Source organism: Schistocerca piceifrons, unplaced genomic scaffold (assembly GCF_021461385.2).
Source record: "Schistocerca piceifrons isolate TAMUIC-IGC-003096 unplaced genomic scaffold, iqSchPice1.1 HiC_scaffold_1771, whole genome shotgun sequence".
NCBI classification, from domain to species: domain Eukaryota; kingdom Metazoa; phylum Arthropoda; class Insecta; order Orthoptera; family Acrididae; genus Schistocerca; species Schistocerca piceifrons.
The window spans coordinates 1-427,184 of NW_025727647.1; the positions used below are offsets into that span (position 1 = coordinate 1).

A 427,184-nucleotide genomic window follows, 5' to 3' on the forward strand; every position below is an offset into this window, starting at 1 on the left:
GCACCATTATTCAACACACATGCTCGACTGTGCGCAGACGCCTGTGGCGCAGCTCTTGGGTCCTGAGTCAGACGCAGTAAGTTCCAAAAATCTCTCCTGATCGGCACTGTGCCGAAAATTTCGCTACACAACCCCTTTGTCTTGCTTGAGGCTTCAGGTAGACGGCGGTTTGCAGCAGGAAGCGGACAGCAGCAACTTTCAACTAGATTTGTAGTACTCAAACAACTCAGTAAAACAGCATGCATCTTTTGCAGAACTGGAAAAACTCGACCGTGACAGGATTCGAACCTGCAATCTTCGGATCCGAAGTCCGACGCCTTATCCATTAGGCCACACGGTCACTGGCGCAATATGCTTCCCACACACACCTCATTGTCGCCATTTGTACGCTTGCCGGAATGAATTTCCCATCTTTGACGCAATTCTCCATCTCCAATTTCAGTACTAAAAAGGCGACGCTACTTTCTTGCTGTGTCCCATCGCAAGTTACATTCAAGCCCTTGTGACGCTGATCAAACAAGAGGTTGCAAATCAGCTTCAATTGCTTACTGCCATCTCAGTCGCTTGCAGAAGGTGCCTCACCCTATTGTCATACAATGGCGAGTTGCCTCTATTACCAAAGCGGCGGCGGCGCCGACGACGACGACAACCGCGAGGGGTCTCTACCAGGGGTAGAAAATACATCACAAGAACTAAGTATTCCACGTCGGCATTCTCCGGAGACTGCCAAAAGCAGCAGTTTCTGGTGCCTACTTTAATAGCACCATTCGCACTATTCATTTGCGAGAGCATTTCTTAAATACCGAACCCATTCATAATTTTTTATATCCTTGACCGCTTTTTTCGAAAGATCTACGTTAGAAGGGGCTGTTACAAAATTCTTTTGCCTCCTGTGAGGATCGAACTCACGACCTCTGGTTTACTAGACCAGCGCTCTGCCACTGAGCTAAGGAGGGCGCCGCCTAGTGCACATTTCGGGTACTTCAATCTTATGGACCAGTCAATCGGAGCCCTTCAGCTGGAAACGCACCGCATTAGCGACCATTATTTGTATTTAGTTAGCACAGCTGCTGCTTTCCTACACATCTCACACGATATCGATGTACGCCTAAAATTCCAAATCAACACTTTTATTTCATTTCAGAGCTACTTTCAGCTTCAAAAACCATTCCTCTGATATTCATACGAAGCTAGGCATCGTCGTAACCCGTTACGTTCATTACGCAAGGCTCACGAGAGGGGCGCAGGTTGCATCCGCGTAGACACAAAATTTTGCGCCGCCCAGCGTGGGGCTCGAACCCACGACCCTGAGATTAAGAGTCTCATGCTCTACCGACTGAGCTAGCCGGGCTCCACACAACGCGTCACGAGCCATACAGTATTTATGCGACCTGCGACCATCTATGGAAGATCCTTTTGACTACAGCTTATTTCCTGCTGCCACAAATGAGCTACAATTCCTATTCAATGAAATAAATTTTCCGAAAGGCATCAAATCTACTTGAAATGATACGTGGCTATCAGCACCATTATTCAACACACATGCTCGACTGTGCGCAGACGCCTGTGGCGCAGCTCTTGGGTCCTGAGTCAGACGCAGTAGTTCCAAAAATCTCTCCTGATCGGCACTGTGCCGAAAATTTCGCTACACAACCCCTTTGTCTTGCTTGAGCTTCAGGTAGACGGCGGTTTGCAGCCAGGAAGCGGACAGCAGCAACTTTCAACTAGATTTGTAGTACTCAAACAACTCAGTAAAACAGCATGCATCTTTTGCAGAACTGGAAAAACTCGACCGTGACAGGATTCGAACCTGCAATCTTCGGATCCGAAGTCCGACGCCTTATCCATTAGGCCACACGGTCACTGGCGCAATATGCTTCCCCACACACACCTCATTGTCGCCATTTGTACGCTTGCCGGAATGAATTTCCCATCTTTGACGCAATTCTCCATCTCCAATTTCAGTACTAAAAAGGCGACGCTACTTCTTGCTGTGTCCCATCGCAAGTTACATTCAAGCCCTTGTGACGCTGATCAAACAAGAGGTTGCAAATCAGCTTCAATTGCTTACTGCCATCTCAGTCGCTTGCAGAAGGTGCCTCACCCTATGTCATACAATGGCGAGTTGCCTCTATTACCAAAGCGGCGGCGGCGTCGACGACGACGACAACCGCGAGGGTCTCTACCAGGGGTAGAAAATACATCACAAGAACTAAGTATTCCACGTCGGCATTCTCCGGAGACTGCCAAAAGCAGCAGTTTCTGGTGCCTACTTTAATAGCACCATTCGCACTATTCATTTGCGAGAGCATTTCTTAAATACCGAACCCATTCATAATTTTTTATATCCTTGACCGCTTTTTTCGAAAGATCTACGTTAGAAGGGGCTGTTACAAAATTCTTTTGCCTCCTGTGAGGATCGAACTCACGACCTCTGGTTTACTAGACCAGCGCTCTGCCACTGAGCTAAGGAGGCGCCGCCTAGTGCACATTTCGGGTACTTCAATCTTATGGACCAGTCAATCGGAGCCCTTCAGCTGGAAACGCACCGCATTAGCGACCATTATTTGTATTTAGTTAGCACAGCTGCTGCTTTCCTACACATCTCACACGATATCGATGTACGCCTAAAATTCCAAAACAACACTTTTATTTCATTTCAGAGCTACTTTCAGCTTCAAAAACCATTCCTCTGATATTCATACGAAGCTAGGCATCGTCGTAACCCGTTACGTTCATTACGCAAGGCTCACGAGAGGGGCGCAGGTTGCATCCGCGTAGACACAAAATTTTGCGCCGCCCAGCGTGGGGCTCGAACCCACGACCCTGAGATTAAGAGTCTCATGCTCTACCGACTGAGCTAGCCGGGCTCCACACAACGCGTCACGAGCCATACAGTATTTATGCGACCTGCGACCATCTATGGAAGATCCTTTTGACTACAGCTTATTTCCTGCTGCCACAAATGAGCTACAATTCCTATTCAATGAAATAAATTTTCCGAAAGGCATCAAATCTACTTGAAATGATACGTGGCTATCAGCACCATTATTCAACACACATGCTCGACTGTGCGCAGACGCCTGTGGCGCAGCTCTTGGGTCCTGAGTCAGACGCAGTAGTTCCAAAAATCTCTCCTGATCGGCACTGTGCCGAAAATTTCGCTACACAACCCCTTTGTCTTGCTTGAGCTTCAGGTAGACGGCGGTTTGCAGCCAGGAAGCGGACAGCAGCAACTTTCAACTAGATTTGTAGTACTCAAACAACTCAGTAAAACAGCATGCATCTTTTGCAGAACTGGAAAAACTCGACCGTGACAGGATTCGAACCTGCAATCTTCGGATCCGAAGTCCGACGCCTTATCCATTAGGCCACACGGTCACTGGCGCAATATGCTTCCCCACACACACCTCATTGTCGCCATTTGTACGCTTGCCGGAATGAATTTCCCATCTTTGACGCAATTCTCCATCTCCAATTTCAGTACTAAAAAGGCGACGCTACTTCTTGCTGTGTCCCATCGCAAGTTACATTCAAGCCCTTGTGACGCTGATCAAACAAGAGGTTGCAAATCAGCTTCAATTGCTTACTGCCATCTCAGTCGCTTGCAGAAGGTGCCTCACCCTATGTCATACAATGGCGAGTTGCCTCTATTACCAAAGCGGCGGCGGCGCCGACGACGACGACAACCGCGAGGGTCTCTACCAGGGGTAGAAAATACATCACAAGAACTAAGTATTCCACGTCGGCATTCTCCGGAGACTGCCAAAAGCAGCAGTTTCTGGTGCCTACTTTAATAGCACCATTCGCACTATTCATTTGCGAGAGCATTTCTTAAATACCGAACCCATTCATAATTTTTTATATCCTTGACCGCTTTTTTCGAAAGATCTACGTTAGAAGGGGCTGTTACAAAATTCTTTTGCCTCCTGTGAGGATCGAACTCACGACCTCTGGTTTACTAGACCAGCGCTCTGCCACTGAGCTAAGGAGGCGCCGCCTAGTGCACATTTCGGGTACTTCAATCTTATGGACCAGTCAATCGGAGCCCTTCAGCTGGAAACGCACCGCATTAGCGACCATTATTTGTATTTAGTTAGCACAGCTGCTGCTTTCCTACACATCTCACACGATATCGATGTACGCCTAAAATTCCAAAACAACACTTTTATTTCATTTCAGAGCTACTTTCAGCTTCAAAAACCATTCCTCTGATATTCATACGAAGCTAGGCATCGTCGTAACCCGTTACGTTCATTACGCAAGGCTCACGAGAGGGGCGCAGGTTGCATCCGCGTAGACACAAAATTTTGCGCCGCCCAGCGTGGGGCTCGAACCCACGACCCTGAGATTAAGAGTCTCATGCTCTACCGACTGAGCTAGCCGGGCTCCACACAACGCGTCACGAGCCATACAGTATTTATGCGACCTGCGACCATCTATGGAAGATCCTTTTGACTACAGCTTATTTCCTGCTGCCACAAATGAGCTACAATTCCTATTCAATGAAATAAATTTTCCGAAAGGCATCAAATCTACTTGAAATGATACGTGGCTATCAGCACCATTATTCAACACACATGCTCGACTGTGCGCAGACGCCTGTGGCGCAGCTCTTGGGTCCTGAGTCAGACGCAGTAGTTCCAAAAATCTCTCCTGATCGGCACTGTGCCGAAAATTTCGCTACACAACCCCTTTGTCTTGCTTGAGCTTCAGGTAGACGGCGGTTTGCAGCCAGGAAGCGGACAGCAGCAACTTTCAACTAGATTTGTAGTACTCAAACAACTCAGTAAAACAGCATGCATCTTTTGCAGAACTGGAAAAACTCGACCGTGACAGGATTCGAACCTGCAATCTTCGGATCCGAAGTCCGACGCCTTATCCATTAGGCCACACGGTCACTGGCGCAATATGCTTCCCCACACACACCTCATTGTCGCCATTTGTACGCTTGCCGGAATGAATTTCCCATCTTTGACGCAATTCTCCATCTCCAATTTCAGTACTAAAAAGGCGACGCTACTTCTTGCTGTGTCCCATCGCAAGTTACATTCAAGCCCTTGTGACGCTGATCAAACAAGAGGTTGCAAATCAGCTTCAATTGCTTACTGCCATCTCAGTCGCTTGCAGAAGGTGCCTCACCCTATGTCATACAATGGCGAGTTGCCTCTATTACCAAAGCGGCGGCGGCGCCGACGACGACGACAACCGCGAGGGTCTCTACCAGGGGTAGAAAATACATCACAAGAACTAAGTATTCCACGTCGGCATTCTCCGGAGACTGCCAAAAGCAGCAGTTTCTGGTGCCTACTTTAATAGCACCATTCGCACTATTCATTTGCGAGAGCATTTCTTAAATACCGAACCCATTCATAATTTTTTATATCCTTGACCGCTTTTTTCGAAAGATCTACGTTAGAAGGGGCTGTTACAAAATTCTTTTGCCTCCTGTGAGGATCGAACTCACGACCTCTGGTTTACTAGACCAGCGCTCTGCCACTGAGCTAAGGAGGCGCCGCCTAGTGCACATTTCGGGTACTTCAATCTTATGGACCAGTCAATCGGAGCCCTTCAGCTGGAAACGCACCGCATTAGCGACCATTATTTGTATTTAGTTAGCACAGCTGCTGCTTTCCTACACATCTCACACGATATCGATGTACGCCTAAAATTCCAAAACAACACTTTTATTTCATTTCAGAGCTACTTTCAGCTTCAAAAACCATTCCTCTGATATTCATACGAAGCTAGGCATCGTCGTAACCCGTTACGTTCATTACGCAAGGCTCACGAGAGGGGCGCAGGTTGCATCCGCGTAGACACAAAATTTTGCGCCGCCCAGCGTGGGGCTCGAACCCACGACCCTGAGATTAAGAGTCTCATGCTCTACCGACTGAGCTAGCCGGGCTCCACACAACGCGTCACGAGCCATACAGTATTTATGCGACCTGCGACCATCTATGGAAGATCCTTTTGACTACAGCTTATTTCCTGCTGCCACAAATGAGCTACAATTCCTATTCAATGAAATAAATTTTCCGAAAGGCATCAAATCTACTTGAAATGATACGTGGCTATCAGCACCATTATTCAACACACATGCTCGACTGTGCGCAGACGCCTGTGGCGCAGCTCTTGGGTCCTGAGTCAGACGCAGTAGTTCCAAAAATCTCTCCTGATCGGCACTGTGCCGAAAATTTCGCTACACAACCCCTTTGTCTTGCTTGAGCTTCAGGTAGACGCCGGTTTGCAGCCAGGAAGCGGACAGCAGCAACTTTCAACTAGATTTGTAGTACTCAAACAACTCAGTAAAACAGCATGCATCTTTTGCAGAACTGGAAAAACTCGACCGTGACAGGATTCGAACCTGCAATCTTCGGATCCGAAGTCCGACGCCTTATCCATTAGGCCACACGGTCACTGGCGCAATATGCTTCCCCACACACACCTCATTGTCGCCATTTGTACGCTTGCCGGAATGAATTTCCCATCTTTGACGCAATTCTCCATCTCCAATTTCAGTACTAAAAAGGCGACGCTACTTCTTGCTGTGTCCCATCGCAAGTTACATTCAAGCCCTTGTGACGCTGATCAAACAAGAGGTTGCAAATCAGCTTCAATTGCTTACTGCCATCTCAGTCGCTTGCAGAAGGTGCCTCACCCTATGTCATACAATGGCGAGTTGCCTCTATTACCAAAGCGGCGGCGGCGCCGACGACGACGACAACCGCGAGGGTCTCTACCAGGGGTAGAAAATACATCACAAGAACTAAGTATTCCACGTCGGCATTCTCCGGAGACTGCCAAAAGCAGCAGTTTCTGGTGCCTACTTTAATAGCACCATTCGCACTATTCATTTGCGAGAGCATTTCTTAAATACCGAACCCATTCATAATTTTTTATATCCTTGACCGCTTTTTTCGAAAGATCTACGTTAGAAGGGGCTGTTACAAAATTCTTTTGCCTCCTGTGAGGATCGAACTCACGACCTCTGGTTTACTAGACCAGCGCTCTGCCACTGAGCTAAGGAGGCGCCGCCTAGTGCACATTTCGGGTACTTCAATCTTATGGACCAGTCAATCGGAGCCCTTCAGCTGGAAACGCACCGCATTAGCGACCATTATTTGTATTTAGTTAGCACAGCTGCTGCTTTCCTACACATCTCACACGATATCGATGTACGCCTAAAATTCCAAAACAACACTTTTATTTCATTTCAGAGCTACTTTCAGCTTCAAAAACCATTCCTCTGATATTCATACGAAGCTAGGCATCGTCGTAACCCGTTACGTTCATTACGCAAGGCTCACGAGAGGGGCGCAGGTTGCATCCGCGTAGACACAAAATTTTGCGCCGCCCAGCGTGGGGCTCGAACCCACGACCCTGAGATTAAGAGTCTCATGCTCTACCGACTGAGCTAGCCGGGCTCCACACAACGCGTCACGAGCCATACAGTATTTATGCGACCTGCGACCATCTATGGAAGATCCTTTTGACTACAGCTTATTTCCTGCTGCCACAAATGAGCTACAATTCCTATTCAATGAAATAAATTTTCCGAAAGGCATCAAATCTACTTGAAATGATACGTGGCTATCAGCACCATTATTCAACACACATGCTCGACTGTGCGCAGACGCCTGTGGCGCAGCTCTTGGGTCCTGAGTCAGACGCAGTAGTTCCAAAAATCTCTCCTGATCGGCACTGTGCCGAAAATTTCGCTACACAACCCCTTTGTCTTGCTTGAGCTTCAGGTAGACGCCGGTTTGCAGCCAGGAAGCGGACAGCAGCAACTTTCAACTAGATTTGTAGTACTCAAACAACTCAGTAAAACAGCATGCATCTTTTGCAGAACTGGAAAAACTCGACCGTGACAGGATTCGAACCTGCAATCTTCGGATCCGAAGTCCGACGCCTTATTCATTAGGCCACACGGTCACTGGCGCAATATGCTTCCCCACACACACCTCATTGTCGCCATTTGTACGCTTGCCGGAATGAATTTCCCATCTTTGACGCAATTCTCCATCTCCAATTTCAGTACTAAAAAGGCGACGCTACTTCTTGCTGTGTCCCATCGCAAGTTACATTCAAGCCCTTGTGACGCTGATCAAACAAGAGGTTGCAAATCAGCTTCAATTGCTTACTGCCATCTCAGTCGCTTGCAGAAGGTGCCTCACCCTATGTCATACAATGGCGAGTTGCCTCTATTACCAAAGCGGCGGCGGCGCCGACGACGACGACAACCGCGAGGGTCTCTACCAGGGGTAGAAAATACATCACAAGAACTAAGTATTCCACGTCGGCATTCTCCGGAGACTGCCAAAAGCAGCAGTTTCTGGTGCCTACTTTAATAGCACCATTCGCACTATTCATTTGCGAGAGCATTTCTTAAATACCGAACCCATTCATAATTTTTTATATACTTGACCGCTTTTTTCGAAAGATCTACGTTAGAAGGGGCTGTTACAAAATTCTTTCGCCTCCTGTGACGATCGAACTCACGACCTCTGGTTTACTAGACCAGCGCTCTGCCACTGAGCTAAGGAGGCGCCGCCTAGTGCACATTTCGGGTACTTCAATCTTATGGACCAGTCAATCGGAGCCCTTCAGCTGGAAACGCACCGCATTAGCGACCATTATTTGTATTTAGTTAGCACAGCTGCTGCTTTCCTACACATCTCACACGATATCGATGTACGCCTAAAATTCCAAAACAACACTTTTATTTCATTTCAGAGCTACTTTCAGCTTCAAAAACCATTCCTCTGATATTCATACGAAGCTAGGCATCGTCGTAACCCGTTACGTTCATTACGCAAGGCTCACGAGAGGGGCGCAGGTTGCATCCGCGTAGACACAAAATTTTGCGCCGCCCAGCGTGGGGCTCGAACCCACGACCCTGAGATTAAGAGTCTCATGCTCTACCGACTGAGCTAGCCGGGCTCCACACAACGCGTCACGAGCCATACAGTATTTATGCGACCTGCGACCATCTATGGAAGATCCTTTTGACTACAGCTTATTTCCTGCTGCCACAAATGAGCTACAATTCCTATTCAATGAAATAAATTTTCCGAAAGGCATCAAATCTACTTGAAATGATACGTGGCTATCAGCACCATTATTCAACACACATGCTCGACTGTGCGCAGACGCCTGTGGCGCAGCTCTTGGGTCCTGAGTCAGACGCAGTAGTTCCAAAAATCTCTCCTGATCGGCACTGTGCCGAAAATTTCGCTACACAACCCCTTTGTCTTGCTTGAGCTTCAGGTAGACGGCGGTTTGCAGCCAGGAAGCGGACAGCAGCAACTTTCAACTAGATTTGTAGTACTCAAACAACTCAGTAAAACAGCATGCATCTTTTGCAGAACTGGAAAAACTCGACCGTGACAGGATTCGAACCTGCAATCTTCGGATCCGAAGTCCGACGCCTTATCCATTAGGCCACACGGTCACTGGCGCAATATGCTTCCCCACACACACCTCATTGTCGCCATTTGTACGCTTGCCGGAATGAATTTCCCATCTTTGACGCAATTCTCCATCTCCAATTTCAGTACTAAAAAGGCGACGCTACTTCTTGCTGTGTCCCATCGCAAGTTACATTCAAGCCCTTGTGACGCTGATCAAACAAGAGGTTGCAAATCAGCTTCAATTGCTTACTGCCATCTCAGTCGCTTGCAGAAGGTGCCTCACCCTATGTCATACAATGGCGAGTTGCCTCTATTACCAAAGCGGCGGCGGCGCCGACGACGACGACAACCGCGAGGGTCTCTACCAGGGGTAGAAAATACATCACAAGAACTAAGTATTCCACGTCGGCATTCTCCGGAGACTGCCAAAAGCAGCAGTTTCTGGTGCCTACTTTAATAGCACCATTCGCACTATTCATTTGCGAGAGCATTTCTTAAATACCGAACCCATTCATAATTTTTTATATCCTTGACCGCTTTTTTCGAAAGATCTACGTTAGAAGGGGCTGTTACAAAATTCTTTTGCCTCCTGTGAGGATCGAACTCACGACCTCTGGTTTACTAGACCAGCGCTCTGCCACTGAGCTAAGGAGGCGCCGCCTAGTGCACATTTCGGGTACTTCAATCTTATGGACCAGTCAATCGGAGCCCTTCAGCTGGAAACGCACCGCATTAGCGACCATTATTTGTATTTAGTTAGCACAGCTGCTGCTTTCCTACACATCTCACACGATATCGATGTACGCCTAAAATTCCAAAACAACACTTTTATTTCATTTCAGAGCTACTTTCAGCTTCAAAAACCATTCCTCTGATATTCATACGAAGCTAGGCATCGTCGTAACCCGTTACGTTCATTACGCAAGGCTCACGAGAGGGGCGCAGGTTGCATCCGCGTAGACACAAAATTTTGCGCCGCCCAGCGTGGGGCTCGAACCCACGACCCTGAGATTAAGAGTCTCATGCTCTACCGACTGAGCTAGCCGGGCTCCACACAACGCGTCACGAGCCATACAGTATTTATGCGACCTGCGACCATCTATGGAAGATCCTTTTGACTACAGCTTATTTCCTGCTGCCACAAATGAGCTACAATTCCTATTCAATGAAATAAATTTTCCGAAAGGCATCAAATCTACTTGAAATGATACGTGGCTATCAGCACCATTATTCAACACACATGCTCGACTGTGCGCAGACGCCTGTGGCGCAGCTCTTGGGTCCTGAGTCAGACGCAGTAGTTCCAAAAATCTCTCCTGATCGGCACTGTGCCGAAAATTTCGCTACACAACCCCTTTGTCTTGCTTGAGCTTCAGGTAGACGCCGGTTTGCAGCCAGGAAGCGGACAGCAGCAACTTTCAACTAGATTTGTAGTACTCAAACAACTCAGTAAAACAGCATGCATCTTTTGCAGAACTGGAAAAACTCGACCGTGACAGGATTCGAACCTGCAATCTTCGGATCCGAAGTCCGACGCCTTATCCATTAGGCCACACGGTCACTGGCGCAATATGCTTCCCCACACACACCTCATTGTCGCCATTTGTACGCTTGCCGGAATGAATTTCCCATCTTTGACGCAATTCTCCATCTCCAATTTCAGTACTAAAAAGGCGACGCTACTTCTTGCTGTGTCCCATCGCAAGTTACATTCAAGCCCTTGTGACGCTGATCAAACAAGAGGTTGCAAATCAGCTTCAATTGCTTACTGCCATCTCAGTCGCTTGCAGAAGGTGCCTCACCCTATGTCATACAATGGCGAGTTGCCTCTATTACCAAAGCGGCGGCGGCGCCGACGACGACGACAACCGCGAGGGTCTCTACCAGGGGTAGAAAATACATCACAAGAACTAAGTATTCCACGTCGGCATTCTCCGGAGACTGCCAAAAGCAGCAGTTTCTGGTGCCTACTTTAATAGCACCATTCGCACTATTCATTTGCGAGAGCATTTCTTAAATACCGAACCCATTCATAATTTTTTATATCCTTGACCGCTTTTTTCGAAAGATCTACGTTAGAAGGGGCTGTTACAAAATTCTTTTGCCTCCTGTGAGGATCGAACTCACGACCTCTGGTTTACTAGACCAGCGCTCTGCCACTGAGCTAAGGAGGCGCCGCCTAGTGCACATTTCGGGTACTTCAATCTTATGGACCAGTCAATCGGAGCCCTTCAGCTGGAAACGCACCGCATTAGCGACCATTATTTGTATTTAGTTAGCACAGCTGCTGCTTTCCTACACATCTCACACGATATCGATGTACGCCTAAAATTCCAAAACAACACTTTTATTTCATTTCAGAGCTACTTTCAGCTTCAAAAACCATTCCTCTGATATTCATACGAAGCTAGGCATCGTCGTAACCCGTTACGTTCATTACGCAAGGCTCACGAGAGGGGCGCAGGTTGCATCCGCGTAGACACAAAATTTTGCGCCGCCCAGCGTGGGGCTCGAACCCACGACCCTGAGATTAAGAGTCTCATGCTCTACCGACTGAGCTAGCCGGGCTCCACACAACGCGTCACGAGCCATACAGTATTTATGCGACCTGCGACCATCTATGGAAGATCCTTTTGACTACAGCTTATTTCCTGCTGCCACAAATGAGCTACAATTCCTATTCAATGAAATAAATTTTCCGAAAGGCATCAAATCTACTTGAAATGATACGTGGCTATCAGCACCATTATTCAACACACATGCTCGACTGTGCGCAGACGCCTGTGGCGCAGCTCTTGGGTCCTGAGTCAGACGCAGTAGTTCCAAAAATCTCTCCTGATCGGCACTGTGCCGAAAATTTCGCTACACAACCCCTTTGTCTTGCTTGAGCTTCAGGTAGACGGCGGTTTGCAGCCAGGAAGCGGACAGCAGCAACTTTCAACTAGATTTGTAGTACTCAAACAACTCAGTAAAACAGCATGCATCTTTTGCAGAACTGGAAAAACTCGACCGTGACAGGATTCGAACCTGCAATCTTCGGATCCGAAGTCCGACGCCTTATCCATTAGGCCACACGGTCACTGGCGCAATATGCTTCCCCACACACACCTCATTGTCGCCATTTGTACGCTTGCCGGAATGAATTTCCCATCTTTGACGCAATTCTCCATCTCCAATTTCAGTACTAAAAAGGCGACGCTACTTCTTGCTGTGTCCCATCGCAAGTTACATTCAAGCCCTTGTGACGCTGATCAAACAAGAGGTTGCAAATCAGCTTCAATTGCTTACTGCCATCTCAGTCGCTTGCAGAAGGTGCCTCACCCTATGTCATACAATGGCGAGTTGCCTCTATTACCAAAGCGGCGGCGGCGCCGACGACGACGACAACCGCGAGGGTCTCTACCAGGGGTAGAAAATACATCACAAGAACTAAGTATTCCACGTCGGCATTCTCCGGAGACTGCCAAAAGCAGCAGTTTCTGGTGCCTACTTTAATAGCACCATTCGCACTATTCATTTGCGAGAGCATTTCTTAAATACCGAACCCATTCATAATTTTTTATATCCTTGACCGCTTTTTTCGAAAGATCTACGTTAGAAGGGGCTGTTACAAAATTCTTTTGCCTCCTGTGAGGATCGAACTCACGACCTCTGGTTTACTAGACCAGCGCTCTGCCACTGAGCTAAGGAGGCGCCGCCTAGTGCACATTTCGGGTACTTCAATCTTATGGACCAGTCAATCGGAGCCCTTCAGCTGGAAACGCACCGCATTAGCGACCATTATTTGTATTTAGTTAGCACAGCTGCTGCTTTCCTACACATCTCACACGATATCGATGTACGCCTAAAATTCCAAAACAACACTTTTATTTCATTTCAGAGCTACTTTCAGCTTCAAAAACCATTCCTCTGATATTCATACGAAGCTAGGCATCGTCGTAACCCGTTACGTTCATTACGCAAGGCTCACGAGAGGGGCGCAGGTTGCATCCGCGTAGACACAAAATTTTGCGCCGCCCAGCGTGGGGCTCGAACCCACGACCCTGAGATTAAGAGTCTCATGCTCTACCGACTGAGCTAGCCGGGCTCCACACAACGCGTCACGAGCCATACAGTATTTATGCGACCTGCGACCATCTATGGAAGATCCTTTTGACTACAGCTTATTTCCTGCTGCCACAAATGAGCTACAATTCCTATTCAATGAAATAAATTTTCCGAAAGGCATCAAATCTACTTGAAATGATACGTGGCTATCAGCACCATTATTCAACACACATGCTCGACTGTGCGCAGACGCCTGTGGCGCAGCTCTTGGGTCCTGAGTCAGACGCAGTAGTTCCAAAAATCTCTCCTGATCGGCACTGTGCCGAAAATTTCGCTACACAACCCCTTTGTCTTGCTTGAGCTTCAGGTAGACGGCGGTTTGCAGCCAGGAAGCGGACAGCAGCAACTTTCAACTAGATTTGTAGTACTCAAACAACTCAGTAAAACAGCATGCATCTTTTGCAGAACTGGAAAAACTCGACCGTGACAGGATTCGAACCTGCAATCTTCGGATCCGAAGTCCGACGCCTTATCCATTAGGCCACACGGTCACTGGCGCAATATGCTTCCCCACACACACCTCATTGTCGCCATTTGTACGCTTGCCGGAATGAATTTCCCATCTTTGACGCAATTCTCCATCTCCAATTTCAGTACTAAAAAGGCGACGCTACTTCTTGCTGTGTCCCATCGCAAGTTACATTCAAGCCCTTGTGACGCTGATCAAACAAGAGGTTGCAAATCAGCTTCAATTGCTTACTGCCATCTCAGTCGCTTGCAGAAGGTGCCTCACCCTATGTCATACAATGGCGAGTTGCCTCTATTACCAAAGCGGCGGCGGCGCCGACGACGACGACGACAACCGCGAGGGTCTCTACCAGGGGTAGAAAATACATCACAAGAACTAAGTATTCCACGTCGGCATTCTCCGGAGACTGCCAAAAGCAGCAGTTTCTGGTGCCTACTTTAATAGCACCATTCGCACTATTCATTTGCGAGAGCATTTCTTAAATACCGAACCCATTCATAATTTTTTATATCCTTGACCGCTTTTTTCGAAAGATCTACGTTAGAAGGGGCTGTTACAAAATTCTTTTGCCTCCTGTGAGGATCGAACTCACGACCTCTGGTTTACTAGACCAGCGCTCTGCCACTGAGCTAAGGAGGCGCCGCCTAGTGCACATTTCGGGTACTTCAATCTTATGGACCAGTCAATCGGAGCCCTTCAGCTGGAAACGCACCGCATTAGCGACCATTATTTGTATTTAGTTAGCACAGCTGCTGCTTTCCTACACATCTCACACGATATCGATGTACGCCTAAAATTCCAAAACAACACTTTTATTTCATTTCAGAGCTACTTTCAGCTTCAAAAACCATTCCTCTGATATTCATACGAAGCTAGGCATCGTCGTAACCCGTTACGTTCATTACGCAAGGCTCACGAGAGGGGCGCAGGTTGCATCCGCGTAGACACAAAATTTTGCGCCGCCCAGCGTGGGGCTCGAACCCACGACCCTGAGATTAAGAGTCTCATGCTCTACCGACTTAGCTAGCCGGGCTCCACACAACGCGTCACGAGCCATACAGTATTTATGCGACCTGCGACCATCTATGGAAGATCCTTTTGACTACAGCTTATTTCCTGCTGCCACAAATGAGCTACAATTCCTATTCAATGAAATAAATTTTCCGAAAGGCATCAAATCTACTTGAAATGATACGTGGCTATCAGCACCATTATTCAACACACATGCTCGACTGTGCGCAGACGCCTGTGGCGCAGCTCTTGGGTCCTGAGTCAGACGCAGTAGTTCCAAAAATCTCTCCTGATCGGCACTGTGCCGAAAATTTCGCTACACAACCCCTTTGTCTTGCTTGAGCTTCAGGTAGACGGCGGTTTGCAGCCAGGAAGCGGACAGCAGCAACTTTCAACTAGATTTGTAGTACTCAAACAACTCAGTAAAACAGCATGCATCTTTTGCAGAACTGGAAAAACTCGACCGTGACAGGATTCGAACCTGCAATCTTCGGATCCGAAGTCCGACGCCTTATCCATTAGGCCACACGGTCACTGGCGCAATATGCTTCCCCACACACACCTCATTGTCGCCATTTGTACGCTTGCCGGAATGAATTTCCCATCTTTGACGCAATTCTCCATCTCCAATTTCAGTACTAAAAAGGCGACGCTACTTCTTGCTGTGTCCCATCGCAAGTTACATTCAAGCCCTTGTGACGCTGATCAAACAAGAGGTTGCAAATCAGCTTCAATTGCTTACTGCCATCTCAGTCGCTTGCAGAAGGTGCCTCACCCTATGTCATACAATGGCGAGTTGCCTCTATTACCAAAGCGGCGGCGGCGCCGACGACGACGACGACAACCGCGAGGGTCTCTACCAGGGGTAGAAAATACATCACAAGAACTAAGTATTCCACGTCGGCATTCTCCGGAGACTGCCAAAAGCAGCAGTTTCTGGTGCCTACTTTAATAGCACCATTCGCACTATTCATTTGCGAGAGCATTTCTTAAATACCGAACCCATTCATAATTTTTTATATCCTTGACCGCTTTTTTCGAAAGATCTACGTTAGAAGGGGCTGTTACAAAATTCTTTTGCCTCCTGTGAGGATCGAACTCACGACCTCTGGTTTACTAGACCAGCGCTCTGCCACTGAGCTAAGGAGGCGCCGCCTAGTGCACATTTCGGGTACTTCAATCTTATGGACCAGTCAATCGGAGCCCTTCAGCTGGAAACGCACCGCATTAGCGACCATTATTTGTATTTAGTTAGCACAGCTGCTGCTTTCCTACACATCTCACACGATATCGATGTACGCCTAAAATTCCAAAACAACACTTTTATTTCATTTCAGAGCTACTTTCAGCTTCAAAAACCATTCCTCTGATATTCATACGAAGCTAGGCATCGTCGTAACCCGTTACGTTCATTACGCAAGGCTCACGAGAGGGGCGCAGGTTGCATCCGCGTAGACACAAAATTTTGCGCCGCCCAGCGTGGGGCTCGAACCCACGACCCTGAGATTAAGAGTCTCATGCTCTACCGACTGAGCTAGCCGGGCTCCACACAACGCGTCACGAGCCATACAGTATTTATGCGACCTGCGACCATCTATGGAAGATCCTTTTGACTACAGCTTATTTCCTGCTGCCACAAATGAGCTACAATTCCTATTCAATGAAATAAATTTTCCGAAAGGCATCAAATCTACTTGAAATGATACGTGGCTATCAGCACCATTATTCAACACACATGCTCGACTGTGCGCAGACGCCTGTGGCGCAGCTCTTGGGTCCTGAGTCAGACGCAGTAGTTCCAAAAATCTCTCCTGATCGGCACTGTGCCGAAAATTTCGCTACACAACCCCTTTGTCTTGCTTGAGCTTCAGGTAGACGGCGGTTTGCAGCCAGGAAGCGGACAGCAGCAACTTTCAACTAGATTTGTAGTACTCAAACAACTCAGTAAAACAGCATGCATCTTTTGCAGAACTGGAAAAACTCGACCGTGACAGGATTCGAACCTGCAATCTTCGGATCCGAAGTCCGACGCCTTATCCATTAGGCCACACGGTCACTGGCGCAATATGCTTCCCCACACACACCTCATTGTCGCCATTTGTACGCTTGCCGGAATGAATTTCCCATCTTTGACGCAATTCTCCATCTCCAATTTCAGTACTAAAAAGGCGACGCTACTTCTTGCTGTGTCCCATCGCAAGTTACATTCAAGCCCTTGTGACGCTGATCAAACAAGAGGTTGCAAATCAGCTTCAATTGCTTACTGCCATCTCAGTCGCTTGCAGAAGGTGCCTCACCCTATGTCATACAATGGCGAGTTGCCTCTATTACCAAAGCGGCGGCGGCGCCGACGACGACGACAACCGCGAGGGTCTCTACCAGGGGTAGAAAATACATCACAAGAACTAAGTATTCCACGTCGGCATTCTCCGGAGACTGCCAAAAGCAGCAGTTTCTGGTGCCTACTTTAATAGCACCATTCGCACTATTCATTTGCGAGAGCATTTCTTAAATACCGAACCCATTCATAATTTTTTATATCCTTGACCGCTTTTTTCGAAAGATCTACGTTAGAAGGGGCTGTTACAAAATTCTTTTGCCTCCTGTGAGGATCGAACTCACGACCTCTGGTTTACTAGACCAGCGCTCTGCCACTGAGCTAAGGAGGCGCCGCCTAGTGCACATTTCGGGTACTTCAATCTTATGGACCAGTCAATCGGAGCCCTTCAGCTGGAAACGCACCGCATTAGCGACCATTATTTGTATTTAGTTAGCACAGCTGCTGCTTTCCTACACATCTCACACGATATCGATGTACGCCTAAAATTCCAAAACAACACTTTTATTTCATTTCAGAGCTACTTTCAGCTTCAAAAACCATTCCTCTGATATTCATACGAAGCTAGGCATCGTCGTAACCCGTTACGTTCATTACGCAAGGCTCACGAGAGGGGCGCAGGTTGCATCCGCGTAGACACAAAATTTTGCGCCGCCCAGCGTGGGGCTCGAACCCACGACCCTGAGATTAAGAGTCTCATGCTCTACCGACTGAGCTAGCCGGGCTCCACACAACGCGTCACGAGCCATACAGTATTTATGCGACCTGCGACCATCTATGGAAGATCCTTTTGACTACAGCTTATTTCCTGCTGCCACAAATGAGCTACAATTCCTATTCAATGAAATAAATTTTCCGAAAGGCATCAAATCTACTTGAAATGATACGTGGCTATCAGCACCATTATTCAACACACATGCTCGACTGTGCGCAGACGCCTGTGGCGCAGCTCTTGGGTCCTGAGTCAGACGCAGTAGTTCCAAAAATCTCTCCTGATCGGCACTGTGCCGAAAATTTCGCTACACAACCCCTTTGTCTTGCTTGAGCTTCAGGTAGACGGCGGTTTGCAGCCAGGAAGCGGACAGCAGCAACTTTCAACTAGATTTGTAGTACTCAAACAACTCAGTAAAACAGCATGCATCTTTTGCAGAACTGGAAAAACTCGACCGTGACAGGATTCGAACCTGCAATCTTCGGATCCGAAGTCCGACGCCTTATCCATTAGGCCACACGGTCACTGGCGCAATATGCTTCCCCACACACACCTCATTGTCGCCATTTGTACGCTTGCCGGAATGAATTTCCCATCTTTGACGCAATTCTCCATCTCCAATTTCAGTACTAAAAAGGCGACGCTACTTCTTGCTGTGTCCCATCGCAAGTTACATTCAAGCCCTTGTGACGCTGATCAAACAAGAGGTTGCAAATCAGCTTCAATTGCTTACTGCCATCTCAGTCGCTTGCAGAAGGTGCCTCACCCTATGTCATACAATGGCGAGTTGCCTCTATTACCAAAGCGGCGGCGGCGCCGACGACGACGACGACAACCGCGAGGGTCTCTACCAGGGGTAGAAAATACATCACAAGAACTAAGTATTCCACGTCGGCATTCTCCGGAGACTGCCAAAAGCAGCAGTTTCTGGTGCCTACTTTAATAGCACCATTCGCACTATTCATTTGCGAGAGCATTTCTTAAATACCGAACCCATTCATAATTTTTTATATCCTTGACCGCTTTTTTCGAAAGATCTACGTTAGAAGGGGCTGTTACAAAATTCTTTTGCCTCCTGTGAGGATCGAACTCACGACCTCTGGTTTACTAGACCAGCGCTCTGCCACTGAGCTAAGGAGGCGCCGCCTAGTGCACATTTCGGGTACTTCAATCTTATGGACCAGTCAATCGGAGCCCTTCAGCTGGAAACGCACCGCATTAGCGACCATTATTTGTATTTAGTTAGCACAGCTGCTGCTTTCCTACACATCTCACACGATATCGATGTACGCCTAAAATTCCAAAACAACACTTTTATTTCATTTCAGAGCTACTTTCAGCTTCAAAAACCATTCCTCTGATATTCATACGAAGCTAGGCATCGTCGTAACCCGTTACGTTCATTACGCAAGGCTCACGAGAGGGGCGCAGGTTGCATCCGCGTAGACACAAAATTTTGCGCCGCCCAGCGTGGGGCTCGAACCCACGACCCTGAGATTAAGAGTCTCATGCTCTACCGACTTAGCTAGCCGGGCTCCACACAACGCGTCACGAGCCATACAGTATTTATGCGACCTGCGACCATCTATGGAAGATCCTTTTGACTACAGCTTATTTCCTGCTGCCACAAATGAGCTACAATTCCTATTCAATGAAATAAATTTTCCGAAAGGCATCAAATCTACTTGAAATGATACGTGGCTATCAGCACCATTATTCAACACACATGCTCGACTGTGCGCAGACGCCTGTGGCGCAGCTCTTGGGTCCTGAGTCAGACGCAGTAGTTCCAAAAATCTCTCCTGATCGGCACTGTGCCGAAAATTTCGCTACACAACCCCTTTGTCTTGCTTGAGCTTCAGGTAGACGGCGGTTTGCAGCCAGGAAGCGGACAGCAGCAACTTTCAACTAGATTTGTAGTACTCAAACAACTCAGTAAAACAGCATGCATCTTTTGCAGAACTGGAAAAACTCGACCGTGACAGGATTCGAACCTGCAATCTTCGGATCCGAAGTCCGACGCCTTATCCATTAGGCCACACGGTCACTGGCGCAATATGCTTCCCCACACACACCTCATTGTCGCCATTTGTACGCTTGCCGGAATGAATTTCCCATCTTTGACGCAATTCTCCATCTCCAATTTCAGTACTAAAAAGGCGACGCTACTTCTTGCTGTGTCCCATCGCAAGTTACATTCAAGCCCTTGTGACGCTGATCAAACAAGAGGTTGCAAATCAGCTTCAATTGCTTACTGCCATCTCAGTCGCTTGCAGAAGGTGCCTCACCCTATGTCATACAATGGCGAGTTGCCTCTATTACCAAAGCGGCGGCGGCGCCGACGACGACGACGACAACCGCGAGGGTCTCTACCAGGGGTAGAAAATACATCACAAGAACTAAGTATTCCACGTCGGCATTCTCCGGAGACTGCCAAAAGCAGCAGTTTCTGGTGCCTACTTTAATAGCACCATTCGCACTATTCATTTGCGAGAGCATTTCTTAAATACCGAACCCATTCATAATTTTTTATATCCTTGACCGCTTTTTTCGAAAGATCTACGTTAGAAGGGGCTGTTACAAAATTCTTTTGCCTCCTGTGAGGATCGAACTCACGACCTCTGGTTTACTAGACCAGCGCTCTGCCACTGAGCTAAGGAGGCGCCGCCTAGTGCACATTTCGGGTACTTCAATCTTATGGACCAGTCAATCGGAGCCCTTCAGCTGGAAACGCACCGCATTAGCGACCATTATTTGTATTTAGTTAGCACAGCTGCTGCTTTCCTACACATCTCACACGATATCGATGTACGCCTAAAATTCCAAAACAACACTTTTATTTCATTTCAGAGCTACTTTCAGCTTCAAAAACCATTCCTCTGATATTCATACGAAGCTAGGCATCGTCGTAACCCGTTACGTTCATTACGCAAGGCTCACGAGAGGGGCGCAGGTTGCATCCGCGTAGACACAAAATTTTGCGCCGCCCAGCGTGGGGCTCGAACCCACGACCCTGAGATTAAGAGTCTCATGCTCTACCGACTGAGCTAGCCGGGCTCCACACAACGCGTCACGAGCCATACAGTATTTATGCGACCTGCGACCATCTATGGAAGATCCTTTTGACTACAGCTTATTTCCTGCTGCCACAAATGAGCTACAATTCCTATTCAATGAAATAAATTTTCCGAAAGGCATCAAATCTACTTGAAATGATACGTGGCTATCAGCACCATTATTCAACACACATGCTCGACTGTGCGCAGACGCCTGTGGCGCAGCTCTTGGGTCCTGAGTCAGACGCAGTAGTTCCAAAAATCTCTCCTGATCGGCACTGTGCCGAAAATTTCGCTACACAACCCCTTTGTCTTGCTTGAGCTTCAGGTAGACGGCGGTTTGCAGCCAGGAAGCGGACAGCAGCAACTTTCAACTAGATTTGTAGTACTCAAACAACTCAGTAAAACAGCATGCATCTTTTGCAGAACTGGAAAAACTCGACCGTGACAGGATTCGAACCTGCAATCTTCGGATCCGAAGTCCGACGCCTTATCCATTAGGCCACACGGTCACTGGCGCAATATGCTTCCCCACACACACCTCATTGTCGCCATTTGTACGCTTGCCGGAATGAATTTCCCATCTTTGACGCAATTCTCCATCTCCAATTTCAGTACTAAAAAGGCGACGCTACTTCTTGCTGTGTCCCATCGCAAGTTACATTCAAGCCCTTGTGACGCTGATCAAACAAGAGGTTGCAAATCAGCTTCAATTGCTTACTGCCATCTCAGTCGCTTGCAGAAGGTGCCTCACCCTATGTCATACAATGGCGAGTTGCCTCTATTACCAAAGCGGCGGCGGCGCCGACGACGACGACAACCGCGAGGGTCTCTACCAGGGGTAGAAAATACATCACAAGAACTAAGTATTCCACGTCGGCATTCTCCGGAGACTGCCAAAAGCAGCAGTTTCTGGTGCCTACTTTAATAGCACCATTCGCACTATTCATTTGCGAGAGCATTTCTTAAATACCGAACCCATTCATAATTTTTTATATCCTTGACCGCTTTTTTCGAAAGATCTACGTTAGAAGGGGCTGTTACAAAATTCTTTTGCCTCCTGTGAGGATCGAACTCACGACCTCTGGTTTACTAGACCAGCGCTCTGCCACTGAGCTAAGGAGGCGCCGCCTAGTGCACATTTCGGGTACTTCAATCTTATGGACCAGTCAATCGGAGCCCTTCAGCTGGAAACGCACCGCATTAGCGACCATTATTTGTATTTAGTTAGCACAGCTGCTGCTTTCCTACACATCTCACACGATATCGATGTACGCCTAAAATTCCAAAACAACACTTTTATTTCATTTCAGAGCTACTTTCAGCTTCAAAAACCATTCCTCTGATATTCATACGAAGCTAGGCATCGTCGTAACCCGTTACGTTCATTACGCAAGGCTCACGAGAGGGGCGCAGGTTGCATCCGCGTAGACACAAAATTTTGCGCCGCCCAGCGTGGGGCTCGAACCCACGACCCTGAGATTAAGAGTCTCATGCTCTACCGACTGAGCTAGCCGGGCTCCACACAACGCGTCACGAGCCATACAGTATTTATGCGACCTGCGACCATCTATGGAAGATCCTTTTGACTACAGCTTATTTCCTGCTGCCACAAATGAGCTACAATTCCTATTCAATGAAATAAATTTTCCGAAAGGCATCAAATCTACTTGAAATGATACGTGGCTATCAGCACCATTATTCAACACACATGCTCGACTGTGCGCAGACGCCTGTGGCGCAGCTCTTGGGTCCTGAGTCAGACGCAGTAGTTCCAAAAATCTCTCCTGATCGGCACTGTGCCGAAAATTTCGCTACACAACCCCTTTGTCTTGCTTGAGCTTCAGGTAGACGCCGGTTTGCAGCCAGGAAGCGGACAGCAGCAACTTTCAACTAGATTTGTAGTACTCAAACAACTCAGTAAAACAGCATGCATCTTTTGCAGAACTGGAAAAACTCGACCGTGACAGGATTCGAACCTGCAATCTTCGGATCCGAAGTCCGACGCCTTATCCATTAGGCCACACGGTCACTGGCGCAATATGCTTCCCCACACACACCTCATTGTCGCCATTTGTACGCTTGCCGGAATGAATTTCCCATCTTTGACGCAATTCTCCATCTCCAATTTCAGTACTAAAAAGGCGACGCTACTTCTTGCTGTGTCCCATCGCAAGTTACATTCAAGCCCTTGTGACGCTGATCAAACAAGAGGTTGCAAATCAGCTTCAATTGCTTACTGCCATCTCAGTCGCTTGCAGAAGGTGCCTCACCCTATGTCATACAATGGCGAGTTGCCTCTATTACCAAAGCGGCGGCGGCGCCGACGACGACGACAACCGCGAGGGTCTCTACCAGGGGTAGAAAATACATCACAAGAACTAAGTATTCCACGTCGGCATTCTCCGGAGACTGCCAAAAGCAGCAGTTTCTGGTGCCTACTTTAATAGCACCATTCGCACTATTCATTTGCGAGAGCATTTCTTAAATACCGAACCCATTCATAATTTTTTATATCCTTGACCGCTTTTTTCGAAAGATCTACGTTAGAAGGGGCTGTTACAAAATTCTTTTGCCTCCTGTGAGGATCGAACTCACGACCTCTGGTTTACTAGACCAGCGCTCTGCCACTGAGCTAAGGAGGCGCCGCCTAGTGCACATTTCGGGTACTTCAATCTTATGGACCAGTCAATCGGAGCCCTTCAGCTGGAAACGCACCGCATTAGCGACCATTATTTGTATTTAGTTAGCACAGCTGCTGCTTTCCTACACATCTCACACGATATCGATGTACGCCTAAAATTCCAAAACAACACTTTTATTTCATTTCAGAGCTACTTTCAGCTTCAAAAACCATTCCTCTGATATTCATACGAAGCTAGGCATCGTCGTAACCCGTTACGTTCATTACGCAAGGCTCACGAGAGGGGCGCAGGTTGCATCCGCGTAGACACAAAATTTTGCGCCGCCCAGCGTGGGGCTCGAACCCACGACCCTGAGATTAAGAGTCTCATGCTCTACCGACTGAGCTAGCCGGGCTCCACACAACGCGTCACGAGCCATACAGTATTTATGCGACCTGCGACCATCTATGGAAGATCCTTTTGACTACAGCTTATTTCCTGCTGCCACAAATGAGCTACAATTCCTATTCAATGAAATAAATTTTCCGAAAGGCATCAAATCTACTTGAAATGATACGTGGCTATCAGCACCATTATTCAACACACATGCTCGACTGTGCGCAGACGCCTGTGGCGCAGCTCTTGGGTCCTGAGTCAGACGCAGTAGTTCCAAAAATCTCTCCTGATCGGCACTGTGCCGAAAATTTCGCTACACAACCCCTTTGTCTTGCTTGAGCTTCAGGTAGACGGCGGTTTGCAGCCAGGAAGCGGACAGCAGCAACTTTCAACTAGATTTGTAGTACTCAAACAACTCAGTAAAACAGCATGCATCTTTTGCAGAACTGGAAAAACTCGACCGTGACAGGATTCGAACCTGCAATCTTCGGATCCGAAGTCCGACGCCTTATCCATTAGGCCACACGGTCACTGGCGCAATATGCTTCCCCACACACACCTCATTGTCGCCATTTGTACGCTTGCCGGAATGAATTTCCCATCTTTGACGCAATTCTCCATCTCCAATTTCAGTACTAAAAAGGCGACGCTACTTCTTGCTGTGTCCCATCGCAAGTTACATTCAAGCCCTTGTGACGCTGATCAAACAAGAGGTTGCAAATCAGCTTCAATTGCTTACTGCCATCTCAGTCGCTTGCAGAAGGTGCCTCACCCTATGTCATACAATGGCGAGTTGCCTCTATTACCAAAGCGGCGGCGGCGCCGACGACGACGACAACCGCGAGGGTCTCTACCAGGGGTAGAAAATACATCACAAGAACTAAGTATTCCACGTCGGCATTCTCCGGAGACTGCCAAAAGCAGCAGTTTCTGGTGCCTACTTTAATAGCACCATTCGCACTATTCATTTGCGAGAGCATTTCTTAAATACCGAACCCATTCATAATTTTTTATATCCTTGACCGCTTTTTTCGAAAGATCTACGTTAGAAGGGGCTGTTACAAAATTCTTTTGCCTCCTGTGAGGATCGAACTCACGACCTCTGGTTTACTAGACCAGCGCTCTGCCACTGAGCTAAGGAGGCGCCGCCTAGTGCACATTTCGGGTACTTCAATCTTATGGACCAGTCAATCGGAGCCCTTCAGCTGGAAACGCACCGCATTAGCGACCATTATTTGTATTTAGTTAGCACAGCTGCTGCTTTCCTACACATCTCACACGATATCGATGTACGCCTAAAATTCCAAAACAACACTTTTATTTCATTTCAGAGCTACTTTCAGCTTCAAAAACCATTCCTCTGATATTCATACGAAGCTAGGCATCGTCGTAACCCGTTACGTTCATTACGCAAGGCTCACGAGAGGGGCGCAGGTTGCATCCGCGTAGACACAAAATTTTGCGCCGCCCAGCGTGGGGCTCGAACCCACGACCCTGAGATTAAGAGTCTCATGCTCTACCGACTGAGCTAGCCGGGCTCCACACAACGCGTCACGAGCCATACAGTATTTATGCGACCTGCGACCATCTATGGAAGATCCTTTTGACTACAGCTTATTTCCTGCTGCCACAAATGAGCTACAATTCCTATTCAATGAAATAAATTTTCCGAAAGGCATCAAATCTACTTGAAATGATACGTGGCTATCAGCACCATTATTCAACACACATGCTCGACTGTGCGCAGACGCCTGTGGCGCAGCTCTTGGGTCCTGAGTCAGACGCAGTAGTTCCAAAAATCTCTCCTGATCGGCACTGTGCCGAAAATTTCGCTACACAACCCCTTTGTCTTGCTTGAGCTTCAGGTAGACGCCGGTTTGCAGCCAGGAAGCGGACAGCAGCAACTTTCAACTAGATTTGTAGTACTCAAACAACTCAGTAAAACAGCATGCATCTTTTGCAGAACTGGAAAAACTCGACCGTGACAGGATTCGAACCTGCAATCTTCGGATCCGAAGTCCGACGCCTTATCCATTAGGCCACACGGTCACTGGCGCAATATGCTTCCCCACACACACCTCATTGTCGCCATTTGTACGCTTGCCGGAATGAATTTCCCATCTTTGACGCAATTCTCCATCTCCAATTTCAGTACTAAAAAGGCGACGCTACTTCTTGCTGTGTCCCATCGCAAGTTACATTCAAGCCCTTGTGACGCTGATCAAACAAGAGGTTGCAAATCAGCTTCAATTGCTTACTGCCATCTCAGTCGCTTGCAGAAGGTGCCTCACCCTATGTCATACAATGGCGAGTTGCCTCTATTACCAAAGCGGCGGCGGCGCCGACGACGACGACAACCGCGAGGGTCTCTACCAGGGGTAGAAAATACATCACAAGAACTAAGTATTCCACGTCGGCATTCTCCGGAGACTGCCAAAAGCAGCAGTTTCTGGTGCCTACTTTAATAGCACCATTCGCACTATTCATTTGCGAGAGCATTTCTTAAATACCGAACCCATTCATAATTTTTTATATACTTGACCGCTTTTTTCGAAAGATCTACGTTAGAAGGGGCTGTTACAAAATTCTTTCGCCTCCTGTGACGATCGAACTCACGACCTCTGGTTTACTAGACCAGCGCTCTGCCACTGAGCTAAGGAGGCGCCGCCTAGTGCACATTTCGGGTACTTCAATCTTATGGACCAGTCAATCGGAGCCCTTCAGCTGGAAACGCACCGCATTAGCGACCATTATTTGTATTTAGTTAGCACAGCTGCTGCTTTCCTACACATCTCACACGATATCGATGTACGCCTAAAATTCCAAAACAACACTTTTATTTCATTTCAGAGCTACTTTCAGCTTCAAAAACCATTCCTCTGATATTCATACGAAGCTAGGCATCGTCGTAACCCGTTACGTTCATTACGCAAGGCTCACGAGAGGGGCGCAGGTTGCATCCGCGTAGACACAAAATTTTGCGCCGCCCAGCGTGGGGCTCGAACCCACGACCCTGAGATTAAGAGTCTCATGCTCTACCGACTGAGCTAGCCGGGCTCCACACAACGCGTCACGAGCCATACAGTATTTATGCGACCTGCGACCATCTATGGAAGATCCTTTTGACTACAGCTTATTTCCTGCTGCCACAAATGAGCTACAATTCCTATTCAATGAAATAAATTTTCCGAAAGGCATCAAATCTACTTGAAATGATACGTGGCTATCAGCACCATTATTCAACACACATGCTCGACTGTGCGCAGACGCCTGTGGCGCAGCTCTTGGGTCCTGAGTCAGACGCAGTAGTTCCAAAAATCTCTCCTGATCGGCACTGTGCCGAAAATTTCGCTACACAACCCCTTTGTCTTGCTTGAGCTTCAGGTAGACGGCGGTTTGCAGCCAGGAAGCGGACAGCAGCAACTTTCAACTAGATTTGTAGTACTCAAACAACTCAGTAAAACAGCATGCATCTTTTGCAGAACTGGAAAAACTCGACCGTGACAGGATTCGAACCTGCAATCTTCGGATCCGAAGTCCGACGCCTTATCCATTAGGCCACACGGTCACTGGCGCAATATGCTTCCCCACACACACCTCATTGTCGCCATTTGTACGCTTGCCGGAATGAATTTCCCATCTTTGACGCAATTCTCCATCTCCAATTTCAGTACTAAAAAGGCGACGCTACTTCTTGCTGTGTCCCATCGCAAGTTACATTCAAGCCCTTGTGACGCTGATCAAACAAGAGGTTGCAAATCAGCTTCAATTGCTTACTGCCATCTCAGTCGCTTGCAGAAGGTGCCTCACCCTATGTCATACAATGGCGAGTTGCCTCTATTACCAAAGCGGCGGCGGCGCCGACGACGACGACGACAACCGCGAGGGTCTCTACCAGGGGTAGAAAATACATCACAAGAACTAAGTATTCCACGTCGGCATTCTCCGGAGACTGCCAAAAGCAGCAGTTTCTGGTGCCTACTTTAATAGCACCATTCGCACTATTCATTTGCGAGAGCATTTCTTAAATACCGAACCCATTCATAATTTTTTATATCCTTGACCGCTTTTTTCGAAAGATCTACGTTAGAAGGGGCTGTTACAAAATTCTTTTGCCTCCTGTGAGGATCGAACTCACGACCTCTGGTTTACTAGACCAGCGCTCTGCCACTGAGCTAAGGAGGCGCCGCCTAGTGCACATTTCGGGTACTTCAATCTTATGGACCAGTCAATCGGAGCCCTTCAGCTGGAAACGCACCGCATTAGCGACCATTATTTGTATTTAGTTAGCACAGCTGCTGCTTTCCTACACATCTCACACGATATCGATGTACGCCTAAAATTCCAAAACAACACTTTTATTTCATTTCAGAGCTACTTTCAGCTTCAAAAACCATTCCTCTGATATTCATACGAAGCTAGGCATCGTCGTAACCCGTTACGTTCATTACGCAAGGCTCACGAGAGGGGCGCAGGTTGCATCCGCGTAGACACAAAATTTTGCGCCGCCCAGCGTGGGGCTCGAACCCACGACCCTGAGATTAAGAGTCTCATGCTCTACCGACTGAGCTAGCCGGGCTCCACACAACGCGTCACGAGCCATACAGTATTTATGCGACCTGCGACCATCTATGGAAGATCCTTTTGACTACAGCTTATTTCCTGCTGCCACAAATGAGCTACAATTCCTATTCAATGAAATAAATTTTCCGAAAGGCATCAAATCTACTTGAAATGATACGTGGCTATCAGCACCATTATTCAACACACATGCTCGACTGTGCGCAGACGCCTGTGGCGCAGCTCTTGGGTCCTGAGTCAGACGCAGTAGTTCCAAAAATCTCTCCTGATCGGCACTGTGCCGAAAATTTCGCTACACAACCCCTTTGTCTTGCTTGAGCTTCAGGTAGACGGCGGTTTGCAGCCAGGAAGCGGACAGCAGCAACTTTCAACTAGATTTGTAGTACTCAAACAACTCAGTAAAACAGCATGCATCTTTTGCAGAACTGGAAAAACTCGACCGTGACAGGATTCGAACCTGCAATCTTCGGATCCGAAGTCCGACGCCTTATCCATTAGGCCACACGGTCACTGGCGCAATATGCTTCCCCACACACACCTCATTGTCGCCATTTGTACGCTTGCCGGAATGAATTTCCCATCTTTGACGCAATTCTCCATCTCCAATTTCAGTACTAAAAAGGCGACGCTACTTCTTGCTGTGTCCCATCGCAAGTTACATTCAAGCCCTTGTGACGCTGATCAAACAAGAGGTTGCAAATCAGCTTCAATTGCTTACTGCCATCTCAGTCGCTTGCAGAAGGTGCCTCACCCTATGTCATACAATGGCGAGTTGCCTCTATTACCAAAGCGGCGGCGGCGCCGACGACGACGACAACCGCGAGGGTCTCTACCAGGGGTAGAAAATACATCACAAGAACTAAGTATTCCACGTCGGCATTCTCCGGAGACTGCCAAAAGCAGCAGTTTCTGGTGCCTACTTTAATAGCACCATTCGCACTATTCATTTGCGAGAGCATTTCTTAAATACCGAACCCATTCATAATTTTTTATATCCTTGACCGCTTTTTTCGAAAGATCTACGTTAGAAGGGGCTGTTACAAAATTCTTTTGCCTCCTGTGAGGATCGAACTCACGACCTCTGGTTTACTAGACCAGCGCTCTGCCACTGAGCTAAGGAGGCGCCGCCTAGTGCACATTTCGGGTACTTCAATCTTATGGACCAGTCAATCGGAGCCCTTCAGCTGGAAACGCACCGCATTAGCGACCATTATTTGTATTTAGTTAGCACAGCTGCTGCTTTCCTACACATCTCACACGATATCGATGTACGCCTAAAATTCCAAAACAACACTTTTATTTCATTTCAGAGCTACTTTCAGCTTCAAAAACCATTCCTCTGATATTCATACGAAGCTAGGCATCGTCGTAACCCGTTACGTTCATTACGCAAGGCTCACGAGAGGGGCGCAGGTTGCATCCGCGTAGACACAAAATTTTGCGCCGCCCAGCGTGGGGCTCGAACCCACGACCCTGAGATTAAGAGTCTCATGCTCTACCGACTGAGCTAGCCGGGCTCCACACAACGCGTCACGAGCCATACAGTATTTATGCGACCTGCGACCATCTATGGAAGATCCTTTTGACTACAGCTTATTTCCTGCTGCCACAAATGAGCTACAATTCCTATTCAATGAAATAAATTTTCCGAAAGGCATCAAATCTACTTGAAATGATACGTGGCTATCAGCACCATTATTCAACACACATGCTCGACTGTGCGCAGACGCCTGTGGCGCAGCTCTTGGGTCCTGAGTCAGACGCAGTAGTTCCAAAAATCTCTCCTGATCGGCACTGTGCCGAAAATTTCGCTACACAACCCCTTTGTCTTGCTTGAGCTTCAGGTAGACGGCGGTTTGCAGCCAGGAAGCGGACAGCAGCAACTTTCAACTAGATTTGTAGTACTCAAACAACTCAGTAAAACAGCATGCATCTTTTGCAGAACTGGAAAAACTCGACCGTGACAGGATTCGAACCTGCAATCTTCGGATCCGAAGTCCGACGCCTTATCCATTAGGCCACACGGTCACTGGCGCAATATGCTTCCCCACACACACCTCATTGTCGCCATTTGTACGCTTGCCGGAATGAATTTCCCATCTTTGACGCAATTCTCCATCTCCAATTTCAGTACTAAAAAGGCGACGCTACTTCTTGCTGTGTCCCATCGCAAGTTACATTCAAGCCCTTGTGACGCTGATCAAACAAGAGGTTGCAAATCAGCTTCAATTGCTTACTGCCATCTCAGTCGCTTGCAGAAGGTGCCTCACCCTATGTCATACAATGGCGAGTTGCCTCTATTACCAAAGCGGCGGCGGCGCCGACGACGACGACAACCGCGAGGGTCTCTACCAGGGGTAGAAAATACATCACAAGAACTAAGTATTCCACGTCGGCATTCTCCGGAGACTGCCAAAAGCAGCAGTTTCTGGTGCCTACTTTAATAGCACCATTCGCACTATTCATTTGCGAGAGCATTTCTTAAATACCGAACCCATTCATAATTTTTTATATCCTTGACCGCTTTTTTCGAAAGATCTACGTTAGAAGGGGCTGTTGCAAAATTCTTTTGCCTCCTGTGAGGATCGAACTCACGACCTCTGGTTTACTAGACCAGCGCTCTGCCACTGAGCTAAGGAGGCGCCGCCTAGTGCACATTTCGGGTACTTCAATCTTATGGACCAGTCAATCGGAGCCCTTCAGCTGGAAACGCACCGCATTAGCGACCATTATTTGTATTTAGTTAGCACAGCTGCTGCTTTCCTACACATCTCACACGATATCGATGTACGCCTAAAATTCCAAAACAACACTTTTATTTCATTTCAGAGCTACTTTCAGCTTCAAAAACCATTCCTCTGATATTCATACGAAGCTAGGCATCGTCGTAACCCGTTACGTTCATTACGCAAGGCTCACGAGAGGGGCGCAGGTTGCATCCGCGTAGACACAAAATTTTGCGCCGCCCAGCGTGGGGCTCGAACCCACGACCCTGAGATTAAGAGTCTCATGCTCTACCGACTGAGCTAGCCGGGCTCCACACAACGCGTCACGAGCCATACAGTATTTATGCGACCTGCGACCATCTATGGAAGATCCTTTTGACTACAGCTTATTTCCTGCTGCCACAAATGAGCTACAATTCCTATTCAATGAAATAAATTTTCCGAAAGGCATCAAATCTACTTGAAATGATACGTGGCTATCAGCACCATTATTCAACACACATGCTCGACTGTGCGCAGACGCCTGTGGCGCAGCTCTTGGGTCCTGAGTCAGACGCAGTAGTTCCAAAAATCTCTCCTGATCGGCACTGTGCCGAAAATTTCGCTACACAACCCCTTTGTCTTGCTTGAGCTTCAGGTAGACGCCGGTTTGCAGCCAGGAAGCGGACAGCAGCAACTTTCAACTAGATTTGTAGTACTCAAACAACTCAGTAAAACAGCATGCATCTTTTGCAGAACTGGAAAAACTCGACCGTGACAGGATTCGAACCTGCAATCTTCGGATCCGAAGTCCGACGCCTGATCCATTAGGCCACACGGTCACTGGCGCAATATGCTTCCCCACACACACCTCATTGTCGCCATTTGTACGCTTGCCGGAATGAATTTCCCATCTTTGACGCAATTCTCCATCTCCAATTTCAGTACTAAAAAGGCGACGCTACTTCTTGCTGTGTCCCATCGCAAGTTACATTCAAGCCCTTGTGACGCTGATCAAACAAGAGGTTGCAAATCAGCTTCAATTGCTTACTGCCATCTCAGTCGCTTGCAGAAGGTGCCTCACCCTATGTCATACAATGGCGAGTTGCCTCTATTACCAAAGCGGCGGCGGCGCCGACGACGACGACAACCGCGAGGGTCTCTACCAGGGGTAGAAAATACATCACAAGAACTAAGTATTCCACGTCGGCATTCTCCGGAGACTGCCAAAAGCAGCAGTTTCTGGTGCCTACTTTAATAGCACCATTCGCACTATTCATTTGCGAGAGCATTTCTTAAATACCGAACCCATTCATAATTTTTTATATACTTGACCGCTTTTTTCGAAAGATCTACGTTAGAAGGGGCTGTTACAAAATTCTTTTGCCTCCTGTGACGATCGAACTCACGACCTCTGGTTTACTAGACCAGCGCTCTGCCACTGAGCTAAGGAGGCGCCGCCTAGTGCACATTTCGGGTACTTCAATCTTATGGACCAGTCAATCGGAGCCCTTCAGCTGGAAACGCACCGCATTAGCGACCATTATTTGTATTTAGTTAGCACAGCTGCTGCTTTCCTACACATCTCACACGATATCGATGTACGCCTAAAATTCCAAAACAACACTTTTATTTCATTTCAGAGCTACTTTCAGCTTCAAAAACCATTCCTCTGATATTCATACGAAGCTAGGCATCGTCGTAACCCGTTACGTTCATTACGCAAGGCTCACGAGAGGGGCGCAGGTTGCATCCGCGTAGACACAAAATTTTGCGCCGCCCAGCGTGGGGCTCGAACCCACGACCCTGAGATTAAGAGTCTCATGCTCTACCGACTGAGCTAGCCGGGCTCCACACAACGCGTCACGAGCCATACAGTATTTATGCGACCTGCGACCATCTATGGAAGATCCTTTTGACTACAGCTTATTTCCTGCTGCCACAAATGAGCTACAATTCCTATTCAATGAAATAAATTTTCCGAAAGGCATCAAATCTACTTGAAATGATACGTGGCTATCAGCACCATTATTCAACACACATGCTCGACTGTGCGCAGACGCCTGTGGCGCAGCTCTTGGGTCCTGAGTCAGACGCAGTAGTTCCAAAAATCTCTCCTGATCGGCACTGTGCCGAAAATTTCGCTACACAACCCCTTTGTCTTGCTTGAGCTTCAGGTAGACGCCGGTTTGCAGCCAGGAAGCGGACAGCAGCAACTTTCAACTAGATTTGTAGTACTCAAACAACTCAGTAAAACAGCATGCATCTTTTGCAGAACTGGAAAAACTCGACCGTGACAGGATTCGAACCTGCAATCTTCGGATCCGAAGTCCGACGCCTTATCCATTAGGCCACACGGTCACTGGCGCAATATGCTTCCCCACACACACCTCATTGTCGCCATTTGTACGCTTGCCGGAATGAATTTCCCATCTTTGACGCAATTCTCCATCTCCAATTTCAGTACTAAAAAGGCGACGCTACTTCTTGCTGTGTCCCATCGCAAGTTACATTCAAGCCCTTGTGACGCTGATCAAACAAGAGGTTGCAAATCAGCTTCAATTGCTTACTGCCATCTCAGTCGCTTGCAGAAGGTGCCTCACCCTATGTCATACAATGGCGAGTTGCCTCTATTACCAAAGCGGCGGCGGCGCCGACGACGACGACAACCGCGAGGGTCTCTACCAGGGGTAGAAAATACATCACAAGAACTAAGTATTCCACGTCGGCATTCTCCGGAGACTGCCAAAAGCAGCAGTTTCTGGTGCCTACTTTAATAGCACCATTCGCACTATTCATTTGCGAGAGCATTTCTTAAATACCGAACCCATTCATAATTTTTTATATACTTGACCGCTTTTTTCGAAAGATCTACGTTAGAAGGGGCTGTTACAAAATTCTTTTGCCTCCTGTGACGATCGAACTCACGACCTCTGGTTTACTAGACCAGCGCTCTGCCACTGAGCTAAGGAGGCGCCGCCTAGTGCACATTTCGGGTACTTCAATCTTATGGACCAGTCAATCGGAGCCCTTCAGCTGGAAACGCACCGCATTAGCGACCATTATTTGTATTTAGTTAGCACAGCTGCTGCTTTCCTACACATCTCACACGATATCGATGTACGCCTAAAATTCCAAAACAACACTTTTATTTCATTTCAGAGCTACTTTCAGCTTCAAAAACCATTCCTCTGATATTCATACGAAGCTAGGCATCGTCGTAACCCGTTACGTTCATTACGCAAGGCTCACGAGAGGGGCGCAGGTTGCATCCGCGTAGACACAAAATTTTGCGCCGCCCAGCGTGGGGCTCGAACCCACGACCCTGAGATTAAGAGTCTCATGCTCTACCGACTGAGCTAGCCGGGCTCCACACAACGCGTCACGAGCCATACAGTATTTATGCGACCTGCGACCATCTATGGAAGATCCTTTTGACTACAGCTTATTTCCTGCTGCCACAAATGAGCTACAATTCCTATTCAATGAAATAAATTTTCCGAAAGGCATCAAATCTACTTGAAATGATACGTGGCTATCAGCACCATTATTCAACACACATGCTCGACTGTGCGCAGACGCCTGTGGCGCAGCTCTTGGGTCCTGAGTCAGACGCAGTAGTTCCAAAAATCTCTCCTGATCGGCACTGTGCCGAAAATTTCGCTACACAACCCCTTTGTCTTGCTTGAGCTTCAGGTAGACGCCGGTTTGCAGCCAGGAAGCGGACAGCAGCAACTTTCAACTAGATTTGTAGTACTCAAACAACTCAGTAAAACAGCATGCATCTTTTGCAGAACTGGAAAAACTCGACCGTGACAGGATTCGAACCTGCAATCTTCGGATCCGAAGTCCGACGCCTTATCCATTAGGCCACACGGTCACTGGCGCAATATGCTTCCCCACACACACCTCATTGTCGCCATTTGTACGCTTGCCGGAATGAATTTCCCATCTTTGACGCAATTCTCCATCTCCAATTTCAGTACTAAAAAGGCGACGCTACTTCTTGCTGTGTCCCATCGCAAGTTACATTCAAGCCCTTGTGACGCTGATCAAACAAGAGGTTGCAAATCAGCTTCAATTGCTTACTGCCATCTCAGTCGCTTGCAGAAGGTGCCTCACCCTATGTCATACAATGGCGAGTTGCCTCTATTACCAAAGCGGCGGCGGCGCCGACGACGACGACAACCGCGAGGGTCTCTACCAGGGGTAGAAAATACATCACAAGAACTAAGTATTCCACGTCGGCATTCTCCGGAGACTGCCAAAAGCAGCAGTATCTGGTGCCTACTTTAATAGCACCATTCGCACTATTCATTTGCGAGAGCATTTCTTAAATACCGAACCCATTCATAATTTTTTATATCCTTGACCGCTTTTTTCGAAAGATCTACGTTAGAAGGGGCTGTTACAAAATTCTTTTGCCTCCTGTGAGGATCGAACTCACGACCTCTGGTTTACTAGACCAGCGCTCTGCCACTGAGCTAAGGAGGCGCCGCCTAGTGCACATTTCGGGTACTTCAATCTTATGGACCAGTCAATCGGAGCCCTTCAGCTGGAAACGCACCGCATTAGCGACCATTATTTGTATTTAGTTAGCACAGCTGCTGCTTTCCTACACATCTCACACGATATCGATGTACGCCTAAAATTCCAAAACAACACTTTTATTTCATTTCAGAGCTACTTTCAGCTTCAAAAACCATTCCTCTGATATTCATACGAAGCTAGGCATCGTCGTAACCCGTTACGTTCATTACGCAAGGCTCACGAGAGGGGCGCAGGTTGCATCCGCGTAGACACAAAATTTTGCGCCGCCCAGCGTGGGGCTCGAACCCACGACCCTGAGATTAAGAGTCTCATGCTCTACCGACTGAGCTAGCCGGGCTCCACACAACGCGTCACGAGCCATACAGTATTTATGCGACCTGCGACCATCTATGGAAGATCCTTTTGACTACAGCTTATTTCCTGCTGCCACAAATGAGCTACAATTCCTATTCAATGAAATAAATTTTCCGAAAGGCATCAAATCTACTTGAAATGATACGTGGCTATCAGCACCATTATTCAACACACATGCTCGACTGTGCGCAGACGCCTGTGGCGCAGCTCTTGGGTCCTGAGTCAGACGCAGTAGTTCCAAAAATCTCTCCTGATCGGCACTGTGCCGAAAATTTCGCTACACAACCCCTTTGTCTTGCTTGAGCTTCAGGTAGACGCCGGTTTGCAGCCAGGAAGCGGACAGCAGCAACTTTCAACTAGATTTGTAGTACTCAAACAACTCAGTAAAACAGCATGCATCTTTTGCAGAACTGGAAAAACTCGACCGTGACAGGATTCGAACCTGCAATCTTCGGATCCGAAGTCCGACGCCTTATCCATTAGGCCACACGGTCACTGGCGCAATATGCTTCCCCACACACACCTCATTGTCGCCATTTGTACGCTTGCCGGAATGAATTTCCCATCTTTGACGCAATTCTCCATCTCCAATTTCAGTACTAAAAAGGCGACGCTACTTCTTGCTGTGTCCCATCGCAAGTTACATTCAAGCCCTTGTGACGCTGATCAAACAAGAGGTTGCAAATCAGCTTCAATTGCTTACTGCCATCTCAGTCGCTTGCAGAAGGTGCCTCACCCTATGTCATACAATGGCGAGTTGCCTCTATTACCAAAGCGGCGGCGGCGCCGACGACGACGACAACCGCGAGGGTCTCTACCAGGGGTAGAAAATACATCACAAGAACTAAGTATTCCACGTCGGCATTCTCCGGAGACTGCCAAAAGCAGCAGTATCTGGTGCCTACTTTAATAGCACCATTCGCACTATTCATTTGCGAGAGCATTTCTTAAATACCGAACCCATTCATAATTTTTTATATCCTTGACCGCTTTTTTCGAAAGATCTACGTTAGAAGGGGCTGTTACAAAATTCTTTTGCCTCCTGTGAGGATCGAACTCACGACCTCTGGTTTACTAGACCAGCGCTCTGCCACTGAGCTAAGGAGGCGCCGCCTAGTGCACATTTCGGGTACTTCAATCTTATGGACCAGTCAATCGGAGCCCTTCAGCTGGAAACGCACCGCATTAGCGACCATTATTTGTATTTAGTTAGCACAGCTGCTGCTTTCCTACACATCTCACACGATATCGATGTACGCCTAAAATTCCAAAACAACACTTTTATTTCATTTCAGAGCTACTTTCAGCTTCAAAAACCATTCCTCTGATATTCATACGAAGCTAGGCATCGTCGTAACCCGTTACGTTCATTACGCAAGGCTCACGAGAGGGGCGCAGGTTGCATCCGCGTAGACACAAAATTTTGCGCCGCCCAGCGTGGGGCTCGAACCCACGACCCTGAGATTAAGAGTCTCATGCTCTACCGACTGAGCTAGCCGGGCTCCACACAACGCGTCACGAGCCATACAGTATTTATGCGACCTGCGACCATCTATGGAAGATCCTTTTGACTACAGCTTATTTCCTGCTGCCACAAATGAGCTACAATTCCTATTCAATGAAATAAATTTTCCGAAAGGCATCAAATCTACTTGAAATGATACGTGGCTATCAGCACCATTATTCAACACACATGCTCGACTGTGCGCAGACGCCTGTGGCGCAGCTCTTGGGTCCTGAGTCAGACGCAGTAGTTCCAAAAATCTCTCCTGATCGGCACTGTGCCGAAAATTTCGCTACACAACCCCTTTGTCTTGCTTGAGCTTCAGGTAGACGGCGGTTTGCAGCCAGGAAGCGGACAGCAGCAACTTTCAACTAGATTTGTAGTACTCAAACAACTCAGTAAAACAGCATGCATCTTTTGCAGAACTGGAAAAACTCGACCGTGACAGGATTCGAACCTGCAATCTTCGGATCCGAAGTCCGACGCCTTATCCATTAGGCCACACGGTCACTGGCGCAATATGCTTCCCCACACACACCTCATTGTCGCCATTTGTACGCTTGCCGGAATGAATTTCCCATCTTTGACGCAATTCTCCATCTCCAATTTCAGTACTAAAAAGGCGACGCTACTTCTTGCTGTGTCCCATCGCAAGTTACATTCAAGCCCTTGTGACGCTGATCAAACAAGAGGTTGCAAATCAGCTTCAATTGCTTACTGCCATCTCAGTCGCTTGCAGAAGGTGCCTCACCCTATGTCATACAATGGCGAGTTGCCTCTATTACCAAAGCGGCGGCGGCGCCGACGACGACGACAACCGCGAGGGTCTCTACCAGGGGTAGAAAATACATCACAAGAACTAAGTATTCCACGTCGGCATTCTCCGGAGACTGCCAAAAGCAGCAGTTTCTGGTGCCTACTTTAATAGCACCATTCGCACTATTCATTTGCGAGAGCATTTCTTAAATACCGAACCCATTCATAATTTTTTATATCCTTGACCGCTTTTTTCGAAAGATCTACGTTAGAAGGGGCTGTTACAAAATTCTTTTGCCTCCTGTGAGGATCGAACTCACGACCTCTGGTTTACTAGACCAGCGCTCTGCCACTGAGCTAAGGAGGCGCCGCCTAGTGCACATTTCGGGTACTTCAATCTTATGGACCAGTCAATCGGAGCCCTTCAGCTGGAAACGCACCGCATTAGCGACCATTATTTGTATTTAGTTAGCACAGCTGCTGCTTTCCTACACATCTCACACGATATCGATGTACGCCTAAAATTCCAAAACAACACTTTTATTTCATTTCAGAGCTACTTTCAGCTTCAAAAACCATTCCTCTGATATTCATACGAAGCTAGGCATCGTCGTAACCCGTTACGTTCATTACGCAAGGCTCACGAGAGGGGCGCAGGTTGCATCCGCGTAGACACAAAATTTTGCGCCGCCCAGCGTGGGGCTCGAACCCACGACCCTGAGATTAAGAGTCTCATGCTCTACCGACTGAGCTAGCCGGGCTCCACACAACGCGTCACGAGCCATACAGTATTTATGCGACCTGCGACCATCTATGGAAGATCCTTTTGACTACAGCTTATTTCCTGCTGCCACAAATGAGCTACAATTCCTATTCAATGAAATAAATTTTCCGAAAGGCATCAAATCTACTTGAAATGATACGTGGCTATCAGCACCATTATTCAACACACATGCTCGACTGTGCGCAGACGCCTGTGGCGCAGCTCTTGGGTCCTGAGTCAGACGCAGTAGTTCCAAAAATCTCTCCTGATCGGCACTGTGCCGAAAATTTCGCTACACAACCCCTTTGTCTTGCTTGAGCTTCAGGTAGACGCCGGTTTGCAGCCAGGAAGCGGACAGCAGCAACTTTCAACTAGATTTGTAGTACTCAAACAACTCAGTAAAACAGCATGCATCTTTTGCAGAACTGGAAAAACTCGACCGTGACAGGATTCGAACCTGCAATCTTCGGATCCGAAGTCCGACGCCTTATCCATTAGGCCACACGGTCACTGGCGCAATATGCTTCCCCACACACACCTCATTGTCGCCATTTGTACGCTTGCCGGAATGAATTTCCCGTCTTTGACGCAATTCTCCATCTCCAATTTCAGTACTAAAAAGGCGACGCTACTTCTTGCTGTGTCCCATCGCAAGTTACATTCAAGCCCTTGTGACGCTGATCAAACAAGAGGTTGCAAAACAGCTTCAATTGCTTACTGCCATCTCAGTCGCTTGCAGAAGGTGCCTCACCCTATGTCATACAATGGCGAGTTGCCTCTATTAACAAAGCGGCGGCGGCGCCGACGACGACGACAACCGCGAGGGTCTCTACCAGGGGTAGAAAATACATCACAAGAACTAAGTATTCCACGTCGGCATTCTCCGGAGACTGCCAAAAGCAGCAGTTTCTGGTGCCTACTTTAATAGCACCATTCGCACTATTCATTTGCGAGAGCATTTCTTAAATACCGAACCCATTCATAATTTTTTATATCCTTGACCGCTTTTTTCGAAAGATCTACGTTAGAAGGAGCTGTTACAAAATTCTTTTGCCTCCTGTGAGGATCGAACTCACGACCTCTGGTTTACTAGACCAGCGCTCTGCCACTGAGCTAAGGAGGCGCCGCCTAGTGCACATTTCGGGTACTTCAATCTTATGGACCAGTCAATCGGAGCCCTTCAGCTGGAAACGCACCGCATTAGCGACCATTATTTGTATTTAGTTAGCACAGCTGCTGCTTTCCTACACATCTCACACGATATCGATGTACGCCTAAAATTCCAAAACAACACTTTTATTTCATTTCAGAGCTACTTTCAGCTTCAAAAACCATTCCTCTGATATTCATACGAAGCTAGGCATCGTCGTAACCCGTTACGTTCATTACGCAAGGCTCACGAGAGGGGCGCAGGTTGCATCCGCGTAGACACAAAATTTTGCGCCGCCCAGCGTGGGGCTCGAACCCACGACCCTGAGATTAAGAGTCTCATGCTCTACCGACTGAGCTAGCCGGGCTCCACACAACGCGTCACGAGCCATACAGTATTTATGCGACCTGCGACCATCTATGGAAGATCCTTTTGACTACAGCTTATTTCCTGCTGCCACAAATGAGCTACAATTCCTATTCAATGAAATAAATTTTCCGAAAGGCATCAAATCTACTTGAAATGATACGTGGCTATCAGCACCATTATTCAACACACATGCTCGACTGTGCGCAGACGCCTGTGGCGCAGCTCTTGGGTCCTGAGTCAGACGCAGTAGTTCCAAAAATCTCTCCTGATCGGCACTGTGCCGAAAATTTCGCTACACAACCCCTTTGTCTTGCTTGAGCTTCAGGTAGACGCCGGTTTGCAGCCAGGAAGCGGACAGCAGCAACTTTCAACTAGATTTGTAGTACTCAAACAACTCAGTAAAACAGCATGCATCTTTTGCAGAACTGGAAAAACTCGACCGTGACAGGATTCGAACCTGCAATCTTCGGATCCGAAGTCCGACGCCTTATCCATTAGGCCACACGGTCACTGGCGCAATATGCTTCCCCACACACACCTCATTGTCGCCATTTGTACGCTTGCCGGAATGAATTTCCCATCTTTGACGCAATTCTCCATCTCCAATTTCAGTACTAAAAAGGCGACGCTACTTCTTGCTGTGTCCCATCGCAAGTTACATTCAAGCCCTTGTGACGCTGATCAAACAAGAGGTTGCAAATCAGCTTCAATTGCTTACTGCCATCTCAGTCGCTTGCAGAAGGTGCCTCACCCTATGTCATACAATGGCGAGTTGCCTCTATTACCAAAGCGGCGGCGGCGCCGACGACGACGACAACCGCGAGGGTCTCTACCAGGGGTAGAAAATACATCACAAGAACTAAGTATTCCACCTCGGCATTCTCCGGAGACTGCCAAAAGCAGCAGTTTCTGGTGCCTACTTTAATAGCACCATTCGCACTATTCATTTGCGAGAGCATTTCTTAAATACCGAACCCATTCATAATTTTTTATATCCTTGACCGCTTTTTTCGAAAGATCTACGTTAGAAGGGGCTGTTACAAAATTATTTTGCCTCCTGTGAGGATCGAACTCACGACCTCTGGTTTACTAGACCAGCGCTCTGCCACTTTTTTTTTTTTTTTCTTTTTTTTTTTTTCTTTTTCCACCACACAGCCACTTCAAAAGAAGTACAGTACTGAAATTAAAATCCTAAAACATGACTATATGATGTAGACTGCTTACTGAAATAAAGGTTAAAACACGAAAACTTCAGTCCTGGTGTAGAGAAGAAACATACATAAAGGCGGCAAATTCAGAAACAGTATAAAAGAAAATGGCTCACACAGGTGACCTTAGCCAACACCCTCTCTTTCAAATGTCAGGCTAAGCATATTGGCAAAATCATCTCGGAGGCCTGGCAATCGCAAGCGCTGCCAGTAAGCAGTAAGCATGTACTGCCGAAACGCTAGGTGTCCATCCTCTTCATGACAACTGTTGACAAAATGTACGAACTGGCCTATCAACCACATGACGGTATGGAGCTTCGTCCGCGGAAAAAAGGAAGAATCGGGCCGGACGATGATGTCAATAGTATAAGCGGCTTCAGCAGAACTAGTGACAAAAGCAAGTTGTTTCCTGAGCCAACGCCAATTAGCAAGGTGCCCACAGCAGGTGAATCGATGTTCAAGGGTATCCAGGAGACCACACCGAGTACAGGTGTCCGTGTCAGAAAGACCAATACGGTGCAGTCGTACATTGGTGGGAACCAAATTATTTATTACCCTATACCACGTGGACGCCACGGCCATAGAGTGGATCGGCAGACTAACGTTCTTCCAGACGTTCCTCCAGGACACGGATGGAGACGCCAGTTCTATTGGATTGGGACTGGCCAGCCCCTCCCAGCGGGCAATCAAGCTCTTGGTCGTTGGCACCGGTCGCCGCAAGAAGACGTCACCGAGGTAACTCACCGCAATGTAAAATTCCCGAATGTGTTTCAACTTAAAATTTAGGCGTCCGACATCGACAGGTGGAGCAAGGCTCGCCGGACGCACAACAGTAAAAAGCCTGGATGTAATTGAAGTCACTTCTTGCGTAACAATTAGAGTCGTTCGGCGGACGTACAAAGCAGACGCCTTGCGAGTAATGTCAGAGAGGCCCAAGCCTCCGGAGAGACGCGGTTTCGTCATTACCTCGTAACGTAACTTGAATAGATGGCCCTTCCATATAAACCTGCTAGACAATTGGCGCAACCTTTTCGCCACCATCATGGGAAGTGGGAACAGCTGAGCAACATAATAAGCTTTACATAGGACGTAGGTGTCTAAAATTCTGACTTTTTGCAAAATGGTAGCAGAGCGCTGCTCATGGACCATCAGAGCCCCCTGTATCTTCTCGGTGACAGATTTCCAATTGAGAGCCGCCATTTTTAGAGGACACCGATCAATGATAATCCCCAAGGACGTATGGCGATCGACAAAAGTGGCCCAAGGGACGTCAGCATCGCGAAATCCTCGAATATCAAGGAACTTACATTTACCCTGATTGAGACGCGCTCCAGAGACACGACAGTATGCATCAACTGCCCCTTTCAACAACGGGATATCATCTCGTTGACGGAGGAGAACAACGACATCATCCGCATATGCCTTAACCGAGAGCTTCCCACCAGAGAGGGACATACCCTGAAGCTTGAGAGCAATAGTCCGAAGCAGCGGTTCCAGGGACAAAACGAATAAAGACATAGAGAGCGGACTACCCTGAGGCACTCCGCGGCGGATAGCAATGGGCGGCGTCAGCTGCCCATTGACAGACACCCGAGCTGTTATTCCCCTGTACAAATTGCCAAGAACACCACGTGATGAAGCGTTAAAACCTATTGTACCTAAAACACGATCTAAAAACACATGACTGACGTGATCAAAAGCCTTATAAAAATCAAGGAAGGCAAAGGCACAATGTACGTTTGTAACCGCCGCAACCGAGACAACATCCCGATATTCGGCTACTGGTGTCAGAATAGATCTATCATGAAAACAACATTGATGTGCACCAATCACACCCCGAAGCAGAGAAGACAGCCGGCTATTGAGCGCTCTAGCAGCTGTCTTATAGTCAAAATTCAGCAATGTGAGCGGACGAAGATTGGCAGCAGATAAACGACCAGAGGACTTCGGGATTAAAACAATTTTCCCTACTTTAAAATCGGCAGGCACATCCATCCCCCTGACAATCTCATTTAAAATCTGCGTAAAAATGCCACCCAAAAGAGGCCAAAAACGGAGATAAAATTCTTTAGGCAGGCCGTCTGGACCCGGCGATTTACTGGACGGAGAGCGAGCAATAAAATCGAAAACATCATCTACCTGGAACTCCCGGAGAAATTCGCCGTTCGCGTCAGGCGCGATCGTCGCAGTTAGATCCCCAAAGCCATCATCCGAAAGAGACTCACCAGAATCATCGGCAGAATATAGACTAGTGTAATACTGATGAAGAGCACGAACCATTTCCTCCTGTGCACTAAGCTGTCGCCCATCATCCACCGTAAGAGAAGAGATGAAGGAGCGACGACGACGAGTCTGATGCCGTAGCAGGTGGTACAAGGATGTCAGTTCACCTTCAACAAGAGAGTGAGGTTTCGACTTAACTCGCAGACCATCCATCTGTCGTCGTTTAAGGCTCAAGAGCTTGGCTTTAATACGACGAACATCATGGATCCGCAGTGGAGAGGTACCCGCCGCGTCATATAGTTCACGCAGGACAGAGTAGTAATATTCATACGTGTTCTTAAAATCACGCGTCCTAGCAGCACAGTAGAAAATCAAAGTCTGACGAATCTTGGGCTTGGCAAACGCAGTCCACCAAACCAGCAAGGAGGGGTATCGCGGGACAGAGCGAAGACATCGCTCCCACACGCCACTTATAACATCATCCATAGCACTGTCGGCAAGGTGGGAAACATTTAACATCCACTGGGAACGATAAAGTTTTGCAGGTTGGCGACTAAGATTTACAGTTGCAGTAAAAGCACAATGGTCAGAAAAACTAGTAGGAATAACATCGACAGAAAGAATTTTATCACATAAAAAATCAGATAAATAGAATCTGTCGAGTCTACTGCATGAGGACGCGGTAAAAAACGTATATTTCACCAGGGTTGGATATTTGTGTTCCCAAACATCACGCAGATGCATCGTACGAACTAAGTCATGTAAATCACGGCAGTAATTAAAATTGGGGGACTGGTCTGCAGGGCGTAAAACACAATTAAAGTCGCCTCCGAGCAGGAGACTACGAGGACTCTGGCGCAAAAGATAAATAAGCTCTTCTTTATAAAAGCGCGATCGAGCCACAGTGTGACCCGAACCAGAGGGGGCATACAAAACAACGAGGCGGAGATCAAAAAGACGACAACCAATCCCACGGCCAGAGTCAAGGAATTCAATGTCAGTAATAGGAATGCCCTCTCGAAAGAAAAGAGCAGTTCCTGTTGAATATTCCGGCGCGACATTAAAAACAGTTTGAAATCCAGGGAGAGAGAGATCAGAAAACAACACTTCCTGCAAAAACACTACGTCCGCACAGGCGTCGTAAATAAACTGCCGCAAAGAGGCAATGCGAACGTCGGACTCAATACGGTTAACATTTAAGGTAAGAAAGGTGTATGCTTGAACCATAGAGAGAAAAGCGAGAAAACAAATCACCTACACCGACGCACCAGCGTCACAGTCCATAGCAGGGGTGACGGAGGCATCCGAGGGAGGGGGACTGCTACCCCGTTCCGCGGATCCCTTACGTTTCGGTTTTTTACGAACAGCATTAACGTTCGGCTGAACGCGTAACTTGCGTCGGCTGACGGGCAAGGAAACTTCAGCCGCCGGTGACGTAGGAGGGTCAAGTTCTGTATCCGACACCACCCGCGCCGGTCCACATGCGGGATCCGGGGTCGCGGGGGAAACATCCGACAAAACGGAATGGTCAACACCTGCACTAGCTTCCGGCAAACATGGACTGCACGGAGGCGAAACGTGAGCAGGAAGGTCCGAGGCCGCAGAGTTGGAAGGAAGCGGAGCAGCTCCGCTGGCAGAGGTATGGGGCAGCGAAGCAGGAAGTTGTCGCGGCTCCACTTGTTGTGACATCGAAGTCGGTTCGGAAGACGGCGCCAACAGGCCCGACCGACGACCCGACTCGAGAGAAGCTGCGTCGGAGGCCGGAGGGGCGCCAGCAGCCGCCACCGGAACCGCTACCTCAGGAGGGCAGGGAGCAGCTACAGTACACAGTGGCTCGGAGGATGCCGGTCGCTCGGACTGGGGCATCTCAGGGAGATCCTCATCCGTACTATTTCCATCGTGTGGGCGACGCCTCTTATTATTCAAAAGTGGCACACCCACCTGAGGGACAGACGGAACAACATCAGATTTAGCACGCAAAGGAGGAAATTCTGTATCAGGGGTGCGCAAAACCTGTGGCGGGGCGCTACTACCACTGGACTGTGCTACACCAAGAGCAGAACCACCTGCAACGAGGTCAGCGACCGTTAACTTGCGACGCTGTTCGAGAGAATTTTTTAAAACAAAAACTCTCCGCGGACAGTCGGTACGCACGTGACCACTTTCATTGCACAAAAAACAGGTGCCAACCTGACCACTATATGTTACATGGACACGATATCCACCGATCTGCAGGTGAGATGGAATATTCTGCTTAACGTGCATTTCGACTGAACGAATACCACTGTAACATTGCAGGCGATGTTGGCTTGACCAGCGTTCAAGGCGAATGCTCTTTACATCACCATACTTCTGTAGACCCTCCTTAAGATAGACATTATCCACCTCCGGTGGAAGGTTGTAAACACGAACATTGGTATACGTGATGGAAGCATTGGAAAGCAGCACGGTACTTACAGAATCATCCCGATGCCGAAAGAGAACTTGATGACCATATTAAGAAAGAATTTTATCAACCTGAAGTGGGTCCATAAACTTAACAAAGAAAACATACAGTCCGGTATCAAAATAAGCAGTGTGCACCTGATCCGAATGAACACCAAAGGTATCTACCAACCAATCATGAATCTCAAGAGAACTAGGTTGCACATGGCGGGTTGACGTGTCAAAAGCAAAACTAACTGTAGCCTGACGAGGAATAACCTGGGACGACATTTTCAAAATATGCGGTCGAAACCGCTACACAAAAAACACTGAAATAAGGACAGAAAGTAACACAAGGTACGAAACAACGACGGAGAAACACTCACAGAAGTTGCAACACAACACGTAAACAAAAACGATAGTCCACTATACGTAACGCTACGGCGGAGCGGAAGACTAGGCACGTCCACACTGCACGGCGTCTAAAGCGGAACTCGCCACTGAGCTAAGGAGGCGCCGCCTAGTGCACATTTCGGGTACTTCAATCTTATGGACCAGTCAATCGGAGCCCTTCAGCTGGAAACGCACCGCATTAGCGACCATTATTTGTATTTAGTTAGCACAGCTGCTGCTTTCCTACACATCTCACACGATATCGATGTACGCCTAAAATTCCAAAACAACACTTTTATTTCATTTCAGAGCTACTTTCAGCTTCAAAAACCATTCCTCTGATATTCATACGAAGCTAGGCATCGTCGTAACCCGTTACGTTCATTACGCAAGGCTCACAAGAGGAGCGCAGGTTGCATCCGCGTAGACACAAAATTTTGCGCCGCCCAGCGTGGGGCTCGAACCCACGACCCTGAGATTAAGAGTCTCATGCTCTACCGACTGAGCTAGCCGGGCTCCACACAACGCGTCACGAGCCATACAGTATTTATGCGACCTGCGACCATCTATGGAAGATCCTTTTGACTACAGCTTATTTCCTGCTGCCACAAATGAGCTACAATTCCTATTCAATGAAATAAATTTTCCGAAAGGCATCAAATCTACTTGAAATGATACGTGGCTATCAGCACCATTATTCAACACACATGCTCGACTGTGCGCAGACGCCTGTGGCGCAGCTCTTGGGTCCTGAGTCAGACGCAGTAGTTCCAAAAATCTCTCCTGATCGGCACTGTGCCGAAAATTTCGCTACACAACCCCTTTGTCTTGCTTGAGCTTCAGGTAGACGCCGGTTTGCAGCCAGGAAGCGGACAGCAGCAACTTTCAACTAGATTTGTAGTACTCAAACAACTCAGTAAAACAGCATGCATCTTTTGCAGAACTGGAAAAACTCGACCGTGACAGGATTCGAACCTGCAATCTTCGGATCCGAAGTCCGACGCCTTATCCATTAGGCCACACGGTCACTATCGCAATATGCTTCCCCACACACACCTCATTGTCGCCATTTGTACGCTTGCCGGAATGAATTTCCCATCTTTGACGCAATTCTCCATCTCCAATATCAGTACTAAAAAGGCGACGCTACTTCTTGCTGTGTCCCATCGCAAGTTACATTCAAGCCCTTGTGACGCTGATCAAACAAGAGGTTGCAAATCAGCTTCAATTGCTTACTGCCATCTCAGTCGCTTGCAGAAGGTGCCTCACCCTATGTCATACAATGGCGAGTTGCCTCTATTACCAAAGCGGCGGCGGCGCCAACGACGACGACGACAACCGCGAGGGTCTCTACCAGGGGTAGAAAATACATCACAAGAACTAAGTATTCCACGTCGGCATTCCCCGGAGACTGCCAAAAGCAGCAGTTTCTGGTGCCTACTTTAATAGCACCATTCGCACTATTCATTTGCGAGAGCATTTCTTAAATACCGAACCCATTCATAATTTTTTATATCCTTGACCGCTTTTTTCGAAAGATCTACGTTAGAAGGGGCTGTTACAAAATTCTTTTGCCTCCTGTGAGGATCGAACTCACGACCTCTAGTTTACTAGACCAGCGCTCTGCCACTGAGCTAAGGAGGCGCCGCCTAGTGCACATTTCGGGTACTTCAATCTTATGGACCAGTCAATCGGAGCCCTTCAGCTGGAAACGCACCGCATTAGCGACCATTATTTGTATTTAGTTAGCACAGCTGCTGCTTTCCTACACATCTCACACGATATCGATGTACGCCTAAAATTCCAAAACAACACTTTTATTTCATTTCAGAGCTACTTTCAGCTTCAAAAACCATTCCTCTGATATTCATACGAAGCTAGGCATCGTCGTAACCCGTTACGTTCATTACGCAAGGCTCACGAGAGGGGCGCAGGTTGCATCCGCGTAGACACAAAATTTTGCGCCGCCCAGCGTGGGGCTCGAACCCACGACACTGAGATTAAGAATATCATGCTCTACTGACTGAGCTAGCCGGGCTCCACACAACGCGTCACGAGCCATACAGTATTTATGCGACCTGCGACCATCTATGGAAGATCCTTTTGACTACAGCTTATTTCCTGCTGCCACAAATGAGCTACAATTCCTATTCAATGAAATAAATTTTCCGAAAGGCATCAAATCTACTTGAAATGATACGTGGCTATCAGCACCATTAATCAACACACATGCTCGACTGTGCGCAGACGCCTGTGGCGCAGCTCTTGGGTCCTGAGTCAGACGCAGTAGTTCCAAAAATCTCTCCTGATCGGCACTGTGCCGAAAATTTCGCTACACAACCCCTTTGTCTTGCTTGAGCTTCAGGTAGACGCCGGTTTGCAGCCAGGAAGCGGACAGCAGCAACTTTCAACTAGATTTGTAGTACTCAAACAACTCAGTAAAACAGCATGCATCTTTTGCAGAACTGGAAAAACTCGACCGTGATAGGATTCGAACCTGCAATCTTCGGATCCGAAGTCCGACGCCTTATCCATTAGGCCACACGGTCACTGGCGCAATATGCTTCCCCACACACACCTCATTGTCGCCATTTGTACGCTTGCCGGAATGAATTTCCCATCTTTGACGCAATTCTCCATCTCCAATTTCAGTACTAAAAAGGCGACGCTACTTCTTGCTGTGTCCCATCGCAAGTTACATTCAAGCCCTTGTGACGCTGATCAAACAAGAGGTTGCAAATCAGCTTCAATTGCTTACTGCCATCTCAGTCGCTTGCAGAAGGTGCCTCACCCTATGTCATACAATGGCGAGTTGCCTCTATTACCAAAGCGGCGGCGGCGCCGACGACGACGACAACCGCGAGGGTCTCTACCAGGGGTAGAAAATACATCACAAGAACTAAGTATTCCACGTCGGCATTCTCCGGAGACTGCCAAAAGCAGCAGTTTCTGGTGCCTACTTTAATAGCACCATTCGCACTATTCATTTGCGAGAGCATTTCTTAAATACCGAACCCATTCATAATTTTTTATATCCTTGACCGCTTTTTTCGAAAGATCTACGTTAGAAGGGGCTGTTACAAAATTCTTTTGCCTCCTGTGACGATCGAACTCACGACCTCTGGTTTACTAGACCAGCGCTCTGCCACTGAGCTAAGGAGGCGCCGACTAGTTCACATTTCGGGTACTTCAATCTTATGGACCAGTCAATCGGAGCCCTTCAGCTGGAAACGCACCGCATTAGCGACCATTATTTGTATTTAGTTAGCACAGCTGCTGCTTTCCTACACATCTCACACGATATCGATGTACGCCTAAAATTCCAAAACAACACTTTTATTTCATTTCAGAGCTACTTTCAGCTTCAAAAACCATTCCTCTGATATTCATACGAAGCTAGGCATCGTCGTAACCACATACGTTCATTACGCAAGGCTCACGAGAGGGGCGCAGGTTGCATCCGCGTAGACACAAAATTTTGCGCCGCCCAGCGTGGGGCTCGAACCCACGACCCTGAGATTAAGAGTCTCATGCTCTACCGACTGAGCTAGCCGGGCTCCACACAACGTGTCACGAGCCATACAGTATTTATGCGACCTGCGACCATCTATGGAAGATCCTTTTGACTACAGCTTATTTCCTGCTGCCACAAATGAGCTACAATTCCTATTCAATGAAATAAATTTTCCGAAAGGCATCAAATCTACTTGAAATGATACGTGGCTATCAGCACCATTATTCAACACACATGCTCGACTGTGCGCAGACGCCTGTGGCGCAGCTCTTGGGTCCTGAGTCAGACGCAGTAGTTCCAAAAATCTCTCCTGATCGGCACTGTGCCGAAAATTTCGCTACACAACCCCTTTGTCTTGCTTGAGCTTCAGGTAGACGCCGGTTTGCAGCCAGGAAGCGGACAGCAGCAACTTTCAACTAGATTTGTAGTACTCAAACAACTCAGTAAAACAGCATGCATCTTTTGCAGAACTGGAAAAACTCGACCGTGATAGGATTCGAACCTGCAATCTTCGGATCCGAAGTCCGACGCCTTATCCATTAGGCCACACGGTCACCGGCGCAATATGCTTCCCCACACACACCTCATTGTCGCCATTTGTACGCTTGCCGGAATGAATTTCCCATCTTTGACGCAATTCTCCATCTCCAATTTCAGTACTAAAAAGGCGACGCTACTTCTTGCTGTGTCCCATCGCAAGTTACATTCAAGCCCTTGTGACGCTGATCAAACAAGAGGTTGCAAATCAGCTTCAATTGCTTACTGCCATCTCAGTCGCTTGCAGAAGGTGCCTCACCCTATGTCATACAATGGCGAGTTGCCTCTATTACCAAAGCGGCGGCGGCGCCGACGACGACGACGACAACCGCGAGGGTCTCTACCAGGGGTAGAAAATACATCACAAGAACTAAGTATTCCACGTCGACATTCCCCGGAGACTGCCAAAAGCAGCAGTTTCTGGTGCCTACTTTAATAGCACCATTCGCACTATTCATTTGCGAGAGCATTTCTTAAATACCGAACCCATTCATAATTTTTTATATCCTTGACCGCTTTTTTCGAAAGATCTACGTTAGAAGGGGCTGTTACAAAATTCTTTTGCCTCCTGTGAGGATCGAACTCACGACCTCTGGTTTACTAGACCAGCGCTCTGCCACTGAGCTAAGGAGGCGCCGCCTAGTGCACATTTCGGGTACTTCAATCTTATGGACCAGTCAATCGGAGCCCTTCAGCTGGAAACGCACCGCATTAGCGACCATTATTTGTATTTAGTTAGCACAGCTGCTGCTTTCCTACACATCTCACACGATATCGATGTACGCCTAAAATTCCAAAACAACACTTTTATTTCATTTCAGAGCTACTTTCAGCTTCAAAAACCATTCCTCTGATATTCATACGAAGCTAGGCATCGTCGTAACCCGTTACGTTCATTACGCAAGGCTCACGAGAGGGGCGCAGGTTGCATCCGCGTAGACACAAAATTTTGCGCCGCCCAGCGTGGGGCTCGAACCCACGACACTGAGATTAAGAATCTCATGCTCTACTGACTGAGCTAGCCGGGCTCCACACAACGCGTCACGAGCCATACAGTATTTATGCGACCTGCGACCATCTATGGAAGATCCTTTTGACTACAGCTTATTTCCTGCTGCCACAAATGAGCTACAATTCCTATTCAATGAAATAAATTTTCCGAAAGGCATCAAATCTACTTGAAATGATACGTGGCTATCAGCACCATTAATCAACACACATGCTCGACTGTGCGCAGACGCCTGTGGCGCAGCTCTTGGGTCCTGAGTCAGACGCAGTAGTTCCAAAAATCTCTCCTGATCGGCACTGTGCCGAAAATTTCGCTACACAACCCCTTTGTCTTGCTTGAGCTTCAGGTAGACGCCGGTTTGCAGCCAGGAAGCGGACAGCAGCAACTTTCAACTAGATTTGTAGTACTCAAACAACTCAGTAAAACAGCATGCATCTTTTGCAGAACTGGAAAAACTCGACCGTGATAGGATTCGAACCTGCAATCTTCGGATCCGAAGTCCGACGCCTTATCCATTAGGCCACACGGTCACTGGCGCAATATGCTTCCCCACACACACCTCATTGTCGCCATTTGTACGCTTGCCGGAATGAATTTCCCATCTTTGACGCAATTCTCCATCTCCAATTTCAGTACTAAAAAGGCGACGCTACTTCTTGCTGTGTCCCATCGCAAGTTACATTCAAGCCCTTGTGACGCTGATCAAACAAGAGGTTGCAAATCAGCTTCAATTGCTTACTGCCATCTCAGTCGCTTGCAGAAGGTGCCTCACCCTATGTCATACAATGGCGAGTTGCCTCTATTACCAAAGCGGCGGCGGCGCCGACGACGACGACAACCGCGAGGGTCTCTACCAGGGGTAGAAAATACATCACAAGAACTAAGTATTCCACGTCGGCATTCTCCGGAGACTGCCAAAAGCAGCAGTTTCTGGTGCCTACTTTAATAGCACCATTCGCACTATTCATTTGCGAGAGCATTTCTTAAATACCGAACCCATTCATAATTTTTTATATCCTTGACCGCTTTTTTCGAAAGATCTACGTTAGAAGGGGCTGTTACAAAATTCTTTTGCCTCCTGTGACGATCGAACTCACGACCTCTGGTTTACTAGACCAGCGCTCTGCCACTGAGCTAAGGAGGCGCCGACTAGTTCACATTTCGGGTACTTCAATCTTATGGACCAGTCAATCGGAGCCCTTCAGCTGGAAACGCACCGCATTAGCGACCATTATTTGTATTTAGTTAGCACAGCTGCTGCTTTCCTACACATCTCACACGATATCGATGTACGCCTAAAATTCCAAAACAACACTTTTATTTCATTTCAGAGCTACTTTCAGCTTCAAAAACCATTCCTCTGATATTCATACGAAGCTAGGCATCGTCGTAACCCGTTACGTTCATTACGCAAGGCTCACGAGAGGGGCGCAGGTTGCATCCGCGTAGACACAAAATTTTGCGCCGCCCAGCGTGGGGCTCGAACCCACGACCCTGAGATTAAGAGTCTCATGCTCTACCGACTGAGCTAGCCGGGCTCCACACAACGTGTCACGAGCCATACAGTATTTATGCGACCTGCGACCATCTATGGAAGATCCTTTTGACTACAGCTTATTTCCTGCTGCCACAAATGAGCTACAATTCCTATTCAATGAAATAAATTTTCCGAAAGGCATCAAATCTACTTGAAATGATACGTGGCTATCAGCACCATTATTCAACACACATGCTCGACTGTGCGCAGACGCCTGTGGCGCAGCTCTTGGGTCCTGAGTCAGACGCAGTAGTTCCAAAAATCTCTCCTGATCGGCACTGTGCCGAAAATTTCGCTACACAACCCCTTTGTCTTGCTTGAGCTTCAGGTAGACGCCGGTTTGCAGCCAGGAAGCGGACAGCAGCAACTTTCAACTAGATTTGTAGTACTCAAACAACTCAGTAAAACAGCATGCATCTTTTGCAGAACTGGAAAAACTCGACCGTGATAGGATTCGAACCTGCAATCTTCGGATCCGAAGTCCGACGCCTTATCCATTAGGCCACACGGTCACCGGCGCAATATGCTTCCCCACACACACCTCATTGTCGCCATTTGTACGCTTGCCGGAATGAATTTCCCATCTTTGACGCAATTCTCCATCTCCAATTTCAGTACTAAAAAGGCGACGCTACTTCTTGCTGTGTCCCATCGCAAGTTACATTCAAGCCCTTGTGACGCTGATCAAACAAGAGGTTGCAAATCAGCTTCAATTGCTTACTGCCATCTCAGTCGCTTGCAGAAGGTGCCTCACCCTATGTCATACAATGGCGAGTTGCCTCTATTACCAAAGCGGCGGCGGCGCCGACGACGACGACAACCGCGAGGGTCTCTACTAGGGGTAGAAAATACATCACAAGAACTAAGTATTCCACGTCGGCATTCTCCGGAGACTGCCAAAAGCAGCAGTTTCTGGTGCCTACTTTAATAGCACCATTCGCACTATTCATTTGCGAGAGCATTTCTTAAATACCGAACCCATTCATAATTTTTTATATCCTTGACCGCTTTTTTCGAAAGATCTACGTTAGAAGGGGCTGTTACAAAATTCTTTTGCCTCCTGTGACGATCGAACTCACGACCTCTGGTTTACTAGACCAGCGCTCTGCCACTGAGCTAAGGAGGCGCCGACTAGTTCACATTTCGGGTACTTCAATCTTATGGACCAGTCAATCGGAGCCCTTCAGCTGGAAACGCACCACATTAGCGACCATTATTTGTATTTAGTTAGCACAGCTGCTGCTTTCCTACACATCTCACACGATATCGATGTACGCCTAAAATTCCAAAACAACACTTTTATTTCATTTCAGAGCTACTTTCAGCTTCAAAAACCATTCCTCTGATATTCATACGAAGCTAGGCATCGTCGTAACCCGTTACGTTCATTACGCAAGGCTCACGAGAGGGGCGCAGGTTGCATCCGCGTAGACACAAAATTTTGCGCCGCCCAGCGTGGGGCTCGAACCCACGACCCTGAGATTAAGAGTCTCATGCTCTACCGACTGAGCTAGCCGGGCTCCACACAACGTGTCACGAGCCATACAGTATTTATGCGACCTGCGACCATCTATGGAAGATCCTTTTGACTACAGCTTATTTCCTGCTGCCACAAATGAGCTACAATTCCTATTCAATGAAATAAATTTTCCGAAAGGCATCAAATCTACTTGAAATGATACGTGGCTATCAGCACCATTATTCAACACACATGCTCGACTGTGCGCAGACGCCTGTGGCGCAGCTCTTGGGTCCTGAGTCAGACGCAGTAGTTCCAAAAATCTCTCCTGATCGGCACTGTGCCGAAAATTTCGCTACACAACCCCTTTGTCTTGCTTGAGCTTCAGGTAGACGCCGGTTTGCAGCCAGGAAGCGGACAGCAGCAACTTTCAACTAGATTTGTAGTACTCAAACAACTCAGTAAAACAGCATGCATCTTTTGCAGAACTGGAAAAACTCGACCGTGATAGGATTCGAACCTGCAATCTTCGGATCCGAAGTCCGACGCCTTATCCATTAGGCCACACGGTCACCGGCGCAATATGCTTCCCCACACACACCTCATTGTCGCCATTTGTACGCTTGCCGGAATGAATTTCCCATCTTTGACGCAATTCTCCATCTCCAATTTCAGTACTAAAAAGGCGACGCTACTTCTTGCTGTGTCCCATCGCAAGTTACATTCAAGCCCTTGTGACGCTGATCAAACAAGAGGTTGCAAATCAGCTTCAATTGCTTACTGCCATCTCAGTCGCTTGCAGAAGGTGCCTCACCCTATGTCATACAATGGCGAGTTGCCTCTATTACCAAAGCGGCGGCGGCGCCGACGACGACGACAACCGCGAGGGTCTCTACCAGGGGTAGAAAATACATCACAAGAACTAAGTATTCCACGTCGGCATTCTCCGGAGACTGCCAAAAGCAGCAGTTTCTGGTGCCTACTTTAATAGCACCATTCGCACTATTCATTTGCGAGAGCATTTCTTAAATACCGAACCCATTCATAAATTTTTATATCCTTGACCGCTTTTTTCGAAAGATCTACGTTAGAAGGGGCTGTTACAAAATTCTTCTGCCTCCTGTAACGATCGAACTCACGACCTCTGGTTTACTAGACCAGCGCTCTGCCACTGAGCTAAGGAGGCGCCGACTAGTTCACATTTCGGGTACTTCAATCTTATGGACCAGTCAATCGGAGCCCTTCAGCTGGAAACGCACCGCATTAGCGACCATTATTTGTATTTAGTTAGCACAGCTGCTGCTTTCCTACACATCTCACACGATATCGATGTACGCCTAAAATTCCAAAACAACACTTTTATTTCATTTCAGAGCTACTTTCAGCTTCAAAAACCATTCCTCTGATATTCATACGAAGCTAGGCATCGTCGTAACCCGTTACGTTCATTACGCAAGGCTCACGAGAGGGGCGCAGGTTGCATCCGCGTAGACACAAAATTTTGCGCCGCCCAGCGTGTGGCTCGAACCCACGACCCTGAGATTATGAGTCTCATGCTCTACCGACTTAGCTAGCCGGGCTCCACACAACGTGTCACGAGCCATACAGTATTTATGCGTCCTGCGACCATCTATGGAAGATCCTTTTGACTACAGCTTATTTCCTGCTGCCACAAATGAGCTACAATTCCTATTCAATGAAATAAATTTTCCGAAAGGCATCAAATCTACTTGAAATGATACGTGGCTATCAGCACCATTATTCAACACACATGCTCGACTGTGCGCAGACGCCTGTGGCGCAGCTCTTGGGTCCTGAGTCAGACGCAGTAGTTCCAAAAATCTCTCCTGATCGGCACTGTGCCGAAAATTTCGCTACACAACCCCTTTGTCTTGCTTGAGCTTCAGGTAGACGCCGGTTTGCAGCCAGGAAGCGGACAGCAGCAACTATCAACTAGATTTGTAGTACTCAAACAACTCAGTAAAACAGCATGCATCTTTTGCAGAACTGGAAAAACTCGACCGTGACAGGATTCGAACCTGCAATCTTCGGATCCGAAGTCCGACGCCTTATCCATTTTTTTTTTTTTTTTTTTTTTTTTTTGGGCCTCCCATCTCCCCTTCTAGCCCTTCCATTCGCTCTCCTTCATGCGCCTTCTTCGGCGAGCTTCTTTGCTAAAATCAAATTAAATGCACCTTCTCACGTAAGGGAATCCATGCCAAACGTGGTGAGAAAAGTAAATTTCTGCATCCAAATGAACTTATTCTGTGATGTTGGATGGTTTTTCATAATGAGGGAACTTGATCTGTTGAAAAATGGGGATAAAGAAAGAAAAATTAAGTGGTAAACTGAAAAACGTAGACTTCTTAAGGACACACACAATACATGACACTGATCTCAGATTATAATCACAGTATATCATTCAACACATCATCCAATACCTTCCTTTTGAAAGAGTATGTGGAGCATATTTCCAAAATGCTTGGTGTGGTTCCGTTGGGCGCGTAGCTTGTAATATTCCTCCGTGATGTAGCAGTTGTAGTCCTCAATGGTGTCCGTGGTCGTTTTGTGGATGACAAAGTGAACAAAATTGCCGTATAGCCACAGTATGGTATTATTTTTCTGACGCGGAAAATACATCACGTCCGGGGCCGAGAGTTCGGTGGTGGTGATGAATCTACCATCATTGCGCCTGAGGAATGCGACCTGCTGCTTAATGTGGTTCCATATGGTATTGTATCCTTGACAAGTAAACCTGTGAACTGTCGTATCCACATATCCACAACGGCGACACAAGGGAGTATCATGAAGTCCTATAGCATGGAGCCTCTCATTGTTGGCGATGATATCGTTAACCACTTGATACCATGTCGACCGTATTGACATGCTTAAGACTTTATTATGAATATTCTTCCAAACAGTATTCCAATCTTTGGATGGATATTTTTTCTCGATTCGATTCCTGACTGAACAGCGCCATGTAATAGAAGTAGCAGATGACGTGGCGCTACGGCTGGGTGTCAGATGTATACTCTCTTTGTAACTGATCTCGGTGTAGTAAAGTCTGACATGGTGCAGCTTAAAATGAATCGGAGCCACATTGACAGGAGCATCTAAACTTTGAGGTTCAGTCAGATGAAATAGTTGCGTCGTAATACTGTCGGGGTACTTACGGAGATGTTCTCGAGTACGCTTGATAAATAAAGTCACTGTCTTGTGACGAATATCTGTGAGTCCGAGGCCACCGGCGACCGGAGGTAAGGTCACTGTACGAGCTGCCACTTTAAAAATACAGCCTCTCCATAACAGCTGACAAACTGCCCTCGTAATATTTTTGGCGATGCCCAAGGGAATAGGTAGACATTGCCCCAGGTAAATCGCTTTTGACAGGATCACACAGTTAATCAGTTGTACCCTTTGCATTAAATTGAGGTCCCTATTTCGATGCTCTATTAAGGAGCCTCTGATGTTGGTAAGCATGTTCTTCCAGTTAACGGAAGCCATCTTGAGCGGGCAGCTAGAAAATGTGACACCGAGAGACTTATGTTGGTTCGTGGAAGTGATCCAATCTAAGTCTGCGTTCGCATAACCATTGAGGCTGAGCATAGAGCTTTTCGTGTTATTCACAGCAGCACCAGTAGCACCACAATAAAGGTGTAAGGCGGTCTTAAGAGTTTGAACATCGTCGTCACTCCGAACTATGACCCCTAAATCATCTGCATACACATTGGTTACTTTCTTTACCGACATAATCGTGATCCCTTCCAAGAGAACGTTTAAATGTCGGACAAGAGGTTCCAGAGCTATGACATAGAGCAGCATGGAGAGTGGGCTTCCTTGCGGGAATCCACGACAAATATTTATGGCTCTCGTGCATTGACCGTTGACAAGTACTTTTGCCGTCATCCCAGTAATCATACTTTGCAAAGACTTCAAGCACCGTCCCCCAAAACCCAGGGCCGACATTGTTTTAAAAAGATAACGATGATCAATCCGGTCAAAAGCATTTGCAAAATCAATAAAGCATAGAGCACCTTGAAGTTGAGCTGCCGAAAAAATGGAAATCACATCACGATATTCACTGACCGTTTTGATGATACTTCTATGCGGAAGGGCCGTTTGGTCCTGCGCAATGACACGTTGTAGGACTGGAGTCAGTCGCAATTTCAGTGCACGGGCAACAATTTTATAGTCTCCATTTAATAAACATATAGGTCGCAGACGACGGACATCCTTCATTCCTCGCCCCTTGGGTACCATCACAAAGACACCCTCTTTAAACTCCGAGGGTATGGAGATACCGTTGATGACTTCATTGATGATGGCGGTGAGCACATCGCCTAGAACATTCCAAAACCTGTAGTAAAATTCGACTGGTAAACCATCCGGCCCAGGCGTCTTGTTTACCGGAGAAGTTTTGACGATATCCAAAACATCATCACTAGTAAATATGTCCAATAGCGCCCTATTCTCGTCCTCAGTAACTATCGAGTCTGTGCCGTGAAGTAACGTCGCCACAGACTGTTCATTGACGTCAGGGGCAGTATATAAACACGTAAAAAAGCGATGGATTTCGTTAATGATGTCACGTTGTTCATGGAGCACATCGTTATTCACATCGCGCAGGGTGTTGATAAAACTATTCCTTCTATTCTTTGCATGCCGGAGGAGATGATACAAAGAGGCAGTTTCATCTTCGAGAGTGGAATGTGATCTTGACTTTACCTTCAAACCATCAAGTTGTCGTCGTTTCAGTTGGGTTAAAATCGCCTTAATTTTCTTTATTTGCATGAAATGGTCAGCAGACAAAACGGGACGATCATACAGTTCTCGCAAACAGGTATAATAAAATTCAATAGTGTCTTTCCGAAGTTGAGCCCTTGCCTTGCCATAGTCGATCAAAGTCATCCTCAGCTTCCTTTTAGCGTAGTTGGTCCACCACTCAATGGTGGAAACGTATCTGGGGCGCGCTCTGAGGCACATATTCCAGGTCACTTGGATGGATTCATTTAAGTCTGTTTCGTGAAGAAGACTGACATTCAATTTCCAAAGACCGCGTCCCCAATAGGTCGTTTGCCGGGCAAGATGTATGCTACAACGAACTCCACAGTGATCAGAAAAACTGGTGGGAATCGTGTCTATTGAAGATGCACACTGCATTAAACTATCGGATATATAAATTCTGTCAATTCTACTGGCCGCCAAGTTCGTCATATATGTAAACTTAACAGCTGTGGGGTGAAATAATTCCCATGCGTCTGTAAGACGTAAGGCTGTGACACAATCTTTCAGTGCTTGAGAGAAGTTAAAGTTCGGTTTTTGATCTTTTGACTTCAGTACACAGTTCCAGTCGCCAGCTATAATGATATTTTCTGAATTGTCGTTTAATAAGTGAACCATTTCACCGGTGAAAAAAGTTGTCCTGGCCGCTCGGGAGCTGCTACCAGAGGGGGCATAGACATTAACAACAGTCGTATTAAAGATTTTACAAGAGATTCCGCGACCGGATTCTAGAAGACACAATGGCTCCGCCGGTATACCATGTTTCACCAAAATAGCCGTTCCACATTCATTTTCGAAAGCAACATTTAAAATTTCAGTAAACCCCGGGAAATTAAATTCACTGACCATTACCTCCTGCAAGAGAGCAATATCGGTATCCGAATTATACAAGAAATCTTTCAAAGCCGCCAATTTTGGTGGACTCCTAATCCTGTTAATATTCAAAGTCATTATATTGTAAGTCTGTGACATTCTCTGTAAACGTCGTTCCATTTAGGAAGAGAAAACCAATGGACACACCAACATAAAAACCAGTGTAACGTTCAACAAAATCGTCCTGTTATTATCTGTGGACAAATGAGGCATTTCATTTTAGCGCAGCGATCCAGGGTGCCCTGCAAGGAGACTTTCGTCAACTGGTATGCTATCAATGATCATCGGCAGCGTGTCAACTGCCGTCGTTGCTCGTGGTGCACAGTCATCTTCCTTGTCCGTCGCCCAGTCCAACCTAGGGGAAGACCGATCCGTGCTACATTCACGAGATGGCCGTCTGGGTGGACCATCGTTGGGAGCCGCCAAGCCTTCTTTACACTCTATCCCTTCTCTAGACCTGTGTGTTACAGGGTTTCTACCATCTTCCCTATCTGGACTATACGTTGAACTATCTGAAATATCCTTATTTTCCTCTGGTCCATCATTGCTTTGGTCATCGTCCATCTTCGTAATCTGACGCAACTTTTCCCTGGTTTTTGGGACCTCGTGCGCCGCCGCCGGATGGGCAATCCGCCTCTTCTTGTTTTTTCGCGATCTAGGCGGGGAAGAGACCATATCTTGCCCGTCATCCGGTGGGGAGTGAGGCAGAGTAACTCCGACAGTGGCTGAGTATTCCAACTCCTGGAGCACCGTCGCATCAGTTCGACGCTGGGGAGTATCAGTCGAAACCTCTGGGTTAACTGGCACTTCGTTTTGTAGCCGGGGTAAAGCAGGTTCGCCCTGGTCAGAGACCGTGGAATCGTGAAGGGGAACTGCTTGAGAGACATGGTCGGTACCCGTCGCTTGGATGACACTTGTCGCAACGGGAGGGGACGGTGGAGCGATGACAGCCGCAGCCGCATACGAGAGCGGTATATTTACAACTCCAGGTGAGCGCGTGACGCTGTCTCCGGGTGGTAACTGCGCGATCCGACGCCGCGAACACTCGGCGCGAATGTGCTCCGTCGAGTTACATATAGAACAAGTTCGCGGCTGTCCATCATAAATAACTAAAGCACGATACCCGGATACACTGATGAAGGACGGGATGTGCTTCAGCAAATCAATTCGAACCTGCCTCACGCCGTTCAGTACAGGCAACGGATAATCATTTCCCCACTTTTCTTCGTGAATAGAAAGGACACGTCCATATGCACGTAAAACCTCGCTCACATGATCACAAGGGATTTCGAAAGGAAGTTCAAATATCCGCACCGTACGCAAACCAAGTCCACCAAAAGAGACGTGAACTTCGGTAACACTCCCATCAGAACGTGTAAATCTCATAACACCACCACTTTCTTCAACGATACGACTACAGAGATCAGAATCCTTCAATTTAACAAATCCGACTGTTGCAAGGTGCGACAAATGTATTCCAGTAATAGCATCGGAAGGAATCTTAACTTGTTCAATCACAAAATATTGAAATTCGAGGGCAGACGGTTTAACACATCCTCGTTCAAAAGTAAACTTAAGAGTATCTCTTCTAGAAATCAAAGCCATCTTCAAACTGGCACCATTACACAAACATCAACACGAGCACCCAGACAGCACAAACGAATGTATTGATAACGGCAACGAAAAATCAACTAATAACAAGATAAACAACACAATATGGCGTCACAAGCAGCAGCAAACTTGCCTTGCTCTGAGCAGCGACGGAGCACAGCGTAAACACGTCCGCTCTCCACGACGGCTCAAGCCGGAATACCATTAGGCCACACGGTCACTGGCGCAATATGCTTCCCCACACACACCTCATTGTCGCCATTTGTACGCTTGCCGGAATGAATTTCCCATCTTTGACGCAATTCTCCATCTCCAATTTCAGTACTAAAAAGGCGACGCTACTTCTTGCTGTGTCCCATCGCAAGTTACATTCAAGCCCTTGTGACGCTGATCAAACAAGAGGTTGCAAATCAGCTTCAATTGCTTACTGCCATCTCAGTCGCTTGCAGAAGGTGCCTCACCCTATGTCATACAATGGCGAGTTGCCTCTATTACCAAAGCGGCGGCGGCGCCGACGACGACGACAACCGCGAGGGTCTCTACCAGGGGTAGAAAATACATCACAAGAACTAAGTATTCCACGTCGGCATTCTCCGGAGACTGCCAAAAGCAGCAGTTTCTGGTGCCTACTTTAATAGCACCATTCGCACTATTCATTTGCGAGAGCATTTCTTAAATACCGAACCCATTCATAATTTTTTATATCCTTGACCGCTTTTTTCGAAAGATCTACGTTAGAAGGGGCTGTTACAAAATTCTTTTGCCTCCTGTGAGGATCGAACTCACGACCTCTGGTTTACTAGACCAGCGCTCTGCCACTTTTTTTTTTTTTTTTTTTTTTTTTTTTTCATTGAGGAGCTGCAACCGGGACTGAGTTCCACCTACTCTTCAGCACGGTCAAAATGGCAGGGCTCGTCCGGGATATGAACCCGGGACCTCCTGCACCCAAAGCAGGAATCATACCCCTTTTTTTTTTTTTTTTTTTTTTTTTTTTTTTTTTTTTTAAGCGAGCGCTCTACCATCTTTTTTTTTTTTTTTTTTTTTTTTCACTCGAACGAATATATCTATTGAAAAAAATATTAAAGAATATCCACCACACAGCCACTTCAAAAGTAGTACAGTACTGAAATTAAAATCCTAAAACATGACTATATAATGTAGACTGCTTACTGGAATAAAGGTTAAAACACGAAAACTTCAGTCCTGGTGTAGAGAAGAAACATACATAAAGGCGGCAAATTCAGAAACAGTATAAAAGAAAATGGCTCACACAGGTGACCTTAGCCAACACCCTCTCTTTCAAATGTCAGGCTAAGCATATTGGCAAAATCATCTCGGAGGCCTGGCAATCGCAAGCGCTGCCAGTAAGCAGTAAGCATGTACTGCCGAAAAGCTAGGTGTCCATCCTCTTCATGACAACTGTTGACAAAATGTACGAAATGGCCAATCAACCACATGACGGTATGGAGCTTCGTCCGCGGAAAAAAGGAAGAATCGGGCCGGACGATGATGTCAATAGTATAAGCGGCTTCAGCAGACCTAGTGACAAAAGCAAGTTGTTTCCTGAGCCAACGCCAATTAGCAAGGTGCCCACAGCAGGTGAATCGATGTTCAAGGGTATCCAGGAGACCACACCGAGTACAGGTGTCCGTGTCAGAAAGACCAATACGGTGCAGTCGTACATTGGTGGGAACCAAATTATTTATTACCCTATACCACGTGGACGCCACGGCCATAGAGTGGATCGGCAGACTAACGTTCTTCCAGACGTTCCTCCAGGACACGGATGGAGACGCCAGTTCTATTGGATTGGGACTGGCCAGCCCCTCCCAGCGGGCAATCAAGCTCTTGGTCGTTGGCACCGGTCGCCGCAAGAAGACGTCACCGAGGTAACTCACCGCAATGTAAAATTCCCGAATGTGTTTCAACTTAAAATTTAGGCGTCCGACATCGACAGGTGGAGCAAGGCTCGCCGGACGCACAACAGTAAAAAGCCTGGATGTAATTGAAGTCACTTCTTGCGTAACAATTAGAGTCGTTCGGCGGACGTACAAAGCAGACGCCTTGCGAGTAATGTCAGAGAGGCCCAAGCCTCCGGAGAGACGCGGTTTCGTCATTACCTCGTAACGTAACTTGAATAGATGGCCCTTCCATATAAACCTGCTAGACAATTGGCGCAACCTTTTCGCCACCATCATGGGAAGTGGGAACAGCTGAGCAACATAATAAGCTTTACATAGGACGTAGGTGTCTAAAATTCTGACTTTTTGCAAAATGGTAGCAGAGCGCTGCTCATGGACCATCAGAGCCCCCTGTATCTTCTCGGTGACAGATTTCCAATTGAGAGCCGCCATTTTTAGAGGACACCGATCAATGATAATCCCCAAGGACGTATGGCGATCGACAAAAGTGGCCCAAGGGACGTCAGCATCGCGAAATCCTCGAATATCAAGGAACTTACATTTACCCTGATTGAGACGCGCTCCAGAGACACGACAGTATGCATCAACTGCCCCTTTCAACAACGGGATATCATCTCGTTGACGGAGGAGAACAACGACATCATCCGCATATGCCTTAACCGAGAGCTTCCCACCAGAGAGGGACATACCCTGAAGCTTGAGAGCAATAGTCCGAAGCAGCGGTTCCAGGGACAAAACGAATAAAGACATAGAGAGCGGACTACCCTGAGGCACTCCGCGGCGGATAGCAATGGGCGGCGTCAGCTGCCCATTGACTGACACCCGAGCTGTTATTCCCCTGTACAAATTGCCAAGAACACCACGTGATGAAGCGTTAAAACCTATTGTACCTAAAACACGATCTAAAAACACATGACTGACGTGATCAAAAGCCTTATAAAAATCAAGGAAAGCAAAGGCACAATGTACGTTTGTAACCGCCGCAACCGAGACAACATCCCGATATTCGGCTACTGGTGTCAGAATAGATCTATCATGAAAACAACATTGATGTGCACCAATCACACCCCGAAGCAGAGAAGACAGCCGGCTATTGAGCGCTCTAGCAGCTGTCTTATAGTCAAAATTCAGCAATGTGAGCGGACGAAGATTGGCAGCAGATAAACGACCAGAGGACTTCGGAATTAAAACAATTTTCCCTACTTTAAAATCGGCAGGCACATCCATCCCTCTGACAATCTCATTTAAAATCTGCGTAAAAATGCCACCCAAAAGAGGCCAAAAACGGAGATAAAATTCTTTAGGCAGGCCGTCTGGACCCGGCGATTTACTGGACGGAGAGCGAGCAATAAAATCGAAAACATCATCTACCTGGAACTCCCGGAGAAATTCGCCGTTCGCGTCAGGCGCGATCGTCGCAGTTAGATCCCCAAAGACATCATCCGAAAGAGACTCACCAGAATCATCGGCAGAATAGAGACTAGTGTAATACTGATGAAGAGCACGAACCATTTCCTCCTGTGCACTAAGCTGTCGCCCATCATCCACCGTAAGAGAAGAGATGAAGGAGCGACGACGACGAGTCTGATGCCGTAGCAGGTGGTACAAGGATGTCAGTTCACCTTCAACAAGAGAGTGAGGTTTCGACTTAACTCGCAGACCATCCATCTGTCGTCGTTTAAGGCTCAAGAGCTTGGCTTTAATACGACGAACATCATGGATCCGCAGTGGAGAGGTACCCGCCGCGTCATATAGTTCACGCAGGACAGAGTAGTAATATTCATACGTGTTCTTAAAATCACGCGTCCTAGCAGCACAGTAGAAAATCAAAGTCTGACGAATCTTGGGCTTGGCAAACGCAGTCCACCAAACCAGCAAGGAGGGGTATCGCGGGACAGAGCGAAGACATCGCTCCCACACGCCACTTATAACATCATCCATAGCACTGTCGGCAAGGTGGGAAACATTTAACATCCACTGGGAACGATAAAGTTTTGCAGGTTGGCGACTAAGATTTACAGTTGCAGTAAAAGCACAATGGTCAGAAAAACTAGTAGGAATAACATCGACAGAAAGAATTTTATCACATAAAAAATCAGATAAATAGAATCTGTCGAGTCTACTGCATGAGGACGCGGTAAAAAACGTATATTTCACCAGGGTTGGATATTTGTGTTCCCAAACATCACGCAGATGCATCGTACGAACTAAGTCATGTAAATCACGGCAATAATTAAAATTGGGGGACTGGTCTGCAGGGCGTAAAACACAATTAAAATCGCCTCCGAGCAGGAGACTCAGAGGACTTTGGCGCAAAAGATAAATAAGCTCTTCTTTATAAAAGCGCGATCGAGCCACAGTGTGACCCGAACCAGAGGGGGCATACAAAACAACGAGGCGGAGATCAAAAAGACGACAACCAATCCCACGGCCAGGGTCAAGGAATTCAATGTCAGTAATAGGAATGCCCTCTCGAAAGAAAAGAGCAGTTCCTGTTGAATATTCCGGCGCGACATTAAAAACAGTTTGAAATCCAGGTAGAGAGAGATCAGAAAACAACACTTCCTGCAAAAACACTACGTCCGCACAGGCGTCGTAAATAAACTGCCGCAAAGAGGCAATGCGAACGTCGGACTCAATACGGTTAACATTTAAGGTAAGAAAGGTGTATGCTTGAACCATAGAGAGAAAAGCGAGAAAACAAATCACCTACACCGACGCACCAGCGTCACAGTCCATAGCAGGGGTGACAGAGGCATCCGAGGGAGGGGGACTGCTACCCCGTTCCGCGGATCCCTTACGTTTCGGTTTTTTACGAACAGCATTAACGTTCGGCTGAACGCGTAACTTGCGTCGGCTGACGGGCAAGGAAACTTCAGCCGCCGGTGACGTAGGAGGGTCAAGTTCTGTATCCGACACCACCCGCGCCGGTCCACATGCGGGATCCGGGGTCGCGGGGGAAACATCCGACAAAACGGAATGGTCAACACCTGCACTAGCTTCCGGCAAACATGGACTGCACGGAGGCGAAACGTGAGCAGGAAGGTCCGAGGCCGCAGAGTTGGAAGGAAGCGGAGCAGCTCCGCTGGCAGAGGTATGGGGCAGCGAAGCAGGAAGTTGTCGCGGCTCCACTTGTTGTGACATCGAAGTCGGTTCGGAAGACGGCGCCAACAGGCCCGACCGACGACCCGACTCGAGAGAAGCTGCGTCGGAGGCCGGAGGGGCGCCAGCAGCCGCCACCGGAGCCGCTACCTCAGGAGGGCAGGGAGCAGCTACAGTACACAGTGGCTCGGAGGATGCCGGTCGCTCGGACTGGGGCATCTCAGGGAGATCCTCATCCGTACTAGTTCCATCGTGTGGGCGACGCCTCTTATTATTCAAAAGTGGCACACCCATCTGAGGGACAGACGGAACAACATCAGATTTAGCACGCAAAGGAGGAAATTCTGTATCAGGGGTGCGCAAAACCTGTGGAGGGGCGCTACTACCACTGGACTGTGCTACACCAAGAGCAGAACCACCTGCAACGAGGTCAGCGACCGTTAACTTGCGACGCTGTTCGAGAGAATTTTTTAAAACAAAAACTCTCCGCGGACAGTCGGTACGCACGTGACCACTTTCATTGCACAAAAAACAGGTGCCCACCTGACCACTATATGTTACATGGACACGATATCCACCGATCTGCAGGTGAGATGGAATATTCTGCTTAACGTGCATTTCGACTGAACGAATACCACTGTAACATTGCAGGCGATGTTGGCTTGACCAGCGTTCAAGGCGAATGCTCTTTACATCACCATACTTCTGTAGACCCTCCTTAAGATAGACATTATCCACCTCCGGTGGAAGGTTGTAAACACGAACATTGGTATACGTGATGGAAGCATTGGAAAGCAGCACGGTACTTACAGAATCATCCCGATGCCGAAAGAGAACTTGATGACCATATTTAGAAAGAATTTTATCAACCTGAAGTGGGTCCATAAACTTAACAAAGAAAACATACAGTTCGGTATCAAAATAAGCAGTGTGCACCTGATCCGAATGAACACCAAAGGTATCTACCAACCAATCATGAATCTCAAGAGAACTAGGTTGCACATGGCGGGTTGACTTGTCAAAAGCAAAACTAACTGTAGCCTGACGAGGAATAACCTGGGACGACATTTTCAAAATATGCGGTCGAAACCGCTACACAAAAAACACTGAAATAAGGACAGAAAGTAACACAAGGTACGAAACAACGACGGAGAAACACTCACAGAAGTTGCAACACAACACGTAAACAAAAACGATAGTCCACTATACGTAACGCTACGGCGGAGCGGAAGACTAGGCACGTCCACACTGCACGGCGTCTAAAGCGGAACTACCATTAGGCCACACGGTCACTGGCGAAATATGCTTCCACACACACACCTCATTGTCGCCATTTGTACGCTTGCCGGAATGAATTTCCCATCTTTGACGCAATTCTCCATCTCCAATTTCAGTACTAAAAAGGCGACGCTACTTCTTGCTGTGTCCCATCGCAAGTTACATTCAAGCCCTTGTGACGCTGATCAAACAAGAGGTTGCAAATCAGCTTCAATTGCTTACTGCCATCTCAGTCGCTTGCAGAAGGTGCCTCACCCTATGTCATACAATGGCGAGTTGCCTCTATTACCAAAGCGGCGGCGGCGCCGACGACGACGACGACAACCGCGAGGGTCTCTACCAGGGGTAGAAAATACATCACAAGAACTAAGTATTCCACGTCGGCATTCTCCGGAGACTGCCAAAAGCAGCAGTTTCTGGTGCCTACTTTAATAGCACCATTCGCACTATTCATTTGCGAGAGCATTTCTTAAATACCGAACCCATTCATAATTTTTTATATCCTTGACCGCTTTTTTCGAAAGATCTACGTTAGAAGGGGCTGTTACAAAATTCTTTTGCCTCCTGTGAGGATCGAACTCACGACCTCTGGTTTACTAGACCAGCGCTCTGCCACTGTGCTAAGGAGGCGCCGCCTAGTGCACATTTCGGGTACTTCAATCTTATGGACCAGTCAATCGGAGCCCTTCAGCTGGAAACGCACCGCATTAGCGACCATTATTTGTATTTAGTTAGCACAGCTGCTGCTTTCCTACACATCTCACACGATATCGATGTACGCCTAAAATTCCAAAACAACACTTTTATTTCATTTCAGAGCTACTTTCAGCTTCAAAAACCATTCCTCTGATATTCATACGAAGCTAGGCATCGTCGTAACCCGTTACGTTCATTACGCAAGGCTCACGAGAGGGGCGCAGGTTGCATCCGCGTAGACACAAAATTTTGCGCCGCCCAGCGTGGGGCTCGAACCCACGACCCTGAGATTAAGAGTCTCATGCTCTACCGACTGAGCTAGCCGGGCTCCACACAACGCGTCACGAGCCATACAGTATTTATGCGACCTGCGACCATCTATGGAAGATCCTTTTGACTACAGCTTATTTCCTGCTGCCACAAATGAGCTACAATTCCTATTCAATGAAATAAATTTTCCGAAAGGCATCAAATCTACTTGAAATGATACGTGGCTATCAGCACCATTAATCAACACACATTCTCGACTGTGCGCAGACGCCTGTGGCGCAGCTCTTGGGTCCTGAGTCAGACGCAGTAGTTCCAAAAATCTCTCCTGATCGGCACTGTGCCGAAAATTTCGCTACACAACCCCTTTGTCTTGCTTGAGCTTCAGGTAGACGCCGGTTTGCAGCCAGGAAGCGGACAGCAGCAACTTTCAACTAGATTTGTAGTACTCAAACAACTCAGTAAAACAGCATGCATCTTTTGCAGAACTGGAAAAACTCGACCGTGACAGGATTCGAACCTGCAATCTTTGGATCCGAAGTCCGACGCCTTATCCATTAGGCCACACGGTCACTGGCGCAATATGCTTCCCCACACACACCTCATTGTCGCCATTTGTACGCTTGCCGGAATGAATTTCCCATCTTTGACGCAATTCTCCATCTCCAATTTCAGTACTAAAAAGGCGACGCTACTTCTTGCTGTGTCCCATCGCAAGTTACATTCAAGCCCTTGTGACGCTGATCAAACAAGAGGTTGCAAATCAGCTTCAATTGCTTACTGCCATCTCAGTCGCTTGCAGAAGGTGCCTCACCCTATGTCATACAATGGCGAGTTGCCTCTATTACCAAAGCGGCGGCGGCGCCGACGACGACGACAACCGCGAGGGTCTCTACCAGGGGTAGAAAATACATCACAAGAACTAAGTATTCCACGTCGGCATTCTCCGGAGACTGCCAAAAGCAGCAGTTTCTGGTGCCTACTTTAATAGCACCATTCGCACTATTCATTTGCGAGAGCATTTCTTAAATACCGAACCCATTCATAATTTTTTATATCCTTGACCGCTTTTTTCGAAAGATCTACGTTAGAAGGGGCTGTTACAAAATTCTTTTGCCTCCTGTGACGATCGAACTCACGACCTCTGGTTTACTAGACCAGCGCTCTGCCACTGAGCTAAGGAGGCGCCGCCTAGTTCACATTTCGGGTACTTCAATCTTCTGGACCAGTCAATCGGAGCCCTTCAGCTGGAAACGCACCGCATTAGCGACCATTATTTGTATTTAGTTAGCACAGCTGCTGCTTTCCTACACATCTCACACGATATCGATGTACGCCTAAAATTCCAAAACAACACTTTTATTTCATTTCAGAGCTACTTTCAGCTTCAAAAACCATTCCTCTGATATTCATACGAAGCTAGGCATCGTCGTAACCCGTTACGTTCATTACGCAAGGCTCACGAGAGGGGCGCAGGTTGCATCCGCGTAGACACAAAATTTTGCGCCGCCCAGCGTGGGGCTCGAACCCACGACCCTGAGATTAAGAGTCTCATGCTCTACCGACTGAGCTAGCCGGGCTCCACACAACGTGTCACGAGCCATACAGTATTTATGCGACCTGCGACCATCTATGGAAGATCCTTTTGACTACAGCTTATTTCCTGCTGCCACAAATGAGCTACAATTCCTATTCAATGAAATAAATTTTCCGAAAGGCATCAAATCTACTTGAAATGATACGTGGCTATCAGCACCATTATTCAACACACATGCTCGACTGTGCGCAGACGCCTGTGGCGCAGCTCTTGGGTCCTGAGTCAGACGCAGTAGTTCCAAAAATCTCTCCTGATCGGCACTGTGCCGAAAATTTCGCTACACAACCCCTTTGTCTTGCTTGAGCTTCAGGTAGACGCCGGTTTGCAGCCAGGAAGCGGACAGCAGCAACTTTCAACTAGATTTGTAGTACTCAAACAACTCAGTAAAACAGCATGCATCTTTTGCAGAACTGGAAAAACTCGACCGTGACAGGATTCGAACCTGCAATCTTCGGATCCGAAGTCCGACGCCTTATCCATTAGGCCACACGGTCACTGGCGCAATATGCTTCCCCACACACACCTCATTGTCGCCATTTGTACGCTTGCCGGAATGAATTTCCCATCTTTGACGCAATTCTCCATCTCCAATTTCAGTACTAAAAAGGCGACGCTACTTCTTGCTGTGTCCCATCGCAAGTTACATTCAAGCCCTTGTGACGCTGATCAAACAAGAGGTTGCAAATCAGCTTCAATTGCTTACTGCCATCTCAGTCGCTTGCAGAAGGTGCCTCACCCTATGTCATACAATGGCGAGTTGCCTCTATTACCAAAGCGGCGGCGGCGCCGACGACGACGACAACCGCGAGGGTCTCTACCAGGGGTAGAAAATACATCACAAGAACTAAGTATTCCACGTCGGCATTCTCCGGAGACTGCCAAAAGCAGCAGTTTCTGGTGCCTACTTTAATAGCACCATTCGCACTATTCATTTGCGAGAGCATTTCTTAAATACCGAACCCATTCATAATTTTTTATATCCTTGACCGCTTTTTTCGAAAGATCTACGTTAGAAGGGGCTGTTACAAAATTCTTTTGCCTCCTGTGAGGATCGAACTCACGACCTCTGGTTTACTAGACCAGCGCTCTGCCACTGAGCTAAGGAGGCGCCGCCTAGTTCACATTTCGGGTACTTCAATCTTATGGACCAGTCAATCGGAGCCCTTCAGCTGGAAACGCACCGCATTAGCGACCATTATTTGTATTTAGTTAGCACAGCTGCTGCTTTCCTACACATCTCACACAATATCGATGTACGCCTAAAATTCCAAAACAACACTTTTATTTCATTTCAGAGCTACTTTCAGCTTCAAAAACCATTCCTCTGATATTCATACGAAGCTAGGCATCGTCGTAACCCGTTACGTTCATTACGCAAGGCTCACGAGAGGGGCGCAGGTTGCATCCGCGTAGACACAAAATTTTGCGCCGCCCAGCGTGGGGCTCGAACCCACGACCCTGAGATTAAGAGTCTCATGCTCTACCGACTCAGCTAGCCGGGCTCCACACAACGTGTCACGAGCCATACAGTATTTATGCGACCTGCGACCATCTATGGAAGATCCTTTTGACTACAGCTTATTTCCTGCTGCCACAAATGAGCTACAATTCCTATTCAATGAAATAAATTTTCCGAAAGGCATCAAATCTACTTGAAATGATACGTGGCTATCAGCACCATTATTCAACACACATGCTCGACTGTGCGCAGACGCCTGTGGCGCAGCTCTTGGGTCCTGAGTCAGACGCAGTAGTTCCAAAAATCTCTCCTGATCGGCACTGTGCCGAAAATTTCGCTACACAGCCCCTTTGTCTTGCTTGAGCTTCAGGTAGACGCCGGTTTGCAGCCAGGAAGCGGACAGCAGCAACTTTCAACTAGATTTGTAGTACTCAAACAACTCAGTAAAACAGCATGCATCTTTTGCAGAACTGGAAAAACTCGACCGTGACAGGATTCGAACCTGCAATCTTCGGATCCGAAGTCCGACGCCTTATCCATTAGGCCACACGGTCACTGGCGCAATATGCTTCCCCACACACACCTCATTGTCGCCATTTGTACGCTTGCCGGAATGAATTTCCCATCTTTGACGCAATTCTCCATCTCCAATTTCAGTACTAAAAAGGCGACGCTACTTCTTGCTGTGTCCCATCGCAAGTTACATTCAAGCCCTTGTGACGCTGATCAAACAAGAGGTTGCAAATCAGCTTCAATTGCTTACTGCCATCTCAGTCGCTTGCAGAAGGTCCCTCACCCTATGTCATACAATGGCGAGTTGCCTCTATTACCAAAGCGGCGGCGGCGCCGACGACGACGACGACGACGACGACGACAACCGCGAGGGTCTCTACCAGGGGTAGAAAATACATCACAAGAACTAAGTATTCCACGTCGGCATTCTCCGGAGACTGCCAAAAGCAGCAGTTTCTGGTGCCTACTTTAATAGCACCATTCGCACTATTCATTTGCGAGAGCATTTCTTAAATACCGAACCCATTCATAATTTTTTATATCCTTGACCGCTTTTTTCGAAAGATCTACGTTAGAAGGGGCTGTTACAAAATTCTTTTGCCTCCTGTGAGGATCGAACTCACGACCTCTGGTTTACTAGACCAGCGCTCTGCCACTGTGCTAAGGAGGCGCCGCCTAGTGCACATTTCGGGTACTTCAATCTTATGGACCAGTCAATCGGAGCCCTTCAGCTGGAAACGCACCGCATTAGCGACCATTATTTGTATTTAGTTAGCACAGCTGCTGCTTTCCTACACATCTCACACGATATCGATGTACGCCTAAAATTCCAAAACAACACTTTTATTTCATTTCAGAGCTACTTTCAGCTTCAAAAACCATTCCTCTGATATTCATACGAAGCTAGGCATCGTCGTAACCCGTTACGTTCATTACGCAAGGCTCACGAGAGGGGCGCAGGTTGCATCCGCGTAGACACAAAATTTTGCGCCGCCCAGCGTGGGGCTCGAACCCACGACCCTGAGATTAAGAGTCTCATGCTCTACCGACTGAGCTAGCCGGGCTCCACACAACGCGTCACGAGCCATACAGTATTTATGCGACCTGCGACCATCTATGGAAGATCCTTTTGACTACAGCTTATTTCCTGCTGCCACAAATGAGCTACAATTCCTATTCAATGAAATAAATTTTCCGAAAGGCATCAAATCTACTTGAAATGATACGTGGCTATCAGCACCATTAATCAACACACATTCTCGACTGTGCGCAGACGCCTGTGGCGCAGCTCTTGGGTCCTGAGTCAGACGCAGTAGTTCCAAAAATCTCTCCTGATCGGCACTGTGCCGAAAATTTCGCTACACAACCCCTTTGTCTTGCTTGAGCTTCAGGTAGACGCCGGTTTGCAGCCAGGAAGCGGACAGCAGCAACTTTCAACTAGATTTGTAGTACTCAAACAACTCAGTAAAACAGCATGCATCTTTTGCAGAACTGGAAAAACTCGACCGTGACAGGATTCGAACCTGCAATCTTTGGATCCGAAGTCCGACGCCTTATCCATTAGGCCACACGGTCACTGGCGCAATATGCTTCCCCACACACACCTCATTGTCGCCATTTGTACGCTTGCCGGAATGAATTTCCCATCTTTGACGCAATTCTCCATCTCCAATTTCAGTACTAAAAAGGCGACGCTACTTCTTGCTGTGTCCCATCGCAAGTTACATTCAAGCCCTTGTGACGCTGATCAAACAAGAGGTTGCAAATCAGCTTCAATTGCTTACTGCCATCTCAGTCGCTTGCAGAAGGTGCCTCACCCTATGTCATACAATGGCGAGTTGCCTCTATTACCAAAGCGGCGGCGGCGCCGACGACGACGACAACCGCGAGGGTCTCTACCAGGGGTAGAAAATACATCACAAGAACTAAGTATTCCACGTCGGCATTCTCCGGAGACTGCCAAAAGCAGCAGTTTCTGGTGCCTACTTTAATAGCACCATTCGCACTATTCATTTGCGAGAGCATTTCTTAAATACCGAACCCATTCATAATTTTTTATATCCTTGACCGCTTTTTTCGAAAGATCTACGTTAGAAGGGGCTGTTACAAAATTCTTTTGCCTCCTGTGACGATCGAACTCACGACCTCTGGTTTACTAGACCAGCGCTCTGCCACTGAGCTAAGGAGGCGCCGCCTAGTTCACATTTCGGGTACTTCAATCTTATGGACCAGTCAATCGGAGCCCTTCAGCTGGAAACGCACCGCATTAGCGACCATTATTTGTATTTAGTTAGCACAGCTGCTGCTTTCCTACACATCTCACACGATATCGATGTACGCCTAAAATTCCAAAACAACACTTTTATTTCATTTCAGAGCTACTTTCAGCTTCAAAAACCATTCCTCTGATATTCATACGAAGCTAGGCATCGTCGTAACCCGTTACGTTCATTACGCAAGGCTCACGAGAGGGGCGCAGGTTGCATCCGCGTAGACACAAAATTTTGCGCCGCCCAGCGTGGGGCTCGAACCCACGACCCTGAGATTAAGAGTCTCATGCTCTACCGACTGAGCTAGCCGGGCTCCACACAACGTGTCACGAGCCATACAGTATTTATGCGACCTGCGACCATCTATGGAAGATCCTTTTGACTACAGCTTATTTCCTGCTGCCACAAATGAGCTACAATTCCTATTCAATGAAATAAATTTTCCGAAAGGCATCAAATCTACTTGAAATGATACGTGGCTATCAGCACCATTATTCAACACACATGCTCGACTGTGCGCAGACGCCTGTGGCGCAGCTCTTGGGTCCTGAGTCAGACGCAGTAGTTCCAAAAATCTCTCCTGATCGGCACTGTGCCGAAAATTTCGCTACACAACCCCTTTGTCTTGCTTGAGCTTCAGGTAGACGCCGGTTTGCAGCCAGGAAGCGGACAGCAGCAACTTTCAACTAGATTTGTAGTACTCAAACAACTCAGTAAAACAGCATGCATCTTTTGCAGAACTGGAAAAACTCGACCGTGACAGGATTCGAACCTGCAATCTTCGGATCCGAAGTCCGACGCCTTATCCATTTTTTTTTTTTTTTTTTAAAATAGGTTTAAAACATAGGGAGGTTCTGACCGAGTGGGCATGCTCTGGAGCCTCTTTGCACCTGAGATTAGAAAAACAGGCCTCTGGGCCGGATTTGAACCAGCGACCTATGGATAACTGTGAATCCTCCACTACAGTCCACCGCTCTACCAACTTTTTTTTTTTTTTTTTTTTTTTTTTTTTTTTCCAGCTGACGTTTATGAACCGGTAGCTGTAATGCGAGGAGGACGTGAGACAGCATTTCGCAGGGTCAAAACTTGTCGTGATTTGTCCCGAAAAAATTCCATTCCGGTACCGGGAATCGAACCCGGGCCTCCTGGGTGAAAGCTAAGTATCCTAGCCACTTTTTTTTTTTTTTTTTTTTTTTTTTTTTTTTTTTTTTTTTTTTTACAGCCACTTCAAAAGAAGTACAGTACTGAAATTAAAATCCTAAAACATGACTATATAATGTAGACTGCTTACTGAAATAAAGGTTAAAACACGAAAACTTCAGTCCTGGTGTAGAGAAGAAACATACATAAAGGCGGCAAATTCAGAAACAGTATAAAAGAAAATGGCTCACACAGGTGACCTTAGCCAACACCCTCTCTTTCAAATGTCAGGCTGAGCATATTGGCAAAATCATCTCGGAGGCCTGGCAATCGCAAGCGCTGCCAGTAAGCAGTAAGCATGTACTGCCGAAACGCTAGGTGTCCATCCTCTTCATGACAACTGTTGACAAAATGTACGAAATGGCCAATCAACCACATGACGGTATGGAGCTTCGTCCGCGGAAAAAAGGAAGAATCGGGCCGGACGATGATGTCAATAGTATAAGCGGCTTCAGCAGACCTAGTGACAAAAGCAAGTTGTTTCCTGAGCCAACGCCAATTAGCAAGGTGCCCACAGCAGGTGAATCGATGTTCAAGGGTATCCAGGAGACCACACCGAGTACAGGTGTCCGTGTCAGAAAGACCAATACGGTGCAGTCGTACATTGGTGGGAACCAAATTATTTATTACCCTATACCACGTGGACGCCACGGCCATAGAGTGGATCGGCAGACTAACGTTCTTCCAGACGTTCCTCCAGGACACGGATGGAGACGCCAGTTCTATTGGATTGGGACTGGCCAGCCCCTCCCAGCGGGCAATCAAGCTCTTGGTCGTTGGCACCGGTCGCCGCAAGAAGACGTCACCGAGGTAACTCACCGCAATGTAAAATTCCCGAATGTGTTTCAACTTAAAATTTAGGCCTCCGACATCGACAGGTGGAGCAAGGCTCGCCGGACGCACAACAGTAAAAAGCCTGGATGTAATTGAAGTCACTTCTTGCGTAACAATTAGAGTCGTTCGGCGGACGTACAAAGCAGACGCCTTGCGAGTAATGTCAGAGAGGCCCAAGCCTCCGGAGAGACGCGGTTTCGTCATTACCTCGTAACGTAACTTGAATAGATGGCCCTTCCATATAAACCTGCTAGACAATTGGCGCAACCTTTTCGCCACCATCATGGGAAGTGGGAACAGCTGAGCAACATAATAAGCTTTACATAGGACGTAGGTGTCTAAAATTCTGACTTTTTGCAAAATGGTAGCAGAGCGCTGGTCATGGACCATCAGAGCCCCCTGTATCTTCTCGGTGACAGATTTCCAATTGAGAGCCGCCATTTTTAGAGGACACCGATCAATGATAATCCCCAAGGACGTATGGCGATCGACAAAAGTGGCCCAAGGGACGTCAGCATCGCGAAATCCTCGAATATCAAGGAACTTACATTTACCCTGATTGAGACGCGCTCCAGAGACACGACAGTATGCATCAACTGCCCCTTTCAACAACGGGATATCATCTCGTTGACGGAGGAGAACAACGACATCATCCGCATATGCCTTAACCGAGAGCTTCCCACCAGAGAGGGACATACCCTGAAGCTTGAGAGCAATAGTCCGAAGCAGCGGTTCCAGGGACAAAACGAATAAAGACATAGAGAGCGGACTACCCTGAGGCACTCCGCGGCGGATAGCAATGGGCGGCGTCAGCTGCCCATTGACTGACACCCGAGCTGTTATTCCCCTGTACAAATTGCCAAGAACACCACGTGATGAAGCGTTAAAACCTATTGTACCTAAAACACGATCTAAAAACACATGACTGACGTGATCAAAAGCCTTATAAAAATCAAGGAAGGCAAAGGCACAATGTACGTTTGTAACCGCCGCAACCGAGACAACATCCCGATATTCGGCTACTGGTGTCAGAATAGATCTATCATGAAAACAACATTGATGTGCACCAATCACACCCCGAAGCAGAGAAGACAGCCGACTATTGAGCGCTCTAGCAGCTGTCTTATAGTCAAAATTCAGCAATGTGAGCGGACGAAGATTGGCAGCAGATAAACGACCAGAGGACTTCGGAATTAATACAATTTTCCCTACTTTAAAATCGGCAGGCACATCCATCCCTCTGACAATCTCATTTAAAATCTGCGTAAAAATGCCACCCAAAAGAGGCCAAAAACGGAGATAAAATTCTTTAGGCAGGCCGTCTGGACCCGGCGATTTACTGGACGGAGAGCGAGCAATAAAATCGAAAACATCATCTACCTGGAACTCCCGGAGAAATTCGCCGTTCGCGTCAGGCGCGATCGTCGCAGTTAGATCCCCAAAGACATCATCCGAAAGAGACTCACCAGAATCATCGGCAGAATATAGACTAGTGTAATACTGATGAAGAGCACGAACCATTTCCTCCTGTGCACTAAGCTGTCGCCCATCATCCACCGTAAGAGAAGAGATGAAGGAGCGACGACGACGAGTCTGATGCCGTAGCAGGTGGTACAAGGATGTCAGTTCACCTTCAACAAGAGAGTGAGGTTTCGACTTAACTCGCAGACCATCCATCTGTCGTCGTTTAAGGCTCAAGAGCTTGGCTTTAATACGACGAACATCATGGATCCGCAGTGGAGAGGTACCCGCCGCGTCATATAGTTCACGCAGGACAGAGTAGTAATATTCATACGTGTTCTTAAAATCACGCGTCCTAGCAGCACAGTAGAAAATCAAAGTCTGACGAATCTTGGGCTTGGCAAACGCAGTCCACCAAACCAGCAAGGAGGGGTATCGCGGGACAGAGCGAAGACATCGCTCCCACACGCCACTTATAACATCATCCATAGCACTGTCGGCAAGGTGGGAAACATTTAACATCCACTGGGAACGATAAAGTTTTGCAGGTTGGCGACTAAGATTTACAGTTGCAGTAAAAGCACAATGGTCAGAAAAACTAGTAGGAATAACATCGACAGAAAGAATTTTATCACATAAAAAATCAGATAAATAGAATCTGTCGAGTCTACTGCATGAGGACGCGGTAAAAAACGTATATTTCACCAGGGTTGGATATTTGTGTTCCCAAACATCACGCAGATGCATCGTACGAACTAAGTCATGTAAATCACGGCAATAATTAAAATTGGGGGACTGGTCTGCAGGGCGTAAAACACAATTAAAATCGCCTCCGAGCAGGAGACTCCGAGGACTCTGGCGCAAAAGATAAATAAGCTCTTCTTTATAAAAGCGCGATCGAGCCACAGTGTGACCCGAACCAGAGGGGGCATACAAAACAACGAGGCGGAGATCAAAAAGACGACAACCAATCCCACGGCCAGAGTCAAGGAATTCAATGTCAGTAATAGGAATGCCCTCTCGAAAGAAAAGAGCAGTTCCTGTTGAATATTCCGGCGCGACATTAAAAACAGTTTGAAATCCAGGTAGAGAGAGATCAGAAAACAACACTTCCTGCAAAAACACTACGTCCGCACAGGCGTCGTAAATAAACTGCCGCAAAGAGGCAAAGCGAACGTCGGACTCAATACGGTTAACATTTAAGGTAAGAAAGGTGTATGCTTGAACCATAGAGAGAAAAGCGAGAAAACAAATCACCTACACCGACGCACCAGCGTCACAGTCCATAGCAGGGGTGACGGAGGCATCCGAGGGAGGGGGACTGCTACCCCGTTCCGCGGATCCCTTACGTTTCGGTTTTTTACGAACAGCATTAACGTTCGGCTGAACGCGTAACTTGCGTCGGCTGACGGGCAAGGAAACTTCAGCCGCCGGTGACGTAGGAGGGTCAAGTTCTGTATCCGACACCACCCGCGCCGGTCCACATGCGGGATCCGGGGTCGCGGGGGAAACATCCGACAAAACGGAATGGTCAACACCTGCACTAGCTTCCGGCAAACATGGACTGCACGGAGGCGAAACGTGAGCAGGAAGGTCCGAGGCCGCAGAGTTGGAAAGAAGCGGAGCAGCTCCGCTGGCAGAGGTATGGGGCAGCGAAGCAGGAAGTTGTCGCGGGTCCACTTGTTGTGACATCGAAGTCGGTTCGGAAGACGGCGCCAACAGGCCCGACCGACGACCCGACTCGAGAGAAGCTGCGTCGGAGGCCGGAGGGGCGCCAGCAGCCGCCACCGGAACCGCTACCTCAGGAGGGCAGGGAGCAGCTACAGTACACAGTGGCTCGGAGGATGCCGGTCGCTCGGACTGGGGCATCTCAGGGAGATCCTCATCCGTACTATTTCCATCGTGTGGGCGACGCCTCTTGTTATTCAAAAGTGGCACACCCACCTGAGGGACAGACGGAACAACATCAGATTTAGCACGCAAAGGAGGAAATTCTGTATCAGGGGTGCGCAAAACCTGTGGCGGGGCGCTACTACCACTGGACTGTGCTACACCAAGAGCAGAACCACCTGCAACGAGGTCAGCGACCGTTAACTTGCGACGCTGTTCGAGAGAATTTTTTAAAACAAAAACTCTCCGCGGACAGTCGGTACGCACGTGACCACTTTCATTGCACAAAAAACAGGTGCCAACCTGACCACTATATGTTACATGGACACGATATCCACCGATCTGCAGGTGAGATGGAATATTCTGCTTAACGTGCATTTCGACTGAACGAATACCACTGTAACATTGCAGGCGATGTTGGCTTGACCAGCGTTCAAGGCGAATGCTCTTTACATCACCATACTTCTGTAGACCCTCCTTAAGATAGACATTATCCACCTCCGGTGGAAGGTTGTAAACACGAACATTGGTATACGTGATGGAAGCATTGGAAAGCAGCACGGTACTTACAGAATCATCCCGATGCCGAAAGAGAACTTGATGACCATATTTAGAAAGAATTTTATCAACCTGAAGTGGGTCCATAAACTTAACAAAGAAAACATACAGTTCGGTATCAAAATAAGCAGTGTGCACCTGATCCGAATGAACACCAAAGGTATCTACCAACCAATCATGAATCTCAAGAGAACTAGGTTGCACATGGCGGGTTGACTTGTCAAAAGCAAAACTAACTGTAGCCTGACGAGGAATAACCTGGGACGACATTTTCAAAATATGCGGTCGAAACCGCTACACAAAAAACACTGAAATAAGGACAGAAAGTAACACAAGGTACGAAACAACGACGGAGAAATACTCTCAGAAGTTGCAACACAACACGTAACAAAAACGATAGTCCACTATACGTAACGCTACGGCGGAGCGGAAGACTAGGCACGTCCACACTGCACGGCGTCTAAAGCGGAACTGTGCCATTAGGCCACACGGTCACTGGCGCAATATGCTTCCCCACACACACCTCATTGTCGCCATTTGTACGCTTGCCGGAATGAATTTCCCATCTTTGACGCAATTCTCCATCTCCAATTTCAGTACTAAAAAGGCGACGCTACTTCTTGCTGTGTCCCATCGCAAGTTACATTCAAGCCCTTGTGACGCTGATCAAACAAGAGGTTGCAAATCAGCTTCAATTGCTTACTGCCATCTCAGTCGCTTGCAGAAGGTGCCTCACCCTATGTCATACAATGGCGAGTTGCCTCTATTACCAAAGCGGCGGCGGCGCCGACGACGACGACAACCGCGAGGGTCTCTACCAGGGGTAGAAAATACATCACAAGAAACTAAGTATTCCACGTCGGCATTCTCCGGAGACTGCCAAAAGCAGCAGTTTCTGGTGCCTACTTTAATAGCACCATTCGCACTATTCATTTGCGAGAGCATTTCTTAAATACCGAACCCATTCATAATTTTTTATATCCTTGACCGCTTTTTTCGAAAGATCTACGTTAGAAGGGGCTGTTACAAAATTCTTTTGCCTCCTGTGAGGATCGAACTCACGACCTCTGGTTTACTAGACCAGCGCTCTGCCACTGAGCTAAGGAGGCGCCGCCTAGTTCACATTTCGGGTACTTCAATCTTATGGACCAGTCAATCGGAGCCCTTCAGCTGGAAACGCACCGCATTAGCGACCATTATTTGTATTTAGTTAGCACAGCTGCTGCTTTCCTACACATCTCACACGATATCGATGTACGCCTAAAATTCCAAAACAACACTTTTATTTCATTTCAGAGCTACTTTCAGCTTCAAAAACCATTCCTCTGATATTCATACGAAGCTAGGCATCGTCGTAACCCGTTACGTTCATTACGCAAGGCTCACGAGAGGGGCGCAGGTTGCATCCGCGTAGACACAAAATTTTGCGCCGCCCAGCGTGGGGCTCGAACCCACGACCCTGAGATTAAGAGTCTCATGCTCTACCGACTCAGCTAGCCGGGCTCCACACAACGTGTCACGAGCCATACAGTATTTATGCGACCTGCGACCATCTATGGAAGATCCTTTTGACTACAGCTTATTTCCTGCTGCCACAAATGAGCTACAATTCCTATTCAATGAAATAAATTTTCCGAAAGGCATCAAATCTACTTGAAATGATACGTGGCTATCAGCACCATTATTCAACACACATGCTCGACTGTGCGCAGACGCCTGTGGCGCAGCTCTTGGGTCCTGAGTCAGACGCAGTAGTTCCAAAAATCTCTCCTGATCGGCACTGTGCCGAAAATTTCGCTACACAGCCCCTTTGTCTTGCTTGAGCTTCAGGTAGACGCCGGTTTGCAGCCAGGAAGCGGACAGCAGCAACTTTCAACTAGATTTGTAGTACTCAAACAACTCAGTAAAACAGCATGCATCTTTTGCAGAACTGGAAAAACTCGACCGTGACAGGATTCGAACCTGCAATCTTCGGATCCGAAGTCCGACGCCTTATCCATTAGGCCACACGGTCACTGGCGCAATATGCTTCCCCACACACACCTCATTGTCGCCATTTGTACGCTTGCCGGAATGAATTTCCCATCTTTGACGCAATTCTCCATCTCCAATTTCAGTACTAAAAAGGCGACGCTACTTCTTGCTGTGTCCCATCGCAAGTTACATTCAAGCCCTTGTGACGCTGATCAAACAAGAGGTTGCAAATCAGCTTCAATTGCTTACTGCCATCTCAGTCGCTTGCAGAAGGTGCCTCACCCTATGTCATACAATGGCGAGTTGCCTCTATTACCAAAGCGGCGGCGGCGCCGACGACGACGACGACAACCGCGAGGGTCTCTACCAGGGGTAGAAAATACATCACAAGAACTAAGTATTCCACGTCGGCATTCTCCGGAGACTGCCAAAAGCAGCAGTTTCTGGTGCCTACTTTAATAGCACCATTCGCACTATTCATTTGCGAGAGCATTTCTTAAATACCGAACCCATTCATAATTTTTTATATCCTTGACCGCTTTTTTCGAAAGATCTACGTTAGAAGGGGCTGTTACAAAATTCTTTTGCCTCCTGTGAGGATCGAACTCACGACCTCTGGTTTACTAGACCAGCGCTCTGCCACTGAGCTAAGGAGGCGCCGCCTAGTGCACATTTCGGGTACTTCAATCTTATGGACCAGTCAATCGGAGCCCTTCAGCTGGAAACGCACCGCATTAGCGACCATTATTTGTATTTAGTTAGCACAGCTGCTGCTTTCCTACACATCCCACACGATATCGATGTACGCCTAAAATTCCAAAACAACACTTTTATTTCATTTCAGAGCTACTTTCAGCTTCAAAAACCATTCCTCTGATATTCATACGAAGCTAGGCATCGTCGTAACCCGTTACGTTCATTACGCAATGCTCACGAGAGGGGCGCAGGTTGCATCCGCGTAGACACAAAATTTTGCGCCGCCCAGCGTGGGGCTCGAACCCACGACCCTGAGATTAAGAGTCTCATGCTCTACCGACTTTTTTTTTTTTTTTTTTTTTTTTTTTATAAAACCTTTATTAAAAAAACAATGTTACACATTGCAAATACCTACTAAGTTATACAGACATGAAGTTATTTAAACAAAGCGGTTTGATCATTTCAATTGCGCTGACATTAAGGAAAGACAACAGAAGATTGTGTTACTGACTAAATCACCAGAAAGAATTAAATTGAACATAAATACTTGAGAATGGCGGAAAGGAGATATATAATAAAGTTGACTAGCCTTCCAACTACACTTTCTGGACATTAATTGAATCTAAGTATTTGAAGTGATCAGATCTATATAATCAGTCTTTCACTGCAAAAATGAACAGGGCAATGTGCCAGCCATTGAATATTACATTTATCGGATAGTATCTTATGGTTTTAACCAATCGATAAGGAGATTTCTATAAAAACTGTCTATTTCCAAATTTCTAGTATAAGCCAATAGTGCACCTTTCATGATTTGTGTTTGGCACTATTAGACACACAATCTCAATGTCACATAAGTTCTGTACATTAGATTATAAATTTCAAAAAACTACTCTCTGAAGTAGAGAAAGCACACATCATAAATATACTGTAAAATCTTAAATAGTATCCTTAAGGTAACTACAATACATCACTGTCAACACAGTCTTCTTTTTTATATTAACCAATGCCCATTCTTTCAAATACAATTTTTAGCATATTACCGAACTTTTTCTTGTGATTCGAATAGCTTCTAATTTTGTGGAACTCACACAGCATGTGTACCTTGAACTCTATGATGCTATCGGATCCTAATTTGTTAAGGACGTAGTTAACAAAATTTCCCAGCAACCAGTACACAGCGTTATTTTTTGCTTCTGGGAAATAGCGTGCTTCAGGCCTGTGTATCAATGACAGCGATATATACTCAGGGGATGTTCTTGTAATCAGAGCTATTTGCTCCCGGATCCACTTCCAACTATTCATGTGACCACTGCAAGTATATCGATGAATTACTGTGTCAACTAGATGACATTGTTGACATAAATTTGTTTCACAGAGTCCGATTGCGTGCAGTCTTTCATTGGTGCTAACTATGTTGTTAACTGTCTTGTACCATGACGTTTTTATATTAGACGTGAGCACATTAGAACTAATGTTTTTCCAAATCTCAGTCCACTCAATGTTTGGAAACTGTCGTTCTAATTTGTTTCTTCCTTCGCTTTTCTTTCGTTCCCGCATTATGGCTCTCGATGTTAAGTGTCGGGACTGCCGGAGTTCGACACTGACATAACTAAACTCAACATAGAAAATCCTCACGTGCTGTAAGCGACTGTTGATATTCTGCACGTCAATCGGGGGAAGCAGGCTTGGAGGTTTAATGATGTCGAAAAGTTGGCTGGTTATGCTTTCTCGTGAGTCTCTTATTAAATTAACTTGCCTTTTGATAAAAAGAGCAGAGGCTTTATCCGTTATATCAGTTAATCCTAGTCCACCATTTTTAGGATCTAAAGTGGCTACTTTAGCAGGTACTCTGAACACTTCACCTCTCCACAAAAATTTTGTGATTTTGGACATTATTCTCCTCGCTATCATTCTCGGTATTGGAAACAGCTGGGCAGTATAATAAGCCTTAGCAAGGATGCATGAGTTGATATACTGTGTTCTTTGAACTTGGTTCATATATCGAGTTAAATTCTCTACAATGGCTCCTTGCACTTTATCTGCTGCAACTTTCCAATTTAAAGCCGTCATTTTCATAGGGCATGCTGTCAGGGTGATCCCAAGTGTTTTATGTTGTCGGACTAAGTTTGCCCACTCGACGTTGATATTATCAAAACCTCTGAGATTTAACATCTTACTTTTTTTTCCGTTTGCATTGGCTCCAGATGCTCTACAGTACGAATCAATCACTGTTGCTAGCGTGGTTACCTCGTCATTATTCCTTATAATGACCCCTATATCGTCAGCATAGGCTCTTATAACTGTTTTGTTTCCTGATAATGTTAAGCCTTTTAATGTAGCATGGACATGTCGGAGGAAAGGTTCCAGCGAAATTGCGAAGAGCGACATGGACAGAGGACTTCCTTGAGGAACACCTCGTTGTATTTGCATCGGCCTGCATTGTTGACAATTCACCGCTATTTTAGCATTTATTCCAGTTGCTATGTTCTTAATCAACTGTATAACCCTATCGTTGAAACCTATTTTCTTCAATGTCTGTAGAAGATATTCATGGTTTACTACATCGAACGCCTTATAAAAATCTAAAAACAATAAAGCACACTTTATGTTTGTTACAGAAGTTATTGCAATGATATCCCTGAATTCCGCTAGATTTTGAAAAATGGTTCTGCCTTGCGCACAGTTCTGATGTTGACTAATAATTTTATCTGTAAGGCATGAAATTCTCTTGTTTATTATTCTAGCTATTAATTTATAATCAGAATTCAGCAGTGAAATTGGACGAAAATTATTTAAATCTTTGTTTCCATTATTTTTTGGCTCCAGAACAATTTTACTCTCCTTAAACTCAGCCGGAATCATTTTACCCTGAATAACCTCATTTACAATGTCCGTGATTTTCGCACCCACTATTGGCCAGTAACGGATGTAAAATTCTGCTGGCAGACCATCCGGTCCTGGGGATTTTTTTGGTGGCGAGGCGCACAGAGTCTCATACACGTCTTCTTCACTGACAACCTCGAGAAAATTTTCGTTGTCATCTTCTGTCAGCTGTGGGACTAGGATGTCAAGGAATTCTTCCAAGGAAGCATCACTACTTTGATGTACAGAATATAGCTCGCAATAATAGCGATAAATCTCGTCCATGATATCCTGCTGGGTTCTGAGAATCGTGCCGTGTTTTGTTCGAATTTCTTCAATAAAAGTCCTTCTCCCGTTTTTCGTATGCTTCACTAAATGATATAGGGAAGTAATTTCATCCGCTGACACCGAATTTGCCTTCGATTTTATTTTCAACCCTTCCATTTGACTTCTCTTGATATTAAGTAACTTGGCTTTGACTTTTTTGATGTCTGCTATCCGAAGTGAGGAACCTGCTGAGACTTGATCATATAGATCTCTCAAAACGGAATAGTAATACTCTATAGTGCATTTCATTTCCCTTGCGCTCTGGGCACTGTATTGAATAAGAACTTTCCTCAACTTTGGCTTTGCCATTTTAACCCACCAGTCAATAGCAGTGGCATATCTACTACGGGCTCGCAGGCATATTGCCCATGTTTCTTTAATCAGATCTTCTAAATCATGATTAACTAACAAGGAAGTGTTCAAATTCCACTGATTCTTGAATCGGCGAACCGGCTGTCTTGTTAGATTAATGCAAGCTAAGACACTTGAATGGTCTGAAAAGTACGTAGGAATGGTTTCTACTTTTGTCACGGAAGTTACAAGATTTTTAGAAATATATAGTCTATCAATCCTGCTACGTGATGTTGCCGTGACATAAGTGAACTCAACAATGGAGGGGTATTTGATTTCCCATATATCCTTTAATTCTAAACCAGTAACTAATTGTTTTAGTTCACTTGAGAAATTAAAATTAGGTAACTGATCTTTTCGATTTAAAACACAATTAAAATCACCTCCAAGTAATAACTGTCTTGGTGATTTCCTTAACAAGTATATCAAGTCGTCTTTGAAGAAACGTGCCCTGTCAGCTCGATGAGAACTTCCTGAAGGGGCGTACAAGTTGATGATAGTCACATCATAGATATTTAGTCCTATTCCCCTTCCGGATTCCAGTCGTTCCACTTCGCTTACTGTAATCCCTTCCCTTACCAAAATAGCTGTTCCAACACTTGTTTCGGGAGACACATTTATGTAACTGACAAAACCGGGAATTACCAAATCCGAAATTAGTACTTCTTGTAACAGGGCAATATCAGTCGCGGATTCGTACAAAAATTCCTTAAGGGCCGATAATTTCAAACCGGTCGTGATTTTATTTATGTTTATAGTGGTGACAGAATAAGATTGCGTCATTGTGCTGTCACTATGTAGTTGTTTTGTTGAACTAATTTAGTTTACTGTGGTTCAGGGTTCAGTTAAGCTGTAACAGTTTTCTCGGAAGGCTGAACATGGAATAACACTTCAATCAGTTTATTAGTTACTGTCCCGTTTTTTTCTACTTCTGATGTTTTCTCTTGTACCGCAAGCAGACTGATTTCCTGGTAAACTTTCTGATTTTTCCTCCAGTGATTCGTGTACGACCGTTTCGGACTGAACATTCTTTGGGCTTGGGTCGCCCCTACTGGATTTTCCCTTCCCTTGGTTACGAGCTACATTCTCATTTGGTTGCGTCGGTATTTTACTTCGCGGCTTATCTGGAGCAGCAGCAGACGCTTTAGCAATTTCGGCTGCCGGCGCCTGCCCTGAGGTGTTGACCGTGATTTCAGTTTGGCCACCACTTCCTCGTTCTTTATTAATTTCACTCACTTTCTGATCGAGGAAAACAAATGGAGACTGCAGTTTTGTATCCTCTCCCTGAATTTGTTTATTAACAGATAGATTCCGATCTTTGCAATCGGCTACTGCACCTGTTGTTTCTTGCAAATTAATGCTGCTTACACCCCTTTCATTTTCTGGTACCGTATGTGTATTATCTTTCTGTTCATTAGTTTCCATTCGCATTTTGCCTTCAGGTTCCTCTGCCTTCTCATCACACTGTTTTTGCTTGCGAAGTGAGGGAGTGGGACAAGACAGCTCGTCCTCTGAACAACTATCAGTTATCTCCAGAGGTCGTTTTTTCGGTTGCATTTCAGTTTCACGAGTAGTGGCAACGGGGTTTCCTTTTGTTGTTAACGGGGGAAATTGACTGTTATCGTGAAGAGAGACATCAGCTTGTCCCGCTGCGTTAACATCCTCAACCAGTTGTTCCGGGCTATTCTTTGGTAACAGATCATTTAAGGTAAGCTTCTGACGCTGTATCAAATTACTTTTAAGCACAACAGTTCGCCGCGGACATTCCTGTCTGAAGTGGCCGGTTTCGTTACATATATGACATGTAGCTTCCTGACCTGTATAAACAATTTGTGCCTTATACCCACAAACAGTTATGTGAGACGGAATATTCGTCTTAACGTCCATCTCTACACAGCGGACCCCGTTAAAACACTGCAGTTTAAAGAGAGGCGACCATCTTTCATTTGCAATTGATTTAACGTCTCCGTAGTTTAAAAGAGCTTCCTTAATCTTATCATTTTCAATTTCAATGGGGAGATTCAAGACACGAACGGTTTTGTAATGAATGTCCGCTCTATAGATGGAAACCTTACTTTTATAACCATTTCTATGCACAAAATCTACTTCATAGCCCCACTTTCGTAACACTTTATCAACAGTCGAAGCACTGATTAACTTGACAAAAACACAGTATTTTTCCTGATCCAGTTGCCAGGTATGAACGGTTTCAGAATTTAGACCAATTACCTGTGTAATCCAGTCATCTATTTCCAGGGATGTCGGCTGAACAGGACGGGATTCTTTGTCAAAAGCAAATACCAGAGTATTCTTCCTGAGGTTTGTAGCCATGGTTAATCCAGCGAAGCAATTTCGGTTAAACAACCGAAATTCCAAGTAGCAGCAGCAAGACCAGAAACAGCGATCAGATCACAAGGAACAGGAACGAACACGGAGATTAACGGACGGACGGCACTCGGCGAAGCACAAGTACAGCGATGTAAACACTGAAGTGACTGAGCTAGCCGGGCTCCACACAACGCGTCACGAGCCATACAGTATTTATGCGACCTGCGACCATCTATGGAAGATCCTTTTGACTACAGCTTATTTCCTGCTGCCACAAATGAGCTACAATTCCTATTCAATGAAATAAATTTTCCGAAAGGCATCAAATCTACTTGAAATGATACGTGGCTATCAGCACCATTATTCAACACACACGCTCGACTGTGCGCAGACGCCTGTGGCGCAGCTCTTGGGTCCTGAGTCAGACGCAGTAGTTCCAAAAATCTCTCCTGATCGGCACTGTGCCGAAAATTTCGCTACACAACCCCTTTGTCTTGCTTGAGCTTCAGGTAGACGCCGGTTTGCAGCCAGGAAGCGGACAGCAGCAACTTTCAACTAGATTTGTAGTACTCAAACAACTCAGTAAAACAGCATGCATCTTTTGCAGAACTGGAAAAACTCGACCGTGACAGGATTCGAACCTGCAATCTTCGGATCCGAAGTCCGACGCCTTATCCATTAGGCCACACGGTCACTGGCGCAATATGCTTCCCCACACACACCTCATTGTCGCCATTTGTACGCTTGCCGGAATGAATTTCCCATCTTTGACGCAATTCTCCATCTCCAATTTCAGTACTAAAAAGGCGACGCTACTTCTTGCTGTGTCCCATCGCAAGTTACATTCAAGCCCTTGTGACGCTGATCAAACAAGAGGTTGCAAATCAGCTTCAATTGCTTACTGCCATCTCAGTCGCTTGCAGAAGGTGCCTCACCCTATGTCATACAATGGCGAGTTGCCTCTATTACCAAAGCGGCGGCGGCGCCGACGACGACGACAACCGCGAGGGTCTCTACCAGGGGTAGAAAATACATCACAAGAACTAAGTATTCCACGTCGGCATTCTCCGGAGACTGCCAAAAGCAGCAGTTTCTGGTGCCTACTTTAATAGCACCATTCGCACTATTCATTTGCGAGAGCATTTCTTAAATACCGAACCCATTCATAATTTTTTATATCCTTGACCGCTTTTTTCGAAAGATCTACGTTAGAAGGGGCTGTTACAAAATTCTTTTGCCTCCTGTGAGGATCGAACTCACGACCTCTGGTTTACTAGACCAGCGCTCTGCCACTTTTTTTTTTTTTTTTTTCAGTTTTCATAATTTATTTCAGTTAATGTTTATAACAGATAGAAAGCATACAAAAAACAACCACCTCAGGTTCAAAAGAGGCTAATTTTGAAATAAATCTGAATAAAAACACAAGTGTACATACCACCAGGGTATTCCGTGTTTTTCATTCCTTTTCTGCACTCAAGGAACAAGAAAAAAAAATATCAAACATAAAATAAATACAATTATGTTTTACAAAGCATGCACTGCACAGGCTTGAGATATGAAGCACTGCACTGAACACCAATAACAATGCCCATGTAGAAAAACTTAGCAAGTTTCCGACACAAATCCTTCGTTGCAATGTTCTCTGTAACGGCAAAAAGTATCATGCTCTTATCAAAATTTTGAGTAAATGAAAACTTCTTAGCAGTATAATACAAAGAACCTTAGACATGCTGTCTCGTTTGCTGAACAATGTTAGTTTGATAAAAATGTAAACGTTTTTGTCCTTTAAAAATTACAGAATAATTTTTGTACTAGGGTAACAAAGTACCAGCTTTATGTGAAACACTCATGTGTGTCATTCCATTTTCTGTACCAAACTACTTTCATAGAACTCTTCGCCGAACCAGGTTTTATTTTGTTCAAGGTACTTTAGAATTAGCTGCAAGTGTCTCAACACAAGCTTAAGTTTTCTTGCCTGCATGTCTGTATTATGGAGGAGGCCTGGTAATTTAACAAATAATCTTGCCAAATGCACTGCTCCATAAACAAGAGAAGGTGGTGATGGTTTCTCTGTATACATTGACTCGGGAACTAAATGCCACTCCAAAACTTGCGATGAAAGAAACTTCAGAGCTGCAGGTGGACAACCCCTGGAGCGTAACATATCTTCTACAGATGATACACTTGGCACCGAACCAGAAGTTTTACATTTCAAGGAGCTGTTTATGGTGCTGGGCAATTTATCATGTTCTTCCGGCAATGGTTCTTTCTTTGGTACAACCAGAACAAAAAAACTGCCATTATTGGCACTACAGTCAGGGTTTCTCATAAGAGGTTTCTCTGACTCTTTGTCGTCCACCTTAGATGTGCTACCTGTGGTTATGAAATCTTTTGCCTCTATGTCTGTATGACAATGGCTCCGTGAATGTCTTTTCAAACTGTTGGCACCTACCCAGATCGGTCTCCCTTTTAATATTCATATTCCGAGTTTGTTCATATTGCTCTTTTTCTTCATTGTACAATAACAGGCCACTCAGAGTGAAGTCAAAATAAATTCTTACACCATCTGCAACTTCTTTGCATATATTAATACTTCTGTTTATTCGTTCTATATCAAGTGGTCCATTCTGGTGATTGTGACGCCGCCTGTACTTTCGGCGTAAGTTATCTGGAGTACCACAGATCTGATTAATGGCATATTCTCTGACGTAAGATTCCAGAATTGTCACAACATTTGGCTTTGCTGGCAATATCACAAGCTTATTTGTATTTTTAATAAGTTCATTATCCAAATCCAGTATGTCTCTCATAACAGCAGTGAATTCCAATGGGAAGTTTTCTTCTGCAGTGTCTTGAGCCCCTTCCTCTGACTGGCTAATATCCTCTGCATCTTCTCCACTGGCTTCATCTTCAGTGGTACACTCACTGTTATCAGAGTTGTTATGATCAACAAAATCTTCTGAGTCTTGATCACAAGCGAGATCACCATCACCACACTGATTATGATCATCCACTTCATCATCACTGTGTGCTTCTCTGCTATCATCACTATCACTTTCATGTTTTACACCATAGTCATCACTATCGTCATCTTCATAAGCATTGCCTAAGTGTTCATCTTCCATCACACTCTTTTCTCTCTTTTTTCTGTGATCAGTAACACGTTTCCTCCTATTACTTTCATCTTTGTCCAAAGAAGTGTCGTAAGTACTGCAAGAATCAGGGCTACCTTCCCGGGAGGTTGTAGCAGATGCTGTGCGATGACCAGTGCTACGTTCCGATTTGTTATTTCTCTTGATGGATACCTCGTTACCTTTCGGCCCCTTGTGATCTCGCCGATACAGGTATGCAGTTGGCCTTAGCTGCGCTTTCTCTGCAAGTTCTTTCTGAAGCTTCCAGTTCTCTTCTGTGTGCTTCAAAATATGATCCTCACTAACATAGCGATCCCAAGAGGAATTCCAGCCCTGAAAATGAATAAGATATTCCACAGCTTTACGTCCTTTTTTATCCCTGTTCACATTAACTTCAAGCACCTTGGAATCGTACAACACCCTCGCCTTTGTTGGATCTGGTTCATAGCACAACACTTTTTCTCCCTCCTCAAATTTGAACTTCGAGCCGCGCATAGGCACCATTCTTTAGCATTAATAGCGCAAGGTGAAAAACCCCGCCATAACCTCGTTCAAACTGTTTTCGGGACCACCGTATGTTCGCGTTTGAACATCTTTGCCAAGATGAAACCATCGGCTTAATTAAAGCAACAAATAGAGAGCTGTTTTAGATCCCTGATACGTACAGCCACGCACTGACTCTACTAAAACACATGTTATGACATTACTACTGCCACTGAGCTAAGGAGGCGCCGCCTAGTTCACATTTCGGGTACTTCAATCTTATGGACCAGTCAATCGGAGCCCTTCAGCTGGAAACGCACCGCATTAGCGACCATTATTTGTATTTAGTTAGCACAGCTGCTGCTTTCCTACACATCTCACACGATATCGATGTACGCCTAAAATTCCAAAACAACACTTTTATTTCATTTCAGAGCTACTTTCAGCTTCAAAAACCATTCCTCTGATATTCATACGAAGCTAGGCATCGTCGTAACCCGTTACGTTCATTACGCAAGGCTCACGAGAGGGGCGCAGGTTGCATCCGCGTAGACACAAAATTTTGCGCCGCCCAGCGTGGGGCTCGAACCCACGACCCTGAGATTAAGAGTCTCATGCTCTACCGAATGAGCTAGCCGGGCTCCACACAACGTGTCACGAGCCATACAGTATTTATGCGACCTGCGACCATCTATGGAAGATCCTTTTGACTACAGCTTATTTCCTGCTTCCACAAATGTGCTACAATTCCTATTCAATGAAATAAATTTTCCGAAAGGCATCAAATCTACTTGAAATGATACGTGGCTATCAGCACCATTATTCAACACACATGCTCGACTGTGCGCAGACGCCTGTGGCGCAGCTCTTGGGTCCTGAGTCAGACGCAGTAGTTCCAAAAATCTCTCCTGATCGGCACTGTGCCGAAAATTTCGCTACACAACCCCTTTGTCTTGCTTGAGCTTCAGGTAGACGCCGGTTTGCAGCCAGGAAGCGGACAGCAGCAACTTTCAACTAGATTTGTAGTACTCAAACAACTCAGTAAAACAGCATGCATCTTTTGCAGAACTGGAAAAACTCGACCGTGACAGGATTCGAACCTGCAATCTTCGGATCCGAAGTCCGACGCCTTATCCATTAGGCCACACGGTCACTGGCGCAATATGCTTCCCCACACACACCTCATTGTCGCCATTTGTACGCTTGCCGGAATGAATTTCCCATCTTTGACGCAATTCTCCATCTCCAATTTCAGTACTAAAAAGGCGACGCTACTTCTTGCTGTGTCCCATCGCAAGTTACATTCAAGCCCTTGTGACGCTGATCAAACAAGAGGTTGCAAATCAGCTTCAATTGCTTACTGCCATCTCAGTCGCTTGCAGAAGGTGCCTCACCCTATGTCATACAATGGCGAGTTGCCTCTATTACCAAAGCGGCGGCGGCGCCGACGACGACGACAACCGCGAGGGTCTCTACCAGGGGTAGAAAATACATCACAAGAACTAAGTATTCCACGTCGGCATTCTCCGGAGACTGCCAAAAGCAGCAGTTTCTGGTGCCTACTTTAATAGCACCATTCGCACTATTCATTTGCGAGAGCATTTCTTAAATACCGAACCCATTCATAATTTTTTATATCCTTAACCGCTTTTTTCGAAAGATCTACGTTAGAAGGGGCTGTTACAAAATTCTTTTGCCTCCTGTGTGGATCGAACTCACGACCTCTGGTTTACTGGACCAGCGCTCTGCCACTGAGCTAAGGAGGCGCCGCCTAGTTCACATTTCGGGTACTTCAATCTTATGGACCAGTCAATCGGAGCCCTTCAGCCGGAAACGCACCGCATTAGCGACCATTATTTGTATTTAGTTAGCACAGCTGCTGCTTTCCTACACATCTCACACGATATCGATGTACGCCTAAAATTCCAAAACAACACTTTTATTTCATTTCAGAGCTACTTTCAGCTTCAAAAACCATTCCTCTGATATTCATACGAAGCTAGGCATCGTCGTAACCCGTTACGTTCATTACGCAAGGCTCACGAGAGGGGCGCAGGTTGCATCCGCGTAGACACAAAATTTTGCGCCGCCCAGCGTGGGGCTCGAACCCACGACTCTGAGATTAAGAGTCTCATGCTCTACCGACTGAGCTAGCCGGGCTCCACACAACGTGTCACGTGCCATACAGTATTTATGCGACCTGCGACCATCTATGGAAGATCCTTTTGACTACAGCTTATTTCCTGCTGCCACAAATGAGCTACAATTCCTATTCAATGAAATAAATTTTCCGAAAGGCATCAAATCTACTTGAAATGATACGTGGCTATCAGCACCATTATTCAACACACATGCTCGACTGTGCGCAGACGCCTGTGGCGCAGCTCTTGGGTCCTGAGTCAGACGCAGTAGTTCCAAAAATCTCTCCTGATCGGCACTGTGCCGAAAATTTCGCTACACAACCCCTTTGTCTTGCTTGAGCTTCAGGTAGACGCCGGTTTGCAGCCAGGAAGCGGACAGCAGCAACTTTCAACTAGATTTGTAGTACTCAAACAACTCAGTAAAACAGCATGCATCTTTTGCAGAACTGGAAAAACTCGACCGTGACAGGATTCGAACCTGCAATCTTCGGATCCGAAGTCCGACGCCTTATCCATTAGGCCACACGGTCACTGGCGCAATATGCTTCCCCACACACACCTCATTGTCGCCATTTGTACGCTTGCCGGAATGAATTTCCCATCTTTGACGCAATTCTCCATCTCCAATTTCAGTACTAAAAAGGCGACGCTACTTCTTGCTGTGTCCCATCGCAAGTTACATTCAAGCCCTTGTGACGCTGATCAAACAAGAGGTTGCAAATCAGCTTCAATTGCTTACTGCCATCTCAGTCGCTTGCAGAAGGTGCCTCACCCTATGTCATACAATGGCGAGTTGCCTCTATTACCAAAGCGGCGGCGGCGCCGACGACGACGACAACCGCGAGGGTCTCTACCAGGGGTAGAAAATACATCACAAGAACTAAGTATTCCACGTCGGCATTCTCCGGAGACTGCCAAAAGCAGCAGTTTCTGGTGCCTACTTTAATAGCACCATTCGCACTATTCATTTGCGAGAGCATTTCTTAAATACCGAACCCATTCATAATTTTTTATATCCTTGACCGCTTTTTTCGAAAGATCTACGTTAGAAGGGGCTGTTACAAAATTCTTTTGCCTCCTGTGTGGATCGAACTCACGACCTCTGGTTTACTGGACCAGCGCTCTGCCACTGAGCTAAGGAGGCGCCGCCTAGTTCACATTTCGGGTACTTCAATCTTATGGACCAGTCAATCGGAGCCCTTCAGCCGGAAACGCACCGCATTAGCGACCATTATTTGTATTTAGTTAGCACAGCTGCTGCTTTCCTACACATCTCACACGATATCGATGTACGCCTAAAATTCCAAAACAACACTTTTATTTCATTTCAGAGCTACTTTCAGCTTCAAAAACCATTCCTCTGATATTCATACGAAGCTAGGCATCGTCGTAACCCGTTACGTTCATTACGCAAGGCTCACGAGAGGGGCGCAGGTTGCATCCGCGTAGACACAAAATTTTGCGCCGCCCAGCGTGGGGCTCGAACCCACGACTCTGAGATTAAGAGTCTCATGCTCTACCGACTGAGCTAGCCGGGCTCCACACAACGTGTCACGTGCCATACAGTATTTATGCGACCTGCGACCATCTATGGAAGATCCTTTTGACTACAGCTTATTTCCTGCTGCCACAAATGAGCTACAATTCCTATTCAATGAAATAAATTTTCCGAAAGGCATCAAATCTACTTGAAATGATACGTGGCTATCAGCACCATTATTCAACACACATGCTCGACTGTGCGCAGACGCCTGTGGCGCAGCTCTTGGGTCCTGAGTCAGACGCAGTAGTTCCAAAAATCTCTCCTGATCGGCACTGTGCCGAAAATTTCGCTACACAACCCCTTTGTCTTGCTTGAGCTTCAGGTAGACGCCGGTTTGCAGCCAGGAAGCGGACAGCAGCAACTTTCAACTAGATTTGTAGTACTCAAACAACTCAGTAAAACAGCATGCATCTTTTGCAGAACTGGAAAAACTCGACCGTGACAGGATTCGAACCTGCAATCTTCGGATCCGAAGTCCGACGCCTTATCCATTAGGCCACACGGTCACTGGCGCAATATGCTTCCCCACACACACCTCATTGTCGCCATTTGTACGCTTGCCGGAATGAATTTCCCATCTTTGACGCAATTCTCCATCTCCAATTTCAGTACTAAAAAGGCGACGCTACTTCTTGCTGTGTCCCATCGCAAGTTACATTCAAGCCCTTGTGACGCTGATCAAACAAGAGGTTGCAAATCAGCTTCAATTGCTTACTGCCATCTCAGTCGCTTGCAGAAGGTGCCTCACCCTATGTCATACAATGGCGAGTTGCCTCTATTACCAAAGCGGCGGCGGCGCCGACGACGACGACAACCGCGAGGGTCTCTACCAGGGGTAGAAAATACATCACAAGAACTAAGTATTCCACGTCGGCATTCTCCGGAGACTGCCAAAAGCAGCAGTTTTTTTTTTTTTTTTTTTTTTTTTTCTTTATTGTATTTCAATTCCCCATCGGGGCGGGCTGGCAGCAGCATATGCGCTGCTCTTCAGCCGAAAGACATAGAACAAAACAAGAGAAGACATTTAAAAACAGCAAAGGAGAGAAGAAGGCGAACATAGATATAAAAAGGGAGAACATCATGGAAGGCAATATACAAAAAACGGGGTGACTGTAAAATGGAGATAAAAAACCGTTTAAAAGTAGCACACACAAAAGGCCACACACTGCGACGATTAAAAGAACACAAGGCACAGTATGACTGGAGCATAAAGGTGTTGACGGATGGCATAGCACACAGCGTAACACTGACGGCGAACCTCAAGGCAGTACACAATTAAAATCACACCTCTTGACGCACACGGGAAACAGCACGAAACACAACACTGACGTGGCACACTGTTGATGAGCAATACAGAGGATCTGCCAGGTTCAAGGAGATGAGGGAGACCTGAAGAAGGGAGGGAGGGGAAGAGATGGGGGAGGGGAATGGGGGGCGCTCGGAAGAGGGCCAGGTAGGGAGGGATGTGGGAAGGAGAGAGGCAAGTATGGGGGGCAGGGTCTCAGGGGAGGGGGGGGGATGGAGGAAAATCCGCTCTGGGAGAAGGAAGAAAGAGGAGAAGGGGGCCCTGGGGAGGGGGGGGGGGGGAACAAGGCCGGGTTATAGTTGGAAGGAAGGGTATATGTCACGGCGAAGTTCGTCATCCGGGAGGGGAAGGCGTTGGAAATTGCCCTGATGAAGGAGATGGAGGGTGTGGAGGTGGAGAGAGGGAGGGATACAGCGATAGAGGCGCGGCAACGGGCGGGGGGTGGAGAGGAAGGAGGAAACCAGAGGGTGGGGGGGATCAAGCCTGCGAACAATGTAAAGGATGCGGAGATGTTGGAGGAACAAGAGGAGGTGGGGGAAGGGGATCAGTTCATACAGGAGCCGTGTGGGGGAAGGAAGGCGGATACGGAAGGCAAGGCGGAGCGCATGGCGTTCAAGGATTTGGAGAGCCTTGTAAAAGCGGGTGGGGGCGGAGATCCAGGCGACGCTGGCATAACAGAGGATAGGACGGATGAGGGATTTGTAGGTGTGGAGGATGGTAGAAGGATGCAATCCCCATGTCCGGCCGGACAGGAGTTTCAGCAGGCGGAGGCGGGAATGGGCTTTCTGCTGGATGGTCAGGAGATGAGGGGTCCAGGTGAGGTGTCGGTCAAGGGTGAGGCCAAGGTATTTCAGGGTGGGGGTGAGTTGGATAGGACGACCATAAAGGGTGAGGTAGAAATCTTGGAGGCGAAAGGAGCGAGTGGTACGGCCTATGATGATTGCCTGGGTTTTGGAGGGGTTGAGACGGAGGAGCCACTGATTACACCAAGTGGTGAACTGGTTAAGGTGGGTTTGGAGGGTACGTTGAGACCGTTGAAGGGTAGGATAGAGAGCCAGGAAGGCGGTGTCATCAGCATATTGGAGAAGGTGAACTGGTGGGGGTGGCTTGGGCATATCAGCTGTATACAAGAGATAAAGGAGAGGGGAGAGGACAGAACCCTGGGGGACGCCAGCCGTGGGATAAAAGATACGGGAGTTGGTGTTGTGGAGGGTGACATAGGAAGGACGGTGCGAGAGGAAGGAAGCGACCAGACGGACAAAAGTGATAGGCAGGGCGTAGGTTTGGAGTTTAAAGAGGAGACCGGGATGCCATACACGGTCATAGGCATTTTGGAGGTCAAGGGAAACAAAAATGGCAGAGCGACGTGAGTTGAGCTGGAGGGACAGAAGGTGAACAAGGTTGAGGAGTTGGTCGTCAGCAGAGAAGGAGGGTCGGAAGCCACACTGGGTAAGGGGGAGGAGGTGGTGTTGAGCAAGGTGCCGATGGATACGGTGGGAGAGGATGGATTCAAGGACCTTACTGAAGATGGAGGTGAGGCAGATGGGACGATAGGAAGAGGCGGCAGAAGGGGGTTTGTTGGGTTTGAGGAAGAGGAGGACGCGGGAGGTCTTCCACAGGTCAGGGTAGAAGCCAGTAGAGAGGATGACATTATAGAGATGGGCGAGGACAGTTAGGAAGGAATAGGGGCTTTCTCGAAGGTGACGGTAGGTGACACAGTCGTGACCAGGGGCCGTGTTGCGTTTGGACTGGAGGAGAAGTTTAATGTCTTGTGCTGTGATGGGAGTGTTGACGTCAGAGGGGGGCAACTGCCCCAAGTACTGGAGACTAGGAGCAAGTGGAGCGACTGAGGTATCAGCACGTGCCATGACGGTGGGGAAAAGAGAATAATCAAAGTGGGGATCATCGGGGATGGAGAAGACCTCGGAAAGGTGGGAAGCGAAGTGGTTGGCCTTACTGAGGTTGTCTGGAAGGGGGCGATCGTTATGGAGAAGGGGGAAAAGCAGCAGTTTCTGGTGCCTACTTTAATAGCACCATTCGCACTATTCATTTGCGAGAGCATTTCTTAAATACCGAACCCATTCATAATTTTTTATATCCTTGACCGCTTTTTTCGAAAGATCTACGTTAGAAGGGGCTGTTACAAAATTCTTTTGCCTCCTGTGTGGATCGAACTCACGACCTCTGGTTTACTGGACCAGCGCTCTGCCACTGAGCTAAGGAGGCGCCGCCTAGTTCACATTTCGGGTACTTCAATCTTATGGACCAGTCAATCGGAGCCCTTCAGCCGGAAACGCACCGCATTAGCGACCATTATTTGTATTTAGTTAGCACAGCTGCTGCTTTCCTACACATCTCACACGATATCGATGTACGCCTAAAATTCCAAAACAACACTTTTATTTCATTTCAGAGCTACTTTCAGCTTCAAAAACCATTCCTCTGATATTCATACGAAGCTAGGCATCGTCGTAACCCGTTACGTTCATTACGCAAGGCTCACGAGAGGGGCGCAGGTTGCATCCGCGTAGACACAAAATTTTGCGCCGCCCAGCGTGGGGCTCGAACCCACGACTCTGAGATTAAGAGTCTCATGCTCTACCGACTGAGCTAGCCGGGCTCCACACAACGTGTCACGTGCCATACAGTATTTATGCGACCTGCGACCATCTATGGAAGATCCTTTTGACTACAGCTTATTTCCTGCTGCCACAAATGAGCTACAATTCCTATTCAATGAAATAAATTTTCCGAAAGGCATCAAATCTACTTGAAATGATACGTGGCTATCAGCACCATTATTCAACACACATGCTCGACTGTGCGCAGACGCCTGTGGCGCAGCTCTTGGGTCCTGAGTCAGACGCAGTAGTTCCAAAAATCTCTCCTGATCGGCACTGTGCCGAAAATTTCGCTACACAACCCCTTTGTCTTGCTTGAGCTTCAGGTAGACGCCGGTTTGCAGCCAGGAAGCGGACAGCAGCAACTTTCAACTAGATTTGTAGTACTCAAACAACTCAGTAAAACAGCATGCATCTTTTGCAGAACTGGAAAAACTCGACCGTGACAGGATTCGAACCTGCAATCTTCGGATCCGAAGTCCGACGCCTTATCCATTAGGCCACACGGTCACTGGCGCAATATGCTTCCCCACACACACCTCATTGTCGCCATTTGTACGCTTGCCGGAATGAATTTCCCATCTTTGACGCAATTCTCCATCTCCAATTTCAGTACTAAAAAGGCGACGCTACTTCTTGCTGTGTCCCATCGCAAGTTACATTCAAGCCCTTGTGACGCTGATCAAACAAGAGGTTGCAAATCAGCTTCAATTGCTTACTGCCATCTCAGTCGCTTGCAGAAGGTGCCTCACCCTATGTCATACAATGGCGAGTTGCCTCTATTACCAAAGCGGCGGCGGCGCCGACGACGACGACGACAACCGCGAGGGTCTCTACCAGGGGTAGAAAATACATCACAAGAACTAAGTATTCCACGTCGGCATTCTCCGGAGACTGCCAAAAGCAGCAGTTTCTGGTGCCTACTTTAATAGCACCATTCGCACTATTCATTTGCGAGAGCATTTCTTAAATACCGAACCCATTCATAATTTTTTATATCCTTGACCGCTTTTTTCGAAAGATCTACGTTAGAAGGGGCTGTTACAAAATTCTTTTGCCTCCTGTGTGGATCGAACTCACGACCTCTGGTTTACTGGACCAGCGCTCTGCCACTGAGCTAAGGAGGCGCCGCCTAGTTCACATTTCGGGTACTTCAATCTTATGGACCAGTCAATCGGAGCCCTTCAGCCGGAAACGCACCGCATTAGCGACCATTATTTGTATTTAGTTAGCACAGCTGCTGCTTTCCTACACATCTCACACGATATCGATGTACGCCTAAAATTCCAAAACAACACTTTTATTTCATTTCAGAGCTACTTTCAGCTTCAAAAACCATTCCTCTGATATTCATACGAAGCTAGGCATCGTCGTAACCCGTTACGTTCATTACGCAAGGCTCACGAGAGGGGCGCAGGTTGCATCCGCGTAGACACAAAATTTTGCGCCGCCCAGCGTGGGGCTCGAACCCACGACTCTGAGATTAAGAGTCTCATGCTCTACCGACTGAGCTAGCCGGGCTCCACACAACGTGTCACGTGCCATACAGTATTTATGCGACCTGCGACCATCTATGGAAGATCCTTTTGACTACAGCTTATTTCCTGCTGCCACAAATGAGCTACAATTCCTATTCAATGAAATAAATTTTCCGAAAGGCATCAAATCTACTTGAAATGATACGTGGCTATCAGCACCATTATTCAACACACATGCTCGACTGTGCGCAGACGCCTGTGGCGCAGCTCTTGGGTCCTGAGTCAGACGCAGTAGTTCCAAAAATCTCTCCTGATCGGCACTGTGCCGAAAATTTCGCTACACAACCCCTTTGTCTTGCTTGAGCTTCAGGTAGACGCCGGTTTGCAGCCAGGAAGCGGACAGCAGCAACTTTCAACTAGATTTGTAGTACTCAAACAACTCAGTAAAACAGCATGCATCTTTTGCAGAACTGGAAAAACTCGACCGTGACAGGATTCGAACCTGCAATCTTCGGATCCGAAGTCCGACGCCTTATCCATTAGGCCACACGGTCACTGGCGCAATATGCTTCCCCACACACACCTCATTGTCGCCATTTGTACGCTTGCCGGAATGAATTTCCCATCTTTGACGCAATTCTCCATCTCCAATTTCAGTACTAAAAAGGCGACGCTACTTCTTGCTGTGTCCCATCGCAAGTTACATTCAAGCCCTTGTGACGCTGATCAAACAAGAGGTTGCAAATCAGCTTCAATTGCTTACTGCCATCTCAGTCGCTTGCAGAAGGTGCCTCACCCTATGTCATACAATGGCGAGTTGCCTCTATTACCAAAGCGGCGGCGGCGCCGACGACGACGACGACAACCGCGAGGGTCTCTACCAGGGGTAGAAAATACATCACAAGAACTAAGTATTCCACGTCGGCATTCTCCGGAGACTGCCAAAAGCAGCAGTTTCTGGTGCCTACTTTAATAGCACCATTCGCACTATTCATTTGCGAGAGCATTTCTTAAATACCGAACCCATTCATAATTTTTTATATCCTTGACCGCTTTTTTCGAAAGATCTACGTTAGAAGGGGCTGTTACAAAATTCTTTTGCTTCCTGTGTGGATCGAACTCACGACCTCTGGTTTACTGGACCAGCGCTCTGCCACTGAGCTAAGGAGGCGCCGCCTAGTTCACATTTCGGGTACTTCAATCTTATGGACCAGTCAATCGGAGCCCTTCAGCCGGAAACGCACCGCATTAGCGACCATTATTTGTATTTAGTTAGCACAGCTGCTGCTTTCCTACACATCTCACACGATATCGATGTACGCCTAAAATTCCAAAACAACACTTTTATTTCATTTCAGAGCTACTTTCAGCTTCAAAAACCATTCCTCTGATATTCATACGAAGCTAGGCATCGTCGTAACCCGTTACGTTCATTACGCAAGGCTCACGAGAGGGGCGCAGGTTGCATCCGCGTAGACACAAAATTTTGCGCCGCCCAGCGTGGGGCTCGAACCCACGACCCTGAGATTAAGAGTCTCATGCTCTACCGACTGAGCTAGCCGGGCTCCACACAACGTGTCACGTGCCATACAGTATTTATGCGACCTGCGACCATCTATGGAAGATCCTTTTGACTACAGCTTATTTCCTGCTGCCACAAATGAGCTACAATTCCTATTCAATGAAATAAATTTTCCGAAAGGCATCAAATCTACTTGAAATGATACGTGGCTATCAGCACCATTATTCAACACACATGCTCGACTGTGCGCAGACGCCTGTGGCGCAGCTCTTGGGTCCTGAGTCAGACGCAGTAGTTCCAAAAATCTCTCCTGATCGGCACTGTGCCGAAAATTTCGCTACACAACCCCTTTGTCTTGCTTGAGCTTCAGGTAGACGCCGGTTTGCAGCCAGGAAGCGGACAGCAGCAACTTTCAACTAGATTTGTAGTACTCAAACAACTCAGTAAAACAGCATGCATCTTTTGCAGAACTGGAAAAACTCGACCGTGACAGGATTCGAACCTGCAATCTTCGGATCCGAAGTCCGACGCCTTATCCATTAGGCCACACGGTCACTGGCGCAATATGCTTCCCCACACACACCTCATTGTCGCCATTTGTACGCTTGCCGGAATGAATTTCCCATCTTTGACGCAATTCTCCATCTCCAATTTCAGTACTAAAAAGGCGACGCTACTTCTTGCTGTGTCCCATCGCAAGTTACATTCAAGCCCTTGTGACGCTGATCAAACAAGAGGTTGCAAATCAGCTTCAATTGCTTACTGCCATCTCAGTCGCTTGCAGAAGGTGCCTCACCCTATGTCATACAATGGCGAGTTGCCTCTATTACCAAAGCGGCGGCGGCGCCGACGACGACGACGACAACCGCGAGGGTCTCTACCAGGGGTAGAAAATACATCACAAGAACTAAGTATTCCACGTCGGCATTCTCCGGAGACTGCCAAAAGCAGCAGTTTCTGGTGCCTACTTTAATAGCACCATTCGCACTATTCATTTGCGAGAGCATTTCTTAAATACCGAACCCATTCATAATTTTTTATATCCTTGACCGCTTTTTTCGAAAGATCTACGTTAGAAGGGGCTGTTACAAAATTCTTTTGCCTCCTGTGTGGATCGAACTCACGACCTCTGGTTTACTGGACCAGCGCTCTGCCACTGAGCTAAGGAGGCGCCGCCTAGTTCACATTTCGGGTACTTCAATCTTATGGACCAGTCAATCGGAGCCCTTCAGCCGGAAACGCACCGCATTAGCGACCATTATTTGTATTTAGTTAGCACAGCTGCTGCTTTCCTACACATCTCACACGATATCGATGTACGCCTAAAATTCCAAAACAACACTTTTATTTCATTTCAGAGCTACTTTCAGCTTCAAAAACCATTCCTCTGATATTCATACGAAGCTAGGCATCGTCGTAACCCGTTACGTTCATTACGCAAGGCTCACGAGAGGGGCGCAGGTTGCATCCGCGTAGACACAAAATTTTGCGCCGCCCAGCGTGGGGCTCGATCCCACGACTCTGAGATTAAGAGTCTCATGCTCTACCGACTGAGCTAGCCGGGCTCCACACAACGTGTCACGTGCCATACAGTATTTATGCGACCTGCGACCATCTATGGAAGATCCTTTTGACTACAGCTTATTTCCTGCTGCCACAAATGAGCTACAATTCCTATTCAATGAAATAAATTTTCCGAAAGGCATCAAATCTACTTGAAATGATACGTGGCTATCAGCACCATTATTCAACACACATGCTCGACTGTGCGCAGACGCCTGTGGCGCAGCTCTTGGGTCCTGAGTCAGACGCAGTAGTTCCAAAAATCTCTCCTGATCGGCACTGTGCCGAAAATTTCGCTACACAACCCCTTTGTCTTGCTTGAGCTTCAGGTAGACGCCGGTTTGCAGCCAGGAAGCGGACAGCAGCAACTTTCAACTAGATTTGTAGTACTCAAACAACTCAGTAAAACAGCATGCATCTTTTGCAGAACTGGAAAAACTCGACCGTGACAGGATTCGAACCTGCAATCTTCGGATCCGAAGTCCGACGCCTTATCCATTAGGCCACACGGTCACTGGCGCAATATGCTTCCCCACACACACCTCATTGTCGCCATTTGTACGCTTGCCGGAATGAATTTCCCATCTTTGACGCAATTCTCCATCTCCAATTTCAGTACTAAAAAGGCGACGCTACTTCTTGCTGTGTCCCATCGCAAGTTACATTCAAGCCCTTGTGACGCTGATCAAACAAGAGGTTGCAAATCAGCTTCAATTGCTTACTGCCATCTCAGTCGCTTGCAGAAGGTGCCTCACCCTATGTCATACAATGGCGAGTTGCCTCTATTACCAAAGCGGCGGCGGCGCCGACGACGACGACGACAACCGCGAGGGTCTCTACCAGGGGTAGAAAATACATCACAAGAACTAAGTATTCCACGTCGGCATTCTCCGGAGACTGCCAAAAGCAGCAGTTTCTGGTGCCTACTTTAATAGCACCATTCGCACTATTCATTTGCGAGAGCATTTCTTAAATACCGAACCCATTCATAATTTTTTATATCCTTGACCGCTTTTTTCGAAAGATCTACGTTAGAAGGGGCTGTTACAAAATTCTTTTGCTTCCTGTGTGGATCGAACTCACGACCTCTGGTTTACTGGACCAGCGCTCTGCCACTGAGCTAAGGAGGCGCCGCCTAGTTCACATTTCGGGTACTTCAATCTTATGGACCAGTCAATCGGAGCCCTTCAGCCGGAAACGCACCGCATTAGCGACCATTATTTGTATTTAGTTAGCACAGCTGCTGCTTTCCTACACATCTCACACGATATCGATGTACGCCTAAAATTCCAAAACAACACTTTTATTTCATTTCAGAGCTACTTTCAGCTTCAAAAACCATTCCTCTGATATTCATACGAAGCTAGGCATCGTCGTAACCCGTTACGTTCATTACGCAAGGCTCACGAGAGGGGCGCAGGTTGCATCCGCGTAGACACAAAATTTTGCGCCGCCCAGCGTGGGGCTCGAACCCACGACCCTGAGATTAAGAGTCTCATGCTCTACCGACTGAGCTAGCCGGGCTCCACACAACGTGTCACGTGCCATACAGTATTTATGCGACCTGCGACCATCTATGGAAGATCCTTTTGACTACAGCTTATTTCCTGCTGCCACAAATGAGCTACAATTCCTATTCAATGAAATAAATTTTCCGAAAGGCATCAAATCTACTTGAAATGATACGTGGCTATCAGCACCATTATTCAACACACATGCTCGACTGTGCGCAGACGCCTGTGGCGCAGCTCTTGGGTCCTGAGTCAGACGCAGTAGTTCCAAAAATCTCTCCTGATCGGCACTGTGCCGAAAATTTCGCTACACAACCCCTTTGTCTTGCTTGAGCTTCAGGTAGACGCCGGTTTGCAGCCAGGAAGCGGACAGCAGCAACTTTCAACTAGATTTGTAGTACTCAAACAACTCAGTAAAACAGCATGCATCTTTTGCAGAACTGGAAAAACTCGACCGTGACAGGATTCGAACCTGCAATCTTCGGATCCGAAGTCCGACGCCTTATCCATTAGGCCACACGGTCACTGGCGCAATATGCTTCCCCACACACACCTCATTGTCGCCATTTGTACGCTTGCCGGAATGAATTTCCCATCTTTGACGCAATTCTCCATCTCCAATTTCAGTACTAAAAAGGCGACGCTACTTCTTGCTGTGTCCCATCGCAAGTTACATTCAAGCCCTTGTGACGCTGATCAAACAAGAGGTTGCAAATCAGCTTCAATTGCTTACTGCCATCTCAGTCGCTTGCAGAAGGTGCCTCACCCTATGTCATACAATGGCGAGTTGCCTCTATTACCAAAGCGGCGGCGGCGCCGACGACGACGACAACCGCGAGGGTCTCTACCAGGGGTAGAAAATACATCACAAGAACTAAGTATTCCACGTCGGCATTCTCCGGAGACTGCCAAAAGCAGCAGTTTCTGGTGCCTACTTTAATAGCACCATTCGCACTATTCATTTGCGAGAGCATTTCTTAAATACCGAACCCATTCATAATTTTTTATATCCTTGACCGCTTTTTTCGAAAGATCTACGTTAGAAGGGGCTGTTACAAAATTCTTTTGCCTCCTGTGAGGATCGAACTCACGACCTCTGGTTTACTGGACCAGCGCTCTGCCACTGAGCTAAGGGGGCGCCGCCTAGTTCACATTTCGGGTACTTCAATCTTATGGACCAGTCAATCGGAGCCCTTCAGCCGGAAACGCACCGCATTAGCGACCATTATTTGTATTTAGTTAGCACAGCTGCTGCTTTCCTACACATCTCACACGATATCGATGTACGCCTAAAATTCCAAAACAACACTTTTATTTCATTTCAGAGCTACTTTTAGCTTCAAAAACCATTCCTCTGATATTCATACGAAGCTAGGCATCGTCGTAACCCGTTACGTTCATTACGCAAGGCTCACGAGAGGGGCGCAGGTTGCATCCGCGTAGACACAAAATTTTGCGCCGCCCAGCGTGGGGCTCGAACCCACGACCCTGAGATTAAGAGTCTCATGCTCTACCGACTGAGCTAGCCGGGCTCCACACAACGTGTCACGTGCCATACAGTATTTATGCGACCTGCGACCATCTATGGAAGATCCTTTTGACTACAGCTTATTTCCTGCTGCCACAAATGAGCTACAATTCCTATTCAATGAAATAAATTTTCCGAAAGGCATCAAATCTACTTGAAATGATACGTGGCTATCAGCACCATTATTCAACACACATGCTCGACTGTGCGCAGACGCCTGTGGCGCAGCTCTTGGGTCCTGAGTCAGACGCAGTAGTTCCAAAAATCTCTCCTGATCGGCACTGTGCCGAAAATTTCGCTACACAACCCCTTTGTCTTGCTTGAGCTTCAGGTAGACGCCGGTTTGCAGCCAGGAAGCGGACAGCAGCAACTTTCAACTAGATTTGTAGTACTCAAACAACTCAGTAAAACAGCATGCATCTTTTGCAGAACTGGAAAAACTCGACCGTGACAGGATTCGAACCTGCAATCTTCGGATCCGAAGTCCGACGCCTTATCCATTAGGCCACACGGTCACTGGCGCAATATGCTTCCCCACACACACCTCATTGTCGCCATTTGTACGCTTGCCGGAATGAATTTCCCATCTTTGACGCAATTCTCCATCTCCAATTTCAGTACTAAAAAGGCGACGCTACTTCTTGCTGTGTCCCATCGCAAGTTACATTCAAGCCCTTGTGACGCTGATCAAACAAGAGGTTGCAAATCAGCTTCAATTGCTTACTGCCATCTCAGTCGCTTGCAGAAGGTGCCTCACCCTATGTCATACAATGGCGAGTTGCCTCTATTACCAAAGCGGCGGCGGCGCCGACGACGACGACAACCGCGAGGGTCTCTACCAGGGGTAGAAAATACATCACAAGAACTAAGTATTCCACGTCGGCATTCTCCGGAGACTGCCAAAAGCAGCAGTTTCTGGTGCCTACTTTAATAGCACCATTCGCACTATTCATTTGCGAGAGCATTTCTTAAATACCGAACCCATTCATAATTTTTTATATCCTTGACCGCTTTTTTCGAAAGATCTACGTTAGAAGGGGCTGTTACAAAATTCTTTTGCCTCCTGTGTGGATCGAACTCACGACCTCTGGTTTACTGGACCAGCGCTCTGCCACTGAGCTAAGGAGGCGCCGCCTAGTTCACATTTCGGGTACTTCAATCTTATGGACCAGTCAATCGGAGCCCTTCAGCCGGAAACGCACCGCATTAGCGACCATTATTTGTATTTAGTTAGCACAGCTGCTGCTTTCCTACACATCTCACACGATATCGATGTACGCCTAAAATTCCAAAACAACACTTTTATTTCATTTCAGAGCTACTTTCAGCTTCAAAAACCATTCCTCTGATATTCATACGAAGCTAGGCATCGTCGTAACCCGTTACGTTCATTACGCAAGGCTCACGAGAGGGGCGCAGGTTGCATCCGCGTAGACACAAAATTTTGCGCCGCCCAGCGTGGGGCTCGAACCCACGACTCTGAGATTAAGAGTCTCATGCTCTACCGACTGAGCTAGCCGGGCTCCACACAACGTGTCACGTGCCATACAGTATTTATGCGACCTGCGACCATCTATGGAAGATCCTTTTGACTACAGCTTATTTCCTGCTGCCACAAATGAGCTACAATTCCTATTCAATGAAATAAATTTTCCGAAAGGCATCAAATCTACTTGAAATGATACGTGGCTATCAGCACCATTATTCAACACACATGCTCGACTGTGCGCAGACGCCTGTGGCGCAGCTCTTGGGTCCTGAGTCAGACGCAGTAGTTCCAAAAATCTCTCCTGATCGGCACTGTGCCGAAAATTTCGCTACACAACCCCTTTGTCTTGCTTGAGCTTCAGGTAGACGCCGGTTTGCAGCCAGGAAGCGGACAGCAGCAACTTTCAACTAGATTTGTAGTACTCAAACAACTCAGTAAAACAGCATGCATCTTTTGCAGAACTGGAAAAACTCGACCGTGACAGGATTCGAACCTGCAATCTTCGGATCCGAAGTCCGACGCCTTATCCATTAGGCCACACGGTCACTGGCGCAATATGCTTCCCCACACACACCTCATTGTCGCCATTTGTACGCTTGCCGGAATGAATTTCCCATCTTTGACGCAATTCTCCATCTCCAATTTCAGTACTAAAAAGGCGACGCTACTTCTTGCTGTGTCCCATCGCAAGTTACATTCAAGCCCTTGTGACGCTGATCAAACAAGAGGTTGCAAATCAGCTTCAATTGCTTACTGCCATCTCAGTCGCTTGCAGAAGGTGCCTCACCCTATGTCATACAATGGCGAGTTGCCTCTATTACCAAAGCGGCGGCGGCGCCGACGACGACGACGACAACCGCGAGGGTCTCTACCAGGGGTAGAAAATACATCACAAGAACTAAGTATTCCACGTCGGCATTCTCCGGAGACTGCCAAAAGCAGCAGTTTCTGGTGCCTACTTTAATAGCACCATTCGCACTATTCATTTGCGAGAGCATTTCTTAAATACCGAACCCATTCATAATTTTTTATATCCTTGACCGCTTTTTTCGAAAGATCTACGTTAGAAGGGGCTGTTACAAAATTCTTTTGCCTCCTGTGTGGATCGAACTCAAGACCTCTGGTTTACTGGACCAGCGCTCTGCCACTGAGCTAAGGAGGCGCCGCCTAGTTCACATTTCGGGTACTTCAATCTTATGGACCAGTCAATCGGAGCCCTTCAGCCGGAAACGCACCGCATTAGCGACCATTATTTGTATTTAGTTAGCACAGCTGCTGCTTTCCTACACATCTCACACGATATCGATGTACGCCTAAAATTCCAAAACAACACTTTTATTTCATTTCAGAGCTACTTTCAGCTTCAAAAACCATTCCTCTGATATTCATACGAAGCTAGGCATCGTCGTAACCCGTTACGTTCATTACGCAAGGCTCACGAGAGGGGCGCAGGTTGCATCCGCGTAGACACAAAATTTTGCGCCGCCCAGCGTGGGGCTCGAACCCACGACTCTGAGATTAAGAGTCTCATGCTCTACCGACTGAGCTAGCCGGGCTCCACACAACGTGTCACGTGCCATACAGTATTTATGCGACCTGCGACCATCTATGGAAGATCCTTTTGACTACAGCTTATTTCCTGCTGCCACAAATGAGCTACAATTCCTATTCAATGAAATAAATTTTCCGAAAGGCATCAAATCTACTTGAAATGATACGTGGCTATCAGCACCATTATTCAACACACATGCTCGACTGTGCGCAGACGCCTGTGGCGCAGCTCTTGGGTCCTGAGTCAGACGCAGTAGTTCCAAAAATCTCTCCTGATCGGCACTGTGCCGAAAATTTCGCTACACAACCCCTTTGTCTTGCTTGAGCTTCAGGTAGACGCCGGTTTGCAGCCAGGAAGCGGACAGCAGCAACTTTCAACTAGATTTGTAGTACTCAAACAACTCAGTAAAACAGCATGCATCTTTTGCAGAACTGGAAAAACTCGACCGTGACAGGATTCGAACCTGCAATCTTCGGATCCGAAGTCCGACGCCTTATCCATTAGGCCACACGGTCACTGGCGCAATATCCTTCCCCACACACACCTCATTGTCGCCATTTGTACGCTTGCCGGAATGAATTTCCCATCTTTGACGCAATTCTCCATCTCCAATTTCAGTACTAAAAAGGCGACGCTACTTCTTGCTGTGTCCCATCGCAAGTTACATTCAAGCCCTTGTGACGCTGATCAAACAAGAGGTTGCAAATCAGCTTCAATTGCTTACTGCCATCTCAGTCGCTTGCAGAAGGTGCCTCACCCTATGTCATACAATGGCGAGTTGCCTCTATTACCAAAGCGGCGGCGGCGCCGACGACGACGACAACCGCGAGGGTCTCTACCAGGGGTAGAAAATACATCACAAGAACTAAGTATTCCACGTCGGCATTCTCCGGAGACTGCCAAAAGCAGCAGTTTCTGGTGCCTACTTTAATAGCACCATTCGCACTATTCATTTGCGAGAGCATTTCTTAAATACCGAACCCATTCATAATTTTTTATATCCTTGACCGCTTTTTTCGAAAGATCTACGTTAGAAGGGGCTGTTACAAAATTCTTTTGCCTCCTGTGTGGATCGAACTCACGACCTCTGGTTTACTGGACCAGCGCTCTGCCACTGAGCTAAGGAGGCGCCGCCTAGTTCACATTTCGGGTACTTCAATCTTATGGACCAGTCAATCGGAGCCCTTCAGCCGGAAACGCACCGCATTAGCGACCATTATTTGTATTTAGTTAGCACAGCTGCTGCTTTCCTACACATCTCACACGATATCGATGTACGCCTAAAATTCCAAAACAACACTTTTATTTCATTTCAGAGCTACTTTCAGCTTCAAAAACCATTCCTCTGATATTCATACGAAGCTAGGCATCGTCGTAACCCGTTACGTTCATTACGCAAGGCTCACGAGAGGGGCGCAGGTTGCATCCGCGTAGACACAAAATTTTGCGCCGCCCAGCGTGGGGCTCGAACCCACGACCCTGAGATTAAGAGTCTCATGCTCTACCGACTGAGCTAGCCGGGCTCCACACAACGTGTCACGTGCCATACAGTATTTATGCGACCTGCGACCATCTATGGAAGATCCTTTTGACTACAGCTTATTTCCTGCTGCCACAAATGAGCTACAATTCCTATTCAATGAAATAAATTTTCCGAAAGGCATCAAATCTACTTGAAATGATACGTGGCTATCAGCACCATTATTCAACACACATGCTCGACTGTGCGCAGACGCCTGTGGCGCAGCTCTTGGGTCCTGAGTCAGACGCAGTAGTTCCAAAAATCTCTCCTGATCGGCACTGTGCCGAAAATTTCGCTACACAACCCCTTTGTCTTGCTTGAGCTTCAGGTAGACGCCGGTTTGCAGCCAGGAAGCGGACAGCAGCAACTTTCAACTAGATTTGTAGTACTCAAACAACTCAGTAAAACAGCATGCATCTTTTGCAGAACTGGAAAAACTCGACCGTGACAGGATTCGAACCTGCAATCTTCGGATCCGAAGTCCGACGCCTTATCCATTAGGCCACACGGTCACTGGCGCAATATGCTTCCCCACACACACCTCATTGTCGCCATTTGTACGCTTGCCGGAATGAATTTCCCATCTTTGACGCAATTCTCCATCTCCAATTTCAGTACTAAAAAGGCGACGCTACTTCTTGCTGTGTCCCATCGCAAGTTACATTCAAGCCCTTGTGACGCTGATCAAACAAGAGGTTGCAAATCAGCTTCAATTGCTTACTGCCATCTCAGTCGCTTGCAGAAGGTGCCTCACCCTATGTCATACAATGGCGAGTTGCCTCTATTACCAAAGCGGCGGCGGCGCCGACGACGACGACAACCGCGAGGGTCTCTACCAGGGGTAGAAAATACATCACAAGAACTAAGTATTCCACGTCGGCATTCTCCGGAGACTGCCAAAAGCAGCAGTTTCTGGTGCCTACTTTAATAGCACCATTCGCACTATTCATTTGCGAGAGCATTTCTTAAATACCGAACCCATTCATAATTTTTTATATCCTTGACCGCTTTTTTCGAAAGATCTACGTTAGAAGGGGCTGTTACAAAATTCTTTTGCCTCCTGTGTGGATCGAACTCACGACCTCTGGTTTACTGGACCAGCGCTCTGCCACTGAGCTAAGGAGGCGCCGCCTAGTTCACATTTCGGGTACTTCAATCTTATGGACCAGTCAATCGGAGCCCTTCAGCCGGAAACGCACCGCATTAGCGACCATTATTTGTATTTAGTTAGCACAGCTGCTGCTTTCCTACACATCTCACACGATATCGATGTACGCCTAAAATTCCAAAACAACACTTTTATTTCATTTCAGAGCTACTTTCAGCTTCAAAAACCATTCCTCTGATATTCATACGAAGCTAGGCATCGTCGTAACCCGTTACGTTCATTACGCAAGGCTCACGAGAGGGGCGCAGGTTGCATCCGCGTAGACACAAAATTTTGCGCCGCCCAGCGTGGGGCTCGAACCCACGACCCTGAGATTAAGAGTCTCATGCTCTACCGACTGAGCTAGCCGGGCTCCACACAACGTGTCACGTGCCATACAGTATTTATGCGACCTGCGACCATCTATGGAAGATCCTTTTGACTACAGCTTATTTCCTGCTGCCACAAATGAGCTACAATTCCTATTCAATGAAATAAATTTTCCGAAAGGCATCAAATCTACTTGAAATGATACGTGGCTATCAGCACCATTATTCAACACACATGCTCGACTGTGCGCAGACGCCTGTGGCGCAGCTCTTGGGTCCTGAGTCAGACGCAGTAGTTCCAAAAATCTCTCCTGATCGGCACTGTGCCGAAAATTTCGCTACACAACCCCTTTGTCTTGCTTGAGCTTCAGGTAGACGCCGGTTTGCAGCCAGGAAGCGGACAGCAGCAACTTTCAACTAGATTTGTAGTACTCAAACAACTCAGTAAAACAGCATGCATCTTTTGCAGAACTGGAAAAACTCGACCGTGACAGGATTCGAACCTGCAATCTTCGGATCCGAAGTCCGACGCCTTATCCATTAGGCCACACGGTCACTGGCGCAATATGCTTCCCCACACACACCTCATTGTCGCCATTTGTACGCTTGCCGGAATGAATTTCCCATCTTTGACGCAATTCTCCATCTCCAATTTCAGTACTAAAAAGGCGACGCTACTTCTTGCTGTGTCCCATCGCAAGTTACATTCAAGCCCTTGTGACGCTGATCAAACAAGAGGTTGCAAATCAGCTTCAATTGCTTACTGCCATCTCAGTCGCTTGCAGAAGGTGCCTCACCCTATGTCATACAATGGCGAGTTGCCTCTATTACCAAAGCGGCGGCGGCGCCGACGACGACGACAACCGCGAGGGTCTCTACCAGGGGTAGAAAATACATCACAAGAACTAAGTATTCCACGTCGGCATTCTCCGGAGACTGCCAAAAGCAGCAGTTTCTGGTGCCTACTTTAATAGCACCATTCGCACTATTCATTTGCGAGAGCATTTCTTAAATACCGAACCCATTCATAATTTTTTATATCCTTGACCGCTTTTTTCGAAAGATCTACGTTAGAAGGGGCTGTTACAAAATTCTTTTGCCTCCTGTGTGGATCGAACTCACGACCTCTGGTTTACTGGACCAGCGCTCTGCCACTGAGCTAAGGAGGCGCCGCCTAGTTCACATTTCGGGTACTTCAATCTTATGGACCAGTCAATCGGAGCCCTTCAGCCGGAAACGCACCGCATTAGCGACCATTATTTGTATTTAGTTAGCACAGCTGCTGCTTTCCTACACATCTCACACGATATCGATGTACGCCTAAAATTCCAAAACAACACTTTTATTTCATTTCAGAGCTACTTTCAGCTTCAAAAACCATTCCTCTGATATTCATACGAAGCTAGGCATCGTCGTAACCCGTTACGTTCATTACGCAAGGCTCACGAGAGGGGCGCAGGTTGCATCCGCGTAGACACAAAATTTTGCGCCGCCCAGCGTGGGGCTCGAACCCACGACCCTGAGATTAAGAGTCTCATGCTCTACCGACTGAGCTAGCCGGGCTCCACACAACGTGTCACGTGCCATACAGTATTTATGCGACCTGCGACCATCTATGGAAGATCCTTTTGACTACAGCTTATTTCCTGCTGCCACAAATGAGCTACAATTCCTATTCAATGAAATAAATTTTCCGAAAGGCATCAAATCTACTTGAAATGATACGTGGCTATCAGCACCATTATTCAACACACATGCTCGACTGTGCGCAGACGCCTGTGGCGCAGCTCTTGGGTCCTGAGTCAGACGCAGTAGTTCCAAAAATCTCTCCTGATCGGCACTGTGCCGAAAATTTCGCTACACAACCCCTTTGTCTTGCTTGAGCTTCAGGTAGACGCCGGTTTGCAGCCAGGAAGCGGACAGCAGCAACTTTCAACTAGATTTGTAGTACTCAAACAACTCAGTAAAACAGCATGCATCTTTTGCAGAACTGGAAAAACTCGACCGTGACAGGATTCGAACCTGCAATCTTCGGATCCGAAGTCCGACGCCTTATCCATTAGGCCACACGGTCACTGGCGCAATATGCTTCCCCACACACACCTCATTGTCGCCATTTGTACGCTTGCCGGAATGAATTTCCCATCTTTGACGCAATTCTCCATCTCCAATTTCAGTACTAAAAAGGCGACGCTACTTCTTGCTGTGTCCCATCGCAAGTTACATTCAAGCCCTTGTGACGCTGATCAAACAAGAGGTTGCAAATCAGCTTCAATTGCTTACTGCCATCTCAGTCGCTTGCAGAAGGTGCCTCACCCTATGTCATACAATGGCGAGTTGCCTCTATTACCAAAGCGGCGGCGGCGCCGACGACGACGACGACAACCGCGAGGGTCTCTACCAGGGGTAGAAAATACATCACAAGAACTAAGTATTCCACGTCGGCATTCTCCGGAGACTGCCAAAAGCAGCAGTTTCTGGTGCCTACTTTAATAGCACCATTCGCACTATTCATTTGCGAGAGCATTTCTTAAATACCGAACCCATTCATAATTTTTTATATCCTTGACCGCTTTTTTCGAAAGATCTACGTTAGAAGGGGCTGTTACAAAATTCTTTTGCTTCCTGTGTGGATCGAACTCACGACCTCTGGTTTACTGGACCAGCGCTCTGCCACTGAGCTAAGGAGGCGCCGCCTAGTTCACATTTCGGGTACTTCAATCTTATGGACCAGTCAATCGGAGCCCTTCAGCCGGAAACGCACCGCATTAGCGACCATTATTTGTATTTAGTTAGCACAGCTGCTGCTTTCCTACACATCTCACACGATATCGATGTACGCCTAAAATTCCAAAACAACACTTTTATTTCATTTCAGAGCTACTTTCAGCTTCAAAAACCATTCCTCTGATATTCATACGAAGCTAGGCATCGTCGTAACCCGTTACGTTCATTACGCAAGGCTCACGAGAGGGGCGCAGGTTGCATCCGCGTAGACACAAAATTTTGCGCCGCCCAGCGTGGGGCTCGAACCCACGACCCTGAGATTAAGAGTCTCATGCTCTACCGACTGAGCTAGCCGGGCTCCACACAACGTGTCACGTGCCATACAGTATTTATGCGACCTGCGACCATCTATGGAAGATCCTTTTGACTACAGCTTATTTCCTGCTGCCACAAATGAGCTACAATTCCTATTCAATGAAATAAATTTTCCGAAAGGCATCAAATCTACTTGAAATGATACGTGGCTATCAGCACCATTATTCAACACACATGCTCGACTGTGCGCAGACGCCTGTGGCGCAGCTCTTGGGTCCTGAGTCAGACGCAGTAGTTCCAAAAATCTCTCCTGATCGGCACTGTGCCGAAAATTTCGCTACACAACCCCTTTGTCTTGCTTGAGCTTCAGGTAGACGCCGGTTTGCAGCCAGGAAGCGGACAGCAGCAACTTTCAACTAGATTTGTAGTACTCAAACAACTCAGTAAAACAGCATGCATCTTTTGCAGAACTGGAAAAACTCGACCGTGACAGGATTCGAACCTGCAATCTTCGGATCCGAAGTCCGACGCCTTATCCATTAGGCCACACGGTCACTGGCGCAATATGCTTCCCCACACACACCTCATTGTCGCCATTTGTACGCTTGCCGGAATGAATTTCCCATCTTTGACGCAATTCTCCATCTCCAATTTCAGTACTAAAAAGGCGACGCTACTTCTTGCTGTGTCCCATCGCAAGTTACATTCAAGCCCTTGTGACGCTGATCAAACAAGAGGTTGCAAATCAGCTTCAATTGCTTACTGCCATCTCAGTCGCTTGCAGAAGGTGCCTCACCCTATGTCATACAATGGCGAGTTGCCTCTATTACCAAAGCGGCGGCGGCGCCGACGACGACGACAACCGCGAGGGTCTCTACCAGGGGTAGAAAATACATCACAAGAACTAAGTATTCCACGTCGGCATTCTCCGGAGACTGCCAAAAGCAGCAGTTTCTGGTGCCTACTTTAATAGCACCATTCGCACTATTCATTTGCGAGAGCATTTCTTAAATACCGAACCCATTCATAATTTTTTATATCCTTGACCGCTTTTTTCGAAAGATCTACGTTAGAAGGGGCTGTTACAAAATTCTTTTGCCTCCTGTGTGGATCGAACTCACGACCTCTGGTTTACTGGACCAGCGCTCTGCCACTGAGCTAAGGGGGCGCCGCCTAGTTCACATTTCGGGTACTTCAATCTTATGGACCAGTCAATCGGAGCCCTTCAGCCGGAAACGCACCGCATTAGCGACCATTATTTGTATTTAGTTAGCACAGCTGCTGCTTTCCTACACATCTCACACGATATCGATGTACGCCTAAAATTCCAAAACAACACTTTTATTTCATTTCAGAGCTACTTTTAGCTTCAAAAACCATTCCTCTGATATTCATACGAAGCTAGGCATCGTCGTAACCCGTTACGTTCATTACGCAAGGCTCACGAGAGGGGCGCAGGTTGCATCCGCGTAGACACAAAATTTTGCGCCGCCCAGCGTGGGGCTCGAACCCACGACCCTGAGATTAAGAGTCTCATGCTCTACCGACTGAGCTAGCCGGGCTCCACACAACGTGTCACGTGCCATACAGTATTTATGCGACCTGCGACCATCTATGGAAGATCCTTTTGACTACAGCTTATTTCCTGCTGCCACAAATGAGCTACAATTCCTATTCAATGAAATAAATTTTCCGAAAGGCATCAAATCTACTTGAAATGATACGTGGCTATCAGCACCATTATTCAACACACATGCTCGACTGTGCGCAGACGCCTGTGGCGCAGCTCTTGGGTCCTGAGTCAGACGCAGTAGTTCCAAAAATCTCTCCTGATCGGCACTGTGCCGAAAATTTCGCTACACAACCCCTTTGTCTTGCTTGAGCTTCAGGTAGACGCCGGTTTGCAGCCAGGAAGCGGACAGCAGCAACTTTCAACTAGATTTGTAGTACTCAAACAACTCAGTAAAACAGCATGCATCTTTTGCAGAACTGGAAAAACTCGACCGTGACAGGATTCGAACCTGCAATCTTCGGATCCGAAGTCCGACGCCTTATCCATTAGGCCACACGGTCACTGGCGCAATATGCTTCCCCACACACACCTCATTGTCGCCATTTGTACGCTTGCCGGAATGAATTTCCCATCTTTGACGCAATTCTCCATCTCCAATTTCAGTACTAAAAAGGCGACGCTACTTCTTGCTGTGTCCCATCGCAAGTTACATTCAAGCCCTTGTGACGCTGATCAAACAAGAGGTTGCAAATCAGCTTCAATTGCTTACTGCCATCTCAGTCGCTTGCAGAAGGTGCCTCACCCTATGTCATACAATGGCGAGTTGCCTCTATTACCAAAGCGGCGGCGGCGCCGACGACGACGACAACCGCGAGGGTCTCTACCAGGGGTAGAAAATACATCACAAGAACTAAGTATTCCACGTCGGCATTCTCCGGAGACTGCCAAAAGCAGCAGTTTCTGGTGCCTACTTTAATAGCACCATTCGCACTATTCATTTGCGAGAGCATTTCTTAAATACCGAACCCATTCATAATTTTTTATATCCTTGACCGCTTTTTTCGAAAGATCTACGTTAGAAGGGGCTGTTACAAAATTCTTTTGCCTCCTGTGTGGATCGAACTCACGACCTCTGGTTTACTGGACCAGCGCTCTGCCACTGAGCTAAGGAGGCGCCGCCTAGTTCACATTTCGGGTACTTCAATCTTATGGACCAGTCAATCGGAGCCCTTCAGCCGGAAACGCACCGCATTAGCGACCATTATTTGTATTTAGTTAGCACAGCTGCTGCTTTCCTACACATCTCACACGATATCGATGTACGCCTAAAATTCCAAAACAACACTTTTATTTCATTTCAGAGCTACTTTCAGCTTCAAAAACCATTCCTCTGATATTCATACGAAGCTAGGCATCGTCGTAACCCGTTACGTTCATTACGCAAGGCTCACGAGAGGGGCGCAGGTTGCATCCGCGTAGACACAAAATTTTGCGCCGCCCAGCGTGGGGCTCGAACCCACGACTCTGAGATTAAGAGTCTCATGCTCTACCGACTGAGCTAGCCGGGCTCCACACAACGTGTCACGTGCCATACAGTATTTATGCGACCTGCGACCATCTATGGAAGATCCTTTTGACTACAGCTTATTTCCTGCTGCCACAAATGAGCTACAATTCCTATTCAATGAAATAAATTTTCCGAAAGGCATCAAATCTACTTGAAATGATACGTGGCTATCAGCACCATTATTCAACACACATGCTCGACTGTGCGCAGACGCCTGTGGCGCAGCTCTTGGGTCCTGAGTCAGACGCAGTAGTTCCAAAAATCTCTCCTGATCGGCACTGTGCCGAAAATTTCGCTACACAACCCCTTTGTCTTGCTTGAGCTTCAGGTAGACGCCGGTTTGCAGCCAGGAAGCGGACAGCAGCAACTTTCAACTAGATTTGTAGTACTCAAACAACTCAGTAAAACAGCATGCATCTTTTGCAGAACTGGAAAAACTCGACCGTGACAGGATTCGAACCTGCAATCTTCGGATCCGAAGTCCGACGCCTTATCCATTAGGCCACACGGTCACTGGCGCAATATGCTTCCCCACACACACCTCATTGTCGCCATTTGTACGCTTGCCGGAATGAATTTCCCATCTTTGACGCAATTCTCCATCTCCAATTTCAGTACTAAAAAGGCGACGCTACTTCTTGCTGTGTCCCATCGCAAGTTACATTCAAGCCCTTGTGACGCTGATCAAACAAGAGGTTGCAAATCAGCTTCAATTGCTTACTGCCATCTCAGTCGCTTGCAGAAGGTGCCTCACCCTATGTCATACAATGGCGAGTTGCCTCTATTACCAAAGCGGCGGCGGCGCCGACGACGACGACAACCGCGAGGGTCTCTACCAGGGGTAGAAAATACATCACAAGAACTAAGTATTCCACGTCGGCATTCTCCGGAGACTGCCAAAAGCAGCAGTTTCTGGTGCCTACTTTAATAGCACCATTCGCACTATTCATTTGCGAGAGCATTTCTTAAATACCGAACCCATTCATAATTTTTTATATCCTTGACCGCTTTTTTCGAAAGATCTACGTTAGAAGGGGCTGTTACAAAATTCTTTTGCCTCCTGTGTGGATCGAACTCAAGACCTCTGGTTTACTGGACCAGCGCTCTGCCACTGAGCTAAGGAGGCGCCGCCTAGTTCACATTTCGGGTACTTCAATCTTATGGACCAGTCAATCGGAGCCCTTCAGCCGGAAACGCACCGCATTAGCGACCATTATTTGTATTTAGTTAGCACAGCTGCTGCTTTCCTACACATCTCACACGATATCGATGTACGCCTAAAATTCCAAAACAACACTTTTATTTCATTTCAGAGCTACTTTCAGCTTCAAAAACCATTCCTCTGATATTCATACGAAGCTAGGCATCGTCGTAACCCGTTACGTTCATTACGCAAGGCTCACGAGAGGGGCGCAGGTTGCATCCGCGTAGACACAAAATTTTGCGCCGCCCAGCGTGGGGCTCGAACCCACGACTCTGAGATTAAGAGTCTCATGCTCTACCGACTGAGCTAGCCGGGCTCCACACAACGTGTCACGTGCCATACAGTATTTATGCGACCTGCGACCATCTATGGAAGATCCTTTTGACTACAGCTTATTTCCTGCTGCCACAAATGAGCTACAATTCCTATTCAATGAAATAAATTTTCCGAAAGGCATCAAATCTACTTGAAATGATACGTGGCTATCAGCACCATTATTCAACACACATGCTCGACTGTGCGCAGACGCCTGTGGCGCAGCTCTTGGGTCCTGAGTCAGACGCAGTAGTTCCAAAAATCTCTCCTGATCGGCACTGTGCCGAAAATTTCGCTACACAACCCCTTTGTCTTGCTTGAGCTTCAGGTAGACGCCGGTTTGCAGCCAGGAAGCGGACAGCAGCAACTTTCAACTAGATTTGTAGTACTCAAACAACTCAGTAAAACAGCATGCATCTTTTGCAGAACTGGAAAAACTCGACCGTGACAGGATTCGAACCTGCAATCTTCGGATCCGAAGTCCGACGCCTTATCCATTAGGCCACACGGTCACTGGCGCAATATCCTTCCCCACACACACCTCATTGTCGCCATTTGTACGCTTGCCGGAATGAATTTCCCATCTTTGACGCAATTCTCCATCTCCAATTTCAGTACTAAAAAGGCGACGCTACTTCTTGCTGTGTCCCATCGCAAGTTACATTCAAGCCCTTGTGACGCTGATCAAACAAGAGGTTGCAAATCAGCTTCAATTGCTTACTGCCATCTCAGTCGCTTGCAGAAGGTGCCTCACCCTATGTCATACAATGGCGAGTTGCCTCTATTACCAAAGCGGCGGCGGCGCCGACGACGACGACAACCGCGAGGGTCTCTACCAGGGGTAGAAAATACATCACAAGAACTAAGTATTCCACGTCGGCATTCTCCGGAGACTGCCAAAAGCAGCAGTTTCTGGTGCCTACTTTAATAGCACCATTCGCACTATTCATTTGCGAGAGCATTTCTTAAATACCGAACCCATTCATAATTTTTTATATCCTTGACCGCTTTTTTCGAAAGATCTACGTTAGAAGGGGCTGTTACAAAATTCTTTTGCCTCCTGTGTGGATCGAACTCACGACCTCTGGTTTACTGGACCAGCGCTCTGCCACTGAGCTAAGGAGGCGCCGCCTAGTTCACATTTCGGGTACTTCAATCTTATGGACCAGTCAATCGGAGCCCTTCAGCCGGAAACGCACCGCATTAGCGACCATTATTTGTATTTAGTTAGCACAGCTGCTGCTTTCCTACACATCTCACACGATATCGATGTACGCCTAAAATTCCAAAACAACACTTTTATTTCATTTCAGAGCTACTTTCAGCTTCAAAAACCATTCCTCTGATATTCATACGAAGCTAGGCATCGTCGTAACCCGTTACGTTCATTACGCAAGGCTCACGAGAGGGGCGCAGGTTGCATCCGCGTAGACACAAAATTTTGCGCCGCCCAGCGTGGGGCTCGAACCCACGACCCTGAGATTAAGAGTCTCATGCTCTACCGACTGAGCTAGCCGGGCTCCACACAACGTGTCACGTGCCATACAGTATTTATGCGACCTGCGACCATCTATGGAAGATCCTTTTGACTACAGCTTATTTCCTGCTGCCACAAATGAGCTACAATTCCTATTCAATGAAATAAATTTTCCGAAAGGCATCAAATCTACTTGAAATGATACGTGGCTATCAGCACCATTATTCAACACACATGCTCGACTGTGCGCAGACGCCTGTGGCGCAGCTCTTGGGTCCTGAGTCAGACGCAGTAGTTCCAAAAATCTCTCCTGATCGGCACTGTGCCGAAAATTTCGCTACACAACCCCTTTGTCTTGCTTGAGCTTCAGGTAGACGCCGGTTTGCAGCCAGGAAGCGGACAGCAGCAACTTTCAACTAGATTTGTAGTACTCAAACAACTCAGTAAAACAGCATGCATCTTTTGCAGAACTGGAAAAACTCGACCGTGACAGGATTCGAACCTGCAATCTTCGGATCCGAAGTCCGACGCCTTATCCATTAGGCCACACGGTCACTGGCGCAATATGCTTCCCCACACACACCTCATTGTCGCCATTTGTACGCTTGCCGGAATGAATTTCCCATCTTTGACGCAATTCTCCATCTCCAATTTCAGTACTAAAAAGGCGACGCTACTTCTTGCTGTGTCCCATCGCAAGTTACATTCAAGCCCTTGTGACGCTGATCAAACAAGAGGTTGCAAATCAGCTTCAATTGCTTACTGCCATCTCAGTCGCTTGCAGAAGGTGCCTCACCCTATGTCATACAATGGCGAGTTGCCTCTATTACCAAAGCGGCGGCGGCGCCGACGACGACGACAACCGCGAGGGTCTCTACCAGGGGTAGAAAATACATCACAAGAACTAAGTATTCCACGTCGGCATTCTCCGGAGACTGCCAAAAGCAGCAGTTTCTGGTGCCTACTTTAATAGCACCATTCGCACTATTCATTTGCGAGAGCATTTCTTAAATACCGAACCCATTCATAATTTTTTATATCCTTGACCGCTTTTTTCGAAAGATCTACGTTAGAAGGGGCTGTTACAAAATTCTTTTGCCTCCTGTGTGGATCGAACTCACGACCTCTGGTTTACTGGACCAGCGCTCTGCCACTGAGCTAAGGAGGCGCCGCCTAGTTCACATTTCGGGTACTTCAATCTTATGGACCAGTCAATCGGAGCCCTTCAGCCGGAAACGCACCGCATTAGCGACCATTATTTGTATTTAGTTAGCACAGCTGCTGCTTTCCTACACATCTCACACGATATCGATGTACGCCTAAAATTCCAAAACAACACTTTTATTTCATTTCAGAGCTACTTTCAGCTTCAAAAACCATTCCTCTGATATTCATACGAAGCTAGGCATCGTCGTAACCCGTTACGTTCATTACGCAAGGCTCACGAGAGGGGCGCAGGTTGCATCCGCGTAGACACAAAATTTTGCGCCGCCCAGCGTGGGGCTCGAACCCACGACCCTGAGATTAAGAGTCTCATGCTCTACCGACTGAGCTAGCCGGGCTCCACACAACGTGTCACGTGCCATACAGTATTTATGCGACCTGCGACCATCTATGGAAGATCCTTTTGACTACAGCTTATTTCCTGCTGCCACAAATGAGCTACAATTCCTATTCAATGAAATAAATTTTCCGAAAGGCATCAAATCTACTTGAAATGATACGTGGCTATCAGCACCATTATTCAACACACATGCTCGACTGTGCGCAGACGCCTGTGGCGCAGCTCTTGGGTCCTGAGTCAGACGCAGTAGTTCCAAAAATCTCTCCTGATCGGCACTGTGCCGAAAATTTCGCTACACAACCCCTTTGTCTTGCTTGAGCTTCAGGTAGACGCCGGTTTGCAGCCAGGAAGCGGACAGCAGCAACTTTCAACTAGATTTGTAGTACTCAAACAACTCAGTAAAACAGCATGCATCTTTTGCAGAACTGGAAAAACTCGACCGTGACAGGATTCGAACCTGCAATCTTCGGATCCGAAGTCCGACGCCTTATCCATTAGGCCACACGGTCACTGGCGCAATATGCTTCCCCACACACACCTCATTGTCGCCATTTGTACGCTTGCCGGAATGAATTTCCCATCTTTGACGCAATTCTCCATCTCCAATTTCAGTACTAAAAAGGCGACGCTACTTCTTGCTGTGTCCCATCGCAAGTTACATTCAAGCCCTTGTGACGCTGATCAAACAAGAGGTTGCAAATCAGCTTCAATTGCTTACTGCCATCTCAGTCGCTTGCAGAAGGTGCCTCACCCTATGTCATACAATGGCGAGTTGCCTCTATTACCAAAGCGGCGGCGGCGCCGACGACGACGACAACCGCGAGGGTCTCTACCAGGGGTAGAAAATACATCACAAGAACTAAGTATTCCACGTCGGCATTCTCCGGAGACTGCCAAAAGCAGCAGTTTCTGGTGCCTACTTTAATAGCACCATTCGCACTATTCATTTGCGAGAGCATTTCTTAAATACCGAACCCATTCATAATTTTTTATATCCTTGACCGCTTTTTTCGAAAGATCTACGTTAGAAGGGGCTGTTACAAAATTCTTTTGCCTCCTGTGTGGATCGAACTCACGACCTCTGGTTTACTGGACCAGCGCTCTGCCACTGAGCTAAGGAGGCGCCGCCTAGTTCACATTTCGGGTACTTCAATCTTATGGACCAGTCAATCGGAGCCCTTCAGCCGGAAACGCACCGCATTAGCGACCATTATTTGTATTTAGTTAGCACAGCTGCTGCTTTCCTACACATCTCACACGATATCGATGTACGCCTAAAATTCCAAAACAACACTTTTATTTCATTTCAGAGCTACTTTCAGCTTCAAAAACCATTCCTCTGATATTCATACGAAGCTAGGCATCGTCGTAACCCGTTACGTTCATTACGCAAGGCTCACGAGAGGGGCGCAGGTTGCATCCGCGTAGACACAAAATTTTGCGCCGCCCAGCGTGGGGCTCGAACCCACGACCCTGAGATTAAGAGTCTCATGCTCTACCGACTGAGCTAGCCGGGCTCCACACAACGTGTCACGTGCCATACAGTATTTATGCGACCTGCGACCATCTATGGAAGATCCTTTTGACTACAGCTTATTTCCTGCTGCCACAAATGAGCTACAATTCCTATTCAATGAAATAAATTTTCCGAAAGGCATCAAATCTACTTGAAATGATACGTGGCTATCAGCACCATTATTCAACACACATGCTCGACTGTGCGCAGACGCCTGTGGCGCAGCTCTTGGGTCCTGAGTCAGACGCAGTAGTTCCAAAAATCTCTCCTGATCGGCACTGTGCCGAAAATTTCGCTACACAACCCCTTTGTCTTGCTTGAGCTTCAGGTAGACGCCGGTTTGCAGCCAGGAAGCGGACAGCAGCAACTTTCAACTAGATTTGTAGTACTCAAACAACTCAGTAAAACAGCATGCATCTTTTGCAGAACTGGAAAAACTCGACCGTGACAGGATTCGAACCTGCAATCTTCGGATCCGAAGTCCGACGCCTTATCCATTAGGCCACACGGTCACTGGCGCAATATGCTTCCCCACACACACCTCATTGTCGCCATTTGTACGCTTGCCGGAATGAATTTCCCATCTTTGACGCAATTCTCCATCTCCAATTTCAGTACTAAAAAGGCGACGCTACTTCTTGCTGTGTCCCATCGCAAGTTACATTCAAGCCCTTGTGACGCTGATCAAACAAGAGGTTGCAAATCAGCTTCAATTGCTTACTGCCATCTCAGTCGCTTGCAGAAGGTGCCTCACCCTATGTCATACAATGGCGAGTTGCCTCTATTACCAAAGCGGCGGCGGCGCCGACGACGACGACAACCGCGAGGGTCTCTACCAGGGGTAGAAAATACATCACAAGAACTAAGTATTCCACGTCGGCATTCTCCGGAGACTGCCAAAAGCAGCAGTTTCTGGTGCCTACTTTAATAGCACCATTCGCACTATTCATTTGCGAGAGCATTTCTTAAATACCGAACCCATTCATAATTTTTTATATCCTTGACCGCTTTTTTCGAAAGATCTACGTTAGAAGGGGCTGTTACAAAATTCTTTTGCCTCCTGTGTGGATCGAACTCAAGACCTCTGGTTTACTGGACCAGCGCTCTGCCACTGAGCTAAGGAGGCGCCGCCTAGTTCACATTTCGGGTACTTCAATCTTATGGACCAGTCAATCGGAGCCCTTCAGCCGGAAACGCACCGCATTAGCGACCATTATTTGTATTTAGTTAGCACAGCTGCTGCTTTCCTACACATCTCACACGATATCGATGTACGCCTAAAATTCCAAAACAACACTTTTATTTCATTTCAGAGCTACTTTCAGCTTCAAAAACCATTCCTCTGATATTCATACGAAGCTAGGCATCGTCGTAACCCGTTACGTTCATTACGCAAGGCTCACGAGAGGGGCGCAGGTTGCATCCGCGTAGACACAAAATTTTGCGCCGCCCAGCGTGGGGCTCGAACCCACGACTCTGAGATTAAGAGTCTCATGCTCTACCGACTGAGCTAGCCGGGCTCCACACAACGTGTCACGTGCCATACAGTATTTATGCGACCTGCGACCATCTATGGAAGATCCTTTTGACTACAGCTTATTTCCTGCTGCCACAAATGAGCTACAATTCCTATTCAATGAAATAAATTTTCCGAAAGGCATCAAATCTACTTGAAATGATACGTGGCTATCAGCACCATTATTCAACACACATGCTCGACTGTGCGCAGACGCCTGTGGCGCAGCTCTTGGGTCCTGAGTCAGACGCAGTAGTTCCAAAAATCTCTCCTGATCGGCACTGTGCCGAAAATTTCGCTACACAACCCCTTTGTCTTGCTTGAGCTTCAGGTAGACGCCGGTTTGCAGCCAGGAAGCGGACAGCAGCAACTTTCAACTAGATTTGTAGTACTCAAACAACTCAGTAAAACAGCATGCATCTTTTGCAGAACTGGAAAAACTCGACCGTGACAGGATTCGAACCTGCAATCTTCGGATCCGAAGTCCGACGCCTTATCCATTAGGCCACACGGTCACTGGCGCAATATGCTTCCCCACACACACCTCATTGTCGCCATTTGTACGCTTGCCGGAATGAATTTCCCATCTTTGACGCAATTCTCCATCTCCAATTTCAGTACTAAAAAGGCGACGCTACTTCTTGCTGTGTCCCATCGCAAGTTACATTCAAGCCCTTGTGACGCTGATCAAACAAGAGGTTGCAAATCAGCTTCAATTGCTTACTGCCATCTCAGTCGCTTGCAGAAGGTGCCTCACCCTATGTCATACAATGGCGAGTTGCCTCTATTACCAAAGCGGCGGCGGCGCCGACGACGACGACAACCGCGAGGGTCTCTACCAGGGGTAGAAAATACATCACAAGAACTAAGTATTCCACGTCGGCATTCTCCGGAGACTGCCAAAAGCAGCAGTTTCTGGTGCCTACTTTAATAGCACCATTCGCACTATTCATTTGCGAGAGCATTTCTTAAATACCGAACCCATTCATAATTTTTTATATCCTTGACCGCTTTTTTCGAAAGATCTACGTTAGAAGGGGCTGTTACAAAATTCTTTTGCCTCCTGTGTGGATCGAACTCACGACCTCTGGTTTACTGGACCAGCGCTCTGCCACTGAGCTAAGGAGGCGCCGCCTAGTTCACATTTCGGGTACTTCAATCTTATGGACCAGTCAATCGGAGCCCTTCAGCCGGAAACGCACCGCATTAGCGACCATTATTTGTATTTAGTTAGCACAGCTGCTGCTTTCCTACACATCTCACACGATATCGATGTACGCCTAAAATTCCAAAACAACACTTTTATTTCATTTCAGAGCTACTTTCAGCTTCAAAAACCATTCCTCTGATATTCATACGAAGCTAGGCATCGTCGTAACCCGTTACGTTCATTACGCAAGGCTCACGAGAGGGGCGCAGGTTGCATCCGCGTAGACACAAAATTTTGCGCCGCCCAGCGTGGGGCTCGAACCCACGACCCTGAGATTAAGAGTCTCATGCTCTACCGACTGAGCTAGCCGGGCTCCACACAACGTGTCACGTGCCATACAGTATTTATGCGACCTGCGACCATCTATGGAAGATCCTTTTGACTACAGCTTATTTCCTGCTGCCACAAATGAGCTACAATTCCTATTCAATGAAATAAATTTTCCGAAAGGCATCAAATCTACTTGAAATGATACGTGGCTATCAGCACCATTATTCAACACACATGCTCGACTGTGCGCAGACGCCTGTGGCGCAGCTCTTGGGTCCTGAGTCAGACGCAGTAGTTCCAAAAATCTCTCCTGATCGGCACTGTGCCGAAAATTTCGCTACACAACCCCTTTGTCTTGCTTGAGCTTCAGGTAGACGCCGGTTTGCAGCCAGGAAGCGGACAGCAGCAACTTTCAACTAGATTTGTAGTACTCAAACAACTCAGTAAAACAGCATGCATCTTTTGCAGAACTGGAAAAACTCGACCGTGACAGGATTCGAACCTGCAATCTTCGGATCCGAAGTCCGACGCCTTATCCATTAGGCCACACGGTCACTGGCGCAATATGCTTCCCCACACACACCTCATTGTCGCCATTTGTACGCTTGCCGGAATGAATTTCCCATCTTTGACGCAATTCTCCATCTCCAATTTCAGTACTAAAAAATCGACGCTACTTCTTGCTGTGTCCCATCGCAAGTTACATTCAAGCCCTTGTGACGCTGATCAAACAAGAGGTTGCAAATCAGCTTCAATTGCTTACTGCCATCTCAGTCGCTTGCAGAAGGTGCCTCACCCTATGTCATACAATGGCGAGTTGCCTCTATTACCAAAGCGGCGGCGGCGCCGACGACGACGACAACCGCGAGGGTCTCTACCAGGGGTAGAAAATACATCACAAGAACTAAGTATTCCACGTCGGCATTCTCCGGAGACTGCCAAAAGCAGCAGTTTCTGGTGCCTACTTTAATAGCACCATTCGCACTATTCATTTGCGAGAGCATTTCTTAAATACCGAACCCATTCACAATTTTTTATATCCTTGACCGCTTTTTTCGAAAGATCTACGTTAGAAGGGGCTGTTACAAAATTCTTTTGCCTCCTGTGTGGATCGAACTCACGACCTCTGGTTTACTGGACCAGCGCTCTGCCACTGAGCTAAGGGGGCGCCGCCTAGTTCACATTTCGGGTACTTCAATCTTATGGACCAGTCAATCGGAGCCCTTCAGCCGGAAACGCACCGCATTAGCGACCATTATTTGTATTTAGTTAGCACAGCTGCTGCTTTCCTACACATCTCACACGATATCGATGTACGCCTAAAATTCCAAAACAACACTTTTATTTCATTTCAGAGCTACTTTTAGCTTCAAAAACCATTCCTCTGATATTCATACGAAGCTAGGCATCGTCGTAACCCGTTACGTTCATTACGCAAGGCTCACGAGAGGGGCGCAGGTTGCATCCGCGTAGACACAAAATTTTGCGCCGCCCAGCGTGGGGCTCGAACCCACGACCCTGAGATTAAGAGTCTCATGCTCTACCGACTGAGCTAGCCGGGCTCCACACAACGTGTCACGTGCCATACAGTATTTATGCGACCTGCGACCATCTATGAAAGATCCTTTTGACTACAGCTTATTTCCTGCTGCCACAAATGAGCTACAATTCCTATTCAATGAAATAAATTTTCCGAAAGGCATCAAATCTACTTGAAATGATACGTGGCTATCAGCACCATTATTCAACACACATGCTCGACTGTGCGCAGACGCCTGTGGCACAGCTCTTGGGTCCTGAGTCAGACGCAGTAGTTCCAAAAATCTCTCCTGATCGGCACTGTGCCGAAAATTTCGCTACACAACCCCTTTGTCTTGCTTGAGCTTCAGGTAGACGCCGGTTTGCAGCCAGGAAGCGGACAGCAGCAACTTTCAACTAGATTTGTAGTACTCAAACAACTCAGTAAAACAGCATGCATCTTTTGCAGAACTGGAAAAACTCGACCGTGACAGGATTCGAACCTGCAATCTTCGGATCCGAAGTCCGACGCCTTATCCATTAGGCCACACGGTCACTGGCGCAATATGCTTCCCCACACACACCTCATTGTCGCCATTTGTACGCTTGCCGGAATGAATTTCCCATCTTTGACGCAATTCTCCATCTCCAATTTCAGTACTAAAAAGGCGACGCTACTTCTTGCTGTGTCCCATCGCAAGTTACATTCAAGCCCTTGTGACGCTGATCAAACAAGAGGTTGCAAATCAGCTTCAATTGCTTACTGCCATCTCAGTCGCTTGCAGAAGGTGCCTCACCCTATGTCATACAATGGCGAGTTGCCTCTATTACCAAAGCGGCGGCAGCGCCGACGACGACGACAACCGCGAGGGTCTCTACCAGGGGTAGAAAATACATCACAAGAACTAAGTATTCCACGTCGGCATTCTCCGGAGACTGCCAAAAGCAGCAGTTTCTGGTGCCTACTTTAATAGCACCATTCGCACTATTCATTTGCGAGAGCATTTCTTAAATACCGAACCCATTCATAATTTTTTATATCCTTGACCGCTTTTTTCGAAAGATCTACGTTAGAAGGGGCTGTTACAAAATTCTTTTGCCTCCTGTGAGGATCGAACTCACGACCTCTGGTTTACTAGACCAGCGCTCTGCCACTGAGTTCACATTTCGGGTACTTCAATCTTATGGACCAGTCAATCGGAGCCCTTCAGCTGGAAACGCACCGCATTAGCGACCATTATTTGTATTTAGTTAGCACAGCTGCTGCTTTCCTACACATCTCACACGATATCGATGTACGCCTAAAATTCGAAAACAACACTTTTATTTCATTTCAGAGCTACTTTCAGCTTCAAAAACCATTCCTCTGATATTCATACGAAGCTAGGCATCGTCGTAACCCGTTACGTTCATTACGCAAGGCTCACGAGAGGGGCGCAGGTTGCATCCGCGTAGACACAAAATTTTGCGCCGCCCAGCGTGGGGCTCGAACCCACGACCCTGAGATTAAGAGTCTCATGCTCTACCGAATGAGCTAGCCGGGCTCCACACAACGTGTCACGAGCCATACAGTATTTATGCGACCTGCGACCATCTATGGAAGATCCTTTTGACTACAGCTTATTTCCTGCTTCCACAAATGAGCTACAATTCCTATTCAATGAAATAAATTTTCCGAAAGGCATCAAATCTACATGAAATGATACGTGGCTATCAGCACCATTATTCAACACACATGCTCGACTGTGCGCAGACGCCTGTGGCGCAGCTCTTGGGTCCTGAGTCAGACGCAGTAGTTCCAAAAATCTCTCCTGATCGGCACTGTGCCGAAAATTTCGCTACACAACCCCTTTGTCTTGCTTGAGCTTCAGGTAGACGCCGGTTTGCAGCCAGGAAGCGGACAGCAGCAACTTTCAACTAGATTTGTAGTACTCAAACAACTCAGTAAAACAGCATGCATCTTTTGCAGAACTGGAAAAACTCGACCGTGACAGGATTCGAACCTGCAATCTTCGGATCCGAAGTCCGACGCCTTATCCATTAGGCCACACGGTCACTGGCGCAATATGCTTCCCCACACACACCTCATTGTCGCCATTTGTACGCTTGCCGGAATGAATTTCCCATCTTTGACGCAATTCTCCATCTCCAATTTCAGTACTAAAAAGGCGACGCTACTTCTTGCTGTGTCCCATCGCAAGTTACATTCAAGCCCTTGTGACGCTGATCAAACAATAGGTTGCAAATCAGCTTCAATTGCTTACTGCCATCTCAGTCGCTTGCAGAAGGTGCCTCACCCTATGTCATACAATGGCGAGTTGCCTCTATTACCAAAGCGGCGGCGGCGCCGACGACGACGACAACCGCGAGGGTCTCTACCAGGGGTAGAAAATACATCACAAGAACTAAGTATTCCACGTCGGCATTCTCCGGAGACTGCCAAAAGCAGCAGTTTCTGGTGCCTACTTTAATAGCACCATTCGCACTATTCATTTGCGAGAGCATTTCTTAAATACCGAACCCATTCATAATTTTTTATATCCTTGACCGCTTTTTTCGAAAGATCTACGTTAGAAGGGGCTGTTACAAAATTCTTTTGCCTCCTGTGAGGATCGAACTCACGACCTCTGGTTTACTAGACCAACGCTCTGCCACTGAGCTAAGGAGGCGCCGCCTAGTGCACATTTCGGGTACTTCAATCTTATGGACCAGTCAATCGGAGCCCTTCAGCTGGAAACGCACCGCATTAGCGACCATTATTTGTATTTAGTTAGCACAGCTGCTGCTTTCCTACACATCTCACACGATATCGATGTACGCCTAAAATTCCAAAACAACACTTTTATTTCATTTCAGAGCTACTTTCAGCTTCAAAAACCATTCCTCTGAAATTCATACGAAGCTAGGCATCGTCGTAACCCGTTACGTTCATTACGCAAGGCTCACGAGAGGGGCGCAGGTTGCATCCGCGTAGACACAAAATTTTGCGCCGCCCAGCGTGGGGCTCGAACCCACGACCCTGAGATTAAGAGTCTCATGCTCTACCGACTGAGCTAGCCGGGCTCCACACAACGCGTCACGAGCCATACAGTATTTATGCGACCTGCGACCATCTATGGAAGATCCTTTTGACTACAGCTTATTTCCTGCTGCCACAAATGAGCTACAATTCCTATTCAATGAAATAAATTTTCCGAAAGGCATCAAATCTACTTGAAATGATACGTGGCTATCAGCACCATTAATCAACACACATGCTCGACTGTGCGCAGACGCCTGTGGCGCAGCTCTTGGGTCCTGAGTCAGACGCAGTAGTTCCAAAAATCTCTCCTGATCGGCACTGTGCCGAAAATTTCGCTACACAACCCCTTTGTCTTGCTTGAGCTTCAGGTAGACGCCGGTTTGCAGCCAGGAAGCGGACAGCAGCAACTTTCAACTAGATTTGTAGTACTCAAACAACTCAGTAAAACAGCATGCATCTTTTGCAGAACTGGAAAAACTCGACCGTGACAGGATTCGAACCTGCAATCTTCGGATCCGAAGTCCGACGCCTTATCCATTAGGCCACACGGTCACTGGCGCAATATGCTTCCCCACACACACCTCATTGTCGCCATTTGTACGCTTGCCGGAATGAATTTCCCATCTTTGACGCAATTCTCCATCTCCAATTTCAGTACTAAAAAGGCGACGCTACTTCTTGCTGTGTCCCATCGCAAGTTACATTCAAGCCCTTGTGACGCTGATCAAACAAGAGGTTGCAAATCAGCTTCAATTGCTTACTGCCATCTCAGTCGCTTGCAGAAGGTGCCTCACCCTATGTCATACAATGGCGAGTTGCCTCTATTACCAAAGCGGCGGCGGCGCCGACGACGACGACAACCGCGAGGGTCTCTACCAGGGGTAGAAAATACATCACAAGAACTAAGTATTCCACGTCGGCATTCTCCGGAGACTGCCAAAAGCAGCAGTTTCTGGTGCCTACTTTAATAGCACCATTCGCACTATTCATTTGCGAGAGCATTTCTTAAATACCGAACCCATTCATAATTTTTTATATCCTTGACCGCTTTTTTCGAAAGATATACGTTAGAAGGGGCTGTTACAAAATTCTTTTGCCTCCTGTGAGGATCTAACTCACGACCTCTGGTTTACTAGACCAGCGCTCTGCCACTGAGCTAAGGAGGCGCCGCCTAGTTCACATTTCGGGTACTTCAATCTTATGGACCAGTCAATCGGAGCCCTTCAGCTGGAAACGCACCGCATTAGCGACCATTATTTGTATTTAGTTAGCACAGCTGCTGCTTTCCTACACATCTCACACGATATCGATGTACGCCTAAAATTCCAAAACAACACTTTTATTTCATTTCAGAGCTACTTTCAGCTTCAAAAACCATTCCTCTGAAATTCATACGAAGCTAGGCATCGTCGTAACCCGTTACGTTCATTACGCAAGGCTCACGAGAGGGGCGCAGGTTGCATCCGCGTAGACACAAAATTTTGCGCCGCCCAGCGTGGGGCTCGAACCCACGACCCTGAAATTAAGAGTCTCATGCTCTACCGACTGAGCTAGCCGGGCTCCACACAACGCGTCACGAGCCATACAGTATTTATGCGACCTGCGACCATCTATGGAAGATCCTTTTGACTACAGCTTATTTCCTGCTGCCACAAATGAGCTACAATTCCTATTCAATGAAATAAATTTTCCGAAAGGCATCAAATCTACTTGAAATGATACGTGGCTATCAGCACCATTAATCAACACACATGCTCGACTGTGCGCAGACGCCTGTGGCGCAGCTCTTGGGTCCTGAGTCAGACGCAGTAGTTCCAAAAATCTCTCCTGATCGGCACTGTGCCGAAAATTTCGCTACACAACCCCTTTGTCTTGCTTGAGCTTCAGGTAGACGCCGGTTTGCAGCCAGGAAGCGGACAGCAGCAACTTTCAACTAGATTTGTAGTACTCAAACAACTCAGTAAAACAGCATGCATCTTTTGCAGAACTGGAAAAACTCGACCGTGATTGGATTCGAACCTGCAATCTTCGGATCCGAAGTCCGACGCCTTATCCATTAGGCCACACGGTCACTGGCGCAATATGCTTCCCCACACACACCTCATTGTCGCCATTTGTACGCTTGCCGGAATGAATTTCCCATCTTTGACGCAATTCTCCATCTCCAATTTCAGTACTAAAAAGGCGACGCTACTTCTTGCTGTGTCCCATCGCAAGTTACATTCAAGCCCTTGTGACGCTGATCAAACAAGAGGTTGCAAATCAGCTTCAATTGCTTACTGCCATCTCAGTCGCTTGCAGAAGGTGCCTCACCCTATGTCATACAATGGCGAGTTGCCTCTATTACCAAAGCGGCGGCGGCGCCGACGACGACGACGACAACCGCGAGGGTCTCTACCAGGGGTAGAAAATACATCACAAGAACTAAGTATTCCACGTCGGCATTCTCCGGAGACTGCCAAAAGCAGCAGTTTCTGGTGCCTACTTTAATAGCACCATTCGCACTATTCATTTGCGAGAGCATTTCTTAAATACCGAACCCATTCATAATTTTTTATATCCTTGACCGCTTTTTTCGAAAGATATACGTTAGAAGGGGCTGTTACAAAATTCTTTTGCCTCCTGTGAGGATCTAACTCACGACCTCTGGTTTACTAGACCAGCGCTCTGCCACTGAGCTAAGGAGGCGCCGCCTAGTTCACATTTCGGGTACTTCAATCTTATGGACCAGTCAATCGGAGCCCTTCAGCTGGAAACGCACCGCATTAGCGACCATTATTTGTATTTAGTTAGCACAGCTGCTGCTTTCCTACACATCTCACACGATATCGATGTACGCCTAAAATTCCAAAACAACACTTTTATTTCATTTCAGAGCTACTTTCAGCTTCAAAAACCATTCCTCTGAAATTCATACGAAGCTAGGCATCGTCGTAACCCGTTACGTTCATTACGCAAGGCTCACGAGAGGGGCGCAGGTTGCATCCGCGTAGACACAAAATTTTGCGCCGCCCAGCGTGGGGCTCGAACCCACGACCCTGAGATTAAGAGTCTCATGCTCTACCGACTGAGCGAGCCGGGCTCCACACAACGCGTCACGAGCCATACAGTATTTATGCGACCTGCGACCATCTATGGAAGATCCTTTTGACTACAGCTTATTTCCTGCTGCCACAAATGAGCTACAATTCCTATTCAATGAAATAAATTTTCCGAAAGGCATCAAATCTACTTGAAATGATACGTGGCTATCAGCACCATTAATCAACACACATGCTCGACTGTGCGCAGACGCCTGTGGCGCAGCTCTTGGGTCCTGAGTCAGACGCAGTAGTTCCAAAAATCTCTCCTGATCGGCACTGTGCCGAAAATTTCGCTACACAACCCCTTTGTCTTGCTTGAGCTTCAGGTAGACGCCGGTTTGCAGCCAGGAAGCGGACAGCAGCAACTTTCAACTAGATTTGTAGTACTCAAACAACTCAGTAAAACAGCATGCATCTTTTGCAGAACTGGAAAAACTCGACCGTGACAGGATTCGAACCTGCAATCTTCGGATCCGAAGTCCGACGCCTTATCCATTAGGCCACACGGTCACTGGCGCAATATGCTTCCCCACACACACCTCATTGTCGCCATTTGTACGCTTGCCGGAATGAATTTCCCATCTTTGACGCAATTCTCCATCTCCAATTTCAGTACTAAAAAGGCGACGCTACTTCTTGCTGTGTCCCATCGCAAGTTACATTCAAGCCCTTGTGACGCTGATCAAACAAGAGGTTGCAAATCAGCTTCAATTGCTTACTGCCATCTCAGTCGCTTGCAGAAGGTGCCTCACCCTATGTCATACAATGGCGAGTTGCCTCTATTACCAAAGCGGCGGCGGCGCCGACGACGACGACAACCGCGAGGGTCTCTACCAGGGGTAGAAAATACATCACAAGAACTAAGTATTCCACGTCGGCATTCTCCGGAGACTGCCAAAAGCAGCAGTTTCTGGTGCCTACTTTAATAGCACCATTCGCACTATTCATTTGCGAGAGCATTTCTTAAATACCGAACCCATTCATAATTTTTTATATCCTTGACCGCTTTTTTCGAAAGATATACGTTAGAAGGGGCTGTTACAAAATTCTTTTGCCTCCTGTGAGGATCTAACTCACGACCTCTGGTTTACTAGACCAGCGCTCTGCCACTGAGCTAAGGAGGCGCCGCCTAGTTCACATTTCGGGTACTTCAATCTTATGGACCAGTCAATCGGAGCCCTTCAGCTGGAAACGCACCGCATTAGCGACCATTATTTGTATTTAGTTAGCACAGCTGCTGCTTTCCTACACATCTCACACGATATCGATGTACGCCTAAAATTCCAAAACAACACTTTTATTTCATTTCAGAGCTACTTTCAGCTTCAAAAACCATTCCTCTGAAATTCATACGAAGCTAGGCATCGTCGTAACCCGTTACGTTCATTACGCAAGGCTCACGAGAGGGGCGCAGGTTGCATCCGCGTAGACACAAAATTTTGCGCCGCCCAGCGTGGGGCTCGAACCCACGACCCTGAGATTAAGAGTCTCATGCTCTACCGACTGAGCGAGCCGGGCTCCACACAACGCGTCACGAGCCATACAGTATTTATGCGACCTGCGACCATCTATGGAAGATCCTTTTGACTACAGCTTATTTCCTGCTGCCACAAATGAGCTACAATTCCTATTCAATGAAATAAATTTTCCGAAAGGCATCAAATCTACTTGAAATGATACGTGGCTATCAGCACCATTAATCAACACACATGCTCGACTGTGCGCAGACGCCTGTGGCGCAGCTCTTGGGTCCTGAGTCAGACGCAGTAGTTCCAAAAATCTCTCCTGATCGGCACTGTGCCGAAAATTTCGCTACACAACCCCTTTGTCTTGCTTGAGCTTCAGGTAGACGCCGGTTTGCAGCCAGGAAGCGGACAGCAGCAACTTTCAACTAGATTTGTAGTACTCAAACAACTCAGTAAAACAGCATGCATCTTTTGCAGAACTGGAAAAACTCGACCGTGATTGGATTCGAACCTGCAATCTTCGGATCCGAAGTCCGACGCCTTATCCATTAGGCCACACGGTCACTGGCGCAATATGCTTCCCCACACACACCTCATTGTCGCCATTTGTACGCTTGCCGGAATGAATTTCCCATCTTTGACGCAATTCTCCATCTCCAATTTCAGTACTAAAAAGGCGACGCTACTTCTTGCTGTGTCCCATCGCAAGTTACATTCAAGCCCTTGTGACGCTGATCAAACAAGAGGTTGCAAATCAGCTTCAATTGCTTACTGCCATCTCAGTCGCTTGCAGAAGGTGCCTCACCCTATGTCATACAATGGCGAGTTGCCTCTATTACCAAAGCGGCGGCGGCGCCGACGACGACGACGACAACCGCGAGGGTCTCTACCAGGGGTAGAAAATACATCACAAGAACTAAGTATTCCACGTCGGCATTCTCCGGAGACTGCCAAAAGCAGCAGTTTCTGGTGCCTACTTTAATAGCACCATTCGCACTATTCATTTGCGAGAGCATTTCTTAAATACCGAACCCATTCATAATTTTTTATATCCTTGACCGCTTTTTTCGAAAGATATACGTTAGAAGGGGCTGTTACAAAATTCTTTTGCCTCCTGTGAGGATCTAACTCACGACCTCTGGTTTACTAGACCAGCGCTCTGCCACTGAGCTAAGGAGGCGCCGCCTAGTTCACATTTCGGGTACTTCAATCTTATGGACCAGTCAATCGGAGCCCTTCAGCTGGAAACGCACCGCATTAGCGACCATTATTTGTATTTAGTTAGCACAGCTGCTGCTTTCCTACACATCTCACACGATATCGATGTACGCCTAAAATTCCAAAACAACACTTTTATTTCATTTCAGAGCTACTTTCAGCTTCAAAAACCATTCCTCTGAAATTCATACGAAGCTAGGCATCGTCGTAACCCGTTACGTTCATTACGCAAGGCTCACGAGAGGGGCGCAGGTTGCATCCGCGTAGACACAAAATTTTGCGCCGCCCAGCGTGGGGCTCGAACCCACGACCCTGAGATTAAGAGTCTCATGCTCTACCGACTGAGCGAGCCGGGCTCCACACAACGCGTCACGAGCCATACAGTATTTATGCGACCTGCGACCATCTATGGAAGATCCTTTTGACTACAGCTTATTTCCTGCTGCCACAAATGAGCTACAATTCCTATTCAATGAAATAAATTTTCCGAAAGGCATCAAATCTACTTGAAATGATACGTGGCTATCAGCACCATTAATCAACACACATGCTCGACTGTGCGCAGACGCCTGTGGCGCAGCTCTTGGGTCCTGAGTCAGACGCAGTAGTTCCAAAAATCTCTCCTGATCGGCACTGTGCCGAAAATTTCGCTACACAACCCCTTTGTCTTGCTTGAGCTTCAGGTAGACGCCGGTTTGCAGCCAGGAAGCGGACAGCAGCAACTTTCAACTAGATTTGTAGTACTCAAACAACTCAGTAAAACAGCATGCATCTTTTGCAGAACTGGAAAAACTCGACCGTGATTGGATTCGAACCTGCAATCTTCGGATCCGAAGTCCGACGCCTTATCCATTAGGCCACACGGTCACTGGCGCAATATGCTTCCCCACACACACCTCATTGTCGCCATTTGTACGCTTGCCGGAATGAATTTCCCATCTTTGACGCAATTCTCCATCTCCAATTTCAGTACTAAAAAGGCGACGCTACTTCTTGCTGTGTCCCATCGCAAGTTACATTCAAGCCCTTGTGACGCTGATCAAACAAGAGGTTGCAAATCAGCTTCAATTGCTTACTGCCATCTCAGTCGCTTGCAGAAGGTGCCTCACCCTATGTCATACAATGGCGAGTTGCCTCTATTACCAAAGCGGCGGCGGCGCCGACGACGACGACAACCGCGAGGGTCTCTACCAGGGGTAGAAAATACATCACAAGAACTAAGTATTCCACGTCGGCATTCTCCGGAGACTGCCAAAAGCAGCAGTTTCTGGTGCCTACTTTAATAGCACCATTCGCACTATTCATTTGCGAGAGCATTTCTTAAATACCGAACCCATTCATAATTTTTTATATCCTTGACCGCTTTTTTCGAAAGATATACGTTAGAAGGGGCTGTTACAAAATTCTTTTGCCTCCTGTGAGGATCTAACTCACGACCTCTGGTTTACTAGACCAGCGCTCTGCCACTGAGCTAAGGAGGCGCCGCCTAGTTCACATTTCGGGTACTTCAATCTTATGGACCAGTCAATCGGAGCCCTTCAGCTGGAAACGCACCGCATTAGCGACCATTATTTGTATTTAGTTAGCACAGCTGCTGCTTTCCTACACATCTCACACGATATCGATGTACGCCTAAAATTCCAAAACAACACTTTTATTTCATTTCAGAGCTACTTTCAGCTTCAAAAACCATTCCTCTGAAATTCATACGAAGCTAGGCATCGTCGTAACCCGTTACGTTCATTACGCAAGGCTCACGAGAGGGGCGCAGGTTGCATCCGCGTAGACACAAAATTTTGCGCCGCCCAGCGTGGGGCTCGAACCCACGACCCTGAGATTAAGAGTCTCATGCTCTACCGACTGAGCTAGCCGGGCTCCACACAACGCGTCACGAGCCATACAGTATTTATGCGACCTGCGACCATCTATGGAAGATCCTTTTGACTACAGCTTATTTCCTGCTGCCACAAATGAGCTACAATTCCTATTCAATGAAATAAATTTTCCGAAAGGCATCAAATCTACTTGAAATGATACGTGGCTATCAGCACCATTAATCAACACACATGCTCGACTGTGCGCAGACGCCTGTGGCGCAGCTCTTGGGTCCTGAGTCAGACGCAGTAGTTCCAAAAATCTCTCCTGATCGGCACTGTGCCGAAAATTTCGCTACACAACCCCTTTGTCTTGCTTGAGCTTCAGGTAGACGCCGGTTTGCAGCCAGGAAGCGGACAGCAGCAACTTTCAACTAGATTTGTAGTACTCAAACAACTCAGTAAAACAGCATGCATCTTTTGCAGAACTGGAAAAACTCGACCGTGACAGGATTCGAACCTGCAATCTTCGGATCCGAAGTCCGACGCCTTATCCATTAGGCCACACGGTCACTGGCGCAATATGCTTCCCCACACACACCTCATTGTCGCCATTTGTACGCTTGCCGGAATGAATTTCCCATCTTTGACGCAATTCTCCATCTCCAATTTCAGTACTAAAAAGGCGACGCTACTTCTTGCTGTGTCCCATCGCAAGTTACATTCAAGCCCTTGTGACGCTGATCAAACAAGAGGTTGCAAATCAGCTTCAATTGCTTACTGCCATCTCAGTCGCTTGCAGAAGGTGCCTCACCCTATGTCATACAATGGCGAGTTGCCTCTATTACCAAAGCGGCGGCGGCGCCGACGACGACGACAACCGCGAGGGTCTCTACCAGGGGTAGAAAATACATCACAAGAACTAAGTATTCTCCGGAGACTGCCAAAAGCAGCAGTTTCTGGTGCCTACTTTAATAGCACCATTCGCACTATTCATTTGCGAGAGCATTTCTTAAATATCGAACCCATTCATAATTTTTTATATCCTTGACCGCTTTTTTCGAAAGATCTACGTTAGAAGGGGCTGTTACAAAATTCTTTTGCCTCCTGTGAGGATCGAACTCACGACCTCTGGTTTACTAGACCAGCGCTCTGCCACTGAGCTAAGGAGGCGCCGCCTAGTTCACATTTCGGGTACTTCAATCTTATGGACCAGTCAATCGGAGCCCTTCAGCTGGAAACGCACTGCATTAGCGACCATTATTTGTATTTAGTTAGCACAGCTGCTGCTTTCCTACACATCTCACACGATATCGATGTACGCCTAAAATTCCAAAACAACACTTTTATTTCATTTCAGAGCTACTTTCAGCTTCAAAAACCATTCCTCTGATATTCATACGAAGCTAGGCATCGTCGTAACCCGTTACGTTCATTACGCAAGGCTCACGAGAGGGGCGCAGGTTGCATCCGCGTAGACACAAAATTTTGCGCCGCCCAGCGTGGGGCTCGAACCCACGACCCTGAGATTAAGAGTCTCATGCTCTACCGACTGAGCTAGCCGGGCTCCACACAACGCGTCACGAGCCATACAGTATTTATGCGACCTGCGACCATCTATGGAAGATCCTTTTGACTACAGCTTATTTCCTGCTGCCACAAATGAGCTACAATTCCTATTCAATGAAATAAATTTTCCGAAAGGCATCAAATCTACTTGAAATGATACGTGGCTATCAGCACCATTATTCAACACACATGCTCGACTGTGCGCAGACGCCTGTGGCGCAGCTCTTGGGTCCTGAGTCAGACGCAGTAGTTCCAAAAATCTCTCCTGATCGGCACTGTGCCGAAAATTTCGCTACACAACCCCTTTGTCTTGCTTGAGCTTCAGGTAGACGCCGGTTTGCAGCCAGGAAGCGGACAGCAGCAACTTTCAACTAGATTTGTAGTACTCAAACAACTCAGTAAAACAGCATGCATCTTTTGCAGAACTGGAAAAACTCGACCGTGACAGGATTCGAACCTGCAATCTTCGGATCCGAAGTCCGACGCCTTATCCATTAGGCCACACGGTCACTGGCGCAATATGCTTCCCCACACACACCTCATTGTCGCCATTTGTACGCTTGCCGGAATGAATTTCCCATCTTTGACGCAATTCTCCATCTCCAATTTCAGTACTAAAAAGGCGACGCTACTTCTTGCTGTGTCCCATCGCAAGTTACATTCAAGCCCTTGTGACGCTGATCAAACAAGAGGTTGCAAATCAGCTTCAATTGCTTACTGCCATCTCAGTCGCTTGCAGAAGGTGCCTCACCCTATGTCATACAATGGCGAGTTGCCTCTATTACCAAAGCGGCGGCGGCGCCGACGACGACGACAACCGCGAGGGTCTCTACCAGGGGTAGAAAATACATCACAAGAACTAAGTATTCTCCGGAGACTGCCAAAAGCAGCAGTTTCTGGTGCCTACTTTAATAGCACCATTCGCACTATTCATTTGCGAGAGCATTTCTTAAATATCGAACCCATTCATAATTTTTTATATCCTTGACCGCTTTTTTCGAAAGATCTACGTTAGAAGGGGCTGTTACAAAATTCTTTTGCCTCCTGTGAGGATCGAACTCACGACCTCTGGTTTACTAGACCAGCGCTCTGCCACTGAGCTAAGGAGGCGCCGCCTAGTTCACATTTCGGGTACTTCAATCTTATGGACCAGTCAATCGGAGCCCTTCAGCTGGAAACGCACTGCATTAGCGACCATTATTTGTATTTAGTTAGCACAGCTGCTGCTTTCCTACACATCTCACACGATATCGATGTACGCCTAAAATTCCAAAACAACACTTTTATTTCATTTCAGAGCTACTTTCAGCTTCAAAAACCATTCCTCTGATATTCATACGAAGCTAGGCATCGTCGTAACCCGTTACGTTCATTACGCAAGGCTCACGAGAGGGGCGCAGGTTGCATCCGCGTAGACACAAAATTTTGCGCCGCCCAGCGTGGGGCTCGAACCCACGACCCTGAGATTAAGAGTCTCATGCTCTACCGACTGAGCTAGCCGGGCTCCACACAACGCGTCACGAGCCATACAGTATTTATGCGACCTGCGACCATCTATGGAAGATCCTTTTGACTACAGCTTATTTCCTGCTGCCACAAATGAGCTACAATTCCTATTCAATGAAATAAATTTTCCGAAAGGCATCAAATCTACTTGAAATGATACGTGGCTATCAGCACCATTATTCAACACACATGCTCGACTGTGCGCAGACGCCTGTGGCGCAGCTCTTGGGTCCTGAGTCAGACGCAGTAGTTCCAAAAATCTCTCCTGATCGGCACTGTGCCGAAAATTTCGCTACACAACCCCTTTGTCTTGCTTGAGCTTCAGGTAGACGCCGGTTTGCAGCCAGGAAGCGGACAGCAGCAACTTTCAACTAGATTTGTAGTACTCAAACAACTCAGTAAAACAGCATGCATCTTTTGCAGAACTGGAAAAACTCGACCGTGACAGGATTCGAACCTGCAATCTTCGGATCCGAAGTCCGACGCCTTATCCATTAGGCCACACGGTCACTGGCGCAATATGCTTCCCCACACACACCTCATTGTCGCCATTTGTACGCTTGCCGGAATGAATTTCCCATCTTTGACGCAATTCTCCATCTCCAATTTCAGTACTAAAAAGGCGACGCTACTTCTTGCTGTGTCCCGTCGCAAGTTACATTCAAGCCCTTGTGACGCTGATCAAACAAGAGGTTGCAAATCAGCTTCAATTGCTTACTGCCATCTCAGTCGCTTGCAGAAGGTGCCTCACCCTATGTCATACAATGGCGAGTTGCCTCTATTACCAAAGCGGCGGCGGCGCCGACGACGACGACGACAACCGCGAGGGTCTCTACCAGGGGTAGAAAATACATCACAAGAACTAAGTATTCCACGTCGGCATTCTCCGGAGACTGCCAAAAGCAGCAGTTTCTGGTGCCTACTTTAATAGCACCATTCGCACTATTCATTTGCGAGAGCATTTCTTAAATACCGAACCGATTCATAATTTTTTATATCCTTGACCGCTTTTTTCGAAAGATCTACGTTAGAAGGGGCTGTTACAAAATACTTTTGCCTCCTGTGAGGATCGAACTCACGACCTCTGGTTTACTAGACCAGCGCTCTGCCACTGAGCTAAGGAGGCGCCGCCTAGTTCACATTTCGGGTACTTCAATCTTATGGACCAGTCAATCGGAGCCCTTCAGCTGGAAACGCACCGCATTAGCGACCATTATTTGTATTTAGTTAGCACAGCTGCTGCTTTCCTACACATCTCACACGATATCGATGTACGCCTAAAATTCCAAAACAACACTTTTATTTCATTTCAGAGCTACTTTCAGCTTCAAAAACCATTCCTCTGATATTCATACGAAGCTAGGCATCGTCGTAACCCGTTACGTTCATTACGCAAGGCTCACGAGAGGGGCGCAGGTTGCATCCGCGTAGACACAAAATTTTGCGCCGCCCAGCGTGGGGCTCGAACCCACGACCCTGAGATTAAGAGTCTCATGCTCTACCGACTGAGCTAGCCGGGCTCCACACAACGCGTCACGAGCCATACAGTATTTATGCGACCTGCGACCATCTATGGAAGATCCTTTTGACTACAGCTTATTTCCTGCTGCCACAAATGAGCTACAATTCCTATTCAATGAAATAAATTTTCCGAAAGGCATCAAATCTACTTGAAATGATACGTGGCTATCAGCACCATTATTCAACACACATGCTCGACTGTGCGCAGACGCCTGTGGCGCAGCTCTTGGGTCCTGAGTCAGACGCAGTAGTTCCAAAAATCTCTCCTGATCGGCACTGTGCCGAAAATTTCGCTACACAACCCCTTTGTCTTGCTTGAGCTTCAGGTAGACGCCGGTTTGCAGCCAGGAAGCGGACAGCAGCAACTTTCAACTAGATTTGTAGTACTCAAACAACTCAGTAAAACAGCATGCATCTTTTGCAGAACTGGAAAAACTCGACCGTGACAGGATTCGAACATGCAATCTTCGGATCCGAAGTCCGCCGCCTTATCCATTAGGCCACACGGTCACTGGCGCAATATGCTTCCCCACACACACCTCATTGTCGCCATTTGTACGCTTGCCGGAATGAATTTCCCATCTTTGACGCAATTCTCCATCTCCAATTTCAGTACTAAAAAGGCGACGCTACTTCTTGCTGTGTCCCATCGCAAGTTACATTCAAGCCCTTGTGACGCTGATCAAACAAGAGGTTGCAAATCAGCTTCAATTGCTTACTGCCATCTCAGTCGCTTGCAGAAGGTGCCTCACCCTATGTCATACAATGGCGAGTTGCCTCTATTACCAAAGCGGCGGCGGCGCCGACGACGACGACGACGACAACCGCGAGGGTCTCTACCAGGGGTAGAAAATACATCACAAGAACTAAGTATTCCACGTCGGCATTCTCCGGAGACTGCCAAAAGCAGCAGTTTCTGGTGCCTACTTTAATAGCACCATTCGCACTATTCATTTGCGAGAGCATTTCTTAAATACCGAACCGATTCATAATTTTTTATATCCTTGACCGCTTTTTTCGAAAGATCTACGTTAGAAGGGGCTGTTACAAAATACTTTTGCCTCCTGTGAGGATCGAACTCACGACCTCTGGTTTACTAGACCAGCGCTCTGCCACTGAGCTAAGGAGGCGCCGCCTAGTTCACATTTCGGGTACTTCAATCTTATGGACCAGTCAATCGGAGCCCTTCAGCTGGAAACGCACCGCATTAGCGACCATTATTTGTATTTAGTTAGCACAGCTGCTGCTTTCCTACACATCTCACACGATATCGATGTACGCCTAAAATTCCAAAACAACACTTTTATTTCATTTCAGAGCTACTTTCAGCTTCAAAAACCATTCCTCTGATATTCATACGAAGCTAGGCATCGTCGTAACCCGTTACGTTCATTACGCAAGGCTCACGAGAGGGGCGCAGGTTGCATCCGCGTAGACACAAAATTTTGCGCCGCCCAGCGTGGGGCTCGAACCCACGACCCTGAGATTAAGAGTCTCATGCTCTACCGACTGAGCTAGCCGGGCTCCACACAACGCGTCACGAGCCATACAGTATTTATGCGACCTGCGACCATCTATGGAAGATCCTTTTGACTACAGCTTATTTCCTGCTGCCACAAATGAGCTACAATTCCTATTCAATGAAATAAATTTTCCGAAAGGCATCAAATCTACTTGAAATGATACGTGGCTATCAGCACCATTATTCAACACACATGCTCGACTGTGCGCAGACGCCTGTGGCGCAGCTCTTGGGTCCTGAGTCAGACGCAGTAGTTCCAAAAATCTCTCCTGATCGGCACTGTGCCGAAAATTTCGCTACACAACCCCTTTGTCTTGCTTGAGCTTCAGGTAGACGCCGGTTTGCAGCCAGGAAGCGGACAGCAGCAACTTTCAACTAGATTTGTAGTACTCAAACAACTCAGTAAAACAGCATGCATCTTTTGCAGAACTGGAAAAACTCGACCGTGATTGGATTCGAACCTGCAATCTTCGGATCCGAAGTCCGACGCCTTATCCATTAGGCCACACGGTCACTGGCGCAATATGCTTCCCCACACACACCTCATTGTCGCCATTTGTACGCTTGCCGGAATGAATTTCCCATCTTTGACGCAATTCTCCATCTCCAATTTCAGTACTAAAAAGGCGACGCTACTTCTTGCTGTGTCCCATCGCAAGTTACATTCAAGCCCTTGTGACGCTGATCAAACAAGAGGTTGCAAATCAGCTTCAATTGCTTACTGCCATCTCAGTCGCTTGCAGAAGGTGCCTCACCCTATGTCATACAATGGCGAGTTGCCTCTATTACCAAAGCGGCGGCGGCGCCGACGACGACGACAACCGCGAGGGTCTCTACCAGGGGTAGAAAATACATCACAAGAACTAAGTATTCCACGTCGGCATTCTCCGGAGACTGCCAAAAGCAGCAGTTTCTGGTGCCTACTTTAATAGCACCATTCGCACTATTCATTTGCGAGAGCATTTCTTAAATACCGAACCCATTCATAATTTTTTATATCCTTGACCGCTTTTTTCGAAAGATCTACGTTAGAAGGGGCTGTTACAAAATTCTTTTGCCTCCTGTGAGGATCGAACTCACGACCTCTGGTTTACTAGACCAGCGCTCTGCCACTGAGCTAAGGAGGCGCCGCCTAGTTCACATTTCGGGTACTTCAATCTTATGGACCAGTCAATCGGAGCCCTTCAGCTGGAAACGCACTGCATTAGCGACCATTATTTGTATTTAGTTAGCACAGCTGCTGCTTTCCTACACATCTCACACGATATCGATGTACGCCTAAAATTCCAAAACAACACTTTTATTTCATTTCAGAGCTACTTTCAGCTTCAAAAACCATTCCTCTGATATTCATACGAAGCTAGGCATCGTCGTAACCCGTTACGTTCATTACGCAAGGCTCACGAGAGGGGCGCAGGTTGCATCCGCGTAGACACAAAATTTTGCGCCGCCCAGCGTGGGGCTCGAACCCACGACCCTGAGATTAAGAGTCTCATGCTCTACCGACTGAGCTAGCCGGGCTCCACACAACGCGTCACGAGCCATACAGTATTTATGCGACCTGCGACCATCTATGGAAGATCCTTTTGACTACAGCTTATTTCCTGCTGCCACAAATGAGCTACAATTCCTATTCAATGAAATAAATTTTCCGAAAGGCATCAAATCTACTTGAAATGATACGTGGCTATCAGCACCATTATTCAACACACATGCTCGACTGTGCGCAGACGCCTGTGGCGCAGCTCTTGGGTCCTGAGTCAGACGCAGTAGTTCCAAAAATCTCTCCTGATCGGCACTGTGCCGAAAATTTCGCTACACAACCCCTTTGTCTTGCTTGAGCTTCAGGTAGACGCCGGTTTGCAGCCAGGAAGCGGACAGCAGCAACTTTCAACTAGATTTGTAGTACTCAAACAACTCAGTAAAACAGCATGCATCTTTTGCAGAACTGGAAAAACTCGACCGTGACAGGATTCGAACCTGCAATCTTCGGATCCGAAGTCCGACGCCTTATCCATTAGGCCACACGGTCACTGGCGCAATATGCTTCCCCACACACACCTCATTGTCGCCATTTGTACGCTTGCCGGAATGAATTTCCCATCTTTGACGCAATTCTCCATCTCCAATTTCAGTACTAAAAAGGCGACGCTACTTCTTGCTGTGTCCCGTCGCAAGTTACATTCAAGCCCTTGTGACGCTGATCAAACAAGAGGTTGCAAATCAGCTTCAATTGCTTACTGCCATCTCAGTCGCTTGCAGAAGGTGCCTCACCCTATGTCATACAATGGCGAGTTGCCTCTATTACCAAAGCGGCGGCGGCGCCGACGACGACGACGACAACCGCGAGGGTCTCTACCAGGGGTAGAAAATACATCACAAGAACTAAGTATTCCACGTCGGCATTCTCCGGAGACTGCCAAAAGCAGCAGTTTCTGGTGCCTACTTTAATAGCACCATTCGCACTATTCATTTGCGAGAGCATTTCTTAAATACCGAACCGATTCATAATTTTTTATATCCTTGACCGCTTTTTTCGAAAGATCTACGTTAGAAGGGGCTGTTACAAAATACTTTTGCCTCCTGTGAGGATCGAACTCACGACCTCTGGTTTACTAGACCAGCGCTCTGCCACTGAGCTAAGGAGGCGCCGCCTAGTTCACATTTCGGGTACTTCAATCTTATGGACCAGTCAATCGGAGCCCTTCAGCTGGAAACGCACCGCATTAGCGACCATTATTTGTATTTAGTTAGCACAGCTGCTGCTTTCCTACACATCTCACACGATATCGATGTACGCCTAAAATTCCAAAACAACACTTTTATTTCATTTCAGAGCTACTTTCAGCTTCAAAAACCATTCCTCTGATATTCATACGAAGCTAGGCATCGTCGTAACCCGTTACGTTCATTACGCAAGGCTCACGAGAGGGGCGCAGGTTGCATCCGCGTAGACACAAAATTTTGCGCCGCCCAGCGTGGGGCTCGAACCCACGACCCTGAGATTAAGAGTCTCATGCTCTACCGACTGAGCTAGCCGGGCTCCACACAACGCGTCACGAGCCATACAGTATTTATGCGACCTGCGACCATCTATGGAAGATCCTTTTGACTACAGCTTATTTCCTGCTGCCACAAATGAGCTACAATTCCTATTCAATGAAATAAATTTTCCGAAAGGCATCAAATCTACTTGAAATGATACGTGGCTATCAGCACCATTATTCAACACACATGCTCGACTGTGCGCAGACGCCTGTGGCGCAGCTCTTGGGTCCTGAGTCAGACGCAGTAGTTCCAAAAATCTCTCCTGATCGGCACTGTGCCGAAAATTTCGCTACACAACCCCTTTGTCTTGCTTGAGCTTCAGGTAGACGCCGGTTTGCAGCCAGGAAGCGGACAGCAGCAACTTTCAACTAGATTTGTAGTACTCAAACAACTCAGTAAAACAGCATGCATCTTTTGCAGAACTGGAAAAACTCGACCGTGATTGGATTCGAACCTGCAATCTTCGGATCCGAAGTCCGACGCCTTATCCATTAGGCCACACGGTCACTGGCGCAATATGCTTCCCCACACACACCTCATTGTCGCCATTTGTACGCTTGCCGGAATGAATTTCCCATCTTTGACGCAATTCTCCATCTCCAATTTCAGTACTAAAAAGGCGACGCTACTTCTTGCTGTGTCCCATCGCAAGTTACATTCAAGCCCTTGTGACGCTGATCAAACAAGAGGTTGCAAATCAGCTTCAATTGCTTACTGCCATCTCAGTCGCTTGCAGAAGGTGCCTCACCCTATGTCATACAATGGCGAGTTGCCTCTATTACCAAAGCGGCGGCGGCGCCGACGACGACGACAACCGCGAGGGTCTCTACCAGGGGTAGAAAATACATCACAAGAACTAAGTATTCTCCGGAGACTGCCAAAAGCAGCAGTTTCTGGTGCCTACTTTAATAGCACCATTCGCACTATTCATTTGCGAGAGCATTTCTTAAATATCGAACCCATTCATAATTTTTTATATCCTTGACCGCTTTTTTCGAAAGATCTACGTTAGAAGGGGCTGTTACAAAATTCTTTTGCCTCCTGTGAGGATCGAACTCAGGACCTCTGGTTTACTAGACCAGCGCTCTGCCACTGAGCTAAGGAGGCGCCGCCTAGTTCACATTTCGGGTACTTCAATCTTATGGACCAGTCAATCGGAGCCCTTCAGCTGGAAACGCACTGCATTAGCGACCATTATTTGTATTTAGTTAGCACAGCTGCTGCTTTCCTACACATCTCACACGATATCGATGTACGCCTAAAATTCCAAAACAACACTTTTATTTCATTTCAGAGCTACTTTCAGCTTCAAAAACCATTCCTCTGATATTCATACGAAGCTAGGCATCGTCGTAACCCGTTACGTTCATTACGCAAGGCTCACGAGAGGGGCGCAGGTTGCATCCGCGTAGACACAAAATTTTGCGCCGCCCAGCGTGGGGCTCGAACCCACGACCCTGAGATTAAGAGTCTCATGCTCTACCGACTGAGCTAGCCGGGCTCCACACAACGCGTCACGAGCCATACAGTATTTATGCGACCTGCGACCATCTATGGAAGATCCTTTTGACTACAGCTTATTTCCTGCTGCCACAAATGAGCTACAATTCCTATTCAATGAAATAAATTTTCCGAAAGGCATCAAATCTACTTGAAATGATACGTGGCTATCAGCACCATTATTCAACACACATGCTCGACTGTGCGCAGACGCCTGTGGCGCAGCTCTTGGGTCCTGAGTCAGACGCAGTAGTTCCAAAAATCTCTCCTGATCGGCACTGTGCCGAAAATTTCGCTACACAACCCCTTTGTCTTGCTTGAGCTTCAGGTAGACGCCGGTTTGCAGCCAGGAAGCGGACAGCAGCAACTTTCAACTAGATTTGTAGTACTCAAACAACTCAGTAAAACAGCATGCATCTTTTGCAGAACTGGAAAAACTCGACCGTGACAGGATTCGAACCTGCAATCTTCGGATCCGAAGTCCGACGCCTTATCCATTAGGCCACACGGTCACTGGCGCAATATGCTTCCCCACACACACCTCATTGTCGCCATTTGTACGCTTGCCGGAATGAATTTCCCATCTTTGACGCAATTCTCCATCTCCAATTTCAGTACTAAAAAGGCGACGCTACTTCTTGCTGTGTCCCGTCGCAAGTTACATTCAAGCCCTTGTGACGCTGATCAAACAAGAGGTTGCAAATCAGCTTCAATTGCTTACTGCCATCTCAGTCGCTTGCAGAAGGTGCCTCACCCTATGTCATACAATGGCGAGTTGCCTCTATTACCAAAGCGGCGGCGGCGCCGACGACGACGACGACAACCGCGAGGGTCTCTACCAGGGGTAGAAAATACATCACAAGAACTAAGTATTCCACGTCGGCATTCTCCGGAGACTGCCAAAAGCAGCAGTTTCTGGTGCCTACTTTAATAGCACCATTCGCACTATTCATTTGCGAGAGCATTTCTTAAATACCGAACCGATTCATAATTTTTTATATCCTTGACCGCTTTTTTCGAAAGATCTACGTTAGAAGGGGCTGTTACAAAATACTTTTGCCTCCTGTGAGGATCGAACTCACGACCTCTGGTTTACTAGACCAGCGCTCTGCCACTGAGCTAAGGAGGCGCCGCCTAGTTCACATTTCGGGTACTTCAATCTTATGGACCAGTCAATCGGAGCCCTTCAGCTGGAAACGCACCGCATTAGCGACCATTATTTGTATTTAGTTAGCACAGCTGCTGCTTTCCTACACATCTCACACGATATCGATGTACGCCTAAAATTCCAAAACAACACTTTTATTTCATTTCAGAGCTACTTTCAGCTTCAAAAACCATTCCTCTGATATTCATACGAAGCTAGGCATCGTCGTAACCCGTTACGTTCATTACGCAAGGCTCACGAGAGGGGCGCAGGTTGCATCCGCGTAGACACAAAATTTTGCGCCGCCCAGCGTGGGGCTCGAACCCACGACCCTGAGATTAAGAGTCTCATGCTCTACCGACTGAGCTAGCCGGGCTCCACACAACGCGTCACGAGCCATACAGTATTTATGCGACCTGCGACCATCTATGGAAGATCCTTTTGACTACAGCTTATTTCCTGCTGCCACAAATGAGCTACAATTCCTATTCAATGAAATAAATTTTCCGAAAGGCATCAAATCTACTTGAAATGATACGTGGCTATCAGCACCATTATTCAACACACATGCTCGACTGTGCGCAGACGCCTGTGGCGCAGCTCTTGGGTCCTGAGTCAGACGCAGTAGTTCCAAAAATCTCTCCTGATCGGCACTGTGCCGAAAATTTCGCTACACAACCCCTTTGTCTTGCTTGAGCTTCAGGTAGACGCCGGTTTGCAGCCAGGAAGCGGACAGCAGCAACTTTCAACTAGATTTGTAGTACTCAAACAACTCAGTAAAACAGCATGCATCTTTTGCAGAACTGGAAAAACTCGACCGTGACAGGATTCGAACATGCAATCTTCGGATCCGAAGTCCGCCGCCTTATCCATTAGGCCACACGGTCACTGGCGCAATATGCTTCCCCACACACACCTCATTGTCGCCATTTGTACGCTTGCCGGAATGAATTTCCCATCTTTGACGCAATTCTCCATCTCCAATTTCAGTACTAAAAAGGCGACGCTACTTCTTGCTGTGTCCCATCGCAAGTTACATTCAAGCCCTTGTGACGCTGATCAAACAAGAGGTTGCAAATCAGCTTCAATTGCTTACTGCCATCTCAGTCGCTTGCAGAAGGTGCCTCACCCTATGTCATACAATGGCGAGTTGCCTCTATTACCAAAGCGGCGGCGGCGCCGACGACGACGACGACGACAACCGCGAGGGTCTCTACCAGGGGTAGAAAATACATCACAAGAACTAAGTATTCCACGTCGGCATTCTCCGGAGACTGCCAAAAGCAGCAGTTTCTGGTGCCTACTTTAATAGCACCATTCGCACTATTCATTTGCGAGAGCATTTCTTAAATACCGAACCGATTCATAATTTTTTATATCCTTGACCGCTTTTTTCGAAAGATCTACGTTAGAAGGGGCTGTTACAAAATACTTTTGCCTCCTGTGAGGATCGAACTCACGACCTCTGGTTTACTAGACCAGCGCTCTGCCACTGAGCTAAGGAGGCGCCGCCTAGTTCACATTTCGGGTACTTCAATCTTATGGACCAGTCAATCGGAGCCCTTCAGCTGGAAACGCACCGCATTAGCGACCATTATTTGTATTTAGTTAGCACAGCTGCTGCTTTCCTACACATCTCACACGATATCGATGTACGCCTAAAATTCCAAAACAACACTTTTATTTCATTTCAGAGCTACTTTCAGCTTCAAAAACCATTCCTCTGATATTCATACGAAGCTAGGCATCGTCGTAACCCGTTACGTTCATTACGCAAGGCTCACGAGAGGGGCGCAGGTTGCATCCGCGTAGACACAAAATTTTGCGCCGCCCAGCGAGGGGCTCGAACCCACGACCCTGAGATTAAGAGTCTCATGCTCTACCGACTGAGCTAGCCGGGCTCCACACAACGCGTCACGAGCCATACAGTATTTATGCGACCTGCGACCATCTATGGAAGATCCTTTTGACTACAGCTTATTTCCTGCTGCCACAAATGAGCTACAATTCCTATTCAATGAAATAAATTTTCCGAAAGGCATCAAATCTACTTGAAATGATACGTGGCTATCAGCACCATTATTCAACACACATGCTCGACTGTGCGCAGACGCCTGTGGCGCAGCTCTTGGGTCCTGAGTCAGACGCAGTAGTTCCAAAAATCTCTCCTGATCGGCACTGTGCCGAAAATTTCGCTACACAACCCCTTTGTCTTGCTTGAGCTTCAGGTAGACGCCGGTTTGCAGCCAGGAAGCGGACAGCAGCAACTTTCAACTAGATTTGTAGTACTCAAACAACTCAGTAAAACAGCATGCATCTTTTGCAGAACTGGAAAAACTCGACCGTGATTGGATTCGAACCTGCAATCTTCGGATCCGAAGTCCGACGCCTTATCCATTAGGCCACACGGTCACTGGCGCAATATGCTTCCCCACACACACCTCATTGTCGCCATTTGTACGCTTGCCGGAATGAATTTCCCATCTTTGACGCAATTCTCCATCTCCAATTTCAGTACTAAAAAGGCGACGCTACTTCTTGCTGTGTCCCGTCGCAAGTTACATTCAAGCCCTTGTGACGCTGATCAAACAAGAGGTTGCAAATCAGCTTCAATTGCTTACTGCCATCTCAGTCGCTTGCAGAAGGTGCCTCACCCTATGTCATACAATGGCGAGTTGCCTCTATTACCAAAGCGGCGGCGGCGCCGACGACGACGACGACAACCGCGAGGGTCTCTACCAGGGGTAGAAAATACATCACAAGAACTAAGTATTCCACGTCGGCATTCTCCGGAGACTGCCAAAAGCAGCAGTTTCTGGTGCCTACTTTAATAGCACCATTCGCACTATTCATTTGCGAGAGCATTTCTTAAATACCGAACCGATTCATAATTTTTTATATCCTTGACCGCTTTTTTCGAAAGATCTACGTTAGAAGGGGCTGTTACAAAATACTTTTGCCTCCTGTGAGGATCGAACTCACGACCTCTGGTTTACTAGACCAGCGCTCTGCCACTGAGCTAAGGAGGCGCCGCCTAGTTCACATTTCGGGTACTTCAATCTTATGGACCAGTCAATCGGAGCCCTTCAGCTGGAAACGCACCGCATTAGCGACCATTATTTGTATTTAGTTAGCACAGCTGCTGCTTTCCTACACATCTCACACGATATCGATGTACGCCTAAAATTCCAAAACAACACTTTTATTTCATTTCAGAGCTACTTTCAGCTTCAAAAACCATTCCTCTGATATTCATACGAAGCTAGGCATCGTCGTAACCCGTTACGTTCATTACGCAAGGCTCACGAGAGGGGCGCAGGTTGCATCCGCGTAGACACAAAATTTTGCGCCGCCCAGCGTGGGGCTCGAACCCACGACCCTGAGATTAAGAGTCTCATGCTCTACCGACTGAGCTAGCCGGGCTCCACACAACGCGTCACCAGCCATACAGTATTTATGCGTTCTGCGACCATCTATGGAAGATCCTTTTGACTACAGCTTATTTCCTGCTGCCACAAATGAGCTACAATTCCTATTCAATGAAATAAATTTTCCGAAAGGCATCAAATCTACTTGAAATGATACGTGGCTATCAGCACCATTATTCAACACACATGCTCGACTGTGCGCAGACGCCTGTGGCGCAGCTCTTGGGTCCTGAGTCAGACGCAGTAGTTCCAAAAATCTCTCCTGATCGGCACTGTGCCGAAAATTTCGCTACACAACCCCTTTGTCTTGCTTGAGCTTCAGGTAGACGCCGGTTTGCAGCCAGGAAGCGGACAGCAGCAACTTTCAACTAGATTTGTAGTACTCAAACAACTCAGTAAAACAGCATGCATCTTTTGCAGAACTGGAAAAACTCGACCGTGACAGGATTCGAACATGCAATCTTCGGATCCGAAGTCCGCCGCCTTATCCATTAGGCCACACGGTCACTGGCGCAATATGCTTCCCCACACACACCTCATTGTCGCCATTTGTACGCTTGCCGGAATGAATTTCCCATCTTTGACGCAATTCTCCATCTCCAATTTCAGTACTAAAAAGGCGACGCTACTTCTTGCTGTGTCCCATCGCAAGTTACATTCAAGCCCTTGTGACGCTGATCAAACAAGAGGTTGCAAATCAGCTTCAATTGCTTACTGCCATCTCAGTCGCTTGCAGAAGGTGCCTCACCCTATGTCATACAATGGCGAGTTGCCTCTATTACCAAAGCGGCGGCGGCGCCGACGACGACGACGACGACAACCGCGAGGGTCTCTACCAGGGGTAGAAAATACATCACAAGAACTAAGTATTCCACGTCGGCATTCTCCGGAGACTGCCAAAAGCAGCAGTTTCTGGTGCCTACTTTAATAGCACCATTCGCACTATTCATTTGCGAGAGCATTTCTTAAATACCGAACCCATTCATAATTTTTTATATCCTTGACCGCTTTTTTCGAAAGATCTACGTTAGAAGGGGCTGTTACAAAATACTTTTGCCTCCTGTGAGGATCGAACTCACGACCTCTGGTTTACTAGACCAGCGCTCTGCCACTGAGCTAAGGAGGCGCCGCCTAGTTCACATTTCGGGTACTTCAATCTTATGGACCAGTCAATCGGAGCCCTTCAGCTGGAAACGCACCGCATTAGCGACCATTATTTGTATTTAGTTAGCACAGCTGCTGCTTTCCTACACATCTCACACGATATCGATGTACGCCTAAAATTCCAAAACAACACTTTTATTTCATTTCAGAGCTACTTTCAGCTTCAAAAAACCATTCCTCTGATATTCATACGAAGCTAGGCATCGTCGTAACCCGTTACGTTCATTACGCAAGGCTCACGAGAGGGGCGCAGGTTGCATCCGCGTAGACACAAAATTTTGCGCCGCCCAGCGTGGGGCTCGAACCCACGACCCCTGAGATTAAGAGTCTCATGCTCTACCGACTGAGCTAGCCGGGCTCCACACAACGCGTCACGAGCCATACAGTATTTATGCGACCTGCGACCATCTATGGAAGATCCTTTTGACTACAGCTTATTTCCTGCTGCCACAAATGAGCTACAATTCCTATTCAATGAAATAAATTTTCCGAAAGGCATCAAATCTACTTGAAATGATACGTGGCTATCAGCACCATTATTCAACACACATGCTCGACTGTGCGCAGACGCCTGTGGCGCAGCTCTTGGGTCCTGAGTCAGACGCAGTAGTTCCAAAAATCTCTCCTGATCGGCACTGTGCCGAAAATTTCGCTACACAAACCCCTTTGTCTTGCTTGAGCTTCAGGTAGACGCCGGTTTGCAGCCAGGAAGCGGACAGCAGCAACTTTCAAGATTTGTAGTACTCAAACAACTCAGTAAAACAGCATGCATCTTTTGCAGAACTGGAAAAACTCGACCGTGATTGGATTCGAACCTGCAATCTTCGGATCCGAAGTCCGACGCCTTATCCATTAGGCCACACGGTCACTGGCGCAATATGCTTCCCCACACACACCTCATTGTCGCCATTTGTACGCTTGCCGGAATGAATTTCCCATCTTTGACGCAATTCTCCATCTCCAATTTCAGTACTAAAAAGGCGACTCTACTTCTTGCTGTGTCCCATCGCAAGTTACATTCAAGCCCTTGTGACGCTGATCAAACAAGAGGTTGCAAATCAGCTTCAATTGCTTACTGCCATCTCAGTCGCTTGCAGAAGGTGCCTCACCCTATGTCATACAATGGCGAGTTGCCTCTATTACCAAAGCGGCGGCGGCGCCGACGACGACGACAACCGCGAGGGTCTCTACCAGGGGTAGAAAATACATCACAAGAACTAAGTATTCCACGTCGGCATTCTCCGGAGACTGCCAAAAGCAGCAGTTTCTGGTGCCTACTTTAATAGCACCATTCGCACTATTCATTTGCGAGAGCATTTCTTAAATACCGAACCCATTCATAATTTTTTATATCCTTGACCGCTTTTTTCGAAAGATCTACGTTAGAAGGGGCTGTTACAAAATTCTTTTGCCTCCTGTGAGGATCGAACTCACGACCTCTGGTTTACTAGACCAGCGCTCTGCCACTGAGCTAAGGAGGCGCCGCCTAGTTCACATTTCGGGTACTTCAATCTTATGGACCAGTCAATCGGAGCCCTTCAGCTGGAAACGCACCGCATTAGCGACCATTATTTGTATTTAGTTAGCACAGCTGCTGCTTTCCTACACATCTCACACGATATCGATGTACGCCTAAAATTCCAAAACAACACTTTTATTTCATTTCAGAGCTACTTTCAGCTTCAAAAACCATTCCTCTGATATTCATACGAAGCTAGGCATCGTCGTAACCCGTTACGTTCATTACGCAAGGCTCACGAGAGGGGCGCAGGTTGCATCCGCGTAGACACAAAATTTTGCGCCGCCCAGCGTGGGGCTCGAACCCACGACCCTGAGATTAAGAGTCTCATGCTCTACCGACTGAGCTAGCCGGGCTCCACACAACGTGTCACGAGCCATACAGTATTTATGCGACCTGCGACCATCTATGGAAGATCCTTTTGACTACAGCTTATTTCCTGCTGCCACAAATGAGCTACAATTCCTATTCAATGAAATAAATTTTCCGAAAGGCATCAAATCTACTTCAAATGATACGTGGCTATCAGCACCATTATTCAACACACATGCTCGACTGTGCGCAGACGCCTGTGGCGCAGCTCTTGGGTCCTGAGTCAGACGCAGTAGTTCCAAAAATCTCTCCTGATCGGCACTGTGCCGAAAATTTCGCTACACAACCCCTTTGTCTTGCTTGAGCTTCAGGTAGACGCCGGTTTGCAGCCAGGAAGCGGACAGCAGCAACTTTCAACTAGATTTGTAGTACTCAAACAACTCAGTAAAACAGCATGCATCTTTTGCAGAACTGGAAAAACTCGACCGTGATTGGATTCGAACCTGCAATCTTCGGATCCGAAGTCCGACGCCTTATCCATTAGGCCACACGGTCACTGGCGCAATATGCTTCCCCACACACACCTCATTGTCGCCATTTGTACGCTTGCCGGAATGAATTTCCCATCTTTGACGCAATTCTCCATCTCCAATTTCAGTACTAAAAAGGCGACGCTACTTCTTGCTGTGTCCCATCGCAAGTTACATTCAAGCCCTTGTGACGCTGATCAAACAAGAGGTTGCAAATCAGCTTCAATTGCTTACTGCCATCTCAGTCGCTTGCAGAAGGTGCCTCACCCTATGTCATACAATGGCGAGTTGCCTCTATTACCAAAGCGGCGGCGGCGCCGACGACGACGACAACCGCGAGGGTCTCTACCAGGGGTAGAAAATACATCACAAGAACTAAGTATTCCACGTCGGCATTCTCCGGAGACTGCCAAAAGCAGCAGTTTCTGGTGCCTACTTTAATAGCACCATTCGCACTATTCATTTGCGAGAGCATTTCTTAAATACCGAACCCATTCATAATTTTTTATATCCTTGACCGCTTTTTTCGAAAGATCTACGTTAGAAGGGGCTGTTACAAAATTCTTTTGCCTCCTGTGAGGATCGAACTCACGACCTCTGGTTTACTAGACCAGCGCTCTGCCACTGAGCTAAGGAGGCGCCGCCTAGTTCACATTTCGGGTACTTCAATCTTATGGACCAGTCAATCGGAGCCCTTCAGCTGGAAACGCACCGCATTAGCGACCATTATTTGTATTTAGTTAGCACAGCTGCTGCTTTCCTACACATCTCACACGATATCGATGTACGCCTAAAATTCCAAAACAACACTTTTATTTCATTTCAGAGCTACTTTCAGCTTCAAAAACCATTCCTCTGATATTCATACGAAGCTAGGCATCGTCGTAACCCGTTACGTTCATTACGCAAGGCTCACGAGAGGGGCGCAGGTCTGCATACGCCGTAGACACAATTTTGAGCCCGCCCAGCGTAGGAGCTCGAACCCACGACCATGAGAAAGAGTCTCATGCTCTACCGACTGAGCTAGCCGGGCTCCACACAACGTGTCACGAGCCATACAGTATTTATGCGACCTGCGACCATCTATGGAAGATCCTTTTGACTACAGCTTATTTCCTGCTGCCACAAATGAGCTACAATTCCTATTCAATGAAATAAATTTTCCGAAAGGCATCAAATCTACTTGAAATGATACGTGGCTATCAGCACCATTATTCAACACACATGCTCGACTGTGCGCAGACGCCTGTGGCGCAGCTCTTGGGTCCTGAGTCAGACGCAGTAGTTCCAAAAATCTCTCCTGATCGGCACTGTGCCGAAAATTTCGCTACACAACCCCTTTGTCTTGCTTGAGCTTCAGGTAGACGCGGTTTGCAGCCAGGAAGCGGACAGCAGCAACTTTCAACTAGATTTGTAGTACTCAAACAACTCAGTAAAACAGCATGCATCTTTTGCAGAACTGGAAAAACTCGACCGTGATTGGATTCGAACCTGCAATCTTCGGATCCGAAGTCCGACGCCTTATCCATTAGGCCACACGGTCACTGGCGCAATATGCTTCCCCACACACACCTCATTGTCGCCATTTGTACGCTTGCCGGAATGAATTTCCCATCTTTGACGCAATTCTCCATCTCCAATTTCAGTACTAAAAAGGCGACGCTACTTCTTGCTGTGTCCCATCGCAAGTTACATTCAAGCCCTTGTGACGCTGATCAAACAAGAGGTTGCAAATCAGCTTCAATTGCTTACTGCCATCTCAGTCGCTTGCAGAAGGTGCCTCACCCTATGTCATACAATGGCGAGTTGCCTCTATTACCAAAGCGGCGGCGGCGCCGACGACGACGACAACCGCGAGGGTCTCTACCAGGGGTAGAAAATACATCACAAGAACTAAGTATTCCACGTCGGCATTCTCCGGAGACTGCCAAAAGCAGCAGTTTCTGGTGCCTACTTTAATAGCACCATTCGCACTATTCATTTGCGAGAGCATTTCTTAAATACCGAACCCATTCATAATTTTTTATATCCTTGACCGCTTTTTTCGAAAGATCTACGTTAGAAGGGGCTGTTACAAAATTCTTTTGCCTCCTGTGAGGATCGAACTCACGACCTCTGGTTTACTAGACCAGCGCTCTGCCACTGAGCTAAGGAGGCGCCGCCTAGTTCACATTTCGGGTACTTCAATCTTATGGACCAGTCAATCGGAGCCCTTCAGCTGGAAACGCACCGCATTAGCGACCATTATTTGTATTTAGTTAGCACAGCTGCTGCTTTCCTACACATCTCACACGATATCGATGTACGCCTAAAATTCCAAAACAACACTTTTATTTCATTTCAGAGCTACTTTCAGCTTCAAAAACCATTCCTCTGATATTCATACGAAGCTAGGCATCGTCGTAACCCGTTACGTTCATTACGCAAGGCTCACGAGAGGGGCGCAGGTTGCATCCGCGTAGACACAAAATTTTGCGCCGCCCAGCGTGGGGCTCGAACCCACGACCCTGAGATTAAGAGTCTCATGCTCTACCGACTGAGCTAGCCGGGCTCCACACAACGTGTCACGAGCCATACAGTATTTATGCGACCTGCGACCATCTATGGAAGATCCTTTTGACTACAGCTTATTTCCTGCTGCCACAAATGAGCTACAATTCCTATTCAATGAAATAAATTTTCCGAAAGGCATCAAATCTACTTCAAATGATACGTGGCTATCAGCACCATTATTCAACACACATGCTCGACTGTGCGCAGACGCCTGTGGCGCAGCTCTTGGGTCCTGAGTCAGACGCAGTAGTTCCAAAATCTCTCCTGATCGGCACTGTGCCGAAAATTTCGCTACACAACCCCTTTGTCTTGCTTGAGCTTCAGGTAGACGCCGGTTTGCAGCCAGGAAGCGGACAGCAGCAACTTTCAACTAGATTTGTAGTACTCAAACAACTCAGTAAAACAGCATGCATCTTTTGCAGAACTGGAAAAACTCGACCGTGATTGGATTCGAACCTGCAATCTTCGGATCCGAAGTCCGACGCCTTATCCATTAGGCCACACGGTCACTGGCGCAATATGCTTCCCCACACACACCTCATTGTCGCCATTTGTACGCTTGCCGGAATGAATTTCCCATCTTTGACGCAATTCTCCATCTCCAATTTCAGTACTAAAAAGGCGACGCTACTTCTTGCTGTGTCCCATCGCAAGTTACATTCAAGCCCTTGTGACGCTGATCAAACAAGAGGTTGCAAATCAGCTTCAATTGCTTACTGCCATCTCAGTCGCTTGCAGAAGGTGCCTCACCCTATGTCATACAATGGCGAGTTGCCTCTATTACCAAAGCGGCGGCGGCGCCGACGACGACGACAACCGCGAGGGTCTCTACCAGGGGTAGAAAATACATCACAAGAACTAAGTATTCCACGTCGGCATTCTCCGGAGACTGCCAAAAGCAGCAGTTTCTGGTGCCTACTTTAATAGCACCATTCGCACTATTCATTTGCGAGAGCATTTCTTAAATACCGAACCCATTCATAATTTTTTATATCCTTGACCGCTTTTTTCGAAAGATCTACGTTAGAAGGGGCTGTTACAAAATTCTTTTGCCTCCTGTGAGGATCGAACTCACGACCTCTGGTTTACTAGACCAGCGCTCTGCCACTGAGCTAAGGAGGCGCCGCCTAGTTCACATTTCGGGTACTTCAATCTTATGGACCAGTCAATCGGAGCCCTTCAGCTGGAAACGCACCGCATTAGCGACCATTATTTGTATTTAGTTAGCACAGCTGCTGCTTTCCTACACATCTCACACGATATCGATGTACGCCTAAAATTCCAAAACAACACTTTTATTTCATTTCAGAGCTACTTTCAGCTTCAAAAACCATTCCTCTGATATTCATACGAAGCTAGGCATCGTCGTAACCCGTTACGTTCATTACGCAAGGCTCACGAGAGGGGCGCAGGTTGCATCCGCGTAGACACAAAATTTTGCGCCGCCCAGCGTGGGGCTCGAACCCACGACCCTGAGATTAAGAGTCTCATGCTCTACCGACTGAGCTAGCCGGGCTCCACACAACGTGTCACGAGCCATACAGTATTTATGCGACCTGCGACCATCTATGGAAGATCCTTTTGACTACAGCTTATTTCCTGCTGCCACAAATGAGCTACAATTCCTATTCAATGAAATAAATTTTCCGAAAGGCATCAAATCTACTTGAAATGATACGTGGCTATCAGCACCATTATTCAACACACATGCTCGACTGTGCGCAGACGCCTGTGGCGCAGCTCTTGGGTCCTGAGTCAGACGCAGTAGTTCCAAAAATCTCTCCTGATCGGCACTGTGCCGAAAATTTCGCTACACAACCCCTTTGTCTTGCTTGAGCTTCAGGTAGACGCCGGTTTGCAGCCAGGAAGCGGACAGCAGCAACTTTCAACTAGATTTGTAGTACTCAAACAACTCAGTAAAACAGCATGCATCTTTTGCAGAACTGGAAAAACTCGACCGTGATTGGATTCGAACCTGCAATCTTCGGATCCGAAGTCCGACGCCTTATCCATTAGGCCACACGGTCACTGGCGCAATATGCTTCCCCACACACACCTCATTGTCGCCATTTGTACGCTTGCCGGAATGAATTTCCCATCTTTGACGCAATTCTCCATCTCCAATTTCAGTACTAAAAAGGCGACGCTACTTCTTGCTGTGTCCCATCGCAAGTTACATTCAAGCCCTTGTGACGCTGATCAAACAAGAGGTTGCAAATCAGCTTCAATTGCTTACTGCCATCTCAGTCGCTTGCAGAAGGTGCCTCACCCTATGTCATACAATGGCGAGTTGCCTCTATTACCAAAGCGGCGGCGGCGCCGACGACGACGACAACCGCGAGGGTCTCTACCAGGGGTAGAAAATACATCACAAGAACTAAGTATTCCACGTCGGCATTCTCCGGAGACTGCCAAAAGCAGCAGTTTCTGGTGCCTACTTTAATAGCACCATTCGCACTATTCATTTGCGAGAGCATTTCTTAAATACCGAACCCATTCATAATTTTTTATATCCTTGACCGCTTTTTTCGAAAGATCTACGTTAGAAGGGGCTGTTACAAAATTCTTTTGCCTCCTGTGAGGATCGAACTCACGACCTCTGGTTTACTAGACCAGCGCTCTGCCACTGAGCTAAGGAGGCGCCGCCTAGTTCACATTTCGGGTACTTCAATCTTATGGACCAGTCAATCGGAGCCCTTCAGCTGGAAACGCACCGCATTAGCGACCATTATTTGTATTTAGTTAGCACAGCTGCTGCTTTCCTACACATCTCACACGATATCGATGTACGCCTAAAATTCCAAAACAACACTTTTATTTCATTTCAGAGCTACTTTCAGCTTCAAAAACCATTCCTCTGATATTCATACGAAGCTAGGCATCGTCGTAACCCGTTACGTTCATTACGCAAGGCTCACGAGAGGGGCGCAGGTTGCATCCGCGTAGACACAAAATTTTGCGCCGCCCAGCGTGGGGCTCGAACCCACGACCCTGAGATTAAGAGTCTCATGCTCTACCGACTGAGCTAGCCGGGCTCCACACAACGTGTCACGAGCCATACAGTATTTATGCGACCTGCGACCATCTATGGAAGATCCTTTTGACTACAGCTTATTTCCTGCTGCCACAAATGAGCTACAATTCCTATTCAATGAAATAAATTTTCCGAAAGGCATCAAATCTACTTGAAATGATACGTGGCTATCAGCACCATTATTCAACACACATGCTCGACTGTGCGCAGACGCCTGTGGCGCAGCTCTTGGGTCCTGAGTCAGACGCAGTAGTTCCAAAAATCTCTCCTGATCGGCACTGTGCCGAAAATTTCGCTACACAACCCCTTTGTCTTGCTTGAGCTTCAGGTAGACGCCGGTTTGCAGCCAGGAAGCGGACAGCAGCAACTTTCAACTAGATTTGTAGTACTCAAACAACTCAGTAAAACAGCATGCATCTTTTGCAGAACTGGAAAAACTCGACCGTGATTGGATTCGAACCTGCAATCTTCGGATCCGAAGTCCGACGCCTTATCCATTAGGCCACACGGTCACTGGCGCAATATGCTTCCCCACACACACCTCATTGTCGCCATTTGTACGCTTGCCGGAATGAATTTCCCATCTTTGACGCAATTCTCCATCTCCAATTTCAGTACTAAAAAGGCGACGCTACTTCTTGCTGTGTCCCATCGCAAGTTACATTCAAGCCCTTGTGACGCTGATCAAACAAGAGGTTGCAAATCAGCTTCAATTGCTTACTGCCATCTCAGTCGCTTGCAGAAGGTGCCTCACCCTATGTCATACAATGGCGAGTTGCCTCTATTACCAAAGCGGCGGCGGCGCCGACGACGACGACAACCGCGAGGGTCTCTACCAGGGGTAGAAAATACATCACAAGAACTAAGTATTCCACGTCGGCATTCTCCGGAGACTGCCAAAAGCAGCAGTTTCTGGTGCCTACTTTAATAGCACCATTCGCACTATTCATTTGCGAGAGCATTTCTTAAATACCGAACCCATTCATAATTTTTTATATCCTTGACCGCTTTTTTCGAAAGATCTACGTTAGAAGGGGCTGTTACAAAATTCTTTTGCCTCCTGTGAGGATCGAACTCACGACCTCTGGTTTACTAGGCCAGCGCTCTGCCACTGAGCTAAGGAGGCGCCGCCTAGTTCACATTTCGGGTACTTCAATCTTATGGACCAGTCAATCGGAGCCCTTCAGCTGGAAACGCACCGCATTAGCGACCATTATTTGTATTTAGTTAGCACAGCTGCTGCTTTCCTACACATCTCACACGATATCGATGTACGCCTAAAATTCCAAAACAACACTTTTATTTCATTTCAGAGCTACTTTCAGCTTCAAAAACCATTCCTCTGATATTCATACGAAGCTAGGCATCGTCGTAACCCGTTACGTTCATTACGCAAGGCTCACGAGAGGGGCGCAGGTTGCATCCGCGTAGACACAAAATTTTGCGCCGCCCAGCGTGGGGCTCGAACCCACGACCCTGAGATTAAGAGTCTCATGCTCTACCGACTGAGCTAGCCGGGCTCCACACAACGTGTCACGAGCCATACAGTATTTATGCGACCTGCGACCATCTATGGAAGATCCTTTTGACTACAGCTTATTTCCTGCTGCCACAAATGAGCTACAATTCCTATTCAATGAAATAAATTTTCCGAAAGGCATCAAATCTACTTGAAATGATACGTGGCTATCAGCACCATTATTCAACACACATGCTCGACTGTGCGCAGACGCCTGTGGCGCAGCTCTTGGGTCCTGAGTCAGACGCAGTAGTTCCAAAAATCTCTCCTGATCGGCACTGTGCCGAAAATTTCGCTACACAACCCCTTTGTCTTGCTTGAGCTTCAGGTAGACGCCGGTTTGCAGCCAGGAAGCGGACAGCAGCAACTTTCAACTAGATTTGTAGTACTCAAACAACTCAGTAAAACAGCATGCATCTTTTGCAGAACTGGAAAAACTCGACCGTGATTGGATTCGAACCTGCAATCTTCGGATCCGAAGTCCGACGCCTTATCCATTAGGCCACACGGTCACTGGCGCAATATGCTTCCCCACACACACCTCATTGTCGCCATTTGTACGCTTGCCGGAATGAATTTCCCATCTTTGACGCAATTCTCCATCTCCAATTTCAGTACTAAAAAGGCGACGCTACTTCTTGCTGTGTCCCATCGCAAGTTACATTCAAGCCCTTGTGACGCTGATCAAACAAGAGGTTGCAAATCAGCTTCAATTGCTTACTGCCATCTCAGTCGCTTGCAGAAGGTGCCTCACCCTATGTCATACAATGGCGAGTTGCCTCTATTACCAAAGCGGCGGCGGCGCCGACGACGACGACAACCGCGAGGGTCTCTACCAGGGGTAGAAAATACATCACAAGAACTAAGTATTCCACGTCGGCATTCTCCGGAGACTGCCAAAAGCAGCAGTTTCTGGTGCCTACTTTAATAGCACCATTCGCACTATTCATTTGCGAGAGCATTTCTTAAATACCGAACCCATTCATAATTTTTTATATCCTTGACCGCTTTTTTCGAAAGATCTACGTTAGAAGGGGCTGTTACAAATTTCTTTTGCCTCCTGTGAGGATCGAACTCACGACCTCTGGTTTACTAGACCAGCGCTCTGCCACTGAGCTAAGGAGGCGCCGCCTAGTTCACATTTCGGGTACTTCAATCTTATGGACCAGTCAATCGGAGCCCTTCAGCTGGAAACGCACCGCATTAGCGACCATTATTTGTATTTAGTTAGCACAGCTGCTGCTTTCCTACACATCTCACACGATATCGATGTACGCCTAAAATTCCAAAACAACACTTTTATTTCATTTCAGAGCTACTTTCAGCTTCAAAAACCATTCCTCTGATATTCATACGAAGCTAGGCATCGTCGTAACCCGTTACGTTCATTACGCAAGGCTCACGAGAGGGGCGCAGGTTGCATCCGCGTAGACACAAAATTTTTCGCCGCCCAGCGTGGGTCTCGAACCCACGACCCTGAGATTAAGAGTCTCATGCTCTACCGACTGAGCTAGCCGGGCTCCACACAACGTGTCACGAGCCATACAGTATTTATGCGACCTGCGACCATCTATGGAAGATCCTTTTGACTACAGCTTATTTCCTGCTGCCACAAATGAGCTACAATTCCTATTCAATGAAATAAATTTTCCGAAAGGCATCAAATCTACTTGAAATGATACGTGGCTATCAGCACCATTATTCAACACACATGCTCGACTGTGCGCAGACGCCTGTGGCGCAGCTCTTGGGTCCTGAGTCAGACGCAGTAGTTCCAAAAATCTCTCCTGATCGGCACTGTGCCGAAAATTTCGCTACACAACCCCTTTGTCTTGCTTGAGCTTCAGGTAGACGCCGGTTTGCAGCCAGGAAGCGGACAGCAGCAACTTTCAACTAGATTTGTAGTACTCAAACAACTCAGTAAAACAGCATGCATCTTTTGCAGAACTGGAAAAACTCGACCGTGATTGGATTCGAACTTGCAATCTTCGGATCCGAAGTCCGACGCCTTATCCATTAGGCCACACGGTCACTGGCGCAATATGCTTCCCCACACACACCTCATTGTCGCCATTTGTACGCTTGCCGGAATGAATTTCCCATCTTTGACGCAATTCTCCATCTCCAATTTCAGTACTAAAAAGGCGACGCTACTTCTTGCTGTGTCCCATCGCAAGTTACATTCAAGCCCTTGTGACGCTGATCAAACAAGAGGTTGCAAATCAGCTTCAATTGCTTACTGCCATCTCAGTCGCTTGCAGAAGGTGCCTCACCCTATGTCATACAATGGCGAGTTGCCTCTATTACCAAAGCGGCGGCGGCGCCGACGACGACGACAACCGCGAGGGTCTCTACCAGGGGTAGAAAATACATCACAAGAACTAAGTATTCCACGTCGGCATTCTCCGGAGACTGCCAAAAGCAGCAGTTTCTGGTGCCTACTTTAATAGCACCATTCGCACTATTCATTTGCGAGAGCATTTCTTAAATACCGAACCCATTCATAATTTTTTATATCCTTGACCGCTTTTTTCGAAAGATCTACGTTAGAAGGGGCTGTTACAAATTTCTTTTGCCTCCTGTGAGGATCGAACTCACGACCTCTGGTTTACTAGACCAGCGCTCTGCCACTGAGCTAAGGAGGCGCCGCCTAGTTCACATTTCGGGTACTTCAATCTTATGGACCAGTCAATCGGAGCCCTTCAGCTGGAAACGCACCGCATTAGCGACCATTATTTGTATTTAGTTAGCACAGCTGCTGCTTTCCTACACATCTCACACGATATCGATGTACGCCTAAAATTCCAAAACAACACTTTTATTTCATTTCAGAGCTACTTTCAGCTTCAAAAACCATTCCTCTGATATTCATACGAAGCTAGGCATCGTCGTAACCCGTTACGTTCATTACGCAAGGCTCACGAGAGGGGCGCAGGTTGCATCCGCGTAGACACAAAATTTTTCGCCGCCCAGCGTGGGTCTCGAACCCACGACCCTGAGATTAAGAGTCTCATGCTCTACCGACTGAGCTAGCCGGGCTCCACACAACGTGTCACGAGCCATACAGTATTTATGCGACCTGCGACCATCTATGGAAGATCCTTTTGACTACAGCTTATTTCCTGCTGCCACAAATGAGCTACAATTCCTATTCAATGAAATAAATTTTCCGAAAGGCATCAAATCTACTTGAAATGATACGTGGCTATCAGCACCATTATTCAACACACATGCTCGACTGTGCGCAGACGCCTGTGGCGCAGCTCTTGGGTCCTGAGTCAGACGCAGTAGTTCCAAAAATCTCTCCTGATCGGCACTGTGCCGAAAATTTCGCTACACAACCCCTTTGTCTTGCTTGAGCTTCAGGTAGACGCCGGTTTGCAGCCAGGAAGCGGACAGCAGCAACTTTCAACTAGATTTGTAGTACTCAAACAACTCAGTAAAACAGCATGCATCTTTTGCAGAACTGGAAAAACTCGACCGTGATTGGATTCGAACTTGCAATCTTCGGATCCGAAGTCCGACGCCTTATCCATTAGGCCACACGGTCACTGGCGCAATATGCTTCCCCACACACACCTCATTGTCGCCATTTGTACGCTTGCCGGAATGAATTTCCCATCTTTGACGCAATTCTCCATCTCCAATTTCAGTACTAAAAAGGCGACGCTACTTCTTGCTGTGTCCCATCGCAAGTTACATTCAAGCCCTTGTGACGCTGATCAAACAAGAGGTTGCAAATCAGCTTCAATTGCTTACTGCCATCTCAGTCGCTTGCAGAAGGTGCCTCACCCTATGTCATACAATGGCGAGTTGCCTCTATTACCAAAGCGGCGGCGGCGCCGACGACGACGACAACCGCGAGGGTCTCTACCAGGGGTAGAAAATACATCACAAGAACTAAGTATTCCACGTCGGCATTCTCCGGAGACTGCCAAAAGCAGCAGTTTCTGGTGCCTACTTTAATAGCACCATTCGCACTATTCATTTGCGAGAGCATTTCTTAAATACCGAACCCATTCATAATTTTTTATATCCTTGACCGCTTTTTTCGAAAGATCTACGTTAGAAGGGGCTGTTACAAATTTCTTTTGCCTCCTGTGAGGATCGAACTCACGACCTCTGGTTTACTAGACCAGCGCTCTGCCACTGAGCTAAGGAGGCGCCGCCTAGTTCACATTTCGGGTACTTCAATCTTATGGACCAGTCAATCGGAGCCCTTCAGCTGGAAACGCACCGCATTAGCGACCATTATTTGTATTTAGTTAGCACAGCTGCTGCTTTCCTACACATCTCACACGATATCGATGTACGCCTAAAATTCCAAAACAACACTTTTATTTCATTTCAGAGCTACTTTCAGCTTCAAAAACCATTCCTCTGATATTCATACGAAGCTAGGCATCGTCGTAACCCGTTACGTTCATTACGCAAGGCTCACGAGAGGGGCGCAGGTTGCATCCGCGTAGACACAAAATTTTTCGCCGCCCAGCGTGGGTCTCGAACCCACGACCCTGAGATTAAGAGTCTCATGCTCTACCGACTGAGCTAGCCGGGCTCCACACAACGTGTCACGAGCCATACAGTATTTATGCGACCTGCGACCATCTATGGAAGATCCTTTTGACTACAGCTTATTTCCTGCTGCCACAAATGAGCTACAATTCCTATTCAATGAAATAAATTTTCCGAAAGGCATCAAATCTACTTGAAATGATACGTGGCTATCAGCACCATTATTCAACACACATGCTCGACTGTGCGCAGACGCCTGTGGCGCAGCTCTTGGGTCCTGAGTCAGACGCAGTAGTTCCAAAAATCTCTCCTGATCGGCACTGTGCCGAAAATTTCGCTACACAACCCCTTTGTCTTGCTTGAGCTTCAGGTAGACGCCGGTTTGCAGCCAGGAAGCGGACAGCAGCAACTTTCAACTAGATTTGTAGTACTCAAACAACTCAGTAAAACAGCATGCATCTTTTGCAGAACTGGAAAAACTCGACCGTGATTGGATTCGAACTTGCAATCTTCGGATCCGAAGTCCGACGCCTTATCCATTAGGCCACACGGTCACTGGCGCAATATGCTTCCCCACACACACCTCATTGTCGCCATTTGTACGCTTGCCGGAATGAATTTCCCATCTTTGACGCAATTCTCCATCTCCAATTTCAGTACTAAAAAGGCGACGCTACTTCTTGCTGTGTCCCATCGCAAGTTACATTCAAGCCCTTGTGACGCTGATCAAACAAGAGGTTGCAAATCAGCTTCAATTGCTTACTGCCATCTCAGTCGCTTGCAGAAGGTGCCTCACCCTATGTCATACAATGGCGAGTTGCCTCTATTACCAAAGCGGCGGCGGCGCCGACGACGACGACAACCGCGAGGGTCTCTACCAGGGGTAGAAAATACATCACAAGAACTAAGTATTCCACGTCGGCATTCTCCGGAGACTGCCAAAAGCAGCAGTTTCTGGTGCCTACTTTAATAGCACCATTCGCACTATTCATTTGCGAGAGCATTTCTTAAATACCGAACCCATTCATAATTTTTTATATCCTTGACCGCTTTTTTCGAAAGATCTACGTTAGAAGGGGCTGTTACAAATTTCTTTTGCCTCCTGTGAGGATCGAACTCACGACCTCTGGTTTACTAGACCAGCGCTCTGCCACTGAGCTAAGGAGGCGCCGCCTAGTTCACATTTCGGGTACTTCAATCTTATGGACCAGTCAATCGGAGCCCTTCAGCTGGAAACGCACCGCATTAGCGACCATTATTTGTATTTAGTTAGCACAGCTGCTGCTTTCCTACACATCTCACACGATATCGATGTACGCCTAAAATTCCAAAACAACACTTTTATTTCATTTCAGAGCTACTTTCAGCTTCAAAAACCATTCCTCTGATATTCATACGAAGCTAGGCATCGTCGTAACCCGTTACGTTCATTACGCAAGGCTCACGAGAGGGGCGCAGGTTGCATCCGCGTAGACACAAAATTTTGCGCCGCCCAGCGTGGGGCTCGAACCCACGACCCTGAGATTAAGAGTCTCATGCTCTACCGATTGAGCTAGCCGGGCTCCACACAACGCGTCACGAGCCATACAGTATTTATGCGACCTGCGACCATCTATGGAAGATCCTTTTGACTACAGCTTATTTCCTGCTGCCACAAATGAGCTACAATTCCTATTCAATGAAATAAATTTTCCGAAAGGCATCAAATCTACTTGAAATGATACGTGGCTATCAGCACCATTATTCAACACACATGCTCGACTGTGCGCAGACGCCTGTGGCGCAGCTCTTGGGTCCTGAGTCAGACGCAGTAGTTCCAAAAATCTCTCCTGATCGGCACTGTGCCGAAAATTTCGCTACACAACCCCTTTGTCTTGCTTGAGCTTCAGGTAGACGCCGGTTTGCAGCCAGGAAGCGGACAGCAGCAACTTTCAACTAGATTTGTAGTACTCAAACAACTCAGTAAAACAGCATGCATCTTTTGCAGAACTGGAAAAACTCGACCGTGATTGGATTCGAACCTGCAATCTTCGGATCCGAAGTCCGACGCCTTATCCATTAGGCCACACGGTCACTGGCGCAATATGCTTCCCCACACACACCTCATTGTCGCCATTTGTACGCTTGCCGGAATGAATTTCCCATCTTTGACGCAATTCTCCATCTCCAATTTCAGTACTAAAAAGGCGACGCTACTTCTTGCTGTGTCCCATCGCAAGTTACATTCAAGCCCTTGTGACGCTGATCAAACAAGAGGTTGCAAATCAGCTTCAATTGCTTACTGCCATCTCAGTCGCTTGCAGAAGGTGCCTCACCCTATGTCATACAATGGCGAGTTGCCTCTATTACCAAAGCGGCGGCGGCGCCGACGACGACGACAACCGCGAGGGTCTCTACCAGGGGTAGAAAATACATCACAAGAACTAAGTATTCCACGTCGGCATTCTCCGGAGACTGCCAAAAGCAGCAGTTTCTGGTGCCTACTTTAATAGCACCATTCGCACTATTCATTTGCGAGAGCATTTCTTAAATACCGAACCCATTCATAATTTTTTATATCCTTGACCGCTTTTTTCGAAAGATCTACGTTAGAAGGGGCTGTTACAAAATTCTTTTGCCTCCTGTGAGGATCGAACTCACGACCTCTGGTTTACTAGGCCAGCGCTCTGCCACTGAGCTAAGGAGGCGCCGCCTAGTTCACATTTCGGGTACTTCAATCTTATGGACCAGTCAATCGGAGCCCTTCAGCTGGAAACGCACCGCATTAGCGACCATTATTTGTATTTAGTTAGCACAGCTGCTGCTTTCCTACACATCTCACACGATATCGATGTACGCCTAAAATTCCAAAACAACACTTTTATTTCATTTCAGAGCTACTTTCAGCTTCAAAAACCATTCCTCTGATATTCATACGAAGCTAGGCATCGTCGTAACCCGTTACGTTCATTACGCAAGGCTCACGAGAGGGGCGCAGGTTGCATCCGCGTAGACACAAAATTTTGCGCCGCCCAGCGTGGGGCTCGAACCCACGACCCTGAGATTAAGAGTCTCATGCTCTACCGACTGAGCTAGCCGGGCTCCACACAACGTGTCACGAGCCATACAGTATTTATGCGACCTGCGACCATCTATGGAAGATCCTTTTGACTACAGCTTATTTCCTGCTGCCACAAATGAGCTACAATTCCTATTCAATGAAATAAATTTTCCGAAAGGCATCAAATCTACTTGAAATGATACGTGGCTATCAGCACCATTATTCAACACACATGCTCGACTGTGCGCAGACGCCTGTGGCGCAGCTCTTGGGTCCTGAGTCAGACGCAGTAGTTCCAAAAATCTCTCCTGATCGGCACTGTGCCGAAAATTTCGCTACACAACCCCTTTGTCTTGCTTGAGCTTCAGGTAGACGCCGGTTTGCAGCCAGGAAGCGGACAGCAGCAACTTTCAACTAGATTTGTAGTACTCAAACAACTCAGTAAAACAGCATGCATCTTTTGCAGAACTGGAAAAACTCGACCGTGATTGGATTCGAACCTGCAATCTTCGGATCCGAAGTCCGACGCCTTATCCATTAGGCCACACGGTCACTGGCGCAATATGCTTCCCCACACACACCTCATTGTCGCCATTTGTACGCTTGCCGGAATGAATTTCCCATCTTTGACGCAATTCTCCATCTCCAATTTCAGTACTAAAAAGGCGACGCTACTTCTTGCTGTGTCCCATCGCAAGTTACATTCAAGCCCTTGTGACGCTGATCAAACAAGAGGTTGCAAATCAGCTTCAATTGCTTACTGCCATCTCAGTCGCTTGCAGAAGGTGCCTCACCCTATGTCATACAATGGCGAGTTGCCTCTATTACCAAAGCGGCGGCGGCGCCGACGACGACGACAACCGCGAGGGTCTCTACCAGGGGTAGAAAATACATCACAAGAACTAAGTATTCCACGTCGGCATTCTCCGGAGACTGCCAAAAGCAGCAGTTTCTGGTGCCTACTTTAATAGCACCATTCGCACTATTCATTTGCGAGAGCATTTCTTAAATACCGAACCCATTCATAATTTTTTATATCCTTGACCGCTTTTTTCGAAAGATCTACGTTAGAAGGGGCTGTTACAAATTTCTTTTGCCTCCTGTGAGGATCGAACTCACGACCTCTGGTTTACTAGACCAGCGCTCTGCCACTGAGCTAAGGAGGCGCCGCCTAGTTCACATTTCGGGTACTTCAATCTTATGGACCAGTCAATCGGAGCCCTTCAGCTGGAAACGCACCGCATTAGCGACCATTATTTGTATTTAGTTAGCACAGCTGCTGCTTTCCTACACATCTCACACGATATCGATGTACGCCTAAAATTCCAAAACAACACTTTTATTTCATTTCAGAGCTACTTTCAGCTTCAAAAACCATTCCTCTGATATTCATACGAAGCTAGGCATCGTCGTAACCCGTTACGTTCATTACGCAAGGCTCACGAGAGGGGCGCAGGTTGCATCCGCGTAGACACAAAATTTTTCGCCGCCCAGCGTGGGTCTCGAACCCACGACCCTGAGATTAAGAGTCTCATGCTCTACCGACTGAGCTAGCCGGGCTCCACACAACGTGTCACGAGCCATACAGTATTTATGCGACCTGCGACCATCTATGGAAGATCCTTTTGACTACAGCTTATTTCCTGCTGCCACAAATGAGCTACAATTCCTATTCAATGAAATAAATTTTCCGAAAGGCATCAAATCTACTTGAAATGATACGTGGCTATCAGCACCATTATTCAACACACATGCTCGACTGTGCGCAGACGCCTGTGGCGCAGCTCTTGGGTCCTGAGTCAGACGCAGTAGTTCCAAAAATCTCTCCTGATCGGCACTGTGCCGAAAATTTCGCTACACAACCCCTTTGTCTTGCTTGAGCTTCAGGTAGACGCCGGTTTGCAGCCAGGAAGCGGACAGCAGCAACTTTCAACTAGATTTGTAGTACTCAAACAACTCAGTAAAACAGCATGCATCTTTTGCAGAACTGGAAAAACTCGACCGTGATTGGATTCGAACTTGCAATCTTCGGATCCGAAGTCCGACGCCTTATCCATTAGGCCACACGGTCACTGGCGCAATATGCTTCCCCACACACACCTCATTGTCGCCATTTGTACGCTTGCCGGAATGAATTTCCCATCTTTGACGCAATTCTCCATCTCCAATTTCAGTACTAAAAAGGCGACGCTACTTCTTGCTGTGTCCCATCGCAAGTTACATTCAAGCCCTTGTGACGCTGATCAAACAAGAGGTTGCAAATCAGCTTCAATTGCTTACTGCCATCTCAGTCGCTTGCAGAAGGTGCCTCACCCTATGTCATACAATGGCGAGTTGCCTCTATTACCAAAGCGGCGGCGGCGCCGACGACGACGACAACCGCGAGGGTCTCTACCAGGGGTAGAAAATACATCACAAGAACTAAGTATTCCACGTCGGCATTCTCCGGAGACTGCCAAAAGCAGCAGTTTCTGGTGCCTACTTTAATAGCACCATTCGCACTATTCATTTGCGAGAGCATTTCTTAAATACCGAACCCATTCATAATTTTTTATATCCTTGACCGCTTTTTTCGAAAGATCTACGTTAGAAGGGGCTGTTACAAATTTCTTTTGCCTCCTGTGAGGATCGAACTCACGACCTCTGGTTTACTAGACCAGCGCTCTGCCACTGAGCTAAGGAGGCGCCGCCTAGTTCACATTTCGGGTACTTCAATCTTATGGACCAGTCAATCGGAGCCCTTCAGCTGGAAACGCACCGCATTAGCGACCATTATTTGTATTTAGTTAGCACAGCTGCTGCTTTCCTACACATCTCACACGATATCGATGTACGCCTAAAATTCCAAAACAACACTTTTATTTCATTTCAGAGCTACTTTCAGCTTCAAAAACCATTCCTCTGATATTCATACGAAGCTAGGCATCGTCGTAACCCGTTACGTTCATTACGCAAGGCTCACGAGAGGGGCGCAGGTTGCATCCGCGTAGACACAAAATTTTGCGCCGCCCAGCGTGGGGCTCGAACCCACGACCCTGAGATTAAGAGTCTCATGCTCTACCGATTGAGCTAGCCGGGCTCCACACAACGCGTCACGAGCCATACAGTATTTATGCGACCTGCGACCATCTATGGAAGATCCTTTTGACTACAGCTTATTTCCTGCTGCCACAAATGAGCTACAATTCCTATTCAATGAAATAAATTTTCCGAAAGGCATCAAATCTACTTGAAATGATACGTGGCTATCAGCACCATTATTCAACACACATGCTCGACTGTGCGCAGACGCCTGTGGCGCAGCTCTTGGGTCCTGAGTCAGACGCAGTAGTTCCAAAAATCTCTCCTGATCGGCACTGTGCCGAAAATTTCGCTACACAACCCCTTTGTCTTGCTTGAGCTTCAGGTAGACGCCGGTTTGCAGCCAGGAAGCGGACAGCAGCAACTTTCAACTAGATTTGTAGTACTCAAACAACTCAGTAAAACAGCATGCATCTTTTGCAGAACTGGAAAAACTCGACCGTGATTGGATTCGAACCTGCAATCTTCGGATCCGAAGTCCGACGCCTTATCCATTAGGCCACACGGTCACTGGCGCAATATGCTTCCCCACACACACCTCATTGTCGCCATTTGTACGCTTGCCGGAATGAATTTCCCATCTTTGACGCAATTCTCCATCTCCAATTTCAGTACTAAAAAGGCGACGCTACTTCTTGCTGTGTCCCATCGCAAGTTACATTCAAGCCCTTGTGACGCTGATCAAACAAGAGGTTGCAAATCAGCTTCAATTGCTTACTGCCATCTCAGTCGCTTGCAGAAGGTGCCTCACCCTATGTCATACAATGGCGAGTTGCCTCTATTACCAAAGCGGCGGCGGCGCCGACGACGACGACAACCGCGAGGGTCTCTACCAGGGGTAGAAAATACATCACAAGAACTAAGTATTCCACGTCGGCATTCTCCGGAGACTGCCAAAAGCAGCAGTTTCTGGTGCCTACTTTAATAGCACCATTCGCACTATTCATTTGCGAGAGCATTTCTTAAATACCGAACCCATTCATAATTTTTTATATCCTTGACCGCTTTTTTCGAAAGATCTACGTTAGAAGGGGCTGTTACAAAATTCTTTTGCCTCCTGTGAGGATCGAACTCACGACCTCTGGTTTACTAGGCCAGCGCTCTGCCACTGAGCTAAGGAGGCGCCGCCTAGTTCACATTTCGGGTACTTCAATCTTATGGACCAGTCAATCGGAGCCCTTCAGCTGGAAACGCACCGCATTAGCGACCATTATTTGTATTTAGTTAGCACAGCTGCTGCTTTCCTACACATCTCACACGATATCGATGTACGCCTAAAATTCCAAAACAACACTTTTATTTCATTTCAGAGCTACTTTCAGCTTCAAAAACCATTCCTCTGATATTCATACGAAGCTAGGCATCGTCGTAACCCGTTACGTTCATTACGCAAGGCTCACGAGAGGGGCGCAGGTTGCATCCGCGTAGACACAAAATTTTGCGCCGCCCAGCGTGGGGCTCGAACCCACGACCCTGAGATTAAGAGTCTCATGCTCTACCGACTGAGCTAGCCGGGCTCCACACAACGTGTCACGAGCCATACAGTATTTATGCGACCTGCGACCATCTATGGAAGATCCTTTTGACTACAGCTTATTTCCTGCTGCCACAAATGAGCTACAATTCCTATTCAATGAAATAAATTTTCCGAAAGGCATCAAATCTACTTGAAATGATACGTGGCTATCAGCACCATTATTCAACACACATGCTCGACTGTGCGCAGACGCCTGTGGCGCAGCTCTTGGGTCCTGAGTCAGACGCAGTAGTTCCAAAAATCTCTCCTGATCGGCACTGTGCCGAAAATTTCGCTACACAACCCCTTTGTCTTGCTTGAGCTTCAGGTAGACGCCGGTTTGCAGCCAGGAAGCGGACAGCAGCAACTTTCAACTAGATTTGTAGTACTCAAACAACTCAGTAAAACAGCATGCATCTTTTGCAGAACTGGAAAAACTCGACCGTGATTGGATTCGAACCTGCAATCTTCGGATCCGAAGTCCGACGCCTTATCCATTAGGCCACACGGTCACTGGCGCAATATGCTTCCCCACACACACCTCATTGTCGCCATTTGTACGCTTGCCGGAATGAATTTCCCATCTTTGACGCAATTCTCCATCTCCAATTTCAGTACTAAAAAGGCGACGCTACTTCTTGCTGTGTCCCATCGCAAGTTACATTCAAGCCCTTGTGACGCTGATCAAACAAGAGGTTGCAAATCAGCTTCAATTGCTTACTGCCATCTCAGTCGCTTGCAGAAGGTGCCTCACCCTATGTCATACAATGGCGAGTTGCCTCTATTACCAAAGCGGCGGCGGCGCCGACGACGACGACAACCGCGAGGGTCTCTACCAGGGGTAGAAAATACATCACAAGAACTAAGTATTCCACGTCGGCATTCTCCGGAGACTGCCAAAAGCAGCAGTTTCTGGTGCCTACTTTAATAGCACCATTCGCACTATTCATTTGCGAGAGCATTTCTTAAATACCGAACCCATTCATAATTTTTTATATCCTTGACCGCTTTTTTCGAAAGATCTACGTTAGAAGGGGCTGTTACAAATTTCTTTTGCCTCCTGTGAGGATCGAACTCACGACCTCTGGTTTACTAGACCAGCGCTCTGCCACTGAGCTAAGGAGGCGCCGCCTAGTTCACATTTCGGGTACTTCAATCTTATGGACCAGTCAATCGGAGCCCTTCAGCTGGAAACGCACCGCATTAGCGACCATTATTTGTATTTAGTTAGCACAGCTGCTGCTTTCCTACACATCTCACACGATATCGATGTACGCCTAAAATTCCAAAACAACACTTTTATTTCATTTCAGAGCTACTTTCAGCTTCAAAAACCATTCCTCTGATATTCATACGAAGCTAGGCATCGTCGTAACCCGTTACGTTCATTACGCAAGGCTCACGAGAGGGGCGCAGGTTGCATCCGCGTAGACACAAAATTTTTCGCCGCCCAGCGTGGGTCTCGAACCCACGACCCTGAGATTAAGAGTCTCATGCTCTACCGACTGAGCTAGCCGGGCTCCACACAACGTGTCACGAGCCATACAGTATTTATGCGACCTGCGACCATCTATGGAAGATCCTTTTGACTACAGCTTATTTCCTGCTGCCACAAATGAGCTACAATTCCTATTCAATGAAATAAATTTTCCGAAAGGCATCAAATCTACTTGAAATGATACGTGGCTATCAGCACCATTATTCAACACACATGCTCGACTGTGCGCAGACGCCTGTGGCGCAGCTCTTGGGTCCTGAGTCAGACGCAGTAGTTCCAAAAATCTCTCCTGATCGGCACTGTGCCGAAAATTTCGCTACACAACCCCTTTGTCTTGCTTGAGCTTCAGGTAGACGCCGGTTTGCAGCCAGGAAGCGGACAGCAGCAACTTTCAACTAGATTTGTAGTACTCAAACAACTCAGTAAAACAGCATGCATCTTTTGCAGAACTGGAAAAACTCGACCGTGATTGGATTCGAACTTGCAATCTTCGGATCCGAAGTCCGACGCCTTATCCATTAGGCCACACGGTCACTGGCGCAATATGCTTCCCCACACACACCTCATTGTCGCCATTTGTACGCTTGCCGGAATGAATTTCCCATCTTTGACGCAATTCTCCATCTCCAATTTCAGTACTAAAAAGGCGACGCTACTTCTTGCTGTGTCCCATCGCAAGTTACATTCAAGCCCTTGTGACGCTGATCAAACAAGAGGTTGCAAATCAGCTTCAATTGCTTACTGCCATCTCAGTCGCTTGCAGAAGGTGCCTCACCCTATGTCATACAATGGCGAGTTGCCTCTATTACCAAAGCGGCGGCGGCGCCGACGACGACGACAACCGCGAGGGTCTCTACCAGGGGTAGAAAATACATCACAAGAACTAAGTATTCCACGTCGGCATTCTCCGGAGACTGCCAAAAGCAGCAGTTTCTGGTGCCTACTTTAATAGCACCATTCGCACTATTCATTTGCGAGAGCATTTCTTAAATACCGAACCCATTCATAATTTTTTATATCCTTGACCGCTTTTTTCGAAAGATCTACGTTAGAAGGGGCTGTTACAAATTTCTTTTGCCTCCTGTGAGGATCGAACTCACGACCTCTGGTTTACTAGACCAGCGCTCTGCCACTGAGCTAAGGAGGCGCCGCCTAGTTCACATTTCGGGTACTTCAATCTTATGGACCAGTCAATCGGAGCCCTTCAGCTGGAAACGCACCGCATTAGCGACCATTATTTGTATTTAGTTAGCACAGCTGCTGCTTTCCTACACATCTCACACGATATCGATGTACGCCTAAAATTCCAAAACAACACTTTTATTTCATTTCAGAGCTACTTTCAGCTTCAAAAACCATTCCTCTGATATTCATACGAAGCTAGGCATCGTCGTAACCCGTTACGTTCATTACGCAAGGCTCACGAGAGGGGCGCAGGTTGCATCCGCGTAGACACAAAATTTTTCGCCGCCCAGCGTGGGTCTCGAACCCACGACCCTGAGATTAAGAGTCTCATGCTCTACCGACTGAGCTAGCCGGGCTCCACACAACGTGTCACGAGCCATACAGTATTTATGCGACCTGCGACCATCTATGGAAGATCCTTTTGACTACAGCTTATTTCCTGCTGCCACAAATGAGCTACAATTCCTATTCAATGAAATAAATTTTCCGAAAGGCATCAAATCTACTTGAAATGATACGTGGCTATCAGCACCATTATTCAACACACATGCTCGACTGTGCGCAGACGCCTGTGGCGCAGCTCTTGGGTCCTGAGTCAGACGCAGTAGTTCCAAAAATCTCTCCTGATCGGCACTGTGCCGAAAATTTCGCTACACAACCCCTTTGTCTTGCTTGAGCTTCAGGTAGACGCCGGTTTGCAGCCAGGAAGCGGACAGCAGCAACTTTCAACTAGATTTGTAGTACTCAAACAACTCAGTAAAACAGCATGCATCTTTTGCAGAACTGGAAAAACTCGACCGTGATTGGATTCGAACTTGCAATCTTCGGATCCGAAGTCCGACGCCTTATCCATTAGGCCACACGGTCACTGGCGCAATATGCTTCCCCACACACACCTCATTGTCGCCATTTGTACGCTTGCCGGAATGAATTTCCCATCTTTGACGCAATTCTCCATCTCCAATTTCAGTACTAAAAAGGCGACGCTACTTCTTGCTGTGTCCCATCGCAAGTTACATTCAAGCCCTTGTGACGCTGATCAAACAAGAGGTTGCAAATCAGCTTCAATTGCTTACTGCCATCTCAGTCGCTTGCAGAAGGTGCCTCACCCTATGTCATACAATGGCGAGTTGCCTCTATTACCAAAGCGGCGGCGGCGCCGACGACGACGACAACCGCGAGGGTCTCTACCAGGGGTAGAAAATACATCACAAGAACTAAGTATTCCACGTCGGCATTCTCCGGAGACTGCCAAAAGCAGCAGTTTCTGGTGCCTACTTTAATAGCACCATTCGCACTATTCATTTGCGAGAGCATTTCTTAAATACCGAACCCATTCATAATTTTTTATATCCTTGACCGCTTTTTTCGAAAGATCTACGTTAGAAGGGGCTGTTACAAATTTCTTTTGCCTCCTGTGAGGATCGAACTCACGACCTCTGGTTTACTAGACCAGCGCTCTGCCACTGAGCTAAGGAGGCGCCGCCTAGTTCACATTTCGGGTACTTCAATCTTATGGACCAGTCAATCGGAGCCCTTCAGCTGGAAACGCACCGCATTAGCGACCATTATTTGTATTTAGTTAGCACAGCTGCTGCTTTCCTACACATCTCACACGATATCGATGTACGCCTAAAATTCCAAAACAACACTTTTATTTCATTTCAGAGCTACTTTCAGCTTCAAAAACCATTCCTCTGATATTCATACGAAGCTAGGCATCGTCGTAACCCGTTACGTTCATTACGCAAGGCTCACGAGAGGGGCGCAGGTTGCATCCGCGTAGACACAAAATTTTGCGCCGCCCAGCGTGGGGCTCGAACCCACGACCCTGAGATTAAGAGTCTCATGCTCTACCGATTGAGCTAGCCGGGCTCCACACAACGCGTCACGAGCCATACAGTATTTATGCGACCTGCGACCATCTATGGAAGATCCTTTTGACTACAGCTTATTTCCTGCTGCCACAAATGAGCTACAATTCCTATTCAATGAAATAAATTTTCCGAAAGGCATCAAATCTACTTGAAATGATACGTGGCTATCAGCACCATTATTCAACACACATGCTCGACTGTGCGCAGACGCCTGTGGCGCAGCTCTTGGGTCCTGAGTCAGACGCAGTAGTTCCAAAAATCTCTCCTGATCGGCACTGTGCCGAAAATTTCGCTACACAACCCCTTTGTCTTGCTTGAGCTTCAGGTAGACGCCGGTTTGCAGCCAGGAAGCGGACAGCAGCAACTTTCAACTAGATTTGTAGTACTCAAACAACTCAGTAAAACAGCATGCATCTTTTGCAGAACTGGAAAAACTCGACCGTGATTGGATTCGAACTTGCAATCTTCGGATCCGAAGTCCGACGCCTTATCCATTAGGCCACACGGTCACTGGCGCAATATGCTTCCCCACACACACCTCATTGTCGCCATTTGTACGCTTGCCGGAATGAATTTCCCATCTTTGACGCAATTCTCCATCTCCAATTTCAGTACTAAAAAGGCGACGCTACTTCTTGCTGTGTCCCATCGCAAGTTACATTCAAGCCCTTGTGACGCTGATCAAACAAGAGGTTGCAAATCAGCTTCAATTGCTTACTGCCATCTCAGTCGCTTGCAGAAGGTGCCTCACCCTATGTCATACAATGGCGAGTTGCCTCTATTACCAAAGCGGCGGCGGCGCCGACGACGACGACAACCGCGAGGGTCTCTACCAGGGGTAGAAAATACATCACAAGAACTAAGTATTCCACGTCGGCATTCTCCGGAGACTGCCAAAAGCAGCAGTTTCTGGTGCCTACTTTAATAGCACCATTCGCACTATTCATTTGCGAGAGCATTTCTTAAATACCGAACCCATTCATAATTTTTTATATCCTTGACCGCTTTTTTCGAAAGATCTACGTTAGAAGGGGCTGTTACAAATTTCTTTTGCCTCCTGTGAGGATCGAACTCACGACCTCTGGTTTACTAGACCAGCGCTCTGCCACTGAGCTAAGGAGGCGCCGCCTAGTTCACATTTCGGGTACTTCAATCTTATGGACCAGTCAATCGGAGCCCTTCAGCTGGAAACGCACCGCATTAGCGACCATTATTTGTATTTAGTTAGCACAGCTGCTGCTTTCCTACACATCTCACACGATATCGATGTACGCCTAAAATTCCAAAACAACACTTTTATTTCATTTCAGAGCTACTTTCAGCTTCAAAAACCATTCCTCTGATATTCATACGAAGCTAGGCATCGTCGTAACCCGTTACGTTCATTACGCAAGGCTCACGAGAGGGGCGCAGGTTGCATCCGCGTAGACACAAAATTTTTCGCCGCCCAGCGTGGGTCTCGAACCCACGACCCTGAGATTAAGAGTCTCATGCTCTACCGACTGAGCTAGCCGGGCTCCACACAACGTGTCACGAGCCATACAGTATTTATGCGACCTGCGACCATCTATGGAAGATCCTTTTGACTACAGCTTATTTCCTGCTGCCACAAATGAGCTACAATTCCTATTCAATGAAATAAATTTTCCGAAAGGCATCAAATCTACTTGAAATGATACGTGGCTATCAGCACCATTATTCAACACACATGCTCGACTGTGCGCAGACGCCTGTGGCGCAGCTCTTGGGTCCTGAGTCAGACGCAGTAGTTCCAAAAATCTCTCCTGATCGGCACTGTGCCGAAAATTTCGCTACACAACCCCTTTGTCTTGCTTGAGCTTCAGGTAGACGCCGGTTTGCAGCCAGGAAGCGGACAGCAGCAACTTTCAACTAGATTTGTAGTACTCAAACAACTCAGTAAAACAGCATGCATCTTTTGCAGAACTGGAAAAACTCGACCGTGATTGGATTCGAACTTGCAATCTTCGGATCCGAAGTCCGACGCCTTATCCATTAGGCCACACGGTCACTGGCGCAATATGCTTCCCCACACACACCTCATTGTCGCCATTTGTACGCTTGCCGGAATGAATTTCCCATCTTTGACGCAATTCTCCATCTCCAATTTCAGTACTAAAAAGGCGACGCTACTTCTTGCTGTGTCCCATCGCAAGTTACATTCAAGCCCTTGTGACGCTGATCAAACAAGAGGTTGCAAATCAGCTTCAATTGCTTACTGCCATCTCAGTCGCTTGCAGAAGGTGCCTCACCCTATGTCATACAATGGCGAGTTGCCTCTATTACCAAAGCGGCGGCGGCGCCGACGACGACGACAACCGCGAGGGTCTCTACCAGGGGTAGAAAATACATCACAAGAACTAAGTATTCCACGTCGGCATTCTCCGGAGACTGCCAAAAGCAGCAGTTTCTGGTGCCTACTTTAATAGCACCATTCGCACTATTCATTTGCGAGAGCATTTCTTAAATACCGAACCCATTCATAATTTTTTATATCCTTGACCGCTTTTTTCGAAAGATCTACGTTAGAAGGGGCTGTTACAAATTTCTTTTGCCTCCTGTGAGGATCGAACTCACGACCTCTGGTTTACTAGACCAGCGCTCTGCCACTGAGCTAAGGAGGCGCCGCCTAGTTCACATTTCGGGTACTTCAATCTTATGGACCAGTCAATCGGAGCCCTTCAGCTGGAAACGCACCGCATTAGCGACCATTATTTGTATTTAGTTAGCACAGCTGCTGCTTTCCTACACATCTCACACGATATCGATGTACGCCTAAAATTCCAAAACAACACTTTTATTTCATTTCAGAGCTACTTTCAGCTTCAAAAACCATTCCTCTGATATTCATACGAAGCTAGGCATCGTCGTAACCCGTTACGTTCATTACGCAAGGCTCACGAGAGGGGCGCAGGTTGCATCCGCGTAGACACAAAATTTTGCGCCGCCCAGCGTGGGGCTCGAACCCACGACCCTGAGATTAAGAGTCTCATGCTCTACCGATTGAGCTAGCCGGGCTCCACACAACGCGTCACGAGCCATACAGTATTTATGCGACCTGCGACCATCTATGGAAGATCCTTTTGACTACAGCTTATTTCCTGCTGCCACAAATGAGCTACAATTCCTATTCAATGAAATAAATTTTCCGAAAGGCATCAAATCTACTTGAAATGATACGTGGCTATCAGCACCATTATTCAACACACATGCTCGACTGTGCGCAGACGCCTGTGGCGCAGCTCTTGGGTCCTGAGTCAGACGCAGTAGTTCCAAAAATCTCTCCTGATCGGCACTGTGCCGAAAATTTCGCTACACAACCCCTTTGTCTTGCTTGAGCTTCAGGTAGACGCCGGTTTGCAGCCAGGAAGCGGACAGCAGCAACTTTCAACTAGATTTGTAGTACTCAAACAACTCAGTAAAACAGCATGCATCTTTTGCAGAACTGGAAAAACTCGACCGTGATTGGATTCGAACTTGCAATCTTCGGATCCGAAGTCCGACGCCTTATCCATTAGGCCACACGGTCACTGGCGCAATATGCTTCCCCACACACACCTCATTGTCGCCATTTGTACGCTTGCCGGAATGAATTTCCCATCTTTGACGCAATTCTCCATCTCCAATTTCAGTACTAAAAAGGCGACGCTACTTCTTGCTGTGTCCCATCGCAAGTTACATTCAAGCCCTTGTGACGCTGATCAAACAAGAGGTTGCAAATCAGCTTCAATTGCTTACTGCCATCTCAGTCGCTTGCAGAAGGTGCCTCACCCTATGTCATACAATGGCGAGTTGCCTCTATTACCAAAGCGGCGGCGGCGCCGACGACGACGACAACCGCGAGGGTCTCTACCAGGGGTAGAAAATACATCACAAGAACTAAGTATTCCACGTCGGCATTCTCCGGAGACTGCCAAAAGCAGCAGTTTCTGGTGCCTACTTTAATAGCACCATTCGCACTATTCATTTGCGAGAGCATTTCTTAAATACCGAACCCATTCATAATTTTTTATATCCTTGACCGCTTTTTTCGAAAGATCTACGTTAGAAGGGGCTGTTACAAATTTCTTTTGCCTCCTGTGAGGATCGAACTCACGACCTCTGGTTTACTAGACCAGCGCTCTGCCACTGAGCTAAGGAGGCGCCGCCTAGTTCACATTTCGGGTACTTCAATCTTATGGACCAGTCAATCGGAGCCCTTCAGCTGGAAACGCACCGCATTAGCGACCATTATTTGTATTTAGTTAGCACAGCTGCTGCTTTCCTACACATCTCACACGATATCGATGTACGCCTAAAATTCCAAAACAACACTTTTATTTCATTTCAGAGCTACTTTCAGCTTCAAAAACCATTCCTCTGATATTCATACGAAGCTAGGCATCGTCGTAACCCGTTACGTTCATTACGCAAGGCTCACGAGAGGGGCGCAGGTTGCATCCGCGTAGACACAAAATTTTTCGCCGCCCAGCGTGGGTCTCGAACCCACGACCCTGAGATTAAGAGTCTCATGCTCTACCGACTGAGCTAGCCGGGCTCCACACAACGTGTCACGAGCCATACAGTATTTATGCGACCTGCGACCATCTATGGAAGATCCTTTTGACTACAGCTTATTTCCTGCTGCCACAAATGAGCTACAATTCCTATTCAATGAAATAAATTTTCCGAAAGGCATCAAATCTACTTGAAATGATACGTGGCTATCAGCACCATTATTCAACACACATGCTCGACTGTGCGCAGACGCCTGTGGCGCAGCTCTTGGGTCCTGAGTCAGACGCAGTAGTTCCAAAAATCTCTCCTGATCGGCACTGTGCCGAAAATTTCGCTACACAACCCCTTTGTCTTGCTTGAGCTTCAGGTAGACGCCGGTTTGCAGCCAGGAAGCGGACAGCAGCAACTTTCAACTAGATTTGTAGTACTCAAACAACTCAGTAAAACAGCATGCATCTTTTGCAGAACTGGAAAAACTCGACCGTGACAGGATTCGAACCTGCAATCTTCGGATCCGAAGTCCGACGCCTTATCCATTAGGCCACACGGTCACTGGCGCAATATGCTTCCCCACACACACCTCATTGTCGCCATTTGTACGCTTGCCGGAATGAATTTCCCATCTTTGACGCAATTCTCCATCTCCAATTTCAGTACTAAAAAGGCGACGCTACTTCTTGCTGTGTCCCATCGCAAGTTACATTCAAGCCCTTGTGACGCTGATCAAACAAGAGGTTGCAAATCAGCTTCAATTGCTTACTGCCATCTCAGTCGCTTGCAGAAGGTGCCTCACCCTATGTCATACAATGGCGAGTTGCCTCTATTACCAAAGCGGCGGCGGCGCCGACGACGACGACAACCGCGAGGGTCTCTACCAGGGGTAGAAAATACATCACAAGAACTAAGTATTCCACGTCGGCATTCTCCGGAGACTGCCAAAAGCAGCAGTTTCTGGTGCCTACTTTAATAGCACCATTCGCACTATTCATTTGCGAGAGCATTTCTTAAATACCGAACCCATTCATAATTTTTTATATCCTTGACCGCTTTTTTCGAAAGATCTACGTTAGAAGGGGCTGTTACAAATTTCTTTTGCCTCCTGTGAGGATCGAACTCACGACCTCTGGTTTACTAGACCAGCGCTCTGCCACTGAGCTAAGGAGGCGCCGCCTAGTTCACATTTCGGGTACTTCAATCTTATGGACCAGTCAATCGGAGCCCTTCAGCTGGAAACGCACCGCATTAGCGACCATTATTTGTATTTAGTTAGCACAGCTGCTGCTTTCCTACACATCTCACACGATATCGATGTACGCCTAAAATTCCAAAACAACACTTTTATTTCATTTCAGAGCTACTTTCAGCTTCAAAAACCATTCCTCTGATATTCATACGAAGCTAGGCATCGTCGTAACCCGTTACGTTCATTACGCAAGGCTCACGAGAGGGGCGCAGGTTGCATCCGCGTAGACACAAAATTTTTCGCCGCCCAGCGTGGGTCTCGAACCCACGACCCTGAGATTAAGAGTCTCATGCTCTACCGACTGAGCTAGCCGGGCTCCACACAACGTGTCACGAGCCATACAGTATTTATGCGACCTGCGACCATCTATGGAAGATCCTTTTGACTACAGCTTATTTCCTGCTGCCACAAATGAGCTACAATTCCTATTCAATGAAATAAATTTTCCGAAAGGCATCAAATCTACTTGAAATGATACGTGGCTATCAGCACCATTATTCAACACACATGCTCGACTGTGCGCAGACGCCTGTGGCGCAGCTCTTGGGTCCTGAGTCAGACGCAGTAGTTCCAAAAATCTCTCCTGATCGGCACTGTGCCGAAAATTTCGCTACACAACCCCTTTGTCTTGCTTGAGCTTCAGGTAGACGCCGGTTTGCAGCCAGGAAGCGGACAGCAGCAACTTTCAACTAGATTTGTAGTACTCAAACAACTCAGTAAAACAGCATGCATCTTTTGCAGAACTGGAAAAACTCGACCGTGACAGGATTCGAACCTGCAATCTTCGGATCCGAAGTCCGACGCCTTATCCATTAGGCCACACGGTCACTGGCGCAATATGCTTCCCCACACACACCTCATTGTCGCCATTTGTACGCTTGCCGGAATGAATTTCCCATCTTTGACGCAATTCTCCATCTCCAATTTCAGTACTAAAAAGGCGACGCTACTTCTTGCTGTGTCCCATCGCAAGTTACATTCAAGCCCTTGTGACGCTGATCAAACAAGAGGTTGCAAATCAGCTTCAATTGCTTACTGCCATCTCAGTCGCTTGCAGAAGGTGCCTCACCCTATGTCATACAATGGCGAGTTGCCTCTATTACCAAAGCGGCGGCGGCGCCGACGACGACGACAACCGCGAGGGTCTCTACCAGGGGTAGAAAATACATCACAAGAACTAAGTATTCCACGTCGGCATTCTCCGGAGACTGCCAAAAGCAGCAGTTTCTGGTGCCTACTTTAATAGCACCATTCGCACTATTCATTTGCGAGAGCATTTCTTAAATACCGAACCCATTCATAATTTTTTATATCCTTGACCGCTTTTTTCGAAAGATCTACGTTAGAAGGGGCTGTTACAAATTTCTTTTGCCTCCTGTGAGGATCGAACTCACGACCTCTGGTTTACTAGACCAGCGCTCTGCCACTGAGCTAAGGAGGCGCCGCCTAGTTCACATTTCGGGTACTTCAATCTTATGGACCAGTCAATCGGAGCCCTTCAGCTGGAAACGCACCGCATTAGCGACCATTATTTGTATTTAGTTAGCACAGCTGCTGCTTTCCTACACATCTCACACGATATCGATGTACGCCTAAAATTCCAAAACAACACTTTTATTTCATTTCAGAGCTACTTTCAGCTTCAAAAACCATTCCTCTGATATTCATACGAAGCTAGGCATCGTCGTAACCCGTTACGTTCATTACGCAAGGCTCACGAGAGGGGCGCAGGTTGCATCCGCGTAGACACAAAATTTTTCGCCGCCCAGCGTGGGTCTCGAACCCACGACCCTGAGATTAAGAGTCTCATGCTCTACCGACTGAGCTAGCCGGGCTCCACACAACGTGTCACGAGCCATACAGTATTTATGCGACCTGCGACCATCTATGGAAGATCCTTTTGACTACAGCTTATTTCCTGCTGCCACAAATGAGCTACAATTCCTATTCAATGAAATAAATTTTCCGAAAGGCATCAAATCTACTTGAAATGATACGTGGCTATCAGCACCATTATTCAACACACATGCTCGACTGTGCGCAGACGCCTGTGGCGCAGCTCTTGGGTCCTGAGTCAGACGCAGTAGTTCCAAAAATCTCTCCTGATCGGCACTGTGCCGAAAATTTCGCTACACAACCCCTTTGTCTTGCTTGAGCTTCAGGTAGACGCCGGTTTGCAGCCAGGAAGCGGACAGCAGCAACTTTCAACTAGATTTGTAGTACTCAAACAACTCAGTAAAACAGCATGCATCTTTTGCAGAACTGGAAAAACTCGACCGTGACAGGATTCGAACCTGCAATCTTCGGATCCGAAGTCCGACGCCTTATCCATTAGGCCACACGGTCACTGGCGCAATATGCTTCCCCACACACACCTCATTGTCGCCATTTGTACGCTTGCCGGAATGAATTTCCCATCTTTGACGCAATTCTCCATCTCCAATTTCAGTACTAAAAAGGCGACGCTACTTCTTGCTGTGTCCCATCGCAAGTTACATTCAAGCCCTTGTGACGCTGATCAAACAAGAGGTTGCAAATCAGCTTCAATTGCTTACTGCCATCTCAGTCGCTTGCAGAAGGTGCCTCACCCTATGTCATACAATGGCGAGTTGCCTCTATTACCAAAGCGGCGGCGGCGCCGACGACGACGACAACCGCGAGGGTCTCTACCAGGGGTAGAAAATACATCACAAGAACTAAGTATTCCACGTCGGCATTCTCCGGAGACTGCCAAAAGCAGCAGTTTCTGGTGCCTACTTTAATAGCACCATTCGCACTATTCATTTGCGAGAGCATTTCTTAAATACCGAACCCATTCATAATTTTTTATATCCTTGACCGCTTTTTTCGAAAGATCTACGTTAGAAGGGGCTGTTACAAATTTCTTTTGCCTCCTGTGAGGATCGAACTCACGACCTCTGGTTTACTAGACCAGCGCTCTGCCACTGAGCTAAGGAGGCGCCGCCTAGTTCACATTTCGGGTACTTCAATCTTATGGACCAGTCAATCGGAGCCCTTCAGCTGGAAACGCACCGCATTAGCGACCATTATTTGTATTTAGTTAGCACATCTGCTGCTTTCCTACACATCTCACACGATATCGATGTACGCCTAAAATTCCAAAACAACACTTTTATTTCATTTCAGAGCTACTTTCAGCTTCAAAAACCATTCCTCTGATATTCATACGAAGCTAGGCATCGTCGTAACCCGTTACGTTCATTACGCAAGGCTCACGAGAGGGGCGCAGGTTGCATCCGCGTAGACACAAAATTTTGCGCCGCCCAGCGTGGGGCTCGAACCCACGACCCTGAGATTAAGAGTCTCATGCTCTACCGACTGAGCTAGCCGGGCTCCACACAACGTGTCACGAGCCATACAGTATTTATGCGACCTGCGACCATCTATGGAAGATCCTTTTGACTACAGCTTATTTCCTGCTGCCACAAATGAGCTACAATTCCTATTCAATGAAATAAATTTTCCGAAAGGCATCAAATCTACTTGAAATGATACGTGGCTATCAGCACCATTATTCAACACACATGCTCGACTGTGCGCAGACGCCTGTGGCGCAGCTCTTGGGTCCTGAGTCAGACGCAGTAGTTCCAAAAATCTCTCCTGATCGGCACTGTGCCGAAAATTTCGCTACACAACCCCTTTGTCTTGCTTGAGCTTCAGGTAGACGCCGGTTTGCAGCCAGGAAGCGGACAGCAGCAACTTTCAACTAGATTTGTAGTACTCAAACAACTCAGTAAAACAGCATGCATCTTTTGCAGAACTGGAAAAACTCGACCGTGACAGGATTCGAACCTGCAATCTTCGGATCCGAAGTCCGACGCCTTATCCATTAGGCCACACGGTCACTGGCGCAATATGCTTCCCCACACACACCTCATTGTCGCCATTTGTACGCTTGCCGGAATGAATTTCCCATCTTTGACGCAATTCTCCATCTCCAATTTCAGTACTAAAAAGGCGACGCTACTTCTTGCTGTGTCCCATCGCAAGTTACATTCAAGCCCTTGTGACGCTGATCAAACAAGAGGTTGCAAATCAGCTTCAATTGCTTACTGCCATCTCAGTCGCTTGCAGAAGGTGCCTCACCCTATGTCATACAATGGCGAGTTGCCTCTATTACCAAAGCGGCGGCGGCGCCGACGACGACGACAACCGCGAGGGTCTCTACCAGGGGTAGAAAATACATCACAAGAACTAAGTATTCCACGTCGGCATTCTCCGGAGACTGCCAAAAGCAGCAGTTTCTGGTGCCTACTTTAATAGCACCATTCGCACTATTCATTTGCGAGAGCATTTCTTAAATACCGAACCCATTCATAATTTTTTATATCCTTGACCGCTTTTTTCGAAAGATCTACGTTAGAAGGGGCTGTTACAAATTTCTTTTGCCTCCTGTGAGGATCGAACTCACGACCTCTGGTTTACTAGACCAGCGCTCTGCCACTGAGCTAAGGAGGCGCCGCCTAGTTCACATTTCGGGTACTTCAATCTTATGGACCAGTCAATCGGAGCCCTTCAGCTGGAAACGCACCGCATTAGCGACCATTATTTGTATTTAGTTAGCACATCTGCTGCTTTCCTACACATCTCACACGATATCGATGTACGCCTAAAATTCCAAAACAACACTTTTATTTCATTTCAGAGCTACTTTCAGCTTCAAAAACCATTCCTCTGATATTCATACGAAGCTAGGCATCGTCGTAACCCGTTACGTTCATTACGCAAGGCTCACGAGAGGGGCGCAGGTTGCATCCGCGTAGACACAAAATTTTGCGCCGCCCAGCGTGGGGCTCGAACCCACGACCCTGAGATTAAGAGTCTCATGCTCTACCGACTGAGCTAGCCGGGCTCCACACAACGTGTCACGAGCCATACAGTATTTATGCGACCTGCGACCATCTATGGAAGATCCTTTTGACTACAGCTTATTTCCTGCTGCCACAAATGAGCTACAATTCCTATTCAATGAAATAAATTTTCCGAAAGGCATCAAATCTACTTGAAATGATACGTGGCTATCAGCACCATTATTCAACACACATGCTCGACTGTGCGCAGACGCCTGTGGCGCAGCTCTTGGGTCCTGAGTCAGACGCAGTAGTTCCAAAAATCTCTCCTGATCGGCACTGTGCCGAAAATTTCGCTACACAACCCCTTTGTCTTGCTTGAGCTTCAGGTAGACGCCGGTTTGCAGCCAGGAAGCGGACAGCAGCAACTTTCAACTAGATTTGTAGTACTCAAACAACTCAGTAAAACAGCATGCATCTTTTGCAGAACTGGAAAAACTCGACCGTGACAGGATTCGAACCTGCAATCTTCGGATCCGAAGTCCGACGCCTTATCCATTAGGCCACACGGTCACTGGCGCAATATGCTTCCCCACACACACCTCATTGTCGCCATTTGTACGCTTGCCGGAATGAATTTCCCATCTTTGACGCAATTCTCCATCTCCAATTTCAGTACTAAAAAGGCGACGCTACTTCTTGCTGTGTCCCATCGCAAGTTACATTCAAGCCCTTGTGACGCTGATCAAACAAGAGGTTGCAAATCAGCTTCAATTGCTTACTGCCATCTCAGTCGCTTGCAGAAGGTGCCTCACCCTATGTCATACAATGGCGAGTTGCCTCTATTACCAAAGCGGCGGCGGCGCCGACGACGACGACGACAACCGCGAGGGTCTCTACCAGGGGTAGAAAATACATCACAAGAACTAAGTATTCCACGTCGGCATTCTCCGGAGACTGCCAAAAGCAGCAGTTTCTGGTGCCTACTTTAATAGCACCATTCGCACTATTCATTTGCGAGAGCATTTCTTAAATACCGAACCCATTCATAATTTTTTATATCCTTGACCGCTTTTTTCGAAAGATCTACGTTAGAAGGGGCTGTTACAAAATTCTTTTGCCTCCTGTGAGGATCGAACTCACGACCTCTGGTTTACTAGACCAGCGCTCTGCCACTGAGCTAAGGAGGCGCCGCCTAGTTCACATTTCGGGTACTTCAATCTTATGGACCAGTCAATCGGAGCCCTTCAGCTGGAAACGCACCGCATTAGCGACCATTATTTGTATTTAGTTAGCACAGCTGCTGCTTTCCTACACATCTCACACGATATCGATGTACGCCTAAAATTCCAAAACAACACTTTTATTTCATTTCAGAGCTACTTTCAGCTTCAAAAACCATTCCTCTGATATTCATACGAAGCTAGGCATCGTCGTAACCCGTTACGTTCATTACGCAAGGCTCACGAGAGGGGCGCAGGTTGCATCCGCGTAGACACAAAATTTTGCGCCGCCCAGCGTGGGGCTCGAACCCACGACCCTGAGATTAAGAGTCTCATGCTCTACCGACTGAGCTAGCCGGGCTCCACACAACGTGTCACGAGCCATACAGTATTTATGCGACCTGCGACCATCTATGGAAGATCCTTTTGACTACAGCTTATTTCCTGCTGCCACAAATGAGCTACAATTCCTATTCAATGAAATAAATTTTCCGAAAGGCATCAAATCTACTTGAAATGATACGTGGCTATCAGCACCATTATTCAACACACATGCTCGACTGTGCGCAGACGCCTGTGGCGCAGCTCTTGGGTCCTGAGTCAGACGCAGTAGTTCCAAAAATCTCTCCTGATCGGCACTGTGCCGAAAATTTCGCTACACAACCCCTTTGTCTTGCTTGAGCTTCAGGTAGACGCCGGTTTGCAGCCAGGAAGCGGACAGCAGCAACTTTCAACTAGATTTGTAGTACTCAAACAACTCAGTAAAACAGCATGCATCTTTTGCAGAACTGGAAAAACTCGACCGTGATTGGATTCGAACTTGCAATCTTCGGATCCGAAGTCCGACGCCTTATCCATTAGGCCACACGGTCACTGGCGCAATATGCTTCCCCACACACACCTCATTGTCGCCATTTGTACGCTTGCCGGAATGAATTTCCCATCTTTGACGCAATTCTCCATCTCCAATTTCAGTACTAAAAAGGCGACGCTACTTCTTGCTGTGTCCCATCGCAAGTTACATTCAAGCCCTTGTGACGCTGATCAAACAAGAGGTTGCAAATCAGCTTCAATTGCTTACTGCCATCTCAGTCGCTTGCAGAAGGTGCCTCACCCTATGTCATACAATGGCGAGTTGCCTCTATTACCAAAGCGGCGGCGGCGCCGACGACGACGACAACCGCGAGGGTCTCTACCAGGGGTAGAAAATACATCACAAGAACTAAGTATTCCACGTCGGCATTCTCCGGAGACTGCCAAAAGCAGCAGTTTCTGGTGCCTACTTTAATAGCACCATTCGCACTATTCATTTGCGAGAGCATTTCTTAAATACCGAACCCATTCATAATTTTTTATATCCTTGACCGCTTTTTTCGAAAGATCTACGTTAGAAGGGGCTGTTACAAATTTCTTTTGCCTCCTGTGAGGATCGAACTCACGACCTCTGGTTTACTAGACCAGCGCTCTGCCACTGAGCTAAGGAGGCGCCGCCTAGTTCACATTTCGGGTACTTCAATCTTATGGACCAGTCAATCGGAGCCCTTCAGCTGGAAACGCACCGCATTAGCGACCATTATTTGTATTTAGTTAGCACAGCTGCTGCTTTCCTACACATCTCACACGATATCGATGTACGCCTAAAATTCCAAAACAACACTTTTATTTCATTTCAGAGCTACTTTCAGCTTCAAAAACCATTCCTCTGATATTCATACGAAGCTAGGCATCGTCGTAACCCGTTACGTTCATTACGCAAGGCTCACGAGAGGGGCGCAGGTTGCATCCGCGTAGACACAAAATTTTTCGCCGCCCAGCGTGGGTCTCGAACCCACGACCCTGAGATTAAGAGTCTCATGCTCTACCGACTGAGCTAGCCGGGCTCCACACAACGTGTCACGAGCCATACAGTATTTATGCGACCTGCGACCATCTATGGAAGATCCTTTTGACTACAGCTTATTTCCTGCTGCCACAAATGAGCTACAATTCCTATTCAATGAAATAAATTTTCCGAAAGGCATCAAATCTACTTGAAATGATACGTGGCTATCAGCACCATTATTCAACACACATGCTCGACTGTGCGCAGACGCCTGTGGCGCAGCTCTTGGGTCCTGAGTCAGACGCAGTAGTTCCAAAAATCTCTCCTGATCGGCACTGTGCCGAAAATTTCGCTACACAACCCCTTTGTCTTGCTTGAGCTTCAGGTAGACGCCGGTTTGCAGCCAGGAAGCGGACAGCAGCAACTTTCAACTAGATTTGTAGTACTCAAACAACTCAGTAAAACAGCATGCATCTTTTGCAGAACTGGAAAAACTCGACCGTGACAGGATTCGAACCTGCAATCTTCGGATCCGAAGTCCGACGCCTTATCCATTAGGCCACACGGTCACTGGCGCAATATGCTTCCCCACACACACCTCATTGTCGCCATTTGTACGCTTGCCGGAATGAATTTCCCATCTTTGACGCAATTCTCCATCTCCAATTTCAGTACTAAAAAGGCGACGCTACTTCTTGCTGTGTCCCATCGCAAGTTACATTCAAGCCCTTGTGACGCTGATCAAACAAGAGGTTGCAAATCAGCTTCAATTGCTTACTGCCATCTCAGTCGCTTGCAGAAGGTGCCTCACCCTATGTCATACAATGGCGAGTTGCCTCTATTACCAAAGCGGCGGCGGCGCCGACGACGACGACGACAACCGCGAGGGTCTCTACCAGGGGTAGAAAATACATCACAAGAACTAAGTATTCCACGTCGGCATTCTCCGGAGACTGCCAAAAGCAGCAGTTTCTGGTGCCTACTTTAATAGCACCATTCGCACTATTCATTTGCGAGAGCATTTCTTAAATACCGAACCCATTCATAATTTTTTATATCCTTGACCGCTTTTTTCGAAAGATCTACGTTAGAAGGGGCTGTTACAAATTTCTTTTGCCTCCTGTGAGGATCGAACTCACGACCTCTGGTTTACTAGACCAGCGCTCTGCCACTGAGCTAAGGAGGCGCCGCCTAGTTCACATTTCGGGTACTTCAATCTTATGGACCAGTCAATCGGAGCCCTTCAGCTGGAAACGCACCGCATTAGCGACCATTATTTGTATTTAGTTAGCACAGCTGCTGCTTTCCTACACATCTCACACGATATCGATGTACGCCTAAAATTCCAAAACAACACTTTTATTTCATTTCAGAGCTACTTTCAGCTTCAAAAACCATTCCTCTGATATTCATACGAAGCTAGGCATCGTCGTAACCCGTTACGTTCATTACGCAAGGCTCACGAGAGGGGCGCAGGTTGCATCCGCGTAGACACAAAATTTTTCGCCGCCCAGCGTGGGTCTCGAACCCACGACCCTGAGATTAAGAGTCTCATGCTCTACCGACTGAGCTAGCCGGGCTCCACACAACGTGTCACGAGCCATACAGTATTTATGCGACCTGCGACCATCTATGGAAGATCCTTTTGACTACAGCTTATTTCCTGCTGCCACAAATGAGCTACAATTCCTATTCAATGAAATAAATTTTCCGAAAGGCATCAAATCTACTTGAAATGATACGTGGCTATCAGCACCATTATTCAACACACATGCTCGACTGTGCGCAGACGCCTGTGGCGCAGCTCTTGGGTCCTGAGTCAGACGCAGTAGTTCCAAAAATCTCTCCTGATCGGCACTGTGCCGAAAATTTCGCTACACAACCCCTTTGTCTTGCTTGAGCTTCAGGTAGACGCCGGTTTGCAGCCAGGAAGCGGACAGCAGCAACTTTCAACTAGATTTGTAGTACTCAAACAACTCAGTAAAACAGCATGCATCTTTTGCAGAACTGGAAAAACTCGACCGTGACAGGATTCGAACCTGCAATCTTCGGATCCGAAGTCCGACGCCTTATCCATTAGGCCACACGGTCACTGGCGCAATATGCTTCCCCACACACACCTCATTGTCGCCATTTGTACGCTTGCCGGAATGAATTTCCCATCTTTGACGCAATTCTCCATCTCCAATTTCAGTACTAAAAAGGCGACGCTACTTCTTGCTGTGTCCCATCGCAAGTTACATTCAAGCCCTTGTGACGCTGATCAAACAAGAGGTTGCAAATCAGCTTCAATTGCTTACTGCCATCTCAGTCGCTTGCAGAAGGTGCCTCACCCTATGTCATACAATGGCGAGTTGCCTCTATTACCAAAGCGGCGGCGGCGCCGACGACGACGACAACCGCGAGGGTCTCTACCAGGGGTAGAAAATACATCACAAGAACTAAGTATTCCACGTCGGCATTCTCCGGAGACTGCCAAAAGCAGCAGTTTCTGGTGCCTACTTTAATAGCACCATTCGCACTATTCATTTGCGAGAGCATTTCTTAAATACCGAACCCATTCATAATTTTTTATATCCTTGACCGCTTTTTTCGAAAGATCTACGTTAGAAGGGGCTGTTACAAAATTCTTTTGCCTCCTGTGAGGATCGAACTCACGACCTCTGGTTTACTAGACCAGCGCTCTGCCACTGAGCTAAGGAGGCGCCGCCTAGTTCACATTTCGGGTACTTCAATCTTATGGACCAGTCAATCGGAGCCCTTCAGCTGGAAACGCACCGCATTAGCGACCATTATTTGTATTTAGTTAGCACAGCTGCTGCTTTCCTACACATCTCACACGATATCGATGTACGCCTAAAATTCCAAAACAACACTTTTATTTCATTTCAGAGCTACTTTCAGCTTCAAAAACCATTCCTCTGATATTCATACGAAGCTAGGCATCGTCGTAACCCGTTACGTTCATTACGCAAGGCTCACGAGAGGGGCGCAGGTTGCATCCGCGTAGACACAAAATTTTGCGCCGCCCAGCGTGGGGCTCGAACCCACGACCCTGAGATTAAGAGTCTCATGCTCTACCGACTGAGCTAGCCGGGCTCCACACAACGTGTCACGAGCCATACAGTATTTATGCGACCTGCGACCATCTATGGAAGATCCTTTTGACTACAGCTTATTTCCTGCTGCCACAAATGAGCTACAATTCCTATTCAATGAAATAAATTTTCCGAAAGGCATCAAATCTACTTGAAATGATACGTGGCTATCAGCACCATTATTCAACACACATGCTCGACTGTGCGCAGACGCCTGTGGCGCAGCTCTTGGGTCCTGAGTCAGACGCAGTAGTTCCAAAAATCTCTCCTGATCGGCACTGTGCCGAAAATTTCGCTACACAACCCCTTTGTCTTGCTTGAGCTTCAGGTAGACGCCGGTTTGCAGCCAGGAAGCGGACAGCAGCAACTTTCAACTAGATTTGTAGTACTCAAACAACTCAGTAAAACAGCATGCATCTTTTGCAGAACTGGAAAAACTCGACCGTGATTGGATTCGAACTTGCAATCTTCGGATCCGAAGTCCGACGCCTTATCCATTAGGCCACACGGTCACTGGCGCAATATGCTTCCCCACACACACCTCATTGTCGCCATTTGTACGCTTGCCGGAATGAATTTCCCATCTTTGACGCAATTCTCCATCTCCAATTTCAGTACTAAAAAGGCGACGCTACTTCTTGCTGTGTCCCATCGCAAGTTACATTCAAGCCCTTGTGACGCTGATCAAACAAGAGGTTGCAAATCAGCTTCAATTGCTTACTGCCATCTCAGTCGCTTGCAGAAGGTGCCTCACCCTATGTCATACAATGGCGAGTTGCCTCTATTACCAAAGCGGCGGCGGCGCCGACGACGACGACAACCGCGAGGGTCTCTACCAGGGGTAGAAAATACATCACAAGAACTAAGTATTCCACGTCGGCATTCTCCGGAGACTGCCAAAAGCAGCAGTTTCTGGTGCCTACTTTAATAGCACCATTCGCACTATTCATTTGCGAGAGCATTTCTTAAATACCGAACCCATTCATAATTTTTTATATCCTTGACCGCTTTTTTCGAAAGATCTACGTTAGAAGGGGCTGTTACAAATTTCTTTTGCCTCCTGTGAGGATCGAACTCACGACCTCTGGTTTACTAGACCAGCGCTCTGCCACTGAGCTAAGGAGGCGCCGCCTAGTTCACATTTCGGGTACTTCAATCTTATGGACCAGTCAATCGGAGCCCTTCAGCTGGAAACGCACCGCATTAGCGACCATTATTTGTATTTAGTTAGCACAGCTGCTGCTTTCCTACACATCTCACACGATATCGATGTACGCCTAAAATTCCAAAACAACACTTTTATTTCATTTCAGAGCTACTTTCAGCTTCAAAAACCATTCCTCTGATATTCATACGAAGCTAGGCATCGTCGTAACCCGTTACGTTCATTACGCAAGGCTCACGAGAGGGGCGCAGGTTGCATCCGCGTAGACACAAAATTTTGCGCCGCCCAGCGTGCGGCTCGAACCCACGACCCTGAGATTAAGAGTCTCATGCTCTACCGACTGAGCTAGCCGGGCTCCACACAACGCGTCACGAGCCATACAGTATTTATGCGACCTGCGACCATCTATGGAAGATCCTTTTGACTACAGCTTATTTCCTGCTGCCACAAATGAGCTACAATTCCTATTCAATGAAATAAATTTTCCGAAAGGCATCAAATCTACTTGAAATGATACGTGGCTATCAGCACCATTATTCAACACACATGCTCGACTGTGCGCAGACGCCTGTGGCGCAGCTCTTGGGTCCTGAGTCAGACGCAGTAGTTCCAAAAATCTCTCCTGATCGGCACTGTGCCGAAAATTTCGCTACACAACCCCTTTGTCTTGCTTGAGCTTCAGGTAGACGCCGGTTTGCAGCCAGGAAGCGGACAGCAGCAACTTTCAACTAGATTTGTAGTACTCAAACAACTCAGTAAAACAGCATGCATCTTTTGCAGAACTGGAAAAACTCGACCGTGATTGGATTCGAACCTGCAATCTTCGGATCCGAAGTCCGACGCCTTATCCATTAGGCCACACGGTCACTGGCGCAATATGCTTCCCCACACACACCTCATTGTCGCCATTTGTACGCTTGCCGGAATGAATTTCCCATCTTTGACGCAATTCTCCATCTCCAATTTCAGTACTAAAAAGGCGACGCTACTTCTTGCTGTGTCCCATCGCAAGTTACATTCAAGCCCTTGTGACGCTGATCAAACAAGAGGTTGCAAATCAGCTTCAATTGCTTACTGCCATCTCAGTCGCTTGCAGAAGGTGCCTCACCCTATGTCATACAATGGCGAGTTGCCTCTATTACCAAAGCGGCGGCGGCGCCGACGACGACGACAACCGCGAGGGTCTCTACCAGGGGTAGAAAATACATCACAAGAACTAAGTATTCCACGTCGGCATTCTCCGGAGACTGCCAAAAGCAGCAGTTTCTGGTGCCTACTTTAATAGCACCATTCGCACTATTCATTTGCGAGAGCATTTCTTAAATACCGAACCCATTCATAATTTTTTATATCCTTGACCGCTTTTTTCGAAAGATCTACGTTAGAAGGGGCTGTTACAAAATTCTTTTGCCTCCTGTGAGGATCGAACTCACGACCTCTGGTTTACTAGACCAGCGCTCTGCCACTGAGCTAAGGAGGCGCCGCCTAGTTCACATTTCGGGTACTTCAATCTTATGGACCAGTCAATCGGAGCCCTTCAGCTGGAAACGCACCGCATTAGCGACCATTATTTGTATTTAGTTAGCACAGCTGCTGCTTTCCTACACATCTCACACGATATCGATGTACGCCTAAAATTCCAAAACAACACTTTTATTTCATTTCAGAGCTACTTTCAGCTTCAAAAACCATTCCTCTGATATTCATACGAAGCTAGGCATCGTCGTAACCCGTTACGTTCATTACGCAAGGCTCACGAGAGGGGCGCAGGTTGCATCCGCGTAGACACAAAATTTTGCGCCGCCCAGCGTGGGGCTCGAACCCACGACCCTGAGATTAAGAGTCTCATGCTCTACCGACTGAGCTAGCCGGGCTCCACACAACGTGTCACGAGCCATACAGTATTTATGCGACCTGCGACCATCTATGGAAGATCCTTTTGACTACAGCTTATTTCCTGCTGCCACAAATGAGCTACAATTCCTATTCAATGAAATAAATTTTCCGAAAGGCATCAAATCTACTTGAAATGATACGTGGCTATCAGCACCATTATTCAACACACATGCTCGACTGTGCGCAGACGCCTGTGGCGCAGCTCTTGGGTCCTGAGTCAGACGCAGTAGTTCCAAAAATCTCTCCTGATCGGCACTGTGCCGAAAATTTCGCTACACAACCCCTTTGTCTTGCTTGAGCTTCAGGTAGACGCCGGTTTGCAGCCAGGAAGCGGACAGCAGCAACTTTCAACTAGATTTGTAGTACTCAAACAACTCAGTAAAACAGCATGCATCTTTTGCAGAACTGGAAAAACTCGACCGTGACAGGATTCGAACCTGCAATCTTCGGATCCGAAGTCCGACGCCTTATCCATTAGGCCACACGGTCACTGGCGCAATATGCTTCCCCACACACACCTCATTGTCGCCATTTGTACGCTTGCCGGAATGAATTTCCCATCTTTGACGCAATTCTCCATCTCCAATTTCAGTACTAAAAAGGCGACGCTACTTCTTGCTGTGTCCCATCGCAAGTTACATTCAAGCCCTTGTGACGCTGATCAAACAAGAGGTTGCAAATCAGCTTCAATTGCTTACTGCCATCTCAGTCGCTTGCAGAAGGTGCCTCACCCTATGTCATACAATGGCGAGTTGCCTCTATTACCAAAGCGGCGGCGGCGCCGACGACGACGACGACAACCGCGAGGGTCTCTACCAGGGGTAGAAAATACATCACAAGAACTAAGTATTCCACGTCGGCATTCTCCGGAGACTGCCAAAAGCAGCAGTTTCTGGTGCCTACTTTAATAGCACCATTCGCACTATTCATTTGCGAGAGCATTTCTTAAATACCGAACCCATTCATAATTTTTTATATCCTTGACCGCTTTTTTCGAAAGATCTACGTTAGAAGGGGCTGTTAGAAAATTCTTTTGCCTCCTGTGAGGATCGAACTCACGACCTCTGGTTTACTAGACCAGCGCTCTGCCACTGAGCTAAGGAGGCGCCGCCTAGTTCACATTTCGGGTACTTCAATCTTATGGACCAGTCAATCGGAGCCCTTCAGCTGGAAACGCACCGCATTAGCGACCATTATTTGTATTTAGTTAGCACAGCTGCTGCTTTCCTACACATCTCACACGATATCGATGTACGCCTAAAATTCCAAAACAACACTTTTATTTCATTTCAGAGCTACTTTCAGCTTCAAAAACCATTCCTCTGATATTCATACGAAGCTAGGCATCGTCGTAACCCGTTACGTTCATTACGCAAGGCTCACGAGAGGGGCGCAGGTTGCATCCGCGTAGACACAAAATTTTGCGCCGCCCAGCGTGGGGCTCGAACCCACGACCCTGAGATTAAGAGTCTCATGCTCTACCGACTGAGCTAGCCGGGCTCCACACAACGTGTCACGAGCCATACAGTATTTATGCGACCTGCGACCATCTATGGAAGATCCTTTTGACTACAGCTTATTTCCTGCTGCCACAAATGAGCTACAATTCCTATTCAATGAAATAAATTTTCCGAAAGGCATCAAATCTACTTGAAATGATACGTGGCTATCAGCACCATTATTCAACACACATGCTCGACTGTGCGCAGACGCCTGTGGCGCAGCTCTTGGGTCCTGAGTCAGACGCAGTAGTTCCAAAAATCTCTCCTGATCGGCACTGTGCCGAAAATTTCGCTACACAACCCCTTTGTCTTCCTTGAGCTTCAGGTAGACGCCGGTTTGCAGCCAGGAAGCGGACAGCAGCAACTTTCAACTAGATTTGTAGTACTCAAACAACTCAGCAAAACAGCATGCATCTTTTGCAGAACTGGAAAAACTCGACCGTGACAGGATTCGAACCTGCAATCTTCGGATCCGAAGTCCGACGCCTTATCCATTAGGCCACACGGTCACTGGCGCAATATGCTTCCCCACACACACCTCATTGTCGCCATTTGTACGCTTGCCGGAATGAATTTCCCATCTTTGACGCAATTCTCCATCTCCAATTTCAGTACTAAAAAGGCGACGCTACTTCTTGCTGTGTCCCATCGCAAGTTACATTCAAGCCCTTGTGACGCTGATCAAACAAGAGGTTGCAAATCAGCTTCAATTGCTTACTGCCATCTCAGTCGCTTGCAGAAGGTGCCTCACCCTATGTCATACAATGGCGAGTTGCCTCTATTACCAAAGCGGCGGCGGCGCCGACGACGACGACAACCGCGAGGGTCTCTACCAGGGGTAGAAAATACATCACAAGAACTAAGTATTCCACGTCGGCATTCTCCGGAGACTGCCAAAAGCAGCAGTTTCTGGTGCCTACTTTAATAGCACCATTCGCACTATTCATTTGCGAGAGCATTTCTTAAATACCGAACCCATTCATAATTTTTTATATCCTTGACCGCTTTTTTCGAAAGATCTACGTTAGAAGGGGCTGTTACAAAATTCTTTTGCCTCCTGTGAGGATCGAACTCACGACCTCTGGTTTACTAGACCAGCGCTCTGCCACTGAGCTAAGGAGGCGCCGCCTAGTTCACATTTCGGGTACTTCAATCTTATGGACCAGTCAATCGGAGCCCTTCAGCTGGAAACGCACCGCATTAGCGACCATTATTTGTATTTAGTTAGCACAGCTGCTGCTTTCCTACACATCTCACACGATATCGATGTACGCCTAAAATTCCAAAACAACACTTTTATTTCATTTCAGAGCTACTTTCAGCTTCAAAAACCATTCCTCTGATATTCATACGAAGCTAGGCATCGTCGTAACCCGTTACGTTCATTACGCAAGGCTCACGAGAGGGGCGCAGGTTGCATCCGCGTAGACACAAAATTTTGCGCCGCCCAGCGTGGGGCTCGAACCCACGACCCTGAGATTAAGAGTCTCATGCTCTACCGACTGAGCTAGCCGGGCTCCACACAACGTGTCACGAGCCATACAGTATTTATGCGACCTGCGACCATCTATGGAAGATCCTTTTGACTACAGCTTATTTCCTGCTGCCACAAATGAGCTACAATTCCTATTCAATGAAATAAATTTTCCGAAAGGCATCAAATCTACTTGAAATGATACGTGGCTATCAGCACCATTATTCAACACACATGCTCGACTGTGCGCAGACGCCTGTGGCGCAGCTCTTGGGTCCTGAGTCAGACGCAGTAGTTCCAAAAATCTCTCCTGATCGGCACTGTGCCGAAAATTTCGCTACACAACCCCTTTGTCTTCCTTGAGCTTCAGGTAGACGCCGGTTTGCAGCCAGGAAGCGGACAGCAGCAACTTTCAACTAGATTTGTAGTACTCAAACAACTCAGCAAAACAGCATGCATCTTTTGCAGAACTGGAAAAACTCGACCGTGACAGGATTCGAACCTGCAATCTTCGGATCCGAAGTCCGACGCCTTATCCATTAGGCCACACGGTCACTGGCGCAATATGCTTCCCCACACACACCTCATTGTCGCCATTTGTACGCTTGCCGGAATGAATTTCCCATCTTTGACGCAATTCTCCATCTCCAATTTCAGTACTAAAAAGGCGACGCTACTTCTTGCTGTGTCCCATCGCAAGTTACATTCAAGCCCTTGTGACGCTGATCAAACAAGAGGTTGCAAATCAGCTTCAATTGCTTACTGCCATCTCAGTCGCTTGCAGAAGGTGCCTCACCCTATGTCATACAATGGCGAGTTGCCTCTATTACCAAAGCGGCGGCGGCGCCGACGACGACGACAACCGCGAGGGTCTCTACCAGGGGTAGAAAATACATCACAAGAACTAAGTATTCCACGTCGGCATTCTCCGGAGACTGCCAAAAGCAGCAGTTTCTGGTGCCTACTTTAATAGCACCATTCGCACTATTCATTTGCGAGAGCATTTCTTAAATACCGAACCCATTCATAATTTTTTATATCCTTGACCGCTTTTTTCGAAAGATCTACGTTAGAAGGGGCTGTTACAAAATTCTTTTGCCTCCTGTGAGGATCGAACTCACGACCTCTGGTTTACTAGACCAGCGCTCTGCCACTGAGCTAAGGAGGCGCCGCCTAGTTCACATTTCGGGTACTTCAATCTTATGGACCAGTCAATCGGAGCCCTTCAGCTGGAAACGCACCGCATTAGCGACCATTATTTGTATTTAGTTAGCACAGCTGCTGCTTTCCTACACATCTCACACGATATCGATGTACGCCTAAAATTCCAAAACAACACTTTTATTTCATTTCAGAGCTACTTTCAGCTTCAAAAACCATTCCTCTGATATTCATACGAAGCTAGGCATCGTCGTAACCCGTTACGTTCATTACGCAAGGCTCACGAGAGGGGCGCAGGTTGCATCCGCGTAGACACAAAATTTTGCGCCGCCCAGCGTGGGGCTCGAACCCACGACCCTGAGATTAAGAGTCTCATGCTCTACCGACTGAGCTAGCCGGGCTCCACACAACGTGTCACGAGCCATACAGTATTTATGCGACCTGCGACCATCTATGGAAGATCCTTTTGACTACAGCTTATTTCCTGCTGCCACAAATGAGCTACAATTCCTATTCAATGAAATAAATTTTCCGAAAGGCATCAAATCTACTTGAAATGATACGTGGCTATCAGCACCATTATTCAACACACATGCTCGACTGTGCGCAGACGCCTGTGGCGCAGCTCTTGGGTCCTGAGTCAGACGCAGTAGTTCCAAAAATCTCTCCTGATCGGCACTGTGCCGAAAATTTCGCTACACAACCCCTTTGTCTTCCTTGAGCTTCAGGTAGACGCCGGTTTGCAGCCAGGAAGCGGACAGCAGCAACTTTCAACTAGATTTGTAGTACTCAAACAACTCAGCAAAACAGCATGCATCTTTTGCAGAACTGGAAAAACTCGACCGTGACAGGATTCGAACCTGCAATCTTCGGATCCGAAGTCCGACGCCTTATCCATTAGGCCACACGGTCACTGGCGCAATATGCTTCCCCACACACACCTCATTGTCGCCATTTGTACGCTTGCCGGAATGAATTTCCCATCTTTGACGCAATTCTCCATCTCCAATTTCAGTACTAAAAAGGCGACGCTACTTCTTGCTGTGTCCCATCGCAAGTTACATTCAAGCCCTTGTGACGCTGATCAAACAAGAGGTTGCAAATCAGCTTCAATTGCTTACTGCCATCTCAGTCGCTTGCAGAAGGTGCCTCACCCTATGTCATACAATGGCGAGTTGCCTCTATTACCAAAGCGGCGGCGGCGCCGACGACGACGACAACCGCGAGGGTCTCTACCAGGGGTAGAAAATACATCACAAGAACTAAGTATTCCACGTCGGCATTCTCCGGAGACTGCCAAAAGCAGCAGTTTCTGGTGCCTACTTTAATAGCACCATTCGCACTATTCATTTGCGAGAGCATTTCTTAAATACCGAACCCATTCATAATTTTTTATATCCTTGACCGCTTTTTTCGAAAGATCTACGTTAGAAGGGGCTGTTACAAAATTCTTTTGCCTCCTGTGAGGATCGAACTCACGACCTCTGGTTTACTAGACCAGCGCTCTGCCACTGAGCTAAGGAGGCGCCGCCTAGTTCACATGTCGGGTACTTCAATCTTATGGACCAGTCAATCGGAGCCCTTCAGCTGGAAACGCACCGCATTAGCGACCATTATTTGTATTTAGTTAGCACAGCTGCTGCTTTCCTACACATCTCACACGATATCGATGTACGCCTAAAATTCCAAAACAACACTTTTATTTCATTTCAGAGCTACTTTCAGCTTCAAAAACCATTCCTCTGATATTCATACGAAGCTAGGCATCGTCGTAACCCGTTACGTTCATTACGCAAGGCTCACGAGAGGGGCGCAGGTTGCATCCGCGTAGACACAAAATTTTGCGCCGCCCAGCGTGGGGCTCGAACCCACGACCCTGAGATTAAGAGTCTCATGCTCTACCGACTGAGCTAGCCGGGCTCCACACAACGTGTCACGAGCCATACAGTATTTATGCGACCTGCGACCATCTATGGAAGATCCTTTTGACTACAGCTTATTTCCTGCTGCCACAAATGAGCTACAATTCCTATTCAATGAAATAAATTTTCCGAAAGGCATCAAATCTACTTGAAATGATACGTGGCTATCAGCACCATTATTCAACACACATGCTCGACTGTGCGCAGACGCCTGTGGCGCAGCTCTTGGGTCCTGAGTCAGACGCAGTAGTTCCAAAAATCTCTCCTGATCGGCACTGTGCCGAAAATTTCGCTACACAACCCCTTTGTCTTCCTTGAGCTTCAGGTAGACGCCGGTTTGCAGCCAGGAAGCGGACAGCAGCAACTTTCAACTAGATTTGTAGTACTCAAACAACTCAGCAAAACAGCATGCATCTTTTGCAGAACTGGAAAAACTCGACCGTGACAGGATTCGAACCTGCAATCTTCGGATCCGAAGTCCGACGCCTTATCCATTAGGCCACACGGTCACTGGCGCAATATGCTTCCCCACACACACCTCATTGTCGCCATTTGTACGCTTGCCGGAATGAATTTCCCATCTTTGACGCAATTCTCCATCTCCAATTTCAGTACTAAAAAGGCGACGCTACTTCTTGCTGTGTCCCATCGCAAGTTACATTCAAGCCCTTGTGACGCTGATCAAACAAGAGGTTGCAAATCAGCTTCAATTGCTTACTGCCATCTCAGTCGCTTGCAGAAGGTGCCTCACCCTATGTCATACAATGGCGAGTTGCCAATATTACCAAAGCGGCGGCGGCGCCGACGACGACGACAACCGCGAGGGTCTCTACCAGGGGTAGAAAATACATCACAAGAACTAAGTATTCCACGTCGGCATTCTCCGGAGACTGCCAAAAGCAGCAGTTTCTGGTGCCTACTTTAATAGCACCATTCGCACTATTCATTTGCGAGAGCATTTCTTAAATACCGAACCCATTCATAATTTTTTATATCCTTGACCGCTTTTTTCGAAAGATCTACGTTAGAAGGGGCTGTTACAAAATTCTTTTGCCTCCTGTGAGGATCGAACTCACGACCTCTGGTTTACTAGACCAGCGCTCTGCCACTGAGCTAAGGAGGCGCCGCCTAGTTCACATTTCGGGTACTTCAATCTTATGGACCAGTCAATCGGAGCCCTTCAGCTGGAAACGCACCGCATTAGCGACCATTATTTGTATTTAGTTAGCACAGCTGCTGCTTTCCTACACATCTCACACGATATCGATGTACGCCTAAAATTCCAAAACAACACTTTTATTTCATTTCAGAGCTACTTTCAGCTTCAAAAACCATTCCTCTGATATTCATACGAAGCTAGGCATCGTCGTAACCCGTTACGTTCATTACGCAAGGCTCACGAGAGGGGCGCAGGTTGCATCCGCGTAGACACAAAATTTTGCGCCGCCCAGCGTGGGGCTCGAACCCACGACCCTGAGATTAAGAGTCTCATGCTCTACCGACTGAGCTAGCCGGGCTCCACACAACGTGTCACGAGCCATACAGTATTTATGCGACCTGCGACCATCTATGGAAGATCCTTTTGACTACAGCTTATTTCCTGCTGCCACAAATGAGCTACAATTCCTATTCAATGAAATAAATTTTCCGAAAGGCATCAAATCTACTTGAAATGATACGTGGCTATCAGCACCATTATTCAACACACATGCTCGACTGTGCGCAGACGCCTGTGGCGCAGCTCTTGGGTCCTGAGTCAGACGCAGTAGTTCCAAAAATCTCTCCTGATCGGCACTGTGCCGAAAATTTCGCTACACAACCCCTTTGTCTTCCTTGAGCTTCAGGTAGACGCCGGTTTGCAGCCAGGAAGCGGACAGCAGCAACTTTCAACTAGATTTGTAGTACTCAAACAACTCAGCAAAACAGCATGCATCTTTTGCAGAACTGGAAAAACTCGACCGTGACAGGATTCGAACCTGCAATCTTCGGATCCGAAGTCCGACGCCTTATCCATTAGGCCACACGGTCACTGGCGCAATATGCTTCCCCACACACACCTCATTGTCGCCATTTGTACGCTTGCCGGAATGAATTTCCCATCTTTGACGCAATTCTCCATCTCCAATTTCAGTACTAAAAAGGCGACGCTACTTCTTGCTGTGTCCCATCGCAAGTTACATTCAAGCCCTTGTGACGCTGATCAAACAAGAGGTTGCAAATCAGCTTCAATTGCTTACTGCCATCTCAGTCGCTTGCAGAAGGTGCCTCACCCTATGTCATACAATGGCGAGTTGCCTCTATTACCAAAGCGGCGGCGGCGCCGACGACGACGACAACCGCGAGGGTCTCTACCAGGGGTAGAAAATACATCACAAGAACTAAGTATTCCACGTCGGCATTCTCCGGAGACTGCCAAAAGCAGCAGTTTCTGGTGCCTACTTTAATAGCACCATTCGCACTATTCATTTGCGAGAGCATTTCTTAAATACCGAACCCATTCATAATTTTTTATATCCTTGACCGCTTTTTTCGAAAGATCTACGTTAGAAGGGGCTGTTACAAAATTCTTTTGCCTCCTGTGAGGATCGAACTCACGACCTCTGGTTTACTAGACCAGCGCTCTGCCACTGAGCTAAGGAGGCGCCGCCTAGTTCACATTTCGGGTACTTCAATCTTATGGACCAGTCAATCGGAGCCCTTCAGCTGGAAACGCACCGCATTAGCGACCATTATTTGTATTTAGTTAGCACAGCTGCTGCTTTCCTACACATCTCACACGATATCGATGTACGCCTAAAATTCCAAAACAACACTTTTATTTCATTTCAGAGCTACTTTCAGCTTCAAAAACCATTCCTCTGATATTCATACGAAGCTAGGCATCGTCGTAACCCGTTACGTTCATTACGCAAGGCTCACGAGAGGGGCGCAGGTTGCATCCGCGTAGACACAAAATTTTGCGCCGCCCAGCGTGGGGCTCGAAACCACGACCCTGAGATTAAGAGTCTCATGCTCTACCGACTGAGCTAGCCGGGCTCCACACAACGTGTCACGAGCCATACAGTATTTATGCGACCTGCGACCATCTATGGAAGATCCTTTTGACTACAGCTTATTTCCTGCTGCCACAAATGAGCTACAATTCCTATTCAATGAAATAAATTTTCCGAAAGGCATCAAATCTACTTGAAATGATACGTGGCTATCAGCACCATTATTCAACACACATGCTCGACTGTGCGCAGACGCCTGTGGCGCAGCTCTTGGGTCCTGAGTCAGACGCAGTAGTTCCAAAAATCTCTCCTGATCGGCACTGTGCCGAAAATTTCGCTACACAACCCCTTTGTCTTCCTTGAGCTTCAGGTAGACGCCGGTTTGCAGCCAGGAAGCGGACAGCAGCAACTTTCAACTAGATTTGTAGTACTCAAACAACTCAGCAAAACAGCATGCATCTTTTGCAGAACTGGAAAAACTCGACCGTGACAGGATTCGAACCTGCAATCTTCGGATCCGAAGTCCGACGCCTTATCCATTAGGCCACACGGTCACTGGCGCAATATGCTTCCCCACACACACCTCATTGTCGCCATTTGTACGCTTGCCGGAATGAATTTCCCATCTTTGACGCAATTCTCCATCTCCAATTTCAGTACTAAAAAGGCGACGCTACTTCTTGCTGTGTCCCATCGCAAGTTACATTCAAGCCCTTGTGACGCTGATCAAACAAGAGGTTGCAAATCAGCTTCAATTGCTTACTGCCATCTCAGTCGCTTGCAGAAGGTGCCTCACCCTATGTCATACAATGGCGAGTTGCCTCTATTACCAAAGCGGCGGCGGCGCCGACGACGACGACAACCGCGAGGGTCTCTACCAGGGGTAGAAAATACATCACAAGAACTAAGTATTCCACGTCGGCATTCTCCGGAGACTGCCAAAAGCAGCAGTTTCTGGTGCCTACTTTAATAGCACCATTCGCACTATTCATTTGCGAGAGCATTTCTTAAATACCGAACCCATTCATAATTTTTTATATCCTTGACCGCTTTTTTCGAAAGATCTACGTTAGAAGGGGCTGTTACAAAATTCTTTTGCCTCCTGTGAGGATCGAACTCACGACCTCTGGTTTACTAGACCAGCGCTCTGCCACTGAGCTAAGGAGGCGCCGCCTAGTTCACATTTCGGGTACTTCAATCTTATGGACCAGTCAATCGGAGCCCTTCAGCTGGAAACGCACCGCATTAGCGACCATTATTTGTATTTAGTTAGCACAGCTGCTGCTTTCCTACACATCTCACACGATATCGATGTACGCCTAAAATTCCAAAACAACACTTTTATTTCATTTCAGAGCTACTTTCAGCTTCAAAAACCATTCCTCTGATATTCATACGAAGCTAGGCATCGTCGTAACCCGTTACGTTCATTACGCAAGGCTCACGAGAGGGGCGCAGGTTGCATCCGCGTAGACACAAAATTTTGCGCCGCCCAGAGTGGGGCTCGAACCCACGACCCTGAGATTAAGAGTCTCATGCTCTACCGACTGAGCTAGCCGGGCTCCACACAACGTGTCACGAGCCATACAGTATTTATGCGACCTGCGACCATCTATGGAAGATCCTTTTGACTACAGCTTATTTCCTGCTGCCACAAATGAGCTACAATTCCTATTCAATGAAATAAATTTTCCGAAAGGCATCAAATCTACTTGAAATGATACGTGGCTATCAGCACCATTATTCAACACACATGCTCGACTGTGCGCAGACGCCTGTGGCGCAGCTCTTGGGTCCTGAGTCAGACGCAGTAGTTCCAAAAATCTCTCCTGATCGGCACTGTGCCGAAAATTTCGCTACACAACCCCTTTGTCTTGCTTGAGCTTCAGGTAGACGCCGGTTTGCAGCCAGGAAGCGGACAGCAGCAACTTTCAACTAGATTTGTAGTACTCAAACAACTCAGTAAAACAGCATGCATCTTTTGCAGAACTGGAAAAACTCGACCGTGATTGGATTCGAACCTGCAATCTTCGGATCCGAAGTCCGACGCCTTATCCATTAGGCCACACGTTCACTGGCGCAATATGCTTCCCCACACACACCTCATTGTCGCCATTTGTACGCTTGCCGGAATGAATTTCCCATCTTTGACGCAATTCTCCATCTCCAATTTCAGTACTAAAAAGGCGACGCTACTTCTTGCTGTGTCCCATCGCAAGTTACATTCAAGCCCTTGTGACGCTGATCAAACAAGAGGTTGCAAATCAGCTTCAATTGCTTACTGCCATCTCAGTCGCTTGCAGAAGGTGCCTCACCCTATGTCATACAATGGCGAGTTGCCTCTATTACCAAAGCGGCGGCGGCGCCGACGACGACGACAACCGCGAGGGTCTCTACCAGGGGTAGAAAATACATCACAAGAACTAAGTATTCCACGTCGGCATTCTCCGGAGACTGCCAAAAGCAGCAGTTTCTGGTGCCTACTTTAATAGCACCATTCGCACTATTCATTTGCGAGAGCATTTCTTAAATACCGAACCCATTCATAATTTTTTATATCCTTGACCGCTTTTTTCGAAAGATCTACGTTAGAAGGGGCTGTTACAAATTTCTTTTGCCTCCTGTGAGGATCGAACTCACGACCTCTGGTTTACTAGACCAGCGCTCTGCCACTGAGCTAAGGAGGCGCCGCCTAGTTCACATTTCGGGTACTTCAATCTTATGGACCAGTCAATCGGAGCCCTTCAGCTGGAAACGCACCGCATTAGCGACCATTATTTGTATTTAGTTAGCACAGCTGCTGCTTTCCTACACATCTCACACGATATCGATGTACGCCTAAAATTCCAAAACAACACTTTTATTTCATTTCAGAGCTACTTTCAGCTTCAAAAACCATTCCTCTGATATTCATACGAAGCTAGGCATCGTCGTAACCCGTTACGTTCATTACGCAAGGCTCACGAGAGGGGCGCAGGTTGCATCCGCGTAGACACAAAATTTTGCGCCGCCCAGCGTGGGTCTCGAACCCACGACCCTGAGATTAAGAGTCTCATGCTCTACCGACTGAGCTAGCCGGGCTCCACACAACGTGTCACGAGCCATACAGTATTTATGCGACCTGCGACCATCTATGGAAGATCCTTTTGACTACAGCTTATTTCCTGCTGCCACAAATGAGCTACAATTCCTATTCAATGAAATAAATTTTCCGAAAGGCATCAAATCTACTTGAAATGATACGTGGCTATCAGCACCATTATTCAACACACATGCTCGACTGTGCGCAGACGCCTGTGGCGCAGCTCTTGGGTCCTGAGTCAGACGCAGTAGTTCCAAAAATCTCTCCTGATCGGCACTGTGCCGAAAATTTCGCTACACAACCCCTTTGTCTTGCTTGAGCTTCAGGTAGACGCCGGTTTGCAGCCAGGAAGCGGACAGCAGCAACTTTCAACTAGATTTGTAGTACTCAAACAACTCAGTAAAACAGCATGCATCTTTTGCAGAACTGGAAAAACTCGACCGTGACAGGATTCGAACCTGCAATCTTCGGATCCGAAGTCCGACGCCTTATCCATTAGGCCACACGGTCACTGGCGCAATATGCTTCCCCACACACACCTCATTGTCGCCATTTGTACGCTTGCCGGAATGAATTTCCCATCTTTGACGCAATTCTCCATCTCCAATTTCAGTACTAAAAAGGCGACGCTACTTCTTGCTGTGTCCCATCGCAAGTTACATTCAAGCCCTTGTGACGCTGATCAAACAAGAGGTTGCAAATCAGCTTCAATTGCTTACTGCCATCTCAGTCGCTTGCAGAAGGTGCCTCACCCTATGTCATACAATGGCGAGTTGCCTCTATTACCAAAGCGGCGGCGGCGCCGACGACGACGACAACCGCGAGGGTCTCTACCAGGGGTAGAAAATACATCACAAGAACTAAGTATTCCACGTCGGCATTCTCCGGAGACTGCCAAAAGCAGCAGTTTCTGGTGCCTACTTTAATAGCACCATTCGCACTATTCATTTGCGAGAGCATTTCTTAAATACCGAACCCATTCATAATTTTTTATATCCTTGACCGCTTTTTTCGAAAGATCTACGTTAGAAGGGGCTGTTAGAAAATTCTTTTGCCTCCTGTGAGGATCGAACTCACGACCTCTGGTTTACTAGACCAGCGCTCTGCCACTGAGCTAAGGAGGCGCCGCCTAGTTCACATTTCGGGTACTTCAATCTTATGGACCAGTCAATCGGAGCCCTTCAGCTGGAAACGCACCGCATTAGCGACCATTATTTGTATTTAGTTAGCACAGCTGCTGCTTTCCTACACATCTCACACGATATCGATGTACGCCTAAAATTCGAAAACAACACTTTTATTTCATTTCAGAGCTACTTTCAGCTTCAAAAACCATTCCTCTGATATTCATACGAAGCTAGGCATCGTCGTAACCCGTTACGTTCATTACGCAAGGCTCACGAGAGGGGCGCAGGTTGCATCCGCGTAGACACAAAATTTTGCGCCGCCCAGCGTGGGGCTCGAACCCACGACCCTGAGATTAAGAGTCTCATGCTCTACCGACTGAGCTAGCCGGGCTCCACACGACGTGTCACGAGCCATACAGTATTTATGCGACCTGCGACCATCTATGGAAGATCCTTTTGACTACAGCTTATTTCCTGCTGCCACAAATGAGCTACAATTCCTATTCAATGAAATAAATTTTCCGAAAGGCATCAAATCTACTTGAAATGATACGTGGCTATCAGCACCATTATTCAACACACATGCTCGACTGTGTGCAGACGCCTGTGGCGCAGCTCTTGGGTCCTGAGTCAGACGCAGTAGTTCCAAAAATCTCTCCTGATCGGCACTGTGCCGAAAATTTCGCTACACAACCCCTTTGTCTTGCTTGAGCTTCAGGTAGACGCCGGTTTGCAGCCAGGAAGCGGACAGCAGCAACTTTCAACTAGATTTGTAGTACTCAAACAACTCAGTAAAACAGCATGCATCTTTTGCAGAACTGGAAAAACTCGACCGTGACAGGATTCGAACCTGCAATCTTCGGATCCGAAGTCCGACGCCTTATCCATTAGGCCACACGGTCACTGGCGCAATATGCTTCCCCACACACACCTTATTGTCGCCATTTGTACGCTTGCCGGAATGAATTTCCCATCTTTGACGCAATTCTCCATCTCCAATTTCAGTACTAAAAAGGCGACGCTACTTCTTGCTGTGTCCCATTGCAAGTTACATTCAAGCCCTTGTGACGCTGATCAAACAAGAGGTTGCAAATCAGCTTCAATTGCTTACTGCCATCTCAGTCGCTTGCAGAAGGTGCCTCACCCTATGTCATACAATGGCGAGTTGCCTCTATTACCAAAGCGGCGGCGGCGCCGCCGACGACGACAACCGCGAGGGTCTCTACCAGGGGTAGAAAATACATCACAAGAACTAAGTATTCCACGTCGGCATTCTCCGGAGACTGCCAAAAGCAGCAGTTTCTGGTGCCTACTTTAATAGCACCATTCGCACTATTCATTTGCGAGAGCATTTCTTAAATACCGAACCCATTCATAATTTTTTATATCCTTGACCGCTTTTTTCGAAAGATCTACGTTAGAAGGGGCTGTTACAAAATTCTTTTGCCTCCTGTGAGGATCGAACTCACAACCTCTGGTTTACTAGACCAGCGCTCTGCCACTTTTTTTTTTTTTTTTTTTTTTTTTTTTTTATATACTTAAATTTCTTCTTGTTTTATTGTCCAACTTGAAATGGGAACAGGCATTAAGCTAAAAAATTCAGTAACAACAAAAATGTTGACCATTGTCTGCAACAAATAAAGTGAACACAGCACAACATGTATTACAAGGTAGCAAACTCAAGTTTTTTTATTCATAGGTCATTAAGGTTTCATTCCATTACCACACTTGTTTTATAGTTGTTAATAATGATTACATTCACAAATCCAGAGAGGACAAAATTACAACTCACTGCATCATTTAACGAATAGTTAAGCACCAGTGTTTGAAGAGTGGATGCACTGAAACTCGAATGTAGTCTTTTTAATAAAAAAAAACTGGATTGTACGGTCTGTGCTGTAGCATTTCTTTCTGGTAACTCTGGCATCTCTGGAGCCAGACTCAGACAAGCAACACGATTATCACTACTATGTTTATTATGTTTTGTTGTGTCACTGCCCAAATTCAACAACGAAAACTGTTCATGCAACACGATGTAGTCAGACAATGACAATCTGATATAACACAGAAAGCAATTATTATTATTATTATTATTATTATTATTATTATTATTATTAATGTTGTTATGCTTGTTCAGACAGTCTCCTTCAAACTTTAGCATTACTTTCTTATGCTGAAACTTTAGTCTTGAATGAGTTGTAGCACAATAGCAGAGTTTTATAATATTCAGTAGATCTTACTCATGTAGATATATATACATAATGACCATTATCTACAATGTATCCACAGAATGAACTGAAAATATGATCAATGGAATGAAATTAATTGAAATGTGTCAGTGAATATACATTCCTGCAACTACACACTACATTTCTGAGAACACCAACAGAAGGTATTACAAGAGGAGACAATTCAAATTCACATATGATCAACAGAAAAGTTCACTATTACACATACATACTCATCCACATGAGAACATTTATTTACAAAATATCTCTCCAAAACATAACTTTATATAATGATAATTTAGTAGTACCGAATTAGATAAAACTGAAAAAATAGGTGGAGAGGTACAAGAGAAAACAGGAATTTATGTTACATACATACACTTTGAGGATTCATACAGTAAGATTATACATACATAACAAAACTGTTAACTGAATATAGAACATGCAGGAATTTCCACAGACTCCATCTTCACCTCAGCACGACTCTCAGGAGGTGGTGTTTCTTCAAGCGTCTCATTGAAGGACAGGTAATGACGAGGTAGTCTTAAAGGATTGTAGCCTTGTAATTCTAAAAGAAAATCTTCCTGTTCATGTGATGCCATTTGTTTTTTACCCGGATACTTTCGAACTCTACCTGATGGTGGGTAATTAATTCTTGCTACATTCCTCAAGACATCCGATCTCTCTGCCATTGGTGATGTCATAACAAGTTTTGACAACTGATCTATTGTTTTGTTGAAGAACTCCACCGTTTCTTTATTAAGTTGCTTCCCAGGCAGACCACAAAACATATAATATAAGGTTTCATACAGACTTTTGAAGTCAACTCCTTTACAACTCTTTGGGTCTGGATGCTCCTCAAATTTTGAAATATACAGAAACGCTCTTGCTATTGGTAAAGCCTTTATTTCAGTATAACCAGGTGGTTCTGCAGCATGAAAACGTTGAAGCCACTGATCAATAGCTTCATCTGTAACAGCAGACTTTATTTTCTTGTGTTTACAACACACTGCAAAACTTTTGTTTTTCTTTGAATATGCGTCTGAGCGTTTTTCCATTAAGTAACGCGCATTCTTACTACAGTGACTAATAAATAACTTAATGCTCTCTTCACTTTTCGTTTGGACTTCTCTCTGTATAGCTGTTATATTTAAACATCCATGTTTCTTAAGTGCCTTCAGAAAACGAGATTTTTCTTCTGTTGTCCACGTTCCTTTCTGTGGATCGTAGTCGCGTTGCGGTTTTATTATTTTCCGTTTGTGGCGTGTCATATTAGTCTCAGGAACCACATCCTCCCTACTTGATTGCTGACATCCTTCGCTTTCTTCCATATTTATAACTCTAAGCCGTTATCTGACTACAGTACATAATTTTTTATATCCTTGACCGCTTTTTTCGAAAGATCTACGTTAGAAGGGGCTGTTACAAAATTCTTTTGCCTCCTGTGAGGATCGAACTCACGACCTCTGGTTTACTAGACCAGCGCTCTGCCACTGAGCTAAGGAGGCGCCGCCTAGTTCACATTTCGGGTACTTCAATCTTATGGACCAGTCAATCGGAGCCCTTCAGCTGGAAACGCACCGCATTAGCGACCATTATTTGTATTTAGTTAGCACAGCTGCTGCTTTCCTACACATCTCACACGATATCGATGTACGCCTAAAATTCCAAAACAACACTTTTATTTCATTTCAGAGCTACTTTCAGCTTCAAAAACCATTCCTCTGATATTCATACGAAGCTAGGCATCGTCGTAACCCGTTACGTTCATTACGCAAGGCTCACGAGAGGGGCGCAGGTTGCATCCGCGTAGACACAAAATTTTGCGCCGCCCAGCGTGCGGCTCGAACCCACGACCCTGAGATTAAGAGTCTCATGCTCTACCGACTGAGCTAGCCGGGCTCCACACAACGCGTCACGAGCCATACAGTATTTATGCGACCTGCGACCATCTATGGAAGATCCTTTTGACTACAGCTTATTTCCTGCTGCCACAAATGAGCTACAATTCCTATTCAATGAAATAAATTTTCCGAAAGGCATCAAATCTACTTGAAATGATACGTGGCTATCAGCACCATTATTCAACACACATGCTCGACTGTGCGCAGACGCCTGTGGCGCAGCTCTTGGGTCCTGAGTCAGACGCAGTAGTTCCAAAAATCTCTCCTGATCGGCACTGTGCCGAAAATTTCGCTACACAACCCCTTTGTCTTGCTTGAGCTTCAGGTAGACGCCGGTTTGCAGCCAGGAAGCGGACAGCAGCAACTTTCAACTAGATTTGTAGTACTCAAACAACTCAGTAAAACAGCATGCATCTTTTGCAGAACTGGAAAAACTCGACCGTGACAGGATTCGAACCTGCAATCTTCGGATCCGAAGTCCGACGCCTTATCCATTAGGCCACACGGTCACTGGCGCAATATGCTTCCCCACACACACCTCATTGTCGCCATTTGTACGCTTGCCGGAATGAATTTCCCATCTTTGACGCAATTCTCCATCTCCAATTTCAGTACTAAAAAGGCGACGCTACTTCTTGCTGTGTCCCATCGCAAGTTACATTCAAGCCCTTGTGACGCTGATCAAACAAGAGGTTGCAAATCAGCTTCAATTGCTTACTGCCATCTCAGTCGCTTGCAGAAGGTGCCTCACCCTATGTCATACAATGGCGAGTTGCCTCTATTACCAAAGCGGCGGCGGCGCCGACGACGACGACGACAACCGCGAGGGTCTCTACCAGGGGTAGAAAATACATCACAAGAACTAAGTATTCCACGTCGGCATTCTCCGGAGACTGCCAAAAGCAGCAGTTTTTTTTTTTTTTTTTTTTTTTTTTTACTTTATTGTTATTTTAAAGCCTGTACAGCAGGCAGGCTGTCAGCAGCATACTACGCTGCTCTTCAGCCATAGAAGGTACAATCAGCAAAAACAGGAGAAAAACATAAAAGTTACAAAACGGTGGGCAATAAACAGGAGACACAGAGAAACAAACACGGAGCCGTTCACACCCGACGAGAAGCCACACTGCAAACTGTTGAGACGACGCACAAACACTGAAGGAGACGATGGCACTGGTGAACGATGGAGTGTGACGGTAAACACTGAACACTAAACATGACGGCACACACGATACACTGATGGCGGTGATCTCCGGCGCGCGAATGTCCACTGAGCGTGTGCGAGTCCGGGGACCTGCCAAGAGGGCAACAGGGATGAGGAGGGGGAGAGGGGAGGAAAAGAGGATGCCATGGCTTAGGAAACGGGGACAGGAGGATAGGGACAGGGGAGGGGGGGCCCGGGGGACGAGGGACGAGAAAAGGAGGAGGGAGGGAAAGGGGAGAGAAGGGAGGGAGGGTGCCCCGAGGAGCAAGCACAGGAGGAGGGTGGGAGGATCAAAGTTGGTAGGAGGGGTAGATGGAGGGGAGGAGGGCATCATCAGGGAGGGGGAGCTGGCGGAAGCCACCTTGGGAGAGGGTAAGGAGGGTGGAGAGATGGAGACCGGGTGGGACGTGGGAGTACAGGCGTGGCAGCGGGCGGGGGTGGGAGAGGATCGGGGAGACGAGCGGGTGAGGAGGATCGAGTTTACGGGAGGTGTATAGGATGCGTATCCTTTCGAGGAAGAGGAGGAGGTGGGGGAAGGGGATAAGGTCATACAGGATCCGCGTGGGGGAAGGGAGACGGATGCGATAGGCAAGGCGGAGAGCATGGCGTTCAAGGATTTGGAGGGATTTATAAAAGGAAGGGGGGGCGGAGATCCAGGCGGGATGGGCGTAACAGAGGATAGGGCGGATGAGGGACTTATAGGTGTGGAGGATGGTGGAGGGGTCCAGACCCCACGTTCGGCCGGAAAGGAGCTTGAGGAGACGGAGTCGGGAACGTGCCTTGGCTTGGATTGTCTGGAGATGGGGAGTCCAGGAGAGGCGCAAAAGCAGCAGTTTCTGGTGCCTACTTTAATAGCACCATTCGCACTATTCATTTGCGAGAGCATTTCTTAAATACCGAACCCATTCATAATTTTTTATATCCTTGACCGCTTTTTTCGAAAGATCTACGTTAGAAGGGGCTGTTACAAAATTCTTTTGCCTCCTGTGAGGATCGAACTCACGACCTCTGCTTTACTAGACCAGCGCTCTGCCACTGAGCTAAGGAGGCGCCGCCTAGTTCACATTTCGGGTACTTCAATCTTATGGACCAGTCAATCGGAGCCCTTCAGCTGGAAACGCACCGCATTAGCGACCATTATTTGTATTTAGTTAGCACAGCTGCTGCTTTCCTACACATCTCACACGATATCGATGTACGCCTAAAATTCCAAAACAACACTTTTATTTCATTTCAGAGCTACTTTCAGCTTCAAAAACCATTCCTCTGATATTCATACGAAGCTAGGCATCGTCGTAACCCGTTACGTTCATTACGCAAGGCTCACGAGAGGGGCGCAGGTTGCATCCGCGTAGACACAAAATTTTGCGCCGCCCAGCGTGGGGCTCGAAACCACGACCCTGAGATTAAGAGTCTCATGCTCTACCGACTGAGCTAGCCGGGCTCCACACAACGTGTCACGAACCATACAGTATTTATGCGACCTGCGACCATCTATGGAAGATCCTTTTGACTACAGCTTATTTCCTGCTGCCACAAATGAGCTACAATTCCTATTCAATGAAATAAATTTTCCGAAAGGCATCAAATCTACTTGAAATGATACGTGGCTATCAGCACCATTATTCAACACACATGCTCGACTGTGCGCAGACGCCTGTGGCGCAGCTCTTGGGTCCTGAGTCAGACGCAGTAGTTCCAAAAATCTCTCCTGATCGGCACTGTGCCGAAAATTTCGCTACACAACCCCTTTGTCTTCCTTGAGCTTCAGGTAGACGCCGGTTTGCAGCCAGGAAGCGGACAGCAGCAACTTTCAACTAGATTTGTAGTACTCAAACAACTCAGTAAAACAGCATGCATCTTTTGCAGAACTGGAAAAACTCGACCGTGACAGGATTCGAACCTGCAATCTTCGGATCCGAAGTCCGACGCCTTATCCATTAGGCCACACGGTCACTGGCGCAATATGCTTCCCCACACACACCTCATTGTCGCCATTTGTACGCTTGCCGGAATGAATTTCCCATCTTTGACGCAATTCTCCATCTCCAATTTCAGTACTAAAAAGGCGACGCTACTTCTTGCTGTGTCCCATCGCAAGTTACATTCAAGCCCTTGTGACGCTGATCAAACAAGAGGTTGCAAATCAGCTTCAATTGCTTACTGCCATCTCAGTCGCTTGCAGAAGGTGCCTCACCCTATGTCATACAATGGCGAGTTGCCTCTATTACCAAAGCGGCGGCGGCGCCGACGACGACGACAACAACCGCGAGGGTCTCTACCAGGGGTAGAAAATACATCACAAGAACTAAGTATTCCACGTCGGCATTCTCCGGAGACTGCCAAAAGCAGCAGTTTCTGGTGCCTACTTTAATAGCACCATTCGCACTATTCATTTGCGAGAGCATTTCTTAAATACCGAACCCATTCATAATTTTTTATATCCTTGACCGCTTTTTTCGAAAGATCTACGTTAGAAGGGGCTGTTACAAAATTCTTTTGCCTCCTGTGAGGATCGAACTCACGACCTCTGGTTTACTAGACCAGCGCTCTGCCACTGAGCTAAGGAGGCGCCGCCTAGTTCACATTTCGGGTACTTCAATCTTATGGACCAGTCAATCGGAGCCCTTCAGCTGGAAACGCACCGCATTAGCGACCATTATTTGTATTTAGTTAGCACAGCTGCTGCTTTCCTACACATCTCACACGATATCGATGTACGCCTAAAATTCCAAAACAACACTTTTATTTCATTTCAGAGCTACTTTCAGCTTCAAAAACCATTCCTCTGATATTCATACGAAGCTAGGCATCGTCGTAACCCGTTACGTTCATTACGCAAGGCTCACGAGAGGGGCGCAGGTTGCATCCGCGTAGACACAAAATTTTGCGCCGCCCAGCGTGGGGCTCGAACCCACGACCCTGAGATTAAGAGTCTCATGCTCTACCGACTGAGCTAGCCGGGCTCCACACAACGTGTCACGAGCCATACAGTATTTATGCGACCTGCGACCATCTATGGAAGATCCTTTTGACTACAGCTTATTTCCTGCTGCCACAAATGAGCTACAATTCCTATTCAATGAAATAAATTTTCCGAAAGGCATCAAATCTACTTGAAATGATACGTGGCTATCAGCACCATTATTCAACACACATGCTCGACTGTGCGCAGACGCCTGTGGCGCAGCTCTTGGGTCCTGAGTCAGACGCAGTAGTTCCAAAAATCTCTCCTGATCGGCACTGTGCCGAAAATTTCGCTACACAACCCCTTTGTCTTCCTTGAGCTTCAGGTAGACGCCGGTTTGCAGCCAGGAAGCGGACAGCAGCAACTTTCAACTAGATTTTTAGTACTCAAACAACTCAGCAAAACAGCATGCATCTTTTGCAGAACTGGAAAAACTCGACCGTGACAGGATTCGAACCTGCAATCTTCGGATCCGAAGTCCGACGCCTTATCCATTAGGCCACACGGTCACTGGCGCAATATGCTTCCCCACACACACCTCATTGTCGCCATTTGTACGCTTGCCGGAATGAATTTCCCATCTTTGACGCAATTCTCCATCTCCAATTTCAGTACTAAAAAGGCGACGCTACTTCTTGCTGTGTCCCATCGCAAGTTACATTCAAGCCCTTGTGACGCTGATCAAACAAGAGGTTGCAAATCAGCTTCAATTGCTTACTGCCATCTCAGTCGCTTGCAGAAGGTGCCTCACCCTATGTCATACAATGGCGAGTTGCCTCTATTACCAAAGCGGCGGCGGCGCCGACGACGACGACGACAACCGCGAGGGTCTCTACCAGGGGTAGAAAATACATCACAAGAACTAAGTATTCCACGTCGGCATTCTCCGGAGACTGCCAAAAGCAGCAGTTTCTGGTGCCTACTTTAATAGCACCATTCGCACTATTCATTTGCGAGAGCATTTCTTAAATACCGAACCCATTCATAATTTTTTATATCCTTGACCGCTTTTTTCGAAAGATCTACGTTAGAAGGGGCTGTTACAAAATTCTTTTGCCTCCTGTGAGGATCGAACTCACGACCTCTGGTTTACTAGGCCAGCGCTCTGCCACTGAGCTAAGGAGGCGCCACCTAGTTCACATTTCGGGTACTTCAATCTTATGGACCAGTCAATCGGAGCCCTTCAGCTGGAAACGCACCGCATTAGCGACCATTATTTGTATTTAGTTAGCACAGCTGCTGCTTTCCTACACATCTCACACGATATCGATGTACGCCTAAAATTCCAAAACAACACTTTTATTTCATTTCAGAGCTACTTTCAGCTTCAAAAACCATTCCTCTGATATTCATACGAAGCTAGGCATCGTCGTAACCCGTTACGTTCATTACGCAAGGCTCACGAGAGGGGCGCAGGTTGCATCCGCGTAGACACAAAATTTTGCGCCGCCCAGCGTGGGGCTCGAACCCACGACCCTGAGATTAAGAGTCTCATGCTCTACCGACTGAGCTAGCCGGGCTCCACACAACGTGTCACGAGCCATACAGTATTTATGCGACCTGCGACCATCTATGGAAGATCCTTTTGACTACAGCTTATTTCCTGCTGCCACAAATGAGCTACAATTCCTATTCAATGAAATAAATTTTCCGAAAGGCATCAAATCTACTTGAAATGATACGTGGCTATCAGCACCATTATTCAACACACATGCTCGACTGTGCGCAGACGCCTGTGGCGCAGCTCTTGGGTCCTGAGTCAGACGCAGTAGTTCCAAAAATCTCTCCTGATCGGCACTGTGCCGAAAATTTCGCTACACAACCCCTTTGTCTTGCTTGAGCTTCAGGTAGACGCCGGTTTGCAGCCAGGAAGCGGACCACAGCAACTTTCAACTAGATTTGTAGTACTCAAACAACTCAGTAAAACAGCATGCATCTTTCGCAGAACTGGAAAAACTCGACCGTGACAGGATTCGAACCTGCAATCTTCGGATCCGAAGTCCGACGCCTTATCCATTTTTTTTTTTTTTTTTTTATTTCTTTTTTGTTTTTTTCGCTACACAACCCCTTTGTCTTGCTTGAGCTTCAGGTAGACGCCGGTTTGCAGCCAGGAAGCGGACAGCAGCAACTTTCTACTAGATTTGTAGTACTCAAACAACTCAGTAAAACAGCATGCATCTTTTGCAGAACTGGAAAAACTCGACCGTGACAGGATTCGAGCCTGCAATCTTCGGATCCGAAGTCCGACGCCTTATCCATTTTTTTTTTTTTTTTTTTTTTTTATACGAACCTGCAATCTTCGGATCCGAAGTCCGACGCCTTATCCATTTTTTTTTTTTTTTTTTTTTTTTTCATAGTCAGCTGCTACGAAATAAAAGTATGCCCCAGGTGAGGCTCGAACTCTTAACCCCGGCATTGCTCACGGCTACTGCCTTATAAGTACCGTGCGCTAACCAATTGCGCCACTTTTTTTTTTTTTTTTGTTACTTTTTTTTTTTTAAACCAGCGCCTTTTTTTTTTTTTTTTTTTTTTTTTTTTTTTTTTTAATTTTTTTTGTATGCACTAGAGTGCTTGGCAGCCGGTGGCAAAGCGGGCAGGGGTCACAATCCGGAGGCCTGGCCACGATGTCACCGCCATACCCCGCACCCAGTGCACGGTTTTGTGATTTGATTTGATTGTTACGTATTTATTATTATATTATGTTTAACCTGCAATGGGGCGTCATGTACGTTCCATCATTTGTATAGATATAAACAAAATGATAAAAAGAAATCCATGTCTGGTCTTTGGAGGACGCAGCACACCATGAATCCAGCACAGCACATACTCAAAGTTGGTCTTCACGTAGAATAATTTTCCCAGTTTCCATGTCGGTGATTAGTATTGTGCATTCGGTTTCCCGATGATTGATTGTGGATGGCTGCTTCTCAAAACCCTGAGCATGCCATGCGTCGGAAGAGGAGCGCTGGTAACGTGGTGACACCATAGAGCAGGGACATGCCAAACAACCATTTCCCGTTTTGGAAAGCCTCTTGATAGGAAGAATAGAAGCTGCTGAAAAACTCCTGGTTCGTACTAAATCGTCGTGCAGCTTTGATGAAAGATAACGCGAAATAAAAGGAAACAAATGAGGAGCCTCTTCTGGGTGTCGCCCTGCGGAACCAAAAGTAAAGTGCTGTCATTTGAACATGAAAAGGAAATCCAAAGACAAGTAAATGTTCGAGGCCGAGTGCACAGTGCACTCTGTACCGTCGTTTGACCCATGATGCAAATCACCCACAGCTGATGGTGCGGAGCCGACCAAATCCATGGAAACAATAACAATTTAACAAAGTAGTGAAAAAGAAAAGATAAGAAAAGAAAAACTCCGTCCAATGGATCTGTAAACTTAAAGTCTTCCATCACTCAAAGCAATAGTAAGAAAATTTTGAAACTGATCTTTATACTGTCGCAACTTCTTAATCGCATAGTACTCTTCAATGAGATACATCTGATAATCGTGTAGCGTTGGCGTTGTATGGACAAGCATGTAATAGACGAACTGGCCCATGAGCCAGACATAACTATTATTCTTAGATTGAGGATAAAGCTGCCAGTCTGGTTGAAGCGCGTCTTGAAGTTGAATGGAAGTATCCGACGTCCTATTAATGACAGCGAGTTTCTTTCGGGTCCACTGCCATATTTGTGTTTGATCCCTGCAGTGGAAGAGATGCGGCAGCGTTTCCACTAGGTTACACTTCTCACAAAACGGGGTGGGCCGCAGCTTGATTTTGTGCAATTTCTCTCCAGTGGGAATCACCTCATTGACAGCGTCATACCAAACAGCTCGAACTCTGGAGCGAAGGAGCGGAAAACTAATGTTCTTCCAGACATTTCTCCAGTTTTTGCCTAAATATTTCTTCTCAATTGGGTTATCCAGCTGCCGTTTAGTAAGAGCAAGATAGGTCGCCGCCGTGTTGAACGGATGCGGGTTGTCCTGAACATAGCTGAGCTCCACATAATACCGCCGGATATAGCCAAGCTCAGGATGAATGTGTCCCACAGACGTTGGCGCAGACAAATCCTTTGGACGTAAGGTGTTGAAAAGCCGTGCAGTGAGACTATTTGGGTTGCCGTGTATTATGCGGGAAGTACGAGTTAAAAAAGTCGCCACACATTGGGATTCAACGTCTTTGACGCCTAAGTCACCTCGGGAACGAAGTAACGAGGTAGCCTTAAAGGAAACTTTAAAGATGTTCCCTCTCCAGACATACCAGCAAGCAAGTGCTAAAATTTTTTTCGCAATGGCTGTCGGGATTGGTAAAACAGCGGCAGTGTGATAGAGCTTACTAAAAACGTAACTATTAATAAACTGTGCCCTCTGCATCCGGTCTAAAGACCGCATGTTATGTTCTTTGATCACCGCACGTAAGATGGTAAGCTTGCGTTCCCAATTCACGTGGAGCATGGCGTGGGGGTTCGGTGATATAACCAGGCCTAGATGCCGCAGGTCTTCGGTCCTGTCCAACCAAGAAATATCGATGGAATTGGGGTTGCGACCTAACGGCATGATTTTGGACTTTCGCTCATTAAGTCTAGCGCCACAAGCGACAGAGTACTGATGGACAATCCGACGAACTGACCCCAGCTCTTCGGTGTTAGTAATAAGCACACTGATATCGTCGGCGTAGGCGTGGCAGACCGTTTTGGTGTTTAACGTTTGCAACCCGTGTAAAGTTAAGTAAAACTTTTTAAGAAGTGGCTCTATAGCGATCGAGAATAACGTCATAGAAAGGGGGCACCCTTGTCGCACTGCTTGTCGTATGGGCACGGGGGCGGTTAACTGGCCGTTAACCTTCACGCGTGAAGACGTTCCGCAGATACATTTCTGAATAAGCTGTCGAAAACGCTCGTTGAATCCCATTTGACTCATTGTGCGCAATAAAAAACCGTGATTAATTCTGTCAAACGCCTTATCGAAGTCGAGAAACAATAACGCCAAATCAGTGTTGGTAATCCAAGTTAAATAAGTCAGGTCGCGATATTCACACAGGGCATTCAACATCGATCGACCACTGACTGCACCCGTCTGATAAGGGCCAAGTACTTTGCCAAGAAGTACTTTAAGCCTGGTGTTTATAATCCGAGTCAAGATCTTGAAATCAGAGTTAAGCAACGTAATTGGCCGAAAGTCATTTAACATAGTCGGATTGGATGTTTTAGGAACCAGGACAACCATGCCTTCCGTGAACTGCGGGGGGAAGGCAGCATGCGATAACAGTTCGTTATACATGGCGGTCAATTCGTCACCGATCACATCCCAGAACCGCGAATAAAATTCGACCGGCAAGCCGTCTAAGCCGGCAGCTTTGTTCTTGGCAGCGCACGCAAGGATGGACTTAACTTCAGAATTGGTGACATTGGCCAAGAGAGCAGCGTTATCATCCTGATCCACTGTGGAGGCGATGTCGTTTAAAAAATCATCCCCCGCCGATAGATCGGTATCTGACTCGGAATAATGTTGTCGAAAATAATTGAAGACATGCGTCTTGATAGCACCCTGTTCATTGTACAGATTCCCGCCAGCATCCTTCAGATGAGCAATAATTTTTTGTTTACCACGTTTGGTTTCCCGTATGAGATGGAATAACGATGCGGACTCGTGGGAGACGTCATCAGAAGAGCGCGATCGGACCCGAGTGCCAACAAGTGCTTCACGAACTAAAGCAGTAATTCTGGCTTTGAGACGCTTGATGCGGATCAGGTTGTCGGACAAAGCAGATGGATCGCTGTACAGCTGGCGTAAACCGAGGAAATAAAATTCTAGAGACCGTTTCCTCCAATAAGCCCTGGTCCTGGCAAACTGGCAAATACATTTCTTAATCCGCGGCTTAACAAACTCCGTCCACCAAAGAACGCGCTCCCTATACCGAGCTTGCCTCTGGAGGCACTGCTGCCAGGTGTCAACGAGGCAACGCCGTAAATCCGCTTCATCGAGCAGCGAGACATTCAGCTGCCACGTGCCGCGTCCCAAAAATGTCTTCTGCCGCACATGCCGAATCGTTAGATGGTATGCGGAGTGGTCACTAAAACTGAGCGGCCATAATTCACAATCACGAATGGTATGTAAAAGATCTTGAGAAACATAAAACCTATCCAGACGGCTAGAAGAAGCAGCGCTCACATAGGTATATCCCATCGTGTGTGGTCGAAGGTGACACCAACTATCTTGTAAATGCAGTCCATCTGTTAACGTTAGTAGCTCGGGACAAAAATTAAAATGCGGACTTTGATCTTCGTTGCGTAAAACGCAGTTGAAATCCCCACCCAGGATGATCTTCAGTCGAACGTTCGGCAATAAGGTCACAACTTCAGCCCTAAAAAATTCACTTCTGTCCCTTCTGCCAGCGGACCCTGTCGGGGCGTACACGTTCAGGAGAAGCAAATCCTGTAATTGGGCGGCAATGCCGCGTCCCGTTTCTAAAATCGCTGTAGGTTGGTAAGCGATGCCAGCTTTGAATAAAATCGCAGTGCCCGCCTCAGTGCCAAGATTTAATATGGCATCATACCCAGGTATTTCTCCAACCTTGGGGGACACAACTTCTTGAAAGAAAACTATATCTATATGGGCGGCATATAGATAGTCGGTCAAGCATTTAAGTTTGACATCGGATGCAATCCTATTCAAATTAACTGTGGCAAGTTTATAATCTTGCATGGTGGGGATAGAAAGGGTCCGTGTTATTCACTTTCGTCTGCCCAAGACTTCTCGGCCGGCGTATGCTGATGGCCAGTATCCATCAGCTCAGGACTCGGACGGTCGACATGCATCTCCATATCGGCCTCCCCCACGTGGCGCGCGACGGAACCCATTTCATCTGTGCCGCCGCGTTCACTGCCGTCTTTTCGGATCTGCTTTATAGTGCGCTGCAGTTTCTTTTCCAGAGTGCGGATCTCCTCCGCACTCTGCTTCCGTGCCGACCGCTTAGATTTCCCAGTTCTTGGGGGAGGTGCGTCGGCGTCAGAAACGGTTTTGACGTCCGTCAAGAGGCTGTGTGTAGACCCTTCCTCAGATAGGTCACTGCCGAGAGGGAGGGGCGTGGGGGGCGCAACGTCAGGGGGGCAAGAAACGCGCGACCTCTCGCCACCATCCGACAACTGTTTCAGCTCGACGGACGTAGTTGGAGTAGGGACGGGAGTCGGTCCTGCATGGTCGGCACGAAGGCCGACAGTCGGGGAAACCTGCAGGTGTGCAGCGTGGCCGTCGATATCGGTGACATCACTACGAACGGGACATTCGGGGGTTGCCACAGAGTTGTTGACAATGACCGCGCCGGCGTCTGGGGTCACCGCAGCCTGTTGGTGGAGCGTCGGTTGTGTCGTAGGCGACTCCATCAATGTCTGCGCGTAAGACAACCGATTGCCATCGTGCCCATCGAGAGGTGTAAGACGATGTTGCATTCCTCGGCGACCCGCCCGGACACGGGGACAAGCAGATTTTAAATGGTCGGTAGAACCACATATTACGCAAGTTCGCGGTTGTCCTTCGTACATCACCAGCGCGCGAAAACCCTGCACCAAAATGTTGGACGGGATGTGCTTCGTTAAATCAATTTTCGCATTCCGAACGCCGTTATCAACATTGAAATGTTTGTAACCCCTCCATTGCTCGGCATGAATTTGCAAGACATTACCGTAGGGAGACAAAGCTTGCCGAATTCTATCGAAGCTAACTTCGAAAGGCAGATTAAATATACGGACGGTTCGTAGCCCTAGTCCAGCATGACTAACAGATACTTTACAAATTTCGCCTTTAGAATTCACAAAATCCACAGTGCCTTCCGTGAGGGTCATAATACGAACGCAAGGATCGTCACTTATCAATTTTACATAAACAGCGTTCGCAAGAAAATCATACGAAAACCCAAGAACTTCATCATCTCGCAGTCCTAATCGATCGTAAAACCAGTCAATAAGTTCGTGAACCTGTGGTCGAGCATAGCCATACGGAAATCCAAATCGTAGCGTGTAACGTCTCAACTCATCCTCCATCACTTTCGTGAAGTAGTACTTACAATACCAACAGCTGCGTGCGCTCTTAAGCACAGGCGAAGCGACCACCACCGCACGTCTGCACACGGCCGCGGCCGCGGCGGAACTGGGCCACACGGTCACTGGCGCAATATGCTTCCCCACACACACCTCATTGTCGCCATTTGTACGCTTGCCGGAATGAATTTCCCATCTTTGACGCAATTCTCCATCTCCAATTTCAGTACTAAAAAGGCGACGCTACTTCTTGCTGTGTGCCATCGCAAGTTACATTCAAGCCCTTGTGACGCTGATCAAACAAGAGGTTGCAAATCAGCTTCAATCGCTTACTGCCATCTCAGTCGCTTGCAGAAGGTGCCTCACCCTATGTCATACAATGGCGAGTTGCAGCTATTACCAAAGCGGCGGCGGCGCTACGACGACGACAACCGCGAGGGTCTCTACCAGGGGTAGAAAATACATCACAAGAACTAAGTATTCCACGTCGGCATTCTCCAGAGACTGCCAAAAGCAGCAGTTTCTGGTGCCTACTTTAATAGCACTATTCGCACTATTCATTTGCGAGAGCATTTCTTAAATACCGAACCCATTCATAATTTTTTATATCCTTGACCGCTTTTTTCGAAAGATCTACGTTAGAAGGGGCTGTTACAAAATTCTTTTGCCTCCTGTGAGGATCGAACTCACGACCTCTGGTTTACTAGACCGGCGCTCTGCCACTTTTTTTTTTTTTTTTTTTTTTTTTTTTTTTTTTTTTTTTTTTTTTTTTTACCGAGTACAGGTGTCCGTGTCAGAAAGACCAATACGGTGCAGTCGTACATTGGTGGGAACCAAATTATTTATTACCCTATACCACGTGGACGCCACGGCCATAGAGTGGATCGGCAGACTAACGTTCTTCCAGACGTTCCTCCAGGACACAGATGGAGACGCCAGTTCTATTGGATTGGGACCGGCCAGCCCCTCCCAGCGGGCAATCAAGCCCTTGGTCGTTGGCACCGGTCGCCGCAAGAAGACGTCACCGAGGTAACTCACCGCAAGGTAAAATTCCCGAATGTGTTTCAACTTAAAATTGAGGCGTCCGACATCGACAGGTGGAGCAAGGCTCGCCGGACGCACAACAGTAAAAAGCCTGGATGTAATTGAAGTCACTTCTTGCGTAACAATTAGAGTCGTTCGGCGGACGTACAAAGCAGACGCCTTGCGAGTAATGTCAGAGAGGCCCAAGCCTCCGGAGAGACGCGGTTTCGTCATTACCTCGTAACGTAACTTGAATAGGTGGCCCTTCCATATAAACCTGCTAGACAATTGGCGCAACCTTTTCGCCACCATCATGGGAAGTGGGAACAGCTGAGCAACATAATAAGCTTTACATAGGACGTAGGTGTCTAAAATTCTGACTTTTTGCAAAATGGTAGCAGAGCGCTGCTCATGGACCATCAGAGCCCCCTGTATCTTCTCGGTGACAGATTTCCAATTGAGAGCCGCCATTTTTAGAGGACACCGATCAATGATAATCCCCAAGGACGTATGGCGATCGACAAAAGTGGCCCAAGGGACGTCAGCATCGCGAAATCCTCGAATATCAAGGAACTTACATTTACCCTGATTGAGGCGCGCTCCAGAGACACGACAGTATGCATCAACTGCCCCTTTCAACAACGGGATATCATCTCGTTGACGGAGGAGAACAACGACATCATCCGCATATGCCTTAACCGAGAGCTTCCCACCAGAGAGGGACATACCCTGAAGCTTGAGAGCAATAGTCCGAAGCAGCGGTTCCAGGGACAAAACGAATAAAGACATAGAGAGCGGACTACCCTGAGGCACTCCGCGGCGGATAGCAATGGGCGGCGTCAGCTGCCCATTGACTGACACCCGAGCTGTTATTCCCCTGTACAAATTGCCAAGAACACCACGTGATGAAGCGTTAAAACCTATTGTACCTAAAACACGATCTAAAAACACATGACTGACGTGATCAAAAGCCTTATAAAAATCAAGGAAGGCAAAGGCACAATGTACGTTTGTAACCGCCGCAACCGAGACAACATCCCGATATTCGGCTACTGGTGTCAGAATAGATCTATCATGAAAACAACATTGATGTGCACCAATCACACCCCGAAGCAGAGAAGACAGCCGGCTATTGAGCGCTCTAGCAGCTGTCTTATAGTCAAAATTCAGCAATGTGAGCGGACGAAGATTGGCAGCAGATAAACGACCAGAGGACTTGGGAATTAAAACAATTTTCCCTACTTTAAAATCGGCAGGCACATCCATCCCTCTGACAATCTCATTTAAAATCTGCGTAAAAATGCCACCCAAAAGAGGCCAAAAACGGAGATAAAATTCTTTAGGCAGGCCGTCTGGACCCGGCGATTTACTGGACGGAGAGCGAGCAATAAAATCGAAAACATCATCTACCTGGAACTCCCGGAGAAATTCGCCGTTCGCGTCAGGCGCGATCGTCGCAGTTAGATCCCCAAAGACATCATCCGAAAGAGACTCACCAGAATCATCGGCAGAATAGAGACTAGTGTAATACTGATGAAGAGCACGAACCATTTCCTCCTGTGCACTAAGCTGTCGCCCATCATCCACCGTAAGAGAAGAGATGAAGGAGCGACGACGACGAGTCTGATGCCGTAGCAGGTGGTACAAGGATGTCAGTTCACCTTCAACAAGAGAGTGAGGTTTCGACTTAACTCGCAGACCATCCATCTGTCGTCGTTTAAGGCTCAAGAGCTTGGCTTTAATACGACGAACATCATGGATCCGCAGTGGAGAGGTACCCGCCGCGTCATATAGTTCACGCAGGACAGAGTAGTAATATTCATACGTGTTCTTAAAATCACGCGTCCTAGCAGCACAGTAGAAAATCAAAGTCTGACGAATCTTGGGCTTGGCAAACGCAGTCCACCAAACCAGCAAGGAGGGGTATCGCGGGACAGAGCGAAGACATCGCTCCCACACGCCACTTATAACATCATCCATAGCACTGTCGGCAAGGTGGGAAACATTTAACATCCACTGGGAACGATAAAGTTTTGCAGGTTGGCGACTAAGATTTACAGTTGCAGTAAAAGCACAATGGTCAGAAAAACTAGTAGGAATAACATCGACAGAAAGAATTTTATCACATAAAAAATCAGATAAATAGAATCTGTCGAGTCTACTGCATGAGGACGCGGTAAAAAACGTATATTTCACCAGGGTTGGATATTTGTGTTCCCAAACATCACGCAGATGCATCGTACGAACTAAGTCATGTAAATCACGGCAATAATTAAAATTGGGGGACTGGTCTGCAGGGCGTAAAACACAATTAAAATCGCCTCCGAGCAGGAGACTCCGAGGACTCTGGCGCAAAAGATAAATAAGCTCTTCTTTATAAAAGCGCGATCGAGCCACAGTGTGACCCGAACCAGAGGGGGCATACAAAACAACGAGGCGGAGATCAAAAAGACGACAACCAATCCCACGGCCAGAGTCAAGGAATTCAATGTCAGTAATAGGAATGCCCTCTCGAAAGAAAAGAGCAGTTCCTGTTGAATATTCCGGCGCGACATTAAAAACAGTTTGAAATCCAGGTAGAGAGAGATCAGAAAACAACACTTCCTGCAAAAACACTACGTCCGCACAGGCGTCGTAAATAAACTGCCGCAAAGAGGCAATGCGAACGTCGGACTCAATACGGTTAACATTTAAGGTAAGAAAGGTGTATGCTTGAACCATAGAGAGAAAAGCGAGAAAACAAATCACCTACACCGACGCACCAGCGTCACAGTCCATAGCAGGGGTGACAGAGGCATCCGAGGGAGGGGGACTGCTACCCCGTTCCGCGGATCCCTTACGTTTCGGTTTTTTACGAACAGCATTAACGTTCGGCTGAACGCGTAACTTGCGTCGGCTGACGGGCAAGGAAACTTCAGCCGCCGGTGACGTAGGAGGGTCAAGTTCTGTATCCGACACCACCCGCGCCGGTCCACATGCGGGATCCGGGGTCGCGGGGGAAACATCCGACAAAACGGAATGGTCAACACCTGCACTAGCTTCCGGCAAACATGGACTGCACGGAGGCGAAACGTGAGCAGGAAGGTCCGAGGCCGCAGAGTTGGAAGGAAGCGGAGCAGCTCCGCTGGCAGAGGTATGGGGCAGCGAAGCAGGAAGTTGTCGCGGCTCCACTTGTTGTGACATCGAAGTCGGTTCGGAAGACGGCGCCAACAGGCCCGACCGACGACCCGACTCGAGAGAAGCTGCGTCGGAGGCCGGAGGGGCGCCAGCAGCCGCCACCGGAACCGCTACCTCAGGAGGGCAGGGAGCAGCTACAGTACACAGTGGCTCGGAGGATGCCGGTCGCTCGGACTGGGGCATCTCAGGGAGATCCTCATCCGTACTATTTCCATCGTGTGGGCGACGCCTCTTATTATTCAAAAGTGGCACACCCACCTGAGGGACAGACGGAACAACATCAGATTTAGCACGCAAAGGAGGAAATTCTGTATCAGGGGTGCGCAAAACCTGTGGCGGGGCGCTACTACCACTGGACTGTGCTACACCAAGAGCAGAACCACCTGCAACGAGGTCAGCGACCGTTAACTTGCGACGCTGTTCGAGAGAATTTTTTAAAACAAAAACTCTCCGCGGACAGTCGGTACGCACGTGACCACTTTCATTGCACAAAAAACAGGTGCCAACCTGACCACTATATGTTACATGGACACGATATCCACCGATCTGCAGGTGAGATGGAATATTCTGCTTAACGTGCATTTCGACTGAACGAATACCACTGTAACATTGCAGGCGATGTTGGCTTGACCAGCGTTCAAGGCGAATGCTCTTTACATCACCATACTTCTGTAGACCCTCCTTAAGATAGACATTATCCACCTCCGGTGGAAGGTTGTAAACACGAACATTGGTATACGTGATGGAAGCAGTGGAAAGCAGCACGGTACTTACAGAATCATCCCGATGCCGAAAGAGAACTTGATGACCATATTTAGAAAGAATTTTATCAACCTGAAGTGGGTCCATAAACTTAACAAAGAAAACATACAGTTCAGTATCAAAATAAGCAGTGTGCACCTGATCCGAATGAACACCAAAGGTATCTACCAACCTATCATGAATCTCAAGAGAACTAGGTTGCACATGGCGGGTTGACTTGTCAAAAGCAAAACTACCTGTAGCCTGACGAGGAATAACCTGGGACGACATTTTCACAATATGCGGTCGAAACCGCTACACAAAAAAACACTGAAATAAGGACAGAAAGTAACACAAGGTACGAAACAACGACGGAGAAATACTCTCAGAAGTTGCAACACAACACGTAACAAAAACGATAGTCCACTATACGTAACGCTACGGCGGAGCGGAAGACTAGGCACGTCCACACTGCACGGCGTCTAAAGCGGAACTGCCACTGAGCTAAGGAGGCGCCGCCTAGTTCACATTTCGGGTACTTCAATCTTATGGACCAGTCAATCGGAGCCCTTCAGCTGGAAACGCACCGCATTAGCGACCATTATTTGTATTTAGTTAGCACAGCTGCTGCTTTCCTACACATCTCACACGATATCGATGTACGCCTAAAATTCCAAAACAACACTTTTATTTCATTTCAGAGCTACTTTCAGCTTCAAAAACCATTCCTCTGATATTCATACGAAGCTAGGCATCGTCGTAACCCGTTACGTTCATTACGCAAGGCTTACGAGAGGGGCGCAGGTTGCATCCGCGTAGACACAAAATTTTGCGCCGCCCAGCGTGGGGCTCGAACCCACGACCCTGAGATTAAGAGTCTCATGCTGCACCGACTGAGCTAGCCGGGCTCCACACAACGCGTCACGAGCCATACAGTATTTATGCGACCAGCGACCATCTATGGAAGATCCTTTTGACTACAGCTTATTTCCTGCTGCCACAAATGAGCTACAATTCCTATTCAATGAAATAAATTTTCCGAAAGGCATCAAATCTACTTGAAATGATACGTGGCTATCAGCACCATTATTCAACACACATGCTCGACTGTGCGCAGACGCCTGTGGCGCAGCTCTTGGGTCCTGAGTCAGACGCAGTAGTTCCAAAAATCTCTCCTGATCGGCACTGTGCCGAAAATTTCGCTACACAACCCCTTTGTCTTGCTTGAGCTTCAGGTAGACGCCGGTTTGCAGCCAGGAAGCGGACAGCAGCAACTTTCAACTAGATTTGTAGTACTCAAACAACTCAGTAAAACAGCATGCATCTTTTGCAGAACTGGAAAAACTCGACCGTGACAGGATTCGAACCTGCAATCTTCGGATCCGAAGTCCGACGCCTTATCCATTTTTTTTTTTTCTTTTTTTTTCGCAGTGTTTTGCAATCGTTTCTAGAAATGTGTACGAGCCGGTGGTTGGAATTGTATATGCAGAAATTTAACTAAGATCATGAAATGCAAAATGTTAATAGCAGTCCACACGTGAATGGGGAACGCTCCAAATGCTTATGCTTTTGCTACTAGGATTAATAACGGGACGTAAGGGGTTCAACTGCGAGAAGACGACCTCAGCTGTTCCTCCCCGCAGGAAAGACATCTCACCGTTTTGGGTGCTGCATGCGCATGCATTTAACAAACTTGCATGCGATGTACTAGTTCCTGGGGAACGAATGGAATCGTTGTACGTGCCAGTCTTTACGTATAGATATAAGTAAGCGAAGACGGCTTAATCCTGCCACGTAGATTGCTATCCATAAGACGCACCTGTGAGTCTCATGGGCCGGTGGCCCGACATGCAGTTTTTCCTGCTGCATGGCTTACTTTCAGAGACTCGCAAGTTTATCGTAGTGCTGGGTTGTCGCGAAAGTGAAAAGTAGGGCCTGTCCGGGATTTGAACCCGGGACCTCCTGCAGCCAAAGCAGGAATCATACCCCTTTTTTTTTTTTTTTTTTTTTTTTTTTTTTTTTTTTTTTGAAGCAGACACTCTACCACTCGAACGAATATATCTATTGAAAAAAATATTAAAGAATATCCACCACACAGCCACTTCAAAAGAAGTACAGTACTGAAATTAAAATCCTAAAACATGACTATATAATGTAGACTGCTTACTGAAATAAAGGTTAAAAAACGAAAACTTCAGTCCTGGTGTAGAGAAGAAACATACATAAAGGCGGCAAATTCAGAAACAGTATAAAAGAAAATGGCTCACACAGGTGACCTTAGCCAACACCCTCTCTTTCAAATGTCAGGCTAAGCATATTGGCAAAATCATCGCGGAGGCCTGGCAATCGCAAGCGCTGCCAGTAAGCAGTAAGCATGTACTGCCGAAACGCTAGGTGTCCATCCTCTTCATGACAACTGTTGACAAAATGTACGAAATGGCCAATCAACCACATGACGGTATGGAGCTTCGTCCGCGGAAAAAAGGAAGAATCGGGCCGGACGATGATGTCAATAGTATAAGCGGCTTCAGCAGACCTAGTGACAAAAGCAAGTTGTTTCCTGAGCCAACGCCAATTAGCAAGGTGCCCACAGCAGGTGAATCGATGTTCAAGGGTATCCAGGAGACCACACCGAGTACAGGTGTCCGTGTCAGAAAGACCAATACGGTGCAGTCGTACATTGGTGGGAACCAAATTATTTATTACCCTATACCACGTGGACGCCACGGCCATAGAGTGGATCGGCAGACTAACGTTCTTCCAGACGTTCCTCCAGGACACGGATGGAGACACCAGTTCTATTGGATTGGGACTGGCCAGCCCCTCCCAGCGGGCAATCAAGCTCTTGGTCGTTGGCACCGGTCGCCGCAAGAAGACGTCACCGAGGTAACTCACCGCAATGTAAAATTCCCGAATGTGTTTCAACTTAAAATTTAGGCGTCCGACATCGACAGGTGGAGCAAGGCTCGCCGGACGCACAACAGTAAAAAGCCTGGACGTAATTGAAGTCACTTCTTGCGTAACAATTAGAGTCGTTCGGCGGACGTACAAAGCAGACGCCTTGCGAGTAATGTCAGAGAGGCCCAAGCCTCCGGAGAGACGCGGTTTCGTCATTACCTCGTAACGTAACTTGAATAGATGGCCCTTCCATATAAACCTGCTAGACAATTGGCGCAACCTTTTCGCCACCATCATGGGAAGTGGGAACAGCTGAGCAACATAATAAGCTTTACATAGGACGTAGGTGTCTAAAATTCTGACTTTTTGCAAAATGGTAGCAGAGCGCTGCTCATGGACCATCAGAGCCCCCTGTATCTTCTCGGTGACAGATTTCCAATTGAGAGCCGCCATTTTTAGAGGACACCGATCAATGATAATCCCCAAGGACGTATGGCGATCGACAAAAGTGGCCCAAGGGACGTCAGCATCGCGAAACCCTCGAATATCAAGGAACTTACATTTACCCTGATTGAGACGCGCTCCAGAGACACGACAGTATGCATCAACTGCCCCTTTCAACAACGGGATATCATCACGTTGACGGAGGAGAACAACGACATCATCCGCATATGCCTTAACAGAGAGCTTCCCACCAGAGAGGGACATACCCCGAAGCTTGAGAGCAATAGTCCGAAGCAGCGGTTCCAGGGACAATACGAATAAAGACATAGAGAGCGGACTACCCTGAGGCACTCCGCGGCGGATAGCAATGGGCGGCGTCAGCTGCCCATTGACTGACACCCGAGCTGTTATTCCCCTGTACAAATTGCCAAGAACACCACGTGATGAAGCGTTAAAACCTATTGTACCTAAAACACGATCTAAAAACACATGACTGACGTGATCAAAAGCCTTATAAAAATCAAGGAAGGCAAAGGCACAATGTACGTTTGTAACCGCCGCAACCGAGACAACATCCCGATATTCGGCTACTGGTGTCAGAATAGATCTATCATGAAAACAACATTGATGTGCACCAATCACACCCCGAAGCAGAGAAGACAACCGGCTATTGAGCGCTCTAGCAGCTGTCTTATAGTCAAAGTTCAGCAATGTGAGCGGACGAAGATTGGCAGCAGATAAACGACCAGAGGACTTCGGGATTAAAACAATTTTCCCTACTTTAAAATCGGCAGGCACATCCATCCCCCTGACAATCTCATTTATAATCTGCGTAAAAATGCCACCCAAAAGAGGCCAAAAACGGAGATAAAATTCTTTAGGCAGGCCGTCTGGACCCGGCGATTTACTGGACGGAGAGCGAGCAATAAAATCGAAAACATCATCTACCTGGAACTCCCGGAGAAATTCGCCGTTCGCGTCAGGCGCGATCGTCGCAGTTAGATCCCCAAAGACATCATCCGAAAGAGACTCACCAGAATCATCGGCAGAATAGAGACTAGTGTAATACTGATGAAGAGCACGAACCATTTCCTCCTGTGCACTAAGCTGCCGCCCATCATCCACCGTAAGAGAAGAGATGAAGGAGCGACGACGACGAGTCTGATGCCGTAGCAGGTGGTACAAGGATGTCAGTTCACCTTCAACAAGAGAGTGAGGTTTCGACTTAACTCGCAGACCATCCATCTGTCGTCGTTTAAGGCTCAAGAGCTTGGCTTTAATACGACGAACATCATGGATCCGCAGTGGAGAGGTACCCGCCGCGTCATATAGTTCACGCAGGACAGAGTAGTAATATTCATACGTGTTCTTAAAATCACGCGTCCTAGCAGCACAGTAGAAAATCAAAGTCTGACGAATCTTGGGCTTGGCAAACGCAGTCCACCAAACCAGCAAGGAGGGGTATCGCGGGACAGAGCGAAGACATCGCTCCCACACGCCACTTATAACATCATCCATAGCACTGTCGGCAAGGTGGGAAACATTTAACATCCACTGGGAACGATAAAGTTTTGCAGGTTGGCGACTAAGATTTACAGTTGCAGTAAAAGCACAATGGTCAGAAAAACTAGTAGGAATAACATCGACAGAAAGAATTTTATCACATAAAAAATCAGATAAATAGAATCTGTCGAGTCTACTGCATGAGGACGCGGTAAAAAACGTATATTTCACCAGGGTTGGATATTTGTGTTCCCAAACATCACGCAGATGCATCGTACGAACTAAGTCATGTAAATCACGGCAATAATTAAAATTGGGGGACTGGTCTGCAGGGCGTAAAACACAATTAAAATCGCCTCCGAGCAGGAGACTCCGAGGACTCTGGCGCAAAAGATAAATAAGCTCTTCTTTATAAAAGCGCGATCGAGCCACAGTGTGACCCGAACCAGAGGGGGCATACAAAACAACGAGGCGGAGATCAAAAAGACGACAACCAATCCCACGGCCAGAGTCAAGGAATTCAATGTCAGTAATAGGAATGCCCTCTCGAAAGAAAAGAGCAGTTCCTGTTGAATATTCCGGCGCGACATTAAAAACAGTTTGAAATCCAGGTAGAGAGAGATCAGAAAACAACACTTCCTGCAAAAACACTACGTCCGCACAGGCGTCGTAAATAAACTGCCGCAAAGAGGCAATGCGAACGTCGGACTCAATACGGTTAACATTTAAGGTAAGAAAGGTGTATGCTTGAACCATAGAGAGAAAAGCGAGAAAACAAATCACCTACACCGACGCACCAGCGTCACAGTCCATAGCAGGGGTGACGGAGGCATCCGAGGGAGGGGGACTGCTACCCCGTTCCGCGGATCCCTTACGTTTCGGTTTTTTACGAACAGCATTAACGTTCGGCTGAACGCGTAACTTGCGTCGGCTGACGGGCAAGGAAACTTCAGCCGCCGGTGACGTAGGAGGGTCAAGTTCTGTATCCGACACCACCCGCGCCGGTCCACATGCGGGATCCGGGGTCGCGGGGGAAACATCCGACAAAACGGAATGGTCAACACCTGCACTAGCTTCCGGCAAACATGGACTGCACGGAGGCGAAACGTGAGCAGGAAGGTCCGAGGCCGCAGAGTTGGAAGGAAGCGGAGCAGCTCCGCTGGCAGAGGTATGGGGCAGCGAAGCAGGAAGTTGTCGCGGCTCCACTTGTTGTGACATCGAAGTCGGTTCGGAAGACGGCGCCAACAGGCCCGACCGACGACCCGACTCGAGAGAAGCTGCGTCGGAGGCCGGAGGGGCGCCAGCAGCCGCCACCGGAACCGCTACCTCAGGAGGGCAGGGAGCAGCTACAGTACACAGTGGCTCGGAGGATGCCGGTCGCTCGGACTGGGGCATCTCAGGGAGATCCTCATCCGTACTATTTCCATCGTGTGGGCGACGCCTCTTATTATTCAAAAGTGGCACACCCACCTGAGGGACAGACGGAACAACATCAGATTTAGCACGCAAAGGAGGAAATTCTGTATCAGGGGTGCGCAAAACCTGTGGCGGGGCGCTACTACCACTGGACTGTGCTACACCAAGAGCAGAACCACCTGCAACGAGGTCAGCGACCGTTAACTTGCGACGCTGTTCGAGAGAATTTTTTAAAACAAAAACTCTCCGCGGACAGTCGGTACGCACGTGACCACTTTCATTGCACAAAAAACAGGTGCCAACCTGACCACTATATGTTACATGGACACGATATCCACCGATCTGCAGGTGAGATGGAATATTCTGCTTAACGTGCATTTCGACTGAACGAATACCACTGTAACATTGCAGGCGATGTTGGCTTGACCAGCGTTCAAGGCGAATGCTCTTTACATCACCATACTTCTGTAGACCCTCCTTAAGATAGACATTATCCACCTCCGGTGGAAGGTTGTAAACACGAACATTGGTATACGTGATGGAAGCATTGGAAAGCAGCACGGTACTTACAGAATCATCCCGATGCCGAAAGAGAACTTGATGACCATATTTAGAAAGAATTTTATCAACCTGAAGTGGGTCCATAAACTTAACAAAGAAAACATACAGTTCGGTATCAAAATAAGCAGTGTGCACCTGATCCGAATGAACACCAAAGGTATCTACCAACCAATCATGAATCTCAAGAGAACTAGGTTGCACATGGCGGGTTGACTTGTCAAAAGCAAAACTAACTGTAGCCTGACGAGGAATAACCTGGGACGACATTTTCAAAATATGCGGTCGAAACCGCTACACAAAAAACACTGAAATAAGGACAGAAAGTAACACAAGGTACGAAACAACGACGGAGAAATACTCTCAGAAGTTGCAACACAACACGTAACAAAAACGATAGTCCACTATACGTAACGCTACGGCGGAGCGGAAGACTAGGCACGTCCACACTGCACGGCGTCTAAAGCGGAACTGCCATTAGGCCACACGGTCACTGGCGCAATATGCTTCCCCACACACACCTCATTGTCGCCATTTGTACGCTTGCCGGAATGAATTTCCCATCTTTGACGCAATTCTCCATCTCCAATTTCAGTACTAAAAAGGCGACGCTACTTCTTGCTGTGTCCCATCGCAAGTTACATTCAAGCCCTTGTGACGCTGATCAAACAAGAGGTTGCAAATCAGCTTCAATTGCTTACTGCCATCTCAGTCGCTTGCAGAAGGTGCCTCACCCTATGTCATACAATGGCGAGTTGCCTCTATTACCAAAGCGGCGGCGGCGCCGACGACGACGACAACCGCGAGGGTCTCTACCAGGGGTAGAAAATACATCACAAGAACTAAGTATTCCACGTCGGCATTCTCCGGAGACTGCCAAAAGCAGCAGTTTCTGGTGCCTACTTTAATAGCACCATTCGCACTATTCATTTGCGAGAGCATTTCTTAAATACCGAACCCATTCATAATTTTTTATATCCTTGACCGCTTTTTTCGAAAGATTTACGTTAGAAGGGGCTGTTAGAAAATTCTTTTGCCTCCTGTGAGGATCGAACTCACGACCTCTGGTTTACTAGACCAGCGCTCTGCCACTGAGCTAAGGAGGCGCCGCCTAGTTCACATTTCGGGTACTTCAATCTTATGGACCAGTCAATCGGAGCCCTTCAGCTGGAAACGCACCGCATTAGCGACCATTATTTGTATTTAGTTAGCACAGCTGCTGCTTTCCTACACATCTCACACGATATCGATGTACGCCTAAAATTCCAAAACAACACTTTTATTTCATTTCAGAGCTACTTTCAGCTTCAAAAACCATTCCTCTGATATTCATACGAAGCTAGGCATCGTCGTAACCCGTTACGTTCATTACGCAAGGCTCACGAGAGGGCCGCAGGTTGCATCCGCGTAGACACAAAATTTTGCGCCGCCCAGCGTGGGGCTCGAACCCACGACCCTGAGATTAAGAGTCTCATGCTCTACCGACTGAGCTAGCCGGGCTCCACACAACGTGTCACGAGCCATACAGTATTTATGCGACCTGCGACCATCTATGGAAGATCCTTTTGACTACAGCTTATTTCCTGCTGCCACAAATGAGCTACAATTCCTATTCAATGAAATAAATTTTCCGAAAGGCATCAAATCTACTTGAAATGATACGTGGCTATCAGCACCATTATTCAACACACATGCTCGACTGTGCGCAGACGCCTGTGGCGCAGCTCTTGGGTCCTGAGTCAGACGCAGTAGTTCCAAAAATCTCTCCTGATCGGCACTGTGCCGAAAATTTCGCTACACAACCCCTTTGTCTTGCTTGAGCTTCAGGTAGACACCGGTTTGCAGCCAGGAAGCGGACAGCAGCAACTTTCAACTAGATTTGTAGTACTCAAACAACTCAGTAAAACAGCATGCATCTTTTGCAGAACTGGAAAAACTCGACCGTGACAGGATTCGAACCTGCAATCTTCGGATCCGAAGTCCGACGCCTTATCCATTAGGCCACACGGTCACTGGCGCAATATGCTTCCCCACACACACCTCATTGTCGCCATTTGTACGCTTGCCGGAATGAATTTCCCATCTTTGACGCAATTCTCCATCTCCAATTTCAGTACTAAAAAGGCGACGCTACTTCTTGCTGTGTCCCATCGCAAGTTACATTCAAGCCCTTGTGACGCTGATCAAACAAGAGGTTGCAAATCAGCTTCAATCGCTTACTGCCATCTCAGTCGCTTGCAGAAGGTGCCTCACCCTATGTCATACAATGGCGAGTTGCAGCTATTACCAAAGCGGCGGCGGCGCTACGACGACGACGACGACAACCGCGAGGGTCTCTACCAGGGGTAGAAAATACATCACAAGAACTAAGTATTCCACGTCGGCATTCTCCAGAGACTGCCAAAAGCAGCAGTTTCTGGTGCCTACTTTAATAGCACCATTCGCACTATTCATTTGCGAGAGCATTTCTTAAATACCGAACCCATTCATAATTTTTTATATCCTTGACCGCTTTTTTCGAAAGATCTACGTTAGAAGGGGCTGTTACGAAATTCTTTTGCCTCCTGTGAGGATCGAACTCACGACCTCTGGTTTACTAGACCAGCGCTCTGCCACTGAGCTAAGGAGGCGCCGCCTAGTGCACATTTCGGGTACTTCAATCTTATGGACCAGTCAATCGGAGCCCTTCAGCTGGAAACGCACCGCATTAGCGACCATTATTTGTATTTAGTTAGCACAGCTGCTGCTTTCCTACACATCTCACACGATATCGATGTACGCCTAAAATTCCAAAACAACACTTTTATTTCATTTCAGAGCTACTTTCAGCTTCAAAAACCATTCCTCTGATATTCATACGAAGCTAGGCATCGTCGTAACCCGTTACGTTCATTACGCAAGGCTCACGAGAGGGCCGCAGGTTGCATCCGCGTAGACACAAAATTTTGCGCCGCCCAGCGTGGGGCTCGAACCCACGACCCTGAGATTAAGAGTCTCATGCTCTACCGACTGAGCTAGCCGGGCTCCACACAACGTGTCACGAGCCATACAGTATTTATGCGACCTGCGACCATCTATGGAAGATCCTTTTGACTACAGCTTATTTCCTGCTGCCACAAATGAGCTACAATTCCTATTCAATGAAATAAATTTTCCGAAAGGCATCAAATCTACTTGAAATGATACGTGGCTATCAGCACCATTATTCAACACACATGCTCGACTGTGCGCAGACGCCTGTGGCGCAGCTCTTGGGTCCTGAGTCAGACGCAGTAGTTCCAAAAATCTCTCCTGATCGGCACTGTGCCGAAAATTTCGCTACACAACCCCTTTGTCTTGCTTGAGCTTCAGGTAGACACCGGTTTGCAGCCAGGAAGCGGACAGCAGCAACTTTCAACTAGATTTGTAGTACTCAAACAACTCAGTAAAACAGCATGCATCTTTTGCAGAACTGGAAAAACTCGACCGTGACAGGATTCGAACCTGCAATCTTCGGATCCGAAGTCCGACGCCTTATCCATTAGGCCACACGGTCACTGGCGCAATATGCTTCCCCACACACACCTCATTGTCGCCATTTGTACGCTTGCCGGAATGAATTTCCCATCTTTGACGCAATTCTCCATCTCCAATTTCAGTACTAAAAAGGCGACGCTACTTCTTGCTGTGTCCCATCGCAAGTTACATTCAAGCCCTTGTGACGCTGATCAAACAAGAGGTTGCAAATCAGCTTCAATCGCTTACTGCCATCTCAGTCGCTTGCAGAAGGTGCCTCACCCTATGTCATACAATGGCGAGTTGCAGCTATTACCAAAGCGGCGGCGGCGCTACGACGACGACGACGACAACCGCGAGGGTCTCTACCAGGGGTAGAAAATACATCACAAGAACTAAGTATTCCACGTCGGCATTCTCCAGAGACTGCCAAAAGCAGCAGTTTCTGGTGCCTACTTTAATAGCACCATTCGCACTATTCATTTGCGAGAGCATTTCTTAAATACCGAACCCATTCATAATTTTTTATATCCTTGACCGCTTTTTTCGAAAGATCTACGTTAGAAGGGGCTGTTACGAAATTCTTTTGCCTCCTGTGAGGATCGAACTCACGACCTCTGGTTTACTAGACCAGCGCTCTGCCACTGAGCTAAGGAGGCGCCGCCTAGTGCACATTTCGGGTACTTCAATCTTATGGACCAGTCAATCGGAGCCCTTCAGCTGGAAACGCACCGCATTAGCGACCATTATTTGTATTTAGTTAGCACAGCTGCTGCTTTCCTACACATCTCACACGATATCGATGTACGCCTAAAATTCCAAAACAACACTTTTATTTCATTTCAGAGCTACTTTCAGCTTCAAAAACCATTCCTCTGATATTCATACGAAGCTAGGCATCGTCGTAACCCGTTACGTTCATTACGCAAGGCTCACGAGAGGGGCGCAGGTTGCATCCGCGTAGACAGAAAATTTTGCGCCGCCCAGCGTGGGGCTCGAACCCACGACCCTGAGATTAAGAGTCTCATGCTCTACCGACTGAGCTTGCCGTGCTCCACACAACGCGTCACGAGCCATACAGTATTTATGCGACCTGCGACCATCTATGGAAGATCCTTTTGACTACAGCTTATTTCCTGCTGCCACAAATGAGCTACAATTCCTATTCAATGAAATAAATTTTCCGAAAGGCATCAAATCTACTTGAAATGATACGTGGCTATCAGCACCATTATTCAACACACATGCTCGACTGTGCGCAGACGCCTGTGGCGCAGCTCTTGGGTCCTGAGTCAGACGCAGTAGTTCCAAAAATCTCTCCTGATCGGCACTGTGCCGAAAATTTCGCTACACAACCCCTTTGTCTTGCTTGAGCTTCAGGTAGACGCCGGTTTGCAGCCAGGAAGCGGACAGCAGCAACTTTCAACTAGATTTGTAGTACTCAAACAACTCAGTAAAACAGCATGCATCTTTTGCAGAACTGGAAAAACTCGACCGTGACAGGATTCGAACCTGCAATCTTCGGATCCGAAGTCCGACGCCTTATCCATTTTTTTTTTTTTTTTTTTTTTTTTTTTTTTCAATCCCCGGTTGAGGAGACCGATGCCTTATCCATTTTTTTTTTCTTTTTCTTAACCACTTTATTTTTTTTTTTTTTTTTTATTTTTTTTTATATATGTATCTTTTTTCCCGGGCCGCCCGCGTGGCAGGCGAGCATTCTACCACTTTTTTTTTTTTTTTTTTTTTTTTTTGTTTTTTTTTTTTTTTTTGTGTTTTAAGTGGTATCAGGCTGGGAGAGGCAAGGAGGGCAGGGGTCATGCAATCTGAGGCCTGGCCATCTTGTCTCCCACCGTAACCGTCACCACGGCACCCTACCTCATCGGCGCACTGAAGAAATGCTGCGGCTTGACTCCGCCGCCAGTAACATAAAACAGAAATTAGTCCGGAGACGAAATGTTGCATCCATTTGCAGTGTAAATGAATTTGTCCATTTTCATATGTATTCAGGAGAGCCGGGAATCCGTGCACTTTGCACCGCATGAGTGCGTCTCACCCCACAAATCAGAGTTAGTATTGAAATGAAAAATATAAATGAAAAGTCTTCTATCGTTGTTTCTCTCCATCGGATCGACTGTTACAATTAAGAAACTAGGAAACTCAGTTCTGTGCAGGGCATCCGCCAATGAGACGGAACGCGCTATTACAAACATTCTGTTAATTTCTGAACGTGACGAATGATCCAAGTGACGCACTCGTAAATTAGCCTGTCCCGCACTTACTTCTTTGGACTTCACTTCGGGCGTCCGAAGGAAGAGTGGAATCCACCATGTCGGAAGAAATGGCTTTAAGCACTCCATCCTATATTGGCTGTGAAATGATCGTGTGACTTAAAAAGTTTGCAAAATGAGCTTTATAGTTTTTAGTCTTCTGTAGTCGGTGGTGCTGTATCATTAAATACAGGAGAAAGTCTTCTTTACTCGTTTCGTTCACATTGAAAAGATAGTAAACTGTGTGGCCTTTAAGCCAGGTTACTGAATTTCTTTTGGTCTGCGGGTAAGGCACTACCTCCGGAGTGAGGAAGTCAGCTGGCGTTATGGTCGCAGGGCATGTTCTAGTGATGCTCGCCAACAACTGTCGTATGACCGCCCAAACATCTCGCACTTTTTCGCAGACAAATCGATGTTCCTCGCTATCTTGTACCTGGCAAGTGTTGCATAAGGGTGAATCGGCCAGATGAATGGAATGGAGTCTGGCATTGGTAGCTATTTTGCGATTCACCGTGAGATACCAAGACGCTCGCACGTGAGACGGTAAATGGCGTGAATGAATATTATCCCAAATCACCCGCTAATTGTGAGCTGTATATTTGTCTTCGATGTTATTCCTGGAGGTGGACTCGATCAAAGTCTTATAAAGTTGCTTCACCACCGTTATTTCCTTCGCCGGAATTCTTGTTCGAGCATAACTACATTCAATCAGGAAGTATTTTAAATGATAAAGGTCGTGTGGAATATGATGTACATCAATCGGGGGGTTGAGGTTCGCTGGGGAGATTTCGTTGAGAAGGTGAGCAGTGAGACAGTGTGGAGATTTTGTCCATAGCTTATACATACTGCTTAGATAGAGCGCCTGTGCCTTTTTAGAGACATCTGTGAGGTTCAATCCGCCCTTCCGAGGAGGGAGCGTCAACGTAACATATTTAACTTTGAAGATATTGCCTCTGGTCACAAAATGGCCCAGGGCAGACAGCATTCTATGTGCAATGCCACTGGGAAGAGGCAACACTTTGGCGACATAGTTAATCTTCGAGAGGATATAAGTGTTGACCAGTTCAATTTTTTGGAGAGCATTCAGTTTCCTCATGCTATGCAGTTGTACACATGCCCTAACTTTATGAAGTAAAGCTCTATAATTAACAGCAATGGTATTCTGTATCTTCCGCCGAAACTCAAGGCCTAAGCACTTTATACTGGTAATTTCTCGTAATCGGGTATGATTGGGTAGATTTATTCCCCGTCCAACATTCATGAGTCCGGATTTTTGCCAGTTCACCTTCGCCCCAGATACCGCCTCATATCGTTGAAGTATTTGAAGTGAGGACCGGACTTCTTGCGCGTTCACGACAAGAAAGCCGACATCATCTGCGTACGCACGGCACACAATCTTCTGGCTATTGATTTCCAATCCCTGCAAATGTGCAGTTAGCGTAGCGAGCAGAGGTTCTATGGCGATGGCAAAGAGAGCCATCGACATCGGACAGCCTTGCCTCACCGAACACTCGATATCAATAGCGCCACTGAGGCGACCATTAATTTGAATCCGCGACGTACTATTACGGATCAGATTGTCGAGTACTTGGGTGAACTGGTGCGGAAACCCCAATTCCTGCATGACGCGGAAAAGGAAACGATGGCTCACCCTGTCGAACGCTTTTGCAAAGTCTATCATGACGAGGGCGCATTGTAACTTGCAAGCCTCCGCTACGGCAATGACATCTCTGTAATCCGTGAGCGTGTGGTAAATAGATCTATCTCTACCGACACTCGTTTGATACTGTCCTGTGATTGTGGTCATGACAGTTTTGAGCCGTTGGCTCAGAACACGGGCGAATAGTTTATAATCACTATTTAATAACGTGAGAGGTCGCAGGTTAGTGAGGTCGTTACTGCACGGGGTCTTGGGCAGTAAGACAACAATTCCTTGTCGAAAGTCCTGCGGAATAACGTTTTGTGGGTTCATTAGTTCTTTACATATTGCAAGGAGTTTCGATTTCATCTGCGGCCAGAAGGTTTGATATACTTCTGCAGGTATGCCATCGCAACCAGGAGATTTATTCTTCGGACTCCTTAGGATAACGTCTGTTAATTCGTCTTCTGTCACCTCTGTCATCAGCTGAGTCGCCTCTGTGGGGCTGAGTTTCCGTGATAAATTTGTCGCAAACTCCGCAAACACGGTATCATCTGTCATTTTATTGGACATCAGGTCTCGATAGTACTCTTCAATCGCACGCATAATGTCACTTTGTTTAGTAACTATTGCCCCGGTGCTGGTTCGGATGTGTGTAATGATTTTCCGACTGCCTCGTCGACTTTCACGTAACATGTGATACATGGCAGCCTCTTCTTCTTGCACCGTCTTAGGAACTCGCGCCCGAATTTGAAAACCTTCCAACTGTTTCCGTTGCAGCGTTAAAAGTTTCGCCTGAATTCTTTTGATCTTTGCAAAATTGCCGATAACGGTCGCGTCACATTTATACAACTCCCGAAGACACTGAAAGTAAAATTCCATGGTCCGTTTGTGCCACAGACTTTTCTGACGGGAGTAAAACATTAAAGTTTTCCTAATTTGTGGTTTGGCGCATTTGAGCCACCACTCGATCGCGGAGTTGTAGGATCTGAATTTGCGTTCACATGCCGTCCAGGTGGACAGGAAGGCTTCTCGACATGCAGGATCATGCAAATGTGCGATGTTGAACTTCCATAACCCTCGACCCCGGTATGTTTCCTGTTTTTGCATGTTGACGGTGCAGATATAGGCAGCATGGTCGGAAAATACAGTTGGCCATATTTCGGTGTGTAGCAGGTGTTGCGTTAAATTACGCGATATGTAAATTCTATCTAACCTACTTGCCGAATGATTGGTAACATGCGTAAAACCCACTTCCACTCCGTGCATGTGCGTCCAAGTGTCAGTGAAGCGGAGTTCTTGAATGATCTGTTCTAATTCGACACACCGATTAAAGTGAGGAGTTTGATCGATTTGACGAAGCACACAATTGAAATCGCCGCCAAAAATGACATCACTGTAGTTGGTCCCGAAGAGCGGAAGGATCTCGTGGCGAAAAAATTCTGCACGGTGTTGCCTATTACTGGACCCAGAAGGTGCGTAAATATTAATCAGTCTGATGTTATTGACAGTGACTGCTATCCCTCTGCCGGTCACCAGTTTGGCCTCACAATTTGCAATGATCCCTTCTTTTAACAGTAATGCTGTTCCAAGTTCGAAACCGTTGCCAGGGTTCACGAAAGCGTTATACCCTGCTATGTGGTCTAACCTGATCTCACTCACTTCCTGAAGCATGGCTATATCGATGTCGGCTGCGTATAACAAGTCTTGTAAGTTCTTCAGATTCAAATCACTGCGTATCTTATTGATATTGAGAGTCAGGATCTTGTAGGCCTGCAAGGTGGTCATAGATGTTTGGTACGAAAGAAGCAAACGATAGGGTGCGTCATACAGCCTTCAATTGGAGGCGCTGACCGTGTCGGTCGTTTGAGTAGCCATGGCCATGTGGACGTTGTGTCCATCAACCGCTGATACGGGGGGCAAGGAGCCGGTCGAGGGTGTGGAATCCTCCTGCATCTCTACATCAGCTTCGTTCGTTTCAAACTCGTCCGCCCAATTGGGAGAGCAAAGGGTGCCTACTGGCTCAGAAACTGGTGGATTCGTATTCTGTGGCTCAGTTTGCTGAGTGGGCGTCTCATCTGGTCCGCTGTCGTACATCGTGGGAGTCTCCGACATGGTGTCGTCTGATCGCGTTGTGTCCCGCGAGCGCGAAGGCAAGGCGGCAGCGTCTGCGGGCCCTTCTTTTAAATTCTGACCGATTAATTTAGCCTTTCCCCGCAAGCTCGGTGCTGTATCTTCCGCACCTTGGTGAGCCATCCTCCGCTTTTTATTTTTCTTCGGAGATCGATTACCACGTATTACTGTGTCGGAGTTGGGCATCGTTTCAGCGACTCGTTCAGACATGGGAGCAGGAGCCATGGACACCTCCACCAACTCGGCACCCCGTGAGGGCTGGTCCACCGCCATCTCACTGGTCCTGTTAGTTTCATGTGTTTCAGAAGCAGCCATCTCGGACGCGACTGGCGTGTCCGGAGACGTCACATTAACGACGGAACTGGGTCCGGCAGGTTTATCGCGAATCAGTTGTATGGACGGCTCACCGCGGGCAACCGACACGTACGATGGCTGTAATGTTGACATCGCGGGAGGGCTAACACTCTCTCCGGTTGGCAGTTGAACTACACGACGCTGTAAACATTCCGCACGAACATGTCCCGTCGAGTTACATCTGGCACATGTTCTAGGTTGGCCATCATACATTACGACGGCACGGTACCCACAAACCGTGACGTACGACGGAATATGTCGTTGCAAGTCAACTTTAAGCTGCCTGACGCCATTCAGTACCGGATACTTATGCGCCGGAGACCAACGTTCGGCAAAGTTGCTCAAAACTTTGCCATACGGCGATATCGCAACGTTTATCTGGTCTGCTGGGACCTCAAAAGGTAGTTCAAAAATGCGAATTGTTCGAAGTCCAAGCCCGGCGTGAGAAACAGTAACCACACCCACATTGCCATCACTATGCTTAAACTTCAAACCAGAACTAAAGGAGGCAACTAGTTTGTCACAAAACTCGGCATCTCTCATCTTGATATAAACGATGCTAGACAGAATCGACAAATGTATACCGATAATCTCGTCGAGGCCAATTTTCATCACTTCTTCGAGGAAATCCTCGATTTCGAAGGATGTTGGTCGGGCAAACGTGTTATCGAACGTTAACTTCAAGGTGTCTTTCCTCATAGTATGTGCCATCACTGAATTATCATCGTCATTCGACAAACGCAAGAATAACCGCTGCTAGCGAGCGACTTACCCCGCAGAAGTAAACAAGCCAGCCGCAGCGCGGAGCACAGACAACCGCACGCCACGGCCGCTGCAGGCAGACTGTCCATTAGGCCACACGGTCACTGGCGCAATATGCTTCCCCACACACACCTCATTTTCGCCATTTGTACGCTTGCCGGAATGAATTTCCCATCTTTGACGCAATCCTCCATCTCCAATTTCAGTACTAAAAAGGCGACGCTACTTCTTGCTGTGTCCCATCGCAAGTTACATTCAAGCCCTTATGACGCTGATCAAACAAGAGGTTGCAAATCAGCTTCAATCGCTTACTGCCATCTCTGTCGGTTGCAGAAGGTACCTCACCCTATGTCATACAATGGCGAGTTGCCGCTGTTACCAAAGCGGCGGCGGCGCCGACGACGACGACGACGACGACAACCGCGAGGGTCTCTACCAGGGGTAGAAAATACATCACAAGAACTAAGTATTTCACGTCGGCATTCTCCGGAGACTGCCAAAAGCAACAGTTTCCGGTGCCTACTTTAATAGCACCATTCGCACTATTCTTTTGCGAGAGCAATTCTTAAATACCGCACCCATTCATAATTTTTTTTATCCTTGACCACTTTTTTCGAAAGCGCTACGGTAGATGGGGCTGTTACAAAATTCATTTGCCTCCTGTGAGGATCGAACTCACGACCTCTGGTTTACTAGACCAGCGCTCTGCCACTGAGCTAAGGAGGCGCCGCCTAGCGCCCTTTTCGGGTACTTTATTCTTATGGACTAGTGAATCGGAGCCCTTCAGCTGGAAACGCACCGCATTAGCGACCATTACTTGCATTTAGTTAGCACAGCTGCTGCTTTCCTACACATCTCACACGATATCGATGTACGCCTAAAATTCCAAAACAACACATTTATTTCATTTCAGAGTTACTTTCAGCTTCAAAAACCATTCCTCTGATATTCATACGAAGCTAGGCATCGTCGTAACCCGTTACGTTCATTACGCAAGGCTCACGAGAGGGGCGCAGGTTGCATCCGCGTAGACACAAAATTTAGCGCCGCCCAGCGTGGGGCTCCAACCCACGACCCTCAGATTAAGAGTCTCATGCTCTACCGACTGAGCTAGCCGGGCTCCACACAACGCGTTACGAGCCATACAGTATTTATGCGACCTGCGACCATCTATGGAAGATCCTTTTGACTACAGCTTATTTCCTGCTGCCACAAATGAGCTACAATCCTATTCAATGGAAAATTGTCTCCGAAAGGCATCAAATCTACTTGAAATGATACGTGGCTATCAGCACCATTATTCAACACACATGCTCGACAGTGCGCAGACGCCTGTGGCGTAGCTCTTGGGTCCTGAGTCAGATGCAGTAGTTCCAAAAGAACTCTCCTGATCGGCACTGTGCCGAAAATTTCGCTACACAACCCCTTTGTCTTGCTTGAGCTTCAGGTAGGCGCCGGTTTGCAGCCAGGAAGCGGACAGCAGCAACTTTCAACTAATTTTGTACTACTCAAACAACACAGTAAAACAGCATGCAACTTTTGCAGAACTGGAAAAACTCGACCGTGACAGGATTCGAACCTGCAATCTTCGGATCCGAAGTCCGACGCCTTATCCATTAGGCCACACGGTCACTGGCGCAATATGCTTCCCCACACACACCTCATTTTCGCCATTTGTACGCTTGCCGGAATGAATTTCCCATCTTTGACGCAATCCTCCATCTCCAATTTCAGTACTAAAAGGCGACGCTACTTCTTGCTGTGTCCCATCGCAAGTTACATTCAAGCCCTTATGACGCTGATCAAACAAGAGGTTGCAAATCAGCTTCAATCGCTTACTGCCATCTCTGTCGGTTGCAGAAGGTACCTCACCCTATGTCATACAATGGCGAGTTGCCGCTGTTACCAAAGCGGCGGCGGCGCCGACGACGACGACGACAACCGCGAGGGTCTCTACCAGGGGTAGAAAATACATCACAAGAACTAAGTATTTCACGTCGGTATTCTCCGGAGACTGCCAAAAGCAACAGTTTCCGGTGCCTACTTTAATAGCACCATTCGCACTATTCTTTTGCGAGAGCAATTCTTAAATACCGCACCCATTCATAATTTTTTTTATCCTTGACCACTTTTTTCGAAAGCGCTACGGTAGATGGGGCTGTTACAAAATTCATTTGCCTCCTGTGAGGATCGAACTCACGACCTCTGGTTTACTAGACCAGCGCTCTGCCACTGAGCTAAGGAGGCGCCGCCTAGCGCCCTTTTCGGGTACTTTATTCTTATGGACTAGTGAATCGGAGCCCTTCAGCTGGAAACGCACCGCATTAGCGACCATTACTTGCATTTAGTTAGCACAGCTGCTGCTTTCCTACACATCTCACACGATATCGATGTACGCCTAAAATTCCAAAACAACACATTTATTTCATTTCAGAGTTACTTTCAGCTTCAAAAACCATTCCTCTGATATTCATACGAAGCTAGGCATCGTCGTAACCCGTTACGTTCATTACGCAAGGCTCACGAGAGGGGCGCAGGTTGCATCCGCGTAGACACAAAATTTAGCGCCGCCCAGCGTGGGGCTCCAACCCACGACCCTCAGATTAAGAGTCTCATGCTCTACCGACTGAGCTAGCCGGGCTCCACACAACGCGTTACGAGCCATACAGTATTTATGCGACCTGCGACCATCTATGGAAGATCCTTTTGACTACAGCTTATTTCCTGCTGCCACAAATGAGCTACAATCCTATTCAATGGAAAATTGTCTCCGAAAGGCATCAAATCTACTTGAAATGATACGTGGCTATCAGCACCATTATTCAACACACATGCTCGACAGTGCGCAGACGCCTGTGGCGTAGCTCTTGGGTCCTGAGTCAGATGCAGTAGTTCCAAAAGAACTCTCCTGATCGGCACTGTGCCGAAAATTTCGCTACACAACCCCTTTGTCTTGCTTGAGCTTCAGGTAGGCGCCGGTTTGCAGCCAGGAAGCGGACAGCAGCAACTTTCAACTAATTTTGTACTACTCAAACAACACAGTAAAACAGCATGCAACTTTTGCAGAACTGGAAAAACTCGACCGTGACAGGATTCGAACCTGCATTTTTCGGATCCGAAGTCCGACGCCTTATCCATTAGGCCACACGGTCACTGGCGCAATATGCTTCCCCACACACACCTCATTTTCGCCATTTGTACGCTTGCCGGAATGAATTTCCCATCTTTGACGCAATCCTCCATCTCCAATTTCAGTACTAAAAAGGCGACGCTACTTCTTGCTGTGTCCCATCGCAAGTTACATTTAAGCCCTTATGACGCTGATCAAACAAGAGGTTGCAAATCAGCTTCAATCGCTTACTGCCATCTCTGTCGGTTGCAGAAGGTACCTCACCCTATGTCATACAATGGCGAGTTGCCGCTGTTACCAAAGCGGCGGCGGCGCCGACGACGACGACGACAACCGCGAGGGTCTCTACCAGGGGTAGAAAATACATCACAAGAACTAAGTAGTTCACGTCGGTATTCTCCGGAGACTGCCAAAAGCAACAGTTTCCGGTGCCTACTTTAATAGCACCATTCGCACTATTCTTTTGCGAGAGCAATTCTTAAATACCGCACCCATTCATAATTTTTTTTATCCTTGACCAATTTTTCGAAAGCGCTACGGTAGATGGGGCTGTTACAAAATTCATTTGCCTCCTGTGAGGATCGAACTCACGACCTCTGGTTTACTAGACCAGCGCTCTGCCACTGAGCTAAGGAGGCGCCGCCTAGCGCCCTTTTCGGGTACTTTATTCTTATGGACTAGTGAATCGGAGCCCTTCAGCTGGAAACGCACCGCATTAGCGACCATTACTTGCATTTAGTTAGCACAGCTGCTGCTTTCCTACACATCTCACACGATATCGATGTACGCCTAAAATTCCAAAACAACACATTTATTTCATTTCAGAGTTACTTTCAGCTTCAAAAACCATTCCTCTGATATTCATACGAAGCTAGGCATCGTCGTAACCCGTTACGTTCATTACGCAAGGCTCACGAGAGGGGCGCAGGTTGCATCCGCGTAGACACAAAATTTAGCGCCGCCCAGCGTGGGGCTCCAACCCACGACCCTCAGATTAAGAGTCTCATGCTCTACCGACTGAGCTAGCCGGGCTCCACACAACGCGTTACGAGCCATACAGTATTTATGCGACCTGCGACCATCTATGGAAGATCCTTTTGACTACAGCTTATTTCCTGCTGCCACAAATGAGCTACAATCCTATTCAATGGAAAATTGTCTCCGAAAGGCATCAAATCTACTTGAAATGATACGTGGCTATCAGCACCATTATTCAACACACATGCTCGACAGTGCGCAGACGCCTGTGGCGTAGCTCTTGGGTCCTGAGTCAGATGCAGTAGTTCCAAAAGAACTCTCCTGATCGGCACTGTGCCGAAAATTTCGCTACACAACCCCTTTGTCTTGCTTGAGCTTCAGGTAGGCGCCGGTTTGCAGCCAGGAAGCGGACAGCAGCAACTTTCAACTAATTTTGTACTACTCAAACAACACAGTAAAACAGCATGCAACTTTTGCAGAACTGGAAAAACTCGACCGTGACAGGATTCGAACCTGCAATCTTCGGATCCGAAGTCCGACGCCTTATCCATTAGGCCACACGGTCACTGGCGCAATATGCTTCCCCACACACACCTCATTTTCGCCATTTGTACGCTTGCCGGAATGAATTTCCCATCTTTGACGCAATCCTCCATCTCCAATTTCAGTACTAAAAAGGCGACGCTACTTCTTGCTGTGTCCCATCGCAAGTTACATTTAAGCCCTTATGACGCTGATCAAACAAGAGGTTGCAAATCAGCTTCAATCGCTTACTGCCATCTCTGTCGGTTGCAGAAGGTACCTCACCCTATGTCATACAATGGCGAGTTGCCGCTGTTACCAAAGCGGCGGCGGCGCCGACGACGACGACGACAACCGCGAGGGTCTCTACCAGGGGTAGAAAATACATCACAAGAACTAAGTATTTCACGTCGGCATTCTCCGGAGACTGCCAAAAGCAACAGTTTCCGGTGCCTACTTTAATAGCACCATTCGCACTATTCTTTTGCGAGAGCAATTCTTAAATACCGCACCCATTCATAATTTTTTTTATCCTTGACCACTTTTTTCGAAAGCGCTACGGTAGATGGGGCTGTTACAAAATTCATTTGCCTCCTGTGAGGATCGAACTCACGACCTCTGGTTTACTAGACCAGCGCTCTGCCACTGAGCTAAGGAGGCGCCGCCTAGCGCCCTTTTCGGGTACTTTATTCTTATGGACTAGTGAATCGGAGCCCTTCAGCTGGAAACGCACCGCATTAGCGACCATTACTTGCATTTAGTTAGCACAGCTGCTGCTTTCCTACACATCTCACACGATATCGATGTACGCCTAAAATTCCAAAACAACACATTTATTTCATTTCAGAGTTACTTTCAGCTTCAAAAACCATTCCTCTGATATTCATACGAAGCTAGGCATCGTCGTAACCCGTTACGTTCATTACGCAAGGCTCACGAGAGGGGCGCAGGTTGCATCCGCGTAGACACAAAATTTAGCGCCGCCCAGCGTGGGGCTCGAACCCACGACCCTGAGATTAAGAGTCTCATGCTCTACCGACTGAGCTAGCCGGGCTCCACACAACGCGTTACGAGCCATACAGTATTTATGCGACCTGCGACCATCTATGGAAGATCCTTTTGACTACAGCTTATTTCCTGCTGCCACAAATGAGCTACAATCCTATTCAATGGAAAATTGTCTCCGAAAGGCATCAAATCTACTTGAAATGATACGTGGCTATCAGCACCATTATTCAACACACATGCTCGACAGTGCGCAGACGCCTGTGGCGTTGCTCTTGGGTCCTGAGTTAGATGCAGTAGTTCCAAAAGAACTCTCCTGATCGGCACTGTTCCGAAAATTTCGCTACACAACCCGTTTGTCTTGCTTGAGCTTCAGGTAGGCGCCGGTTTGCAGCCAGGAAGCGGACAGCAGCAACTTTCAACTAATTTTGTACTACTCAAACAACACAGTAAAACAGCATGCAACTTTTGCAGAACTGGAAAAACTCGACCGTGACAGGATTCGAACCTGCAATCTTCGGATCCGAAGTCCGACGCCTTATCCATTAGGCCACACGGTCACTGGCGCAATATGCTTCCCCACACACACCTCATTTTCGCCATTTGTACGCTTGCCGGAATGAATTTCCCATCTTTGACGCAATCCTCCATCTCCAATTTCAGTACTAAAAAGGCGACGCTACTTCTTGCTGTGTCCCATCGCAAGTTACATTCAAGCCCTTATGACGCTGATCAAACAAGAGGTTGCAAATCAGCTTCAATCGCTTACTGCCATCTCTGTCGGTTGCAGAAGGTACCTCACCCTATGTCATACAATGGCGAGTTGCCGCTGTTACCAAAGCGGCGGCGGCGCCGACGACGACAACCGCGAGGGTCTCTACCAGGGGTAGAAAATACATCACAAGAACTAAGTATTTCACGTCGGCATTCTCCGGAGACTGCCAAAAGCAACAGTTTCCGGTGCCTACTTTAATAGCACCATTCGCACTATTCTTTTGCGAGAGCAATTCTTAAATACCGCACCCATTCATAATTTTTTTTATCCTTGACCACTTTTTTCGAAAGCGCTACGGTAGATGGGGCTGTTACAAAATTCATTTGCCTCCTGTGAGGATCGAACTCACGACCTCTGGTTTACTAGACCAGCGCTCTGCCACTGAGCTAAGGAGGCGCCGCCTAGCGCCCTTTTCGGGTACTTTATTCTTATGGACTAGTGAATCGGAGCCCTTCAGCTGGAAACGCACCGCATTAGCGACCATTACTTGCATTTAGTTAGCACAGCTGCTGCTTTCCTACACATCTCACACGATATCGATGTACGCCTAAAATTCCAAAACAACACATTTATTTCATTTCAGAGTTACTTTCAGCTTCAAAAACCATTCCTCTGATATTCATACGAAGCTAGGCATCGTCGTAACCCGTTACGTTCATTACGCAAGGCTCACGAGAGGGGCGCAGGTTGCATCCGCGTAGACACAAAATTTAGCGCCGCCCAGCGTGGGGCTCGAACCCACGACCCTGAGATTAAGAGTCTCATGCTCTACCGACTGAGCTAGCCGGGCTCCACACAACGCGTTACGAGCCATACAGTATTTATGCGACCTGCGACCATCTATGGAAGATCCTTTTGACTACAGCTTATTTCCTGCTGCCACAAATGAGCTACAATCCTATTCAATGGAAAATTGTCTCCGAAAGGCATCAAATCTACTTGAAATGATACGTGGCTATCAGCACCATTATTCAACACACATGCTCGACAGTGCGCAGACGCCTGTGGCGTTGCTCTTGGGTCCTGAGTTAGATGCAGTAGTTCCAAAAGAACTCTCCTGATCGGCACTGTTCCGAAAATTTCGCTACACAACCCCTTTGTCTTGCTTGAGCTTCAGGTAGGCGCCGGTTTGCAGCCAGGAAGCGGACAGCAGCAACTTTCAACTAATTTTGTACTACTCAAACAACACAGTAAAACAGCATGCAACTTTTGCAGAACTGGAAAAACTCGACCGTGACAGGATTCGAACCTGCAATCTTCGGATCCGAAGTCCGACGCCTTATCCATTAGGCCACACGGTCACTGGCGCAATATGCTTCCCCACACACACCTCATTTTCGCCATTTGTACGCTTGCCGGAATGAATTTCCCATCTTTGACGCAATCCTCCATCTCCAATTTCAGTACTAAAAAGGCGACGCTACTTCTTGCTGTGTCCCATCGCAAGTTACATTCAAGCCCTTATGACGCTGATCAAACAAGAGGTTGCAAATCAGCTTCAATCGCTTACTGCCATCTCTGTCGGTTGCAGAAGGTACCTCACCCTATGTCATACAATGGCGAGTTGCCGCTGTTACCAAAGCGGCGGCGGCGCCGACGACGACGACGACGACAACCGCGAGGGTCTCTACCAGGGGTAGAAAATACATCACAAGAACTAAGTATTTCACGTCGGTATTCTCCGGAGACTGCCAAAAGCAACAGTTTCCGGTGCCTACTTTAATAGCACCATTCGCACTATTCTTTTGCGAGAGCAATTCTTAAATACCGCACCCATTCATAATTTTTTTTATCCTTGACCAATTTTTCGAAAGCGCTACGGTAGATGGGGCTGTTACAAAATTCATTTGCCTCCTGTGAGGATCGAACTCACGACCTCTGGTTTACTAGACCAGCGCTCTGCCACTGAGCTAAGGAGGCGCCGCCTAGCGCCCTTTTCGGGTACTTTATTCTTATGGACTAGTGAATCGGAGCCCTTCAGCTGGAAACGCACCGCATTAGCGACCATTACTTGCATTTAGTTAGCACAGCTGCTGCTTTCCTACACATCTCACACGATATCGATGTACGCCTAAAATTCCAAAACAACACATTTATTTCATTTCAGAGTTACTTTCAGCTTCAAAAACCATTCCTCTGATATTCATACGAAGCTAGGCATCGTCGTAACCCGTTACGTTCATTACGCAAGGCTCACGAGAGGGGCGCAGGTTGCATCCGCGTAGACACAAAATTTAGCGCCGCCCAGCGTGGGGCTCCAACCCACGACCCTCAGATTAAGAGTCTCATGCTCTACCGACTGAGCTAGCCGGGCTCCACACAACGCGTTACGAGCCATACAGTATTTATGCGACCTGCGACCATCTATGGAAGATCCTTTTGACTACAGCTTATTTCCTGCTGCCACAAATGAGCTACAATCCTATTCAATGGAAAATTGTCTCCGAAAGGCATCAAATCTACTTGAAATGATACGTGGCTATCAGCACCATTATTCAACACACATGCTCGACAGTGCGCAGACGCCTGTGGCGTAGCTCTTGGGTCCTGAGTCAGATGCAGTAGTTCCAAAAGAACTCTCCTGATCGGCACTGTGCCGAAAATTTCGCTACACAACCCCTTTGTCTTGCTTGAGCTTCAGGTATGCGCCGGTTTGCAGCCAGGAAGCGGACAGCAGCAACTTTCAACTAATTTTGTACTACTCAAACAACACAGTAAAACAGCATGCAACTTTTGCAGAACTGGAAAAACTCGACCGTGACAGGATTCGAACCTGCAATCTTCGGATCCGAAGTCCGACGCCTTATCCATTAGGCCACACGGTCACTGGCGCAATATGCTTCCCCACACACACCTCATTTTCGCCATTTGTACGCTTGCCGGAATGAATTTCCCATCTTTGACGCAATCCTCCATCTCCAATTTCAGTACTAAAAAGGCGACGCTACTTCTTGCTGTGTCCCATCGCAAGTTACATTTAAGCCCTTATGACGCTGATCAAACAAGAGGTTGCAAATCAGCTTCAATCGCTTACTGCCATCTCTGTCGGTTGCAGAAGGTACCTCACCCTATGTCATACAATGGCGAGTTGCCGCTGTTACCAAAGCGGCGGCGGCGCCGACGACGACGACGACGACGACGACGACGACGACGACGACGACAACCGCGAGGGTCTCTACCAGGGGTAGAAAATACATCACAAGAACTAAGTATTTCACGTCGGCATTCTCCGGAGACTGCCAAAAGCAACAGTTTCCGGTGCCTACTTTAATAGCACCATTCGCACTATTCTTTTGCGAGAGCAATTCTTAAATACCGCACCCATTCATAATTTTTTTTATCCTTGACCACTTTTTTCGAAAGCGCTACGGTAGATGGGGCTGTTACAAAATTCATTTGCCTCCTGTGAGGATCGAACTCACGACCTCTGGTTTACTAGACCAGCGCTCTGCCACTGAGCTAAGGAGGCGCCGCCTAGCGCCCTTTTCGGGTACTTTATTCTTATGGACTAGTGAATCGGAGCCCTTCAGCTGGAAACGCACCGCATTAGCGACCATTACTTGCATTTAGTTAGCACAGCTGCTGCTTTCCTACACATCTCACACGATATCGATGTACGCCTAAAATTCCAAAACAACACATTTATTTCATTTCAGAGTTACTTTCAGCTTCAAAAACCATTCCTCTGATATTCATACGAAGCTAGGCATCGTCGTAACCCGTTACGTTCATTACGCAAGGCTCACGAGAGGGGCGCAGGTTGCATCCGCGTAGACACAAAATTTAGCGCCGCCCAGCGTGGGGCTCCAACCCACGACCCTCAGATTAAGAGTCTCATGCTCTACCGACTGAGCTAGCCGGGCTCCACACAACGCGTTACGAGCCATACAGTATTTATGCGACCTGCGACCATCTATGGAAGATCCTTTTGACTACAGCTTATTTCCTGCTGCCACAAATGAGCTACAATCCTATTCAATGGAAAATTGTCTCCGAAAGGCATCAAATCTACTTGAAATGATACGTGGCTATCAGCACCATTATTCAACACACATGCTCGACAGTGCGCAGACGCCTGTGGCGTTGCTCTTGGGTCCTGAGTTAGATGCAGTAGTTCCAAAAGAACTCTCCTGATCGGCACTGTTCCGAAAATTTCGCTACACAACCCGTTTGTCTTGCTTGAGCTTCAGGTAGGCGCCGGTTTGCAGCCAGGAAGCGGACAGCAGCAACTTTCAACTAATTTTGTACTACTCAAACAACACAGTAAAACAGCATGCAACTTTTGCAGAACTGGAAAAACTCGACCGTGACAGGATTCGAACCTGCAATCTTCGGATCCGAAGTCCGACGCCTTATCCATTAGGCCACACGGTCACTGGCGCAATATGCTTCCCCACACACACCTCATTTTCGCCATTTGTACGCTTGCCGGAATGAATTTCCCATCTTTGACGCAATCCTCCATCTCCAATTTCAGTACTAAAAAGGCGACGCTACTTCTTGCTGTGTCCCATCGCAAGTTACATTCAAGCCCTTATGACGCTGATCAAACAAGAGGTTGCAAATCAGCTTCAATCGCTTACTGCCATCTCTGTCGGTTGCAGAAGGTACCTCACCCTATGTCATACAATGGCGAGTTGCCGCTGTTACCAAAGCGGCGGCGGCGCCGACGACGACGACGACAACCGCGAGGGTCTCTACCAGGGGTAGAAAATACATCACAAGAACTAAGTATTTCACGTCGGTATTCTCCGGAGACTGCCAAAAGCAACAGTTTCCGGTGCCTACTTTAATAGCACCATTCGCACTATTCTTTTGCGAGAGCAATTCTTAAATACCGCACCCATTCATAATTTTTTTTATCCTTGACCAATTTTTCGAAAGCGCTACGGTAGATGGGGCTGTTACAAAATTCATTTGCCTCCTGTGAGGATCGAACTCACGACCTCTGGTTTACTAGACCAGCGCTCTGCCACTGAGCTAAGGAGGCGCCGCCTAGCGCCCTTTTCGGGTACTTTATTCTTATGGACTAGTGAATCGGAGCCCTTCAGCTGGAAACGCACCGCATTAGCGACCATTACTTGCATTTAGTTAGCACAGCTGCTGCTTTCCTACACATCTCACACGATATCGATGTACGCCTAAAATTCCAAAACAACACATTTATTTCATTTCAGAGTTACTTTCAGCTTCAAAAACCATTCCTCTGATATTCATACGAAGCTAGGCATCGTCGTAACCCGTTACGTTCATTACGCAAGGCTCACGAGAGGGGCGCAGGTTGCATCCGCGTAGACACAAAATTTAGCGCCGCCCAGCGTGGGGCTCCAACCCACGACCCTCAGATTAAGAGTCTCATGCTCTACCGACTGAGCTAGCCGGGCTCCACACAACGCGTTACGAGCCATACAGTATTTATGCGACCTGCGACCATCTATGGAAGATCCTTTTGACTACAGCTTATTTCCTGCTGCCACAAATGAGCTACAATCCTATTCAATGGAAAATTGTCTCCGAAAGGCATCAAATCTACTTGAAATGATACGTGGCTATCAGCACCATTATTCAACACACATGCTCGACAGTGCGCAGACGCCTGTGGCGTAGCTCTTGGGTCCTGAGTCAGATGCAGTAGTTCCAAAAGAACTCTCCTGATCGGCACTGTGCCGAAAATTTCGCTACACAACCCCTTTGTCTTGCTTGAGCTTCAGGTATGCGCCGGTTTGCAGCCAGGAAGCGGACAGCAGCAACTTTCAACTAATTTTGTACTACTCAAACAACACAGTAAAACAGCATGCAACTTTTGCAGAACTGGAAAAACTCGACCGTGACAGGATTCGAACCTGCAATCTTCGGATCCGAAGTCCGACGCCTTATCCATTAGGCCACACGGTCACTGGCGCAATATGCTTCCCCACACACACCTCATTTTCGCCATTTGTACGCTTGCCGGAATGAATTTCCCATCTTTGACGCAATCCTCCATCTCCAATTTCAGTACTAAAAAGGCGACGCTACTTCTTGCTGTGTCCCATCGCAAGTTACATTTAAGCCCTTATGACGCTGATCAAACAAGAGGTTGCAAATCAGCTTCAATCGCTTACTGCCATCTCTGTCGGTTGCAGAAGGTACCTCACCCTATGTCATACAATGGCGAGTTGCCGCTGTTACCAAAGCGGCGGCGGCGCCGACGACGACGACGACGACAACCGCGAGGGTCTCTACCAGGGGTAGAAAATACATCACAAGAACTAAGTATTTCACGTCGGTATTCTCCGGAGACTGCCAAAAGCAACAGTTTCCGGTGCCTACTTTAATAGCACCATTCGCACTATTCTTTTGCGAGAGCAATTCTTAAATACCGCACCCATTCATAATTTTTTTTATCCTTGACCAATTTTTCGAAAGCGCTACGGTAGATGGGGCTGTTACAAAATTCATTTGCCTCCTGTGAGGATCGAACTCACGACCTCTGGTTTACTAGACCAGCGCTCTGCCACTGAGCTAAGGAGGCGCCGCCTAGCGCCCTTTTCGGGTACTTTATTCTTATGGACTAGTGAATCGGAGCCCTTCAGCTGGAAACGCACCGCATTAGCGACAATTACTTGCATTTAGTTAGCACAGCTGCTGCTTTCCTACACATCTCACACGATATCGATGTACGCCTAAAATTCCAAAACAACACATTTATTTCATTTCAGAGTTACTTTCAGCTTCAAAAACCATTCCTCTGATATTCATACGAAGCTAGGCATCGTCGTAACCCGTTACGTTCATTACGCAAGGCTCACGAGAGGGGCGCAGGTTGCATCCGCGTAGACACAAAATTTAGCGCCGCCCAGCGTGGGGCTCCAACCCACGACCCTCAGATTAAGAGTCTCATGCTCTACCGACTGAGCTAGCCGGGCTCCACACAACGCGTTACGAGCCATACAGTATTTATGCGACCTGCGACCATCTATGGAAGATCCTTTTGACTACAGCTTATTTCCTGCTGCCACAAATGAGCTACAATCCTATTCAATGGAAAATTGTCTCCGAAAGGCATCAAATCTACTTGAAATGATACGTGGCTATCAGCACCATTATTCAACACACATGCTCGACAGTGCGCAGACGCCTGTGGCGTAGCTCTTGGGTCCTGAGTCAGATGCAGTAGTTCCAAAAGAACTCTCCTGATCGGCACTGTGCCGAAAATTTCGCTACACAACCCCTTTGTCTTGCTTGAGCTTCAGGTATGCGCCGGTTTGCAGCCAGGAAGCGGACAGCAGCAACTTTCAACTAATTTTGTACTACTCAAACAACACAGTAAAACAGCATGCAACTTTTGCAGAACTGGAAAAACTCGACCGTGACAGGATTCGAACCTGCAATCTTCGGATCCGAAGTCCGACGCCTTATCCATTAGGCCACACGGTCACTGGCGCAATATGCTTCCCCACACACACCTCATTTTCGCCATTTGTACGCTTGCCGGAATGAATTTCCCATCTTTGACGCAATCCTCCATCTCCAATTTCAGTACTAAAAAGGCGACGCTACTTCTTGCTGTGTCCCATCGCAAGTTACATTTAAGCCCTTATGACGCTGATCAAACAAGAGGTTGCAAATCAGCTTCAATCGCTTACTGCCATCTCTGTCTGTTGCAGAAGGTACCTCACCCTATGTCATACAATGGCGAGTTGCCGCTGTTACCAAAGCGGCGGCGGCGCCGACGACGACGACGACGACGACGACGACGACGACAACCGCGAGGGTCTCTACCAGGGGTAGAAAATACATCACAAGAACTAAGTATTTCACGTCGGCATTCTCCGGAGACTGCCAAAAGCAACAGTTTCCGGTGCCTACTTTAATAGCACCATTCGCACTATTCTTTTGCGAGAGCAATTCTTAAATACCGCACCCATTCATAATTTTTTTTATCCTTGACCACTTTTTTCGAAAGCGCTACGGTAGATGGGGCTGTTACAAAATTCATTTGCCTCCTGTGAGGATCGAACTCACGACCTCTGGTTTACTAGACCAGCGCTCTGCCACTGAGCTAAGGAGGCGCCGCCTAGCGCCCTTTTCGGGTACTTTATTCTTATGGACTAGTGAATCGGAGCCCTTCAGCTGGAAACGCACCGCATTAGCGACCATTACTTGCATTTAGTTAGCACAGCTGCTGCTTTCCTACACATCTCACACGATATCGATGTACGCCTAAAATTCCAAAACAACACATTTATTTCATTTCAGAGTTACTTTCAGCTTCAAAAACCATTCCTCTGATATTCATACGAAGCTAGGCATCGTCGTAACCCGTTACGTTCATTACGCAAGGCTCACGAGAGGGGCGCAGGTTGCATCCGCGTAGACACAAAATTTAGCGCCGCCCAGCGTGGGGCTCGAACCCACGACCCTGAGATTAAGAGTCTCATGCTCTACCGACTGAGCTAGCCGGGCTCCACACAACGCGTTACGAGCCATACAGTATTTATGCGACCTGCGACCATCTATGGAAGATCCTTTTGACTACAGCTTATTTCCTGCTGCCACAAATGAGCTACAATCCTATTCAATGGAAAATTGTCTCCGAAAGGCATCAAATCTACTTGAAATGATACGTGGCTATCAGCACCATTATTCAACACACATGCTCGACAGTGCGCAGACGCCTGTGGCGTTGCTCTTGGGTCCTGAGTTAGATGCAGTAGTTCCAAAAGAACTCTCCTGATCGGCACTGTTCCGAAAATTTCGCTACACAACCCGTTTGTCTTGCTTGAGCTTCAGGTAGGCGCCGGTTTGCAGCCAGGAAGCGGACAGCAGCAACTTTCAACTAATTTTGTACTACTCAAACAACACAGTAAAACAGCATGCAACTTTTGCAGAACTGGAAAAACTCGACCGTGACAGGATTCGAACCTGCAATCTTCGGATCCGAAGTCCGACGCCTTATCCATTAGGCCACACGGTCACTGGCGCAATATGCTTCCCCACACACACCTCATTTTCGCCATTTGTACGCTTGCCGGAATGAATTTCCCATCTTTGACGCAATCCTCCATCTCCAATTTCAGTACTAAAAAGGCGACGCTACTTCTTGCTGTGTCCCATCGCAAGTTACATTCAAGCCCTTATGACGCTGATCAAACAAGAGGTTGCAAATCAGCTTCAATCGCTTACTGCCATCTCTGTCGGTTGCAGAAGGTACCTCACCCTATGTCATACAATGGCGAGTTGCCGCTGTTACCAAAGCGGCGGCGGCGCCGACGACGACGACGACAACCGCGAGGGTCTCTACCAGGGGTAGAAAATACATCACAAGAACTAAGTATTTCACGTCGGTATTCTCCGGAGACTGCCAAAAGCAACAGTTTCCGGTGCCTACTTTAATAGCACCATTCGCACTATTCTTTTGCGAGAGCAATTCTTAAATACCGCACCCATTCATAATTTTTTTTATCCTTGACCAATTTTTCGAAAGCGCTACGGTAGATGGGGCTGTTACAAAATTCATTTGCCTCCTGTGAGGATCGAACTCACGACCTCTGGTTTACTAGACCAGCGCTCTGCCACTGAGCTAAGGAGGCGCCGCCTAGCGCCCTTTTCGGGTACTTTATTCTTATGGACTAGTGAATCGGAGCCCTTCAGCTGGAAACGCACCGCATTAGCGACCATTACTTGCATTTAGTTAGCACAGCTGCTGCTTTCCTACACATCTCACACGATATCGATGTACGCCTAAAATTCCAAAACAACACATTTATTTCATTTCAGAGTTACTTTCAGCTTCAAAAACCATTCCTCTGATATTCATACGAAGCTAGGCATCGTCGTAACCCGTTACGTTCATTACGCAAGGCTCACGAGAGGGGCGCAGGTTGCATCCGCGTAGACACAAAATTTAGCGCCGCCCAGCGTGGGGCTCCAACCCACGACCCTCAGATTAAGAGTCTCATGCTCTACCGACTGAGCTAGCCGGGCTCCACACAACGCGTTACGAGCCATACAGTATTTATGCGACCTGCGACCATCTATGGAAGATCCTTTTGACTACAGCTTATTTCCTGCTGCCACAAATGAGCTACAATCCTATTCAATGGAAAATTGTCTCCGAAAGGCATCAAATCTACTTGAAATGATACGTGGCTATCAGCACCATTATTCAACACACATGCTCGACAGTGCGCAGACGCCTGTGGCGTAGCTCTTGGGTCCTGAGTCAGATGCAGTAGTTCCAAAAGAACTCTCCTGATCGGCACTGTGCCGAAAATTTCGCTACACAACCCCTTTGTCTTGCTTGAGCTTCAGGTATGCGCCGGTTTGCAGCCAGGAAGCGGACAGCAGCAACTTTCAACTAATTTTGTACTACTCAAACAACACAGTAAAACAGCATGCAACTTTTGCAGAACTGGAAAAACTCGACCGTGACAGGATTCGAACCTGCAATCTTCGGATCCGAAGTCCGACGCCTTATCCATTAGGCCACACGGTCACTGGCGCAATATGCTTCCCCACACACACCTCATTTTCGCCATTTGTACGCTTGCCGGAATGAATTTCCCATCTTTGACGCAATCCTCCATCTCCAATTTCAGTACTAAAAAGGCGACGCTACTTCTTGCTGTGTCCCATCGCAAGTTACATTTAAGCCCTTATGACGCTGATCAAACAAGAGGTTGCAAATCAGCTTCAATCGCTTACTGCCATCTCTGTCGGTTGCAGAAGGTACCTCACCCTATGTCATACAATGGCGAGTTGCCGCTGTTACCAAAGCGGCGGCGGCGCCGACGACGACGACGACGACGACGACGACGACGACAACCGCGAGGGTCTCTACCAGGGGTAGAAAATACATCACAAGAACTAAGTATTTCACGTCGGCATTCTCCGGAGACTGCCAAAAGCAACAGTTTCCGGTGCCTACTTTAATAGCACCATTCGCACTATTCTTTTGCGAGAGCAATTCTTAAATACCGCACCCATTCATAATTTTTTTTATCCTTGACCACTTTTTTCGAAAGCGCTACGGTAGATGGGGCTGTTTCAAAATTCATTAGCCAACTGTGAGGATCGAACTCACGACCTCTGGTTTACTAGACCAGCGCTCTGCCACTGAGCTAAGGAGGCGCCGCCTAGCGCGCTTTTCGGGTACTTTATTCTTATGGACTAGTGAATCGGAGCCCTTCAGCTGGAAACGCACCGCATTAGCGACCATTACTTGCATTTAGTTAGCACAGCTGCTGCTTTCCTACACATCTCACACGATATCGATGTACGCCTAAAATTCCAAAACAACACATTTATTTCATTTCAGAGTTACTTTCAGCTTCAAAAACCATTCCTCTGATATTCATACGAAGCTAGGCATCGTCGTAACCCGTTACGTTCATTACGCAAGGCTCACGAGAGGGGCGCAGGTTGCATCCGCGTAGACACAAAATTTAGCGCCGCCCAGCGTGGGGCTCCAACCCACGACCCTCAGATTAAGAGTCTCATGCTCTACCGACTGAGCTAGCCGGGCTCCACACAACGCGTTACGAGCCATACAGTATTTATGCGACCTGCGACCATCTATGGAAGATCCTTTTGACTACAGCTTATTTCCTGCTGCCACAAATGAGCTACAATCCTATTCAATGGAAAATTGTCTCCGAAAGGCATCAAATCTACTTGAAATGATACGTGGCTATCAGCACCATTATTCAACACACATGCTCGACAGTGCGCAGACGCCTGTGGCGTAGCTCTTGGGTCCTGAGTCAGATGCAGTAGTTCCAAAAGAACTCTCCTGATCGGCACTGTTCCGAAAATTTCGCTACACAACCCCTTTGTCTTGCTTGAGCTTCAGGTGGGCGCCGGTTTGCAGCCAGGAAGCGGACAGCAGCAACTTTCAACTAATTTTGTACTACTCAAACAACACAGTAAAACAGCATTCAACTTTTGCAGAACTGGAAAAACTCGACCGTGACAGGATTCGAACCTGCAATCTTCGGATCCGAAGTCCGACGCCTTATCCATTAGGCCACACGGTCACTGGCGCAATTTGCTTCCCCACACACACCTCATTTTCGCCATTTGTACGCTTGCCGGAATGAATTTCCCATCTTTGACGCAATCCTCCATCTCCAATTTCAGTACTAAAAAGGCGACGCTACTTCTTGCTGTGTCCCATCGCAAGTTACATTCAAGCCCTTATGACGCTGATCAAACAAGAGGTTGCAAATCAGCTTCAATCGCTTACTGCCATCTCTGTCGGTTGCAGAAGGTACCTCACCCTATGTCATACAATGGCGAGTTGCCGCTGTTACCAAAGCGGCGGCGGCGCCGACGACGACGACAACAACCGCGAGGGTCTCTACCAGGGGTAGAAAATACATCACAAGAGCTAAGTATTTCACGTCGGCATTCTCCGGAGACTGCCAAAAGCAACAGTTTCCGGTGCCTACTTTAATAGCACCATTCGCACTATTCTTTTGCGAGAGCAATTCTTAAATACCGCACCCATTCATAATTTTTTTTATCCTTGACCACTTTTTTCGAAAGCGCTACGGTAGATGGGGCTGTTACAAAATTCATTTGCCAACTGTGAGGATCGAACTCACGACCTCTGGTTTACTAGACCAGCGCTCTGCCACTGAGCTAAGGAGGCGCCGCCTAGCGCCCTTTTCGGGTACTTTATTCTTATGGACTAGTGAATCGGAGCCCTTCAGCTGGAAACGCACCGCATTAGCGACCATTACTTGCATTTAGTTAGCACAGCTGCTGCTTTCCTACACATCTCACACGATATCGATGTACGCCTAAAATTCCAAAACAACACATTTATTTCATTTCAGAGTTACTTTCAGCTTCAAAAACCATTCCTCTGATATTCATACGAAGCTAGGCATCGTCGTAACCCGTTACGTTCATTACGCAAGGCTCACGAGAGGGGCGCAGGTTGCATCCGCGTAGACACAAAATTTAGCGCCGCCCAGCGTGGGGCTCTAACCCACGACCCTCAGATTAAGAGTCTCATGCTCTACCGACTGAGCTAGCCGGGCTCCACACAACGCGTTACGAGCCATACAGTATTTATGCGACCTGCGACCATCTATGGAAGATCCTTTTGACTACAGCTTATTTCCTGCTGCCACAAATGAGCTACAATCCTATTCAATGGAAAATTGTCTCCGAAAGGCATCAAATCTACTTGAAATGATACGTGGCTATCAGCACCATTATTCAACACACATGCTCGACAGTGCGCAGACGCCTGTGGCGTAGCTCTTGGGTCCTGAGTCAGATGCAGTAGTTCCAAAAGAACTCTCCTGATCGGCACTGTTCCGAAAATTTCGCTACACAACCCCTTTGTCTTGCTTGAGCTTCAGGTGGGCGCCGGTTTGCAGCCAGGAAGCGGACAGCAGCAACTTTCAACTAATTTTGTACTACTCAAACAACACAGTAAAACAGCATTCAACTTTTGCAGAACTGGAAAAACTCGACCGTGACAGGATTCGAACCTGCAATCTTCGGATCCGAAGTCCGACGCCTTATCCATTAGGCCACACGGTCACTGGCGCAATTTGCTTCCCCACACACACCTCATTTTCGCCATTTGTACGCTTGCCGGAATGAATTTCCCATCTTTGACGCAATCCTCCATCTCCAATTTCAGTACTAAAAAGGCGACGCTACTTCTTGCTGTGTCCCATCGCAAGTTACATTCAAGCCCTTATGACGCTGATCAAACAAGAGGTTGCAAATCAGCTTCAATCGCTTACTGCCATCTCTGTCGGTTGCAGAAGGTACCTCACCCTATGTCATACAATGGCGAGTTGCCGCTGTTACCAAAGCGGCGGCGGCGCCGACGACGACGACAACAACCGCGAGGGTCTCTACCAGGGGTAGAAAATACATCACAAGAGCTAAGTATTTCACGTCGGCATTCTCCGGAGACTGCCAAAAGCAACAGTTTCCGGTGCCTACTTTAATAGCACCATTCGCACTATTCTTTTGCGAGAGCAATTCTTAAATACCGCACCCATTCATAATTTTTTTTATCCTTGACCACTTTTTTCGAAAGCGCTACGGTAGATGGGGCTGTTACAAAATTCATTTGCCAACTGTGAGGATCGAACTCACGACCTCTGGTTTACTAGACCAGCGCTCTGCCACTGAGCTAAGGAGGCGCCGCCTAGCGCCCTTTTCGGGTACTTTATTCTTATGGACTAGTGAATCGGAGCCCTTCAGCTGGAAACGCACCGCATTAGCGACCATTACTTGCATTTAGTTAGCACAGCTGCTGCTTTCCTACACATCTCACACGATATCGATGTACGCCTAAAATTCCAAAACAACACATTTATTTCATTTCAGAGTTACTTTCAGCTTCAAAAACCATTCCTCTGATATTCATACGAAGCTAGGCATCGTCGTAACCCGTTACGTTCATTACGCAAGGCTCACGAGAGGGGCGCAGGTTGCATCCGCGTAGACACAAAATTTAGCGCCGCCCAGCGTGGGGCTCTAACCCACGACCCTCAGATTAAGAGTCTCATGCTCTACCGACTGAGCTAGCCGGGCTCCACACAACGCGTTACGAGCCATACAGTATTTATGCGACCTGCGACCATCTATGGAAGATCCTTTTGACTACAGCTTATTTCCTGCTGCCACAAATGAGCTACAATCCTATTCAATGGAAAATTGTCTCCGAAAGGCATCAAATCTACTTGAAATGATACGTGGCTATCAGCACCATTATTCAACACACATGCTCGACAGTGCGCAGACGCCTGTGGCGTAGCTCTTGGGTCCTGAGTCAGATGCAGTAGTTCCAAAAGAACTCTCCTGATCGGCACTGTTCCGAAAATTTCGCTACACAACCCCTTTGTCTTGCTTGAGCTTCAGGTGGGCGCCGGTTTGCAGCCAGGAAGCGGACAGCAGCAACTTTCAACTAATTTTGTACTACTCAAACAACACAGTAAAACAGCATTCAACTTTTGCAGAACTGGAAAAACTCGACCGTGACAGGATTCGAACCTGCAATCTTCGGATCCGAAGTCCGACGCCTTATCCATTAGGCCACACGGTCACTGGCGCAATATGCTTCCCCACACACACCTCATTTTCGCCATTTGTACGCTTGCCGGAATGAATTTCCCATCTTTGACGCAATCCTCCATCTCCAATTTCAGTACTAAAAAGGCGACGCTACTTCTTGCTGTGTCCCATCGCAAGTTACATTCAAGCCCTTATGACGCTGATCAAACAAGAGGTTGCAAATCAGCTTCAATCGCTTACTGCCATCTCTGTCGGTTGCAGAAGGTACCTCACCCTATGTCATACAATGGCGAGTTGCCGCTGTTACCAAAGCGGCGGCGGCGCCGACGACGACGACAACAACCGCGAGGGTCTCTACCAGGGGTAGAAAATACATCACAAGAACTAAGTATTTCACGTCGGCATTCTCCGGAGACTGCCAAAAGCAACAGTTTCCGGTGCCTACTTTAATAGCACCATTCGCACTATTCTTTTGCGAGAGCAATTCTTAAATACCGCACCCATTCATAATTTTTTTTATCCTTGACCACTTTTTTCGAAAGCGCTACGGTAGATGGGGCTGTTACAAAATTCATTTGCCTCCTGTGAGGATCGAACTCACGACCTCTGGTTTACTAGACCAGCGCTCTGCCACTGAGCTAAGGAGGCGCCTCCTAGCGCACTTTTCGGGTACTTTATTCTTATGGACTAGTGAATCGGAGCCCTTCAGCTGGAAACGCACCGCATTAGCGACCATTACTTGCATTTAGTTAGCACAGCTGCTGCTTTCCTACACATCTCACACGATATCGATGTACGCCTAAAATTCCAAAACAACACATTTATTTCATTTCAGAGTTACTTTCAGCTTCAAAAACCATTCCTCTGATATTCATACGAAGCTAGGCATCGTCGTAACCCGTTACGTTCATTACGCAAGGCTCACGAGAGGGGCGCAGGTTGCATCCGCGTAGACACAAAATTTAGCGCCGCCCAGCGTGGGGCTCGAACCCACGACCCTGAGATTAAGAGTCTCATGCTCTACCGACTGAGCTAGCCGGGCTCCACACAACGCGTTACGAGCCATACAGTATTTATGCGACCTGCGACCATCTATGGAAGATCCTTTTGACTACAGCTTATTTCCTGCTGCCACAAATGAGCTACAATCCTATTCAATGGAAAATTGTCTCCGAAAGGCATCAAATCTACTTGAAATGATACGTGGCTATCAGCACCATTATTCAACACACATGCTCGACAGTGCGCAGACGCCTGTGGCGTAGCTCTTGGGTCCTGAGTCAGATGCAGTAGTTCCAAAAGAACTCTCCTGATCGGCACTGTTCCGAAAATTTCGCTACACAACCCCTTTGTCTTGCTTGAGCTTCAGGTGGGCGCCGGTTTGCAGCCAGGAAGCGGACAGCAGCAACTTTCAACTAATTTTGTACTACTCAAACAACACAGTAAAACAGCATTCAACTTTTGCAGAACTGGAAAAACTCGACCGTGACAGGATTCGAACCTGCAATCTTCGGATCCGAAGTCCGACGCCTTATCCATTAGGCCACACGGTCACTGGCGCAATTTGCTTCCCCACACACACCTCATTTTCGCCATTTGTACGCTTGCCGGAATGAATTTCCCATCTTTGACGCAATCCTCCATCTCCAATTTCAGTACTAAAAAGGCGACGCTACTTCTTGCTGTGTCCCATCGCAAGTTACATTCAAGCCCTTATGACGCTGATCAAACAAGAGGTTGCAAATCAGCTTCAATCGCTTACTGCCATCTCTGTCGGTTGCAGAAGGTACCTCACCCTATGTCATACAATAGCGAGTTGCCGCTGTTACCAAAGCGGCGGCGGCGCCGACGACGACGACAACAACCGCGAGGGTCTCTACCAGGGGTAGAAAATACATCACAAGAGCTAAGTATTTCACGTCGGCATTCTCCGGAGACTGCCAAAAGCAACAGTTTCCGGTGCCTACTTTAATAGCACCATTCGCACTATTCTTTTGCGAGAGCAATTCTTAAATACCGCACCCATTCATAATTTTTTTTATCCTTGACCACTTTTTTCGAAAGCGCTACGGTAGATGGGGCTGTTACAAAATTCATTTGCCAACTGTGAGGATCGAACTCACGACCTCTGGTTTACTAGACCAGCGCTCTGCCACTGAGCTAAGGAGGCGCCGCCTAGCGCCCTTTTCGGGTACTTTATTCTTATGGACTAGTGAATCGGAGCCCTTCAGCTGGAAACGCACCGCATTAGCGACCATTACTTGCATTTAGTTAGCACAGCTGCTGCTTTCCTACACATCTCACACGATATCGATGTACGCCTAAAATTCCAAAACAACACATTTATTTCATTTCAGAGTTACTTTCAGCTTCAAAAACCATTCCTCTGATATTCATACGAAGCTAGGCATCGTCGTAACCCGTTACGTTCATTACGCAAGGCTCACGAGAGGGGCGCAGGTTGCATCCGCGTAGACACAAAATTTAGCGCCGCCCAGCGTGGGGCTCTAACCCACGACCCTCAGATTAAGAGTCTCATGCTCTACCGACTGAGCTAGCCGGGCTCCACACAACGCGTTACGAGCCATACAGTATTTATGCGACCTGCGACCATCTATGGAAGATCCTTTTGACTACAGCTTATTTCCTGCTGCCACAAATGAGCTACAATCCTATTCAATGGAAAATTGTCTCCGAAAGGCATCAAATCTACTTGAAATGATACGTGGCTATCAGCACCATTATTCAACACACATGCTCGACAGTGCGCAGACGCCTGTGGCGTAGCTCTTGGGTCCTGAGTTAGATGCAGTAGTTCCAAAAGAACTCTCCTGATCGGCACTGTTCCGAAAATTTCGCTACACAACCCCTTTGTCTTGCTTGAGCTTCAGGTGGGCGCCGGTTTGCAGCCAGGAAGCGGACAGCAGCAACTTTCAACTAATTTTGTACTACTCAAACAACACAGTAAAACAGCATTCAACTTTTGCAGAACTGGAAAAACTCGACCGTGACAGGATTCGAACCTGCAATCTTCGGATCCGAAGTCCGACGCCTTATCCATTAGGCCACACGGTCACTGGCGCAATATGCTTCCCCACACACACCTCATTTTCGCCATTTGTACGCTTGCCGGAATGAATTTCCCATCTTTGACGCAATCCTCCATCTCCAATTTCAGTACTAAAAAGGCGACGCTACTTCTTGCTGTGTCCCATCGCAAGTTACATTCAAGCCCTTATGACGCTGATCAAACAAGAGGTTGCAAATCAGCTTCAATCGCTTACTGCCATCTCTGTCGGTTGCAGAAGGTACCTCACCCTATGTCATACAATGGCGAGTTGCCGCTGTTACCAAAGCGGCGGCGGCGCCGACGACGACGACAACAACCGCGAGGGTCTCTACCAGGGGTAGAAAATACATCACAAGAACTAAGTATTTCACGTCGGCATTCTCCGGAGACTGCCAAAAGCAACAGTTTCCGGTGCCTACTTTAATAGCACCATTCGCACTATTCTTTTGCGAGAGCAATTCTTAAATACCGCACCCATTCATAATTTTTTTTATCCTTGACCACTTTTTTCGAAAGCGCTACGGTAGATGGGGCTGTTACAAAATTCATTTGCCTCCTGTGAGGATCGAACTCACGACCTCTGGTTTACTAGACCAGCGCTCTGCCACTGAGCTAAGGAGGCGCCTCCTAGCGCACTTTTCGGGTACTTTATTCTTATGGACTAGTGAATCGGAGCCCTTCAGCTGGAAACGCACCGCATTAGCGACCATTACTTGCATTTAGTTAGCACAGCTGCTGCTTTCCTACACATCTCACACGATATCGATGTACGCCTAAAATTCCAAAACAACACATTTATTTCATTTCAGAGTTACTTTCAGCTTCAAAAACCATTCCTCTGATATTCATACGAAGCTAGGCATCGTCGTAACCCGTTACGTTCATTACGCAAGGCTCACGAGAGGGGCGCAGGTTGCATCCGCGTAGACACAAAATTTAGCGCCGCCCAGCGTGGGGCTCGAACCCACGACCCTGAGATTAAGAGTCTCATGCTCTACCGACTGAGCTAGCCGGGCTCCACACAACGCGTTACGAGCCATACAGTATTTATGCGACCTGCGACCATCTATGGAAGATCCTTTTGACTACAGCTTATTTCCTGCTGCCACAAATGAGCTACAATCCTATTCAATGGAAAATTGTCTCCGAAAGGCATCAAATCTACTTGAAATGATACGTGGCTATCAGCACCATTATTCAACACACATGCTCGACAGTGCGCAGACGCCTGTGGCGTTGCTCTTGGGTCCTGAGTTAGATGCAGTAGTTCCAAAAGAACTCTCCTGATCGGCACTGTTCCGAAAATTTCGCTACACAACCCCTTTGTCTTGCTTGAGCTTCAGGTAGGCGCCGGTTTGCAGCCAGGAAGCGGACAGCAGCAACTTTCAACTAATTTTGTACTACTCAAACAACACAGTAAAACAGCATGCAACTTTTGCAGAACTGGAAAAACTCGACCGTGACAGGATTCGAACCTGCAATCTTCGGATCCGAAGTCCGACGCCTTATCCATTAGGCCACACGGTCACTGGCGCAATATGCTTCCCCACACACACCTCATTTTCGCCATTTGTACGCTTGCCGGAATGAATTTCCCATCTTTGACGCAATCCTCCATCTCCAATTTCAGTACTAAAAAGGCGACGCTACTTCTTGCTGTGTCCCATCGCAAGTTACATTCAAGCCCTTATGACGCTGATCAAACAAGAGGTTGCAAATCAGCTTCAATCGCTTACTGCCATCTCTGTCGGTTGCAGAAGGTACCTCACCCTATGTCATACAATAGCGAGTTGCCGCTGTTACCAAAGCGGCGGCGGCGCCGACGACGACGACAACAACCGCGAGGGTCTCTACCAGGGGTAGAAAATACATCACAAGAGCTAAGTATTTCACGTCGGCATTCTCCGGAGACTGCCAAAAGCAACAGTTTCCGGTGCCTACTTTAATAGCACCATTCGCACTATTCTTTTGCGAGAGCAATTCTTAAATACCGCACCCATTCATAATTTTTTTTATCCTTGACCACTTTTTTCGAAAGCGCTACGGTAGATGGGGCTGTTACAAAATTCATTTGCCAACTGTGAGGATCGAACTCACGACCTCTGGTTTACTAGACCAGCGCTCTGCCACTGAGCTAAGGAGGCGCCGCCTAGCGCCCTTTTCGGGTACTTTATTCTTATGGACTAGTGAATCGGAGCCCTTCAGCTGGAAACGCACCGCATTAGCGACCATTACTTGCATTTAGTTAGCACAGCTGCTGCTTTCCTACACATCTCACACGATATCGATGTACGCCTAAAATTCCAAAACAACACATTTATTTCATTTCAGAGTTACTTTCAGCTTCAAAAACCATTCCTCTGATATTCATACGAAGCTAGGCATCGTCGTAACCCGTTACGTTCATTACGCAAGGCTCACGAGAGGGGCGCAGGTTGCATCCGCGTAGACACAAAATTTAGCGCCGCCCAGCGTGGGGCTCTAACCCACGACCCTCAGATTAAGAGTCTCATGCTCTACCGACTGAGCTAGCCGGGCTCCACACAACGCGTTACGAGCCATACAGTATTTATGCGACCTGCGACCATCTATGGAAGATCCTTTTGACTACAGCTTATTTCCTGCTGCCACAAATGAGCTACAATCCTATTCAATGGAAAATTGTCTCCGAAAGGCATCAAATCTACTTGAAATGATACGTGGCTATCAGCACCATTATTCAACACACATGCTCGACAGTGCGCAGACGCCTGTGGCGTAGCTCTTGGGTCCTGAGTTAGATGCAGTAGTTCCAAAAGAACTCTCCTGATCGGCACTGTTCCGAAAATTTCGCTACACAACCCCTTTGTCTTGCTTGAGCTTCAGGTGGGCGCCGGTTTGCAGCCAGGAAGCGGACAGCAGCAACTTTCAACTAATTTTGTACTACTCAAACAACACAGTAAAACAGCATTCAACTTTTGCAGAACTGGAAAAACTCGACCGTGACAGGATTCGAACCTGCAATCTTCGGATCCGAAGTCCGACGCCTTATCCATTAGGCCACACGGTCACTGGCGCAATATGCTTCCCCACACACACCTCATTTTCGCCATTTGTACGCTTGCCGGAATGAATTTCCCATCTTTGACGCAATCCTCCATCTCCAATTTCAGTACTAAAAAGGCGACGCTACTTCTTGCTGTGTCCCATCGCAAGTTACATTCAAGCCCTTATGACGCTGATCAAACAAGAGGTTGCAAATCAGCTTCAATCGCTTACTGCCATCTCTGTCGGTTGCAGAAGGTACCTCACCCTATGTCATACAATGGCGAGTTGCCGCTGTTACCAAAGCGGCGGCGGCGCCGACGACGACGACAACAACCGCGAGGGTCTCTACCAGGGGTAGAAAATACATCACAAGAACTAAGTATTTCACGTCGGCATTCTCCGGAGACTGCCAAAAGCAACAGTTTCCGGTGCCTACTTTAATAGCACCATTCGCACTATTCTTTTGCGAGAGCAATTCTTAAATACCGCACCCATTCATAATTTTTTTTATCCTTGACCACTTTTTTCGAAAGCGCTACGGTAGATGGGGCTGTTACAAAATTCATTTGCCTCCTGTGAGGATCGAACTCACGACCTCTGGTTTACTAGACCAGCGCTCTGCCACTGAGCTAAGGAGGCGCCTCCTAGCGCACTTTTCGGGTACTTTATTCTTATGGACTAGTGAATCGGAGCCCTTCAGCTGGAAACGCACCGCATTAGCGACCATTACTTGCATTTAGTTAGCACAGCTGCTGCTTTCCTACACATCTCACACGATATCGATGTACGCCTAAAATTCCAAAACAACACATTTATTTCATTTCAGAGTTACTTTCAGCTTCAAAAACCATTCCTCTGATATTCATACGAAGCTAGGCATCGTCGTAACCCGTTACGTTCATTACGCAAGGCTCACGAGAGGGGCGCAGGTTGCATCCGCGTAGACACAAAATTTAGCGCCGCCCAGCGTGGGGCTCGAACCCACGACCCTGAGATTAAGAGTCTCATGCTCTACCGACTGAGCTAGCCGGGCTCCACACAACGCGTTACGAGCCATACAGTATTTATGCGACCTGCGACCATCTATGGAAGATCCTTTTGACTACAGCTTATTTCCTGCTGCCACAAATGAGCTACAATCCTATTCAATGGAAAATTGTCTCCGAAAGGCATCAAATCTACTTGAAATGATACGTGGCTATCAGCACCATTATTCAACACACATGCTCGACAGTGCGCAGACGCCTGTGGCGTTGCTCTTGGGTCCTGAGTTAGATGCAGTAGTTCCAAAAGAACTCTCCTGATCGGCACTGTTCCGAAAATTTCGCTACACAACCCCTTTGTCTTGCTTGAGCTTCAGGTAGGCGCCGGTTTGCAGCCAGGAAGCGGACAGCAGCAACTTTCAACTAATTTTGTACTACTCAAACAACACAGTAAAACAGCATGCAACTTTTGCAGAACTGGAAAAACTCGACCGTGACAGGATTCGAACCTGCAATCTTCGGATCCGAAGTCCGACGCCTTATCCATTAGGCCACACGGTCACTGGCGCAATATGCTTCCCCACACACACCTCATTTTCGCCATTTGTACGCTTGCCGGAATGAATTTCCCATCTTTGACGCAATCCTCCATCTCCAATTTCAGTACTAAAAAGGCGACGCTACTTCTTGCTGTGTCCCATCGCAAGTTACATTCAAGCCCTTATGACGCTGATCAAACAAGAGGTTGCAAATCAGCTTCAATCGCTTACTGCCATCTCTGTCGGTTGCAGAAGGTACCTCACCCTATGTCATACAATGGCGAGTTGCCGCTGTTACCAAAGCGGCGGCGGCGCCGACGACGACGACGACGACGACGACGACAACCGCGAGGGTCTCTACCAGGGGTAGAAAATACATCACAAGAACTAAGTATTTCACGTCGGCATTCTCCGGAGACTGCCAAAAGCAACAGTTTCCGGTGCCTACTTTAATAGCACCATTCGCACTATTCTTTTGCGAGAGCAATTCTTAAATACCGCACCCATTCATAATTTTTTTTATCCTTGACCACTTTTTTCGAAAGCGCTACGGTAGATGGGGCTGTTTCAAAATTCATTTGCCAACTGTGAGGATCGAACTCACGACCTCTGGTTTACTAGACCAGCGCTCTGCCACTGAGCTAAGGAGGCGCCGCCTAGCGCCCGTTTCGGGTACTTTATTCTTATGGACTAGTGAATCGGAGCCCTTCAGCTGGAAACGCACCGCATTAGCGACCATTACTTGCATTTAGTTAGCACAGCTGCTGCTTTCCTACACATCTCACACGATATCGATGTACGCCTAAAATTCCAAAACAACACATTTATTTCATTTCAGAGTTACTTTCAGCTTCAAAAACCATTCCTCTGATATTCATACGAAGCTAGGCATCGTCGTAACCCGTTACGTTCATTACGCAAGGCTCACGAGAGGGGCGCAGGTTGCATCCGCGTAGACACAAAATTTAGCGCCGCCCAGCGTGGGGCTCTAACCCACGACCCTCAGATTAAGAGTCTCATGCTCTACCGACTGAGCTAGCCGGGCTCCACACAACGCGTTACGAGCCATACAGTATTTATGCGACCTGCGACCATCTATGGAAGATCCTTTTGACTACAGCTTATTTCCTGCTGCCACAAATGAGCTACAATCCTATTCAATGGAAAATTGTCTCCGAAAGGCATCAAATCTACTTGAAATGATACGTGGCTATCAGCACCATTATTCAACACACATGCTCGACAGTGCGCAGACGCCTGTGGCGTAGCTCTTGGGTCCTGAGTCAGATGCAGTAGTTCCAAAAGAACTCTCCTGATCGGCACTGTTCCGAAAATTTCGCTACACAACCCCTTTGTCTTGCTTGAGCTTCAGGTGGGCGCCGGTTTGCAGCCAGGAAGCGGACAGCAGCAACTTTCAACTAATTTTGTACTACTCAAACAACACAGTAAAACAGCATTCAACTTTTGCAGAACTGGAAAAACTCGACCGTGACAGGATTCGAACCTGCAATCTTCGGATCCGAAGTCCGACGCCTTATCCATTAGGCCACACGGTCACTGGCGCAATTTGCTTCCCCACACACACCTCATTTTCGCCATTTGTACGCTTGCCGGAATGAATTTCCCATCTTTGACGCAATCCTCCATCTCCAATTTCAGTACTAAAAAGGCGACGCTACTTCTTGCTGTGTCCCATCGCAAGTTACATTCAAGCCCTTATGACGCTGATCAAACAAGAGGTTGCAAATCAGCTTCAATCGCTTACTGCCATCTCTGTCGGTTGCAGAAGGTACCTCACCCTATGTCATACAATGGCGAGTTGCCGCTGTTACCAAAGCGGCGGCGGCGCCGACGACGACGACGACGACGACGACGACGACGACGACGACAACCGCGAGGGTCTCTACCAGGGGTAGAAAATACATCACAAGAACTAAGTATTTCACGTCGGCATTCTCCGGAGACTGCCAAAAGCAACAGTTTCCGGTGCCTACTTTAATAGCACCATTCGCACTATTCTTTTGCGAGAGCAATTCTTAAATACCGCACCCATTCATAATTTTTTTTATCCTTGACCACTTTTTTCGAAAGCGCTACGGTAGATGGGGCTGTTTCAAAATTCATTTGCCAACTGTGAGGATCGAACTCACGACCTCTGGTTTACTAGACCAGCGCTCTGCCACTGAGCTAAGGAGGCGCCGCCTAGCGCCCTTTTCGGGTACTTTATTCTTATGGACTAGTGAATCGGAGCCCTTCAGCTGGAAACGCACCGCATTAGCGACCATTACTTGCATTTAGTTAGCACAGCTGCTGCTTTCCTACACATCTCACACGATATCGATGTACGCCTAAAATTCCAAAACAACACATTTATTTCATTTCAGAGTTACTTTCAGCTTCAAAAACCATTCCTCTGATATTCATACGAAGCTAGGCATCGTCGTAACCCGTTACGTTCATTACGCAAGGCTCACGAGAGGGGCGCAGGTTGCATCCGCGTAGACACAAAATTTAGCGCCGCCCAGCGTGGGGCTCTAACCCACGACCCTCAGATTAAGAGTCTCATGCTCTACCGACTGAGCTAGCCGGGCTCCACACAACGCGTTACGAGCCATACAGTATTTATGCGACCTGCGACCATCTATGGAAGATCCTTTTGACTACAGCTTATTTCCTGCTGCCACAAATGAGCTACAATCCTATTCAATGGAAAATTGTCTCCGAAAGGCATCAAATCTACTTGAAATGATACGTGGCTATCAGCACCATTATTCAACACACATGCTCGACAGTGCGCAGACGCCTGTGGCGTAGCTCTTGGGTCCTGAGTCAGATGCAGTAGTTCCAAAAGAACTCTCCTGATCGGCACTGTTCCGAAAATTTCGCTACACAACCCCTTTGTCTTGCTTGAGCTTCAGGTGGGCGCCGGTTTGCAGCCAGGAAGCGGACAGCAGCAACTTTCAACTAATTTTGTACTACTCAAACAACACAGTAAAACAGCATTCAACTTTTGCAGAACTGGAAAAACTCGACCGTGACAGGATTCGAACCTGCAATCTTCGGATCCGAAGTCCGACGCCTTATCCATTAGGCCACACGGTCACTGGCGCAATTTGCTTCCCCACACACACCTCATTTTCGCCATTTGTACGCTTGCCGGAATGAATTTCCCATCTTTGACGCAATCCTCCATCTCCAATTTCAGTACTAAAAAGGCGACGCTACTTCTTGCTGTGTCCCATCGCAAGTTACATTCAAGCCCTTATGACGCTGATCAAACAAGAGGTTGCAAATCAGCTTCAATCGCTTACTGCCATCTCTGTCGGTTGCAGAAGGTACCTCACCCTATGTCATACAATGGCGAGTTGCCGCTGTTACCAAAGCGGCGGCGGCGCCGACGACGACGACAACAACCGCGAGGGTCTCTACCAGGGGTAGAAAATACATCACAAGAGCTAAGTATTTCACGTCGGCATTCTCCGGAGACTGCCAAAAGCAACAGTTTCCGGTGCCTACTTTAATAGCACCATTCGCACTATTCTTTTGCGAGAGCAATTCTTAAATACCGCACCCATTCATAATTTTTTTTATCCTTGACCACTTTTTTCGAAAGCGCTACGGTAGATGGGGCTGTTACAAAATTCATTTGCCAACTGTGAGGATCGAACTCACGACCTCTGGTTTACTAGACCAGCGCTCTGCCACTGAGCTAAGGAGGCGCCGCCTAGCGCCCTTTTCGGGTACTTTATTCTTATGGACTAGTGAATCGGAGCCCTTCAGCTGGAAACGCACCGCATTAGCGACCATTACTTGCATTTAGTTAGCACAGCTGCTGCTTTCCTACACATCTCACACGATATCGATGTACGCCTAAAATTCCAAAACAACACATTTATTTCATTTCAGAGTTACTTTCAGCTTCAAAAACCATTCCTCTGATATTCATACGAAGCTAGGCATCGTCGTAACCCGTTACGTTCATTACGCAAGGCTCACGAGAGGGGCGCAGGTTGCATCCGCGTAGACACAAAATTTAGCGCCGCCCAGCGTGGGGCTCTAACCCACGACCCTCAGATTAAGAGTCTCATGCTCTACCGACTGAGCTAGCCGGGCTCCACACAACGCGTTACGAGCCATACAGTATTTATGCGACCTGCGACCATCTATGGAAGATCCTTTTGACTACAGCTTATTTCCTGCTGCCACAAATGAGCTACAATCCTATTCAATGGAAAATTGTCTCCGAAAGGCATCAAATCTACTTGAAATGATACGTGGCTATCAGCACCATTATTCAACACACATGCTCGACAGTGCGCAGACGCCTGTGGCGTAGCTCTTGGGTCCTGAGTCAGATGCAGTAGTTCCAAAAGAACTCTCCTGATCGGCACTGTTCCGAAAATTTCGCTACACAACCCCTTTGTCTTGCTTGAGCTTCAGGTGGGCGCCGGTTTGCAGCCAGGAAGCGGACAGCAGCAACTTTCAACTAATTTTGTACTACTCAAACAACACAGTAAAACAGCATTCAACTTTTGCAGAACTGGAAAAACTCGACCGTGACAGGATTCGAACCTGCAATCTTCGGATCCGAAGTCCGACGCCTTATCCATTAGGCCACACGGTCACTGGCGCAATATGCTTCCCCACACACACCTCATTTTCGCCATTTGTACGCTTGCCGGAATGAATTTCCCATCTTTGACGCAATCCTCCATCTCCAATTTCAGTACTAAAAAGGCGACGCTACTTCTTGCTGTGTCCCATCGCAAGTTACATTCAAGCCCTTATGACGCTGATCAAACAAGAGGTTGCAAATCAGCTTCAATCGCTTACTGCCATCTCTGTCGGTTGCAGAAGGTACCTCACCCTATGTCATACAATGGCGAGTTGCCGCTGTTACCAAAGCGGCGGCGGCGCCGACGACGACGACAACAACCGCGAGGGTCTCTACCAGGGGTAGAAAATACATCACAAGAACTAAGTATTTCACGTCGGCATTCTCCGGAGACTGCCAAAAGCAACAGTTTCCGGTGCCTACTTTAATAGCACCATTCGCACTATTCTTTTGCGAGAGCAATTCTTAAATACCGCACCCATTCATAATTTTTTTTATCCTTGACCACTTTTTTCGAAAGCGCTACGGTAGATGGGGCTGTTTCAAAATTCATTTGCCAACTGTGAGGATCGAACTCACGACCTCTGGTTTACTAGACCAGCGCTCTGCCACTGAGCTAAGGAGGCGCCGCCTAGCGCCGTTTTCGGGTACTTTATTCTTATGGACTAGTGAATCGGAGCCCTTCAGCTGGAAACGCACCGCATTAGCGACCATTACTTGCATTTAGTTAGCACAGCTGCTGCTTTCCTACACATCTCACACGATATCGATGTACGCCTAAAATTCCAAAACAACACATTTATTTCATTTCAGAGTTACTTTCAGCTTCAAAAACCATTCCTCTGATATTCATACGAAGCTAGGCATCGTCGTAACCCGTTACGTTCATTACGCAAGGCTCACGAGAGGGGCGCAGGTTGCATCCGCGTAGACACAAAATTTAGCGCCGCCCAGCGTGGGGCTCTAACCCACGACCCTCAGATTAAGAGTCTCATGCTCTACCGACTGAGCTAGCCGGGCTCCACACAACGCGTTACGAGCCATACAGTATTTATGCGACCTGCGACCATCTATGGAAGATCCTTTTGACTACAGCTTATTTCCTGCTGCCACAAATGAGCTACAATCCTATTCAATGGAAAATTGTCTCCGAAAGGCATCAAATCTACTTGAAATGATACGTGGCTATCAGCACCATTATTCAACACACATGCTCGACAGTGCGCAGACGCCTGTGGCGTAGCTCTTGGGTCCTGAGTCAGATGCAGTAGTTCCAAAAGAACTCTCCTGATCGGCACTGTTCCGAAAATTTCGCTACACAACCCCTTTGTCTTGCTTGAGCTTCAGGTGGGCGCCGGTTTGCAGCCAGGAAGCGGACAGCAGCAACTTTCAACTAATTTTGTACTACTCAAACAACACAGTAAAACAGCATTCAACTTTTGCAGAACTGGAAAAACTCGACCGTGACAGGATTCGAACCTGCAATCTTCGGATCCGAAGTCCGACGCCTTATCCATTAGGCCACACGGTCACTGGCGCAATTTGCTTCCCCACACACACCTCATTTTCGCCATTTGTACGCTTGCCGGAATGAATTTCCCATCTTTGACGCAATCCTCCATCTCCAATTTCAGTACTAAAAAGGCGACGCTACTTCTTGCTGTGTCCCATCGCAAGTTACATTCAAGCCCTTATGACGCTGATCAAACAAGAGGTTGCAAATCAGCTTCAATCGCTTACTGCCATCTCTGTCGGTTGCAGAAGGTACCTCACCCTATGTCATACAATGGCGAGTTGCCGCTGTTACCAAAGCGGCGGCGGCGCCGACGACGACGACAACAACCGCGAGGGTCTCTACCAGGGGTAGAAAATACATCACAAGAGCTAAGTATTTCACGTCGGCATTCTCCGGAGACTGCCAAAAGCAACAGTTTCCGGTGCCTACTTTAATAGCACCATTCGCACTATTCTTTTGCGAGAGCAATTCTTAAATACCGCACCCATTCATAATTTTTTTTATCCTTGACCACTTTTTTCGAAAGCGCTACGGTAGATGGGGCTGTTACAAAATTCATTTGCCAACTGTGAGGATCGAACTCACGACCTCTGGTTTACTAGACCAGCGCTCTGCCACTGAGCTAAGGAGGCGCCGCCTAGCGCCCTTTTCGGGTACTTTATTCTTATGGACTAGTGAATCGGAGCCCTTCAGCTGGAAACGCACCGCATTAGCGACCATTACTTGCATTTAGTTAGCACAGCTGCTGCTTTCCTACACATCTCACACGATATCGATGTACGCCTAAAATTCCAAAACAACACATTTATTTCATTTCAGAGTTACTTTCAGCTTCAAAAACCATTCCTCTGATATTCATACGAAGCTAGGCATCGTCGTAACCCGTTACGTTCATTACGCAAGGCTCACGAGAGGGGCGCAGGTTGCATCCGCGTAGACACAAAATTTAGCGCCGCCCAGCGTGGGGCTCTAACCCACGACCCTCAGATTAAGAGTCTCATGCTCTACCGACTGAGCTAGCCGGGCTCCACACAACGCGTTACGAGCCATACAGTATTTATGCGACCTGCGACCATCTATGGAAGATCCTTTTGACTACAGCTTATTTCCTGCTGCCACAAATGAGCTACAATCCTATTCAATGGAAAATTGTCTCCGAAAGGCATCAAATCTACTTGAAATGATACGTGGCTATCAGCACCATTATTCAACACACATGCTCGACAGTGCGCAGACGCCTGTGGCGTAGCTCTTGGGTCCTGAGTCAGATGCAGTAGTTCCAAAAGAACTCTCCTGATCGGCACTGTTCCGAAAATTTCGCTACACAACCCCTTTGTCTTGCTTGAGCTTCAGGTGGGCGCCGGTTTGCAGCCAGGAAGCGGACAGCAGCAACTTTCAACTAATTTTGTACTACTCAAACAACACAGTAAAACAGCATTCAACTTTTGCAGAACTGGAAAAACTCGACCGTGACAGGATTCGAACCTGCAATCTTCGGATCCGAAGTCCGACGCCTTATCCATTAGGCCACACGGTCACTGGCGCAATATGCTTCCCCACACACACCTCATTTTCGCCATTTGTACGCTTGCCGGAATGAATTTCCCATCTTTGACGCAATCCTCCATCTCCAATTTCAGTACTAAAAAGGCGACGCTACTTCTTGCTGTGTCCCATCGCAAGTTACATTCAAGCCCTTATGACGCTGATCAAACAAGAGGTTGCAAATCAGCTTCAATCGCTTACTGCCATCTCTGTCGGTTGCAGAAGGTACCTCACCCTATGTCATACAATGGCGAGTTGCCGCTGTTACCAAAGCGGCGGCGGCGCCGACGACGACGACAACAACCGCGAGGGTCTCTACCAGGGGTAGAAAATACATCACAAGAACTAAGTATTTCACGTCGGCATTCTCCGGAGACTGCCAAAAGCAACAGTTTCCGGTGCCTACTTTAATAGCACCATTCGCACTATTCTTTTGCGAGAGCAATTCTTAAATACCGCACCCATTCATAATTTTTTTTATCCTTGACCACTTTTTTCGAAAGCGCTACGGTAGATGGGGCTGTTACAAAATTCATTTGCCTCCTGTGAGGATCGAACTCACGACCTCTGGTTTACTAGACCAGCGCTCTGCCACTGAGCTAAGGAGGCGCCTCCTAGCGCACTTTTCGGGTACTTTATTCTTATGGACTAGTGAATCGGAGCCCTTCAGCTGGAAACGCACCGCATTAGCGACCATTACTTGCATTTAGTTAGCACAGCTGCTGCTTTCCTACACATCTCACACGATATCGATGTACGCCTAAAATTCCAAAACAACACATTTATTTCATTTCAGAGTTACTTTCAGCTTCAAAAACCATTCCTCTGATATTCATACGAAGCTAGGCATCGTCGTAACCCGTTACGTTCATTACGCAAGGCTCACGAGAGGGGCGCAGGTTGCATCCGCGTAGACACAAAATTTAGCGCCGCCCAGCGTGGGGCTCGAACCCACGACCCTGAGATTAAGAGTCTCATGCTCTACCGACTGAGCTAGCCGGGCTCCACACAACGCGTTACGAGCCATACAGTATTTATGCGACCTGCGACCATCTATGGAAGATCCTTTTGACTACAGCTTATTTCCTGCTGCCACAAATGAGCTACAATCCTATTCAATGGAAAATTGTCTCCGAAAGGCATCAAATCTACTTGAAATGATACGTGGCTATCAGCACCATTATTCAACACACATGCTCGACAGTGCGCAGACGCCTGTGGCGTTGCTCTTGGGTCCTGAGTTAGATGCAGTAGTTCCAAAAGAACTCTCCTGATCGGCACTGTTCCGAAAATTTCGCTACACAACCCCTTTGTCTTGCTTGAGCTTCAGGTAGGCGCCGGTTTGCAGCCAGGAAGCGGACAGCAGCAACTTTCAACTAATTTTGTACTACTCAAACAACACAGTAAAACAGCATGCAACTTTTGCAGAACTGGAAAAACTCGACCGTGACAGGATTCGAACCTGCAATCTTCGGATCCGAAGTCCGACGCCTTATCCATTAGGCCACACGGTCACTGGCGCAATATGCTTCCCCACACACACCTCATTTTCGCCATTTGTACGCTTGCCGGAATGAATTTCCCATCTTTGACGCAATCCTCCATCTCCAATTTCAGTACTAAAAAGGCGACGCTACTTCTTGCTGTGTCCCATCGCAAGTTACATTCAAGCCCTTATGACGCTGATCAAACAAGAGGTTGCAAATCAGCTTCAATCGCTTACTGCCATCTCTGTCGGTTGCAGAAGGTACCTCACCCTATGTCATACAATGGCGAGTTGCCGCTGTTACCAAAGCGGCGGCGGCGCCGACGACGACGACGACGACAACCGCGAGGGTCTCTACCAGGGGTAGAAAATACATCACAAGAACTAAGTATTTCACGTCGGCATTCTCCGGAGACTGCCAAAAGCAACAGTTTCCGGTGCCTACTTTAATAGCACCATTCGCACTATTCTTTTGCGAGAGCAATTCTTAAATACCGCACCCATTCATAATTTTTTTTATCCTTGACCACTTTTTTCGAAAGCGCTACGGTAGATGGGGCTGTTTCAAAATTCATTTGCCAACTGTGAGGATCGAACTCACGACCTCTGGTTTACTAGACCAGCGCTCTGCCACTGAGCTAAGGAGGCGCCGCCTAGCGCCCGTTTCGGGTACTTTATTCTTATGGACTAGTGAATCGGAGCCCTTCAGCTGGAAACGCACCGCATTAGCGACCATTACTTGCATTTAGTTAGCACAGCTGCTGCTTTCCTACACATCTCACACGATATCGATGTACGCCTAAAATTCCAAAACAACACATTTATTTCATTTCAGAGTTACTTTCAGCTTCAAAAACCATTCCTCTGATATTCATACGAAGCTAGGCATCGTCGTAACCCGTTACGTTCATTACGCAAGGCTCACGAGAGGGGCGCAGGTTGCATCCGCGTAGACACAAAATTTAGCGCCGCCCAGCGTGGGGCTCTAACCCACGACCCTCAGATTAAGAGTCTCATGCTCTACCGACTGAGCTAGCCGGGCTCCACACAACGCGTTACGAGCCATACAGTATTTATGCGACCTGCGACCATCTATGGAAGATCCTTTTGACTACAGCTTATTTCCTGCTGCCACAAATGAGCTACAATCCTATTCAATGGAAAATTGTCTCCGAAAGGCATCAAATCTACTTGAAATGATACGTGGCTATCAGCACCATTATTCAACACACATGCTCGACAGTGCGCAGACGCCTGTGGCGTAGCTCTTGGGTCCTGAGTCAGATGCAGTAGTTCCAAAAGAACTCTCCTGATCGGCACTGTTCCGAAAATTTCGCTACACAACCCCTTTGTCTTGCTTGAGCTTCAGGTGGGCGCCGGTTTGCAGCCAGGAAGCGGACAGCAGCAACTTTCAACTAATTTTGTACTACTCAAACAACACAGTAAAACAGCATTCAACTTTTGCAGAACTGGAAAAACTCGACCGTGACAGGATTCGAACCTGCAATCTTCGGATCCGAAGTCCGACGCCTTATCCATTAGGCCACACGGTCACTGGCGCAATTTGCTTCCCCACACACACCTCATTTTCGCCATTTGTACGCTTGCCGGAATGAATTTCCCATCTTTGACGCAATCCTCCATCTCCAATTTCAGTACTAAAAAGGCGACGCTACTTCTTGCTGTGTCCCATCGCAAGTTACATTCAAGCCCTTATGACGCTGATCAAACAAGAGGTTGCAAATCAGCTTCAATCGCTTACTGCCATCTCTGTCGGTTGCAGAAGGTACCTCACCCTATGTCATACAATGGCGAGTTGCCGCTGTTACCAAAGCGGCGGCGGCGCCGACGACGACGACAACAACCGCGAGGGTCTCTACCAGGGGTAGAAAATACATCACAAGAGCTAAGTATTTCACGTCGGCATTCTCCGGAGACTGCCAAAAGCAACAGTTTCCGGTGCCTACTTTAATAGCACCATTCGCACTATTCTTTTGCGAGAGCAATTCTTAAATACCGCACCCATTCATAATTTTTTTTATCCTTGACCACTTTTTTCGAAAGCGCTACGGTAGATGGGGCTGTTTCAAAATTCATTTGCCAACTGTGAGGATCGAACTCACGACCTCTGGTTTACTAGACCAGCGCTCTGCCACTGAGCTAAGGAGGCGCCGCCTAGCGCCCGTTTCGGGTACTTTATTCTTATGGACTAGTGAATCGGAGCCCTTCAGCTGGAAACGCACCGCATTAGCGACCATTACTTGCATTTAGTTAGCACAGCTGCTGCTTTCCTACACATCTCACACGATATCGATGTACGCCTAAAATTCCAAAACAACACATTTATTTCATTTCAGAGTTACTTTCAGCTTCAAAAACCATTCCTCTGATATTCATACGAAGCTAGGCATCGTCGTAACCCGTTACGTTCATTACGCAAGGCTCACGAGAGGGGCGCAGGTTGCATCCGCGTAGACACAAAATTTAGCGCCGCCCAGCGTGGGGCTCTAACCCACGACCCTCAGATTAAGAGTCTCATGCTCTACCGACTGAGCTAGCCGGGCTCCACACAACGCGTTACGAGCCATACAGTATTTATGCGACCTGCGACCATCTATGGAAGATCCTTTTGACTACAGCTTATTTCCTGCTGCCACAAATGAGCTACAATCCTATTCAATGGAAAATTGTCTCCGAAAGGCATCAAATCTACTTGAAATGATACGTGGCTATCAGCACCATTATTCAACACACATGCTCGACAGTGCGCAGACGCCTGTGGCGTAGCTCTTGGGTCCTGAGTCAGATGCAGTAGTTCCAAAAGAACTCTCCTGATCGGCACTGTTCCGAAAATTTCGCTACACAACCCCTTTGTCTTGCTTGAGCTTCAGGTGGGCGCCGGTTTGCAGCCAGGAAGCGGACAGCAGCAACTTTCAACTAATTTTGTACTACTCAAACAACACAGTAAAACAGCATTCAACTTTTGCAGAACTGGAAAAACTCGACCGTGACAGGATTCGAACCTGCAATCTTCGGATCCGAAGTCCGACGCCTTATCCATTAGGCCACACGGTCACTGGCGCAATTTGCTTCCCCACACACACCTCATTTTCGCCATTTGTACGCTTGCCGGAATGAATTTCCCATCTTTGACGCAATCCTCCATCTCCAATTTCAGTACTAAAAAGGCGACGCTACTTCTTGCTGTGTCCCATCGCAAGTTACATTCAAGCCCTTATGACGCTGATCAAACAAGAGGTTGCAAATCAGCTTCAATCGCTTACTGCCATCTCTGTCGGTTGCAGAAGGTACCTCACCCTATGTCATACAATGGCGAGTTGCCGCTGTTACCAAAGCGGCGGCGGCGCCGACGACGACGACAACAACCGCGAGGGTCTCTACCAGGGGTAGAAAATACATCACAAGAGCTAAGTATTTCACGTCGGCATTCTCCGGAGACTGCCAAAAGCAACAGTTTCCGGTGCCTACTTTAATAGCACCATTCGCACTATTCTTTTGCGAGAGCAATTCTTAAATACCGCACCCATTCATAATTTTTTTTATCCTTGACCACTTTTTTCGAAAGCGCTACGGTAGATGGGGCTGTTTCAAAATTCATTTGCCAACTGTGAGGATCGAACTCACGACCTCTGGTTTACTAGACCAGCGCTCTGCCACTGAGCTAAGGAGGCGCCGCCTAGCGCCCGTTTCGGGTACTTTATTCTTATGGACTAGTGAATCGGAGCCCTTCAGCTGGAAACGCACCGCATTAGCGACCATTACTTGCATTTAGTTAGCACAGCTGCTGCTTTCCTACACATCTCACACGATATCGATGTACGCCTAAAATTCCAAAACAACACATTTATTTCATTTCAGAGTTACTTTCAGCTTCAAAAACCATTCCTCTGATATTCATACGAAGCTAGGCATCGTCGTAACCCGTTACGTTCATTACGCAAGGCTCACGAGAGGGGCGCAGGTTGCATCCGCGTAGACACAAAATTTAGCGCCGCCCAGCGTGGGGCTCTAACCCACGACCCTCAGATTAAGAGTCTCATGCTCTACCGACTGAGCTAGCCGGGCTCCACACAACGCGTTACGAGCCATACAGTATTTATGCGACCTGCGACCATCTATGGAAGATCCTTTTGACTACAGCTTATTTCCTGCTGCCACAAATGAGCTACAATCCTATTCAATGGAAAATTGTCTCCGAAAGGCATCAAATCTACTTGAAATGATACGTGGCTATCAGCACCATTATTCAACACACATGCTCGACAGTGCGCAGACGCCTGTGGCGTAGCTCTTGGGTCCTGAGTCAGATGCAGTAGTTCCAAAAGAACTCTCCTGATCGGCACTGTTCCGAAAATTTCGCTACACAACCCCTTTGTCTTGCTTGAGCTTCAGGTGGGCGCCGGTTTGCAGCCAGGAAGCGGACAGCAGCAACTTTCAACTAATTTTGTACTACTCAAACAACACAGTAAAACAGCATTCAACTTTTGCAGAACTGGAAAAACTCGACCGTGACAGGATTCGAACCTGCAATCTTCGGATCCGAAGTCCGACGCCTTATCCATTAGGCCACACGGTCACTGGCGCAATTTGCTTCCCCACACACACCTCATTTTCGCCATTTGTACGCTTGCCGGAATGAATTTCCCATCTTTGACGCAATCCTCCATCTCCAATTTCAGTACTAAAAAGGCGACGCTACTTCTTGCTGTGTCCCATCGCAAGTTACATTCAAGCCCTTATGACGCTGATCAAACAAGAGGTTGCAAATCAGCTTCAATCGCTTACTGCCATCTCTGTCGGTTGCAGAAGGTACCTCACCCTATGTCATACAATGGCGAGTTGCCGCTGTTACCAAAGCGGCGGCGGCGCCGACGACGACGACGACGACGACGACGACGACGACAACCGCGAGGGTCTCTACCAGGGGTAGAAAATACATCACAAGAACTAAGTATTTCACGTCGGCATTCTCCGGAGACTGCCAAAAGCAACAGTTTCCGGTGCCTACTTTAATAGCACCATTCGCACTATTCTTTTGCGAGAGCAATTCTTAAATACCGCACCCATTCATAATTTTTTTTATCCTTGACCACTTTTTTCGAAAGCGCTACGGTAGATGGGGCTGTTTCAAAATTCATTTGCCAACTGTGAGGATCGAACTCACGACCTCTGGTTTACTAGACCAGCGCTCTGCCACTGAGCTAAGGAGGCGCCGCCTAGCGCCCTTTTCGGGTACTTTATTCTTATGGACTAGTGAATCGGAGCCCTTCAGCTGGAAACGCACCGCATTAGCGACCATTACTTGCATTTAGTTAGCACAGCTGCTGCTTTCCTACACATCTCACACGATATCGATGTACGCCTAAAATTCCAAAACAACACATTTATTTCATTTCAGAGTTACTTTCAGCTTCAAAAACCATTCCTCTGATATTCATACGAAGCTAGGCATCGTCGTAACCCGTTACGTTCATTACGCAAGGCTCACGAGAGGGGCGCAGGTTGCATCCGCGTAGACACAAAATTTAGCGCCGCCCAGCGTGGGGCTCTAACCCACGACCCTCAGATTAAGAGTCTCATGCTCTACCGACTGAGCTAGCCGGGCTCCACACAACGCGTTACGAGCCATACAGTATTTATGCGACCTGCGACCATCTATGGAAGATCCTTTTGACTACAGCTTATTTCCTGCTGCCACAAATGAGCTACAATCCTATTCAATGGAAAATTGTCTCCGAAAGGCATCAAATCTACTTGAAATGATACGTGGCTATCAGCACCATTATTCAACACACATGCTCGACAGTGCGCAGACGCCTGTGGCGTAGCTCTTGGGTCCTGAGTCAGATGCAGTAGTTCCAAAAGAACTCTCCTGATCGGCACTGTTCCGAAAATTTCGCTACACAACCCCTTTGTCTTGCTTGAGCTTCAAGTGGGCGCCGGTTTGCAGCCAGGAAGCGGACAGCAGCAACTTTCAACTAATTTTGTACTACTCAAACAACACAGTAAAACAGCATTCAACTTTTGCAGAACTGGAAAAACTCGACCGTGACAGGATTCGAACCTGCAATCTTCGGATCCGAAGTCCGACGCCTTATCCATTAGGCCACACGGTCACTGGCGCAATTTGCTTCCCCACACACACCTCATTTTCGCCATTTGTACGCTTGCCGGAATGAATTTCCCATCTTTGACGCAATCCTCCATCTCCAATTTCAGTACTAAAAAGGCGACGCTACTTCTTGCTGTGTCCCATCGCAAGTTACATTCAAGCCCTTATGACGCTGATCAAACAAGAGGTTGCAAATCAGCTTCAATCGCTTACTGCCATCTCTGTCGGTTGCAGAAGGTACCTCACCCTATGTCATACAATGGCGAGTTGCCGCTGTTACCAAAGCGGCGGCGGCGCCGACGACGACGACAACAACCGCGAGGGTCTCTACCAGGGGTAGAAAATACATCACAAGAACTAAGTATTTCACGTCGGCATTCTCCGGAGACTGCCAAAAGCAACAGTTTCCGGTGCCTACTTTAATAGCACCATTCGCACTATTCTTTTGCGAGAGCAATTCTTAAATACCGCACCCATTCATAATTTTTTTTATCCTTGACCACTTTTTTCGAAAGCGCTACGGTAGATGGGGCTGTTACAAAATTCATTTGCCTCCTGTGAGGATCGAACTCACGACCTCTGGTTTACTAGACCAGCGCTCTGCCACTGAGCTAAGGAGGCGCCTCCTAGCGCACTTTTCGGGTACTTTATTCTTATGGACTAGTGAATCGGAGCCCTTCAGCTGGAAACGCACCGCATTAGCGACCATTACTTGCATTTAGTTAGCACAGCTGCTGCTTTCCTACACATCTCACACGATATCGATGTACGCCTAAAATTCCAAAACAACACATTTATTTCATTTCAGAGTTACTTTCAGCTTCAAAAACCATTCCTCTGATATTCATACGAAGCTAGGCATCGTCGTAACCCGTTACGTTCATTACGCAAGGCTCACGAGAGGGGCGCAGGTTGCATCCGCGTAGACACAAAATTTAGCGCCGCCCAGCGTGGGGCTCGAACCCACGACCCTGAGATTAAGAGTCTCATGCTCTACCGACTGAGCTAGCCGGGCTCCACACAACGCGTTACGAGCCATACAGTATTTATGCGACCTGCGACCATCTATGGAAGATCCTTTTGACTACAGCTTATTTCCTGCTGCCACAAATGAGCTACAATCCTATTCAATGGAAAATTGTCTCCGAAAGGCATCAAATCTACTTGAAATGATACGTGGCTATCAGCACCATTATTCAACACACATGCTCGACAGTGCGCAGACGCCTGTGGCGTTGCTCTTGGGTCCTGAGTTAGATGCAGTAGTTCCAAAAGAACTCTCCTGATCGGCACTGTTCCGAAAATTTCGCTACACAACCCCTTTGTCTTGCTTGAGCTTCAGGTAGGCGCCGGTTTGCAGCCAGGAAGCGGACAGCAGCAACTTTCAACTAATTTTGTACTACTCAAACAACACAGTAAAACAGCATGCAACTTTTGCAGAACTGGAAAAACTCGACCGTGACAGGATTCGAACCTGCAATCTTCGGATCCGAAGTCCGACGCCTTATCCATTAGGCCACACGGTCACTGGCGCAATATGCTTCCCCACACACACCTCATTTTCGCCATTTGTACGCTTGCCGGAATGAATTTCCCATCTTTGACGCAATCCTCCATCTCCAATTTCAGTACTAAAAAGGCGACGCTACTTCTTGCTGTGTCCCATCGCAAGTTACATTCAAGCCCTTATGACGCTGATCAAACAAGAGGTTGCAAATCAGCTTCAATCGCTTACTGCCATCTCTGTCGGTTGCAGAAGGTACCTCACCCTATGTCATACAATGGCGAGTTGCCGCTGTTACCAAAGCGGCGGCGGCGCCGACGACGACGACGACAACCGCGAGGGTCTCTACCAGGGGTAGAAAATACATCACAAGAACTAAGTATTTCACGTCGGCATTCTCCGGAGACTGCCAAAAGCAACAGTTTCCGGTGCCTACTTTAATAGCACCATTCGCACTATTCTTTTGCGAGAGCAATTCTTAAATACCGCACCCATTCATAATTTTTTTTATCCTTGACCACTTTTTTCGAAAGCGCTACGGTAGATGGGGCTGTTTCAAAATTCATTTGCCAACTGTGAGGATCGAACTCACGACCTCTGGTTTACTAGACCAGCGCTCTGCCACTGAGCTAAGGAGGCGCCGCCTAGCGCCCGTTTCGGGTACTTTATTCTTATGGACTAGTGAATCGGAGCCCTTCAGCTGGAAACGCACCGCATTAGCGACCATTACTTGCATTTAGTTAGCACAGCTGCTGCTTTCCTACACATCTCACACGATATCGATGTACGCCTAAAATTCCAAAACAACACATTTATTTCATTTCAGAGTTACTTTCAGCTTCAAAAACCATTCCTCTGATATTCATACGAAGCTAGGCATCGTCGTAACCCGTTACGTTCATTACGCAAGGCTCACGAGAGGGGCGCAGGTTGCATCCGCGTAGACACAAAATTTAGCGCCGCCCAGCGTGGGGCTCTAACCCACGACCCTCAGATTAAGAGTCTCATGCTCTACCGACTGAGCTAGCCGGGCTCCACACAACGCGTTACGAGCCATACAGTATTTATGCGACCTGCGACCATCTATGGAAGATCCTTTTGACTACAGCTTATTTCCTGCTGCCACAAATGAGCTACAATCCTATTCAATGGAAAATTGTCTCCGAAAGGCATCAAATCTACTTGAAATGATACGTGGCTATCAGCACCATTATTCAACACACATGCTCGACAGTGCGCAGACGCCTGTGGCGTAGCTCTTGGGTCCTGAGTCAGATGCAGTAGTTCCAAAAGAACTCTCCTGATCGGCACTGTTCCGAAAATTTCGCTACACAACCCCTTTGTCTTGCTTGAGCTTCAGGTGGGCGCCGGTTTGCAGCCAGGAAGCGGACAGCAGCAACTTTCAACTAATTTTGTACTACTCAAACAACACAGTAAAACAGCATTCAACTTTTGCAGAACTGGAAAAACTCGACCGTGACAGGATTCGAACCTGCAATCTTCGGATCCGAAGTCCGACGCCTTATCCATTAGGCCACACGGTCACTGGCGCAATTTGCTTCCCCACACACACCTCATTTTCGCCATTTGTACGCTTGCCGGAATGAATTTCCCATCTTTGACGCAATCCTCCATCTCCAATTTCAGTACTAAAAAGGCGACGCTACTTCTTGCTGTGTCCCATCGCAAGTTACATTCAAGCCCTTATGACGCTGATCAAACAAGAGGTTGCAAATCAGCTTCAATCGCTTACTGCCATCTCTGTCGGTTGCAGAAGGTACCTCACCCTATGTCATACAATGGCGAGTTGCCGCTGTTACCAAAGCGGCGGCGGCGCCGACGACGACGACGACGACGACGACGACGACGACGACAACCGCGAGGGTCTCTACCAGGGGTAGAAAATACATCACAAGAACTAAGTATTTCACGTCGGCATTCTCCGGAGACTGCCAAAAGCAACAGTTTCCGGTGCCTACTTTAATAGCACCATTCGCACTATTCTTTTGCGAGAGCAATTCTTAAATACCGCACCCATTCATAATTTTTTTTATCCTTGACCACTTTTTTCGAAAGCGCTACGGTAGATGGGGCTGTTTCAAAATTCATTTGCCAACTGTGAGGATCGAACTCACGACCTCTGGTTTACTAGACCAGCGCTCTGCCACTGAGCTAAGGAGGCGCCGCCTAGCGCCCTTTTCGGGTACTTTATTCTTATGGACTAGTGAATCGGAGCCCTTCAGCTGGAAACGCACCGCATTAGCGACCATTACTTGCATTTAGTTAGCACAGCTGCTGCTTTCCTACACATCTCACACGATATCGATGTACGCCTAAAATTCCAAAACAACACATTTATTTCATTTCAGAGTTACTTTCAGCTTCAAAAACCATTCCTCTGATATTCATACGAAGCTAGGCATCGTCGTAACCCGTTACGTTCATTACGCAAGGCTCACGAGAGGGGCGCAGGTTGCATCCGCGTAGACACAAAATTTAGCGCCGCCCAGCGTGGGGCTCTAACCCACGACCCTCAGATTAAGAGTCTCATGCTCTACCGACTGAGCTAGCCGGGCTCCACACAACGCGTTACGAGCCATACAGTATTTATGCGACCTGCGACCATCTATGGAAGATCCTTTTGACTACAGCTTATTTCCTGCTGCCACAAATGAGCTACAATCCTATTCAATGGAAAATTGTCTCCGAAAGGCATCAAATCTACTTGAAATGATACGTGGCTATCAGCACCATTATTCAACACACATGCTCGACAGTGCGCAGACGCCTGTGGCGTAGCTCTTGGGTCCTGAGTCAGATGCAGTAGTTCCAAAAGAACTCTCCTGATCGGCACTGTTCCGAAAATTTCGCTACACAACCCCTTTGTCTTGCTTGAGCTTCAGGTGGGCGCCGGTTTGCAGCCAGGAAGCGGACAGCAGCAACTTTCAACTAATTTTGTACTACTCAAACAACACAGTAAAACAGCATTCAACTTTTGCAGAACTGGAAAAACTCGACCGTGACAGGATTCGAACCTGCAATCTTCGGATCCGAAGTCCGACGCCTTATCCATTAGGCCACACGGTCACTGGCGCAATTTGCTTCCCCACACACACCTCATTTTCGCCATTTGTACGCTTGCCGGAATGAATTTCCCATCTTTGACGCAATCCTCCATCTCCAATTTCAGTACTAAAAAGGCGACGCTACTTCTTGCTGTGTCCCATCGCAAGTTACATTCAAGCCCTTATGACGCTGATCAAACAAGAGGTTGCAAATCAGCTTCAATCGCTTACTGCCATCTCTGTCGGTTGCAGAAGGTACCTCACCCTATGTCATACAATGGCGAGTTGCCGCTGTTACCAAAGCGGCGGCGGCGCCGACGACGACGACAACAACCGCGAGGGTCTCTACCAGGGGTAGAAAATACATCACAAGAACTAAGTATTTCACGTCGGCATTCTCCGGAGACTGCCAAAAGCAACAGTTTCCGGTGCCTACTTTAATAGCACCATTCGCACTATTCTTTTGCGAGAGCAATTCTTAAATACCGCACCCATTCATAATTTTTTTTATCCTTGACCACTTTTTTCGAAAGCGCTACGGTAGATGGGGCTGTTACAAAATTCATTTGCCTCCTGTGAGGATCGAACTCACGACCTCTGGTTTACTAGACCAGCGCTCTGCCACTGAGCTAAGGAGGCGCCTCCTAGCGCACTTTTCGGGTACTTTATTCTTATGGACTAGTGAATCGGAGCCCTTCAGCTGGAAACGCACCGCATTAGCGACCATTACTTGCATTTAGTTAGCACAGCTGCTGCTTTCCTACACATCTCACACGATATCGATGTACGCCTAAAATTCCAAAACAACACATTTATTTCATTTCAGAGTTACTTTCAGCTTCAAAAACCATTCCTCTGATATTCATACGAAGCTAGGCATCGTCGTAACCCGTTACGTTCATTACGCAAGGCTCACGAGAGGGGCGCAGGTTGCATCCGCGTAGACACAAAATTTAGCGCCGCCCAGCGTGGGGCTCGAACCCACGACCCTGAGATTAAGAGTCTCATGCTCTACCGACTGAGCTAGCCGGGCTCCACACAACGCGTTACGAGCCATACAGTATTTATGCGACCTGCGACCATCTATGGAAGATCCTTTTGACTACAGCTTATTTCCTGCTGCCACAAATGAGCTACAATCCTATTCAATGGAAAATTGTCTCCGAAAGGCATCAAATCTACTTGAAATGATACGTGGCTATCAGCACCATTATTCAACACACATGCTCGACAGTGCGCAGACGCCTGTGGCGTTGCTCTTGGGTCCTGAGTTAGATGCAGTAGTTCCAAAAGAACTCTCCTGATCGGCACTGTTCCGAAAATTTCGCTACACAACCCCTTTGTCTTGCTTGAGCTTCAGGTAGGCGCCGGTTTGCAGCCAGGAAGCGGACAGCAGCAACTTTCAACTAATTTTGTACTACTCAAACAACACAGTAAAACAGCATGCAACTTTTGCAGAACTGGAAAAACTCGACCGTGACAGGATTCGAACCTGCAATCTTCGGATCCGAAGTCCGACGCCTTATCCATTAGGCCACACGGTCACTGGCGCAATATGCTTCCCCACACACACCTCATTTTCGCCATTTGTACGCTTGCCGGAATGAATTTCCCATCTTTGACGCAATCCTCCATCTCCAATTTCAGTACTAAAAAGGCGACGCTACTTCTTGCTGTGTCCCATCGCAAGTTACATTCAAGCCCTTATGACGCTGATCAAACAAGAGGTTGCAAATCAGCTTCAATCGCTTACTGCCATCTCTGTCGGTTGCAGAAGGTACCTCACCCTATGTCATACAATGGCGAGTTGCCGCTGTTACCAAAGCGGCGGCGGCGCCGACGACGACGACGACAACCGCGAGGGTCTCTACCAGGGGTAGAAAATACATCACAAGAACTAAGTATTTCACGTCGGCATTCTCCGGAGACTGCCAAAAGCAACAGTTTCCGGTGCCTACTTTAATAGCACCATTCGCACTATTCTTTTGCGAGAGCAATTCTTAAATACCGCACCCATTCATAATTTTTTTTATCCTTGACCACTTTTTTCGAAAGCGCTACGGTAGATGGGGCTGTTTCAAAATTCATTTGCCAACTGTGAGGATCGAACTCACGACCTCTGGTTTACTAGACCAGCGCTCTGCCACTGAGCTAAGGAGGCGCCGCCTAGCGCCCGTTTCGGGTACTTTATTCTTATGGACTAGTGAATCGGAGCCCTTCAGCTGGAAACGCACCGCATTAGCGACCATTACTTGCATTTAGTTAGCACAGCTGCTGCTTTCCTACACATCTCACACGATATCGATGTACGCCTAAAATTCCAAAACAACACATTTATTTCATTTCAGAGTTACTTTCAGCTTCAAAAACCATTCCTCTGATATTCATACGAAGCTAGGCATCGTCGTAACCCGTTACGTTCATTACGCAAGGCTCACGAGAGGGGCGCAGGTTGCATCCGCGTAGACACAAAATTTAGCGCCGCCCAGCGTGGGGCTCTAACCCACGACCCTCAGATTAAGAGTCTCATGCTCTACCGACTGAGCTAGCCGGGCTCCACACAACGCGTTACGAGCCATACAGTATTTATGCGACCTGCGACCATCTATGGAAGATCCTTTTGACTACAGCTTATTTCCTGCTGCCACAAATGAGCTACAATCCTATTCAATGGAAAATTGTCTCCGAAAGGCATCAAATCTACTTGAAATGATACGTGGCTATCAGCACCATTATTCAACACACATGCTCGACAGTGCGCAGACGCCTGTGGCGTAGCTCTTGGGTCCTGAGTCAGATGCAGTAGTTCCAAAAGAACTCTCCTGATCGGCACTGTTCCGAAAATTTCGCTACACAACCCCTTTGTCTTGCTTGAGCTTCAGGTGGGCGCCGGTTTGCAGCCAGGAAGCGGACAGCAGCAACTTTCAACTAATTTTGTACTACTCAAACAACACAGTAAAACAGCATTCAACTTTTGCAGAACTGGAAAAACTCGACCGTGACAGGATTCGAACCTGCAATCTTCGGATCCGAAGTCCGACGCCTTATCCATTAGGCCACACGGTCACTGGCGCAATTTGCTTCCCCACACACACCTCATTTTCGCCATTTGTACGCTTGCCGGAATGAATTTCCCATCTTTGACGCAATCCTCCATCTCCAATTTCAGTACTAAAAAGGCGACGCTACTTCTTGCTGTGTCCCATCGCAAGTTACATTCAAGCCCTTATGACGCTGATCAAACAAGAGGTTGCAAATCAGCTTCAATCGCTTACTGCCATCTCTGTCGGTTGCAGAAGGTACCTCACCCTATGTCATACAATGGCGAGTTGCCGCTGTTACCAAAGCGGCGGCGGCGCCGACGACGACGACAACAACCGCGAGGGTCTCTACCAGGGGTAGAAAATACATCACAAGAACTAAGTATTTCACGTCGGCATTCTCCGGAGACTGCCAAAAGCAACAGTTTCCGGTGCCTACTTTAATAGCACCATTCGCACTATTCTTTTGCGAGAGCAATTCTTAAATACCGCACCCATTCATAATTTTTTTTATCCTTGACCACTTTTTTCGAAAGCGCTACGGTAGATGGGGCTGTTACAAAATTCATTTGCCTCCTGTGAGGATCGAACTCACGACCTCTGGTTTACTAGACCAGCGCTCTGCCACTGAGCTAAGGAGGCGCCTCCTAGCGCACTTTTCGGGTACTTTATTCTTATGGACTAGTGAATCGGAGCCCTTCAGCTGGAAACGCACCGCATTAGCGACCATTACTTGCATTTAGTTAGCACAGCTGCTGCTTTCCTACACATCTCACACGATATCGATGTACGCCTAAAATTCCAAAACAACACATTTATTTCATTTCAGAGTTACTTTCAGCTTCAAAAACCATTCCTCTGATATTCATACGAAGCTAGGCATCGTCGTAACCCGTTACGTTCATTACGCAAGGCTCACGAGAGGGGCGCAGGTTGCATCCGCGTAGACACAAAATTTAGCGCCGCCCAGCGTGGGGCTCGAACCCACGACCCTGAGATTAAGAGTCTCATGCTCTACCGACTGAGCTAGCCGGGCTCCACACAACGCGTTACGAGCCATACAGTATTTATGCGACCTGCGACCATCTATGGAAGATCCTTTTGACTACAGCTTATTTCCTGCTGCCACAAATGAGCTACAATCCTATTCAATGGAAAATTGTCTCCGAAAGGCATCAAATCTACTTGAAATGATACGTGGCTATCAGCACCATTATTCAACACACATGCTCGACAGTGCGCAGACGCCTGTGGCGTTGCTCTTGGGTCCTGAGTTAGATGCAGTAGTTCCAAAAGAACTCTCCTGATCGGCACTGTTCCGAAAATTTCGCTACACAACCCCTTTGTCTTGCTTGAGCTTCAGGTAGGCGCCGGTTTGCAGCCAGGAAGCGGACAGCAGCAACTTTCAACTAATTTTGTACTACTCAAACAACACAGTAAAACAGCATGCAACTTTTGCAGAACTGGAAAAACTCGACCGTGACAGGATTCGAACCTGCAATCTTCGGATCCGAAGTCCGACGCCTTATCCATTAGGCCACACGGTCACTGGCGCAATATGCTTCCCCACACACACCTCATTTTCGCCATTTGTACGCTTGCCGGAATGAATTTCCCATCTTTGACGCAATCCTCCATCTCCAATTTCAGTACTAAAAAGGCGACGCTACTTCTTGCTGTGTCCCATCGCAAGTTACATTCAAGCCCTTATGACGCTGATCAAACAAGAGGTTGCAAATCAGCTTCAATCGCTTACTGCCATCTCTGTCGGTTGCAGAAGGTACCTCACCCTATGTCATACAATGGCGAGTTGCCGCTGTTACCAAAGCGGCGGCGGCGCCGACGACGACGACGACAACCGCGAGGGTCTCTACCAGGGGTAGAAAATACATCACAAGAACTAAGTATTTCACGTCGGCATTCTCCGGAGACTGCCAAAAGCAACAGTTTCCGGTGCCTACTTTAATAGCACCATTCGCACTATTCTTTTGCGAGAGCAATTCTTAAATACCGCACCCATTCATAATTTTTTTTATCCTTGACCACTTTTTTCGAAAGCGCTACGGTAGATGGGGCTGTTTCAAAATTCATTTGCCAACTGTGAGGATCGAACTCACGACCTCTGGTTTACTAGACCAGCGCTCTGCCACTGAGCTAAGGAGGCGCCGCCTAGCGCCCGTTTCGGGTACTTTATTCTTATGGACTAGTGAATCGGAGCCCTTCAGCTGGAAACGCACCGCATTAGCGACCATTACTTGCATTTAGTTAGCACAGCTGCTGCTTTCCTACACATCTCACACGATATCGATGTACGCCTAAAATTCCAAAACAACACATTTATTTCATTTCAGAGTTACTTTCAGCTTCAAAAACCATTCCTCTGATATTCATACGAAGCTAGGCATCGTCGTAACCCGTTACGTTCATTACGCAAGGCTCACGAGAGGGGCGCAGGTTGCATCCGCGTAGACACAAAATTTAGCGCCGCCCAGCGTGGGGCTCTAACCCACGACCCTCAGATTAAGAGTCTCATGCTCTACCGACTGAGCTAGCCGGGCTCCACACAACGCGTTACGAGCCATACAGTATTTATGCGACCTGCGACCATCTATGGAAGATCCTTTTGACTACAGCTTATTTCCTGCTGCCACAAATGAGCTACAATCCTATTCAATGGAAAATTGTCTCCGAAAGGCATCAAATCTACTTGAAATGATACGTGGCTATCAGCACCATTATTCAACACACATGCTCGACAGTGCGCAGACGCCTGTGGCGTAGCTCTTGGGTCCTGAGTCAGATGCAGTAGTTCCAAAAGAACTCTCCTGATCGGCACTGTTCCGAAAATTTCGCTACACAACCCCTTTGTCTTGCTTGAGCTTCAGGTGGGCGCCGGTTTGCAGCCAGGAAGCGGACAGCAGCAACTTTCAACTAATTTTGTACTACTCAAACAACACAGTAAAACAGCATTCAACTTTTGCAGAACTGGAAAAACTCGACCGTGACAGGATTCGAACCTGCAATCTTCGGATCCGAAGTCCGACGCCTTATCCATTAGGCCACACGGTCACTGGCGCAATTTGCTTCCCCACACACACCTCATTTTCGCCATTTGTACGCTTGCCGGAATGAATTTCCCATCTTTGACGCAATCCTCCATCTCCAATTTCAGTACTAAAAAGGCGACGCTACTTCTTGCTGTGTCCCATCGCAAGTTACATTCAAGCCCTTATGACGCTGATCAAACAAGAGGTTGCAAATCAGCTTCAATCGCTTACTGCCATCTCTGTCGGTTGCAGAAGGTACCTCACCCTATGTCATACAATGGCGAGTTGCCGCTGTTACCAAAGCGGCGGCGGCGCCGACGACGACGACGACGACGACGACGACGACGACGACGACGACGACGACGACGACGACAACCGCGAGGGTCTCTACCAGGGGTAGAAAATACATCACAAGAACTAAGTATTTCACGTCGGCATTCTCCGGAGACTGCCAAAAGCAACAGTTTCCGGTGCCTACTTTAATAGCACCATTCGCACTATTCTTTTGCGAGAGCAATTCTTAAATACCGCACCCATTCATAATTTTTTTTATCCTTGACCACTTTTTTCGAAAGCGCTACGGTAGATGGGGCTGTTTCAAAATTCATTTGCCAACTGTGAGGATCGAACTCACGACCTCTGGTTTACTAGACCAGCGCTCTGCCACTGAGCTAAGGAGGCGCCGCCTAGCGCCCTTTTCGGGTACTTTATTCTTATGGACTAGTGAATCGGAGCCCTTCAGCTGGAAACGCACCGCATTAGCGACCATTACTTGCATTTAGTTAGCACAGCTGCTGCTTTCCTACACATCTCACACGATATCGATGTACGCCTAAAATTCCAAAACAACACATTTATTTCATTTCAGAGTTACTTTCAGCTTCAAAAACCATTCCTCTGATATTCATACGAAGCTAGGCATCGTCGTAACCCGTTACGTTCATTACGCAAGGCTCACGAGAGGGGCGCAGGTTGCATCCGCGTAGACACAAAATTTAGCGCCGCCCAGCGTGGGGCTCTAACCCACGACCCTCAGATTAAGAGTCTCATGCTCTACCGACTGAGCTAGCCGGGCTCCACACAACGCGTTACGAGCCATACAGTATTTATGCGACCTGCGACCATCTATGGAAGATCCTTTTGACTACAGCTTATTTCCTGCTGCCACAAATGAGCTACAATCCTATTCAATGGAAAATTGTCTCCGAAAGGCATCAAATCTACTTGAAATGATACGTGGCTATCAGCACCATTATTCAACACACATGCTCGACAGTGCGCAGACGCCTGTGGCGTAGCTCTTGGGTCCTGAGTCAGATGCAGTAGTTCCAAAAGAACTCTCCTGATCGGCACTGTTCCGAAAATTTCGCTACACAACCCCTTTGTCTTGCTTGAGCTTCAGGTGGGCGCCGGTTTGCAGCCAGGAAGCGGACAGCAGCAACTTTCAACTAATTTTGTACTACTCAAACAACACAGTAAAACAGCATTCAACTTTTGCAGAACTGGAAAAACTCGACCGTGACAGGATTCGAACCTGCAATCTTCGGATCCGAAGTCCGACGCCTTATCCATTAGGCCACACGGTCACTGGCGCAATTTGCTTCCCCACACACACCTCATTTTCGCCATTTGTACGCTTGCCGGAATGAATTTCCCATCTTTGACGCAATCCTCCATCTCCAATTTCAGTACTAAAAAGGCGACGCTACTTCTTGCTGTGTCCCATCGCAAGTTACATTCAAGCCCTTATGACGCTGATCAAACAAGAGGTTGCAAATCAGCTTCAATCGCTTACTGCCATCTCTGTCGGTTGCAGAAGGTACCTCACCCTATGTCATACAATGGCGAGTTGCCGCTGTTACCAAAGCGGCGGCGGCGCCGACGACGACGACGACGACGACGACGACGACAACCGCGAGGGTCTCTACCAGGGGTAGAAAATACATCACAAGAACTAAGTATTTCACGTCGGCATTCTCCGGAGACTGCCAAAAGCAACAGTTTCCGGTGCCTACTTTAATAGCACCATTCGCACTATTCTTTTGCGAGAGCAATTCTTAAATACCGCACCCATTCATAATTTTTTTTATCCTTGACCACTTTTTTCGAAAGCGCTACGGTAGATGGGGCTGTTTCAAAATTCATTTGCCAACTGTGAGGATCGAACTCACGACCTCTGGTTTACTAGACCAGCGCTCTGCCACTGAGCTAAGGAGGCGCCGCCTAGCGCCCTTTTCGGGTACTTTATTCTTATGGACTAGTGAATCGGAGCCCTTCAGCTGGAAACGCACCGCATTAGCGACCATTACTTGCATTTAGTTAGCACAGCTGCTGCTTTCCTACACATCTCACACGATATCGATGTACGCCTAAAATTCCAAAACAACACATTTATTTCATTTCAGAGTTACTTTCAGCTTCAAAAACCATTCCTCTGATATTCATACGAAGCTAGGCATCGTCGTAACCCGTTACGTTCATTACGCAAGGCTCACGAGAGGGGCGCAGGTTGCATCCGCGTAGACACAAAATTTAGCGCCGCCCAGCGTGGGGCTCTAACCCACGACCCTCAGATTAAGAGTCTCATGCTCTACCGACTGAGCTAGCCGGGCTCCACACAACGCGTTACGAGCCATACAGTATTTATGCGACCTGCGACCATCTATGGAAGATCCTTTTGACTACAGCTTATTTCCTGCTGCCACAAATGAGCTACAATCCTATTCAATGGAAAATTGTCTCCGAAAGGCATCAAATCTACTTGAAATGATACGTGGCTATCAGCACCATTATTCAACACACATGCTCGACAGTGCGCAGACGCCTGTGGCGTAGCTCTTGGGTCCTGAGTCAGATGCAGTAGTTCCAAAAGAACTCTCCTGATCGGCACTGTTCCGAAAATTTCGCTACACAACCCCTTTGTCTTGCTTGAGCTTCAGGTGGGCGCCGGTTTGCAGCCAGGAAGCGGACAGCAGCAACTTTCAACTAATTTTGTACTACTCAAACAACACAGTAAAACAGCATTCAACTTTTGCAGAACTGGAAAAACTCGACCGTGACAGGATTCGAACCTGCAATCTTCGGATCCGAAGTCCGACGCCTTATCCATTAGGCCACACGGTCACTGGCGCAATTTGCTTCCCCACACACACCTCATTTTCGCCATTTGTACGCTTGCCGGAATGAATTTCCCATCTTTGACGCAATCCTCCATCTCCAATTTCAGTACTAAAAAGGCGACGCTACTTCTTGCTGTGTCCCATCGCAAGTTACATTCAAGCCCTTATGACGCTGATCAAACAAGAGGTTGCAAATCAGCTTCAATCGCTTACTGCCATCTCTGTCGGTTGCAGAAGGTACCTCACCCTATGTCATACAATGGCGAGTTGCCGCTGTTACCAAAGCGGCGGCGGCGCCGACGACGACGACGACGACGACGACGACGACGACAACCGCGAGGGTCTCTACCAGGGGTAGAAAATACATCACAAGAACTAAGTATTTCACGTCGGCATTCTCCGGAGACTGCCAAAAGCAACAGTTTCCGGTGCCTACTTTAATAGCACCATTCGCACTATTCTTTTGCGAGAGCAATTCTTAAATACCGCACCCATTCATAATTTTTTTTATCCTTGACCACTTTTTTCGAAAGCGCTACGGTAGATGGGGCTGTTTCAAAATTCATTTGCCAACTGTGAGGATCGAACTCACGACCTCTGGTTTACTAGACCAGCGCTCTGCCACTGAGCTAAGGAGGCGCCGCCTAGCGCCCTTTTCGGGTACTTTATTCTTATGGACTAGTGAATCGGAGCCCTTCAGCTGGAAACGCACCGCATTAGCGACCATTACTTGCATTTAGTTAGCACAGCTGCTGCTTTCCTACACATCTCACACGATATCGATGTACGCCTAAAATTCCAAAACAACACATTTATTTCATTTCAGAGTTACTTTCAGCTTCAAAAACCATTCCTCTGATATTCATACGAAGCTAGGCATCGTCGTAACCCGTTACGTTCATTACGCAAGGCTCACGAGAGGGGCGCAGGTTGCATCCGCGTAGACACAAAATTTAGCGCCGCCCAGCGTGGGGCTCTAACCCACGACCCTCAGATTAAGAGTCTCATGCTCTACCGACTGAGCTAGCCGGGCTCCACACAACGCGTTACGAGCCATACAGTATTTATGCGACCTGCGACCATCTATGGAAGATCCTTTTGACTACAGCTTATTTCCTGCTGCCACAAATGAGCTACAATCCTATTCAATGGAAAATTGTCTCCGAAAGGCATCAAATCTACTTGAAATGATACGTGGCTATCAGCACCATTATTCAACACACATGCTCGACAGTGCGCAGACGCCTGTGGCGTAGCTCTTGGGTCCTGAGTCAGATGCAGTAGTTCCAAAAGAACTCTCCTGATCGGCACTGTTCCGAAAATTTCGCTACACAACCCCTTTGTCTTGCTTGAGCTTCAGGTGGGCGCCGGTTTGCAGCCAGGAAGCGGACAGCAGCAACTTTCAACTAATTTTGTACTACTCAAACAACACAGTAAAACAGCATTCAACTTTTGCAGAACTGGCAAAACTCGACCGTGACAGGATTCGAACCTGCAATCTTCGGATCCGAAGTCCGACGCCTTATCCATTAGGCCACACGGTCACTGGCGCAATTTGCTTCCCCACACACACCTCATTTTCGCCATTTGTACGCTTGCCGGAATGAATTTCCCATCTTTGACGCAATCCTCCATCTCCAATTTCAGTACTAAAAAGGCGACGCTACTTCTTGCTGTGTCCCATCGCAAGTTACATTCAAGCCCTTATGACGCTGATCAAACAAGAGGTTGCAAATCAGCTTCAATCGCTTACTGCCATCTCTGTCGGTTGCAGAAGGTACCTCACCCTATGTCATACAATGGCGAGTTGCCGCTGTTACCAAAGCGGCGGCGGCGCCGACGACGACGACGACGACGACGACGACGACGACAACCGCGAGGGTCTCTACCAGGGGTAGAAAATACATCACAAGAACTAAGTATTTCACGTCGGCATTCTCCGGAGACTGCCAAAAGCAACAGTTTCCGGTGCCTACTTTAATAGCACCATTCGCACTATTCTTTTGCGAGAGCAATTCTTAAATACCGCACCCATTCATAATTTTTTTTATCCTTGACCACTTTTTTCGAAAGCGCTACGGTAGATGGGGCTGTTTCAAAATTCATTTGCCAACTGTGAGGATCGAACTCACGACCTCTGGTTTACTAGACCAGCGCTCTGCCACTGAGCTAAGGAGGCGCCGCCTAGCGCCCTTTTCGGGTACTTTATTCTTATGGACTAGTGAATCGGAGCCCTTCAGCTGGAAACGCACCGCATTAGCGACCATTACTTGCATTTAGTTAGCACAGCTGCTGCTTTCCTACACATCTCACACGATATCGATGTACGCCTAAAATTCCAAAACAACACATTTATTTCATTTCAGAGTTACTTTCAGCTTCAAAAACCATTCCTCTGATATTCATACGAAGCTAGGCATCGTCGTAACCCGTTACGTTCATTACGCAAGGCTCACGAGAGGGGCGCAGGTTGCATCCGCGTAGACACAAAATTTAGCGCCGCCCAGCGTGGGGCTCTAACCCACGACCCTCAGATTAAGAGTCTCATGCTCTACCGACTGAGCTAGCCGGGCTCCACACAACGCGTTACGAGCCATACAGTATTTATGCGACCTGCGACCATCTATGGAAGATCCTTTTGACTACAGCTTATTTCCTGCTGCCACAAATGAGCTACAATCCTATTCAATGGAAAATTGTCTCCGAAAGGCATCAAATCTACTTGAACTGATACGTGGCTATCAGCACCATTATTCAACACACATGCTCGACAGTGCGCAGACGCCTGTGGCGTAGCTCTTGGGTCCTGAGTCAGATGCAGTAGTTCCAAAAGAACTCTCCTGATCGGCACTGTTCCGAAAATTTCGCTACACAACCCCTTTGTCTTGCTTGAGCTTCAGGTGGGCGCCGGTTTGCAGCCAGGAAGCGGACAGCAGCAACTTTCAACTAATTTTGTACTACTCAAACAACACAGTAAAACAGCATTCAACTTTTGCAGAACTGGAAAAACTCGACCGTGACAGGATTCGAACCTGCAATCTTCGGATCCGAAGTCCGACGCCTTATCCATTAGGCCACACGGTCACTGGCGCAATTTGCTTCCCCACACACACCTCATTTTCGCCATTTGTACGCTTGCCGGAATGAATTTCCCATCTTTGACGCAATCCTCCATCTCCAATTTCAGTACTAAAAAGGCGACGCTACTTCTTGCTGTGTCCCATCGCAAGTTACATTCAAGCCCTTATGACGCTGATCAAACAAGAGGTTGCAAATCAGCTTCAATCGCTTACTGCCATCTCTGTCGGTTGCAGAAGGTACCTCACCCTATGTCATACAATGGCGAGTTGCCGCTGTTACCAAAGCGGCGGCGGCGCCGACGACGACGACGACGACGACGACGACGACGACGACGACAACCGCGAGGGTCTCTACCAGGGGTAGAAAATACATCACAAGAACTAAGTATTTCACGTCGGCATTCTCCGGAGACTGCCAAAAGCAACAGTTTCCGGTGCCTACTTTAATAGCACCATTCGCACTATTCTTTTGCGAGAGCAATTCTTAAATACCGCACCCATTCATAATTTTTTTTATCCTTGACCACTTTTTTCGAAAGCGCTACGGTAGATGGGGCTGTTTCAAAATTCATTTGCCAACTGTGAGGATCGAACTCACGACCTCTGGTTTACTAGACCAGCGCTCTGCCACTGAGCTAAGGAGGCGCCGCCTAGCGCCCTTTTCGGGTACTTTATTCTTATGGACTAGTGAATCGGAGCCCTTCAGCTGGAAACGCACCGCATTAGCGACCATTACTTGCATTTAGTTAGCACAGCTGCTGCTTTCCTACACATCTCACACGATATCGATGTACGCCTAAAATTCCAAAACAACACATTTATTTCATTTCAGAGTTACTTTCAGCTTCAAAAACCATTCCTCTGATATTCATACGAAGCTAGGCATCGTCGTAACCCGTTACGTTCATTACGCAAGGCTCACGAGAGGGGCGCAGGTTGCATCCGCGTAGACACAAAATTTAGCGCCGCCCAGCGTGGGGCTCTAACCCACGACCCTCAGATTAAGAGTCTCATGCTCTACCGACTGAGCTAGCCGGGCTCCACACAACGCGTTACGAGCCATACAGTATTTATGCGACCTGCGACCATCTATGGAAGATCCTTTTGACTACAGCTTATTTCCTGCTGCCACAAATGAGCTACAATCCTATTCAATGGAAAATTGTCTCCGAAAGGCATCAAATCTACTTGAACTGATACGTGGCTATCAGCACCATTATTCAACACACATGCTCGACAGTGCGCAGACGCCTGTGGCGTAGCTCTTGGGTCCTGAGTCAGATGCAGTAGTTCCAAAAGAACTCTCCTGATCGGCACTGTTCCGAAAATTTCGCTACACAACCCCTTTGTCTTGCTTGAGCTTCAGGTGGGCGCCGGTTTGCAGCCAGGAAGCGGACAGCAGCAACTTTCAACTAATTTTGTACTACTCAAACAACACAGTAAAACAGCATTCAACTTTTGCAGAACTGGAAAAACTCGACCGTGACAGGATTCGAACCTGCAATCTTCGGATCCGAAGTCCGACGCCTTATCCATTAGGCCACACGGTCACTGGCGCAATTTGCTTCCCCACACACACCTCATTTTCGCCATTTGTACGCTTGCCGGAATGAATTTCCCATCTTTGACGCAATCCTCCATCTCCAATTTCAGTACTAAAAAGGCGACGCTACTTCTTGCTGTGTCCCATCGCAAGTTACATTCAAGCCCTTATGACGCTGATCAAACAAGAGGTTGCAAATCAGCTTCAATCGCTTACTGCCATCTCTGTCGGTTGCAGAAGGTACCTCACCCTATGTCATACAATGGCGAGTTGCCGCTGTTACCAAAGCGGCGGCGGCGCCGACGACGACGACGACGACGACGACGACGACGACGACGACAACCGCGAGGGTCTCTACCAGGGGTAGAAAATACATCACAAGAACTAAGTATTTCACGTCGGCATTCTCCGGAGACTGCCAAAAGCAACAGTTTTTTTTTTTTTTTTTTTTTTTCCTTTATTGTGATTTCATGCCCCTGCCCCATATGGGCAGGGGAGGGCTGTCAGCAGCACAATCCGCCGCTCTTCAGCCGAGTGACATGACAACTAAAACAAGAATAAAATAATACATACATAAGGAGGTAAAAAAAGGGGAACATAAAACAGAGTAAGGGGAGAAAATGGAGGTAAAAATCACTGACATGTAGAAGGTCATTGGGGACAGTTAAAAAAGTCACCAGAAAGTTAAAAAACACAGTTGGCGATTCTTAAAACACAGAGAAGACACTGGATGCACATGCACAGGTTAAAAGTTGGCCACAGTATTAAAAACACTCCGAAGACAACACACTTAAAACCCACGTGGAGCACACACGACGAAGAGTAAAACTACCAGGCGGGACCTGCCGAGGGAAAGGGCAGAGAGGATGGAAAAGGAGGGGAGAGCATGTTGCAGCTGGGGAAGCGGCGGGAGGAAGAGAGGAGGGGCAACTGTGGGTTCACGAAGAGGCAGGAGACACATGGGGCGGGAGAGGAAAAGGGAAGACAGGGCAGGAGGGAGCGCAGAGACACCGAAAGAAGGCACAAGAGATGGATGGGGAGTAGGAGGGGAAATCCGCTGAGAAGGAGGGAGGGGGAGGAGAGGGAGCCCTGAGGAGGAGGCAGGAAGAGGGGGTTAGAGTTGGTAGGAAGGGTAGATGTCAGGGCGAAGCTCATCATCCGGGAGTGGTAGACGGTGGAAGTTGTGTTGGGAAAGGAGATGGAGGGTGTGGAGATGGAGAGAGGGAGGGACACAACGGTAAAGGCGCGGCAACTGGTTGGGAGTGGAGAGGAAGGGAGACACCAGGGGGTGAGGGGGATCAAGGCGGCGGACAATATATAGTGTGCGGATATGTTCAAGGAAAAGGAGAAGGTGGGGGAAGGGGATGAGGTCATAGAGGATGCGCGTGGGGGACGGAAGGCGGATGCGGAAGGCGAGGCGGAGTGCATGGCGTTCGAGGATTTGGAGGGCTTTATAGAACCGGGGAGGGGCGGAAATCCAAGCGATGCTGGCATAACAAAGGATGGGGCGGATCATGGATTTGTAGGTGTGAAGGATGGTGGAAGGATGCAGACCCCACGTCCGGCCGGACAGGAGTTTCAGGAGGCGGAGGCGGTTGTGAGCTTTGTTTTGGATGGTAAGGAGATGGGGAGTCCAGGTGAGATGGCGGTCGAGTGTGAGGCCAAGGTATTTGAGGGTAGGAGTGAGGTGGATAGGACGGCCGTAAATGGTGAGGTAGAAATCATGGAGGCGGAAGGAGCGGGTGGTGCGGCCTATGATGATCGCCTGGGTCTTGGAAGGATTAACACGGAGGAACCACTGGTTGCACCAAGCGGTGAATTGGTCAAGGTGGGTTTGGAGGGTACGTTGGGACCGTTGGAGGGTAGGATAAAGGGCTAGGAAGGCGGTGTCATCAGCGAACTGGAGAAGATGAACAGGAGGGGGAGGTTTGGGCATATCAGCAGTGTACAGGAGATAGAGGAGAGGGGAAAGGACAGAACCTTGGGGCACGCCGGCAGAGGGGTAGAAAGTACGGGAGTTGGAATTGTGGATAGTCACATAGGAGGGACGATGGGAGAGGAAGGAAGCAACGAGACGGACGAAGTTGATGGGGAGAGCATAGGTCTGAAGTTTGAAAAGGAGCCCGGGATGCCAGACACGGTCATAGGCGTTCTGGAGATCAAGGGAAACAAAGATAGCAGAGCGACGGGAGTTAAGTTGGAGGGAAAGAAGATGGGTAAGGTTAAGGAGCTGGTCGTCAGCAGAGAAGGAAGGGCGGAAGCCACATTGGGTAAGAGGAAGGAGGCGGTGGAGGTTAAGGTGGCGGTGGATACGGCGAGAGAGGATGGCCTCAAAGACCTTACTGAACACGGAGGTGAGGCAGATGGGACGATAGGAAGAGGTAGCAGAGGGGGGTTTGTTAGGCTTAGGGAACAGCAGGACACGGGAAGTCTTCCACAGGTCAGGGTAAAATCCAGTGGAGAGGAGGACATTGTACAGGGTAGCAAGGACAGACAGGAAGGATGGAGGGGATTCCTTGAGGTGACGGTAGGTGACACCATCATGACCAGGGGCGGTGTTGCGTTTGGAGCGGAGGACGAGTGTGATGTCTTGCATGGTGATGGGAGTGTTGATGTCGGACGGGGGTAGCCGATCCAAGTACTGGAAGCTAGGGGCTAGCGGGGGGACAGAGGTGTCAGTGCGGTCAAGGACAGTGGGGAAGAGGGAGTAATCAGAGTGGGGATCGTCAGGAATGGAGAAGACCTCGGACAGGTGGGAAGCAAAATGGTTAGCCTTACTGAGGTTGTCGGGAAAGGGTCGATCGTCATGGAGGATGGGGTAATGCGGGGTGGGATGGCTACCAGTAAGGCGGTGGAAGGCTGACCAGTACTTGGAGGAGTTGACAGGGAGGGTGGAGTTGAGGCGTGTGCATGTCTGACGCCAGTCCCGGCGTTTCTTTGCTGTAAGGAGGTTCCGGATATGTCGCTGTAATTGCCGGTGGCGGGTGAGAGTATCCCGGTCACGAGTGCGGAGGAAGGAGCGGTAGAGCCTGCGGGATTCACGCAGAAGAAGGACGGCCTGTGGAGGAAGCGTAGGGCGGTGAGGGTGGATGAGTTTGGTAGGGACATGAGCCTCCACAGCGTCAGTGATGGTCTTCTGAAGGAAGGAAGAGGCATGGGTGATGTCATCAGGGTGGTGGAAAGTGAGGGGGTGGCTTTCGACCTGTAAGGCAATGGAGTCCCGGTAGGCATCCCAATTGGCACGGTGGTAGTCATGGACAGATTTTGGAGGGGCAGGTGGGCGGGTGGCTGCAGGGGCAGGACGGGTAGAGGAGATGGTGAGAAGGACAGGGAGATGGTCACTACCGACGGGATCGAGGACATCAACGGCAATGCGACCAAGGAGGTTGGGGGAAGCGAGGATAACATCAGGGGTGGAGTTACTTTCAGGACGGGTGTGCTGTGGGAGAGGAACAAGGTCACCATGGAGGGTGGCAAGGAACTGATGCCACCGCCGAAGGGTGGCAGGGTCACGGCTGTGGATGTTGAGATCAGCGGCGATCACATAGGTGGAGAAGGTACGGTCAACATGGGAAATGAAGTCAAAGGGGAGAGGAGCTGCGGGGCGAATATAGATAGTGGCACAGGTGACGGTGAGGGAGGGAAAAAAGAGGCTGAGGAGAAGGTGTTCGGTAGGGTCATTGAGGAGGGGTTGTGGCCGGACAGGGAGATGCCGGAGGTGGCCGATAGCGACCCCGCCTCGAGCTAGGGGAAGGGGATTGTCAGTGCGGTGAAGGAGATAAGGGGAGACGCGGACCACATGGTGGGGTTGGAGGAAGGTTTCATTAAGGATGAAGGAGTCAACCTGGTGCTGGGAGAGGGTATGCATGAAGAGGCATTTGTTTGCAGGGAGGGAGCGAATGTTGAGGTAGAGGAGACGATACTGTTGACGAGCCATGGCGTTGGGTGCGGGAAGGGTGTGGGAAGGGGAGAGAGGGGCTTAAACGAGGGTGTCTAGGCGGGTGAAGGTAAAGTGGGCCTGGTTGTGGGAGTATGTGGCGTAGGTGTTTAAGTGGAAAACAGAGCGGGCAGCGAGGGAAATCTGCTGGAGTGTGTGGGTGCGCTGGAAGGGGTGGATGTTCTGCAGGACGACGGTGAGGAACCGGATGATGTCTTCTGCTGTAGGGGGAGGGCGGAGAGAATTGTTAGGGTGGATAGGTGGGTCAATGGGGCGAACGGGGACAGTGAGTTCAGGGTTGGTGGGAGGGGGCTTGGCTTTGCATTTGGAGGAATAGGTGGGGTGAGTTTCATTGCAGGTGTTGCAGGATGGGGGGGAGGCGAGGTTGGGACACTGTTTGAGGAAGTGGGAGGCTTTACAATGGGGGCAGGTGGGTGGGTTCTTGCAGTTTTGGGTGAGGTGGTCATTGTACAGAAGACAACGCTGGCAGCGGTAGGATTGAGGAGGGGAACGGGACGGGTCAACAGGGTGGCGGCGGTTGAAAATCAGGGCTCCCTGCGTGAGGAGGTGGTCGATGGAGGAGGCGGACTCTGTAAAGATACGCATGAGGAAAGTAGGGCCAGAGGAGTTGTAAATACGGCGGGCAGAGCGGACTTCCAGGGAGGGGTGGGCATTCAGTTCCGCCAACACCTCAGCCTCCGTGATCACAGGGCTGAGTTTTGTGATGACGGCAGTGAGGGTCGGCGGACGACGAGGCGGTTGGGGTTGACGAGGAGAGGAGGATGTAAGGAATGGGGTGAGGGATGCGTGGGGCCCAAAGGTGATGCGGGGAAGGCGCCGGAGGAGATCAGTATGGAAGGACGGAGAGGGAGACTTGATGAGGACAGAGTCTCTGCGAGGGATAAGTTGGGTGATGGGTGCACTGGGGATGTACTTCCGGATTTCAAGGGTGAGGGTGCGGGCATCTAGGAATTTCGGATCAGGGTTGGCGAGGACAAAGGTATACAGGGAGGGGGCTGGAGAGGAGGGAGGTGGGGTGGTATCCATAGCGGGGTCAGTGGGAGGTGGGGCGGGCAGTGGCTTTTTGGAGGAAGGAGTAGAGGAGAGGTCGCCACTGGGCCGTTTGGAAGATTTTTTGGCAGGTGTGGCCTGGGAGGAGGGATGAGGGACTGGATGGATAGGGAGGTGGTGGGAGGCAGGGCCCTCCTGTGAGGCAGAAGCACCGGATGATAGGGTATGGCGCTCCGTGGTGGCGACTGTGGCGCGGCGGGCGGAGACTCTGGCAGGGGAAGCAGCGGTAGTCGCAGGGGGGAGAGGGGGAAAGTCGTCTCGGCGAGCGACAGGAGGGGGAGGGGGGTTGGGAGCAGGGACAGAGGCAGGAGCGGGAGAAGCGGCAGGGGCAGTAGCAGGGGTAGGAGCAGGAGTGACGTACAGGTGGGGATACATCGATGGAGAGGAGATAGATGGGGAGGAGACTGTGAGTAGGGGAGGTGCATGAGACGGGTGAATCCCAGAGGAAGCACTCCATGACGTTACAGTGGGGGCAGGTGAAGGAGAGGTGTAGATGATGGTGGTAGTTGGGGCGTCCATGATCGCAGGCGGCAGCGAACACCGAGAGACGGCGGCAGCGGCGAGCACCGAGAGACGGCGGCAGAAGAAGCGGCGAGCACCAAGAGACGGCGACAGCGGCGGCGGCGGCGGCGGCTGAAGAAGCGGCGACCAGGTGGTGGCGACAGAAGAGGAAGCGGCGAGCACCGACAGACGGCGACCAAGCGGCGACGGCGACGGCGGCGGCGGCGGCGGCGAGCACCGGGCGGCGGCGAACAGACGACGACGGCGGCGGCGGCGGCGGCGGGCAGCAGTACCGGCGTGCAGACGGGCAACAGCGCGACAAGCACGATTGGGGCTCTTCCACGTCGAAGATACACCCTGAGAGCAGCCCAGGCAGTGCGAGTCCTCGATGAGGAAGTGAGGGAATCCAACCCTCGAATGTGTGAAAAGCAACAGTTTCCGGTGCCTACTTTAATAGCACCATTCGCACTATTCTTTTGCGAGAGCAATTCTTAAATACCGCACCCATTCATAATTTTTTTTATCCTTGACCACTTTTTTCGAAAGCGCTACGGTAGATGGGGCTGTTTCAAAATTCATTTGCCAACTGTGAGGATCGAACTCACGACCTCTGGTTTACTAGACCAGCGCTCTGCCACTGAGCTAAGGAGGCGCCGCCTAGCGCCCTTTTCGGGTACTTTATTCTTATGGACTAGTGAATCGGAGCCCTTCAGCTGGAAACGCACCGCATTAGCGACCATTACTTGCATTTAGTTAGCACAGCTGCTGCTTTCCTACACATCTCACACGATATCGATGTACGCCTAAAATTCCAAAACAACACATTTATTTCATTTCAGAGTTACTTTCAGCTTCAAAAACCATTCCTCTGATATTCATACGAAGCTAGGCATCGTCGTAACCCGTTACGTTCATTACGCAAGGCTCACGAGAGGGGCGCAGGTTGCATCCGCGTAGACACAAAATTTAGCGCCGCCCAGCGTGGGGCTCTAACCCACGACCCTCAGATTAAGAGTCTCATGCTCTACCGACTGAGCTAGCCGGGCTCCACACAACGCGTTACGAGCCATACAGTATTTATGCGACCTGCGACCATCTATGGAAGATCCTTTTGACTACAGCTTATTTCCTGCTGCCACAAATGAGCTACAATCCTATTCAATGGAAAATTGTCTCCGAAAGGCATCAAATCTACTTGAAATGATACGTGGCTATCAGCACCATTATTCAACACACATGCTCGACAGTGCGCAGACGCCTGTGGCGTAGCTCTTGGGTCCTGAGTCAGATGCAGTAGTTCCAAAAGAACTCTCCTGATCGGCACTGTTCCGAAAATTTCGCTACACAACCCCTTTGTCTTGCTTGAGCTTCAGGTGGGCGCCGGTTTGCAGCCAGGAAGCGGACAGCAGCAACTTTCAACTAATTTTGTACTACTCAAACAACACAGTAAAACAGCATTCAACTTTTGCAGAACTGGAAAAACTCGACCGTGACAGGATTCGAACCTGCAATCTTCGGATCCGAAGTCCGACGCCTTATCCATTAGGCCACACGGTCACTGGCGCAATTTGCTTCCCCACACACACCTCATTTTCGCCATTTGTACGCTTGCCGGAATGAATTTCCCATCTTTGACGCAATCCTCCATCTCCAATTTCAGTACTAAAAAGGCGACGCTACTTCTTGCTGTGTCCCATCGCAAGTTACATTCAAGCCCTTATGACGCTGATCAAACAAGAGGTTGCAAATCAGCTTCAATCGCTTACTGCCATCTCTGTCGGTTGCAGAAGGTACCTCACCCTATGTCATACAATGGCGAGTTGCCGCTGTTACCAAAGCGGCGGCGGCGCCGACGACGACGACGACGACGACGACGACGACAACAACCGCGAGGGTCTCTACCAGGGGTAGAAAATACATCACAAGAACTAAGTATTTCACGTCGGCATTCTCCGGAGACTGCCAAAAGCAACAGTTTCCGGTGCCTACTTTAATAGCACCATTCGCACTATTCTTTTGCGAGAGCAATTCTTAAATACCGCACCCATTCATAATTTTTTTTATCCTTGACCACTTTTTTCGAAAGCGCTACGGTAGATGGGGCTGTTTCAAAATTCATTTGCCAACTGTGAGGATCGAACTCACGACCTCTGGTTTACTAGACCAGCGCTCTGCCACTGAGCTAAGGAGGCGCCGCCTAGCGCCCTTTTCGGGTACTTTATTCTTATGGACTAGTGAATCGGAGCCCTTCAGCTGGAAACGCACCGCATTAGCGACCATTACTTGCATTTAGTTAGCACAGCTGCTGCTTTCCTACACATCTCACACGATATCGATGTACGCCTAAAATTCCAAAACAACACATTTATTTCATTTCAGAGTTACTTTCAGCTTCAAAAACCATTCCTCTGATATTCATACGAAGCTAGGCATCGTCGTAACCCGTTACGTTCATTACGCAAGGCTCACGAGAGGGGCGCAGGTTGCATCCGCGTAGACACAAAATTTAGCGCCGCCCAGCGTGGGGCTCTAACCCACGACCCTCAGATTAAGAGTCTCATGCTCTACCGACTGAGCTAGCCGGGCTCCACACAACGCGTTACGAGCCATACAGTATTTATGCGACCTGCGACCATCTATGGAAGATCCTTTTGACTACAGCTTATTTCCTGCTGCCACAAATGAGCTACAATCCTATTCAATGGAAAATTGTCTCCGAAAGGCATCAAATCTACTTGAAATGATACGTGGCTATCAGCACCATTATTCAACACACATGCTCGACAGTGCGCAGACGCCTGTGGCGTAGCTCTTGGGTCCTGAGTCAGATGCAGTAGTTCCAAAAGAACTCTCCTGATCGGCACTGTTCCGAAAATTTCGCTACACAACCCCTTTGTCTTGCTTGAGCTTCAGGTGGGCGCCGGTTTGCAGCCAGGAAGCGGACAGCAGCAACTTTCAACTAATTTTGTACTACTCAAACAACACAGTAAAACAGCATTCAACTTTTGCAGAACTGGAAAAACTCGACCGTGACAGGATTCGAACCTGCAATCTTCGGATCCGAAGTCCGACGCCTTATCCATTAGGCCACACGGTCACTGGCGCAATTTGCTTCCCCACACACACCTCATTTTCGCTATTTGTACGCTTGCCGGAATGAATTTCCCATCTTTGACGCAATCCTCCATCTCCAATTTCAGTACTAAAAAGGCGACGCTACTTCTTGCTGTGTCCCATCGCAAGTTACATTCAAGCCCTTATGACGCTGATCAAACAAGAGGTTGCAAATCAGCTTCAATCGCTTACTGCCATCTCTGTCGGTTGCAGAAGGTACCTCACCCTATGTCATACAATGGCGAGTTGCCGCTGTTACCAAAGCGGCGGCGGCGCCGACGACGACGACGACAACAACCGCGAGGGTCTCTACCAGGGGTAGAAAATACATCACAAGAGCTAAGTATTTCACGTCGGCATTCTCCGGAGACTGCCAAAAGCAACAGTTTCCGGTGCCTACTTTAATAGCACCATTCGCACTATTCTTTTGCGAGAGCAATTCTTAAATACCGCACCCATTCATAATTTTTTTTATCCTTGACCACTTTTTTCGAAAGCGCTACGGTAGATGGGGCTGTTACAAAATTCATTTGCCAACTGTGAGGATCGAACTCACGACCTCTGGTTTACTAGACCAGCGCTCTGCCACTGAGCTAAGGAGGCGCCGCCTAGCGCCCTTTTCGGGTACTTTATTCTTATGGACTAGTGAATCGGAGCCCTTCAGCTGGAAACGCACCGCATTAGCGACCATTACTTGCATTTAGTTAGCACAGCTGCTGCTTTCCTACACATCTCACACGATATCGATGTACGCCTAAAATTCCAAAACAACACATTTATTTCATTTCAGAGTTACTTTCAGCTTCAAAAACCATTCCTCTGATATTCATACGAAGCTAGGCATCGTCGTAACCCGTTACGTTCATTACGCAAGGCTCACGAGAGGGGCGCAGGTTGCATCCGCGTAGACACAAAATTTAGCGCCGCCCAGCGTGGGGCTCTAACCCACGACCCTCAGATTAAGAGTCTCATGCTCTACCGACTGAGCTAGCCGGGCTCCACACAACGCGTTACGAGCCATACAGTATTTATGCGACCTGCGACCATCTATGGAAGATCCTTTTGACTACAGCTTATTTCCTGCTGCCACAAATGAGCTACAATCCTATTCAATGGAAAATTGTCTCCGAAAGGCATCAAATCTACTTGAAATGATACGTGGCTATCAGCACCATTATTCAACACACATGCTCGACAGTGCGCAGACGCCTGTGGCGTAGCTCTTGGGTCCTGAGTCAGATGCAGTAGTTCCAAAAGAACTCTCCTGATCGGCACTGTTCCGAAAATTTCGCTACACAACCCCTTTGTCTTGCTTGAGCTTCAGGTGGGCGCCGGTTTGCAGCCAGGAAGCGGACAGCAGCAACTTTCAACTAATTTTGTACTACTCAAACAACACAGTAAAACAGCATTCAACTTTTGCAGAACTGGAAAAACTCGACCGTGACAGGATTCGAACCTGCAATCTTCGGATCCGAAGTCCGACGCCTTATCCATTAGGCCACACGGTCACTGGCGCAATTTGCTTCCCCACACACACCTCATTTTCGCCATTTGTACGCTTGCCGGAATGAATTTCCCATCTTTGACGCAATCCTCCATCTCCAATTTCAGTACTAAAAAGGCGACGCTACTTCTTGCTGTGTCCCATCGCAAGTTACATTCAAGCCCTTATGACGCTGATCAAACAAGAGGTTGCAAATCAGCTTCAATCGCTTACTGCCATCTCTGTCGGTTGCAGAAGGTACCTCACCCTATGTCATACAATGGCGAGTTGCCGCTGTTACCAAAGCGGCGGCGGCGCCGACGACGACGACAACAACCGCGAGGGTCTCTACCAGGGGTAGAAAATACATCACAAGAACTAAGTATTTCACGTCGGCATTCTCCGGAGACTGCCAAAAGCAACAGTTTTTTTTTTTTTTTTTTTTTTCTTTATTGTATTTCAATTCCCCTATCGGGGCGGGCTGGCAGCAGCATATGCGCTGCTCTTCAGCCGAAAGACATAGAACAAAACAATAGAAGACATTTAAAAACAGCAAAGGAGAGAAGAAGGCGAACATAGATATAAAAAGGGAGAACATCATGGAAGGCAATATACAAAAAAAAAACGGGGTGACTGTAAAATGGAGATAAAAAACTGTTTAAAAGTAGCACACACAAAAGGCCACACACTGCGACGATTAAAAGAAACACAAGGCACAGTATGACTGGAGCATAAAGGTGTCGACGGCTGGCATAGCACACAGCGTAGCACTGACGGCGAACCTCCAGGCAGCACACAATTAAAATCACACCTCTTGACGCACACGAGAAAAGCACGAAACACAACACTGACGTGGCACACTGATGTTGATCAATACAGAGGATCTGCCAGGTTCAAGGAGATGAGGGAGACCTGAAGAAGGGAGGGAGGGGAAGAGATGGGGGGGGGGAAATGGGGGGCGCTCGGAAGAGGGCCAGGTAGGGAGGGATGTGGGAAGGAGAGAGGCAAGTATGGGGTGCAGGGTCTCAGGGGAGGGGGGGATGGAGGAAAATCCGCTCTGGGAGAAGGAGGAAAGAGGAGAAGGGGGCCCTGGGGAGGGGGGGGGGAACAAGGCCGGATTATAGTTGGAAGGAAGGGTATATGTCACGGCGAAGTTCGTCATCCGGGAGGGGGAGGCGTTGGAAATTGCCCTGATGAAGGAGATGGAGGGTGTGGAGGTGGAGAGAGGGAGGGATACAGCGATAGAGGCGCGGCAACGGGCGGGGGGTGGAGAGGAAGGAGGAAACCAGAGGGTGGGGGGGATCAACCCTGCGAACAATGTAAAGGATGCGGAGATGTTGGAGGAACAAGAGGAGGTGGGGGAAGGGGATCAGTTCATACAGGAGCCGTGTGGGGGAAGGAAGGCGGATACGGAAGGCAAGGCGGAGCGCATGGCGTTCAAGGATTTGGAGAGCCTTGTAAAAGCGGGTGGGGGCGGAGATCCAGGCGACGCTGGCATAACAGAGGATAGGACGGATGAGGGATTTGTAGGTGTGGAGGATGGTAGAAGGATGCAATCCCCATGTCCGGCCGGACAGGAGTTTCAGCAGGCGGAGGCGGGAATGGGCTTTCTGCTGGATGGTCAGGAGATGAGGGGTCCAGGTGAGGTGTCGGTCAAGGGTGAGGCCAAGGTATTTCAGGGTGGGGGTGAGTTGGATAGGACGACCATAAAGGGTGAGGTAGAAATCTTGGAGGCGGAAGGAGCGAGTGGTACGGCCTATGATGATTGCCTGGGTTTTGGAGGGGTTGAGACGGAGGAGCCACTGGTTACACCAAGTGGTGAACTGGTTAAGGTGGGTTTGGAGGGTACGTTGAGACCTTTGAAGGGTAGGATAGAGAGCCAGGAAGGCGGTGTCATCAGCATATTGGAGAAGGTGAACTGGTGGGGGTGGCTTGGGCATATCAGCTGTATACAAGAGATAAAGGAGAGGGGAGAGGACAGAACCCTGGGGGACGCCAGCCGTGGGATAAAAGATACGGGAGTTGGTGTTGTGGAGGGCGACATAGGAAGGACGGTGCGAGAGGAAGGAAGCGACCAGACGGACAAAAGTGATAGGCAGGGCGTAGGTTTGGAGTTTAAAGAGGAGACCGGGATGCCATACACGGTCATAGGCATTTTGGAGGTCAAGGGAAACAAAAATGGCGGAGCGACGGGAGTTGAGCTGGAGGGACAGAAGGTGAACAAGGTTGAGGAGTTGGTCATCAGCAGAGAAGGAGGGTCGGAAGCCACACTGGGTAAGGGGGAGGAGGTGGTGTTGAGCAAGGTGCCGATGGATACGGTGGGAGAGGATGGATTCAAGGACCTTACTGAAGACGGAGGTGAGGCAGATGGGACGATAGGAAGAGGCGGCAGAAGGGGGTTTGTTGGGTTTGAGGAAGAGGAGGACGCGGGAGGTCTTCCACAGGTCAGGGTAGAAGCCAGTAGAGAGGATGACATTATAGAGATGGGCGAGGACAGTTAGGAAGGAATAGGGGCTTTCTCGAAGGTGACGGTAGGTGACACAGTCGTGACCAGGGGCCGTGTTGCGTTTGGACTGGAGGAGAAGTTTAATGTCTTGTGCTGTGATGGGAGTGTTGACGTCCGAGGGGGGCAACTGCCCCAAGTACTGGAGACTAGGAGCAAGTGGAGCGACTGAGGTATCAGCACGTTCCATGACGGTGGGGAAAAGAGAATAATCAAAGTGGGGATCATCGGGGATGGAGAAGACCTCGGAAAGGTGGGAAGCGAAGTGGTTGGCCTTACTGAGGTTGTCTGGAAGGGGGCGATCGTTATGGAGAAGGGGGTAGTGGGGAGCGGAAAGGGAACCAGTAAGACGATGGAAGGCAGACCAGTACTTGGAGGAGTTGATAGGGAGGGTGGCATTGAGTCGTGTGCAGGTCTGGCGCCAGTCCCGGCGTTTCGTTGCTGTAATAAGGTTCCGTACGTGTCGCTGTATTTGCCGGTGGCGTTGGAGTGTATCCCTGTCACGAGTGCGGAGGAAGGAGCGATAGAGGCGGCGGGATTCACGGAGGAGGAGGACAGCCCGCGGAGGGAGAGTGGGACGGTGTGGGTGGATGGTTTTAGTAGGAACATGGGCCTCCACGGCGTCAGTAAAAGCAACAGTTTCCGGTGCCTACTTTAATAGCACCATTCGCACTATTCTTTTGCGAGAGCAATTCTTAAATACCGCACCCATTCATAATTTTTTTTATCCTTGACCACTTTTTTCGAAAGCGCTACGGTAGATGGGGCTGTTACAAAATTCATTTGCCTCCTGTGAGGATCGAACTCACGACCTCTGGTTTACTAGACCAGCGCTCTGCCACTGAGCTAAGGAGGCGCCTCCTAGCGCACTTTTCGGGTACTTTATTCTTATGGACTAGTGAATCGGAGCCCTTCAGCTGGAAACGCACCGCATTAGCGACCATTACTTGCATTTAGTTAGCACAGCTGCTGCTTTCCTACACATCTCACACGATATCGATGTACGCCTAAAATTCCAAAACAACACATTTATTTCATTTCAGAGTTACTTTCAGCTTCAAAAACCATTCCTCTGATATTCATACGAAGCTAGGCATCGTCGTAACCCGTTACGTTCATTACGCAAGGCTCACGAGAGGGGCGCAGGTTGCATCCGCGTAGACACAAAATTTAGCGCCGCCCAGCGTGGGGCTCTAACCCACGACCCTCAGATTAAGAGTCTCATGCTCTACCGACTGAGCTAGCCGGGCTCCACACAACGCGTTACGAGCCATACAGTATTTATGCGACCTGCGACCATCTATGGAAGATCCTTTTGACTACAGCTTATTTCCTGCTGCCACAAATGAGCTACAATCCTATTCAATGGAAAATTGTCTCCGAAAGGCATCAAATCTACTTGAAATGATACGTGGCTATCAGCACCATTATTCAACACACATGCTCGACAGTGCGCAGACGCCTGTGGCGTTGCTCTTGGGTCCTGAGTTAGATGCAGTAGTTCCAAAAGAACTCTCCTGATCGGCACTGTTCCGAAAATTTCGCTACACAACCCCTTTGTCTTGCTTGAGCTTCAGGTAGGCGCCGGTTTGCAGCCAGGAAGCGGACAGCAGCAACTTTCAACTAATTTTGTACTACTCAAACAACACAGTAAAACAGCATGCAACTTTTGCAGAACTGGAAAAACTCGACCGTGACAGGATTCGAACCTGCAATCTTCGGATCCGAAGTCCGACGCCTTATCCATTAGGCCACACGGTCACTGGCGCAATATGCTTCCCCACACACACCTCATTTTCGCCATTTGTACGCTTGCCGGAATGAATTTCCCATCTTTGACGCAATCCTCCATCTCCAATTTCAGTACTAAAAAGGCGACGCTACTTCTTGCTGTGTCCCATCGCAAGTTACATTCAAGCCCTTATGACGCTGATCAAACAAGAGGTTGCAAATCAGCTTCAATCGCTTACTGCCATCTCTGTCGGTTGCAGAAGGTACCTCACCCTATGTCATACAATGGCGAGTTGCCGCTGTTACCAAAGCGGCGGCGGCGCCGACGACGACGACGACAACAACCGCGAGGGTCTCTACCAGGGGTAGAAAATACATCACAAGAGCTAAGTATTTCACGTCGGCATTCTCCGGAGACTGCCAAAAGCAACAGTTTCCGGTGCCTACTTTAATAGCACCATTCGCACTATTCTTTTGCGAGAGCAATTCTTAAATACCGCACCCATTCATAATTTTTTTTATCCTTGACCACTTTTTTCGAAAGCGCTACGGTAGATGGGGCTGTTACAAAATTCATTTGCCAACTGTGAGGATCGAACTCACGACCTCTGGTTTACTAGACCAGCGCTCTGCCACTGAGCTAAGGAGGCGCCGCCTAGCGCCCTTTTCGGGTACTTTATTCTTATGGACTAGTGAATCGGAGCCCTTCAGCTGGAAACGCACCGCATTAGCGACCATTACTTGCATTTAGTTAGCACAGCTGCTGCTTTCCTACACATCTCACACGATATCGATGTACGCCTAAAATTCCAAAACAACACATTTATTTCATTTCAGAGTTACTTTCAGCTTCAAAAACCATTCCTCTGATATTCATACGAAGCTAGGCATCGTCGTAACCCGTTACGTTCATTACGCAAGGCTCACGAGAGGGGCGCAGGTTGCATCCGCGTAGACACAAAATTTAGCGCCGCCCAGCGTGGGGCTCTAACCCACGACCCTCAGATTAAGAGTCTCATGCTCTACCGACTGAGCTAGCCGGGCTCCACACAACGCGTTACGAGCCATACAGTATTTATGCGACCTGCGACCATCTATGGAAGATCCTTTTGACTACAGCTTATTTCCTGCTGCCACAAATGAGCTACAATCCTATTCAATGGAAAATTGTCTCCGAAAGGCATCAAATCTACTTGAAATGATACGTGGCTATCAGCACCATTATTCAACACACATGCTCGACAGTGCGCAGACGCCTGTGGCGTAGCTCTTGGGTCCTGAGTCAGATGCAGTAGTTCCAAAAGAACTCTCCTGATCGGCACTGTTCCGAAAATTTCGCTACACAACCCCTTTGTCTTGCTTGAGCTTCAGGTGGGCGCCGGTTTGCAGCCAGGAAGCGGACAGCAGCAACTTTCAACTAATTTTGTACTACTCAAACAACACAGTAAAACAGCATTCAACTTTTGCAGAACTGGAAAAACTCGACCGTGACAGGATTCGAACCTGCAATCTTCGGATCCGAAGTCCGACGCCTTATCCATTAGGCCACACGGTCACTGGCGCAATTTGCTTCCCCACACACACCTCATTTTCGCCATTTGTACGCTTGCCGGAATGAATTTCCCATCTTTGACGCAATCCTCCATCTCCAATTTCAGTACTAAAAAGGCGACGCTACTTCTTGCTGTGTCCCATCGCAAGTTACATTCAAGCCCTTATGACGCTGATCAAACAAGAGGTTGCAAATCAGCTTCAATCGCTTACTGCCATCTCTGTCGGTTGCAGAAGGTACCTCACCCTATGTCATACAATGGCGAGTTGCCGCTGTTACCAAAGCGGCGGCGGCGCCGACGACGACGACAACAACCGCGAGGGTCTCTACCAGGGGTAGAAAATACATCACAAGAACTAAGTATTTCACGTCGGCATTCTCCGGAGACTGCCAAAAGCAACAGTTTCCGGTGCCTACTTTAATAGCACCATTCGCACTATTCTTTTGCGAGAGCAATTCTTAAATACCGCACCCATTCATAATTTTTTTTATCCTTGACCACTTTTTTCGAAAGCGCTACGGTAGATGGGGCTGTTACAAAATTCATTTGCCTCCTGTGAGGATCGAACTCACGACCTCTGGTTTACTAGACCAGCGCTCTGCCACTGAGCTAAGGAGGCGCCTCCTAGCGCACTTTTCGGGTACTTTATTCTTATGGACTAGTGAATCGGAGCCCTTCAGCTGGAAACGCACCGCATTAGCGACCATTACTTGCATTTAGTTAGCACAGCTGCTGCTTTCCTACACATCTCACACGATATCGATGTACGCCTAAAATTCCAAAACAACACATTTATTTCATTTCAGAGTTACTTTCAGCTTCAAAAACCATTCCTCTGATATTCATACGAAGCTAGGCATCGTCGTAACCCGTTACGTTCATTACGCAAGGCTCACGAGAGGGGCGCAGGTTGCATCCGCGTAGACACAAAATTTAGCGCCGCCCAGCGTGGGGCTCTAACCCACGACCCTCAGATTAAGAGTCTCATGCTCTACCGACTGAGCTAGCCGGGCTCCACACAACGCGTTACGAGCCATACAGTATTTATGCGACCTGCGACCATCTATGGAAGATCCTTTTGACTACAGCTTATTTCCTGCTGCCACAAATGAGCTACAATCCTATTCAATGGAAAATTGTCTCCGAAAGGCATCAAATCTACTTGAAATGATACGTGGCTATCAGCACCATTATTCAACACACATGCTCGACAGTGCGCAGACGCCTGTGGCGTTGCTCTTGGGTCCTGAGTTAGATGCAGTAGTTCCAAAAGAACTCTCCTGATCGGCACTGTTCCGAAAATTTCGCTACACAACCCCTTTGTCTTGCTTGAGCTTCAGGTAGGCGCCGGTTTGCAGCCAGGAAGCGGACAGCAGCAACTTTCAACTAATTTTGTACTACTCAAACAACACAGTAAAACAGCATGCAACTTTTGCAGAACTGGAAAAACTCGACCGTGACAGGATTCGAACCTGCAATCTTCGGATCCGAAGTCCGACGCCTTATCCATTAGGCCACACGGTCACTGGCGCAATATGCTTCCCCACACACACCTCATTTTCGCCATTTGTACGCTTGCCGGAATGAATTTCCCATCTTTGACGCAATCCTCCATCTCCAATTTCAGTACTAAAAAGGCGACGCTACTTCTTGCTGTGTCCCATCGCAAGTTACATTCAAGCCCTTATGACGCTGATCAAACAAGAGGTTGCAAATCAGCTTCAATCGCTTACTGCCATCTCTGTCGGTTGCAGAAGGTACCTCACCCTATGTCATACAATGGCGAGTTGCCGCTGTTACCAAAGCGGCGGCGGCGCCGACGACGACGACGACGACGACGACGACGACGACGACGACGACGACGACAACCGCGAGAGTCTCTACCAGGGGTAGAAAATACATCACAAGAACTAAGTATTTCACGTCGGCATTCTCCGGAGACTGCCAAAAGCAACAGTTTCCGGTGCCTACTTTAATAGCACCATTCGCACTATTCTTTTGCGAGAGCAATTCTTAAATACCGCACCCATTCATAATTTTTTTTATCCTTGACCACTTTTTTCGAAAGCGCTACGGTAGATGGGGCTGTTACAAAATTCATTTGCCTCCTGTGAGGATCGAACTCACGACCTCTGGTTTACTAGACCAGCGCTCTGCCACTGAGCTAAGGAGGCGCCGCCTAGCGCCCTTTTCGGGTACTTTATTCTTATGGACTAGTGAATCGGAGCCCTTCAGCTGGAAACGCACCGCATTAGCGACCATTACTTGCATTTAGTTAGCACAGCTGCTGCTTTCCTACACATCTCACACGATATCGATGTACGCCTAAAATTCCAAAACAACACATTTATTTCATTTCAGAGTTACTTTCAGCTTCAAAAACCATTCCTCTGATATTCATACGAAGCTAGGCATCGTCGTAACCTGTTACGTTCATTACGCAAGGCTCACGAGAGGGGCGCAGGTTGCATCCGCGTAGACACAAAATTTAGCGCCGCCCAGCGTGGGGCTCGAACCCACGACCCTCAGATTAAGAGTCTCATGCTCTACCGACTGAGCTAGCCGGGCTCCACACAACGCGTTACGAGCCATACAGTATTTATGCGACCTGCGACCATCTACGGAAGATCCTTTTGACTACAGCTTATTTCCTGCTGCCACAAATGAGCTACAATCCTATTCAATGGAAAATTGTCTCCGAAAGGCATCAAATCTACTTGAAATGATACGTGGCTATCAGCACCATTATTCAACACACATGCTCGACAGTGCGCAGACGCCTGTGGCGTTGCTCTTGGGTCCTGAGTTAGATGCAGTAGTTCCAAAAGAACTCTCCTGATCGGCACTGTTCCGAAAATTTCGCTACAAAACCCCTTTGTCTTGCTTGAGCTTCAGGTGGGCGCCGGTTTGCAGCCAGGAAGCGGACAGCAGCAACTTTCAACTAATTTTGTACTACTCACACAACACAGTAAAACAGCATGCAACTTTTGCAGAACTGGAAAAACTCGACCGTGACAGGATTCGAACCTGCAATCTTCGGATCCGAAGTCCGACGCCTTATCCATTAGGCCACACGGTCACTGGCGCAATATGCTTCCCCACACACACCTCATTTTCGCCATTTGTACGCTTGCCGGAATGAATTTCCCATCTTTGACGCAATCCTCCATCTCCAATTTCAGTACTAAAAAGGCGACGCTACTTCTTGCTGTGTCCCATTGCAAGTTACATTCAAGCCCTTATGACGCTGATCAAACAAGAGGTTGCAAATCAGCTTCAATCGCTTACTGCCATCTCTGTCGGTTGCAGAAGGTACCTCACCCTATGTCATACAATGGCGAGTTGCCGCTGTTACCAAAGCGGCGGCGGCGCCGACGACGACGACGACGACGACGACGACGACGACGACGACAACCGCGAGAGTCTCTACCAGGGGTAGAAAATACATCACAAGAACTAAGTATTTCACGTCGGCATTCTCCGGAGACTGCCAAAAGCAACAGTTTCCGGTGCCTACTTTAATAGCACCATTCGCACTATTCTTTTGCGAGAGCAATTCTTAAATACCGCACCCATTCATAATTTTTTTTATCCTTGACCACTTTTTTCGAAAGCGCTACGGTAGATGGGGCTGTTACAAAATTCATTTGCCTCCTGTGAGGATCGAACTCACGACCTCTGGTTTACTAGACCAGCGCTCTGCCACTGAGCTAAGGAGGCGCCGCCTAGCGCCCTTTTCGGGTACTTTATTCTTATGGACTAGTGAATCGGAGCCCTTCAGCTGGAAACGCACCGCATTAGCGACCATTACTTGCATTTAGTTAGCACAGCTGCTGCTTTCCTACACATCTCACACGATATCGATGTACGCCTAAAATTCCAAAACAACACATTTATTTCATTTCAGAGTTACTTTCAGCTTCAAAAACCATTCCTCTGATATTCATACGAAGCTAGGCATCGTCGTAACCTGTTACGTTCATTACGCAAGGCTCACGAGAGGGGCGCAGGTTGCATCCGCGTAGACACAAAATTTAGCGCCGCCCAGCGTGGGGCTCGAACCCACGACCCTGAGATTAAGAGTCTCATGCTCTACCGACTGAGCTAGCCGGGCTCCACACAACGCGTTACGAGCCATACAGTATTTATGCGACCTGCGACCATCTACGGAAGATCCTTTTGACTACAGCTTATTTCCTGCTGCCACAAATGAGCTACAATCCTATTCAATGGAAAATTGTCTCCGAAAGGCATCAAATCTACTTGAAATGATACGTGGCTATCAGCACCATTATTCAACACACATGCTCGACAGTGCGCAGACGCCTGTGGCGTTGCTCTTGGGTCCTGAGTTAGATGCAGTAGTTCCAAAAGAACTCTCCTGATCGGCACTGTTCCGAAAATTTCGCTACAAAACCCCTTTGTCTTGCTTGAGCTTCAGGTGGGCGCCGGTTTGCAGCCAGGAAGCGGACAGCAGCAACTTTCAACTAATTTTGTACTACTCACACAACACAGTAAAACAGCATGCAACTTTTGCAGAACTGGAAAAACTCGACCGTGACAGGATTCGAACCTGCAATCTTCGGATCCGAAGTCCGACGCCTTATCCATTAGGCCACACGGTCACTGGCGCAATATGCTTCCCCACACACACCTCATTTTCGCCATTTGTACGCTTGCCGGAATGAATTTCCCATCTTTGACGCAATCCTCCATCTCCAATTTCAGTACTAAAAAGGCGACGCTACTTCTTGCTGTGTCCCATTGCAAGTTACATTCAAGCCCTTATGACGCTGATCAAACAAGAGGTTGCAAATCAGCTTCAATCGCTTACTGCCATCTCTGTCGGTTGCAGAAGGTACCTCACCCTATGTCATACAATGGCGAGTTGCCGCTGTTACCAAAGCGGCGGCGGCGCCGACGACGACGACGACGACGACGACGACGACGACGACAACCGCGAGAGTCTCTACCAGGGGTAGAAAATACATCACAAGAACTAAGTATTTCACGTCGGCATTCTCCGGAGACTGCCAAAAGCAACAGTTTCCGGTGCCTACTTTAATAGCACCATTCGCACTATTCTTTTGCGAGAGCAATTCTTAAATACCGCACCCATTCATAATTTTTTTTATCCTTGACCACTTTTTTCGAAAGCGCTACGGTAGATGGGGCTGTTACAAAATTCATTTGCCTCCTGTGAGGATCGAACTCACGACCTCTGGTTTACTAGACCAGCGCTCTGCCACTGAGCTAAGGAGGCGCCGCCTAGCGCCCTTTTCGGGTACTTTATTCTTATGGACTAGTGAATCGGAGCCCTTCAGCTGGAAACGCACCGCATTAGCGACCATTACTTGCATTTAGTTAGCACAGCTGCTGCTTTCCTACACATCTCACACGATATCGATGTACGCCTAAAATTCCAAAACAACACATTTATTTCATTTCAGAGTTACTTTCAGCTTCAAAAACCATTCCTCTGATATTCATACGAAGCTAGGCATCGTCGTAACCTGTTACGTTCATTACGCAAGGCTCACGAGAGGGGCGCAGGTTGCATCCGCGTAGACACAAAATTTAGCGCCGCCCAGCGTGGGGCTCGAACCCACGACCCTGAGATTAAGAGTCTCATGCTCTACCGACTGAGCTAGCCGGGCTCCACACAACGCGTTACGAGCCATACAGTATTTATGCGACCTGCGACCATCTACGGAAGATCCTTTTGACTACAGCTTATTTCCTGCTGCCACAAATGAGCTACAATCCTATTCAATGGAAAATTGTCTCCGAAAGGCATCAAATCTACTTGAAATGATACGTGGCTATCAGCACCATTATTCAACACACATGCTCGACAGTGCGCAGACGCCTGTGGCGTTGCTCTTGGGTCCTGAGTTAGATGCAGTAGTTCCAAAAGAACTCTCCTGATCGGCACTGTTCCGAAAATTTCGCTACAAAACCCCTTTGTCTTGCTTGAGCTTCAGGTGGGCGCCGGTTTGCAGCCAGGAAGCGGACAGCAGCAACTTTCAACTAATTTTGTACTACTCACACAACACAGTAAAACAGCATGCAACTTTTGCAGAACTGGAAAAACTCGACCGTGACAGGATTCGAACCTGCAATCTTCGGATCCGAAGTCCGACGCCTTATCCATTAGGCCACACGGTCACTGGCGCAATATGCTTCCCCACACACACCTCATTTTCGCCATTTGTACGCTTGCCGGAATGAATTTCCCATCTTTGACGCAATCCTCCATCTCCAATTTCAGTACTAAAAAGGCGACGCTACTTCTTGCTGTGTCCCATTGCAAGTTACATTCAAGCCCTTATGACGCTGATCAAACAAGAGGTTGCAAATCAGCTTCAATCGCTTACTGCCATCTCTGTCGGTTGCAGAAGGTACCTCACCCTATGTCATACAATGGCGAGTTGCCGCTGTTACCAAAGCGGCGGCGGCGCCGACGACGACGACGACGACGACGACGACGACGACGACAACCGCGAGAGTCTCTACCAGGGGTAGAAAATACATCACAAGAACTAAGTATTTCACGTCGGCATTCTCCGGAGACTGCCAAAAGCAACAGTTTCCGGTGCCTACTTTAATAGCACCATTCGCACTATTCTTTTGCGAGAGCAATTCTTAAATACCGCACCCATTCATAATTTTTTTTATCCTTGACCACTTTTTTCGAAAGCGCTACGGTAGATGGGGCTGTTACAAAATTCATTTGCCTCCTGTGAGGATCGAACTCACGACCTCTGGTTTACTAGACCAGCGCTCTGCCACTGAGCTAAGGAGGCGCCGCCTAGCGCCCTTTTCGGGTACTTTATTCTTATGGACTAGTGAATCGGAGCCCTTCAGCTGGAAACGCACCGCATTAGCGACCATTACTTGCATTTAGTTAGCACAGCTGCTGCTTTCCTACACATCTCACACGATATCGATGTACGCCTAAAATTCCAAAACAACACATTTATTTCATTTCAGAGTTACTTTCAGCTTCAAAAACCATTCCTCTGATATTCATACGAAGCTAGGCATCGTCGTAACCTGTTACGTTCATTACGCAAGGCTCACGAGAGGGGCGCAGGTTGCATCCGCGTAGACACAAAATTTAGCGCCGCCCAGCGTGGGGCTCGAACCCACGACCCTGAGATTAAGAGTCTCATGCTCTACCGACTGAGCTAGCCGGGCTCCACACAACGCGTTACGAGCCATACAGTATTTATGCGACCTGCGACCATCTACGGAAGATCCTTTTGACTACAGCTTATTTCCTGCTGCCACAAATGAGCTACAATCCTATTCAATGGAAAATTGTCTCCGAAAGGCATCAAATCTACTTGAAATGATACGTGGCTATCAGCACCATTATTCAACACACATGCTCGACAGTGCGCAGACGCCTGTGGCGTTGCTCTTGGGTCCTGAGTTAGATGCAGTAGTTCCAAAAGAACTCTCCTGATCGGCACTGTTCCGAAAATTTCGCTACAAAACCCCTTTGTCTTGCTTGAGCTTCAGGTGGGCGCCGGTTTGCAGCCAGGAAGCGGACAGCAGCAACTTTCAACTAATTTTGTACTACTCACACAACACAGTAAAACAGCATGCAACTTTTGCAGAACTGGAAAAACTCGACCGTGACAGGATTCGAACCTGCAATCTTCGGATCCGAAGTCCGACGCCTTATCCATTAGGCCACACGGTCACTGGCGCAATATGCTTCCCCACACACACCTCATTTTCGCCATTTGTACGCTTGCCGGAATGAATTTCCCATCTTTGACGCAATCCTCCATCTCCAATTTCAGTACTAAAAAGGCGACGCTACTTCTTGCTGTGTCCCATTGCAAGTTACATTCAAGCCCTTATGACGCTGATCAAACAAGAGGTTGCAAATCAGCTTCAATCGCTTACTGCCATCTCTGTCGGTTGCAGAAGGTACCTCACCCTATGTCATACAATGGCGAGTTGCCGCTGTTACCAAAGCGGCGGCGGCGCCGACGACGACGACGACGACGACGACGACGACGACGACAACCGCGAGAGTCTCTACCAGGGGTAGAAAATACATCACAAGAACTAAGTATTTCACGTCGGCATTCTCCGGAGACTGCCAAAAGCAACAGTTTCCGGTGCCTACTTTAATAGCACCATTCGCACTATTCTTTTGCGAGAGCAATTCTTAAATACCGCACCCATTCATAATTTTTTTTATCCTTGACCACTTTTTTCGAAAGCGCTACGGTAGATGGGGCTGTTACAAAATTCATTTGCCTCCTGTGAGGATCGAACTCACGACCTCTGGTTTACTAGACCAGCGCTCTGCCACTGAGCTAAGGAGGCGCCGCCTAGCGCCCTTTTCGGGTACTTTATTCTTATGGACTAGTGAATCGGAGCCCTTCAGCTGGAAACGCACCGCATTAGCGACCATTACTTGCATTTAGTTAGCACAGCTGCTGCTTTCCTACACATCTCACACGATATCGATGTACGCCTAAAATTCCAAAACAACACATTTATTTCATTTCAGAGTTACTTTCAGCTTCAAAAACCATTCCTCTGATATTCATACGAAGCTAGGCATCGTCGTAACCTGTTACGTTCATTACGCAAGGCTCACGAGAGGGGCGCAGGTTGCATCCGCGTAGACACAAAATTTAGCGCCGCCCAGCGTGGGGCTCGAACCCACGACCCTGAGATTAAGAGTCTCATGCTCTACCGACTGAGCTAGCCGGGCTCCACACAACGCGTTACGAGCCATACAGTATTTATGCGACCTGCGACCATCTACGGAAGATCCTTTTGACTACAGCTTATTTCCTGCTGCCACAAATGAGCTACAATCCTATTCAATGGAAAATTGTCTCCGAAAGGCATCAAATCTACTTGAAATGATACGTGGCTATCAGCACCATTATTCAACACACATGCTCGACAGTGCGCAGACGCCTGTGGCGTTGCTCTTGGGTCCTGAGTTAGATGCAGTAGTTCCAAAAGAACTCTCCTGATCGGCACTGTTCCGAAAATTTCGCTACAAAACCCCTTTGTCTTGCTTGAGCTTCAGGTGGGCGCCGGTTTGCAGCCAGGAAGCGGACAGCAGCAACTTTCAACTAATTTTGTACTACTCACACAACACAGTAAAACAGCATGCAACTTTTGCAGAACTGGAAAAACTCGACCGTGACAGGATTCGAACCTGCAATCTTCGGATCCGAAGTCCGACGCCTTATCCATTAGGCCACACGGTCACTGGCGCAATATGCTTCCCCACACACACCTCATTTTCGCCATTTGTACGCTTGCCGGAATGAATTTCCCATCTTTGACGCAATCCTCCATCTCCAATTTCAGTACTAAAAAGGCGACGCTACTTCTTGCTGTGTCCCATTGCAAGTTACATTCAAGCCCTTATGACGCTGATCAAACAAGAGGTTGCAAATCAGCTTCAATCGCTTACTGCCATCTCTGTCGGTTGCAGAAGGTACCTCACCCTATGTCATACAATGGCGAGTTGCCGCTATTACAAAAGCGGCGGCGGCGCCGACGACGACGACGACAACCGCGAGGGTCTCTACCAGGGGTAGAAAATACATCACAAGAACTAAGTATTTCACGTCGGCATTCTCCGGAGACTGCCAAAAGCAGCAGTTTCCGGTGCCTACTTTAATAGCACCATTCGCACTATTCTTTTGCGAGAGCAATTCTTAAATACCGCACCCATTCATAATTTTTTTTATCCTTGAGCACTTTTTTCGAAAGGGCTACGGTAGAAGGGGCTGTTACAAAATTCATTTGCCTCCTGTGAGGATCGAACTCACGACCTCTGGTTTACTAGACCAGCGCTCTGCCACTGAGCTAAGGAGGCGCCGCCTAGCGCCCTTTTCGGGTACTTTATTCTTATGGACTAGTGAATCGGAGCCCTTCAGCTGGAAACGCACCGCATTAGCGACCATTACTTGCATTTAGTTAGCACAGCTGCTGCTTTCCTACACATCTCACACGATATCGATGTACGCCAAAAATTCCAAAACAACACATTTATTTCATTTCAGAGTTACTTTCAGCTTCAAAAACCATTCCTCTGATACTCATACGAAGCTAGGCATCGTCGTAACCCGTTACGTTCATTACGCAAGGCACACGAGAGGGGCGCAGGTTGCATCCGCGTAGACACAAAATTTAGCGCCGCCCAGCGTGGGGCTCGAACCCACGACCCTGAGATTAAGAGTCTCATGCTCTACCGACTGAGCTAGCCGGGCTCCACACAACGCGTTACGAGCCATACAGTATTTATGCGACCTGCGACCATCTATGGAAGATCCTTTTGACTACAGCTTATTTCCTGCTGCCACAAATGAGCTACAATCCTATTCAATGGAAAATTGTCTCCGAAAGGCATCAAATCTACTTGAAATGATACGTGGCTATCAGCACCATTATTCAACACACATGCTCGACAGTGCGCAGACGCCTGTGGCGTAGCTCTTGGGTCCTGAGTCAGATGCAGTAGTTCCAAAAGAACTCTCCTGATCGGCACTGTGCCGAAAATTTCGCTACACAACCCCTTTGTCTTGCTTGAGCTTCAGGTAGGCGCCGGTTTGCAGCCAGGAAGCGGACAGCAGCAACTTTCAACTAATTTTGTACTACTCAAACAACACAGTAAAACAGCATGCATCTTTTGCAGAACTGGAAAAACTCGACCGTGACAGGATTCGAACCTGCAATCTTCGGATCCGAAGTCCGACGCCTTATCCATTAGGCCACACGGTCACTGGCGCAATATGCTTCCCCACACACACCTCATTTTCGCCATTTGTACGCTTGCCGGAATGAATTTCCCATCTTTGACGCAATCCTCCATCTCCAATTTCAGTACTAAAAAGGCGACGCTACTTCTTGCTGTGTCCCATCGCAAGTTACATTCAAGCCCTTATGACGCTGATCAAACAAGAGGTTGCAAATCAGCTTCAATCGCTTACTGCCATGTCTGTCGGTTGCAGAAGGTACCTCACCCTATGTCATACAATGGCGAGTTGCCGCAATTACCAAAGCGGCTGCGGCGCCGCCGCCGACGACGACGACGACGACGACGACAACCGCGAGGGTCTCTACCAGGGGTAGAAAATACATCACAAGAACTAAGTATTTCACGTCGGCATTCTCCGGAGACTGCCAAAAGCAGCAGTTTCCGGTGCCTACTTTAATAGCACCATTCGCACTATTCTTTTGCGAGAGCAATTCTTAAATACCGCACCCATTCATAATTTTTTTTATCCTTGAGCACTTTTTTCGAAAGGGCTACGGTAGAAGGGGCTGTTACAAAATTCATTTGCCTCCTGTGAGGATCGAACTCACGACCTCTGGTTTACTAGACCAGCGCTCTGCCACTGAGCTAAGGAGGCGCCGCCTAGCGCCCTTTTCGGGTACTTTATTCTTATGGACTAGTGAATCGGAGCCCTTCAGCTGGAAACGCACCGCATTAGCGACCATTACTTGCATTTAGTTAGCACAGCTGCTGCTTTCCTACACATCTCACACGATATCGATGTACGCCTAAAATTCCAAAACAACACATTTATTTCATTTCAGAGTTACTTTCAGCTTCAAAAACCATTCCTCTGATATTCATACGAAGCTAGGCATCGTCGTAACCCGTTACGTTCATTACGCAAGGCTCACGAGAGGGGCGCAGGTTGCATCCGCGTAGACACAAAATTTAGCGCCGCCCAGCGTGGGGCTTGAACCCACGACCCTGAGATTAAGAGTCTCATGCTCTACCGACTGAGCTAGCCGGGCTCCACACAACGCGTTACGAGCCATACAGTATTTATGCGACCTGCGACCATCTATGGAAGATCCTTTTGACTACAGCTTATTTCCTGCTGCCACAAATGAGCTACAATCCTATTCAATGGAAAATTGTCTCCGAAAGGCATCAAATCTACTTGAAATGATACGTGGCTATCAGCACCATTATTCAACACACATGCTCGACAGTGCGCAGACGCCTGTGGCGTAGCTCTTGGGTCCTGAGTCAGATGCAGTAGTTCCAAAAGAACTCTCCTGATCGGCACTGTGCCGAAAATTTCGCTACACAACCCCTTTGTCTTGCTTGAGCTTCAGGTAGGCGCCGGTTTGCAGCCAGGAAGCGGACAGCAGCAACTTTCAACTAATTTTGTACTACTCAAACAACACAGTAAAACAGCATGCATCTTTTGCAGAACTGGAAAAACTCGACCGTGACAGGATTCGAACCTGCAATCTTCGGATCCGAAGTCCGACGCCTTATCCATTTTTTTTTTTTTTTTTACCACTCGGCCACCTTTTTTTTTTTTTTTGCGCTCTGCCACTTTTTTTTTTTTTTTTACCCAAAGCAGGAATCATACCCCTTTTTTTTTTTTTGAATTCCGACGCCTGATCCATTTTTTTTATGCTTTATCCATTTGTTTTTTCTTTTTGTTTTTCTTTCACTGTAATGACCCAGTGCAGCTCGGGGGAGGCGCGTTGGGCAGGGGTCGAAACCCGAGGCCTGGCCATGACGTCTCCTCCTCCCTGCACTGAAGCACAGTGGCACCAATACGTAGTAATTTTCCTTGGTTCAGAGTCTTATGATACTTATATGTGGACACGGGGCTTGTGATGCAGTGTCTATCCAAACAGGTAAAAGCTTGGCAGGAAAGCAAAATAAGTAAGAGCTAGCGAGAATGTCTTCCCTATCATGAAGTGAGATCAGTATGCCCCTATACCGGTGCCATTAATGTAACTGGCGCAGGAGCGATCAATAGAAGTTGAAACTTAACCAATCCCCTGCTTTTCGAAGACAATACTAAGCATATTCGCAAAGTCCCTCTTAAGATGTGGGAGAGATTGTTGCGTCCAGTACTCATGAAGCATGTAACCAATAAACGAAATAAAATCGGAAATACCATCACCATCAACCACTGCAAAAATGTAACGGCCAAGAAGCCACATAATGGTATTGTTCTTTGTCCCGGGATAAAAAACCGTGTCCGGCCAGCAGAGAATATCAGTTGTAAATGCCGATTCCGAGCTCCTGGTGAGTAACGCCAATTGTCGGCGCAGCCAGTACCACATGCGAAGACGGTCAGCGCAGGTAAATCGGTGTTGGAGTGTATCAACACAACCACACGTTTGACAAAGCGGAGAGACACTTAAACCTATGCGATGAAGTCGTTCGTTCGTAGGAATCAGCTGGTGAACTACCTTATACCATAGGGAGGCAACAGGTGCTGAATGAACGGGTAAGCTAATATTCGTCCATATGTGACGCCAATTAAAACGGGGATATTGCAAAACAATCGGGATGGAAGAAGAAGACCTGTGCCATTTGTCAAGCAGTGTTCGCATAGTAAAAACAGGACGACGTTGGAAGTGGAGATCCAGATAACTAATCTCAATGTAGAAGTCCCGAACATGCCGTAGCTTCGCATTTAGAGGCCCTACGTTAATAGGCGGTGACAAGCTCGCAGGACGAACGACATGGAATAATCGCGAAGTAACAGTCGGGGACTCAGAAAATAAAAGATGGAGGGTGCGCTTAACATAAAGGGCCGCAGCCTTGACACGGACATCGGTGAACGACAAGCCGCCCGCAAGACGCGGCTTCGTAAGAACATCACAACGTAATTTAAAAATGTGCCCCCGCCAAATATATCTGTTGATAAGCTGGACCATTTTTGCACCCTGCATTCTTGGAAGCGGAAACAACTGAGCAACGTAAAATACTTTACATAAAACATAAGTGTCTAATACACGCTTTTTTTGCAGTAGCGGTATCGAACGCCATGAGTGTTCGAATAAAACACCTTGAAGTTTGGAAATGGCCACTTGCCAATTTTTTGCAGCCATACGAAGAGGACACCGTTCAAGATAGATGCCTAAATGTGTATGGTGTTCAACAGCCGTAACCCACGGAACAACCACATTTTCAAAGCCCCGCAAATTCAGAAGTTTGCTTTTACGGGGGTTGAGACGAGAACCGGAGGCCGCAGAAAATTTATCTAGTTCCATTTTCAACTGCGGCACTTCTGCGGCAGAACGAAGCAAAACAACCAAATCATCAGCATAAGCTGTTGCTGTCAGGGTAACCCCAGAAATCGTAAGACCACGAAGTGTCGAGTTGAGACGAGAGAGGAGTGGTTGAAGGGAGAGAGCATAAAGGGTCATGGATAAAGGGCTACCTTGCGGGACGCCACGTTTAATATCAATGACCTTCGTTAGCTGGCCATTAATGTCAATCTTAGCAGAAATACCAGTCGTCATATTCTTAAGTACCAGCAGCGCCTTTTCATTAAAACCGAGTCGGCGCAGCAGAAGCTCTAAAAACGAATGGGACACACGATCAAAAGCCTTACTAAAATCAACAAATAAAAGCGCACAGGAAATATTGGTGACAGCGACAATCGACACGACATCACGATACCCCGCCAGAGGAGTCAATATGGAGCGCCCTGGAAAGCAGCTTTGACAAGGAGTTATCACAGGTGTAAGCAAGAGGGATAGACGTGCATTAACAGCCCTAGCAGCCGTCTTATAATCAAAATTTAAAAGGGTTAAAGGACGAATGTCACTAGCTGTCTTCAAACCAGCAGATTTTGGTATCAGGACAACCGTACCTCTCTTGAAATCGGCTGGAATTGTGCCACCATTCAAGATTTCATTTACAATATCCGTAAAAACAGGCCCTATAATAGTCCAAAAGCGAACAAAAAATTCCTTGGGAAGGCCATCCGGACCAGGAGATTTGTGAGATGGTGAACAAGCAATGAAAGCTGAAATTTCGTCTGCAGTAAAAGGAGCTAAAAATTCCACATTATGGTCCTCTGTTAAAACTGATGGGATAGCAGTTAAAATCTCGTCAACATCAAGCGGATCAGAATCAGCCACAGCATATAAGGTCTCATGGTAGCAGGTAAGTTCATGGGTTATTTGATTCTGTAAGGTAAGCCGGCAACCATCAGCTGCCATAAGGCCGTCAATCAATACACGTCGACGGTTCTTGTGGTGACGAAACAGGTGGTACATGGAAGTCATTTCATGTGCTAAGCTGGACGGCGGTTTAGATTTAATCTTCAATCCTTCCATCTGAAGCCGTTTAATACTAAGGAGCTTGGCTTTAATTTTCCGAATCTCAGAAAGGTGGGCACCTGTCATTCGAGAAGTATCATAAAGTTAGCGAAGCACCGAATAATAATACTCAAAAGTCAGTTTCAGATCTCGCGCTCTATTATAACTGTAGGACATTAAAGTGCGACGTAGTTTTGGCTTCGCACAGTGGATCCACCAGTGAAGCTTAGACGGATAGTATCGCAGAGAACGTAAACACATGTCCCACGCCGTCTGTATTAGAGGTTCGATGTCAGGGTCATCGAGCAAGGAGACATTTAATTTCCACAGCGGCCGATAAAGTTTAAGAGGCTGACGCTCCAAATTAATTATAACCGCAAGGGCACAATGATCCGTAAAACTGGCTGGAATAACATCTACATTTAAAACAGAAACACTAAGGGGATCAGAAATATACAATCGGTCCAGTCGACTACTTGACGTGGCAGTAAAAAATGTAAATTTAACTAAAGTGGGGTGTTTAACCTCCCACGCATCGCGTAGTCGTAGTTGACGTACAAGAGAATGTAGCTCGAAACAAGAATTAAAATTAGGCGATTGGTCCTTAGCTTGTAATACACAATTAAAATCACCCCCCAATATCAAAGTCGCAGGATTTTTGCGTAAAAGATAAATCAGATCCTCTTTATAAAAACGAGACCTTTCCTGCCGTTTGCTGGAACCAGAGGGGGCGTAAATATTAACCAAGGTTGTGTCAAATAACCGACAACCAATACCCCTTCCCGAGTCTAAGAGCTCAATTTCGGTAACGGGGATACCGTCACGAATTAGTAAGGCAGTACCTGTGGAAAACTCAGGCGCAAAATTTATAATAGTGCGAAAGCCAGGAACAAACAGGTGTGCAACGGAGACTTCCTGCAGGAAAACATCAGCTGCAGAGTCATAAATGAACTGCTGCAGAGACGCTAACTTCAGAGCAGATTGAATGCTATTTATATTTAAGGTAATAAACGTGTACGCCTGCAACATCAACAAAACAAAAGGGAAAATGAACCCTAATTACACCACATTAGAAGCAACGACATCCAGATCATCAACATCAGACATGGCAGAGGGTGATTGCCCGGAATCAACGGAATCAGAGTCATCCTTTGCATGCTTGTGTTTTTTCCGCACCGCGTGAAGATTGGGGGGCACTTTCACCCGACGGCGTATCTGATGCACACCAGATTCAAGAGCAGGAGGAGTGGGGGGTTCGAGATCAGGCACGTCAACCAAGGCATCCGAAGGATTAGCAGGGCGAGAGGAATCAGAAGAAGGAGCAAGCAAGGGGAAAACTGCATCAGGAACATCGGCACCGGCATCAGAAGGTGTAGGTATTGGAAGTGTAGGAGGTGGAGAGATAGGGTTGGAATCCGCTGAAGCGGAGCGCGCAGTTCTAGAAGCGATTTTCCGACAAACAGCTGTCTGCACCGAAGTGTCGTCAACATGTTGTGATGCCTGTGTCGGGGGGGGGGGGATGTCAACACCACCTCGACCGAATGTTGGGGCTCTTGCGCCGACGGCGTGGCAGCAAGTTTGACGTCATCAGGCAAAGCAGGAGACACAGTGGGAACAGAATCCAAAACAAGCATGGGAGATTCCGGAAGTCTCTCGTCAGATCCGCAAACCGGCTGCGAAACAGCAGCTTCGTCATCAGTGCTACCGGTATCACTAGCACGACGGCGTTTGTTATTGGAAACAGACGGGATCGGTGTAGAAGCAGCCGATACATCTGGGCGAGTGGGTAACGGGGGAAAACCTGCATCAGAGGAAGGTGTCACCCGTTGTGAAGAATCTACTGCAGGAGGCTGACACGAGACAGTGGAGGAAGCTGCTGGCACAAGATCGGCAACCGTTAATTTGCGGCGTTGAGCTAGCCCATTTTTAAGCACAAACACCCGCTTAGGGCAATTAGCACGAACATGACCATTTTCATTACATAGAAAACACGTACCAACTTGCCCCTCATAAGTAAGATGAACACGATAACCACATACAACCAGATGGGACGGTATGTTCGACTTAATATGCATTTCAACCGATCTGACACCATTATAACATTGCAGCTTATGTTGTGCAGACCAACGTTCATTTCGAATTGACCGAACGGTACCATAACCAAGCAAAGCTTCCTTGAGGTAACTGTTTTCAACTTCAGGGGGTAAATTATAAACCCGAACTGTGGTATACGTAATTTCAGCATTTGAAACAGTAACACTGCTAACAGAACCATCTCTATGACGGAACGACACTTGCTCACCATGTTTAAGTAAAATCTTATCTAGCAAAACCGGGTTCAACAATTTCACAAAAAAGCAGTAAAGTTCTGTGTCAAAATACGCCGTATGTACCTGGTCCGATGTAATGCCAATCGTATCCACAATCCATTCGTGAATTTCCAACGAAGTTGGTTGAACATTCCTGGTGGCCTTGTTAAACTGAAAACTCAGAGTACACTTCCGCGGAAACAACCGGGAAGCCATAACACTTAATTAATGCGGCAAAAGCCGCTATACAACACAAGACACAACACAAACACTAAGGCGACGAAACAACGAAGAAAAGAAGACAAAGAAACGTCACACACAGAAAGTAAATAGTCACAACCCGAGGGAAACGGCGGATCGAATACACAGCACGTGCGATCGCTGTCGCGTCTCAAGCGGAACATCCATTAGGCCACACGGTCACTGGCGCAATATGCTTCCCCACACACACCTCATTTTCGCCATTTGTACGCTTGCCGGAATGAATTTCCCATCTTTGACGCAATCCTCCATCTCCAATTTCAGTACTAAAAAGGCGACGCTACTTCTTGCTGTGTCCCATCGCAAGTTACATTCAAGCCCTTATGACGCTGATCAAACAAGAGGTTGCAAATCAGCTTCAATCGCTTACTGCCATCTCTGTCGGTTGCAGAAGGTACCTCACCCTATGTCATACAATGGCGAGTTGCCGCTATTACCAAATCGGCGGCGACGACGACGACGACGACAACCGCGAGGGTCTCTACCAGGGGTAGAAAATACATCACAAGAACTAAGTATTTCACGTCGGCATTCTCCGGAGACTGCCAAAAGCAGCAGTTTCCGGTGCCTACTTTAATAGCACCATTCGCACTACTCTTTTGCGAGAGCAATTCTTAAATACCGCACCCATTCATAATTTTTTTTATCCATGACCACTTTTTTCGAAAGGGCTACGGTAGAAGGGGCTGTTACAAAATTCATTTGCCTCCTGTGAGGATCGAACTCACGACCTCTGGTTTACTAGACCAGCGCTCTGCCACTGAGCTAAGGAGGCGCCGCCTAGCGCCCTTTTCGGGTACTTTATTCTTATGGACTAGTGAATCGGAGCCCTTCAGCTGGAAACGCACCGCATTAGCGACCATTACTTGCATTTAGTTAGCACAGCTGCTGCTTTCCTACACATCTCACACGATATCGATGTACGCCTAAAATTCCAAAACAACACATTTATTTCATTTCAGAGTTACTTTCAGCTTCAAAAACCATTCCTCTGATATTCATACGAAGCTAGGCATCGTCGTAACCCGTTACGTTCATTACGCAAGGCTCACGAGAGGGGCGCAGGTTGCACCCGCGTAGACACAAAATTTAGCGCCGCCCAGCGTGGGGCTCGAACCCACGACCCTGAGATTAAGAGTCTCATGCTCTACCGACTGAGCTAGCCGGGCTGCACACAACGCGTTACGAGCCATACAGTATTTATGCCACCTGCGACCATCTATGGAAGATCCTTTTGACTACAGCTTATTTCCTGCTGCCACAAATGAGCTACAATCCTATTCAATGGAAAATTGTCTCCGAAAGGCATCAAATCTACTTGAAATGATACGTGGCTATCAGCACCATTATTCAACACACATGCTCGACAGCGCGCAGACGCCTGTGGCGTAGCTCTTGGGTCCTGAGTCAGATGCAGTAGTTCCAAAAGAACTCTCCTGATCGGCACTGTGCCGAAAATTTCGCTACACAACCCCTTTGTCTTGCTTGAGCTTCAGGTAGGCGCCGGTTTGCAGCCAGGAAGCGGACAGCAGCAACTTTCAACTAATTTTGTACTACTCAAACAACACAGTAAAACAGCATGCATCTTTTGCAGAACTGGAAAAACTCGACCGTGACAGGATTCGAACCTGCAATTTTCGGATCCGAAGTCCGACGCCTTATCCATTTTTTTTTTTTTTTTTTGATTTCTTAATCATTTATTTAATCTTGTAATTCACACATAACAGCAATGGTTTATTATTTTATTTCAATATACAGCAGTGCAACATTTACATTATACATTGTGAAATCACATAAGCATTAACATGAATGTTTCAATATCCTTAATATGCATAAAAACTACATACAGCAAAATAAACAAATGGAACATTTGATGATTTAGTTTCATTGAAAACAAAAATTAAAAAATTATACCTGAAAATAGCTACATTTTAAATGATAATTTATTATGTTTATACAAAATAGATTGTAGTCTTTATGGAAGAACATGTCTAGAATTAATCGCCTTATATCTGCATAAGACATCACAAGACCAAATATGAATATCTGAGATGTGTCCAAAAAAAAGACAACTTTTGAAATAGAGCATCAACTGGCAGAGGGAGCATGCTCTGGCTACTGAGTACACCTAGTGGCAGAGTTTAGAAAACAAACTGTCAATAACATAATTTTGATGTGACCATTAGTTGCTTTGCCAAGCTATGTTTGGTGAAGTGAACACATGTACATGCTGTTTGTCAGATTAGTGACAAAGTGACATTAAAAAAAGCTTGAAGATTGTGTGTGTAAACTTATTTAATCTTTTATACATTTTGACTGCTTAATCAACCATATGGGGAGGACTGTATGAGTAACACACAGTGCTATGAGTGGCTTAAGTTTCTGAACATGACAGAAGATAGGTCAGTGAAGATACCGGTCCTGCATGATCTACCACATCAACAGATAAAGACCATATCAAGAAAGTTCATGCTGTGGTTTATGGAATTGTTTAACTGTTCAGAAGCTGCTGACAAAGTGGGCACCAGTGAAGGACCAAACCATAATTTTGTGTGACAAACTTCTAATCCATTGTGGCAATGCAAAATTTGTGCCACATTTATTGACTGATGATCAGACATGCATGTTGAAATTGCTTGCCACTGCAGAGACAATGAAAACTTCCTTAAGAACACCATAACAGGAGATGAGATGTGGGTTCATGGCTGTGTTTATGGTGCAGTTGTTAGAGTGGGTGGGCACAGGATCTCTTCCCAGGGGAAAAAAAGAGTTGGTCAAAGATCAAGGTGATAATAGTTTTTTGACCATAAAGGCATTGTCTGTCAGGAATTTGTACCACCTGGCAAAACTTGGAAGTTATCAGGGAATTTTTGCATGTTTCAGGAGTTTTGTGGCAGGATGAGACCTGAACTGTATAATAACTGAACATGGATGTTGTATCGTGACAATGTGCCAGCTCGTGCATTGCTCCATGTCTGCAGCCATCTGGCAAAATGTGAAGACTCACAATGTGCTGCAGCCACCCCCCTCCAGACCTAGCTTTCCAAATTTAAAACCAGCTTGAAAGGCCGTTGTTTCCAAACCATAGAGATCAGGACAATATGATGAGACCTGTGCACCGTCCCAGAAAATGCATTCCACATGGCTTTCCAAAAATGGAAGAAATATTGGGAAGGGTGGAGAGTACTACTTTATGCGGAACAGTGCTTAAAATGAAGTATCATGAGCAATAAAGACATTATAATAACATTCTGGTCTTTTTCAGAACACATCTCCTACAAATAAAATTTCCAAACACCAATCTAAAAAAATCTATTATTCTAATCCCAGAATCATGAGAGTAGTTTCAAACTGAACAAAAAATGCACCCACTTTAAATCAAAAAACTGACTAACAAAAATCAATTACTCCAATAGGCAACAGTAATAATATTCTGACTTTAACACATATTACAATCGGCTGAAAGAGCACCAAACCAAGATACATAAAATACAATAAAGCTATTTAATTTGTAAAACACATACATAGCTTGAAAACTCTATTTTTAGTTCTGTTCCAGCATTTCACAAAAACTGATCACTCCACTCTGAGAGACAACGGTAACAATCATTAGCCTGTTTCTGATTTGCACCAGCTGTTGTCTTCATCCAACCAACAAAATTCTCCTTATTCCTCCCAAGAACCAAGTACTGCCCCAATACAGAATTTGCCTTGTCATAGCCCGTTCTCTGAAATCTGCCGCCTATTGCTTCTCCGACTCCTGCTAACTCAGTTACAGGTTTGTTTCCCATAGGTTCAGCAACAAAGTTCCTGTGTTTCTGTGAAGTGCTCGACATGGTAACAAAAATTGATGACTCCTCAGGAACACGACTGATATTTCGAACTACAACTCCTTGGAGCTCTACTCAGAACTGTCCATTAGGCCACACGGTCACTGGCGCAATATGCTTCCCCACACACACCTCATTTTCGCCATTTGTACGCTTGCCGGAATGAATTTCCCATCTTTGACGCAATCCTCCATCTCCAATTTCAGTAGCCGACGACGACGACGACGACGACGACGACAACCGCGAGGGTCTCTACCAGGGGTAGAAATACATCACAAGAACTAAGTATTTCACGTCGGCATTCTCAGGAGACTGCCAAAAGCAGCAGTTTCCGGTGCCTACTTTAATAGCACCATTCGCACTATTCTTTTGCGAGAGCAATTCTTAAATACCGCACCCATTCATAATTTTTTTTATCCTTGAGCACTTTTTTCGAAAGGGCTACGGTAGAAGGGGCTGTTACAAAATTGATTTGCCTCCAGTGAGGATCGAACTCACGACCTCTGGTTTACTAGACCAGCGCTCTGCCACTGAGCTAAGGAGGCGCCGCCTAGCGCACTTTTCGGGTACTTTATTCTTATGGACTAGTGAATCGGAGCCCTTCAGCTGGAAACGCACCGCATTAGCGACCATTACTTGCATTTAGTTAGCACAGCTGCTGCTTTCCTACACATCTCACACGATATCGATGTACGCCTAAAATTCCAAAACAACACATTTATTTCATTTCAGAGTTACTTTCAGCTTCAAAAACCATTCCTCTGATATTCATACGAAGCTAGGCATCGTCGTAACCCGTTACGTTCATTACGCAAGGCTCACGAGAGGGGCGCAGGTTGCATCCGCGTAGACACAAAATTTAGCGCCGCCCAGCGTGGGGCTCGAACCCACGACCCTGAGATTAAGAGTCTCATGCTCTACCGACTGAGCTAGCCGGGCTCCACACAACGCGTCACGAGCCATACAGTATTTATGCGACCAGCGACCATCTATGGAAGATCCTTTTGACTACAGCTTATTTCCTGCTGCCACAAATGAGCTACAATCCTATTCAATGGAAAATTGTCTCCGAAAGGCATCAAATCTACTTGAAATGATACGTGGCTATCAGCACCATTATTCAACACACATGCTCGACTGTGCGCAGACGCCTGTGGCGTAGCTCTTGGGTCCTGAGTCAGATGCAGTAGTTCCAAAAGAACTCTCCTGATCGGCACTGTGCCGAAAATTTCGCTACACAACCCCTTTGTCTTGCTTGAGCTTCAGGTAGGCGCCGGTTTGCAGCCAGGAAGCGGACAGCAGCAACTTTCAACTAATTTTGTACTACTCAAACAACACAGTAAAACAGCATGCATCTTTTGCAGAACTGGAAAAACTCGACCGTGACAGGATTCGAACATGCAATCTTCGGATCCAAAGTCGGACGCCTTATCCATTAGGCCACACGGTCACTGGCGCAATATGCTTCCCCACACACACCTCATTTTCGCCATTTGTACGCTTGCCGGAATGAATTTCCCATCTTTGACGCAATCCTCCATCTCCAATTTCAGTACTAAAAAGGCGACGCTACTTCTTGCTGTGTCCCATCGCAAGTTACATTCAAGCCCTTATGACGCTGATCAAACAAGAGGTTGCAAATCAGCTTCAATCGCTTACTGCCATCTCTGTCGGTTGCAGAAGGTACCTCACCCTATGTCATACAATGGCGAGTTGCCGCTATTACCAAAGCGGCGGCGGCGCCGACGACGACGACCGCGAGGGTCTCTACCAGGGGTAGAAAATACATCACAAGAACTAAGTATTTCACGTCGGCATTCTCCGGAGACTGCCAAAAGCAGCAGTTTTTTTTTTTTTCCTTTATTGAATTTCAATTCCCCCCGAAGGGGGCGGGCTGGCAGCAGCTTAGGACGCCGCTCTGCAGCCTACAGGTTTTCTGACAAAGAGCAGGAGAATAAATAATAATGAAAAACAGGCGATAAAATCGGGGACTCATTGAGTAACAAGGTGAAAAGAAAATGGGGAAATGAAAACAAACAACAGAGGGATGATGAAGCGAATAAAAATACATACGGAGCAGACAGGGGAAACAATAGACAATTAAAAAAACACGGCGACAGTCTGGATTCTGTTCGCAAAGTATATAAAACGCACACCCAGCGACAGCATGGTTTCTGTTCGCAACACAACACTGAATAGTCACTAGAACACAGCACGAAAAAGTCGGCAAAGGTGACACCACAGTCGAGAGCAGGTGGGGGGAAACTGAACAGGAGATGGGAAAACAAAAAGTGGGGAAAGGAGAGTAAAAGCGAAGGGGGGGGGGGGAACCGGGAAAGGAGGTGATGGAGGATGAGGACCCATAAGAGGGGTGGGGGGCAGACGCGACAGGGAGGGGGGTAGGCAGAGGAAGGGAATACAAAAGAACTGGGGTGGAGAAGGGAGGTAGGGAGAGGTGTAGTGGGGAGGAAACAGGACGGAAGGGGGGGAAGAGGGAGCCCAGGGAAAGGACAGAGGAAAGGAGGGGGAGGGAGGATCAGAGTTGATAGGAAGGATAAATGGAGGGAGAGAGGGCATCATCCGGGAGGGGGAGTTGACGGAAGCCACCTTGGGAAAGGAGATGGAGGGTGTAGAGATGGAGGGTAGGGGGGACACAACGGTGAAGACGGGGCAGGGGGCGAGGATGGGAGAGGAGAGGAGCAACCAGGGGGTGAGGGGGTTCAAGACGGCGGGAGGTGTAGAGGATGCGGATATGTTCGAGGAAGAGGAGCAGATGGGGGAAAGGAATGAGATCATAGAGGAGCCGCGTGGGGGACGGGAGGCGGATACGGAAGGCGAGGCGGAGTGCATGACGCTCAAGGATCTGGAGGGACTGATAGAATTTGGGGGGAGCAGATATCCAGGCAGGACTGGCATAACAGAGGATGGGACGGATTAAGGATTTGTAGGTGTGGAGGATGGTAGAGGGGTGCAACCCCCATGTCCGGCCAGAGAGGAGTTTGAGGAGGCGGAGGCGGTTGTGGGCTGTGGATTGGATGGATCGGAGATGAGGGATCCAGGTGAGGTGACGGTCAATGGTGAGGCCAAGGTAGGTGAGGGTGGGGGTGAGACGGACAGGACGTGCGCAGACAGTAAGGGAGAAATCCAGGAGCTGGAAGGAGCGAGTGGTACGACCTACGATGATTGCCTGGGTCTTGGAAGGATTGAGTTTCAGGAGCCATTGGTTACACCATGCAGCAAAAAGGTCAAGGTGATTCTGGAGAAGGCGTTGGGACCGTTGGAGGGTAGGAGCGAGGGCGAGGAATGCGGTGTCATCAGCATATTGCAAGAGGTGCACTGGAGGGGGGGTTGGGGCATATCTGCTGTGTACAGGAGGTAGAGGAGAGGGGAGAGGACAGAGCCCTGGGGCACACCGGCAGAGGGGTAGAAGGTGCGGGAATTGGCATGATGGATGGTAACGTAGGAGGGGCGGCGGGAGAGGAAGGAGGCCACCAGGCGACCCTGAGATTAAGAGTCTCATGCTCTACCGACTTTTCTTTTTTTTTTTTTTTTTTTTTTAAAACTTTTTAGGGCCTCCCATCTCCCCTTCTAGCTCTTCCATTCGCTCTCCTTCATGCGCCTTCTTCGGCGATCTTTAGTGCCCCACCTCTTTTTTTTTTTCAGTGGGTTATGAAACTGAATTGCATCTTGAAGACAATGTTAGAAAATTGTAAATTATAACCGGAATTGATTACGGTGAAAATAACTCTCTCTATAAAACTATTTACTGCATTAACGAAACGCAAAATATTCTTCCATTAGAATTTAAACAAACATGAGAGAGAAACAAAAGTTAAAATTAAGAGAGGAAATGGAACTTCTTCAGTGATGCACGTCTTTTGCATGAGAATAATTTTTCCCTACTATTCTTGTGCTGTGGCGTGACTCCTGTTACTTCTTGGAAAAACATGCTTTTTCGAGGTTCTGTTGAGGCCTTTACGGCTACCGTATCGGTCTCGGGGCACACGAAGTCCCCACCGTACTTCACCCTCAACAGCAATCCCCTACTTTGGCAGTCTATCTTGTTCGGTCGATGTCATATGATATAGGTATTAACCGACGCCTTTTTTCTGAAACAAAATTTGCATCATATTTCCGAACTTCTTTTTATGGTCTGTGTTCCGGTATATTTTAAGGTATTCGTCTTTCATATATTCTCGATATTCCTGTAGATTGTCATTGCCTTTGTTGTTAACAACATAATTGACAAAATTTCCGAATAGCCACAAGATGACATTGTTTTTTTGTGGTGGAAAGGAAATTTCTTCTGGGAAGAGTATATCGTTTAGCGTGATTTCCCTTCCATCGGTCCTTTTAAGAAAAGCGACGTGCAATACAATGTCATTCCAAATATTCTTGTATCCATTGCAGGTGAAGCGATGCTTTAAGGAGTCCAAAGTGTGACATTGTTGGCACACATGGGTTGCTTGTAGTCCTATTGAATACAGTTTTTCATTTGTACTAATAATGTTGTTGACAACTCTGTACCATGACTCTTGCACTTCCATAGTCAGTGTTTTGTTATTTATATTGGTCCAAATTTTTTCCCAGTTTTTGTTGGGATACTTCAGCTCCATTTTATTGCGGTTATCGCGTGATTTTAACTTCTCTACTATATATTGACTTGTCCTCTTATTTTTGTCTGTTAAAATGCATGTCAAGTAGCTTAATTCTACATAAAAATCCTTAATATGCTTTAGGGTGTAAGTTATGTTATGAACATCTACTGGCGGCTGCATGCTGCCGGGTTTGAGAAGGTCAAATAAAGCGGCAGTTATGCTGTTCGGCTGTGTCTCTATAAGTTGGAGCGTTCTTTTAATGAAGAGGGCAGTGTTTTTCCTCCGAAGGTCTGTCAGCCCTAGGCCTCCGTTTTCGGGTCTCGATGTAGTCGTTCCTACTGCTACTCTAAAAATATGGCCTTTCCATACGTACCGACAGACTGTGCTCATTATAGATTTCACTATGTCTGGAGGTGTCGGTAAAATCTGAGCGACATATGCAGCTTTCGAAAGAACTGCACAGTTGATTAGTTTAATTCTTTGCTTGATATTTAAGTCTCTCGTTTCATGCAGTATTAAGCTGCCTCTGATTTTACCCAACACCTGTTTCCAATTAGCAGCCGTTGTTCTTAATGGGCAACTGTAAAAAGTTATGCCCAAAGCAGTGTGACGCTCCACCCTTTTTGCCCACGGTAGCTGCACATCGTCAAGACCCTGTAAATTTAAAAAGGAACTTTTAGTTTCATTTATCCTCGCACCAGTTGCCCTGCTATAAAGCAATAACTTGTCCGTTAGCTGGGCACAGTCATCATCGCTCCTTACCAGAACCCCCACATCGTCAGCGTATGCATTTGTAACCGTCTTCAGCCCAGCTATCGTTATGCCTTCTAAGGTTGCGTTCAAAAGCCGTAAAAGGGGTTCCAGAGAAACCACATAAAACAACATGGACAAAGGACTTCCCTGAGGGACTCCACTAGATATCAATACTTCATTAGTATATTGTCCATTGATCGTGATTTTGGTTCGTATACCTCTGACGATGTTCATTAAAACCGCTAAGTTGCCATCATTGAAACCTGTGTGTTTCAAGGTTCTGAACAGATACCCGTAGTTGACCCTGTCAAACGCTTTAGCAAAATCAATGAAGGCAATGCCTCCATTCGCTGACGATGATGAGAAAATAGAAGTAATGTCTCGATATTCACATACAGTCTTAAAAATGGTACGTCGAGGAAGACACGTCTGGTGGCATCCAATGACTTTTGCTAAAATCGGTACCAATCGTTCTTTAATTATACGTGCAACGACCTTGTAATCTGAGTTCATGAGACTGATAGGCCTCATTTTAGTAATATCTTTCGTGTCCGTACTCCTTCCTTTTGGAAGTAGTACAGTTACACTTTCCTTGAAAGCAGCAGGAATGTCCTCTCCCCTCAAGACGTCATTAACTACTTCCGTGAATTGGGAACCTATTAGGGGCCAAAAGGTCCTATAAAACTCCACAGACAGACCGTCTGGGCCTGGAGACTTACGTGAAGGTGAAGAGTTGAGTATATCAAAAACCTCGTCATTCGTAATGTCTAACGTTAAACCCCTGTTCTCCTCCTCTGTAACAACTGCCTCTATTCCAGAGTTCTGTAAAATCGCTTGGACTGAGTTGTCGTCAGTAGCATTTCCAGAATATAATTGCTGAAAAAATCTATGTGCTTCATTTAAGATATCCCTTTGTTCTGTCAGGACTCTGTTATCTTCCGATCTGAGGCTGGCAATAAAATTTCGTCTCCTGTTTTGTGTGTGTCGTATCAAGTGGTAGATGGAGGTGTTTTCTGCCTCCACCGTCGTTCTAGTGTGGGATTTGATTTGTAATCCCTCCAAATGTACCCTCTTGATACTTATCATTTTGGCTTTAACGTTTTTAATATTGATAAAGACGTCTTGAGACATCGGTTGGTCGTAAAGGTCTCTTAAGCAAGAGTAGTAAAACTCCATCGTGTGTCGTGACCACATTGCCCTTTCTTTGGCGTAAGCTATCAGCGCCGCTCTTATTTTTTTCTTAGCGGCCATAGTCCACCATTCAGTAGTTGTTCTATATTTAGGACGCATCCTTAAAACAGATTGCCAAGTTTCTTGCATATTTAAAGCTAGAGCGTTGTTCCCATCCGAAGACTCGCCGACCGCTTCCTTTTGTGTATCTTCGTCCTTCCTTTCGGTCTCCTGTATCTTCCTCAGCCGCTCTCTTAAAGGAGGGGCCAAATTCTCTGCAGCTTGATGTGCTTTGCGTCTCTTTTTATTTTTTGATGATTTCGGTGAAGTCGTCGGTGAAACCTTTGGTGAACTTCCTGGCGACTCGATGGAAGGTCGAGGAGAAGTCACCTGTCCCGCCTTCGTGGCGGAAGATTTTTGAGCTCCGTTAATTGCGGAGTCGGCCGTCGCTGTTGGTTCTACCACACGTGAGACGGGTGGTGTCATTGGTTCGTCTTCTTGCGCCCCTCCTTTTATTTTGACGTTTCCTGAACCTGCCCGTGGTGTCCTATCATCTGTGTGGTTGTCAGTTTTCTGTTGTAGCACTTCCTCTTTATGTCCATCCACTGTAGTTCCCTCTGGGACGTCGGCCTTTTCGTGTGTAACTACCGCTCCGGACGCAGCCATTTCGACATCAGGTATAATCGGTGAAGCTTGTCGCTCGTTGGAAGAGTTGTCAGACTCAGAGGGCAAACGCGGTGCGTCCGCAGTGACGTCATTACTGGCCAGATTCTGATTGTCGTCGGTAGTCAACTCCGCGGTGCTTCCCGTTTCCGTGCGCGCGTCGGAAGGTCCCGCCTGCTCGGCCATATTCTGTTGATAGGGGGCCCGGCTAGCTGCCGCAGCAGCGTACGTCACTTGCATGCTAACAACTTGTCCTGGGACAGCCGCCTCGTTAGTCGGTAACTGAGGAACCCGCCTTCTGCTGCACTCACTTCTGACGTGCCCTGTGGCGTTACATAACGCACAAGTCCGTGGCTGCCCATCATAAATTATGAGAGCGCGATGGCCACAAATATTCAAATAAGATGGGATATGTCGTAAGAGCTCAATCTTAACCTGTCTAACTCCATTCAAAACCGGAAACATATATTGCTCCGACCATTTTTCTGCAATATTAGATATAACCCTACCGTACGGCTGAAGAGCAGCATTGATTGCTCCGGCAGGGACCTCGAACGGCAGTTCGAAAACTCTCACTGTCCGAATACCTAGCCCAGCATGGGAAACAAGAACGTCACTAACGGTTCCGTCGGCATGATTAAATTTCATTTTGCCACCACACTTGTCAACTATCGAGGAGCACAAAGCAGAGGAAATCAATTTCAAAAAGACAGAATTGGAAACAAAAGAAAGATGAACGCCAATAATTTCGTCTTCCGTGATCTTAACTGTTTCGGAAAGCCACCTTTTTATCTCAAAAGCCTTTGGTCTTTTACAGGTCCAATCAAAAGTGAATCTAGCCGTATCTCTTCTTTCACAGTTAATTTCGTTCATTTTGCCGTTTTATATCACTGACAGATGCAAAGTAAACAAAGCGCTCTACTGACCTTCGCAACAGCCACACAGCCGCTGTTTACGCCAGACCTCCTAGCGCTCCCGCCACACGTCCGTCCGGCTCGGCGGCCGAGCAGCGAATGCCGACTGAGCTAGCCGGGCTCCACACAACGCGTTACGAGCCATACAGTATTTATTGGACCTGCGACCCTCTATGGAAGATCCTTTTGACTACAGCTTATTTCCTGCTGCCACAAATGAGCTACAATCCTATTCAATGAAAAATTGTCTCCGAAAGGCATCAAATCTACTTGAAATGATACGTGGCTATCAGCACCATTATTCAACACACATGCTCGACAGTGCGCAGACGCCTGTGGCGTAGCTCTTGGGTCCTGAGTCAGACGCAGTAGTTCCAAGAAAACTCTCCTGATCGGCACTGTGCCGAAAATTTCGCTACACAACCCCTTTGTCTTGCTTGAGCTTCAGGTAGACGCCGGTTTGCAGCCAGGAAGCGCACAGCAGCAACTTTCAACTAGTTTTGTAGTACTCAAACAACACAGTAAAACAGCATGCAGCTACAATCTTATTCAATGAAAAATTGTCTCCGAAAGGCATCAAATCTACTTGAAATGATACGTGGCATCAGCCCCCCCATGTACGATAACTCCTGCAAGAGGAGGGTAAACTGTTCATCCTGTACCAGCACCGTTATCTACTATAGAAGATGTAAGAAGAAGGGTAAGTGAAGGCGGTAGTAACCAAAAACTTATATTATTTATTCGTGGAAATGATATATCTGGTGCACCAATTATTAATGGTACGAGTCAATTACCAAATCCACCAATTATAATAGGTATTACTATAAAAAAAATTTATTACAAATGCGTGGGCTGTAATAATGACATTATAAATTTGGTCATCTCCAATTAGAGATCCTGGTTGACCAAGTTCAGCACGAATAAGTATTCTTATTAATGTTCCTACTATTCCTGCTCACGCTCCAAATAAGAAGTATAAAGTACCAATATCCTTATGGTTTGTTGAGAATAATCATTTTTGCGGTAAGATGGCTGAATTTAAGGTGGTAGACTGTAAATCTACTTATGAGATGTTTCTCTCTTACCGTACTTTAGGTCTTATATTCAATTATGATTCTAGACTGCAATTCTAGAGGTGTAAAATTTTACTAAGGCCTCAAAGATTATTCTTTTAATTATAACTTTGAAGGTTATTAGTTTGTTTAACTTAAGTCCTTAGTATAATGAGATTAAGGTTGATGTTGAGATTAATCCTATTGTTGAAATTATTACTGTTATAGGAAGAATAATTCTTGATTTTTGAGACTTTATTTTTATAGATCACGAATTTTCTGTGTATGATATAATTAGGGCTGAGAATCTAATACGTATATAATAATAAAGTGTGATTGTAGTTAATACAACCATAATTGTTATAATAGTTGTTATGTTATTTTCCATCAATGATTGTATTACAATTCATTTTGGTAGAAATCCAAGAAATGGTGGTAAACCACCTAATGATAAAAGGGATAAGAATATTATGAATTTAATTTCAGTTTTTATATTTCTAGCTGAATAGATCTGATTTATAAAAAATAGATTTATTTGCTTAAATAATAGGACCATAATTAATCTTAATAGTGAATAAATAATAAAGTATAGTTCTCAAATGTTTTCTCTAACTGTTAGGGATCTAATTATTCACCCTAAATGTCTAATTGAGGAATATGCTAGAAGTTGTCGTAGCGATGTTTGATTTAAACCACCTATTGCCCCAATAATAATTCTTGGAATAATAATTGTTCAAATGAAAGTTCTTAGTTGAATACAATAAGATAATACTATTATTGGGGCAATTTTTTGTCATGTTATTAGTGTTAAACAGTTATTTCATCTTGAAGCTCCTATTACTTCTGGAAATCAGAAATGAAAGGGTGCAGCCCCAATCTTTAATAATAATCTAGATCTAATTATTATTGATGGAATAAATTCTGTTTCTCATCCTATTGGATACTTTATTTGAATTAGCAAAATTGAAAATAATAGTATTGTCGATGCTATTGCTTGGACAATAAAATATTTAATTGATGATTCATTTATTATTATATTTTTATTTCTTGTTAGGAGCGGAATAAATGAAAGTAAGTTGATCTCAAGTCCTATTCAAACTCCGAATCAGGAGTTTGATGAAATGGACAGGATCGTTCCTATCATTAATGTTGATAGGAAGAGAAGTTTTGTAGAGTTGTTGGTCATTAAAAAGGAGAGGATTGATACCTCTATAAATGGGGTATGAACCCATTAGCTTGTTTAGCTTACCTTTTTACATTAAGGTGTATGATGCACGTTAGTTTTTGATACTAAAGGAGGTAGTTTAATTCTGTCTTATGTAATTTTTAATGAAGGTAATTTTATTTACTTGATTTACCCTATCAAGGTAACCCTTTAATCAGGCACTTCATTTATATTTAATATATAAATTAAAAATTTTTTTTAGAAATTTGTTTATGTATTATTTTGGTTATTTCTAATTAATTTATCTCGGTTAGGATAATCTGAATATATATTATATATAATAAATAATTTATATTAATATATTACATTTAATTAAATTTAAATACTTATAATGTTATTTTATAATTATTAAATGATTATTTTAATACATTTATTTACCTAGGATTATAGCTACTTATGTTTTTAGCTTAAAATAGGTTATTATATTATAAATTATATAATAATATGTAAATTAATATTAAATATTATTATAATTGGATATAATAAATATAATTAATATTATTAAATATAAAATTTTATATTAATATAACTAATTATATTAATTATAATAATATAATTTAATATATTATCTATAATTAGATTATTTAACTAATTAATATTTAAGTTAACTTAATATAAAGTTAATTTTATATTAATAACTTATTACATTAATTTACATAATTATATGAAATATATTTATTATATTATTTAATCTTTCTTTATTATTAGTGAAAAGAAAGATTAAATAAGAAAGAATATAATACATTTATCGGTATACATGTTCCATATTAATCTTTATTTATATATAATAGAGAAGTTGTTGTGGTCATTCTAGGGTGCGTTTCTTTTTTTTTTGTTATTTTTTTGTTTATTTTCTTTTGTTTTTCTTTAAATATTTGAATCGTTTATTTTTTCTTATTTTTATAAATTTTTAAATTTCTTATTTTGTTTCCAAAAGTTTTATTCTTGCTTATTTATTCACTTTTTCTTTGTATTATATTAAGTTTTGTTAAACTAAATGTTCTATTTTGCAGTAATTTGATTTAATTATCAAGTGATTTTGGATTTAGCAATTGATTTAGTATCGGCATAATTCGTGCCAGCAGCCGCGGTTATACGATTGATACAAGTGAATATTATTGGTTAAAACAGTTATTTATATTTTTAGGGTTAAAATATAAATTTGTAAGGTGAAATGTTAAAATTTATTTATAGCTCTTTTCATGAATCTGTGAAATTTGAATAATAAACTAGGATTAGATACCCTATTATTTTAAATGTTAATTATATTTACCTGGGTACTATTAGTTAAGGTCTTTAAACCCAAAGAATTTGGCGGTATCTCATTCCATTCAGAGGAACCTACCCCATGATTGATAATACACGATTTACTCTACTTAATTTATTTGTTTGTATATCTCCGTTATCAGATAATCTTTTTAGAGTTATAATTCTCAAGATTTATAATTATAAAGTATATCAGGTCAAGGTGCAGCTTATAATTAAGAGGAGGTGGGTTACAATAGATTTTTGTTTATAACGGATTTGATGGTGAAATACTATTAATGAAGGTGGATTTGATAGTAATTTAATTTATTTAATTTAACTGATATTGGCTCTGAGGTGTGTACACATCGCCCGTCGCTCTCATTATTGATTATTCTATTTTATTACTTTAATTTAGATTCAATTTAGATGAGATAAGTCGTAACATAGTAGATGTACTGCAAAGTGTATCTAGGAAGAGTTTCAAGATATAACTTATTAGTAAAGTGTTTCATTTACACTGAAAATTTTTCTGTGCAAATCAGGATATCTTGATTATTTATTTTATTATATTTATTTTTTGTTTATTTAATTATTTAATAAAAATAATTTTGTCGAATTTTGTCTTAGTATATTTTGTAGAATTGATTTTTTATATTATAGGTTATTGGTAATGTAATTGTTTTATGAAATATTATTTTAAATTTTTAAAAGTAGATTTTATTTATTGTACCTTTTGTATCAGGGTTTATCAAAATTTTAGTATTTACTTTACTTGTCTCGATTTGGGTTGATTTATAAATAATTTATAGTTAATGTATCATAATTATTATTAAATTATTTATAGAAATGAGATGTTAATCGTTTCCCAAGATATCTAGTTTCTTAAGAAAAAATTTAATTATTTGAAGTTAATTGTTTTTATTTAATTTTTTAGGTATAAATATTAACTTATTTATTCTTTAAGGGATAAGCTTTGAAGTTAATAACCTATAATTTGTTTTAATAAAATATAATAGTAAGCTTTAAACCAGCTATCTTTAAGATTACGTTTTAGTTCATTATTTTTATTTTTGATTTTATAATTATTTTAGGTTTTTTATTAAGATTATAAATTTAATTTTGAAATTTTTGTAATAATGATAGAATTAGTATATTTATTTGTATATAATTTTTACCTTGTTAATTTATTATAAGGAACTAGGCAAAATTGATTTCCGCCTGTTTATCAAAAACATGTCCTCTAGAAAATACTTTGAGGTCTGGCCTGCTCACTGAGCAAATTTTTAAAGAGCCGCGGTATTTTGACCGTGCAAAGGTAGCATAATCATTAGTCTCTTAATTAGTGGCTGGAATGAATGGCTTGACGAGAAATCAACTGTCTCTTAATAAATTTTTGAATTTAACTTTTGAGTCAAAAGGCTTAAATTTTTCTTTAGGACGAGAAGACCCTATAGAGCTTAACATTTTATTTTTATATAGTTTTTTGTTTGTCTTTCTATATTTAATGATGATGTTTTGTTGGGGTGACATGAAGAATAAACAAACTCTTCATTATTATATCATTTATTTATGTTTGTTGTTTTGATCCATAATTTATGATCATAAGATTAAGTTACCTTAGGGATAACAGCGTAATTGTTTTTGAGAGCTCATATCGATAAAGCAGATTGCGACCTCGATGTTGGATTAAGAAAAATTTTGGGTGCAGTAGCCCAGTAATTAGGTCTGTTCGACCTTTAAATTCTTACATGATCTGAGTTCAGACCGGCGTGAGCCAGGTCGGTTTCTATCCTAAGATTATTAATTCATATTAGTACGAAAGGACCATATGGTTGAAATATTTTTTATTTTATTGATTAATACTAATTAAATTACTATTTTGACAGATTAATGTGTTGAATTTAGAATTCATTTATGTAGATTTTTTCTACAAATAGTATTGATACTTTATGATTTATTTATGTTTATTTTGAATTTTCTTTTATTAGTTATTTGTGTTTTAATTAGTGTTGCTTTTTTAACTTTATTAGAGCGTAAGGTTTTAGGTTATATTCAAATTCGAAAGGGTCCAAATAAAGTAGGTTTTGTTGGAATTCCTCAACCCTTTAGTGATGCTATCAAGTTAATTTGTAAGGAGCAGCCAATTCCTATTATATCTAATTATTTACTTTATTACTTTTCTCCTGTTTTTAATTTAATAATTTCCTTGGCTGTTTGAGTGATTTTCCCCTACTTAACTTATATATGTTCTTTTTCTTATGGATTTTTGTTTTTTTATGTTGTACTAGATTAGGTGTTTATACTGTTATAATTGATGGTTGGTCTTCTAATTCAAATTATTCTTTACTAGGTTCTCTTCGTTCTGTTGCTCAAACAATTTCATATGAAGTTAGTTTGGCTTTAATTTTATTATCTTTAATTATTTTAATTGGTAGTTTTAACATGTTTGATTTTATAAACTATCAGCTTTATTGTTGATTTATTATTATTTCTTTTCCTTTAGCTTTAGCTTGTTTTGCTTCTTGTTTAGCTGAAACTAACCGTACTCCTTTTGACTTTGCCGAGGGTGAATCTGAGTTAGTTTCAGGGTTTAATATTGAATATGGTGCAGGAGGTTTTACTTTAATTTTTTTAGCTGAGTATACTAGAATTGTTTTTATAAGAATGTTATTAGCTTTAATTTTTTTAGGTGGTGATTTTTATTCTTTTATATTTTGTATTAAGCTTGCTGTTATGTCCTTTGGTTTTATTTGAGTTCATGGTACATTACCACGTTTTCGTTACGATAAGTTAATGTACTTAGCTTGAAAAAGTTTTTTGCCATTATCTTTAAAATTTTTTATTTTCTTTGTTGGTTTAAAGATTTTATTTATTTCATTTATTTAGTGAAATTTTTTAAGAAAAGTTAATAGAAGAGTTAAACTTCTAGTTTTATGTTTTCAAAACATATGCTTTTCCTAAGCTAATTAACTTATTATTCCTTAATTAGTTTACCTCATGCGTTTGCAACATGCACATTAATTAAGAAGTATGTAAAGTAAATAATTGTTAAGATTTGTCCTGTTATAATATAAGGTTCTTCAACAGGCCGTTTTCCAATTCATGTTAATAAGCATACAACAACTACTATAATTCAGAATAAAATCTGGTTGATAGGATAGAATTGAATACCTCGGAATGGTGTTTTATTATAAAATGGTAAAATTATTAAGATTCTAATTGCTAAAAATAATGCAATAACACCTCCGAGTTTATTAGGGATTGACCGAAGAATTGCATATGCAAATAAGAAGTACCATTCTGGTTGAATATGTACAGGAGTTACTAATGGGTTGGCAGGTACAAAATTATCCGGATCCCCTAGGAGGTAAGGATTTATTATATTTTCGACTACATTAATTTTATTTAATCAAATAAACTTTTTCTCATTTAAACCAAACCTTATTAAAAGAGCAGAAAAAAGAACAATTGATATAAAGAACTTGAATTGTAAATGATAACAAACTTATTTTCAACATTTGATCCATCAACTAATATCTTCAATTTATCATTAAATTGAACTAGAACATTCCTAGGATTATTATTAATCCCATCAATATTTTGACTTACACCATCACGAATTAATATTATTTGAAATAAACTAAACTTAACCTTACACAATGAATTTAAAACATTGCTAGGACCAAAATCATTTAATGGAACAACATTCATCTTCATTTCAATCTTTATTATAATACTATTTAATAATTTCATAGGATTATTCCCTTACATCTTTACTAGAACAAGACATATAGCATTAACATTTGCAATTGCTCTACCTATATGATTAAGATTTATATTATTTGGATGAATTAATCATACAAATCACATATTTGCACACCTTGTTCCACAAGGAACACCACCTGCATTAATATCATTTATAGTATTAATTGAAACAATTAGAAATGTCATTCGACCAGGTACACTAGCAGTACGACTAGCAGCAAATATAATTGCAGGGCACTTACTATTAACGTTGCTAGGAAATACAGGACCATCTATAGCAATAAACTAAATTTCACTATTAATTATTGGACAAATACTTCTATTAATTCTAGAATCAGCAGTAGCAATAATTCAGGCCTATGTTTTCTCAATTTTAAGAACTTTATATTCTAGAGAAGTATATTAAACTTATGTTAACAACTCACTCAAACCACCCATTCCACTTAGTAGATTACAGACCTTGACCATTAACAGGAGCAATTGGAGCAATAGTTCTATTATCAGGATTAGCAAAATGATTTCACCTATTTAACATTAACTTATTTATAATTGGATTTGGAATTACACTTCTAACTATAATCCAATGATGACGAGATGTAGTCCGAGAAGGAACATACCAAGGACTACATACGGGATTTGTATCAATTGGATTACGATGAGGAATAATTTTATTTATTGCATCAGAAGTACTATTCTTTGTTTCATTTTTCTGAGCATTTTTTAGAAGAAGACTAGCACCTACTATTGAACTAGGAATATTATGGCCCCCAATAGGAATCCAACCTTTCAATCCTATACAAATTCCATTACTTAATACAGCTATTCTTTTAGCGTCAGGAGTAACAGTAACATGAGCACATCATAGTCTAATAGAATCTAATCATACTCAAGCATTACAAGGATTATTCTTCACAGTACTACTAGGACTATACTTGACTATACTTCAAGCATATGAATATTGAGAAGCACCCTTCACCATTGCAGATGCAGTTTATGGATCAACATTCTTTGTTGCAACAGGATTTCATGGTCTACATGTAATTATCGGAACAATTTTCTTATCAACATGCCTACTTCGACATTCAATAAATCAATTCTCACCAAGACACCACTTTGGGTTTGAAGCAGCAGCATGATACCGACACTTTGTAGACGTAGTATGATTATTCTTATATATTTCTATTTATTGATGAGGTAGATAATTGTTTTTCTAGTATATATAGTACATTTGACTTCCAATCAAAAAGCTTGATATAAATCAAGAAAAACAATCCTAATTTTTCTACAAGAATTTTTATTAGATTTATTATTCCAATAATTGTTATAATCCTTGCAACAACATTATCACAAAAATTAATTAATGACCGAGAAAAAAGATCACCATTTGAGTGTGGATTTGACCCAAAAAGATCAGCACTAATACCATTCTCACTTCGATTCTTCTTAATTGCAGTAATTTTCTTAATTTTTGATGTAGAAATCGCATTAATCCTTCCAATTGTAATTATTTTTAAAACTTCAGACATTATAATCTGAACAGTATCAACAATATTTTTTATTATAGTATTATTAGGTGGACTATACCATGAATGAAATCAAGGAGCCTTACAATGAGCAGAATATAGGGTTGTAGTTAACTATAACATTTGGGTTGCATTCAAAAAGTATTGATATAATCAATCAACCTTAAATAGAATAAGAAGCAAAGTATTGCAGTCAGTTTCGACCTGGAAGATTGGTAAATAAAATACCCTTATTCTTATTAATTGAAGCCAAAAAGAGGCGTATTACTGTTAATAATATAATTGAACTATAAAGTTCCAATTAAGGAAATGTAAAGCCAATATGAAAGCTGCTAACTTTTTATATTAGCGGTTAAACTCCGTTAACATTTCTAAAATTTATATAGTTTAAATAAAACATTACATTTTCACTGTAAAAATAATATATGTATATTTATAAATACCTAAAAGTAAAAATACTTCCTTAACATCTTCAGTGTCACGCTCAAACTATAAGCTATTTAAGTAAACGAAAAATAATACCACCAAAATAAATATTCAAAAAATAAAAGTTAAAAGATAAATCTTAAAATTAGAATCATATCAACCTTGTATATAACTAATTAAATAAATAAATAGTCTATATAAACCTTGACCACCAAATAATTCACCTCAACCATAATCAAATGACTTTGATGAATAATAACCCAATTTTAAAGGAAAATATCTAATAAACTTAGTTGAAATGAAAGGTATAAACCACATAGAACCAGCAAATCTAACAAAAGAAAGCATACTTAAAGAAAATAAATTTTGAGAAAAATCAAAATTAGAAATAAGATAACCCAAATAAGCACCTAAAACAACTACAGTAATAGTTAAAAACTTCAAATAATAAGGCAAGGCAATCACATGAGGAACAGGAAAAATTAACCAAGACAAAAGACTACCACCAAAAACAGCAACAAACAATAAACCAATTATACCAAAAGAAATATAATAACCCTTATCGTCAAAAGAAAATCTAGAATAAAAATTATTGTCACCAGATATTGAATAATAAAAAAGACGAAAAGAATAAGAAGCAGTTAAACCAGTAGAAAAGAAATAAGGAAAAAAATCAAACAATTAATTCATCTTAAACAAACCATCTCAAGAATTAAATCCTTTGAATAAAAACCTGCCAAAAATGGTATACCACACAAAGATAAACTAGAAACATTAAAACAAACTGAAGTTAAAGGCATAAAATTAACAATTGAACCTATAAAACGAATATCCTGAGAATCCTTTAAATTATGAATTATTGAACCTGCACACATAAACAATAAAGCCTTAAATAAAGCATGAGCTAATAAATGAAAGAATGCAAGTTTTGGATAACCCATAGCCAAAATTCTTATTATTAAACAAAGTTGTCCTAAAGTAGAAAGAGCAATAATTTTCTTCAAATCAAATTCAAAATTTGCACCCAAACCGGCCATAAACATAGTTATACAACCAATTAAAAGTAAGAATCAACCACAATTATAAGTATCTAATATTGGTCTAAAACGAATTAATAAATAAACCCCAGCAGTAACAAGAGTAGAAGAATGAACCAAAGCAGGAACAGGAGTAGGGGCAGCCATAGCAGCAGGAAGTCAAGAAGAAAAGGGAATTTGAGCTCTTTTAGTTATAGCTGCTAAAACAATTAATATAGTAATAAGCTTTATTTCAAAAGAATTAGAAATAAAATCATAATAATAATTATAATTTCAACCGCCAAAATTCAATATTCAAGCAATAGAAATTAAAATAGCAACATCACCAATACGATTAGAAAGTGCAGTTAACATACCCGCACTATAAGATTTTACATTTTGATAATAAATAACTAAACAATAAGAAACTAAACCTAAACCATCCCATCCTAATAAAATTCTAATCAAATTAGGACTAATAATTAAAAACCCTATAGAAAGAATAAATATTAAAACAATAATAATAAAACGATTTATATTCTTTTCTCCCGATATATAATCCTCTCTATAATAAATAACCAAAGAAGAAATATACATAACAAAAGATATAAAAATAAGAGACATTCAATCCAAAATTAAAGTCATAACAACCATAGAACCATTTAAATTAAAAAGCTCTCATTCAACAAAAACTCTATAATCAATTATTAAATAATAAATACCCAAAATAAAAATTATAGTTCTAGAAAAAAATAAAGAAAAAAAACTCAAAGAACAAATAGAAAACAAATTCACGGCCTAAGATGAAAAAATTCATATCATTGATTCCACAAAACAACATTTTTAATTAAAATACTTAAGCAAACTAAACAAAAAAATACTCCCCCTTTAAACAAAGAATATTTAAAGGCAATCAATGTAAAAGTAAAAGATGATATTCACGAAAATAACCAAGAGAACAAGTATAAACACCAGAATAATAATTACCATGCTGAGAATAAGAATACATATATAAAGTATAAACAGCTCTAAAAAAAGACAAAAAAATTAAAGCAAGAAATCTAAAAGAAGATCAAGACATAATTCTATTTAATAATCTAAGTTCACCTACCAAATTTAAAGAAGGAGGAGCGGCTATATTAGAAGATCTCAAAAGAAATCATCATAAAGCCATTCTTGGCATTAAATTAATTATACCCTTGTTAATTAATAATCTTCGTCTACCTAAACGCTCATAAATAATATTAGATAGACAAAATAAACCAGAAGAACACAAACCATGACCAACCATTAAAGAAAGAGAACCTATACAACCTCATCAATTCATAGTTATCAATCCTCCAATAACCATTCTTATATGAGCAACAGAAGAATAAGCAATTAAAGACTTTAAATCAACCTGACGAAAGCAAATAAATCTAACAATAACCCCACTGGATAAACCTAAAGACAATCAAAAATAATTAAACTTTAAACCCAAATAAGAAATAACCTTTATAACACGAAAAATACCATAACCACCTAACTTTAATAAAACACCAGCAAGAATTATTCTACCTGAAATAGGGGCCTCAACATGGGCCTTAGGAAGCCACAAATGAACCAAAAATATTGGCATCTTAACTAAAAAAGCAAGAATTATAAAAACATAAAACATAAAATAATAAGAACCAAAATCAACCAATAAAGGAAAGTATAAAGTATTAGAAAAATCATAAACCCTAAATAACACTAATAATAAAGGCAACCTAGCAACCAAAGTATAAAAAATTAAATAAACACCAGCCTGCAACCGTTCAGGTTGATAGCCCCAACCCAAAATCAAAAGTAAAGTAGGAACCAATCTAGCCTCAAAAAAAATATAAAAAGAAAGAAGGCTCAATCTAGCAAATGAACAATAAAGCATAATCATTAAAATTAAAACTATAAAAACAAAAAAATTGGAATGATAAGAACTTAAATAAACTGAACCTCTAGCAGTAATTATTAAAGAACAAATTCAAAAACTAAGTAGAATCAAACTAAAAGAAAAATAATCAATACCAAAATAATATCTAATCATATTTAAATCTGCATATGAATAAACACAAATCATAAAAACAAAACTAGACAGAAACATTAAAGAATGAACCAACCATCAACAATTATTAACTAAACAAAGAGGGATCAAAAAAATTGTTATAAATAAATACTTTAACATAAAGATAAACCAAAAGAATTAAAAAAATCATTACCATGAGAACGAATTATTGAAACTAAAATAGAAAGACCTAGAGCACCTTCACAAACAGAAAAAACCAAAAAAATACCAGGAAAAAAATAATCATAATCAAACTCAATAAGAAAAACAATAACCAACATAAATAAAGAAAGAACAATATATTCTAATCTCAAAAGAACCATTAATAAATGCTTATGTTTAGAAGAAAAAACATAAACACCAGCAAAATAAATCAATAAAGAAGTAAAGACAGAGAATATAAACATTAGTTTTAATAGTTTAAAAAAAACGCCGGTCTTGTAAACCGGAAATAAGTCTGGCCCCCGCTTTTAAAACTTCAGAGGTGGAAAGCTTTCCATCATCGGTCCCCAAAACCGATATTTTAAATAAACTAACCCCTGAAATGATCAAAATAATAATTATATCACTATCAAACGTAATAAATATTAATTTTATTAAATTAAGACACCCAATATCAATAATGCTTTTCATTATCCTACAAACTTTTTTAGTTGGACTAATAACAGGAACAATAATGGAAAGATATTGGTTATCATATATTTTATTTTTAACATTTCTTGGTGGTATATTAGTTCTATTTATTTATATTACGAGAATTGCATCAAACGAAATATTTCAACCTAAATCAATTACAATAATTATTACCTTAACAATATGAATATTTATCATATCAACATTAATTATTTTAGATATAACAATATTTATTGACTTTTTCAAAAATAATGAAACTATAAATATTGATAATTCAATCAATTATCAAGAAATAACAATATCTTTAGAAAAACTATATAATAGACCAACATTCATTATTACAATAATAATAATAATTTATTTATTTTTAGCACTATTAGCAGTTGTTAAAATCACCAACATTAACCAGGGGCCTATTCGTAAAATAAGATAATTTACTAATGAATAAACCCTTACGATTGAGACATCCTTTAATTAAAATCATTAATAACTCTTTAGTTGATTTACCCGCACCAACAAATATTTCATTTTGATGGAATTTTGGGTCCCTACTAGGGCTATGTTTGGTAATTCAAATTGTAACTGGACTATTTTTAGCTATACATTATACTTCAAATATTGAAATAGCATTTAGTAGTGTAGTTCACATCTGCCGAGATGTAAATAATGGCTGAATTATTCGAACCTTACATGCAAATGGAGCTTCTATATTTTTTATTTGTATTTATTTGCATGTAGGACGAGGAATTTACTACGGATCTTACATATACATACACACCTGAATAATTGGTACAATAATCCTATTTTTAGTTATAGCAACTGCATTTATGGGATACGTTTTACCTTGAGGTCAAATATCATTCTGAGGAGCAACAGTAATTACTAATTTATTATCAGCAATCCCATACTTAGGAACAGATTTAGTTCGATGACTGTGAGGACGATTTGCTGTTGATAATGCAACATTAAATCGATTCTTTACATTTCATTTTGTATTACCATTTATTATTGCTGCAATAGCAGCAATTCATTTATTTTTCCTTCACCAAACAGGGTCTAATAACCCTTTAGGACTAAATGGAGATATTGAAAAAATTCCATTTCACCCATACTTTACTTTCAAGGACTCTATTACATTTGTATTAATAACATCATTATTAATTATATTGTGCTTGATTAATCCTTACCTCCTAGGGGATCCGGATAATTTTGTACCTGCCAACCCATTAGTAACTCCTGTACATATTCAACCAGAATGGTACTTCTTATTTGCATATGCAATTCTTCGGTCAATCCCTAATAAACTCGGAGGTGTTATTGCATTATTCTTATCAATTAGAATCTTAATAATTTTACCATTTTATAATAAAACACCATTCCGAGGTATTCAATTCTATCCTATCAACCAGATTTTATTCTGAATTATAGTAGTTGTTGTATGCTTATTAATATGAATTGGAAAACGGCCTGTTGAAGAACCTTATATTATAACAGGACAAATCTTAACAATTATTTACTTTACATACTTCTTAATTAATGTGCATGTTGCAAACGCATGAGATAAACTAATTAAGGAATAATAAGTTAATTAGCTTAGGAAAAGCATATGTTTTGAAAACATAAAACTAGAAGTTTAACTCTTCTATTAACTTTTCTTAAAAAATTTCACTAAATAAATGAAATAAATAAAATCTTTAAAAAAACAAAGAAAATAAAAAATTTTAAAGATAATGGCAAAAAACTTTTTCAAGCTAAGTACATTAACTTATCGTAACGAAAACGTGGTAATGTACCACGAACTCAAATAAAACCAAAGGACATAACAGCAAGCTTAATAAAAAATATAAAAGAATAAAAATCACCACCTAAAAAAATTAAAGCTAATAACATTCTTATAAAAACAATTCTAGTATACTCAGCTAAAAAAATTAAAGTAAAACCTCCTGCACCATATTCAATATTAAACCCTGAAACTAACTCAGATTCACCCTCGGCAAAGTCAAAAGGAGTACGGTTAGTTTCAGCTAAACAAGAAGCAAAACAAGCTAAAACTAAAGGAAAAGAAATAATAATAAATCAACAATAAAGCTGATAGTTTATAAAATCAAACATGTTAAAACTACCAATTAAAATAATTAAAGATAATAAAATTAAAGCCAAACTAACTTCATATGAAATTGTTTGAGCAACAGAACGAAGAGAACCTAGTAAAGAATAATTTGAATTAGAAGACCAACCAGCAATTATAACAGTATAAACACCTAATCTAGTACAACATAAAAAAAACAAAAATCCATAAGAAAAAGAACATATATAAGTTAAGTAGGGGAAAATCACTCAAACAGCCAAGGAAATTATTAAATTAAAAACAGGAGAAAAGTAATAAAGTAAATAATTAGATATAATAGGAATTGGCTGCTCCTTACAAATTAACTTGATAGCATCACTAAAGGGTTGAGGAATTCCAACAAAACCTACTTTATTTGGACCCTTTCGAATTTGAATATAACCTAAAACCTTATGCTCTAATAAAGTTAAAAAAGCAACACTAATTAAAACACAAATAACTAATAAAAGAAAATTCAAAATAAACATAAATAAATCATAAAGTATCAATACTATTTGTAGAAAAAATCTACATAAATGAATTCTAAATTCAACACATTAATCTGTCAAAATAGTAATTTAATTAGTATTAATCAATAAAATAAAAAATATTTCAACCATATGGTCCTTTCGTACTAATATGAATTAATAATCTTAGGATAGAAACCGACCTGGCTCACGCCGGTCTGAACTCAGATCATGTAAGAATTTAAAGGTCGAACAGACCTAATTACTGAGCTACTGCACCCAAAATTTTTCTTAATCCAACATCGAGGTCGCAATCTGCTTTGTCGATATGAGCTCTCAAAAACAATTACGCTGTTATCCCTAAGGTAACTTAATCTTATGATCATAAATTATGGATCAAAACAACAAACATAAATAAATGATATAATAATGAAGAGTTTGTTTATTCTTCATGTCACCCCAACAAAACATCATCATTAAATATAGAAAGACAAACAAAAAACTATATAAAAATAAAATGTTAAGCTCTATAGGGTCTTCTCGTCCTAAAGAAAAATTTAAGCCTTTTGACTCAAAAGTTAAATTCAAAAATTTATTAAGAGACAGTTGATTTCTCGTCAAGCCATTCATTCCAGCCCCACACACACACCTCATTTTCGCCATTTGTACGCTTGCCAGAATGAATTTCCCATCTTTGACGCAATTCTCCATCTCCAATTTCAGAACTAAAAAGGCGACGCTACTTCTTGCTGTGTCCCATCGCAAGTTACATTCAAGCCCTTATGACGCTGATCAAACAAGAGGTTGCAAATCAGCTTCAATCGCTTACTGCCATCTCAGTCGGTTGCAAAAGGTACCTCACCCTATGTCATACAATGGCGAGTTGCCGCTATTACCAAAGCGGCGGCGGCGCCGACGACGACGACAACCGCGAGGGTCTCTACCAGGGGTAGAAAATACATCACAAGAACTAAGTATTTCACGTCGGCATTCTCCGGAGACTGCCAAAAGCAGCAGTTTTTTTTTTTTTTTTTTTTTTTTACTTTATTGTTATTTTAAAACCTGTACAACAGGCAGGCTGTCAGCAGCACACTACGCTGCTCTTCAGCCATAGAAGACACAAGCAGCAAAAACAGGGAGAAGACACATAAGTCACAGAGCGGTGGGCAATAAAACAAGAGACAAATAGAGACAATCACGGAGCCGTTCACACTCGTCGATAATCCACACTGCTAGCTGATGAGACGACGCACAACCACTGAAGATGATGATGGCACTGTGAACGATGGAGGGGACGGTGAACACTAAACACTAAACACTAAACACACAAAACACTGATGGCGGCGACCTCCGGCGCGCGAATGTCCACGTAACGTGTGCGAGTGCGGGGACCTGCCAAGAGGGGTAGAAGGGGGAGGTGGGGGAGAGGGGAGAAAAAGGATGCCAATGGCTGAGGAGTCGGGGGCAGGAGGAGAGGAACAGGGGAGGGGAGGCCCAGGGGAGGAGGGGGGGAGAAAAGGAGGAGGGAGGGAAAAGGGAGAGGAGGGAGGGAGGGTGCCCGGAGGAATAAGAACAGGAGGAGGGCGGGAGGATCAAAGTTGGTAGGAGGGGTAGATGGAAGGGAGGAGGGCATCATCAGGGAGGGGGAGCTGGCGGAAGCCACCTTGGGAGAGGGTAAGGAGGGTGGAGAGATGGAGACCGGGTGGGACGTGCGAATACAGGCGCGGCAGCGGGCGGGGGTGGGAGAGGATCGGGGAGACGGGCGGGTGAGGAGGATCGAGTTTGCGGGAGGTGTACAGGATCCATATCCTCTCAAGGAAAAGGAGGAGGTGGGGGAAGGGGATGAGATCGTAGAGGATCCGCGTGGGGGAGGGGAGACGGATGCGATAGGCGAGGCGGAGAGCATGGCGTTCAAGGATTTGGAGGGATTTATAAAAGGTAGGGGGAGCGGAGATCCATGCTGGATGGGCATAACAAAGGATGGGGCGGATGAGGGATTTATAGGTGTGGAGGATGGTGGAGGGGTCCAGACCCCACGTACGGCCGGAAAGGAGCTTGAGGAGACGGAGGCGGGAACGTGCCTTGGCTTGGATTGTCTGGAGATGGGGAGTCCAGGATAGGCGACGGTCGAGGGTGACGCCAAGGTACTTAAGGGTGGGAGTGAGGGCGATGGGACAGCCATAGACGGTGAGATAGAAATCAAGGAGGCGGAAGGAAGGGGTGGTTTTGCCTACAATGATCGCCTGGGTTTTGGAAGGATTGACCTTGAGCAACCACTGGTTGCACCAAGCGGTGAACCGGTCAAGATGGGATTGGAGAAGGCGTTGGGAGCGCTGTAGGGTGGGGGCAAGGGCAAGGAAGGCGGTGTCATCGGCAAACTGGAGAAGGTGGACGGGGGGTGACGGCGGCGGCATGTCCGCCGTGTACAACAGGTACAGAAGGGGGGAGAGGACGGAGCCTTGGGGCACACCGGCGGAGGGGAAAAAGGTGTAGGAATCGGTGTTATGGATGGTGACATAGGAAGGACGGCGGGAGAGAAAGGAGCCGATCAGACGGACGTAGTTGATGGGAAGGGCGAAGGTTTGGAGCTTGAAGAGGAGACCGGAATGCCATACGCGGTCATATGCACGTTCGAGGTCCAGGGAGAGGAAGATTGCGAAGCGACGGGAATTAAGCTGTTCGGAAAGGAGATGAGTGAGGTGAAGGAGAAGGTCGTCGGAAGAGAAGGACGGCCGAAAGCCACACTGGGTGACGGGAAGGAGGCGGTGCTGGCGGAGATGCTGGTGGATGCGACGGGTGAGGATAGATTCCAGGACCTTGCTGAAGACCGAGGTAAGGCTGATGGGACGGTAGGAAGAGACGGCGGACGGCGGTTTGCCAGGTTTAAGGAACATGAGGATACGGGAGGTTTTCCACAGGTCGGGGTAGTAACCGGTTGACAGGACTACATTGTAGAGCCTGGCCAGGGTGGAGAGGAAAGAGACAGGAGCTTCACGAAGGTGACGGTAGGTGACACGATCGTGACCAGGAGCGGTGTTGCGTTTGGTGCGGAGTGTAACAATGAGATCCTGTGTAGTGATAGGGGCATTGAGTTCCGTGTGTGTAATGTTGTCCAAGTACTGGAAACCAGGAGCGAGGGGAGGGACAGAGGTGTCAGTTCGATCGCGGATATCCGGGAAGAGGGAGTAATCGAACTGTGGATCGTCGGGGATGGAGAAGACATCGGAGAGGTAGGAGGCAAAGTGATTGGCCTTACTAAGGGTGTCAGGGAAGGGGTGATCATCGTGGAGAAGCGGATAGTAGGGGGAGGGTTTAGTTCCGGTAAGGCGACGGAAGGCCGTAAAAGCAGCAGTTTGTGGTGCCTACTTTAATAGCACCATTCGCACTATTCATTTGCGAGAGCACTTCTTTAATACCGCACCCATTCATGATTTTTTTTATCCTTGACCGCTTTTTTCGAAAGGGCTACGGTAGAAGGGGCTTTTACGAAATTCATTTGCCCCCTGTGAGGATCGAACTCACGACCTCTGGTTTACTAGACCAGCGCTCTGCCACTGAGCTAAGGAGGCGCCGCCTAGCGCACTTTTCGGGTACTTTATTTTTAAGGACTAGTGAATCGGAGCCCTTCAGCTGGAAACGCACCGCAATAGCGACCATTATTTGTATTTAGTTAGCACAGCTGCTGCTGTCTTACACATCTCACACGATATCGATGTACGCCTAAAACTCCAAAACAACACATTTAATTCATTTCAGAGTTACTTTCAGCTTCAAAAACCATTCCTCTGATATTCATACGAAGCTAGGCATCGTCGTAACCCGTTACGTTCATTACGCAAGGCTCACGAGAGGGGCGCAGGTTGCATCCGCGTAGACACAAAATTTGGCGCCGCCCAGCGTGGGGCTCGAACCCACGACCCTGAGATTAAGAGTCTCATGCTCTACCGACTGAGCTAGCCGGGCTCCACACAACGCGTTACGAGCCATACAGTATTTATGCGACCTGCGACCCTCTATGGAAGATCCTTTTGACTACAGCTTATTTCCTGCTGCCACAAATGAGCTACAATCCTATTCAATGAAAAATTGTCTCCGAAAGGCATCAAATCTACTTGAAATGATACGTGGCTATCAGCACCATTATTCAAGACACATGCTCGACTGTGCGCAGACGCCTGTGGCGTAGCTCTTGGGTCCTGAGTCAGATGCAGTAGTTCCAAGAAAACTCTCCTGATCGGCACTGTGCCGAAAATTTCGCTACACAACCCCATTGTCTTGCTTGAGCTTCAGGTAGACGCCGGTTTGCAGCCAGGAAGCGCACAGCAGCAACTTTCAACTAGTTTTGTAGTACTCAAACAACACAGTAAAACAGCATGCATCTTTTGCAGAACTGGAAAAACTCGACCGTGACAGGATTCGAACCTACAATCTTCGGATCCGAAGTCCGACGCCTTATCCATTAGGCCACACGGTCACTGGCCGCCAAGTATTCCTTACATTCGTGTCATCTCGAAACGCTCATACCGCTGAGGAATTGTGTTTTCGTTCTACACAGCCGCTGCCTCTTGCTGCTTCCCACCCATTCGTTACATTCAAGCCTTTACGAGACCGACCAAGTAGAGATTGGGAATCAAGACCACACACTTTGTGCATTCGAAATCGAAGGCAGGGCGTCCATCGCCGCATTTGCTACGATGGCGATTTGCTACTTCCGCAGAAGCGGCGGCGTCGACGACGACGGCGACGACGACGACGACGACGACGACGCTCGCGAGAGGATCTGTGATATTTGAAAAACACATGTAAAAAATATAATTCAGACTGCCGCCTCCCACCCTACTCTGTACCTTTTTTTTTTTTTTTTCTTTATTGTATTTCAATTCCCCATCGGGGCGGGCTGGCAGCAGCATATGCGCTGCTCTTCAGCCGAAAGACATAGAACAAAACAATAGAAGACATTTAAAAACAGCAAAGGAGAGAAGAAGGCGAACATACTCTGTACCGCTTTGGAAAATGCTTTATCTGCGACATTCGCCTCAATCACATCTGAGAGTAATTCTAAATAAAACACCTGTTGCTAATTGTTCGTCGTTCCAGATACTGCTTGCTATACGGCCACGACGCGCAACTGATTTCGAAAATTCGTTTGCCTCCTGTGACGATCGAACTCACGACCCCTGGTTTACTAGACCAGTGCTCTGCCACTGAGCTAAAGAGGCGCGGCCTAGCGGTAGTTTTGCGTACTTCGTGCTTACGCTCGTCTGGATCATCAGGCTTAAGCTGACAACACTTCATATTACCGACTAATATTTGCAGCTATGGCGCACCATTACTGCTTGGCTACACATCTCACACGTAACCGATGTGCTCTCCAACCAACACCACTTACATTTCAGAACATGTCTTTGACACATGTCTACGAAATCACTTTCACCTTCAGATACACTTTCCTTGCGACTGATGGACACGTAGGCAAAGTTTTAAGTTGCTATTTCCATTACGTCACATTGATCAGAGAAACGGTAATTTACATCTGCAGCGGAACAAAATTACGTTCCGCCCAGCGTGGGGCTCGAACCCACGACCCTGAGATTAAGAGTCTCATGCTCTACCGACTGAGCTAGCCGGGCTGCGTCGGTGACTACGTGTCGGGTCGCACGACACACAGTTCTCGTTTCGGTGGGGTGGTCCCATACAGAATCTCTCCATGCTGCCTAATGTTTTCCTAGCGTCACACACGTCACGTACTTCAGTTTTATTTCATAATCATTTCTGAGAGGTACAGGAATTGCATGAAAACCTGCAGCGCTAGTGGTGTCAAAATTAACACACATATTTGATTTGACTCAGAAGCCGAACGGGTTACTTTCCGACGCTGTCTTAGATGCGCAAATGCCAGCCAAAACTCGCGGTGACGGCACTCAGCCGACCATTTCGCTAGATAACACCGTTCTGGCTGTGTGTGTATCAAGCTCAAGTGCATCTCCAAGCAGGAAATGGACAACAGCAACATTCAGACGATTTCGTACTGCTCAATAGCTACACTAAAACGGTGTGTTTCTTTTGCAGAATTGGAAAAACACGACCGTGACAGGATTCGAATCTGCAATCTTCGGATCCGAAGTCCGACGCCTTATCCATTAGGCCACACGGTCACTGGCCGCCAAGTGTTCCTTACATTCGTGGCATCTCGAAACGCTCATACCGCTGCGGAATTGTGTTTTCGTTCTACACAGCCGCTGCCTCTTGCTGCTTCCCACCCATTCGTTACATTCAAGCCTTTACGAGACCGACCAAGTAGAGATTGGGAATCAAGACCACACACTTTGTGCATTCGAAATCGAAGGCAGGGCGTCCCTCGCCGCATTTGCTACGATGGCGATTTGCTACTTCTGCAGAAGCGGCGGCGTCGACGACGACGACGACGACGACGACGCTCGCGAGAGGCTCTGTGATATTTGAAAAACACATGTAAAAAATATAATTCAGACTGCCGCCTCCCACCCTACGCTGTACCGCTTTGGAAAATGCTTTATCTGCGACATTCGCCTCAATCACATCTGAGAGTAATTCTAAATAAAACACCTGTTGCTAATTGTTCGTCGTTCCAGATACTGCTTGCTATACGGCCACGACGCGCAACTGATTTCGAAAATTCGTTTGCCTCCTGTGAGGATCGAACTCACGACCCCTGGTTTACTAGACCAGTGCTCTGCCACTTTTTTTTTTTTTTTTCAGCACGGTCAAAATGGCAGGGCTCGTCCGGGATTTGAACCCGGGACCTCCTGCACCCAAAGCAGGAATCATACCCCTTTTTTTTTTTTCATAGACATCTCGTTTTTAATACAAACGTAGAAACTACACCCCTGAGCCTATCGCTGCTACTTCCTCGGCGAGAAACCCTTATTACAGAAAATTTAGACTAAACGAAGGTCCCACCGAGACTCGAACTCGGATCGCTGGATTCAGAGTCCAGAGTGCTAACCGTTACACCATTTTTTTTTTTTTTTTTTTTTTTTTTTTTTTTTTTTTTTTTTTTTTTTTTTTTTTTTTTTAGATTTCAGTGTCAGATAAGCGTCGGCAAGGAGGGCAGGGGTCAAATAATGTCAAATAATGCTGAGGCCTGGCCTCAATGCCGCCTCTCATCTGTCACCTAGTGACGGTATTTCTATTATATTGCGTGCTTTGAATTTTGTATTATTAATTGCCGATCTTGGCTAGGTTTCATAATTGCAAAAATTGAATTGAATTGCTGGTTGAGGATAATCGTAAAATAAATGACTTTCTTCTCTGAATAAATTCGTGAAATAAATTGCAGGACTCCCTTCATTTGTTGCTACTTAAATATGGTACTTTAAATATAAAGATGAGCTGAATCATAAACGGTTCTTTGCTGCTCCAATTATTGTTGTATAAAACGGAGTCTTTTGTTTGCTCTTCTCTGTTATCCGACTCCCAGTCGCTCAAAGACAATTTTGAGCATGTTGCCGTACGTCTGCTTATGGCCTGGATATTTAACTATTCTATCATATTCATTTTTCAGGTACATATGAAAATCAATGAGATCGTCGGTTCCTAAGTTATTAATAACATAGCTAACGTATGTTCCCATTAACCAATGAATTGAGTTGTTTTTGGTTGCAGGGAAATACTGTACCTGTGGCCGGAGAAGGATCAGAGGCTGAAAATTGTCTGTGGACGATCGTGTCAGAAAAGCCAATTGGTCTCTCAACCATTGCCAGTTCTTCATATGCCCAGCACACGTGAATCTGTGTACTGTTGTGTCGACGAGATTACATTTGAGACAAAGGTTTGTTTGGCTAATCCCAATTGAGTGCAACCGTTCGTTGGTACTGACTATATTGTTGACCGATTTGTACCATGATGTTTTTGCGTCGGAGGAGAGAACACGCAGGTTAATATTCTTCCATATAGTTGTCCAATTGTAATGCGGATATTTTTCCTCTATTTTATTCTTCCCTTCATTTTTCTTCTTGAGACACAGAATTGCTCGGGCCGTTAACTGCCGCGAATTAGTTATTTCGCTATTAATATAACTCATATCGATGAAAAATGTACGCACATGACGAAGGCGGGGATTGATTTTGTGCACATCAACTGGCGCGTGGAGACTTGCAGGTGTAAGAATTTCAAATAACTTAGTTGTAATGCTGGTATCGTTTTCGTTGAGAAGACTAGTGGTCCGTTTGAGGAAAAGAGCCGAGGCCTTATTCTTAATGTCCGTTAATCCCAGACCTCCATTGCTGGGATCGAGGGTAGCTGTTCTCCCAGTCACTCTAAACACTTCACCTCGCCATAGGTAGTTAGTGACGATTGACATTATCTTTCCAGCGATCATGGTGGGGAGTGGAAAGAGTTGCGCCGTATAATAAGCTTTTGATAAAAGGCAATTATTAATTAAACGAATTCTTTGAAATTGATTTAAAGGTCGGAGCAGGTTTTCTCTGGTGGCTCCTTGAATGCACCCGGATGTTGTTTTCCAATTAATGGCCGCCATTTTGATTGGACACATAGTCAGAGTCGTCCCAAGTGATTTGCACTGAGTGACCTGTGTTGCCCAAGTGACAGTTACGTGTTGAAAACCCCGCAGGTTTAGCAATCTGCTCTTATTAGCATTGGTGGTAGCACCCGACACGCTGCAGTACTTTTTAATGAGCAATTCTAATTTGGTAATGTCATCGACGTTCCGTAATACGACGCCTACATCATCAGCGTATGCATTTGTGACTGTTTTGTGACCTGCTAACGTAATACCTGTTAGATTGACGTGAAGACTGCGGAGTAACGGCTCCAAGGAAAAGACGAATAGAAGCATGGAAAGCGGGCTGCCTTGAGGAACGCCACGTCGTATCGGGATCTGCTTAGTTCTTTGGCAGTTGACAGAGATACTTGCGTTGATCCCCAACGCAACGTTCGTGACCACACTGAGAACTCGTTCGTCAAAGCCTATTTTTCTCATTGTTGGAAGAAGGAACCTGTGATCCACACGGTCGAAGGCTTTGTGAAAATCGATAAAACAAATGGCACATTTGATGTTCGTCACAGAGGCGATGGCAATTAAATCCCTGTATTCCGCAATACTTTTGAAAATAGTTCTGCCAGGTACACATGACTGATGTGGACTTACTATTTTTTTGGCTAAAAGTGAAAGTCTGTTATTTAACAGTCTAGCTATGATTTTGTAGTCGGAGTTAAGCAACGAAATAGGGCGAAAGTTGTGTAGATTGCGCTTCGATGTAGACTTAGGAACTAATACTATTGTGCATTCTTTCATAGCAGCAGGTAGTGGTTTTCCTTGGATAATCTCGTTTGCCATTTGAGTAAACTTTTCTCCGATGAGTGGCCAGTATCGTAGATAAAATTCAACGGGCAACCCATCCGGCCCCGGTGACTTGTTTAAAGGAGACTTGCGGACGGTGTCGTGGAGATCCTCTTCAGTGAAATCAGTAAGAAGTCCTTCATTTTCCTCTTCTGACAGCTGAGGAACTATGCCGCCAAGAAATTCTTCGAAGGATTCTTCGCATAACTGACTGGCTGAATAGAGATTGTGGTAATACTTGAAAACCTCGTTGACGATCTCTTTCTGAGAAGTAATGGTCAGACCAGTCGGAGTCTGGATCTCATCAAGAAAGGTTCGTCTCCTATGTTTTGCGTGTCTCAATAGGTGATATAAGGAAGCAGTTTCGTCCTCTGATAATGTCTTGGCTTTTGACCTTACTTTTAGTCCTTCCAGCTGTTGTTGTTTAATGCGGAGTAATTTGGCCTTAGTTTTTTTAATGTCTTCCAAACGAATGCCGGAAGTGCTCGCCTGTTCATACAAGTTCCGTAACATTGCGTAATAAAATTCTACGGTGTTCTTGAGTTCTCGGGATCGTTGAAGACTGTACTGAATTAAAACGTTCCTCAGTTTTGGTTTGGACCTGTTGCACCACCAGTCCGTAATAGTCACATAGCGATCTATCGAGCGCAAGCACATGTTCCACGTTTCGTTGACAACATCTGCTAACTCATTGTCCTGTAGCAAAGATACATTCAGCTTCCACTGACTTCTTAAACGGCGAGATGGTTGTGCCCTTAAATTGATGGAAGCCAGCATACTGCAATGGTCGGAAAAATATACAGGAATTGTCTCGACTTTAACTAAGGATCTTTCCATACCTTGTGACACATATATCCTATCAATCCTGCTACAGGACTGTGTAGCTATATACGTATATGCAACAACAGTGGGATATTTAATTTCCCAAGTATCTCTGAGGTTTAGATCCGTTACTAACCGCTTCAATTCGTTACAGCAATTAAAATTGGGAGTCTGATCTTTTTTATTTAGTACACAGTTAAAATCGCCGCCAATTAAAAGTTCTGGTGGGTTTTTCCGTAATAAATATATTATTTCTTCTCTAAAAAAATTTGCCCTTTCCGGTTTATTGGAGGTCCCTGACGGGGCATACAGGTTAATAATAGTAACGTCAAAAACTTTAATTCCAATTGCTCTGCCCGAGTCCAGTCTCTCGACATCAGTTACAGGGATCCCTTCCCGGATTAAAATTGCTGTGCCCACCTTTGTTTCGAGTGAGTTATTTAGTATTTCTACATAGCCGGCAACTTTAAGGTCAGGCATCGTGACTTCTTGCAGCAAAGCAATGTCAGTTCCGGATTCATAAAGGAAATCCTTGAGAGCAGCAATCTTCGTTTCTGACTTAATCCTGTTAATGTTTATAGTTGTTATTGTGTATGCCTGGCACATGTAGGTTCCTCGTGAAAATAAGGAAAAAAAATCCCTACTGTCAGAGAAAAGTAACAATTACTCCTGGAGGTAATAGAAGAAAAAGAAGAAAAAAAAAACTATATTAAAAACAGTCAACTACGAATTTGGCAGATTGGTAATTCCGTTGTCACCGAAATTGTGCAGGAACATGGTGGCACTTAGCAGTATCATTTCTCGAGTTAGACTTGGCTGTGTCAGTTCAATGATGGATTCTTTACCGGGTCAGACTTATCTTTACAGTGGGGTTTTGCACCATCAAGGTTCTTTGAGTTTTTCTCAGGGGATACTGCAGTAATTATTTCATATGATACGTTTTTGGCTTTCACATCATCTTTTCATAGTTTTTGTTTATCGGCGTGACGAGATGCTTTGAGGTTCGGTTGAGGTTTTAGCCTGCGTCGTTGAACCTCTGCAGCGGCAGTGTGTGGCCGCGAGTGATCCGCATCTTGCGCCGATTGTTCGGAGGTGGCCTCTACACAGTCCTGTTTGCTAAGTCTAGTTCCAGTTTCAGTTCCTTCCGCGACTTCTATCTGTGCATCGGGGAGGGAGTGCTGTGTGTCTGTAGATTCGCAAGGCTGAGTCCGATCCATCACTTGCTGTTCCTCAGAACTCGACTTCCGTGTTACCGTGGTCGGAGCCAGTGGTTTCGCGTCCATGTTTTCTAACACTGTGGCAACAGCAGCTGACGGCGGGAGGGCCTCTGCTGCTGGCGTCACTGCCGCATGTTTACTGTCTACGTCCTCACCCGCACCCTCGCTGCATTGCTTTTGTTTACGGTTGGACTGTGATGTATCATCGTCTGAACAGTCTTCAGTTGTCTCTAAAGGTCTCTTTTTAGGTTGCAGATCGCATTCACGGATAAGAGAACTGCGATCGGTAATTACATGCAAGGGAGGGAAATCAGCGACATTTACGGCAGTTACTTCAGAAGTACTGGCTCCATCATTACCAGCCGGGGGAGGTTGATGATTGTTAGGCAGAACATCATTAAGCGTAAGTCGCTGACGCTGCGTAAGGCTATTTTTAAGGACATAGACACGGCGGGGACAGTCTTGACGGAAATGACCCGTTGCATTGCAAATATTACATGTCTGCACCTGCCCTGAATATACGATATGCGCTTTATGACCAGCAATAGAAATAAAAGATGGGATATTGGCTTTAACTTCCATTTCTACTGATCGAATGCCATTGAAACACTGCAATTTATACAATTTCGACCACCTTTCGTTGACAACGGACTGGATCCCCCCGTATTTCGAAAGCGCCTCTTTAATCAGCTGATTATCTACTTCAATAGGAACGTTTAGCACTCTGACTGATTTATACGTGATATCCGCTTTGCGAATTGAAACACTACTTTTAGACCCATCTCTGTGCACAAATTCAGCAACACTACCGCACCTCAATAACAGCTTCTCAACATCAACAGGATTAAAAAATTTTACAAAGACACAGTATTTGTCAGCATCTAACTGGGTAGTATGTACGGAATCAGAACTTACTCCAATTACGTCGGTCAGCCAGTCATGGATATCCAAAGCCGTAGGTTGCACTGCACGCGTTTCCTTCTCAAAAGAGAAAACCAGGGTATTCTTCCGTACAATTCCAGCCAGTTTTCTTCAGTCGCGAGGAGATTCCGGTAATACACCGAAATTCCACCAAAATACAACCGTTGTTACGGACGAAAATACACAGAAACTTAGCACAATGACACCAGACACGTAGAATCACAGAAATTCACAAACAGCAACAAATTAAACTCAGGACGCGACGGCACCACTAACGTAAACACGGAGGAGCAGCGGACACGTCCTAACGCGCTGACAGCTAGAGCCGGAATACTGCCACTGAGCTAAAGAGGCGCGGCCTAGCGGTAGTTTTGCGTACTTCGTGCTTACGCTCGTCTGGATCATCAGGCTTAAGCTGACAACACTTCATATTACCGACTAATATTTGCAGCTATGGCGCACCATTACTCCTTGGCTACACGTCTCACACGTAACCGATGTGCTCTCCAACCAACACCACTTACATTTCAGAACATGTCTTTGACACATGTCTACGAAATCACCTTCACCTTCAGATACACTTTCCTTGCGACTGATGGACACGTAGGCAAAGTCTTAAGTTGCTATTTCCATTACGTCAGATTGACCAGAGAATCGGTAATTTACATCTGCAGCGGAACAAAATTACGTTCCGCCCAGCGTGGGGCTCGAACCCACGACCCTGAGATTAAGAGTCTCATGCTCTACCGACTGAGCTAGCCGGGCTGCGTCGGTGACTACGTGTCGGGTCGCACGACACACAGTTCTCGTTTCGGTGGGGTGGTCCCATACAGAATCTCTCCATGCTGCCTAATGTTTTCCTAGCGTCACACACGTCACGTACTTCACTTTTATTTCATAATCATTTCTGAGAGGTACAGGAATTGCATGAAAACCTGCAGCGCTAGTGGTGTCAAAATTAACACACATATTTGATTTGACTCAGAAGCCGAACGGGTTACTTTCCGACGCTGTCTTAGATGCGCAAATGCCAGCCAAAACTCGCGGTGACGGCACTCAGCCGACCATTTCGCTAGATAACACCGTTCTGGCTGTGTGTGTATCAAGCTCAAGTGCATCTCCAAGCAGGAAATGGACAACAGCAACATTCAGACGATTTCGTACTGCTCAATAGCTACACTAAAACGGTGTGTTTCTTTTGCAGAATTGGAAAAACACGACCGTGATAGGATTCGAACCTGCAATCTTCGGATCCGAAGTCCGACGCCTTATCCATTAGGCCACACGGTCACTGGCCGCCAAGTATTCCTTACATTCGTGTCATCTCGAAACGCTCATACCGCTGAGGAATTGTGTTTTCGTTCTACACAGCCGCTGCCTCTTGCTGCTTCCCACCCATTCGTTACATTCAAGCCTTTACGAGACCGACCAAGTAGAGATTGGGAATCAAGACCACACACTTTGTGCATTCGAAATCGAAGGCAGGGCGTCCCTCGCCGCATTTGCTACGATGGCGATTTGCTACTTCTGCAGAAGCGGCGGCGTCGACGACGACGACGACGCTCGCGAGAGGCTCTGTGATATTTGAAAAACACATGTAAAAAATATAAATCAGACTCCGCCTCCCACCCTACGCTGTACCGTTTTGGAAAATGCTTTATCTGCGACATTCGCCTCAATCACATCTGAGAGTAATTCTAAATAAAACACCTGTTGCTAATTGTTCGTCGTTCCAGATACTGCTTGCTATACGGCCACGACGCGCAACTGATTTCGAAAATTCGTTTGCTTCCTGTGAGGATCGAACTCACGACCCCTGGTTTACTAGACCAGTGCTCTGCCACTGAGCTAAAGAGGCGCGGCCTAGCGGTAGTTTTGCGTACTTCGTGCTTACGCTCGTCTGGATCATCAGGCTTAAGCTGACAACACTTCATATTACCGACTAATATTTGCAGCTATGGCGCACCATTACTGCTTGGCTACACATCTCACACGTAACCGATGTGCTCTCCAACCAACACCACTTACATTTCAGAACATGTCTTTGACACATGTCTACGAAATCACCTTCACCTTCAGATACACTTTCCTTGCGTCTGATGGTGACGTAGGCAAAGTTTTAAGTTGCTATTTCCATTACGTCACATTGATCAGAGAAACGGTAATTGCATCTGCAGCGGAACAAAATTACGTTCCGCCCAGCGTGGGGCTCGAACCCACGACCCTGAGATTAAGAGTCTCATGCTCTACCGACTGAGCTAGCCGGGCTGCGTCGGTGACTACGTGTCGGGTCGCACGACACACAGTTCTCGTTTCGGTGGGGTGGTCCCATACAGAATCTCTCCATGCTGCCTAATGTTTTCCTAGCGTCACACACGTCACGTACTTCACTTTTATTTCATAATCATTTCTGAGAGGTACAGGAATTGCATGAAAACCTGCAGCGCTAGTGGTGTCAAAATTAACACACATATTTGATTTGACTCAGAAGCCGAACGGGTTACTTTCCGACGCTGTCTTAGATGCGCAAATGCCAGCCAAAACTCGCGGTGACGGCACTCAGCCGACCATTTCGCTAGATAACACCGTTCTGGCTGTGTGTGTATCAAGCTCAAGTGCATCTCCAAGCAGGAAATGGACAACAGCAACATTCAGACGATTTCGTACTGCTCAATAGCTACACTAAAACGGTGTGTTTCTTTTGCAGAATTGGAAAAACACGACCGTGATAGGATTCGAACCTGCAATCTTCGGATCCGAAGTCCGACGCCTTATCCATTAGGCCACACGGTCACTGGCCGCCAAGTATTCCTTACATTCGTGTCATCTCGAAACGCTCATACCGCTGAGGAATTGTGTTTTCGTTCTACACAGCCGCTGCCTCTTGCTGCTTCCCACCCATTCGTTACATTCAAGCCTTTACGAGACCGACCAAGTAGAGATTGGGAATCAAGACCACACACTTTGTGCATTCGAAATCGAAGGCAGGGCGTCCCTCGCCGCATTTGCTACGATGGCGATTTGCTACTTCTGCAGAAGCGGCGGCGTCGACGACGACGACGACGACGCTCGCGAGAGGCTCTGTGATATTTGAAAAACACATGTAAAAAATATAAATCAGACTGCGCCTCCCACCCTACGCTGTACCTTTTTTTTTTTTTTTTTTTCCTTTATTGTATTTCAATTCCCCATCGGGGCGGGCTGGCAGCAGCATATGCGCTGCTCTTCAGCCGAAAGACATAGAACAAAACAAGAGAAGACATTTAAAAACAGCAAAGGAGAGAAGAAGGCGGACATAGATATAAAAAAAGGGAGAACATCATGGAAGGCAATATACAAAAAAAAAAACGGGGTGACTGTAAAATGGAGATAAAAAACTGTTTAAAAGTAGCACACACAAAAAGCCACACACTGCGACGATTAAAAGAACACAAGGCACAGTATGACTGGAGCATAAAGGTGTTGATGGATGGCATAGCACACAGCGTAACACTGACGGCGAACCTCAAGGCAGTACACGATTAAAATCACACCTCTTGACGCACACGGGAAACAGCACGAAACACAACACTGACGTGGCACACTGATGATGAGCAATACAGAGGATCTGCCAGGTTCAAGGAGATGAGGGAGACCTGAAGAAGGGAGGGAGGGGAAGAGATGGGGGAGGGGAATGGGGGGCGCTCGGAAGAGGGCCAGGTAGGGAGGGATGTGGGAAGGAGAGAGGCAAGTATGGGGGGCAGGGTCTCAGGGGAGGGGGGGGATGGAGGAAAATCCGCTCTGGGAGAAGGAAGAAAGAGGAGAAGGGGGCCCTGGGGAGGGGGGGGGGGGGGAACAAGGCCGGGTTATAGTTGGAAGGAAGGGTATATGTCACGGCGAAGTTCGTCATCTGGGAGGGGAAGGCGTTGGAAATTGCCCTGATGAAGGAGATGGAGGGTGTGGAGGTGGAGAGAGGGAGGGATACAGCGATAGAGGCGCGGCAACGGGCGGGGGGTGGAGAGGAAGGAGGAAACCAGAGGGTGGGGGGGATCAAGCCTGCGAACAATGTAAAGGATGCGGAGATGTTGGAGGAACAAGAGGAGGTGGGGGAAGGGGATCAGTTCATACAGGAGCCGTGTGGGGGAAGGAAGGCGGATACGGAAGGCAAGGCGGAGCGCATGGCGTTCAAGGATTTGGAGAGCCTTGTAAAAGCGGGTGGGGGCGGAGATCCAGGCGACGCTGGCATAACAGAGGATAGGACGGATGAGGGATTTGTAGGTGTGGAGGATGGTAGAAGGATGCAATCCCCATGTCCGGCCGGACAGGAGTTTCAGCAGGCGGAGGCGGGAATGGGCTTTCTGCTGGATGGTCAGGAGATGAGGGGTCCAGGTGAGGTGTCGGTCAAGGGTGAGGCCAAGGTATGTCAGGGTGGGGGTGAGTTGGATAGGACGACCATAAAGGGTGAGGTAGAAATCTTGGAGGCGAAAGGAGCGAGTGGTACGGCCTATGATGATTGCCTGGGTTTTGGAGGGGTTGAGACGGAGGAGCCACTGATTACACCAAGTGGTGAACTGGTTAAGGTGGGTTTGGAGGGTACGTTGAGACCGTTGAAGGGTAGGATAGAGAGCCAGGAAGGCGGTGTCATCAGCATATTGGAGAAGGTGAACTGGTGGGGGTGGCTTGGGCATATCAGCTGTATACAAGAGATAAAGGAGAGGGGAGAGGACAGAACCCTGGGGGACGCCAGCCGTAGGATAAAAGATACGGGAGTTGGTGTCGTGGAGGGTGACATAGGAAGGACGGTGCGAGAGGAAGGAAGCGACCAGACGGACAAAATTGATAGGCAGGGCGTAGGTTTGGAGTTTAAAGAGGAGACCGGGATGCCATACACGGTCATAGGCATTTTGGAGGTCAAGGGAAACAAAAATGGCGGAGCGACGTGAGTTGAGCTGGAGGGACAGAAGGTGAACAAGGTTGAGGAGTTGGTCGTCAGCAGAGAAGGAGGGTCGGAAGCCACACTGGGTAAGGGGGAGGAGGTGGTGTTGAGCAAGGTGCCGATGGATACGGTGGGAGAGGATGGATTCAAGGACCTTACTGAAGACGGAGGTGAGGCAGATGGGACGATAGGAAGAGGCGGCAGAAGGGGGTTTGTTGGGTTTGAGGAAGAGGAGGACGCGGGAGGTCTTCCACAGGTCAGGGTAGAAGCCAGTAGAGAGGATGACATTATAGAGATGGGCGAGGACAGTTAGGAAGGAATAAGGGCTTTCTCGAAGGTGACGGTAGGTGACACAGTCGTGACCAGGGGCCGTGTTGCGTTTGGACTGGAGGAGAAGTTTAATGTCTTGTGCTGTGATGGGAGTGTTGACGTCGGAGGGGGGCAACTGCCCCAAGTACTGGAGACTAGGAGCAAGTGGAGCGACTGAGGTATCAGCACGTGCCATGACGGTGGGGAAAAGAGAATAATCAAAGTGGGGATCATCGGGGATGGAGAAGACCTCGGAAAGGTGGGAAGCGAAGTGGTTGGCCTTACTGAGGTTGTCAGGAAGGGGGCGATCGTTATGGAGAAGGGGGTAGTGGGGAGCGGAAAGGGAACCAGTAAGACGATGGAAGGCAGACCAGTACTTGGAGGAGTTGATAGGGAGGGTGGCATTGAGTCGTGTGCAGGTCTGGCGCCAGTCCCGGCGTTTCGTTGCTGTAATAAGGTTCCGTACGTGTCGCTGTATTTGCCGGTGGCGTTGGAGTGTATCCCTGTCACGAGTGCGGAGGAAGGAGCGATAGAGGCGGCGGGATTCACGGAGGAGGAGGACAGCCCGCGGAGGGAGAGTGGGACGGTGTGGGTGGATGGTTTTAGTAGGAACATGGGCCTCCACGGCGTCAGTAATTACCGTCTGAAGGAAGGACGAGGCGCGGATGATGTCGTCAGGATGGCGATAGGTAAGAGGGTGGCTTTCGACCTGGGTGGAGATGGAGTCCCGGTAGGCATCCCAGTTGGCACGGCGATAGTCATGGACGACCTTGGGAGGGGGTGCAGGTTGCGGGGCCGGATACGCTGTACCGTTTTGGAAAATGCTTTATCTGCGACATTCGCCTCAATCACATCTGAGAGTAATTCTAAATAAAACACCTGTTGCTAATTGTTCGTCGTTCCAGATACTGCTTGCTATACGGCCACGACGCGCAACTGATTTCGAAAATTCGTTTGCTTCCTGTGAGGATCGAACTCACGACCCCTGGTTTACTAGACCAGCGCTCTGCCACTGAGCTAAAGAGGCGCGGCCTAGCGGTAGTTTTGCGTACTTTGTGCTTACGCTCGTCTGGATCATCAGGCTTAAGCTGACAACACTTCATATTACCGACTAATATTTGCAGCTATGGCGCACCATTACTGCTTGGCTACACATCTCACACGTAACCGATGTGCTCTCCAACCAACACCACTTACATTTCAGAACATGTCTTTGACACATGTCTACGAAATCACCTTCACCTTCAGATACACTTTCCTTGCGTCTGATGGTGACGTAGGCAAAGTTTTAAGTTGCTATTTCCATTACGTCACATTGATCAGAGAAACGGTAATTTACATCTGCAACGGAACAAAATTACGTTCCGCCCAGCGTGGGGCTCGAACCCACGACCCTGAGATTAAGAGTCTCATGCTCTACCGACTGAGCTAGCCGGGCTGCGTCGGTGACTACGTGTCGGGTCGCACGACACACAGTTCTCGTTTCGGTGGGGTGGTCCCATACAGAATCTCTCCATGCTGCCTAATGTTTTCCTAGCGTCACACACGTCACGTACTTCACTTTTATTTCATAATCATTTCTGAGAGGTACAGGAATTGCATGAAAACCTGCAGCGCTAGTGGTGTCAAAATTAACACACATATTTGATTTGACTCAGAAGCCGAACGGGTTACTTTCCGACGCTGTCTTAGATGCGCAAATGCCAGCCAAAACTCGCGGTGACGGCACTCAGCCGACCATTTCGCTAGATAACACCGTTCTGGCTGTGTGTGTATCAAGCTCAAGTGCATCTCCAAGCAGGAAATGGACAACAGCAACATTCAGACGATTTCGTACTGCTCAATAGCTACACTAAAACGGTGTGTTTCTTTTGCAGAATTGGAAAAACACGACCGTGATAGGATTCGAACCTGCAATCTTCGGATCCGAAGTCCGACGCCTTATCCATTAGGCCACACGGTCACTGGCCGCCAAGTATTCCTTACATTCGTGTCATCTCGAAACGCTCATACCGCTGAGGAATTGTGTTTTCGTTCTACACAGCCGCTGCCTCTTGCTGCTTCCCACCCATTCGTTACATTCAAGCCTTTACGAGACCGACCAAGTAGAGATTGGGAATCAAGACCACACACTTTGTGCATTCGAAATCGAAGGCAGGGCGTCCCTCGCCGCATTTGCTACGATGGCGATTTGCTACTTCTGCAGAAGCGGCGGCGGCGACGACGACGACGACGCTCGCGAGAGGCTCTGTGATATTTGAAAAACACATCTAAAAAATATAATTCAGACTACCGCCTCCCACCCTACGCTGTACCGCTTTGGAAAATGCTTTATCTGCGACATTCGCCTCAATCACATCTGAGAGTAATTCTAAATAAAACACCTGTTGCTAATTGTTCGTCGTTCCAGATACTGCTTGCTATACGGCCACGACGCGCAACTGATTTCGAAAATTCGTTTGCTTCCTGTGAGGATCGAACTCACGACCCCTGGTTTACTAGACCAGTGCTCTGCCACTGAGCTAAAGAGGCGCGGCCTAGCGGTAGTTTTGCGTACTTTGTGCTTACGCTCGTCTGGATCATCAGGCTTAAGCTGACAACACTTCATATTACCGACTAATATTTGCAGCTATGGCGCACCATTACTGCTTGGCTACACATCTCACACGTAACCGATGTGCTCTCCAACCAACACCACTTACATTTCAGAACATGTCTTTGACACATGTCTACGAAATCACCTTCACCTTCAGATACACTTTCCTTGCGACTGATGTACACGTAGGCAAAGTTTTAAGTTGCTATTTCCATTACGTCACATTGATCAGAGAAACGGTAATTTACATCTGCAGCGGAACAAAATTACGTTCCGCCCAGCGTGGGGCTCGAACCCACGACCCTGAGATTAAGAGTCTCATGCTCTACCGACTGAGCTAGCCGGGCTGCGTCGGTGACTACGTGTCGGGTCGCACGACACACAGTTCTCGTTTCGGTGGGGTGGTCCCATACAGAATCTCTCCATGCTGCCTAATGTTTTCCTAGCGTCACACACGTCACGTACTTCACTTTTATTTCATAATCATTTCTGAGAGGTACAGGAATTGCATGAAAACCTGCAGCGCTAGTGGTGTCAAAATTAACACACATATTTGATTTGACTCAGAAGCCGAACGGGTTACTTTCCGACGCTGTCTTAGATGCGCAAATGCCAGCCAAAACTCGCGGTGACGGCACTCAGCCGACCATTTCGCTAGATAACACCGTTCTGGCTGTGTGTGTATCAAGCTCAAGTGCATCTCCAAGCAGGAAATGGACAACAGCAACATTCAGACGATTTCGTACTGCTCAATAGCTACACTAAAACGGTGTGTTTCTTTTGCAGAATTGGAAAAACACGACCGTGACAGGATTCGAACCTGCAATCTTCGGATCCGAAGTCCGACGCCTTATCCATTAGGCCACACGGTCACTGGCCGCCAAGTATTCCTTACATTCGTGTCATCTCGAAACGCTCATACCGCTGAGGAATTGTGTTTTCGTTCTACACAGCCGCTGCCTCTTGCTGCTTCCCACCCATTCGTTACATTCAAGCCTTTACGAGACCGACCAAGTAGAGATTGGGAATCAAGACCACACACTTTGTGCATTCGAAATCGAAGGCAGGGCGTCCCTCGCCGCATTTGCTACGATGGCGATTTGCTACTTCTGCAGAAGCGGCGGCGTCGACGACGACGACGACGCTCGCGAGAGGCTCTGTGATATTTGAAAAACACATGTAAAAAATATAAATCAGACTCCGCCTCCCACCCTACGCTGTACCGTTTTGGAAAATGCTTTATCTGCGACATTCGCCTCAATCACATCTGAGAGTAATTCTAAATAAAACACCTGTTGCTAATTGTTCGTCGTTCCAGATACTGCTTGCTATACGGCCACGACGCGCAACTGATTTCGAAAATTCGTTTGCTTCCTGTGAGGATCGAACTCACGACCCCTGGTTTACTAGACCAGTGCTCTGCCACTGAGCTAAAGAGGCGCGGCCTAGCGGTAGTTTTGCGTACTTTGTGCTTACGCTCGTCTGGATCATCAGGCTTAAGCTGACAACACTTCATATTACCGACTAATATTTGCAGCTATGGCGCACCATTACTGCTTGGCTACACATCTCACACGTAACCGATGTGCTCTCCAACCAACACCACTTACATTTCAGAACATGTCTTTGACACATGTCTACGAAATCACCTTCACCTTCAGATACACTTTCCTTGCGACTGATGTACACGTAGGCAAAGTTTTAAGTTGCTATTTCCATTACGTCACATTGATCAGAGAAACGGTAATTTACATCTGCAGCGGAACAAAATTACGTTCCGCCCAGCGTGGGGCTCGAACCCACGACCCTGAGATTAAGAGTCTCATGCTCTACCGACTGAGCTAGCCGGGCTGCGTCGGTGACTACGTGTCGGGTCGCACGACACACAGTTCTCGTTTCGGTGGGGTGGTCCCATACAGAATCTCTCCATGCTGCCTAATGTTTTCCTAGCGTCACACACGTCACGTACTTCACTTTTATTTCATAATCATTTCTGAGAGGTACAGGAATTGCATGAAAACCTGCAGCGCTAGTGGTGTCAAAATTAACACACATATTTGATTTGACTCAGAAGCCGAACGGGTTACTTTCCGACGCTGTCTTAGATGCGCAAATGCCAGCCAAAACTCGCGGTGACGGCACTCAGCCGACCATTTCGCTAGATAACACCGTTCTGGCTGTGTGTGTATCAAGCTCAAGTGCATCTCCAAGCAGGAAATGGACAACAGCAACATTCAGACGATTTCGTACTGCTCAATAGCTACACTAAAACGGTGTGTTTCTTTTGCAGAATTGGAAAAACACGACCGTGACAGGATTCGAACCTGCAATCTTCGGATCCGAAGTCCGACGCCTTATCCATTAGGCCACACGGTCACTGGCCGCCAAGTATTCCTTACATTCGTGTCATCTCGAAACGCTCATACCGCTGAGGAATTGTGTTTTCGTTCTACACAGCCGCTGCCTCTTGCTGCTTCCCACCCATTCGTTACATTCAAGCCTTTACGAGACCGACCAAGTAGAGATTGGGAATCAAGACCACACACTTTGTGCATTCGAAATCGAAGGCAGGGCGTCCCTCGCCGCATTTGCTACGATGGCGATTTGCTACTTCTGCAGAAGCGGCGGCGTCGACGACGACGACGACGCTCGCGAGAGGCTCTGTGATATTTGAAAAACACATGTAAAAAATATAAATCAGACTCCGCCTCCCACCCTACGCTGTACCGTTTTGGAAAATGCTTTATCTGCGACATTCGCCTCAATCACATCTGAGAGTAATTCTAAATAAAACACCTGTTGCTAATTGTTCGTCGTTCCAGATACTGCTTGCTATACGGCCACGACGCGCAACTGATTTCGAAAATTCGTTTGCTTCCTGTGAGGATCGAACTCACGACCCCTGGTTTACTAGACCAGTGCTCTGCCACTGAGCTAAAGAGGCGCGGCCTAGCGGTAGTTTTGCGTACTTTGTGCTTACGCTCGTCTGGATCATCAGGCTTAAGCTGACAACACTTCATATTACCGACTAATATTTGCAGCTATGGCGCACCATTACTGCTTGGCTACACATCTCACACGTAACCGATGTGCTCTCCAACCAACACCACTTACATTTCAGAACATGTCTTTGACACATGTCTACGAAATCACCTTCACCTTCAGATACACTTTCCTTGCGACTGATGTACACGTAGGCAAAGTTTTAAGTTGCTATTTCCATTACGTCACATTGATCAGAGAAACGGTAATTTACATCTGCAGCGGAACAAAATTACGTTCCGCCCAGCGTGGGGCTCGAACCCACGACCCTGAGATTAAGAGTCTCATGCTCTACCGACTGAGCTAGCCGGGCTGCGTCGGTGACTACGTGTCGGGTCGCACGACACACAGTTCTCGTTTCGGTGGGGTGGTCCCATACAGAATCTCTCCATGCTGCCTAATGTTTTCCTAGCGTCACACACGTCACGTACTTCACTTTTATTTCATAATCATTTCTGAGAGGTACAGGAATTGCATGAAAACCTGCAGCGCTAGTGGTGTCAAAATTAACACACATATTTGATTTGACTCAGAAGCCGAACGGGTTACTTTCCGACGCTGTCTTAGATGCGCAAATGCCAGCCAAAACTCGCGGTGACGGCACTCAGCCGACCATTTCGCTAGATAACACCGTTCTGGCTGTGTGTGTATCAAGCTCAAGTGCATCTCCAAGCAGGAAATGGACAACAGCAACATTCAGACGATTTCGTACTGCTCAATAGCTACACTAAAACGGTGTGTTTCTTTTGCAGAATTGGAAAAACACGACCGTGATAGGATTCGAACCTGCAATCTTCGGATCCGAAGTCCGACGCCTTATCCATTAGGCCACACGGTCACTGGCCGCCAAGTATTCCTTACATTCGTGTCATCTCGAAACGCTCATACCGCTGAGGAATTGTGTTTTCGTTCTACACAGCCGCTGCCTCTTGCTGCTTCCCACCCATTCGTTACATTCAAGCCTTTACGAGACCGACCAAGTAGAGATTGGGAATCAAGACCACACACTTTGTGCATTCGAAATCGAAGGCAGGGCGTCCCTCGCCGCATTTGCTACGATGGCGATTTGCTACTTCTGCAGAAGCGGCGGCGTCGACGACGACGACGACGCTCGCGAGAGGCTCTGTGATATTTGAAAAACACATGTAAAAAATATAAATCAGACTCCGCCTCCCACCCTACGCTGTACCGTTTTGGAAAATGCTTTATCTGCGACATTCGCCTCAATCACATCTGAGAGTAATTCTAAATAAAACACCTGTTGCTAATTGTTCGTCGTTCCAGATACTGCTTGCTATACGGCCACGACGCGCAACTGATTTCGAAAATTCGTTTGCTTCCTGTGAGGATCGAACTCACGACCCCTGGTTTACTAGACCAGCGCTCTGCCACTGAGCTAAAGAGGCGCGGCCTAGCGGTAGTTTTGCGTACTTTGTGCTTACGCTCGTCTGGATCATCAGGCTTAAGCTGACAACACTTCATATTACCGACTAATATTTGCAGCTATGGCGCACCATTACTGCTTGGCTACACATCTCACACGTAACCGATGTGCTCTCCAACCAACACCACTTACATTTCAGAACATGTCTTTGACACATGTCTACGAAATCACCTTCACCTTCAGATACACTTTCCTTGCGTCTGATGGTGACGTAGGCAAAGTTTTAAGTTGCTATTTCCATTACGTCACATTGATCAGAGAAACGGTAATTTACATCTGCAACGGAACAAAATTACGTTCCGCCCAGCGTGGGGCTCGAACCCACGACCCTGAGATTAAGAGTCTCATGCTCTACCGACTGAGCTAGCCGGGCTGCGTCGGTGACTACGTGTCGGGTCGCACGACACACAGTTCTCGTTTCGGTGGGGTGGTCCCATACAGAATCTCTCCATGCTGCCTAATGTTTTCCTAGCGTCACACACGTCACGTACTTCACTTTTATTTCATAATCATTTCTGAGAGGTACAGGAATTGCATGAAAACCTGCAGCGCTAGTGGTGTCAAAATTAACACACATATTTGATTTGACTCAGAAGCCGAACGGGTTACTTTCCGACGCTGTCTTAGATGCGCAAATGCCAGCCAAAACTCGCGGTGACGGCACTCAGCCGACCATTTCGCTAGATAACACCGTTCTGGCTGTGTGTGTATCAAGCTCAAGTGCATCTCCAAGCAGGAAATGGACAACAGCAACATTCAGACGATTTCGTACTGCTCAATAGCTACACTAAAACGGTGTGTTTCTTTTGCAGAATTGGAAAAACACGACCGTGACAGGATTCGAACCTGCAATCTTCGGATCCGAAGTCCGACGCCTTATCCATTAGGCCACACGGTCACTGGCCGCCAAGTATTCCTTACATTCGTGTCATCTCGAAACGCTCATACCGCTGAGGAATTGTGTTTTCGTTCTACACAGCCGCTGCCTCTTGCTGCTTCCCACCCATTCGTTACATTCAAGCCTTTACGAGACCGACCAAGTAGAGATTGGGAATCAAGACCACACACTTTGTGCATTCGAAATCGAAGGCAGGGCGTCCCTCGCCGCATTTGCTACGATGGCGATTTGTTACTTCTGCAGAAGCGGCGGCGGCGACGACGACGACGACGACGACGACGCTCGCGAGAGGCTCTGTGATATTTGAAAAACACATCTAAAAAATATAATTCAGACTGCCGCCTCCCACCCTACGCTGTACCGCTTTGGAAAATGCTTTATCTGCGACATTCGCCTCAATCACATCTGAGAGTAATTCTAAATAAAACACCTGTTGCTAATTGTTCGTCGTTCCAGATACTGCTTGCTATACGGCCACGACGCGCAACTGATTTCGAAAATTCGTTTGCTTCCTGTGAGGATCGAACTCACGACCCCTGGTTTACTAGACCAGTGCTCTGCCACTGAGCTAAAGAGGCGCGGCCTAGCGGTAGTTTTGCGTACTTTGTGCTTACGCTCGTCTGGATCATCAGGCTTAAGCTGACAACACTTCATATTACCGACTAATATTTGCAGCTATGGCGCACCATTACTGCTTGGCTACACATCTCACACGTAACCGATGTGCTCTCCAACCAACACCACTTACATTTCAGAACATGTCTTTGACACATGTCTACGAAATCACCTTCACCTTCAGATACACTTTCCTTGCGACTGATGTACACGTAGGCAAAGTTTTAAGTTGCTATTTCCATTACGTCACATTGATCAGAGAAACGGTAATTTACATCTGCAGCGGAACAAAATTACGTTCCGCCCAGCGTGGGGCTCGAACCCACGACCCTGAGATTAAGAGTCTCATGCTCTACCGACTGAGCTAGCCGGGCTGCGTCGGTGACTACGTGTCGGGTCGCACGACACACAGTTCTCGTTTCGGTGGGGTGGTCCCATACAGAATCTCTCCATGCTGCCTAATGTTTTCCTAGCGTCACACACGTCACGTACTTCACTTTTATTTCATAATCATTTCTGAGAGGTACAGGAATTGCATGAAAACCTGCAGCGCTAGTGGTGTCAAAATTAACACACATATTTGATTTGACTCAGAAGCCGAACGGGTTACTTTCCGACGCTGTCTTAGATGCGCAAATGCCAGCCAAAACTCGCGGTGACGGCACTCAGCCGACCATTTCGCTAGATAACACCGTTCTGGCTGTGTGTGTATCAAGCTCAAGTGCATCTCCAAGCAGGAAATGGACAACAGCAACATTCAGACGATTTCGTACTGCTCAATAGCTACACTAAAACGGTGTGTTTCTTTTGCAGAATTGGAAAAACACGACCGTGACAGGATTCGAACCTGCAATCTTCGGATCCGAAGTCCGACGCCTTATCCATTAGGCCACACGGTCACTGGCCGCCAAGTATTCCTTACATTCGTGTCATCTCGAAACGCTCATACCGCTGAGGAATTGTGTTTTCGTTCTACACAGCCGCTGCCTCTTGCTGCTTCCCACCCATTCGTTACATTCAAGCCTTTACGAGACCGACCAAGTAGAGATTGGGAATCAAGACCACACACTTTGTGCATTCGAAATCGAAGGCAGGGCGTCCCTCGCCGCATTTGCTACGATGGCGATTTGCTACTTCTGCAGAAGCGGCGGCGTCGACGACGACGACGACGCTCGCGAGAGGCTCTGTGATATTTGAAAAACACATGTAAAAAATATAAATCAGACTCCGCCTCCCACCCTACGCTGTACCGTTTTGGAAAATGCTTTATCTGCGACATTCGCCTCAATCACATCTGAGAGTAATTGTAAATAAAACACCTGTTGCTAATTGTTCGTCGTTCCAGATACTGCTTGCTATACGGCCACGACGCGCAACTGATTTCGAAAATTCGTTTGCTTCCTGTGAGGATCGAACTCACGACCCCTGGTTTACTAGACCAGTGCTCTGCCACTGAGCTAAAGAGGCGCGGCCTAGCGGTAGTTTTGCGTACTTTGTGCTTACGCTCGTCTGGATCATCAGGCTTAAGCTGACAACACTTCATATTACCGACTAATATTTGCAGCTATGGCGCACCATTACTGCTTGGCTACACATCTCACACGTAACCGATGTGCTCTCCAACCAACACCACTTACATTTCAGAACATGTCTTTGACACATGTCTACGAAATCACCTTCACCTTCAGATACACTTTCCTTGCGACTGATGTACACGTAGGCAAAGTTTTAAGTTGCTATTTCCATTACGTCACATTGATCAGAGAAACGGTAATTTACATCTGCAGCGGAACAAAATTACGTTCCGCCCAGCGTGGGGCTCGAACCCACGACCCTGAGATTAAGAGTCTCATGCTCTACCGACTGAGCTAGCCGGGCTGCGTCGGTGACTACGTGTCGGGTCGCACGACACACAGTTCTCGTTTCGGTGGGGTGGTCCCATACAGAATCTCTCCATGCTGCCTAATGTTTTCCTAGCGTCACACACGTCACGTACTTCACTTTTATTTCATAATCATTTCTGAGAGGTACAGGAATTGCATGAAAACCTGCAGCGCTAGTGGTGTCAAAATTAACACACATATTTGATTTGACTCAGAAGCCGAACGGGTTACTTTCCGACGCTGTCTTAGATGCGCAAATGCCAGCCAAAACTCGCGGTGACGGCACTCAGCCGACCATTTCGCTAGATAACACCGTTCTGGCTGTGTGTGTATCAAGCTCAAGTGCATCTCCAAGCAGGAAATGGACAACAGCAACATTCAGACGATTTCGTACTGCTCAATAGCTACACTAAAACGGTGTGTTTCTTTTGCAGAATTGGAAAAACACGACCGTGACAGGATTCGAACCTGCAATCTTCGGATCCGAAGTCCGACGCCTTATCCATTAGGCCACACGGTCACTGGCCGCCAAGTATTCCTTACATTCGTGTCATCTCGAAACGCTCATACCGCTGAGGAATTGTGTTTTCGTTCTACACAGCCGCTGCCTCTTGCTGCTTCCCACCCATTCGTTACATTCAAGCCTTTACGAGACCGACCAAGTAGAGATTGGGAATCAAGACCACACACTTTGTGCATTCGAAATCGAAGGCAGGGCGTCCCTCGCCGCATTTGCTACGATGGCGATTTGCTACTTCTGCAGAAGCGGCGGCGTCGACGACGACGACGACGCTCGCGAGAGGCTCTGTGATATTTGAAAAACACATGTAAAAAATATAAATCAGACTCCGCCTCCCACCCTACGCTGTACCGTTTTGGAAAATGCTTTATCTGCGACATTCGCCTCAATCACATCTGAGAGTAATTGTAAATAAAACACCTGTTGCTAATTGTTCGTCGTTCCAGATACTGCTTGCTATACGGCCACGACGCGCAACTGATTTCGAAAATTCGTTTGCTTCCTGTGAGGATCGAACTCACGACCCCTGGTTTACTAGACCAGTGCTCTGCCACTGAGCTAAAGAGGCGCGGCCTAGCGGTAGTTTTGCGTACTTTGTGCTTACGCTCGTCTGGATCATCAGGCTTAAGCTGACAACACTTCATATTACCGACTAATATTTGCAGCTATGGCGCACCATTACTGCTTGGCTACACATCTCACACGTAACCGATGTGCTCTCCAACCAACACCACTTACATTTCAGAACATGTCTTTGACACATGTCTACGAAATCACCTTCACCTTCAGATACACTTTCCTTGCGACTGATGTACACGTAGGCAAAGTTTTAAGTTGCTATTTCCATTACGTCACATTGATCAGAGAAACGGTAATTTACATCTGCAGCGGAACAAAATTACGTTCCGCCCAGCGTGGGGCTCGAACCCACGACCCTGAGATTAAGAGTCTCATGCTCTACCGACTGAGCTAGCCGGGCTGCGTCGGTGACTACGTGTCGGGTCGCACGACACACAGTTCTCGTTTCGGTGGGGTGGTCCCATACAGAATCTCTCCATGCTGCCTAATGTTTTCCTAGCGTCACACACGTCACGTACTTCACTTTTATTTCATAATCATTTCTGAGAGGTACAGGAATTGCATGAAAACCTGCAGCGCTAGTGGTGTCAAAATTAACACACATATTTGATTTGACTCAGAAGCCGAACGGGTTACTTTCCGACGCTGTCTTAGATGCGCAAATGCCAGCCAAAACTCGCGGTGACGGCACTCAGCCGACCATTTCGCTAGATAACACCGTTCTGGCTGTGTGTGTATCAAGCTCAAGTGCATCTCCAAGCAGGAAATGGACAACAGCAACATTCAGACGATTTCGTACTGCTCAATAGCTACACTAAAACGGTGTGTTTCTTTTGCAGAATTGGAAAAACACGACCGTGATAGGATTCGAACCTGCAATCTTCGGATCCGAAGTCCGACGCCTTATCCATTAGGCCACACGGTCACTGGCCGCCAAGTATTCCTTACATTCGTGTCATCTCGAAACGCTCATACCGCTGAGGAATTGTGTTTTCGTTCTACACAGCCGCTGCCTCTTGCTGCTTCCCACCCATTCGTTACATTCAAGCCTTTACGAGACCGACCAAGTAGAGATTGGGAATCAAGACCACACACTTTGTGCATTCGAAATCGAAGGCAGGGCGTCCCTCGCCGCATTTGCTACGATGGCGATTTGCTACTTCTGCAGAAGCGGCGGCGTCGACGACGACGACGACGACGCTCGCGAGAGGCTCTGTGATATTTGAAAAACACATGTAAAAAATATAAATCAGACTCCGCCTCCCACCCTACGCTGTACCGTTTTGGAAAATGCTTTATCTGCGACATTCGCCTCAATCACATCTGAGAGTAATTCTAAATAAAACACCTGTTGCTAATTGTTCGTCGTTCCAGATACTGCTTGCTATACGGCCACGACGCGCAACTGATTTCGAAAATTCGTTTGCTTCCTGTGAGGATCGAACTCACGACCCCTGGTTTACTAGACCAGTGCTCTGCCACTGAGCTAAAGAGGCGCGGCCTAGCGGTAGTTTTGCGTACTTTGTGCTTACGCTCGTCTGGATCATCAGGCTTAAGCTGACAACACTTCATATTACCGACTAATATTTGCAGCTATGGCGCACCATTACTGCTTGGCTACACATCTCACACGTAACCGATGTGCTCTCCAACCAACACCACTTACATTTCAGAACATGTCTTTGACACATGTCTACGAAATCACCTTCACCTTCAGATACACTTTCCTTGCGTCTGATGGTGACGTAGGCAAAGTTTTAAGTTGCTATTTCCATTACGTCACATTGATCAGAGAAACGGTAATTTACATCTGCAACGGAACAAAATTACGTTCCGCCCAGCGTGGGGCTCGAACCCACGACCCTGAGATTAAGAGTCTCATGCTCTACCGACTGAGCTAGCCGGGCTGCGTCGGTGACTACGTGTCGGGTCGCACGACACACAGTTCTCGTTTCGGTGGGGTGGTCCCATACAGAATCTCTCCATGCTGCCTAATGTTTTCCTAGCGTCACACACGTCACGTACTTCACTTTTATTTCATAATCATTTCTGAGAGGTACAGGAATTGCATGAAAACCTGCAGCGCTAGTGGTGTCAAAATTAACACACATATTTGATTTGACTCAGAAGCCGAACGGGTTACTTTCCGACGCTGTCTTAGATGCGCAAATGCCAGCCAAAACTCGCGGTGACGGCACTCAGCCGACCATTTCGCTAGATAACACCGTTCTGGCTGTGTGTGTATCAAGCTCAAGTGCATCTCCAAGCAGGAAATGGACAACAGCAACATTCAGACGATTTCGTACTGCTCAATAGCTACACTAAAACGGTGTGTTTCTTTTGCAGAATTGGAAAAACACGACCGTGACAGGATTCGAACCTGCAATCTTCGGATCCGAAGTCCGACGCCTTATCCATTAGGCCACACGGTCACTGGCCGCCAAGTATTCCTTACATTCGTGTCATCTCGAAACGCTCATACCGCTGAGGAATTGTGTTTTCGTTCTACACAGCCGCTGCCTCTTGCTGCTTCCCACCCATTCGTTACATTCAAGCCTTTACGAGACCGACCAAGTAGAGATTGGGAATCAAGACCACACACTTTGTGCATTCGAAATCGAAGGCAGGGCGTCCCTCGCCGCATTTGCTACGATGGCGATTTGCTACTTCTGCAGAAGCGGCGGCGTCGACGACGACGACGACGCTCGCGAGAGGCTCTGTGATATTTGAAAAACACATGTAAAAAATATAAATCAGACTCCGCCTCCCACCCTACGCTGTACCGTTTTGGAAAATGCTTTATCTGCGACATTCGCCTCAATCACATCTGAGAGTAATTGTAAATAAAACACCTGTTGCTAATTGTTCGTCGTTCCAGATACTGCTTGCTATACGGCCACGACGCGCAACTGATTTCGAAAATTCGTTTGCTTCCTGTGAGGATCGAACTCACGACCCCTGGTTTACTAGACCAGTGCTCTGCCACTGAGCTAAAGAGGCGCGGCCTAGCGGTAGTTTTGCGTACTTTGTGCTTACGCTCGTCTGGATCATCAGGCTTAAGCTGACAACACTTCATATTACCGACTAATATTTGCAGCTATGGCGCACCATTACTGCTTGGCTACACATCTCACACGTAACCGATGTGCTCTCCAACCAACACCACTTACATTTCAGAACATGTCTTTGACACATGTCTACGAAATCACCTTCACCTTCAGATACACTTTCCTTGCGACTGATGTACACGTAGGCAAAGTTTTAAGTTGCTATTTCCATTACGTCACATTGATCAGAGAAACGGTAATTTACATCTGCAGCGGAACAAAATTACGTTCCGCCCAGCGTGGGGCTCGAACCCACGACCCTGAGATTAAGAGTCTCATGCTCTACCGACTGAGCTAGCCGGGCTGCGTCGGTGACTACGTGTCGGGTCGCACGACACACAGTTCTCGTTTCGGTGGGGTGGTCCCATACAGAATCTCTCCATGCTGCCTAATGTTTTCCTAGCGTCACACACGTCACGTACTTCACTTTTATTTCATAATCATTTCTGAGAGGTACAGGAATTGCATGAAAACCTGCAGCGCTAGTGGTGTCAAAATTAACACACATATTTGATTTGACTCAGAAGCCGAACGGGTTACTTTCCGACGCTGTCTTAGATGCGCAAATGCCAGCCAAAACTCGCGGTGACGGCACTCAGCCGACCATTTCGCTAGATAACACCGTTCTGGCTGTGTGTGTATCAAGCTCAAGTGCATCTCCAAGCAGGAAATGGACAACAGCAACATTCAGACGATTTCGTACTGCTCAATAGCTACACTAAAACGGTGTGTTTCTTTTGCAGAATTGGAAAAACACGACCGTGACAGGATTCGAACCTGCAATCTTCGGATCCGAAGTCCGACGCCTTATCCATTAGGCCACACGGTCACTGGCCGCCAAGTATTCCTTACATTCGTGTCATCTCGAAACGCTCATACCGCTGAGGAATTGTGTTTTCGTTCTACACAGCCGCTGCCTCTTGCTGCTTCCCACCCATTCGTTACATTCAAGCCTTTACGAGACCGACCAAGTAGAGATTGGGAATCAAGACCACACACTTTGTGCATTCGAAATCGAAGGCAGGGCGTCCCTCGCCGCATTTGCTACGATGGCGATTTGCTACTTCTGCAGAAGCGGCGGCGTCGACGACGACGACGACGCTCGCGAGAGGCTCTGTGATATTTGAAAAACACATGTAAAAAATATAAATCAGACTCCGCCTCCCACCCTACGCTGTACCGTTTTGGAAAATGCTTTATCTGCGACATTCGCCTCAATCACATCTGAGAGTAATTCTAAATAAAACACCTGTTGCTAATTGTTCGTCGTTCCAGATACTGCTTGCTATACGGCCACGACGCGCAACTGATTTCGAAAATTCGTTTGCTTCCTGTGAGGATCGAACTCACGACCCCTGGTTTACTAGACCAGCGCTCTGCCACTGAGCTAAAGAGGCGCGGCCTAGCGGTAGTTTTGCGTACTTTGTGCTTACGCTCGTCTGGATCATCAGGCTTAAGCTGACAACACTTCATATTACCGACTAATATTTGCAGCTATGGCGCACCATTACTGCTTGGCTACACATCTCACACGTAACCGATGTGCTCTCCAACCAACACCACTTACATTTCAGAACATGTCTTTGACACATGTCTACGAAATCACCTTCACCTTCAGATACACTTTCCTTGCGTCTGATGGTGACGTAGGCAAAGTTTTAAGTTGCTATTTCCATTACGTCACATTGATCAGAGAAACGGTAATTTACATCTGCAACGGAACAAAATTACGTTCCGCCCAGCGTGGGGCTCGAACCCACGACCCTGAGATTAAGAGTCTCATGCTCTACCGACTGAGCTAGCCGGGCTGCGTCGGTGACTACGTGTCGGGTCGCACGACACACAGTTCTCGTTTCGGTGGGGTGGTCCCATACAGAATCTCTCCATGCTGCCTAATGTTTTCCTAGCGTCACACACGTCACGTACTTCACTTTTATTTCATAATCATTTCTGAGAGGTACAGGAATTGCATGAAAACCTGCAGCGCTAGTGGTGTCAAAATTAACACACATATTTGATTTGACTCAGAAGCCGAACGGGTTACTTTCCGACGCTGTCTTAGATGCGCAAATGCCAGCCAAAACTCGCGGTGACGGCACTCAGCCGACCATTTCGCTAGATAACACCGTTCTGGCTGTGTGTGTATCAAGCTCAAGTGCATCTCCAAGCAGGAAATGGACAACAGCAACATTCAGACGATTTCGTACTGCTCAATAGCTACACTAAAACGGTGTGTTTCTTTTGCAGAATTGGAAAAACACGACCGTGACAGGATTCGAACCTGCAATCTTCGGATCCGAAGTCCGACGCCTTATCCATTAGGCCACACGGTCACTGGCCGCCAAGTATTCCTTACATTCGTGTCATCTCGAAACGCTCATACCGCTGAGGAATTGTGTTTTCGTTCTACACAGCCGCTGCCTCTTGCTGCTTCCCACCCATTCGTTACATTCAAGCCTTTACGAGACCGACCAAGTAGAGATTGGGAATCAAGACCACACACTTTGTGCATTCGAAATCGAAGGCAGGGCGTCCCTCGCCGCATTTGCTACGATGGCGATTTGCTACTTCTGCAGAAGCGGCGGCGTCGACGACGACGACGACGCTCGCGAGAGGCTCTGTGATATTTGAAAAACACATGTAAAAAATATAAATCAGACTCCGCCTCCCACCCTACGCTGTACCGTTTTGGAAAATGCTTTATCTGCGACATTCGCCTCAATCACATCTGAGAGTAATTGTAAATAAAACACCTGTTGCTAATTGTTCGTCGTTCCAGATACTGCTTGCTATACGGCCACGACGCGCAACTGATTTCGAAAATTCGTTTGCTTCCTGTGAGGATCGAACTCACGACCCCTGGTTTACTAGACCAGTGCTCTGCCACTGAGCTAAAGAGGCGCGGCCTAGCGGTAGTTTTGCGTACTTTGTGCTTACGCTCGTCTGGATCATCAGGCTTAAGCTGACAACACTTCATATTACCGACTAATATTTGCAGCTATGGCGCACCATTACTGCTTGGCTACACATCTCACACGTAACCGATGTGCTCTCCAACCAACACCACTTACATTTCAGAACATGTCTTTGACACATGTCTACGAAATCACCTTCACCTTCAGATACACTTTCCTTGCGACTGATGTACACGTAGGCAAAGTTTTAAGTTGCTATTTCCATTACGTCACATTGATCAGAGAAACGGTAATTTACATCTGCAGCGGAACAAAATTACGTTCCGCCCAGCGTGGGGCTCGAACCCACGACCCTGAGATTAAGAGTCTCATGCTCTACCGACTGAGCTAGCCGGGCTGCGTCGGTGACTACGTGTCGGGTCGCACGACACACAGTTCTCGTTTCGGTGGGGTGGTCCCATACAGAATCTCTCCATGCTGCCTAATGTTTTCCTAGCGTCACACACGTCACGTACTTCACTTTTATTTCATAATCATTTCTGAGAGGTACAGGAATTGCATGAAAACCTGCAGCGCTAGTGGTGTCAAAATTAACACACATATTTGATTTGACTCAGAAGCCGAACGGGTTACTTTCCGACGCTGTCTTAGATGCGCAAATGCCAGCCAAAACTCGCGGTGACGGCACTCAGCCGACCATTTCGCTAGATAACACCGTTCTGGCTGTGTGTGTATCAAGCTCAAGTGCATCTCCAAGCAGGAAATGGACAACAGCAACATTCAGACGATTTCGTACTGCTCAATAGCTACACTAAAACGGTGTGTTTCTTTTGCAGAATTGGAAAAACACGACCGTGACAGGATTCGAACCTGCAATCTTCGGATCCGAAGTCCGACGCCTTATCCATTAGGCCACACGGTCACTGGCCGCCAAGTATTCCTTACATTCGTGTCATCTCGAAACGCTCATACCGCTGAGGAATTGTGTTTTCGTTCTACACAGCCGCTGCCTCTTGCTGCTTCCCACCCATTCGTTACATTCAAGCCTTTACGAGACCGACCAAGTAGAGATTGGGAATCAAGACCACACACTTTGTGCATTCGAAATCGAAGGCAGGGCGTCCCTCGCCGCATTTGCTACGATGGCGATTTGCTACTTCTGCAGAAGCGGCGGCGTCGACGACGACGACGACGCTCGCGAGAGGCTCTGTGATATTTGAAAAACACATGTAAAAAATATAAATCAGACTCCGCCTCCCACCCTACGCTGTACCGTTTTGGAAAATGCTTTATCTGCGACATTCGCCTCAATCACATCTGAGAGTAATTCTAAATAAAACACCTGTTGCTAATTGTTCGTCGTTCCAGATACTGCTTGCTATACGGCCACGACGCGCAACTGATTTCGAAAATTCGTTTGCTTCCTGTGAGGATCGAACTCACGACCCCTGGTTTACTAGACCAGTGCTCTGCCACTGAGCTAAAGAGGCGCGGCCTAGCGGTAGTTTTGCGTACTTTGTGCTTACGCTCGTCTGGATCATCAGGCTTAAGCTGACAACACTTCATATTACCGACTAATATTTGCAGCTATGGCGCACCATTACTGCTTGGCTACACATCTCACACGTAACCGATGTGCTCTCCAACCAACACCACTTACATTTCAGAACATGTCTTTGACACATGTCTACGAAATCACCTTCACCTTCAGATACACTTTCCTTGCGACTGATGTACACGTAGGCAAAGTTTTAAGTTGCTATTTCCATTACGTCACATTGATCAGAGAAACGGTAATTTACATCTGCAGCGGAACAAAATTACGTTCCGCCCAGCGTGGGGCTCGAACCCACGACCCTGAGATTAAGAGTCTCATGCTCTACCGACTGAGCTAGCCGGGCTGCGTCGGTGACTACGTGTCGGGTCGCACGACACACAGTTCTCGTTTCGGTGGGGTGGTCCCATACAGAATCTCTCCATGCTGCCTAATGTTTTCCTAGCGTCACACACGTCACGTACTTCACTTTTATTTCATAATCATTTCTGAGAGGTACAGGAATTGCATGAAAACCTGCAGCGCTAGTGGTGTCAAAATTAACACACATATTTGATTTGACTCAGAAGCCGAACGGGTTACTTTCCGACGCTGTCTTAGATGCGCAAATGCCAGCCAAAACTCGCGGTGACGGCACTCAGCCGACCATTTCGCTAGATAACACCGTTCTGGCTGTGTGTGTATCAAGCTCAAGTGCATCTCCAAGCAGGAAATGGACAACAGCAACATTCAGACGATTTCGTACTGCTCAATAGCTACACTAAAACGGTGTGTTTCTTTTGCAGAATTGGAAAAACACGACCGTGATAGGATTCGAACCTGCAATCTTCGGATCCGAAGTCCGACGCCTTATCCATTAGGCCACACGGTCACTGGCCGCCAAGTATTCCTTACATTCGTGTCATCTCGAAACGCTCATACCGCTGAGGAATTGTGTTTTCGTTCTACACAGCCGCTGCCTCTTGCTGCTTCCCACCCATTCGTTACATTCAAGCCTTTACGAGACCGACCAAGTAGAGATTGGGAATCAAGACCACACACTTTGTGCATTCGAAATCGAAGGCAGGGCGTCCCTCGCCGCATTTGCTACGATGGCGATTTGCTACTTCTGCAGAAGCGGCGGCGTCGACGACGACGACGACGACGCTCGCGAGAGGCTCTGTGATATTTGAAAAACACATGTAAAAAATATAAATCAGACTCCGCCTCCCACCCTACGCTGTACCGTTTTGGAAAATGCTTTATCTGCGACATTCGCCTCAATCACATCTGAGAGTAATTGTAAATAAAACACCTGTTGCTAATTGTTCGTCGTTCCAGATACTGCTTGCTATACGGCCACGACGCGCAACTGATTTCGAAAATTCGTTTGCTTCCTGTGAGGATCGAACTCACGACCCCTGGTTTACTAGACCAGTGCTCTGCCACTGAGCTAAAGAGGCGCGGCCTAGCGGTAGTTTTGCGTACTTTGTGCTTACGCTCGTCTGGATCATCAGGCTTAAGCTGACAACACTTCATATTACCGACTAATATTTGCAGCTATGGCGCACCATTACTGCTTGGCTACACATCTCACACGTAACCGATGTGCTCTCCAACCAACACCACTTACATTTCAGAACATGTCTTTGACACATGTCTACGAAATCACCTTCACCTTCAGATACACTTTCCTTGCGTCTGATGGTGACGTAGGCAAAGTTTTAAGTTGCTATTTCCATTACGTCACATTGATCAGAGAAACGGTAATTTACATCTGCAACGGAACAAAATTACGTTCCGCCCAGCGTGGGGCTCGAACCCACGACCCTGAGATTAAGAGTCTCATGCTCTACCGACTGAGCTAGCCGGGCTGCGTCGGTGACTACGTGTCGGGTCGCACGACACACAGTTCTCGTTTCGGTGGGGTGGTCCCATACAGAATCTCTCCATGCTGCCTAATGTTTTCCTAGCGTCACACACGTCACGTACTTCACTTTTATTTCATAATCATTTCTGAGAGGTACAGGAATTGCATGAAAACCTGCAGCGCTAGTGGTGTCAAAATTAACACACATATTTGATTTGACTCAGAAGCCGAACGGGTTACTTTCCGACGCTGTCTTAGATGCGCAAATGCCAGCCAAAACTCGCGGTGACGGCACTCAGCCGACCATTTCGCTAGATAACACCGTTCTGGCTGTGTGTGTATCAAGCTCAAGTGCATCTCCAAGCAGGAAATGGACAACAGCAACATTCAGACGATTTCGTACTGCTCAATAGCTACACTAAAACGGTGTGTTTCTTTTGCAGAATTGGAAAAACACGACCGTGACAGGATTCGAACCTGCAATCTTCGGATCCGAAGTCCGACGCCTTATCCATTAGGCCACACGGTCACTGGCCGCCAAGTATTCCTTACATTCGTGTCATCTCGAAACGCTCATACCGCTGAGGAATTGTGTTTTCGTTCTACACAGCCGCTGCCTCTTGCTGCTTCCCACCCATTCGTTACATTCAAGCCTTTACGAGACCGACCAAGTAGAGATTGGGAATCAAGACCACACACTTTGTGCATTCGAAATCGAAGGCAGGGCGTCCCTCGCCGCATTTGCTACGATGGCGATTTGCTACTTCTGCAGAAGCGGCGGCGTCGACGACGACGACGACGACGCTCGCGAGAGGCTCTGTGATATTTGAAAAACACATGTAAAAAATATAAATCAGACTCCGCCTCCCACCCTACGCTGTACCGTTTTGGAAAATGCTTTATCTGCGACATTCGCCTCAATCACATCTGAGAGTAATTCTAAATAAAACACCTGTTGCTAATTGTTCGTCGTTCCAGATACTGCTTGCTATACGGCCACGACGCGCAACTGATTTCGAAAATTCGTTTGCTTCCTGTGAGGATCGAACTCACGACCCCTGGTTTACTAGACCAGCGCTCTGCCACTGAGCTAAAGAGGCGCGGCCTAGCGGTAGTTTTGCGTACTTTGTGCTTACGCTCGTCTGGATCATCAGGCTTAAGCTGACAACACTTCATATTACCGACTAATATTTGCAGCTATGGCGCACCATTACTGCTTGGCTACACATCTCACACGTAACCGATGTGCTCTCCAACCAACACCACTTACATTTCAGAACATGTCTTTGACACATGTCTACGAAATCACCTTCACCTTCAGATACACTTTCCTTGCGTCTGATGGTGACGTAGGCAAAGTTTTAAGTTGCTATTTCCATTACGTCACATTGATCAGAGAAACGGTAATTTACATCTGCAACGGAACAAAATTACGTTCCGCCCAGCGTGGGGCTCGAACCCACGACCCTGAGATTAAGAGTCTCATGCTCTACCGACTGAGCTAGCCGGGCTGCGTCGGTGACTACGTGTCGGGTCGCACGACACACAGTTCTCGTTTCGGTGGGGTGGTCCCATACAGAATCTCTCCATGCTGCCTAATGTTTTCCTAGCGTCACACACGTCACGTACTTCACTTTTATTTCATAATCATTTCTGAGAGGTACAGGAATTGCATGAAAACCTGCAGCGCTAGTGGTGTCAAAATTAACACACATATTTGATTTGACTCAGAAGCCGAACGGGTTACTTTCCGACGCTGTCTTAGATGCGCAAATGCCAGCCAAAACTCGCGGTGACGGCACTCAGCCGACCATTTCGCTAGATAACACCGTTCTGGCTGTGTGTGTATCAAGCTCAAGTGCATCTCCAAGCAGGAAATGGACAACAGCAACATTCAGACGATTTCGTACTGCTCAATAGCTACACTAAAACGGTGTGTTTCTTTTGCAGAATTGGAAAAACACGACCGTGATAGGATTCGAACCTGCAATCTTCGGATCCGAAGTCCGACGCCTTATCCATTAGGCCACACGGTCACTGGCCGCCAAGTATTCCTTACATTCGTGTCATCTCGAAACGCTCATACCGCTGAGGAATTGTGTTTTCGTTCTACACAGCCGCTGCCTCTTGCTGCTTCCCACCCATTCGTTACATTCAAGCCTTTACGAGACCGACCAAGTAGAGATTGGGAATCAAGACCACACACTTTGTGCATTCGAAATCGAAGGCAGGGCGTCCCTCGCCGCATTTGCTACGATGGCGATTTGCTACTTCTGCAGAAGCGGCGGCGGCGACGACGACGACGACGACGCTCGCGAGAGGCTCTGTGATATTTGAAAAACACATCTAAAAAATATAATTCAGACTGCCGCCTCCCACCCTACGCTGTACCGCTTTGGAAAATGCTTTATCTGCGACATTCGCCTCAATCACATCTGAGAGTAATTCTAAATAAAACACCTGTTGCTAATTGTTCGTCGTTCCAGATACTGCTTGCTATACGGCCACGACGCGCAACTGATTTCGAAAATTCGTTTGCTTCCTGTGAGGATCGAACTCACGACCCCTGGTTTACTAGACCAGTGCTCTGCCACTGAGCTAAAGAGGCGCGGCCTAGCGGTAGTTTTGCGTACTTTGTGCTTACGCTCGTCTGGATCATCAGGCTTAAGCTGACAACACTTCATATTACCGACTAATATTTGCAGCTATGGCGCACCATTACTGCTTGGCTACACATCTCACACGTAACCGATGTGCTCTCCAACCAACACCACTTACATTTCAGAACATGTCTTTGACACATGTCTACGAAATCACCTTCACCTTCAGATACACTTTCCTTGCGTCTGATGGTGACGTAGGCAAAGTTTTAAGTTGCTATTTCCATTACGTCACATTGATCAGAGAAACGGTAATTTACATCTGCAGCGGAACAAAATTACGTTCCGCCCAGCGTGGGGCTCGAACCCACGACCCTGAGATTAAGAGTCTCATGCTCTACCGACTGAGCTAGCCGGGCTGCGTCGGTGACTACGTGTCGGGTCGCACGACACACAGTTCTCGTTTCGGTGGGGTGGTCCCATACAGAATCTCTCCATGCTGCCTAATGTTTTCCTAGCGTCACACACGTCACGTACTTCACTTTTATTTCATAATCATTTCTGAGAGGTACAGGAATTGCATGAAAACCTGCAGCGCTAGTGGTGTCAAAATTAACACACATATTTGATTTGACTCAGAAGCCGAACGGGTTACTTTCCGACGCTGTCTTAGATGCGCAAATGCCAGCCAAAACTCGCGGTGACGGCACTCAGCCGACCATTTCGCTAGATAACACCGTTCTGGCTGTGTGTGTATCAAGCTCAAGTGCATCTCCAAGCAGGAAATGGACAACAGCAACATTCAGACGATTTCGTACTGCTCAATAGCTACACTAAAACGGTGTGTTTCTTTTGCAGAATTGGAAAAACACGACCGTGACAGGATTCGAACCTGCAATCTTCGGATCCGAAGTCCGACGCCTTATCCATTAGGCCACACGGTCACTGGCCGCCAAGTATTCCTTACATTCGTGTCATCTCGAAACGCTCATACCGCTGAGGAATTGTGTTTTCGTTCTACACAGCCGCTGCCTCTTGCTGCTTCCCACCCATTCGTTACATTCAAGCCTTTACGAGACCGACCAAGTAGAGATTGGGAATCAAGACCACACACTTTGTGCATTCGAAATCGAAGGCAGGGCGTCCCTCGCCGCATTTGCTACGATGGCGATTTGCTACTTCTGCAGAAGCGGCGGCGTCGACGACGACGACGACGCTCGCGAGAGGCTCTGTGATATTTGAAAAACACATGTAAAAAATATAAATCAGACTCCGCCTCCCACCCTACGCTGTTACCGTTTTGGAAAATGCTTTATCTGCGACATTCGCCTCAATCACATCTGAGAGTAATTCTAAATAAAACACCTGTTGCTAATTGTTCGTCGTTCCAGATACTGCTTGCTATACGGCCACGACGCGCAACTGATTTCGAAAATTCGTTTGCTTCCTGTGAGGATCGAACTCACGACCCCTGGTTTACTAGACCAGTGCTCTGCCACTGAGCTAAAGAGGCGCGGCCTAGCGGTAGTTTTGCGTACTTTGTGCTTACGCTCGTCTGGATCATCAGGCTTAAGCTGACAACACTTCATATTACCGACTAATATTTGCAGCTATGGCGCACCATTACTGCTTGGCTACACATCTCACACGTAACCGATGTGCTCTCCAACCAACACCACTTACATTTCAGAACATGTCTTTGACACATGTCTACGAAATCACCTTCACCTTCAGATACACTTTCCTTGCGACTGATGTACACGTAGGCAAAGTTTTAAGTTGCTATTTCCATTACGTCACATTGATCAGAGAAACGGTAATTTACATCTGCAGCGGAACAAAATTACGTTCCGCCCAGCGTGGGGGCTCGAACCCACGACCCTGAGATTAAGAGTCTCATGCTCTACCGACTGAGCTAGCCGGGCTGCGTCGGTGACTACGTGTCGGGTCGCACGACACACAGTTCTCGTTTCGGTGGGGTGGTCCCATACAGAATCTCTCCATGCTGCCTAATGTTTTCCTAGCGTCACACACGTCACGTACTTCACTTTTATTTCATAATCATTTCTGAGAGGTACAGGAATTGCATGAAAACCTGCAGCGCTAGTGGTGTCAAAATTAACACACATATTTGATTTGACTCAGAAGCCGAACGGGTTACTTTCCGACGCTGTCTTAGATGCGCAAATGCCAGCCAAAACTCGCGGTGACGGCACTCAGCCGACCATTTCGCTAGATAACACCGTTCTGGCTGTGTGTGTATCAAGCTCAAGTGCATCTCCAAGCAGGAAATGGACAACAGCAACATTCAGACGATTTCGTACTGCTCAATAGCTACACTAAAACGGTGTGTTTCTTTTGCAGAATTGGAAAAACACGACCGTGATAGGATTCGAACCTGCAATCTTCGGATCCGAAGTCCGACGCCTTATCCATTAGGCCACACGGTCACTGGCCGCCAAGTATTCCTTACATTCGTGTCATCTCGAAACGCTCATACCGCTGAGGAATTGTGTTTTCGTTCTACACAGCCGCTGCCTCTTGCTGCTTCCCACCCATTCGTTACATTCAAGCCTTTACGAGACCGACCAAGTAGAGATTGGGAATCAAGACCACACACTTTGTGCATTCGAAATCGAAGGCAGGGCGTCCCTCGCCGCATTTGCTACGATGGCGATTTGCTACTTCTGCAGAAGCGGCGGCGTCGACGACGACGACGACGACGCTCGCGAGAGGCTCTGTGATATTTGAAAAACACATGTAAAAAATATAAATCAGACTCCGCCTCCCACCCTACGCTGTACCGTTTTGGAAAATGCTTTATCTGCGACATTCGCCTCAATCACATCTGAGAGTAATTCTAAATAAAACACCTGTTGCTAATTGTTCGTCGTTCCAGATACTGCTTGCTATACGGCCACGACGCGCAACTGATTTCGAAAATTCGTTTGCTTCCTGTGAGGATCGAACTCACGACCCCTGGTTTACTAGACCAGTGCTCTGCCACTGAGCTAAAGAGGCGCGGCCTAGCGGTAGTTTTGCGTACTTTGTGCTTACGCTCGTCTGGATCATCAGGCTTAAGCTGACAACACTTCATATTACCGACTAATATTTGCAGCTATGGCGCACCATTACTGCTTGGCTACACATCTCACACGTAACCGATGTGCTCTCCAACCAACACCACTTACATTTCAGAACATGTCTTTGACACATGTCTACGAAATCACCTTCACCTTCAGATACACTTTCCTTGCGTCTGATGGTGACGTAGGCAAAGTTTTAAGTTGCTATTTCCATTACGTCACATTGATCAGAGAAACGGTAATTTACATCTGCAACGGAACAAAATTACGTTCCGCCCAGCGTGGGGCTCGAACCCACGACCCTGAGATTAAGAGTCTCATGCTCTACCGACTGAGCTAGCCGGGCTGCGTCGGTGACTACGTGTCGGGTCGCACGACACACAGTTCTCGTTTCGGTGGGGTGGTCCCATACAGAATCTCTCCATGCTGCCTAATGTTTTCCTAGCGTCACACACGTCACGTACTTCACTTTTATTTCATAATCATTTCTGAGAGGTACAGGAATTGCATGAAAACCTGCAGCGCTAGTGGTGTCAAAATTAACACACATATTTGATTTGACTCAGAAGCCGAACGGGTTACTTTCCGACGCTGTCTTAGATGCGCAAATGCCAGCCAAAACTCGCGGTGACGGCACTCAGCCGACCATTTCGCTAGATAACACCGTTCTGGCTGTGTGTGTATCAAGCTCAAGTGCATCTCCAAGCAGGAAATGGACAACAGCAACATTCAGACGATTTCGTACTGCTCAATAGCTACACTAAAACGGTGTGTTTCTTTTGCAGAATTGGAAAAACACGACCGTGACAGGATTCGAACCTGCAATCTTCGGATCCGAAGTCCGACGCCTTATCCATTAGGCCACACGGTCACTGGCCGCCAAGTATTCCTTACATTCGTGTCATCTCGAAACGCTCATACCGCTGAGGAATTGTGTTTTCGTTCTACACAGCCGCTGCCTCTTGCTGCTTCCCACCCATTCGTTACATTCAAGCCTTTACGAGACCGACCAAGTAGAGATTGGGAATCAAGACCACACACTTTGTGCATTCGAAATCGAAGGCAGGGCGTCCCTCGCCGCATTTGCTACGATGGCGATTTGCTACTTCTGCAGAAGCGGCGGCGTCGACGACGACGACGACGCTCGCGAGAGGCTCTGTGATATTTGAAAAACACATGTAAAAAATATAAATCAGACTCCGCCTCCCACCCTACGCTGTACCGTTTTGGAAAATGCTTTATCTGCGACATTCGCCTCAATCACATCTGAGAGTAATTCTAAATAAAACACCTGTTGCTAATTGTTCGTCGTTCCAGATACTGCTTGCTATACGGCCACGACGCGCAACTGATTTCGAAAATTCGTTTGCTTCCTGTGAGGATCGAACTCACGACCCCTGGTTTACTAGACCAGCGCTCTGCCACTGAGCTAAAGAGGCGCGGCTAGCGGTAGTTTTGCGTACTTTGTGCTTACGCTCGTCTGGATCATCAGGCTTAAGCTGACAACACTTCATATTACCGACTAATATTTGCAGCTATGGCGCACCATTACTGCTTGGCTACACATCTCACACGTAACCGATGTGCTCTCCAACCAACACCACTTACATTTCAGAACATGTCTTTGACACATGTCTACGAAATCACCTTCACCTTCAGATACACTTTCCTTGCGTCTGATGGTGACGTAGGCAAAGTTTTAAGTTGCTATTTCCATTACGTCACATTGATCAGAGAAACGGTAATTTACATCTGCAACGGAACAAAATTACGTTCCGCCCAGCGTGGGGCTCGAACCCACGACCCTGAGATTAAGAGTCTCATGCTCTACCGACTGAGCTAGCCGGGCTGCGTCGGTGACTACGTGTCGGGTCGCACGACACACAGTTCTCGTTTCGGTGGGGTGGTCCCATACAGAATCTCTCCATGCTGCCTAATGTTTTCCTAGCGTCACACACGTCACGTACTTCACTTTTATTTCATAATCATTTCTGAGAGGTACAGGAATTGCATGAAAACCTGCAGCGCTAGTGGTGTCAAAATTAACACACATATTTGATTTGACTCAGAAGCCGAACGGGTTACTTTCCGACGCTGTCTTAGATGCGCAAATGCCAGCCAAAACTCGCGGTGACGGCACTCAGCCGACCATTTCGCTAGATAACACCGTTCTGGCTGTGTGTGTATCAAGCTCAAGTGCATCTCCAAGCAGGAAATGGACAACAGCAACATTCAGACGATTTCGTACTGCTCAATAGCTACACTAAAACGGTGTGTTTCTTTTGCAGAATTGGAAAAACACGACCGTGATAGGATTCGAACCTGCAATCTTCGGATCCGAAGTCCGACGCCTTATCCATTAGGCCACACGGTCACTGGCCGCCAAGTATTCCTTACATTCGTGTCATCTCGAAACGCTCATACCGCTGAGGAATTGTGTTTTCGTTCTACACAGCCGCTGCCTCTTGCTGCTTCCCACCCATTCGTTACATTCAAGCCTTTACGAGACCGACCAAGTAGAGATTGGGAATCAAGACCACACACTTTGTGCATTCGAAATCGAAGGCAGGGCGTCCCTCGCCGCATTTGCTACGATGGCGATTTGCTACTTCTGCAGAAGCGGCGGCGGCG

The 427,184-nt window shown here is 46.9% G+C and overlaps 2 protein-coding genes and 599 non-coding genes across 601 annotated transcripts; all 601 read right to left on the bottom strand.

Moving 5' to 3' along the window:
- Positions 1-267: 267 nt before the first annotated feature.
- On the bottom strand, positions 268-340 carry Trnar-ucg. Its single transcript has one exon. It is a non-coding gene; the product is annotated as a tRNA-Arg (tRNA).
- Positions 341-884: 544 nt separating this feature from the next.
- Positions 885-957, bottom strand: Trnat-agu. The gene has a single exon. It is a non-coding gene; the product is annotated as a tRNA-Thr (tRNA).
- Positions 958-1,278: 321 nt separating this feature from the next.
- On the bottom strand, positions 1,279-1,351 carry Trnak-cuu. The gene has a single exon. It is a non-coding gene; the product is annotated as a tRNA-Lys (tRNA).
- Positions 1,352-1,789: 438 nt separating this feature from the next.
- On the bottom strand, positions 1,790-1,862 carry Trnar-ucg. The gene has a single exon. It is a non-coding gene; the product is annotated as a tRNA-Arg (tRNA).
- A 542-nt stretch (positions 1,863-2,404) lies between these two features.
- Trnat-agu lies at positions 2,405-2,476 on the bottom strand. Its single transcript has one exon. It is a non-coding gene; the product is annotated as a tRNA-Thr (tRNA).
- A 321-nt stretch (positions 2,477-2,797) lies between these two features.
- On the bottom strand, positions 2,798-2,870 carry Trnak-cuu. Its single transcript has one exon. It is a non-coding gene; the product is annotated as a tRNA-Lys (tRNA).
- A 438-nt stretch (positions 2,871-3,308) lies between these two features.
- On the bottom strand, positions 3,309-3,381 carry Trnar-ucg. Its single transcript has one exon. It is a non-coding gene; the product is annotated as a tRNA-Arg (tRNA).
- Positions 3,382-3,923: 542 nt separating this feature from the next.
- Positions 3,924-3,995, bottom strand: Trnat-agu. The gene has a single exon. It is a non-coding gene; the product is annotated as a tRNA-Thr (tRNA).
- Positions 3,996-4,316: 321 nt separating this feature from the next.
- Positions 4,317-4,389, bottom strand: Trnak-cuu. The gene has a single exon. It is a non-coding gene; the product is annotated as a tRNA-Lys (tRNA).
- A 438-nt stretch (positions 4,390-4,827) lies between these two features.
- On the bottom strand, positions 4,828-4,900 carry Trnar-ucg. Its single transcript has one exon. It is a non-coding gene; the product is annotated as a tRNA-Arg (tRNA).
- Positions 4,901-5,442: 542 nt separating this feature from the next.
- Positions 5,443-5,514, bottom strand: Trnat-agu. The gene has a single exon. It is a non-coding gene; the product is annotated as a tRNA-Thr (tRNA).
- Positions 5,515-5,835: 321 nt separating this feature from the next.
- Positions 5,836-5,908, bottom strand: Trnak-cuu. Its single transcript has one exon. It is a non-coding gene; the product is annotated as a tRNA-Lys (tRNA).
- Positions 5,909-6,346: 438 nt separating this feature from the next.
- Positions 6,347-6,419, bottom strand: Trnar-ucg. Its single transcript has one exon. It is a non-coding gene; the product is annotated as a tRNA-Arg (tRNA).
- A 542-nt stretch (positions 6,420-6,961) lies between these two features.
- On the bottom strand, positions 6,962-7,033 carry Trnat-agu. The gene has a single exon. It is a non-coding gene; the product is annotated as a tRNA-Thr (tRNA).
- A 321-nt stretch (positions 7,034-7,354) lies between these two features.
- Trnak-cuu lies at positions 7,355-7,427 on the bottom strand. Its single transcript has one exon. It is a non-coding gene; the product is annotated as a tRNA-Lys (tRNA).
- A 438-nt stretch (positions 7,428-7,865) lies between these two features.
- Trnar-ucg lies at positions 7,866-7,938 on the bottom strand. Its single transcript has one exon. It is a non-coding gene; the product is annotated as a tRNA-Arg (tRNA).
- A 542-nt stretch (positions 7,939-8,480) lies between these two features.
- Positions 8,481-8,552, bottom strand: Trnat-agu. Its single transcript has one exon. It is a non-coding gene; the product is annotated as a tRNA-Thr (tRNA).
- A 321-nt stretch (positions 8,553-8,873) lies between these two features.
- On the bottom strand, positions 8,874-8,946 carry Trnak-cuu. Its single transcript has one exon. It is a non-coding gene; the product is annotated as a tRNA-Lys (tRNA).
- A 438-nt stretch (positions 8,947-9,384) lies between these two features.
- Trnar-ucg lies at positions 9,385-9,457 on the bottom strand. Its single transcript has one exon. It is a non-coding gene; the product is annotated as a tRNA-Arg (tRNA).
- Positions 9,458-9,999: 542 nt separating this feature from the next.
- Positions 10,000-10,071, bottom strand: Trnat-agu. The gene has a single exon. It is a non-coding gene; the product is annotated as a tRNA-Thr (tRNA).
- Positions 10,072-10,392: 321 nt separating this feature from the next.
- Positions 10,393-10,465, bottom strand: Trnak-cuu. The gene has a single exon. It is a non-coding gene; the product is annotated as a tRNA-Lys (tRNA).
- A 438-nt stretch (positions 10,466-10,903) lies between these two features.
- Positions 10,904-10,976, bottom strand: Trnar-ucg. Its single transcript has one exon. It is a non-coding gene; the product is annotated as a tRNA-Arg (tRNA).
- A 542-nt stretch (positions 10,977-11,518) lies between these two features.
- Positions 11,519-11,590, bottom strand: Trnat-agu. The gene has a single exon. It is a non-coding gene; the product is annotated as a tRNA-Thr (tRNA).
- Positions 11,591-11,911: 321 nt separating this feature from the next.
- Positions 11,912-11,984, bottom strand: Trnak-cuu. The gene has a single exon. It is a non-coding gene; the product is annotated as a tRNA-Lys (tRNA).
- Positions 11,985-12,422: 438 nt separating this feature from the next.
- Trnar-ucg lies at positions 12,423-12,495 on the bottom strand. The gene has a single exon. It is a non-coding gene; the product is annotated as a tRNA-Arg (tRNA).
- A 542-nt stretch (positions 12,496-13,037) lies between these two features.
- Trnat-agu lies at positions 13,038-13,109 on the bottom strand. Its single transcript has one exon. It is a non-coding gene; the product is annotated as a tRNA-Thr (tRNA).
- Positions 13,110-13,430: 321 nt separating this feature from the next.
- On the bottom strand, positions 13,431-13,503 carry Trnak-cuu. The gene has a single exon. It is a non-coding gene; the product is annotated as a tRNA-Lys (tRNA).
- Positions 13,504-13,941: 438 nt separating this feature from the next.
- On the bottom strand, positions 13,942-14,014 carry Trnar-ucg. Its single transcript has one exon. It is a non-coding gene; the product is annotated as a tRNA-Arg (tRNA).
- Positions 14,015-14,559: 545 nt separating this feature from the next.
- Trnat-agu lies at positions 14,560-14,631 on the bottom strand. Its single transcript has one exon. It is a non-coding gene; the product is annotated as a tRNA-Thr (tRNA).
- A 321-nt stretch (positions 14,632-14,952) lies between these two features.
- On the bottom strand, positions 14,953-15,025 carry Trnak-cuu. Its single transcript has one exon. It is a non-coding gene; the product is annotated as a tRNA-Lys (tRNA).
- A 438-nt stretch (positions 15,026-15,463) lies between these two features.
- Trnar-ucg lies at positions 15,464-15,536 on the bottom strand. Its single transcript has one exon. It is a non-coding gene; the product is annotated as a tRNA-Arg (tRNA).
- A 545-nt stretch (positions 15,537-16,081) lies between these two features.
- On the bottom strand, positions 16,082-16,153 carry Trnat-agu. Its single transcript has one exon. It is a non-coding gene; the product is annotated as a tRNA-Thr (tRNA).
- A 321-nt stretch (positions 16,154-16,474) lies between these two features.
- On the bottom strand, positions 16,475-16,547 carry Trnak-cuu. Its single transcript has one exon. It is a non-coding gene; the product is annotated as a tRNA-Lys (tRNA).
- A 438-nt stretch (positions 16,548-16,985) lies between these two features.
- On the bottom strand, positions 16,986-17,058 carry Trnar-ucg. The gene has a single exon. It is a non-coding gene; the product is annotated as a tRNA-Arg (tRNA).
- A 542-nt stretch (positions 17,059-17,600) lies between these two features.
- Positions 17,601-17,672, bottom strand: Trnat-agu. The gene has a single exon. It is a non-coding gene; the product is annotated as a tRNA-Thr (tRNA).
- Positions 17,673-17,993: 321 nt separating this feature from the next.
- Positions 17,994-18,066, bottom strand: Trnak-cuu. Its single transcript has one exon. It is a non-coding gene; the product is annotated as a tRNA-Lys (tRNA).
- Positions 18,067-18,504: 438 nt separating this feature from the next.
- On the bottom strand, positions 18,505-18,577 carry Trnar-ucg. The gene has a single exon. It is a non-coding gene; the product is annotated as a tRNA-Arg (tRNA).
- Positions 18,578-19,122: 545 nt separating this feature from the next.
- Trnat-agu lies at positions 19,123-19,194 on the bottom strand. Its single transcript has one exon. It is a non-coding gene; the product is annotated as a tRNA-Thr (tRNA).
- Positions 19,195-19,515: 321 nt separating this feature from the next.
- Trnak-cuu lies at positions 19,516-19,588 on the bottom strand. The gene has a single exon. It is a non-coding gene; the product is annotated as a tRNA-Lys (tRNA).
- A 438-nt stretch (positions 19,589-20,026) lies between these two features.
- Trnar-ucg lies at positions 20,027-20,099 on the bottom strand. Its single transcript has one exon. It is a non-coding gene; the product is annotated as a tRNA-Arg (tRNA).
- Positions 20,100-20,644: 545 nt separating this feature from the next.
- On the bottom strand, positions 20,645-20,716 carry Trnat-agu. Its single transcript has one exon. It is a non-coding gene; the product is annotated as a tRNA-Thr (tRNA).
- Positions 20,717-21,037: 321 nt separating this feature from the next.
- Trnak-cuu lies at positions 21,038-21,110 on the bottom strand. The gene has a single exon. It is a non-coding gene; the product is annotated as a tRNA-Lys (tRNA).
- A 438-nt stretch (positions 21,111-21,548) lies between these two features.
- Trnar-ucg lies at positions 21,549-21,621 on the bottom strand. Its single transcript has one exon. It is a non-coding gene; the product is annotated as a tRNA-Arg (tRNA).
- A 542-nt stretch (positions 21,622-22,163) lies between these two features.
- On the bottom strand, positions 22,164-22,235 carry Trnat-agu. Its single transcript has one exon. It is a non-coding gene; the product is annotated as a tRNA-Thr (tRNA).
- Positions 22,236-22,556: 321 nt separating this feature from the next.
- Positions 22,557-22,629, bottom strand: Trnak-cuu. Its single transcript has one exon. It is a non-coding gene; the product is annotated as a tRNA-Lys (tRNA).
- A 438-nt stretch (positions 22,630-23,067) lies between these two features.
- Trnar-ucg lies at positions 23,068-23,140 on the bottom strand. The gene has a single exon. It is a non-coding gene; the product is annotated as a tRNA-Arg (tRNA).
- A 542-nt stretch (positions 23,141-23,682) lies between these two features.
- Positions 23,683-23,754, bottom strand: Trnat-agu. The gene has a single exon. It is a non-coding gene; the product is annotated as a tRNA-Thr (tRNA).
- A 321-nt stretch (positions 23,755-24,075) lies between these two features.
- Positions 24,076-24,148, bottom strand: Trnak-cuu. The gene has a single exon. It is a non-coding gene; the product is annotated as a tRNA-Lys (tRNA).
- Positions 24,149-24,586: 438 nt separating this feature from the next.
- Positions 24,587-24,659, bottom strand: Trnar-ucg. Its single transcript has one exon. It is a non-coding gene; the product is annotated as a tRNA-Arg (tRNA).
- Positions 24,660-25,201: 542 nt separating this feature from the next.
- Positions 25,202-25,273, bottom strand: Trnat-agu. The gene has a single exon. It is a non-coding gene; the product is annotated as a tRNA-Thr (tRNA).
- Positions 25,274-25,594: 321 nt separating this feature from the next.
- On the bottom strand, positions 25,595-25,667 carry Trnak-cuu. Its single transcript has one exon. It is a non-coding gene; the product is annotated as a tRNA-Lys (tRNA).
- Positions 25,668-26,105: 438 nt separating this feature from the next.
- Positions 26,106-26,178, bottom strand: Trnar-ucg. Its single transcript has one exon. It is a non-coding gene; the product is annotated as a tRNA-Arg (tRNA).
- Positions 26,179-26,720: 542 nt separating this feature from the next.
- On the bottom strand, positions 26,721-26,792 carry Trnat-agu. Its single transcript has one exon. It is a non-coding gene; the product is annotated as a tRNA-Thr (tRNA).
- Positions 26,793-27,113: 321 nt separating this feature from the next.
- On the bottom strand, positions 27,114-27,186 carry Trnak-cuu. The gene has a single exon. It is a non-coding gene; the product is annotated as a tRNA-Lys (tRNA).
- Positions 27,187-27,624: 438 nt separating this feature from the next.
- Positions 27,625-27,697, bottom strand: Trnar-ucg. Its single transcript has one exon. It is a non-coding gene; the product is annotated as a tRNA-Arg (tRNA).
- A 545-nt stretch (positions 27,698-28,242) lies between these two features.
- Positions 28,243-28,314, bottom strand: Trnat-agu. Its single transcript has one exon. It is a non-coding gene; the product is annotated as a tRNA-Thr (tRNA).
- Positions 28,315-28,635: 321 nt separating this feature from the next.
- On the bottom strand, positions 28,636-28,708 carry Trnak-cuu. Its single transcript has one exon. It is a non-coding gene; the product is annotated as a tRNA-Lys (tRNA).
- A 438-nt stretch (positions 28,709-29,146) lies between these two features.
- On the bottom strand, positions 29,147-29,219 carry Trnar-ucg. Its single transcript has one exon. It is a non-coding gene; the product is annotated as a tRNA-Arg (tRNA).
- A 542-nt stretch (positions 29,220-29,761) lies between these two features.
- Trnat-agu lies at positions 29,762-29,833 on the bottom strand. Its single transcript has one exon. It is a non-coding gene; the product is annotated as a tRNA-Thr (tRNA).
- A 321-nt stretch (positions 29,834-30,154) lies between these two features.
- Positions 30,155-30,227, bottom strand: Trnak-cuu. Its single transcript has one exon. It is a non-coding gene; the product is annotated as a tRNA-Lys (tRNA).
- Positions 30,228-30,665: 438 nt separating this feature from the next.
- Trnar-ucg lies at positions 30,666-30,738 on the bottom strand. The gene has a single exon. It is a non-coding gene; the product is annotated as a tRNA-Arg (tRNA).
- A 542-nt stretch (positions 30,739-31,280) lies between these two features.
- On the bottom strand, positions 31,281-31,352 carry Trnat-agu. Its single transcript has one exon. It is a non-coding gene; the product is annotated as a tRNA-Thr (tRNA).
- Positions 31,353-31,673: 321 nt separating this feature from the next.
- Positions 31,674-31,746, bottom strand: Trnak-cuu. Its single transcript has one exon. It is a non-coding gene; the product is annotated as a tRNA-Lys (tRNA).
- A 438-nt stretch (positions 31,747-32,184) lies between these two features.
- On the bottom strand, positions 32,185-32,257 carry Trnar-ucg. Its single transcript has one exon. It is a non-coding gene; the product is annotated as a tRNA-Arg (tRNA).
- A 542-nt stretch (positions 32,258-32,799) lies between these two features.
- On the bottom strand, positions 32,800-32,871 carry Trnat-agu. Its single transcript has one exon. It is a non-coding gene; the product is annotated as a tRNA-Thr (tRNA).
- A 321-nt stretch (positions 32,872-33,192) lies between these two features.
- On the bottom strand, positions 33,193-33,265 carry Trnak-cuu. Its single transcript has one exon. It is a non-coding gene; the product is annotated as a tRNA-Lys (tRNA).
- Positions 33,266-33,703: 438 nt separating this feature from the next.
- Positions 33,704-33,776, bottom strand: Trnar-ucg. Its single transcript has one exon. It is a non-coding gene; the product is annotated as a tRNA-Arg (tRNA).
- Positions 33,777-34,318: 542 nt separating this feature from the next.
- Positions 34,319-34,390, bottom strand: Trnat-agu. The gene has a single exon. It is a non-coding gene; the product is annotated as a tRNA-Thr (tRNA).
- A 321-nt stretch (positions 34,391-34,711) lies between these two features.
- On the bottom strand, positions 34,712-34,784 carry Trnak-cuu. Its single transcript has one exon. It is a non-coding gene; the product is annotated as a tRNA-Lys (tRNA).
- A 438-nt stretch (positions 34,785-35,222) lies between these two features.
- Positions 35,223-35,295, bottom strand: Trnar-ucg. Its single transcript has one exon. It is a non-coding gene; the product is annotated as a tRNA-Arg (tRNA).
- A 542-nt stretch (positions 35,296-35,837) lies between these two features.
- Positions 35,838-35,909, bottom strand: Trnat-agu. The gene has a single exon. It is a non-coding gene; the product is annotated as a tRNA-Thr (tRNA).
- Positions 35,910-36,230: 321 nt separating this feature from the next.
- Trnak-cuu lies at positions 36,231-36,303 on the bottom strand. The gene has a single exon. It is a non-coding gene; the product is annotated as a tRNA-Lys (tRNA).
- A 438-nt stretch (positions 36,304-36,741) lies between these two features.
- Positions 36,742-36,814, bottom strand: Trnar-ucg. Its single transcript has one exon. It is a non-coding gene; the product is annotated as a tRNA-Arg (tRNA).
- Positions 36,815-37,356: 542 nt separating this feature from the next.
- Trnat-agu lies at positions 37,357-37,428 on the bottom strand. The gene has a single exon. It is a non-coding gene; the product is annotated as a tRNA-Thr (tRNA).
- Positions 37,429-37,749: 321 nt separating this feature from the next.
- Trnak-cuu lies at positions 37,750-37,822 on the bottom strand. The gene has a single exon. It is a non-coding gene; the product is annotated as a tRNA-Lys (tRNA).
- A 438-nt stretch (positions 37,823-38,260) lies between these two features.
- Positions 38,261-38,333, bottom strand: Trnar-ucg. The gene has a single exon. It is a non-coding gene; the product is annotated as a tRNA-Arg (tRNA).
- Positions 38,334-38,875: 542 nt separating this feature from the next.
- Positions 38,876-38,947, bottom strand: Trnat-agu. Its single transcript has one exon. It is a non-coding gene; the product is annotated as a tRNA-Thr (tRNA).
- A 321-nt stretch (positions 38,948-39,268) lies between these two features.
- Trnak-cuu lies at positions 39,269-39,341 on the bottom strand. The gene has a single exon. It is a non-coding gene; the product is annotated as a tRNA-Lys (tRNA).
- A 438-nt stretch (positions 39,342-39,779) lies between these two features.
- Trnar-ucg lies at positions 39,780-39,852 on the bottom strand. Its single transcript has one exon. It is a non-coding gene; the product is annotated as a tRNA-Arg (tRNA).
- Positions 39,853-40,394: 542 nt separating this feature from the next.
- Trnat-agu lies at positions 40,395-40,466 on the bottom strand. The gene has a single exon. It is a non-coding gene; the product is annotated as a tRNA-Thr (tRNA).
- Positions 40,467-40,787: 321 nt separating this feature from the next.
- Positions 40,788-40,860, bottom strand: Trnak-cuu. Its single transcript has one exon. It is a non-coding gene; the product is annotated as a tRNA-Lys (tRNA).
- Positions 40,861-41,298: 438 nt separating this feature from the next.
- Positions 41,299-41,371, bottom strand: Trnar-ucg. Its single transcript has one exon. It is a non-coding gene; the product is annotated as a tRNA-Arg (tRNA).
- A 6,182-nt stretch (positions 41,372-47,553) lies between these two features.
- On the bottom strand, positions 47,554-47,626 carry Trnak-cuu. The gene has a single exon. It is a non-coding gene; the product is annotated as a tRNA-Lys (tRNA).
- Positions 47,627-48,064: 438 nt separating this feature from the next.
- Trnar-ucg lies at positions 48,065-48,137 on the bottom strand. The gene has a single exon. It is a non-coding gene; the product is annotated as a tRNA-Arg (tRNA).
- Positions 48,138-48,682: 545 nt separating this feature from the next.
- Positions 48,683-48,754, bottom strand: Trnat-agu. The gene has a single exon. It is a non-coding gene; the product is annotated as a tRNA-Thr (tRNA).
- Positions 48,755-49,075: 321 nt separating this feature from the next.
- On the bottom strand, positions 49,076-49,148 carry Trnak-cuu. The gene has a single exon. It is a non-coding gene; the product is annotated as a tRNA-Lys (tRNA).
- Positions 49,149-49,586: 438 nt separating this feature from the next.
- Positions 49,587-49,659, bottom strand: Trnar-ucg. Its single transcript has one exon. It is a non-coding gene; the product is annotated as a tRNA-Arg (tRNA).
- Positions 49,660-50,201: 542 nt separating this feature from the next.
- Trnat-agu lies at positions 50,202-50,273 on the bottom strand. Its single transcript has one exon. It is a non-coding gene; the product is annotated as a tRNA-Thr (tRNA).
- Positions 50,274-50,594: 321 nt separating this feature from the next.
- On the bottom strand, positions 50,595-50,667 carry Trnak-cuu. Its single transcript has one exon. It is a non-coding gene; the product is annotated as a tRNA-Lys (tRNA).
- A 438-nt stretch (positions 50,668-51,105) lies between these two features.
- On the bottom strand, positions 51,106-51,178 carry Trnar-ucg. The gene has a single exon. It is a non-coding gene; the product is annotated as a tRNA-Arg (tRNA).
- A 545-nt stretch (positions 51,179-51,723) lies between these two features.
- Positions 51,724-51,795, bottom strand: Trnat-agu. The gene has a single exon. It is a non-coding gene; the product is annotated as a tRNA-Thr (tRNA).
- A 321-nt stretch (positions 51,796-52,116) lies between these two features.
- Trnak-cuu lies at positions 52,117-52,189 on the bottom strand. Its single transcript has one exon. It is a non-coding gene; the product is annotated as a tRNA-Lys (tRNA).
- Positions 52,190-52,627: 438 nt separating this feature from the next.
- On the bottom strand, positions 52,628-52,700 carry Trnar-ucg. The gene has a single exon. It is a non-coding gene; the product is annotated as a tRNA-Arg (tRNA).
- A 542-nt stretch (positions 52,701-53,242) lies between these two features.
- Positions 53,243-53,314, bottom strand: Trnat-agu. Its single transcript has one exon. It is a non-coding gene; the product is annotated as a tRNA-Thr (tRNA).
- A 321-nt stretch (positions 53,315-53,635) lies between these two features.
- Trnak-cuu lies at positions 53,636-53,708 on the bottom strand. Its single transcript has one exon. It is a non-coding gene; the product is annotated as a tRNA-Lys (tRNA).
- A 438-nt stretch (positions 53,709-54,146) lies between these two features.
- On the bottom strand, positions 54,147-54,219 carry Trnar-ucg. The gene has a single exon. It is a non-coding gene; the product is annotated as a tRNA-Arg (tRNA).
- Positions 54,220-54,761: 542 nt separating this feature from the next.
- On the bottom strand, positions 54,762-54,833 carry Trnat-agu. The gene has a single exon. It is a non-coding gene; the product is annotated as a tRNA-Thr (tRNA).
- A 321-nt stretch (positions 54,834-55,154) lies between these two features.
- Trnak-cuu lies at positions 55,155-55,227 on the bottom strand. The gene has a single exon. It is a non-coding gene; the product is annotated as a tRNA-Lys (tRNA).
- Positions 55,228-55,665: 438 nt separating this feature from the next.
- On the bottom strand, positions 55,666-55,738 carry Trnar-ucg. Its single transcript has one exon. It is a non-coding gene; the product is annotated as a tRNA-Arg (tRNA).
- Positions 55,739-56,280: 542 nt separating this feature from the next.
- On the bottom strand, positions 56,281-56,352 carry Trnat-agu. The gene has a single exon. It is a non-coding gene; the product is annotated as a tRNA-Thr (tRNA).
- Positions 56,353-56,673: 321 nt separating this feature from the next.
- On the bottom strand, positions 56,674-56,746 carry Trnam-cau. The gene has a single exon. It is a non-coding gene; the product is annotated as a tRNA-Met (tRNA).
- A 12,546-nt stretch (positions 56,747-69,292) lies between these two features.
- On the bottom strand, positions 69,293-69,364 carry Trnat-agu. The gene has a single exon. It is a non-coding gene; the product is annotated as a tRNA-Thr (tRNA).
- A 321-nt stretch (positions 69,365-69,685) lies between these two features.
- Positions 69,686-69,758, bottom strand: Trnak-cuu. The gene has a single exon. It is a non-coding gene; the product is annotated as a tRNA-Lys (tRNA).
- A 438-nt stretch (positions 69,759-70,196) lies between these two features.
- On the bottom strand, positions 70,197-70,269 carry Trnar-ucg. Its single transcript has one exon. It is a non-coding gene; the product is annotated as a tRNA-Arg (tRNA).
- Positions 70,270-70,811: 542 nt separating this feature from the next.
- Positions 70,812-70,883, bottom strand: Trnat-agu. Its single transcript has one exon. It is a non-coding gene; the product is annotated as a tRNA-Thr (tRNA).
- A 321-nt stretch (positions 70,884-71,204) lies between these two features.
- Positions 71,205-71,277, bottom strand: Trnak-cuu. Its single transcript has one exon. It is a non-coding gene; the product is annotated as a tRNA-Lys (tRNA).
- Positions 71,278-71,715: 438 nt separating this feature from the next.
- On the bottom strand, positions 71,716-71,788 carry Trnar-ucg. The gene has a single exon. It is a non-coding gene; the product is annotated as a tRNA-Arg (tRNA).
- Positions 71,789-72,330: 542 nt separating this feature from the next.
- Positions 72,331-72,402, bottom strand: Trnat-agu. Its single transcript has one exon. It is a non-coding gene; the product is annotated as a tRNA-Thr (tRNA).
- Positions 72,403-72,723: 321 nt separating this feature from the next.
- Positions 72,724-72,796, bottom strand: Trnak-cuu. The gene has a single exon. It is a non-coding gene; the product is annotated as a tRNA-Lys (tRNA).
- Positions 72,797-73,234: 438 nt separating this feature from the next.
- Trnar-ucg lies at positions 73,235-73,307 on the bottom strand. Its single transcript has one exon. It is a non-coding gene; the product is annotated as a tRNA-Arg (tRNA).
- Positions 73,308-73,864: 557 nt separating this feature from the next.
- On the bottom strand, positions 73,865-73,936 carry Trnat-agu. The gene has a single exon. It is a non-coding gene; the product is annotated as a tRNA-Thr (tRNA).
- Positions 73,937-74,257: 321 nt separating this feature from the next.
- On the bottom strand, positions 74,258-74,330 carry Trnak-cuu. The gene has a single exon. It is a non-coding gene; the product is annotated as a tRNA-Lys (tRNA).
- A 438-nt stretch (positions 74,331-74,768) lies between these two features.
- Positions 74,769-74,841, bottom strand: Trnar-ucg. The gene has a single exon. It is a non-coding gene; the product is annotated as a tRNA-Arg (tRNA).
- Positions 74,842-75,383: 542 nt separating this feature from the next.
- On the bottom strand, positions 75,384-75,455 carry Trnat-agu. Its single transcript has one exon. It is a non-coding gene; the product is annotated as a tRNA-Thr (tRNA).
- A 321-nt stretch (positions 75,456-75,776) lies between these two features.
- On the bottom strand, positions 75,777-75,849 carry Trnak-cuu. Its single transcript has one exon. It is a non-coding gene; the product is annotated as a tRNA-Lys (tRNA).
- Positions 75,850-82,516: 6,667 nt separating this feature from the next.
- Trnat-agu lies at positions 82,517-82,588 on the bottom strand. The gene has a single exon. It is a non-coding gene; the product is annotated as a tRNA-Thr (tRNA).
- Positions 82,589-82,909: 321 nt separating this feature from the next.
- On the bottom strand, positions 82,910-82,982 carry Trnak-cuu. Its single transcript has one exon. It is a non-coding gene; the product is annotated as a tRNA-Lys (tRNA).
- A 438-nt stretch (positions 82,983-83,420) lies between these two features.
- On the bottom strand, positions 83,421-83,493 carry Trnar-ucg. The gene has a single exon. It is a non-coding gene; the product is annotated as a tRNA-Arg (tRNA).
- A 545-nt stretch (positions 83,494-84,038) lies between these two features.
- On the bottom strand, positions 84,039-84,110 carry Trnat-agu. Its single transcript has one exon. It is a non-coding gene; the product is annotated as a tRNA-Thr (tRNA).
- Positions 84,111-90,640: 6,530 nt separating this feature from the next.
- On the bottom strand, positions 90,641-90,713 carry Trnar-ucg. The gene has a single exon. It is a non-coding gene; the product is annotated as a tRNA-Arg (tRNA).
- A 615-nt stretch (positions 90,714-91,328) lies between these two features.
- On the bottom strand, positions 91,329-93,702 carry LOC124738494 (male-specific lethal 3 homolog). Its single transcript, XM_047248603.1, is given in 2 exon segments — positions 91,329-92,391; positions 92,393-93,702. Coding segments are annotated over 2 exon segments (1,779 nt in total). The 5' UTR covers positions 93,656-93,702; the 3' UTR covers positions 91,329-91,875.
- A 500-nt stretch (positions 93,703-94,202) lies between these two features.
- Positions 94,203-94,275, bottom strand: Trnak-cuu. The gene has a single exon. It is a non-coding gene; the product is annotated as a tRNA-Lys (tRNA).
- A 438-nt stretch (positions 94,276-94,713) lies between these two features.
- Positions 94,714-94,786, bottom strand: Trnar-ucg. Its single transcript has one exon. It is a non-coding gene; the product is annotated as a tRNA-Arg (tRNA).
- A 542-nt stretch (positions 94,787-95,328) lies between these two features.
- On the bottom strand, positions 95,329-95,400 carry Trnat-agu. Its single transcript has one exon. It is a non-coding gene; the product is annotated as a tRNA-Thr (tRNA).
- Positions 95,401-95,721: 321 nt separating this feature from the next.
- Trnak-cuu lies at positions 95,722-95,794 on the bottom strand. The gene has a single exon. It is a non-coding gene; the product is annotated as a tRNA-Lys (tRNA).
- A 438-nt stretch (positions 95,795-96,232) lies between these two features.
- Positions 96,233-96,305, bottom strand: Trnar-ucg. The gene has a single exon. It is a non-coding gene; the product is annotated as a tRNA-Arg (tRNA).
- A 542-nt stretch (positions 96,306-96,847) lies between these two features.
- On the bottom strand, positions 96,848-96,919 carry Trnat-agu. The gene has a single exon. It is a non-coding gene; the product is annotated as a tRNA-Thr (tRNA).
- Positions 96,920-97,240: 321 nt separating this feature from the next.
- On the bottom strand, positions 97,241-97,313 carry Trnak-cuu. Its single transcript has one exon. It is a non-coding gene; the product is annotated as a tRNA-Lys (tRNA).
- A 438-nt stretch (positions 97,314-97,751) lies between these two features.
- Trnar-ucg lies at positions 97,752-97,824 on the bottom strand. Its single transcript has one exon. It is a non-coding gene; the product is annotated as a tRNA-Arg (tRNA).
- A 2,954-nt stretch (positions 97,825-100,778) lies between these two features.
- Positions 100,779-100,850, bottom strand: Trnat-agu. Its single transcript has one exon. It is a non-coding gene; the product is annotated as a tRNA-Thr (tRNA).
- Positions 100,851-101,171: 321 nt separating this feature from the next.
- Trnak-cuu lies at positions 101,172-101,244 on the bottom strand. Its single transcript has one exon. It is a non-coding gene; the product is annotated as a tRNA-Lys (tRNA).
- A 438-nt stretch (positions 101,245-101,682) lies between these two features.
- Trnar-ucg lies at positions 101,683-101,755 on the bottom strand. The gene has a single exon. It is a non-coding gene; the product is annotated as a tRNA-Arg (tRNA).
- A 545-nt stretch (positions 101,756-102,300) lies between these two features.
- On the bottom strand, positions 102,301-102,372 carry Trnat-agu. The gene has a single exon. It is a non-coding gene; the product is annotated as a tRNA-Thr (tRNA).
- A 321-nt stretch (positions 102,373-102,693) lies between these two features.
- Trnak-cuu lies at positions 102,694-102,766 on the bottom strand. Its single transcript has one exon. It is a non-coding gene; the product is annotated as a tRNA-Lys (tRNA).
- A 438-nt stretch (positions 102,767-103,204) lies between these two features.
- On the bottom strand, positions 103,205-103,277 carry Trnar-ucg. Its single transcript has one exon. It is a non-coding gene; the product is annotated as a tRNA-Arg (tRNA).
- A 545-nt stretch (positions 103,278-103,822) lies between these two features.
- Positions 103,823-103,894, bottom strand: Trnat-agu. Its single transcript has one exon. It is a non-coding gene; the product is annotated as a tRNA-Thr (tRNA).
- Positions 103,895-104,215: 321 nt separating this feature from the next.
- Positions 104,216-104,288, bottom strand: Trnak-cuu. The gene has a single exon. It is a non-coding gene; the product is annotated as a tRNA-Lys (tRNA).
- Positions 104,289-104,726: 438 nt separating this feature from the next.
- Trnar-ucg lies at positions 104,727-104,799 on the bottom strand. The gene has a single exon. It is a non-coding gene; the product is annotated as a tRNA-Arg (tRNA).
- Positions 104,800-105,344: 545 nt separating this feature from the next.
- Positions 105,345-105,416, bottom strand: Trnat-agu. The gene has a single exon. It is a non-coding gene; the product is annotated as a tRNA-Thr (tRNA).
- Positions 105,417-105,737: 321 nt separating this feature from the next.
- On the bottom strand, positions 105,738-105,810 carry Trnak-cuu. Its single transcript has one exon. It is a non-coding gene; the product is annotated as a tRNA-Lys (tRNA).
- A 438-nt stretch (positions 105,811-106,248) lies between these two features.
- Trnar-ucg lies at positions 106,249-106,321 on the bottom strand. Its single transcript has one exon. It is a non-coding gene; the product is annotated as a tRNA-Arg (tRNA).
- Positions 106,322-106,866: 545 nt separating this feature from the next.
- On the bottom strand, positions 106,867-106,938 carry Trnat-agu. Its single transcript has one exon. It is a non-coding gene; the product is annotated as a tRNA-Thr (tRNA).
- A 321-nt stretch (positions 106,939-107,259) lies between these two features.
- On the bottom strand, positions 107,260-107,332 carry Trnak-cuu. The gene has a single exon. It is a non-coding gene; the product is annotated as a tRNA-Lys (tRNA).
- Positions 107,333-107,770: 438 nt separating this feature from the next.
- On the bottom strand, positions 107,771-107,843 carry Trnar-ucg. Its single transcript has one exon. It is a non-coding gene; the product is annotated as a tRNA-Arg (tRNA).
- A 542-nt stretch (positions 107,844-108,385) lies between these two features.
- On the bottom strand, positions 108,386-108,457 carry Trnat-agu. The gene has a single exon. It is a non-coding gene; the product is annotated as a tRNA-Thr (tRNA).
- Positions 108,458-108,778: 321 nt separating this feature from the next.
- On the bottom strand, positions 108,779-108,851 carry Trnak-cuu. The gene has a single exon. It is a non-coding gene; the product is annotated as a tRNA-Lys (tRNA).
- A 438-nt stretch (positions 108,852-109,289) lies between these two features.
- Trnar-ucg lies at positions 109,290-109,362 on the bottom strand. Its single transcript has one exon. It is a non-coding gene; the product is annotated as a tRNA-Arg (tRNA).
- Positions 109,363-109,904: 542 nt separating this feature from the next.
- Trnat-agu lies at positions 109,905-109,976 on the bottom strand. The gene has a single exon. It is a non-coding gene; the product is annotated as a tRNA-Thr (tRNA).
- Positions 109,977-110,297: 321 nt separating this feature from the next.
- Positions 110,298-110,370, bottom strand: Trnak-cuu. The gene has a single exon. It is a non-coding gene; the product is annotated as a tRNA-Lys (tRNA).
- Positions 110,371-110,808: 438 nt separating this feature from the next.
- On the bottom strand, positions 110,809-110,881 carry Trnar-ucg. The gene has a single exon. It is a non-coding gene; the product is annotated as a tRNA-Arg (tRNA).
- A 545-nt stretch (positions 110,882-111,426) lies between these two features.
- On the bottom strand, positions 111,427-111,498 carry Trnat-agu. The gene has a single exon. It is a non-coding gene; the product is annotated as a tRNA-Thr (tRNA).
- A 321-nt stretch (positions 111,499-111,819) lies between these two features.
- Trnak-cuu lies at positions 111,820-111,892 on the bottom strand. The gene has a single exon. It is a non-coding gene; the product is annotated as a tRNA-Lys (tRNA).
- Positions 111,893-112,330: 438 nt separating this feature from the next.
- On the bottom strand, positions 112,331-112,403 carry Trnar-ucg. The gene has a single exon. It is a non-coding gene; the product is annotated as a tRNA-Arg (tRNA).
- Positions 112,404-112,945: 542 nt separating this feature from the next.
- Trnat-agu lies at positions 112,946-113,017 on the bottom strand. Its single transcript has one exon. It is a non-coding gene; the product is annotated as a tRNA-Thr (tRNA).
- Positions 113,018-113,338: 321 nt separating this feature from the next.
- Positions 113,339-113,411, bottom strand: Trnak-cuu. The gene has a single exon. It is a non-coding gene; the product is annotated as a tRNA-Lys (tRNA).
- A 438-nt stretch (positions 113,412-113,849) lies between these two features.
- On the bottom strand, positions 113,850-113,922 carry Trnar-ucg. Its single transcript has one exon. It is a non-coding gene; the product is annotated as a tRNA-Arg (tRNA).
- Positions 113,923-114,464: 542 nt separating this feature from the next.
- Trnat-agu lies at positions 114,465-114,536 on the bottom strand. Its single transcript has one exon. It is a non-coding gene; the product is annotated as a tRNA-Thr (tRNA).
- A 321-nt stretch (positions 114,537-114,857) lies between these two features.
- Trnak-cuu lies at positions 114,858-114,930 on the bottom strand. Its single transcript has one exon. It is a non-coding gene; the product is annotated as a tRNA-Lys (tRNA).
- A 438-nt stretch (positions 114,931-115,368) lies between these two features.
- Trnar-ucg lies at positions 115,369-115,441 on the bottom strand. Its single transcript has one exon. It is a non-coding gene; the product is annotated as a tRNA-Arg (tRNA).
- A 542-nt stretch (positions 115,442-115,983) lies between these two features.
- Trnat-agu lies at positions 115,984-116,055 on the bottom strand. Its single transcript has one exon. It is a non-coding gene; the product is annotated as a tRNA-Thr (tRNA).
- Positions 116,056-116,376: 321 nt separating this feature from the next.
- Trnak-cuu lies at positions 116,377-116,449 on the bottom strand. Its single transcript has one exon. It is a non-coding gene; the product is annotated as a tRNA-Lys (tRNA).
- Positions 116,450-116,887: 438 nt separating this feature from the next.
- On the bottom strand, positions 116,888-116,960 carry Trnar-ucg. The gene has a single exon. It is a non-coding gene; the product is annotated as a tRNA-Arg (tRNA).
- A 545-nt stretch (positions 116,961-117,505) lies between these two features.
- Positions 117,506-117,577, bottom strand: Trnat-agu. Its single transcript has one exon. It is a non-coding gene; the product is annotated as a tRNA-Thr (tRNA).
- A 321-nt stretch (positions 117,578-117,898) lies between these two features.
- Trnak-cuu lies at positions 117,899-117,971 on the bottom strand. The gene has a single exon. It is a non-coding gene; the product is annotated as a tRNA-Lys (tRNA).
- Positions 117,972-118,409: 438 nt separating this feature from the next.
- Trnar-ucg lies at positions 118,410-118,482 on the bottom strand. Its single transcript has one exon. It is a non-coding gene; the product is annotated as a tRNA-Arg (tRNA).
- Positions 118,483-119,024: 542 nt separating this feature from the next.
- On the bottom strand, positions 119,025-119,096 carry Trnat-agu. Its single transcript has one exon. It is a non-coding gene; the product is annotated as a tRNA-Thr (tRNA).
- Positions 119,097-119,417: 321 nt separating this feature from the next.
- On the bottom strand, positions 119,418-119,490 carry Trnak-cuu. Its single transcript has one exon. It is a non-coding gene; the product is annotated as a tRNA-Lys (tRNA).
- Positions 119,491-119,928: 438 nt separating this feature from the next.
- On the bottom strand, positions 119,929-120,001 carry Trnar-ucg. The gene has a single exon. It is a non-coding gene; the product is annotated as a tRNA-Arg (tRNA).
- Positions 120,002-120,543: 542 nt separating this feature from the next.
- Trnat-agu lies at positions 120,544-120,615 on the bottom strand. The gene has a single exon. It is a non-coding gene; the product is annotated as a tRNA-Thr (tRNA).
- A 321-nt stretch (positions 120,616-120,936) lies between these two features.
- Positions 120,937-121,009, bottom strand: Trnak-cuu. Its single transcript has one exon. It is a non-coding gene; the product is annotated as a tRNA-Lys (tRNA).
- A 438-nt stretch (positions 121,010-121,447) lies between these two features.
- On the bottom strand, positions 121,448-121,520 carry Trnar-ucg. Its single transcript has one exon. It is a non-coding gene; the product is annotated as a tRNA-Arg (tRNA).
- Positions 121,521-122,062: 542 nt separating this feature from the next.
- Positions 122,063-122,134, bottom strand: Trnat-agu. The gene has a single exon. It is a non-coding gene; the product is annotated as a tRNA-Thr (tRNA).
- A 321-nt stretch (positions 122,135-122,455) lies between these two features.
- On the bottom strand, positions 122,456-122,528 carry Trnak-cuu. Its single transcript has one exon. It is a non-coding gene; the product is annotated as a tRNA-Lys (tRNA).
- A 438-nt stretch (positions 122,529-122,966) lies between these two features.
- Trnar-ucg lies at positions 122,967-123,039 on the bottom strand. The gene has a single exon. It is a non-coding gene; the product is annotated as a tRNA-Arg (tRNA).
- A 542-nt stretch (positions 123,040-123,581) lies between these two features.
- Positions 123,582-123,653, bottom strand: Trnat-agu. Its single transcript has one exon. It is a non-coding gene; the product is annotated as a tRNA-Thr (tRNA).
- Positions 123,654-123,974: 321 nt separating this feature from the next.
- On the bottom strand, positions 123,975-124,047 carry Trnak-cuu. Its single transcript has one exon. It is a non-coding gene; the product is annotated as a tRNA-Lys (tRNA).
- A 438-nt stretch (positions 124,048-124,485) lies between these two features.
- Trnar-ucg lies at positions 124,486-124,558 on the bottom strand. Its single transcript has one exon. It is a non-coding gene; the product is annotated as a tRNA-Arg (tRNA).
- Positions 124,559-125,100: 542 nt separating this feature from the next.
- On the bottom strand, positions 125,101-125,172 carry Trnat-agu. The gene has a single exon. It is a non-coding gene; the product is annotated as a tRNA-Thr (tRNA).
- A 321-nt stretch (positions 125,173-125,493) lies between these two features.
- Positions 125,494-125,566, bottom strand: Trnak-cuu. The gene has a single exon. It is a non-coding gene; the product is annotated as a tRNA-Lys (tRNA).
- A 438-nt stretch (positions 125,567-126,004) lies between these two features.
- Trnar-ucg lies at positions 126,005-126,077 on the bottom strand. The gene has a single exon. It is a non-coding gene; the product is annotated as a tRNA-Arg (tRNA).
- A 542-nt stretch (positions 126,078-126,619) lies between these two features.
- Trnat-agu lies at positions 126,620-126,691 on the bottom strand. Its single transcript has one exon. It is a non-coding gene; the product is annotated as a tRNA-Thr (tRNA).
- A 321-nt stretch (positions 126,692-127,012) lies between these two features.
- Positions 127,013-127,085, bottom strand: Trnak-cuu. The gene has a single exon. It is a non-coding gene; the product is annotated as a tRNA-Lys (tRNA).
- Positions 127,086-127,523: 438 nt separating this feature from the next.
- Positions 127,524-127,596, bottom strand: Trnar-ucg. Its single transcript has one exon. It is a non-coding gene; the product is annotated as a tRNA-Arg (tRNA).
- Positions 127,597-128,138: 542 nt separating this feature from the next.
- Positions 128,139-128,210, bottom strand: Trnat-agu. The gene has a single exon. It is a non-coding gene; the product is annotated as a tRNA-Thr (tRNA).
- Positions 128,211-128,531: 321 nt separating this feature from the next.
- Trnak-cuu lies at positions 128,532-128,604 on the bottom strand. The gene has a single exon. It is a non-coding gene; the product is annotated as a tRNA-Lys (tRNA).
- A 438-nt stretch (positions 128,605-129,042) lies between these two features.
- Trnar-ucg lies at positions 129,043-129,115 on the bottom strand. The gene has a single exon. It is a non-coding gene; the product is annotated as a tRNA-Arg (tRNA).
- Positions 129,116-129,657: 542 nt separating this feature from the next.
- Positions 129,658-129,729, bottom strand: Trnat-agu. Its single transcript has one exon. It is a non-coding gene; the product is annotated as a tRNA-Thr (tRNA).
- Positions 129,730-130,050: 321 nt separating this feature from the next.
- Trnak-cuu lies at positions 130,051-130,123 on the bottom strand. Its single transcript has one exon. It is a non-coding gene; the product is annotated as a tRNA-Lys (tRNA).
- A 438-nt stretch (positions 130,124-130,561) lies between these two features.
- Positions 130,562-130,634, bottom strand: Trnar-ucg. The gene has a single exon. It is a non-coding gene; the product is annotated as a tRNA-Arg (tRNA).
- A 542-nt stretch (positions 130,635-131,176) lies between these two features.
- Positions 131,177-131,248, bottom strand: Trnat-agu. Its single transcript has one exon. It is a non-coding gene; the product is annotated as a tRNA-Thr (tRNA).
- Positions 131,249-131,569: 321 nt separating this feature from the next.
- Positions 131,570-131,642, bottom strand: Trnak-cuu. Its single transcript has one exon. It is a non-coding gene; the product is annotated as a tRNA-Lys (tRNA).
- Positions 131,643-132,080: 438 nt separating this feature from the next.
- Trnar-ucg lies at positions 132,081-132,153 on the bottom strand. The gene has a single exon. It is a non-coding gene; the product is annotated as a tRNA-Arg (tRNA).
- A 916-nt stretch (positions 132,154-133,069) lies between these two features.
- Positions 133,070-133,142, bottom strand: Trnak-cuu. Its single transcript has one exon. It is a non-coding gene; the product is annotated as a tRNA-Lys (tRNA).
- A 438-nt stretch (positions 133,143-133,580) lies between these two features.
- On the bottom strand, positions 133,581-133,653 carry Trnar-ucg. Its single transcript has one exon. It is a non-coding gene; the product is annotated as a tRNA-Arg (tRNA).
- A 542-nt stretch (positions 133,654-134,195) lies between these two features.
- Trnat-agu lies at positions 134,196-134,267 on the bottom strand. The gene has a single exon. It is a non-coding gene; the product is annotated as a tRNA-Thr (tRNA).
- Positions 134,268-134,588: 321 nt separating this feature from the next.
- Trnak-cuu lies at positions 134,589-134,661 on the bottom strand. Its single transcript has one exon. It is a non-coding gene; the product is annotated as a tRNA-Lys (tRNA).
- A 438-nt stretch (positions 134,662-135,099) lies between these two features.
- On the bottom strand, positions 135,100-135,172 carry Trnar-ucg. The gene has a single exon. It is a non-coding gene; the product is annotated as a tRNA-Arg (tRNA).
- A 542-nt stretch (positions 135,173-135,714) lies between these two features.
- Positions 135,715-135,786, bottom strand: Trnat-agu. Its single transcript has one exon. It is a non-coding gene; the product is annotated as a tRNA-Thr (tRNA).
- Positions 135,787-136,107: 321 nt separating this feature from the next.
- On the bottom strand, positions 136,108-136,180 carry Trnak-cuu. Its single transcript has one exon. It is a non-coding gene; the product is annotated as a tRNA-Lys (tRNA).
- Positions 136,181-136,618: 438 nt separating this feature from the next.
- Trnar-ucg lies at positions 136,619-136,691 on the bottom strand. The gene has a single exon. It is a non-coding gene; the product is annotated as a tRNA-Arg (tRNA).
- A 545-nt stretch (positions 136,692-137,236) lies between these two features.
- Positions 137,237-137,308, bottom strand: Trnat-agu. Its single transcript has one exon. It is a non-coding gene; the product is annotated as a tRNA-Thr (tRNA).
- A 321-nt stretch (positions 137,309-137,629) lies between these two features.
- Trnak-cuu lies at positions 137,630-137,702 on the bottom strand. The gene has a single exon. It is a non-coding gene; the product is annotated as a tRNA-Lys (tRNA).
- A 438-nt stretch (positions 137,703-138,140) lies between these two features.
- On the bottom strand, positions 138,141-138,213 carry Trnar-ucg. The gene has a single exon. It is a non-coding gene; the product is annotated as a tRNA-Arg (tRNA).
- Positions 138,214-138,755: 542 nt separating this feature from the next.
- Positions 138,756-138,827, bottom strand: Trnat-agu. The gene has a single exon. It is a non-coding gene; the product is annotated as a tRNA-Thr (tRNA).
- Positions 138,828-139,148: 321 nt separating this feature from the next.
- Trnak-cuu lies at positions 139,149-139,221 on the bottom strand. Its single transcript has one exon. It is a non-coding gene; the product is annotated as a tRNA-Lys (tRNA).
- A 438-nt stretch (positions 139,222-139,659) lies between these two features.
- Positions 139,660-139,732, bottom strand: Trnar-ucg. Its single transcript has one exon. It is a non-coding gene; the product is annotated as a tRNA-Arg (tRNA).
- Positions 139,733-140,277: 545 nt separating this feature from the next.
- On the bottom strand, positions 140,278-140,349 carry Trnat-agu. The gene has a single exon. It is a non-coding gene; the product is annotated as a tRNA-Thr (tRNA).
- A 321-nt stretch (positions 140,350-140,670) lies between these two features.
- On the bottom strand, positions 140,671-140,743 carry Trnak-cuu. The gene has a single exon. It is a non-coding gene; the product is annotated as a tRNA-Lys (tRNA).
- Positions 140,744-141,181: 438 nt separating this feature from the next.
- Positions 141,182-141,254, bottom strand: Trnar-ucg. Its single transcript has one exon. It is a non-coding gene; the product is annotated as a tRNA-Arg (tRNA).
- Positions 141,255-141,796: 542 nt separating this feature from the next.
- Trnat-agu lies at positions 141,797-141,868 on the bottom strand. The gene has a single exon. It is a non-coding gene; the product is annotated as a tRNA-Thr (tRNA).
- Positions 141,869-142,189: 321 nt separating this feature from the next.
- Trnak-cuu lies at positions 142,190-142,262 on the bottom strand. Its single transcript has one exon. It is a non-coding gene; the product is annotated as a tRNA-Lys (tRNA).
- A 438-nt stretch (positions 142,263-142,700) lies between these two features.
- On the bottom strand, positions 142,701-142,773 carry Trnar-ucg. Its single transcript has one exon. It is a non-coding gene; the product is annotated as a tRNA-Arg (tRNA).
- A 529-nt stretch (positions 142,774-143,302) lies between these two features.
- Positions 143,303-143,374, bottom strand: Trnat-agu. The gene has a single exon. It is a non-coding gene; the product is annotated as a tRNA-Thr (tRNA).
- A 321-nt stretch (positions 143,375-143,695) lies between these two features.
- On the bottom strand, positions 143,696-143,768 carry Trnak-cuu. Its single transcript has one exon. It is a non-coding gene; the product is annotated as a tRNA-Lys (tRNA).
- Positions 143,769-144,206: 438 nt separating this feature from the next.
- Positions 144,207-144,279, bottom strand: Trnar-ucg. The gene has a single exon. It is a non-coding gene; the product is annotated as a tRNA-Arg (tRNA).
- Positions 144,280-144,808: 529 nt separating this feature from the next.
- Trnat-agu lies at positions 144,809-144,880 on the bottom strand. Its single transcript has one exon. It is a non-coding gene; the product is annotated as a tRNA-Thr (tRNA).
- Positions 144,881-145,201: 321 nt separating this feature from the next.
- Positions 145,202-145,274, bottom strand: Trnak-cuu. The gene has a single exon. It is a non-coding gene; the product is annotated as a tRNA-Lys (tRNA).
- Positions 145,275-145,712: 438 nt separating this feature from the next.
- Positions 145,713-145,785, bottom strand: Trnar-ucg. Its single transcript has one exon. It is a non-coding gene; the product is annotated as a tRNA-Arg (tRNA).
- Positions 145,786-146,330: 545 nt separating this feature from the next.
- Trnat-agu lies at positions 146,331-146,402 on the bottom strand. Its single transcript has one exon. It is a non-coding gene; the product is annotated as a tRNA-Thr (tRNA).
- Positions 146,403-146,723: 321 nt separating this feature from the next.
- Positions 146,724-146,796, bottom strand: Trnak-cuu. The gene has a single exon. It is a non-coding gene; the product is annotated as a tRNA-Lys (tRNA).
- Positions 146,797-147,855: 1,059 nt separating this feature from the next.
- Trnat-agu lies at positions 147,856-147,927 on the bottom strand. The gene has a single exon. It is a non-coding gene; the product is annotated as a tRNA-Thr (tRNA).
- A 321-nt stretch (positions 147,928-148,248) lies between these two features.
- Positions 148,249-148,321, bottom strand: Trnak-cuu. Its single transcript has one exon. It is a non-coding gene; the product is annotated as a tRNA-Lys (tRNA).
- A 438-nt stretch (positions 148,322-148,759) lies between these two features.
- Positions 148,760-148,832, bottom strand: Trnar-ucg. Its single transcript has one exon. It is a non-coding gene; the product is annotated as a tRNA-Arg (tRNA).
- Positions 148,833-149,374: 542 nt separating this feature from the next.
- On the bottom strand, positions 149,375-149,446 carry Trnat-agu. Its single transcript has one exon. It is a non-coding gene; the product is annotated as a tRNA-Thr (tRNA).
- Positions 149,447-149,767: 321 nt separating this feature from the next.
- Trnak-cuu lies at positions 149,768-149,840 on the bottom strand. The gene has a single exon. It is a non-coding gene; the product is annotated as a tRNA-Lys (tRNA).
- Positions 149,841-150,278: 438 nt separating this feature from the next.
- Trnar-ucg lies at positions 150,279-150,351 on the bottom strand. Its single transcript has one exon. It is a non-coding gene; the product is annotated as a tRNA-Arg (tRNA).
- A 545-nt stretch (positions 150,352-150,896) lies between these two features.
- Positions 150,897-150,968, bottom strand: Trnat-agu. Its single transcript has one exon. It is a non-coding gene; the product is annotated as a tRNA-Thr (tRNA).
- A 321-nt stretch (positions 150,969-151,289) lies between these two features.
- On the bottom strand, positions 151,290-151,362 carry Trnak-cuu. Its single transcript has one exon. It is a non-coding gene; the product is annotated as a tRNA-Lys (tRNA).
- A 438-nt stretch (positions 151,363-151,800) lies between these two features.
- Trnar-ucg lies at positions 151,801-151,873 on the bottom strand. The gene has a single exon. It is a non-coding gene; the product is annotated as a tRNA-Arg (tRNA).
- A 529-nt stretch (positions 151,874-152,402) lies between these two features.
- On the bottom strand, positions 152,403-152,474 carry Trnat-agu. The gene has a single exon. It is a non-coding gene; the product is annotated as a tRNA-Thr (tRNA).
- Positions 152,475-152,795: 321 nt separating this feature from the next.
- Trnak-cuu lies at positions 152,796-152,868 on the bottom strand. The gene has a single exon. It is a non-coding gene; the product is annotated as a tRNA-Lys (tRNA).
- Positions 152,869-153,306: 438 nt separating this feature from the next.
- Positions 153,307-153,379, bottom strand: Trnar-ucg. Its single transcript has one exon. It is a non-coding gene; the product is annotated as a tRNA-Arg (tRNA).
- Positions 153,380-153,924: 545 nt separating this feature from the next.
- Positions 153,925-153,996, bottom strand: Trnat-agu. Its single transcript has one exon. It is a non-coding gene; the product is annotated as a tRNA-Thr (tRNA).
- A 321-nt stretch (positions 153,997-154,317) lies between these two features.
- Trnak-cuu lies at positions 154,318-154,390 on the bottom strand. The gene has a single exon. It is a non-coding gene; the product is annotated as a tRNA-Lys (tRNA).
- Positions 154,391-155,449: 1,059 nt separating this feature from the next.
- On the bottom strand, positions 155,450-155,521 carry Trnat-agu. The gene has a single exon. It is a non-coding gene; the product is annotated as a tRNA-Thr (tRNA).
- Positions 155,522-155,842: 321 nt separating this feature from the next.
- Positions 155,843-155,915, bottom strand: Trnak-cuu. The gene has a single exon. It is a non-coding gene; the product is annotated as a tRNA-Lys (tRNA).
- Positions 155,916-156,353: 438 nt separating this feature from the next.
- Trnar-ucg lies at positions 156,354-156,426 on the bottom strand. Its single transcript has one exon. It is a non-coding gene; the product is annotated as a tRNA-Arg (tRNA).
- A 545-nt stretch (positions 156,427-156,971) lies between these two features.
- Trnat-agu lies at positions 156,972-157,043 on the bottom strand. Its single transcript has one exon. It is a non-coding gene; the product is annotated as a tRNA-Thr (tRNA).
- Positions 157,044-157,364: 321 nt separating this feature from the next.
- Positions 157,365-157,437, bottom strand: Trnak-cuu. Its single transcript has one exon. It is a non-coding gene; the product is annotated as a tRNA-Lys (tRNA).
- A 1,059-nt stretch (positions 157,438-158,496) lies between these two features.
- On the bottom strand, positions 158,497-158,568 carry Trnat-agu. The gene has a single exon. It is a non-coding gene; the product is annotated as a tRNA-Thr (tRNA).
- A 322-nt stretch (positions 158,569-158,890) lies between these two features.
- Positions 158,891-158,964, bottom strand: Trnak-cuu. The gene has a single exon. It is a non-coding gene; the product is annotated as a tRNA-Lys (tRNA).
- A 436-nt stretch (positions 158,965-159,400) lies between these two features.
- Positions 159,401-159,473, bottom strand: Trnar-ucg. Its single transcript has one exon. It is a non-coding gene; the product is annotated as a tRNA-Arg (tRNA).
- Positions 159,474-160,015: 542 nt separating this feature from the next.
- Positions 160,016-160,087, bottom strand: Trnat-agu. Its single transcript has one exon. It is a non-coding gene; the product is annotated as a tRNA-Thr (tRNA).
- A 321-nt stretch (positions 160,088-160,408) lies between these two features.
- Positions 160,409-160,481, bottom strand: Trnak-cuu. The gene has a single exon. It is a non-coding gene; the product is annotated as a tRNA-Lys (tRNA).
- A 438-nt stretch (positions 160,482-160,919) lies between these two features.
- Positions 160,920-160,992, bottom strand: Trnar-ucg. Its single transcript has one exon. It is a non-coding gene; the product is annotated as a tRNA-Arg (tRNA).
- Positions 160,993-161,534: 542 nt separating this feature from the next.
- Trnat-agu lies at positions 161,535-161,606 on the bottom strand. Its single transcript has one exon. It is a non-coding gene; the product is annotated as a tRNA-Thr (tRNA).
- Positions 161,607-161,928: 322 nt separating this feature from the next.
- On the bottom strand, positions 161,929-162,000 carry Trnar-ucu. Its single transcript has one exon. It is a non-coding gene; the product is annotated as a tRNA-Arg (tRNA).
- A 437-nt stretch (positions 162,001-162,437) lies between these two features.
- Trnar-ucg lies at positions 162,438-162,510 on the bottom strand. The gene has a single exon. It is a non-coding gene; the product is annotated as a tRNA-Arg (tRNA).
- Positions 162,511-163,052: 542 nt separating this feature from the next.
- Positions 163,053-163,124, bottom strand: Trnat-agu. The gene has a single exon. It is a non-coding gene; the product is annotated as a tRNA-Thr (tRNA).
- A 321-nt stretch (positions 163,125-163,445) lies between these two features.
- On the bottom strand, positions 163,446-163,518 carry Trnak-cuu. Its single transcript has one exon. It is a non-coding gene; the product is annotated as a tRNA-Lys (tRNA).
- A 437-nt stretch (positions 163,519-163,955) lies between these two features.
- On the bottom strand, positions 163,956-164,028 carry Trnar-ucg. Its single transcript has one exon. It is a non-coding gene; the product is annotated as a tRNA-Arg (tRNA).
- Positions 164,029-164,570: 542 nt separating this feature from the next.
- Positions 164,571-164,642, bottom strand: Trnat-agu. Its single transcript has one exon. It is a non-coding gene; the product is annotated as a tRNA-Thr (tRNA).
- A 321-nt stretch (positions 164,643-164,963) lies between these two features.
- Trnak-cuu lies at positions 164,964-165,036 on the bottom strand. The gene has a single exon. It is a non-coding gene; the product is annotated as a tRNA-Lys (tRNA).
- Positions 165,037-165,474: 438 nt separating this feature from the next.
- Trnar-ucg lies at positions 165,475-165,547 on the bottom strand. Its single transcript has one exon. It is a non-coding gene; the product is annotated as a tRNA-Arg (tRNA).
- A 542-nt stretch (positions 165,548-166,089) lies between these two features.
- Positions 166,090-166,161, bottom strand: Trnat-agu. Its single transcript has one exon. It is a non-coding gene; the product is annotated as a tRNA-Thr (tRNA).
- Positions 166,162-166,482: 321 nt separating this feature from the next.
- On the bottom strand, positions 166,483-166,555 carry Trnak-cuu. The gene has a single exon. It is a non-coding gene; the product is annotated as a tRNA-Lys (tRNA).
- Positions 166,556-166,993: 438 nt separating this feature from the next.
- Trnar-ucg lies at positions 166,994-167,066 on the bottom strand. Its single transcript has one exon. It is a non-coding gene; the product is annotated as a tRNA-Arg (tRNA).
- Positions 167,067-167,608: 542 nt separating this feature from the next.
- On the bottom strand, positions 167,609-167,680 carry Trnat-agu. The gene has a single exon. It is a non-coding gene; the product is annotated as a tRNA-Thr (tRNA).
- Positions 167,681-168,001: 321 nt separating this feature from the next.
- Positions 168,002-168,074, bottom strand: Trnak-cuu. The gene has a single exon. It is a non-coding gene; the product is annotated as a tRNA-Lys (tRNA).
- Positions 168,075-168,512: 438 nt separating this feature from the next.
- On the bottom strand, positions 168,513-168,585 carry Trnar-ucg. Its single transcript has one exon. It is a non-coding gene; the product is annotated as a tRNA-Arg (tRNA).
- A 542-nt stretch (positions 168,586-169,127) lies between these two features.
- Trnat-agu lies at positions 169,128-169,199 on the bottom strand. Its single transcript has one exon. It is a non-coding gene; the product is annotated as a tRNA-Thr (tRNA).
- Positions 169,200-169,520: 321 nt separating this feature from the next.
- On the bottom strand, positions 169,521-169,593 carry Trnak-cuu. Its single transcript has one exon. It is a non-coding gene; the product is annotated as a tRNA-Lys (tRNA).
- A 1,053-nt stretch (positions 169,594-170,646) lies between these two features.
- Trnat-agu lies at positions 170,647-170,718 on the bottom strand. The gene has a single exon. It is a non-coding gene; the product is annotated as a tRNA-Thr (tRNA).
- A 321-nt stretch (positions 170,719-171,039) lies between these two features.
- On the bottom strand, positions 171,040-171,112 carry Trnak-cuu. The gene has a single exon. It is a non-coding gene; the product is annotated as a tRNA-Lys (tRNA).
- Positions 171,113-172,165: 1,053 nt separating this feature from the next.
- Positions 172,166-172,237, bottom strand: Trnat-agu. The gene has a single exon. It is a non-coding gene; the product is annotated as a tRNA-Thr (tRNA).
- A 321-nt stretch (positions 172,238-172,558) lies between these two features.
- Trnak-cuu lies at positions 172,559-172,631 on the bottom strand. The gene has a single exon. It is a non-coding gene; the product is annotated as a tRNA-Lys (tRNA).
- Positions 172,632-173,684: 1,053 nt separating this feature from the next.
- Trnat-agu lies at positions 173,685-173,756 on the bottom strand. The gene has a single exon. It is a non-coding gene; the product is annotated as a tRNA-Thr (tRNA).
- A 321-nt stretch (positions 173,757-174,077) lies between these two features.
- Trnak-cuu lies at positions 174,078-174,150 on the bottom strand. Its single transcript has one exon. It is a non-coding gene; the product is annotated as a tRNA-Lys (tRNA).
- A 438-nt stretch (positions 174,151-174,588) lies between these two features.
- On the bottom strand, positions 174,589-174,661 carry Trnar-ucg. The gene has a single exon. It is a non-coding gene; the product is annotated as a tRNA-Arg (tRNA).
- Positions 174,662-175,203: 542 nt separating this feature from the next.
- On the bottom strand, positions 175,204-175,275 carry Trnat-agu. The gene has a single exon. It is a non-coding gene; the product is annotated as a tRNA-Thr (tRNA).
- Positions 175,276-175,596: 321 nt separating this feature from the next.
- On the bottom strand, positions 175,597-175,669 carry Trnak-cuu. The gene has a single exon. It is a non-coding gene; the product is annotated as a tRNA-Lys (tRNA).
- A 438-nt stretch (positions 175,670-176,107) lies between these two features.
- On the bottom strand, positions 176,108-176,180 carry Trnar-ucg. The gene has a single exon. It is a non-coding gene; the product is annotated as a tRNA-Arg (tRNA).
- Positions 176,181-176,722: 542 nt separating this feature from the next.
- Trnat-agu lies at positions 176,723-176,794 on the bottom strand. Its single transcript has one exon. It is a non-coding gene; the product is annotated as a tRNA-Thr (tRNA).
- Positions 176,795-177,115: 321 nt separating this feature from the next.
- On the bottom strand, positions 177,116-177,188 carry Trnak-cuu. Its single transcript has one exon. It is a non-coding gene; the product is annotated as a tRNA-Lys (tRNA).
- Positions 177,189-178,241: 1,053 nt separating this feature from the next.
- Trnat-agu lies at positions 178,242-178,313 on the bottom strand. The gene has a single exon. It is a non-coding gene; the product is annotated as a tRNA-Thr (tRNA).
- Positions 178,314-178,634: 321 nt separating this feature from the next.
- Trnak-cuu lies at positions 178,635-178,707 on the bottom strand. Its single transcript has one exon. It is a non-coding gene; the product is annotated as a tRNA-Lys (tRNA).
- A 438-nt stretch (positions 178,708-179,145) lies between these two features.
- Positions 179,146-179,218, bottom strand: Trnar-ucg. The gene has a single exon. It is a non-coding gene; the product is annotated as a tRNA-Arg (tRNA).
- Positions 179,219-179,760: 542 nt separating this feature from the next.
- Positions 179,761-179,832, bottom strand: Trnat-agu. Its single transcript has one exon. It is a non-coding gene; the product is annotated as a tRNA-Thr (tRNA).
- A 321-nt stretch (positions 179,833-180,153) lies between these two features.
- On the bottom strand, positions 180,154-180,226 carry Trnak-cuu. The gene has a single exon. It is a non-coding gene; the product is annotated as a tRNA-Lys (tRNA).
- Positions 180,227-180,664: 438 nt separating this feature from the next.
- On the bottom strand, positions 180,665-180,737 carry Trnar-ucg. Its single transcript has one exon. It is a non-coding gene; the product is annotated as a tRNA-Arg (tRNA).
- A 542-nt stretch (positions 180,738-181,279) lies between these two features.
- Positions 181,280-181,351, bottom strand: Trnat-agu. Its single transcript has one exon. It is a non-coding gene; the product is annotated as a tRNA-Thr (tRNA).
- Positions 181,352-181,672: 321 nt separating this feature from the next.
- Trnak-cuu lies at positions 181,673-181,745 on the bottom strand. Its single transcript has one exon. It is a non-coding gene; the product is annotated as a tRNA-Lys (tRNA).
- Positions 181,746-182,798: 1,053 nt separating this feature from the next.
- Positions 182,799-182,870, bottom strand: Trnat-agu. Its single transcript has one exon. It is a non-coding gene; the product is annotated as a tRNA-Thr (tRNA).
- Positions 182,871-183,191: 321 nt separating this feature from the next.
- On the bottom strand, positions 183,192-183,264 carry Trnak-cuu. Its single transcript has one exon. It is a non-coding gene; the product is annotated as a tRNA-Lys (tRNA).
- A 1,053-nt stretch (positions 183,265-184,317) lies between these two features.
- Positions 184,318-184,389, bottom strand: Trnat-agu. Its single transcript has one exon. It is a non-coding gene; the product is annotated as a tRNA-Thr (tRNA).
- A 321-nt stretch (positions 184,390-184,710) lies between these two features.
- Trnak-cuu lies at positions 184,711-184,783 on the bottom strand. The gene has a single exon. It is a non-coding gene; the product is annotated as a tRNA-Lys (tRNA).
- A 1,053-nt stretch (positions 184,784-185,836) lies between these two features.
- Positions 185,837-185,908, bottom strand: Trnat-agu. Its single transcript has one exon. It is a non-coding gene; the product is annotated as a tRNA-Thr (tRNA).
- Positions 185,909-186,229: 321 nt separating this feature from the next.
- Trnak-cuu lies at positions 186,230-186,302 on the bottom strand. Its single transcript has one exon. It is a non-coding gene; the product is annotated as a tRNA-Lys (tRNA).
- A 1,053-nt stretch (positions 186,303-187,355) lies between these two features.
- On the bottom strand, positions 187,356-187,427 carry Trnat-agu. Its single transcript has one exon. It is a non-coding gene; the product is annotated as a tRNA-Thr (tRNA).
- A 321-nt stretch (positions 187,428-187,748) lies between these two features.
- Positions 187,749-187,821, bottom strand: Trnak-cuu. The gene has a single exon. It is a non-coding gene; the product is annotated as a tRNA-Lys (tRNA).
- Positions 187,822-188,874: 1,053 nt separating this feature from the next.
- Positions 188,875-188,946, bottom strand: Trnat-agu. Its single transcript has one exon. It is a non-coding gene; the product is annotated as a tRNA-Thr (tRNA).
- A 321-nt stretch (positions 188,947-189,267) lies between these two features.
- Positions 189,268-189,340, bottom strand: Trnak-cuu. The gene has a single exon. It is a non-coding gene; the product is annotated as a tRNA-Lys (tRNA).
- A 438-nt stretch (positions 189,341-189,778) lies between these two features.
- On the bottom strand, positions 189,779-189,851 carry Trnar-ucg. The gene has a single exon. It is a non-coding gene; the product is annotated as a tRNA-Arg (tRNA).
- A 542-nt stretch (positions 189,852-190,393) lies between these two features.
- On the bottom strand, positions 190,394-190,465 carry Trnat-agu. Its single transcript has one exon. It is a non-coding gene; the product is annotated as a tRNA-Thr (tRNA).
- A 321-nt stretch (positions 190,466-190,786) lies between these two features.
- Trnak-cuu lies at positions 190,787-190,859 on the bottom strand. Its single transcript has one exon. It is a non-coding gene; the product is annotated as a tRNA-Lys (tRNA).
- A 438-nt stretch (positions 190,860-191,297) lies between these two features.
- Trnar-ucg lies at positions 191,298-191,370 on the bottom strand. Its single transcript has one exon. It is a non-coding gene; the product is annotated as a tRNA-Arg (tRNA).
- Positions 191,371-191,912: 542 nt separating this feature from the next.
- Trnat-agu lies at positions 191,913-191,984 on the bottom strand. The gene has a single exon. It is a non-coding gene; the product is annotated as a tRNA-Thr (tRNA).
- Positions 191,985-192,305: 321 nt separating this feature from the next.
- Positions 192,306-192,378, bottom strand: Trnak-cuu. Its single transcript has one exon. It is a non-coding gene; the product is annotated as a tRNA-Lys (tRNA).
- Positions 192,379-192,816: 438 nt separating this feature from the next.
- Trnar-ucg lies at positions 192,817-192,889 on the bottom strand. The gene has a single exon. It is a non-coding gene; the product is annotated as a tRNA-Arg (tRNA).
- A 542-nt stretch (positions 192,890-193,431) lies between these two features.
- On the bottom strand, positions 193,432-193,503 carry Trnat-agu. Its single transcript has one exon. It is a non-coding gene; the product is annotated as a tRNA-Thr (tRNA).
- Positions 193,504-193,824: 321 nt separating this feature from the next.
- Trnak-cuu lies at positions 193,825-193,897 on the bottom strand. Its single transcript has one exon. It is a non-coding gene; the product is annotated as a tRNA-Lys (tRNA).
- A 438-nt stretch (positions 193,898-194,335) lies between these two features.
- Positions 194,336-194,408, bottom strand: Trnar-ucg. Its single transcript has one exon. It is a non-coding gene; the product is annotated as a tRNA-Arg (tRNA).
- Positions 194,409-194,950: 542 nt separating this feature from the next.
- Trnat-agu lies at positions 194,951-195,022 on the bottom strand. The gene has a single exon. It is a non-coding gene; the product is annotated as a tRNA-Thr (tRNA).
- Positions 195,023-195,343: 321 nt separating this feature from the next.
- Trnak-cuu lies at positions 195,344-195,416 on the bottom strand. The gene has a single exon. It is a non-coding gene; the product is annotated as a tRNA-Lys (tRNA).
- Positions 195,417-195,854: 438 nt separating this feature from the next.
- On the bottom strand, positions 195,855-195,927 carry Trnar-ucg. Its single transcript has one exon. It is a non-coding gene; the product is annotated as a tRNA-Arg (tRNA).
- Positions 195,928-196,472: 545 nt separating this feature from the next.
- Positions 196,473-196,544, bottom strand: Trnat-agu. The gene has a single exon. It is a non-coding gene; the product is annotated as a tRNA-Thr (tRNA).
- Positions 196,545-196,865: 321 nt separating this feature from the next.
- Positions 196,866-196,938, bottom strand: Trnak-cuu. Its single transcript has one exon. It is a non-coding gene; the product is annotated as a tRNA-Lys (tRNA).
- Positions 196,939-197,991: 1,053 nt separating this feature from the next.
- Trnat-agu lies at positions 197,992-198,063 on the bottom strand. Its single transcript has one exon. It is a non-coding gene; the product is annotated as a tRNA-Thr (tRNA).
- Positions 198,064-198,384: 321 nt separating this feature from the next.
- Positions 198,385-198,457, bottom strand: Trnak-cuu. The gene has a single exon. It is a non-coding gene; the product is annotated as a tRNA-Lys (tRNA).
- Positions 198,458-198,895: 438 nt separating this feature from the next.
- Trnar-ucg lies at positions 198,896-198,968 on the bottom strand. The gene has a single exon. It is a non-coding gene; the product is annotated as a tRNA-Arg (tRNA).
- A 545-nt stretch (positions 198,969-199,513) lies between these two features.
- On the bottom strand, positions 199,514-199,585 carry Trnat-agu. The gene has a single exon. It is a non-coding gene; the product is annotated as a tRNA-Thr (tRNA).
- A 321-nt stretch (positions 199,586-199,906) lies between these two features.
- On the bottom strand, positions 199,907-199,979 carry Trnak-cuu. Its single transcript has one exon. It is a non-coding gene; the product is annotated as a tRNA-Lys (tRNA).
- Positions 199,980-200,417: 438 nt separating this feature from the next.
- Positions 200,418-200,490, bottom strand: Trnar-ucg. Its single transcript has one exon. It is a non-coding gene; the product is annotated as a tRNA-Arg (tRNA).
- A 542-nt stretch (positions 200,491-201,032) lies between these two features.
- On the bottom strand, positions 201,033-201,104 carry Trnat-agu. The gene has a single exon. It is a non-coding gene; the product is annotated as a tRNA-Thr (tRNA).
- A 321-nt stretch (positions 201,105-201,425) lies between these two features.
- Positions 201,426-201,498, bottom strand: Trnak-cuu. The gene has a single exon. It is a non-coding gene; the product is annotated as a tRNA-Lys (tRNA).
- Positions 201,499-202,551: 1,053 nt separating this feature from the next.
- Trnat-agu lies at positions 202,552-202,623 on the bottom strand. The gene has a single exon. It is a non-coding gene; the product is annotated as a tRNA-Thr (tRNA).
- A 321-nt stretch (positions 202,624-202,944) lies between these two features.
- Positions 202,945-203,017, bottom strand: Trnak-cuu. Its single transcript has one exon. It is a non-coding gene; the product is annotated as a tRNA-Lys (tRNA).
- Positions 203,018-203,455: 438 nt separating this feature from the next.
- On the bottom strand, positions 203,456-203,528 carry Trnar-ucg. Its single transcript has one exon. It is a non-coding gene; the product is annotated as a tRNA-Arg (tRNA).
- A 542-nt stretch (positions 203,529-204,070) lies between these two features.
- Trnat-agu lies at positions 204,071-204,142 on the bottom strand. The gene has a single exon. It is a non-coding gene; the product is annotated as a tRNA-Thr (tRNA).
- Positions 204,143-204,463: 321 nt separating this feature from the next.
- On the bottom strand, positions 204,464-204,536 carry Trnak-cuu. Its single transcript has one exon. It is a non-coding gene; the product is annotated as a tRNA-Lys (tRNA).
- A 438-nt stretch (positions 204,537-204,974) lies between these two features.
- Trnar-ucg lies at positions 204,975-205,047 on the bottom strand. The gene has a single exon. It is a non-coding gene; the product is annotated as a tRNA-Arg (tRNA).
- A 545-nt stretch (positions 205,048-205,592) lies between these two features.
- Trnat-agu lies at positions 205,593-205,664 on the bottom strand. The gene has a single exon. It is a non-coding gene; the product is annotated as a tRNA-Thr (tRNA).
- A 321-nt stretch (positions 205,665-205,985) lies between these two features.
- Positions 205,986-206,058, bottom strand: Trnak-cuu. Its single transcript has one exon. It is a non-coding gene; the product is annotated as a tRNA-Lys (tRNA).
- Positions 206,059-206,496: 438 nt separating this feature from the next.
- Positions 206,497-206,569, bottom strand: Trnar-ucg. The gene has a single exon. It is a non-coding gene; the product is annotated as a tRNA-Arg (tRNA).
- A 542-nt stretch (positions 206,570-207,111) lies between these two features.
- On the bottom strand, positions 207,112-207,183 carry Trnat-agu. Its single transcript has one exon. It is a non-coding gene; the product is annotated as a tRNA-Thr (tRNA).
- A 321-nt stretch (positions 207,184-207,504) lies between these two features.
- Positions 207,505-207,577, bottom strand: Trnak-cuu. The gene has a single exon. It is a non-coding gene; the product is annotated as a tRNA-Lys (tRNA).
- Positions 207,578-208,015: 438 nt separating this feature from the next.
- Trnar-ucg lies at positions 208,016-208,088 on the bottom strand. The gene has a single exon. It is a non-coding gene; the product is annotated as a tRNA-Arg (tRNA).
- Positions 208,089-208,630: 542 nt separating this feature from the next.
- On the bottom strand, positions 208,631-208,702 carry Trnat-agu. Its single transcript has one exon. It is a non-coding gene; the product is annotated as a tRNA-Thr (tRNA).
- A 321-nt stretch (positions 208,703-209,023) lies between these two features.
- On the bottom strand, positions 209,024-209,096 carry Trnak-cuu. Its single transcript has one exon. It is a non-coding gene; the product is annotated as a tRNA-Lys (tRNA).
- A 438-nt stretch (positions 209,097-209,534) lies between these two features.
- On the bottom strand, positions 209,535-209,607 carry Trnar-ucg. The gene has a single exon. It is a non-coding gene; the product is annotated as a tRNA-Arg (tRNA).
- Positions 209,608-210,149: 542 nt separating this feature from the next.
- Trnat-agu lies at positions 210,150-210,221 on the bottom strand. The gene has a single exon. It is a non-coding gene; the product is annotated as a tRNA-Thr (tRNA).
- A 321-nt stretch (positions 210,222-210,542) lies between these two features.
- On the bottom strand, positions 210,543-210,615 carry Trnak-cuu. The gene has a single exon. It is a non-coding gene; the product is annotated as a tRNA-Lys (tRNA).
- Positions 210,616-211,053: 438 nt separating this feature from the next.
- On the bottom strand, positions 211,054-211,126 carry Trnar-ucg. The gene has a single exon. It is a non-coding gene; the product is annotated as a tRNA-Arg (tRNA).
- A 542-nt stretch (positions 211,127-211,668) lies between these two features.
- Positions 211,669-211,740, bottom strand: Trnat-agu. The gene has a single exon. It is a non-coding gene; the product is annotated as a tRNA-Thr (tRNA).
- Positions 211,741-212,061: 321 nt separating this feature from the next.
- Trnak-cuu lies at positions 212,062-212,134 on the bottom strand. The gene has a single exon. It is a non-coding gene; the product is annotated as a tRNA-Lys (tRNA).
- Positions 212,135-212,572: 438 nt separating this feature from the next.
- Trnar-ucg lies at positions 212,573-212,645 on the bottom strand. The gene has a single exon. It is a non-coding gene; the product is annotated as a tRNA-Arg (tRNA).
- A 542-nt stretch (positions 212,646-213,187) lies between these two features.
- Positions 213,188-213,259, bottom strand: Trnat-agu. The gene has a single exon. It is a non-coding gene; the product is annotated as a tRNA-Thr (tRNA).
- A 321-nt stretch (positions 213,260-213,580) lies between these two features.
- On the bottom strand, positions 213,581-213,653 carry Trnak-cuu. Its single transcript has one exon. It is a non-coding gene; the product is annotated as a tRNA-Lys (tRNA).
- A 438-nt stretch (positions 213,654-214,091) lies between these two features.
- Positions 214,092-214,164, bottom strand: Trnar-ucg. The gene has a single exon. It is a non-coding gene; the product is annotated as a tRNA-Arg (tRNA).
- A 542-nt stretch (positions 214,165-214,706) lies between these two features.
- Trnat-agu lies at positions 214,707-214,778 on the bottom strand. The gene has a single exon. It is a non-coding gene; the product is annotated as a tRNA-Thr (tRNA).
- Positions 214,779-215,099: 321 nt separating this feature from the next.
- On the bottom strand, positions 215,100-215,172 carry Trnak-cuu. Its single transcript has one exon. It is a non-coding gene; the product is annotated as a tRNA-Lys (tRNA).
- Positions 215,173-216,225: 1,053 nt separating this feature from the next.
- Trnat-agu lies at positions 216,226-216,297 on the bottom strand. The gene has a single exon. It is a non-coding gene; the product is annotated as a tRNA-Thr (tRNA).
- Positions 216,298-216,618: 321 nt separating this feature from the next.
- Positions 216,619-216,691, bottom strand: Trnak-cuu. The gene has a single exon. It is a non-coding gene; the product is annotated as a tRNA-Lys (tRNA).
- A 438-nt stretch (positions 216,692-217,129) lies between these two features.
- Trnar-ucg lies at positions 217,130-217,202 on the bottom strand. Its single transcript has one exon. It is a non-coding gene; the product is annotated as a tRNA-Arg (tRNA).
- A 542-nt stretch (positions 217,203-217,744) lies between these two features.
- On the bottom strand, positions 217,745-217,816 carry Trnat-agu. The gene has a single exon. It is a non-coding gene; the product is annotated as a tRNA-Thr (tRNA).
- Positions 217,817-218,137: 321 nt separating this feature from the next.
- Positions 218,138-218,210, bottom strand: Trnak-cuu. Its single transcript has one exon. It is a non-coding gene; the product is annotated as a tRNA-Lys (tRNA).
- A 438-nt stretch (positions 218,211-218,648) lies between these two features.
- Positions 218,649-218,721, bottom strand: Trnar-ucg. The gene has a single exon. It is a non-coding gene; the product is annotated as a tRNA-Arg (tRNA).
- A 761-nt stretch (positions 218,722-219,482) lies between these two features.
- On the bottom strand, positions 219,483-221,408 carry LOC124738496. Its single transcript, XM_047248604.1, has one exon. It carries the CDS (start codon positions 221,376-221,378, stop codon positions 220,473-220,475), a length of 906 nt encoding a protein of 301 aa, XP_047104560.1. The 5' UTR covers positions 221,379-221,408; the 3' UTR covers positions 219,483-220,472.
- A 75-nt stretch (positions 221,409-221,483) lies between these two features.
- Trnat-agu lies at positions 221,484-221,555 on the bottom strand. The gene has a single exon. It is a non-coding gene; the product is annotated as a tRNA-Thr (tRNA).
- A 321-nt stretch (positions 221,556-221,876) lies between these two features.
- Positions 221,877-221,949, bottom strand: Trnak-cuu. The gene has a single exon. It is a non-coding gene; the product is annotated as a tRNA-Lys (tRNA).
- Positions 221,950-222,387: 438 nt separating this feature from the next.
- Trnar-ucg lies at positions 222,388-222,460 on the bottom strand. The gene has a single exon. It is a non-coding gene; the product is annotated as a tRNA-Arg (tRNA).
- A 1,670-nt stretch (positions 222,461-224,130) lies between these two features.
- On the bottom strand, positions 224,131-224,202 carry Trnat-agu. Its single transcript has one exon. It is a non-coding gene; the product is annotated as a tRNA-Thr (tRNA).
- A 321-nt stretch (positions 224,203-224,523) lies between these two features.
- Positions 224,524-224,596, bottom strand: Trnak-cuu. Its single transcript has one exon. It is a non-coding gene; the product is annotated as a tRNA-Lys (tRNA).
- Positions 224,597-225,034: 438 nt separating this feature from the next.
- Trnar-ucg lies at positions 225,035-225,107 on the bottom strand. The gene has a single exon. It is a non-coding gene; the product is annotated as a tRNA-Arg (tRNA).
- Positions 225,108-225,652: 545 nt separating this feature from the next.
- On the bottom strand, positions 225,653-225,724 carry Trnat-agu. Its single transcript has one exon. It is a non-coding gene; the product is annotated as a tRNA-Thr (tRNA).
- Positions 225,725-226,045: 321 nt separating this feature from the next.
- On the bottom strand, positions 226,046-226,118 carry Trnak-cuu. Its single transcript has one exon. It is a non-coding gene; the product is annotated as a tRNA-Lys (tRNA).
- Positions 226,119-226,556: 438 nt separating this feature from the next.
- Positions 226,557-226,629, bottom strand: Trnar-ucg. The gene has a single exon. It is a non-coding gene; the product is annotated as a tRNA-Arg (tRNA).
- Positions 226,630-227,174: 545 nt separating this feature from the next.
- Positions 227,175-227,246, bottom strand: Trnat-agu. Its single transcript has one exon. It is a non-coding gene; the product is annotated as a tRNA-Thr (tRNA).
- A 321-nt stretch (positions 227,247-227,567) lies between these two features.
- Positions 227,568-227,640, bottom strand: Trnak-cuu. The gene has a single exon. It is a non-coding gene; the product is annotated as a tRNA-Lys (tRNA).
- Positions 227,641-239,924: 12,284 nt separating this feature from the next.
- Trnak-cuu lies at positions 239,925-239,997 on the bottom strand. Its single transcript has one exon. It is a non-coding gene; the product is annotated as a tRNA-Lys (tRNA).
- A 6,945-nt stretch (positions 239,998-246,942) lies between these two features.
- Positions 246,943-247,014, bottom strand: Trnat-agu. The gene has a single exon. It is a non-coding gene; the product is annotated as a tRNA-Thr (tRNA).
- A 321-nt stretch (positions 247,015-247,335) lies between these two features.
- Positions 247,336-247,408, bottom strand: Trnak-cuu. Its single transcript has one exon. It is a non-coding gene; the product is annotated as a tRNA-Lys (tRNA).
- A 438-nt stretch (positions 247,409-247,846) lies between these two features.
- Positions 247,847-247,919, bottom strand: Trnar-ucg. Its single transcript has one exon. It is a non-coding gene; the product is annotated as a tRNA-Arg (tRNA).
- Positions 247,920-248,466: 547 nt separating this feature from the next.
- Positions 248,467-248,538, bottom strand: Trnat-agu. Its single transcript has one exon. It is a non-coding gene; the product is annotated as a tRNA-Thr (tRNA).
- A 321-nt stretch (positions 248,539-248,859) lies between these two features.
- On the bottom strand, positions 248,860-248,932 carry Trnak-cuu. Its single transcript has one exon. It is a non-coding gene; the product is annotated as a tRNA-Lys (tRNA).
- A 438-nt stretch (positions 248,933-249,370) lies between these two features.
- Trnar-ucg lies at positions 249,371-249,443 on the bottom strand. The gene has a single exon. It is a non-coding gene; the product is annotated as a tRNA-Arg (tRNA).
- Positions 249,444-249,990: 547 nt separating this feature from the next.
- Positions 249,991-250,062, bottom strand: Trnat-agu. The gene has a single exon. It is a non-coding gene; the product is annotated as a tRNA-Thr (tRNA).
- A 321-nt stretch (positions 250,063-250,383) lies between these two features.
- On the bottom strand, positions 250,384-250,456 carry Trnak-cuu. Its single transcript has one exon. It is a non-coding gene; the product is annotated as a tRNA-Lys (tRNA).
- Positions 250,457-257,212: 6,756 nt separating this feature from the next.
- On the bottom strand, positions 257,213-257,284 carry Trnat-agu. Its single transcript has one exon. It is a non-coding gene; the product is annotated as a tRNA-Thr (tRNA).
- A 321-nt stretch (positions 257,285-257,605) lies between these two features.
- Positions 257,606-257,678, bottom strand: Trnak-cuu. The gene has a single exon. It is a non-coding gene; the product is annotated as a tRNA-Lys (tRNA).
- Positions 257,679-258,116: 438 nt separating this feature from the next.
- On the bottom strand, positions 258,117-258,189 carry Trnar-ucg. Its single transcript has one exon. It is a non-coding gene; the product is annotated as a tRNA-Arg (tRNA).
- Positions 258,190-258,733: 544 nt separating this feature from the next.
- Positions 258,734-258,805, bottom strand: Trnat-agu. The gene has a single exon. It is a non-coding gene; the product is annotated as a tRNA-Thr (tRNA).
- A 321-nt stretch (positions 258,806-259,126) lies between these two features.
- Positions 259,127-259,199, bottom strand: Trnak-cuu. The gene has a single exon. It is a non-coding gene; the product is annotated as a tRNA-Lys (tRNA).
- A 438-nt stretch (positions 259,200-259,637) lies between these two features.
- Trnar-ucg lies at positions 259,638-259,710 on the bottom strand. The gene has a single exon. It is a non-coding gene; the product is annotated as a tRNA-Arg (tRNA).
- Positions 259,711-260,254: 544 nt separating this feature from the next.
- Trnat-agu lies at positions 260,255-260,326 on the bottom strand. Its single transcript has one exon. It is a non-coding gene; the product is annotated as a tRNA-Thr (tRNA).
- Positions 260,327-260,647: 321 nt separating this feature from the next.
- Positions 260,648-260,720, bottom strand: Trnak-cuu. The gene has a single exon. It is a non-coding gene; the product is annotated as a tRNA-Lys (tRNA).
- Positions 260,721-261,158: 438 nt separating this feature from the next.
- Trnar-ucg lies at positions 261,159-261,231 on the bottom strand. The gene has a single exon. It is a non-coding gene; the product is annotated as a tRNA-Arg (tRNA).
- Positions 261,232-261,776: 545 nt separating this feature from the next.
- Trnat-agu lies at positions 261,777-261,848 on the bottom strand. Its single transcript has one exon. It is a non-coding gene; the product is annotated as a tRNA-Thr (tRNA).
- Positions 261,849-262,169: 321 nt separating this feature from the next.
- Positions 262,170-262,242, bottom strand: Trnak-cuu. The gene has a single exon. It is a non-coding gene; the product is annotated as a tRNA-Lys (tRNA).
- A 438-nt stretch (positions 262,243-262,680) lies between these two features.
- Trnar-ucg lies at positions 262,681-262,753 on the bottom strand. Its single transcript has one exon. It is a non-coding gene; the product is annotated as a tRNA-Arg (tRNA).
- A 539-nt stretch (positions 262,754-263,292) lies between these two features.
- Trnat-agu lies at positions 263,293-263,364 on the bottom strand. Its single transcript has one exon. It is a non-coding gene; the product is annotated as a tRNA-Thr (tRNA).
- A 321-nt stretch (positions 263,365-263,685) lies between these two features.
- Trnak-cuu lies at positions 263,686-263,758 on the bottom strand. Its single transcript has one exon. It is a non-coding gene; the product is annotated as a tRNA-Lys (tRNA).
- A 438-nt stretch (positions 263,759-264,196) lies between these two features.
- Trnar-ucg lies at positions 264,197-264,269 on the bottom strand. The gene has a single exon. It is a non-coding gene; the product is annotated as a tRNA-Arg (tRNA).
- Positions 264,270-264,816: 547 nt separating this feature from the next.
- Positions 264,817-264,888, bottom strand: Trnat-agu. Its single transcript has one exon. It is a non-coding gene; the product is annotated as a tRNA-Thr (tRNA).
- Positions 264,889-265,209: 321 nt separating this feature from the next.
- Positions 265,210-265,282, bottom strand: Trnak-cuu. The gene has a single exon. It is a non-coding gene; the product is annotated as a tRNA-Lys (tRNA).
- A 438-nt stretch (positions 265,283-265,720) lies between these two features.
- On the bottom strand, positions 265,721-265,793 carry Trnar-ucg. The gene has a single exon. It is a non-coding gene; the product is annotated as a tRNA-Arg (tRNA).
- Positions 265,794-266,365: 572 nt separating this feature from the next.
- On the bottom strand, positions 266,366-266,437 carry Trnat-agu. Its single transcript has one exon. It is a non-coding gene; the product is annotated as a tRNA-Thr (tRNA).
- A 321-nt stretch (positions 266,438-266,758) lies between these two features.
- Trnak-cuu lies at positions 266,759-266,831 on the bottom strand. Its single transcript has one exon. It is a non-coding gene; the product is annotated as a tRNA-Lys (tRNA).
- A 438-nt stretch (positions 266,832-267,269) lies between these two features.
- Positions 267,270-267,342, bottom strand: Trnar-ucg. Its single transcript has one exon. It is a non-coding gene; the product is annotated as a tRNA-Arg (tRNA).
- A 544-nt stretch (positions 267,343-267,886) lies between these two features.
- Trnat-agu lies at positions 267,887-267,958 on the bottom strand. Its single transcript has one exon. It is a non-coding gene; the product is annotated as a tRNA-Thr (tRNA).
- A 321-nt stretch (positions 267,959-268,279) lies between these two features.
- Positions 268,280-268,352, bottom strand: Trnak-cuu. Its single transcript has one exon. It is a non-coding gene; the product is annotated as a tRNA-Lys (tRNA).
- Positions 268,353-268,790: 438 nt separating this feature from the next.
- Positions 268,791-268,863, bottom strand: Trnar-ucg. Its single transcript has one exon. It is a non-coding gene; the product is annotated as a tRNA-Arg (tRNA).
- Positions 268,864-269,410: 547 nt separating this feature from the next.
- Trnat-agu lies at positions 269,411-269,482 on the bottom strand. Its single transcript has one exon. It is a non-coding gene; the product is annotated as a tRNA-Thr (tRNA).
- Positions 269,483-269,803: 321 nt separating this feature from the next.
- On the bottom strand, positions 269,804-269,876 carry Trnak-cuu. Its single transcript has one exon. It is a non-coding gene; the product is annotated as a tRNA-Lys (tRNA).
- Positions 269,877-270,314: 438 nt separating this feature from the next.
- Trnar-ucg lies at positions 270,315-270,387 on the bottom strand. Its single transcript has one exon. It is a non-coding gene; the product is annotated as a tRNA-Arg (tRNA).
- A 563-nt stretch (positions 270,388-270,950) lies between these two features.
- Trnat-agu lies at positions 270,951-271,022 on the bottom strand. The gene has a single exon. It is a non-coding gene; the product is annotated as a tRNA-Thr (tRNA).
- Positions 271,023-271,343: 321 nt separating this feature from the next.
- On the bottom strand, positions 271,344-271,416 carry Trnak-cuu. Its single transcript has one exon. It is a non-coding gene; the product is annotated as a tRNA-Lys (tRNA).
- Positions 271,417-271,854: 438 nt separating this feature from the next.
- On the bottom strand, positions 271,855-271,927 carry Trnar-ucg. Its single transcript has one exon. It is a non-coding gene; the product is annotated as a tRNA-Arg (tRNA).
- Positions 271,928-272,471: 544 nt separating this feature from the next.
- On the bottom strand, positions 272,472-272,543 carry Trnat-agu. The gene has a single exon. It is a non-coding gene; the product is annotated as a tRNA-Thr (tRNA).
- Positions 272,544-272,864: 321 nt separating this feature from the next.
- Positions 272,865-272,937, bottom strand: Trnak-cuu. The gene has a single exon. It is a non-coding gene; the product is annotated as a tRNA-Lys (tRNA).
- Positions 272,938-273,375: 438 nt separating this feature from the next.
- On the bottom strand, positions 273,376-273,448 carry Trnar-ucg. Its single transcript has one exon. It is a non-coding gene; the product is annotated as a tRNA-Arg (tRNA).
- Positions 273,449-274,011: 563 nt separating this feature from the next.
- On the bottom strand, positions 274,012-274,083 carry Trnat-agu. The gene has a single exon. It is a non-coding gene; the product is annotated as a tRNA-Thr (tRNA).
- A 321-nt stretch (positions 274,084-274,404) lies between these two features.
- Positions 274,405-274,477, bottom strand: Trnak-cuu. The gene has a single exon. It is a non-coding gene; the product is annotated as a tRNA-Lys (tRNA).
- A 438-nt stretch (positions 274,478-274,915) lies between these two features.
- Positions 274,916-274,988, bottom strand: Trnar-ucg. The gene has a single exon. It is a non-coding gene; the product is annotated as a tRNA-Arg (tRNA).
- Positions 274,989-275,533: 545 nt separating this feature from the next.
- On the bottom strand, positions 275,534-275,605 carry Trnat-agu. The gene has a single exon. It is a non-coding gene; the product is annotated as a tRNA-Thr (tRNA).
- A 321-nt stretch (positions 275,606-275,926) lies between these two features.
- On the bottom strand, positions 275,927-275,999 carry Trnak-cuu. Its single transcript has one exon. It is a non-coding gene; the product is annotated as a tRNA-Lys (tRNA).
- Positions 276,000-276,437: 438 nt separating this feature from the next.
- On the bottom strand, positions 276,438-276,510 carry Trnar-ucg. The gene has a single exon. It is a non-coding gene; the product is annotated as a tRNA-Arg (tRNA).
- Positions 276,511-277,055: 545 nt separating this feature from the next.
- Trnat-agu lies at positions 277,056-277,127 on the bottom strand. The gene has a single exon. It is a non-coding gene; the product is annotated as a tRNA-Thr (tRNA).
- Positions 277,128-277,448: 321 nt separating this feature from the next.
- Positions 277,449-277,521, bottom strand: Trnak-cuu. Its single transcript has one exon. It is a non-coding gene; the product is annotated as a tRNA-Lys (tRNA).
- A 438-nt stretch (positions 277,522-277,959) lies between these two features.
- Positions 277,960-278,032, bottom strand: Trnar-ucg. Its single transcript has one exon. It is a non-coding gene; the product is annotated as a tRNA-Arg (tRNA).
- Positions 278,033-278,577: 545 nt separating this feature from the next.
- Positions 278,578-278,649, bottom strand: Trnat-agu. Its single transcript has one exon. It is a non-coding gene; the product is annotated as a tRNA-Thr (tRNA).
- Positions 278,650-278,970: 321 nt separating this feature from the next.
- On the bottom strand, positions 278,971-279,043 carry Trnak-cuu. The gene has a single exon. It is a non-coding gene; the product is annotated as a tRNA-Lys (tRNA).
- Positions 279,044-279,481: 438 nt separating this feature from the next.
- Trnar-ucg lies at positions 279,482-279,554 on the bottom strand. Its single transcript has one exon. It is a non-coding gene; the product is annotated as a tRNA-Arg (tRNA).
- Positions 279,555-280,099: 545 nt separating this feature from the next.
- Positions 280,100-280,171, bottom strand: Trnat-agu. Its single transcript has one exon. It is a non-coding gene; the product is annotated as a tRNA-Thr (tRNA).
- A 321-nt stretch (positions 280,172-280,492) lies between these two features.
- Positions 280,493-280,565, bottom strand: Trnak-cuu. Its single transcript has one exon. It is a non-coding gene; the product is annotated as a tRNA-Lys (tRNA).
- Positions 280,566-281,003: 438 nt separating this feature from the next.
- Trnar-ucg lies at positions 281,004-281,076 on the bottom strand. The gene has a single exon. It is a non-coding gene; the product is annotated as a tRNA-Arg (tRNA).
- A 545-nt stretch (positions 281,077-281,621) lies between these two features.
- Trnat-agu lies at positions 281,622-281,693 on the bottom strand. The gene has a single exon. It is a non-coding gene; the product is annotated as a tRNA-Thr (tRNA).
- Positions 281,694-282,014: 321 nt separating this feature from the next.
- On the bottom strand, positions 282,015-282,087 carry Trnak-cuu. Its single transcript has one exon. It is a non-coding gene; the product is annotated as a tRNA-Lys (tRNA).
- Positions 282,088-282,525: 438 nt separating this feature from the next.
- On the bottom strand, positions 282,526-282,598 carry Trnar-ucg. Its single transcript has one exon. It is a non-coding gene; the product is annotated as a tRNA-Arg (tRNA).
- Positions 282,599-283,143: 545 nt separating this feature from the next.
- On the bottom strand, positions 283,144-283,215 carry Trnat-agu. Its single transcript has one exon. It is a non-coding gene; the product is annotated as a tRNA-Thr (tRNA).
- Positions 283,216-283,536: 321 nt separating this feature from the next.
- On the bottom strand, positions 283,537-283,609 carry Trnak-cuu. Its single transcript has one exon. It is a non-coding gene; the product is annotated as a tRNA-Lys (tRNA).
- Positions 283,610-284,047: 438 nt separating this feature from the next.
- Trnar-ucg lies at positions 284,048-284,120 on the bottom strand. Its single transcript has one exon. It is a non-coding gene; the product is annotated as a tRNA-Arg (tRNA).
- Positions 284,121-284,665: 545 nt separating this feature from the next.
- Trnat-agu lies at positions 284,666-284,737 on the bottom strand. The gene has a single exon. It is a non-coding gene; the product is annotated as a tRNA-Thr (tRNA).
- Positions 284,738-285,058: 321 nt separating this feature from the next.
- Positions 285,059-285,131, bottom strand: Trnak-cuu. The gene has a single exon. It is a non-coding gene; the product is annotated as a tRNA-Lys (tRNA).
- Positions 285,132-285,569: 438 nt separating this feature from the next.
- Trnar-ucg lies at positions 285,570-285,642 on the bottom strand. Its single transcript has one exon. It is a non-coding gene; the product is annotated as a tRNA-Arg (tRNA).
- A 557-nt stretch (positions 285,643-286,199) lies between these two features.
- Trnat-agu lies at positions 286,200-286,271 on the bottom strand. The gene has a single exon. It is a non-coding gene; the product is annotated as a tRNA-Thr (tRNA).
- A 321-nt stretch (positions 286,272-286,592) lies between these two features.
- On the bottom strand, positions 286,593-286,665 carry Trnak-cuu. The gene has a single exon. It is a non-coding gene; the product is annotated as a tRNA-Lys (tRNA).
- A 438-nt stretch (positions 286,666-287,103) lies between these two features.
- Trnar-ucg lies at positions 287,104-287,176 on the bottom strand. Its single transcript has one exon. It is a non-coding gene; the product is annotated as a tRNA-Arg (tRNA).
- Positions 287,177-287,745: 569 nt separating this feature from the next.
- Trnat-agu lies at positions 287,746-287,817 on the bottom strand. The gene has a single exon. It is a non-coding gene; the product is annotated as a tRNA-Thr (tRNA).
- A 321-nt stretch (positions 287,818-288,138) lies between these two features.
- Positions 288,139-288,211, bottom strand: Trnak-cuu. Its single transcript has one exon. It is a non-coding gene; the product is annotated as a tRNA-Lys (tRNA).
- A 438-nt stretch (positions 288,212-288,649) lies between these two features.
- Trnar-ucg lies at positions 288,650-288,722 on the bottom strand. The gene has a single exon. It is a non-coding gene; the product is annotated as a tRNA-Arg (tRNA).
- Positions 288,723-289,267: 545 nt separating this feature from the next.
- Trnat-agu lies at positions 289,268-289,339 on the bottom strand. The gene has a single exon. It is a non-coding gene; the product is annotated as a tRNA-Thr (tRNA).
- A 321-nt stretch (positions 289,340-289,660) lies between these two features.
- Trnak-cuu lies at positions 289,661-289,733 on the bottom strand. Its single transcript has one exon. It is a non-coding gene; the product is annotated as a tRNA-Lys (tRNA).
- Positions 289,734-290,171: 438 nt separating this feature from the next.
- On the bottom strand, positions 290,172-290,244 carry Trnar-ucg. The gene has a single exon. It is a non-coding gene; the product is annotated as a tRNA-Arg (tRNA).
- A 545-nt stretch (positions 290,245-290,789) lies between these two features.
- Positions 290,790-290,861, bottom strand: Trnat-agu. Its single transcript has one exon. It is a non-coding gene; the product is annotated as a tRNA-Thr (tRNA).
- A 321-nt stretch (positions 290,862-291,182) lies between these two features.
- On the bottom strand, positions 291,183-291,255 carry Trnak-cuu. The gene has a single exon. It is a non-coding gene; the product is annotated as a tRNA-Lys (tRNA).
- Positions 291,256-291,693: 438 nt separating this feature from the next.
- On the bottom strand, positions 291,694-291,766 carry Trnar-ucg. The gene has a single exon. It is a non-coding gene; the product is annotated as a tRNA-Arg (tRNA).
- Positions 291,767-292,311: 545 nt separating this feature from the next.
- Trnat-agu lies at positions 292,312-292,383 on the bottom strand. The gene has a single exon. It is a non-coding gene; the product is annotated as a tRNA-Thr (tRNA).
- Positions 292,384-292,704: 321 nt separating this feature from the next.
- On the bottom strand, positions 292,705-292,777 carry Trnak-cuu. The gene has a single exon. It is a non-coding gene; the product is annotated as a tRNA-Lys (tRNA).
- Positions 292,778-293,215: 438 nt separating this feature from the next.
- Positions 293,216-293,288, bottom strand: Trnar-ucg. Its single transcript has one exon. It is a non-coding gene; the product is annotated as a tRNA-Arg (tRNA).
- A 545-nt stretch (positions 293,289-293,833) lies between these two features.
- On the bottom strand, positions 293,834-293,905 carry Trnat-agu. The gene has a single exon. It is a non-coding gene; the product is annotated as a tRNA-Thr (tRNA).
- A 321-nt stretch (positions 293,906-294,226) lies between these two features.
- On the bottom strand, positions 294,227-294,299 carry Trnak-cuu. Its single transcript has one exon. It is a non-coding gene; the product is annotated as a tRNA-Lys (tRNA).
- A 438-nt stretch (positions 294,300-294,737) lies between these two features.
- On the bottom strand, positions 294,738-294,810 carry Trnar-ucg. Its single transcript has one exon. It is a non-coding gene; the product is annotated as a tRNA-Arg (tRNA).
- A 548-nt stretch (positions 294,811-295,358) lies between these two features.
- Positions 295,359-295,430, bottom strand: Trnat-agu. The gene has a single exon. It is a non-coding gene; the product is annotated as a tRNA-Thr (tRNA).
- Positions 295,431-295,751: 321 nt separating this feature from the next.
- On the bottom strand, positions 295,752-295,824 carry Trnak-cuu. The gene has a single exon. It is a non-coding gene; the product is annotated as a tRNA-Lys (tRNA).
- Positions 295,825-296,262: 438 nt separating this feature from the next.
- Positions 296,263-296,335, bottom strand: Trnar-ucg. The gene has a single exon. It is a non-coding gene; the product is annotated as a tRNA-Arg (tRNA).
- Positions 296,336-296,880: 545 nt separating this feature from the next.
- Positions 296,881-296,952, bottom strand: Trnat-agu. The gene has a single exon. It is a non-coding gene; the product is annotated as a tRNA-Thr (tRNA).
- Positions 296,953-297,273: 321 nt separating this feature from the next.
- Trnak-cuu lies at positions 297,274-297,346 on the bottom strand. Its single transcript has one exon. It is a non-coding gene; the product is annotated as a tRNA-Lys (tRNA).
- Positions 297,347-297,784: 438 nt separating this feature from the next.
- On the bottom strand, positions 297,785-297,857 carry Trnar-ucg. Its single transcript has one exon. It is a non-coding gene; the product is annotated as a tRNA-Arg (tRNA).
- Positions 297,858-298,402: 545 nt separating this feature from the next.
- On the bottom strand, positions 298,403-298,474 carry Trnat-agu. The gene has a single exon. It is a non-coding gene; the product is annotated as a tRNA-Thr (tRNA).
- Positions 298,475-298,795: 321 nt separating this feature from the next.
- On the bottom strand, positions 298,796-298,868 carry Trnak-cuu. Its single transcript has one exon. It is a non-coding gene; the product is annotated as a tRNA-Lys (tRNA).
- Positions 298,869-299,306: 438 nt separating this feature from the next.
- Positions 299,307-299,379, bottom strand: Trnar-ucg. The gene has a single exon. It is a non-coding gene; the product is annotated as a tRNA-Arg (tRNA).
- A 563-nt stretch (positions 299,380-299,942) lies between these two features.
- On the bottom strand, positions 299,943-300,014 carry Trnat-agu. The gene has a single exon. It is a non-coding gene; the product is annotated as a tRNA-Thr (tRNA).
- A 321-nt stretch (positions 300,015-300,335) lies between these two features.
- On the bottom strand, positions 300,336-300,408 carry Trnak-cuu. The gene has a single exon. It is a non-coding gene; the product is annotated as a tRNA-Lys (tRNA).
- Positions 300,409-300,846: 438 nt separating this feature from the next.
- Positions 300,847-300,919, bottom strand: Trnar-ucg. The gene has a single exon. It is a non-coding gene; the product is annotated as a tRNA-Arg (tRNA).
- A 545-nt stretch (positions 300,920-301,464) lies between these two features.
- Trnat-agu lies at positions 301,465-301,536 on the bottom strand. Its single transcript has one exon. It is a non-coding gene; the product is annotated as a tRNA-Thr (tRNA).
- A 321-nt stretch (positions 301,537-301,857) lies between these two features.
- Trnak-cuu lies at positions 301,858-301,930 on the bottom strand. Its single transcript has one exon. It is a non-coding gene; the product is annotated as a tRNA-Lys (tRNA).
- Positions 301,931-302,368: 438 nt separating this feature from the next.
- On the bottom strand, positions 302,369-302,441 carry Trnar-ucg. Its single transcript has one exon. It is a non-coding gene; the product is annotated as a tRNA-Arg (tRNA).
- Positions 302,442-302,986: 545 nt separating this feature from the next.
- Trnat-agu lies at positions 302,987-303,058 on the bottom strand. Its single transcript has one exon. It is a non-coding gene; the product is annotated as a tRNA-Thr (tRNA).
- Positions 303,059-303,379: 321 nt separating this feature from the next.
- Positions 303,380-303,452, bottom strand: Trnak-cuu. Its single transcript has one exon. It is a non-coding gene; the product is annotated as a tRNA-Lys (tRNA).
- Positions 303,453-303,890: 438 nt separating this feature from the next.
- Trnar-ucg lies at positions 303,891-303,963 on the bottom strand. The gene has a single exon. It is a non-coding gene; the product is annotated as a tRNA-Arg (tRNA).
- Positions 303,964-304,529: 566 nt separating this feature from the next.
- On the bottom strand, positions 304,530-304,601 carry Trnat-agu. The gene has a single exon. It is a non-coding gene; the product is annotated as a tRNA-Thr (tRNA).
- Positions 304,602-304,922: 321 nt separating this feature from the next.
- Trnak-cuu lies at positions 304,923-304,995 on the bottom strand. The gene has a single exon. It is a non-coding gene; the product is annotated as a tRNA-Lys (tRNA).
- A 438-nt stretch (positions 304,996-305,433) lies between these two features.
- Trnar-ucg lies at positions 305,434-305,506 on the bottom strand. Its single transcript has one exon. It is a non-coding gene; the product is annotated as a tRNA-Arg (tRNA).
- Positions 305,507-306,051: 545 nt separating this feature from the next.
- Positions 306,052-306,123, bottom strand: Trnat-agu. The gene has a single exon. It is a non-coding gene; the product is annotated as a tRNA-Thr (tRNA).
- A 321-nt stretch (positions 306,124-306,444) lies between these two features.
- Positions 306,445-306,517, bottom strand: Trnak-cuu. Its single transcript has one exon. It is a non-coding gene; the product is annotated as a tRNA-Lys (tRNA).
- Positions 306,518-306,955: 438 nt separating this feature from the next.
- Trnar-ucg lies at positions 306,956-307,028 on the bottom strand. Its single transcript has one exon. It is a non-coding gene; the product is annotated as a tRNA-Arg (tRNA).
- Positions 307,029-307,573: 545 nt separating this feature from the next.
- Positions 307,574-307,645, bottom strand: Trnat-agu. Its single transcript has one exon. It is a non-coding gene; the product is annotated as a tRNA-Thr (tRNA).
- A 321-nt stretch (positions 307,646-307,966) lies between these two features.
- Trnak-cuu lies at positions 307,967-308,039 on the bottom strand. Its single transcript has one exon. It is a non-coding gene; the product is annotated as a tRNA-Lys (tRNA).
- A 438-nt stretch (positions 308,040-308,477) lies between these two features.
- Positions 308,478-308,550, bottom strand: Trnar-ucg. The gene has a single exon. It is a non-coding gene; the product is annotated as a tRNA-Arg (tRNA).
- Positions 308,551-309,095: 545 nt separating this feature from the next.
- Trnat-agu lies at positions 309,096-309,167 on the bottom strand. The gene has a single exon. It is a non-coding gene; the product is annotated as a tRNA-Thr (tRNA).
- Positions 309,168-309,488: 321 nt separating this feature from the next.
- Trnak-cuu lies at positions 309,489-309,561 on the bottom strand. The gene has a single exon. It is a non-coding gene; the product is annotated as a tRNA-Lys (tRNA).
- Positions 309,562-309,999: 438 nt separating this feature from the next.
- Positions 310,000-310,072, bottom strand: Trnar-ucg. The gene has a single exon. It is a non-coding gene; the product is annotated as a tRNA-Arg (tRNA).
- A 545-nt stretch (positions 310,073-310,617) lies between these two features.
- Positions 310,618-310,689, bottom strand: Trnat-agu. The gene has a single exon. It is a non-coding gene; the product is annotated as a tRNA-Thr (tRNA).
- A 321-nt stretch (positions 310,690-311,010) lies between these two features.
- On the bottom strand, positions 311,011-311,083 carry Trnak-cuu. The gene has a single exon. It is a non-coding gene; the product is annotated as a tRNA-Lys (tRNA).
- Positions 311,084-311,521: 438 nt separating this feature from the next.
- Trnar-ucg lies at positions 311,522-311,594 on the bottom strand. Its single transcript has one exon. It is a non-coding gene; the product is annotated as a tRNA-Arg (tRNA).
- A 587-nt stretch (positions 311,595-312,181) lies between these two features.
- Positions 312,182-312,253, bottom strand: Trnat-agu. The gene has a single exon. It is a non-coding gene; the product is annotated as a tRNA-Thr (tRNA).
- A 321-nt stretch (positions 312,254-312,574) lies between these two features.
- Trnak-cuu lies at positions 312,575-312,647 on the bottom strand. Its single transcript has one exon. It is a non-coding gene; the product is annotated as a tRNA-Lys (tRNA).
- A 438-nt stretch (positions 312,648-313,085) lies between these two features.
- Trnar-ucg lies at positions 313,086-313,158 on the bottom strand. The gene has a single exon. It is a non-coding gene; the product is annotated as a tRNA-Arg (tRNA).
- Positions 313,159-313,718: 560 nt separating this feature from the next.
- On the bottom strand, positions 313,719-313,790 carry Trnat-agu. The gene has a single exon. It is a non-coding gene; the product is annotated as a tRNA-Thr (tRNA).
- A 321-nt stretch (positions 313,791-314,111) lies between these two features.
- On the bottom strand, positions 314,112-314,184 carry Trnak-cuu. Its single transcript has one exon. It is a non-coding gene; the product is annotated as a tRNA-Lys (tRNA).
- Positions 314,185-314,622: 438 nt separating this feature from the next.
- Trnar-ucg lies at positions 314,623-314,695 on the bottom strand. The gene has a single exon. It is a non-coding gene; the product is annotated as a tRNA-Arg (tRNA).
- A 563-nt stretch (positions 314,696-315,258) lies between these two features.
- Trnat-agu lies at positions 315,259-315,330 on the bottom strand. Its single transcript has one exon. It is a non-coding gene; the product is annotated as a tRNA-Thr (tRNA).
- A 321-nt stretch (positions 315,331-315,651) lies between these two features.
- Positions 315,652-315,724, bottom strand: Trnak-cuu. The gene has a single exon. It is a non-coding gene; the product is annotated as a tRNA-Lys (tRNA).
- Positions 315,725-316,162: 438 nt separating this feature from the next.
- On the bottom strand, positions 316,163-316,235 carry Trnar-ucg. The gene has a single exon. It is a non-coding gene; the product is annotated as a tRNA-Arg (tRNA).
- Positions 316,236-316,798: 563 nt separating this feature from the next.
- Positions 316,799-316,870, bottom strand: Trnat-agu. Its single transcript has one exon. It is a non-coding gene; the product is annotated as a tRNA-Thr (tRNA).
- A 321-nt stretch (positions 316,871-317,191) lies between these two features.
- Positions 317,192-317,264, bottom strand: Trnak-cuu. The gene has a single exon. It is a non-coding gene; the product is annotated as a tRNA-Lys (tRNA).
- A 438-nt stretch (positions 317,265-317,702) lies between these two features.
- Trnar-ucg lies at positions 317,703-317,775 on the bottom strand. The gene has a single exon. It is a non-coding gene; the product is annotated as a tRNA-Arg (tRNA).
- Positions 317,776-318,344: 569 nt separating this feature from the next.
- Trnat-agu lies at positions 318,345-318,416 on the bottom strand. The gene has a single exon. It is a non-coding gene; the product is annotated as a tRNA-Thr (tRNA).
- A 321-nt stretch (positions 318,417-318,737) lies between these two features.
- Trnak-cuu lies at positions 318,738-318,810 on the bottom strand. Its single transcript has one exon. It is a non-coding gene; the product is annotated as a tRNA-Lys (tRNA).
- Positions 318,811-319,248: 438 nt separating this feature from the next.
- On the bottom strand, positions 319,249-319,321 carry Trnar-ucg. Its single transcript has one exon. It is a non-coding gene; the product is annotated as a tRNA-Arg (tRNA).
- Positions 319,322-325,403: 6,082 nt separating this feature from the next.
- Positions 325,404-325,475, bottom strand: Trnat-agu. Its single transcript has one exon. It is a non-coding gene; the product is annotated as a tRNA-Thr (tRNA).
- Positions 325,476-325,796: 321 nt separating this feature from the next.
- On the bottom strand, positions 325,797-325,869 carry Trnak-cuu. Its single transcript has one exon. It is a non-coding gene; the product is annotated as a tRNA-Lys (tRNA).
- A 438-nt stretch (positions 325,870-326,307) lies between these two features.
- Trnar-ucg lies at positions 326,308-326,380 on the bottom strand. The gene has a single exon. It is a non-coding gene; the product is annotated as a tRNA-Arg (tRNA).
- Positions 326,381-326,943: 563 nt separating this feature from the next.
- Trnat-agu lies at positions 326,944-327,015 on the bottom strand. Its single transcript has one exon. It is a non-coding gene; the product is annotated as a tRNA-Thr (tRNA).
- A 321-nt stretch (positions 327,016-327,336) lies between these two features.
- On the bottom strand, positions 327,337-327,409 carry Trnak-cuu. Its single transcript has one exon. It is a non-coding gene; the product is annotated as a tRNA-Lys (tRNA).
- A 438-nt stretch (positions 327,410-327,847) lies between these two features.
- Trnar-ucg lies at positions 327,848-327,920 on the bottom strand. Its single transcript has one exon. It is a non-coding gene; the product is annotated as a tRNA-Arg (tRNA).
- Positions 327,921-328,468: 548 nt separating this feature from the next.
- Trnat-agu lies at positions 328,469-328,540 on the bottom strand. The gene has a single exon. It is a non-coding gene; the product is annotated as a tRNA-Thr (tRNA).
- A 321-nt stretch (positions 328,541-328,861) lies between these two features.
- Trnak-cuu lies at positions 328,862-328,934 on the bottom strand. Its single transcript has one exon. It is a non-coding gene; the product is annotated as a tRNA-Lys (tRNA).
- A 438-nt stretch (positions 328,935-329,372) lies between these two features.
- Trnar-ucg lies at positions 329,373-329,445 on the bottom strand. Its single transcript has one exon. It is a non-coding gene; the product is annotated as a tRNA-Arg (tRNA).
- A 3,262-nt stretch (positions 329,446-332,707) lies between these two features.
- On the bottom strand, positions 332,708-332,779 carry Trnat-agu. The gene has a single exon. It is a non-coding gene; the product is annotated as a tRNA-Thr (tRNA).
- A 321-nt stretch (positions 332,780-333,100) lies between these two features.
- Trnak-cuu lies at positions 333,101-333,173 on the bottom strand. Its single transcript has one exon. It is a non-coding gene; the product is annotated as a tRNA-Lys (tRNA).
- A 438-nt stretch (positions 333,174-333,611) lies between these two features.
- On the bottom strand, positions 333,612-333,684 carry Trnar-ucg. The gene has a single exon. It is a non-coding gene; the product is annotated as a tRNA-Arg (tRNA).
- Positions 333,685-334,232: 548 nt separating this feature from the next.
- Positions 334,233-334,304, bottom strand: Trnat-agu. The gene has a single exon. It is a non-coding gene; the product is annotated as a tRNA-Thr (tRNA).
- Positions 334,305-334,625: 321 nt separating this feature from the next.
- On the bottom strand, positions 334,626-334,698 carry Trnak-cuu. The gene has a single exon. It is a non-coding gene; the product is annotated as a tRNA-Lys (tRNA).
- Positions 334,699-335,136: 438 nt separating this feature from the next.
- On the bottom strand, positions 335,137-335,209 carry Trnar-ucg. The gene has a single exon. It is a non-coding gene; the product is annotated as a tRNA-Arg (tRNA).
- Positions 335,210-335,754: 545 nt separating this feature from the next.
- Trnat-agu lies at positions 335,755-335,826 on the bottom strand. Its single transcript has one exon. It is a non-coding gene; the product is annotated as a tRNA-Thr (tRNA).
- Positions 335,827-336,147: 321 nt separating this feature from the next.
- Positions 336,148-336,220, bottom strand: Trnak-cuu. The gene has a single exon. It is a non-coding gene; the product is annotated as a tRNA-Lys (tRNA).
- Positions 336,221-336,658: 438 nt separating this feature from the next.
- Trnar-ucg lies at positions 336,659-336,731 on the bottom strand. Its single transcript has one exon. It is a non-coding gene; the product is annotated as a tRNA-Arg (tRNA).
- Positions 336,732-337,309: 578 nt separating this feature from the next.
- Trnat-agu lies at positions 337,310-337,381 on the bottom strand. The gene has a single exon. It is a non-coding gene; the product is annotated as a tRNA-Thr (tRNA).
- Positions 337,382-337,702: 321 nt separating this feature from the next.
- Positions 337,703-337,775, bottom strand: Trnak-cuu. Its single transcript has one exon. It is a non-coding gene; the product is annotated as a tRNA-Lys (tRNA).
- A 438-nt stretch (positions 337,776-338,213) lies between these two features.
- Positions 338,214-338,286, bottom strand: Trnar-ucg. The gene has a single exon. It is a non-coding gene; the product is annotated as a tRNA-Arg (tRNA).
- Positions 338,287-338,855: 569 nt separating this feature from the next.
- On the bottom strand, positions 338,856-338,927 carry Trnat-agu. The gene has a single exon. It is a non-coding gene; the product is annotated as a tRNA-Thr (tRNA).
- Positions 338,928-339,248: 321 nt separating this feature from the next.
- Trnak-cuu lies at positions 339,249-339,321 on the bottom strand. Its single transcript has one exon. It is a non-coding gene; the product is annotated as a tRNA-Lys (tRNA).
- Positions 339,322-339,759: 438 nt separating this feature from the next.
- On the bottom strand, positions 339,760-339,832 carry Trnar-ucg. The gene has a single exon. It is a non-coding gene; the product is annotated as a tRNA-Arg (tRNA).
- A 566-nt stretch (positions 339,833-340,398) lies between these two features.
- Trnat-agu lies at positions 340,399-340,470 on the bottom strand. The gene has a single exon. It is a non-coding gene; the product is annotated as a tRNA-Thr (tRNA).
- A 321-nt stretch (positions 340,471-340,791) lies between these two features.
- On the bottom strand, positions 340,792-340,864 carry Trnak-cuu. The gene has a single exon. It is a non-coding gene; the product is annotated as a tRNA-Lys (tRNA).
- Positions 340,865-341,302: 438 nt separating this feature from the next.
- Positions 341,303-341,375, bottom strand: Trnar-ucg. Its single transcript has one exon. It is a non-coding gene; the product is annotated as a tRNA-Arg (tRNA).
- A 566-nt stretch (positions 341,376-341,941) lies between these two features.
- Trnat-agu lies at positions 341,942-342,013 on the bottom strand. Its single transcript has one exon. It is a non-coding gene; the product is annotated as a tRNA-Thr (tRNA).
- A 321-nt stretch (positions 342,014-342,334) lies between these two features.
- On the bottom strand, positions 342,335-342,407 carry Trnak-cuu. Its single transcript has one exon. It is a non-coding gene; the product is annotated as a tRNA-Lys (tRNA).
- A 438-nt stretch (positions 342,408-342,845) lies between these two features.
- On the bottom strand, positions 342,846-342,918 carry Trnar-ucg. The gene has a single exon. It is a non-coding gene; the product is annotated as a tRNA-Arg (tRNA).
- Positions 342,919-343,484: 566 nt separating this feature from the next.
- Trnat-agu lies at positions 343,485-343,556 on the bottom strand. Its single transcript has one exon. It is a non-coding gene; the product is annotated as a tRNA-Thr (tRNA).
- Positions 343,557-343,877: 321 nt separating this feature from the next.
- Trnak-cuu lies at positions 343,878-343,950 on the bottom strand. The gene has a single exon. It is a non-coding gene; the product is annotated as a tRNA-Lys (tRNA).
- A 438-nt stretch (positions 343,951-344,388) lies between these two features.
- Positions 344,389-344,461, bottom strand: Trnar-ucg. Its single transcript has one exon. It is a non-coding gene; the product is annotated as a tRNA-Arg (tRNA).
- A 545-nt stretch (positions 344,462-345,006) lies between these two features.
- Trnat-agu lies at positions 345,007-345,078 on the bottom strand. The gene has a single exon. It is a non-coding gene; the product is annotated as a tRNA-Thr (tRNA).
- Positions 345,079-345,399: 321 nt separating this feature from the next.
- Positions 345,400-345,472, bottom strand: Trnak-cuu. The gene has a single exon. It is a non-coding gene; the product is annotated as a tRNA-Lys (tRNA).
- A 438-nt stretch (positions 345,473-345,910) lies between these two features.
- Trnar-ucg lies at positions 345,911-345,983 on the bottom strand. Its single transcript has one exon. It is a non-coding gene; the product is annotated as a tRNA-Arg (tRNA).
- Positions 345,984-346,543: 560 nt separating this feature from the next.
- On the bottom strand, positions 346,544-346,615 carry Trnat-agu. The gene has a single exon. It is a non-coding gene; the product is annotated as a tRNA-Thr (tRNA).
- A 321-nt stretch (positions 346,616-346,936) lies between these two features.
- Positions 346,937-347,009, bottom strand: Trnak-cuu. Its single transcript has one exon. It is a non-coding gene; the product is annotated as a tRNA-Lys (tRNA).
- Positions 347,010-353,573: 6,564 nt separating this feature from the next.
- Positions 353,574-353,645, bottom strand: Trnat-agu. The gene has a single exon. It is a non-coding gene; the product is annotated as a tRNA-Thr (tRNA).
- Positions 353,646-353,966: 321 nt separating this feature from the next.
- Trnak-cuu lies at positions 353,967-354,039 on the bottom strand. The gene has a single exon. It is a non-coding gene; the product is annotated as a tRNA-Lys (tRNA).
- A 3,134-nt stretch (positions 354,040-357,173) lies between these two features.
- Trnat-agu lies at positions 357,174-357,245 on the bottom strand. The gene has a single exon. It is a non-coding gene; the product is annotated as a tRNA-Thr (tRNA).
- A 321-nt stretch (positions 357,246-357,566) lies between these two features.
- On the bottom strand, positions 357,567-357,639 carry Trnak-cuu. Its single transcript has one exon. It is a non-coding gene; the product is annotated as a tRNA-Lys (tRNA).
- Positions 357,640-383,837: 26,198 nt separating this feature from the next.
- Trnat-agu lies at positions 383,838-383,909 on the bottom strand. The gene has a single exon. It is a non-coding gene; the product is annotated as a tRNA-Thr (tRNA).
- Positions 383,910-384,230: 321 nt separating this feature from the next.
- Positions 384,231-384,303, bottom strand: Trnak-cuu. The gene has a single exon. It is a non-coding gene; the product is annotated as a tRNA-Lys (tRNA).
- A 438-nt stretch (positions 384,304-384,741) lies between these two features.
- Positions 384,742-384,814, bottom strand: Trnar-ucg. The gene has a single exon. It is a non-coding gene; the product is annotated as a tRNA-Arg (tRNA).
- Positions 384,815-385,487: 673 nt separating this feature from the next.
- On the bottom strand, positions 385,488-385,559 carry Trnat-agu. Its single transcript has one exon. It is a non-coding gene; the product is annotated as a tRNA-Thr (tRNA).
- Positions 385,560-385,897: 338 nt separating this feature from the next.
- Positions 385,898-385,970, bottom strand: Trnak-cuu. Its single transcript has one exon. It is a non-coding gene; the product is annotated as a tRNA-Lys (tRNA).
- A 452-nt stretch (positions 385,971-386,422) lies between these two features.
- On the bottom strand, positions 386,423-386,495 carry Trnar-ucg. The gene has a single exon. It is a non-coding gene; the product is annotated as a tRNA-Arg (tRNA).
- Positions 386,496-393,332: 6,837 nt separating this feature from the next.
- Trnak-cuu lies at positions 393,333-393,405 on the bottom strand. The gene has a single exon. It is a non-coding gene; the product is annotated as a tRNA-Lys (tRNA).
- Positions 393,406-393,857: 452 nt separating this feature from the next.
- Positions 393,858-393,930, bottom strand: Trnar-ucg. The gene has a single exon. It is a non-coding gene; the product is annotated as a tRNA-Arg (tRNA).
- Positions 393,931-394,426: 496 nt separating this feature from the next.
- Positions 394,427-394,498, bottom strand: Trnat-agu. Its single transcript has one exon. It is a non-coding gene; the product is annotated as a tRNA-Thr (tRNA).
- Positions 394,499-394,835: 337 nt separating this feature from the next.
- On the bottom strand, positions 394,836-394,908 carry Trnak-cuu. The gene has a single exon. It is a non-coding gene; the product is annotated as a tRNA-Lys (tRNA).
- A 452-nt stretch (positions 394,909-395,360) lies between these two features.
- On the bottom strand, positions 395,361-395,433 carry Trnar-ucg. The gene has a single exon. It is a non-coding gene; the product is annotated as a tRNA-Arg (tRNA).
- A 3,386-nt stretch (positions 395,434-398,819) lies between these two features.
- On the bottom strand, positions 398,820-398,891 carry Trnat-agu. The gene has a single exon. It is a non-coding gene; the product is annotated as a tRNA-Thr (tRNA).
- A 338-nt stretch (positions 398,892-399,229) lies between these two features.
- Positions 399,230-399,302, bottom strand: Trnak-cuu. The gene has a single exon. It is a non-coding gene; the product is annotated as a tRNA-Lys (tRNA).
- Positions 399,303-399,754: 452 nt separating this feature from the next.
- Trnar-ucg lies at positions 399,755-399,827 on the bottom strand. Its single transcript has one exon. It is a non-coding gene; the product is annotated as a tRNA-Arg (tRNA).
- Positions 399,828-400,324: 497 nt separating this feature from the next.
- Positions 400,325-400,396, bottom strand: Trnat-agu. Its single transcript has one exon. It is a non-coding gene; the product is annotated as a tRNA-Thr (tRNA).
- Positions 400,397-400,734: 338 nt separating this feature from the next.
- On the bottom strand, positions 400,735-400,807 carry Trnak-cuu. The gene has a single exon. It is a non-coding gene; the product is annotated as a tRNA-Lys (tRNA).
- A 452-nt stretch (positions 400,808-401,259) lies between these two features.
- Trnar-ucg lies at positions 401,260-401,332 on the bottom strand. Its single transcript has one exon. It is a non-coding gene; the product is annotated as a tRNA-Arg (tRNA).
- A 496-nt stretch (positions 401,333-401,828) lies between these two features.
- Positions 401,829-401,900, bottom strand: Trnat-agu. The gene has a single exon. It is a non-coding gene; the product is annotated as a tRNA-Thr (tRNA).
- A 338-nt stretch (positions 401,901-402,238) lies between these two features.
- On the bottom strand, positions 402,239-402,311 carry Trnak-cuu. The gene has a single exon. It is a non-coding gene; the product is annotated as a tRNA-Lys (tRNA).
- A 452-nt stretch (positions 402,312-402,763) lies between these two features.
- On the bottom strand, positions 402,764-402,836 carry Trnar-ucg. The gene has a single exon. It is a non-coding gene; the product is annotated as a tRNA-Arg (tRNA).
- Positions 402,837-403,332: 496 nt separating this feature from the next.
- Trnat-agu lies at positions 403,333-403,404 on the bottom strand. Its single transcript has one exon. It is a non-coding gene; the product is annotated as a tRNA-Thr (tRNA).
- Positions 403,405-403,742: 338 nt separating this feature from the next.
- Positions 403,743-403,815, bottom strand: Trnak-cuu. The gene has a single exon. It is a non-coding gene; the product is annotated as a tRNA-Lys (tRNA).
- Positions 403,816-404,267: 452 nt separating this feature from the next.
- Positions 404,268-404,340, bottom strand: Trnar-ucg. Its single transcript has one exon. It is a non-coding gene; the product is annotated as a tRNA-Arg (tRNA).
- A 496-nt stretch (positions 404,341-404,836) lies between these two features.
- On the bottom strand, positions 404,837-404,908 carry Trnat-agu. Its single transcript has one exon. It is a non-coding gene; the product is annotated as a tRNA-Thr (tRNA).
- A 338-nt stretch (positions 404,909-405,246) lies between these two features.
- Positions 405,247-405,319, bottom strand: Trnak-cuu. The gene has a single exon. It is a non-coding gene; the product is annotated as a tRNA-Lys (tRNA).
- A 452-nt stretch (positions 405,320-405,771) lies between these two features.
- Trnar-ucg lies at positions 405,772-405,844 on the bottom strand. The gene has a single exon. It is a non-coding gene; the product is annotated as a tRNA-Arg (tRNA).
- Positions 405,845-406,350: 506 nt separating this feature from the next.
- Positions 406,351-406,422, bottom strand: Trnat-agu. The gene has a single exon. It is a non-coding gene; the product is annotated as a tRNA-Thr (tRNA).
- A 338-nt stretch (positions 406,423-406,760) lies between these two features.
- Positions 406,761-406,833, bottom strand: Trnak-cuu. The gene has a single exon. It is a non-coding gene; the product is annotated as a tRNA-Lys (tRNA).
- A 452-nt stretch (positions 406,834-407,285) lies between these two features.
- On the bottom strand, positions 407,286-407,358 carry Trnar-ucg. Its single transcript has one exon. It is a non-coding gene; the product is annotated as a tRNA-Arg (tRNA).
- Positions 407,359-407,854: 496 nt separating this feature from the next.
- On the bottom strand, positions 407,855-407,926 carry Trnat-agu. Its single transcript has one exon. It is a non-coding gene; the product is annotated as a tRNA-Thr (tRNA).
- Positions 407,927-408,264: 338 nt separating this feature from the next.
- Trnak-cuu lies at positions 408,265-408,337 on the bottom strand. Its single transcript has one exon. It is a non-coding gene; the product is annotated as a tRNA-Lys (tRNA).
- A 452-nt stretch (positions 408,338-408,789) lies between these two features.
- Trnar-ucg lies at positions 408,790-408,862 on the bottom strand. Its single transcript has one exon. It is a non-coding gene; the product is annotated as a tRNA-Arg (tRNA).
- Positions 408,863-409,358: 496 nt separating this feature from the next.
- On the bottom strand, positions 409,359-409,430 carry Trnat-agu. The gene has a single exon. It is a non-coding gene; the product is annotated as a tRNA-Thr (tRNA).
- A 338-nt stretch (positions 409,431-409,768) lies between these two features.
- On the bottom strand, positions 409,769-409,841 carry Trnak-cuu. The gene has a single exon. It is a non-coding gene; the product is annotated as a tRNA-Lys (tRNA).
- Positions 409,842-410,293: 452 nt separating this feature from the next.
- Positions 410,294-410,366, bottom strand: Trnar-ucg. Its single transcript has one exon. It is a non-coding gene; the product is annotated as a tRNA-Arg (tRNA).
- Positions 410,367-410,865: 499 nt separating this feature from the next.
- Positions 410,866-410,937, bottom strand: Trnat-agu. Its single transcript has one exon. It is a non-coding gene; the product is annotated as a tRNA-Thr (tRNA).
- Positions 410,938-411,275: 338 nt separating this feature from the next.
- Trnak-cuu lies at positions 411,276-411,348 on the bottom strand. The gene has a single exon. It is a non-coding gene; the product is annotated as a tRNA-Lys (tRNA).
- A 452-nt stretch (positions 411,349-411,800) lies between these two features.
- On the bottom strand, positions 411,801-411,873 carry Trnar-ucg. The gene has a single exon. It is a non-coding gene; the product is annotated as a tRNA-Arg (tRNA).
- A 496-nt stretch (positions 411,874-412,369) lies between these two features.
- On the bottom strand, positions 412,370-412,441 carry Trnat-agu. Its single transcript has one exon. It is a non-coding gene; the product is annotated as a tRNA-Thr (tRNA).
- A 338-nt stretch (positions 412,442-412,779) lies between these two features.
- Trnak-cuu lies at positions 412,780-412,852 on the bottom strand. Its single transcript has one exon. It is a non-coding gene; the product is annotated as a tRNA-Lys (tRNA).
- A 452-nt stretch (positions 412,853-413,304) lies between these two features.
- On the bottom strand, positions 413,305-413,377 carry Trnar-ucg. The gene has a single exon. It is a non-coding gene; the product is annotated as a tRNA-Arg (tRNA).
- A 496-nt stretch (positions 413,378-413,873) lies between these two features.
- Positions 413,874-413,945, bottom strand: Trnat-agu. Its single transcript has one exon. It is a non-coding gene; the product is annotated as a tRNA-Thr (tRNA).
- A 338-nt stretch (positions 413,946-414,283) lies between these two features.
- Positions 414,284-414,356, bottom strand: Trnak-cuu. The gene has a single exon. It is a non-coding gene; the product is annotated as a tRNA-Lys (tRNA).
- A 452-nt stretch (positions 414,357-414,808) lies between these two features.
- On the bottom strand, positions 414,809-414,881 carry Trnar-ucg. Its single transcript has one exon. It is a non-coding gene; the product is annotated as a tRNA-Arg (tRNA).
- A 496-nt stretch (positions 414,882-415,377) lies between these two features.
- Positions 415,378-415,449, bottom strand: Trnat-agu. Its single transcript has one exon. It is a non-coding gene; the product is annotated as a tRNA-Thr (tRNA).
- Positions 415,450-415,787: 338 nt separating this feature from the next.
- On the bottom strand, positions 415,788-415,860 carry Trnak-cuu. The gene has a single exon. It is a non-coding gene; the product is annotated as a tRNA-Lys (tRNA).
- Positions 415,861-416,312: 452 nt separating this feature from the next.
- Trnar-ucg lies at positions 416,313-416,385 on the bottom strand. The gene has a single exon. It is a non-coding gene; the product is annotated as a tRNA-Arg (tRNA).
- A 496-nt stretch (positions 416,386-416,881) lies between these two features.
- Trnat-agu lies at positions 416,882-416,953 on the bottom strand. The gene has a single exon. It is a non-coding gene; the product is annotated as a tRNA-Thr (tRNA).
- A 338-nt stretch (positions 416,954-417,291) lies between these two features.
- On the bottom strand, positions 417,292-417,364 carry Trnak-cuu. Its single transcript has one exon. It is a non-coding gene; the product is annotated as a tRNA-Lys (tRNA).
- Positions 417,365-417,816: 452 nt separating this feature from the next.
- Trnar-ucg lies at positions 417,817-417,889 on the bottom strand. The gene has a single exon. It is a non-coding gene; the product is annotated as a tRNA-Arg (tRNA).
- Positions 417,890-418,388: 499 nt separating this feature from the next.
- Positions 418,389-418,460, bottom strand: Trnat-agu. Its single transcript has one exon. It is a non-coding gene; the product is annotated as a tRNA-Thr (tRNA).
- Positions 418,461-418,798: 338 nt separating this feature from the next.
- Trnak-cuu lies at positions 418,799-418,871 on the bottom strand. The gene has a single exon. It is a non-coding gene; the product is annotated as a tRNA-Lys (tRNA).
- Positions 418,872-419,323: 452 nt separating this feature from the next.
- On the bottom strand, positions 419,324-419,396 carry Trnar-ucg. Its single transcript has one exon. It is a non-coding gene; the product is annotated as a tRNA-Arg (tRNA).
- A 499-nt stretch (positions 419,397-419,895) lies between these two features.
- On the bottom strand, positions 419,896-419,967 carry Trnat-agu. The gene has a single exon. It is a non-coding gene; the product is annotated as a tRNA-Thr (tRNA).
- A 338-nt stretch (positions 419,968-420,305) lies between these two features.
- On the bottom strand, positions 420,306-420,378 carry Trnak-cuu. Its single transcript has one exon. It is a non-coding gene; the product is annotated as a tRNA-Lys (tRNA).
- A 452-nt stretch (positions 420,379-420,830) lies between these two features.
- On the bottom strand, positions 420,831-420,903 carry Trnar-ucg. The gene has a single exon. It is a non-coding gene; the product is annotated as a tRNA-Arg (tRNA).
- Positions 420,904-421,403: 500 nt separating this feature from the next.
- On the bottom strand, positions 421,404-421,475 carry Trnat-agu. Its single transcript has one exon. It is a non-coding gene; the product is annotated as a tRNA-Thr (tRNA).
- A 338-nt stretch (positions 421,476-421,813) lies between these two features.
- Trnak-cuu lies at positions 421,814-421,886 on the bottom strand. Its single transcript has one exon. It is a non-coding gene; the product is annotated as a tRNA-Lys (tRNA).
- A 452-nt stretch (positions 421,887-422,338) lies between these two features.
- Trnar-ucg lies at positions 422,339-422,411 on the bottom strand. The gene has a single exon. It is a non-coding gene; the product is annotated as a tRNA-Arg (tRNA).
- Positions 422,412-422,908: 497 nt separating this feature from the next.
- On the bottom strand, positions 422,909-422,980 carry Trnat-agu. Its single transcript has one exon. It is a non-coding gene; the product is annotated as a tRNA-Thr (tRNA).
- Positions 422,981-423,318: 338 nt separating this feature from the next.
- Positions 423,319-423,392, bottom strand: Trnak-cuu. Its single transcript has one exon. It is a non-coding gene; the product is annotated as a tRNA-Lys (tRNA).
- A 452-nt stretch (positions 423,393-423,844) lies between these two features.
- Positions 423,845-423,917, bottom strand: Trnar-ucg. The gene has a single exon. It is a non-coding gene; the product is annotated as a tRNA-Arg (tRNA).
- A 499-nt stretch (positions 423,918-424,416) lies between these two features.
- Trnat-agu lies at positions 424,417-424,488 on the bottom strand. Its single transcript has one exon. It is a non-coding gene; the product is annotated as a tRNA-Thr (tRNA).
- A 338-nt stretch (positions 424,489-424,826) lies between these two features.
- Trnak-cuu lies at positions 424,827-424,899 on the bottom strand. Its single transcript has one exon. It is a non-coding gene; the product is annotated as a tRNA-Lys (tRNA).
- Positions 424,900-425,351: 452 nt separating this feature from the next.
- Positions 425,352-425,424, bottom strand: Trnar-ucg. The gene has a single exon. It is a non-coding gene; the product is annotated as a tRNA-Arg (tRNA).
- A 496-nt stretch (positions 425,425-425,920) lies between these two features.
- Trnat-agu lies at positions 425,921-425,992 on the bottom strand. Its single transcript has one exon. It is a non-coding gene; the product is annotated as a tRNA-Thr (tRNA).
- A 337-nt stretch (positions 425,993-426,329) lies between these two features.
- Positions 426,330-426,402, bottom strand: Trnak-cuu. The gene has a single exon. It is a non-coding gene; the product is annotated as a tRNA-Lys (tRNA).
- Positions 426,403-426,854: 452 nt separating this feature from the next.
- Positions 426,855-426,927, bottom strand: Trnar-ucg. Its single transcript has one exon. It is a non-coding gene; the product is annotated as a tRNA-Arg (tRNA).
- Positions 426,928-427,184: the final 257 nt, after the last annotated feature.

What these genes read in the sequence shown, in the direction of transcription:
- LOC124738496 (XM_047248604.1), bottom strand. Translation starts at nt 221,378, where the DNA reads ATGGAAGAAAGCGAAGGATGTCAGCAATCAAGTAGGGAGGATGTGGTT.